The 576,716-nt window shown below is 41.8% G+C and overlaps 8 protein-coding genes and 5 long non-coding RNA genes across 21 annotated transcripts in view; 7 read left to right on the top strand and 6 right to left on the bottom strand.

Annotated features, from left to right (window-relative positions):
- LOC137474225 (potassium voltage-gated channel subfamily A member 5-like) overlaps positions 1 to 56,425 on the top strand; it is a 159,497-nt gene extending 103,072 nt beyond the window's left edge. The window contains exon 2 of the mRNA XM_068190597.1: positions 55,441 to 56,425. The gene's annotated coding sequence lies outside the window, so the exon portion shown is untranslated. The remainder of the gene's footprint in view (positions 1 to 55,440) is intronic.
- On the top strand, positions 9,371 to 11,873 carry LOC137475010 (uncharacterized). The gene is made up of 2 exons (XR_010999630.1): positions 9,371 to 9,525; positions 10,648 to 11,873. It is a non-coding gene; the product is annotated as an uncharacterized lncRNA (long non-coding RNA).
- Positions 39,006 to 64,095, bottom strand: LOC137474232 (uncharacterized). The gene is made up of 2 exons (XR_010999248.1): positions 61,136 to 64,095; positions 39,006 to 40,028 (listed from the first exon to the last, which is right to left on the bottom strand). It is a non-coding gene; the product is annotated as an uncharacterized lncRNA (long non-coding RNA).
- A 35,059-nt stretch (positions 64,096 to 99,154) lies between these two features.
- On the top strand, positions 99,155 to 146,320 carry NTF3 (neurotrophin 3). The gene is made up of 2 exons (XM_068190576.1): positions 99,155 to 99,524; positions 145,194 to 146,320. The coding sequence occupies exons 1-2, from the start codon at positions 99,507 to 99,509 to the stop codon at positions 145,986 to 145,988; spliced, it is 813 nt and encodes a 270-aa protein (XP_068046677.1). The 5' UTR covers positions 99,155 to 99,506; the 3' UTR covers positions 145,989 to 146,320.
- A 1,622-nt stretch (positions 146,321 to 147,942) lies between these two features.
- Positions 147,943 to 160,697, bottom strand: LOC137474211 (uncharacterized). Of its 2 annotated transcripts, none has more exons than XR_010999232.1 (3): positions 159,997 to 160,075; positions 159,664 to 159,821; positions 147,943 to 148,846 (listed from the first exon to the last, which is right to left on the bottom strand). It is a non-coding gene; the product is annotated as an uncharacterized lncRNA (long non-coding RNA). The 2 variants fall into 2 exon arrangements; XR_010999231.1 differs by lacking the exon at positions 159,997 to 160,075 and adding an exon at positions 160,565 to 160,697 and having other exon boundaries at positions 147,944 to 148,846.
- Positions 160,698 to 185,901: 25,204 nt separating this feature from the next.
- On the bottom strand, positions 185,902 to 300,495 carry ANO2 (anoctamin 2). Of its 3 annotated transcripts, XM_068190573.1 has the most exons (23): positions 300,231 to 300,495; positions 295,821 to 295,919; positions 292,060 to 292,211; positions 290,885 to 290,939; positions 290,319 to 290,367; positions 287,337 to 287,392; positions 287,042 to 287,083; positions 284,158 to 284,222; positions 269,479 to 269,613; positions 266,475 to 266,635; positions 262,675 to 262,757; positions 251,792 to 251,875; positions 223,339 to 223,413; positions 217,271 to 217,472; positions 213,460 to 213,571; positions 212,181 to 212,238; positions 211,210 to 211,310; positions 203,682 to 203,830; positions 196,335 to 196,487; positions 196,175 to 196,227; positions 194,007 to 194,188; positions 188,646 to 188,751; positions 185,902 to 187,216 (listed from the first exon to the last, which is right to left on the bottom strand). In XM_068190573.1, the coding sequence occupies exons 1-23, from the start codon at positions 300,297 to 300,299 to the stop codon at positions 186,935 to 186,937; spliced, it is 2,523 nt and encodes an 840-aa protein (XP_068046674.1). In that variant the 5' UTR covers positions 300,300 to 300,495; the 3' UTR covers positions 185,902 to 186,934. The 3 variants fall into 3 exon arrangements, with proteins under 3 accessions (XP_068046674.1, XP_068046675.1, XP_068046676.1); XM_068190574.1 differs by lacking the exon at positions 269,479 to 269,613; XM_068190575.1 differs by lacking the exons at positions 185,902 to 187,216; positions 188,646 to 188,751 and adding an exon at positions 191,139 to 191,207.
- A 30,539-nt stretch (positions 300,496 to 331,034) lies between these two features.
- Positions 331,035 to 465,275, bottom strand: VWF (von Willebrand factor). Of its 3 annotated transcripts, none has more exons than XM_068190569.1 (53): positions 465,175 to 465,275; positions 464,664 to 464,764; positions 446,698 to 446,752; positions 446,009 to 446,167; positions 445,271 to 445,373; positions 444,974 to 445,182; positions 437,789 to 437,913; positions 430,257 to 430,473; positions 428,031 to 428,153; positions 425,494 to 425,605; positions 423,655 to 423,701; positions 420,601 to 420,737; positions 419,137 to 419,275; positions 418,505 to 418,605; positions 415,828 to 416,023; positions 415,021 to 415,236; positions 410,389 to 410,629; positions 409,489 to 409,583; positions 407,804 to 407,964; positions 402,012 to 402,115; positions 398,737 to 398,875; positions 397,094 to 397,228; positions 392,982 to 393,131; positions 392,194 to 392,334; positions 390,713 to 390,832; positions 390,009 to 390,165; positions 389,276 to 389,434; positions 388,212 to 388,347; positions 383,800 to 385,145; positions 383,247 to 383,366; positions 381,886 to 382,029; positions 374,583 to 374,726; positions 373,299 to 373,463; positions 370,989 to 371,032; positions 366,557 to 366,734; positions 363,442 to 363,662; positions 362,322 to 362,514; positions 361,336 to 361,677; positions 357,572 to 357,777; positions 355,132 to 355,234; positions 354,925 to 354,999; positions 354,302 to 354,406; positions 353,634 to 353,839; positions 352,196 to 352,345; positions 349,131 to 349,241; positions 347,648 to 347,831; positions 346,586 to 346,626; positions 341,872 to 341,982; positions 338,890 to 338,988; positions 337,339 to 337,467; positions 335,656 to 335,695; positions 332,777 to 332,874; positions 331,035 to 331,377 (listed from the first exon to the last, which is right to left on the bottom strand). In XM_068190569.1, exons 3-53 carry the CDS (start codon positions 446,750 to 446,752, stop codon positions 331,162 to 331,164), a joined length of 8,448 nt encoding a protein of 2,815 aa, XP_068046670.1. In that variant the 5' UTR covers positions 464,664 to 464,764; positions 465,175 to 465,275; the 3' UTR covers positions 331,035 to 331,161. The 3 variants fall into 3 exon arrangements, with proteins under 3 accessions (XP_068046670.1, XP_068046671.1, XP_068046669.1); XM_068190570.1 differs by lacking the exon at positions 465,175 to 465,275 and adding an exon at positions 464,854 to 465,118; XM_068190568.1 differs by lacking the exons at positions 464,664 to 464,764; positions 465,175 to 465,275 and adding an exon at positions 448,290 to 448,413.
- Positions 465,276 to 473,088: 7,813 nt separating this feature from the next.
- Positions 473,089 to 492,418, top strand: CD9 (CD9 molecule). Its single transcript, XM_068190572.1, has 8 exons — positions 473,089 to 473,247; positions 483,667 to 483,766; positions 486,496 to 486,593; positions 487,727 to 487,801; positions 488,791 to 488,883; positions 489,450 to 489,539; positions 491,230 to 491,313; positions 492,073 to 492,418. The coding sequence occupies exons 1-8, from the start codon at positions 473,182 to 473,184 to the stop codon at positions 492,136 to 492,138; spliced, it is 672 nt and encodes a 223-aa protein (XP_068046673.1). The 5' UTR covers positions 473,089 to 473,181; the 3' UTR covers positions 492,139 to 492,418.
- A 14,784-nt stretch (positions 492,419 to 507,202) lies between these two features.
- NOBOX (NOBOX oogenesis homeobox) lies at positions 507,203 to 522,509 on the bottom strand. Its single transcript, XM_068190567.1, has 8 exons — positions 522,410 to 522,509; positions 518,789 to 518,895; positions 518,536 to 518,654; positions 517,499 to 517,632; positions 511,108 to 511,381; positions 510,316 to 510,623; positions 507,986 to 508,294; positions 507,203 to 507,461 (listed from the first exon to the last, which is right to left on the bottom strand). Exons 1-8 carry the CDS (start codon positions 522,471 to 522,473, stop codon positions 507,436 to 507,438), a joined length of 1,341 nt encoding a protein of 446 aa, XP_068046668.1. The 5' UTR covers positions 522,474 to 522,509; the 3' UTR covers positions 507,203 to 507,435.
- Positions 522,510 to 525,808: 3,299 nt separating this feature from the next.
- On the bottom strand, positions 525,809 to 559,836 carry ARHGEF5 (Rho guanine nucleotide exchange factor 5). Of its 4 annotated transcripts, none has more exons than XM_068190474.1 (15): positions 559,545 to 559,836; positions 536,888 to 540,416; positions 535,430 to 535,511; positions 534,989 to 535,053; positions 534,448 to 534,707; positions 533,420 to 533,580; positions 532,444 to 532,596; positions 531,681 to 531,810; positions 530,659 to 530,733; positions 529,751 to 529,840; positions 529,282 to 529,436; positions 528,460 to 528,621; positions 528,015 to 528,085; positions 527,580 to 527,684; positions 525,809 to 527,376 (listed from the first exon to the last, which is right to left on the bottom strand). In XM_068190474.1, exons 2-15 carry the CDS (start codon positions 540,399 to 540,401, stop codon positions 527,222 to 527,224), a joined length of 5,178 nt encoding a protein of 1,725 aa, XP_068046575.1. In that variant the 5' UTR covers positions 540,402 to 540,416; positions 559,545 to 559,836; the 3' UTR covers positions 525,809 to 527,221. The 4 variants fall into 4 exon arrangements, with proteins under 4 accessions (XP_068046575.1, XP_068046576.1, XP_068046574.1 ...); XM_068190475.1 differs by having other exon boundaries at positions 536,888 to 540,413; XM_068190473.1 differs by lacking the exon at positions 559,545 to 559,836 and adding an exon at positions 558,543 to 558,917.
- On the top strand, positions 528,514 to 530,829 carry LOC137474202 (uncharacterized). The gene is made up of 2 exons (XR_010999228.1): positions 528,514 to 528,650; positions 530,388 to 530,829. It is a non-coding gene; the product is annotated as an uncharacterized lncRNA (long non-coding RNA).
- Positions 546,986 to 550,877, top strand: LOC137474198 (uncharacterized). The gene is made up of 2 exons (XR_010999224.1): positions 546,986 to 548,326; positions 550,680 to 550,877. It is a non-coding gene; the product is annotated as an uncharacterized lncRNA (long non-coding RNA).
- On the top strand, positions 558,622 to 576,129 carry LOC137474906 (uncharacterized). The gene is made up of 6 exons (XM_068191967.1): positions 558,622 to 558,630; positions 558,792 to 559,316; positions 565,791 to 565,877; positions 567,136 to 567,243; positions 572,830 to 573,973; positions 574,660 to 576,129. Exons 1-5 carry the CDS (start codon positions 558,622 to 558,624, stop codon positions 572,881 to 572,883), a joined length of 783 nt encoding a protein of 260 aa, XP_068048068.1. The 3' UTR covers positions 572,884 to 573,973; positions 574,660 to 576,129.
- Positions 576,130 to 576,716: the final 587 nt, after the last annotated feature.

The raw sequence follows: 576,716 nt of genomic DNA, 5'->3' as shown, positions 1-576,716 counted from the left end.
TGTCCCTTGTTCCCTGGGAGCAGAGCCCAACCCCTGCCTGGCTGTCTCTTCCTGTCAGGGAGTTGTGCAGAGCCAGAAGGTCCCCCCTGAGCCTCCTTTTCTCCAGGCTGAGCCCCCCCAGCTCCCTCAGCTGCTTCTCATGAGTGACTCTCCAAACACTAAAGAGAAGAGATGGGAGACATAGAATGCAGCAGTAAGAAAAGGATCTGTTTTGTGTTTAAGGCCCTGTTTTACCTCTGAATCAGACAGGAAGATGGAGTTGAAAAGTTTGCAGAGTAACAGAGAATCTGCCTTTTCCTACAGCAGCATCAGATGGATAGAAGATGACCATGAGCTATCAAACAAGTACTGGGAAGATACTTTTTTCCAGAGGCCGTGAGATCAAGGCTGAGAAAAGTGGCAGTGGCAGTGCTGCCCTGCTCCTTGTGAGGGAGGAGTGTGGCTGGACATGACCCTTCCAGGTGGGGTGGCAGCTGCAGTGACACTTGCAGGGGAAGGAGGAGAACCATCCTGTTCCCTGCTGGGAGCTGAGCTGAGCACACGAGCTGTTTGTGTGAGACAGGCAATGGCAGCTCATCCTCAGCTGCCCCGTGCAGCCTGGCATGGATGTTAAGCATGACAGCTTTGAAGTGGGAGCTGTAACAAAAAAAGGAGGCCCTGCAATGAGTTTGTACCATGTGTTTATGTAAATGTGCTCTCCCTCCACCACTTCTTGGGCCGTACCCTGAATGTCTTCAACCTCGACTACATCTCCCCTTAAGATTTCTGCTCTGTTGAGCCATTGCTATCCTTTTTGTAGTGTTAGAGCCTTAAAGTCTCTGCATGCTGGAACATTTTCCTCTAATCTGGGTCTCTAACAAACTGCTGTCATCACAGATGTATCACAAGAAGCACTTGCCCCAGGATACTGCATGTTTCTGAAGAACTACTCTCCTAAAATTCCAATGAAATGCAGGAATCTTCTCTTGTAGTCTCACAATACCTCCTCTTCATCCATTTTTCTTTTAAAGTGGTCAAACTATGTATTGCTATCTCTGTGTTTTTAAGTCTCTATTTCATTCTATTTTCCCCAGAAAGATAAAATATTCATTATCTTATTTGCTTAAGTAAAAATGGTTATTCAGATGCAGAAAAGCCCAATATTTTGGTGTCTTTGACACAAATCTGATTTTATAATAGTGTTAAACCCTGTAAGAATTCCAAACCGGTTTTTACAATTCAGTCTGAGTGCTGCTTTTATAAATCCAGATCTTGATTTGCTGTTCCTACCTTTATTTTAGTGAGAGATAGGGGTATGAAATTTGCCAAATGACTGATACACTCTCACAGCCGTCAGAGCCTGTCCTCTTCAAGTACACCCTGAGATTCTATCAGTAATACTGAGGGATAGTAAAAGTTTGTCTTTGTTCTGAAAAGTGATCCTTGAGGATTCAGTCCTTTCCCTTAGCTCAGCACTGCTGTATCATGTGTGCAACCAGAGAAATGTCCTTTCTTTGGGAACAAAAGTAAGCCTTTATTCTTTTCAACACTGCCAAAAGAGAGTGGGATCTCCTTCCCACACTGACAAATGTGAGTACAAGCTCTCTCTGCAGCAAGTTAAGTAACTGCTCCATGACATTGCTATTCTGCAAAGCCTCTGTGGGTACCAATGTTGCACTGATGTCTCTGAAGATTAATGTTAAAGGCAGCCATTTACACAAGAGACTGTCCTTTAAAAAATTCATCTTCTTGGTTCTAAGTCAATGAGCTGGAATTACTTTCAGTTGTTATTTTGCAGGGCAAGGTTCTCATAAATACACATGTGCATCAAGATAACTTGAAAAATCAAGCCCTAAAAGCTCTCTTTAGAATGCAGGTTTGGGGTGTTACTCAGCTGAAATATCAGCGTGTAACATATTCTGAGCTGTTCTGTGATATCCTTTTTTGTCTGGATCTACTGTTCAGAAGGTTTTCCATGAACCCTGTGTCATTTCTGTCCAGCTCAGGTGAATATCTTTGGAATCCTCAAGTGTCTCAAGTTGCACCAGATTCTCCCGTACACACAATTGAATTGCAGTTTTTGAAACCAAGATAAAAAAGTATTGGTAGTGTTCACACAGTTCTTAGAGATATTTACATTTGCTCATCTTTAAAACATCTGCATTAAATAAATCTGAAGGGTCTGAGTTTTACATGTCAGGTTTTGGGAGGGAATTGTCTGTAAATCATCTAATGGCCAGAAGCTAATTACAGCCCTTGTCTAGACTGTTTGGGATGAAGCAGACTTTATTGAAGGGTTATTTTCCTGACAAAAAAACCTCTGTCTTTGAACAACTGTATGATGCTGTATGGGAAAATGACTACTTTACTGGAACATTGTTTTCTCTTTGGAAAATCCAAACAGTATCTCCCCAGAAGACTACCTTGAAGATGCTGATCTGTTTCTCTCACTTCCATTAAAGAAATGCATGCCTGTAACTAACTTCAATTCCTCTAACTTCAATGCTGCCTGTAAAGGAGCAGAGCACGAGTGTGAAGGTAGAAAAAAGGTGATGATCAAGAAGGGAAAGTTTCTGGGTTCACAATGGAACATGAAAGGGTGCTTTTTGCTTCTTCAGTTTAAATTATTGCAGCTTTTTTCCTGCATTGGGAAAGCAGAAATGCTTGAAAGCTGTCAAGCTGGGCAGCAAGCAAGCCATCAAACTCCCCAAATGGAATATTTTAGAATTCCTGTCTCATGAACAACACCTGGGTTTTCTGTTTTGTTTTATTTATTGCAAATCAATATGAACTTGTTTTCCAGTCTCTTAACATTTTCCAAGGAATCTTGATTCTATTTCTTTGGGCCAGAGTTATTATTAAGATTTTGGGAAATAATTCCCAATGGCAAATAATTATGAAAAATAAATGAACGGCTACAAAATCAGTGTGATCTCTGTTAGTTCTGCACTCAGCTGGAGTTAGGGATGACCTCTCTGAGATGTGGATCTCAAGGATCTGGATGTGTTTAATGGCCTATGTTTCCCCGCCTTTGGAAAGCAGCCTTGGTTACCCACACCCCTTTCTTTGTGCGTTGTCAGCACTGCACGGCCATAAAACAGATGGAGCCCTGCACCTGGGGACTTATTTTTATTCCAGAAAACCCATTTTGAAAATGCCAAATTAGGTCCATGACCTTGCTATAGATCTGTTACACTAGGAAGAAGGCTGGGGAGGGATTGCTGGACTCGATCTTGGAGGTCTTTTTCATCCTAAATGGTTCTGTGAATAAAAGGTCTTGAGGAGCTCTGCATTAGGGCTGCAGACCCTGCAGACAGCAGGGATATTCCTTCTAAGCACCATCCCTCACAAACCTCCAGACTATAAATTCAAAGGCAACCCAGCAGAGCAGCCTTGAAAAGCCTGTCTCAGCTGAGAGTCACAGCTCATGGGGGAGAGCCAAGCCATGGTTCCATTGAGCCATCTGGGAGACTGGCAGTGTGTCCATGCCTCTTGCCCTCTCTCCCGCCAGGATCTGTGCCTGGAGGTTTATGTGCATATGTTTCATAATGGTCACCTATTCCCAGCTGAAATGTTGCACTTGCTGGCCTCAAGTGAGGAATAGAGGGCCCTGTTACCAATGTTTTATTCTCCTACTTACTGTAACCATTTTGGATTTCAGCCAGCCCATATAAACAACGTGCTTGGCCCTATCCAATTCTGCACTGCCATTTTAGGACTCTGGACATCAGCCAGTGCCCATAAAGTGTGTGGCATTGATTTAATTTCAGTTGGCTCCCCAGACTTTTGATAAATGGATCCAAGGTGGACATGTCTGTCTAAAATAGGAATTTATTTCTGTATTGGTGGTGAGCAGTATTTGGTTAAATTCTGTCGCTGACACAATTACCAGCATTGCTTTCAACTTTTGTCTAACATAATGCCAGATGAAAGGTGCTTTAAAGAAGAGGATGGCAATGAAATTATATCATTCCAATAGGGCTGTAACTGTGACATTTTATGTTTTATGCCCATGTGGATATTCAGGCTGTGATGCAAATGACTTGCTGAGATTTACCTCATTCTCATAAGGCACTTGAACATTACAATATTACACATGAATTCTTCTCATGCAGTCAAAGAGACTTTCACAAGTTCAAAGTACCAATTCTCATTGATTAGAAGCAGAAACAGTCACAGAAATATCCCAATGCAATGGTTTAAGTAGTGGTGTGATTCTAAATTATCTCCTGAAACATCTTTCTTTCATGGCCAATGTGGAAGGAATAAATCAGAAAATGCCACACCAGCTAAGGATCCAATTTCTTATGCTATTCAAATGCGTAATATTATGACAAATTGTGACATTTCAATGAGCTCCTAAAATCACATCCTTATCTACCTTTTGTAGCTACTTGTAAGACTATTGTATTTATCAGATTTAGACCACATCTCGAGCAGTATTATCTTGGGGTGCATTTCTATCTAGTATACATGGAGAGACAAAAATTTAAGCTTTGCAATGTAATTAAAAGCCCTCAAGCAGATAAAGGATTGAAAGGGTACCAGGAAATCAGAGACTGTAATTTGACTGATGTAGGGAGAACAGAAAGTAGAGCAGAGTGGAAATCACTCAAAGGTGAAAGGGGATGTGATTTTGTCTGGGCAGGAAGCCTAGATATTAACTCACAGGTTCAAATGCTCTCTACATTTTATTTAGTATTCCAACCTTATAAAAATTGCTCGGGTACCCTGTGCAGGGCTAGGAATTGGACTTGATGACCCATGTGGGTCCTTTCCAACTCAGAACATTCTGTGATTCTGTGAATATCTCCTCTCTTTGGCTCTAGTCAATGCAAATTTTACTTTAAAGACAGTGACAGTGTGAAAAGAGTGAGACCTATAAATAAATAACCCATCATGCTGTGACAAACCCAAATCCTGATAACAAACCCATCAGCTGTTCACAGTTTTGCTAAGAGGAACTGCCTATTTTCTTCCATGGAGGTTACCAATAAATGTCCAACAGAATTCATAGGAATAAATGCCTTCAGGAATTGCATCCCTGACACTACTGACTGTCAATGTGATGTCTAATCAAACATGATTCAAATACAATCCTGGAATGCAAGGGAAAATCTTTATGAAAATGAGGATTAATTTTGTGATCTGAAGTAAAAAAAATAGTTTATTTTAATGTTATCTTGTAATTATCACTTTTCTGTAAAAAGACAATTAGTACAATGACGTACAAGAAAGATTGGAGATAATGGATAATTGGAGCTGGCATTCCAACTTATTGTAAATTATTCAGAAAGTTTCTGAGAGTGGCCAATACACCATATAACCTTCATTTTATCAACAAATATTCTGTATTTGCTTGAATATTTAACAGAAATATGGCTTAGAAATGCTGTAGAGTTTTAAAAGCATCCATAGATATTAATGATTTTTTACATTACAATTGCTCATTTGAGTTGCATCTCTAACCCTATAAAACCTAGGTTTATATGCTTCCTTTAGTTTTATGAAGTCAGCTCTTTAGAGTTCAGTAAGGGCCAAAAAGAAAAAAAAAAACAGTAATTAGAGACCTGAACAACATGTTTCAGTTTTAAGAACAAACTCCTTGAGTATGCCCAAGACTGGAAAGAAATTACACGTTATTTTCCCTTCTTATTTATCAAATCATTGAACTGAAGAATGGTTTGAGTTGGGAGGGACCTTAAAGATCAACTTGTTCCAACCTCCTGCCATGGCAGGGACACCTTCTACTAGACCAGGCTGTCCCAAGCCTCATTCAACTTGGCCTTGAACACCTTACAGGGATGGGATGTTCTTAAAATTGTAATTATTTTGAGCTCTGTCAGACAGATATTTTTTTGTGTATTTTTGTGAAGGACCACTGCTGTATTTTTAGGGAATTTTCACTGAAAGGCAGAAGGAGAAAACATTTTAACAGTTTTAACAGTCTTTTTTTTTTTTTTTTTTTTGTCCATATGGCAGCTGCAGAAAACTCCTCAGAGGTCTGGCAGACTCCAAGCGCTCCAAGCAGCCTGAGGGAAATGGATTAGTGAGCATAGGACAGGTGAGTTCATCAGAGATACATGAGAAATTGCAGAACTATGTGATAAACACCTCTTTATCACAGGTTTATCTAGGAAGGCCTGCCTCTTTTCCCTGTCTCACGAGGGAGAATAGCTCCACCAAAAGCATGCTAGAGGGTTTGCCAGGCTGGGAGTGAGAGGAGGAAACATCTGGCAATCAATATCTGAGACTGCCTAATGTTGGAACTGCACTGGGGAAGGGCATGGTCTTCCCAGGTGAAGTGTGTGTGACTGGAGTGTCACTGTGATCCTTCCTTCCTTCCTTCCTTCCTTCCTTCCTTCCTTCCTTCCTTCCTTCCTTCCTTCCTTCCTTCCTTCCTTCCTTCCTTCCTTCCTTCCTTCCTTCCTTCCTTCCTTCCTTCCTTCCTTCCTTCCTTCCTTCCTTCCTTCCTTCCTTCCTTCCTTCCTTCCTTCCTTCCTTCCTTCCTTCCTTCCTTCCTTCCTTCCTTCCTTCCTTCCTTCCTTCCTTCCTTCCTTCCTTCCTTCCTTCCTTCCTTCCTTCCTTCCTTCCTTCCTTCCTTCCTTCCTTCCTTCCTTCCTTCCTTCCTTCCTTCCTTCCTTCCTTCCTCCCTTTTTAGAGATATTTTAATTTTCATCTGTATCTCCAGGCCCAGATTCCCATTTGGAAAAATTAAAATTTAGGACACTCACCAGGCATATGGGAGACTAAATTTCCAAGCCCTTCTGGGACAGTCTCCCATACCCTGGTTCATGTCATAATTGCCAGTTGCTCTGGCATGGGCTTCATTGCTGAAGCTGTCTTTTTGACAGTCTTCCTAAATGTTCTTCAGAAGAGGGAGGTAAGATGTAAACATGACCTCATATGTTAGTGATAAGGACACTCAGGAGAAGGAGGCTCTGGAATTTTGCTCCTCTTTCTTTGAAAATGTAATCATTTTTAAGAACTGGAAGCCACGGGTAGGTAAGAGTTTGTCTTTGGCAGGAGAGAGATGATGACATCTCATGGAGAAGAGAGAAGAGCAAAAGCCATCTTTAGTTCTTAGCACGAGTAAAGGAGAAATAATGCTCTGGATAACAGAATTTCAAGGCTTATCTGTTTGTTTTCTGCTCCATGGAGAGCCTCCTTTCAGCACAGGTGTTTTATTTCCAGCACAGGCTATACCTCATGGAGTTAAATCTGTTTTATTCTCCAGTTGGCTGATTACAATTTGGCTCTGTCATATATATTCTCTCCCAGGGGCCCACACACTGCATGGGGTTTACATGGCCAGGTTTTGGTAGTAGGGGGGCCCCAGGGGTGGCTTCCGTGAGGAGCTGCTGGAAGCTTCCTCCATGTCCGAGATAACCAATTCCAGGCAGCTCCAAGTTGGATGTGCCGTTGGCCAAGGCTGAGCAGATCAGGAACGGTGGGAGCACCTCTGCCAAAACATTTTTTAAGAAGTAAGTAAAGATGTTGTGCAGAGGTAATTGTGGCCAGAGAAGAGAGGAGTGAGAAGATGTGTGATGAATACCCCTGAAGACACCCAGGGTAGTGAGGAGGGAGCAGAGGCGCCGGAGCTGGGATTTATCTGCAGCTCATGGTGCAGCCCACAGGGGTGCAGAGATCCACCTTCAGCCCCTGGAGCAGGGTGATACCCAAAGGATGCTGTGACCCTGAGGGAAGCCCACACTGGAGCAGACTTCTGTGGAAAGAGGATCCCAGGCTGGAGCAGATTTGCTGGCAGCACTTGTGACCCTGTGGAAAAAGCCCAGGCTGGAGCAGTCTGTTCCTGAAGGACTGACCCCCATGGAAGGGACCCATGCTGGAGCAGTTAGTGAGGAACTGCAGACCACAGGAAGGACTCATGCTGGAGAAGTTCATGTCCTCCAAGACAGAGACCCCACTCTGGAGCAGGAGAAGGACTCCCCTCCTTGAGGAGGAAGCAGCAACAGAAACAACATGGTCAACTGACCATAACTCCTACTCCCCATCTCCCTACTCCACTGAGGGGCAGGATGTAGAGTCTGGAAAGGAGGGAGAGGCAGGAGGAAATTATTTTCAGGATTTGCTTTATTTCTCATTATCCTACTCTGATTTGACTGGTACATAACTGAACTGATTTCCCCAAGCTGAGTCTGTTTGGTCCCAGAACAGTAAGTGGTGCCTGATCTCTCCCTGACTTTATCTCAACCCATGAGCCTTTTGTTATATTTTCTCTCCACTGTCCAGTTGAGCAAGGGAGTGAGAGTACAGCTTTGGTGGGCACCTGGTGTCCAGACAGGGTCAGATGACCACCCACACACAGAGAAGATACCCATCCAGCTGCTCCTCATTCCTCCTGTGATCTGGTCATCTGCTCTCAGACAGGTACTCAAGCTGCAACTTAGGGCAGACTGTCTGAGGAAAATGCACTCTGGTCTTACTGTGCCCTCTGTCTGGGAATACCTATCATCCACACATGGTTCTCACATTTAAAATGTAGCAAGATTTTTTATTATCAGCACATAAAAAACCCCAGCAAACCAGAGGTGGTGTGGCTGCTGGGCACAGATTATATTCTCTGGTGTTTGTCTTTTGAGCCTGTGCTGCTACTCTGTCTATTTGCTGAGGAGAAATTTCTGCTTCAGGAAACCTGGAGCTTCTATAAAAGAAGCTTGAAATAATCAAGATAAATCAGTGGCTATCCCTAGGACAGCACTCATAGGAACTGTTCATCAGGCACTAAAGAGGTTTTGGCATATGGTACTTTGAGCCATTTAATGTCTGATCTCTGATTTGGGTGTAAAGAATTTCTTTTTGCTCTCCATTCCATGTCCTAGTGTCAGGACCAGCAGCAGTGTGGCTGAGAGCTCAACAGACCTTGCCTGACCCTAATCCCTGAGAATACAGGGATTTGCTCTAATAAAGGGGGATTAGGGGAAATAGTGCTAAAACCTTATGTCCCTGTTCATATTATCTCACAGCTGTTCTGTAGAGCAGAGGTGACAAAAGCAGAGGGGAAGACACTGGCTGACAAAGATGATTGAACTGCTGAGATTAACACACCACTTCCATAAGGTCATAGATTCATGAATGATTTGGGTTGGAAAAAACTTCAAAGAAGTTCCACCCCTCCTGCCATGGGCAGGGACACCTTCCATTAGCCCAGCTTGCTCAGAGCACCACCCTGCCTGGCCTGGAACACTTCCAGGGATGGGGCAGCCACAGCTGCTCTGGGCATCCTGAGCCAGGGCCTCTCCACCCTCACAGGGAAAAATTTCTTCCCAATATCCAATCTAAACCTGCTCTCTGTCAGTGTGAAGCCATTCCCCCTTGTCCTGTCACTCCAGGCCCTTGTCTCTCTCCATCTTTCCTGTGGGCTCCTTTCAGGTCCTGGAATGAGGTCACCCTGAATTCTTGTTTTCTCCTGAACAATTCCAGTTCTATCAGTCTTTCCTTGCAACACTCAGAAGGACTGCTTTGTACATATCTGCGTTGTTTCTGTCTTTACTTAAAGAAGGCCTGAGAGTGACATGCATCAGTGTAGGTGAGAGAGATTCTCTATGAGCCATTGAAAACAGCCTTTTTTTCCCCTTTGTGATGAATAACAGAATATGCCAAAGTGGGAAGAATTTCCATGCTTATGTGTTATGTTATGCCAAGTGTCTTGACAGATTATTTTCTTTGTCTGTATTCTCATTGGATCCCGAATTCTGGGAATTTGGCTCTGGGAACTGATACCTCTTAGTTTAAGGAGAGGATAGGAGCTGTCTCCTGGAAACAGAGCAGGCTGAGCTCACTAAGCTCAGGATTTAGTCCTTAGAAAGCAGGAACATCCAGGTCTTTGTTTTAGAAGTTGTTCTGCTCCTTGCCATGTTTCTTCATTCATGTTTCAATGTGACATAAAGAAAAATGTTGTTAAACATTTATGCTGATTTAAAGCAGGATGGAGCCTACTGACTATGTGAGTGACAGTCCCTAAAAGACCACTTTTTGGGGACTTCTAGTCTGCCACACAAGTGTCAGATTGTGAACTATGTGTGCCAAAGACAAGGCTCCTGGGGTGACAACCTCCTTTTGAACACATTACTGATGTGTGTTCTGATTAAGGAGACTTCAGCTCAGCTCAGAGGCCTAGTCTGGAGAGCCTGTGTTTGGAAATTCATGTATTAAAAAATCAGAATATGTTTGGAAAATTATGTACCAAACCAGAATAAGTTACAACGTGAAACTGTTGGAGCAAGTCCAGAGGAGGCCACAAAGGTGACAAGGGGACTGGAGCACCTTCCCTATGGAGACAGGCTGGGAAAATTTGGGCTATTCAGCCTGGAGAAGGGAAGGATGCATGGAGCACCTCCTGATATCTGGAGGGGCTACAGGGAAGCTGGAGAGGAACATTTGCCCAGAGAAGATGTGGCTGCCCATGCCTGGAAGTGTCCAAGGCCAGGCTGGATGGAGCTCTGAGAAACCTGGGCTAGTGGAAGGTGTACCTGCCCTTGGCAGGGGGTTGGAACTGGAAGATCTTTAAGATCCATTCCAAGCCAGGCCATTTTATGGTTCTGTGGTTCTGTGATTCTAAGATTCTGAGTTTCAGAGGTATGTGAGACATTAGGGACAAGAAATACCTGTATAAGGCCTTAACCTGAGTTCTCAGCCCTGGCCCAGATCCCAGATGGGACTTGGAAACCACAACTAGGCTGCCACCAACCTAGATGCCCCTCATCCTGGAGGAGGACCCGTTGTCCTCAGAGTAAAACACTGCTGTCAGGAGCAGATGTGGAGATGTCAGCTTGCAGTGTTTTACACAACAGACATTTGGTTGCATGTTTATTTGTTTTAGAAACTGAACACAATCCGTTTGCAGAGACATACTTTTGTGCTGACTTGATAGGAGCCACTGAGTGAAAAGTTGGCAGGTGGGAGATGTCATTTAGCTTCCTTGTTGATGTCCCTTCAACTCAGGTGGTGATTTTGTTGCCAGAGGAAAGATTTACCATGTTTTTTTAATAATCTCTGGAGAAACCTTTTCCCAGATCTCAGATCCAACTCTTAATTCTTCATTAACTTGCCACTTTTGTTACCAATTCCCTCACCTAGGGGTGAATAACTGATTGCTATCAATCCTGTCAATCTCCTTCATCATGCTGAAATTCCTCATCACAGGAATAGCTTCTGCTTTGGAGGCAGATCAATACCAATTTCATAATGGAGGGAGTAGGTCTTGGGAATGGGAGTGGAACACACCTTAATCAAGAGGGAAAATGTAAAAGCACAGCTCTTGGCTTTATTACTCTGTTAGTCTCAAATCTGGAGTTGTTCCAAAATGAGACTTTTAACTTTTAAGCTATTGTTCTAAATAAGTCTGAATAATTGCTCAGTTTTTATCTGAAAAAATCTACTAAGATTTTTTTTTGACCCAGTGGGGATATTCCAACTTTTTCTGCTAGATTCTGCTGAAAATTCAAGAGCAGGGAGTTGGGGTACTTCCCATTTCTTTCCAGCTGGTTAAAACACCAGGCATTTGAAAGCAATTTAAAATCAGGATTTCTACCTAAAAGCACAATGGGAAGAAACTGTTCTCATACCTTTTGGGGAGGAAGTATTTTTTTAACTATTCCAATTTAAACTGTAGATCCTACAAAACCAAATCATGGAGGTTACATTAAGGCTCACTAGACTGGAGCTGTATTGCCTGAGAAACTTGTGAACATAAGCACATCTTTCATGCAAAGATACTGTTTCAGCTCTTTACTGATCATCTAACATTATGTATTTTATGATTTTATTTCTTTTCCATTTAAAAATGTAGTTGGATTTGTCAGTACAATACATCAAGCTCTTGCTGCTTTGGTTTGATATTTGAATATTGAATCCTCAGTTTCTAGATTTTTTTTCTAGAATTTACAGTCTAGCAATGACAGCAGAGTGGATATCTCCATATACAGGGATTGGGGCAAAGTTTGGGAATTAGTGGAAAAGTTTAAATATACATGTTTAGAAAATAAACTATAAAATGACAAGCCTTCAAAATAATTTTATATATATTCTTAGATTTGGCTTGAAAAGTAAGACTGATAAATAGGTTAAGTTTGAATTTTACCATTTCAGCTGCCTTTGAATAATGCCAGAAAAGTTAAATTAGAACACTTAGTAAGTTAAGAGAAAACTTGATCTTACCATACAATGCTGGACCAAAAGTAATTTTCACAAACTTCCTGGAGAAAAATAAAACATGGAGTCTATCTAAATTTTGACAAACTGCTGTGGAAAAGCCTTTTTGTGATACATCAACAACAGGAAAAGAGAGTTTTAAAACAAGATAATAATAGTGCTTTTAAGAAGTAAATTGAACTCCTATAAAAATGTTGATGGTTTGGGATATTTTGTTCCTGATAGCTATTTTAAAAACTCAGCAGTTGCATTTTAAATTGATTTTCTAACCTTAAGAGAAGTTTTCTAAGCTCTTAAAGTTGGGAGTCATCCTCTTGCTGATTTCAGGATCTCTGCCAAGCACTGTTTTCAGTGATGAAAGGAAAAGGTCTAAGTCCCTAGACTCCAGTGGGAGGGATAGAAAATGAGGTGACTAAGCCTGACCTCTCCTCTAGTTCAGATTCACCTCCTTGCCCTACATGTTCCTAAGGAAAATATTCTTAAATGCTTGGAGTTCTGAGCACCTTCTGTTAAGTTAGGACAGCTCTATCCACCAGCACAATAAAAGAAGTTTTAATCACCCACTCATAAATACATTTTTCTTCCTGTTGCTGGCTTTTTGTGGGGTTTTTTAGTGGGTTTTTTGTTTGTTTGTTTGTTTGTTGTTGTTGTTTTTTGTGGGTTTTTTTGGTTTTTTTTTAATGTAACAACAGAACTTCCCCAGCATGCACACTGTGAAGCTGGGAACCAAACCCAGAAAGGTTTGTCTGGGCAGAAATCATTGCAATCTTCATATCTCCTGAGGAACTCTTTTTTTCCAGCACTCCCCAGCCTTTCTAATCCTCTCAGAACTATCCAGGACTCTGTAGAATTGCTGTGGTTTGGAAACCAAGGTCAAATCTGTCTGTATTTACATGTGTGGAAAGAGCTGAGAGGAGGAACAGAAAAGGCAGTAAGTTCAATGTGCCTGTGTCACAGCTCATCCCAGGAAAGACTTGGTTTCCTCAATGGAGAAAATTGAGGTGGAATCCCACAGCAGCTGGTCCTGAGCTGCTGCTGGCTGATTCTTCCTCTCTGTTGTTTTGCTGAAACCTGGTTTGGTACAAGCATTATGAGGATGGGTTTAGGAGCAGCCAATATAGGGAGGAAAATCACCAAATTTGAGGATTCCTCCCTGATTTAAGTTGTTCTGAACAGTATTAGTGGTGTTGAGACTTTTTCCCTGTCCAGAATGACTTATTAAACCAGGACATCCAGAACAGCTAAACTGATGCCAAATAGTTAAGAAAAAACCTAAAAACTGTGCACATTAAAACACTTTTCCCTGCTGCTGTTAATTAAATAGATTCTTACTGTTTGGCATATTTGAAAACTGAAATTTGGGTTTCTGTACACTAGAACTGATTTGATTTATCATTTTTATTTTAATGAAGAGTGTCAAGGTTCAAATTAACAATGCCAAGGCTAGAACATAATATCTGTATCAAGCTGTAGCAAATGCAGGGTATAAGGAAAACAGTTTGCAGTGGTTTCACATACAACTGTTTGTAGTATATAAACATTGATGCCAGCCAGACCACTGCTGGATTCCTGCTAAATCCCCAGTCCCTGCAGCAGGGTAATCAGCTAATCTTGTAATCCTGCTCCCTTGGGGAAGGGATTGAGATCAACCAGCAACTCTTAGTGCAGGCTGTGCCCTCGGAGTCAAGGCTGGAGTGACTCTTACAGGGAAACAGCTCTGGCCCATGGATGTGTTGCCAATGGCATCTCTCCTAAAATTGGGGTGTTGTAGGTGCTAAGGGGGCCATGTAGAGGAGACATGGAAACTAAGTCAAATGAGTCTCATTTAGTATGGAAAGTCATCAAGGTCTTTCCAATGGTACATCTGGAAACTACAGAGGGATTTGTTTCCTTTTCCCAGTTTGTTAAGTCTTGTTAAAGCTAAAGAAAGCCTGATCAGATTAAAGGACTACAAGGGCGATCAAGCACTGGCACAGTTTCCCAGAGTAATTGTGAAGTCTCTGTCCTTGGAGCTGTTCAAAATTTGACTGGATAAAGCCCTGAGCAAGGGCTCAAATTCAATATTTACTCATGGTCTGCTCAGGGGCCACAAGTCTTTCCAAACTAAATTATTCTGTGATTCTATACCAGCTTCTGAAGGACTTTGTGCATTGAGCTATGTGCAGGTGTAATAAATGGGGAAAAGGCTTAGAAGAATCCCTCCTTCTCCCTTGTTGCACCTGTTAATGTCCAGGGAAAGAGTGGAAAGACAGAAATTTATATGTGATGGGCACTGTCAACAACCTGGAAGTATTTTTGGGGGGTAGGAGAAGAAAGCCAGATCAAAGCAGGAGCAATGTGTGAGTTACATCCAGGAACAAGGGGAAACATCTCTTTCCATAAACCACTGGAGCTCTCCATCAGTGTGGTGTGTTTGGAAGCCACCGCAATTGCAAGGATGTGTGATCCCTCCTCTATACTGTGGCATGTATATAAAAGCCTCATGTATATAAAAGCTTTAACTGATCCTTAATTTGCTGTTTCCTACTGACTTTGAAAAGCCCATGAAATACAGTGGTTACTGGCAACCTCCAAGCTCTTGACTCAGTGAAAGTGAATCATTCTATTGATGTTACTACAAGGGAGTGGAGTCTGGCAGAGGACCTGTTTGGAATGATTTAATGATGTAAATCTTTTAGAAGGGATTAGTTTTTCTTGGATTTTTTTCTTTTTCTTCAGGGGATTCTACTTTTTTTTTTTTTTTTTTAAGATGGAGGAGCTTTTGTTTTCCCTTGGTTTTTAGCTCTTCCAGCCTCCTCTCCTCTCCTCTCCTCTCCTCTCCTCTCCTCTCCTCTCCTCTCCTCTCCTCTCCTCTCCTCTCCTCTCCTCTCCTCTCCTCTCCTCTCCTCTCCTCTCCTCTCCTCTCCTCTCCTCTCCTCTCCTCTCCTCTCCTCTCCTCTCCTCTCCTCTCCTCTCCTCTCCTCTCCTCTCCTCTCCTCTCCTCTCCTCTCCTCTCCTCTCCCTCTCCTGTTAAAATCTTGATCTGTTGTGTGACAAAATATTTGTTGTATTTTAAAATTGTTATGAATATTCATATGAATATTCAATCTTTTTCTGAATTTGATTAAATTTTTGGCTTCTCTGCCTCTTAGTTTCTCACTGTACTTTAGCCTTACATTATTTTTTAGAGCTTTTCACATTTTGAAGCTTCCTGCATCTGAATTTCATTAGATAACCATCATTATTTTGTTATGGACTACCATTAACAACATAATCATGCAATTCCTTATTTTTCAAATGCTTGAAACATCTTATATTTGCCTTTCATTAGAACATTTCCATGTGTTTCAACTTGTCTTTGGGCTTTTCTAACATGGGGCAGTTGTCTTACACCTCATACGAGATAAGGCAAAAAAACTGTTTCCCTGAGATCTCTGCCAGATATTTTACTGCCTGCAGGAAAGGAAGATCCCTCAATAGCAGTGGGCAGAGCAGACCCAGACTCTCTGCTACGTCTCAGAGAGTGAAACACAATTTAATCCAGTTGTAAATGCAGGGAACTGGACCTTAGACAGATTGCTGTTATTTTAATGTGAGTTTTTTCCCACCTGTTCCATATTAACTCCACTGATAGTCCCTAAATATGCTTCTGTCTGTCCAGTACTGTGTGACTACTTCTCTGCACTGTTAAAATGTGGAAAAATGGAGCAAGGAAGAAGCAGCTCTGGAAATGAGAAAGGAGGAGAAGAATGCAGGACACAAGGGATTGAACAAGAAGAACTAGGGAAAAAAAGTTCCAAATGGAAAAAATTGTCTAAGTTAATGAAAGATAGATGGATTCCCATGTTGCAAACAAACGTTGAGGGAAACTTTTCTCTTTCTAGTACTTTATATAGCCTCCTCTTATCCAGAATCAGATTGATGCCCTTGCTGGGTTTAGCTTTCTTTTGACTTGTTTTTAACACAGTCCACCTATCTTGAAGGTCGTGGTGTGGAACTGATTTCAATAAAACACAGGAAATTAGGTTAATGATCCTGATCTCTTTCCCTAAAGTGATAGAATCCTCTGTGGGAGGCCAGGGATTTTCCAGCTCCATCCAGACTTTGGCAATGCCTTGTCAGGAGCCAATAAACTCAGTTTGATGCTCTTCTTTCCCTGGATCCCAGTGCCTAGGTTACACCCAGTAGAAATCAGCAGACTATTAAGCAAGGCTATCCTTTGTTCCAACTTGGAACCTGCTGTCCCTTTTAGCTGTTCCTGGAAACTCTATCTCTCTGCTGAGGTTGCATTGGTGAAAATAAAATTATTGTGGCTAAGAAAGAGGGATATACTCAGAGTAGTGTGGCTCACATGTTCACTCCCTTTCTGACAACCTTCTTTTGAAGAGACAGTCTAATGGGCCAGTTCAAGTTCAGCCTGGCAGTTGATATTTGATCTGATAAAAATTGTCTCTGCAGCAGCTCCTGAATTAAGGGAAGAAAAAAAAAAAAAAAAAAAAAAAAAAGAAGGGAGGAGGAAAAAGACCCACCTCATATAAAAAGAAATCTGAGTACAGAGTAAAAGCACTACATTGAATTCAACAAGAAAGTATATGAATCTTGTATTTGTCACAGCATCATCAAGGTTTGAAAAGACCTCCACGATCATCAAGTCCAAGTTTTGACCAATCCCCACCTTGTCAGCTGTCCAGAGCACTGAGGGTCACATCCAGTCATTTCTTCATGGATGGGGACTCCACCACCTCCCTGGACAGCCCATTCCTGCCTTTCAGTGAAGAACTCAATGTTATTTAGTAGTGACAGGCCCAGAACTGGACACAGGATTTGAGGTGTGGTCTCACCACTGCCCACTGGACAGAGGGGACAATCACTGCCCTGCTCCTGCTGGCCACACCATTGCTGAGCCAGATTTTTATATTAATTTCTTTGTCAAAGCACCTCGATGAAGAAATTACAGATTTTAGCAAAAATGTCTGAGGAGAAAAAATATCTAGGAATAGAAAACAGGTTCTTTTAATACAGAGGGAGGGGTAGAATTGGTGCTGGCACAAAAGTGTCTTAAAAATCTACCAATGATTTCTGGAATGCTGTAGAGAATGTAGTGAAATACTCAGAGAAAATTAAAGAACATATTTTTCCCTAAGAGAAGAAAAGAAATGGCTGGGAAAAGAACATGACTCCACACCTTCATCAGTTCATAAGCTGTGGTACCAAGTAATTGAAATTTTATTACTCTCATTTTCTAATGGAACTTTTCATGAAGAGGCTTGGCTCATAGGATTTAGACAATCAGCATAGTGGCCCTCTCCATGGGCTGCAGGGAATCTCTGGTTGGGTGCCTGGAGCCCTGCCTCTCCTTCCTCCTGCTCTCACCTTGTGTCTGCTGGATGTTTCTCATATATTTTCCTCACTCCTTTCTGCCCATGAGGCATTTTTGCCTTTCTTTAAAGACTTTTTGCTTGGCATATGGTTTATTCTAGCAATATCTCAAGAAGTAGCATAAGGTGATAGCCAGGACACTGATTGTTGGTAATTTTATTTGTCTTATAAGTGGCTTTTATGGCCAGTGTAGCTACCTAGAGGAGCATCAGTGTTTTGCCTCATTCTGGACTGAGTCCCTCAACTTCAATTGAATGACTGCTATTAACTAAAAAGGGAGCAGGGCCTGCTTTAGTTTGCTATTTGAAAAAAGTGCAGGCCATGAGAAATGCCCACATTTCTTGGAAAAACAAGTACATCTTGAAAGGCCATTTTGAACTTGTAGCCTATCCAGGCTTTTTTTTTTTTTCCTACCTGCTGCAAAAAGCCAGGGGAGTTTGGACCCTGGAATATTTTCAGTTGCTGACAGATTTTCTTGGAAGCAGGAAGAGTTCCAGTGCCACATCAGCCAAGCTCCAAAAGTAAAACTCAGGCCTTTTCTCTTGGTCTTGGCACCTTGTCTTTCCAACCATATTCAGTTCTCACACCTCACCTGTCCCTTGTGTGTTTTCACATCCCTCAGCCCTGCCAGTGGATGTCCTCAATCCTTTTTCCTTTTCTCTAGGAATCTTCTTTCCCTGATGAGTTTTTGTTTCCTTAATGTCTCTTCTCTACTTCTTGCCCAAGTCTTTGAATTTTTCCTTCTCTTACATCACACCCACATGGCCAGACCTGCTCCTTGCTCTCAGTTTTGTTATTTTTCACTCAGTGTATGATAACCTTTTAATGAGGATTTTGAACAATAACAAGGATTTTGAACTCTCCTTGTAAAGGAGGGTAAACAACGTTATCCTTAATAAGGATTTCCAAATACATTGTGAAATTAGCCATTTCACAAGCAGTAGGACTACTGAAGCATGATTCCTACTGGCTTTGTGCCATGAGGCTTAACTGGGCAGAATCTCTGATGCCTAATAGAACAAAAAAGTCATCTTAGTTTTTTTCCCCCAAAGGGCACCTTGAGGGATCTCTTGTCTTTCCCCAGATGCCATTTATTAGTGTCTGTATTATGTCCCAATGATTATTACCCCATATCATTTTAGGAGAGATGTTGGTCCCTGTTTGTGCAAGTCAGAGCCTTTTCTGAGATTTAACCCTTGGCTCCCTGGTGGGGTGGCACAGGGGAGGCACACAAATGCATGTCCCCAGCCTGCCATGTGGGACCAAAGCTTGCAGCTGGACCATTAGCACAGATCTAGAAAAGAAATCCTTGAAAACTCCACATTTCATATGTTGATTAATCTGGCTCTTGACAAGGACACAACATTATGGCTGAAGACACCTGGACGTTTCATGCTATTTTTGAATGGCAAAAGAAAATATATTTATTTTATTTAATTATTTTAGAATTACTGTTTTCTTCATTGGCCAGTGCTGACACATGAGTGGCTGTGCAATAATTAGTGCAGACTGGTGTGCCTGTGGTGATGGGGTTCACTGAAGCATTCTAGCTCGTGGCAAGAGCAGAAGAAGCAATAAAACTGATCACCACCTTTGAGTCAATCCTCTTCAGAGGAGCTCTGTAATGAACAGAGCAGAAAATAGCCAGATGTGTCTAATTAATTGCAAAATGCTAGCTTAAGTAGCTCAAAGTGAAATTAATAGACTGACATGTGACAACAACAAATCTGTGACTGTCAGCTCTGTCAGCAGCGGTGAAATGCAATGACCTTGCTTTGAAAGATGTGATGGGGAACCTGAAAATGGGATGGTGATTTGGATCAGCCCTGCAGTAAATAATGGGTTATTACACCAGTTTGCCACTGCCAAACCTTAGAAACAATATATGCTTCATCACAGAGAAGAACCAGTTAAAGCCCTATTATCTTTTGCTATCATTTATTATTTCTTGAAGTTGGAGGGGTTTTCCTTTTTTTTTTAACTCTTATTTTAGGCAAAAAAAAAAAAAATTACAGCATATTATTTGGAATTCAAGAAAGCACACGCCACAGGAATGTCATCCTGCCCTTAGGCAAATAGCTGAGCAAACCCCAAACACCAGACTTTCAAAAGCAAACTCGTAAGCAGCTTTCTGAAACCTCCTCTATATGAGCAGGCATGAATTAAACATGCTTATCCCTCCCATGGCTTTGCTGAGGCAACTGTTGTTGTTAAAGAACAAAACTACCTAGAGGGGTATGAGCTCAAATGTCAGGTGATAAATCCTTCCTGCTCTTAGTCAATTTTTAAGTTTATATTTTTAATAATGCCAAAACCTAGGATACTTTGCTTCCTGTGGATTATTTTTTGTTTAACCCTGAAGGATATATTGCTGATGAGAACCAAGCATGGAAAGTGTCTGATACTTAACTGCATTATTTCATAAAATTAGTGGTAATTCTTGGTTAGCAGCTGAGATTATCTAAGAACAAAGCAAATTAAAAAAATAAAAAAAGAAAAAATAGGAAAATAACAACAAAAAACTGCCTTTGCTACAGTTATTCCTGGTTTATGTTGTGCTGAACTAGCCAGCAATAAAGGGGACTCTTGATTATATTAAGGACACGAATTTGACATTCAGTTTTCTGGGCAAATCTTTCTATTTGATTCTTGAGATGTCAATATATTATAAAGGATTGCTCCACAAGAGTTTAAGTGATGTTCACCACCTACTTGGCTGTCCCTTACAAGCCTCCAGAATCCTGGAATGCTTCTCCTAAGATGCTGGAGTGACAGATATTCCTGCCACTAGAGGGTATGATGTCTCCATCATTTATACCTGGCCAGCCCTCATTCATCGTGGATGCATGAACACCTGGCTTTTCAGAAGTTCAAAACTGAGGCAAAGCTTCTCAGGGAAGCCCGAAGGAATTAAGGGTTCTTCGGGATAGGAGCACCTCACTTCTGCTGCCTGCTTTGTTGGTCTCAGCCCAAGAATACTTTTCAGAAAGCTGCAAGTGTGAGTGAGAACTGACCAGTGGAGCTAAATGGAAAATGTAATTATCAGGATGTGTGGGAAAAGTTAATTTAAAAAGTCCATAACCAGAGCAGTTTAGCAACAGTGGGAAATCCCAGCCTGTCAGCCCAGGCTGAACAGGGAAGGCTGATGTATAAATCCATTAATCATGTTCCCTTGTGCTTGGGTGGTAGGATCTCTCAGCAGCCAAAAGAAAGGTTCTGAAGGCTGAGAAGAAGCCCTGGATAAAAACACAACTGAAGAGATCCCTGACTGATAATTCTGAGGAGGGAAGATTCATTCTCACTCCACTGAGGTAACAAGCTCTGTGCCAGTGCAGCAGCCCTCAAGCAGAACCAAGGGTACCACAGCACCAGCCAAAGATAAAGACTGGGCCATGACAGCCCTTCTTCTACAGCACTTGGGATCCTTCAGGAAAAAAAAAAGCCAAACCTGTGTGTTCACCTCTAGGGATTCTTCTGCCAGCAGACAAATACTTTTTTTTTTCTGTTTCCAGCTAGTGAGAAAATTGAGCTTTGAGAGAAAAGTTACTTGTGAGCTGTTAGAAGACTCCATGCAATTAATCATGCTAATCTCTAGTGCTTGGGAGCAAGATATATCTTGGATTGTCTGTCTTGCTGTACTGCAGGTTGAGGATCTGAATATCTGAATAACGAGCCCAGTGAAGAAATTGCAGTCTAAATTAAACACGTGAAAGCTCCTTCTTAATATTTTAGAAAAATGGGAAGGACATTATTTTCTCAGTCCAGCCCCGCTCTGCTTTGTGATCTCTCACAGAGAGGTGAAACAAGAAAAAAATGCTTAAATCCATAGATGTTGCAGATGAAAAAAGTATCCCTTTAAAGAGCAGGAGATACAAACCCTGTGTAAAAGTAAGAGAGTTTCACCTTGCCTTTGAAAGGGTCAAGATGCACACAGATATGCAGCCAAACACTGCTTTTATGTGACCAGAGTGTCACTTCAGCTTCCTCCAAGTCCCCTTGGACCAGGGCACTTAGGTGGCACCTGAGTGAAAACACAAAAACGCCAGCGCCGAGTTCCAGATTCGCCACAGCTTGGTCTTGCAGTGCAAAGCCACCAGGCAGACTCACAAGTATTTGCTCTGCTAATCTGGATTCCATTTAATGGCTATCAGATAACCCCACCATGGTGATTGCTACGCTGCTGTTGTCCCCAGCCAGTGGCAGTGCAGATGGCCAGGCAGCAGGGCTGCTTTTATGGAGAGAGCAGTGCCTGAGGAAAGCAGGAATACAGGAATTCTGTCTGAGAAAGGACTGTGAGTGGGTCAGGGCTGCAAGGCTTCTGTAACTCAGCTCTTCCCCTGCACCCTGCATGTGCAGGGGCTGGGCTGGTAGAACTAATTCCTGGTGAAAAATGAGCTGATGGAGACTGTGTCAGTGTCTTGCTGTAAAGCCTAAGCTGTGAAAACTCCCAGTACCTCAGCTCACTGGCAGTGTGGGGAAGGGGCTAATTAGGGTCAGGTGTAATGCAGAGTCTCTGCTGCTGCTCTTGTGCAAGATAAAAGCCTTGTGAGCTTCACCAGAGCTAAATTTGTCCCTCTGGCTTCAAAACTATGCAGATGTGGTACTTGGGGACATGGGTCAGTGCTGGCTTGGTGGGCGGACTCGCTGGTCTTAGAGGTCTTTTCCAGCCATATTTATTCTATGTTATATTGTGACATTTCCCTCAGGAACAGGGAATTTGGGGGGCATAAGTGAGAGACAGAGAGGCTGGACCTGCAGGACTAGAAATGCCAGACAAAAGAAATTTTGGCCCCTGGGAATAAGGGCCAGACTCAAAGCTAGAAAATATATGATCCACGTTTATGCATTTAAAAAGGATCTATGCCAGACCCAGTTGCTCTTTACTAGCATAATTAGGAGCTCTCCTGTGCAGGGCCAGGAGTGTGACTTCAAAGATCCTTGTGGGTCCCCTCCAACTCAGGATATTCTATGAAATTAATTTACTACTAATTATTGAAAGCATTATGTCACTTCATTTCCCCAAAACACGTGTATACAGATGAAATAGGAGGATTCTCTGCAGAAACCACACCACAGGTTTTGAGGGAGGGAATGAGATGTTCAGAACCAAGATGATTAACTGCACCAATAAAATATGTACAGTCCATGAAAAAAATAATCACTTGCAAAAAGAGGTTTTAAGAGGATTATCCTGACAATGAAGAACATAAAGACAGAGGCTGGTATATTCTGCCAAAAGCACAGGGACTTGCAATTACACCGCATTGCAATGGAAGTGTGAATTTTGTGGATAATGTATGAGTCTGAAAAAAGGCCTTGGAATTAGTGCAACTCCATGTATTCTGTTATCAGTGTTTATACTGAAATCCTGGTGGGTCCACTTCAGTTCCTGGAGTTTAAACTGGCTTTCAATGCAAGTACCATGCACATGTCACAGGAGAGTTTCAGAGCTGTTATTAGCAGGCATGTGGAAACTCAGATGCACTGGTTTTGTCTGGGACAGAGTTAATTTCCCACACAGCAGTTGGCAGGGAGCTATGTTTCAGATTTGTGCTGGAAGCAGGGTAGGTAACGCTGGATTGTTTTAGTTCAAGCTGAGCAGCAATTACTCAGCACTGAGGCCTTTTCTGCTTCTCACCCCCCCCCCCCCCCATCAGCGAGGAGGGTGCACAATGAGTTGTGAGGGGACACGGCCAGGACAGGTGACCCCAAGTGGCCAAAGGGACATTGCAGACCCTCATAATGCTGGGGGGAGAAGGAAGTGGAGTATGTTTGAAGTGATGGCACTTTTTTCCCCAGCTGTGTCTGAAGGAGCCCTGTTGTCCTGGGGATGGCTGAACACCTGCCTGCCTGTGGAACGTGGTGAATTAATTCCTTGTTTTGCTTTGCTGGCTTGCTTGGCTTTTGCTTTCCCTATTGAACTGCCCTTATCTCAACCCATGAGGTTTCTGGCTTTCACCCGGCCAATTCCAGCTTTTTTCCTTCCCAGTGAGTTAGGGGAGAGTGAGTGGCTGTGTGGGGTTAAACCACAACAAAGTAATTTACAGTTCTCAGTCTTGAGGCTGCCTCCTGAAGCTCCACTTCACTCTGCCCTGTCGCTGTTGAGTAAGAAACAACACAGACTCACCAGAAGGCTGATTTGCACAGCATAGCTGCTTTACTTGGGATTCTCTCTTTTTTTACATTGTTCTGATACAGATAGACCAGACTGGTCAATTTATCAATACATTTCACCTGACTGGCTAATTAACAAAATGCCTTTCTCATAAACAATCTTTGAGAAAAACAGGGAAACAGAGAGTAGGAAAACAACACCTGCAGGTTGTTTATAATGAAAAGCTAGCATTGTTTATCTTCAACTCCCTAAAGTCTCACAAGCTGATTGTGGGGAAACTTATCTAGTTTTCTCACTCTCTGACCAGGCTGTCACATCCACACTGTCCCATCATGGCTTTTACCTCCTGTGGGTTGCCACATCTTAGCTGTGCAGGCTGGATGGATTCCTGTGGAAGACGCAGTTACATGATGGTTGGTTCATGGATTTAGATAAAGCTGCCACACAACAAATGTATCCCCCTTGTCCATTTGTAAATGTCCACTGAACCTGAAGAGGTCAGCTGGGTGTAAATAAGGGCATATTTCTTTTGGCTTAAAACTAAACTCACTTAAGTGGATTACTCCAAAACCACTAAACATAGATCTCTCTAGAAGTCAAGAGATTTGCAATTTTCAAGCAGTTCTGAAAAGAAGAACCAAATACTAAAATAAATCTTAATACCACAAGCAAATTTATTTATGTTTCCCAAATGTATTGCTACTTTCCAGAGGTATGATACAATACTGCTTATTATGGGATTGTGTCGCTTCCTGCCAATTCCCTCTTAGCCTTGTAAGCCACAAGCATAACTCATGTGTGCATGCTGAATCCTAGAAATACCTGACAGAAGACCCAGAGTAATTTTCATGGTCCAAAAATGTAGAGTGCCTAACACTGCCTTTGTTTACAGATGTGTCACCTGAGGAGGTGGCCAAAGGCAGGGACATCTTACAGCAGACCAGCTTGCTCACAGCCCCATCCAGCCTGGCCTGGAACACTGCCAGGGATGGGGCAGCCACAGCTTCTCTGGGCACCCTGTGCCAGGACCTCAGCACCCTCACAGGGAACAATTTCCTCCCAATATCCAATCTAACCCTGCTCTCTGTCAGTGTGAAGCCATTCCCCCTTGTCCTGTCACTCCAGGCCCTTGTCCAGAGTCTCTCTCCATCTTTCCTGTGGGCTCTCTTCAGGCACTGCAAGGCCACAATGAGGTCACCCCAAAGCCTTCTCTTCTCCAGGCTGAGCAATCCCAATTCCCTCAGCCTTTCCTCCCAGCAGAGCTGCTCCATCCCTCTGATCCCCTTGGTGTCCCTGCTCTGGCTCCAGCAGCTCCCTGTCCTTCCTGTGCTGGGCCCAGGGCTGGATGCAGCCCTGCAGGGAAGGGGGTCTCAGCAGAGCGGGGCAGAGGGGCAGAATCCCCCCTGCCCTGCTGCCCACGGGGCCTTGAATGCAGCCCAGAAATTTCTCTCCTCCTTGGGATGACTTTTGGCAGGTTGTTTCCTTTCCCTTTGCTCCCTGAAGAAGAAAGAGTAGGCTACCTACCCTCATTTCCTACCCTCTCTCCACTGATTGTTGTATCTGTTGTACTTTTTTCAGTTTCCAGTCAGTCTCACTGTCCCTTAGGCCACTGCGTGTGCTTTCATTTGCACATGAAAATATGTGCATGCACTCCAGCTCTTGCCCTGCATATCACAAAGGCAAATAGGAGTATTTTCTCTCAAGATGTTGTGTAAGCATAAATGCTGGCAGCTCAAAACGAATTACATATTTGGTATGCACATTCTTTTTCATTTGGAGAAATGGGATACATAAGATTAATCATGCCCAGAATTATTGATTATTAATTATAAACAAACCTGGACTAGACAAGCCTAAATGAACTCTTATAAAAGGATAGGAAAATCCCACCTGGTGCATCTGTGCATTAAAAAATAAAAATCTTGCAAACTGTACTGTGCTGCTTATAAGGAATAATCATCCCCATTAAAAAAGAAATTAAATTTCCTCAGTTTGCAACACTGCAACTTGCTACTATTGTTACATTAACCAATGTTTCTAGATGTGAAGTCTTCTTTTTCATGGAAAGCATAAGGAAATAAAATGTTTCAGTGACATTCCTACAGGGAAAGCCTTTAACACTGAATTTTCCCAGTTAATAGTTATAGTTCTAATGAGGTTCCTTTGAAACTTCTTGGAATTCTTTGTCAAAATAAAAAGAATTGTTCTTAATGTGTTTTCTTTGAGTATTCCTGTAAAGTATTCTTTCCCAAGTTCCCAAGAAGGATTCTCTAACAGAAAAAGGAAACTAAGCTTAAAGGCATTGCTTTCCTTCCAGCCTTCATCATGCTGAGTTTGTGGCTAATTCTAGATTTGTCCTGTGATTCTTAAAATTCCTCCAGCTTTTTCTTTACCTTCTCTGTTACCTCTTGAGACCGTAATCTAATATACTCAAAAATGCTCTGAAAAACTGTTTTGTAAAGAAGACAGAATGATTACAATACTTCTCCTGCTCATTGTTTTGGCAAATACATTTGGCAATAAGGAAGATTTAAGAAAATTCATAAATACATGAAAATAAACCAGGATTTTAGATAGACAGAGGCAATGTGTGTGGTGTATATTTAAAACAAAATTTAAAAGGGTAGGTGGCTGCTACCATGCTCTCCCTCCATGTTCATGTTAATGAAAAGGTGCAGTAGGACAATAAAAAGATATTTCTCATCTTAAAAAGGAATAAGAGGACAAGCAAAGCATCCAGAGTGGGCTCTGCATGACACTTTAGTCAGTGTAGGAGGAGCGTTCAGGAGAAGATGCTGCAAACTAAGCAAGGACTCACTGTGGTGTCCTCCCCAAAGGGGAAGGGGGCTCCTAAGATCCACAGATGCTTCTGGTTGAAAGGAATGACAAAAGGATTGACAAAAGTCAGAGGGTCTGAGAAAGTTTATATAGTTTATGGGTCAATCACACACACCTGCCATGCAAAACTGTGTGAATTTGTCCCTGAACTCCAAGTACACGCACACGGTGCTGGGTTTGGAACAAAAAGGTGGGGTGGAAGGGAAGAGAGTGAGAGAGGGATCAAAGAGGTAAGTTTCCTCACTCTGGAGATAAGTTCCTTGTTTTCTATGCAAATTACTTGGCAGAGAATAACAAAATCACTGAGGTTGGAAAAGACTTCTGAGATAATCAAATCCAACCTGTGACCAATCACCACTGTGTCAACCAGCCCAGAGCACAGAGTGCCACATCCAGTGGTCTCTTGAACACCACCAGGGATGTGGACTCCACCCTGGGAAGCCTGTTCCAATGTTTCACAACTGTTTCTAAGAAGAAACTGCACCTTATGTCCAGCCTGAACCTCCCATTGGGCATCCTGAGGCCATTTCCTCTTGTCCTGCCACTACTTGCCTTGGAGAAGAGACCAGCTCCCACCTTGCTACAACCTCCCCTGGAAGTGCAAAGCCAAACCCTGTTTGTTTGTGGCATTGTCCCATGGTAGGAGCAGTTTGCAGAGTCTAATTTCTGTCCTCACAATGTCACCTGAAAGGTTCAGTAAGTGTGGCACAGGAGCAGTACCACATTGGGTCACCAGCCAGCCATCCCTGTATCCTTTCTCTTGCCGTGCCCTGCACTAGGCAGCTCATTTTCAGGAAGCTGCTAATTGAACCTTGATGACCAAAAGGGAATTGGTTCCTTTGTGCTTCGTTTGGAGCGGGGATTATGCTCTAAACTATCAGGCTTTGTTTTTCCTTCCAGTAACTCTTGGACATATTTTTCTTTCCCCCACTTCTTCCTGATGTAACTGTAGGTGTTGATCTTTATATGATTCATCATGTAAGTGTCCAGTCCCTTTTTCACTCTTGACAAATGCTTAACCTCAAAGCCACTCTGTGGCTGATTAATCCCACACTAAATGGCACTGATATCCTGTGTGGGCCACAGGAATGGCTATGCAGGGGGTGCATTTGCATCCCTGCCAGGTGAGTTCTCCCTCCCCCATTAGCCTCAGGTAAACATTAGCACAGTACAGAGTTCCTGCATCTGTCAGCATGCTCTATTCACATTAAGTGACCAAAATACTTGATGCTAAACCAGATCACAGGAATAAAGGATATTTTGAAATCTGGTGTGTTTTCTAGTTCTGCTTCCCTCCTACAGAGTTGAGCAACACACACTCTGCAACAAATGGTGCTCACTTCTTGAGGTCTTATTTTGATATGCTTAGATCTGTTTAGTTTTATAATATTCAAAATTTGCTCCAACAGAAAAAATTACAATTTGTAACAAATGATAATAAAAAGATCATGCCCATTGTCTTCAGGAAAGCTGAGGAAAGCCACCAGGATAACAGGCACAGAAAATGTTAAATCTGTCCAGGAAGCAAAGTTTTTCTCCTTTGCACTGAGGACAAAATGCTGAAAGATGTGAAGAGTGATGGGGGTACATGATGCCAAACACTAATTCCAGGTGAATGCTTTCCTGCTTCTTTATGGGACCCAGCAGTGTTATTGCAGCCTCATTTACACTGCTGCAGTTCCATCTGGGTCATTATTTCCTTTGGAAATCCCTATTTTCAGGGCTTTAGAAACTGCCCATAAAAAGCCTTAATGGGCAGAAATCTTGGCAGCCCTGCTCCCAGTATGGGAGAAAGCCATTGAGTTTTAAAAGGGTTTATTTCCCTCTAAGTTGTAACTCAAATTACTTCATGGGCTTTGCTTAGAGGAAAGTTTTCAGACTTTCTGTGTCCTCTTGTGGCCTGGACTAAGGGAGTCTTGTTGCTGAACATGAATAACACCTGTTGCCCAGTGAGGAAATCCAAGGATGAGTCTCTTGGGTCACTTTTGCCCAGACCTCCCAGCTGCAATGTAGTCCTGGCAATTCTTATACGGAAAAGGGGAGAGAAGATAAAACTGAGGGATAATTCAGCACTCTTTCCCCATCCCCACCCCCACCCTAATATATTCCTGGTACCAAATATAGAAGATTCATATCCTGACCAATTTCTTTCCATTCGTGGAGGCCATAAACCAGGCACATATATTTTCTTTTCCCCAGTTCAGGGTCTAATTTCACACCTTGGGCCTTCTTATTTATCCCCCAGTCCTTTTAGGCAGTCTGAACACATAAAGGCATGATTAAGAATGCATAAAGCTTATTGACACTTTTTTTATGGGCTCTTTGAACTGTTCAAGTGATATAAAGGGAACACAAAGTAATAGGAAACAGAAGCAGCAGTGTGTTAGTAATAGAAAGAATAGGAAGAAAAGTCTCTTAGACTGGTGGGGATCTAGATGGTTTGCTTCATTCTTACTCCACCAACCCTGACTACGCCTATTTGCAGTGGTCAGATGCCCTATTCCTCCTCTCTGTGGTCTGTCCACTGAGGAAATCTCTCCACAGAAGCCTTGGTATGACTGCATGGATTCTATGCCATGCCATGCCATGCCATGGCAGCACTACCCCCCCGACAATGTTGCAGTTTGGTGGCTGGAATTGCAGTTGTGGGTGGTCTGAAGTGAAGCTTCACCTCCTTGTGCACCTCTTACACAGGGTTGGAAGCCCCAGGAAGGATTTGTGTGTGTGCTGATGAGCAAACACAGCCCTCCAGGACATTTACATTTCTTACCAACACTGATTAGGATGTCCTGAGAAATAACATTAAATAAATAAAGGAGTGTGAGAACTTCAACAATCCCTTCTGTAGCCACACTCGATATTGAAGAAAGTAAAACATCCCTCACTCCCTTCTTTAATGTACAGATAACCTAAATCTGTGCACAAAAACAAAGGGGGGCTCAATCTTAGTCCTTCTGTCAATGAAGGACCTCTGAATGCATTATTCAGTGAGATTTATCTTTTCTTGTTGTCACAGCTTCATGTCATTGATGCTCTGTCACACAGAGTTATCATCATATTTTTGGTATCACTTCTGCCTGGAAATTATCTCCTGCTTTAGATGCATTTGCTCCTTCTCATTTGTGTCATTTTGTGCTTGGCTTTACTCAGAATGTTTTTGTTTACCTTGGATTGGTTTGACAATTTTTCAAGATCTTTCAGATTCTGATCCAGTCCTCCAAAGCGTTTAGAATTTCCTTTCTCTCTACATGATATTCAAATCTTTATGAAACCCATTAAGCACTTACCCTCAGTTAATACTTTGTGCAAATAATGAACTTTTCAGTTCTTAGTCCAAACAAACAAAACATTTAGCCTTGAACATAAGTGATTTCTCCTTTTTTCTCTTAGAGAAGAAAATCCCTTCAACTCAGCATATTCTGTGATTCTGTGAAAAAAAAGTAATTATGAGTCAATGGAAATATTTTTGTTTTCATTGCTGACAATTCCAATAAAAGCAATGAACTGAATGAGAAATGAAAAGCTTCATTAGGTAACACTGAAAAATAACAAAGAAATGCCACTCTTTCTACCTAACCTAGTGCTTAAGCCGCTTACCCAAAGTACCAGAGATTTAGATTCACTGCCTTCTCCCATGGAGAAGTGTCAAATTCCCAGCTCCTAGAATGGCCTGGCCTCCAAACTCTTTGTCAGATCTGGATGGCTTTTCAGCTTCCCTTTTGAAGCATTTTCTCAATAAGCTGAAGTGATCCCTGGCAGAGGGACAAGAACCAGGGCATTCCCTTTTCCAGGTGAGTATCCCAGTGAGTACAGAGAGAGCACCAAGCTCCAGCTGCTCTTTCCCATGTCTTGGACAGCCCTGTTCTTGGGCAGTAATCCTTTTATGAACAGCAGCCAGCAGAGGAACCTTCCATCACCAGTCTAAACCAGAATATCCTTAATGTGGATATGGATAATGCCTTAGATGTAGAATAGAACAACGGTAACCAATTCTTCACATCTAAAAGGTGCCTCACATCCAAAATGGTGTTCTCATAAAAAGGGATGAAGATCCTTGCTCCACTTGAGCAACCCAAATAGAAAATTAAAAAAAAAAAAAAATTCTGAAAAGCTTTGTCAAAATGACTGCATCTTTTCAGGCCAGCCCCAAACTTGTTCTTCAGCGAGCAGAATATATCAAGTACATTCTCTGAGTGACACTTACATGTGACAACATGGGACAAGTGTCTGTCGAGAGGATCCAACACTGGCTCCTTCCAAAACAAATAAGAAGGACCTCAGCAGCTTCTACTGAAAGTATCTGAAGAAACATTTTTGTGGCTTTGGGAAGCCCAACATGATGTTATGGTGCCAAAAGCCTAACAATAAATAGGTTTGAACTGTTCCCTCTTTAGGTAATGTTACTCTGAGCTCCCAGATGTGGCCAAGCAGAACAGTCTGTGCTGCTCTGTTCTCAGCTGCCATGTAGAACGGGTTCCCCAGCCTAAACCACACCAAGATTAAGATAATTAGAGAACATAATACAAAAACAGATGTGGTTAGGTTTGAAATTCATTAGTAACAAATGCTGTACAAGATCCTTGCTGCTAAACTACTCATCAAAGAGTAAAGCTTGAGGAAGCCTGTCCTGCATATTGGTGATGGATTGGGGTGGTAAAGGAAGTGCTGATCCCATCAGCCTGCTGAGCTCTGTATTCTCAACAAAATAGGCAGCTCTGTGCACACTGAAATTGTGGTGAAAGAAACCCTATACCTCTAGCAAAACTCAGTGTCTGGTAAGGCCCTTGCTCAGTGCTATGTTTGGGTGAGCATTACAAGGTTTATTTTCAATTCTTATGTTTGGAGCATAACCACTGAAGAATATTTTGTTGGAGATGTTCCAGTGCCTGGAGTGAGTTTCTTGTCAAATGACAACACTCTAAGAATGGACTGCAGAAGACTCAGAAGTAGAGGGGCCCTCAGCCCTGGCTGTCCCTGTCTGCAGGGAGGGCTCCGAGCAGGGCCCAGGCTTTGCTCTGGGGGCCCAGCAATGGCACCAGAGGAACGGGCAGGGGCTGATCCCAGGAGGTTCCACCTGGGCAGGAGGCAGAACTTCTTCCCTGGGCAGTGCCTGGGCACTGAACAGATTGTCCAGAGAGGGTGTGGAGTCTCCTCACTGGGGATATTCCAGACCCCTCTGGACACAATCCTGTGCCTTGAGAAATTCATGGCACACTGCTACAACAAACCAATGGCTCACCATGTGGCCTCAAAAAACAGGATTTCCCAACACTAGCAAGGTGAGAACACCATAAGCAAATGGCCAAAGCATGCCTCAAATTTTCTATACATGCCTTTTTTTTTCTATAGGACACCCTGCACAAAGCAAAGCTTTATCTATACCCATCACAGACTTGACTTGTATTTCCGGCTGCCTTTTCAGAGGTTCTAGAAAAGTTTCCCATAGCTAACTTCAGTGCAAAAGATCAATCTGTATCTACCAGTCAGGTATCTTATAAAGATTTTAATTAACATGCATCATTATTTGCTCTTGCTAAGCTACAGGAGCAGCCCTGAAGGACAAAATTGCAACAAAAGGGAACAAAGCATTCCCAGCTGGCACTAATTTCTTATTTAGCATCCTCTGTAGGATTTTATATGTATCTTTCTGTAGATTTGGTACTGGCCAGGAGTAGAAAAGAGAGCTACTCTGGCTGGCCAAGCAGTGCAGTTCAGAACTACAGTTTTCTTGCAACTTTATTATGCTAAACTCATATGCATAAATGTAACCTAAAAGCCTTAGGAGAATTTCAAGCCTCCAAGAAAAGTTAACGTCTTGAGGAATACCATGGACACAAACCCAGGACTCGAGTTTAAAAGCATATCTGAAGAAGAACGTTGTGGAGACTATTTATATTGAATATTTCAACCAAAAATTTTATGTTCTTATATTCTTAAATGTTCATGGGTTTGGGCTATGAAATATGAGACTTTTGCAGTTGTGATGTAAATAATACAGCTTTGGATGCTGCAAAGCTGCCAGCATTCTTGGGGAGATATATCTAAGAAATGCTTTCTGGAGTTTTTAACAGTACTAACTCTCATTTCAGTCCCTCACTCTGCTCTGTGAAGCACAGCTATGGCAGTTTGGTTCCTGGGAGGTGCTAAGATGCTCTGCTACTTGCTAGGTTTTGCTCTGCACTGCTCACAGCAGGTTTGAGAGGCACAAATGAGAGGTCTCACCATACTGTGGCATCTGATCTCAGTAGCTGCAACTCATTCAGGAAGTACAAGTGGAGATCGATCACCATGGCGTTCCATGACAAGTTCCAGTGTGCACAAACATGTCAGGTTATCTCATTAGCAGAGAGGTGAAGATGATCTGAGGGAACCTAGAGAGATGTGGCATCCAGCAGCAGCTTGATTTCTTTCTCTGCTCAGCATTGTTTGCATGTGCAGTTTTAGACTGAGCACTCTGTCCCGGAAGAGAAATGTCCCAGGGTCCAGATCCCACTTTTTTCTTAGAACTGATGCTTTTGGAAACAACTTTGGGAACGTTCTGGGCAGAATTTTATCCTTGTTCCACATACAGAAGCAGATTCTGTGCAGACTTTTGTCCCTGTCATGCACACAGAAGCAGATTTTTCTTTCCCATTTATTTTTCACTTCCATAGCTTCTCTTCTGTATCCCCCCTCTGTTTTTTCTCTCTGACTCCAACAATAGGTGTCTAAAAAGTAAGGATGTACTTTCTGGATGTACCATTTGAATGGATTTTAAATATATGGATCTGGATACACCTCTATTCCTCAACATCTTGAGTGTCTAATCATCTTGAGCATTGCTTCCATTTAGGAGTAAATTCTAAGTTAACAGATTTAAAATTGGACAGTGCAAAAGGCTTCTTCTCTTCTCCCCATTGATCACAGCATCTTCAAAATTATTATTTGTTTCTCTCTTTAATAAAAACAGTTAAACAGGGCATCTCACAGCCATAATGAATGGGGGGGAAAGTGCATTTAATTGTGTGCTGCTCTGGATAACCATGGCCACAGCTCAGCAAAAACACTATCCAGTTTTTTTAAAAAAACTCACAGTCTAATTAGAGTGACCAAACCTAATTTTTCTTAAAAATAAAAGACGTACAAGCCTCAATGAGCATAAATTTTAGCAGACTGGCATGAACAAGAAAAGTCTTGAGTAATATATATGAACAGATATACAGAAATTTGAAGTTTACATCTGTATTTTAACAGATTTCAGTGGGACCACACTAGGCTCAGGGAAAAGAAATTGGAAGGACACTATCCTAAAAGCCACATGTGTGGATTTTTCACTGTAATGAGACATTTTTATGCTCAGAACAAGGGTTCTGTCCTTTGCTTATATGGCATGATAATGCCATGGTGGAAGACACACAGATATGAAGGATAGGGAACATAAGTGCTTTTTTCTCTCCTCTTGGGGCATTTGCTTTGTGGCTTAATTCTAGAAAAAAAAAGTCCAGCAGATACAAGTCTAAATTTAGTCTACCCTGGGGAAACCACACCATTTCAATATTTGTTGGCAATATTTCAATATTACAACAAGTGGCACATTCTTTGGAGATGGTTTTATAGCCACTGAAATCAAAGTCAAATATCCCAGTGACTTTTTGGTAGTAAAGTAAAGGTCCTTTACTTTTGCAGAGAGCCTTGTCCTACTTTAGGCCCTCTAAATACTTCAGAAATCCTTTTGGCTGCTAAAAATAAAAATGGGTTGTGACATTTGTTTACAAATCTGCACCCTTAAGGAAGATCTGGATTGACTTCTTGATTCAATGAGGGCAGCAGAATTCCACTGAATGGAAATGTTTTAGTCAGACTTTTAATTTAAAATGCTAACACTTTTGTTTTACATCTTAGTGCTGCACTAACACTGAATTAAAATGGAATCCCAATGGTAATGTGCAATATCTGAATCAATACCACACAATTAGTGTCATGAAAATGAATATTAAATGGTATAATAGCAGTGGGACTCACCAAAAAGAGGGAATTTTTAAGGGAATAAAGCCTTTGGTGTCCATTAACTCATGCCTGACTAATGCTAAATTATGATCAAATATCTGGAAAATACTTGTGAGACCTTCACTAATGTCCACAAAATGTATCCTAATTAATGCTATTGTGATCAATTCTGAAATAATTCATTGTGGCTCAGTACTTTTAATAGATAGTTACCCATAAATTTCATCTCAACAAACTCTGGCATAACCATAGCACCAGTGATTAGTCCCACATAGATGCTCTGGTGGACTGTGTCCAAACTCTTTATTTAAAGACTATCAATGACTGCTTTTTCTGTTTGACATATTTCAACTTTGGAGCTTTCTGCCATGACTGGGAATCAACATCCTGCCTCATTTGGTGGCTTCATGGTCAGTGCAGTGCCTCTGTCCACGTGGTCTCCACAATGGACAGTCTGATGGGCATGTGACAACAGGAGGAGCGCGAGGATGGATGTGATTTTGGTCTGTCCAATCTCATGTTATATAAATATTAAATTCATTTGCTGGACAAGAAAACTGCTTGGATTTATATTCTATCAGGCACCAGATATATGGATTTTTGAGGTTGTTCCCTGCTCTCATGGAGTCTTCCACATCTATCCCACTGTAGGTCATGGCAGGGCCTGGTCCCAATGCCTTCAATACAGCAGGAATCTGCTTTGTATTCTCTGAATGTAAAATAACACATTTTCTATCACACTGTTTCCCTGCAAAATTAACCTCCCAAATAAGCAAAGTGTTCTTTAATATCTGAAACATGAAAGCCATTTACAATTTATCCCAGCAAATTATTACAGACATACTCAAGCACGGGCCAATTTACAAGGCATGGGATCAATATAAATTTAAATTAAACTCTTGTAACTTCATGAAAATTGCAGATATCTCTTTCAAGTTCTCCTCTTCCTTTTGGTTGGATATGCTCTCTGAACTAAATTTAATGTAAATGTTACTGACTTCACCCAAAACACATGTCCAGACATGACAAGGTTTTTAGAGCATATGCTTTGCTGGATTTATGCCTGGATTAAATCCAGAGAAGCCCAGGGTGTTCTTCTAAGCAGGACTGCATCCATACGTGCTTATATGATTTCCTAAATCAAGGCCTTTTTTTGTTTGCTCTGCTCAAAAACTTGCTCTCCATTTAGCCTTCACATTTATTGATTTTAAAAGGATTTGCCAAAGTAACAAGCATAAACCAGGAGTCAGGGCAGTGTTATACCAAGTTTATTTTCTATGTAGCCAGTAGACAAATGTACAACAGAAAGTCAATTTACCTGTTTTTAATAGTTTGTGGTCACCCTTTGTCTATGCATTGCTTATGTCACTTATAACTTAAATCAGTAAAACTAAAAAATACTGATTTACTCAGTTTTCCCAGAACTACATAGAATTTGGATGCCACATTTTGATTTTCACGGGAAAAAAACTGCAGTGGGTCAGAGTCATCCCTATTGTGTGCCAGAGATTAATTTGGCCTTGTGATAGATTTGGACATAATAAAATATGCTTCTACTCTGAACACATGCTACATTAAATGGCAGCTTATACCAATCAGTCCCACATTCTGAGCAGAGTCAAAATTGTTGACTTCAATGAAAAAGTGGTTTTTTTACTGCCTTTTTTCCCCAAAGTACATGCTTGAGATTGTAACTGAAGAATGTGCTTCTGCATATGGTTGAATTCAAAATACTTAGATGGCAGTGCAACCTCACCTTGAGCATGTGCTAAAGTGCAGCCCCTGAAAAAAGAGACTTGCTGTCATGGTTTGACATTGGTGCAATGCCAGCGCCCCCATGAAAATGCACCTTCCCCAATAAGTGCCGTGAGATGCGATCAGGAACAGAGCAGAGCAGGCCCAAGCTTAGAAATAAAGGACAAAGAACTTTATTAAGCTACTACTATGATAAAAGACACACACTAAATCCAGAAGGAAAACCCTCCAAAACACTCCTCCTCCCCCCACCCAAACTCCAACAAACCACAGTGAGACACAACTTGGACCCTCAATCAAGTCATCACCCTTCATATAATCAATACTCAGTCCCTCAAGGGAGAGAGGAGTCTCTCTTGCACCCCCAGGAAACACAATTGCCACCTCTTGTGTTTCTATGTCACACATGGCACCGCCCGGAGAAAATCTGCCAGTGTGACACTCTCCTTTCCATGTCACAGTGCTCTCACCACCGTGCGTGGACAGAATGCTCATAGGGCTCCTTTAAGGACGCTTTGCCAAGGACCAAAAGAAACAACAGTTCAGTTTCTCGTTTTGGGAGCATAGTCCCTCCCGTTTTCCCCCCCTGGGGCCGGGGTCTCAAGAACAGAGATCTTCTTCTTCCTGAAGACAGAGAGCATCACCACACCCTCCTCAGCTTTTCTCTGTTCACGCCATTCCTGTGCTGGTAGTTGCTGAAGAAGGTCTCTTGGCTCACCATTGCATCCCCCTAAAAATGCAGTCTCTGTTGCAGGAGAAATTGGTTCAGTCTATGGCTAACAAGAAAAGTCCAGCCAAAAGCCACTCCATCATCTCCTCCCACCTAGAATTTCTTCTTCTAACATCTCAGGTCCCAGACTGCCTCTCTTCTCTTTCAAATCAAGGAGGAGTAATATTTCACAAAACTTACTTTTCCCAGGAAAGGGTTAAAAGTCTCTTTCCCTCGGTGGGGGGAACAAAGGCATCTTCGCTTCTCTCCACCCTTCTGTCCACAGGGGGCCAATATCCAAACCTAACCACTGATTGGTTTGACCACAACTTCCTGAGAAACTTCACTTCCGTGTCAAACCACGACACTTGCCTGCACAGAACAGGGTGTGGTAGCCAATTTCTGCTCCATCCAATAATTTAGCAGGTGAGGAAGTAGATCTTTTTTTCTGAAGGAAAATAAAAAGAATCTTCATGCAAGGCACTACCACCATTACCACCACTGTTTATTTGTGTTTGGTTTTGTTTTTTTTTTTTTTTTTTTTTTTGTTATTTTATAACTGACACCTTTAATCCGCTCTTCTCTCTCCTTCTCCTCTGATGTTGCATTGATTCTTTCTCATTATGTTAACATTGCTGTTAGAATTCTCTACACCTAAATTTTCCTCAAATCTTCCAGTAATGAATCTGTAATGAATCTGTAGTCCAAACTAGGAATCATGCTTTTCTTTCAAGCAAAGACATAAGAAGGCCCTGATTTCCACAAAGGAAAACCATTTCTGTGTGTTTACTTCAATGCTTGCTTGACCTTTCTTGTGCATCCACAGGTACACGTGTTCAAGCACTCACATGAAAATCAGGCCCTGATTTTGCTCTCTTGAAGCACCACTTTGGTTTGCTCATTCTCCTGTGAGTGCTTGGACTACAAATTCCTCTTACCCCACATAATGGACCTTTAACTACAAACTCAAGGTGCCTTTTGTCCACTCAGCTCTTCACAGTTACTTCGGCACGAGGTCAAGTAAAACAAGAAATTGAATAATCCTGTGTTGAAATCCATGTTGCACAAAGTACACTGGTCACAGGTGGCAAGTGAGCAAAGTTTCAGTCACTCAAGACAGGTCTGCAGGAACTCCAGCCATCCCTTAGGTTCTCCCCCTCATGGAATTGGAGGTGCAGGTTGCAAGGAATGCTGTATTCCTGCCAGGCTTTATTTTCACAGGATCAAAGCTGTTTCGTCTGTAAAACATTAACAACTCCAAGGTATTACCTTTATCTCAGGTAATCCTCAAGCTGGTTACTAGAGACTGGAAGAGCAGCCTGGGGGAGTGTCACTTGAGATTTACTTGATTCTCACCTGTTTTCTGTGGAATGTGATATTGATGTTTCCACGGACCAGGATGCTGAGTGGACTTTCACCCTGAACTTTTGGTGTTCTTGCAGCCAAGTTGAACCTACAACACACCCATCCTTATTCAAGACATGGAGTTATGAATAAACAGCACAGTAATTCATGTAAACTGCTATTTATTTCTTTGCTATTATTAAATAAGCAAACCAAATAAGCAAATCTGCCTGGGCTGGGAACTGAAGCTCCATGGGGCTGACTGTCCTTCGGAGCTGTCAATTCCAGCTGGAAGAGGAGAGGCAGAAACTGGGGCAGGATGAGTCCTATTGAGTATCAGCTCTCTGAAAATTGGATGTCTGGCTCAAGCTGCTCACATGGGGCTCTGCCTCAAGCACCTCGAGGGAGTGATTCATCTCTCTCATCTGAGAGATTAAACTAAGTGAGGACAGCTAAATGTGGGGGAAATCAATCTTGTTCTCAGTTTCACCCTCTCTTGTCTTTCCATCCCCTTAGGTTTTTTCACCCCCTGATTATATTCTAAGCAACTGGATAATGATGTATAGCAAGCTTAATAAAGTTTATCAAATTAAAAAAAAAAATAAAGGATTCTTAAAAACACCTGAGGCTGCCAAGGAATAACAAAAAGATGTTTCGCGTATTTTCTTCCCAGAGTCTGAACGATACAGAGAGTCAATGCAGACATTTTTGTTCCCATAAAAAAAGAAAAAAAAAAAAACAATAATATTAATTTCGAGTGGTTTGCTTTGCTTTATTATGTCCAGGTTAAGCCCAATCTTTTTCACTTCCTGGAAAGAAAAGTTTCCATTTTCTGTTGCAAACTTTTTTCTACAATTACAAAACAAAAGCAAGGGTTAAGAATATGAATCACCAAGAGTTTTCAGGAGGAAAGTGATCTGAAATTCCATTTTCTTCTGGTGCTCAGAATTTTCTGTGTGCTTTCTTTTAGTCTAGAAAGAAAAAAAATAATCTGAATAGTCAAAAAACCAGTGTTCTTTCACAAGAGTTCTTGCTTTCAGTTTCTTCCAGAGGACTCTGCCTTGTTGTGAGTGAGTAAGAACTGTTTCCAGAGCTGTCCATGAGTAAAGTCTACTCATTTCCTTGAGCCAAAAATGGACTTTTATGTCTGGGCAATAACTTCTGGATAAGATTTAGTTATTTCAGAAAAAATGTCCCCTGATGCTGCCAGCAGCACCTGTAAGAGAGGATGCATATGTGTACAGGATGCTTCCTGAGCCCAGGCCTTTGTCTTCATCTGTGCTGTAATTTCATTTACCTATCAATGGGGATGATATTTACATCGACCTCACAGAGGTGTTGCAAAGTTCACTTCATTAAAATTTGCCAAATGTCAGGTCCTTGGAAGCAAGATGGGATGGAATTACAAAGTTATTTTTAGTATTCAGAAATTAATCTTTTAACCTGCCAGAACAGATGCTCTGTGCCTTTCTTTGTGCCCTCCAGGCTGCTGAACTCTGGTGAATCATGAGCAGAAATTAGCTGCAGACTTTGCCTGCAGACAGGGTAAGGATTGCATCAGACCCTGTGGAAATAAAAATATGTTCTCAAAGACCTGTTGGAGTCCTTTTGAATGTGAAGATTGTGTTGGACAACTTCATAGATGATTCTTCAGCTCTCAAACCCAAAATTGTTCTGTTGGAAAGGCCTTCTCTAGGAAGTGACAGCTGTTTAAGCCACTAAAATTTAGATTTGTCTTCTGAAACCTGCTGGTTTTCCATAATTTTCCCTCTGTTTGGAATTAGTAATTGTCAAAAATGCAGTTTTCAAATGAAAAAAAAGTTAAACTATTGGAATACCATTAAAGAGTAGTTAGGACCAACAATGAAACAAAATTTAAGAGTCCTAAATAAATAAAAAGCAGCCATGGCTTGGAAACTAAAAACTAAGGCAAAAAATGAGAGAGTGCTAAGACTTAGAATATCTGGAATGGAAAAATGCATAAAGCGTAAATAGGGGAAGATGTTTATTTAAGCTTCAGGCTTTCTTTTTCTTAATTATGTTTTAAGAATGCTTCATTTTAATTATCAAAATGAATGGTTCAGTGACTCAGTTCTACAGACCTCAACAACTACAGCTCAAGAATGTGCAAAATCTGTTCTTCCCACTACCTTTCCCTCTGATACTTGACCACTGCTGCTGCTATGTTTTGGCTGGGACTGTGTGACCAAAAATGGGAATGTTAGGGAGAAAAAAGCCTGTAAACACTCACATTCCCTTTGCTTCACCATGAAAAATGCCACACCACCAGTGTGGCATTGGCCTCCCTGCAGAGAACAGCTCGGCAGAGAAATCCTGTGAGCCTCATTGCTTCAAGCTGTCCATGCTTCCAGCTTTGGGAGAACCTGCCCAAGAGCTTGCCAGGATGATGGGATCTCAAATAACAGCACTGTGGCCTTGTCCATTTGTCACACTCTTTGCCTGAGCATGCACTGGCCTCAATCAGTGGCTTTGCACTGACAGAAAGTAGGTTTAGATTGGATAGTAGAAAAGAATTCTTCCTTTTGAGGGTGGTGAGGCACTGGCATGGGTTTCTGGCAGACTGGAATGTTAATGGATAATGACTCAAAACAATCTGCCACTGCAGAGGTGCTTAAGTGCTATTTTTATGCTTTTGTGTTGCTGTGTTACTATAGATAATCATAACCAAAATGGCTACAAACCTGCTTCCCATTGCAAACAAACTGTTCAAAAATAAAGCTTGGATTTATTTATTTATTTCTCTATCTATTTATTTATTTACTTATTTATTTATTTATAAACACAGTAATTTGTGTTGTTTCACTTTAACCCATCCCAAGATATTTATTAACAAGAACCTGGGAGACCCTTGCCTTCAGGGGTAGCTCATAACACTTGCACAGAGCAGCTGTGGCTGCCCCATCCCTGGAAGTGTTCAAGGCCAGGTTGGATGGGGCTCTGAGCAAGGGATAAGGGAAGATGTTCCTGCCCATGGCAGGGGGTGGGAATGAAATGGACTTTAAGATCCCTTGCAAAGGCAAAGGCAAAGGCAAATCATTCTATAACTCCATGATCTAGACATGGGGTGATCTGATCCAGCCCATCACAGCTGCACAGCTCCAGAAGTGGGAGCACTGTGCAAGCGATGAGTGAACCCCGAAGCTGGGACATGGCTGTCACACTGCCAGGGTCACTCCATAGTGCCTCTGTCTGGTGTCTCTGCACCAGAGCTGACTTCACAGAATCATAGAATCGTTTAGGCTGGAAAAGACCTCCCAGATTATCGAGTCCATCCTTTTACTGAGCACCTCTTTATCAACCAGACCAGAGGACTGAGTCATTTCTTGAAAACCTCCAGGGATGGAGACTCCACCACCTCCCTGGGCAGCCTGTTCTAGTGCTTAACCACCCTTTCCATGACAAAATTCTTCCTGATGTCCAACTTGAACCTCTCCTGGTGCAGCTTGAGGCCATTTCCTCTAGTCCTGCCCCTTGTTCCCTGGGAGAAGACCCTGACCCCACCTGGCTGCACCCTCCTGTCAAGGAGTTGTAGAGAGTGAAGAAGTCCTCCTTGAGCCTCCTCTTCTCCAGGCTGAGCCCCTCAGCTCCCTCAGCTGCTCCTCACAGGATGGACTGTTCTTGGTGTATTCAGAGTACTGAGTTTGAAGATGAACAGGGATCCATGCAAACACCAACAGCTGCAGAATTACTATGGAACAGAACCAGCCAGGCATTTCAGGTACAAAGAGATAATGGAGACATGGTTCAGAGGAGTGAATCATCTCATTCGTGCTGCTAAAATGCTGCTAATAAAATGTGATGACAGCCTCGGCGTTAATAACATGTGCGCTATCTCTGTGATCAGCACAATGTTTATTTTAAAGAACCGTGTTTATTCCTTCCATTGCCTGTCCTCGTCATTCAAGGCTGAACAAAAGGTCTTTTGTGTAGCACAGAGCTGGGCTTATCCCTACAAAGGGCCAAGCATTCTTGCAGCAGTGGACTTAGTCACATGCTTAACTTTAAGCATGTCAACAGCCCCACTGAAATTGGCAAGACTAATTATGTCCTCAGAGTTAAGCGCGGGCTTAAGTGCACTTTTGGACCACAGCCAGAGTACCCAGCACCTTTGCAAGCCTGATCTGCCAGTGAGTAAATTTTCTTTTGGAAGAATTCATATACCAAGAAAGCAAAATGACCAAAAAAAAATTAAAAAAAAAAAACAAACCAAAATAAAAAAAAACAACCAACCAACCAAACAAACAAACAAAAAAAACCCTAACCCTTGCATCTTTCTGTAAGTATTATCAAACTGGATCCAGGCCAAAACTTTAACATTCCCACCAGCACATGCAGCTGTTCTCTGAGAAAAGGGTGTAATTCCAACCCCTGGATAAAAGTGTACATTTCAGTGCATTTGCCATAAGGAGAAGTTTGCCGTTTTTCACAGTTCAAGCAACTTTTCCTGGTTGGTGGTAGTTTCCTTGTCTCCAGTGAAAACTGCCTCAATTTCCTATGGAATGTTTACAGGCAGAACAGGAAACAGTTTCATTTTATTGCAACCCCAGAGTGTATTTCCCATTTCATCAAGCCCACGAAGAATGTCTTCTAACCCTGCAGGCCGAGCTGTGGCTAAGAGAACCCCAGGGGAGAGTTTTCAGGTATTGAAGGACCTTTAGTGAGACCTCAAGCATCTGAAAACAGCACCTTGAGTCTCCAGAGAAGGGTGAGGTGAGATGAAGTGCCCTGCTGCACTTTCATCTCATTCCAGACCATTGCCACCATTGACACGAGCCTGAGTAGAAGTCACTCTCTGCCCTCAGTAATCCACACAGTGAAAGACACCCCTGTGAAACTTTGATTCCTCACTTCTCATCTTGCCATCTCCTCCAGGATGAATTCAACCTGCAATTACTGCTCAGCTGTATTTATTTTTTTTTTCACCTGCACACTCGTTTTCCCCACTGGACACCCCAAATTTTCACCAGATTACTTAAATTCTTAGCTTCTCTCCTACTACTTAATGCTGCCAGTTCCTGTTGCCTTCCACCTCTGGAAGTTAATGCATCCCAGCAAACAATTTCTTATGGATGAAATAAAAGAGGAGAGGAAATGGAAGGGGAGAGGTAAGTCCCTGAGCTTTGAGCTTTGCAGCTGCCAGTGCTTTTCTAGCAATGCCATCCCAACTTGCCAGAACCTGTCAGTCTAGCCTTCCTATTATCACTTCCACTTTGAATTTCTGCTGGAATGTATTCATCTGTTGATTTCCCATTTGCTATTTGGTGAGGTTCATAAAGAGCAGCTCCAGTACCTGTCCCAACTCCTTCATTTCTCCTCCTCCCCTCAAACCAGGGGGTGACTTTTCAAACCAGTCACCAAAGTACAGCTGCTCTGGCTTGGAGACCTTACACAGAGCTTGCAAGCAATGTTTGTTAAACAGATCTTCAACTAGCTCTAAGTTCCCCAGGTTTAGCTCTGGAAACGCTCAACTTTTAGCAGCTGACCTTTCAGTTCAGTCACCTATCAACTGGACTTTTTTTTAAACCCCAGTCTTTACCTAAACATTTGGCACAGAAGGAGGGTTTTGCTTCGTTCATCCACCTTTACTAAATCACACAAGAGTGCATGAGGTGACATTTTTTGCTTTCTAAGAGGCCAAAAGATGATTTTGTTACAATATGTTCAGTTCTGCTTTTAATCCTTGCTGTCTTCAGGTTCAAGTGACTTCAGAATTCACCCCTACCCATCATCTATCCAATCATTCCATTAGGCCCATAACACTGGTACAGGAGAAATGAGGTCACTTTCCTGGAGGAATACTAACTTCTGATTTATTTAATAAAAAAACAGAATCACCTGTAAGCACAGCAAGCTGCAGAATGGAGTGGGATGGTGTGAGTACCTCCTTCTGCTTGTTGAATATTTCCAGAATCCTAGAATGGGCCAGGCTGGCAGGGACCACAGTGGATCACCAGTCCCACCTCCCTGCTCCAGCAGGGCCATTCCAGAGAAGAGAACACAGGAGACTCCACACCCTCTCTGGACAATCTGTTCAGTGCTTGGTCACTGCCCAGGGAAGAAGTTCTCACTTCCTCTGAGACCTCATGCTAAGCCAGGTAAAACTGTTGTAGTTTCTGAGGAGCAGATCCACATGGCATATGAATGTTGTGAGATATCTGAGACATCCAAAGCTTTTTTTTTTTTTTTTTTTTTTTTTTTTTTTTAAAGGGAGTCATCATGAGAAATGTCTATTTACTTCTCACTAGAGGAATTTGAGACAGTTCTGAGGAAGTAGCACTTAATAACAGCGCAACATTTTTGCAGTCACTGTGACATGAACTCCCTTTTTTCTGAGAAATTGCACAGTTTGGAAAACTATCAATGCAGTGGGAGACAATTTATTTTTTTTATATTCAGAAAATAGCACTTTTTGGTATGACAGAACTGCTGTATCACAGGCATCTTCTTAAAGCAGAGGGGATCTTTTAAGAGTTATAGTGAGAAAAATCAATCTAATTCATTATGAAAGAGCAACAGTAATGGAGTCAATTATTTTAAGACTCTAAACCAGAGTATATTCCATCAATCCCTGCCCATTCCTCTGGTGCCACTGCTGGGCCCCCAGAGCAGAGCCTGGGCCCTGCTCGGAGCCCTCCCTGCAGACAGGGACAGCCAGGGCTGAGGGCCCCTCTCAGCTGGGGCTCCTCTCGAGGCTGGACAGCCCCAGCTCCCTCAGCCTTTCCCTGCCAGAGATGCTCCAGGCCCTAAATCATCTCTGCAGCCTCCGCTGGCCCCGCTCCAGGAGCTCCATGGCCCTGCTGTGCTGAGGAGCCCAGAGCTGGACACAGCGCTCCAGATGTGCCCAGGGCTGGGCAGAGGGGCAGGATCACTCCCTGACCTGCTGGAACTGCTCTTCCCAATGCACCCCAGGATTCCTGATGATTCCATGTGCTGTCACCCCTGTGAAAGGATCACTGGAGGCTGAAAATGCAGTCACAGAGTGCCTGATGCCTCTGGGCACACAACAACCCTTGCCTGAGAGCTTTCAAATTCCCTCTCTGTGAGAGTGCCTTCATCAGCATCTCTAACTGATAAGTGAAAGGCTGCCCCAGGCTCTGCTGCAGGATCTGGGCTAAATGCTGTAGAGCAAACTTTGAAATGCCATTTGGGCTTTCCACATCTGGAGGGAAGATCTGAAGCACTAAAGTACTGAACTGAAACAATAAGCAGCAAAAAAAGTTTTGTTATATAATGCTACAGCTAAACCTCACTACAACAGAGATTGCAACTTTTCCTCCCTGTTCTGTCACCTTTTAAAATTTTCTTTGGTACACATGCAAATGATCTCGGGTACTTTGAGACAGGAACTGGAAAAATGTTAGTGGGGTAAATGAATTGGGACTATCCAAATCAGACCCAAGAGCTATTTCTTTTCCTGGTTTAGAAGATGAGTCACCTTTTTCACTGGATGACCAAGCTGAGCTGTAAAGCCCTGGCCCATGTTAGAGAAGTCTAACTTGAGGCCAACCTTTTTTCTCATCGAAACGCAGGCTCAGCTAACACACAGAGAAGTAACTTTTGAAAGTATTTAGCAGCTGGTGAGCAAATAGATCATAACAATCAGTTCTATGAATATAACATATTAGAAAACTTGGTAAAGATAAGCTCTTCCTAATGACAGACTGTGAAACATCACCACTTTGTGGTTGTAAATAAGTGTGAAGATTGACCGTGAATCTGAAGGAATATGACATTTGCAGAAAGCATGTTAAGTGACTATTTGTCCTATTTATTTTCTTCACTTTTGCCATGAGTGGTAAATCAGACCTAGTTTATCCTTGTCTTTGGCTCTTGTATCTTTTTCCCAAGTTTTCACCATGTCTGTGAGCCTCTACAAAATTCTTCAGAGAAAAATAGGAGTGACTTGCAATAAACATATAATAGAATTCATATAAATGTATATATACACATAATTATAAATATTTATAATTATGAATCGTTCTTTCCTATTTCCTGAAGAACACCAGGCCATTTGTAGGCACTGCAGTCAGAAAGGAGTGAGAATTGTGCAAGCCAAGGGCAACTCAGGTTCTGTAATTTATTCATGCAGTAAGGCTGTCATTAGCCACTGTCAGAATATTTCATTTCAAGAGTTGTTATTATTGTGTGTCAGGAAAACTTTGGGATGGGGAAACCATGACAATTTTGTACTCAGCTGATGAAAGGAATTTAGTCTGATATTGGCCAAGGAGCTAAAAATTAGTATCTGGGGAAATGAATTGGATGAGATTATTAATCTGTCAGGCAACAGAAGAAATCCATCTCACATTGATTTTGGGACATCTATAAATGGAGGTTTGTTATTCTAAGTAGTGCTGAACAATAACCATTTGAATTATTCACTGTTTTGTTTCCCAGACTGATATATAATACTGCCAGGCTGGTGAATTGGCAGAATCTCATGCCACAATGCTACAATTCAAAAAATAGTATTCCAGAAAGTGGAGGAAGACTCAAGATGAAGCCAGAATCCTAGGTGTATAAAACAAGGGAAAAAAATTGGTACAACATGTGAGCATCAAAGAGATTTTCTGTAACTCAAGGAAAGAAATTCAAACAAAAAAAGAATTGTATTGGGTTAAAAAAAAAAAAAAACCAAAAACACCAAAAAAAACCCAAAAAAAAAACCAAAACAAAAAACCTAAAGCAGAAAAAAAATAAAAGCAACCTTTACATTATAATTAAAATCTGGGCAGCTTGGTTGTGCGGATAGAGCAATCAAGATCACAGGCACAGGCATTTCATTCAAGAAAGAGATGACTGAAGACTTAAAGACGAAGTCATAGCAATGAGAAGTGAAGTGCAAGCTAGGGAAAGACCAGAAGGAAGGACTACATGCCTTCCAAGGCATTTTCAACACAGATGAAATGCCTGGCACTATTTTCCAAACCTCATTAATTGGGGGAATTTCCCAATGCACTGACAGAGAGCAGATCTTTCAGCAGGCAGGGCCTTATCTTATCGATTTAAGCTCCATTGCTGTATATTGATTTGCTGACTCTAATCAGGATGTTCTTCTAAGCAATTAGATCTTGTCTGAAAATGTAGGAGTGGCTGCTTGCCTCTACTAATCCTGAGATTTCAATCAATACTCACAAGATTCAACCAGTACCAGCCAGAACATGGCGTGACTGTCCATTGCAATGGAATCTCCATGCAGGGTAAGGCATCCCCACTCCCACGCAAACTCATGTCTTCCACCAGAGCCTCCTGCCTTGAATCATGCTCTGGAGGATCCTGGCCTCCTCCCCTGACTCCAAGGCAATCTGCACTGACTAGTCTCTGATTCCAGAGCTTACTTGGCTGTTAGTCAGACCCCTCCTGTCTCCCCACAATCAGACTGCCCAGAGCAAGTCCACATGGACAGTGAGGAGGAGGAAACTTTTGTTCCCTTGGCTTCTGCAGCACGGTGGGAATATTACAGTTTACATCTCCAAGGCACCAGCAGAATATCAGTACCTTCCTTGGCCAGAGAAAGGGGAGGGAGACCCTGTGACTCAGGCATTCAGTTGAGTCACCATCCTGGCAGCAGCAATTTGGGTGGTGCCACTGTCACCACCCTCCTCCCTCAGAGCTGTGCCTGTACTCACTCCCTGCCTGCAGAAGACTCTTCTCATCAGGGACTGAGGTACCTGCCCTGGTGCACCTGATTTTAAAATTGGGATGACATTCTCCAAGCCATGGAATAAATGTGAAAGCATTCATTTGAAAGAAAAAAGAAACCGTACCCACCAAAACCTTCTGAAATACCCAAGTCACCCTTTAAGCTGAGTCTGGCAAGACTTTAGGCATTAAAATAAACACGCCAGATGATCCCCTTTCAAATTGGAAGGAGGAATTTAATTGAAATTGTTAAAAAATCCAAGAACAATACAGAACTGGAGTTTTCCCAAACTGTGCTTCCCCTTTCTCACATCAGAAGCAGAGAGTGACAGTGATACTCTTAGACACCAAAATAAAGACCAAGCAGGTGGTCCTGTCCTACAGTATTTAATCATTATCTCAAGCTTCCCAGGAGAGCATCTTAATCACCCTCACACCTCTCACAGAGGCGTGTGCCACAGATAAATCAGTTCTCATAGTAATTACAGGCAAGAATTCTTACAAGCGCTCATAGGACATTATATTATTTTCAGGCTGAGGAGAGTGAAAAGCCATTTAAAAGCTGTAAGCCAGGCATGAAGGACACTTACATTGCCTTAACAACAGCACCAAAAAATATAAAACCAGGTTTTGGTTTGCATATGGTTTGGTATATGGTTTTGCAGTATTTAGGAGCAAATCTGGGGAGGACTCGGATGTGGATCAGACCCATTAAGGTGTGAATTATATGTAATGCAAGATATTCCCATCTGCCATTGCTCTCGAGGCATTCAGACCCCTACACAGAGTTCTTCACTTACTGCTTCTCTAGACCAAAGCAGCCCTTAGGCCCAGGAGTGAATCTCGGCTTTGTATCAAGATCAGATGAATGGCAGCAGTAAAAATTGTTTGAGGATCAGCTGCAGCTCAAAAGAATGTGCATGGTTCTGGTGGAGTTTGAGGTGCTCCTGTAGGAAATGGATTTATTTCTGCCCTAGAAGTGCCCTGTGTGCTTTCTTAGAGCTGAACAGAAAAGGGAAAACACTTTCACAAAGCACTTCTTGGTCAGTAATTTTCTCTGTTCTGACTGAAAACTTCTTTTAGTAATTTATCTGAACAATTTTAGTCAGCCATTACCTCATTAAGGCTTTATGACAGTAAAGTTTTTATTCTCTCACAATTTGAAACAGTTCTGAACAAAGATAATCCAGAGGAAGTAAATTCAAAATTGAAATTCTGCTAAAATAACAAAGGTCATGTCTAATGCACAAAAAATGCTGTGTTCAACTGAAATATTTTGCTTCATCAACTTACTTTTTTCCATTGCCTGTGTGGCTGGTGGCACAGGATGAGACAGAAAGTGGAAAATAAGTATAGGTGTCTTGTTCCATGACTATCTTCAGAGTCTTTATGCTTGGCTTTTCTATGTACTTCAACCACATTTAGAGCTAGGCCATCCCTGAAATGTGAATTTATGATTTATGTAGCTGTTCCTTTTCTCTTTCTTTTTTTTTTTCTTTTTTTTTCTTTTCTTTTGGAGCAATTTAAGTTCCCACTCTAAGAATGTGAAAAGAAGCATCAGCAGAATGGGTTCATGTTTGTGCCATTTGGAGCCAATCACCTGAAGATATTTTTTATGCATCTGAGGGATGATGTGAAATGTTTATCCTGCTGAGGACCACAGCCCGTGGGACACTTAGGAAATCTTGCTGGGGCATGGGAGTTGCTCAGGGGTGCCAGAGCTGACTCCAGGCCCCCTGCCTGGTGTCCCTGCCACCAGCAGGGCTAGGAGGGGAGGTTCACTTCATCCTGAGAGCCATGTCCCCATGGCATGGTCAAACTGGGCTGTACCCATAGCACTTGCCTTGCCAGGGGGTTTTGTAACACAGTCAACTCATTCCAGCTCTGGATTCCCACCAGGCACAGGGGGTTTGGGAATTGCTGCAGGGCATTCAGCAGGAGGGGGAGATGAGGCCTTGTTGATTGTCACCAGGAACATCAATTTAGGCCAGATAAGGATCAGACTTGGGACAACCACTTGGAAAGCAGGACCCTTGTCAAGGAACTGGTGAGTCAAAATTCCAGACAAACCATATGAGGGGGATCTGGGCAGGCGTAAGAAGTCTGTATCAGATCATATTTGTATCCCTCCCCGTTCAATGTTCTATTTCTGACTGCAGGCAGTGCCAGTTATTTCAAAAGAAATTCAGCTGTAGACTATTGCAGTTTATCCCCAGGGAAAGCCTGGTTTTATATTTATGGCCTGTGTCTTGAACAGAAGATTTATATCAATTTGAAAAAAGTTTGATAAACATTTAGTCTTTTGGACAAGACACTCTCCAGCCCCGTGGGAGAAGCATTTTGACAAACCCTGGAAGGAGTGATGGGGGCCTCAGACACATTTTTAAGACTCCAGCCTTGGGGGTGTGGGAGGAGCTCATGCAAGAGCAAAGTCAGTTTAGTCTTTGCAGACTTAGGCTACAAATTTCCAGGGAGATCCAAAATTCATGTCCATGCCATGTGAAAGCAAAGTGCCTCTTTCAGACAGCATTTACCCCAACTGAAACTGAGGGCTGAAAACCCACCTCAGTCTCCCCTGTGAGGTGCTCTCCACTTCCCAGGGAATACCCAGCAGCTTTTAGGAAGTTTGGATCACGATTCCCCTCTGCCCTGCCAAACCCCAGGTGTCCCTGTAAAGTGGACATCTGGGGTTTGCAGGGCAGAGAGGAATGGTGATCAGTAAACCCATCCAACCCACAGCTGGATGAACAACTCAGATGAATCTCCAAAGCTGTTTCTTCCTTTAGAAGCCCTGAGCTGACTCAAGATTTACTGGGCTGTCAGGACTAAACAAGGCATTCAGGAGACCTCCTGATCCCATCCTCAATCTCATTAACTTCCTGCCTCCCCCAGTGCCCTGGTGGCCGCATGTTAATGAAGGGCTGTAATTGGTAAATGAAATTGATTACACAACTCTTTGAATGAGGCAAATTGGCCATCTCTGGAGAAAAGGTATCATTTTCTGCTCTGCATAAATCAAACAAGGGTCTCTTAAAAGCCCTGGGTTAGTAGAGAGCATTTCAAATTGGCCACAAAGCGCTGGACAAAGCATTGGCAGAAGGAAGGGCAGGGACAAAAATTACCTTAGTGGCTCTTTCCTATCCCCAGTTTCTGTGATTCTATGAATTTTAATTCTGAGCTGCACAATTTAATTACCACTTGCAAAGAATTGTAGAAAATTGAGCCATTTTCTACTGTGGGCAGAACTGTCCTGTCATCTGTCAGCTGTGAGGGCACTGAATTGTTCCTACAGAAATGGGGACATGAAATTGATCCATGTCTGCCTGAAGGATTGCACATTGGGGCATCACAACTGGAAAAAGCTGCCAGAGGTTGTCCTAAAAGCCTGGAACCCCTCTTCAATAAAACAATCTGAACTCTGCCATGTTGCAGGACTACTCAATATTGTCATTAATCATGTTAATATTTTCATATATCTGGTTTTGAATTGCTGCAGAGTAAAGGAATCAATTCCTTTACTCTCTTACTCCTTTTATAGTAGCCATTTTACTAATGCAGAGCTTGGCCTTTTTCATCTAAGAGAAGAAATGTATTTCTAGGCTATTCTGGGAACCAAGGAATAATTCCCTTTCTTTGTGAGCTGCCCTTGTCACATTAATATCATCCTTTCAACTCTGTAATCCTTAAAGGAGTCCTCCAAGCCTGGTGTCAGTTTTGCTCTGAATACTCTTCATATTATACAGTTACTCCTGAAGCTGTAATGACAGCACGGAGACAAAAAGATCTCAGTGTCTGGCCATATAAATATATATTATGAGCCTGTGTATTCACAGTATCATAGAATCATAGAATGGAGTGAGTTAGAAGGGACCACAGGGATCATCTTTTTCCAGCCTCTCTGCAGGGACACCTTCCACTAGACTGGGAGGCTCATTCCTAGGTCAGAAAACCTGTGGGACAGGTGTCATAATTTAACATTTCTTGTGTGTAAATATGCACCCTATTCTCAGGATAAGCCTGGCCAGTTTCATCTCCCAAATTCTGTTATTGCAGGAATTAAGGAACAAGTGGCACATTTTGGGGAGTTTGCCTGTGCTGGTTTTAAGGGAGCAGAGTGCTCTGGGAGGAGTAGTGATGGATGTGCCTTCATTCACTTAACTGAAAGCCTCTCACTTGTGCCAGCTCTAAGTCAGGTTTTACAGACCAGATGATAACCCCAATTATTACCTTGTTTTTTCCAAGTGGAGATGTTGTTCTTAAGTGATTAACCTGTGCTCAGCAACTGTTTCTTGAATTGTGTTTTTTTGAGTTTTTTTTTTTTTTTACCATTTTTCCTCTTGTCTACACTGAATTGATTTATTTATGTAGACTTTGATGTGTTAGAAACCCTAAAATGATCTAGATGTCAAGTCTCTTCTCAGGGGAGACCTTATCTCACTGCTGATGGCCTGATTTATTTAACTCACTGCAGAAAAGCACTATTTTCTGTGATGTGCTGAATTATGAATTCTCCCTACAAACCTGCTGTGGCAGAGAAATAAACATTTTAGCCATGGGAAGGCAGAAGCAGAAGGGTGTTGAGACTTGCTGAAAGCCACACAGGGTGTTACTGTCAGAGGCCAGATTAGGATTTTGCAAGTCATTCATCAGCAAGCTCACTTGATTTGATATCTGGGAGTTACAAAGAAACTTGGCAAACTTTACCAGTTCTCCAACCACTGGCACTGAGATAGGATCCCAGGAAAAGTTCGTGTAGGATAAAGGTTCTGCCACAGATCCCTTCCCTGTTGTGTGTGTGTGTGTGAAGACAAAAAAGAATCTGGCAGAAAGGTGCAAAAACTGTGGGTAGAAGTTGTAGCAGCCATTCTGTGAGACTGTGAAGTTGTGACGGGTGGTTTACTGACAAATCCCTAAATCCCCTTGAGCAGGGAGGTGACCCTGCAATATGGGACTGCCACCACCCAGATGGTTTGTTCCCTTTTTTTGGAGGGGTTCAGAAAATGGATCTCCACGATCCATCTGAAAAAGTAAAAGCTTGTCAAGTGCCAGTCACTCCTGACATTGTCTTATCCAATTTAGCAATACAGTCCCCGTCTCTGATGCCACTTCTGTGTTTGGGACATCCACGCCCTATTTCCCTTTAAGGAAGACTTGCTGACCTAGGCTTGCTGGATTGGTTACTCAGATAATTCCCTCAAAAAGGAGAGAACCACACAAATGGACTGTTTTTTTTCTAGTTACCGTGTTTAAAGATTGTGTGCCATGTGAAGTAATAAAGATTTAATAAATTATGTACTCATAGAATCATAGAATGGCCTGAGTTGGAAGGGGCCCTAAAGATAACCTAGATCCAACTCCCTGCTATGGGCAGGGACACCTTCCACTATCCCAGCGTGCTCCAAGCCCTGTCCAACCTGGCCTGGAGCACTTCCAGGGACAAGGCAAATGGAAGATACCCACTTACCTTCACAAAAATGTACCAGACCATTCCTAGAATCCCTAGAAGAGTTTTAGGAATAGGGGATAGAAAAATAGATCAAAACTTCAAGAGTATTTCTACTCTCCTTCATAATTCTGGTAACTCTATCACCTGTGGATTTTGCTCAGTATCTTCAAGAAAAGGACAATTTTCCTTTTTCTGTTCACTCTCCAGCATTTCCTAAAAATTCAATACTTGCAGCTGAAGGACATATAACATTTTTAATGTCTAATGCAATGTCATTTTTCTCCACATGCTGCAATAGTTTTTTTTTCCTAGTTCCTTCTGTGGAGAAGGGGCCAAGGATGGACACAGGACTCTGAGACCTGCTCAATAAATAATTTAATTCTCAGTAACAGAAACATCTAAAACAATCTTCCCTACCCCAAGTGGAAAGCATAGCTGGACACAGACATATTCCCCCAGCTGCACAATTCCCACAAAAGTACTATTTAAAAATAATGGGTCAAAAACATTCCAAGTGTAATTCTGCTGAAAATGATAGTGTGAATCAATCTGAAATACAATAGGTGGTCCCTAAACCCCTTCTTGCCACAGGCAAGTAAAGCCTGGGATGTGGAAAAGCAAGTGTGAAATAAAAGAAGCAATGAGAGTGTTAGAGAAGAAAGACTAAATGATGAAAATCTAAGCCTGAGTAGAATTTTTCTTTGTGGCTCAGGAGGTCTGGTCACACATATATTACACATTTATATTTTAAATGCATATATACAGTGTAATTGTGCTCTTGCACATAAACATTTGGAGGAATTTTTGCTTCATTTCAAAGGTTTCCAAAGTGCAAACCTGGGAAATATTACAGATATATCAGGCAGATTGGGAGCCACCTTAATTTTCAAAATCATTGCAAATGCCTTTATGAAAGAGAGACTTTTTTTTGCTACGTTAGGGCAGGAGCCACAAGAGGGATGTAGAAATGAAAGCAAAGTCTACACATTCCAGAGTGTTCCATTTTTCGATTCCCATTATTTTTTAGCTTGGGCTTCAATCTTCAAAGCTGGTATATACATGAGTTGTTCCCGCTGAGTGTTTAAAAGTAGAATAATTAACTGTGTAGGTTGGTTGGTAGTAGGTAGGTGGATGTGTTGTCACAGAAAACAAGATGTGCATCAGAAAACAGGGAAGGAGAAGAGTAAAACCAGCCCAGGACATTTCAGGCTGTAAAACACACAGTTTCCAGTGAATTTAGATCTCTGCCAAGTGTCTGCTTGAATATTTGATCCCCTAATCTCAGCCTACCATGGGAAGTGTTTGCAGTTAGGAAAACTCTATCATCAACTGCCTTGCTCCTTCAGGTCTTTTATTTTGCTGCTCCAGCCAAAATTGATTTTCATTTAAATGTGGTAAACATAACAAGCCCTCTCATGAAATGTTAGAGGTCAATTGTACCCCTCATTTTATTTAGTGTATGTTTCTTTGCTTCATTTAAAAGAAGAACAGCAAAACCACAAACTGAAACCCAATATCACCAAGCATTGAAAACAAAAGGGTGCTTACGGGATTGGAGTGCTGGGGAAAAAACCCACCATTTTATTTTGCAAAGCATTTGGAAAAGTACATTTGATCTTCTTATTTCATTCTTTGGTGCCTGATATTTCAGCCATCCACCCTGGGCTTAACTCTGTGTGATCCTACCAGCAAATGTGGGGTTTGTTCCTGCTATTACTGCTCACCTACTGTGTGACATAGGCTGAAGCACATCTATATCCATGTGGTGCCTAAAGATACCCGGATGTAAAATGGCTGAAGAGGAGTATTTAATTTATATTTGTGAATTATGTTTATTCGTTATATTTATGCATTATATTTATTTAGTATATTTAATTTAGCTTGGTTCCAGAAGGTTTAATTATAAAGAGTCTCCTACTCAGAGTACCTAAATGAATGCTCTCTCATGTCTCTATCTGTTCTCTTCAGTGTTTTGTACACTCTGCCAAAATATGGCACATTTATTTGTTTGAATTTTGTCATGCTAATATTTTTGCTAATACTTTTAAATTTTATTTCTATCTTTTTTTACAGTCCCCAGTTCTGGAATGTCCTTTGGAACTGTTTCTGTGGGAAGGAGTGCAGGACTGTGCTGTTCTCTCACATCATGAGCCTTTAGCAAAAAAATCTGCATAAATCAGTAAAAGAAACAAGAGGAAAGGTGTTTTGCTATAATAACTGTTAATTAACATGATTTGCCTTGTTAGATGTTCTTCAGTCTTAATTTGTGATTATTTATATCCATTTCTATACTTTATATATTCAAGATAGGGACATTGATGAGTTTCTACTGGTTTGGACTTTCAATAAAATGACATGTGTTCATAAACATTCATATTTCAAATGTTAAAATACCTTAATTTAAAAAATACAGGTTTTTATGCCTCTTATGAGAAGTATGTCTTTAAAAAACAGAAACATGTTAATTGCCAGTGTGCTGCTCCATAATCAGCCCTTATCAGAGGCAGTGGGGCCATTAAAAGAAGGAGGATAAATCTAATTTCAGTGCTTTGCTGGGTGAACAGAACCAAGAAGCTTTTTCCCCTTGCAACTGCAAATGAGAAACATGAACACAGATAATGTGATAAATAGAAATAAGAAACATGAACATAGATAACATTGATTGGGAACCTCATTGCTTGGGAAGCCTGTTGTTACAGCAATAAAACCACAAAAGGTGCATCCGTAAATATGATAAAATATATTTGTGTATGTGTGTAACAATATTGAAGGAAACCTAGACAGAGCTAATAAATATATTTAACAGTAAAAAGAAAATCGGTAACTCACATATATAACATGCTGTATGTGGACTTTGATGTCATGTGTTAATAAACAAAATAGCATATCTCTTCCATTATTTGAATCTACATAAACCAAATATCACTTTAAAAACTTCTGAAGGAGCAAACACTTAAGTCTAATACCTCAGTCTCCCTTTAATTTTGTGTAAAATTAAGTCTGTATGTATTTCTGCATGAATTTTTAAGTATTAAAATGTACTGTTTTGATTATTGTGCCACTGGCGCATTTTCTTCTCTTTTCTTACATTTTGTTCCATTCCCACTGTTTGGAAAGGGAATCACACAGAATGGCAAGACACTGAGCTCTTGCCATGTTTTGTTTTGCCCTGGAAAAGCAGGATCTGCCCCATCAAGCAGGATTACAGTACCAGAGGCATTTAGAATTGACTTTAGGAAGGGTGTGTACAGGTATGCTTTTATGAACCTGATTTCAATGGGACAAGTTCATGAGCAGGATTATATTGGATTCAAAGCAGGACTTGAATATCCTCATATTTCAGTCTTTCAAAACCCCCACAGATCATTTCCTACTGCACAGCTCTGATAAAAACAGCTAAATATGGCTGGAATGTTACAGATGAGTTGTTTTTTAAGGCTGCTTGCTATAGGTTAAGTGGGAGAACAGCAGTTTTTCATTTAATTCCTTTGTAGATCTGCAGCAAGGAATTCCAGAGAAGGATATAGATGTAGCAACAAACAGATGAAACAGTTGGGATTTCTTGGTCTAGTGATATTTTGCAAGAATTCTTTAAAAAATGGAGGCATTTGTTCCAGATACTTTTCCAAACATTTATTTGTTTCAGCAGTTTCCACAGTAATTGGCTGTTGCAAACACCCAGAGTGTTTTAGGGCTGGTATAATGGGTCTGCTCTTAATTTATAAAAATAAATCACAACTTAGATGTCAATTTGCAGTTTCATGTAGTAAGTTGATAGCCAGCTGGAGAATTGTAACAATATGGTAGTCTATTTTCTTTTTTTCTTTTTCCTTCAAGCGGTGGCCATGAAATTTCTTTTCACAGTTGACCAAATCCCCAAGACAACACAAAATCAAGACTGGCCAGCATAAGCCAATACTTTGGGTTGTCATCATTGCCAGTGTGGAAAATGGCTTCTGGTGAGCTGTACATCACAGAAGTCTTCAAATTACGTCCACACATGCACAGATACCATGTGATGAATATCATTCTAATGTGAAGTTATTCCCTGCTGTTAATGTCCTGAAGCTGTATGAACATCTTCTCCAAAAGTAGTACCAGGCAGCAGCTAGAGCTGACTGGAAGACAAGAATTTCCATTTTTATTAACATCTTGGGGACATCAACATTTGTTTTGTCCTGTTGGTTTACAAAACAAAAACAAAAACAAAAGACAAAAAAAAAAAGCAGCGACCTCTCTGTCTTCGGAGAAATGAGAAATCCCAGCCCCAGAATTGTGAGACACATTTATATATTTGATGGACAGACAGCACAGCTGAGACATTGAAGTACACCAAGGCTGTGTCCCCTGCTCCGTCTCCTTTGGCCACCTGGATGACTGCTGACTGCTATGGCCTCTGGGCTACAAAATGGTAGAATCATAGACTGTACTGAGTTGGAAGGGACCCACAAGGATCATCCAGCCCAACTGCTGGCCCTGCCCAGGACCCCCCAACAATCCCACCCTGTTCCTAAGAGCATTGTCCAAACGCTCCTGGAGCTCTGGCAGCCTTGGGGCTGTGACCATTCCTGGGGAGCCTGGGCAGTGCCTGACCATCCTCTGGGGGAACAACCTTGTCCTGTTATCCAGTCTGACCCTCCCCTGACACAGTTCCAGCCATTCCCTGGGTCCTGTCCCTGGTCACACAGTGCAGAGATCAGAGCTGCCCCTCCTCTTCCTTCACTAGTGTGTTGAAGAGTACAGTGAGCTCTGGCCTCAGTCTCCTCTTCTCCAGCTGAACGGACCAAGTGCCTTCAGCTGCTCCTCGTGTCGCTTCCCTTCCAGGCCCCTTCACCATCTCCAAAACCCTGCTTTGGACACTCTCTAACAGCTTTAGATCTTTCTTATATTGCAGCACCCAAAACACAATACTCACAGTGAGGCTGCCCCAGCCCAGAGCAGAGTGGGACAATCCCCTCCCTGCCCTGGCTGGCCATGCTGGGCCCGGTGCCCCGGGACAGGGCTGTCCCTCCTGGCTTCCAGGGCACTGCTGGCCCATGTCCACCTGGCCATCGACCAAGACCCCCAGGTCCCTTTCCTCAACACTGCTCTCCAGCCTCTCATTCCCAGTCTGTCTGTACATCCAGGGCTGTCCCGTCCCAGGTGCAGAATCCAGCCCTTGCCTTGGTTAACTTCACACAGTTGGTGATTGCCCAGCCCTGTCATTTATCCAGGGCTCTCTGTAGGGCCTCTTCGCCCGTGAGGGACTTAACAGCTCCTCCCAGTTTTGTATCATCTGCAAGCTTACTTAGTATCCCTTCCTGTCCTGCATGCAAGGTTTTTATGAAGCAGTTGAAGAGAGCTGGGCTTTAGATGGAGCCCTCCAGAACCTCACCATTGACAGGTCCCCAGTCTGATGTCACCACAGTCACTGTCACCCTCTGTGCCCAGCCTGTTAGCCAGTTACTCCCCCAGTACACCATGTTTTTATCCAGCTGTGGGCTGGACAAAACCAACATGTTGTCTGTGACATTCACATTCTCTGGACAGAGAGACATAATTCTGTCTCTCAGGAGAAGTACAGAAAGAAGAAGAGAAAACAATCTTTATCTCTACTCCTTTGTTTCCCCCATGTGGAATGTGGTATGGGGATTGTTTACCTGAAGTGATTGCTTGATTGGATTCTGGTGAAGGTTGTTTGGGTTCGATGACCATTTGGATCCAGCTGTGGCTTGGACTCTCAGCAGAGAGTCATGAGTTTGTTAGGCAGATAGGTAAGCAAAAAGTAAATACATAAAATAAGATAATATCTCTTTAAATAGTATATTATTGTAATATAGTATAGTTTTAATACAACAAATAATTCAACTTTCTAATCTAAAATCAAACATCATCATTTCTTCCCTGAGTTGGGGTCTGCTCCGCTTTTTTACTATAATTGTCCTCATTAATAGACTCTAAATTATTTTTATACCATCAGAATCAATGACCATCAAAGCAAACACTGTTTGTTGTAGTGACACTTTCCAAACCAACTGAAAAACCTCCATGACAACAAGAAGTAGCAGTTCCTCACACCAGGACCACGGAATCCATGATCTCTGTATTTCTGCATGAAAAATAAGACAAACTTTATCCAATGCATCTAAACTTAGACCAAATTTTTTTTTTAAAATCTTTTGCACCTGGATGAACTTTTCAACAGCAGATAAAGGATAGGAACAACAATTCCCAGCATTTTTCACTAAATAACGATTCTGTTTCTGAGCTGACAGAGATGTTTTTGTAGGAAAGCAAACCTTTAGAATGTACACCATGAAAAAGGGCATTTTTTTGTTCTATTACATACTGAAGCACACTGACCTGATACAGATACAGGTTTTATAGCTGATTACAATCTTGTCACCCATATACTCCTCCAAAATATTGAACTACTCTTTTTAATCTCAATTCAAATGGAATAACATAAGACCTTTTAAAACCTGTATTAACTTTTATATTTTATGCCTTGATAGACCCAATTTTATGAGAGTTTTTCAGTAGCTTGTTTCTCTTTTCCAGAATAAGCTGGTATTATATTTCCCTATATAGCACTTGCTTCTATTTCTGCTCTGAGTTTAACTTACTCCTACTTCTAAGTTGTATTCTTCAAGTTTCATTTCAATTTCTGATTGTTTACAAGGAAGGTGAAATGTAGTTTTCGAAGCAGATTATTCTGTATCATCCTCCTCAGAGGACTTTGCAAATCTTTCCCACCTCTGTTGGTGGCTGCTGTCACATTTAAGATGCCAGAATATGCCATGTAACCTGTTTTCCTCGTAACTCTTTTGTGCTTAGAAGAGTCAAATTGTCCAAAAACTCAAGCTAAACCCATCTGCTGTTCTGCTGGTGCTCCAAAGGTGCTGCTCTCAGCTGTCTCTCCTCCTCTCACTGTGTGGGACATGCTTTTGCTGGAAAGACACCCAGCCAACAGTCTGTTTTGACTCTCACAGGGACAACAGGACACCTGCAAGCCAGACTGGGAGTAGCAGGTCCGTGGTTTTGAGAGAGGTGAATGAGAAGGGATACACCAAAATGGACTAGCACAATGCAAAGTTTTTATTTTGACCTACAGTTCAGAAACAGAGGGAAAGCAGGTGAATCCAAAGTCAGTAGATTTAAAACTGATAAAAGCAAAGAGATATTTCAGCTGAAGTCTAAATAGCTACTTTTTATCTGTATCTATTACACACAGGGGAAAAAAAAGAGAAAAAGTAAAAACTAGTAACTGAATACTGCATTATTATCACATTAGAAAATATAACCAAATATATATCCCAGAAGAATCTATCTTGAATAAAAATGTCAGACTTATAAAGCTACTTTAAAGCTTATTGAGACAGGCATTAATAGAACAATTCAATTTTTGTATTACTAATTAATAAGTATTTAAAAATATATCTTGCACATTTTATAGTTGCTATGAAGGGAAAACTTTAAATCTAATATATTCTTTAATTCACTTGTTTCTGAACATAAAATTCTCAGAATAATGAACAGTCAGGATAATAATCAGTCAAGATAAGGAATGCATTGATGTATACATAGGGAGTAAAACTGTGTGTGACAAACAGAGAATTAGGCCTCATTCACTTTCAATTTTTTTTTTAAATATTCAAAATCATGATTTTAAGCCATGGTAAAAAAATCCACTAAAAAGTAGGCTTCCACAGACTTTAAGCAGTCACCCAGTCCATTTTTCTACCCTGGGCAGGGTTACATATAAGCAAACTTCAGTCTCATAACTCACCTGGCAAATGTTTGTCTAAATCGTTCTTTTAAGCCTCCACAACTTCCCGGAGCAAGCTAATCCACTCCTTCACTATCTTGCCATTAAAAAGCTGGGGGTTTTTTCCCTAATTCCCACCCTCTTTCTGTTGAGGCAATTCAAACACATCGTGTCCTATTCTGTTCCTGGTGGCTGTTATCATGTCTCTGCACATTCTTCCATTCCCTAGACTAAACAAACCCAGCTCCTTCACTCTTGTCTCACTAGCTGTGTTTTCTAATAATTCTTGGTGTTCATCTCTGGGTTTTTGCCAGTTGGCAAGGGGCATTTCTCAAGCTGTTACCTGCACTTAGCTGGACACAGGATCCCAGATGGGGCTTTATCCATATGGGAAAGAAGTATTACTTCCCATACCTTCTGTAGCACCCCTCATTTATGGTGGATTCCTTTTTTCATCAGGGTGGATCTGCTGACTCACAAATTCCCTTTTGTAGATTTGCTGCCTACTCGGTTGTTCCACACCTTGTATTTGTCCCTTTGACTCTTAGAAATTGTTGGGGTTTTTTTACTTTTTAATTTGAAAGTTGAAAAGATGAGAGGCTCTCATGCAAAAGAGGAATTGTACATATGTTTGCAATTATGGAAAGACAGGAAAAAAAAATTGCACATGAAACTAAATTTTTTTTCACCACTCCACAGTCACCATTTGCAATCTCTAACCTTTTTCTATAAGTGGTGACCACAAAGTGATCTCTGGTACAAATTACTTCATTCTGGAAATGTTTGTATTTTGATGTAATTAAAAAAGAAAAATCAATGAGTTCTTACTTAACATTCATAAACAAAAAGAAAAAGGTATGGAATCATTAGGCAAATGAATGAATAGAAGGGCTTAAAAAAACGTGATGTGTGGGATTTCCAGTGTGATCTAGAAAATTCAGGACAAGAACTACATTTTCTTCACATTCTTTTAAATTTTTCAGACTAAAACTTGTCATTCTCTTTAAGTAAGGAAATGAGAAAAAGTCTATATCTACAAAGAAATTATTCACAAGTCTTCCTCTATCCTCGGAATGTGAATCATCCCATGATCAGCACAACATCTGGAGCCTGACACCCTGCTGTTCCAGGTTTGGTGGCTGAGCTCTCTGAATACCAATTTCTGGCCAAGCCTTGCTTCAAGACTACAGAACTTCCATTGCCTTGCTGCTCCGGTTTCTGATCATATATTTGAGTTTCTTCTCCAACTTTTCCCTCAGGAAAGACTTGTTTGGATCTTCTTCTGTCCCAGCCACCAATTTATTGAAATTTGCAGTTTAGTTCCTCTGAAAACTGAAGTCATCTGTCAGATGTAACTGAAATTGGAAAAGGAGTTTCAGATTATGAAGAGAAAGGACAACAGCAGAAATCAAACATTTTGTTAACGTCAATCTTATCCCCACAGAAAACCAAGCCAAGGAGTCTCTGCTCTCTAAGCACTATCACACACCTTCCTACAAAAAACCTGCTTTGTTCAGGCTTTCTAGAAATAAATGGCAACAAAAAAGAAACTATAATTCTTGCTATAAAAGAAACTTTTAGAGGGTCTGGGTGTGAGAGGAAACCAAGGAAAAGTTTTCCATTAGCCAGAAAGAGTTTGGGCAAAATTTTTACAAACACTGACAAAAGGGGTAAAAGGAAAACCAAAATTTCATGCTTAATTGCAGCTGGCATTACTGAAATCCCCGCCTAATTCACTCTGCAGAAACAGCAAAGACACTATATCATTTATTATATCAGCAAAGACATCACTATTATTTAGATATCAGACATGAAACTGCAGAAGAAGGGACAGGATAGAATTTGAGCTGGTCAAAGATTGATTTTATGTCTTAGACTTTAAATAATATGAACATTTTTTATCATTTTCCCCGTCTTCATTTAGAGCTATTGAGAACACTCAGGCATCAAAAGCAATCTGTGGAAAACACTGTGAAAATTTATGAGATTTCAACCTGGATATTTTCTGTGTTCATGCATCTGAAAAGTGAAGAAATAATTTGTTTGTCAGTTTTCAGATCCAATTTATTTTGTGTTTCAAAAGAAACAAAACCCAGTCCTCATCTCCATCTTTCCAAACCAAGGAACCGACAGAGTCATAATTAAATGTATTTCCACTTAAACATTTATTCCTGAGGGAAAAGGATTTTTAAAAAGACACAGAAGAGAAATAAATTAGCAGAAGTATCTCTGATCTGTTTTGAACTTGATCATTAAATTCATAATTTTTTCTACCTTCTTGTTTTGCCAAGGTCCCCTCTTGTCTTTCCTTCAGAAATTCCTTGCATTATTTCAACAGCAGTTCCTACTTTATTAACTCAGGCTTAGGCATCCAGCTCTTTTAAAATAGGGTTCCCTCAATCATTTTTCTGGTCAGGCAAGTAACCTTCTTCTCAAATAGTATTTTTTCCCTCTCCAAAGCAAATCCCCCAGTATTATATTTCCCTATCAGAGAACAAATACACGAATTACAAATTCTTCCTCCTTGCCCCCCTCAACAACAGCCCATTGATTTCATGCACACTTTCCCGGAAAATCCAAGCAGCTTCACATTCTCCCTGCCCCCAAATCCATCAGGTTTCCCATTCCCACAGTCTACTCCAGCCCCTCTGAATGGACCACACTTCTGATTCCCAAGGACTCCATAAAGAGCCCAGGAGTGAGGTGTCCTCCCTGGCAGCTCTGCTGTGTCACAGCAGCAGTGTGACAGTGGCAGCAGATGGGCTGCCTTGAAGCCTCTGTTAGCAGCATGATGTCTCAACCCAGCCTTCCCATGGGGATCCAATTTTTGGCTGCTTGGCAGGCTGGAAACGTGAAGAATCTGACCCCCCTCGCTCCTGTGCATGAGACATGAAACAAAAGCCTTCCCCTACCTCACTGATTTCAGCCTGGCTCAAGCCCTTTTCATCGTGCAGGCAGCACATACTGCCCCATCCTCCTGTCCTGAAGGTAAACGAGTGATTTATATTCCTAATGTTATTATATGGATGTCATTTCAGGCAGGTTCATGCAAGGCACGACAATAGCTGTTTGGGAATTTGACTGAAAAATCAAGGTGATTTCATTTACACTCATGGCAGAAACAAAATAAAGATCATGATTTGCAAAGTTACTTCAGGGAATAGCTCCCAGGAGCTGCCCTTTAATACCCTCTCAAAGTAATTAAATGACTTCTTATTTGATCACCCAAAGATGGCATATGGAAATCCATAATAAACCTAGGATGCTACATTTTCTTAATAACTTAATTAGCTTTTTCATCCCTATAACACTTAATACTTGCACACAAAAAATTATTTTGCTTGGAGTTGTATCATGAAATAAAAGTAATTGATTTCTCACAACACTGTTCCCATACAAACACCAATTTGCTGTCTCCTTTCTCTGCTTGGGAAACACACTCCAGTTCTGATAAACTGACAGAGCACAAAATAGTTACAAACTAATCCTTGTGGACTGGGAATTCCCAAGATTTCTTGTTCCCCTCCCCCTTGGCAAGAATTAAAGACTTCCTCTTTCACATGGCAAATCTCCCTTTCCCCACATATTTGGTGTCAGAGCTGTGTTTCACTAGGCCTTACAAATCCAAATTCCTTCAGGTCTTTTTTTCCTTCAGTAAAATCCATATGTACAGGCAATAGGAGTAGCAAGAATATCCATTCTCTTCCATCTTTCTCCTCCTGTCCTTCTCTTTCAAGGCAATCAGCTCCTTTCCTTGCATGGACACAGATCAAGAGTGTCCTTTGAATAGTTCCCATCATTTTCCCTCATGTGTCACCCCTCCCACTGCACATTCATAACTCTCCAAATGGATCCTTTAAGAAACAAAAGATGCACAAATCTATATAGCTGAGCTTTATATGAATTCCCTCTATGAAATTTTCTATAAAATTTCATGATTTCTATGAAATCTCCCTTGTGAAATCAATCATGGTGTTTTTGGTGGGTTTGTAAAATTTGCTGTCAAATTAGTCATAGCTAGACTTTTACTATGTGAAATGCAAAATAATTATTTCTTCCATCACCCTCTGTGATGTTTTTGGTGAGACGAAGTTGGACAGGAGGTGAAAGCTGGCACCTCCTGAAGATCACCTGAACAGGGAGAGTCCTTCCAAGGCAGCTTCTGAAGGAGAATCAGTGGGGATGTTTAAAGGGGTGTCAAAGGTGGCACCTCAGGTAGGAGATGCTACCTTAGCTGATTCCAAATGCCAGTCCTCATGTGCAACCAGCCTTGCCTTGAAGCTGCAATTCTTTTGCAGAGGCAAAGCTTGAGTCTTTTCCAGGCTGCAATTCACCTCTTCAGTAAAGACTTTTGAACAGGATTGACTAGGTGTTGAGACTGCACTTCTTTCCAAATGGGTCATCCTGGCAATGGGTTTTGCTGGGAGAAATTGTCCCACTTTCTGCATTAACACCGTCACAGATGGCAGCGTTACAGAATCATCAAATCACAGAATTATTATCACTGGAACAGGCCTCCAAGACCATCAAGCCCAACCTGTGACCAATCCCCACCTTGTCAACCAGACCAGAGCACTGAGTGCTACGTTTGGCAGTTCCTTGGATACCTCCGGGAATGGGGATTCACCACATCCCTGGACACTCCCTTCCAGTGTCTGACAGTCCTTTCAGAAGAAATCTTTCCTGATGTCCAACCTGAACTCCCCTGGCACAACTTGAGGCCATTTCCTCTTGTCCTGTCCCTGTTCCCTGGGAGCAGAGCCCGATCCCCCCGGCTGTCCCCTCCTGTCAGGGAGTTGTGCAGAGCAGAAGGTCCCCCCTGAGCCTCCTTTTCTCCAGGCTGAGCCCCTTCCTAGCTTCCTCAGCCCCTCCTGATGCTTCAGAGCTTTTCCCAGCTCCATTCCTTTCTCTGAACATGCTCCAGCCCCTCCATGTCCATCTTGCAGTGACAGGCCTAGAACTGGACAAGGATTTGAGGTATGGCCTCACCAGTGCACCTCAAAGCTCCACCTGGCTGCTCTGCCACTCCAGAGCAGCTCTGTGACGTTCCCTGCTATGTGCAAAACCTGCAGTCCGGACTGTGAGTGACCTCACTGTGATGGAAAGGTGTTGGCAGAGAAAATCTTCCGTTGCTCTTTTAAAAGCACCATGACTGTGCCAGAGCAGGAGCCTTGAAATGGAACACACAGTTTAATCTGCCTTTGACATGCTTGTTTTTAGCTCAGTTGTTTCTTACTAGAAAGCACTTTCATTTCTTGCAGTCATTCATCAGCACCTCTGTGTGAGCAGAGTGTTTAACAGAACACTCTGACCATTACCTTCAGACATCAGCTGTTCTTCCATTAAGAAAAAAATTCTCCTTTGTTGAAATAAATGGTCAGATGTCTGCATCTGGAGGACACATTTTTAAAAGGTGCATTTGGGGTTGTGTAATTTTATTAGCCAAAATCACACGCACCCTGATTTACCACATTTATTATAATATTTAGACATTTGTGTAAAGAAACAGAATCAAACACTAACTTACAGACCTTTACAGTGTGTGTTTCATGCAAGTCTGCTCCCTGGCTCACGCCAGCTATCCTTGGGGTGGTTCAGGGAAACTCACAGCCCAAAACCTGCATTCAGTAGGGATTCAGCCACCCTTTTCCAGGAAGGAAGACAGCTCAAGCCCATTGACAGATGAACCAGCCCATTGAACCAGATCATAGCACTTGGCCTGTGAGCCAAGGCTGGGGCACCAGTCTGAGGCTGGGTTTTTTGGCAGTACAGACCAAATCTCCCTCCTATGTAATGTGGTTTTGTATTACTCCTGTGAAAACTAAAATATTGAGGTAGGTGACTTTGATTAAAGGACATTTACAACACTGCACTTAGTGTGTTCATTGGTTACATTTTTCCTTTGTTCACTTTCAGAGATTTTTTTTTTTTACAGAAGGATTTAGCAGGCCCAGCAATCCAGTGCATTTTTGGAGAGTGTGGGGCGAGTTCTGCGCTGATTTACTGCACTGCAGAATGTGGAATCCATTGGTGTTAATCAGGTGACACAAGATCACAGAACTTAGAACCAGTGTGTCCTTATTGTCTGTTATCTGATAGTTTGCTTAATGCCCATATAAAGAGCTTTTGTGTTTTAAACCCTTTGTGTCTAACTTTATAATAAAATAAGAATATTTTACCTTCAGATATTATACAATAACATTTTATATGCAAGTTATTAATGTGAGAGAACCAATGGGACTATTAAGTAATATTTTTATATTTTCCTGGGGTTTGTTCTGGGTTTTTTATTTTCTGTTTGTTTGATAAAACTCATTGGACAAAATCTTTTGAATATAAGGTATGAGCATATGTTTAAACTTCTAAAAAAAACAAACAAAAAAAAAAACAACTAAACAAAAAAACTAACAAACAAAACCCAACAAAAACCCCCCAGATTTTGGAAAAAAGATTGAGTAAAAATTGTAAAAATTTTAGAGTAAAAATTGCTTTGGGAGAAGGAAAGTCCTTTTTAATGACAACTTGTGAGCTCTAAACTTTCCTTTTCTGCAGCTTTTTCACTTGGTCTAATAAAAACATCCTCTGTCCCTGCAAGGTTTGCTTGTCACTGTAACAGCAGAGCTGATAGACACTGCACACTTTAACTAAAAACTGTCATTGTCAGATCAATATGATGGCTGAGATGAGAATAATTCAGACTTAAACTATCCAGTGCCTGGGATTTACAATGACTAATTGCATTGAAATAAAAGAGTCGATTAATTTTACAAATATGTCAGGCAGTCGCCAGAATTTCACCTTCTGGTTTTGGCAGGAAACAAACCTGGCATGGTTCAGGTTGTTGCAGAATCCACTTTTATTTTCAATAATTCCAGTCTCAAAACTGAGCCAAGAACCCTACAGGAACACAGGCCTTACTCCAATGGTTGTCAGGTTAGTAAGGACTTACTCTGACATGGATCAGGCTACTTTTGCAGGTTGGTGCAGACATTGAGAAGATAATAATCTAAAGATTATTATTAATATTATTATTATTATTATTATTATTATTATTATTATTATTATAATTCAGGCAAGATTGAAAACTCTGCTTGGCTTTACATGTGTAGGCAGATTCAAAGAGATCAATGGCATTACCCATGTATGTAAAGTCAAATGCACACATAAATCCTTGTGAAGCTGTGACCCAAGGGTCCAGCCTTGTATTTATCTTCAATATGGATTTTAGATCTAGAGGCAATTTCATTGATGATTTAAATATGCCCACACACTGCAGTGTCTCATATTCACGGCTGCATGTATCTGATTGAGCAGGTCCTTAGATAATGTGAGGAATAGCAAAAAAGAGAATTTTATTTTCAATCGGTTCACTTTCAGTTTTGTACCTCCAACCAGATTTAAATCCTCCTCTTTCCTTGCATTTTACTCTGAAAAGACAGAAGATGTTAATTAGTGTTAAATTAAGAGATTTTTTCCGTCTTCATCAGGACTTCCAAATCCACCACATATGGTTCTCAACTTTAGTTTATAATTAAATTACTGGTGATAAATTGGTCTGCCCCTTACCCAAGTTCTGATTAGAACATATTTGCTTTTTTATTACTATTATTATTATGAATGGTTTAGTCATAATAATGACTTTCCTGTATAAATTTCCTTTCCCTTTCTGTTTCCCTTGGAAATAGTGATCTACCCTCATGTAACTGCTCTGGTTATGAACTTTTGACACTCACTGATGTCTATTTAATAATCTTCAATTAAATGTGACTGGCTCAGCAGAGTAATGACCCCTTAGTTTTACAGCTGTATCACAATTTCTTCTCCACAAGAATTTCAATTTGTATGTTTTAATATTTAGCATTTCTCATTAAAGATATATTAGAAAAATCATTTTTGTACTTATTGGGAGTCTCTGAAGCACACATATCTGCCTTAAAATTCTAGAATATCTTCTATGTTTATTAAATCTACCTGTCTTTGAAGGATTTAATGGACTTTGATCACTCTCCTTTGAAGGACTATTACCTGAAAATTTTCTGTCTTCAACACTGCAGTTCTGTAAACCTGAAAGACATTTTTTCCTAACAAGCTTCTTCATTAAATACTGATTTCCATTCTGACATCGAGTCTCAACACCATGTAGCTTGATAGAATTCAGTAAAATTGTGCTGATACAGAAACATTGCAAAAGCAGAGGAAGAGACCACAGCAATGCCAAATATAAGGTTTGGAACCAATGTTCTGGTTTTCCCTCCACAAAAGGTGATCTGCATTAACTAACAGTAGTGCAATTATATTGGTCCAATACCTGTGTGAAATCAGAATCAACCCCCACATAAAATGATACCTGGAAGCATGCAACAATTCATGTTTTTAATCGTCTGCCAATTGCTGTAGAGGGAGGGAGGGAGGGAGGGAAGAAGGAAGGAAGGAGCTTATTTAGTTGTTAGGAGAAGAAAAAGAATTCTTAGGAAAAAGAAAGACTGCGGAAAAGAGACCAGGATTTAGGGGAAGACAACATGATTTAGGAGAAAGTACCTTAATGCTTCGTTCTGTTTAGTCTTTTTGTGGTTTGCATCTCTTACCTTCACCAAGTCATCCAGGCCTTCAGGGTCACCAAGACTTATCTTCTGTCTGTTTGCTATGCCTCCTGGCAAGAAAATAGAATTTCCATCCCTAAAAATAATTCCATGATCCAAATTTTATGTCAGAATCTGAGTAATGTTTTGATCTGACAAAATAATGTTTCTAAAAGCTGTCAAATAAAAAGAGTCCAATATTCCACGTGCCAAGAGCTTGTTAAAATAATCAGTAGAATCATATTCAGGGCTGCATTCATCTCACAAAACTTCACATGTATAGGTAAGGCATGTAGAGCACAGTGTTTGCCAGGACTTTTCCTGCATCTGATGGGGAGGATACCTAAAGAGGAGGCTTATTCAATTTTCCTGGGATGAATGGATGCATTCCTGGATGTGCTGTTCCTTTGATCACAAGGGCTGCCTAAATATCTAGGATTGACTGAATGCCAGTAAGACACTGATGTGAAATAATGTATAATATAAACCAAGAGAGCTGAAAAACCTCATGAAATAAAACATAGCTAGAAAAGGAATCACACTTGCCCACCACACCCCCCCAAAATTTGGATGTCATGTAAAGGAAGAGGAAAATTGAGGGAGTTTGTCTAGATTTGAAAAGCCATTGGTGTACTTATGCTTTTGAAAAATGCTGCATCTTCTTTAGTCAGACTGCCAGCAAAGGGTCTGGCAACAATTCTGGACAGTTTTATAGTCGTAGCCACGTGTGCTGGTGTGACAGGGTCTCCGGTCTTTCCATGCTCAGAATTGGCAGAGTGCTAATCCCAGGAGACTTGTACTGCAGGGTTTGTAGGGCACTCTGATCAGCCAGGCAAGAATAACTATTTTACAACTGTGGACTTACAAATTTTCTCAGTTCCACAAGAACAAGGCTTACAATGTATAGAAGTTCACAAGCACTGAAGAAACCACTTCCTATGCTTTGTACAGATTCTCTCACATGATTTTTTTTTTTTTTTTTTTGTTACTGCTAAAATGTTACTTAATGGGCTTCTTCTCTGATGTCTAATAATATTTAGTCCTCCACAGTGGGATGTAAATTTTCCTTTTTAACTTGCCAGTAAATTTCACTAAGTGTCTTCCCTTTGTCAGGCAAAATTTCTGTCACTTCAATATACTGCTGTAGCTTTATGTCATTGCTTCTTTAAGCAATTTTCAGAAGCTGTAATGAGGCAGGGAGGCAGATGCCTAGAAATTTCAAAAGAAGCCCTCACATTGCACTAACTTCTCTGACTCACTGTCTTAATAGACTGGAGCTGAGGTTTCATGTGGTCTGCTGCTCTGTGTGATGCCAGCTATGTTACTGTTTCAAACAACTATTTCATAAAAATATCTAGCAAAAGCCGACCTATGAATCATTAACAGTGTTGTTTACAAGATGACTTCTATCTTCCTCGTGTTTTTCTATAGTAAATTTCCACTTTAACACAAGCCACAACTACACCCTTAAGTGGAAATTCCTTACCCTTAAGCTGAGTGAAGATATCTACAAACAGAGTTTGGCTTTTGTGCTGGTTTTTAACGGTTAACGTTTAATAGGTTCTGACAATGTGCTCAGTCAAGTGCAGGACACAACTGCAGACAGTCCTCAGACTCCTCAGTGCTTAGGAAAACAGTGCACGTAGCACAGTAGTAACTGGTCAATCCAGAGAGCCAAGGACAGGACCTGGAGCTACAGGTAGCTGTGCAGTTTACTCTGTAGGTGACAGGACCCTGCCAGAAGCACAGACAGGAGAACCCCTTCTATCCACTGATTCCATACAGAGTCAACTGGTCAAGGCTGGACGGGACCACAGTGGGGCAGCTGGTCCCACCTCCCTGCTCCAGCAGGGTCATCCCAGAGCACAGGGCACAGGATTGTGTCCAGAGGAGTCTGGAATATCCCCAGTGAGGAGACTCCACACCCTCTCTGGACAATCTGTTCAGGGCTTGGTCTCTGCCCAGGGAAGAAGTTCTGCCTCCTGCCCAGGTGGAACCTCCTGGGATCAGCCCCTGCCCGTTCCTCTGGTGCCATTGCTGGGCCCCCAGAGCAGAGCCTGGGCCCTGCTCGGAGCCCTCCCTGCAGACAGGGACAGCCAGGGCTGAGGGCCCCTCTCAGCTGGGGCTCCTCTCGAGGCTGGACAGCCCCAGCTCCCTCAGCCTTTCCCTGCCAGAGATGCTCCAGGCCCTAAATCATCTCTGCAGCCTCCGCTGGCCCCGCTCCAGGAGCTCCATGGCCCTGCTGTGCTGAGGAGCCCAGAGCTGGACACAGCTCTGCAGATGTGCCGCACAGGGCTGGGCAGAGGGGCAGGATCACTCCCTGACCTGCTGGAACTGCGCTTCCCAATGCACCCCAGGACACCACCAACCTTCTTGGACCCCAGAGTTCTGCTGCCTCATGGACACCTTTGTGTCCACCAGGACCACCAGGTCCTTCTCTGCAGAGTAGCTTCCCAGCAGGTCACCCCCAGCCTGTGCTGGTGCACTGAATTATTTCTCCAAATAAATGCAGGACACTGCATTTGCCTTTACTAAATCTCAGGCATTTCTTCTCTGCCCATCTCCCCAGCCTGTTGAGGTCCCTCTGCAGGGCTGCTCAGCACTCTGGGTTACTTCTTTTACAGCTCAAAATTTGAGCAGCAGTGTGAGAAAACGTTTTTGATAGCACACGTTTTTGATAGAGCGGGGGAAACTGAGACAGGAGCATAACAGGAATGGAGTCTGAAGTCTGTGGCCATGTAGAAAGTGATCTATTGAATTACTGGTGCTGAGATGGCCACATTTTTGTTTTATAGCTAAGTGCCAGTCATGGATGTTGGCTGCTCATGAACAGCACACAGAGCAAGACTGTGGATTTTCCATGTAAATCATTGTTGTCTGAGTTCACAGTCATCATAGGTAGCTCCTGTTGTGTTTTGGCATACATTTCTTGGCATTTCTTTTGCCTGAATCCTTTCATTCTACCCTGCAAACTGGAATGGAACAAAACCTCCATTTTTCACACACCCAGTAAAGGCTGAGTGCTCCCATTCTCAACCCTGAAGAAAGATCGTAAGCACAGAAGAGAAGAGATGATGAGAAGAGAAACGGGATATGGCAAGTCAGGGAAATTGTGTTGAGGCCACAGAAGCTCTATGTTTTTCAAGTGTTAACATGTGTACTCAGACAACAAAATATCCATAGTAGCTTAAAGCAATGGTGGAGATATGCAGTAATTTTCCAGGCTTTTCTTCATTTTCAAAAATGAAATATGAAATGCAAGCAAATGTGTGATTTGTTAAAAATAGTTTCTCCCATTGATTTTTCTGCCCTTGAAAAATCAGTCAAAATTTAGATATTTTGGAGCATTTTACCAGCTTTCACCAGTGCTGTAATTGATGTCCTGATTACTTGCACTAACCACTAGACAGGAGCTCTAATTATGAGCTGCCCCACCCCAGTCCTATTGTTTCTCTGTATGATACAAGAGAATACTTCACTCAAGAAATAAAAACTGCCACAAGGAAGCAATGCAGTGATACTGATTGGTGTAAATTGGAATGTGCTGAAAAGTGGCAACATTTCCCTTCAACCAAAAGGCAGTAAAGTCTGAGAGAGGAGCTGAGGAAGACTGTCAGTCAAATTTGATAAATAATTTGTGAAGAAAGACAAAAGGAGAGGTGCCAGAATCATATCTACAGGAAACTGAATGAGTCTGATTGGGAGTAAAGCACAAAATGCACTGAAAAAACCTCATAACATCAGCAGACATCTGACTGTAACGTCTCTCCAAACACAGGTTGTGAGATGTTTTCTTCATAACATCATGGGGCATGCCAGAAAAATTATTAGCTCCTCTCATACAAACACTCAAATATTCAAACATTCCCACTGACTCTGTGCAATGGGTTTTTTTAAATATTTTTTTCTTTTCTAAGATTTCTATTCCTAATTTGAATATAGCATTGTCTTGGTTTGGAAAGACAGGATTCTGCTAAGGAAGGCAGAAGCCTCCCCTGAAATGGGAAAAAATGTAGATCCCCTCCCTCTGAATTGTTATAAATTTGAAATTAAGAGGGGGCTCTCAGGCAAAAATATGGGAGCAGGAATAACAGTTCTTTATTAGGGAAGGAAATAAAAAGATAAAATAAACAATGCAGTGAACCAAAACAACACTGACAGAGTCAGAATACAACCCGACACCCTGTTGGTCAGGGTGTTGGCAGCAGTCCAATTGGAATTGTGGCTGCAGTCCTCCTGGAGTGTCAGGTGTGGTTCTCTCGAAGCAGTGATCCTGTAGGAAAGGGTGCAGTCTTCCTCTGAGGAGGCAGTGGAAAAGGCAGCTGTTCCTCTGAGAAATCCAGCACAGAAAAAACTATGCTGGTGTTCTAGAAACTCAATATTATATCCAGGTAGGAACGCTTGGCTCCTCCCTCTGGGCAGAGCATCTCCCAATGGGATGTTATAGTTCTTATCAGTCACCCAGTGACATTCAATAGCCCATTATCAGCAGATGTCTCCCCTGAGAGAGGATTGGCTGTGAAAGAGATAAGGAAAACTGCCCACTTAACAGAAGATAACTGCCATACAAATGGCAAATGGAATACATCTTGCCTCGCAAACTGGGACAAGCATGGCCAGACTTTTCTTTGTAAATATAACCAAGAAACCATAACTGTACCTTATGAAATTAAAGAATTAAAGAATTAAGACAGGCCTGCAGGATGGGAGGGACTCTTTCACTTCTGGAAGTTTTAGCTTTGTTCATCCTCTATAGGCTAGGAAAGTCATTGGATTAACTTCAGGGGCACTACACCTGATTTAAAACGGTGGGAAAACCTGTGGGGTCATGTGAAAACGGTGGGTCAGGTCTATACTACCACAGATATTATAAAGCATTATTCTGCATTTACTACTGACTTACTGAACAACAAAGAGGTCCTGACTGTGTTGGAAGATTAAAACTCTTTTGCCACAAACTCTTGTTTTCATGTCTTCACTTCTTCCTGGGGAAAACCTGTTTAGGATTAACTCTCCTAGGAAAACCTCTGCGTGCAGTTTAAGCATAACCCATTCATTGTGTGAAAAGAAAACTTTGGCCATAATACTGTACATTGCCTGACAAATTTCTACTCTGGTAACTATAAGAACATTGAAAACATGGAACTGAGACTGCCTATAGATCTCAGAAGGTTGGTCTGTATTCCTAACCAAACTGTTAAAAAAAAAAAAAAACCTGCCTAGGGATTATAAAATTTGGATTGTTTCAGAACTATGTACAGTAACAGTGAGAAATGTTTTAAGATTGAGAATTTGCCTTGGAGACATAACCAAGAGGAATTTCCATTCAGCTCAGTGGATGATGAGGGGATGGTCTCAGCAAGACCTCCTTGGGTTTGCAGGATTTAGGAGCCACACACAGAGTTTGGGGGACAGAGTGTTTATTCAGTGAATTAAGCATTACACTTATACATATCTACCAAATGCATGTTTAAAATGGAAGTTTAGTAGCATAAAAACTTCTTAATTTGGGACTGTTTAAAGCAGCTTACAAGCCTTTTCCTTGTTCCCTAGGCACAATGATGTAGTAGCTGCTTTTTAAAAGCAGTAAATGTTTGTTTTTTTTTTTCCTTTGATCAGTCAAAAAAAACAAACAAACAAAAAAAAAACAACAAACAAAACCAGAAAAAACAAAACCAAACCAAAAACTAAAAACCTGAAAGCAGAGTGAGAGTGCAGCCAAAGCTGTTTTTCTGGGGGGTTTAGTTTGCCCTGTACTTGGTTTTGGCAATTCACAAGAGCTGCCCACCTTACCTAGAAAGCTTGCCTGGGAAGAAAGGTTTCTATGAATAGCATTCCCTTGCAGCTTCCTCAGACAAGGCTGACTGCAGTTTTTCCTGCAGGATATAAGGTAAGTTTAGGCATTGCCAGACAAATAGGATTAACAGTGCTGTGTGCTGCATCGTGTGTCTTATAAGAATGACTCTTCTCCAAAGTTCAGAGGCTGGATTTTGATTTAGAAGCCAAAGGACAAAAAATGCCACTGATGTCCAAAAATGAAAGCACTTTCTGCCTTAAGAGAAACTGAATTTCTCTAGTTGGATGCAAAAAATTCCAGTCAGCAGCAAAATTACTATATTTCAGGGGGTCCAGCAGAGATGGTTTAGGGTCTGGAGTATCTCTGACAGGGAAAAATTTATTTCATCAGCTAAAAAAGGGTAATTGGATGACAACTTTGCTAGTTGATGACAATGATGTACATGAAGTCTGAAGCTGCGATATCTTTTAATCACTTCTCTGGTTCTTTAATTTTTCATTTTGGTATAAATTTGGTGCATAAATTGTTTCTGACATTGACAGTTTTATAAACTCACTTGACCAAAGTCAGCATAACCTCACTGACTTACAAATAGCCAAGTTCATTTACAAGGGCCAAGATGCTGGCCTGGACTTTTAAAATGTGTTCCCAAAACTTTATTCCTGCACATCACCAGGTTCTGAGTGCCTGTCTGTGTTACATACACAATAGCCTTCAAGCCCCCAAATAAAGGTTTAATTGGAGTACCATGGAATGTTTTATTAACTTAGAGTTTGAATGTGAAAATGTTAACCATAGACTACCCAAACAAAATCATTGGGATGGCATCAATTTAGAGCAGTGAAAAATCTGACAAGGAGTGATCTCTTTCTTAAAAAATACTCAATTTTTCCCCCTTGAGAGATCACTTTGGTTTCTGTTTCTATTTTTTCCTTTAAATATAAATTATCTGAGGAATACATAGTAGACAGCTCTGTAATCTTACAGAGATTGAGCTGCTTTTTCTTTTCTTTCTTTTTTAATTCAAAGTACAAAGGCAGAAGTGCTAAGCTTTATGAGGCCTGTAATAGGTCCTTGGCCTGCAAGGAATAAAAATAAATAATAATCATCTAATACCAAGCACTTATGTCATGCCTTTCATCCAAGGAAGTCAAACCACTTTATAAACAGCAATGAATTAATAAAGGAATGTTTTGCCACAGGCAAAAGAGCGAAACAAGAAACCTTCCTTCTACTCCCTGCAGCCTCCTGAACTGCACAAAGGCAATAATTCTGTGAGTGAAAATTACACTGTCTTCTGGTGCTTGTTTCTTAGCACTTCTGGAAACTTGGATCGTGTTGTTCCTCCACACAAAGTCTCTCAGTGTGCAAGACCCACGTGGCAGGACCAGTTCAAGCAAATGTCAGGCCTCTGTCATTTTCTTTTCCTCCTCTTCCTGCCGTGCCACCAAATACCAGGGAAGGAGACACAAATCTCTGCTACATTGATTACTAATTTAATTTTTTTTTTTTTTTTTTTTGCTCTTAGTTCTGCATTGGTAAAAAGAACCATTTCATGCTCATGAAGAATGGGGGGCAGCCCCAACTTTTTCAGCCCTTACTAACTTTGTGGCCTCTTCTGGACTCTCCCCTCCCAAGTGCAGCCCCAGGTTGGTCTTGGTGAACCTCATGAGGTGTCTGGTGAACCTCATGAGGTGTTCCCTGCTCCAGGTGAGATTCCTGGGTGGCACTGAGTTTTGACAACATCAGAGAGCACTGAGAAGGAAGGAAGGAGGGAAGGAGGGAAGGAGGGAAGGAAGGAGGGAAGGAGGGAAGGAGGGAAGGAGGGAAGGAGGGAAGGAGGGAAGGAGGGAAGGAGGGAAGGAGGGAAGGAGGGAAGGAGGGAAGGAGGGAAGGAGGGAAGGAAGGAAGGAAGGAAGGAAGGAAGGAAGGAAGGAAGGAAGGAAGGAAGGAAGGAAGGAAGGAAGGAAGGAAGGAAGGAAGGAAGGAAGGAAGGAAGGAAGGAAGGAAGGAAGGAAGGAAGGAAGGAAGGAAGGAAGGAAGGAAGGAAGGAAGGAAGGAAGGAAGGAAGGAAGGAAGGAAGGAAGGAAGGAACCTACCTTTATTTGTGCTGTGGACGTATCTGATAGACTCCTGAGGAGGAGCTCCACAAGGACTAGGACAAGTCTGGACAAGGCTGGCAAGAATGGTCAGGAGAAGTCTTCCACATGTGATAAGACTGAACAGACTCCAACTCATCAGCTTGGATATCTGAAGACAGCAATGATGGAGGTAAAGCTGTAAAGTAGCAAATTATTTGAATGGAGTGACTGAGGAACGATCATTCATTATTTCTTGAGCACACAAACTCAAGAATACCAGAGGCAGCATTCAAATGAAAAATAGGAAATTCTTCTTCATTTCATTATTCCAGAAGATAATGCACACTAAATATATAAACACACTTAAAATACTGCGAGAGAAATTTCTGGACACCAGGCAGATATTAAACACCATCAAACAGGTACAAGCTCCAGATGTGGAAGGTTTTCTGTGTGATTGTTAAATAACTCAGAATACAGATTACTGTACACATCCACGTTCTTAAATCTTTCCCTGTATACTGGGCCAGACAGATCTTTGGTCTCCCTTAGCACATCATGGATTAGTTTCAATAATATGAATCATCTAATGTCTGTTAACCAAAATCCAACTTCTAGGCTTAACTGATGCTTGAAGACTGATTACCTAGTTTTCGAAAGAGTGTATTTTATTTGTTCAGGAATGAACTCTATCCTTTTATAGATTTAATTTAAAACCAACATGAAAAACTTTAAGAAAATAACAGGTAAAATCCTCTTGTCTGATTATGTATCTGTCATCAGAGGATTATTAGAGCAGGTTAAATCATCCTGCAATAGAAGGACCACTAATAAATATTTATTGCAAGATAAAGTTGTGATTCAGGAAATTGCTTCCTCAGTACGTAAAGTTACTATTAAGAGTGATACCCCAGAAATTCAGTACACCATTTCATGGGCTGTATTTCAGACAGGTAGCAAATGAAAAGTCATTGCTGTGCCAAACTATCAAAACACATTTTTGATAGGGGATATGCCTCATGTTCAGCATAACTTTCTTATAAAACACCCAGGATAGGTGTAAAAGTAAGGAATCTGGTATTTTTAGTGTCATTGTACACAATTAAAAAGAAGAAATCTTTTTGGGGAAAAAAAACTAACAGGAGCTTAGATAAGATGAACCAGAACTCAGTCTCCTGAAAAAAGTGGGATCTAAGGATCAGCATGTTCATTTTGTGCCTACAAAAATACTGTTCTAAACAGCTGCAGACACAAAATCCATGTGCAAAACTGGGAGGAAAATTAAGACATTTAAAAATAAAACCAAATAAACTAAAGAAAGATGCTGGGAATGGCTCAGGCTGTTTGATGCTGCTGGCACTGTAAAAGTCATTCTGAATAAACCCCATTTTAGCGCAGGGAATCTTTGCTGGCATAAAAGCAGCATCTTGCAGCTATGCCAGAAAGAAGAAAGATGTTTGTGGGAGAGGACAGGCATGGGAAGAATTTGGTTGCATGTCACATTCTAGGTAATGTGACGTGGCTTGGCAGCCATTCCCCAGATGACCTCTGAAGTCAGGGTGAGTTAGAGCTGGCCAAATGAGTTAGGAATATGAAGTAAGGCAACAGAAGAGACTTAAGTAAAAAAAAATTCCCTTTTGAGCCAAACCAAGCCCCTTTTAAAGGTCCTTGAAAAGCAATTGGAAACACAAGAAATTAAAAATACACCAAGAAGCAATAGATGAAAGGAAAAAGAAATTTACTTTTTCTTTAATTGATTGACTAGAATTAGTATTAGAAACTATTTCCCAGTCTCTTAATTATTCAGAGAATGTCACCTCCATTAGCATTTATTCCTTTAGTTTGTGAGAAACAACTTATAACATGTCAAACCTCACTGACTTCACATGTCCATTTCACACTTGCAAAGGTGCAAATCCTTTCAAGCATTTATGCAGTGATTTATCTTTACTCACAAAAGGATACTTTAGCTCTGCTATCCAGAGATATCCAAGGTCTTCCAGAGATAGACTTTGGATAAATACTTGCTTCACAGTTATTGGTGTAATTTCCTTATAAACAAACTTCCAATGAAATATCATTTAATTAGGAAGTCAGTCCTGTTATTTTCTTTGTGACTATTGAAAAAAAAGTGCTTTAATAACTGAGTTTCTGATACTTTTCTCTTTTTTCTGTCTGTTTTACATTTTTCCATTTACACTCTGCCTCAAAGGTTTTCATTTGGGGAGACAAAAAAGACTAAAATAAGCAGGAAAGTCAAGCAGTTTTTACTCTGGTTTAAGTAGAAATTAGTAAAAGTGTTAATTTAAGAATGTGATATTAGGAAGAAAAATAAGAAGTATAGAGAAGCATCAGAAATTATATATCAAACCAATTTTGTCCTCCTTTAATATAAAACATCTGATTTCAATGAATTTTTTCAGTTTTTGTAGATTCAAGTTTTGCCCTGATGCAGTCAGAGTTGCACAATTCTGGTGCTACTGGAGCAGGCTGAGAGCAGGTTTGGGATTGTCAGTCATAACCTGGTCCCTGGTCACCATCAGCTGTGATAAGAACAGGGTTAAAACTGCCAGAGCAAACTGTGATTTGATGCTGTTATGAGGTCATGTTATGTCTTCAGATCAATTAACTGCTCAATATTTTTTAAAAATCATTCGATCCCTAAAAAGCATGTGGTCCAAGATGGGTCCAATAACTCAGACAACAACATGCCCCACAAAATTAAAAGCAGAAAAGGAAAATTAGGCCTAAATCTCCAGAATATTTTATGGAGATGTCTGCCATTTGCTTAGCATGTCAAGCAGTGATTTTATTGTTTTGAGGCATGTAAAGCCTCTTCTTTAAAAGGCACTTTGTATAGAGCAACACAGTGTAGCTCCCCCCTCAACAGCCCTCCCGTGGAAAAGTGAATCTTTACAGCTCCAGAAGAACTTTGGCTGTTTTGTGTCAGGAAATCAGCTTAATGAAGAGATCTGAGCCCCACACGTGCCCACAGTGACATTGGCCAGAGAGTTCCTCCAGCTTCAGACAAACAAGCCAGCAGGAATTCCTGCCCGTGGCCAAATGCCAGGATTGAACTCTTCCCTGGGCAGCACCTTCCACGAGCCACTAACTCGATGAGCTGGCAGTTTCATTAGAGCTTTACAGCATTCATGGAGTATTTAATTACTTTCCTACACCTTGGTCCTGTTTTAAGGTTTGTTTAATCATTTGTGTCTCTGTTTCTAATGGGGATTTCAGTTTCCAAACGGGCCTGAAGCCAGAGATGTAAATGGAGGACACAATATATTGCTTCCTGAAAGATGACACAGGGCAGAGGGGAGGAGAAGAGGAGGACACAGAGGGAAAAAGGAGGATGGGGGAATGTGGGGAAAAATGTAATCTTAAGATTCAGGCTAATTGAACATCCCAGCAGGAGAAGATGGATGATCCTCTTGGGTAATTAGCAGACTAAGCAATATCAATAAATGAGTCTCTTATAGGAGACCTTCAACAGAGAGAAAATGGCTCAGATGAAGGAGCTGAGGGGAAGACCTGTGCAGAGTGATGTGGGAGGGAAGTGAGATGCACAGAGCAGCCATAAAATCAAAAGAGGTGGATTTGCAGCATTAGAGCTGAGTAAAGAGGAAGGTAATGCCTGACAGGCAGAGTTGCCCCTCTGAGCTTCCCAAGGGTAGAATTCAGGAGCATTCAACCTTCAGGAAGATGAAGAGTTTCTGACAAGCTGGGACACAACACAGTGGTAACAGTGGGTCCAGAGCAATGTGGGTCTCTGTTCCAAGCAGTTCTTCCAGGAACATTTATGCCTGGCTGGCAAAACTGCCCCATCCCACAGGAATCATAGAATGGGTGAGGTTGGGTCAGCTGGTCCCAACTCCCTGCTCCAACAGGGACATCCCAGAGCACAGGGCACAGGATTGTGTCCAGAGGGGTCTGGAATATCTCCAGTGAGGAGACTCCACACCCTCTCTGGACAATCTGTTCAGTGCTTGGTCACTGCCCAGGGAAGAAGTTTTGCCTCCTGCCCAGGTGGAACCTCCTGGGATCAGTCCCTGCCCGTTCCTGTGGTGCCATTGCTGGGCTCCCAGAGCAGAGCCTGGGCCCTGCTCTGAGCCCTCCATTTGGATATTTCTACACACTTATACTCACAGTTCTGTCTTCTGGAGCAGTTTTTCACCTGGCTTTCTGCCTTTTTTTTTTTTTTTTTCCTTTTCTTTAGAACCAGGGGAGAGAGAACAGAATTTCACAGGGTCACCAAGCCCTAACTACTGCAGTCTCAGGAAACATCCATGCAACTCTACCTTAAAATCTGCTCAGATTTTTGTCTCACTTCCCCATTACTCCTGATGAACAGCTGTTGCAAGAATCTCTGTCCTTGAAGACTTCAGAATGCTTAACAAATTTCCAGCCTAGATATATTCCTTCTAGGTTATACCCATGCGTTCTTGTGCCAATTTTTTCCTTCAGTTTAATTACTCTTCTCCCTTCCTGCTGTTTATTTAATTGCTTTTATCAGCTTGATTTAAGAGCTTGTTATGAAGTGGTTTTAACTGTCTTTTAGTTTGTTTCTAAGTAGACTGTACAGTGCCTCAAGGGGTTTGGCAGGGGCTTTCTGTTGTCATAATTCTCTGATTATTCTTAATCCTGTGAGCCATTCCTCTATCAGGGATGGTTTGGAGGTATTTAGAAACAGCACTGTCATGGTGTCACCAGGTTACTAAACCAAGAATATTCAAAACCCAGTCCCTCTGTCAGCTGTGGAAATTCAGAATGCAGGATTTGCATCAGGGTCTATGGGGTCCCATCAAAGTGGTGCTGTGACATTTTTAATTTTAGAGTGACTGAACTGCTTCTTGGCCCAAGAAATTATTGGACACTGTTCAAGTGACTAGGGATGTTATTCAAATATGAGCGGAATGTATGTAAAGTGTCAGCTTCCCACAGATGTGGTTAGAAATAGTAATTATTGATAACATTCCTGCCACTGTTTAAACCTTTCTGTAAATAAATATGCATTTAGAGGGCAGTGTGTGTACAGGAACGCTCTGCTCCTTTCTTGCTCTTGTATCCTGGCATTTCTTCACCAAATGAGCTTTGTGCCAGGGGGTAAATACTGTCCCTTCTGTTAACTCCCATTTGGAAAGGTAATTCCTGCAGCTAGAAGGTGATGACTGCATCTTTTGCACCACAACTGCCTAAACCACCAGCAGTTCATGGAAGGGTGAAAGCATCACACCAGTGATGTGTCTGCAGGTGGGGTATCTTGTGCTGAATTGTTGGAGCAGCTCCCCTCAGAGCAAATCCCTGGATGCCTCCCGTTTTCTGGGACCCTGCAGCCTGGCTGTGGGACCAGGGGAGAGAGTGCTGCAAGCTTTCCATGTACCTGCATTGCCACTCCTGAGCCAGCAGACAGCACGTGCATTTGATTTATTTAATGAATGGGAGTCTAATTATAAAGCAGAGGAAATCACTGAAGCATAAATTTATGGGCTGCCTGAGCTCACCTCCCATGTAGGCAGAAATCAGTGGTGAGAGTTGATGTTAGCAGTGGAGAAGATGTCAGGGAGGAAGGTGGATACCTGCAGGCTTTCCCTGACTCCTGGGTGCAGGGGAACAGGGATGAGGTGCCAGCAACAGGAGAGGCTCAGCTGGCAATGGCTTTCCAGCATCTCCTTAAGTCCAGGATGTTATGACAAGAGAAATAGGGAGACTTGGATAAAAAGTCCAGCGTGTTCTGACAGCAGCCTGTCCCTCTGTTTGGGTATAGCATGAAAAACTGAGTCATAAAGGGCTGCAGCTATACACTGCAACTTTGTGCCCATTTTTGGCCACGTCTTGAATTACAAAAAATTACAATGACTTCTTAGAAAGGAAATCCTTGCCTTTCTACTAATATTCTGTAATATTCCTGGAAGGGAGCCAATGTGTCAATTTAAGTACCCTCTCAAAGTGCGAGGGGCTGTGATATTTCCAAATCTCAATGCCAGCTCGAGCCTCTCTGGAATGTGTGCCAAAGTCTTCCCACCAAGAAGAATGCCTCACATTAAGCGTGTCATCCCTGGGCTGGCCCTCAGCTCCTTCCCCAGCTCAGGAGTCTCAGCTTTAACCTTCATTCCTGTATCCCATTTCCCAGCCCCATGGAAAAAAATGCCATGGAGGGCTCTCCGCTCACGCCCATCATCCCTTTACACATTAGTGTGAAATGAAGCGTTCTCATGGCTGGCTGTTGAACAACAGACAGCAAATCCTGCGTGGGGAATTTTAATGTCACATTTCTTTCCTAACCTGGATGCTGCTCAATGTGTTTGTCACTGCAGCTTAGAATTTGTGCATGTCCAAGGCCCCAGCCCTGCAGAGGTGTCCAAAAATTAAAAAAAGTCCAAATTTGAGCCCAAAGGATGGAAAACAGAAGGTTTGTCTGGGCAAACCATATTTCAGAAAGACTTTCTAGCAGAATATCTCTGTCCTCAAGAACATTCCCAGACTTGTTTAGTAACACATTTAGAAATCCAGTTAACCATCATGCACTTGTAGTTTAATGGAAATTAAAAGTGCAGTCCATTTTAAGACTGATGGAAACTGAAGCCCTTAGAAGAATATAATCAGATATGTTTTCAAATTAAGCCTAAATTTTTATGAGGCCAAGCTCACAAATATTGATGATTTCTGAGTAGGACACTAAGAAATTTAATCTGCTTTGTATAGGTTTTTTAAAACACCAAGATATTAATCTCCATCTTGACTTATTTGGGCCTCAAATGTTCCCCATTTTTTCTCAAAATGTTGGAGCTAAGGGTTTGTCTGTGTGTGTTTGAGTATAAACTGAAGGAAGATACAAAAGAAACCTCCTCTGCAAGCACACAACAAGGAGATTTGACACTCTTTCTGTAAAAAGGGGAATGGGAATTGCTCTTCCATTGTCATTACCAGCTCTGCTGATTTCCCTGGTTTCAGTTTCCCTGGCAAGCTGGATGTCTGTTATAGCAGAAAGATGAATTTAAGAATGTCTTAATTCACAATTAATCTACGTAACTTTCTAAAGTACAGGAGTGGGGAAAAAAACAAACCAGTCTAAAGAATCAAAAGAAAATTGCTAAAAACAATAGGCTTGTAAAAAACAGGCATTTTAACACAGTTTACAATTTAAAGAGAAGGATTTTTAATACTTTTCTTTGGCAGGGTCAGTAATTAGAGAAGAAACTCTTAGAATCTTTTTTATTATCCAGATCTTTCTTTTTGAGACAGACTGGGAGAGGATATCACAGATTTGGACAAAAAAAAATACAAGATATCACAACTTAGTAGCAGTGGGAAATACACAGGAACCTCACACTGGTGTGAAAGTATCAGACAGGTTGAAGTCTTCTACAAAAACAAGACTAAGAACCCCGATTTGGAAAAAAATAAGTTTAATAACCCGTTGTCCCATGTTCTGAGGTCTGAAGGGTGAGATGCGCTGTGGTAACATTGTGATATTTGACCCCATTCTTGATCATCATTTCAGCATCATTCCAAATCACATTTGTTATATCTCATTCTTTACTGGTTTGGGATTTTTGCTTTTGTTTTAAAAAAGTCTGGAGAAATAAAGATTTGAGTATCCTTCAGCTCCCCTGGACATGTGAAATCCAGACAACTTGCTTTGAATTTTTCTATTTTTGTTGCATTATTCAGTCCATCACTTTTTCTTTACAATTGACATGGAAATATCAACTTTTCTCCATGTTTTTTATTTTGATTCAGTTTGGGGATTTTTTTTTTTTGGGGGGGGGGTTTGGATTTTTCTTGTTTTGGTTTGGTTTGTTTGGTTTTATTGCTTAATTTTTAGGTTTTTGTTTTTAATTAAGGGATATAGTAAGGAAGATCCTCTGCTGCTGTCAATCAGGATAGTGTTAGGAATTTAAACAGAGTGTTTTGAGACTGAGTTAGGATCTGGAGTTTAGGGACTGTGGATATAGGGTAAATTAACACAAATAGGTTTCTGCACTTATTAACCTCACAGAAAGATAACAGAGTAGACAGAGAAAGAATATATATATATATATATATATATATATATATATATATATATATAAAAGAAAGAATGCATGAATGCATAAATATTATTTAAATGTATTTTTATGTAATAAATCTGTTTGTTTAAAGTAAATGTAATAATATCAATGCACTATTAATCTCTTTGCATTTACAAATATGTGGATTTAGAGATAATTAATACTTACATTAATTAATATTCATAGTTAATGTATTTATAGCAAAAATGTTGCTTATTTGCTGTTTTTTTAGAAAAAAAGGTATTAAAGATTGACTTTATAGCTGTGAGAAGGTAGGCAGAATAATTTGTGATCAAGGAATCAAACTTGAAGAAGCCTCTGCTGTCTTTGCTTACAGATAAAAAAGCCTTCCCTAAAGGATAACTTGGCTTCTCCTTTTTCCTAAGGGAAAACACTGCTGGAGACTCACCCTCAAACACAGAATTACCAGATCAGAGAGACTGGAAAAGAATTCCAAGGTCATTGAGCCCAATCTGTGACTGATCCCCACTATGTCAACCAGACCACAGCACTGAGTGCCACATCCAGGCATTCCTTGGACACCTCCAGGGATGGTAACTCCACCACTTTCCATCCATCAACTCTTCTTAGGAAGAAATTCCCCCTGGTGTCCGACCTGAACCTCCTCCAGTGCAGCTTGAGGCTGTTTCTTCTTGTCCTGTCAGAATGGCACAGTCTCAGGATTACGGCCCCACAGATGAGGGGCTGGGACAGTCTTGACCTGTTTTTTGGCAAGTGAGAGGACCAAGTTGCTTGGAGTTTCCACAGAGAACTTCTGAGCCCATTTCCCACAGCTTGTTTCTTCCTACACTTTAACCTTAGGCACTCATAGACATCTTGAAGAGTCTCTCCAAAGAGGGTTGAGTTCCCCTCTTGGCTATGTTGGTGAAAATCCAGACACTCCTTTGGAAGTAGCCTGGGTTTTGATCTTTGATTGACTTTGGCTACTGCAGAAGCTGATCCTGCAGGATGCTGAGCCCTCCTGTTAAATCTGAAGTGTTTGGTTGTGATTTCACTACTGCAAACCCCTTGTTCAATGGGGCGAGGGACCTTTCCACAGCCAGAGCAGCAGCTGAGTGAAGTGACCCCCACAGAGGACTGAAGTGACCCCCATGGAGGACTGGGCCTGTGGTTTGTTTATGGAAAACCGATCCGGGACTGGAAAGCCAGAGTGGTGATTACACAGAGCGTGTGCCGGCTCCTGCTCTGTCCCCGTGCCAACAACAACAGCGCAATGCTCCGAGTCAAACCTGCTCACGGGGCCATGGCTGAGTCAATGGACGGGATTCCTGCCAGCTCCCAGCCAGGGGTGGTTTGCTCCCCCTTAATTCACTCATCTCCAATGCTGGGTGAAATTCAGAGGTGCCGCAGGAATCCTCCAGGAATGTTTTGAGACCTTTGGTACCATCCCCAACGGCAGCAGAGACCAACCACTCTGTGTTATCTCCTTCCTTCATCCATCCCATGACACTTCCCAGCTCCTCTCAGTTTCTAATTTAGCCTTCCCATGGGATAATGTGCTGCAGATTATTTAACTGTGTCTTCGCTTTTAAAATTGGAATGTTTGCATTTCCTTACCTACATTGATCAGTGAACTTAAGGCATGGGTAATGTGCAGGGAAGAGTCAAGAATATAAATATTATAGGCAGAATAAATAGTTAGATTTAAGCACAGCTATCTTTAATAACCCTGTATATATGTTATATAAATAAATATATATATTTGCTGTAATCTCAGGTGAGGTGTATAGATGTATAAGCTGCTTATGAGTACTCTCTATAAAAATCAGTGTTTTAAAAGGTATAAATACTTGTTGAGGGCCAAACAGCTGCTAGTTCTTCATCACTGAAAGACATGATAGAAATAGAAGTAGAAATAGAAATAATAAATAGAAATAGAAATAGAAATAGAAATAGAAATAGAAATAGAAATAGAAATAGAAATAGATAGACCTTTGAAAGTCGCCAGGTAATTTTTTAAGCTCTCCTTCTCAGCACTAAAAGAAGACAAAAATCATGGGAGTACCAAGGAAAAAGAGTTCAGAGGTCAGCTAGAGAAACAAAGATCCTCACCTGTAATAAATCAAAACACTTTAAATTGAATCCTCATCTTCCTCAATTCTCACAAAGAAAACATTTCTTTGTAAAATTCTGACATTGCATTTAGGGAGGGAAAAGCTTAGCCAGTTGATTATTCAGGGAACACAAGCAAAAAGGTATAAATTTTAATGCTATAAACCCTTGTAGCTGCACTGAAGCAAAAGAAACAGCTGCTGTTGATCTAACACAGCTTAGCACCTTTCTAAAACATCTTCTAATGCCTCCAAGTCCTCTCTTGTGGTTTTGTCATTTTGTTTTAATTAGACTGGGGGGGAAAAACTTCTAGAAAGATAAAGGCAAAAGCTTCAAGGAATGGAATGCAAAGATCTGTAGGCTAAGGGAAAACAAAACATCCAATTTTAAAGGAGGACAAAAAAAGTCAAATAGTAATATTCAAATTATAAATTTATTAATACTATTCCGAAATTGCAAAAAATTTTAAGTGTAAAGCTCCCAAAGTTTTGGAACTGCTGCTAAAATAAGATACAAATAAATTTATGTGGGGAAATGAATCAGAAGTACTATTTGTACCATTTTAAGAGAGTATTTGACTTTATGAAGTTGATACTAGTGAAATTTGCTTTACATTCATTCAAAAGAGACAAAACATTTCTCATTCATACAATGAGAAATTAGAGGCAGAAAATCAGCATTCATTATGCTTTTAAGACTGTTGAGAAATGAACTGCGGTACAGTTTACCCCTCTGATGTCTGTCACCAACATTTTTGCTGATCTTGGGGATAAATATGATCAATGTGTTGAGTTTGGCCTGCATAGTGAGCTCATATTGTGAGATAACCTGAACCACAACTCCCAGGAATATTGTAGATAAAAGGGAGAAAGAGAGAACCTGATTAATGAGAAACCAACCCAGAAGAGACAATTCTGCTTGAAATATATTTAATGTTTTAACTAATATATTACTATTTATCTAGCTTTTTAAATTTTAATTTATTTTATTTCTTTTTTTTTCTTCCTCCAGCAAACAACAAAAAGCTTGGAGAAAACTCTTTTTTTCCTTCCTGAAAAAAAAAAATGTAGTGGTTTTCACTGAAATTCAGACAAGTAGTGCAAGGCAAGAATCCAATTTATGCTGCAGTCTCTTCTATATCACTCTAGTAATGAAGAGGAGGTATAATATGAGCAGAAATTACATTGGGTTCACCAGTTTTATTGATTTGGTTTTCAGCTGTGTGTAAAGCCATTTTATTCTTAATGGTTTTTAACTTTGGAGCACAAAGAGAGTTTCTGGACTGCCTAAAATTTGATAAAGGGATCGTTTTACCTCTCTGCTGTTCACAGAGCATTGAAAGGATCAGTAAAACCTCCTTCATACTCACCAAGCCAGAAGAATCTCACAATAATATCTAGTGGAAGAAAAAGGCCTTTTTGCTCTGTGTCTTTCCTCCACTAACCCAGAGCAAAAGCAGGGCTATTTCCCAGCAGAGCAGGCAGCCACCAGCGAGGGAACAGAGTGTTTATCCACTTCCCTGGGAGCTGAAGCATGCTTCTCCACTCTTGTTATGCTAACCTCTGACACCAAATGTTAGTCTTGCCTGCTCTGTATATGACATTGGCAGGCACAGGGGAGTAACCAAAAAAAAAAAATTATTTTGGCTCTTCACAGCAAAGCAAGAAAGGACCACTTGTGGATCCCTTCAGTTGCTAAACTGTGATCTCTCAAGGTTTTCTGCCTGTGTTGTCTCAGTCATATCCATCCAGAATGAAGGAGCTCCAGTGCTTAATCCATGTTTGCAAAGCTGCAAAGTGGACTTTTAAGCTTGAATCTTTTGGAGTGTCCAATGGCATGGGTCTCCTTCAGGAGAATTTATTACAAAATATTCAGGATCAGATTTCCTGCATCATTTCCACTGCACCAGGCCAGAACAGAGTCATGAAAGTGTGTTAACATTTTCATACTGAGTAGCAATCTGTTAATCACAAATGTTTGCAATAATTATATAAATACGAGGCAATTATTGTAGTAACATGTTTTTCTCATTTAAGTTTTCTGGACTTTTAGCTTAAAATAGTGACTGAACACTGTTTTAGTATCTGATCCAGATGAATCTAACTGGTAACTTTTGAGACTTTAAGTGGACCTTAAAAACTGAATCCTTTGGAGTACAAAAGTTGCAAAACCAAAATAATATTTTAAATAGAAATTTTAGTAGTAGAAACTTTTCCTCATGGAAAATATTACTGATGTATTTTTGTTTGCTTCTTTGTTTCACAGAAACAAAATTGTTGTGGGGAGTTTTTGTAGGGTTTTTTTGTTTGGTTGGTTTTTGGTTTTGTTTTTTGGGGTGGTGTGTTGGTTTTTGGGTTTTTTGTTGTTGGTGGTTGTTTTTGGTGGGTTTTTTTTTTTTTTTTTTTTTTTTTTTTTTTTTGTTAAAATCAGTGGCAAAGCAAACATCTCACTTGAGATTTGGAAACATCCAGTACCAGCACCAAATGTTCATGATAATCTGGGAGCATTGGTAAAAGACTATGTTTTCACGTCAGAGCTGGATTCTGGGTACATTTTTGAGTAGAGAGGATGACTCTTGAATTATAGCTTTTAACAACTGGCCTGAGTAGGCGGTAGGGTAAATAATTGCAAAAGTGATTGTGCCTCAGGACATTGTAGAAGAGGTAAAACCATGCCTTATCACCTTCCTCTGCATGTTGACATGATTTTATAGCCCCAGATTGCAAGAAGCGTTATCTTTGTTTCTCTAAATTCCTCTGACTGCAGCTATTCTTGTTCTTTTCAGTCCTATTTACTTTTCCAACCAGCTCTTCCATCCCTTCTTTGTCTTCTTGTCAGCCTCCTGCTTCCTACATGCTGCTACTCCACTTTTTTTTCCCCACAAACCCCAGAACTGATGTTATAAAAGGGTAGGTGATGTGTTAAACCTTTAGCCGGGACCCCAGCCCTTGTGTTGCACACACAAAGCAGAGCACAAGGAGGTGGAATTTTCTGGAAAAAAGGAGTCAGTGATTGTGGCCTGCACAGCAGCTGAAAGGATAGATCAGCCCCATGGAAAGAATCACAGAGTCACAGAATCACTGAGGTTGGGAAAGACCTCCAAGGTCATCCAGTCCAACCTGTGGCCAAACACCACAACTAAACCAGAGCACTTAATGCCATGTCTGGGTTTTTCTTGGACACCTCCAGGGATGGGAACTCCACCACCTCCCTGGGAAGCCCATTCCAGTGTTTAGGAGCCCTTTCAGTGCATCCCACACAGCCATCCACGAGACTGACCCAAGCACTGATGTCTATTCAAGCTCCAAAGCAGTGTCTGTGTGGGGTGTTTTAACAGCACAAACCATTTCTGTGTGAGCAGGGACACATCTACTGCATTTAATAAGCAGTCCAAGCATAATCACACAGAAATTTTGCATGTTCTTCATTTTATTGAGCTGATTCAGGATCCCATCCCTGGGAAAAACACGGTGGAGCATGGAAATTGCCTTAAAGAACTTGAGACTGCAGCAGAACTGACATGTGGCATTTCTCTCAGTGCAAAGCAAGGCATGCTGCATGGTCAGTTTTTCCCAAGTGAAACAATTCCCACTTGCTGTAGGTATCACATCACAGGACAAAAGCCTCTGTGTGGGGGGAGGACTGAAAACTGAATTGCATGCTAGGAAATTTATAGGTTCTAGCTGGGCATTTTTAGGATTTTGTGATATTTTCTCACTTTACTGGCTCAGTAAGACCCTCAGATCTGTCACCTTGTTAGATACAGTGCAACATCCATTCCTTTTTTTGAGGTATTTCAAAAAATAGAAGTCATGCATAAAAGAAAGGGAAATTTTCAAAAACTAAGGGAAGTTAAAAGGGGGGTATCAAGGTACAATGAAGAAAGTGAACTAATCTCCGAGAATGTGGAGATTGGTATGGACAGATTTAAAGGAGTGATTATTTGTTTAACATTCTGGGCCTAGCTCAGTATCATCATATTTCCATAAAGAAATCAGGGATTCCTGGAGTTTTGCTTTATTTGGGGGTTGATGAGAGCCAAAATATCTGTCTTTATCAGCTGAGGTCTGACTGTGACACTGACTCTACCTTGACGCAAGAATAATCTCTAATTTCAGAAGATGTAGCCATGCAAATGAGTTTTATTCACTCTCAGGATCAAAAATTAATCTCATTCATGTCATAATATTTAGGCAGAGACCATGATAATTAAGGGAAAGCCAAGATGCTTCCTTAGACTATAAACAGTGACATAAAAACAGTCCTTAATACCTTTAGATTCAATTCCTTACAGACATTTCAAGTAATTCTACAGCATAATGATGTCTTGCTTTATATCAAAGACAGAGCTTGCAGGGACAAAGGCTGTGTTTAACAAACACTGCTGGCTACTGAGACAAGCCATACTAGGGAATTGCCTCCAGCAGGAACCTCTCAGCAAGGGGAAAAGACATCGAATTAACCACTAAAGGAAAGATAAAAATCAAACCCAGCTTGTGGACTGGAGAGAACATACATGCCATAACTTCATAACAGTCCTAAAGCCCCATAAATTTTCCTATTGTTGCTTGTTTGACCAAGCTTGTGTGACTCACAGATTAGGCTGTGCCAGTCGGGGATGATTGTGCGACCATCCCCATCCTTCTGCAATAAACACTTTTTGTGTCCTCTGCTCAACGCGTGATTTCTTCATTCTCCTCCCTTGCAGGGCAGAAACCTCAGTTGCTATTCTGGTCCTTGATAAAAGAATGGCTCAGCTGCAGAACTGGAATGAGACACGGGACAGGCAGCAAAGCATGTGAGTAGGAACCTTTTACACAACCACAGGCATGGGTTAAATGTCGATGATATTTGGGAAGAGAGAGATTTGCCACGAGCATGTAGCAGAACAGAATTTGGCATGAGCTTCCTCAGAGGGGAAAAGAGTTCCTTATAAACTAAAAACTTAGCCTAATCTTCGCTCCAGGCATGGACAGTCTGAAGCACAACCAGCCCCAAGTGTCAGTAGTGCAATTCAATCAAAAGAACGTGCTGGATTTTTCCATCCAGCCTCTTTTTTTACCCACTACTCCCATGATGAGAGATGGGGTCAAAAGCCATAAAGTCTTTGGAGTAAAAAGAAATTATAATTTTAAAAGACTCCATGCCTTTGCTTTTTTCCTTATCCCGCTTGATTCCCAACAGGATGAATTTGGTCTTCCAAATAAAACTCTGGAAGAATGGAATGTGAGTGGAAAACGTTCGTCTGTTTACTTGGTTTTAAAAATTATATGCATGGCCATGAAAGAAAAAGGTAATCTCTTGCTTTGAATTGAGGCTAAGAAAAAGCTCTGAGCATGCAAAAGACTCCATTGCCTCCTCACACAGCTCCTAAGGAGTGATTTTGACTCTGTTGTGCATCCTTGATCCCTTGATCCATGTCTTTTGCTGGATGCAGAGCATCAGCGCATCCCTTGCCTGCAGGAGGGAAGGAACACCCTGCTGGGGATGGGGCTGGAATGTTGCAGCTGCCAGGCTGCCTGGAAGCTGCTGGGGACACAATCATTTGAAGCAGTCCCAAATCAATCCAGGGACTTCCTAATTAGCTCACAGACAACCCCAGTGAGCCTAAACTTAATACTATAGAAAGATGCATTCAATGTTTTACCTATAGCTCCTCAAAGACTACTTAGGTACATGTGTGTACTAGGCTTGGGAAATGCCTTATTTAAGAATTAAAAAAAAAAAATATATATATATATGTATATATATATATATATATATATATGTATATATATATATAGATGGTCCAGGATGGACAGAGAGCACACTTTGGCCCAGAATTGTTTCAAACCCCCTGCCTGTACATCTGCATTGGCTCAAATGGGTCTTCCAGTTTTCGGCTGCCTGAAAGTTGATCCATATCACGTTGGCTGCTCTGCCCCTCCTCCAGTAGATGTGATTTCACACTAAGGTTTTAGGGAATTGAAATTTAGAAGTTCAGCCAAATGGGCATCAGCATCTATCAGATAAAAAGTTTGAATAAAAGTTGTTTTAATTCAAATAAAATTGCCTTGTAAGGACACAACACACAAATATTAATTACAGGAGATGAAAGCCAGCACTGAGAAATGTCCCACTGGCTTCAACAAGCTGATTTTTGCTCTTAAATATACTTTGTCAGCTCTGCTTTGAACCAAAACATTTTCTATTCCAGCAGACAAAAAGAATTGCCCATTGTTACACCAACTTTTGTAGCTGCTTGCAAATGAATGATCTTCTCTTTTCACTGAGTGTTTCACTATTCAACCTTTCTTTGCTTTGCTTTGCTCTATTTTTTATTTCTTCTGGTAGTGACTGTTGAGAAGAGCACCTGTATTTGACACTAAGAGTAGGAATAAACACACAGGTCAGGACACATTTCCTGGATGTGTGGTGTGGAACTGAGCCTTTCATTTTAGTGATGGGCAGCCTGCTTGGATCTAACAGATGCCAGACCAGCAGTGCTCTGAACCCTTTCCATTTGGAACTGCTTGACTTGTATTTATTTTTATCTTTATTTTGAAAAACATAAATTTGTTGCCCTTTCTTCCATCCTCTTTCAACTTGCTCCAGCTATTACAGTTCCACAGCACCTACAAGGCGCAGAAGCACCAGTCCAGGAGGGAAAACCAGTACTGTGATGGTGACCTCTTTGTGGGAAAATTTCCCCATGATAAAGACATTAAGTGAATATGTATGGATATGAATATACATATGAATATGTAGCGGAAACTTCCTGAAGGCTTTCACTGGGAAGTTTTCTCCAAAAGCCATGCCAGAGTCCTGAGTACAAGATGTTCCTGAACATATTTGCTTTCTGTGATGGTGTAAGTCATATAGTAACGGCAGAGATGGGGGTAGAGAGAACACCTACACCTGCCCTTGCCCTGGTCAGGGTCCATTACAGCTTTGTGAGTCCTCACTGATTTCTTTACTCTGTTGGGGTTTTTCAGCATACTTTAAACTACTTGGCACATTTAATAATTTCTTCTGTCATTTTCCAGGTCTTCTCTGACTTGGACATGGTCAGAACTGAGTCCCAGCATCCCAGCTGACATCTTACCAAGCACTCTGTGTATCTCCTTATATGTCCCAGTGTGGAATTTATCTTCCTCACAAAAGAACGGTGCTGTGACTCCAAATCTCCTCTTCCTCCATCATTAAAAACTGCAGGCACCTTTTCCCAGTCCTAGCATAAGTAACGGAACCAAATCTCTTCATATGGTTTTAATTTGATTTTTTTTCCTCAGCATTTTTCTTACTGATAGTCATGCAAGTTCAGCTAACTTGGAATTATAAAAAATGAGTAGGGGTTCAAAGTATGCTTAGACTTAGAAGAAATGTATTTTCTAACGTTGCCTATCATCAACTAACCTTGTTTCTGAATTATTCCTGCAACAAAGACCATCTCTGAAAAAATAAAGGGTATCATCAGAAAAAGACAAATATTATGTAAATCCAAAATGTGAGCTAAGCCGATAAGTGATGTAACACATTAGTACATTGGAGAGATTTGTAATCATAATTGTACTGCCAAAACACAGCTACATAGAGTGCAAATCCCCTCTTGTATATCACTTAATATACAGCATTGAAATAGGAGTACAGATTTCATTTGAAATGAAAAATATTTGTAAAACAATTAATATTTTGGTCTGAGTACTGCAGTGCTGTGTGTGTGTAAAATCTTCATGCAAGAAAGTTATTGTAGTTGTACTTATTAGGTGCATTTTAAAGCATGAGGATAATATTTTAATTAATACTATTATTATAATCTCAGTTATTTTCACTTTGCTAATTCTCTGCCAAGGAAATAGGTTTGAAGGTGAACTGCATAAAAGCTGACTCTGTAAAATGCCTTTCTTTTAGGAAAAGCTCTGAAGAATAATGGTTTTGAGGGTGTGCCCAGACTTCCTGCTTATTTACGTGCATTATTCTCATCCTCCCTCCTGGCCTGCCTACAGCTCTGGGTACACATTTTGCACTGTGGCATCTTTGACCTACTGTGTTAATTGTTATGAGTTGTCCTAACTATTTTTAAGAAAGAGGGAAAGCTGCAGAAGACAACTTTCCAAGAAATGTGTAACAAAACTAAGCATGAGGTTCTTTGTGAATCATGCTTGGAAATTCTTTCTAATACTTCTCATTTGCCTAGCCTGGGTGCAAGTGAGGATGCCAATGAGGTTTCAGAAATTCCTCCAGCTCTGAAATGGCACCATTGGTATTCTTAAAACAATATTTAAATAATGTTTAAGTAAATAATTTCTATTCTTTCCCACCACCATTTCCACCAAATCAAAAGATAGCTGGATTCCTTTCTTACTTCCAACAAAACATTTGCAGCACATTTCAAGTTTAAAAAAATAACTTCTAGGCATGTTGTCAGGCCCTTTATAAAATTCTGAAAATTAGAACAAAAGTGATTTTGGCATTTGAAAGGTGAACAGCCTCCTCAACTGAAGTTATCAGTTGGTCAAAATGCTCAGAGCTAATCTTCTGCTCCCACTTCTTCCTTGCCTTTACTTCAAACCCACCATCTTATAAAAGAGAGGACAATGTGGCTGGAACACATTTCCATTCCAGGTAAGTGCATTTGTCAATGGATATTAAAACCAACCATCCTGGGAACTGCTCAGACTTGCTGAGGCAGATGTGGTGTCCCTACAGCCCCTTTTTGGGATCTGTTTGGGAATTCAACCACAAAGTGGTGCTGTTGCAAAAGCTAACCATTATAGAACATGCTCCCTGCTTTTAGAATGGCCCAAGGCATGCATTAAACCCAATAAAATGTTCATGCATTTGCATACTCACACGCATATCTTCCCCATAAATATTCAATTTTTTATCATCAAACGAAATCACAGTGGTATTTGTTAAAATGTAGAGAAAAATACATGTCTTCAAAGTATATAAAATATCACATGTTTTGAAGTCTGGTCAAGTGCCTAATTAATCAGATCAATGTCTTGTAATTATCCCAATTAAAATCACAGAATTCAAAGATGACTTTCTCCAGCATGCTTTGAGCAATGTTTCAGATTCTCAAGACAGAACAGGGACTTGTTCAAAGTAATATTTTACTTTTTCCTTTTTTTTTTTTTTTTCCTTTTTTTTGCCATGTCTGAACCTCAGATCCAAGGGCAACAGATAAAATAAGGTGACCATTTGGGAGCTGGATTGCTTCTTATTAAAAATTCAGAAACCTGATTAAAGTGTGAATGAAACCCACCTATGATAAAGGTTAGCATGAGAAGAAAAACCACCCCACCCCCAGAATAACAGCTGAAGATGTAGAAATACCTAGAAAGAAGCAGCTTCAGAACAACAGAAACATCTGTAGGGGAAAGGTTGGAAAACGGCAAGGACCAAACACGTCTCCATTTTCCCTGGCTGTGAAAACAGCCTGTCTACAATGCTTTTTGCAGTGCACACATATTTGGTGAGATTAAGGTGTCACATCTCAAATTACAAGGCGTCTGATTGCCCACAGACCCAGACACAGGGCAAAACCCCTCCACTCGTGCAAACTCTGGGAGGTTTGCCTCCCATCAGAGGTAGGCAGCCATTCTGCCCAGGTCTTTTGCTTCTAGACTTCTTCTTTTGCTGTTTTTTCTTTCTTTCTTCCTTTCTTTCTTTCTTTCTTTCTTTCTTTCTTTCTTTCTTTCTTTCTTTCTTTCTTTGTTTTGTTTTGTTTTGTTTTGTTTTGTTTTGTTTTGTTTTGTTTTGTTTTACTCTACTGCAAATATGAAGTTCCCGGGCTAGGGCTGCCTTCAGAGTCTTAACCCTTTGCCTACCTTCAGAGGAACATTCGTTCACCAGCTACAGGAAAGTTTTCTATTCCTAGCACTCTTTGTCTACTTCGGGAGATTAAAAGCTGAGTCACATTATAGGCATTTCTCAGATCTGACTCCAGTGCCTGGGCTGGGTGGGGGACACACAGGATTTAATTTGAGTTCCCTCATCTTAGCTGAAAAAGCTCTAAATCGGATGGAAACAGCATTTAGGAACAGGGTGAGAAAAAAACATTGGATGTAGAGTAATACAATTTTGATGAGATTTGGTTTTTTGTTTGTTGGAGTTTTTTTGGTGAGTTTTTTTTGTTTGTTTTGTTTTGGGTTTTTTTATTGGCACAGCAGCAAGTATTAGCATCGAATTCTTAGGAGACAGTGGTGGAAGATGAGTTTTTTGTTCTCCATCTGGGTGAGAAAGGCAGAACTTGTGAGACAGATACAAATTGTGGAATCCCCTCAACAGGACCATTTAAATTCCAGAACACCTAAATGAGACCATTTTATGCTTGAAAAAATCCAGAGAAAGGACAATTGCAACTAATGACACCATCTGTATTTTAATCTATGTTGGTAAATATTTCAATAAAACTGTGACAACTTTCCAGGTAGATTAAAATGTCTTAAAGGAGATGGTACAAAACTTTGACAGCAGGAGAGGGCTAAATTGTCTTTACACAGGGAAGGGAAAGAGAAAAAAAAATCCATGGTTAAACAGGAACAGAAAAAACTTATTGAGCTAGTAAAAGTATTCTTTAAGGAAACAATCTGGTGACCCTTATGATTTAAAGTGTCACCTCATATCTTATATGACCACGTTCTTATGGTTATGACTTGCTCAATTAAGCTCAAATCAAACAGAAAAGAAAGATGACTTAAGCATGTAAATTTAGAGGGAGACTTAGAGGCATGCAGCTAAATTTATCAGCCATCTCTGTGAGTGATCTCTCTAAATAAAAAGTTTGGGAACCAGTCACTGCTGGTTGCTGATGAACTTTCCATGTTTTTGGCACTTGCCATCCTTAATGGATGAATCTGCAAGTCAAAACAGGAGGAACTGTACACAAATCCATCCTAAGGTCTGTTCTTAACAGTGGGTGTTTCTCCCAGCACTTATTTTTGTGTCATGGCGGGTGACTTCCTTGACAGAAATACTGACCGAAGAAATAAATTTTTCAAAGATTTGCAAATAACTGGAAAAAAAATTAAAAGGGAAGTCAGAGCGAGAGACGGGGAGATTATGGCACTGTAGCACTGTGTCTCTATTTCACCTGCTTGACATGTCCTACAGTGACTTGTGAACACGAGTAGGAATAGCAGCACATGCTGGCAGTGTGAGTAAAATGTGTGCATGTGTGTGCATGTGGGAGACAGAGGGAGCGTGGAGGACAGAGGGGCGGGAAGGGGGGAGTGGATGGACCATTAGAGTACAAACACAGAGACATTCCTGCAATAAAATACTCGTCTGCTGAGAATCGCAGTCTGGAAGGGATGGTGGTGATTTAACAAAAGAATTCTCTAAAATGTTCCCTGGTGCTAATAATGTTCTTAATAATATGAAGAGGTTTTGCCAGGAAGAGGAATAAAACCATCAATTTGACTTGGGAAAAAAAAAAAGAAAATAGGCACAGGATAGTTTTGTTTTTTTTTTTTTTTAGAGCACACAGGGGGAAAAATTACCTTTATGATGGTTTTGCCATTTTCAAAAAAATTCCTCATTCTCTGAATTTCCCCAGCCAGGCAAGGTTGTTATAAATGGTAGGTAGGGAAAGCAGAGTGTGGCAATAAAGGGGTTAATCCACAGAGCACAGAGCCATCTGGCTGAGCTGGTTTGTTATAATCGAGCAGATTATGTTCACGGGACTCAGAGTTTAAGGCTCCTCTCCCATAGAGCAACTCTGCACAACCCAAGCAGACCAACTTTGGGACTTTGAATGAACATATTTACATCCACCTTTCTCTTCATGTCGACTTTTCTGGAAACATTCACACGGATGCCATGGTTACTCCTACCACGGTAAGGGAAATTTGACGTTTTCTAATAGGGTCCTAAGAGGGCGGGGAGGGGAGGGGGGGAGAGGGGTCCTTTAAAGAAGTTTAATGGGGAGGAGGTGGGGGTCTCGTAAGCGGTAGATGTGTCCCAAATGTTGCCTTCCTCATTGTGCCTCCTCCTTCCCTCACCCCTACTTGCCCTATAGTTTGCTTTAGTCCTGAGTTTCCCCTCTCCTCCCGCTCCTCACACTGTTGTTCGGGTCCCTGGAACGAAAGCAATGGAGGAGAAATGCGGGGTGCTACAGGAAATCTGATTTAAGAGGCAAAAGCAAAGGAGACTTTTGGTTTTGTCTTAAGAGGGAAACCAGCAAGTTCAGATATAACAAAAGGGGTTGAAAATCTTGACCGTGGATTGCAAGAACCAGCCTCAGCACACGTAGCATGCTCGCCCTCCGGCAAAGTTAGAGCCCATGAAAAGCAAAGCCAAAATTCCCAACTTCTAGACCTTGCCTGCCACAGGTAACCAGCTTCACTAGAGCTTTCATACTTTGTGTGTGTGCCAGACACTGGAAACCCTGCTCATGACCTTTGAATCAATCCTCATTCTCCTCAAACCCAAACACTAAATTCTCTGGGAAGAGCTGGAGATCAAAAGATTCCCTGCACATCTGTGTCTAGGTGAAAAAGATACACTCGCTCTGTGCTGGAATTGCAGGGAAACTATTTTTACATTGCAGCTCCCAGCGTTTGGTGAGTACCTTCTAGGAATGCAGTACACAACTAATCAACAGAGATGCACATCTAGAGAGCAAAATAGAAAGCTGTTTCTCATCTAAACAGCTGAAATGCAGCTTAAAGCGTCAGTTACTGGCGAGTCCTTATGGAGACACCAAACTGCTCTTAGCCAAGAAGGGAAAAAGTCCTTGAATGGTTTAGATAGTTTTCTGATCAGTTCTTAATCCTTCATTAAAATAAACGGGAAAGCTATATAAAAGCTATAACTATAAATATGTAGTATCTGGAGAGATGGATATTTTGGATTGAATAGGGCTGCTATGTGCACATTCTCTGGTTCCTATATTGCAAAACCAGTTATTTAGAGATGACTCTCTGTGTGTGCGTATGTGTGTGTGTGTGTGTGTGTGTGTGTGGGTGTGTGTGTGGGTGTGTGTGTGAGGGGGGTTGCTTCTCCCCCTAGCCCTTTTTTAAATAGACAGCGATGTGTGTTATATGGTCCAGAGGATTGTTGTGAGCTGCAATCTTTCAGAAAACACTCTTTGCTCTCAGGCTCGTGTGATCTGTTGCATGAAGAGTGCAAATGGTATGTAAAGTTTTGCCTTTGCATTGTGCCTTCAGGAAAATATCCAGACAAGTAGGAGAGGCACTTTCAGGTGCAGAAATACCTGATATGTGCAAGCTTGCAAGTGGAGAAGTGGCAGAAGAAGCACCTATAAATGGGATTCAAGGAAAAGGAAAATCTAATTGCAATAAAAAAGAAAATGAAAAATAAAATAAAAAAGAAAAAAAAAACCTTGCCAGACAAAAGCAGCAGAGAATGGAAGAGTTCAGCATGGTCCCAGCTGCTGGTAGTAAAAAGACTGGTCTGAGATACATGTGTAAATACCAGGGGCTCTGTGTGTGAGCATGGTGGGGGGACAAAATCCAGGCATGATTGGAGGTGGTGGAGCCAAAACACGGGGAGAAGTGGAGGTACCAGCAGAGCCAGCAGGGGGGTTGCTTTGTGTAGAAGGGTGCTGCATGTTGAGGTATGCAGAACACATAGGTTTAAGGGGTTTTGTTTGTATTGTTCTGCTGTGGGTTGGGTTGTTTTTTCTCTTCAGGGAACAAAAAATGAAATGGTGCATATAAAGGTATATAAAAACTGGAGGGAAGGTGTTATACAGCAGAAATAAAGTGCTATATGTTCACTGTTGCGCACTGGGGTAATAATGGCAGATGAGACATGCAAAGGTGGTCAGCTTGAAAGGGAAACTGCTGCACATCAGCTGGAAAAAGAAGATACTTGTGGGTGGCAGAAAGTTTAGGAGCTCACAAGAGGAAGTAACGCGAGAAAGAGATGGGAAAAGGTACAGGCTGGAGGCTGGGTGAGGATATGAAAGGGACATACAAGGATGGTAGGGTCTGCAAGAGGGAGGTTGGGTATGGAGTGGGAGTGGAGGGAGAAAGGTGAAAGCACAAAGGATGTTTGGAGGAGGAGTTAAAATGTGAAGTATTAGCTATTTGGAGAAAGGTATGGAAAATAATCAGCTACATGATGCTTGTGGGGGGCGTCAAAAAGAGGCACCTTTGATTGTGTCAAGAAATAGATACGAGGATGTATTTACAAGGAAGGTATCAGAGTATGAAAGGCAAGGCTTGCATGGTGATGGAAACATGTGCCGAGAACAGGAACACAGAGGGAAAAATGAGCTGGATGGAGATAGGTTGTGGTGAGGGGAAACGGGTCCTGAAAGTATGTGAAGGGGTAAATAATTAGAGATATTTCAGAGCAGGCTGGAAGCCTGCTGGAGTGTGCTGCCTGCCTGCAAGGGAGAGACAGAACTGGGGAAAAAGCCATGGGGAAGCGGTGTGAGGAAATTCAAGAGAGTGGAAGTCACAGGGGGAGGATGAACTGTGGCAAGGATATAAAGCCATGGCAGGTGTCGAGGAGCACGAGAATGAGGAAAAAATGAGGAATGTAGGAGGCATGAATGAGGATGAAATGAAGAGCTAGGTTTTCTGTAATGCCTAGGAAAGAGGTGGTTTACAGGAGATACAGGGTGAGAGCAGAGAGTGAAGGGAAATTTGGGGGCTTGTTTCTTAGTAGGCAAAGAGAGGGAGTGGTGCAAAGGTGCAGTGGTTTGCTCAGCAGAACTGGGGATGCCTCTTTACTGGGGAGTAGGAGCAACACGGGGAAAAACAGGCAATAAATTACAGGGAAAGCAGCTGGGGCAAGGAACAGCAAGCAAGGAATAATGGGAAGACTCTGGGAGGAGGAGAATATACACAAACAAAAAGGAGCAATTTTCTGTTGCAACAGACATAACAAATGTGTTTGCATATCTGTGGTAGGTACTGGCTGAGTGAAACAGCAAGAGGGAATGGAACAAATGTGCTGGTGGAGAAATGGCCAAAGATATAAAGGGGTGGGAGGAGAAGGAATGGGAGGAAAAACTACCTGGAGGGCCGTATAAGCCACATGGCTGTGCTGATGTCAAAAGTAAAGTGTGAAGTGTGTGGGGAGGTGAGTGGAGTTGGGAGCTGTAGGGCATGAGGTGGAAGTGGATGGGAATGACAGTTCCTGTTACAAGGGGCAAGGAGCTCAGCACGGGTTGACACACAGCTGTGTGGGAGCGAGGAAGGGACCTCTCAGGCTGTGCCTGCTTGCAAGGGCTGTGCAAGGGAAGGTGAAGGGAGGGAAAAGTTGTGTCTGATAAGAGAGATTTGTGCACACAGCATGCTCAAAGGAAATGAGGGAAGTACAGGTGAGGACTGCAGACCTGGGTGGTGGTCTGGGAGAAGGAAAACCACTTATGGGGGAAGGAAGAGTGATGAGGAGTAAGAAAAAGTTTTTGAAGGCTTAAAACACCTCTTGTTATTTGCCTCTTGCTGTGAGGGAGGCTAAGTGTACAAGGGGCCCTAGGTTCATGCAGTGGACCAGGAGAGCAGATTGGGAGTTCGGTGCAAGGGCACAGGTAAATCCATACAGACCTTGATGATAGGCACATGGATACATGGAATGTACGAGGGCCAGGGGTGAATAGGTTCAATGGGTGTTGTGCTTATGGGACTGCCAGAGTTGCAGGTGATGAGGACAATCTGGGAAGAAGCTGAAACCCTTGAAGGGTGTGTAAGAGCCCTGGGTTGCTGTAAGGGATGAAGGCCTGTGTGGAAGTCCCAAAGAGCCACCCAGGAGGCCATACTGACGTGCAGGGTGGCTACCAGAGGCTGCGAGGAGCATCACGTGTCCACTGCATTCATGGCACAGCTCTCCATGTCGAAATCACTTACGTAAGGCCAACACCAGGGGTGAGTTTCATGAGTGCTAGGAAAGCAATGTTTGCATTGAGAAGGAGGGTAGGAAAGGATGACTAACCGGGAAAATGGTTTGGTGCGTGGGTAGCAATAGGACCCGACGTGCTCTAGATGTACCTGCCTTCTGCATGACTTGCACAGCAGGCAGGCTCTCCACTAGAGGTTTTTTGCAGACCTTTTATGAAGAAGTGCTGAATAACCCTTAGAAAATCCCAGCAGATTTAACTACGATATTTAAACCAGTTTCATTCAGAAGCATACCAACGCACCTTATTTTCACACGTTAAAAACTCTGAGTACTGCTGCTGGGACAAAGGGCAGAGAGGTTTCTCTGGGACAAGTTAACAGGGCTCTTGGATGAACAACTATTGGGCTGAAGCACAAAGAAGAACTACAGATGTCAGTCAAGGGAAAGAGGAAAGCACTGGCTTTCTCCATGACTTGAAGCAGTGATGGAGTAATGTGCAGTTGGCTGAGGGCTGAAAACAGAGGATACATCTTGAGTGTCAGAGAGAAGCACTAGGAACTTATCTCCCTTCAAAACAATTGCATTTATTGACAACAGCTGTTCTTCAAATCTGATCTAAAAACATCTTCAAATTGTGTGGCTCACCTAGGACTTTGGGTTCTGCACGGAGTAGGAAAGTTCTTGCTTCTACCCATAGCTGGTGTAGCTGGTGAGAAGATTGTGAGTAATCCTGTGGAACTTGCACTGGAAGTCAGTCTGATCACACAGAACCTCTAAATCTAAAGGTTGAAGCCTCCGAGCCCAGACCTCAAATAATATCAGTCCTATGGACCATGGTTCGTAGATCCCTTTTCTGTTCATTGCAAGGACAAATTCCTGCTAAAATAAAAGCAAGCAGCCTGTAAAATGATAAGCAATTAGTGTTCATGCAGCTATAGGTTGTGTTGGGAACCCATTGTCCTGTATTTTACACTGGTTTCCCACTGCAGAGTCCAGGTCAAGCTCTCCAGCAGGATAATTTCTCCTGGCAAATCTTGCAGCTGGTTGCAGTCTGCAGAAAGGACCTTTCTTCTCTTCTGAGAGTGAACTTCCCACCATGGCAGGCTGTAGGTGGAGGGAATGGTGAAGTAGTTGTCCATGAGGGGGAGACGCACTCTCAGACACTAGGATTCAGATGGCCTGAAATCACACACCACAGCCTGCTCAGCCCACTGCCACCAGTGCTCCCCTGGCCTCTGACCACTCTGCTCCCTCCACTAGGAAAATAAAAGTCAAACAGTGGCATTAACCTGTCAGCTGTCTGAGACAAGAGAAAGGGATCAATACATTGTTGCAAGAAAGGGAAAAAAGCAAGAGCAAATGAACTGTGCTCAGTGTGGAGAACGTGGGGCATTTGTGCCTGCCTGAACCCTTTGCAGCCATGACACAGCCAGAGAAATCTGCTTGCAAGGAGCTGGAACATCTGGGTGTCCATGCAGATGTTTGCCTGGCCATGTGTGTGTGTCCAGGAGCAGCCAGTGGGAAGGGCTGGTGGAGGGGGATGGCAGCTGTTGCTGTGTGGGAGACTTTTCATGCATCTGTCAGTGGGGGATGCGGGGATCAGTCATTTTCTGAGGGGACAGATGGGATGTGCGTGTGAAGAGAGAAGTGCTAAGCGTGGATATGGAGTAGTTTCAAGGTTGTGAAATGAGTGCTAGGAGGAACATCTACAGCTATGCTCCTGATTGTATCATGAGCCTTAAGTCCATAGGGGAAAGGGAGTCCTCTGCAGGAAGCCTCAAAGGAGATTACACTTCCCAAGAAACTAAGAAAACCTCACGCAAGCATGCAGTTCATTTCAGAGTCTCCTTCTCTCCTTCACACGGTACAAGCAAGTCAGGAAAGGTGGCCCTTTCCTTCAGGGCAGGAAGCACTTGAAGGATCACAGCATGACCATATACACCTCCCTCTCTGATCTTTTCCTGCCTCCATCTCCTCTCCACCTCTTCACACACATGAGGAAGGATCTTTCCCAGCTCAGCCTCTGGGTCTGTATGTGGAATTCCCACCTGAGGGAACGCGTGACAGAGCTGCCGCGTCGGGGAAGGCTGTGTGTCTGAGCATGTCAAAGCAGAGTTTGCTGTTTGTCATCTCAGGCCCAGAGAAGGAGTCTGGTGGTTGCATTCCAAGGCACACGGGAAGGATGGCAGGCTGTTCCACATTTCCATCCAGCAGAGCGGGAGTCGCTGCTTGCGTAGCCGTGAAAATGCCCACATTCTGCAGAGCAAAGTCCACTTATCTGTTAAATAACTTATCTGTGTTATCTGTTAAAAAACCTGCACCAGAGGTGATAAAAACACTCTGGAAGGATTGCAGCCCACAGGGTAAGATTTGCAGCACTCCTCCAACATTTCCAATGTGCATGTTGCTCATAATGGAACAACAGCAATAAATGTGCTTCTTCTCAGTTGCTCTTTCACACCTTCCAGCAATAAATTCCTGTATTTTGAGTCTGACCTTGCTATAGATTTTACATGTTTTATCTTACATTAGCTGAGTTAGCATGCGAGAATCTAGTTAATTCAAAAATATATATTTCTAGGCATTGCCTTAGAAAAAATTCAACCACGTTTGCCAAAAGTCTGAATCGATAGAGTCAGAGGTAACTCACAGGGAACTGTAGATCTGCAGAAGGAAGAAGTATTTTGTACTCTACATGAATTCAGATTATGAGTGTGAAATTTAAGCCCAACCACTTCTTTTGAAAAGCTTTGTGGTTAGACAAGTTTGAATAAAACATCCTCTCTGGTGAATTCTGCATCACCCAGGAGATGGACACAGCTGCAAGACAAAATCAGCTTCTGTCTCCTCCAGAGATGGGATTTGGGCAGTATTTGGTTTCTGCTCCAAACCAAGATGAGATATTTTGGCTTTTAGGTGCCAAATATAGACCTCATAAATCTGATGGAGACCAAACCACAGAGCTGTTAAGAGGGAGACATCATTTCATGTGCTGAGGGGTCTTTCCTAGATTTGTACATTTAAAAGTTAGAAAATATTTACCTACTTCAGTGTTTTCAGCTCCTGTGAGAAGTAAAACTATTTCCTCCACTCATTTCTCAAACAATTTGCACAGTCAGATTTTACATGACTGGCTTTCCAAATGGATGTTGCAGATAACTCCATAACATTAAAAAAATCTTCCTCAAAAGGTGGTTTTTCTTTGCTGTTTATCCATATTTGCCTGTTATCCCACTTAGATCCCCGAACATCTTGACCAACTTTCCTTCTTTTACTGTTTGCTAAAGATATCCCTCATATATTTGACTTAAGCTGTCCTTTGTTTAAGCTCATTCTTTTCTTACAGAGTTAATGTAATTTTTTTCCTTTAAGCATATCCTTCAATTTCTTAATTATGTTTTTTCAGTTTTCTGACTTCCCTCAATTTCATCCAAAATGTTGTGGCACTAGAGCATTCAGGAATAAAAGTGATGTTCCAAAACATTCTTCTATTTGCCTGCTTTCTGCAATCACACTGACTTTTTGCACTCATTATTTTTCTCTTTTGTGTCTCCCTTCTACTGCAAAATAGCTTCTAGCTAATAAATCCAGCACTAATTCCTTGTTTAAATCATAGCTAGCTAATTTTCAGTATTATACCTTTCCAACTTCCTCCCTAACATTTAATACAGTTGCTCTGAATTGATTTTCCTAGACATATTATCTTAGGCCTTTCTCCTCTGAATCTTATTTTCTTCATGATTATAACAAATCTCTGTCCTTCTATGTAGCATTTTTTTCTATCCTTTCCATTCTTTCTATCCATTTGCAGCCCATTCCTTCTCCCATTTCATTTTTCTTCAGCTCTACTCTTTAACACTTTCAGATTGAGATGATTTTTGAGGTCACTTCCAACCCAAACCATTCTATGTTTCTATGATTTTTACAGAGTAAAACTCTTTATCAGAGACATGAAAACAATCTCATCATATAGGGACATCTTTAGGAAATATTGCCTCAATATGTCTTTCTTCCTAGATGTGCTTAGAACAAAGTATTACTTTATTTATACAAAATGTTATTTTGTATAATGTATTTATATAATTATAATTAATATAATTATAATTAATGTATTTATAAATTAATTAATCTGGGCAGAGACTTTTTTTCTGCTCAGAGGAAATGTCTGTGCTCAAACTACCTTTCTGTGTTCCCATGCTGTTCAAACTGCCTTTTTAAGTCTGAAACACTCAGGAAATATGTTTAGTTTTCCTGTTCAAAGACAAACCATCACAAGCTCTGAAAAAGAGAAACTATCTAAATAGTACTGCAAGATGAGTTTGGAGAGTTGTTGTTGTTGTTGTTGTTTTACTAAAATAAAATGAAAATAAAAAAAAGCTTCATGAAATTAAATGTTGCTCTGAGAAATTAAAGCTGCTTTTCACATGTTGGGATAGGGAGTGGTCTCCCTTGGAAAAGTTTGAGTTTCGGGGAAACAGAAATGGTTTAAAGTCCAGTGATTTTTTTTCCTGTCCTTCTTCTAATAGGAAATCTTCCTGTCAATTTTTTTTTGCCAGAGGTTCTCATTTGCCTCATTCCTCTGAAATAAAAGCTGATTAATTTTCAGCATCATCTGTTTTTTTTAGCCACTGTTATTAAATCTTACTGATTTCGTTGTCCTTTGGTGAGTGTATTTGTTTACCTCAATCTTTCTTTGCACCTCTGGTTCAGACTGTGCCTTTCCTGACTCTTGTTTGACACCAGCACTTCCACTGGTTCCAATGCATTTCTGATTAACACAGGATGAGGGCAAACATGGAAACCCACCTGACTGCAAGTCAAATTCTGCTCAGTTGCACCCAGGCAATCCTACTAATATTTGTGAGGCTGTAACTTTGAATTTGTGTATTGGGGTTTGTTTTTGGGGATTTTTGAAAACCATGAATGCACATCCAAAGCATTTTAGTATGTTGAGCCATAGAAATCAGAGAAGGGGAAAGAATATGCCTATATTAGATAAGTGGTATTTTGATTGGAAAAATTGCAACATTTTTTTTTTTTTGTTGGAATTTGTCAGTTACTCAGAAACCAAGCATTCCCCACTTGTTCTAATAAATCTCAACTAAGTCTCCTTGGGCACCAAAGTTTAAAAACCTTTCAGGCTTCTCCCTTGCTTAAAACCCTGTGTTCTTGTTGACTCATCCACCAGCCATCCACAGACCAGGGAACTGGTACTTGGAGCTACAAGGACAAAGCTAGTGAAGCACATTAACCTAGAGAAAACAAGGGCATGGTGCTTCTGCCTCACAGGGGACTCTTGGGCTTAAGAGGCAAAGAGAAATTCCTCAGCACTGGAGAATTAAACCCAACAAAATCCATCTCTAGTACAGTCTAATATCTCCTAATACGGTCTGTCTCTCTAAGATCCCAGCCAGCCAGATAGAATATTCTTCAAAGCTCTGTCATGTCTAATTTTAAATTCATCAAGTGACTGGGCTTCCACCACTCCACTTAAAATTTTCATACCATACCCCATCCAGCTTGAGTGCCATTCATTACTACAGGACTCAGTGCTTTCCCATGGGCAAGTTGTTAGCAACAACACAGTCCTGGGTGGCAGTAGGACAGCTGGCAAGAGACCATTTTATATGAGTGGTTTGGCTTCAATTTTATTTTTTTTGCTTTAGTTAAATTCTACTGGTTACCTTTTTGTGATGGCATTCTTTGATGAAAAAGTGAAAATAAAATGTGTCATTGTTGAAAGTAACAGAAATATTTTTAATAAATAGCCTGTTCTTGGAGAACAGCTCTTTCTCAAAAGAAAGGTTGCACTGGTGAAGCCACACCTGAGTCCTGGGCCCAGTTTTGGGGCCCTCACTGCAAGAAAGACATGGAGGGGCTGGAGCGTGTCCAGAGGAGGGAACGGAGCTGGGGAAGGGGCTGGAGCACCAGGAGGGGCTGAGGGAGCTGGGGGGGCTCAGCCTGGAGAAAAGGAGGCTCAGAGCCTTCTGGCTCTGCACAGCTCCTGACAGGAGGGGACAGCTGGGGGGGATCGGGCTCTGCTCCCAGGGAACAGGGGCAGGACAAGAGGAAACGGCCTCAAGCTGTGCCAGGGGAGGGTCAGGTTGGACATCAGGAGGAATTTCTTCATGGAAAGGATGCTCAGGCATAGGAAGGGGCTGCCCAGAGAGGTGGTGAATCCCCATCCCTGGAGGTCTGCAAGGGACTACTGAACCTGTCACTTGGTGCTCTGGGCTGAGTGAGAAGCTGAAGATTGGTCACAGGCTGGACTCAAGGATCTGGGAGGTTTTTTCCAACCTCAGTAATTCTGTAGTTCTTTGAAGAGCTCAGTACCATCTACTCAAGATGGTGGGTGTGTCTGTAGCCTGGACAGTGTTCCAGGAGGTAACTTCATACAAATTACCAGGCCTACACCTTCCCTCATGGAGAGTCTCCAGATCCTCCAACCTATTAGCAAAACTGCACCAGGATAACCAGCCTTATTTCTGCTTGGATGGCAGCGCAAAGCTCTCCAGGGACAAATTGCTCAAAGACACCCTGCAGGCTGCTGTGTAAAGCAGCTCTGGTGGAGCAGCAGAGACAGCAGTGTATGAGCCAGCACCCTGCAGGGTGAGCACAGAGGACAGTCCCTTGCTCTGCCAGGTTGATGCAAACACCCAGAAGCTCCTCTCAGGTGTCCAGACTGCTTGGTGAGGCACATGAACCAAGCTACAGCTTTTTTCCAGCTCCTTTTAAGGCAATATGATACTTTAGGATGACTGGAATCAGAAATCTTCCTGGTCCTCTACAGGAATCACAGAATGGCTTAGGTTGGGAGGGACCTTAAAAATCAACCAGTTCCAAACCCTTGCCATGGGCAGGGACACCTTCCACTAGCCCAGGTTGCACAGAGCCCCAACCAACCTGGCCTGGAACACTGCCAGGGATGGGGCAGCCACACCTTCTCTGGGCAACCTGTGCCAGGGCCTCAGCACCCTCACAGGGAAGAATTTCTTCCTCATATCTAACCTAAATTTCCCTTTTCAGTTTGAAGCCATTCTCCCTTGTCCTGTCACTACAGCTCCTGATGAAAAGCACCTCTCCATCTTCCCTGTATCTCCTTCAGATACTGGAAGGTTCTGTGAGGTCTCCACTCCCTTCTCCTCCCCAGGCTGAACAGCCCCAGCTTTCCCAGCCTGTCTCCATAGGCGAGGTGCTCCAGGCCTCTGATCAGCTTTTTGGCCTCCTCTGGACTTGCTCCAACACTTCCATGTCCTTCTTCTGTTAGGGGCACCAGAACTGGATGCAATATTCCAGGTGCGGTCTTATCAGAGCAGAGTACACATGGGCACCACAACCTTCCTTCAGCCAGGTCCATAAATTAAATTATTTTCATTTTTATTCATGAACACCCTAAATATTTATAGATATTTAGGGAGATTTGTTTACTCTAATTGCTTTCTGAATTTTCTCCTGATTAACTAATTTTTTTAGCAATACATGGAAACTTATAGACTACAAGAAGCATCCAAAATTATTTTCTGGTTACCTGGCATATTTCTATTGATAGATTTGACTTTGGGTTTTTTCCATCTTTTCCCATCCATCAGCTTCTATTTTCCTGTTGCTGAATATTCTTGAACAGCCAGTTACCAGCTCTGGAGATAACTAATTTAACAGAGGCCTAATTCTGAACCCACTTACATGGAAGAAGCCTAATGGCCCCCCAGGGAATAAGTTCATCTTGAGGCAGTGAAAATTTAGACCAGGGTCAAGACCTGAGAACTCAATAGAGAAACTATTGCCAAAAGCCAGGCAAATGAGAGTGGTTGTATCTGCACAAAAAAAAAAAAAAAAAACAAAAAAAAAAAAAAAAGTTTTCTTAATGTAGAAACAGTTTTCCAAATCTGAACTAGCAAAGCTTTCTCCAAAATTCTGCTCTGACCTGTCAAAAATTATCTAATCAGAGTCTGATACTGATCTTGCTTGTTTATTTTCTTCCTCGCTTGTTTTCTCCTCTCTTTTTGCAAGAAGGTGTTGGTGTGGTGACTCCAGCTCTTTCAGTTTTTCCATCCATTAAATTCTCATCCAGATGAATTATGTCAGACCAAATCTGAAAAATGAAACCCGGCGTCCTACCTTTGATCCGAGGCAAATAATCATAGGTGCCATCGCCAGCCTTCCTCAGGAATGCGGTCCAGAGCAAAGGACTTGAAAAGAACCTCAAAGATACTTCTAAAAGCCATAAAATGTTTTAGCAATTTTGGGTTTTCCTCTCTTTTCCTTACTGAAAAGGAACAGATGGGAACAGAAGTAAACTCTGCCATCTGGAAAGACTGAAGGATCAGTATGAAAAGAGCCAGGTGTCGAGTTTGTTCATCACCAGCCCAGCTTTGTCAATTACCAACATCAAAACCTTGTCTCAACAAGGGCTGAATTACACGAAGGATAAATGATTTTGCAAAGCCATTTTTCTGTATCTTTTTGTCACCTAATTGTTCAGCTATCTTGAAAACTCCAGTTCTGAACGGAAAAAGGAACGAGATTAATTTGAAGTTTTACTTCTTATGTGACTAGAAATAGTCTCCCTTGGTCCTTCCTACCTTCCATTCAACAATGCAGTCTGGATTCCACTTAAAGTTGATTAACTCTGTCATAACCTATTAAAATTATGCTAAATTGAATTTATATATAGGTAATTTGGACCTTGTTCTCATAAGAGTTTGAAATGGAAATGTAGCACCTTTGGGTGGGAAATCAGAAGCAAAAAAATCATTATAGTGCTGTTCAGTCTCTGGAGAGTGTCTGAATCACTGACTTTTTTGCTTTAAATATTGGAAAATTTGCGTGTAAGTATAATTTTATATATATGAATTATATATATGTATATGTATTATATATGTGTATACATATATATTTGTATATTTTTCTGTACACAGAACAAGACTGAAGATGTCTTGCTCTTTATCTGAGTAGATTTTCTTTTTTTAATTATGTTTTATTTACATTTCATTTATGAGATTTTACAGCACCTTTGGTTTTAATCTTATGATTATGTAAGAGGCTATTCCTGCTTTAAGCTTTCTATTTAGGGACATTTGAGCAAATAATTTCCCATCTGCATACCAATGAGACTGATAATAGAGCACCCAAAAATTACAAATAAGGAAGCTCGAGTGACAGGACAAGGGGAAATGGCTTCACATTGAAAAAGAAAATTTAGGTTAGATTTTAGGGAGAAATTGTTCCCTGTGAGGGTGGTGAGGCTCTGGCACAGGTTGCCTATAGAAGCTGTGGCTGCTCCATCCCTGGCAGTGTCCAAGGCCAGGTTGGATGGGACTTGGAGAACCTGGTCTGGTGGAAGGTGTCCCTGTCCATGGCATGGGGTGGAATGATATGATTTTCAAATTCCCTTCCAACCCAAATTGTTCTATGACTCTCATATACATATGCATACATCCATACATCATACATACATACATACATATATATATATATATGTGTGTGTGTGTGTGTGTGTGTGTGTGTGTGTGTGTGTAAAGTTATCCAGCAGTTCCAATCAATATTTCTTTTCTTCAGACATGCACACACACTGAGTTTCTTGGTAAATACCCTCCTGCCTTCTTTTGCCATCTTTTGTAGAACAATTTTACTTCTCTTTTGCAAATCAAATCCTTCCAAAAGCTGAAGCTGCATGAACTGGTACTGTTTTTCCATGTATAATGCAATCCTTGATGCTTCATTTACAAGTTGGTTCAGTTTGACTTTTGTCAAATTTTGCCTGTAGTCTTCAATTATCTCCTGTGTCTGCGTATTCCTATGGGTTTGTGGTTTGTTAACCCAGTCACCTGTGGTTGTCTTCTGTTTTTCCTCCAAAACATGCAATTTGTTTTGTTTCTGCTGTGCAACCTGGCAATTTTTCCTTTTCTTTTTTCTCTCTAAACATAAATCAGGAATTTGTAGTATTCTTTTTTTTCTTTTCCTTCAGTTTGATGTCTCTGTGCCCCAGCATCATCAGAATAGATGAGGTCCACAAGCTCCCCTGAAATTGTCTGAAAAAGAGTCAAATATATTGTGTAAAAAAAGGTTTCTCCCAATTTTTGTTTCATCTCTATATGATGCTGATACTTTTCAAAATTTCTTTACCACTGTCTTTCTCTTCTTCTCTTGATACCATGATAATGAAATAAGTCTATGACCTCTGCCCAAGCCCCCAGAACAAAAAAGATGCAATTATTGCTGCTTATGTCACTTTTAAATGCATTCCTTATCTTTGTGAGAAGGCAAATTCTTGTTCAAATCCTTTCTGTTTGACTTCAGGAAAGGTTGGTCTCTTTGAGGACATTTGGCATCTCTATTTTCTCATCATCTTTCTTTTCTTCATGCTTTACATATGATCTTTTTCTCATTTTTCTCCTTCTGCAATGCACTGTGCCTTGGTGAGGGTTAGACAGAACTAGGGAAAAAAAAAAAGGAATTAAGGGAAAAGGCATCTCTGCATTCCTCTTTCAAAAAGACTGAAATTGAAATCATCTTTAATGGTTTAAATCAAGGTTGGATTTTTTTTTTCAAAGTTTTTTAGAGGCACAGGAAAAAAATTGTTTTATCAGGCTTCTGCACTGAATCTCCATCTACTTAATCAGATGATGATTTAACAGTTTTGTTTACTTGCCTTCCCATTTCATGAAAGACTTTTAGTACCTTTCACCCTTGATATGTTCCCTCCTAGATGTTTGTACAGATTTAGTACAATGGTTGTGTCTTCACCTCAGAATTCCTTCTTTGCAATCAAAATTGTGTCAACATTTCTTCAGCCTTCCTTCTTTTGCTCTTGACCATATATAATTTTCTTGCAATAAAAGTTTTTCTTCATGTAAAAAATAATTATGAAAAAACCCTGCAACAATAAAGAAATCCCAAACTTTAATCTACAGCTTAAAATGTGAATTTAAAGCAAGTTAAAATGAAGGGACCTGAAAGATCATCTTGTCCCAACCCTCCTGCCATAAGCAGGGACACCTTCCACTAAACCCAGGTTGCTCAGAGCCCCATCCAACCTGGCCTGGAACTCTGCCAGGGATGGGGCAGCTACAGCAGCTCTGGGAAACCTGTGCCAAGTCCTCAGCCCCCTCACAGGGAACAATTTATTCCCTTAATTGAATCTAAACCTGCTCTCCGTCAGTGTGAAGCCATTCCCCCTTGTCCTGTCACTCCAGGCCCTTGTCAAGAGTATCTCTCCATCTTTCCTGTGGACTCCTGAAGCTCCTTCCAGGGAAGGTCACAATGACGTTGCTTCTCCAGGCTGAACAATCCCCAATTCTAAAGTAATAACTGCATGGCTAAAGAATATTTCTGTTCCAACATATATTTTCATATCTATTTTGTTATCATACCTAGTTTTTAACATTTATTTAGAAGCAAATGGGAGCCAGACCAGACTGTCTCTATGTTGGGGAATTCTGGAAGAGCAGTCACATCTTATTTCTTTTTTGTGTCTTCTGATGGTTACTTGCCCTGAAATAATTCAAAGACAACTTTCCTTTCTAGTTCAGAATGAAGATCAATCCCTTGTCCAGCTTAATTTTATTTATTGCATGTTGCAGTGAGGGAGGCACTTGTTCACAGTGTAAAACTGTGATCTTCAGTGCTGACAGCCCAGTTTGTACAGTCCTTCTACTCAGTGCCTCTGTAAACCCAGCAAACTCAAAGGTTTATAGTGAAGGCCTGATACTGGAAAATAAATGGAATTATTTGAGTTGCTGATCAGTCCAGCTGTTTCAGAGGGATCAGCAGTCCCTCAGAGTTAAAATCATGCTATTGAAGAGTGGGACCAAAGCTTTCAGGCTCTTTCACCCGCAACAAGCTGGAACTTGCACTTGCATGGAGCTTTAAGTGAGTAAATTCCTTTCCTCACCTGGTTGTAGAAGGGTGTGCATCTGAAAAATGCAGCCCTTCTCAGTGGGCAGGGGCATGTGGGGCTTCCCCCCCCCCCCCAAAAAAAAAAGGTCCTGCCTTTTTATCTGTTGAAAATCTTCCAGTCATGCACAGAAGATACCAGGTGATGGACAGCTGGTGTTCACCACAGAAAAATCCCTTTAGATTCTTTAAAAATAATTGGACCAGCTTTAGCAAGTGTGTTTGAATTACCAGGTTGTACTAGGATCAACTCACCAGGATATGTGTTTTTTTATTTTGAACTCTTGCTCTGCAAATATCTCGGGGTGGGAATTTGTCAGGCAGTGGTCTGCCCATGTCACAATGAATTCACACCCAAACCAGTTTGAATGAATGCTCTAAGGAAAATTCCTTGAGCTGTAATTAGTAATGCATTGCTAGAACCCAGGTACCGCACATTTAAATACTCCTCCACTGGCTCTTATTAATAACACATTGCTAAACCCCAGCACAGCCCTCTGACATCCATTCAGTAGTTTATTCACTCACTCATTCATTCACTGTTTCTTTTGTTTTGGGAAGCAAGTAGATTTCTTTATATTTTTTCAATTATACACTCAGCTCTTGGGGTATAAGCTGATTTCCTCAGATGAACAGAACATTTCTGAGGGATTTCAGTTGAAATAAACTTCATTTTTCATGGTTCAGGTGCAACGCTGTTTTGGCCTCTGTCTCCAAAGCACCAGAATATAAATTTTGTGGACACATTGATATAAACCACCTTTCTATTTACACATAAAAATTCCTTTTGTGTTGACCTGTGTACTTTCAGCCTATAGGTGATGCATCTGCTTTAAAAAAAAATATTAAGTACAGTTTGAGAGAACAGAAACATTTTTTCATTAACAGAAAAAAAAAAAAAGAAAATAATTTTGCCAGTGGTCAGTCCTCCTTTTTGGTTTGCTTTCCATAATCACTCCTTTAAGTTCATTAACTTTTAAGGGAATTTTGGACTTTGTTCTGAGGGTGGTTATTGTAAATTTGTAAAAATAAGTGTCTGTATGGGGACTTCTTGGAAGTGGAGGGTCTTGGAGAGGATGTGACAAACCCATTCCACCCATTTAACAGTACAGCCTGACATTTTGGAATATCCAGCTAAGCAAGGAATAAGGTGACCAGGACCAAGTACCAAAAGAGGCATGTGGCAAAACTGCTCCCCTTTTGTGAGAGGGGACCCTGCAGATCTTTGAGGATGCAGGAATCTTTGCTGGAAGCAGCTGGTAGGAGCTCAAAGAAGAGGGAAAGGAGGATGAAGCGTTGCCAAAGAGGTTCCAAAGTGTCTTGCTGTGACTCTGACCAAGTGCTAACAACAAACTGTCCAGGAGTAAGTTACAGCTCAAAAAAAGCAGTCGCTTCGTGGAGGTTATTTGGCATATCTGCCTGAATAACAAGCACACTGGGGTGGTGGCAGGGCTGTCATAATTCACTTAAAACTAGTTCTCAAAGCTGAATTTTACCCTTACAGAGACCTGGCTTCGAGCTCTTCTTCCTCTTAGGGCTTATTTTTCCAAGAGCTCAGCCTTAGTCCAGCCTCCTCCCCAGTCTTGTAACAGAGTGAGCTTCAGACAGAAGGAAAAAAGGGAATTCACTGAATATTTTAATATTTTTGACATATTCATTCAGTTCCCCACACCTTAATGCTCTGCATTGATCCAGTGATATCTGGGCCATGTGTGGTGGTGCCAGCAATTTCCAAATTTGTGCAAATACCCATGAAACACGGCTTGTTATGCATAGCTTGGCAGTTCAGTGTAGAGAGTCTGCCAAAAGGAGACAGGAGCCTTATCAGAAGGAGACAGGAAATTCTCGAGCAAATTTTAGAGTTGGCTTTTGAGTTAGGAGTGTTGACAGGCGCAGATCCTTCTGTCTGGCAATTATCAATTCTTCCTCTCCTAACTACAGGGAAAATCCAAGTACCTTGAATTTTGACTGAGCAGCAGGTGTGTCCAAGACTTGCTCCTCCAGAGCCATTCTATTTCTGCAGTTCTGGTTCTGACCTCAGTCCAAAAGTGCAAGGGTTACATTTCCCTACTCCAGAGATCTCAGAGCAGCTTCTGTTGCTTATGAAGGAGTTCCACCCAAACATGGTGGAAGTTTCTAAGCGTGTCTGGCAAAACTATGTCATTGTCAAAATGTGGATGCAACATTTAATCTGGATTTAAAACCTTGTCTAGGAAAAGTGAGAGGTGCTGCTGCAAGTCAGCAGGTTGGTTTCCCTGTCAGGTGTGTGTGGTTTTTTTTCTTTTTCTCAGCCATACATCACTTGGCTCTGCCAAATACCTACGTAGCTGTGATCAGCTCTAGTCATGAGGATGTTCATCTCTTTGTTTTAGTGTCTTGTAGGATTGCTTCAGCACCAGACAATGCATTCAGACAGTGGCAGGAGTAGGATCGGACACAAGGTGAATGACAAATTCTCTTGAAGTGGAAAACTTGCTTGATTTTCCGCTAAATTATTCTGTCCCTATTGGCAGTTTGCTATTTCCACAGACTTGGCTCATAAATATTGGATGTCTGCCTAGCTGGGAAATTACATTTCCATTTTCAACACCTGCTATGTGCTAGACTTCTATGAGAGTGCTTAGCTGGCTCTCTGCAAAGAGGGGGAGCTTACAGTTAGTGTTTTTACCTGTGAGTGTTTTTAAAATGTGCTCAATTCTCTCCCCAGTTTTACTTTTCCAAGACAACTCCAGTTTCCTATGAATTTTGAAGTACTGCTGAGATTCTTACCAGATTTTTTGCTGTTCTTGCACCAACATATCTCATGCAGACATAGAAGATTCCGTGCTCTTCCCTTATAAACCCAGGCTTGGATATTCCTGACTGGTATCTCCCTCCACAGGCAGCTTTCACAGTGTGTTTGTTAAGGAGTGTTTAGGCAGAGGCAATGTTTGCATTTCATGGCACTGTACGTATAGAGGCCGCAGAGAATTCAGCAGCTCCACTGAGGTGTTATGTAAACAGAGGATATTTATGATAATCATAATTATATGCAGTTGCATAGAATTATTCAAGGAAGCTCAGAAACCATCATTGCATATTTTGTTTACCAGATCTCAATAACTATTTTAGTAAGACAGACAGGCTCAGGGCTAAATGCATTCCCAGGCAAATGTAGATTTCTATCCATACACAGCATGGGTACAGAATCAGTGTCATATTCTGGGTTTTTCTTGCACAATGAGCCATAAATAAGCAAAGGAAGAAAAAAAAAAGTTCAGGAAAAATGTAAGCCAGTTGTTTTGGTGGTAGTTTTTGGGGATTTTTTAAGATCTGTTATCTTTTGCTGTCCAGTGAGTTTGCAAAGACAATGAATTCAGAAATAGGCATTAATGCAAAACTTGAAATAAGATATCACAGTGTTTCTGTGCAAGTTTTGTCATCTATTGACTATAAATTTGCAAGTACATTTTTGTACATGAAGCACACCTCCCTTTCCTCTTGCAGCAGCCCTGGGAATCTCATAGAGTAAAAGATTCAGTCAAGAAAATCACATAGAATCATAAATGAAAATAAAGATATCACCATTTGCTTATTCACCAACTCTTCCCTGTAAATAAATGTCTGTTTATCCTGTTCACAGCAGCCTCTAGTGATGAAAACTGCATGTTTTCTAAGCAACCTGTTGATGGTAGAAGGACACCCTCAGCCTGCCTGGTCCTTCAGCCAAGCAGTTCTTATCTTGCTGCACTGTCATGTTAAGAGGGAAAAAAATCTGTTCTGGCCACTTGAGCTCATGGGGTTTTGGCTCATATCTTAATTTTCTCCTCATGAAACCATCACTTAGAAAGAGAGGGACAAGTGCAGGTCCCATTCTGTAGCAAGGCTATATTAGTAACAGGATTTTACTGGAAAATTAAGATATGTTTGCTGAACAGGTCGTTGATGGCTTCCTGAATCTTAGGATCTCTTACTTTCAATTGTACCATTCAGCTTCATCCTTGGGTTGAAGAACTTGAGGTCCCTCTCCATTAACATTTTTGGTAGTGCTGGAACCAACAGCACTGTGCAAAGCCTCACCTGCTGCTTCTCACAACTGCATCCTGTAGGCAAGGTTTCTCCTCCATCTGGTACAGCCATGAGAAATAGAAGGATAGAGGTCAAATGACTGATGAGCAAAGTGGCAGGAGATTCCTATACTTAATGCATTTGTTGCTGTAGCCTTCAAGTATGGGCTTAGCTTACAGCTGGCAGAAGAATAAAGATGAAAATTCAATTTCCTGCCTCTCAGACTGAGTGAAATACACCTGGGAGTGAACAGGACTAGGGAACATAATTATCTGGAGTCCCTGAAATGGAGGCTGGGTGTCACATGAGTTTTGCTGCTTTTCATAGGAGCACATTTATCTGCTGTGTTCTTTCCTCTGGGCTCTGCTAAAGGTTATCACTACCCTAGCTTTTATGCTAGTTTCAAACATTTATGCATTAATCAGCAGAGATATGGCACTGAACCTTTCCTTGAAATGTCTGTATATTTACTGTCTTGCATGACATATGTATATATCATTACTGGATGTTGATAAGAACAAACGAGAAGGAAATATTTAACAGACCCAAACAAGCACTATACTTAGCATGTGATTTATAGGCTTAAAATGGAGTCCAAATGCTAGTGGTGGGAGCCTTGTAAGCTGCATGTGCAGTATTGTGCTCTGCATCAGCACTTAAAAATGAAAAATTAAACATTGGCTCCATTTACTTGGGCTACAATGAATATCTTCAGTGCTTTATGAATTACTGAGGTGTGCTTACATGCCAAACTAAAACCAAACTAAAAAAAAAAAAAAAAAACCAAAAAAACCCAAAAAACAAAGACTTACAAGTAAACTCCTTTCTGCACTTGACAAGACTTTTTGAGTCACAGATCAACATGTGCTTATGCCATCACAGTCTGGATAAGTCACGACAGAAAAAAATGAAGGCACACATTGCAGAGTACATGAAAACAAATTAATTCACTAGGAAATGTCTTTGCACGTCACTCCTGAAAGGCAAAGAAAGTAATCTTCATGTTCAGCCCTCTCCAAAATAATCACCCAGCAGTATTTCAGAAAGTCAAGTGGTCTCAGAAGGAGGCGGAACCAATGGAAAAACTTTCCAGTGTGACTTTCATCTGTGACAGCTCAAACTGGTGATTTAACACATGATAAGACTGAAGGAGAGAAGTGGAGAGTTTTCATACAAAAGGAAAGCACAAACAGAGAGAACCTGCCTTCAGAGTAAGCAAAAAGTACTATTTCTTTTCTGACCACTCTGAAAGCAAAGACACTAGAACCCCCTATAGATCAATCCAGATGAAGTTAGTGAAGAGATTCCCAAGTATTTTGGTGGATTTTGGGGTTATACTGAACTTCTGATATTTCATGGACAGGCTGCTGGCATGTGGGTCGGAGGGATCAGGTCCTGGCATCTTATTCCAGAAATTAGGCAAACAGTTGATCACAGACCTGGGGGTTCATGTCAAAAAAACAGGTCATGTAAAAAAAAAATAGGTGGACTTTTGAGATGCTGACAATTTTCTTGCTCTCTCCCCTTTCCAAGGCCTGTGAACTGGCAGGCAGGCTCAAAGCAAGGTAAAATGTTGAGGCAGATAGGAATCAAGAAAAAGCTATGCTGGCTAGTGCTTGGGGACACAAGAAGCACCGCTGAGATGGAGTGTTTACAGAAAAAAATCCCACAGCTCATATTTGTATTATGTATTTATAAATTCCTGGAACTCAATTTTATAGGGTTTTTGATTAATAGCTGTGCTGCAGTTCAGCTCCAGGCCTACTGAACTTACTGTACTGGAACTGAGCAAGACGTGCACAAGCCAAATACGAGCACTACTACTGGACTGTGATTTAAAGGTGGTTATTTGCTCAAAGGCATTGCTGGGGCAGCTCTGCTTATTGTACATGTAGAGATCACAGTCAAAGCAGGGCCTCTCAGCAGCCTTCTTAAAATCAGAGTCAGGGATGTGTTTGTCTCAGATACCTCCACAGCAGAAGAGCTGAAGAACCATGAAAAGTGCTTGTGATTTCCCCAACACCTTTACAGCAAAGCAGGTGCAGAACTTGTTGTGTATGGATGGATTCTCCTAATTTTATATTTGTGTCACTTCCATCACAGTATCTTCCAGTAGCATGGCCAAGTGCTTCATTTCCTTGTGCTGGTCTTGCATGCCAAGAGTTCCCACAGTGTGGTGTTTGACATTAGTGCTGTTTCTCCTACACTTCAAAGAAATCTGTGGTTATGGCTGGCAAATGCCAACTTAATTGTTGTTTATCATGGTAATGTAGTCAAAGCAGTCTCATTCTGCTGAGGTGGGAGTCACTTCATTAAATACAGTCCTTATGGCTGTTAGGGTTTGTGAGGTGAAATGGGATGCCTCCAATTTATTGGTGTGCCAATTGGAGTCAAACGGAGGCAAGGTGAAAAAAAAAACAATAAAACAGTTTCCCAAAAGTGGATGGGAAACCTTAAGATTTGCCAATGTAGAGAGAAATTCTGCAGACCACACCATGGCCTGTGGTCTTCCAAGACAGCTCAGCTTCCAACTGCAAGGTGGCATCACTTTAGAAGGTGAAATATCCGTTTGATCCCAGAGCTGGGATGTGGGAACAGGATCCTTGGCTTATTTCACTCAGCCTCCTGCAAGCACTTCCAGCAGGAAATAAACCAAAAGATTGATAATCATTGTTGATAATGCAAATCTTTAGAAATACGAGGGAGCCCTTGAAAACATAGGATCCAGGCAATTAAATCTGTTTCCACTTCTTTCTGAAGAAGTTCCATGTTTGAAGTTCTATGTCTCTTCTTCCATGAACTGTATAACAACAACAACAAAAAGGAGCCCACTCACCCCTCCACACAGAGTAAATCCTGGAAAATTGAATTTTCAGGTAAAAATTAATACTGGAAAATTGTTTCTAAGGAAGAGTTTCTGCTCTAGGGATTTGGCTTTGTGTTTATAAGAACAAGAAACAGTTGCAATGATGCTGTCTTACCAAACAGTCCCAGACCAAAGAAAATATTAGGAGGTATAAAGTTGCTGAAATTAATTTAATTACACTTATGCAGTGTAATGGGCTTGATATGAAGACAAGCTTAGTCTGGTTTTAATGAAAATGTTACTAGTGTTTATGACTGCCTGCACATGAATGAATGTCCTTTATTGTTAAATATAAATATTATACATAGATAATTAGAATTACCTATGTATAATACTCATATTTAACAATAAAGGCGGAATTACATCCATTTTTTCATTGGGTTCCTTCATTACTCATCCTGAATTAACTTCATGTTTTCTTAGCTCTTCTTATTTTCTTTGAGCTTTGCAAAGCAAAGTGGTAGTGATTTCCTACTCAGGGCAGTATTCTGAAAGATCAACTGTGTGGAGCAACTCACGTGTTTCCTTTTAAAGAAAACTTTAATTCATGTCTGTTGGAGTCCTTGCTTCCAGATGGTTTAAATATAAAGTAGCATTTTCCTTGCCATGCCACACTGTGATGGTTCAGTCACAAACAAGGGCTGTCAAGCAAATGGGACCCTGATCTGTTATTTCAGAAGTCCCTGCTGCACAATTTAAGGGTGCCAAGTGGGTCAGCCACCAGTCAGACACTGCAGCAGACAGTCAAGCTCCAATGGGAGTGACAGACAGTCATAAAGTTGCCATTTTCATGGGAGAATTCTGGTTTAAAAAAATTATCAAAAATTACAATCCAAGTACATTAACCCTGGAGTCAAAAAAAGAGGTGATTTAAAGAGGAAAGGAAAAGATGCTGAAAGTGTGTTCATATACCTACAGACTGTCAAGATTTTGGATTCGTACTCATTCCCAGGCTTTCAAAGCAGGAATGACTTGAGGCTGCGTATTTGAAAGTACCAGAAGTTAGAGTTTAGCCGGAGGATGCAGAAGACCATTCACGGTGGACAGTTCAGGTTCATAAACTGGTGATCTGTGCCACCTTGGATGCCATGCCTGGGAGTATTGGGGAGCAATAGGTGGAGGAGGCACAAGTAATCTCACTCCTCACCTCCCAGAATTTAGGTGTCCTTGACACAGCATTGAGATGAATGATGTGAAGAGATGAGAGCCCCTCCTGCTTGGTCTCGCTGTGGGTTTGGTGGGTTTGGGGGATAAATTCCAGTCTCCAGTATCTTAACATTTGGTATTACTGAAAACATGAAGGATTAGGGAATGCCAGAGGGATTGTGTATTTTCATCCTGACTCATTAAGCAATTCTGAGTAAGCATTCCCAAAGGCTTCCCCAGTGTATCTCACAGCTTTATCAGTCCAATTCCATCTCTCCAAAAGGAGACAGACAGACAGACTCCCACTAACTTCTTGTGGAGCTGGACTGGTCCTTACATGGGCTTCATGCAGGATAGACAGCTGTTGGATTTAGAAGCATGAAAATAGCTAAAATCATATTGAGAAAGTGCATGGAGACTCTTTAATTGGAATTATTTTTGTTTGAGTAGGATTCATTTGATGATTCATGTTTCTGACTGTCATACTACAAAACAATGATGAATGGAAAAGTCATAAAAGATTGAGAAAAACACAGGATCACAGGCTCTGATTATTTCATGTAACCTGTGTGACAGGAGAACAAGGACAGTCTGCTTTTGGGATCAGTGAAACTATGGCTACTTAACACTATTCATACTTGCAATTTACTTCTGTATGTCCATTTTTAGGGTGATTTTTTTTTTCACTGACAAACTTTAGGAACTAGATACAATTTTCATGCTTTCCTGTGTGAGTTACTGTGAAAATAGGAGGAGAGAACTTGCTGAAACATTGCAGTGATTCCATCCCTAACCAAGGGACATATTTTTTTGCAGAACAAAATTATCAGCAAAAGGTAATTCTACATAGACTGCATGTGCTAAACCCTTTAGTGTTCCAATTTAGCTCTGTAGGGAATAAAAAACCGGATTCTCTTCCTTATCAATCCCACATTCCAGGGAAGCTGCGTCTTTGACAGACTATGTAGGAGCAGGACTTTTCCAGCTGGTAGATGTACTCATCCCATTAATTCTCCCCAAATACCTGTCCTGTCTAAAAATGTTGAACCATTTTCAAAAGCCATCAAAGGACGGGGGCTTTAAAGTCATTATCACTTCCCAGAGTGTTATAGAGTTCTTTGGTTATTCATCCTGAAAGCTGCAAAGGCAGAAAAACTCTTTGTCAACTGAGGGGGTGAGCATGTCTATCAGAGTTCAGAAATCCTTCCCATCATAGTGGTTTTCCCCATTTTTTTCTGGAGGGGATGTTTCACTGAAAGGAACTGAACATATGTATGTTCTTTCTTGAGCCAAGATCTCGTCTGAGCCATCGCTGTGAGGTTTTACTTGTAGGAAGGGCAGATCCACAAGAAAACTTCATTACTGTGATCACCCCAAATGTTTTCACACTGATAACAAAGGGAGTCAGCACACAAGGTTTCTATGGTTACACATGGCCATGTAAACACTTCCAGGGTGTTAAGAGGGACACTTTTTTTTTAACTGAAATTGCTTCTGCGTGGCCTTATGTAAAAACAAATAAGGAGTTGGAATCAAAAGTTAGTGCCTGGATAAATTTTATTAGCAAAATTAGTATTATGGTTTTCATAGACAAGCCAAAATATATGAAAGCCAGGTTGGATAGGGCTCTGAGAAACCTGGGATGGTGGAAGATGTCCCTGCCCATGGCAGGGGGTTGGAATGAGACGATCTTTGAGGTGCCTTCCAACCCGGGCAGTTCTCTGGTTCTGTGATCCTATGATCTACTAAAACATCAGCAAAACCCACTGTTATTACCCTCCTGGAGCTGAGGGCTGAGTGGGTGCACACCTTTCTCAAGCACTGTTCATGCTACCCACAGACCACTGATCACTGTCTGCATCAATCATGAGACCCCCTAGTCTGTGTCTCATAGCACCACTTGCAGCTATGTTCATGCAAACCTTTATTACAGATATTCTGCAGCTAGGGAAATAATGGCCAGCAAAAACCTAGTTTTCTCTAGTTTTTATTTTTAGTTGTAGTGACACAGATGAGTGAAATGTGCAGTTGAGATAAATATCTAAATATATTTTTGCCCATACTTGAATATATCTCGGGAACCTTGGATACAGAGCTATCTTCATCTCCCACAGCAGCTCCCACCACAAATATAAGCCCTCTGTTTTTACAGTAATTACAGTATCTCAATAGTATCATTGGGACTAATTCCTTTCATTCCCATTTCACAGGTAGAAAAGTAGATTTAAAAAAGCTGCTTTCTTCTTTTACCTCAGAACCACTAAATGCATTCTAGTTACAAAATAAACAAATCTTTCATCTGTGCTGCTGAATCGACTTCAGCAAACATACCTCAGACTAAAAGGAACATGTTTTGTCTTTACTGGTGCAACATGTAGCAGCTACATGTTCATCAGCAATGCTGTAGGACAAAAAAAAAATTAAGCTAATTTTAGCAGCATAAACAAGTCCTTAATGTCTTTCCCAAACTTATAAAGGCAATTCCCAGGGGAGTGAGGAGCTGAACACAGGTCAGTGACTTAACCACCGGACACTCCTTTCCGACTAGCTGACCTCTGAGGAGGTATCCTGCAAACTTTCCAAGAACCATCAGCTTTTGCTTGGTCTCAGCAAGACTCGAAGTCCTGAGCACATGGAATGCCACAAACACAATCTGCACCATGCTGAAGCCTAGTTATGATAAGACCATGGGTATTGGCAACATTTTTATAAGTGCATTTTAAAAGCACAATTTTAAATGTATTGTACCTCATTCACTTAGTCATGGTATATTTTTAATTACTATTGCAATAACATCTGGAGGCCTCGATCAGGACCTGGCCTCGCTGCCCCTAAACTGTGTGAGACGCAACTTTTCAGTAATGCATTGTAGTGAAGGAGACCCCATGGAATTCCTCGTGTAAGGGGAGAGGAAATGGGGACATGCTTCTGGCATCTGGGGCTGGCAGGCAGGCAGGATGCTGTGGGATTGTCCAGTGGGTGCGTGTCCAGCTGGCAGAAGGGCTAAAAACAAAACCTTCTCCCAAGTCTGCTTTCACACACAGCCCCGTGAGGTGAAGCCAGCCAGATGCAGGGCAGGCACATGACACTTGTCCTGCTCCGTGGCCTCAGTTCATCCAGCCTGCAGGTTCTCCGAGCAGGAGGTGCTGGATAAGGGCAGGAGGGCTGACCTTCCCTGCCGGGGAGAGATGGGAGTGTCACTTAGTACTCGACATCCGACAGCGCCCACATCCTGGCACGAAGGAAAGCACCAGCCTCCCTCCCAAAAAGATCACAATCCGAGAGAAAAGACTGAACACCCAGCTTAAGAAGACAGGGCTGGGGAGGGGCAAGGCTGAGGAGAGGAGGGGGAGTATTTCTGGATGGAGATGGGAGCTCAGTTCCCAGAAATGCCCTGGGGCAGTCTATACCAGCAAACACAGCAGTAAGCTGTACTTGTAAATATATATTTTCACTTACTCAAACTGTAAATAGTGATGACAGCTGGGAGAAGAGCAAAGATGGGTAGGAGGGAGGAGAAGAGAGACTTTTTTTTTTTAAATTTCTCGTGAAGAAATAAAGTTGCCAATCTCAGAACTGGTGAAAAAGTGTACTGGCATCAAACCAAAACTCAGCTCCTGAATGACACATGCTGACAGTCAAGGTTGGTTGTTTTTTCACCGAATGAGATCATTTCACAAAGCATTGGAGTATTTTCAGGTTAGGGCCAGAGCCTCACAGTGATACAAACCAGTGGGATGACTCAGTGCTGCTCAACTACAGAAGATGTGGCCTTCTAGACAAAATTCAGAGGCCTGGATCATCAGAGAAAATGGACTTTCAAGGCCTTTACATCCTTGTTCCTCAGATCCTGTAGATAATATTGCTAGATCTTACAAATCCACTGTAATGATATTATCCTTCAAGTCATAGATTTCCTAGAGAAATCATATGAAATTCTCACTTTGTAATAAACACACTGTATATCCTAGTCTTCTCAAATTCCTGAAAAGGTTTTGAATCAGAAAAAGCAAATCAAATTTAAACCATGTGGAAGGAAGGCCTGTTCACTTCAAAAAAATTAAACAATTTGTGCTTCAAAACATATCTTCGTTTGTTTATTTGTTTTAAAGTTCAAATCAAATAAGCTGTTTTGATCTGTTGAACTGAACCCAAAGTATTTTCAGATGGTCAACTTGTAAACTTTTTGATATTGGCTCATATTTTTTCTTGCCAGATTCATGACTTTTATCTCTTTGAGACTCCCTTGGCTTCTGAGTGCCTCTTCTCAATTTTAAATAGTGGTTCAAACCCCAGTTAGGTTCTCGGTACCTGAGAAAAGCTCCAGTGATTTAAAGCATTTTAAAAAAATTCTAGTACAAATAACACCAATTTCTTCTGTACATTTCAAATAACACCACCTCAACTTTGCTGGGCTCTGAGTGAAAAATCTGTAGTAGAGATGGAAACCTCAATTGCTCTCTGATAATTTGGCTCAATGTTCTGCATTCAAAGCCTGTCCTGCTTTGCCCACCTGAGCTAAAGTGTTCAGGGACTTCTCTGGAGTAAGAAAGTACCTGCTAAACAACGTGTGAAGGGGAGGTCTTTGTTTTTCAGCTCTTCTTTCTTCTGTCAGCTGTTATACAGAGATGGCAGAGAGGAAGGAACATTTTTGTATAGCTGCTTTTGGTGGAGGAGACACCAGGGGAAACTGGAGCTGTGGCAGAGGGAATGAGGGAATGAGGGAATGAAACAACTGTTGTGGGCTGCACAGACCAAAATGCTCCAACAAAGATAATGGGGCAAAATCCAGGAGTGTTTCTCCATGTGTCCATAGCCCATCTCACCCAATTCCCAGGAATTTCTGTAATACATGAATCTGATGTGGTGATACAGCCCGTGGGTCTTTTTCCAAGTCCCTCCTAACTAACTTTATTTCAAGGTGTTTAACTTTCACCAGATGGCCAGAGAGAAAAGTGCTATTCTCCCTGAGGGGGGTCCAGCCAAAGGAGAGAATCTTGGAGCCATCAGTACCAGGCAATCCACACAGCATAAAAATCTAAGAACATCCAAACTGCAGTGGAAGTTTCGGCTGCAGTTTGATTTTTTAGGAAACCAAAGAACTTATCCACAGATCATAACACAGAACAAAATTCATTTTTGGTACTACTCAATGAAGCGTGCTGCTGCAGGAACCAGCAGGTCCAAATCCAGAAGCTTCTCTGCCTCTGCTTGCATTGACTTCTTCCAGTCCAGCCCTGTCACACCACGGGCTTCCTGTGTACCTCAGGCAGGTCAGCTCCTCTCTTTGGCAGAAGGATTTTCACCTACAAAACAGGAATCACTGGAGCACCATTCAGCCTGGTGGGAATATCATGACAGTAAATACTCTAAAAATACCAAATCACAAGTTTCCTGAAGCTGAGGAGAACAAAAGGGCTTGTCTAGAGCCACAATTCGCAATTCATTTAGCCACTGCCTAAAAAGTTCTAATGGGGTGACAGGACATTACAAAAAAAAAAAAAAAGGGATTTCACCACCACCAGAGCTATGCCCTTTCCCAAGCATGAGCTGTACAACACAAGGACTTTGCAGCAGCACATCCATGTCCATGGTGTGCAGGTAAACCTCTGTCTGACAGAGATTTTGAATTAAAAAACAAAATGAAAAACACTAGTGTAGATCTAGCCTGGGCCTACAGTGTGTTTGCCAGGTTAAGTCCCCCTGAAAACAACCAGAGACACAATCAGGTACACGTAGAAGGAGCTGACTTCCACAAGCAGAGACACTGAGAGAGTGAAGATCCATCCCTGACAGACAGATTCAGAGAGTCTTGTGGCCCATGTCGCTGTGTCAGAGGCAAGGGGCAGCATGGAATCACAGAATCATAGCTTTGATAAAGTTGGAAACGGACTCTGAGATCACCAAATCCATTTGGTAACCCAGCACCTCCATGGCCACCACTGAACTGTGCCCTCAAGTGCCGTATCCACGTGAACACTTGGGGATGGTGACTCTATTACTTCAACTGGGTAATTTGTTGCAATGCTTTACAACCCTTTTTGCAGAGAATTTTTTCCTAATATGAAGTCCCTGACCAATTCTGCTTTACACCAGTGCCTCTTTGATACAGGCTCTGTTAAAATTTTGTGGTTGAGCTGGTGATCCTTTTTAAATGGTTTGATTTTTTTCCCCACCAGGAGAACAAACAGAACTGATAGCAAGCAGATTACCCCACTGAAAAGACATTGTGTCAGGGTTATGGTTTGGAATATTTGAAGAATGTGAATATTGATAGAACGGAATCAGAAAGAGAGGTGGCCCTTCTTTTGTCACTTGTGCTTAGTTTGCACAAGTTTCACTTTATCAGCTGCAGTGGAGTTTCTCCAAGTCTAAACCAGTGCTAGAGAAACAGGTGAGGCACAGGGAACACCAAGAGTGAGAATTTTTTATTTAGTGAACTGAACAATCTAGACCATATTTAAGCACATACATTTCATACACAGAAGAATGATGGGAAAGCATAAATAAAATAAAAAAAAACTGCTTGTGAAGATGCTAAATGCAATTTATTCCAAGAAATAAGATCAAAAGAAGTGTTTGAGCAGGAAAAAAAAATGTATGATGTATGCAAAGCAAAAAAAAAAAAAAAAAAAAAAAATTAGCAAAAACAAATCCTCCTTGGCATTTACTCCAGAGAATACCAGGAAAACAAGAGGATAATTAAGCTTCTGTTTTGCATTACTTTAAAAATTCACTTGAATGAAAGCAAGCAGTACAATAATGAACTGAGACAGAGAGCACTGTTCAATTAGATGTTGAATTTAAGGGAGTTTATAAGAGCAACACTTAACAAAGAACAACTTGGTTATTGTTACGGAAAAGGGGGAAAAATGTTGTGGTGTGTTAAATGGCATTTATAAAATAGAAGGGTCTGATCAAACTGATCCAGATTAGTCCTCCACAGCAGTAAGACCTTAAAATTAGGTCAGGGGGATGAAAGGAGAGCTGAGTCTGAACTGTTTCATACAAAGGCAATGTGACATATGGAACACGTTACAGCTCAAGCAGGGAACATGAATGTTTTCAGGAAAGAAAACGACAGGGCACTCCAGAAGGAAATTTACAACCATGGAAGCTTCAAAAGGAATACAATTCCTATTTATTTGTGTATTTTTTTAGGGGAGTCAAACACTGCCTGTGCTCCAAAGGATAAGCATTTTTTATTCTTCTTTCCACCTTCCTAACGATGGTGTTTGTGGGGTTTGGTTTGTTCCATTTTTATTGGGCTGCAATTTTGCATTCCCAGAACACAAAGGACAAGAGCTACTAACATTTTAAGGGCTATGTTCTTTAAGTGCAATAGTAATGGCTTAAAAATCTTATTTTTTTGTATTCTGTTCTGCTTTCATAGGGAGTTTTATAAGTGAAGACTTCAGTACCAAACAGTCCTTGAACAAGTTGTTCCTCAGCCTCCCTGCTAGGTATTTCAGATTATATCTCCTGAAGGAAAATATTGAACACTAATCCAGAATTTCAGTTTCAAATCTTGAACCTGAGACCTTAATGTAATCTGAAAATTCCTCTTCAGTTAGAAACAAATTAAAGAAAAATGAGAGATCATTCATTGTCTTTACACTGTGTATAAAACTCTCATTCTCACTGACAAAAATTGCAGGTTAGGAGGAAGGCAATGAAGTTACAATACATTTTTGTGGAGTGATACCTGCATTAAAGGCATTTCTTCTGTTAGAATGTTGATGAACTAGTCTCCTTTCTTGCAGTAATGCTGTTTTTTCCTTCCACATAGCTGTAGACCAGCACAACCAGCTTCAGTCTAAGCTCAGTATTATTCCCAAATTTAAGAAAAAGGAAATAATTTGGTGAACTGCTGATCTTAGCTTCAACTTGGTGATAGAGCACAGAAAAGAGGACAAGAAGATTATTTTGTTTTACCAGCTTGTTGTTCAGATATTTGTATATTCCATTTTTCGATATTATTAGAGACCTGCCACTGAAGGATCTTCCAAAAACAGTCACACTTTCTTCATCCAGGTAAATCAGAAGCAGCACCACACAAGTCTGCAGAGTTATTTTAAGTCTAAAAAGTATTTTAAGTCTATGCAAGCAATTTTTAAGCAGAAGACACAGCATTGTTTTTTAAATTCCTCCAGTTTATTTGGAATCATGCTGATTGTGAGCATTAACACCTGACCCATTCCCTATTGGGTTTCCTCATAACAGCTTACCAGTACTGACATTAGCTGAAGAGAAAACCAAGCCAGCTCAGACTTTATGCCAGATTATGACCTCAGTTTTATGCAACTCAGTCCGCAGTCGCCTGCTTTCTGCGTGACCAAAAGCAGAGTTTGGCCTCAAGCTTTAATTTTTAAGAGTTGCATATACACAACTGTCTCCAAGCATAATACCATTTAATAATTTAAAATGGGAATAAATATCCTTTTCAATTTTCCCTAATTTCTAGCAGTCTAAAAATATGTATCTTATCTTTGCTGAATAACTCTAGCAAAGTATTTTGCTTGTAACTTCTGCCCATGCCCTTGAGTTCAATGGTCCAGACAGTCTGAAACCCCCAGGCTTGACCTGCCAGGTTCTCTTCTGCTTTCCACTCACCTATACCTCAATCAAAACCCTGCTGGAGGTTTGACATCCCAAACTGTGCTTTCATATAAATGCAGACAAGAAAGAGGCCTTCATGACACTGTCAAGGAAGACATCTCTGAGGCTTGAGGTGTTCTCAGCCCAGAGATGTTGTTTTAGGGTGAGATGATGGGAGCACAGGACAGAAAAGAGGCTTGTGTGTGGTTTTGTCTTTTCCTAGGAGGGCACAGGAGATATCTTCTGAATATGTGTAGGCTTCCCATCAGCTCCAGCCATAGGAAAAGCTGCTTTCCCTTGAAAAAGCCCATTACTCCTGCATGCAGCTCAGCAAAGCTCTTTGTGTTCTCATTGTCAAAAAGGCCTGAGAACTTTTTATCCCCTTTACATGCAGTTATCCCAAGATATTGACTGACCTCTCACCTTTTGTAAAAAGTTCCCCCATATGTTTGCCTCCCTGAAGTTCCTAAGGATGTGATCGCTTTGTTTTGTTTTTGCAGTGGGCTCCTTTCCATATTTTCTGGTAACAGACTGCAAGCAGGTTAGGGAGGTCCTTCAGAGGACTCAGGGAATATGCTCCCTAGTTTTCCAGCATTAGTAATATGCCATCTCATTTGAAGACAGGCCTTTACCTTAGAATTTGCACAGGATGCTCTTGTTACTCACCACACTTCGCCAGAGCTGGTACCTAGTCAGGAATATAAAAGGGGAGGATTGCCCCCCCCTTCTTCCCCAGCTTTGCTCCCATGGCTGCTCAAGCTCAGCTTGCTCAGAACAACTCTTCCTGCAGCCAGAGGAGCAGGGACTGCTCACCCAATACTCCCTGCTGAGAGGAAGTGGGTGGAGAGGGGATGCTGAGATGACAGAAGTGCAGAGAGCCCAAGCTTCACCCCAGTCTGCTTCCTCGCTCGCCAAAAGAGCTGGCTGGGAGCATGGGAGAGTAAACTGCTCCATGAAAAAAAAAAAAAAAAAAAAAAAAAGGAAAGGAAAGGAAAGAAAAGAAAAAAATGAGGATGAAGTAATTGACTTTTGTAGCAGAGCAAAGGGAGTGCAAGTGGTGGTGGGGGGAAGATAGGGAGGAACTGTGACTGACTCACAATATATTCAGTTCCCCGCTCCTGGGGAGATGCAGCTGTGCATCTCCTCTCGTATAGGCTGTAAAGTTACACCATCGTCCAAAGTAAGCATCCCTAATTCTCCCACTTCCTGAAGCACAACAGTGTTTGGCTCCTTTTTAATCAGGGATTTCTACTGTGCAAATTGAAGTCTAGGACCAAGCTTTTCCTATGTGCAGAATTAAAAATTCTTCCCTTGATTGCTTTGTTAGTTCCTGGGGAAAACTACTGAACTGTTACAGCCGATTTACATTGGCCTGATCCTTTTTTAAAGTTCATTCAAAGTTATTCTTAATTCCTCAAGGCACCTGAGATGTTGTGCATTAGCCAGCCACAGACACCTTTGGCAATGCCTTCCACATCTTTTTCCTTCCCTCTGCTTGCTTCCCAGTTGCTTCTGACTTCACCTGAGTAAAGACTGTTTCCCTTTACTACCACTTCAGTAGAAGAAATATGCCATGGAATTACATCTGATTTTGGCCAGCTCTGGTTAAGGCCAGCAGAGTGTGGGGAAGAAGCTGAAGGAAGAGGCTAATCCACTGTGTAGAACTAACCTAACCAGCCCAGACCTCACAACAGGAAGGTCTGAAGGCCCACTCTCCCATTTTCTTCCCATGTAAGCTTTAGCTTGCATAACTTAGGAAAAGTCATACAACCTACCTGGGTTTCACTTTCCAAACTGTAAAACAACAGCAGCCCTCTCTTACCTTCTGTTAGCAGGGTAGTTGGAACTAGATGATCCCTGAGGTCCTTTCCAACCCAAACCACTCCATGACTCTGTGATTCTGTGAATTTTGGGGTGGTTAGATGGGAGTATGATCCTTTTGTGAAATGTATAAAGTGTGCATCTGAAAAGAGGTGACCAGAAGTCTGCTAAAAATTATTCTTTCCATTCCTGGTTCTCATACTCTGAGAATTACTTCAATCCTGCCCTTCTATAATTTTTTTTTTCACAACCAGAATTTCTTCAGTAAGAAGGGATTTTCTAAAAAGCCATACAAGTTACTGACTGCGTAAGAAGAGGTAAGACCAGCTGTGGTACATCTCATTTGCCTCCGTCACATGCCCAGTTTAAGACTTTGCTTTTCTGTCAAATATCTGGAGATCATATGCTGGGTGAGAGACAACATGTGTTAAAGTACTCCCAGCTCTAAAATTCCTTTCAAGGATTTTTGGCAAGGGGGAGCAGGGAATGCATTGTGTATCAACAACAAAATGGCATCTGGATTGAAAGATAAGAAAAACCTCCATGGTTTCCAAAAACCAAGGCCATTTTCAGATGAGTTTTGGACCTGGCAGAGGTGCAGAGCTTGCATTAGTACAGTGGAAGAACACAGAAATCATGCTTTGACTTTGGAAAGGCTTCTAGAGATCCTGATTTGCAAATGATTGGACATTTTGGATGGAAATTAGCAGAGCATTCAACCATAAGCTGAATGTGTGAGCAGTCTGCACTGTAGCGGGGCAACTCATAAACTTAAAAATCAGATATTATGCTAGACTGGGACTAGAATACTCTTGTCACCCTTGAGCATTAAATCCCAAATATAGTCAAACTCATGACAAAGTGTGAACTGAGAGTTGAAACTGGAACCCTTCCACATCTCAAGGAGAATTGCATACAGGAAATTTTGTCCACATGCACATTGATGAACTGGGGGACTCCCTAGCAAAGTTCCTTTTCAATCAGATTTCTACCAGAAAAAAAATGCAGAGGAGCTGGATTTGCCAGAACAATCCTTACCCTCAGGACAGGCCTATTTGTAAACTATTTGCTATAAACTAAGGCAAATTAGCAGGATGACTTTTTTGCTCTGAATGGGCAATGGCTTTTTGAAAGATTCAGATGCAGTGGGAAAAAACCACAAGCCTGTCATGGGCACACATTGTATTTGTGAGCTCTTCTCCATAAGAGGGGCTCAAGGCCTTCACTCTGCATCTGGGAGCAGCTCTAGGAGAGCCCTCATGATTTCACTGAGAGAAGTTGCTGGTACAGGTGTTGTCTCCTGTTAACCATCTTATTTAACTGCTCAGAACAAACAAGCTCTTTCTGTACAAAGCTCTTTTTAAAGTCTGATATCTTTTGCAAAGAAGCAAACTTCTAACCTTTCCCCCCCCACCATAACACTTCTGCTTTATCAGAAATACAAGACTCCTTTTGTCTGAGAATGAATTTAAAAACGTCATTTTATCTGGTTGTGAGTGAGCTACTACACCTGTGGAAAGGGCATGGAAAAGATGTTAATTATAGACAGTAATGCTAATTTTGCACCACAGTTCTGATGGAAACAATTCAGTTGCATGCTGTATGTTAAAAGGAAGTTCAAACATCAGCTGTATTTAGTTAAATTGTCATCCTCTGCCTCTCTTATTGTACAAAAGCTTTGTCCAATTAATGCTGATCTCACTGAGTTCCTGTGGTGGTTTTAAAATAATTGGATCAGGTCTGGGATCCTTTTCTTAAGAACGCTGCATCAGATACATTGCACCTGCAAGCCTGACAAGACTTTTTATATCTGGGGGGTTGTGAAGCTTTGAGGAATAGGGAGAGGCAATTCAGAGAGCAGCCTCTGATTCACAGAGTGGCCATGGATATATTTGTGCATGGATTCAAGGAAACTCAAGAGTCACGGCCTTTGGAAAAGCAAACACAGGTGCGATTCAGGGGCAAATGGAGTGGCTCTTCCCCAGCAAGGCTCAGTGCTTGGGACAAACTCCAGAGCAGCAATGTGTTCCCTTCTAAACCATCTTAACACTGGAAGGGGCTGCCCAGGGAGGTTTGGAGTCCCCATTCCTGGAGGTGTCCAAGGAATGACTGGATGTGGCATTCGGTGCTCTGGGCTGGGTGACAAACTGGTTGGCAGTCACCAGTTAGACTCGATGCTCTTAAAGGTGTTTTCCAGCCTTAATGATTTTGTGATTCAGTGATTCTATACCCTCAGTGCAAACATCTGTGTTCAAGGGTCACAGCAGAGCTCTCAGAAAAACAAATGCCCTTATTTTAAATTTTAATGACAGAAATATCTCAGGTTAACTCCAGGTTCTATTTTAATTCTACCCAAACTAAAGTTCACTTCATTTCTAACTAGCATTCTCTTTTCCCTGAATTTCTTTTTCCTTGTGGGTGCAAGTCCTGTCTGTACTCATGAATCAGGCTTAGGAATTCAAGATTTTTCATAATGAGACTCTACACTTTTGAATTTGCAGCCCTCGCTTTATTTTGTTTATTTGCTTGATTTCACTGTTTTCCTTACTTCACAAAAGAAAAAGGAAATCAGAAGATGTTAAAAACAACAGAAGTTGTTTCCAGCTTCTGAAATAAATAAAAAAAACCCCAGAAACTCTTTTGCTTTCAATGTAAAATCCTGCAAAATAATGATATATTGAAAGTCAAAGCTGAAAATGGTTATCCCTTCGAGTTTCCTCATAGCAGAAAAACAAACAGAGTATTTTCTGCTTTTTTTCAGTTTTTTGGGTTTTTTTTTGTTTGTTTTATTTTGTTTTTTGTTTCTTTTCCTAAAAAATTAGTTGTCCTGTGGCAATGTAAAAATAAAAAAATGTCAGACCATCCAGCATCACAGGGTCTCCAGGAGGCTGCTCTTTCATAGCCTAGCAGGAGAGGGATAAAATCCAGATAATCTGAGATGTGCTTCCCTTTCTCCTCCTGCTACCAAGTTAAAAAAAATCCACCTCTCTCATTTTTGAATAGAACAATCAGGATAATCTGTTACAAGACCAGGCTTGAAGCCCCCAGAATTGTGGGAAGGTGAAAGGAGCTTCATCTGGAAGGCTGCTCTCAGTTTTAATTATGGACAACTTAAGCCCTCAGAGCATCTCTCTGACAAAAATAAGAGGAATTGCAAAACAATCAATCAGCCCTGGTTGAGCCAATGTCGGTCCAGGTTGACTTGAAAGGTTAATGGATCTTCAAACTGTTTCAAGAAAAGACTGAAATGGAGTTTCTGTGCTGTGAGGAAACACGAAACCCAGGCCTCTTTGGTGTGGCTTTGGGTTTGTTACAAACATCTTGCAGAGCTTGAAAACTGCTTTTGATGATGGGCCTAACTTCCCTTTCCTCAGCTTAATCCCACTTTTCCTGATTGCACTCCTTTGCCCCCCCCCCTAAAGCAAGTTCTCTTTCCCCAATGCTTACACTTTCCAGATCTTGGGTTTTCTGTGCTGGGTTTTCTGTCATGCCCTTTCTGCCAGCTCAAGGCAAATGCTTGCCACCTTCAAGGCAGTTTCCTCAAAGGTCAGTTTTACAACCCTTCCAGTAATTTTTGCTTCTCTTTCCTGATTTTCTTTTTGTGTGACAATACCTTCCATCTTTCAAGCAGCTTTCCCAATTTTACTGCTGTGACACAAGAAGCAGAAATTCCCTTCCAGCTCTGCAATGAAATACCCTGGTATTTGCATTTATTAAATACTGTGATTTTTCAAAGTTTTAGATCATTCCTGGGTCTGATCAGGTATTGCTCCTTTCTAAGTTTCTTTTTGCCTCTGTATATCACTGCTCAAAATTAATATTTCCCCAGCACATAAGCTTTTAATTTCTACTTCAGGTTTCATTTTGAAATTTTCTGCCAATGTTTTATTTTTCCATTTCCCCAGCAGAGATTGTATGCTGTTTGCATCCCCTCCAAATTCAGCTGCAAATTTAATTTATTTGCTTCTTAGCCCTACTGCTATTAACAAACAGTAATGAAAAGATTAACTAACACACAGTTTATCAGCTTAAACTATCCACAATGTTTTACTTCTGGAGTTTCCTATTCTTCTGTTTGCAAATTGCTTCTGAGGAGAAAAATATGCAAGTGCAAAGATCTGGGCAAATCTGCTTTTTGTAGAATTAAGCACAGATCCAGTCAGGTCAAGCTATTTATTCAGCTATGGACATGACCTTTATATTTCTTTGTACTTTGGGCAGTTTTCAGAGTTACACAGTGAATAATATGGAGAAATACTTCAGCTTTTGTGGAAATTATTTACACCACTACAGCTTTATCTCTATGATGGTATTATTTCCCTGTAATTCATGCTTTTCATTGATAGATAAAACTTGGAAACAACATTACAGGTGGCCTTCCCTGATCCAGCAGGTGCAACACAAAAACCCCAACCTGTCTGACCTTGCAAATATCAGCTGATTTCTGTGTATTCCAGCTTCTGCACTTTTAAAAAGGGAACAATGGCAGTACTACTTTGTCAGTAATAACCAAGAGAAACATTTAGGGATTGCTCCAATATCAGTGATGTGAGAATCACAGAATGGCCTAGGCTGGAAGAGACCTTAAAGGTTGCTTTGTTCCACCCCCTGCCATGGGCAGGGACACCTTCCACTAGCCCAGCTTGCTCACAGCCCCATCCAACCTGGCCTTGGACACTGCCAGGGATGGGGCAGCCACAGCTTCTCTGGGCAACCTGTGCCAGGGCCTCAGCACCCTCACAGGGAACAATTTCTTCCTGATATCCAATCTAACCCTGTTCTCTGTCAGTGTGAAGCCATTGCCCCTTGTCCTGTCACTCCCACCCCTTGTCCAGAGTCTCTCTCCATCTTTCCTGTGGGCTCCCTTCAGGCACTGGAAGGCCACGACAAGGTCACCTAAAAACGTATTCTTTTCCAGGCTGAACAATCCCAATTCTCCCAGCCTTTGCTCTCTCAGTAGGGGAAAATCAGCCAGCTCTTTGAGGGGGAGCGCAAAGGATGTCAGGGTATATACCTAGTGTAATAAAACACCACAATCATTCAATAGAGCTCCTTCCTTTGCAGATATAGAAAGTAACAAACAGACATTTAGACTTGACAAAACTCTTCCAACACACCAGGGAAACTGGGATCCCAGCCTTCAAACCCCTCGTTCTGACCTCCTCAGTGCACGGATTAATCAGTCAGCTGCTTAATGCGAAATGATACCGTGGCAGTGGAGCATGGACAGACAGGTGTAAGCATGTAAATATGTCACAGAAGTGTCAGTGAGGGATGGAACTGGAATGGAAAAGGACCTCGCTGTGACTGAGAAAAGGCTGCTTACTCCTATAGCTGATTATAGACCTGGGGATGTAGCTGGGACTGGTGATATCGTACAGGACATTATTAATAGTGCAGTCCCCCGGTGGGATTGTGAGAGCGTGCTGGGGACTGCCAAATGCCTCCAGGGAGCTCTCAAGTGCCCTGGTGTTGATGGCGGGATAGGGAGGTGCAGGGCCAAAACCTGACAGGAATTAACTGTGCAGAAGGTGTGAGAAGCAGCAGCTGTTCCAAAGAGTGAGGTAAGCACAGAGGAACTGCTCCCGACCTTTCCCTTGGAATCAGGCAGGTATGTGTCCAGCAGCCTCTTCTTCATCTCCAAAAAAATACAGATATTTATGTGGAAGGATCAAATGTGGACACAGACCTGCCATTGCAATCACCTGTGTGACTCTACACAGCTTATTTGACAGTTCAGAGCACAGACTGCTCTTGCAGCAGAGGTGTTATCACAAACTGGCCCTCAGGAAGATGTCACCAGTTGGGAAAGCTTTCCCCAAGCACCAGTAGGGTCGTGGTCACCTCCACAATGTTGTGGGTTGGTTCCAAGTGCAGAGGAGTTTTACATGCTCAGGTGAGCAGCTGTCCTGCTGTGCTTTGCTCAGCCAGTCATTTGAAGAGGAAATGTCAGTGACTCTGTAGGCTGAACTCCATTTCCATAAGAAATTAGGTATACACCTTTCACTGGAGGCTACTGGGGCTCAGTGCTCAGATGTGTCATCTCTTTTATAAATGGCCTTGTGTAAATTAACGAATACACCTCTGAGCTGCTGCAGAGATGAAGAAACCTTGGTGGGCTCCCCCTCAGATGTGTAGCTGCACTCCCCTGTCAGTGTGCCACAGCAATGGATTTGTTTCAAACCCCCTCACTCTAACTTCCAGTTTGGTTGCCCCTCAGGATGGGAGGGTTAACAATCCAGTTTGGTTGCCCCTCAGGATGGGAGGGTTAACAATTCAGGCTGCCATCACTTGATTTTTTCTCTGAATTCTTCAGCTTCTCAGAGGGCCTGGCTCTTGTGAAAGCTTTAGCTTCAATCTGTCTGTGTTGGAATTTCCATATCCTGAGAAGTGGAAGCATTCAGGAGAGTGTCTGCAGGGACATTCAGTGCTCTGCAGCAACCTACCTTCATAAATCCATCTTGTACAAACAGCTGATTACTATTCTGGAACACTGCAAACTTTCAGACACAGTTATGTCACATTCCCACCTTTTTGGACATTCAGAATTCTTTTCTTGTTCTGTGCCTTCCCCATGCCCCCCAAAGGGCATGCATTTCTTCCCAACATAGCTATTAGGAAGAGGGAATCAACAGGGCAATCCATGACTTGGGAGGTTGTGGAAGCAGTGTTCAGCAAACAGGGACAATAATTACACTTTCCTCTTTGGTAAAAGCCTGGTAAAGCTGTCAGCCACCACAAAGGGTCATTAGTTGCTTGGTCTGAAGAACAGAAGCTGCTCCTAAATTTTTTTAGAAAGTGCCAAATAGTTCAAGCTGGCGTACATAAATCATGTGGGGTATTACAATGCTGAATGTAAAACTCACCAGTCACTTTTCCTTTTATTCCAGTTCCTCTTAGCAATGACTTACAAGTAAATACTTGGGCAGTCTCTCACAGTGCTAGGATTTCATGCTTTCTGCAGAACGTTTTAAATGATGTTTCGTTCTTTCCCTGTGTGGAATGTTCAGAAACTGACTAGAATAAAGCTATACACATATTTTTTAAATCACCACAAACAAATCTAAACAAAAATTTTCACTACTACATTAAGTGGTGAGTCTGAAAAAAGCAGTAAATGTTTTGCCAGAGTTTATTAGGGATAGAATTTTTCAATGGAAGGAAGAAGTAAGCTTATTTACTTCTCCTAAATGTAGAGCTTCCCTGAGCCACCTAGCTCAGACAGAATTAATACCCTGCTAAAACTGCAGTGATAGGCAGGAATACAAACCATTAAAACAGAATAAAGCTAAGACACAGTTGGGAGATCAATCAAATTTGCAATGCATGAACTTTTTTTTTTCTGTGCTCTTTGCTTTTCCCCTCTGAGCCACAAATGTCAGCAATCTCCAAGTCAAATTTGCTTAGTCCAAACCAGCCACAAACACAGCCAAAATGAACTTTTGTCAGGAATTTACATGTGGAAAATTCCAAGAACCATGAAGAACAACAAAAATATCTCACTAGCATCACCTAACCAAGGAAAATAATTTAGCTTGGGCAAAATCTCAAAATCTTTCCACTTGAAATGAATCATCTGAATTAAAAAAAAAAAAAAAAAGAAACAAAAAAACCCAACAAACAAACAAACAAACAAACAAAACACAACAACAACAACAAAAAAGAAACCCCAATCCAAAAAAAGAGCAGAAACAGTCATGTGAAGGATTGAATTCTTGGGAGATTTTTATAACATTCTCCAAAAGGCCAAAGAAAGAGCTGCTTATGCTGAAGTAGCTTCTGCTGAGGTCCACAGAATCCTGTGCCCCCCAGGAACCTGGAATTTGAGTCAGTATTCTCTCAGACAGGACACATATGCTGAAATCATGCCTCCAATCTAAGTCCCCTCTATAGATAATTTACTCACTGGGCTGCACTGAGTAAGCACTTGTTCTGCTTTGTGAATTGCGTTGTGGAACTTCTGGAGGCAGGGCCAGAAACACCAGAATTACTTGCTTTGAAAATATGAAAAGATAAACATTTTAATGTTTTACATTTTCCTCTCCTTTTTACGGGTTTAACAACACCCATGCCAAATAAATCTCAAATTATCTGCAGTTCAGACAGGCACAACGTTCCATTTTGGGCAAAGAGCCATTAATCAAATGCAATACTCCCCAGACCTGCAAACAAATATACTTTTAATGTGTCTCATAACCATATTACAGCCAAGGCCATAAACCAGCTGCAGTTTTCCAAGCACACCTCCTATCTAGAACAGTGCTTTAGATATACTCCGAGGTGCTGGACTTCATGGACAGCCTGACAATTTTTAGTCATGGACTGAAGCTTTTGAACAGCACTTTGAACCTCCTAGGTTGGAGAAATTCTCTGAAAACTGTAATCTCACCAATCTTTGTATTTTCTCTCAAAGTTTTGCACCCAGAAAAATATAAAGATTTGTTCTGAAACCTTTTTATTTTTGCAGCAAATAATCTGCAAAGCATAAATCAAACTAAAGGCTGAATTTCAAAGTTAACATCTTTCCTACCAAATCCATACGACATTTCACATGAAGTTCAGGAAAATAGATTTCAATATTTTTGTCATTAATGGGGCTCCTCCACAGAGAAGGAAACCAGCTCATATTAGGTTCTCCAGCTCTCAGGTCCCCAGCTCTTCTTTTCTGTGAGCCGCATGACATTAAAGAGAGCCTGCAGGAACTCCAGCCTTACTTTTCCCCCATCATCACCTGCTCCAACTTGTGTGTTTTGCTAGTGCCACTTAGTTTTGAGACTGAGCAGAGCAGGGATTGCATGCAGCTGCATGTTGGCATGAATAATATTTCTGGCTTTTAAGCTGAGCCTTGTCAGAGCTTTGCTCACCATCCTGCGGGCTCGTGTGTTGCCCCATGCGTGGATTCCGGGTGCCACGAGAAATCTGCTCAATGACATCTGTTTAATAATATTTTTCCTGCTTTTAAAAGCAAGTCCTATGCTGAGGGAAGGTGAAATTGCACAGCAATTTTTTATCCAGAAAGGTCTGAGCTCTGAGATACATCTACATTAAGTTAGTATTTATTCAGGTATGACAGTAATTGTATGGTGAATGAAGATCTTCGATTTCCCCCACGCCCAAAAGCAAAACATTGCTGCAAGCAACAGTCTAGATTTAGGTGAACTCATACTGTGACAAACTAAGAATGGAGAAAACACATTTCTTGTCCATAAAAGGACAGCTCACACATCCACAGAGTGTAGCTCTGATTTTGCTGCTGCTCCAAAATGTGAAGTGGGGACTCAGTCTTGCAAAAAGGAGTTTTGTTTAGAGTGGATAGAAGGTTCTTCAGTTAAAGGCTTTTTCTTCTTTTTTTTTTTCTTTGCCTTCTGAAACAGAAAATGGCTCACCCTCTTAAGCAGAAAATGGTGATTTTTTCTTTTTTTAAGTGGAAAATTTTCTATTCAGGAGGGAGGGGATCCTTCTCCATATCTCAGCACTGGAGAGGCACATCTGGAGTGCTGTGTCCAGTTCTGGGCTCCTTAGTACAGAAGTAAATCCATGAAAATTATTAAGGATTAGGACAACTGTACCAAGAGGAGAGGCTGAGAGAGCTAGGGCTGTTCATGTTGCAGAAGAGAAGTTCCGGGGGAATTTTACTGAAGTGTAGGAATACCTTACAGGAGGTATTAATAAAGATGGAGCCAGGCTCTACTCAGGTGTGTCCATGAAAGGACAGGAGGCAATGGGAAAAAATTGAGGTATAGGAAACACTGCTGACACATGAAATGTATTTTTTTTAAGTTTAAGCGTGGTGAAACACTGGAACGGGCTGTCTAGAGGGTTGTGGAGTCTCCATCCATGGAGATATTCCAAACCTCAGTAGGTACAGCTCTCTGCAAGCTGCTCTGGCTGGTACTCCTGTGAGCAGTGAGATTGGCCAGGATGATGTCCTGAGGATCCTCCCAGCTCCATCTGTCCCACGGTCTGTGACTCTGTGCCTTCATCCCAGAGTGCCAGAGGACTCTGACACATGATGGATGTGTTTGAAGAGCAGGAATATCAAATTCAAGGCTTTCCCGAGTCACTTGAAGCAGTACTATTGTCAAGGTTTATCACAGACTGTGAGGGTGGTCTAAGATGAGTTTTGTATTTTCTCCTTCATTCCACTACTTGTGCAGCAAATTTATAAAAAGGTGTGCTCTGAAGTGAATGGCTCACGTCTGTGACTTAGGATTTTACATTGAAAATTGATTGAGTTTAAATATTAATGCAAATACCAAATATACAGGTGTCCAAATACACAAGGAGAAAAACCACCTCCCAGGAGCTGAGAGCTCCTGGCTCTCAACTACACAAACAAGGTGACAAAAAGGCTTAAAAAGAAGTGACAAATGAGCTTCTAGAATATGGGCAGAAGGTAGAATTAGAAGGAGACCACAGGAAACCATATAGAGGAGTGCATGGCAAAGTACCAAGAAGCAGCACACTTATAGGAATGGTTTTCAAAATACTGAATCTTTGAACAAGATTTTTGCATTTTAGGAGATGGTAGGGAGAGGGATGCCCTCGATCTGTCCTTGAATATTTCTAATTGATGTCACCAAAAAGACGTCCCCAATCCTGGAAACAACACCCACAAAATGGTCAGTGGGTCCATCTGAATTCCACGCTTGCATTATAGAGGCCTAATAACCACTTTCTGATTTGGCTGCATCATTTTCCTTCAAGAACCCTTTCCCTTACAAGAGAGAGAAAGAGAATGAAAGCACTATTGAAACACAGGATTTATTTCCTTCTTATGGTCACATTAAACAGAAGCCACTTGATAAATATGAATTAGATGAGTCTGAGAGATCTCAGCACACAAAACCTGACAACAGTTAGCAAAGTCAGAACTTTTTCATTTTACACAGTGAGACAGTTTTCTACTCTGCATGATCCTGCAATTTTGAAACTGAATTTCTCTGTGGAATAAACTCTGTGGAAGTAACTTGGTCTGTCTCTGCTGCCAAGCCCTGGCCATGCTATCTCAAAAACCACCTACCTCTGCAGAGAAAGGGCTTAACTGATATATATGCCACTATGCATGGAAAGGAGGAAAGCAAGGCCTAAAATATATATGAAATATTGAAAAAAAAAAACTCAGAAGAGAGTTGCACTCATTATAAAGTATAACAAATAGCATCTGCAAAGAAACACACAGCCTGTTTCTATGCCTCTATATATGTATCTTTAAAGACATAGATGTTACTAAAAAACAATCCAAATTTTCATGTTTACGGCCTCTAGCAAACCTCCCTCTTGGACTGTTTTAACATTGACTCTCTGTTTCTTTGCAGGTCTTACAGGTGAACAAGGTGATGTCCATCTTGTTTTATGTGATATTTCTCACTTACCTTCGTGGCATCCAGTCTTCCAACATGGATCAAAGGAGTTTGCCAGAAGATTCAATAAATTCTCTTATTATTAAACTCATTCAGGCAGACATTTTAAAAAACAAGCTTTCTAAGCAGATGGTAGACATTAAGGAAAATTATCAAAACATGGTGCAGAAAACAGACACTCAGCCAGACATCAACGGAGAGGAAAATGTGAAATCAGACTTCCAGCCAGTTATCTCAGTGGATACAGATCTCTTGAGGCAGCAGAGACGCTACAACTCACCCCGAGTCCTCCTGAGTGACAACACGCCACTGGAGCCACCACCACTGTACCTCATGGAGGATTACATCGGGAATTCTGTGGTGGTGAACAGAACCTCCAGGCGGAAAAGGTACGCGGAGCACAGGGGCCACCGGGGGGAGTACTCCGTTTGTGACAGTGAAAGTTTGTGGGTCACGGACAAATCCTCTGCCATCGACATCAGGGGACACCAGGTGACTGTTCTGGGAGAAATTAAAACGGGCAACTCTCCAGTCAAGCAATACTTTTATGAAACGAGGTGTAAAGAGGCCAAACCTGTAAAAAACGGCTGCCGCGGCATTGATGACAAGCACTGGAACTCCCAATGCAAGACATCCCAAACCTATGTCAGAGCACTGACTTCAGAAAACAACAAACTGGTGGGCTGGAGGTGGATAAGGATAGACACCTCCTGCGTGTGCGCCTTGTCCAGGAAAATAGGAAGAACATAGATCTGCATCTCTTTGCTATATAAATTATTACTTTAAATTATATGATATGCATGTAGCATATAAATGTTTATATTGTTTTATATATATTATAAGTTGACCTTATTTATTAAACTTCAGCAAATCTACAGTATATAAGCTTTCTCTCTCAATAAACAAGAGCAAAGGGTGTGTGCCTCAGCCGTGGCCAGCTCCGGGGTTTTTTTAGACTATGTTTGTGACACTGCTTGTCAGCAGCATACCATAACTTTCCTGTAAAATCTGTAAAATCAGTATTTTTCATTCAGTATTGTCAAACCAGTGACTGTCATTTAGTAAACTTGTTAAAAATCAGATCAGTGCCAAGAGTTGTGTACATATTTATATTCACTGCTCTATACATTCATATTTAATTGGATCTGCAGTGTTGACTCCTCACCACCAAAAAAAAAATAGGACCAAAATATGTGTTGTAGCCTGCAGATGATGTCAAATTTTCAGGCATCAGGTAGCCCTAAAATAAAGTTTCTGTGTATTACGTCAGTTTTGCCGGTGAAATGACCATTTTCCCTCTGTTAGCAATCCAGAATGGCTGCCAGTAATCCAGGAACATCCATTTGTGTTTTGGAAGCACATTAGTTTTGCAACTGTTTCTAATGCTGACAGTGCATCATTGAAAAAATATGAAAAAAATCTGAAATATTTGTAGCTGAAACTTGCTGAAGCCAAGAACTGATCTAAATGGATCATTAATACATAAAAGATGGTTTGTTGTGATCAGCCTCTTCCTCCTCACATCAATCAATTATCTTCTGCTTGCATTGTTGGATCATTCCTCTCTGTCTGAGTTTTTAAATTAGAAACAAAGCTGGTGGTGTCTAAAAGAGCCCTTGGCTTGCAAATCGCAGTAAAGAAAGATATGATATCCTGACATGGATATCAAAGCCACACACCCATATGAAGGTTTCCTTCTCCTCAGCAATCTGTTCTCCATCTTTCACAGGGGAAAAATGTGTTGAACTGCTCGAAAAGCCTGGTACCTTTCACAGGAACATGAAATGGATGGTGGCTAAAATCCAGGAAGTCTGTAGTTATACTGAAGTTCCCTAATTAAACGTATGAGTTGTTGCTTAGGAGAGACAAATGTGCTAGCATGTATTTACCTCAGACTCTTCTATGGATTGTCATGTAGCTCCACTGGGGACAGGAATAATGACATTACTTGAAGAGATGTCCCATTACACATTAGCTGTACAATGCCCTGGATGGGATCCCAGTCCAAGGAAGCAAATGAAAGCTCATGCCTAGGAACAGAATTCAGATTGGGCTGCACGTTATCTGTTTCCAGATAGATCCAACCCACAGCCAAGGCTGGGAAATACCAGTTATTCAGAAAGTTTTAGCCTAGTGTTTTTTTCTGAGGGTTTTACAGCTACAGCTTTTGCTGCCGTAGCATGGTCAGCATCACAAATGGAAACATGATCAGAGCCCTCAAACACGAGGTTGCAGGATGCCTTTGCTCACACAGCTTTCACTCCTGAAAAAACAGCTTCAAATATGCAACAGGCCATGAAAGGCAGCAAAATGTGGGGTCTCCCCTAATCCCTTACAGACAGTGCTGCACACCATAAAACCACCAGGGAGCTGGACAGGTTGCCTTGAGTCCAAGCACTGGAACAGTCCTGTCTTGGAAAGCCAAGTTGGAGCACGTGGGTATTTTCTTCAGGGAAGGCCAGAACCAAAGCTTTTGAGAACCATCTCAATTTTCAGCATAAGGCCAGGGCATATACCGCACAGGAAATACCATCACCTTCAGCACTAAATTCTAGCTTTGCTTCAAGCAATAACAACTTCAGAGGTTCAATACCAAGGCAGTCATTAAAATGACAGGATGTAATATAACAAGGAACTCAGTATCTGATAGATCTGATTAGAATATTCTCATTTATTGGCAAAAAATTTAAAAAGGAAAAAAAAAAAAAAAAAACCAACCCCACAGAGCTTTTGCTACTTTTCCTAGTAGGAAAGTTTAACTAATCGTTTTGGCTTGGGAGAATATGCTTATTTTTAAGAGTTCTGCCACACTGGATTGTTTTGTAAATTAAAAGCTTGATTTTACACCCTGAGTTCCCAAATAAAGATTGTTTTCAGATGCTGGGAGCAACTGAGAGCTGATACAGTTATGGATCACTAACTTTAGAGATCTCTTTGTTTCACTATGCCGCATAGGTCTATCTCCATGTGAGAAGAGGAGGTAAGAAGACCAATTTAGCTTGGTGGAATCCCATTAATTAGAAACTACCTAGTTCCTGCAGTGTGGATGTCACTTTTGTTTACATAAATCCATTTCTCCAGATTTTGTTAGTGTAAATCCAGAGAAAATCTGTTGAAGATGGAATAAAATGTAGCTTTGTAATAATGTAGGCAACATTGGAGTTGATTCTAATGCCTTATTTCTGCTCACTGAAAATCAAGGGATGTTCATTCTTTAAAGGTTCAAAGAAAGCCATTTGTCATTTTCCACTGTAAATCCAGTAACAGGAATTGGTCTTTGACTTTTGACTTTAACAATTATTTTACAAGCAGCCAGCAAAAATGTCTCAGAGTAAATATGCCTGTCATCTGAAACACATGAGATGAGAACGGAGCGTGGTGTGTATGGTTATTAGACCGGCTGCCTCTTTCCCACCCCAGGAAAACAATGAGCGGAAGTGTAACCCCCTGGATCTGATCCAGCTTCCACTAAAGTCAATGGGGGGAAAAAAAATAAAATCTCACCTTCTCTGGTGGAAGTTGGATCAGGCCCTAAGTGAAGAAAAACCTGCAGATCTCGACCAGAGAGCAAAGCAATCTCACACATCAGTAACACTTTCCTGTAAATCCTGTGTACGCATAAGATGCTGTATTATTTTGTAACGAGTTTGTAAACAAAGCCTGTAATAAATTTGTTAAGGTCTAATTCTCTTTTCACTGTAGCCAGGGATTGGTTTTATTGTCAACTTTGGTCATGGCACAATGAATTCAAAATTCCTATCCAACTCTTTTTTTTTTGTGTTAAGTAATTAAACAAAATATTCAGCTCTCAACGCCAGTTTAATTTAAGCATTCTAAAAATCACTTCCATTAGGCAGCTCAGATGCTCTGTCAATATTGTTTTGCCAATAGATCATTATAAACACACATTTTATTTAGATTTTCTCCCAAATGACCAAATGCTATTCTGAAATTGCCTGTCTGTGTCAAACTGTATTTTCTCTGCTTTTTCCCCCTAGTTTTTTTCCAGTCCATTTAGTAACAGCAAAAAATGCTCCACTGAGGCTTTGGAAAACCATCTGCATTTATTTTATCACCTTTGAACATGTGTTCAGGAATGAAGTCTGTGCAGGGAGTTTACTGCTACCAAGAGATTTGTGCGGCTGCACCAGGAAGAAACTTTGACTGGACTTTACAGAGTATGTGCTCAAAACCACTCTGCTCATACTCTGTTATTTCAATTCTTTAGTAACCCAAGGCTTTTGCATTGTGTATCTGCAGACAATACCAAACAGGAAACGAGCCTGATCAGGAGTTTCAAAATTAAAAATTGCTTTATAACGACCTGCTATCTCTGACCTCTTGGCGAATGCATTTGCGCAGTGAAGTCAAGGACAGGAACATTTGTTTCATTTAATAGAAACATTGTGGCAAAAGCAATGGGATTCTGTGCTCTCCATGGTTGCTAAGTGTGTGCAGTTCATCATGGATGTGGGGCAGGAGGAGAAGAAAGAGGAGGAGGAGCAGGATCAGATAATAAGCATCAGATAAACAGCTTGTGAAAAGTAAAAGGCTGTGCTCCGGCTTGGAGCATTTTAAAGTGTGGAGGGGTTGTTCTCTGAAATGCTTTGTCTGTATTTTGTTACAGCAGATGGCAGAATGACGAAGCAAGCACAGATGTGGTGTAAAAAAACCAAGCAATATGAGGATGACAAAAAACTTTCCCGGGAAAGTCGGCCACTCACTACCACTGTGAGTCCCTGCAGTTCTGGCAGTTCTGGGCAGGTGATCACAGAGTTCAGCAATGACATCCCTAGTTTAAAGATTTAGCTAATCTCTGTGGGATTTTTTTTTTTTCCTGCAGCACGTTACATTCATGACCTGGATAACTTTCTTTCATTTCCTTTATCTTCTTGTCCCTTTGAGTTTTTTTGTTTGTTTGTTTTTGGTAATCTCTAGCTGCTTTAGCACCTCTGATGAACAACAAGCGGTAATGCTTTGCATGAATGTCCCCAGATATAGATTTCTCTTTTGTTTTAGGGCTGAGCTTTGAAGCCAGTGGCACCTGAAAGCCATACTTTCATCACAGAACTGGCCTTTTGATGTCATGACCTCATGTTTCCGGACATTTGATCACAGGGTCCTATTTTGGAGCTCACACAATAGGTGAGATCATGACCAGGCTGATTGAGAAGTGGCTGTGTCCACAACAACCAAGGAGCAAAGAGAGAGTGAGGTAGCCCTGTGCCATCTTTGCATCCACCTTCACATATCTCCTGCTCTGATTTCAGTGTTGAGTTGCATGATCAAGAGCTGGTGATCAAGGTTTGCTTTCTGCATGTCCAAGGGTTCAGATGCCCAGAATATGCTGTAATGGTTGGATTTGGGAATGACCTTAAAGATGATCTCATTCCACCACCCCTGCCATGGGCAGGGACACCTTCCACTCGACCAGTTTTCTCAGACCCACATCCAACCTGTCCTTGAGCACTTCCAGGGGTGATTTTTGGCAGGAGAACATTTTCTTAGTTCACATAAACATGCCTTGTGAGAATCTGGGTATATGTTCTGTAAAAGGTTGCCGTGGTTGCAGTGTTGGCCCTCTCCAAAACACAGCACATTGTCACTCTTCATCTGTGTCACAGGCAGCAGACAGAGTCATTGACAGAACAGCTAATTCCTCCAGGAGAGGCTGATAAGGAGGCAGGTAGCACGGTCCTTTCCTCTAAACAAAAATATTCCCACGGAGAGTGTGAGTAAAGCAAAGAAAGTGCTGAAACATGCAGGGAGTTGGAGCTGTTGGGTGGCAAACATCTTGCAGAGATTTCGGAAAGCGAGGGAGAATTCAGCTGTTCAACTGTAACATCAGATGAAAGGCTTTTTCCTGCTATGATAAGGGTTAAATAAATACTACCAGATCATCTATATCAGTAATTCAAAAGCAAAATGAACCTCTATTAATTGGGGTTAATCCCCCTGTGTTGATGAGGAGTTAACCACGCTCGCTGAGCACAGATGACGAAGCCTTGCTCTCAGTTACCCTGTGCAGCCCTTCTTTTCAGCACTCAGGACTATGAAGCTGTTACATGAGGGCAAAATTTGGCTCAGAAAGTACTAAATCCACGTTGAATGCAGGAGGGGGAGCCCACGTTGGAAGCATTATCCACCACACAAAACAAGCCAAGTTTTTAACATAAGTTCATAAAAATTTCCCATTATTTTGTCTGGTTCCAGGGATTTAGGTTTTAAAATAAGTTTTGAACTGCCTGGTATGACCAGTACACATATATTTAGCAGCAATTTACAAAAGAAAAAACCCTGTAAATAGAAGTACGCTGAAAAATACTGTGTCTAGCACTGCAAATAACCTCTGTTGATTCTTATTTATGTTCTCTGTGTCTCAAAGAGGAATTTTAATACAAATCTTGGTCTTGCTTTATGCACCATATTTTGTAAAATAACCACCTCAACCTACTGCTTGTAGAGGTTTGTGGTGGGCAATCTTTGTGGATAATGAAGCAGAAACATGGCTCTAAAGCTGCTGAGCGATGTAAGAGTTGCAAGTCCCACACTTGTACAGTAGAAAGTGAAAACAAATGTGTGAAAATGACAGAATCGGTTTCTCAGGCTCAGAGATTAAATATGTTTTAAAATATCGAATGACAGTTTTTTTTCAAGTTATTACAAATATCTCGAGTCAGATTTGTAAGTGAGCCCGCTGCTCACATGGAGCATAATTTTTTTAATCTTTGTTATTGCACAAATCTACTCAATGTGATTCCCATTAAGTTCAGAAAACAGAAATTTGCTCATTTCCACACTGCTGACAGAGCATTCAGGATAATCCCAATAGATGAGCCAAATCTCAGGTCAGAGCATGATCCCTGAGTTTATGTCCTAAGGATAAAACTACCAGGAAGGATTTTTTTTTTCTGCAGAGAGTGAGAGCTCAGCTGCCACATTCACAGTGCCTATGCCATGCTATCACATGTTTGAAGAAATTGGGAGAAAGCATCTGGTCAGCTGAAGAGCTGATGGGAAAAAGAAGTGGGAGATGGATGGGGCAATAATTATTACCTAGTCTCATTGAAAACTAGACCCCTCAAAGACATAAAATGCAGCCCTCAGGACCCTCCTGATCTCAGGATCTGACTCAGAGGCATTTATTCCCTAGGTCAATAATCTTGGATTCCTGAGACTTGGCGTCAGGACATGGTACTTGTCCTAGGCGGGGGTAAAGGTGAAATAAACCCCTTCTCCCACCATAATCAGATAACAGCAATTATGCAAGAGGGAGTTCTCATGGGAACAGTTTTGTCTCAAACTCCCATGGCTTTTTTTTTTTTTTCTCTCTGCAGAAATGGAAGATACAGGCCTGAGAAAGGGCCTGCTGCCTGTAGTTTTCTCAGAGGGATATAAGGGCACGGGAGAAGAGAACTTAGGCAGAAAGAGGAAAATTCTCATTAAATAGAATTTTTCAGTGATCTACTTTCTCTTCACTACAAAATTATGTGGTGAAGTTTCCTGATAGTCCCTGATGCAGGCAGAATTTGCATGTGATTGACAATGAAAAGCACCTCAGTACCGAGACTGGATTGAGGAGAGGAGCTCAGAAATCCCTGTGGCTCCTTCCTCTCTTTTCCTGAATGCCCAGGGAGATTCGAGGATGACAGTGGCACAAAAAGGGAATGTGACAGAATGGCTCCAGAACACACTTCTCCATTCACAGCAGTCAGGCAAAGGTAGCACAAGGACAACTCCATAATTGCAGAGACTGATCCAGGGTATGCCCTTCATCTCCATCAACATGATCTCAAAGAGAAGGATCCATAATGCCATTTCATAAACCAACTTTAAGAAATGCCAAGGCAATGCTGCAGTGGTCTGGATCTGGTCCGCACAAAATGAAAGGCAAAATCTGGTGGGATTTTTTAGCAGTATTTGCTGTTGAACAGTTTATTTGAATCCAGAATGCACAAGAAAAAATTATGTGAATAGTGGAGAATGTCTAGGTCACATATAGAACTAATAAATATTCAGCTTTATTCTGATCTCATGCAGGTTTAATGTCTGACTTCAGTGGGATTAGTCCCAGTTTTTACTGATACAATAAAGCTTGGAATTACATCTGTGACATTTGAAAGCAGGTGGTGGGCTCTGTGCGAGTGCAGACTCTCAGTTTCTGTGTGGCATGTCGCTGCTGCCCCGTGAAGCTCTGGGATGGATGCCGATGGAATTATTTAATGGGATAGATTATAGGGACCTACACTTCCATGCTTTAAATTACCTCTGCCCTGCTTGGAGGGTATTGTTGACAGCTCTCAGACTGATTCAATGCAGCTCCCCAGGCAAATCCTGAGGGTTTTCCATGCCACCAACTAAGAAATCTTCCCTGAGAGCCACAATGCAGAGAATTCAACATCAACTCTGATTCTTGCTTCAGATGGAACTTCAGTGGCTTGTTTTTGTTTGAAGAAATGATGCGAAATCAAAGTTAGATGTGCAGGTACTGACATTCAGAATTAAATTCTGAAATCCATAACTACTGCCAGCACAAAAAAACTGGGACAGGAAGGTAGCATGTGCACTCTGCAGGCCCAGTGAAGATCCTCTCGTTGAGAAACAAAACTGTTTTAGGCAACAGCAGTTTATTTGGAGCAAAGACAAAGATCCCAGCCCTGCTGAACAGCGGTGTCCAAGCGTGTTTCTTTTTAGTTCACCAGAGACTTCATGTTTTTGGATTTCCCAGGCATTTTTCAGTAGGTATTATTGAGCATAATTAGCATGGTAACTTTTACTACATTAGAAACATTCCAGAACTACAACGTGAAATAAACTGAAATGATTGATCATGGTTAAGCATAGGGGTTCTGAATTTTGAAGCCGCCATTAGCCTTCAATAATGGCTCAGTTTGCAAATACAGCTTGATTTTGTGGCTAGGAATATTTCCTTGAGATTTTTCTCTTCATCTGCTTTTCCATAAAATCTTCATAAATACCAGAGATTTTACAGTGCCTAAGCATAATCTGAAGTGTCCACTTCTGTCAGCCCTGAGGTCATCCATTCTCCCATGAAGTGTTTACTAAATATTCCACTGCCACAAGCAATGGTTTGCTCAGTGGGAACAGTGCAGGCTCCATGTTCAGCTACAGTTCAGGAGGTGTGAATTCAGACAACACAAAAGCTGATATCAAGGAATTTACTGAAAAGCCAGAACTGGAGCTTAAAAAAAAAAACAACTTTAGCAGAGAAAAGCAGAAAATTAGGAAAAAAATCCAGAAGTTTGCAAACTTAGGGAAAAAAATAAGCTGACCTTTGATAATAGCAGTAGTTGGGTTTTTTTCCCCCAAATGGTTCATCTCCCTCTGCCTTGCAAAATCCATTCATTTCCCAACAAAATAAAATATAATAGCTTGAGCTGAAATTCTGCTGTCAGGGAGATTTTTGTGCTTAAAGCATTTAGTGGGTGTCTGCTAATAGTGTCTGAAGGAGTGGTTTATATATTCATTCTCAAAAAAAAAAAACAAACCCATAACCACAATCAGGATTTGCTGAGAGCCAGTTCCATTGCTTGGTCTTCATTAAAGCGGATTTAATTCACTCTAACTGCTTGCATACATCTTGATCCAAAATAACCCTTAAGTTCATGTCCAGTTTTAAAGGAAAAAGAGCTGTCAAGAAGCTGGTTAAGATTAACCCTGTGCTTAAAGCTGAGCACATGCTCAAATGTTTTTAGGGATCAGGGTAATAATAAGGTTCATTAGTGATTTTATTCCTGGAACTTATAGTTGTTCTCTAAGAAAACCCCAAATGGAACAATAATGTGATCAAGCCTTTTAGTTCCCATCCTACAAATTTTGCTTTAAACTCCTAGGGTAAAAGAAGTTCAAAAGATAATCTGTAAGCATTTAAGGCTTGATCCAAAAAACCATGGAAGTTTGCAAAAAGCTTAAAAAAATTTCTAGTGGGTCCTGAGTTATGTGCTTGATAATTGAACCATGGTCAATAAAACACCATGGATTTATAAGGCAATGAAAAGAACACACCTAATAAAACTGATCATCCATTGTTTTTAGAAATCAAAGCACAAAATTAGCAGTAAAGTGTTTGGCAGCCCTTCACAAATTCTTCCTTGAAAAAGTCATTCAAATGGACTTAGATGTGAATGCAATTGCCTGCACAGGGTGCTGGGGAAAGGGAAGGCAGTTGCATGCAGAGATAACTGGAAATGGCAGGGGGAAAAGTCACTCTGTGGATAACTGTGGGAACAGCTTCAGACCTGGGGTGAAGTTATCGAGGCCACCTCAGTGACTGAGGTGCTCACTTCAATATATGAAGGCAAATGGGATACTTCCATTCAAATGAGGGATTTGACAGCAGCACTTTCTAAAAGGTGCTGAGGAAACAGAAAACCTTTTAGGTAATGATGAGAGATTACTTTATCCTTGCCTTGTACCTCTTATTCCAATACCTGCTTGAAGGCTGCTACAACTGCAGGTGAATATTCTAGTGACATGCCAAAAGAAAGCATTTCTATGAATTTATCCCTCCTGCCATTCATATTACCCCATCCAAGACTTAAGCAAGTTGCTACAATAAAGTCCTACGCTTTTCCAAGTCCTTGCTAGACAGCTCCAAAAAATTATGGAAGATTTAGAGAAAACACACAAACTTAAATGCTGTTTAATGTTATCCTTGATGTCAGTGTAGGTGAGATCCTTCACTGTGGAGGTCCAGAGGTATTAAAAGAAAAGGACCAATATCTGTCACTGCAGCTGGCAAACTGCTGTCAGGACAGCACTAACACTTGCCTTCACATCTCTCTTCCCTCCCAGCTAACTTCTTGTTCTGTCCTTATTAGTTAGTTCTCCAGAGGAATTTATTATGTGGGGCACTCTACAGAGAGGTGGCCAAAACCAGACTGTGAGATTAATTTTTTGGCCAGCTGGAAATAGCATGTATGCTGCAGGCTGGGCACTCCTGTCTTAGGGAGTGGTGAATTCCATCAAAGACTTAAAAAAAGGGACAAAATAAGGATATAGACTCATTTTATATCAGGATCACAATCTTATTTGTAGACCACTTTGTTTGTCTCCTGGTCCAACATGCACTGAGACGCTAAAAGCAGGAACTACCTATGAGGAGAAAGGAGGCTGGGCTGATTGAGAGGGATTTTTGGGACTGATGGAGTGAAGTGCCCAGAAAACATGAATCCAGTGCTTAATGGAATTAGTTTTCCCTTAACATAATATAAAATATAATTTCTCTTCACAGGTAAATGTACATTTATATAGTTATTGATTCCCTTTTACCGCATGTGAGTTTTAATTTTTTTTTTATGGACCTACTCTGTAATTCCAGAAGCCTCCAATGGGCTGGAAGACTTGTCCTTAGTATGGGTTACCTACAAATCCCAGCATTTCAAATTAAGATATTCTGTCAAGGGGAAGGCGCTTTCAGCACAAATGTGAGCTCTGAAAATGAAGTTAAAGCTGTCAACACTGGCCAAAAATCAAAGGGTTCATAGGACAGAGATGGAAATCCCAGGACAAACAGCTTCAAATGAGGGAGGGGAGAGAGCAAGGAAGGGGGAAAGAGACAACACCTTTGGACTTTTGGCAGTGGGGACAAAATGCCAATCCTCAAATGTGCAGTTTACAATAGAGATGATGAATTGGGTGCAAGACAATGATCCATTGCTGGGCTGGGCAGGTGACAGGATTAACCAGCTCTGGAAGACTGACCAAGGTTAAGTGTGAGCTGGGGCCAAGGAGCTGCAGGCCACCCACGCAGATCAAGTGGGAAAGCACTAATGGGAAAGACATTCTGGGAGTTAAAAATATAACCAGTTCCTTAATCTGGGAACACAGAGCTGTAAAATAACAGCTGGACAGCAAGGCAGAACAAAGTTCTCCTCGGTGCTTGAGTGAAAGGTGGTTGAATGGAAAGGCACCGTCGGCTTGATCACAACAGGCCCTCAGCCAGGATGGGTACGTGTGGAGAAAGGCAGGGCCTCTGAGATGGCAGCACAGCACCTTTCCCACACGCCAGGGCAGCAGTCTTCAAAGTAACAATGAAATATTAGACGCTTTAAAAGGATTTCCCACTAAATTGATGTTGTTCCCATAACACAAGCCAAGGAGTAGGAAGGCAGCACATCAAAACACGTTTGCATGCACTTGGGAACAGGCATCTCTTCTGTACCAAACAATGCTTTCCTGCAAAAACAACACTTGGGCTGCGAGTACATGGAAAAACCTTCCTACGGCACCTGCACCAAAAGCAGGCAGCTGAGAAAGCAGCCTTCATTGCTGATGGTGTTTGAAGTGATTCACAAATTCCAAGGGCATGTCAGATCCTGCAGGGATGAGCACTCCGACTCTGCCCCAGTGTCCAGTTGAACTATTTCCACTGCTCCAAGGACAAAACCTGGCCCCAGCATTTAGGATTGCTGTGACTGTCCGTGAGCCAGCAGGGCCCTGGGGCCGAGAAGGTTGGTGGTGTCCTGGGGTGTATTGGGAAGAGCAGTGCCAGCAGGTCAGGGAGTGATCCTGCCCCTCTGCCCAGCCCTGTGCGGCACATCTGCAGAGCTGTGTCCAGCTCTGGGCTCCTCAGCACAGCAGGGCCATGGAGCTCCTGGAGCGGGGCCAGCAGAGGCTGCAGAGATGATTTAGGGCCTGGAGCATCTCTGGCAGGGAAAGGCTGAGGGAGCTGGGGCTGTCCAGCCTCGAGAGGAGCCCCAGCTGAGAGGGGCCCTCAGCCCTGGCTGTCCCTGTCTGCAGGGAGGGCTCCGAGCAGGGCCCAGGCTCTGCTCTGGGGGTCCAGCAATGGCACCAGAGGAACGGGCAGGGACTGATCCCAGGAGGTTCCACCTGGGCAGGAGGCAGAACTTCTTCCCTGGGCAGTGCCTGGGCACTGAACAGATTGTCCAGAGAGGGTGTGGAGTCTCCTCACTGGGGATATTCCAGACCCCTCTGGACACAATCCTGTGCCCTGTGCTCTGGGATGGCTCTGCTGGAGCAGGGAGGTGGGACCAGCTGCCCCACTGTGGTCCCTTGCAGCCTGAGCCATCCTGGGATTCTGAGATTCTGTGTGGGTAGTGGCTGGCCCAAGGCAGAGCACAGACTGAAGTGTGCAACAATTCAGGATTGCAGAGCTCTCCTCCATGTCAGTTCAGAAGCACAACCTACACAAGGCAGGCATGATGTAGCCACGGCTGTTGCAAGGGGTTAAATACTCATCTGTCAGCAGCACCTCGGCTTGAGAGTGAGCTCTGCAAACACTCAAACCACCACAGAAGAATCACAGGTCACAAGATCCGGGCTGAAGAGCTGAAAACTCTCAGCACTTCCCAAGCACCACATTTTGAAGCAGCACAGGACACATGCAACTGATTCTGTCTGCATCCCTGCACTCTCCTTTCTACCAGGTCAGCATTCCCCACTATTGCACCTTTTAGTATTTTTTTTTAGACTGTGGTACATGACAAATGAAAAACAGGGACAGCTTCTGCAGTTTTCTGTCTTACAGAAATCCCCTGCAAACTTGGAAGAGACACAAAGGAGAAAATTACTGTCATCTTGCAGTGTAACTGGTTGCTTTATGATGTAATAGCCACTACTCACATTTTTCCCTGGGATAAGCTGTTGGCATTCCAGAAGAAAAGGACAGATTCCTGAGCTTACTTATGAATTTCCTGCAGGCTAACCACATTGATAGAAAAAGACTCTGTAGATCCCCTGCTGTTATATTATTTTGTAGGCAAGCCTGTCAGCTTTTTCAATTAAAACTTTTGTTTTCTGTTGGAAATCAGGCTTCCAAATTCACTTCCTTTTCTTGCAAATCCTACTCTCTATTATTTCAAAGTCATTATTCCAGTATACTCATTATCACAATATCATTACATATTACTCTTCAGCAACTAGTTTTAAACCATCCGGTGGCATCCAGATGTTTAGCTGACATAATATGGGGTGTATCAAGGGTGGCAACATTCAGTGCTGCTGTTTAGCGACTCAGTGCACGACAGGTCTGAGAATTGACATTTGTTTGACACATCACATTTCCTTCAGCTACCGTGCCTCTTACTGCATTCAGCTGCTATCTCTGCCTTGTATTTTCAAATCCAAGACTACTGCAAAATGAACTTTATTTGTGCAATAAACAGAGAACCTGTCTGGCACCTGTTTTAAGCACTTGCCACTGACAGTGCAGCTGCCTGAGCTACAGAGAAAAACAAAACTATACCTTCAGATTGCAAAAGAAAGAGCCTTCAGAAGTTTGCTTAATCAATGTAATCTGGCAAAGTGCTGCATCCTGGAACAGACCCTGCTCTTCAGTAGTAGAGAACAGAGACTATTTTTCAAAGCTATGGACATTCATACCACAAACAACGTGTTACAGCATTTTCACCATGATCAAACACAAAAGAAAAGCCAGACTTACCTCTGGGTGAGGCTTTTTGGATCATCATATGTGTGAGCTGCAGAGGTGGAAGGAGAGGCATGTGGAAAAGCAGGACAGGGACTAACCAGAACATGCACCCAGCAGTCAGCACTTGCAAAATGGCTACGGGAAGACTGGAGCAGTTCAGCTCTGCAAGACTTAAAGGGACAGATTTCCACAAGCACACTGGGGCAAACCCTCTGGAAGAGCAAAATTCCCCGCTGGGGAAATATTGAAGCATGTCTTTAAGCACATGAGAACTGCTGTGGACTTCAGTCTGTGCAGCCCTGCACGAGCCTGCAGGACTCGATTTACTGATGTGCACAAAGTTACCCAGGGAGGGGATGCTCCAGCAGAGTGCTTGTTACAGCTCTGTCACAGAAGGAGTGAGGTGCCATCACTGCTGGGTTACTCTGAAGAGTGGTAAGACACATTCCAGAAGTCCAGAAAGGAAAGAAAATAAAATAATCAAAATGTGCCCTAAAAAAATCTCAAGTCATTGCAACAAACATTGCTCATGTATTCACCCTGATATTTCTAGTTTGTTTTTTCAGCATGACACACACAATAGCTGCCCATCTAATTGAAATATTTCCAAAGTACTTTGAACTGCTCAAAACAAGTGAAAATAACTCTAGTTATGGATTTACAGGTCCCCTCTCCTCTATGGCTGAATTACTGTGTCAAATATTTTACAGTAAGAGCAGAAACACCCCAATGACAGGGCACAGGAGATTGTGAAGACACCAAATCAATATCAGCAGGATTCAAAAGAGAGTTTCCCCTTAGCTTTGCTGCCCAAGATTGTCACAGCATGACTGCATAGGACAACTGGAGCCTCCATGGTGTCCCCAGACCTTTGTACACCACAAAGGCCCCCAAAACAACACATATGATGAACCTTTTTCGTCATGAGAGGTGGCATCATGACTCTGGGACAGTCAGGAAGGGATTTCTGCAGTTATGGGATATGAATAGGCAACACATTTGGGCTCAGGCTTGGTCTGAAGCAGCCCTTCTGCATCTTCTGCATCATACAACCATAGAATCACAGAATCATAGAAACATAGAATCATAAAATCGTGGAGTGGCTTGGGTTGGAAGGGACCTTAAAGATCATCTTGTTCCAACCTTCTTGGAAAAAAAAATAAAGACATGGTGTTGTTGATGGGATTTATTTGCTCATATTGGATCATATAACTAGTTAAATGCTGAAAGAATTGAAACCCTGGGGCTTTTTTCATATTTTCCCCTGTGATTAGAAACTAGTCTTAGCTGTTCTACCAATGCCATCATTTTCCTCCTGACACTGAGTTTACTCTATGCTCTGCTTGTGTTTCCACAAATATGAAATCAACATTAGGGTCAATATTGGAGATATTTTACTTTGTAAAACTTCATTAAATTCATATCACCAAATAAACCCCTGTGTATGTAATAACTCAGACTTGCACACAGCCCATAAACCACTCATCTTTGATTGCCTCCAGACACAGGAGGCTGTGACCCTCTCAAACATCTTAGCACCAGAGGAATTGCCCTGCAGGTTTCATCTGCTGCAGGATGTTTCGGGAAATGTGGTGGGTTTTTTTTCCCCCCACTAATTGAAGTGTCCTGAAAATGCCATGAGGCTCATTCTACTCCTGCTGTAAGCACTAATTTGCTCTGTGCCAGTCATCTCAGTGAGGGTGACACCAGACCTCAGCTCCCCTTGCTTAGTTGAAGTAGTTCCCACTCCATGTTTTGTGTGGGCTGTAGCTTTTTCACAGTGTTAATGTGTAATTATGTGTATGTATATTTTATATTTTTATTGTATATGTATGTCTTTACAGTGTTAATATGTGATTATGTATATATTAACGTAATCATGACTGATTACATGCTATTGACATGCCATGAAAGCTTGCCAGGGGCAACTTAACATTGGGTTCTTAATGAATATCTGGGCCTGAATCTGATTTTTCTTATACTATGTTCACACTGGAGCAGCAGCAATGTTGGAGTTAGATTAGAAGGGCTCTATGGGCTGAATACTACAACCAAGAACAACCATGAGGAAAATCGGGTGGAGTGATGTATGTTGAACATATGGCAGCTGAAACATGAATTTTGCATTTAATATTATGTATTTCAAACATTACTAAGAGGGTAAGCATTCATGGATTGTGCAATCAATAATGGGGCTAAGTTTATCATCTCAAGACTTAATATTAGAAATTCAAAGGCAATCACTTAAGAGGACTTCTTTATATCCTGCCATTAAAACAAATGTTCCTTGTAAGGCATTAGTACAGGTGGGAAGAAATTGCCATGCAGGGATAAGAAAACCAGACAGGAAATGTTCCAATGATTGTTTTAAATATCTCTGGGTGAGGTAGCAGATAAACAGGGCTATGGAACTTCTGAGAGTTTGAAACCTTTTGCTTTCTAAGCCAGACTGCCCTTTCCACAGACATACTCCTTAAAAAATTAGGTACCAAAAGACTTATTGTCTGGAAAGGGAAAAAGTTTTAAAATAGTTTTCTTCATTGCTTTAACATGAATCAACTCACAGTGTGTGTGTCCCTGGACATGAGGGCAGATTAAGATTATTCCATGCTTTGATAGAACAAATCCCTTTATAGCCTGCTTTAAAGTTTGGTTTAAGTGTGTAAAATCTGGATTTTTTGCTCCCTTCAATATGTGTAGACAATTTGGATTTTTTTACTGTATTGGAGCTTAAAAATTCATCTTTTTTTCTCTACTGAATGCTGCTATATGCCACATTAGGTGATGTACCCCACACACAATAATGATCCCTGGTGTGCAACTTCCTGCAGCCAGGGATGTGTCCAGCAAGGCTTTGCACACAATAGAAGTGCTCTTTAGCATACAGTTGTCTGGTTTAGATAATGTGAAATTGCCTCTTCACTGATTTACAGAGGTAAACAGGTTTCTGTAAAGGCCGTTGGCTGAAAAGCAGCAAGATAAGGAAGGACATAAATTAGCTGGCAGCAGAAACCTGTAGTATTTGTGAAAGGAAAAGCAAGGAAGGAAACAAAAGAAGCAGCCCTGATGGAGGAAAAAGACATTTCCTGTCTAGTGAAGACAACAGTCGCTTGCTTGAGAAAGCAGAGACGAGCAGACAACAGCAGGAGAAATGTTTCCAGGGGTTCTCGTAGAAATGGGACACAGAGTTTTCTTTGGCAAATGAATTTGCTGCAAGAGCCAAATGTCTTCAGAAACAGCTTATCCTCTGGTAGCTGTCTTTTGCTTAACCTCCCTCAAAAAAGCATCTGTCAAGCACTGTGAGGCACGAAGCCATTCCAAGTGCAATCAGTTAGATAAGGCAGCCTCCATTCCGGCCCGGCCACTTGGTCATTCCAAACTCTGTGCAGGAGAAACTCCTGGCTGCCTTCTGCACGGCAGGGCATCATGGATTGGCTGCTCACCCACAGCCCAAGTGGTTTAGCAAGAGCTCAGCTCAGCTGCAAAGCCCTGCTCTCAGATCTGCAGGGCTGACCTCAGAGCCCCACATCTGTGAATGCTGGGAAAAAGGAAGAAAGCACCAGGTGAAGAAGCAGCAGTTCCCCCACAAGCAGTTTGCCTACATGCATGCTGCACCTGATAATTGGTGGGAGGAGGGAAGAGGCTAAGGAGCAAGAAAACATCATCAGAGTTTCATTCCACGAGAAAGAGTTTTCCTTCAAGGACATACATCAAAGTTCCCAGATAGCTGCATTTTAAATCCATCCCTTACAATGATCTGATAGAAGGGAGAAGTCTCTGGGGGCACACAATGGCTCATGAGAGTAAATTAATGAACGGCACAGAGCTTATACACTGCTGGATCTGTTCATGTTTGTCAGCTGCCAGCCACACATGCAAATAGGAAAATTCAAGTCCAGTTGAGGCCTGGACATTGGTTTGCCAATTTGGCACCAGCCTCCCTGCTGTCAGGTCTTAGTTGACAAATAGTCCCAGTTTTGGAGTGACTCAGACATTTTATCTCTCATAGGGCATCATGGATTGGCTGCAACAAGAACAAAACATATACTAGAGTAGTTTCTTTTCCTAAATGAACTGGGGTCAGAGTCATGTATTCTATTTAATCCAACACTAAGGTATGATTTCAAGAACAGAGATGGAAAAAAACAAGAATCATTTGAACTAAAATTCTAAGGTTGTGCTTATAGGAAAACTTAGGCAAGTGTTTAGCTTCTCACAGTGCAAAACCAATGTGTGACAACACTGTTCATGGGTTTGAAATGATATCTGGAGATTTGGTAGAGTACAAGTCCTCATTTCTTACTTGAAATGGAATTTCTGAAAAAGGGCTTCACATGTTGACCCATAAAAATCATACAGAATCATCATAGAGTCACAGAATGGTTTGGATTGGATGGGACCTTAAAGATCATTTTGTTCCACCCCCTGACATGGGCAGGGACACCTTCCACTATCCCAGGTTGCTCAGAGCCCCATCCACCCTGGCCTTGGACGCTGCCAGGGATCCAGGGGCAGCCACAGCTTCTCTGGCAATCTGGGCCAGGTCCTCACCACCCTCACAGGGAACATTTTCTTGCTATTATATAATTCTACCCCACTCTCTGTCAGTTTGAAGCCATTCTCCTGTGTTCTGTCACTCCAGGCTTTTGTCAATAGTCTCTCTCCAAAATTAAGTACATGATTTTGAGAGGAATCCTATAGCCCCATAATGAGTGGAAGAAGTTTTCTTATAAAAGATGGCCAATAAAGAGCAATATCTTTATTTGCATAAGTATTTCTATGAAATGGAGATGTGTGAAATTAGTTCTACTTTTTTGTAAGTTATCATTTATTGTCTGTTTTATTTCCCCTCTTTTGTCTTTGTCTTGTTCATCTCTATGATAAGGATTTAATTTTTTTCAAATATGAGACAAAAGGATTTATTCTTTCTTTAAGGAAGGAAATCCATGGAAGCATGACATTTATTGTAAGGGGGACTAGGAGTTCACCTGTAATTTATTTATTTATTTATATAAATTTAGATATGCCTGGCATTTCACGGGAAAGGGCTGGTGGTTTCTCTATCAGACAGGCCAGGGAGCCAGCTCAGAATCCCCACCCCTCAGAAAGGCCACTTTTCTGCCTCTCCACCATGTGCACACTTATCAGAACAGAAGATGTATTCCCGCTTTTCCTATTCCGACTCTCAGCACTCTGGTTTGAATCCTTTTCGCCATTCCCCAGGGGATTTATAAAACAACCATTACCATAATCACGCATGACCTTTGCTTTTGGATACCTCTGTTTCCAAGGCATGACATGGCTTTGGTAAATATTAACAGTGTAATTGGAATGACTCCCTGTAACATAATTGTGGACAGGTTTATTTGTTCAGCACAGAGAGTGAATGTTCAGCTCCTTCTGATCGTGATCAGAACTGCCAAAATCATTCCAAAAATAACAGAGGTCCTAAGCATCCATAGATGCTTCAGTTTTAAAGTGAAGTTACTCTGTCAAAGCTTTCAATCAGAATTCTGCTTAATATCCTTTGCTTTCTGCCTTTTGGGAGTCAAAACAAATATTTTGGGCTGAGAAGCAAAAAATGAGTGTGTAAATCTTTGATGACCAGGACAGCTCCAGACAGCTTGGAAGGCAATGGAAAAACTCCCTCTGGCTTTGGTAAGGTAGAAGTGAAGCTGCAAGCCAAGGAAGAGCACAAAGGACTGCCATGACAATTCCTGCCTTCAGAGATGATAAAGGCAGTTCTGCAGGGCTTTTGGCTTTCCTGCTTTATTTAGGAGTCTATATTTGGCAATGGAAAATAGCCCTATTTAGAGAATTTTGTAAACAATATTTGTTATAGGCAATGAATTTTTTCCATCGCCTATATATAGTTATCTGAAGCTCCGATATGTTCAGGTCAAGAGACAAGAATTTAATTTTCCTTAGGTTTCATGCCACATTGAGCTGTTTTAACTGACCACAGAGAAGCAGTTGTACTCTGTGAGCCATTTTAATATGTGTGTCCCTAGAGTACTTGTGGGCACATCTGATTTGTCAAGGTCACATCATTTGTCATCAAATAGCCCCAGGCACTCTGAGGGACAACCTTTGCAATTCCACACCTCAAATGAGCTAGGTACAGCCTCATGAGTTGTTGATTCTCTGTTAGGAAAGGCATCACAGGGACAGCCAGACAGGCTGTAAACTCTTGGAGTACACAATGCTTCTCTTCTGTTCAGTACTAGCACCTTAAACCTCAGAGTCCAAACAAAAGCCCAGGGTATGAGGCACTCCACAAACATAAAACTTTGATTTATTAAATGGAAAAGACTCAAGGTGGCAGCAAAGTAATTAAACATTTCCACACCATTTTATTGAATTATTAAATTCATTGTGTAAGACATTGCTGAGGCAAAAATCAAATTTATTCAGGTAATAACACTATTCATGGGGGCTTTTGTTTCCATTCAGTAACTCATGAAGTACATACCAGTTTCAACTAGAATGTGAAAATGGGGGTTTCTCATTCCTCTCCTGTTCCTTACTCCTCTTCCCACCCCAAAAGTATCCCACTGTAAGGGCCACATGCAAGTGGGTCAGAGCAATGATGGGGAGGAGGCAGTGAAGGGAAAATGGTGTTACTCTTCTTAATTCGCTATAAATATTCAGAAGAACCATTATTTATTAAACAGTAATTAATAAAACAATGTAGTGAGCCACAGAGAGTGACTACATTTTTCACAGCATCATAGAATGCACTGTGTTGGAAGGGACCAACAGGGATTCTTGAATTTCAAGTCTTGGCCCTGCACAGGACACCTGAGGGATACAGGTAGGGAATATCTCCTGAAGTGGAGAATCTTAAGATTTTTTTAAAGTCAAATGCCCCAGGTGCTAAACACACCATGGCAGCTTCCCAACAGCAAAATGCTTTTGAATTTTTCCTCTCATCCTTTACCTGTCCTGCTTTTCAAGCCAAGTTTTTTGAGACCTTTTGATGCTGAGTTTGTTTGGTGATCTGCACCTGAATCTGCTGGAATTTCAGGGATTATGGAATTGCATCATTTGGAGACTTCTATTAAAAGTTAATTGTATTATTATTGTAATGTTTGCTAAGGTCAAAGATATTCAGTTAGCCAATAAAGCAATAGTTTCATCTACAGTGACCTGTGATGCTGATAACTTCCTCTATCACATGCCAAGGCCCAACAGTGGCAAACACTTTTGAGGAGAAATTAAAGATATTTTTGTTTCTTCCTAATTCTCCTCCGTGCGTTGCTCTGGGCATTGCATGTGTAGGAGATTTCAGAATTTGCTGTTTCCTCTCTTGACTAACTCTGTGGTAGTTTTAAGGTTTACTTAAGGACACGCTGACAAGTTAGAAAAGATTGTTTGAGTTAAATTTTGTCAAGGTGCCCAGAGTCTTCCAGAGCAGTGGGTGCTGGGAGAGGGGCAGAGAAAGGGACACTTATTATTTGCATGTGCACTCACACAGCTTCTCTCTGTCATGCCTCCCTTCAGTCTTTCATGTCTGAAATGGACACACATTTTCCTGGAATTAACTCAGATCCTTTGGACATGAGGCTTTGGGGTGGGCAAATAACTTGGGCTGAAAACATCACTGAGCTGTCAACCATGTGTAAATATGGAGGTTCCTACCATTGGCTGGGATGATCTCCAATTTATCCTGAATTCTCTGCATCTTGCAGGTTGTTCTTGGGAACTATCCATTGCTCCCACACGTGAATTATCCAACCTCCTGGACTTGTCTAGGGATTAGAAATGTGCTGTATTTTTGCTGCAGCATCAAGCAGTCAGAGCAGACTCTTGCCTGAGGATGCACACAGATCCATCTACATCAAACTTCCAGAACAGCACACTTTAAATATAATAATGGTCACCTCAGTGGGATCCTGGGACAATCACCAGGATCACAGAATTGTCCCTGGCATGAGCTGGTGTGGCATAGAAAAAGTAAAAGCATTCAAACTGCAATTTCTTGTAAAGGCTGAATATGAATCTCTGACCACCTGGAAGAGACAATAATGCATCCTCTTGAAATCCTGACCAAGGCAGTGCATTGAGGCAAGGGGGACATGCCTGCCTCATTCTTCCCAGCACAGGGAAGTAAACTTCATTATTTTTCCCCTAGAAATTGTAGTGGAAACACCCCAGATTACTACTTCTAGCTCATGCCTTCAGCAGGTGAGAAGCAGCAGTAATGGGAGCAGCAAAATGGGAGTGAATTTCTGATAGAGCAGTGACAAGATGGATTAACTTTTCCCAGTCATGTTTCACCTCAGTTCCCCACCCATGGAGTGGGAAGAGGATGATGTACAGTTGAGAAGAGCTGTGGTAGATCTGGCCATGGCTACATGGCTGCTGAGGACAGGGCCTGGGACAAACATCAGCCGATCCTTTGGAAGACAATTCTCACCCTTTCCAAAAGAAGACATCAAGAGAGATGAGAAACTCCTTCTTACCTTTATCAGGCAATTCAGTGACAATAAAAATCCTTTAACACTGAGAAGGGCTGCAGCTCTGAACAGGTTTAAAAAAAAGATGAAAGCAGGCACAGCCGCATGGAAACACAAATGACATCCGTTCAGAATTAGCTCTGCCCCTTTTATCTTCCTAAGAAGCCACTCTGAACTCCAACCTTTGGATTCTCTCGAGGCATTAGCTTTTCATTAGGAATGAATGGCTGATCACATTATGACAGATAAATGATGAGCAGCAGGAGGGTTTACCAACATGCCTTGCACTCCCACAGTCACTGAGGGGGAAGTCTAATGAGCAAATAACCTGCTGCAACTTTCTACATATTTCCTGTAATTGAGAACACTTCTGTACTTTGTCTGGAATGCATATGCCTGTCAGTCACAGGGTCATAAATAGGATTAGGGGCTGTTTCTGAAAAGGCAGGCAACCAGCTTTCGATGCTAAGTTGAAAATACAGATGTTTTCTGGCTGCATGGCTGTTAGGCAGTGGGATCTCCACCTCTGTTTAAGCAGGCTTGGCTGATGGCACTGCCCTGAGGCCCCAGGCTTGCAACTAAAGCAGATCCTATTAAGAGTGCAGATCCCTACTAATTTTTGCCTTTGCAATCATAAGCAAAGATATGCCTTTGTATCATTTGCAAAATACAGGCATTAAAAACACCCTGAGAAATCTGATTAAATAATACAGTCTTCTGAGAATTTTCACCTCCATCCCAGCTATAGCTGCTGTGTGTGACACAAATGTCTGAAAAAATAAAATTTGCCAATATTTAATTAGATTTCTTAGTGGCATTGACCAATACATTCATTTCACCAGTGCAGTAAAAAATTAAGAGGAAGATGTTTACCAAAAAAAGAGGGCATTTTGGCTTGAGGTTTTGTGTGCATTTAGGGATTGTTTTGGTTTTTATACAGAGTCTAATTACAGGCTGAATTGAATTGCTTGTGCAGAGACTGTGAAACTTGTATAACTTTTGCCAAATGACCACTTATGGCAACCAGTAGGTTCTGCCTCTCAGCTTTGCTGTTTTTCTGCTTGTCCCTTCACTTCCACAACGATAACAGAACTTACTTCTCTTGTCAGTAGAAGCTGTACCTCCTGTCAGGAAATCTTGTTTTAGGGATGTCACGAAAGAGCTTTAAGATGCCCATCAGGATGATGGCTGGTGAGCCACTTCATAAGCATGCAGAAACAATCCTTCCCCCAAAAAGCACTTGCAGCCTCATCAGCCAGGATACAAAAAGTGTAGATACGATGGGAGCTGCTGCAGTGAGGCAACTTCCTCAAGGTCACAGAGGAGATCAGACCAGGAATAAAACCTTCACCTCCCACGCCTCTCTGCTGGACTCAACTTTTCTTTAGTATAAAGAAGCCAGGGTTGAAGTTTTGTGGTTTCAGCCAAGGCAAATTCCACTGGATCTCACCATAATGGAGGCAGGGAGAGGGGAGAGATCCAGTTTAATCAGTTTACCAAAGTTTGCAAAACCTTTGCATGGAATGCAGCTGAGTATAAAACCATTCAATTTCAACAGCTTTTTCAGGATATGCAAACCAGATGGAAGTCAATGTATTACATAATTAAACATGCTCTGGGTGAGCAGGGAGCCATCACCAAAATCACCCAAAGCAATGATATGAGAGAGGTCATTGTCTCCCATTCATCTCTGCTAAGGTCACAAAAGCCTCTACAGAACTAAGTGGATATGGTCAGTGCCCTGAGAGCCTGACAACCTAATTGGAGCCAGAACAAAGGGCCAGGGGATAAAGCACGAGGCAGGGTAAGGGAATGACATGGGGTGATGAGGATGAGGCCACAAGGTTACTCAGCAGAGTGGTGATGAACAAGGCTGCCCGTGTCTCCTGCTAGCACTGGGCTGATCCTGCTGCAGACAAGGTTCTGCCTCTTTGGGGGTATCATTGTGAAGTGACCATGCCCTAATGCACCCTTTCGTCACAGGACACAGAAAAATGCTTCAGAGGAATGGCTCATTCTGCTGAACAGTGCTCCTGTATTCTGAGATCACTGCCTGTCTCTGAGTCCCAGCCAATCCTTCTGTCTCACACACAGATATGTATTGCCTTTACAGTAAAAAAGTAGGTTCTACCTAACTTCCAGCCCTGCTTGTGGATTTTATTTCCAAACAGTTTATCACCCTCAGCACAAGTTCATATAGTTAGGTAAAATATAACTAACCATGTTGAGGTGACAGCTGAGAGAGGACATGGGTATTACCATGACCCATTTTTTTCCCTTGTTTTTCCCTCATTACATTTCAGATTATGAAACAAAAACCTATTCAGATTTTGGCATCTGAGATACTTGGATGAGTATTACCTTGAAAGGAAAGAACAGATTTGCATGTTTGCTGAGTTTTCTCCTCACGCTGGCCTTTTGCGATGTCTGATGCAGCATCATTCAAACTGCCATGAAGAATGGTTATGGTTTGTCCTGCAGCTAAGCTAAAAATTCTACCAAGGATGCACCAATAAGAAAAAACCTCGTTCAGTTCAATGTGGTGCTTCTCTCTCTTCTGCTAACATTTTGTTTCCCTCAGCAATATCCTTGATCAATGAATTCCACTCATCATACACATTCAAATATGAAAAAGGAAATATTAAATTAGTACAGGACATTAAGCACTTCATGTGAAGGGACTTTACTCACCAGTAGGTGTTTCAACACACAATTAACAGCAACAAAGGTGTAAAACATGTCCAAGAATGATTTTTTATGTTGCCAGTAGCAGAATGGGATTGACATTTCAACACCTCAGCTTTGATACTTCTCTCAAGGTGGGCAGAAGATCAGGACCAGTTCCATCTTCAGAAGTGTCAGCTCTCATTGCCAGGTTCTCAAATTTCCCCAAATCTCAACTTTTTTTTTTTTTCTTTCCTTTGCCCATGTGGACTCCCACAGCCATGAGTCTCCCACAGTCACTGAGAGTCTGTTACTTTGGGTCTGCCAAAGCTCGATTTTTACCTCTTGGGTTAAAGCATCTGTGGAGCAAATAGATGTCATATTTGTCCAGTCATTTTGTGACCACAGTAGCACCTAGACAAAGTAACTGATAAGTGTATAAAAATATTTAGATGCCTAGGCTCTTTTCTAAGGAGATTTTTGGACAATCATTAAATTTTTTCCTTCCATCTCTGCTGTGAAGCCGGATTTGCTGCAGGAGCATCAGCCTCACAGAGAAACAGTGCTCACCATTCCCATATATTTCACATCCCCTGTTGTGTTAGGTCTCAAATCCCCAATCTTCCAGGGCTTTTCTCCTTTCTGCTTTCTCCCACCTTCCTCATCTTCCTTTCTCTCTCTTTCTGTGGCAGAAGCATTCTGTAACTTCCAGCCTGCAAGGCAGTAAAATTCAGCTTGGGGCAGCATTGCCAAGAAGCTCTCAGCTGACTCAAACTGGAAAATGCCATTTAAAGCACTGTTGGACAAAAAGGAGAGACCAACAACTCAATTCTGTTGCCTTATGTACTTATCTGGGTCCATTTGTGCTCGCCAAGCAGAGCTGAGCTCACACCCAGCTGTCCCCACAGAAAGGCACAGGTCTCCCACAGGACTTTTGACAAATCAGACAGACCCATGACGATCTTTCCAACAGCCCAGAACATCTCTGGACAGCAGGACTTGTTTGCATGGGGATGAGTGATATGATCCTCAGGTGATTCTCCTCACTTCTCATAACAGCAAGGTGTGAGCCTGTGCTTGCCATGCCAATGTCTCAGATATAAACCACAGAGTACCAGAGGACCCCTGGAGAAAGTCCTTTATAAGAGTTTCTTTGTTTATTTGTGTCACACAGACAGTGGAAATTTAGTGACTCAACCACCAACAGGGTTGGGCCAAGGTAAAAATTGGTAGTAGTCACCAAAGCTGTGTCATGAAAGTACATGAAAGAGTATGTGAGGACAAAGGGGGAATTAACAATTTATGTATTGGTATAGGAACAGAACCCAGGGGCAGTGCAGCTCTTTCAGCAGTCCTGCATGTGTTCAAGAGATTGGCAAATATTTAATGCATTAAGTCTCCAGAGGGCTGAAGGTGACACTGTGTTTCCTGGCCTCCAGGAAACACGTTTTCAGAATGAGAAGTTCTGCCTGATGTCAGCCCTGCTCAGCTGCAGACACAGTTAGAATCTCTCTTACAAGTCTTTCCTGAATCTGAGCATGCACCCTGACAGGTTTTCAGGCTCCCATGTTTTCAACTTTCCTACCTGTGAAACCTCTGGAAACCCCCACTACCCATCTAGAGGCACTTGGGACATCAGTGCTGATGCTCAAGAACAGCAAGAGTGTCTTCAGGGAGCTGGATGCTCTCTGTCATCTCAGAGCCATGGGGAAAACGTGTCCATCCACAGACCCCTCAATGGGCAGTGATCACTCTGGGGCTCGATAATCATTTTGGAGAATAATTCTCCCCTCTAGAGGGAGACCATCCAAAAATCACAGAGCAGCTCAAGCACAATATGCCATTTTTCACATTACCAGAGGGAAAACAGGGAAGTCAGATCATGGGCTAATTCTGTCATGTTTCTTTCTAGTCACTGGAGTTAGGGGAAATATATTCTTATTGCATTAAAGAAGCTCACTGCTTGTGCTCCAGTGCAAAACGGGACTGACACTAGAGGACTGCTTTCCTAACATAGTGTGTGCCTCTGCCTCTATCCTTCTGGTGCTCCCAAATCAACACTGAGCTGAAATCATTTGTTGTTCCCAATATAGTGTGCTTCCATTCAGAGCTGGCTGGGATTCTTGCACCTAGGACTGCACCATATTACTGTACCTACAATTTCCTATAAGGGAAAAAAAGACAATCCTATTTTCTTTTTCAGTAATCCCAAAAGCTTCTTGGCTGTAAATTCATGCAAGGACTTTCTTTGCTCATGAGCACAATACACTCCTAGATAAAGATCACTGCTGCCAGAGAAAAAGTGAAAAATTTTTCCAAAAGTGGGAGTATCACTTGGGGACCTCCACTTCACTGGCACTAAGATGTAAACACTGAAGACTTTTAAAACAAATAGTTTTGGGAAAGGCTGAATGAGCTCTTGACAGGTACAATGGGCTGATAAAAAGCAGAATGTCCCACAGAGATGAGTTTTATAGAAAAGTATTAAGTTTACCAACTTCTGGAAAATCCAAAATCTAAGATTGTTCTAACTGTCCACCTGGCCAGGTATTCTTTTGATCATTCAAAAAAGATAAAATAATATAAAATAGCAGCAAAAGATACTGCATTGTCCATGCCTTACATCTAAGAGAGCACATTTTGCAGAGCACTCACACAATTTTCCTTTCCGGAAGTCTGGTGGATCTGCAGTTAAGCACTCTCAAGTGGATGAAAATTGGATGAAGTACTACAAGTAATGGGCAAAAAAATATATCTGGCTCTGTTTCAAGCTGAGAAGCAGCCTGTAATTATCCACCAGAAAGGAACAAGTGCTCAACTAGGGCTAGCTAATTCTCTGATTAATTAAATGTAACACACATTAATATTGTCTGTCCACTTAGCATGCAGTTAGATTTTGATCTTGCCTACAGGATTTCCCACATCTGCACCACTGCCTTTTGTTTCCTTTTTGTCCCTGGCTACATTGAGAGCTGGTAAATAAGAGGTGAGGAACAGCTCAAGAGACCCAGGCAGTTCTGTACCAGTCTCTGCTGGCCACCTGGCACCTGTTTCCCTCCTTAGTTTCAACTTGGGTCACTTTACAGAGCAATAATCTGCCTGTATCTGGGGGAGGCTGCTGCTTGTGGGTGGCTGGGAGGACAAGACTGTAACTCAGGAGGGCAAAACCTTGCAGTTGTTTGAAGGATGGAAGGCCAGGCCTTTATCCTGCTTCAAAGAGGATGGCTTTGAATGGAAACTCAACTTCTCATTCTAAATATCCCTTTGAACTGAGGAATGACAAGCATAGTCTGTTCCTAAAAATAACATCCTTTTATATTTATTTCTTTTTTAGTCCTGAAGAAATCTATTTCTGCCCAAGCCTGTAGTAGAACGAGAAGTATCTCCTTCACTTTTTAGCATTGAAAATTCTTTTATCAGAAACTCAGGTTCGGGAAAGAAAAGATGGAATCAATCTCATCGAGATGAATTGCTGGATGAATACCTCTACCGACTTTTTTTTACCTCCTTCATTTCTGCTCTGAGTTGAATGCAATGTCCTAATTGTCTCTTTTTTTCACTGCCCTCTGGTTCGTGGTGAAGATGGGGTCTCACAGCATAAGTACAGGAGAATTTTGGGAGGAAACTAACCTGGAAGAGCCAGGATGGAATCCTGAGCAACCTGAAATGTGAAAGGTATCCCTTCCCATGACAGGGGCTTGGACAAGATGATCTTCAAGGTCCATTCCAACCCAAACCATTTTATGATTCTTTGAGGAGTTTTTTCTGACCGCAGAAAGAAAATGCTGAAAATGGCCTATTTAGAAAAGTGTTCTATGGAAATCACTTGATTAATGTGCTAATATCAGATATATATATATATATATATATATATATATATATATATATATATGAATGATAACAGCTTTCAAATGCTTCAAGCACGTTTGTGTTATTGCAAAATTGGCAGTTTCTGTGGTATCTGAATGTTCTGAATGGCCACATGGTCAAAATCTTGAAGCTCCAGTGCATAATAAAATGTCACCCCCTTCCTGAGCAACTCTGCGTAAGCAAGGCCTATTTTTTTCTCATTGCTGTAGTATATTTTAAGCAAATGTGATGGTTAATTGAAAATAGATATTTTTTCCATATGGCCTGGAACAAGGTTTTGGATAAACAGAAGACTGAACCGTCTGGAAACAACAGATGGCAGTGTTTTAAAGACGAAGAGATGAAAGCTTGGATAACCAGTGCTGGATGTCAACAGGGACAGAATGGAGGCAGCACACTTACATCTGGGAATTCAGCACTGCCATATTTCTGTGGGACAGACGTGGGCCAAGGAGAACCTGTTTTTAAAATGAAAAGGAGGAAAGTGAGCTATCTGTCATTCTCCAGCAGCCAGACACAAGGTCTCCTGGTATTTAATTTCAATAGCATCAATTATGGCCATAAATTAACATCCCCAGAGCAATTAGCAGGTGAAGAAGGGTTTATACCACCAGTGCAAAACCTTAACCTCTTTCTCTTATCTATTTACTTAAAATCCTGGGAGAACCATTCTGAAGAGAACAGGGATGGGAAATGTAAAAAGAACATTAAAAGTTTTTAATGCATCTGGTAACTGTGGTATGTAAAAAACAAATTAAATAAATAATCAAATAAATAACCTATCCCATCCCTTTAGAGGTACCCCATTTTTCTCTGACTTCTTACCATGTTATATCACATATCTGCCATACATTTAGTCATGATTAAAAGGCCTGCTCTTGAATGCTGATGAATCTTGATTCATTTTTTACTCATTTGAGTAATATCTCCTATGGCAAAGGGATAGTTTGTCCCAATTTCTGCAGCAAGCTGCATTAATATTGAAAGGCAAACCCAAGCCAGCACAAGGACTGGCTTGAATAACACTTCCTTCCCTCACTACAATGCTTAGCACCATTTCTGAATCATTTTTTGGTGGGGGATACCCAACACATACCAACACTTCTAAGGCAGAGAAGGAAACAATCAACCTTTAATATTTCTCTCTGATAATCTGTATTTAGTGTTGGAGATGGAAGAATTCAACAAATTGAGCTGTCCCCCAGTGCCACCTACAACAGCCCTGGCAGTCCACCTGCAAACACCCAGTTCTGCTGAGCAGGTAACACTCTCCAAATCCTTCCCTCACATGCACTGACATCAGGATTCCAGGAATAATACAAGGCAGATGTGCAAAAGGGAAGGAAAAAAAATCCTTGGGTGCATTTTTGCACTTCCTTCATCTCAGTAATGCAGGATAGCTCTGTTTCTGCCTCATCTGGGAAAGGCTGGACACAAATTATCCTTTGAGCTTTGTCTCCCTTGGCAGAGGCAGAAGCAAAGCTCTTGTGTTAGTAGTATTTTATTGCTGTTTTATTATTTGGGCTTCACCTTCTTCTTTTTTTTTCTTTTTTTTTTTTTTTTTTAATGCATGGCTTTTTTGATTGTTACAGTAGGTTTATGACAACTTTTGTTCACATGTTGCTGATATAAGCTCCCAAAGCTCCTCCCAGCTTCACATAGCTTTGACTCTGGAAATTGCACAAACCGATACACACAAGCACATACTAAAAACAACATCCTTCCTGAACAGTGCTGGGAAATTCTGGTTTACTGTTACTAGCAAATTGTACTGTGGATAGAGGCAAATTTTGTGTTTTAATGGAAACTTGTGCACAGTGTTGTGTCTTCTGCATTTAATGCGCACCATGTGCCACAACAGGCATTTAAATCTCACCTTTTGTGTGTTGTCTTGTCTCATTTCCAGAGCGGGAGTTGTCCGTCAGAGCTCCCTGAAGTTTCCCTGGGTTTTACATAGGAAGGGAGCAGGAGCAGATGGGGAGTGTGCCTCAGCAGTGACAGCACAGGATCTGGAATTTCGCATTGGATCTTGAAGGATCTCACCTCTGCTTTGGTGATGGGTGCCAGAGTGTGAGAGGGCAGAGCAGGCGGCCACTCCAAGGGGGATGTCTGGTCTCCACATCCACGGCTGTGCTGAGAAGCCACGTGTACCTGCTGGAATGAAAACCCAGCAGGCTTTAGGAAACCCTTGGCAGCAGCACTGCAAGGGCAGAGGATCCCCTGGGCTGCCTGAATGGTTTGGCTGTGACTAATCGATTTTCCCGGGATCACATTAGAGATGTTAATTGTATCTCTGTTTAATAGGAGCAGAAAAATCCCTCAGCAAGTGCAGACTTCTTGCCAGTAGAGCTGAAAAATCTAGAATTTTCACCAGGAATTCCTCTTTCTAACAGGTGAAACCAGTCCCTTGGAGTCAAAGGAGTCACACCACCAACAAAGAAAAGTCAATTGTAGGATAAGGCAGGACCCAAACATCAGGATTTAGAGGGTAATGCTGCTCAAATGACACACAGGCTTTGCTTGAGCATCCACTAGATCTCCCTTTATCCACTAATTGTGTAATTCATTCAAAAGAACAACCAGATTGGTTTCATCTGTTGCATATTGTATGGGCCAAACCCCAGGAAAATATTTCCCTTGGCTCATCCCAAAAAAAACATTCACACACGCTGTTTATTTTGATATTTTCAAATACTACTTTTATCTTATGTTTAAGCTAGATATTCCTACGAACTCGTTCTTCTGATTCCTTGTCCCTTTGGTATCACTTAATTAGACCTGGTGACTAATTCAAAAGGAATTATTTATTTAACAAATCTCATCCTTTCCCATCATAAAGCATCTACAAGCAAATCACTTCTCTTTTTTTTCCCACCAAGTTGGTGTTAATTAAAAATTATTTACAGACATTCAGAGCAGAGTTCTTTGCCCTTGTGCTTCTTTGAGGTGCACCATCTCCGCAAGGATGTGCCATGTGGGGCAGTGATGCCTGAGTGGCTGACATGGGCAACTCTGTGACAGCTTGGAATGGAAAATGTTTATGTCCAGACACAGATTCTCTGCAAATATAGACTAATTAACAGTGCCAGACATCTCTCTGCACTAGGTTCCCTCACTGTTGTGCTTCCCCAGGCCCAGGCAGAGGGCCTGGTCCTGTGCAGCTTGGGAAGGGCTCCACGTGGTTGTTCGTCCAAGCAGTGTTTGTCCAAGCAGTGGCAGGGGACAGCTGTGAAATGCTGTGTGAGCACAGCCTCCTGCTCCCTGGCTCCCTTCCTTCCCTGCCTCCAGCACTCTTCATTCTCATCTCTTGTCCTCTTACTGGAGGGAGAGAAAGTGGAGAGGAGAGCTAGGTTTGCCTATTCCCATCAGGTGCCCATCCTCCTCCTCTTGCCCCTGCCGTGTATGAGTGGTGAGTGCCTGAGCACACACCTGCAGCGAGGTGGGAACATCCCTGTCCTTTCCCTTGGCTGCCCTGTACCCCCTGCTCTAGACACACCTCAGCTCCCTCTCTGCTCCTGGCTGACCTGCTGCAGGACCACCAGGGAACAGCAGACCACCAGGGAACATCTGAGAAAAGTCCTCTTTTGTTGGGCATGAGTGAGTCATTGCTTTTGAACCTAATAAGGGAGAATTAATGGGTAGAAAAGCTGGCAGATTTTTGTTTGGCTTGGTTTTTTTGTTTTTTTGATTTTTTTTAATCAAAAGAAAGAGAAACGAGGGAACCATACAAACCTGCTGTGGTTACCTGCAGCAGGAAGAACTACTGCAGTCTGTAATGCACTACAGGCACAAATGCTCCCATACCAAAGCTGCTGCAAGGCTAACATGATATTACAAACCACAGCTGGGCACCCTGAAGTTGAGGCAGCCCCAGAAACATGTCACAGAAAGGACAGGAATAAAAGAATGACCCCAGAACCAACATGGATTTGCTGCTGGCCCTGGGATGGGAATCTCAGCACAGGAACCACCTATACCTTCCACTATCCCAGGCTGCCCAGAGCCCCCTCCAGCCTGGCCTTCAACACTGCCAGGGATGGAGCAGCCACAGCTTCTCTGGGCAGCCTGTGCCAAGGCCTCTCCACTCTCACAGGGAAGAATTTCTTCCTGATATCCAATCTAACCCTGCTCTCTGTCAGTGTGAAGCCATTGCCCCTTGTTCCGTCACTCCAGGCTCCTGCCAATAGTCTCTCTCCATCTTTTCTGTGGGCTCCCTTCAGGCACTGGAAGGCCTCAGTTACACCACAGCAGGGGTTGGGTTGAGATTACCTTTAAGGTCCCCTGTAACCCAAACCATTCCATGATTCCACCATGTGTGTGCCCCATCGGAGTCACTGATCAGAGTCTGCCCAGGGACAGTTTCAAGGCAGCCTTGCAGGCAGGTGCCATCACCAGCATCACATCCCAGCCAGGTCCTACACATGGCAAACACAGACACACAGTCTCTGTCAAAAATGCCTTTCAGAAAGCAGGCACTTTTAAAGGAATTTAGTATCTTTGCAACAGTTTTCTTGGGGTTTGGGGGTTTATTTTCTATATTATTTTTAAAGGAAATTGACCACATATTTTCAGAATAACTTGGTCAGCCCAGTTTTGGCAAAGGGACCCAGGAAATCACAGAGATAAAGCTGGGAAGTGAAGCCAAGCAGACCACTGCTGTCAAAAAACACCTCTGCAAATTGCCTGTAAAATACCTGCCAGTGGGGGTGACCACACAGGGCTTGGAGATGGTCCCACAGGGCTAAGTCTCAGCTTTGGGAGATAGGGAAGGAGCAAGAAGAAAAATATCTGACTTCCCCTGAGCCTGGAAGTGTGAGCAAGGAAGGAGTGGTGCTCCCAGATGTTCCCTTTTCCCTTCAGCTGGGTGTCACAGATTTCCTGGGACGATGATGGGACGCAGACCTTGCGGATGTTGCTGCTCGTCTGCCGGAGGTTTCTGTGATAAATAGGTCCAGTGAAAAAAAAAATCACTGATTTCAGCATGATCTCTTCTCATTCATTTCCACCAAAACAAGGGGGGCTATTTTTGGTGGTGGGTTTTATTTGTTTTTTTAGAAGATGTTAACTTTTTTAGAAGATATTAACTTGGTCAGAAGAGAAAATAAAAAATTATAATAATAATAAAAAAGTCATTTCATTCCAAATGAAGAGCTTGGCCTTATTTTGGCTCCTGAATGTTGTGGTGTCCCCCAGGAGCTGGGGCTCAGCTGGTTTGTGCCTGTGCAGGGCACGTGATCCCTGCCATGACACACAAACCGATAATAAACAATACAACTTGCAGCACACGCAGAGTCAGAGGAGACAGGCAGTGAGAAATGAGAGGCTGGAGATCATATGGGAGATGTAAAGCTTGTCTCTTTTAATACCTCTCCACAGCATTAGCTTTTTGCTGAAGGATTTAGCTGCTGTAATCTCCACTAAAGCCAAGAGAATAACAAGCCAGTTATAATTAATCTGTTTTCTTGGCTTTGGAGAAAATCCCAAGTTATTTTTCTTCAGCTACTAGGCCAATTCCAAGGAAAAACTTCTGCCAGTGTCAGTTAGGTGAAGAATGTTCCTGACTGAACTTGAAGCCATGGAGTAGCTTTCAGAGTGCTTTCTCCTCTGACGCTTTGTAGCTTGTTCTGTGAACCCGTGTGCAGTTCATGTCCTGCCCCATGAACATTTTGGATATGACGATTTTAAAGGTCCTTTCCACCCTAAACGATTCTGTGGCTCAATATCCATCTCCTCTGATTGAGTGCCCTGGGTATGTGGCATTGCTTTCCTTCTGCTTTCTTGCTCCATCTACTGGAACCAGTTCTACATGTCATTGGAATAAACAAAGTATGTCAGGGGTATATTTATTTATTCTTGTCAGAAAAAAAAAAAGAAAAAAACCCAAAACAAAATAAAAGACACAAACCTCCTTAATCCAGTCTTTACTGTTGATTTATTTTGGTTTCATAGCTAAGTCCACATTTTGTAAACTGAATCTTCCCTTTTTTCAGGTTCATAATCAGTCCTGGCAGTAAGAATACAATTCTAGATCTAAATATCCTCACAGGGCCTTAATATCCTCACTATATCCTTACTGACCTTCTGTGTTTCCAAACTCTTATGAAAATATGTTGTTGTATCTCAAAAGATTAGATGTAGCAAAACAAGAACAAAAACAAGTCAAAACCCTCTCCTAGCATCAACAGAGGATGTTTTGTTGAATTTAGTTGAGATTTGATTTGTACAAGTCATAAATAGCTGTAGTGTTAAAAAATAATGATAATTTGAAAAAAGCTTTGTAAGAGATGGGAGAAAAACTAAAAACTAGATGCCAGAGAAAAGCTTAAACCACACCTGTAAGACTGAAGATAAGACTATTGGCATGTTTTTTTGCCCCTTACTTAAAGTGGCTACTGGAAAGGCTCTGGGAAATTAATCTTCTTAAGAAATAGCTCATTAGGAGAGGACTCTCTGTTTAAGTGCTGGGCAGAAAATGTTAGAAGATCTCTGTGTATTTGTGCAAGATTTTTGCTTGGATTTCTGCTGCCTTTTGTGCTTAAAGTACATCAGGAAAGTCAGGAGTCACTCCAGAAATGGACTTTACCTTGTGAGGCAGATTCAGGTAGGGCTGTGATTTCTTCCTGTGATTTCCCTTTAAGCAGAGAACAGCTTCCTCCAGCCAAGAATGAGGCTGTGGACTGGAATAAGACACTGGAAGGCTCTGACATACCAGCAAAAATTGTGCAGAGCCCCTCATTATCCCCACAGCTTCAGGGAGCTCCTCTCCTTGCCCATTTCCACCTTCCTACCTAGCTTCCTTCTGGTCCTAAAGGCACAACTTCCAGTGTCTTTCCCAAAAATGCATGGTTCAGTTGGAGGGCTGCAGTAGCCTTTCCAAGCTGATGGATCACATTGCTTCCCTGTTAATTGCATCCCTGAAGTTACTGAAATCAGACACTACAATTTCAGATAACAGGGAGCCTGATATAAGGATTGATATCTGTGACATAAACAGCACAGATTTAACCAGATGGTGGATCAATATTCCTTATATATTTAAATTCAAAGATGATAGCTTTCAAAAGTGACTCACAGTTGTGTCTGCCTTAAGTCCTTCCCACCTGGAAGCACAGTTCCAAAAATCAAGTTGGCTAAAGCCAGCCCTAACATCAGGATGAATGCAAACGAAATTGGCCAGCCAGTTTTGGAGGGTGATCCCATCTCTGGAAAATGCAGGGTCAAATCCCAAACTGCTGGCAGTGCACATTTTCCACAGTGGGACTCGCTGAAGGCCACAGCAATGGAAGTTTGCTGGGGATGCACATTTTTTCCACTGCTATCCCAATGTCTCTACCTATCTGGTTAAAAGCTGCACACAGAATTGAATAGAGAAAAAAAATCCCTCGGCTCAAGGGGATACTGAAGCTAAAAGAAAGACTTCCACTGATTCCAGTGAGGTTTGGTTCTGTCTTGCCTCAGGTGGCTGCATTAGAGACACATATAATCTTTTGATAGTAATCATTTTGCTCATTGAAGCTATATCTGTGGAACCAGGAGTGGCTGGGAAACACTGTCAATAGAAGACTTGTTTTAGTGAGAGTCCTAAGAATCAGGAAAAATAAAGCTGCAGGATTGTGTCAATAAGCAACTGAAAATACACAAAAATAAAAATATTTCATGAGATCATTATGCACAAATAAAGAGTATTATCAGTCTGTCTCAGCAGTTGTTATGGAATCTGGTTGGTTTTAACAATTCTTCTGGGGGTGGGAAAGAGGCAGCAAGGCATCCTGTTAATTAATGCAGCCATTAATAATTGAATAATCCATTAATAATTGAATACATTTGCAGATGATGGGTAAAGGATGGGAACTGCAGGGAATATTCAGAGTTTTGATAGTACTGGGGGATTTAGGACAGATTAAAACACATTTAATAAAAAAACTCATGCAGACCTTTCCTTGAAAAAGATGCATGTGGTGCATACAGACTCAACTCATTTTTTTTGCTAAAAATATTCTTCAGCCTCCATTGTCTGCAGGCCTTTCAGGTGAACCATGGACTGGTGGCCCTTGCAAGGTAAGAATTGGGAGTTCAGGTGTAAATCCTCCTCCTCTCCTACTTTTAAATGCAATTCTACTGTTGTATCTGAAATTTTGTGTTCCTGGACACACAAGACATCTTATCCAGTACAAGGTGTGCAGGAATTTACCTACGAAGAACAGTTCACAAACAAAACTGATTTATATTTTCTTTTCAAAAGCAAAATAATTAGACCAGACAGGGAACAGAGAGACCATCTGTGGTTAATTAAAGGGTGAGACTGCAGAGCAGCAACAGATGTTATATTGCTGTAGTCAGAGGAGTTTATTGCTAACAGTGGTGAATATTGTGCATGGTGGACTGGGTATTTCCAACCAATCATTTAACAGGCAGACTTCCACAGAGGTCACCCTTTTCTACTTGGAAAAAGGAAGGGTTTGAGTGTCATGAATGTTGGAGTTGTAGGAATGTTGTAGATAGCAAAGTTTTTTATATCCTGAGATGAGGACTGAAAAGCCAGTGATGCCCATCACAAAAAAAAAAAAAGGTATCTAGGGCTGATGATTAAAAAAGTGGGCAGGTCTGCATGAAGAAGACATGACAGAATAGGCCAACATTCCCACAGCTCCACTCAGTTCCTGAAAACCCCCTTTAAAACTAGAGATGGGCACAGTGAGAGGGTTCACGTGGCTGTGTGGGTCAGACAGATCCACTAACTGATGGCATTTGACAATGGAGTCACTCTGGAGCAGGGAGCTCCTTTCATCTGGATCCATTTCTTCTCCTGAATAACTCCTGAAAGCTGTTTGAAACTACCCTGCACCCCCAGTCCCAGGGAGAAGTTGTGGTAAACGGAGCAGCAAACTCTGGAGTTTCTGCTGAACAGGCAAACACACCTCACATTGCCTCACCCTGACAGGGTCACATCCAGCTGGAGCTGGTAAAGTTTATACAAGACATTCCATTCCTCCTTTTTGTTGCTACCTATTTGCACTGCTCTGATTAGATGTGCAGGTTCAAATGTTCCTATTGATGAGGTTCCAAGCATACTAGAGTGTGGATCTGGAGGTTTGGGACTAGCTGTAGCACCCAGTGTGGTGTTAGCTACACACACACAGAGACATGCTGCTTTTCATATGTTTGCCTGTTTAATTGAGGTTTCCAGTTAATATCGGAAGTGGTCCAAAATGGCTAGGAAATACTGCACTGAATTTGTATGCAATTCCTTCTCCACTTACTTTTTTTTCCCCTTTCCCCCCCGCAGAGATTTTAGATGGTTTTCATTGCTAAAACAAGGAGTGACAATTGCCTACAGGTTTTGTTACCTTTGTTCCTCTACTTGCATCCCTATCCCCTTGGTCCCCATGGAGAGCTCCCCATGCACATCTCTTGGAACAGCCATTCTCTGCTTCTGAAGCACAACTTATGGCAAGGGGGAGCTCTGTGGGTAGACTTACAATTATCCTGTTGACAAAGAAGGGACAGATAAAGTCTGGCTTTGTCCAAAAAAAGATAAGCTGAAATGTGAGAATGACCGAATACCTGATCAGTGATCTACAATTACAGCAGCTGATGGGAAGCGGTGTCAGGAGAATCCAGAGGTTGCCATAGAAATGCAACAAAGGGTGCAATCCTCGGGGAATGCACCTGAGTCAGGTACCAAACGTGCTGGAATCCTCAGGGATTGAAACTCTCAAGTTTAAGGGGGAAACAGTGAGCATATCAGAGATAAAGATAATTGAGCTGCCTGTCCTGTTTGTGATACCAGGGGAGATCCCATCTGGACATCAGCCGGGATTGCTGCCATGCCTCTTTCCCAGCCTTGTTTGGGTGACCTCAGGAGAACTTGCAGAGCATTAGTGTACATCTGCTGGCTTCTCTGGTTCCTTGTGCCAGGAAATCTAGAAAAAAATTATCATTTTTGAACCACAGCAAGCATTTCGGTCGCTTGTTATGGAAATCCTGTGTAACAACAGCCTAATGCACTCGATTTTGAGATAACATTTCTCTGACTGCTTTGGAGTGACTCACAGTTTTTAAAAAGTTATTTCCTGGGTGGAGGGAGGGTGTACAAAATGTACAAAATGGTGCTATTTTAAGGAAACCCTTAATTCTGAATATCCTGCATTGCCGTGCAACCTGCATGCAACCCCTTTCTAAATCCATTTCTGCACAACATCCCACATTCCTGGAAAAAGGAGAGGAAGAATTATGACAGATGAGATTGATATTTCTACTGTTTAGAAACATATTATTTATGTTTAGAAATTATTCATGTTTAGAAATATTTTCTTCCCATCAGAGGCTTTTTGGTGTGAAGAGAATTGATTGAATTTCAAAAAACTAGGGTTGCAAAAAACAAACACAGATACTTCCAAAGCCCCAACAGTTTCAAATCCCCAGGTCCACCAGCAGAGCATCCCCTTGGTGTTAAAGAGGGAATAGATATTATTAATATTGACTATCTTAATACATTAGACCATGGAATCCCCAACAGAGCTTTGCTGGCCTTTTGAAAGTAAAATGAGACAATTTGGTTTTGAGGAGATACCATTCCCTCATTTAAATGTTGATCTTAGAGGGGGAAATCAAAAGTTATGTCTCAGCCGTGTCACAGGTTTCCATGAGGGAGCCAAAGACTTAAAAAGCAAACAAACAAACAAACAAAAATCATTCAATCACCTAACAAAATTAAAACAAAACAATGAGTTTTGACAGAGAAAAAGAGGAAAATATTTGGAGAGGACCGACTTTTTTTCAACAAAGTTAAACATTTGCAATTTTATTCCAGACAATGTTTTAGTTTCAAATTCCATTTCTATGTTGAAGGAATAAATAACCCAAAAGTAAATTTTAAACATGAAACTTGAAGAATTTTTTTTTTTAATTTCAGCCACCCTGAAACAGTTCTCCCATTTTTATGTGCCTTAGTTTGGGCACTGAATGAAAAAAGAAATTTTTTTTGCACCTCCTATTATGTACCAAAAGTTGTGTCAGAGACAAATCTTTTCATCTAAGACATTAGTAAAATCTTAGGCTTCAGAAATATATAAAATAAGATTATTATGTTAACGAGTAATCCTGAATAGAATGGCTGAACCTGAAGTATTTCTTTTGGTTTGTATTTTTTCTGGTTTTGAAAGTATTGTTGAGAAGACAAAATGGGAGGAAAACCTTTTGTCCAGACTCTGAATTTCAAGCTGAGTTAGAGACAATATCAACAGGAAAAGAAACAGATTTTTTAAGAAAGTTTAATTTTCATTCATGACAGAGTATATTCCTTAAATGCCTGTAGGTGAAAGCTTGGTTAGTGAATATGTATATATTCCAGTGTAATCCAGTTCTGCAAAATATTTTACTTTACAGTAAATCACAACAGCAGTGATTTTTGTTACTTTACATGCAGTGTGCATGGAGATGCCACATGATTTCCAAGGATTGATTCCATTCTTATTCCTCAGCTTTGCACTGGTGGTTCAGTGGCATGATTCTTCTGGACACTGGCTGAATTCCAAGACTAAGTGAGAGGAGAATCAAACATGCAAGGTTTGGTTTTTAGCCTTTTGTTCAGGACAATGGGTGCCAAGGAGCTTCCCTGGTTCTGGCAACTTCAGCCATTCTGATGGCCTTCCTGCTCACCAGCACATGCATTCCAGCTCCTGCTAAGCAAAGCACAATACATCCATAGATGCAAGTGCCCAGTGATTTAAATTCCTTCTGTTCCCACATCTCCCAGAGCCCTGCCTGCCCTCCAGAAGTGGCACCCTGTGGCAGCGTAGGTTAGGAAGGCACAAAAACTCCTTGAGACACCACATGCAAACCCTCCACTGGCAGCTACAGCCAATGAGACCATGAGATGTGGGCACTTCTCCATGGTCACTCCTTCTCCACAGTCAGTCCAACCTGCCCAAGGATAGAGACTAAAGCAGGAGTGCCCCGTGCCTCACCGGGCATCTGCAGGAGGAGGGATGGCTGCCAGGAGAATTCCTGCCAGGAGAATTCCTGCATGCCTCCCCAGCTCGCATGCATTGTCACCACAGGAACCAGCTACAGCCCCAGAATAGCCCTTATCTTGCACTGATGAAATCTGGAAATGCTGCAGCCCAGAGGGCATTTGAATTGTAACAGAGCCCCTCACATCTGGAGATCCTAAGGAAGCAAAGAGCCTCCTTTTCTCCCTGTCCCTTCTCTCCCTCCCTTGCTCCAGGCTCAGAACCACATCACACAGTAAGCAGACGCAAGCACAGGCTGTTCCCTTCCCTCAGGAGTCACACCACGGTGTGCTGTGAGCTGAAGGAGGTGAAGCTGCCCTTGGGGCTGCGGTGACACTGGGAGAAGCTGGCGGCTCTGGTCCTTCTGCTTTTGCTCCCGCTCCTGCGCTTCCGCTTGTCGCGTGCCATAAAGCTTTCAAGCAGCTTCAGCTTCTCATGCTCTTCCTTCAGGAAGAAGTCAACAAGCACAGTCTTCTCCTTTTTGATCTGTTCACTGATGTCCTTGGGAATGTCAGGGATCATCCAGTCAACCAGAACACTGAGGAACATCACCAGGTTCTGCAAGAACAGCAACAGACATGAAGCAAGCATGAAAAATCCAAAATACTCACACTGGAGCAAAACCAAACCTTTGTTACAGCTATAAGACAGATGTCAAACACATTTTGCTGGTGGTGTGTGGTAGTAAGCAGTTGATTAAGGCTTTATTTCAAAAAAGAGCTCAGGTTTGTGCACAGCTACCCCTCAGTGTAGAGGCTGAATTAAACAGTTAGGTTTGAAATAGGAAAGGACATGGAATCATCAAATAATCCATGGCCTCAGTAGCTAAATCAGCATTATTCTTTACAGGCATCCAAAGGTGCCTAGTTCTCAATATCCAATTCCTTGATACTGAGTTCAGAATCCATTAATGTAAGGACATCCTCCAATACCATCAAAAATCCTGAAACACAAAGCAAAGATTCCTGTGTGTTTCCAGTGTGGCCTGAGCACACAGCAGAGAACTTTCATGGCCATTCTGTAGTCAAATCCTTTTGTCTGCTGACAAGCAGGATTGTTTTTTACACTACCACAGTGTGCAAGCCGAAACCCCAAACCTCAGGTGTCAAGGTGATTACAGGTGCTGCTCATAACATCAAGCAGGAAGCAGACTGGGCAAAAAGTTTTGCTTGCTTGTGAAATGTATAGATAAGCAATGTTTTGGGGGTTTGTATTGCCACAATAATGTTTTGAGACTGTTGTGTTGTGTAATGCCTGGAAATGTGTGACAGCAGTTTGCTAACAGGGCTGCTAGCATGAACTCTCTGTCCCCATCCGAGACAATGGAGTTAATTAACCAGGGAATGTTCTCTGGCAGAGCAGGCAGAGGGTTTGAAGCCCAGCAGAACGAGTTGCTTTTAAGTGCTTTGCAGCCAGTGGTGGAAAATTACTGAAGGCATGGCAAAGAATCAGAAGAGGGCAATACAAACCAGGCAAGATTCACAGAAACTCTTGGGAGTAATTGGCAGGTGGGAACAAAATAAAAGCAGATTTGAAAAAGAGGGATGGGCCCAATTTGGTTGTGGAAGGATCCCAGATCAGGGCAAAAGGAAGCCACTGGAAAGGCAAGCCATGATAGCAAATCCCTTGCTAATGAAATCCTCATACTGGGGACAATTTACTGTGCTCCATTCAAGAAAGTAGCAAAAAACCTTGGAGGATTTATTACTTCTGTTTATTTCTTGCTTTGGGTAAAGAACAGCAGTTAACAAGCTTACATAGCATTTATGTGCTTTTTACAATTGGTACCACTGAAAGTATAAAAGTCGACAAAGTCCACTTAAACATTCAAAAGCCTGAGGTATTTTAGGGATCAATGCTAACACCAAGGGCTAGAGGAAGCTGTGAGTCTTGCTTTCCATGTCTATTGGACATGGGCTGCTTTTGAACACACATTTGGATCCACCTATGATGATGTTTCTGTGTCTGAAAGTGTCAGCAGACTTACCTGAAACAGAATCACAAAAGCCAAGCGAGCGGACAAGACCGCCCAGTACTGCTTAGAAAACTCGTACTGGTGTGGGGACCAAGGTGGTTCTCTGTAGTCTTTGAACCTGGACATGGAGACAGCTCAGTTATCACAGTTCCAGCAATTTCCTCCAGCACCAATTGCTGTGATTAATGTGATTTTCCAATCACAAAACCCAAAGAATCAAATCCTCCAGATGTTCTTACTTCAAACCTTATTATGAAATACAACTTCAGAATTAGAGCTGGACTACCTCCACTGAATTTAACACACTTAATCTGGTTTTTACAGTTGTAACCAAAATCAGAACATTGTTTTAAGGTTAGAAATGTCCAGATTTTAGAGGATTGGCAGAAGTCCCCTTTATTTTTAATGTAAATTGACATCAATGTACAGGGAATAAAATGCTGAAATGAAAGCAGAGAGATAGTCCAAGGCATTTTCAGACTGAAGGACATAAACCTGCATCCATTTTACCTAAAACGTAATTAATTTGGGGAATGATTCAGCCCACATAAAATGTGCCTCATGCTTTGGTGATTGCTGTCTTTGCATTAACGAAAGGGGGAGCCATGGGGAAGGCACTTCCTAAATTAACTGCCTAGCCTTGGACAGGATAAAACAGAGCCTTAGTGCTTTGGTGTAAAGACTGTTGCTTTTAGTATTATCATCAATCATTTGGAAAAAAACAACAGGCTAATAAAAATCACAGATGCTCCTAAATTGGAAAGTTTTGCAAATAGCAGGAAACACAGAAAGCAAAAAGAAATGAAGACAGGAAACACAATGAGAATAATATGGGGAATTGGAAAATAATTAAAAATAAAACACTTGAAACATCTTTGAAGGGATAGCGTTTGTAAGTGGAAATAGCCTGGACCTTGCAGAGGCTAGCAAGTTAGCACAAGTTTGAAATATTGCAGCAGGACAGTGTATGACTTGTGGGTGTATCAGCAAAAGTCACAATGGTGCTGGGATGGGAAATTAGCCTTCCTCTGAACAGCCCAGGTAAATCCACACCTGGATCGCTGCATTCAGCCATTCAGCTGTGCATATTCCAGAGGGGATGGAAGGAAAAGAAAAAAAAAAAAAAAGGAAAAAAAAAAAAAAAGAAAAAGAAAACCAAAGAAAAAGATAGCGACAAATTGAAGGTAGTTCAGGAGAACAGTACAAGGGCTGAGGAGACTGACTCATAAGGAAGATTAAAGAGCAGCATATGTATTGCTCCACTTCGGTAAGTAACAGCCACAGTTGGACATGATAACCATGTGCAAATTGTGCCCTTAGGACTGAAAGGGATAATTTAGTGCTGTTCCCAGTGTTTGACTAGGAGTAATGGGATGAAATTAAAAAAGGGAAAATCTGTTTTGAATACCACAAAACCCGTCCTGACAGTAAGATTCATTAGACTGTGCAAAAGCCTCCATTGGGGGATAATGGAGAAGGTTCATATATAAAATCTGTCAGCTTCAGTTTGCAGGTGCGCTTGCCAAAACTACCTTCAGGTTCTACCCACATGGTTTTGCATGTTAAACTACACATTTGCAGTTCACGCATCCCCTACATCCTGCTGCTCCCTACCCCCAAGAAACTGAGTCTGGAACGCTGGATGTCGTTCTGTGCTGCAGCTTCTGGACACAAAGGACACGAGGTACAGCCCACGGGGAGGAGAAAACTACTTTAAATTGGGGGCTGTGTTAATTTAGGGAAGGACTCCCTGGGCTGTGTTAGCCCCTGCATGGATTTGCTCAGCAGTGCATGCACAGGTCCTGTCTTAGGATTCCTGTGCTGTTCCTGCACTGCCAGATCCCCCCTCTGGTACTTTTATGGACATTGTGGACTCCCACATGTTGCTCAAATCTGTACAAGTGCTGCATTAAGGGCCAAAGTCAGTTCCCTTGAACTTAATCTGCTTGAACATCAAAGCCAAGGAAAGCTACTGAGTCTCTTGTGGACTTTGCTGACCACTATAAATCAATCTCAGTCTTGAAAAGGAGCCCATGTTCACCTGGAAGGGTCACCAACTGTGGTGGTTATTCCTTGTAATGCATTCTGAGCTTCACAAACTATGTAAGTGCTGCAGGACATCAGACCCCTTGGAAATTTCACCTGGCTCAGCTGGGAATCAACTGCTTGAGATTCCTGAACTTACACTCAACAGAACACTAGCAAAGGATTTATGGTGAGGGAAAATGTTGCCAGAGCTATAGATGAGGGAGCTGGGCCTCCTCCCCACCTCCTTTTTCAAATTATTCTCTGGCACATGGGACTCCAAAGGGCCTTTTTTAACCCCTAGATTCTACAAGTAGGTCTTTTTTACAAAGATCATCTTTTCAGCTAAAGAAGCGTTTGGACAATATCCTCAGTTGTGATTTTTGGGATCTTCTATACAGGGTCAGGATTTGATGACCCTTGTAGGTCCCTTCCAACTCAAGATATTCTATCAAGATATTCTATGACTCTGATTCCCTCACCTCTTCAATGCTTCACTCTTAAAATATTTGATTCAGCAGGTATGGCAGGAACAGCAACCAACCAGTGCTGCAAAGACTATTGTGTTTACAAAATATCAAGCAACTGTAATTGCACTGAGAAAGGACAAGAATATGAAGTGGTCAACATGGTTGAAGAATAGAGCACAAAAAAGTTATAAGGAAGAATAGAAAAATGTGCACTGAAAGTAGAGAATTGTGGGGGAGGGGAAGCTGGGTAGAGAGAATTGAAGCCAGAGGTAAGACAAAGATGTTAATGTATTTCAGAATTTTACCATGGGGGGGAAAAAAAAGACTGGTAAAAGCAAAATTCTAACTTTGTATATAGGTGGAATTTCAGATCAGTCCAAATAAGCTAATCTGTTTAATTTCCTTCTTCAGCAGGCCTTGAGAAGAAATTGGAGAAAACATCCATAATCACAGAATCAGCAGTGCAGGAGTATAAAAAAATTAGTCAGGGAAAAATGTAAGCATCCACCACTGATCACTAGGAATAGATGAGACGAATCTCATGACATTAAGAAAATAAATTAAAAGACACTTTATAAAGTTGCTGAATGTTGGAGCAGACCCATGCTAAAGACAAAATCCCTTGAATGACTCCATATCTGCTGCTTCCTTTTTTCAGTGTGACCAGTAGGTTTGTATGTACTCCATCATCATACAAGGCTACAAGGATTAAAAGGGAAAAAACAATAAAAATATCCTATATCTTAGCAAGATGTGCTTCTAATTTGCCTTCACCTATTCAAATGCCATTTTTCCAGAAAGAAAAAAAAAGTAAAATTACAACTAATACTGTGCATCAGAACAGCTTTACTGCAACCTTTATTTGGAAGCAGTGCCAAAGAGTTCACAGCACTGCAGAAAATGCTGCTCTAAATATTTGAAGAATGCATTCTGTATGTTCAGAGTTGTTTCTGGCTTGTTATGGTTATTTTTAAGATACCTTAATCTCTGGCAATGCCCGCAAGGAGAAAAATGCAGCCTCATTACAACCACATTTATCTCCAGAGGTCACAGAAATCTAAGAATAAGAGAGGTCAGCTTGTTCCCAATGCATTTGCCAGAAACAGAAATACAGATTTTATTTCCAGCTCGAGGGGCAGTGTGTGGTTGCCTATCTCTAGGGATGCAAGTTAGAGACCCCATACTTTATCACAGTGATAGTTCTGTCCAAGGCTGAGATTTTGATAAGATTCAAATGAGGCAGATGATAATGAGAAACAGTGTTTATGGATACTGACATATTTTCCCAATTGTTTCCTGATAAGAGAAATGTTCCCATAGTTCTGTCTCACTCAGACTAACACATGGTCAAACATTAATTTTTTTCCTCTTCTCGGTCTCTTAGAGGTTGTCATCAGGAAGGGACCACTTTTGAACACAGCGCAGATGATTCCCTCCTCCCTGTATTTGGGCTCTGTTGAGTATTTGGCTGTGTATGACCAAACTAATGTGAGGACTGCATTTTACCCTGTTGTTAATGCACATATTCCAAACACACCAGCACTTAAACATCTAGAAACAGAGGCCACTGGATGGAACAATGTAAAAAGCAGCATAGTGAAAGCAGCAAAATCACAGTGAAGTGGATCAAGATGCTTGTTGAAGTAAAACACATGCGAATTTAGGGATGAAAAATTAAAACGTCTAGAGTGAGAGTGGAAAAGCATTTCACAAACTTACAAATCTGAAAGTCCGGAGATGCTGCATACTCTAACAGGGAATACTTTGCTAAGTCCCAGAAGCAGAAATGGGGAATTGCAGAGCTCACATGCTTATAAGTTGCTTAAAAGTTAGGAGTGCATTCACCTATCCTGTGCTGTAGTCAAGGTGAGAAGGTAGGTTCCCCCCAAAGGCAATCCCAACAGCACTGCCGGAGTGACAGGGACAGATTTCTCTCCTTCTTTACCCTGCTTCCAGTGAAGAAACTGGGCTGTGTCATTTTGTGGGTTATAGTTGGGCAAGATATATACCCCACTTAAAATCTGTGTGAAATATATTGCAAATCAAAGCAAGGGAAAACCACTCTACATTCAGGCTATCCTTAAATAAATGGAAGAGGAACTTTTATAATTATTTTGTGCCATTGCAGAGACTAAGCACAGGGGGATTTCAAGGGAGTCAAGAAGGAAGGGGAGACAGGCTGTTGAGTATAACACTGACCCAAAGCAGCTCAGTTTTGAACAGCTGGGGGTTGTAATGCCTTAAACCAGCTCTTTGAATTTCTGAATATTATTATAAAAAATACCAAGTTACTTTGAAAGCTGGAGCCACATTAGTGATTTCTCATGCAAACTGGAACTACTCTATAGGTATCTGGTATTTGGAACATATTTTAAATGAAGTTGAGCCTTGTTTCCCCAGTCAGAAAAGATGTATCTGAAATAGACGACAGGTACATGGCGAATGGTGCAGGTTCTAAAGATGGGCATAATATATTGAAAACTGGTATCTCAGCAAGTAAGGACTGAATTTAATAAAGACAGAGAAAGCCTGGTTCTAATTACTGGGTGTCCATTAAAAAAAACAAAAACATTATTTTTAATTAAAGCTAAGTCTTTTGGCAAAGAAAATGTTAGTCTGCTTTTTTCTGTGGATCAAGTCTTTCTAAATTGTTTATTTTGCCTTTTAATGCCCTAAAAAAAACCCCTTTTAAAGACTTTGTAACACAGTGAAAATTCTCTAAAACCAGCAGTTCCAAACCCAGATTTTCAAAGGCACATGAATATTTCTGAATATTGTGGCCAAATAAGTGGATTTTATCAATTCCCACTTTGAAAAAAATACATTAGAGCCAAGGAAATTCCCTCGACTGTGCAAACTGCCCTTACAAGTACTTTACCTGCAGAATGAAACCTCCTGTGCAAACAGGGAGTTTTCTGGCTGTGTCCCAGCCTTGAGCTGGCTGACATTGAAGTATGAGAGGGTGTGATTGATGAAGCCATGCATGGTTCCATTCTGGCTGTATGCATATTGATACATAAGGCGTGGGATGAAATCAGAGGTGACAGCAATGACAAAAGCCTGAGAGATGGAAAAACAAACAAACAAAAAAAAAACCAAAAAAGCAAACAACAGCATTGTGAATCTGAGTCACCAGGTTAAGTAATTCAGGAGAAAAATTTCATGTTCAGGCAAATTTAGAGTGGTAGTGAAGGGAGAGTTATATGGTCAGAATTCGTGCAGAATCAAGGGAGAGTTATATGCCAGAATTGGTACAGAATATTTGCACGGTAACCTGCTCTGTCCCTCCAAGGGAAGGCTCGGCTAGGGAAGTAAAAAAACAAATTAATGGATTGTACATTGCTCCAATTGTTTTGATCTCTGGAGCCATTAGGAGGTTTATCACTATTAAAAAAAAAAAAAAACCTACAACAAGACCTAATAGCCAGTTCCTATAATTTGGGCTATATTTTGGTGTAGTTACACCAAACCTGTTGAGTGTATATGTCCATTTTCCCCTCAGCATCAGGATTCACACATTCCACACAGGGGGATCTCATGCTGGTATTAAACCTCCTGAGACTGGTATCCCATAAAACTGGTGTCATTGTGGGGGCAATCAATCACAGAAATCTCTACATCATATCAATAAGAATCCCTTTGATTTCTGCTCTGGACTCTCTCCTGTTGGAGCAGGTCCAGAGGAGGCCATGAAGACGGCCAGAGGGCTGAAGCCCCTGTGCTACAGAGACAGGCCAAGAGAATTGGGATTGTTCAGCCTGGAAAAGAGAAGGATTTGGGAGGAGATTTAAGAGCCCCTTCCAATGCATGAAGAGACTCCAAGAGACCTGGAGAGGGACTTTTGACAGAGGCCTTGAGTAACAGGACAAGGGGTAATGTCTTCACACTGACAGAGAGCAGATTTACATGGGATATTGGGAAGACCCTGTGAGAGTGCTGAGTTCCTGGCACAGGTTGCCCACAGAAGCTGTGGCTGCCCCATCCCTGGAAGTTTCCAAGGCCAGGCTGGATGGGGCTGGGAGCAACCTGGGCTAGTGGAAGGTGTCCCTTCACATGGCAGGGGCCTTGGAATGATTTTATCTTTAATGTCCCATCCAACCCTAACCATTCTACAATCTTATGATGATTTAAAACTATATTTTGCTGCATAATAATTTACTGTATCAATATTATCCAGATGGATAAGCAGAATTGGGCATTCAGTATTTTTTTTCAAACAGGTATGCACATATTTACATTTCTGTCAAGAAAAGGTATCTAATCACACTTTACTGGAATCCCCAGGAAATAAACATTTCCAGAGTTTGATCAACACAGGAAATAATCAAGGATCATAAATCTGCAAAGTGTATTCAGAGAAAAACAAAAGGCTGCAGTTTTTCTCCTCCAGCACAGTTCAGTGCTGGACAGCTGAAGCCTGTGCCGGACAGTGAGATTATGGGGATGTGCAGGGTTCCACAGATTTCCTACCTTAATTCCTGGAAACTGGAGAGCCATGAGTGAACAATGTGAATTCCACCCAAATGAAATGACACTGCCCCTCTGGAGGCATTAGAGTGCTGTGCTGTTGTGCTGGGAGCTATTTTGTTAAATTAATTACATAACAACTCTCCACAAGTTCTCCCTTCAGTAGTGAAAATTACCTCCCTTTCTAAAGGGCTTTGATACCTTTAATATCTCTGGTATTATTCCATGACCTTAGAGATATTTTCCAATGTAAATGATTCAATGAGATTCTGATCTATAGGCTAAAAACCCACTAGAAACTGTTAGGACTAAAGTCCTAGGGCATGAGATGTTTTATCTTAAAGCATATAGAGGAAAATTTTACTTAGGGAGTACATATAGCACAATAAACATAATATATCTGTATTCTGTTGTATTGGAGCAATTGAGAGAATTAGATGCCACTTTTAAATTATGTTGCAGGGACTATAAAATATGAACAATTATAAATAATAAATTATAAAGAATTTTAAATTACATTGAAGGAACAGTAGAAGCTCCCAAGATCATGGTTAGAAACTGGTGTAACCAAACACTTACATTAATAATCACTGAAAGCTTTCCAATACCGCTCAATATGTTATACCAAATACCTGTAAGTGAAAGAAAAAAGACTTATTAATGGGTTCATTATAAATTTTCTTCTTTGTTTAATTGTATTTTTGTCTTATCTTCACTGCAATGCTCTTTCATTACTCACCTATATCTTTTTCTCTCACTGTGTCTGGCCTCCTCAGCTCAGTAACAAATTTTTTTGCATCAAGACGAACCTCGATGATGTTGTTCAGAAGCGCAAAGACAGGGGCCAGAGGGAAAGAGGCAACAAAGAGTGTGACAAAGCCAAACTGGATAACTGGAAAAAAAAAAAAAAAAAGAATGTTTTTTGATAGCTAATGTTTTTTGATAGCTTCTAAATGGAGCAGCAAATTGTTGATGAGCTTTGTTCATTACCAACCCCATAAAATTCCACTTCCCAGTTTGGTCCCAGGAATAAATATCCCAGAGTAAGGCTATGAAGAGACAAAAGTTTGTCACTATGCTTTATGAATGTTTCCAATAAAGCTTCAAGCTGCTAGCATAAGCACAAACCAAAGGAAACAATAAATTTAATAAAGGACAAAGGATTCAGAGTCTAATTTCTGCATTTATACATAATTAACTGATTAGTCCATGCTGTTTCTTTCCTGTCCTTTTCCCTATAAGGAAAATGATACACAATCAAGTAAAAGGAGAAAATCTACAAGGTGCTACTATTTCTTCCCAGCTTCCTTTGAAAAACTTGGTGGCAGCCTGTGAAAAGCAAGAACAGAAGTGTCTCTGTGGATGCAGGAGCCAGTGGTGTTGTGCAGCACTTTCATCCCTCCTTTTGTCACAGATATCCTCCAAGTTCAGAAATACTCCTCTTTAAATCTAAACAAAGGTGAATTTTATATAAATATATATTAAAAATATATTAAACTAATAAATCTGACTGCGATCTACATCTCAGAGTTAAAAAAATATTAGCATAGAAAAAGTATTGGTGTGTTTCAATGCCCTATTTACTGTGGCTTCTTTTTTGGCAAATCCCTGTAGAAGTTCTCTCTCCATTGAGGGAGGAATTGCACTTTTCTTAGAAAATAGCCCAATATTCTGTGCACATAGCACAATATTATACTTTAAAATATTTTCCTTCAGCATTGTTGTCACAACCTACAACTACCTCTTGAAACAGTTTCCCCTAGGACCTTCTCTCACATACACCTTTTTTTTGAGTACAACTCCTCAGATATTTCCCCTTTCTAATGTCAGGAACAATATGTTTGCACAAAAAAGTAAAATCTCTGCATATCAATTATATGGCCTTTAAAGTATCATTCTTACTGTTTTGTTCTGAAAATAATTGTATACACTAAGATGGAGCTTTTTCAAAGCATACAAACATCCTACCCTTGAAATCATACTTTCCTGACTATTTTATATTCAGAGTCAGGAAAAGAAATTAACAAGGAAATAAAACCAGATGTTAAAGTAATGTCCCCAAAAACTGTGAAATGCTTAGAAAAATACATGTCCCCAAAATAGGCTTTATTTGGTTCTAAGTGAATTTAGTAGGAATACAGCTGGGAGGATTCTGCAAAAGAATAAAATTAAATAAAAAAAAAAAAAAAAGGATTCCAATGCTTTAAGAATAAACCACACACACGTTTGCTTTGATGTTGCTTGTAGCCCCTTCATTCATTGTCTGGGAAAATGCAGTTTAATTTTTTTTCAAGTTCATGAAAAAATGTTCAAGGTATGCAAAGGACTTCAGGATAATTGTGTAAATATCTCTTCATAGAAAAGTCTGTGCCAGAAGAGTTTGTGTGGCCATCTTGAAATCTCTTCAACCTTCTCAACTCCTTCTTATGCAAGTGTAAATGATGCAAAAAGCAGGCAAGAAAAGCAATCCCAAAGCCAAACCCAGAATTTAGATGGCCTTGTGCAACAAACTAACAAACAATCATTAAATGGAGGAGACTTTGAACAGCCTAAGCAATTCACAGGTATTTGTTGAGTGTGATCAGTGTTTCTAGAAACAAACCTGAACAGATTACAAAGAGAAGAATCTCTGTCCAGATCACAAAAGGAATGTCATCTCAGCATCCTGAAGTTCTGTGGATGCCTGTCTGGTCACACTGGAAATACTTACAATACTTTTAGAACACTCCCTTCCATCAAGGACAGTTGACACCAAGATGTCCTTTTTATGCCTGAAAAACTCGATAGTAACCCATAAATATCCTTTTTATGTTCACATTTATGCCACAAGGTCTCCATACAAAGCTCTTTACGTGTCCATGTACAGGGAAAAGCCTAAAGAGCCCTGTGCCAGGAGCTGGACTTCTGGCCATCCATCCATCATTTTCCTACTCCTGGTGGGCCAGCCTGGAGACATGAGACATGAACATCGCCCAGGCTCATGGCACAAGCTGGGAAATGAAACAATTGAAGGCTGGGTATAGTGGAAAGTCAGGAACATGAGAAACATCTTCTTCTGGGGCATCCAAGCAGGACCCTGGATGTGCTGTCACTGACACAGAGCCTTCATCCTTCTGATGAGGGAAAAAGCCCAAACCACATGCTGGTGGTGCCTTTACTGTCTGAGTTGAACAGGAAAGAGGCCAAGGGCTCAGAGCCCTTGAGTTTCATAACACCTGATGCCACATCTGCAGCACCTCATCCAGCCTCAGGCCCGAGACAAAAACTCTGAAGGACAAACAGCATCCAAAGAAGTGTCTCAGGTCACAGCCCTTCTCAGAAGTCCACTCTTCACAGAAGCTGTGCAGGGTCTGAGCAGAACCCCAGCCCAACAGTACCCTGTTCCTCCAAGTCTGGCATCTAAGTTATGACTAAGAGCACAAATCAAAGCTTTTAAATTATGGATCTGGAGGGTGGTGGCTGCTGTCCTTGTGTAAGGGACACAGAATCAGTCCCCAGCACAAAACCTTCCGTGGTGTGGATCACTTGTTCTACAAGATTTGCACGCTCAGTAGTGTGAGTAACCCAAGTATCTTTTACCTCAAAGCCTCAACTAAGACAAGTATTTATTTATTTACAATTCTGTTGCTTTTTTTTCTCTCTTCTTTATCAAAAATATCTATCATAGGATCAAATGTTACTTGAAGTAAACAGTGGAAAAATCACTTCTGTGCTAAGCAGCTTTCCAAATCCTAGGAAGAAAATTTTCTATATACAGCCAGGCTGAAAAACTAAGGAAAAGGTGTAGTTTATAACTCTTCTTTAATAAATGTATGCAACAAGCCTACACACAACCACCAATGGTATTTTCAAAACCATCCTCATTATAGAGATTACAGAAAAATGCAGGTTTCTCTTCAGCGATTTTTTTTCTTTTTCTGCCTCACACATTGCCTTTTTGATGTCTTTTCCTGCTTTAGGGGAAATCCTTCCAAACCTCTCAGATTGATCCTTATAGTAGTCAGTAGCTACAGACATGGATCTGGTAATTTTCTCCTTGTGCCATTGTTTTTAAACAGAAGTTGGATGATGAAACCTTTTATTATTACTTCTTGAGGAAAAATGTTTTTAATCAGTTGCCACATGAAGCTTGGACTCATAGAGGGGTTAGGCTAGAGAAGGGAAGACCAAATGTAACAGGAATCTGAAAATCATTGCTGATTTCAGTTTCTTCTGAAAGAAACATGAGTGGTATAAATTTCAGACATTCATGTGAATAATTTTGCTCTTGGAGCCAATTTAATAAAATTTGTTTCATTAGCAATATTTATTGCTACTCTAAATATCGATTTCTTGCCAACTTCTATTATTGCAGGCCAGTTGCACACGTTGCAAACTTGCTGCCATGTGGAAGAGGAAATTGCTGTGCATGCTACCTACTTTGGGAATGCACTTAGTATGGTATATTGGCCTGGGTCAAAAGTCTTTCCACAGTTTTGGAAGCAGGAAATGCTAAGGACAAATTTGACACATGTTGACATTGACAATTTATGTTTCAGGATTACTTGAGCAAAATTTTCTGATCACTCAAGGGTTTTACGAGTGTCTCCACTAAGAAATGCAGGAATCTGTCAGTTAATAATATCAAAACAGTCATCAGAAATGTCCCTGGTGCATGTCAAATCTTTGTACAGATGTGCTATTGACAGTCAAGCCTGCACAACAAAAAAGCCCAGCAGAGTCTGCTGGTGAAATCAGATTCAAAGGCTTTCACCCTAAAAAATTAATCTTGTTATCCATAGAATTATTTGGGCTGGAAGGGACATTTAAATGTCATCTTGTCCAAACCCGTGCAATGAGCAGGGATTTCCAACTAGATCCTGTTGCTCAGAGCTTCATCCAACCTGACCTGGAATGTTTCCAGGGATGGGGCATGCACCACCTCTCTGGGCAACCTATGCCAGTGTTTCACCATCCTCATTGTAAAAACAATTCCTTCTTAGAGCCAATATAATTTTTTGGCATGGACTTGAATGACTCATATTTTGCAGAAACCAATTTCAGTGAACAGAGTCACCTTTACCAAATGGGAAAATAGAGGCGGTTAAAAAATAACCAGTAAATCTTGTCATTTCTATGAACATGACTTAAATGAGGGCAGGCATAGGAGAATGAGAAGGTGGAAGTCTCTCTAAGGCTTCAGGATTGTTAGAATAAGAAATAAGAACAAAAATGAAAGCAGACTGGAATTGGGCATCCCAAAATTTAAGTGGGGTACTTATCATCAAAAACTCTATCTGTGGTGTGTCATGCTGCAAAACACATCCTGAGACTGCTGCAAGCACTGTCGCTCACAGAAGTGCTGCCTTAATGGGATTAATTTGCTTCATAACAAAGTGCAAAGAGAATGTATGATTTGCCACGTGGGCAGTGGGCCCGACTCCAGGTTTTGACAGAAATCAGTACAAGAGATTGGATATATGGATAAAAAAGGCAAGGACTGCCTGTGGTTAGGGTACAGCCTAGTGAATGGTAGACTTGGAGGCAAGAAACTTAGCTCAAGATGTAACCCATCCTTAAAAGTGGGAGCATCCTGGCGGGACAAACCTGAATGTAGTGACTACTCACACTTGGATACATAATCTTCCTGCTTCTGCATGAAACCGCATCACCATCTGCACGGGGAAACCCCAAAGGCTGCAGCAAGCCCCGTCTGCAATTCCTCCTTCAGCTGCTTCATTCCAGATTGCCACTGATGCCTGAGGGAGGTTGCCTGAGTAAATCGGTGTGAAAACTAAGAAAGAAGTTCTGAAACAGCAGCCAGATTTCTCTCTTTTCCTTAATATCATACCTCTTCTCGCATTCCAGTAACCCTGCCTTTTTAAGCAATTCAGGGGGAAAAAAAATCTTCTCCTGGCCTTCTGCATTGCTTCCCTTCCCACTGTCCCCAGAAATTAGAGAAATAGATAAATAATCTGCTGAGCTGCCTCTTGCAGCGTGATGCCCTTGACAACATTCCCAGCTGACAGGTTCAGTGCTGAGCTGCACCAAGTGCTTCCTGCCAGCGTGGGTGGTCTGAGCAGTGGGTCTGACAGCTGAGAGCAGGGACATGGACCCAGGGCAGCAACCGGGGCTGGGGAGGTGCAGCTTGGCTTTCATCTGCTGCACATTTGTCTGCAAATCCCACAGGCAGGGCACAGCTTGGCAGACCGTGAGGCTTCTCCACTTGGGAAGCTCATCCTCCTGTTGTAAACAAATGTTTAGATCAATAATACATCTGTTCATTTTCCCTGAATCACCCCTGAGTAGCCGCAGGCTGAGGAGTTCACCACAGCTTATGAACCCGGCACAAGGGACTCATCTAAATGACAGTCTTAGAGTCCAGTGATTTATAACACCAGCAGTTTAAAACCTTGATACTACAAGTCAGAGACATGGAATAGAATCATAGAATATCCTGAGTTGGAAGGGAACCATCAAAGGGAACCATCAGATAACCCAAGTTGGAAGGGAACCATCGAAGTCCAACTCCTGGCCCTGCACAGGACAGCTCAAGAATCCCACCATATTCCTGAGAGCATTGTCCAAGCTCTGGCAGGCCTGGGACTGGAACCACTTCCCTGGAACAGGAACCCCCAAACCTTGACATACTGTGGTGGTACTTCTGCATTTCTTTCTTTAAAAAAAAAAAAAAAAAAAAAAAAAAAAAAAAAAAAAAAAAAAAAAAAAACAAAACCACATTAACCTACTTATTTCAGTGCCCATGATTTGATTCATCATGGCAATTTCTAGAACTTGCTCCTAAAATTAAAAGAACCCAAACAGTTCTCTAAGGGACAGCATGACAAATGGCTAAACATGGGAGCTCCAAGAGGTACTCTGAAGTCAAAACACAGGTAAGGAAAACTCCACTTTCTTCATTTAAGAACAGACTGCTGACCTGCTTCCTTTCTGAGTAGGTGGCCTTAAATGACCCCTTAAAACAAATCTGGCATTTTGAAAATTATGTTCAAACTCACAGCATTGGAGCATCACTTTTCACACAGCAGAATCAAGGCCACTGACAGCAAACCCAAGCAATGCTGACAAACATCACACCAGCATATATTTGTTACTGGTAGCTAAACTCCTTAGACTTTAGTCCTCCTTGTCCTTAGACCTAGCTAGCCAAGAAATTTGGGTTGTTAAAAACAAATATTTCTGAGTTATTCCTGAGCCTAAAAATAAAAATTTTAAAAAATTACAGGAATAATGTCTATGGGTTTTTTTTTTTTTTTTTTTTACTGTTGTTCAACTTCAAAAATTGCTAAGAGGCTTGCTTAAAGTTTACAGGAAGAAAAATCACCTCGGGCTGAAGTAACTCATTGAAAAAAACCTGTCCTAAAGTATATCTAAAGGTACAGGGCCGTGCTCCCCTGTAGAAGAAAAACATGTATACACTGCAGTGAATCCACTGGAGAGCCATTAGGATGGTTAAGGGACGGGAGGACCTGATGAACAAGGAGCAGCTAAGAGCACTGGGATTGCTGTACCACAGGAAAAAAAAGGTTCAGGGGATCTTACCCATGTGGCCAGTTGGAGGACACAGAGCTAAAACCTTCTCAAGGGCACCCAGTGAAAGGACAAGAGGCACAGAGCACCAATGGAAATGTAGGGAGTACAACTTAAACATTAAAAAATCCATAGTGTAAGGGTGATCAAATACAGAAAAAGTTGAGTGTCCATCCCTGGAAATACTCAAAACCCAACTGGACAAGTCTCTGAGCAACATCTTCTAGGTGGCCCTACTTTGAGCAGGAGGTTGGATCAGCTGATCTCCAAAGATTCCCTCTTAACCATAGGTGTTGATTCTGTAGCCAGATGGTTTCTATTCACTTCCCTCAGCTGGGAACACTGGAATCTGGCAGCAGAAGTATTAAGAGATACTGGGATTCACCATTATTTCTCTGTTGGCACTATGGTAGTCTCATAGCCCGGCTGGCTCAATTTCTGCAAACTACAAGTGTTGGGGTATTTTTCCCTCTCTCTCTCATGATCACTTCTGACATGCAGTCCTATGTAAAGCCATTGTTATCGCAGAAAGGGAAAGGAAATTCTGAAAACTTACTCATTTCCATGTATTCTGGAGTCAGCCCAGTGAAAGGTTCCAAGATGTAGTCGAGATCCCACTGCTGAGGGTTCTTGGATTGGTGGGTGTCCATTTCCTTTACCTCAGTTCTTTCATCCTTCAGCTTCCTAAAGAGCTTCTTGAGCTTCCTGAGAAACAAAAGTTCAGATTGAACCAAGTCCGTTTTTTTTCCCCTAAAAAATTTGGCCCAAGTCTTTGCACAGCAACATGAAATTAATCCTGTGTTACTTTGGTGCATCACAGGGGAGTTTACACCACCCTGGGAACGTTCAGATGTGGTTTATTGACAGGTACAAGCTACTGGAGTTGAATCCAGTACTTTATAATATTTTTTCTCTCTAGATGCATATTCCAAGGGGATCTTCCTGAAGATCCTGGAACCTAAATAATATTAGTAATTAGTACTCTCAAGAACAACATAGTGAGTACCTCTCTTTTAACAAAATACAAAATGTATGGTTTCATTCCACATTTTTACTCCAGGCACACTTTTATCTCAATATAAAAATTGGGAACTTCCAGTATAATAGAATTTTAATGTAAAAAAATTACCAGATGTTCATGGGTTGCCCAGAAAAGCTGCAGCTGCCCCATCCCTGGAAGTGTTCAGCGCCAGGTTGGATGGGGCTCTGAGCAACCTGGGATAGTGGAAGGTGTCCCTGTCCATGGCAGGAGGTTGGAACTGGATGAGCTTCAAAGTCCCTTCCAGCCCAGGTCATTCTGTGATTATGGGATATTTCCAAACAAAGAGGGTGCAAGAATGTACTGACAGTAGAAAAAGCAATATCAAACACCGTCCCACTGAAATGGGGATACAAATTTAATGACAGTGACTAATAAATTAGAGTGAAATGAATAATTTCTAAGTGAAGAATAAAGTTTTCCCAATGTCCCTCTGCCTCCCATGATACTTTAAATTCATATGCATCAGCAACTTCATGCTATTTTACACACTGAGAAATTCCCATGGAAAACCACAGTAGAATGAGGTATTTCTTCATAATCAAGGCAGCAAAATACAGTCAAATTAGTATAAAATATCCAGATTTATACTTATTGAATATCTTTCTTTTGCAGATGATATTTATCTTCCACAGAAACATACAGCACTATTTAGTTCTTCAAATATGTGCCATGAGTGGAAATCCAGACTAATTCCAATGATGTTTTGCCAATAGTGTAAGCAGGGCTCTCCCACAAAATCTTCCCCCACCGCTTGTGACGAACCCTTTGAACTGTAGGTGTGTGGCCTTGATACAGGAATATCTGGGAGAAGGGGTTTTCCTTTGGACCTCCAAGGAAGCAGAACCACTTTCCCGGACCCTGGCTCCAGTAGCAGGGCAAGGCTGAGGAACAAAAGCTGGCAAACACAATAAAGGCTTTGCTGAGTGGGTTTATTGCTTCATTCCCAAATTTACACTGAGTCATGGGATCACTGTGCTCCCACAGTGACTGAGAAATTTCTGCACCTACCAGTGTTTACAGGACCCATTCCATTTCATCATCAGTATGGAGGAATTTGGGATTGGAAGACACTCTTTAAACACTTCTAGATTCCATCAAGCCCTCTCAGATCCTGGATCATAAACTTTCAAAAATCAACAGGACAACTCCTGCTTTTGTTTGAGATGGAAGGAAGATGTAGCTCCCAAGTCTGATGGTAACTTCATCAGTGCTTTGGCATTACTGATAACCAGGACACTCGACTGCACAGTTTTAATGAAAGGGTGGGGGTAAATTTAAAATGCTTCACGAGACAGAATTAGATGAATCCTTACAAAGACATTTATCTCCTACATCATGCAAACTCAGCCATTTCAAGACACTAAATTCCCTTTCTCCCCCTCTGCCTTTATGGCAGCCAAGGGAACATGCCTGTGACAGAGGTGATGTAGCATTCAGAGGGTAGGAGGCTGGGGCAGGATTTAAAACAATCAAAGAATTCCCAGGATTCTCTTCCAACATATCCCAATTAATTTCCTGATGTGAGGGACTCTCAGAGGATGATGAACACTAGGTCCAAGACAATGCTAATTTCTGTTCCAATGAAGTAATACAAGCTATAAATGTCCCTCACACTTCTGTGGGCAGATGAGAGTGAAGATGATCTCGTTGTCACAGCACAGCAGCAGCTGAGATAAAATTTGGGTGTGTTTAGATGTGAAATCTGTGCACGTGTGATCTAATCCTTCAGCTACAGCACCACAGAATCGAGTTCTGGAGTTTAATGCATAGACACACCTCCCATGAGAATCCAGTAACTAAAGCAATTGTTGTTGTTTTTAATGTTTATTTGGGAATACACCAAATCCAGAGCTCAGTTGCTCAGAATAATTTTTAACTTTTCATCTGGTTATCACTAAGCCAGGCATGATGAACAGCACCTTTAACCATTTGGAGTTCAGCTTTGAAGAGTGCCTGTATGCTTCTTTTATGCTTTTTTTTTTTTTTTTTTTTTTTTGAAAGATCAACTGACTGAAAGCAAGCCAAACCAATTATTTCAAATTTTCCACAAAAATAAAAAAGTACCTTTGTGTCATATCCAAGCATGTGAAGTTTGAGACCAAGCAGAAATGTGTCAGAAATTTAAAGGAACAGAGAAGAGGGATTTGTAGGGTGTTATTCTCCAGCTACACAGCAACAGGGCAATGAAAATGAGTTTTGCAGAGCCCTTTATCTGTACTTATGATTGTGATGCTAAAACTGAGTATGCTTTTTAAATGCCTTTGTTCGAAGACTGTTCCTAAATTACCCAGATCAACATTTTTAAAGAAAATTGACAGAAAAAGAAAAATTTTAGCTTCTGATTTGTTCCTGCCCGGCAGCCCCCCACAGTGAGGAAGAGGCAAGTTTGCCCATTCAGGATGAGTGTCCCAGAAGCTTTGTGCTGAAGAGGCTCATGCAGCAAAGTGTCATGATTCCACACAGGTCTGGGCAAAGAGGGAAAACTGTAGAGCTGTAGAATAGCCATTATTTCTGGTCCTTTTGCCAGGGAATGTCAAAAAGCAAGGTGCATCCTTAAGGAGACATCCTGAACAGCATGTGAGAAGAATGAATGCAGGATGAGAAGAAAATTACCAGGTTTTTGTCAGGCTGTGTCTAGAGCAGATAAAAATGACACTGCAGCTTCTCACAGGGGATTGGCACCAAATTATTGTATAAGGTAAGAGGTGGGAACATAGTTGAATTATGCTGATTGTAATTCCCAGTGTAACCAATAGGCACTGCATTATGCACATTAACAAGCATCTGAAGTGAGCATAAAATCACTACAGTCCCACCTGTCAATAACACTCGAGATTTTGAGAAAACATATGATGAAAAGATAAAAATCAAGCTCCAAGTGATCCTGGCTGGTCTGTAAGCACATGGTGATTAGATGAAGGCTCCTTTTCAAAAATCAGAGAGATGATTCAATAGTTTCTCTATTGATACAGTAAGAAGGAGCAGCTGGATTTGGGGGATCTAGGGGAAAGAATGGTGATGACTTGGGAAAAACAAGAAATTTGTGGAGTGAGTGAGAGTGGGATAGAGGTGGGACATCTGGAGGGCAGGTTGAAAGAGAACAGATGCAGGAAAATTACTTTGTTGACACAAGTGTTTGTGTCATCAGTGGCTGTACAATTGGGATTGTTCAGCCTGGAATAAAGAAGGCTCCAAGGGGACTTAATTGAGCCTTCCAATGCCTGAAGGGAACCTATGGGAAAGATGGAGAGAGACTCTTGACAAGGGGTGAAGTGCAGGCAAAGAGGGAATGGCTTCACACTGACAGACAGCAGGTTTAGATTGGATATTGGGATGAAATTCTTTCCTGTAAGAGTGCTGAGGCCCTGGCACAGGTTTCCCAGAGCAGCTGTGGCTGCCCCATCCCTGGAAGTGTTTCAGACCAGGTTGGATGGGGCTCTGAGCAACCTGGGATAGTGGAAGGTGTCCCTGCCCATGGCTTGGAACTCGGAGGTCTTTCAGGCTCCTTCCAGACCAAACCATTCTGTGATTCCATGATTCTGTGAAAACTTTCTAGAACAGAGATGCATGTGGAGGTTTTACATGGAAAGACAGAAAGCCCCTAGAATCCAGCTGCCAGGGACAAATGATTATTTATAACAGGTGGGTTTTTTAAGGCTCTCCTTCCAGTTCATGTTTTTTGATCTGTAGAATAATGGAAAAAGGTGTTTAGCTTTCTCTTTTAGAGAGAAAGCTAAACAAAAAAGATTCTTAGGTTGAGTAGCTGGAGCACTTCTATCTGGACAAAAGGAAGAGCAGTGACACAGACTCTTGTGTCCTTGCCTGTAATTTCTCTTTCCTGCTTTTGGGAAGGATCACTGAAGATCCAGAACTTCCTTCAGTCATATTCCTACAATCTGTTCACATAAAGAAAAACCTTCTCAAATTCACATGCACAAGGAGGCAGGGGAAGAACAAAAGTAAATTTCTTGTTCTCCCACAAATTTTTGGTACAGCCATGCTTCCTTGGCACACTCAGATATCCTGGATTCTGCAAGAGTTTCAGTTGTGTTTGGGGTTTATTGGTTTCTCAATCAGAGGAAAACAACAATAAAAAACTGGAAAAAAAAAAGCCAAAAAAAAACCCACCCAAACCTTTAATTAAGAATAATTTAGTAAAGGTGAACAACATAAGAGATAATAGATATGAAGGGGTGTCTTTAAATGGATCTTATTAACTCTTGGTATTCTCATCCAGCATATTTAAGTATATTTTGAAGGAAGTGATGGAAATTGATGCTGAATAGAAGGGCCACAACCATGGCCTCACTAAATTCAATAGTTTTGCTGTTTGCTTCAATAGGGCCATGATTTCACCCTAAGGGTTTAGCACCAAGGTCAAAGACAGAGAGTAATAAAATAACCACATGGATGGGTTTTTTTCAGTAAGTTCAGAAAAAAACAGGACTGAATAAAAAGGGTCTTAAAAGAACTCTGGGTTAAGGCTTTCAAGCCCTGCAGCCTTTTAGGGTCAATTCCTGTGGCAACAGTAAAAGAATAATGGTATGTGACACATCTGAGTGAACTTTGGCATATTTATATCTGTTAAACTTGTGAATTCCAGATCCACAGAACACACATTTCAGTTCAAAAGGGCTTAGTTTTCTATAATTTTATGATTCAAATCTTGTTGAATTTACCTAGCTGGTTTGCTGTTGCTGGATGCAGAAATGAAAAAAAAGAAATCACGCAAGGTTTAGGAGACCAGCAATTACATCTATCATATCTCTGGCAGCAGTTTCTACAGGAACATTGAAGGAAAAGCAAGGATGTGTCCCCAGAAAATGCAGGGCTGCCACCTGAAGTTTCCCTCCTCACCCAGTATTGACCATGGATAAAGCAGAATGAAGACATGGAAGATGCTTTCCAGTTCTTTCCAATTTGGGGTTCTAGGAACATAAAGGATGACTGTTGCTTGCAAACTTACTCTATCATCTACTCATCAATATTTTTTGAGGAAAAAGAGAAGAAAATGGAATTTGTGATTTCTGCAAATCAACTAAAATGCCTTGGGTTTTCTGGTGAATGAAATTGAAAGATTTCCTGAAAAAAAAAAAACTTGAAATTTTCAGTGAGGAAGAAAATATTTTTGATGAGTGCCATCAAATAACTCAGCAGAGAGGTGCTCCATATTACAGATGTGTGTGGGACAGCACCAGATTCTGAGGACCAAATCACCATTTATGATATCCCCTTCTGTCTCTCCACATGGAGAAGGCTGGTGGCAGCACCTGGACTCTGCCCACAGTGAAAATACAGGGAGCCAATGGAAGAATCTGTTATTCACCCCGACTCTCAGTCCCCTCCAAAGAGGCACAAGGCAAGGGGGGATGAAAAATGCAGCTGCTGGTACCATTGAGGAACCAGCCCAAACCAGTACAGTGGTCCATGCAGGAATAGGAGGTTAATTCTGATGTAATTAAGTGCTCAGTGATTCTTCTGGTGCAAACAGGTCCAGGGGGAAGGGCCAAGCCCTACAGACACACACACAATTTTCTTGAGAATACAGACAAGCAAAGGAAAAGCAGATATGTTTACTCCAAGATGACAAGATAGAATTGTGACTGAAATTAGGTATTTATCTAGGAAGGGGAGGATGAAAGGATGATTGTTTTTAAACAGTTTTAAAAATTGAGGCCACCACAGTTTGTTAAATGAAGGGTGGGGGAGCAGATCTGAGGGAGAAAAATGAGATTAAATTATTGCATTCTTGCACCAAAGAGAGGGAAATGAAAAATAATTGGACATGACTTTCTGTTTGGACTGGATCAGCCCATGCTTTCATGAGTCAAAAATAATAAATACAGTATTTGTAACATCATAAAATTCCCATTAAAAAAGTCCAGTAGCAGTAAGTTTTTGGAAGACAAGAAACAAATTACAGCAGGTTTACACTGAGAAAGCTTTAAGCCTTCAACATGTCAGATATTTTGGGAATGATTTACCACCCTTTTCTCAAAATAAAATGTAAATTAAATGAGATGCAGACAGAAAACAGGCCTCCCTATTGAACTTTGACACAAGAATAATGAAACCATCCATAATCTACATCTGATTTGTTTGGGAATTTTTTTCTCTCTCTATTTAAATTCCTCGCAAGAAAAAAAAAAAAAAAGTTCTTGCTGAAAAGAGGGAGGAAAAGGACTCATTTGAAATATATTTCATATCTTTTAAGAATCACTCCTCTTGATTTCTAGCTACTGCCACCACAACCTTATGGACGTGACCTAAAAGCTGCTGACACCACAGTTGGAAGATTCTGCCTCATTTCAGTGGAGCTGAGATGTCTAAATCAGACTCTTCATCTCCAACATTTCACAGGCCACTGCCACCACGAAGCAAACCTCCCAAGAGGCAGGAGCAGGACTTTCTCAGTGGATTCCCAGCGCCTGAAGATCCCCCTGGCACTGGTGAGAGACAGGGAGATTTTTCCTGCTGTATTTGGAGCAGGGAACTGAGCACTGAAGCAGTCCATGGCAGAAAGGCACTGAGCTGTCAATGTCTCTGCTTGCTCCTGCATCATCCCAGAATGACTTAAAAGGCACCTTGGAAACATGTGGATTTCATCCCCAAACTCATAAAATAGTCATAGATCCAGTAATAGATTTTAACATCTTTTATGGGCTATTGCTTTCCCCCATGCTATCTCCCCTCCACTTCGTGCTAATTTGTATTCAATGCTGCTGTCCTGATAGCTTCTCTGAAACTTCCCAGGAGATATATCATGGCTTGCCTGTTTTCCCTGGTTTCTAAAATTAATTTAAATCAATTATTTCATATATTCCATCATTTTCTTTAAGCCATTTAGTGAAGATGTAACCAATTATTCAATATAAAATACAACCAGATCATTTCACCACAACAGAAAATGTGATTTATCATCACATTCAATTAGAACCCACTGAAGGCAGTGGCAAAAGTCCCATTTAGCTGAATAAGGATCAAGGCTTTGATTTACTGTGCCATAGGAATAACACATAATGGAAAAGGCCAGAATACATACGGGATTCCAATTTCAAAGAGATTGTTTTGAATCAGTTGCTTTCCAAGCATGATGATGCTCAGCTGAATGCAGAGTTCCATCAGACACCCTCCTGGAGCACACTGCAATTAAACAAGACCAGAGAGTGTGAAGGGATTAAGAGAATTCATTTTAAAATACCCACTTGGGAAAGCTCCCAGTGTTTCCATGTGCCCACTGTCCCTACCACCGATTTTTGTGGGATCACGGAGCTCATTGATTACTTCAAATCTGTGTTTGACAAGGTATTTTATCTCCACACATAAAAATACATTATGGAAAATATGCAGAGCTCTGAAACAACTCATGGTGCCCTGGGGCTCCTATATTTCCTTTAAAAATATTTACTATATAATCAATGTAATAAACATAATGCAGGATCACCAATACTCTTCCAACCTGATCTCTCCCATGGGGGAAAGAAAACCTTCAATCTTGCGAAGACTTTTATATCAGCTTTATTGTCAAACCTTAAGTACATCTCTCAGCTTTCAAGGGAATACCCACAGCAATCCCCTTCATGAGGGGATTTAAAAAAAAAAAAAAAAAAAAAGAGTTTATAGGTTTAGCACAAAGTGGCTCCAGGTTTTTATGCCATTAAAATCGCCAAGCTTCCAGTGATCTGCAGAATGGGAAGCCAGATTCACGCTTCCCGAGGGCCTCAGCCAAATCAGAGAATGTTTGTTCCTTAGTGCCCAGCTGTAAAGCACAGAAATGGGGAAGCTTCACCTAAGAAAGACCATGGAATAGTCAAAACTGCAGAATGAAAGAATATAAAGTTGCCTTAGATGGAAACCCTGAGTTTTTCCTATTCAAGTTGAAGATTTAATCTCTTGTTTTCTATGTGTTTTCTATTTTTCTCTGTTGTCTGTAGTCCACTGAACACTGTACACATATTTCTTTGTGTAAAGGATTTTATTTGTAAATTTCATTTGAATTTCAAATGTACTTACCTCTTCCATCCTATAACCTTCAAACACATACACATAACGACCAGGACGGCCAACAAACCTGAAAGCAATAATAATATATAAACTAGTATAAAAACAGAAAAATAAGCTAATTTTGACACCATGATTTAATATAAAAACACAAAAATAAGTTAACTTCAAAATAAAGATTGTTCATTTGTATTAGTCAAAATATTTCAGAAGTTGCTTCTTAAACATGAATTTTCAAGGGCTCAGCATCTATTCAGCTTCAATTATTTCAAAGAAATAGGCCTGTACAAATGGTTTTCTACTATACCTGGATAAAATAATTTTAATAAAATATTTTTCAGTGCTAAAACGCTTCACTTGATTAGAGATGGCAAATAAACCTGGGGACACATGTCCTAATTCACATTCTCTTACATGTGAATAATGCCCTGAATGGAATTATTTACACATCTATACACATCTATATACACATATATACACATCTATATACAACAAGACTCTTCTGGCTACACCAGGAGAAACAATGATATTCGAACCCTACAACACAAAAAGATGGTCAAAAAAAGAGAGAATTTGGTGACATTTTTTCATTGATGTCTTACAATATTTGTAACTGCTGGCAAAATGCATCATTAATCCTCAAATGAAAGGTGCTGGATAGGATTAGTGAAGAGCAGAGATTAACAAACTTTACAGCCCCCAAAAGGAAGAGTAAAATGGTAGGAAACAGAATCCAGAGGATGTTTTAAACATTTTTTGCCAAAGTTTTAGCGAACAATCATTTTAAGCTTCCCATTCAAAAGCATGTGGATGACTGGGTCCCAAAAGAAATGGATTCTGAGCCCATAGGAAGTCACACTTATTTAGCAGGACAGCTGAATTAGCTTTTTGGTCAATCACTTCATTTGCCAATTGACTGTAGCTATTTCTTAATTTGATACACAAGAATAATGCAAAATAATGTGAAAGTAATAGAAAAAAGAGCTCCATGATTTTAAATTCAACAGGAAGACCTTTCTTTGCTAAATGATGCTTCAAGGAAAATTTGCTAAACTGTAGAAAGTTAAAGCCTGTAAGTACCACCATTCATTATAAAAACTACACTTTTTAAAAAAAAGTAAAATGAATTATTCCCTTTAGATAACCCTGTCAAAGTTATTTTTAAGAGCTGGCAAAGATGACCACTCTCAGGCCTTTGTGCCAATTTTTATACACAGATCCACTAATATAGACACATATATAAAAATGCATATACAGAAATATATATATATGTAAAGGATATTTATCCTACCTTCCTTTAAAAAAGGCAACATAAAAAATTGATGCATAAGAATTCACAAACTTCAGTAGGAATGCCTTCAAAATCAGTCTTTCCTCAAAAATTTTCTCTGTTTTTGGTATTTCTGGGAGAAAAAAAAGCAAATCAGAGAACTGAATCAGTAAATAATATACAAATCCCTGAATCCCTAAACACATACAAAAAAACCCTAAACTTCAAACTTTGGGCTTATATTAATTTTTCTTTTGTATCTCAAAGCACTAGGTCTGTCACTGAGTCTTAATTTCCAGAGATATTCCATTCCACAAAGCAAAAGCAGTATAAATTACTCTGCTGTATATATGGATATTACCATACATGACTATATCTGTTACACAACTGAAATAACAAAACATTCGTATTCTCAATTGAGGAATGCTGAAAGCAAAGTACAAAAACTTTCAACCAGAAAAAAAAAAACCACCTTAAAAGCACCCTTAACTTGTAGTCCACAAGCCTTCTTTTCTGTAGTGAGATTGTTGATATGTTTGATGCTAAATACAAGACTAAATACATTTTTGAATAAGGTATTAAGTGAATTAAGTGCAAAATAAAGGCACATTTTTGTTAACAATTAACTATATATGTTCTGTATTTCAAGATTTCTTGGTTTAAATATTTTCAGTATTTATTACTCTGTTCCCAGATTTATTTTCAGTTTCTGTGGAAATTTTATGGCAGCAGAAAGCACAGGTATAAGACAGAGGCTTTCCAATCTCATGGTAGGATCCTTTTTTAAAGATTTTATATGGGTGAAACCCTTCTGTTTCTCTGCTCATCCTGAACTGTACCTAATGTGAGAGAAGATCAATTTATGATTAAATTTATCATTCTTGGCTGAACTTCTGAGGCACAAAGAAAGTGTGGAATAATAAGGAGATCCAGAGCTCTGGCTTAAGGACTGCATTAAAAATACTGCTGTACTTGAACAGTTTTGTTTCAGTCACAGTTTGTGTGTTCTGTTTGCTTTGCTGTTGTTTTGGGGTGTTTTTTCTTAAAAAAGCTGCATGATTATTTTAGCACTAAAGGAATAGAAAAGCCTAATAAGCCCTCACTGCCTGACTTTCTCTGTGATACTTTCAACCACATTTTCATAAAAGATCAGTGCACAGCCTGATGAGCCCTAAGGCATACTTTTATAAGTATAAAAAAGCTTAATTAAACATTCAAACAAGTTATAGGTGATCCACATCCTGAACAGATCTGCAAGAGAAAAGCTCAGGGCAGCAGGAATATCAAATAACAGCAGGGTCACTTTTCATTTGAGGGAGAAAAATCCTAAACCCTGCCTTACAGAGAAGCCCCCCCATGGATGAGCTCAGCCTCTGGATGAACAATTGTACACCATATATGGTCCCAGAGGCTGCCTCAGACATCCTATAGCATAGCTTTAGGGCCATGTGTAGAATTTGTCCTCCAGCTCCTCGGGTGTGCTGCATGAGAAATGCGTTCAGCCAGAATAGGTGTGTTAGTAACAGAGAAAACTCCCTCATCCCCAAAAAATGAAACACTCAGTGGTGGGTTGTTATGCCAAAATTAGGCAGCTGGAACTTTGCAGGTGGAGGATGAGTTGAGCTACGGGTGGAATGGGCCTTAGCTCTCTGAAGGAGCTGCTGCCTTTGCAAGGGACAAACACGAGTGGTTTTGATTTGCCCCCATTTCACTGGTTCTTCCTTGGCCTCAAGGAAGGGTTGAGGGTGAGGAAGCCCTGGCACAGGTTTCCAAGAGCAGCTGTGGCTGCCCCATCCCTGGAAGTGTCCAAGGCCAGGTTGGCTGGGGAGCAACTCAGAGCTACCTGGGATAGTGGAAGGTGTTCCCTGCCCATGGCAAGGGCTTGGAACAAGGTGAGCTTTAAGGTCCCTCCCAACCCAAACCATTCTGTGATTCCGAGTTACGAGTGAGCTGTAAATCTTGTCTGGCACCAGCTGATTACTGAAGATGATCTGCTCTTCCTGGGAATAGCAGGATACCATCTGCACTTTGGCTGGTCTCATCTGTGATGAAGGGGCATCAGTACCCCACTCTGCTGGGCCCACAGGAGTCCTGCTGCATCCTGTACGAGCTCTCTGTACTGATAACAACGAAACTCCTACTCTTGTCCTCCTGACTGAGGAGGTATTGAGGCATATGCATGACTCTGATCCCATGATTAACACAATTGCTATCAGTGCTATTCTTGTGCTTACAGATGTAATTTTTCACCTGAACACAGATTCAAGTGTACTTGGGGCAGGAATAGAAATTTATGCTGTCAAGAGCTACTCCTTCAGCCCAACAAGTGTGTTCTTCAGCTTGTGGATTAAGAGCAGTATGAAATGAGAATTGAGAATATTTTTCTCCTGTCAGCAAAATGAGAGTTCACAAGTTAAGCAACATTTATCAGCATGCATGAATTGTAATTTTTCAAAACATTTTGATTGCATTTGGCATCTGAGCCTAGCACGGGAGAAAGCTGCTGAGTGAACTTTCTAATTCATGTAATTTGTAGCATTAGAGATTATTCTGACTGGATCCTTCATAAACAAAACATCTGATGGTTGATTAGGAATGCTGCCCTAATAAAGATAGGATTAGAATTAGATGCAAAGTGGCAGGAGGGCAGTAATCAGCAAGTAAGAAATTGTTGTTTCTTTCACAGTTCAGCCTGGTGCACATTTCAAAGGGAGAGATTTTCCTCCTGTACTTCCCAAACAGAGGCCATGGCAGTACCTGGCACTTCCCAGCTCCCAGAGAAGTCTCATCTTCATCTTTTCCTACTCTTTCCACACAGTTGTGTCATTCCTTAACATTTGTGCCCTTTCTTACCTGGGCAGGCGCAGTGAACAGAATTGATCAGGTCACACACAGTTAGCAGCCTGTCACTTACATGAAAGCTGAAAATCTGGGTACAATTTTGGTCTGAAGAGTGAGCCTGAGCTCATTTATGCCACTAGAACAGAGTGGCATTTGTGTAACCCTGTTACAACCTGCCTAAAGCCTGGTGCAAAACAGAAATAAACAAACAAATGAACCCCCTAAAGTGGCAATTTATGAAAATTAATTGCTTTGTCTTCATTTCTTTCAAATACTTTAGGAGTTTAATTTAAACCAACAGGACCTTACTTCCAAAATTTAGGATTGGACCTCTAACAACTGCAAAACTGTAGTTTGTAGTGTTCCTCCAAAAATAGGACTGAAAGAGATGTTTTCATTTGTGATGTTAAAAGTGTTTTGAGAAATTGAGAAGAAACAGAAGTCTTAAAAGTAATCTCATGTAAAGGCACTATCAAGCCAACATTCTTGGTCTAATTTATATAATAAAACAAAGCCCCAGCCTAAACCCCTATTAGTAAACATCTTTAGCTTAATGTATATAACAAATCAATACTTTAGGCCTAAACCTCTATAGGAGTCAAAGGAATGACTTTCCTTCAAAAGAAATGAATAGCCAGGCTTGCAACAATATTTTGATGTTTAAGATAAATTTTGAAAGTCCAACCACTAACTGCAGTACAAATCATTAATAAGAAGTGCAGCCCAGACATGCCCCTAAAATGGAACAAAAAAACCGTTTGAGCAGTAAGGAAATGGTTAAAACTTTCATCAGGGAAACAACATCAGTGTAACTTTGTTAGAGCCATCAACATTTTTTAAACAACCCACTGACTTTCTGCAGCTCTTAGCTTAAAGAGGAACCTTCACAGGCCTGAATGTTTTCACAGGAGGAAATTCTCCTCCTGGACCCTCCTTGCACCCCCTGGTGTCAATACATGGATTAATGAGGAATGTGGCGAGGCAGTTTTACCAATTTCTGTCAGCCATTTGGCCACGGCTCCATAAATTTCATCAAGGATGAGGACCACCACGAGGTTAATGATGACAGCAGTGGCAGTTACGGTCACTCGAACGTTGGACCTGGTTGTCTCGTTTGCGCTGAAGGACAAGGCTGCTGCTGTCGTGATTCGGTACACAATGACACCAAACACTGCTGAAAATGCCAGCATGATCTGCAAACAAATGAGCACACAGATTAGTTCAGCCTGGAAACAGAAGCTGTGGCTGGGAGGTTGGGTGTGTTCCATGAATTGGCATTGAGGGGTTGTTTCTTAGTGCGAGGTGACAACATGCACGTGATCGAATTAAAAGGCTCTCCAACAAACAGGGATGTAAATAAGAAACAAGGAAATGGATGCACGGCTCCAAACTGGCACAACGATTCAACTGACACAAGGTGCTCAGAGGGCTGGATGCTTCACAGCACCTCTCCTATGAAGACAGCCTGAGAAAGTTGAGATTGTCCAGCCTGGAAAAGAGAAGGCTCTAGGAAGATCTTATACCACGTTTCAGTATCTAAGGGAGGCTTATAAAAAAGAGGGAAAGTGACTTTTCATGCGGGCAGATAGTGGTAGGAAAAGGGAGGATGGTTTTAAACTAAAAGAGGACATTTTTTGTTAGATATTAGGAAGAAATCCTTCTGTGTGAGGGTGCTGAGGCCCTGGCACAGGTTTCCCAGAGAAGCTGTGGCTGCCCCATCTCTGGAAGAGACCAAGGCCAGGCTGGATGGGGCCTGAGTGTCCTGATCCAGTGAGTGGCATCCCCACCCCTGGCAGGGAGTTAGAATTAAATAACCTTTAAGGTCCCTTTCAACCCAAACCAATCTGTGATTCTTTTACACCAATTCCATGGATTCCTGCAGATGGGCATGTCCGTTCTGATTAAAGCTACACACATCATTCATGCAGTGAAATTTGGGCATTTTGGGTTCAAAAGCAGGAATTAAGCAAGGTCTTTTACCTGGCAATAGATTCAGATGGCTTGAACTGAAGGGCCTATATTTATGTGCAGTCAGGTAAATGGCCTTTACTGGCTCAAACAGCTTCACCTGTGCACAGCAGAAGTGCAAACTTACAAATTTAAAAATAAAAAGCTTCCCCTGTTATTATTCTTTTAAGGCTGACCTAAGCAGGGTTATTAGGGCTTCACTTTACATTTGTGTCCCAGAAATCACTTGGTATCCCTGGCATCCTTTGTGGGCTGGCTTTCACCCATGAGATGAGGAAAGTTGGCCCTGCTACTTAAGGTCAAGTTCCCAGAAGAAGAATTTGAATTTCATAGGGTTGTGGTATTCTGTTAAAAAAAAACCAAAAACAATCTAAACCAATCCACAGTGAAAAAGAAATCATTAAAATAATAAAAAATAGCAGAATTTCATAATCATAGCACAAAAGGGGGGAAGGCACATTTTTCCCCTACATTTTTGCCTTTAGCAAGAATTCCAGTGTACATTCATTATTTTAGGTAAAACATCTTGAGATCCTCAGATGAAAGAGACTACCTCAATGTGAAAGATTAGATGACTGCAATTATTAAAATGGGCCTAGAGGCCCAGATTCAAAACATGGGTTTAAGGAAATTTAACAGTTCATTTTAATGATCCAGCAATAGTTTATTGAATTCCTGTATGCAAAGAAAGGTTGTTGCATTAAAAGGAACAATTGCAAAAGAACCACAACAAGAATCAAAGTTAAATTGTTGAAGGTGAAAACTGGGCACATTTTGCTTTTATGAAGAACTAGTAAACATACTAAGAATTAATTATTTGGAGAAACTCCTGGACATTTCAGATGAAATTGTCAAATATGTTTTGTCAGCAAATAGTAATAGTTAGAGCTAGTAAAACATTTAATTTTACTTTTTAAAGAACTGTTTCATTAATTTTAAATGAAATGTCGGTGAATGATAAAAGCCTGAACCTGAAACAGTTTAAATGAAAACTTTTCAAATGATAATAAATATTATTTCCTTTGGTTTTGTGGTTTTCATTGTGTCAAGGAAATATTTCTGGTTTTTATATCTATTTTTCTTTTGACTTACCTACCAAATGAACAGACAAAAAATCACATTCATGCTGAACTACCTTGCTGTGACAGAAGGGATGCAGGAACACATAACTTTTCCTTGCCTCCCCATTATAATCACTAGAGGAGAGAGTAAAATCCCCAACAAAGGAAGAAAACAAAACAGCAACACCTGGTATTAATTTACTTCACCTTCCACCTCTACAGACACCTTAAGCTCCTTTCTTTTTCTTAATCTGAGTCACAGAATCCTCCTCCTTAATCAACTTCCTGATACTCTCTTCCTGTTTCTTTTCCCTGTGGATTTCTTTGCAATTTTTTCACTGTGGTGGTGGACAAGGAAAATTAGCAATTGGACGCCTCATTCTGGAACAGATGAGATCCTTCCACATGCACCTCTCTCCATCACGAATTCCCACTTAGGAATGATATCTTAACAGTACAGGAAGAAGAGCTGAGGACAGTCCACACTAAACAGAAAAAGAGGAAATTTCAGATCATGAAAGTTCAATAGCAAACTCTTGAACCTAACCAAAGGATTTTAGGGATCCCTTGCTCTGAGGAATGTTACTGGAAGATAAGAGTAACAACCTTTTCAATCCATGCAGTGCCATAGCAAGGTGTACAAAGTTACTGAAAAGTAAAGTTTTATTTGTTTAAAGAACAAAAATATTTGCTTTGCAAAAGCACCAGGGCTTCAGAAACTCTCAGTTGCTCAGCTGTTTTTAAACATCTGCTTAGACACAGATGGAAAAACACTCCTTTAGGAGTCTTCATTATCTGTGCATCCAGCAAGAAGAGAAAATTGAGGAGGGCCTGTAGGACTGCACAGTTACTGTGAGCACAGTTCTCACTCCCCAGACAGCCACTGAGGGGGAATGGTTCCTGTATCTTCACAGCATTTGTCTCATTCCTGAAAATACCTCTTCTGCCCAAATTCCTGATCAGGCAGGCCACCATTTGTTCAGGTGCCCACTTTGGGGGTTGTTGTCATTGCCAACATTCCCTCTGGCCATCCTTCCCGCCCATAATGGCAGTTTCTTCCCTGAATAGCTGAACTAGTCCATCCAGGACTGAAATGCTTAGAAACAGATGTGAAAATTGGCTGCAGAAGAGGTCACCTACTGAGCCTGGTATGAATGAAGACAAACAGGAAAGCAAGCTAGATCTGAGAAGGAAGTTATAAAACCCCATGGGCTAGGCTGCTACCTCCATCCAAGTAGGATAACAATTTAATGTCCAGATAGTTCTCTGGCTCCCCAGTAGGGCTATTCTAGAGTCAAGTATTACACCATGTGAGTGAGAATAGGGTGGAAGAGGCTGAACTCTTCTGCCATGACACAAACTGATTTTCTTCCTTCCTCTGACTGAGCCAAACAAAGAAAAGCCCCAGTGATGAATTGCTCCATGCCACCCTGCTCTCTTCCAACACTAACGGCACTTTTACGACCAACTCAGAAATCTCTGCCACAACATGTGACTTCTAAATATGGGGTTTATAAATTGTGAATGTTATTGTCAATCACACTCAAGAAAAACTTTTAGATCCCCAGCTGAGCCCCGATCTCCTGCTACCATTGATCTCACTCTGCAAAAATAAGACTTGTGAACTTCTGTCCTACAATCCCTACAAAATGCATAGCTTAAATCAGACTTGGATCTTCTGCCCCCTCTGCAGTCCAATGAGACTTTGTGTATAACAAAAGAACTGTGATCAGATTTTAAAGCATCCACACATGTGTGAATTAATCCTTGGAATTGTTTGGTGATGTAAGACGGGACAAGAGCAGTGAACACAATGTTTTTTTTCAACCTGCATTTTGAAAAAAAACAAACAACATGCCTAGCTTAATACAGACAGAGAAAAAGCCAGAAAGAAAAGACCACGACACAATTTTTGAAAGAGGATTTACAAAAGTGAAGTACACAACAGAAGTATGGAAATAAAGGGGAAAAAATAAAGAGGAAGGAATTTACACTATGAAAACCATTACCAGCTTCAAGAATCACCAGGGAAAGTGTGGGATATAAAGCTCGGGGAAGGAGGGACAGAACAAAACAGCATCACTCTATAGCAATACAGAAATCTCCATGGAAAACACCTATAAATTTGGAACACCAGACCCTTTTGGCCTGGAAAAGGTAGCATTAAAATTCAACAATCACTTCTGCAGCACTAGAAATAGCTGTGCACTTGTGTGCAGGTCTGTGTCTGACTCTTGTACCCCTGTACACACACATAAACTCAAGATTTTATTATTTATTTTGTACATAGGCCTTATAGGTAAAAAATTAATTTGTGTGAATAATAATAATAGAGGTTAACAAGACCAATAATGTTTCTCAGTACAATTCTATTTCTCAGACTGACAACAAAACTTCAGTCTGATCTTTCCAATTCCTCTTTAACTAATGTAGCAGGAAAAAGGGAAACATCCCATAGAATAAAGAACAGATTGCAATATCCATGTAGGATAGCAGAGCATGCTCTCCCTCATCAAGAGTTGGCTTGAATTTCATGCATGGTTTGCAAGTTGTCTCCTGAAAGTACTTACATATAAGTAATGCTCAAAATATTGCAAAAACAAGATCGTTGTATCCACTTTGCCAGATGGTGCAAGTCAGCCTAGTTCCACTAGTCACAAGCAGAAGTTGAAGAATTGGAGCTCTGCATTTTACATCTTACAAACTGTAGGTAATAACCCTTTATAAATCTCTCTGAGATGTTACAGTAAGCAGGAAGGGTAATATCTAGGCTATGAGTCAGGAAAGCACTTTAAGCTCATGCTTAGGGGAGATTTAAACATGTGGTGAAAGTCAAGAGCACATGTAAGCACCTTGTCTGCAAAAGAATTACTTGTAAAAGCTCGGCCAGGGCTGTGTGCTTAGTCAGACTCAGTGTGGCCTGCTCTAAGTGAAGTCATGACTCATGCCACCTGAGAGGTTCTGTCTAAAAAGCAAATAGTGGGTATGGCCTCAGGATGGTAAACTCACTCAAAATGCTACAAGTACATGCATCTATGACACATCTAAAATGTACAGAAAATATTCTGAATATGTAATGTATACATCTTCATAAATATATAAACATATCTATAATGGTGTAGACATTAACTTCAATGTGAGCATTTGATTGTCAGAAAAATAAATTAAATCTTCTCAGGACATCCGGTGCAGTATATGCAAATTTGAGTAAATTAGAAATGCACTTAGGTATCTTAAAATAATTTAGGATTCAGGTGAGCTTCCCTAGTTACATGCTGCAATGGTGCAATGGCCTATTTCATTGCCATTTTATAGTGGCTCTAGATATGAACAGAAACTTTCAGTCAGTAATTACTGTAACCAGAGGGATAATGGGGTCCTTTACCATGTAATTCAGGGTTTGTTAGCCAGGCCTTCCTGTTGCTTTTTACAAAGTCTAGCAGCTTCATGATGCACGTTTTTTTCTGGAAATTTGACTTTTGACTAGGACAATGATGTCCCCACTTTAGAGGCTGCCCTGCACACCTGATTTTTATTCCCAAGGGAGGACTGTGTGCCATGATCTTACTGTATACCATGATCTACTGTACAATCCATCCCTGAATGTGTCTTGGATAAATATTTCTCAGCAACTGATTTATTTCACCTGGATGTCGCCTGTTCAGAGGCTCAACCTTTCTGAACGTCACTGTGACCAGCACATGCAATACTGTGCTCACAACTAAATATCAATGTTATCCCTTCATTGGATAACAGAGATGGAGCAGAAACCCTGGGGGAGAGGCAGAAATTGTGTAATGAACTGCTGGCCTTACAGCAAATCAGACCTTCCACAAGTAGCCTTTGGAAAAAGAGAATAAAGCTGGAGGCAGGCATTGAGCTCCATGAACCATCCTAGTATTTCTCCAAAACTGACCTTACCTTCAGATTTTTAACATATTTCAGAACAGCTATTTGAGGGTTTCCTTCTAGATGCTCATGGCAAAGTTTCTCACCCCTAATAAACAAGCAGAAATGCAAATGATGTTACCATAAATAGAATAAGTCCAAAGTTTGCTGCATATCCAGGCATGCGGTCACTCCATGTCAGCTTCTCCTTTTCATTCTGTAGAAAAACACATAAACAAAATAACAGATGTAACAGAACTGTACGATAGAAATTATTAGATTTAATAGGATTTATTGTTGAGAGCCATTCTCAATTCCCCTGCTGTGATTTTGAAGTATATTATGCAATTTAGAACACTGATATTTTAAAGTAGATTTTAATTTGAGATAAAGGAGGGGAAGAGTAAATAAGACATGTAGAAAATGTCTACAAAATTCAGAAAATATCCTATGCAACTATGATTTAAGTATTTAAAAACATGTATTCAAGTCTCACTAATGTCATATCAGGAGAAATCCCTAAGATTGACCTTAATTCACTTTTAGGCAAAGCAAGATTCAAGCATTTATTTTGAATTGCTTCTTGTAGAACTACAGAAGCACAGTGCTTGAGACAGAAACCATGATAAGAAGGCTGACTACCATTGAACCCAGATTTTTTTTTTTTTTCCTAATGGTCACAAGCACCAAATGTGACCCCTCAGATAATTCTTGGCAAGACACCCCAATCCTTCCCCTGGTACTTGTTTTATAGCAGAGGGAAACTACAAAAGCAAGCCCCTCTGATCCCTACTGCCAACCTTGTTTTTTTCATGCACAAACAGCATCTCCCTCTTCCCTGCATAATTTAAAGCAACTGTGATCAGTGAAATCCAGTACGCTTTTGCCCTCCCCACACAAACTAAACTCCAGCCCCAGCTGCATGCACATCTAAAGAAGATATTTGAAGACAGATTTATGTGAGAAATACGATTCCCTCCTCTCAAAATAGGTTTCTTAAAATAATAATAAGGTCGCTGCTTTGTTTAAGTTAAACTAAAACTATATAATCAAATTAACTAAGGACACAAAGCCAGCTGCTGTTGGTATTTCTGTGAAGCACCACTGCTGCCCCATGGACCAGTACTACCCTTACACTGGAGTTAGCCCAGATGCTAAATTTAAATGAATTTAAATCAGGTTAGAACTCAGGTCAAAGGTTTCCTGCAAACCATTTCTAAGGCACAATTGCCCACAGATAAACATAAAAATCTGGGAGCGCTGTGCCTTTGTAAGAAGCTTTCCCAAAGTAGAATTAGGAAGGCAGCATTTAAGTGCAGAAATGCAGCTGTGGATTTTCTAACCAGGATGTGGAATTAGACCTAGGACACAACCCTGCCTACACATCCATTGCCATGGTGGTGATGCCTCAGACACTGTGGGAGGGAGCATTACTGAGCAGCCCCTCTTGTGACCTCATCTCCTTCAGGACAGTCCTGGCAGCGCTGGGCCACAGCAGACCCAACCAGAAGCACCAATAATTTGGCCCAGTGTACACAGCACAAAAATACTCTTTACAGTTCATACACAGAGTCCAGCACGTAGCTGGAAGGCCACTTGAAAAAGCATTCCTCTGAATGCACACATGCATTTCATTGCATTTTGGCTGTTACCACTCAGCAATTCCACAGGATATAAGTTCTGAGGGTTTATATTCCCAGAAGTCCTGAAGGACACCACATTTTACAGTTTCACTAGGGGCTGTGTGGGGCTGTGGCTGGTGTGGGGCTGTGCTTTGTACTTGTGCTGAACACAGGGCTGATAATACAGAGATGGGTTTGTTATTGTGGAGCAGAGCTTACACTGAGCCAAGCCTTTCCTGCTTTTCCTCTGCCACATGGCTGAAAGAATTTAAGAGGAGACACAGCCAGCACAGGTGACCCCAACAGACCAAAGGCACATTCTAAAATTTATGGCATCATGATCAGTGTATAAAGTGGGGAGAAGAAGGAGGAAGGGAGAAATGTTTGGAGTAATGATGTCTGTCTTCCTGAGAAACTGTTGCATGTGATGGAGCTCTGCTCTCCTGAGGATGGTTGAACACCTGCCAACCATGGCACGCAGGGAATTAATTTTTTGTTTTGTTTTGCTAAAAAGCTGCCTTTATCCCAACCAGGGATTTTCTCCCTTTCACCCTTCCCATTCTCCCCCTGATCTTGCTGTTGGGGAATGAGTGGTTGCTGGCTGAAGTTACATCAGGATGGTCAGCAGGCTGTCTTCTCAGCTCACTCTTCCATGTAAGTGCTTCCTTGAACCTTATTTTCCCGTGAGTTTGCCATGGACTGTAGCACTCAGCCAAAGGGAGCTCTGAACAACGTGAGGAGTTGCTAAGCCAACGTGAGAATAAAGGCAACGATGGATGAAGAAACTGAGCTACTTAGCATACACTGCCAAAAAAAAATTTGGAAATTTAACTCAATATCCCAGATCTCCCAGTTCATTCTAGTCTATCCCAGTCCATCTCAGAAGTTTCAGCTCCTCCTAGTCCCTCCCAGAGCTTCTAGTCCATCTCGGTTTTTCCCAGTTCATCCTTGTCCATCCCAGAGCTCCCAGTCCATCCAGGCAGTGGAAAACTACCTTCTGTTCTTGTGACAAGAGACAGGGTCTCTGGACCCTGGAAATGGGATGAAGCTGAGTCAGGGAAGGTTTAGGGTGGGTAGCAGGAAAAGGTTATTCTGCCAGAGGGTGACTGGGCACTGAACAGGGAATACCCATTTCCCCGGGGAATTGCCACAGCCCCAAGGCTGCCAGAGCTCCAGGAGCATTTGGACAACACTGTCCCGCACCGAGTGAGATCACTGGGGGATCCTGTGCAGGCCCAGGAGCTGGGCTGGATGATCCTCTATCTGGAGCAGCCCAAAAGTGTAAGTATTTATTGACACAACAAGACGAAATCTGCAGAACAATCTCAGTGACAGATATGTTATGATGAGGAACATTCCCCAAGATAAACTGTGTTGCAGGGGAATATTTATATGCAGACAGCAAACCTCACAATAGAAATTGTTTGGTTTTGTGCCAGAGGCAAAATAAAAGATTTACTTTAAAAATCTTACTTTCGTTTTCCTTCAATGCAATGATGGATTTGCAATTCTAGTGGAGGAAAAAGCAGGTTTTGGTCTGTGTGCAGTGATGTGTTCCTGTTTTAATGTTTAATCATGTGTGGAATGTATTCTTTGAAGAGATACAGCTCTTTTCCTATCAAAAAATAAAAAATGAAATTTTAAAAAATTAAAAAAAAAAAGATAACATTAACCCTCTTCTATATTTTTCTGGATGGTTTATTTCCATATGAGTTACCTAATATGGCAAAGATCCTGCTCTGCATCTTCAGGTGGATGGGCCTCTGGGCTGTGGAAGCCTGGAAGTACCTTGAACTTGGACAGTACCAGGCAGCTTTTAAAAACAGTTCTATGCTTCTCTGTGAATTAAACCACAGCCACTTTGCTCAGATCACAAGTATTTCAGTTATTAGTTGATATTTTCCCTCAAGACGACACCTCCTCCAAGCAGGTGTTTCTAACCATCAGCAGTGCCAACTCAACCTGCACTTGGGGAGTACAACTAGAGATTTTCTTTCTTCTCCATCCTGCTTTGTAGCTCCAGTGCTGAAATTCAGGGTCTTCATTGTGGTTGCACCTGGGCAATCCCAGTGATTTCACTGGACTTGCACAGAGCTGTAATAATTGACTGGAATTTAGTAAAAGATGCTCAGAGAAGAACAAAATCTAGGACTCCTCTCTAAGGTCTTACACTGCTAGCAACAAAAATAAGCTACAAAATTATATTTCCAATCACAAAATCCAGAAAGTCATGTCTAGGAAGCTCCAAATAAGTAATTGGCATTTTTATACCTGCACATTTCTTAGTAGATTTCTACTTTAATTTCTACTTCAATAAAAAGCTTTAATTTGTGTAAAAGCTGCACTGTCCAAATGAGCTTCTAGAAATATGAATTGTGGTATCAAATACAGCTCTTTTCTATTTGTGTGACACCTAAAGCACTGTCTGTGCACTGCAGGCTCAAGACAAGGCATGAAACGTGCTGCTTCTGGAATAAGGGGTCCCTATAGTTTTACTTTGGCCTTGAAATAAGTTTAAGACAAGGAGTAAAGGATCCTTCAGAGCCATTTGGAAACGATGAGCCAGAACAGGCCTGCAGAATGGGCAGCTGTGAAAAACAATCAGTTCCAGAGTGATGACACAAAAAGAGGCACAATCAATGACCATTAGTATTTCTGGGATGATGCAGTGGCCACAGTGGTCATTACAATTAAGAAAATTCAGCCAAGGTCATGGGATTCTTTCAGCCTGTATTTGGGACTCAAACGTTTTGAGGGCTTGTATTAGCCCTCAGACTTCTGTGAGGAAAGAAAAACTGCTGCCATGCTGAGCATCTGCAATGCCTGTGTCTATCCCTCTCTGAATCTAGAAGATGTATTTTCAGACTCCCCCTGAAGCAAAAGAAAGCACTTTTGATTTAAAACCCATTAAAAGAGAACTTCATTTCTATTCTTCTCACTCAAGCAGCAATGGCATTTTAACAGTAAATGTGGTTGTGTTTTGTGAGCAATGTTCTGTCTCAGGACTGCACATGGAAAACAAACTGCCAAGGTTCATTTGGAGACAGATGAAGAACTGCAAAACCTTTAATTAAAATTTTTTCCTGTCCTTGAAACATGCAGAGTAGCACAGACATACCATTAACTTTCAGTGGAGCTTAGTGGACACGCTCTAAATCGTGGAAGCAATGCAGAATAGAGAGCTTTGAGAAGTGTGTGCAAGGCACACATTGAGATCATGGAAATTAATGGATTTTAAGGCTAAGCAATGTTATTTTTAACCACCCTGTCTTAGTCTCCTTTATTATCACACAACTTCCTTGAGATGATTTTTGCTATAAGGATAATAAATGTGATTTAACTATTTTTTTTTTAAACCTCTAATTACAGCTTGAGCATTTCTGTGATGAACAGTCAGTTACAAGTCTTATTAGATCATTCCAATTGCTAATTACCTTAGCTGTTGAAAATGTTTGGTTTATTTGCAAGCTGAATTTGCCTATCTGCATCTTTCAGCCTTGGCATTTAGCTGCAAATTTTTCAGTTCAGAGCATCTACTGACAGAATTCTGGAGTTTGGCTGTGGGTTCTTCTGAACTATGATCAGGCCACCTCTTGGCTTTTAAGCTGGCTGAGACCATTCCCTCAGAATGGGAACCATCAGCCAAGCCCACAGCTGTATTTCTTCCCCCTGTAATGGGGTTGGAAGTAAATCTCTCACAGGCTACAGCCCTGACATGGGTAACTGACTTGACCCTCCACATAACAGGGCTCATGGAAGTGTATGTGAGTAGCCCAGTCTCTGTGCCTCAGGAGACTCAGCCCTCCCACAGGACCAGAAATACCTCATGTGATTGATGGGTGAGGGCTGTGCTTCCAGCCATGGAGCCTGGCAGGAAAGAGGATACCAGCCTCACCTCTGTCAGTGGAGATGCTGGCAGAATGGAGGGCAGAATCCATGAATCCAAGAGCTTTCTACTCCTTATGAGACTTAACACTACATTCTGAAATTCCTAATGAAAAATAAAAACTCCCGGAGTAGCTGTGGCTGCCCCATCCCTGGAAGTGTCCAAGGCCAAGTTGGATGGGCCTTGGAGAACCTGGGATAATGGAGGGTGTCCCTGCCCATGGCAGGGGCTTGGAACTGGGTGGTCTTTAAGGTGCCTTCCAACCCAAGCTATTCCATGATTCTATGACATTTGCACAGCATTTGACACTCACATATATATACACACATTACATGTATGTAAATGTATGTCACATGCATGCAATGAGTACCTCAATATAAACTAGTGACTTGCTGTAGATTTGTGGAAATATTTCAAGCTGTTTCCTTCACACAATAATAATAACAAAGGCTGGAGGTCTGCTCTCACTGATATTTAAATCTGTAAAGCCAGACTTGGTTAAATTAATATGCTGTAATTTACTCAGGAATAAAAATGGTTCCTTTGCTGCAGTTACACTTCTTTTGACACTGGCACTCAATGCACTGTGGCATATTGCAATCTTTATTGTGTAAGTGGCATTAAGGTGCTTAGACTTTATATCACTGTTTAATATCAAGTGCTTGATATTTACATATGGTTCAAGTGAAAACTGGCAGCACTTAGTCTTTTACAATGACAGTTTAACATATGGCTTTACAAGCATGAATTATTTATGTCAACTTGAAGCCATTCAGAATATTACCAGGAAAACACTGTAATTTGCACAAACAATAGGGTTACATCTGTAGTCATAAATATTCATTGTTTGTCAATGCTCTTTGTAGATGGTTAATAAATCATAATGAGGCTGATCCTGAGAAGGCAAAGGGCCAGCTGTACAAATACATCTGGAGGGATTTCCAAAGCCCCTGACTGACAGTGGTACCCAGGCCTGCCATAGTAGAGAAGGTGGTACTGGAATGTCACAAATTCTGCTCAGGACATGAAGGGATACCCTGTCACTTGCTCAGATTTTGTTTTTTAATGTATCTCCTGAAAAGTCTCAAAGAATGTAATGAAATACCACATGTGGCTTTAAAATACTCTAAAATACACATAGTCAAGCATGAGGAAGACAGATTTTGAGCCAGACATGTGCCTACTTTACTTTGCATGATTAAATCAATTTAATATGCTTTGATATTGACTGGACATGGAACTATCAGGGAAAACAAAATGAGTCTCAAAGACTGATTTTAGAAAAAAAAAAAATGGATTTCACTGTCCTGGAGTTCACTGGATCTCCAGCCTCCACTTTGTACCCTGAGATCCAGAGCACCACTACTGTAATAGTCAATCTGGTTTCACACTTCGTCATGTAAACTGTGAACATCTAATGAAGAAATAAACACAACCCATTTTAAAACAATTTATCAAGCATAAATTAAAAAAAATATTACCTTTTAGTAGTTCCCATAATTCAGCACCATTTAAATTACTGACAGGGATTTAATTTAAGAGTTTCTCTCTGTAAATTTTTAAGCAGAGGACTCTATGTGAGTCCTATGTGAGTCCATTGGTTACACAATCAGTTCCCAACTACTTGCAGTATCTCTTCTTAAAATATAAAAATGTGCAAAATTATGTTATCTTTTGTAACTTCAAGTCTATTTGTCACAGGTAGATAATTTATCTGAACTTTATCTTTAAAATCACTTGTTTAATCTCATTATACACTTTCATATTAGCAATTTGGGCCCAGTGGAAGTAATGCAGTTGGCAATTTTGCAATTTGCAAAGCACAAATTACAGTTTGCTGAATTAAACTTAACTGAGCTTATGATTTCAGTTCTGGAAGAGATGCATTTTGTGCTAGACTCTGAGGAAAGATGTCCTTTTCATGTTCCCTTGAAGTTTTCTGGCCTAATTCCTTGTCGGTGTCCTAGTTGGAAGAATCTGGACTGAACATCTTGCTGCTGTGAAATCATCACAGAACTCCTAGTGAAGCAAAATCTCACTGTAAGGCTTTGGCATTGCACACTTAGAACATGATTCTCCATTGTCTTACACCATGTGAAGCCACTTATCCCCACACAAAGCGTGAGACAAAGACATGCAACACATTATCGGCTTCCTTGGGTTGCAGTTTCAAATTTAGCTTACACAAACTGTGAATGATCACACCAGCACCAGAGGAGAGTACAGTGGTGTAAATTTTAGCAACCTTTTTAAGCTGGTAATGAAAAGTTTGAGGAGCAGAGAAAGGATTAAAAGGGGGATGTGGCTATGCAAAATTCTTTCCCTGGCTCCAGAACATTTATTACCAGCTGTAAAGTATTAATTAAGTTTGTATTCTAACATTTGACTCTTCTATAAAATTTGAAACATAGTTGCAGAACACAATCTACAGAGGCAAACTTTTGCCAATAGCAGAGAGATGACGTGCAGAAAAGAGTTCTGGATAAACAGCAAATGGAAGACTGGAAGGATGGGAAAGGATACAAGAGCAAGGGGCCTCCAGCTCTCTCCATTTTCCTCCAGAAAAGACATATTTAGGAGTTGTAAGAGTCCTGTCCCTGCTTTCTCTGTCATTGTCATTGGCATTGCCCCATTGGCCACCATTTCTCTTGGTAAAGGTCTCTGTCTTTGCTATTTCTTTTGCCCAGTCTTCTAATTCTACCCATATAACCAAGAATCACTGGTTCCACTACAATACACAGGCATTCTGCTCCTATTGTGGTCTCACTGCTTCTCTTCATGTGTTTATGTTGTTCACGTATTCCCTGTTCAAACTTTCATCTCAGACTGGAATCTCTCACTGATAGAGATGGTATTTTGGCATAGAGTTCTGTAAAATATTCTGTTTATTTTCTAAATGTCCTTAGAGTGACTCTTACTGTTGGAAGCAAATCTGTTCCTTTTATCCTTTTATAACCTGAGAGATCATAAGGACAAGAAAATTAAGAAAATGGACCAAAGAGTCCTTATTCTAAAAAAAGAGTCAATAGGTCTGTTATGAAAGGTGGCAATGAAAAGTTAGGCTTCATAGGCATTTAAGCAAGATAATAAGGGCAATAAATGATTTTTTTTCTCTTCAATGAAAATTTCACTGTATTCCAAGAAAGGGGGAAGGGGGAGGGGGGAAGGGGGAGGGGGGAAGGGGGAGGGGAGAAGGGGGAGGGGGGAGGGGAAGGGGGGAGGGGAAGGGGAAGGGGAAGGGGAAGGGGAAGGGGAAGGGGAAGGGGAAGGGGAAGGGGAAGGGGAAGGGGAAGGGGAAGGGGAAGGGGAAGGGGAAGGGGAAGGGAAGGGAAGGGGATATGTCTCAAATTAGGATGGAAAGCTCAAGTGCTTGTTTTCAAAAAAGTTTTTAATTACTGTGAAGCAAATGTTTTACGTCAACAACTTACAATATTTTGTTTTCATTTCTGCTATTTTTAAAACCTCTCCAACACAAATTCCATTTTGAAATAAGAAGTAATTTAAAAACAACAGTTGGAAACTCCTCACTCTATAAAAGTTGAACTTAGATATTTTATTAAAATCAAAACATGTTTTACTAAAAAAAATAGCTGCAGCAAACAGTATGTTAGTGGGGGGGAGTTTGAATGTACGGGGGCAAAATACTGAGAAAAATTCAGCATTTGCAAATAGAGACATATTTCATCAATTTTTTTTTTTTAAGTTTTATCAGACTACAAAATTAATCTCTGCACCACCACACTGTATTGTCCATATTTGTATAGAGAAGCTTGGGAGAAAAACAGCAGAAAGTCTACTTCATGCAGTAGTAATAAAATACTAAGAATTATGGTTCTATCGTAACTGTATTAAGAGGAAACATCTTGTCATATGCTTGTAATTACAGTGAGAGGAAACATACAGTGACAAAGCTGATCTTTAAGTTCTGTGGACTCAAAATTCTATATTATATAAAAATATTACTGCAAAGGCCCCACTATGGCTGAAATTCATTATCCTTTTGAATAGAAGAGCTGTGGAATCATAGAATGGTTGGGGTTGGAAGGGACCTTAAAGAACAGCCAGTTCCAATTCCCAAAATTCACCTTCCACTATCCCAGGTTGCTCAGAGCCCCATCCAGCCTGGCCTTGGACACTTCCAGGGATGTGGCCTGCCATTACAGTTAAATTCCAAGCTATAGCCCTGTTTTGAGACAGCTCCTGTGTTTAGCTCCAGTTGTTTTAAATTTGTCGCTGCTTCATGCACAATTTAATAATTTCACATTCAAGTTGTTAGTGCAAGCTCTAATTGAGGTAACAGAGTTGTGAACATTCAGCAGCCCACCTAAGATAAAACTATTTTCAGTTTCAGCTCAAAATGGGTCCATTGGGACCATTGCTTTACCTGCAGGGATACACCATGCTGTTCCATAAGCAGATTTGCAGCAAATTGTTGTGTTGCTGTCATATTCCTCCCCATGTGTTACAATCCAGAAAAGCACAAAGACATAGCAACTCCTCTGCCTGGTTCTTTCAGTTTCTTGGAACCTTGGTATCAGAGCCTGTTCTGCTACTGCCTGTGAGATTTGAACTCCTACTGGGTTCCCCCTACACAGTAGGCTTACCGCTATATGGACAGATAGCCATGGAATAATACTACTCCTGAATAATAATAATACTTCACCTGAAAACAGGGCCTTAATTTTTATTTTTTATGTTTTCAGAGTTCACAAAATCTGCAGCCTAAAGTAACAATTAACCCTCTGAAGAACCTCTGCTGCAGATCTCGTACGCATCACAATAATTGATCCATTTCCTAACCTTTGGAAAAGAGTGCTGTGAACTATGAAGTCATACCTCAGCTGAAGCAAAGCTTTAGGTCATGCTTCATAGTTTGATAACACTTGTATTAATAAAGAAATGTACCCTGTGTCTAGTGCTTGACATAGGAAAGGTGTAGAGTCAGCAAAATGTTAATTTTAATAGTAATAATAATTTTTAGAGTATCAGCTAGTTGCACATCAATCTGCCTAATCGTTGCACTTCTCAACTGTACTACATTTGTTTCTGCTTCTTCCACACAGAGCTGTGTAAAAGCTGAGCTCTAGGGCATAAGCCAGAGCCTTGGGCTGGGTAACACCACCACAGAAGTGTTTGCTTTAGGCAAAGAAACACACAGAGTGCTCAGGTACAGTACCCACAGCAACACCACATCCTGAGGAAAAGCTGAGAAGGGATAGACAGGGATAAGAGGTGTGTGGCCTCATAAAAACATGAGCATGAAAAGGAAATATAAGTAGAATGAAGCAAGTGCCAGGCAGCCATATTTGAGATCACAGACTCACAACATCCTTAGGGTTGGAGGGGACCTTGGGAGATCATCCAGTCTAAGGCTACTGCCCAAAGAAGATGCAGTTGCTCCATCCCTGGATGTGTCCAAGGCCAGGTTGGATGAGGCTCTTAGCAACCTGGTCTGGTGCAAGGTGTCCCTGCCCTTGTCAGGGGGGTTGGAACTGGCTGATCTTGAAGGTCCCTTCCAGCACAGGTCATTCTATGATTCCATGTTATCTGAAAGCAATGATTTAACAAAATAACATGATGCTTCTTATCTATTCATACAACTTCAAGAAATAGGGTTTTTTAAAAGTATTAGATAGTCTGAGGTTCATAATAAAACTTCAAGGGTCATAAAACTGGGAATTTACTGGTGGATTTTGAAGATGGTGAATGTTCATGGAAAATTTAGAATATGCTTTGGGTCTAGTGTTAGTGCTGACCCAGCAGCCCATTCTAGCACACCATCTTTAACAGTGTGTGGGTCACAGGAATGGTGCAGGTGACTTTGTGCTGTCAGGCCCAATACACACCTCTCTTCCTCTCCAAGACTTGAACCTGGGCTAGGACTCTTACAGCATCCTGGGAATGGAGCCAGGTCACTGGAGTTCTTTCTTTCAACCCAAAGTCTGGAACAAAAAGCTCACTTTGTGAGTGTGTTTCATTGCTGTACTGGTGTTACTAGGCTCTACATTTCAACTTGATTTGTGTGAGTGTGTTTCAGATGATAATTCTAAAAGGCTTAGAGCCTTAGACTCAGACTGAGCCTGACCCTAAGGATGTGGCCCCCAATGAGATCAACTGCTGGGACACATGGAGATCCCTCGAGCTTTAGGAATACAGGTGAAGGAAATACAGTTATCACCTCAAATCAGTGCTGCAGAGCAGGAAAATTTTCATTCCAGTTTCTTTCTGTCAGCCTGCATTCACAAACTTGGGCAAAGCAGAAGTTAGCTCACAGACCAATGGAACTTCAGCTCCTTAGACTTGAATTTCAATACTCCCATAACCACATACTCCCCTGAATTATGTATAGTGGGAAAAGACTTCTGACACTTTTCCACATGTAAGCCAAAAGTCAATACCATGCTTCTAAATAACACCTGAATTTGTTCTAAATATGTTTACCTTTTCTACTTTAATAAAGGGAAGTAGCATATAAGAAATTCAAATTATTTTCTAAAGTTTTTTCAGTCTGAAAAAAACCTGGGCCATCCATTCTTTGTTTTCCATATCTTTCTTCCATTTTGCCAAAAGGTCCTTTCAAAATCCTTATCTTTGTTACTGCAGGAGCCAACAATTCTAAGGAAAGCACCTACTGTTGGTTTACATTTTCTTTGTTAATATATAGCAAAAGGGAATAGAAAAGTATTTGGGGCTTTTTTTGTGGCATTCTCATCCCAAAATGTGTGATTTAAGAATTTCAAATGCATCAGGGCTTGGGAGGAAATTTCAGTTGTTCCAATTTATCATAAATTTGGTTTGGCTAAGAGCTGAAACTGTAGCTGAATGCTGAGGAATATGGAGTTAGAGTTGGTCTGTGTTTCTCCTTGAGTGTTTGAAGCAGTAGTGAAAATGAAAATATATAATTATAATTAGAATGGAAGAAGGTTCTTGGCTTTTGTTTAAAACTGTTTTATCCTGCTTGGAAAAAATAAATCTCTAGACCTCAAGTATGTATATTTTTATGCTGACAGATATGGTGTTTCTCAATGTCCTTCTAAAGGCAAAACCTCACTCTGACCCTTGAATCTCCATTCCATTGATTATAAATCAGGAGAAAGAAACAATGATTCTCTCCCAAGAATGTTGCCATGTGGAAAAAGGAGGGCATGACCCTCTAGGATAACAGGCATGGACCATCAAAACAGTTACCTAAAAGAGAAACATCTCAGTGAAGCAGTCACCTCAAGGAGCTGCTTAATGATAACCTCCTGTTCCCAGAGTATGGATCCAGGTACAAGTCCCTATGGAGATCTAAGTATCCCATCTGATGCTGCAGTCACATAAAGCAAATAGCAGGAGAAAAACAGCAGAAACGTGAAACTTTCCTATGCACATGAGATCAACAGAAACAACGTTCCTCATAAAACACTGGATCCTCCCTTGCAATTTCATAATAGATATAGTCACTGTTGGTGAATATAAGAAAAACCTGCCAGTCATTGATCATATTTTGTGAGACCGATTCAATATATTCTGGAAATGTTGGCAAATGCTAATATCTATTGAAGTATGTATTGTCTGCAGTTAATGTGACTGAATAGATCAAAGGCCACATTTACTAAGAAACAGGTCCTGGTACAAAAAACCACAAGGGGTTACCACATAATCAATTAGTGAGACCACAGTTCTCAGTCTAAGTACCAGTAACCTATTTGCTCACTTTATAAGAAAAGAACAATCCACATACAAAATAAGTACAGAAATTAGCTAGAAAATGCACTAAAGGATACAATAGTACAGGTTCAAATCAAGTATTTAAATTTTGTAGACCTCTCATTCCACCTTAATGCATTTAGGAACAATTATTAAAGTGATGTTGTTTTCTAACTTTCCAAAATTATGTATAATAGTCTTGTCCCTGAATAGAGATTTACTGATGTCTCTCTATTTCACAAATGCCTGCTAGTTGGACACAAATATAAAATGCATCATTAAAATGCACCATGTGGATCAGGAACATCTTTTGTGGAGCTTTGGACTGATGACTGCAAGACTTGTTTGACTGGACTTTTATCAGTGAAAGGATTAATATGGGCAGTAGCAGTTTAATTAAGAAACAAAAAAAATGTTTAATACAAGCTAATATAATATTCTACTAGTGAGGGATCAAAATTCAAAGTCTTCTCTCTAACATGCATAAAAAACCTCTGGAAATTCAGAATCACTGGGTTTTAAATTTTAAATCCACAATCACTGGACTGGGCTTTAAATTTTGTTTAGAGTTTTTATAGAGAAAACTGCTGCAGGGGGTTGTTGTGACCCAAGGGCAGGACCCAACACTTGGCTTTGTTCAGCCTCAGTTCGACCTTGTGAATTACTCCAGATTTACACTGTGGAAATCAAAGTCTTGTTCAAAAGTGGTGGCTCACATAAATCAGGAACAGGCTGGGACCATTAGAAATACTGGGACAATTCCAGATTGTGTGCACTTAAGTTGTCTATGGTGATGAGAATAAGTTCAGTAAAGCCAGTATATTCCTCACATAATTCCAACCTTCATTTCTAATGGAGTTCATGTTCAGCACAGAGCTCTGTGTGAAGTAATCATGGTTTTGACAAGCAAAGTAAGGCTAAAGACAAAAGGCTTAAGCAGAAATGTACTAAGTATGTGTTGGAGTATGTGTAAAATGCAAACTCCATTTGCCAGAAGCAGTGATCTGGAGGCAGCATCAACATTCAGACCAGCACATGTAGGTCTGATACAACAGCAGGAATGGTCTCAACCTCAGGGAAACAAATTAGCAGTTAAAAACAGGATCTCTCTGTACCCCTTCTAAAATAAATAAGTTTACTCTACTACCAGGCATGAGGTTGTGCAAAACAGTCTTGAATATGTTTCACCTGATGCTCAGTTCACACTGAAATCATCCATAGACTTAAAGGAGATTAAAAGAAGTGTTTCCCCCAGTATTAAATGAAAACTTTTTACTTACAGAAAGCAAGAGTCAGATTAAGTCATGAGTGAAATTCCTCCTATTTACATCATATTTTTTTCTGCTGTTAAATTCACAGTAACACCAGGAAATTAAGAGTTGTATGAAAGCACACTGTTGTTTCTGAATACAAAACATCTTGAAGTTGCACCTGACTTCAGATTTGTCATGTTTTGGCTCATTTATACCTCGTCTTTCAATCTTCTTTTCATCACCCCTACCTCTAAGCCAAATTCTTCTTGTCCTTGCCTCTGCTACAGTTATTACATAAATCTCCACTTCTCATTCTAAGTTTAATGATTCCCATGGCTATAACCTCCTCAAGTCCATCTTCTTTAAATTATAAACAAATCCAAAAAGCCATTATCAGCCATCTCTCCAAACAGACAGGAACATATGAACCGGTACAAAGCTACCAAGCAAAGGCTCTCCAGTGGTGTTGCTCAATGGAATTCCTGCATTCACTGCTCATGCAGAACATAGGAACATCTCTGCAGTTCCCCATAATCAAGCAGCACTGTGCCATATCCTACAGATCCCTGCCTTTTTGGTAGCATCTTGGATAGTTTCAGCCCCAACACCCCAAATTTGTCCACAAGTTTGCCCTTCTCTTCCAGCCCACAACACAATAACAGTTCTTTATAAAACTTTATAAGCGTCATATCACCTTCCCAAAAGTAGAGACTGATCACTTGTGCTGCACAAGATTTCCCTACAGTTACCTACAAGAAAAAGAGATTTATCTCTATTTACCAATCATTACATGCTGCAGAGTAATACAGAAAAAGTAATTATCTCTTCCTAAAGAAAATCTGACTAAGGAGGGGTGTGCTGGGAAAATCTTAGCAGCAGAGCCATGGAGTAACTCTTGAAGGTCACCATCACAAACTACAAGCTCATGCAGAACTTCAGACTTAACAAGATGAACAAGTTTCTTCAGCCCTAAGAAGAATTACATGTATGTAGAAGGACATTGGTCCTTCTCCTCTCCCTCCAATAACAAGGGGAAGATCAGCACTGCTTAAATCCCCCCAGGTATCATTAATATTGATAATGGAAGCCAGCAGGGTACATGGGAAAAATAAAGTGGTTTTTTAAAAGATAGGCACATCTGCAAAGTCTTCAAATACAGCAGCCCCAACTGCAATCTACACATGCCACAACTTCTCTGGGCAACTTATTCCAGGGCCTCACCACCCTCTCAGTGAAGAATTTCTTCCCAATATCCAGTCTAAACTTGCTCTCTGTCAGAGTGAAGCCATTCCCCCTTTTCATGTCACTCTAGGCCCTTGTGAATATTCTCTCTATCATGCTTGTGGGTACCCTTCAGGTACTGGAATAGCACAGTTAAGAAGAAAACATTCCAATTTTTACTTGTGTGGATATTATGAGACAACATAGACTTTTGCAGCATACAAATGTGCAAGCCAGATTCCTAGGAGCCCATAAAGATATGACATTTATTCTGCGTTGTGATACAAAGATTCACTGGATGTTTCAGAAAATAATAAACAACCATCAGTAATATTTTTCTATCCTGCAAAGCTGTATATTCAGCTTTACTGACTACTAAATGCAAGTTTAAATAGTCAGACTTAGAATGCAGTATAAATCAAGATTACTTTAAATTTCTGAATACCTGACATAGTTTTCAAGCCTGGAATGTGCAGCAATTCAGTGAGAAAACATCAATGCTACAAACCCTTGTATTAACACTGCCTAACCTTTCCAAGCGTACAATCACCTAAAGGAGATTTCAGAACAGAAATGGAAAACAAGGCTCATGATATCAGACATTCCTTTTCTTCTTTTAGTGCTCACTACTGTGATCTAAATAGAAGATGGTCCTCACCAACTCATTCATTAATGTCCAGGCATAGAAAAAACTAATTATGCACTTCAAGATAATTCACTGCCAATTTACTTTTCACATAAAATCTTTTATAATATAGACATACAATATTAATAAGGAGAACAATTTCTACCCTTCTTCTTCTGAGAAGCTCCACATTCTCATAAACAGTACTATAAAGGAAGGCTATTGAATAAAAAGCCTACTTAACTAACTTTTAAAGGAAAATCTGGAATCAATATACTTGAAATCAAATGCATATTGATTGTGCCAGTTTCCTCGTCAAAAATAAACTGTCTCAGTAAATTACACAAAGCTCTCAAAGCTTGACACAATCCTTATGACTCACAGACCTTATTCCTTCTATATCCTGTTAATTTTACTGCTGTGACTGGCACCAGTTAGCAAGATTAGTACTGGTGGTAAAATCATGTACATGCAAAAGCTTATGAAAAACTTCATGCTTTAACATCCTTTGTTCATAATCTTTTCTTTTTTAATCAAAACCTCCAAAGGTTCTACCAGCTGCACAATCACCATCTCTAATAGCCTGTCTCTAAATCAGGTGAAATAAACAAACAGCCCTCCACTTTGGTGGACTTCAGCTATAAAGTAATTTCCATCAAATAATTAAGGTAAAGCCAGTAACTTCTAATATATGGATAATGTTGGGTTTCAGAAGTTGAGAACTCTTTATAATTATCTACTTTTAATGCTGTGATAAATAAAGATGCTATGAGTCTGCTTTCCAGGATAAAACTTTCCTTAATGCTCTCTCATGCCAGTACTTTGTCTTGCAAGCTTTCCATTTGTAGCACTCCCTTTGATTTCAGTAAGGGCTCTGAAGAAAGGAATTGCATAATCAGGTCCTTAATCAAATTTATTAAAACCCTGATGATATACAACCCAGTTAAGGAATACCTCTCTGTTCCATAAGAGCTTTTTACATTCCCTATAAAACACTTTCCTCCTCACCACATAAAACTTAGTGCATGCATTGCCGTCTGTCAGCATGAAGTACAAGCCCAAGAAATGAAAATGGGGCAATTAAATCTACAAGCTGTGGCTGATTTAATAATGAAAAGATAATGCTAATTGGCTTAAGATCTTTTAAGCAGCTTTCAATCATGTTAGTAGTCAGGTTGTAAAAACCATGGTGATATTGTGATACTCCAGTTTCTAAAAGTAGAATCTTTCTTATCATATTTGCTGGTACAGTACTTCCCTCAAGTGGCAAATGTATTTCTGCCTGTTTGGAATTTTCCTCTATGATACTAAGCAGTAAAAACACATACTATGCTTCCTTGTCATCTTGCATTTTGTGTTGTTATAGAGTCGACTATTTTTTTTCTTGCTGGTTTTTGTTTCAATTGCTTCTTTCCATGCAAGACCTTTTAATTGTGTTAACCACAGAATTATACATTAAACATTACTAGCATGGATGTATATGGCACATTTCAGAGCACAACATCCCTGCTTGGGATGACAGCTTGTTGTCTTTCAAAGGCTGATACTCAGAAAAATACAGTTGAAAACATTAATTAACAGCCTGGTTTGGGTTTGAGCTCTTCTGAGACTGCATCTAAAGACCTTTAAAAGTAGAAGAAAGACATTTATATCCAGGGACAAGTTAAGCATAAAGTCCTCAGGATGGTTAGTTATGGGGATATAGCTCTACCTAGAAAGAAAAGGCTTAAAGGAATGAACTTGTTTAGCCTTAAAAAGGCAGAGGCTGAAGATGTAATTGCTGTAGAAAATTGCCTAGGAGGAGAGCATAGAGAAGACAGAGCCAGAACCCTCTTGGAAGTGCAGAGTGATGAGTTGAGAAGCAGCTGACACAAGTTGCAACAGGGAAAATTCCAGTCAGGTTCCAGAGACCACAGAAACTCCCCACAAAGAGGTCAGTCCAACATTGCAGCATGTTCCACAGAAAGGCTGGGAATCTCCATCCTTGGCAACTGTGAAAATGTGAGTGAACAAGGCCTTAAGCAAACTGTTCCAAAGTTGGCCTTGCTTTGATCAGGGGAGTGGACTGGAAGGTTTCAAGAGATCCTGCCTAATCTAGATCATCCTACAGCTTTGATTAATTTTGATATCATAACTAGATTACCTTTAAAAGCAGTTCTACTGAACTGCTCCATTCCTTTTTCTTCTCTGTGTATGTGCATCTACAGTTTCTTTGGGATTCTTTGATTTGGTTTTTGCTCAATATTTTTTTCACTTTTAAAAAAATTTCCTTTGCAAAATTTAGTTCAGACTGGACTTTTAATATTTATTGTTTACTCCTGCTCTCATTCTTTCTCCCACGGTACAGTTTTCTTTGCTGAATTTTTTTTTTTTTTTTTTTTTTTTTGATCCAGTGCACCAGTGCATTTTAGTATTCTGATTGCTTTTAAAATCCTCCTTAAAGGAAATTATCATTACATGAGCTCAGTGATCTAATTCATTAATTGATATTAAATCCTTCAATATGAGCATTTTCAGTGTTTTTTTCTAAGCAGAATTTCAAGAGAACTGAAGCCTTGCCTGCATTTAGACCCCGATCAGACTTGTTCGTTTTGAAAATAACTTGCCTTAACTTCTCAGCATTGTTACAAAAATTAAAAACTTCAGCTATAGCCTGAAGGAACTTTAGCCTACTATTCAATATAATTTTAGTTGAAACAACTCACAACTCTATGACTTTATCAACTTGTTGCTTTAAAGGATTTTTAAAAGATTTCCTACAACTGACATAGCCAATTAGAATTATCTTACTGTCAACTGTAGACAGACACCTCAGTGTATGAGGCTCTTGTTTGAGGCTTAGAGAAAGAGGGACACAAAAGAACCAGAGGTACCTTTGCCTTAACAGGTAAGCAAAAGAAAGTTAACCTGGTGAACGATAGCAGCAATCCAAGAAATAAAGCTAAGATAAATTAAAATGTAAAATGCTGCAACTTGAATAATTTTAGATGAAAATAAGGATTACTAGCTACTGGTTTATTACAGTCAGTAAGTGGTTGATACAATTCTTTTCCCACTTAATCAGCTTTATGTAATATTCTCATGTTGTGACAAAGAAACCATTGTGCAATAGGTGTCTGATATGACATTATTTCTGTACCCTTTCCCTTTTTCAAAGCATTAGACTATGTATTTCCTGATCCTGTCGGTACTTATGAAGGCATACATAAGCCTCAGCTCTTTGTTCACATTTTGCAAAGATGCTTAAGTTCTTTTGAAAGCTTAGCCATATATAAAATTAAAATTTATTTAACTCAATTTATGCCCCAGTCTGCATTCCTGACACCTGTATTTGGTGTTGTACCTCAAGCCTGTGAATCAGCAAGCAGCATTCCTCCCTAAAAGCAGGCCAAACACAGACCCTCTGAGACTGCAGGAGGAACATGCCACCTCTTAAGCTGATGTTGGAATACATAAAACAGAAACTTCTCTGAGTCCCTCAGAGAGAGAAAAGAATACAGGGATTGAATTAGAACATTTACAAAAATTAAATATATTAAGCCACACAGACATGAAATAAAAGTGTAAGTTTTAGTTTTAAGTAAGTAGAAATATATTTTAAGTGCCTTAAGAGACTGTGTTAGCTAGTAAAACCCTAAAGCCTAGTTTAAAGTCCAGTATTACCCTTCACAAAATTAACTTAGTTCCAGACATAATGAAAACATAACAAAATATTGCTCACATTCCTAGATAAAAGAAATAATACCATTTACATAAACACTATACGTTAATTTGGTGTAAGAACTAACACTACTTTCACACATTCGAATCGAGCCAAGATAAGTTTAAGAAGTGGTTGACTGAAGTATACTACATTTCCCTTTCATAGGGAATCCATTATACCATTAATCAAACACACAAGTTTAGATGACATGGTTATTAATCTGCCTTTAGTAAACCCAAGTTACATTTCATCCCATTGCTCAAGTACTTCTAGTAAGGCTCAAATTATGTTTTCTTTCAAAATACGCCTATTGTGGTCAAACCAATTTGTCTGCACTTGTTTGAATCATTTCTTTCCTGCATTTCAAATAATTGCACAACTGGAGTTGAAAGGACCTCTGGAGATCACCTTAGTTCACTCTCCTGCTTAGAGCAGGGTCACTGAGAGCAGGTTTCTCAGGCCTCTGGAGACTCCACAAAATATCTGGGCAAATTACAATCACAGAATTAATCACAAATTACAGTCATAGGACAGTTTGAGTTGGAAGGGACCTTAAATCTTAATCTCATTCCAAATCCCTGCCATGGGCAGGGACACTTTTTGCCAGACCAGACTGCTCACAGCCCCATCCAGCCTGGCCTGGAACACTGCCAGGGATGGGGCAGCCCCAGCTTCTCTGGGCAGCCTGTGCCAGGGCCTCTCCACCCTCACAGGGAAGAATTCCTTCCCAATATCCAATTTAACCCTGCTCTCTGTCAGTGTGAACCCATTCCCCCTTGTCCTGTCACTCCAGGCCCTTGTCCAGAGTCTCTCTCCATCTTTCCTGTGGGTTCCCTTCAGGCACTGCAAAGCCGCAATGAGGTCAGCCCAAAACCTTCTCCAGGCTGAGCAATTTCTACTCTCCCAGCCTTTCCTCACAACAGAACTGCTCCATCCCTCTGATCCCCTTGGTGTCAAGTTTATTTTCTACATGAAATACCACAGCGTGTAGGGGCTTTTAAAAACAATGCCATCATATCCCTAAATCAAGTGAAACACAAAAATCAGCAGATCAGCAGACAAGTGTTTCTCAATCAAAAACTGAGCACTTCAAACTGAATTTCTTAGCTCTTTAAGCTTGGAGTTTGTGGAATTTCAATCTTTGTGGGATGGACGCCCAAAGGAACTGAATGTAAATGCAGTTTATTGCTTTAAAATTGCAGACAGGATTTCAGTATGCAAATAAAAAATTCTTGGCAACTAACTTAACTGACTGTTGTTTCCACAGCCAATTTCTGTAAATTTTGTCCCAAATCTGGGTTTCTGTAGGTGCTAAATAGCATGAAATTTACCCTATAAACATGCTTGACAAAAGGTAAAAAATATACTCAAAGATACAGGGGTTTGTCACCAGCTCACAGGACAGGGAGAATACTCTAGTTTTTTTCTTACTAGTTTTTCTAGTACATTAAATCAAAACCCATCAGACTTCTGGAGATTTGTCAGCCTGAATATTTGCTGTGGCCCTCCAACCTGTTATGACAGTCTTTGACAGGGTGCAATGCAAGTCAGTAACTGCAGACTTAAGGACTTTATCACTTACTCAGGCAGAACTCCTCTTAATTTCAAGTACTGATGAATACAACCTGTAGAAATTAGTCTTTCCACCCTGTTTAATAGGAAAGTGACCTGCATCATCTTGAATGCTGTCAATAAGTAGCTTAGGCCACGATTCAGAAAAAGCACTTAATTGTATCCATATCCAGGACACTGAAGCCTGTGCTTAAATTTAATCATATGCTTGGGTTGGAGTCCCACAATTAAACAGTGCAAGCTATAGCACCGCCCTCGAGAGAATGCTTCCTTCAGCCAAAATCTTAACAAGTTACACAAATAGGAGCAGTAAATAGCAGCCCTGCCTCCTCTTGTTTCTAGGTTCAAAACAGTCTTCCAACAAAGACCACTATTTTTGTTCATAATTATTTTTTAGCAGAAAGAATCTCACAAGTTTAGGACACCATTTGCCTAAAATCCTTGCTCTCATCTGCACTGTTCAGCCTCCAAAAGTTGAATAAAAAAGTATCCAGTATTCCTAATTTAATATCTTTTAGCTGCCTAGGCAAAAAAAAAAAAAAAAAAAAGAAAAAAAAAAAAACCCACCACAATTATTCCTTTGGGAAAGACAAGCAGTGATTTCATTTGATTTCATTTACTTATAACTTTGAAGAAAAAGAACGGAAGATAGATGAACAGGCTGATGTCATTGCAAGTTGATCTCTGTCATCTCTGTAAGGATACCAAGATGAAAGAAGGGCCTTGACAACAGGAGAAAGAACAATCTTGTATCCATCCTCACAGAAAGAACATAGGAATAATTAAGGAATCATAATAAGTCTCACTTTGGTATCTTGAAAAGTGAAGAAACCCATTCTAAACACATAAGGAGAAGTCAGTATTTGTGAAGAGTCATTCTAGATTTACCAAGGGTGAATCATTTCCTGCACCAACCTGGCTGCTATCTGTGAGGAAAATGACTGGACCTGTGGGCAAGAAGAGACTTGTCCATGCCATTTGCCTTGACTTCAGCAAAAGGTGAGTTCCATGGTTTGCTCAGAGGGTGTTAGTCAATAAGTGTGCCTGGAAACCTGCAACAGCTGGAGTTCTGCTGTGGTCATTCTAAAACCACCCTGCTTTACAGAAGGGACCAGGAGAAGGTGATAGAATGCTTGCTCCTGAACGATGACTGGGGTGGGATCAAGAGATGGTCAGTTTTCTTAAGCATGCAGCTGCCATCCAGAGAGAACTGGACTGACTGAAGGAACAGATCTCTAATAACCTCCTGAACTTCATCAAGAGCAAATGCTTTTGAAACAGAAAACTCCTTGGAAGAGAACTGACTCTAGTGAAAAGACCCTTTGGTGTCTGCAGAAAACAAGATGAACAAGAGCCAGGAGTGTGCCCTGGTAGCAAAGTCCAACAGCACCTGGGCTGTGCCAATGAATGGGTCCAGGGAAGTGATTACCTCAGTTTTTCAGCACTCATTAGCCTGTATCTAAAATACTGTTTTGGGCCTTCCAGGAGAAAACATTAATGGCACTACTTATGTAAGTCAAGGGCAGAGAATGTGTCTAAGGAAGAGAAACTGAGGAACAAGGCTTGCTCATCACAGTTAAGGACCCCATCAAAAGACAGGGCCAGGCTCTTCACCATGTTTAATGCTGGAAGTACAAGAGACAATGGTCTTAAACTGAAAGCAGAGAGGTTTAGGCTGGATATAATGAGAAGCTTTCACACAATGAGGACAGTCAGCATGTCCAGAAAGATGTTGCCATCTCCATCTTTGGAGATTTCCATAATCTGACTGGGTACTGTCCTGAGTAACATGGTTTGAGATCACACCTTTCAACAGGAGTAGTTATTTGGACTACATAAAATCCTGAAATCCTCCATAAATTCTCCTTATGAATACTCTGGTATGAAACTTCCATAACCTAGAATTCAAATAAACATTAAAAGAAGCAGAATTATAACAAATACAGGTACAAAAAAAGAGGATGAAATCTCTGTGTAAGACTATAATCATGTGTCCTCATTCATCTTCAGCTATTCTTTTATTTTTATTCAGTCATCAAAAGTTAATGATGCAAGAAGTACGTTGAAAAGGAAAAAAATTAATTTATTATATATTCATCTTAGTATCCCATATGCTTAGAAAGATATTTCTCAAAGTAAAGACATGAAAGAGTCCAGGAAGACACTGGACAGTTTAAGAAATATTGTATCAAATTGATGGGTTTATGATACTAATAATATGGTTCAATAAATGCTAAAATATTAGGGGTTAAAGAACTGTGAGTATATTTAAAATTCTTTTATAATTCTGATTGTTCAAACTGGTATTTGTGACCAATTATCTTGGTTTCTTCTACAGAGTTTCAGCTAATATACACAATAATAAAAGTTTTTTTTTTCTTTAGTTAATCTTATCAAGGACTTGCTTAATGAAGAGATGGGGTCCAGTATCGGAAACAGTTTTTAGTCCTTGTGGGAAATTTGCTTATGGAAGACTGGTAAGGAATCAAATTCTAGCAAGAATTTTTATTTCATGTTTTGCAATGTTGAAATTTTAAAAATAGATATGTAAAGTATTAGCAGTGTACAATTCTACTTCATATTTATCTGCATCATCCTTTACACCAGAAACTCTCCTCTTCAAACCAGCTTGCTTTAATTCAGTTGTTAACTGAAATGATGGTTCAGAAAGAAATATTTCTTTTTTGTTTCAATTACCAGCTGAATTAACTATCTGAATAATTGATTCTGCTAATATCATATTTAAAATTACTTAAAGGAAAGACAGAATGCCAGAATCTATTACTGCTAGGGTTTGCACCCAGCCGGGACACAAGCCAAGAGACAACCCCTTTTTTTTCTATAAAGAAAATTTTCCTTGAGAAATATGTAGAATGAGTTATTCACTTTCCTGCCAAATATGAAAGATAAGAACAAACACACACTTATATATATACACACATCTACACATCATATTGAATCATGTTTGCCAGATCAGCTGAACATTTAATGAAAAAGAGTCACGGCCTGATCCATCTCTCACAGAAATGACTGGAAGGCTTTCCATCAGCTCCAGTGAGAGTTGGATCTAGCCCCATCTGCATGTTTTCAGGCACAAGACCAATTTTCATTTCCTGACCTCTGTGTAATTCCATTGAGGATTCCACTACTGCAGAGAGAAAAGAACTTCTCAGAAGATTGCAAATATCCACCACATTTCCAGTTAACATCCTGCACATACAGTAAACATTAAATATTTCTATCCGCATCTTCTGTGTTATAGTTCATTTAAGAAAAACAAAATATACCATTAATTGCTTCATTACAAAGCTTGCATCTTCAGTGTTTGCATGTATGTATTATCAGACAGAAGAATTCATACACGTGTGTGTAATCCTTCATCTCTGCTGCAAGGACAAAAATGGCTTTGATGTATATGAATGGAGCTATATATGGCAAGTTTTTATATCAGAGAATTATAGAATCATAGAATGGTTTGAATGGAAGGGACCTTGAAGATCAGTCAGTTCCAAACCCCTGCCATGGGCAGGGACACCTTCCACTACCCCAGGCTGCTTAGAGGCCCATCCAACCTGGCCCTGGACACTTCCAGGGATGGGGCAGCCACAGCTTCTCTGGACAATCTGTGCCAGGGCCTCACCACCCTCACAGGGAACAATTTCATCCTAATATTTAATTTTAACCTGCTCTCTGTCAGGTCTAAGTCATTCCCCCTTGTGCTACCACTGCACATCCTAGTAAATAGCACGTGACCATAAAGAATTAAATAGTAGTACTGACTACAAGACAGGTCATTCCAGATTTCCCAAATCAGTCCCTTAGAACTTGTCATTTTCTAAAATCAATGTTGTAATTCATTAGGACTGTCTGTTTATCTTATGCTACTTAACCTGAGGCATTTTGCACAAATGTTTCAACTCCTTTAGCTGTAAATGAATTCTCTCCTGAAATAATAGAACCTTGGGGTGTTATTGTTCACCAGTCTTTTGTGAAGCTCTCCAAGTCCTCACAGTTCCTTCCTCACTCTCCAAATAACCAATTAAATATTTATTTGAACAGCCTGAACAGGGTGGCAGAGAGTGAAATTTTGTTCTTTGCATATTCGAGTAGTGGAAACACATCCAAGTGGTGTTTTGTATGAGAGCTGTATTCTAGAACACAAACCCCACTGGGCAAGTAATAGATTAGATGTGTCATACTTAGTCTTGCCAGGCTCGTCAGGCTGATTTGGAATTTGCTGCCTGGGTAGAGTGACTCATGTGTTTACTGGCCCTGACAGGTGCTGGGCATCTTCCACACTCATTAAAGTTAATGACTTGAACAGCAGAGAGGGAAAACTGTGAGCTGGTTTCCTCTGAACGTGTATTCCCAAGTTATCATTTAAGAGAGGATGTAAGTGGTGTCACCTTTCTCATACAATCACAAAAGCAGCCCCTAAACAAACTCCTGTCCCTTCATTGCAAAAATAACCCAATTAGCTTCACAAGAACTCCTGTTGGAGTAAGGCAAGGGAAAAAAATGCACTGTACACAGAGCTTTGCACATAAAAGCTGCTTCTTGCCATAAAACCAGTCACTTCCTCACTGGAACAGAGGAATTAACATACTGGCAACAAGCCAGTAATTTTATAGAAATAGATGCCTTTAACTAAGCTCCAGGCCAGTATTCTCACAATAGCCACCCTTTGGCATCATTTCTATCCCAACAAGCCACAGCTGCTGAATTGAAGACTTCTGACTTCATATTAAATAAGTAATGAGAAGTTTTAGGCAGCAGCACCAGAGCCAGTCCTTTGATATTAATGCAGCTCACTACAGTTGTTGACCAGCCACACAAAAAAAGATATGCCTTTAATTTGCACTAGTTAGCTAAAAATATTCAGGATAAAACTTCACAGAGACTTATGCCATGACATTAGACCGTCAACCAAAACATGAAGAGATAGAGACCTCACAGACATCTGTGAATTCATACAAAACCAAGAAATTAGGAGGATTGAATCTTTAACTACAGAGACATCTCTACTTTGAAGCCTCTCCAGCCACTAGATCTCCCCTAATAATAAGACAAAGTTCTGTACCCTGGCTTCCACCCAATAAGACAAATACTGAGCCAGAGACCTCACAGAAACCTGTGCCCTAATATTAACCTGCCACACAAAATCTCCTGAGCTTATGGTCTTGCAAAAAGAAAAGGTTGAAATCTCTAAAAATAAGGCTAAATAATTATTGCAATCTTAAATACTCATCACTTTTAAATACTCATCACTCTAAGGGTCTTCCAAAGCAACCTGTGATGGTGCATTTCCACAATTAGGACAGTTTAATTGAACGGTTATGTTTAGGTTTTTTCCTCTTCTTCAGTTCTCACATCAACATCTGTTGATCTCATCATTTCATAAGACACTGATGTACAAAGGCATGAGCATCACATCTCCCAAACCCAGACTAATGTGTCGTTTGCTGGACAAAATTAGTAAGCCAGGATGTTCACTGATGGAAAATTGCTTAGTTGCTTGGAATATATTTCAGTAATTTGGGGAACACTTAATTCAGAAATTCAGTAATTTTTCTATCCACATTGGCACATAAAGCAATTTGACAAAAAATATTCCATGTTAGCCTTTTCATTCTTGATGTCTGAAAGAAGCTTTTCCTACTTTTGTAGTGCTGGATCTTTACAGTGTTCCTTGTTTTCCACCTATTCACTGAACATTTCTTCTTGGGTTATTTTTGGGATTTTGGTGTGGAGTTTTCTCATTTGGTTGGTGTTTTGGGGGTTTTTTGTTTGGTGCTTTTTCTATTTCTTTTTTGTTTTACCTTAAATTAATGTTTAATTTATAATTAATTCTGTATCTCATATAAGCTAGATAATCATTATATTCTACAGCATCAATGGCTGACTTGTTTCCAGTTCCCATTTACTTTAAGCCAAAAAAAAAAAAAAAAGCTGAAGAGCAACTATTTTATTGGACTTTTACAGTCCCTGATTCCTCACTTGGAAGGCCAAGAGAGCTGTACAACGTGTAAGACTCCACAGTGCTCTGTGAGTCTCTGCTTATTGGGCAAGATCAAAAGCACACTAAAATAATTGAGAATCTTTCCATGATCTTCTGTGGAGTTTGGTTGGGCACAACAGGTAGCAGGCACACTCACTGAAATGAAAGATTCCCTGGAAACACTTTACACCAGCGGTCAGCAGAAGAAAGGGATAATTAAGTTCTTCCACAAGCTAAATTTCTTGGACCAAACCTGAAAACCTGAAAATTCTCTCCTTTGGATACTGATTCTCAACCTGTAAGCAAATTTACTTTTTTTTTTTTCTCACTGGAAGCTGAACATGATATTGGAATGTACTGACTTTTCTGGCACACGTGGAATGCAGGGAATGAGTAGTGGTTAACCAAGCCTAATGGACCAAGACTACATAATTTGTGAATGTTTAGAAAATAGACCTCAGTCAACAATTTACAAGAGGAGATTGATAAAAAAGGCTTTGTTCAAAAAAGTTTGAAATAGCCATAAAAATCCTGAACCCGCTTCAGACTGAAAATGATCTACTGACTATTTTTCCATTTTCCTGGAAATGCTATTAAAACTTCACAATTGTCTAACTGCAGCAGCACTAAAAACACCAAGGTTACCTTTGGAAATGAAATCACCATAATAAAAGCTGCTTTCTTCATTATGCAGAAAGTACTGTCATTCTGAGGGATGAGGGATTGCTATAAGAATTCTGTGATGATTATCTTGGGAATCAGGCACTACTCTACAGATTAGATCCTGAACCACCTGTCAACCCCATTTCTATGCAAATTGCTTTACTTTGAAAGACATGACTTCAAAGCCCTGCAATGGCACTGCAGGCCTGCATTTCACCACACCACCACCAACCAGCTCAAAAGACTAATTTAGAGCACCAAAAAGTGCCTTTTGCAACCACTGAGAGACAGACAAAAATATAATCACAACATAACAAAACACAAATCCCACATAAATGAAAAGAGGAAGCTGCATCTCACCTCATTTGTACTTTCTGTTGTGATGTTTTTATTTTTCAGCTTTTTCTGCAGCAGTTTGGTTTCATACTCTGGTCTGGGATGCTCCTGAAAAAGACAAAAACAAACAAACAAACGTGATTATGATTAAGAGAAAATCCAAAAAATTTTTGGTCACATTCACAAACAAAACCATCAAGATGATTCAACTCCACACAGCTTTTGGACTAGGCTGTCAGATCTGGCCCAGCTTCCCTAACCAATAACTTTTCCATGTGCCCTTGCAAAATATATTTTTCTTTCCCAAATCAGAGCATAAATTAAACAAGGTGACAAAAATTTACCAGGCTTTTCAAGTGAGCAGCTCACAAAAAAGAAAAATATCATGCATCTCCTCATTCCCACCAAGTTCTGAAGTCATTCAGAACTGGAATTTGGATTGACATCTCCCACAAAAAAAGGCTATTCCTACAGCACTGATCATATAATCTCTCTTTACTATAATTAGAACCCTTGCATATCAGCCCCATCTAAAATAATGGGTTATTAACATTTTTTAATTAATCTGATAGTCATGAAGAGAACAAAAACCATTTTAAATTAATAAATACTCATGAGCAATAGAATGGGCCCTACATGGAACTTCACCAGAATTCCTTGAGAGATACAAGTGGTATTCACCTTCTGTACCTGTGACATTTTCACCACAGCAGACACAACCCTCACCATTCTCTGTTGCATGTGAGAATATAAATGCAGTGAGACCTCCAAACTATTTTTTTTTTATCCTGATAGTGAGGTTTTCATAACGCATTCAAAGGTATGTGATAAAGTATCATTTAAATCATGGATTCTTGGAATAGTCTGGGTTGGAAGGGTCTTTACATCTCGTTCCAACCCCCCTGCCATGGGCAGGGATACCTGCCACTGTGATATGTAAATATTTTTGGTTGTAAGGAATGGCAAAAGTCACAGGGTCTTGCAAACAATCAGAAAGATTTAATTATTAATTACACATTTGGCATGGAAACTGGTATGTAGTCCCTAACCTACTATAAAAGAATATGGCAGTGGACTTCGGATAAAAGAATGAGATTAAAGGGAAGAGAGAAAAGGAGATTAATAAGAGAGAGAGAAAGAGATGAGCAGCCCCAATTCCAGTGTTGATCCCTGATGGGGTGATGGGGTGTCCAAGATCCTGAGGGTTGCCACCTAGGCAGGCTGGGCGTTTCCCTTTTAGGGATGGGTTTCTCACCTGAAGATAAGTTTCTTGCTTTCCACACAAATAGGTTATCTTGAACCCTCCACCCTTTCAGACCTTTCTGGAAATGGGCCAGGAGCTTTCACAGGTCTTGGATGGTCTTGATCCCCTCTACAGCCCATGCCCACTTCTTGGCCTCATTCCCGCACTTTTTTGGTTGTGCTTCTGTGGACTAGACCAAGATGTTTGCCCCAGAAAAGTGCTGCACTACCTCCATATGTGCCCCTTCACCAGTCACATTTTGTTCTTCCTCCTGGCATGCTGGTACCAACAACCCTTGCCTGTGTCTACCAAGAATTCTTTGTTGGTCCGTGGCTATCCCAGTATCAGTGTTTGAGACACACTCGGTAGACACTTCTCTTCTGGGTATCTACACGAGGTTGCTCAGAGCCCCATCCAGCCTGGCCTCGAACACTGCCAGGGATGGGGCAGCCACAGCTCCTCTGGACAACCTGTACCAGGGCCTCACCACCCTCACAGGAAGCAGTGTCTTCCTGATATCCAATCTAAACCTGCTCCCTGTCAGTGTGAAGCCATTGCCTCTTGTCCTGTCAGTCCAGGCCCTTGTCAAGAGTCTCTCTCCATCCTTCCTGTGGGCTCCCTTCAGGCACTGCAAAGCCACAATGAGGACACCCCAAAGCCTTTTCTTCTCCAGGCTGAACAATCCCAATTCTTAACAGCCTTTTCTTGTAAGAGAGGTTCTCCATCCCTCTGATCATCTTCCTGTCCCTCCTCTGGACAACATGTGGAACTCCAAGAAATAGTGAGGCACAGGTAAACTCTAACATTAATAAAGCTGATCAGTAGCAAAAATGGTGGTAAGCAGGATGAGAAAGGGACAGAGAAAGATACAACAATAAGCATTTAAAGTTACTGGAGTCAACACCTGTGTCCTGATGCTTCTTAAATTTTTACTGGCTTCTGTTGATTTGCATTTGCTACCATTCTTCCTTACATAAAGATTCAGAGATTGGATGTGACAAACATCTTTAGACTTAAATGAAGAAAGGATGAAGATATCTGGCATGGATGGCTACATGAGAGGAGACAGCTTGATCACAGCAGGGAAAGGAGATAAATGAAGTTGTAAGAAACTGAGGAGATCTAAATAAACTATGCTACTGGAGACCTGAATTCGTCCTCTTCCTTTTTTTCTCTTACTTTCTGTTAAGCAAAGCATTCTGGGACATGAGGGACAGTCTCCAGAGGTCAGAGCAACTTTTGAAAACTGATATGAATGAGAACTAGGTGAAATAAAGAAAATAAATGCCAAGCAAAACATTGTATGCTAAATTAATTTTTGCTATTGACAATTTTGCTCTGAGTGCATATTCTGTTCAAATTTGGCCATGTTATCTTTAACTTCCCTAGTAAGACATTCCAGTATCCCTTTAACTGCCTCTCATGCACCTACACCTGGACTGGAATGGCAGTTGATCAGTCTTTGTTGAATTTGCCAAGTCATCTTACCCTTGCCTGAACAGACCACAGAGCTCCTGGAATGCATTTTGTATATATTCCTTTTATGAGTATGTTGCACAAAATATTTCTTTACAGTCCAGACTGAGGGATGTTTGACCCATGCATCTGTGGATGTGAAGGGACAATTCCACTCAGCTGTAAAAAGAGTGTGGTTCAGAATCAATTCTTTGTCTGAAAATGGGAAGAGTTATACACTTAGGACAACAAGCTAGAAATAGTTGTGATGACTTCACAAAGGCCAAATGTCCATGTAGGTATAGATCTGAATCCCAGGATGCTGGAAGTTTGCCAGTACAGCTGCCAGACACTTATTGAAAAATGTGTGAGCCAAGGTACGGTGAGGCCAAATGAGTGCTCCGAGTAGAAAACAATAATTCCCATTCTGAAAACAAGGAGCCAAAACATGAAATTTCTACTCCGGCAAAACTCATGTTGACAGTGGGAATTTTCCCTGAGAGCGGGCTCCAGGATTTGCCTCAAACATACACATGTGTATCCACTATCCATCAAATTAAGCCTCTATAGATAATGATCCAGTTTGATAAGACTAAATAACGTGAACCCATCTCTCCTTAATTTCCCTTTGATTTAGAAAGAACATGATAATTAAATTTTACAAACATGCATGACAAACACATGGAATGTATTTAAAAAAAAAAAAATTAGAACCGTAGCAACTATCCCATATTTGACAGATCAAAGGAGTTATCAAAAAAAAATAAGCCATATACTCTAAGTAAAGGCAAAGACCTACTCCAAATTCCTTGCACATCCTTATGCTAACATCCTGAACACAAGCAGAGCAGCTAAGCAGTTCACACTGATGGGAAGGAAGGTTTACACAAATAAAAATTGGAATGACCCAGCTGCTGCCCCAAAGCAAGATGGAAATGTGGAATGAGCAGAACAGAGAGCCCAGTTGTTCTCTGCTGCAAAAGGGTTAATTATTAGAAATCAAGGACTTAAACCCTCTGTTTCTTATGATGGTTATATAAGACACAGGGATGAGTAGTCTAGGAAAGACATTTTCATTCACACCAAGGATCTGTTTAGACTGCCCGATTAATGGGATGTTTGTAAAGGAAAAATAGTTTTATATGACAGGACGGGGTCACTGGTAGATGATCACAATCTTTTTAGTCCAGATTACTTTCAAAATAACTCTGATAAATGAAAAATTAAAGCAAAAGTTTGAATAAGTCATATAGCATGAATACAAGCTTAGGGGTGTTAAAAGCTACTGAGCAAGTATACAGAAAACTCATTTATTAAAGCTATTCTAGAGCAACATAAAACAGAATTCATAAAGAGAAACTAAAAGGTTCTATTATGGGATTGTATTTGCCAGACAGAGAGAGAGATTTTATGCCTTTGTTTGCTTTCACTGAGCAAGAACTGATGAGTGGATTGGTGTAAATTGTAGAATCACAGAATGGTCTGGGTTGGAAACAACCTTTAAGATCATCCCATTCCAACCCCTTGCCATGGGCGGGGACACTTTCTACTAGACTAGGGTGCCCCATCCAACCTGACTTTCCAGGGAAGGGGCAGCCACAGCTTCTCTGGAAAACCTGTGTCAGGGCGTCACCACCCTCACAGGGAAGAATTTCTTCTGATATCCAATCTAAACCTGCTCTCTGTCAGTGTGAAACCATTCCCCTTTGTCCTGTCACTCCAGGCCCCTGTAAACAGCACCTGATTCCACATCTTGTGTGTTCTCCAAGGGGCACATCCCTGGGAAACCCTGCTTACCTACCTGGATCTCCTCAGTCACTGGAAAGGAGGAGAGGAACAAAGAAAGACCTCGAGGTGGTCCCTGTTCCTAGTAGAGTAGTGCTGGATAAAGCCAGATTTAACCTCTCTGAACCCAGGGGAGGGAAGAACTTGTGCCACCCCAAGTGACTCAGCCTTTGAGTGGCCCCATCCCAACACCCCAAGGAATCAAGACTATAAATTAAAAAGTCAAACAGTTATGAGTCTTGGAGAAAATTCAGTTCTAGAAAGGACAGAGTAGGTAATTACAGTGGAAAGGGGATCAATGAAAGTAAATGAAAGCAGGTTGATATGTCTGGTAGAAGAGAAATAAAAGAGGAAAATGTACTGAAGGTCCAGGATATTCTGGCACATCACTGGATCACACACATCACTGAGAGTGAAAAAATGTAACCACATACCTTTACCAACTTCGTGGAAAGCAAAGAATTTTTCATCTGACTTTGTTCTTACAGTTTACAACTTTAAACATGTTTGAAGTGTACCTTCATGTGTAATCTTTTAGTGGAGCAATAACTGGTACTAAACAGTTTCCCCAAAGAGCTGAGGGATAACATTAATTCTTCAGCATTCCTTCTCCACTATCCTAATGAAACTCTCATCCTCCTTAAACACAGGACTTAAATATAACATTGAAAGGATTTGTTTAGAAGAACAGGGCTAACCAAGGATCATTAACTAATTAATGTTAGTAAGAATTTAATGAAGGTTAGGGAAGATTCATGGGAAAGAGTAATAAAACCCAAAAAAGGTTAATAAAAAGCATACAAAGAATTTTTTAAATATTTGGAAACATGGAACCAACAGGAAAATTAGAATAGTTATGGGAAAAATGTGAGATAATGCATCTAGAGAAAACAATCCAAACTAAAGATCTCAATGGCACAAAAAACTTGAAGATGCAGAAAGGAGAGATTTGAAACAAGTCAAAATATTGTAGCTACAAATTCCCCTTTTACCAATACTGGACCCTTTTTCCCAAGAGGGCTGCGCAGTTATTTTATTAGAGCCTCCTCTTTGAGGATTTTAGCAAACAAAAATATCTTATGCTTTATGGCTTAGAAGATTATATTAAAACTTCAGAAAAAGGAATCTGCTCCTATCATTTGCAAGGTGGAAAACAAAGTGGAGCCATCAAATTGATCAGAACAAAATTAATTTTGAAACCATGGTAGAGAAAATAAAACAAGATCAAGTTAGGTGAGAATGGAATGTAGCTGTAAACATATTTAATGTCACCAACTCAGCTTGCTTTTTAATTTTTTTAAATTATATTTTACTCAATCTACCTTCCTTATTAATTTGTCTTAATTCAGCAGTAATCCACAGTGACCTCAAAGACTTCCCTTAAGGGTCCAATAATTATGGGGTTTATTTAAACTCATCAAATAGCAAAAGGAAGAACCAGACTTGGGGAATTAGTTTTCAAATAAACTAAAATGGTTGGCAAACATTTTACAGAGCATAGGATTTTAAGTTAAAATTAAATGTTCATAAGGAAGAGAGACATCCAAGTTCGTCCCTGTTATAACAAAACACTATAACAGCTTGACTATTTGAACAATATCAAGACCAATGAGTGGATACTCCTTGGAATTTCAGTTAATGCAGACTCTCTATCCATTTGACTTCCAAGTTCTTGCTGAAATAATAAAAATGTCTTTTTTTTTTTAGTGTATTTCTATTTCAGTTTGCATGGGATCATTGGCATAAATGTGGGAAAATCTCTTCCACCCAAATAAATGAAAGCAGAAACATCCTGGAAATACAATTTCTGAAGATTCATGGGAAGGCAAGAGCTTCTACTGCCCACATCATTAAGTGGAGTCCATCTGTACTTCTTCACCAAGTAGAAGAGGGTATGGATTCTCCCACCTCTATTCCTGGTTTATTGATGGCGATGTTCCTTATTACACACTCTGAACTAGATTGATAAGGCCAACCTCTTTCATTGGGTTACACAGTCACACCTCTGTGGCAAGGCACGTTGAGTGGAGGAATTTCAGGAAGAATTTCTTCACTGGAAGGGTTTTTAAAGCACTGGAATGAGCTGCTCAGGGAGGTGTGGAGTCACCATCCTGGGAGGTGTCCAAGGAATGACTGGACATGGCACTCAGTGCTCTGGTCTGGGTGACAAGGTGAGGATTGGTCAAAGGCTGGACCAGATGACCTTGGAGGTCCTTTCCAACCTAAACGTATCTGTGGTTCTGTGTGTGTTTATGCACAGTGTTCCCAAGGCTTTGTCTGCTCTCATGGTTCTGGTCAGTTTATTTCTTTTCTTCCCTCTCCCATTTGTTTATCAGATGCTCTATTGCTTTTCAACACAATTATCTGTTTTCCACTTGGTATCCAATGCTTGCCATTCTTTCTGTGGATTTCATGTGTCCAAACACAATTTCTCTAAGTCTCTACAGTTGCTAGCTGCAAAGATGCATAGAAGCCTTAGGGAGTCTGCTTTCTCAGACTGCCATTGCCAAGGCATTTACAAATAAATACAACTAAATTAATATCTCATGTGACTCTTTTGAAGCAAGAGATTTGGCCTAGTGTGTTTAAAGAAAGCAGTTTACTGAAAAGTTTATAATCAATGTCCACAAAAATTTCACCAAAGGCATTTATTTCAATATAATTCCTACAAAGTACTTCTCAACTCTTCAAATTTATGGTTGTTTTTCTCCCTGCTTTGGTTCTGTAACTTCCTTTCCTAAAGAAATTGACAATCAATAGCTTAACACCGTCTAGTCTTAAAACACGTAAACCTCCTGAGCTTCTTCCTTGCCCCTTTCTTGCTCTTTTAAGTGATCCCACTTCTGGTTCTTTCTGGCCTAACCTGATCAGACACAATTCTCCCGTTTCCAACATAACTTTCAACACTTGTAAAGACTTCACCGTCACTGAAACCTGATGCCAGTAACTTTCTACAGACAAATTTATCCTCATCTTTATGAATCTTAAGGATAAATGTGAAGAAAACCTGATCTGACTTTTGGGGTTTGGTTGAAGCATGAAGAAGTGACAGGAGATGACACAGTGCATGATTTTCTGCATGTCATGTCAAGAGACTTGTCCATTATTCTATTTCTGGATATACCAGAAAATGGCCAAAAAGGAACAAGAATAAAGAGATACATAGAAAGATGGAGAAAGAGACTCTTAGCAAGGGCCTGGAGTGACAGCAACATGGGATAGTGGAAGGTGTCCCTGCCCATGGCAGGAGCTTGGAACAAGATGATTGTTCCAATAAGGTCCCTTCTAAGGCAAAGCATTCTGTGGTTCTATGAGTCTCTGGAAATATTTAGGAACTAAGACTGAAAGAGGAAATGCTTATTCATCTTAAACAAACAAGGGTGACAGAAATATGATATTATGTTGAATTATGCTGAAAAGAGGACAGAAGTAATCCTTCTCTTGATCTTTGAAAGATAAAATAAGAAAAAAAAAAAGTGAAAAAAATTACCATGTAGCAAGGAGATTTGAAAACCGCTAGGAAAAGCTTGCTAGCAGTACAGATAGAGAAGTATTAGAGTAGATTACCTAGGTAGGAATTTAAATCTCCACTGCTGGATTTATTTAAGAACAAGTTAGACAAATATCTCTTCTTAATGATTTAAGTAGAGTTGATCCTACAAGGCACAAGGGATGGTCCCTCAAGGTCCATTCCAGTCTTTTTTTATGATTCTGAGTTCCTAATTCTTCAGCTTGTGCTGAGATTTGTCTGGCACGCCTTCACTTGTCATAAACAAAGAATTCTTGCTGATCCCATAGTTCCTGTCCACAGACTTTTACCACTTCAGGCCTCTTCATCACAGGACCTCACAAACCTATAGATTCTTTCACAGCATTTTGCAAATATTAAGCTAAACATGAGGATTTTGTACAGTGAGGGATGAACTTGAATCACAAAATCACAGAATCACTAGGTTGGAAGAGACCGCCAAGATCATCAAGTTCATCCCATGTCCTGACACCCAGACCATGGCACTGAGTGCCACATCCAGTCTTTTTTTAAACATATCCAGGGATGGTGATTCCACCACCTCCCCGGGCAGACAATTCCAGTACTTTATCACTCTTTCTGTAAAAAATAAAATTTTCCTAATAGCCAACCTATATTTCCCCTGGCATAGCTTCAGACTGTGTCCTCTGGTTCTGTCAGTTGCTGCCTGGAGAAAGAGACCAACCCCCACCTGACTACAGCCATCTTTCAGGGAGCTGTAGAGAGTGATAAGGCCACCCCTGAGTCTCCTTTTCTCCAGGCTGAGCACCCCCAGCTCCCTCAGCCGTTCCTCACAGGGTTTGTGTTCCCAGCCCCTCACCAGCCTCGTCGCCTCCTCTGGACACACTCAAGCGTCTCGATGTCCTTCCCAAACTGAGGGCCCAGAACTGGACACAGCACTCCAGGTGTGGCCTCACCAGTGTCGAGTACAGGGGGAGAATGACCTCCCTGCTCCTGCTGGCCACACCATTCCTGATACAGGCCAGGATGCCGTTGGCTTTCTTGGCCACCAGGGCACACTGCTGGCTCATGTTTCAGCTGGCTGTCACCCACTATCCCCAGGTCCTGTTCTGCCTGGCACTGTCCAGCCACACTGTCCCCAGCCTATAATGCTGCAGGGGGTTATTGTGGCCAAAATGCAAGACTCGGCACTTGGACTTATTAAATTTCAACCTGTTAGACTCAGCCCATCCATTCAACCATTCCAAGTCTCTCTGCAGAGCCCTCCTACCCTCCAACAGATTGACACACAATCTTAGCTTGTGTTGTCCGCAAACTTACTAATGAAAGACTCAATTCCCTCATCCATGTTGTCAATAAAGATATTAAACAGAACTGGCCCCAGCACAGAGCCCTGAGGGACACCACTGGTGACTAACAACCAGCTGGATGCAGCACCGTTCACCACCACTCTCTGGGCCCAGCTGTCCAGCCAGTTCCTAACCCAGCAAAGAGTTCTCCTGTCCAAGCAGTGGGCTGCAGCCTTTCCAGGAGTGTGCTGTGGGTGACAGTGTCAAAGGCCTTGATGGAGTCTAAATAGACAACATCCACAGTCTTTCCTGCATCCACCAGACAGGTCACCTGGTCATAAAGGAGAGCAGGTTGGTCTGTGAGCATCATCCACATCATAACAGGGGAGAAAGTAATGAAAAAGCTGAGAAACAGATACAACAGAGAGGAGGTTGTTGCCAAATCAGCAGTGAAGGAATATTTCTCCATTATGGAATAGTGATCGAAGAAGAGGAATACTGGAGCATGCTCTCTGTTCTCAGGGTTATCTTTTTGTTTTATCCAAATATTTTGATCTGGGAAATAGGAAATAGAGGAATTACATCACTACCATCCTATATCATGAAGTCCATGATGTCAACTTGTTTTTCCCCTATGGTATTTGCTCCTATTATAAATCTCCTGTTTGAGCTGAGCTCACCTAGCAGGGCTAAAGACTTGTAGGTGGTCTGTTGTTTAAGGAACTATGCTGGAACATGAAGAGAAGAAATGGATTCAAATCCTCCCAGCAAACCAAGACAGTTCTGAATTATAGAATATGACCCTGTTCTACAGACATCTCAGCATCTAATGCCAGGAGAAAGTCCAAAGTCTACCTGTTCTTCATATGATATTTATTTATAATTTTAGTAACTGCACTCTCTTTAGTCAGGGTTAGAAATGAATCATTGGATGAGAGAGTCATTAGAGCAAACCAAGGGATGGAACTAAAAACAAAATTAGGGACATTTTAAATACCAATAAACAAGTATGTCTCATTTTCAGTTACTTCAGGTTATGGCTTCATTGGAAAGCCATGGCTCATTGGAAAGCTCTTTCTGAAGAAACCCACACCATTTATTGTTTTGAAACAGCTCTGTTGGTGAGCACCTTGAGGTCAGGATGGAGTGACTAAGGCATCATAGATGTGACCCAGACCTCGATGCAAAAATTGCTGATGGTACTGTAACCTGTGGCTGTCATCATCACAAAGAATTCTTTTTATACACAATGAAGTAACATGACAAAGTATTTATTCATTGTCATTGTGTTATTGCACACTGTACAATGGCATATGGGCATTCTCAGCAAAACATGATCTCCTCTTACCTTATAATCCTTTTCAACATTCATTATTAACTTCAGAACTGAAGTTAATAATTTAACATTATTAACTGAAGTTAATAAGTTAACATTATTAACAGCTGAACAGTAAGATATAGGTGAGGATTTCCTAAATAAACATTGATATTCAAGACTGAATCAGTTACAGTCCTTTATCTAAACACAGCCATGAACTGCATTGGGCTGGAGAACACTAGTGAGACATCTATACATCAATGCTTATATAATATGCATCTACAGAATAATTAACACAATAAATTAGCCCAGGCAAAGGAAACTTACCTCTTCTTCTTCCAGTCCAGTTAGATCCCAGAAATAACTCAATCTCATCTGCAAACGCTTCCATTGTTCAAGGAACATGGTCGCTTTAAAAGGAATTAAACTATTTTAAAAATGAGTCCAAAGCATTGTAGCAAACATTCGTGTTACTTGTAAGCTTCAACTGATATTTAAATCCCATCATGCTAGACCCTTTAAAATTAAGAACTAAGAAACAGCCTCAGGCCCAGTTTTAAAGAAAGAATGCAAGCAAAGCGCAGGGACTATAATTACTGTCTTTTAAAAATAAAATACAGAAAGATGGAACAGTTGTCCAGAGCCACTGTTAAATTCTTGTCAGGAAATGGAACTTAATCCATAACTGTGGGTATCCATGGAAGACATCATCTCTCTTAATTCATCATGAAGCATTTGAAGGTAGGTTTAGCCTGCTACTGAAATAACTAGGATCCTCAGCAAGACGTAGAAAAAGATATTTTGAAATATATTACAATGGTGTAGTTAAATGCTTTTTACCATCATAGACATGGTGATTTTGCCCTAAAGGACTGGCCCCTGGTTCAGCCTCCTGCCTCTCCTTTTTTACTAATAAGGAAGAACTGATATTTTGCTGTTGTCCCATATTTACAGTCTCCTGGCTCTCCTCTCATAATTGCTGTTTCCTCAGTATAGCCCTTTTCCTAGTTGCTCATAATTAAAAGCTATACCTATAAACAACTGGGGGCACTGTTTTCCATTTTCTTATGCTTCACTTCACTTTTTCAGTGGGTGAAAAACACTGTTGGATCACTTTGAACATCTTGTAGATAGCCCCACAAGACAGACAGCAGTAGAGAATCAGATCAGCTTCCCTTGACTGCATCTAAACTGTCAGATAACACTGAGAAAAGTGGGAACTCTGTAAAAATAACCTGCCTCTTACAAGTCATAATCTACCCCAACTGTTAGCTGCAAATATTTTCTTCACAGGTATCATCTCATCATATAAGAAATAAATATAATTTAAAGCTAGGACTGCCAGCACACTGAAAGCAAATCCAGATATTAAGCAACAAAGTTGCTATCTGCGTTCCTCCTCCCTTATAGAAGAGAGAACATATAAAAGCTATATTTAGCATGGTTTGAAAACTCAAGGGTTTTTAGATATCCTAAATACAAAAACATTTGGTTATTTTATAGGGTGTTATTACTCATTCCATTCTTTCCTGTTATACAAAAAACTCAGTTCCACATTTAGCTCTGTAAGAACGTACTTGGCTTGATGCAGCAGCTGCTCTGAAATCAGCACCTCTGCACTGACACTAGCAGAAAAACTAAACTGACAGAGAAGAGGTTTGGATTGGATATTAGGAAGAAATTCTTCTTCATGAGGGTGCTGAGGCCCTGGCAAAGGTTGCCCAGAGAAGCTGTGGCTGTCCCATCCCTGGAAGTGTCCAAGGCCAGGTTGGATGGGGCTCTGAGCAACCTGTTATAGTGGCAGGTGTCCCTGCCAATGGCAGGACAGTTGGAACTGAATAAGCTTTAAGGTCCCTTCCAACCCAAATCATTCTGTGATTCTGTAAAGCTTCTAATAAAGGCATCTGACACTGAAATTCATCACCAGAACACCAGTGTCATCAAGCCCAGTCAGCCAGGCATTACTGTAAATATGGACACTTGCAGCAGGACTGCTGGAATCACAAAGACACTTCATGAGGAAACAGGATCAGCTACTAAAAGCATGATTCTTTTGGAGATATTAACCATAGGAAGCCTTCTGCTTTCTGGAAAATGGAAGAAGACAAGCAAGACGAAAGAATTCCTGTGCACAACACCCTCATGAAATGAATCTGGCCCAGATCACCTTAGTTTGCTCTTTTAAACATACACCTGGAATAGGTGTGTGTGTGTGAGCTCTGCCATTCAACAGACTGAGCTCTAGATATAACCAGCACAGCCTCTAGTAGTAGGGCAGCAAAATTTGGTGTAATCTAATACTTAATAGGAAAGCTGGCCAGAGTTTGTACAGGCTCCATTATTTCGCTCTGCTGCTCTTTGTGTGTGCCGGCTGCATTTTCTTGAACTGACAAGCTCAGTTATCATGGTCCCAAGAACAGACTTTTCTAATCTGTGGGAAACATTTTTTGGAGGAGGGCTACAGCTCTGAAAGAATTTTGTTATTCTTACATGCCTTTTTTTAAAAGCAGTGCATATGGATCTTTTTGTCCTATTCTGCTCCATAACAGATTCTACTAATTTGTCTTAGTGCAAGGATATATCAACATTTTATTTTGCATGTTGCATTGCTGATACCAAAATACAATTGTTCTGGATGAGGTTCAGTGGCAATTGTCATTTGCATAGATGCTAGTTTACAGTAGAATTTCTTTTTCAGGAAAATGATATTTTATTTATTTTAAGCTTCACAGCAGCAGGCAACACTTAAATCTGCCAGTCTACCCTGTAATCTGAAGTGGTAAAATGAATTCTTCTGAGAGTCTATAAATTTATTCTCTTTTTTCTATTTCTCAGTCATAATTCTCTCTAATGTTTGCTCTAGGGCTTCCAGGAACTGGTAAATAAATGCTTCTTGTTTCCATGATCTGTTCTGTCTGCAAGTTCCTCAAAAACCTTTTGCTGTCCTCACCCAATGCCAAGCCACCAAACAGTCCTTTCTAAAACAAGCTGTAAAATCTTAATATGCTAGCAAAGAATAACACACTGGTTGCTGAGGGATGGCTGTAACAGAATAACATATTCGCTCAGTTTCATATTAAGAATGATAATTTCATTTTGGGAACAATGAATAGGGAAATAAGAAAATCATTTTACAGTAGCAATAACACATTTAACTTTCACAATAAACAAACTCTAGAGTAAAGGAGAGCATAATACCAGCAATAATTCATGCAGGCACAGTACATACACAGAGCAGAGGTGAGGCCAGAAACAATAAGAGTAATACTGCAATGCATTCATTTATGATTCATTTATGTTTATGAAGTGGTTTGATATCCTCATGGAGACAGGGATATTTACCATTACAGAAAAGCAAGCTTATTTAAATGGGATATTCTAAAATATATTATAATTAAAATTAAAATAGTCCCATTACTCTAGCAATCCCATAAACTTTTGATAAAATTATGTGACTGAATTTTCTCACAAGGTAGTGGGTCTATGCTTAAATTAGACCCTTTCAGTTGTCTGCTCTGTACCAATCCTCAAATACATTCTGGCTCCAAATGCAGAAGGTGTTATAAGGGTGTGACATGTTGATGGAAAATAAAGAAAAATTAGCAAAAACATGGCAAAGTTTAGAAGTGCCATTATTGGCACAATTTCCTCTGTGGAGAAAATGGCCTCAAGATGTGCCAGGGAAGGTTCAGGCTGGACATCAGGAAGAATTTCTTCCCATTGGCATTGGGAGGTGGTGGAGTCACCATCATTGGAAATGTTTAATAAACACCTGAACATGGCACTCAGTGCTCTGGTTTAGTTGACAAGTGGAGATCAGTCAAAAGCAGGACTTGATGATCTTGTACATCTTTTCCAGACTTGACAACTCTGTGATTCTAAACATGGCAGTAGAGGAAGAAAGAACATTTTTTCTTCCCTGAACTACACAACTCCATTTATTCCAGAGCTTGCTGTTGACAGTGATATTACTTTCCCCAGTCTCAACACAGACAGCTCTCCCTGGCCTTCTGAGGATTGCCAGCTTCCAAAAGCCATAGGGATCACATTCAATCAAACAGCACTTTGCTATGCTGTGAAGAGTGCAAACATCAAATGGCACTGTTAGCTTGCAAAGCAATACTCACCCCAGAGAGCCATAAAGATGGAGAAGAAAACTGTGGCAGGGTTGTCAAACAAGTGACTCGCTCGAGCAGTGGCACAGGCAGAGCTGAGGTTCCAGTAATCACAGAACTTGTCACACAGGGGGCACATGGTGAAGGCATTGCGCTGGTCACACATCTCTTTGCTGTGACAGACAAGGGCACAGGGTCCTCTGAGTATCCCAGCTCAGAAATTGGATGTGCAGTACTGATATGGAGCAGCACATCACAGCTATTACAAGCTGTCTGCAATATCTGTGGCCTGTACTTGCAGAGAGCAGGAGCTGTGTGTTTCCTCATGTCCCAGATTGCAAGACAAGATGTATTCTATTTGCCATCTGTATGGCAGCTGTCTTCTGTTAAGTGGGCAATTTTCCTTATCTCTTTCACAACCAATTCTCCCTCCCGGAGACATCTGCTGATAATGGGCTATTGAATGTCACTGCATGACTGATAAGAACTATAACATCCCATTGGGAGATGCTCTGCCCAGAGGGAGGAGCCAAGCATTCCTAACTGGACATAATCTGGGTTTTTGGGACACCAGACTGAGGCTTTTCCGCTGGGTTTCCAGGAGGTCTGCAGCCATTCCAATTTGGACAGCTACCAACACCCTGACTAAAAAGGGTGTCAGGTTGTATTCTGACTCTGTCAGCGGTTTTTCTTTCGTATTATTGTGTGTATTTTGTTTTCCTTTTCACTTTTCCTAATAAATTGTATTTCTGTCTTGGAGTCTCACTGGTTTTGTTTTCAAACCAGAACACCTCAAGGTTCATTGCCATGGATAGTAATTTTTTAAACACATATATAAACACCTATACCAACAGGAAAATGATGCAACACTCAACCAAACTGATCACTGCATTGTATTAGTGAGTTAAGGAAGACAACATCACTGAAGGTTGAGGTTAACCACAATAAAAAACCAAAATTCAAACACAAAAGTGGAGTTTGCATCTCTGCAGTCAGTTACGTGATTTGATACAGATCAGATTTAAATCACTGAAAAGAAAGACTGAAGTGGTCTCAAAGGAAATTCATTGCTGTTGTCAAAATACACATTTTTTTATATGGTGGCACAAAAATATGCGTAAAAATATATTTTACAGATTTTAAGATCTTTACTGTAAGGTTGTTATTTTGATTCTCAGTCTTATTTGCCATGTATGTATTTGGATTCTAAAAATCTTTGAAAAAACCATTATCAGTATCACTTTAACAGGCCAAACACTTCTTGTTAGGGCTCAGAATGCTTTCAGTATTTTCCATGAGGTTTGGATGCGAAAGACTTTTGTACCTGCACAGTCTCACTTAGATGAATTGAGTAGTGCAAAGCTCAAATGTCCTTGCCAGGATCATGAGGTGAGTTGCCACATTATTTCAATGATAGCTGGCATATGATGATTATGATTGTTCCTATATGGACCATCCTGAAATAGGTTTTTCCTTACTAATTCAAATGAAAAAAAAAAGGACAAATCAAGCTGTATTATGAATATGTTTATATTATATGGTTTGAAAAGCATGCAGCTGTTTCCAGCTCTCATGTTGTTAAAGTAATTCTCTATTTCAAAAGGCAGCAGAGGGTGCTGCAGATACAGCTCATCCATAAATCTCACTGGAGTTTAAATGTTAGCACAAGCTTTCACCCTGACGAGCACCAAGATTTATTCAGATCAAGCTAAGAAAACAGACCCTGCCTCAGATGTGGTGCCGTTCATCATTTACTTATCAGTAACCTTGTCCTACTGCAGTCATTTTAAAAGCTGTCAGTTCAGGGACTGGCATGAGTGTACTGCAGTACCCTGATTCCAGCAGAAGTCAGACACAGACAACTCACAGGAATGATTTTTTTTTTCTACTGGGAAGTAGACATTAACAGCACAATGTCACTTTGGCAGTTTTTGTGTGTAGCATATTCCCCTCAGGATACACAAAACTCAACATTATTTTGTGTCTAGAAGGGGAACACTAAAGAAGACGACTAAATATAGAATCATAAAATGGGTTGAGTTGGAAGGGACCTTAAAGATCATCCAGTTCCATCCCCCACCATGGGCAGGGACACCTTCCACTAGCCCAGGTTGCTCAGAGCCCCATCCAGCCCGGCCTTGGACATTTCCAGGGATGGAGCAGCCACAGCTTCTCTGGGAAACCTGTGCCAGGGCCTCAGCACCCTCAAAGGAAAGAATTTCTTCCCAATATCCAATCTACCCCTGCTCTCTGTCAGTGTGAAGCCATTCCCCCTTGTCCTGTCACCCCAGGCCCTTGTCCAGAGTCTCTCTCCATCTTTCCTGTGGGCTCCCCTCAGGCACTGCAAGGCCACAGTGAGGTCACCCCAAAGCCTTCTCTTCTCCAGGCTGAGCAATCCCAATTCCCTCAGCCTTTCCTCCCAGCAGAGCTGCTCCATCCCTCTGATCCCCTTGGTGTCCCTGCTCTGGCTCCAGCAGCTCCCTGTCCTTCCTGTGCTGGGCCCAGGGCTGGATGCAGCCCTGCAGGGAAGGGGGTCTCAGCAGAGCGGGGCAGAGGGGCAGAATCCCATCCCTTGATATGCTGACATTTGCTAAGTCTTGTAACTATTGCTCATCTTACTTGTACAAATGGTCTGATTTTAATGGGAATCAAGTGTTCCAAGAGTTGTGGACAGTGTTTGCATTAATTTCAGTGAGTTTTACGTAATGACTTTCTGATTGAGCAGTGAGCCATATGCACTCATAAAAAGCAAATTAATATATTTGAAAACGAACTCAATACAATGGACTCACTTCACATTTCTGTTTCAGGAAGTGAGACACTAACCAGTCAAATAAATGTGTACCCTTCAAATACCTCTTCAATGCCTCTGTGTTTGTAATGCTCACAAGGTTGGTAATTATACATCACTGCTCTTCAGACAAGCTAAAACCACTTATTCTCACTACAGATTAATAAGAAAAAGCACAGCCTTACAATTTTCAAACAACAAACCATGGATCACTGATAAGCTTACCTAGGAATGTCACTTTCAATGGTTATACATCCATATAGAAATACAATAATCCCAACTACTGAAGATGGAATGAGGAATTCTGTGTATAAACCCAGCCATGCAAAATAAAGTCCTATCTTTTCTCCAAAATACTTCCTGAAAAAGAGGGAGGGAAAAAAAAAAAAAAAAAACACATGTCAAGGATATAATTTTAAAATGTGTTTTACAGCCACTAAACAGTCCCAGAAAATTAAAATGCAAATTGTGAAAGATGTGAATGAAAACCCTGAGGATCTTGAAGACAATAGGAACAAATGAAGGGGATGATTTAGGCATTTGGCAGTTTGGGCTTCTCTGTTCTGAGAAGTTAAAGACAGTCCTGGATCATTCTCCTGAGCTGAAATTAGGCAGGTATCATTGAAATACATATCTTTTCAGAGAAAACTGTGGTCTTTGCATCTCTTAAAAGAAGTCAGTGAAATAGGAGGAAACACTGGAAAGTACTTGGCGCCTCAGAGGAGCACATTAATTTTTGCCTCTGCAGTACTCTTGAGCTGCCACACTCCTGGATTCAGTTAGTGAGAGTCATAGAAATAACATCTATGGGACCATACTGACTCTAGTATCTTAAAAGATGACTAATCTGGAACTGCTGCTAAAGGAGGAAAGTTTACTTGCACACTTAGCACTGGCTTTTCGGAAAGAATAATTTTGTCAGGTTAACAGCCCCTGGACAGCTGGTTAGAAAAAACAGTGTCTGCTCTGAGGAACAGCCCACTGCAGATGTTGATAAATAAGTGGTAGAAGTCAGCCCAGCATCTTCATGAATCACACTGCAAGAAGTAAACTAAGCATGGATGAACCTCACTGATCATTCCAAAGTACAGTCAGGAGTGATTACAAATATTGTAAAACCCAAAGAGCTTCAGAGAACTCAAGAATTCACCAAAATTTAGATAAAAACCAACAAGGTTAAAAACATTTCACAAGCCAAAGAAGATGGAGCAGTGCTGGACAGAAAGCAGCTACAAAGAGAGCACTCAGGGCATGACATGGAGTGTGAGTCAGTGAGACATTTACACTTTGATAACAGCAAAAATTAAAATAAATTCATGATGTCATGTCTAATAAAAGAAAGACAACGTCCTCATAAAGGTTGAGCACAATCCCAGTTTGAGATTTATTCTTATCCCATTTACCTTAGGAAAGTTTTATCCAAGTTCAGCATCCCAGATTTACATCATTCCTACTGAAAATGCTTAAATGAGACTTTTGGAGGCCCAAACTGAAATTTTCTACTCCACAAGCTGGGTCTAGGGGCCAGACATACCACAGCAGAGACAGGGCAGGAGTGCAACCATGGCAGAGAACCAAGGGATAGCAAGTCAAGCCTCTACAGTCACTTCCAGCTCAGATGAAGTGGATAAGGGAAGCAACAGTGAGGGATTTTTATTACCACAGATCCTACTGTTGTTCTCACACCTGCATCACAGCTGCAGCTAACTCTGCACTTCCAGGCTCTCCCATGGAAAACTGGCAGTGCAATCCTGCCTATTTCATTTTTGCCTTCCACAAGTGCTTCTATTTTCTCATGTCTAACCAAACTTGCTTATGCTTTAGAAAGGATGCATGCAATCCTAAAGGGAAAAGCAAAACAGAAGCATTTTGAACAGATACACAGACAACATTATCCTCAGTATGAGGGGGTGCCACCCAGAAGCTGGGAAATTTCAGGAATCTTCCAAGAAAAGAGTACAGCCCCTACACCTGACACTGTAAGGTACCCTAAGCCACAAACTGTATGAGTTACCAAACAGCACAAGTGAAATCATCACAGTGTGGCTTGAATGTCAATAAGTTAAGATTTGAAGCACCTTGGGACAATGGATTTGCAGAGAGTACAAGGCAATATGGCATTATATGATATAGCATATTTTTTGAAATTATAAATATAAATATTTGTGTTGTAAATACAAGCCATATACTGTGGGTCTGCTCTCTGACCTGGCACATGCCAGGTAATTTTGGCGGTAATTATAAGAAGAAGCTTTCCTTTATTTTCACATTTGAAAATAAATATATATTTTTAATATACCTGTTTGTTAATATACTTTGTTGTTAGCATAGTTTGTTTAATTCACACACTTTAATACACTTTTTAAAATATGAAGTGAAAGAAGGAATACTTGATTGAAATATAGAACTAACCAGAAGGCCTAAAGCTTTTCTTCAAGCCTCTTGTGTGAGTCAACAAACAGCAGAAATGGTGTTGGAACAGCACAGGATTGAGGGAAAATCCATTTGCTCCCAAGTTTCCTTCTGACTGGGGAGTGACAACCTTAAGTTTGGTACTAAAGCAGGAAAAGGAGGACCAGAGGGAGATTATCCTGATAATATTTTTTTAGTGCTCCCTTGTTTGTAGAGGTGGGCAATGGGCACAGCTAGTAAAGTGTTTCAAATAGGTCAGAGCAGGCACAAAAAAACTGTCCACAATCTAAGCTGATCAAAACTCTCTGTTCTTTTGACAAAGGGCCACAAATTAGCACAGAAAGAGTTCAAATGCCAGCAGCACTAAAGAGTAGCTGATCAAGGTCAGGGAAGTTTATGGCTCAAGAGGCTTCCCCTCAAATTTTTAAGCCTTCCAGTGATAAATGTGACCTGTAACCTATAAAGCGAAGGGTTGCTATTTGTATCCATGCCAAAAGAAAGTGAGAAGAGCTCAACAATGTCCTGAGAGTATGGAAAAAATGCAGTTGCCAGGAAGAAAACTGCACTGTGTTTTGTGTCTTAACTGTTTTGAAAAACAAAAATAATTAAGATGCTGTGCCCAAGTTCAGTCCACCAATGTCCCAGAACATGAAATAATCTAAGGAGAAGCAATGACAGTACTTGGAAACATAATGGACAATTTAGACATGAGTTAATCAAGTCAGAAGAACACAGGACATAGACATGTCCTTTCTTTGACACACCCCAAGAACCCTTCTCTGGTTCCTCTGAATAGCAGTCAAGGCTCTGCAAACACCAGTGACCCCCTGTACCAACACCTACTGCAGCTGCTGCTGGATTCAGTAGTAAATGAACAGAGGGGGAAAATGTATGCTTCAAGGGTAGAGGAAGATGTAAGTCAAGAAAACCTATTTTTACACGTTTTTATATATTTACACCAAGAACATGGCATGTTCTCTCATTTACATTGGGATAAATCGAGTCTGATTTTATTATCCTATAGGAATTATCCATGATTTATGCTGGCATGGCAGAAGAGGAGAATTGAGACCAGAGTCTTGCCCTACCTCAGCAGCTAATTCACATCTGCCTCACATATACCCAGGCAAAGCTAAGGACTAATCCTTTCCCAAGTGTGCTCATGGATACTGCAGAATGTCACCAAAAAAGTGTGCCCCTGGCATTGTGTGAGCTTTATTTCTGCATTAGGGAAATGCTCCTTTATATGCACATATTCCATGGAGGCAGGGGTTATTCCCAAACTAAAGGGCAAATGGCTTTGATAAAGAACGTGTACTGCTCCTATCAGGAGCAGCATGCAAAGTTTTTGTTCTGTGTGTTGATATATTATATGGTGAAATTTCATGCCTTTCATTTTAGAGGACTTTGTAAAGGCTGATTAAATGGCCACCTACCAATTACTGAGTTCTCATGAACAAGAATCACGTCTTTAAGGAAAGATTTGGTCAAATTACCCATAACTCCTGAACAAGCTGAACAAGTGCTGCTCTTCCAGCAGATTATCAGAAACAGCATTAAAAAACTCCCAACAGCAGCAGCAACAACAACCACCTGTAGAAAGTGTATTCCCTCCCAGAATTAGAAGTGTTGAGAAGGCCACAGCAGAAATGTTGGCTCAGTTCCCTCTGCTTCGCCCATATAACACTTCAACCAGACATCTGCAATACACTTTGGTCTGTCTGGTTGCAAAACCAACATCAAACAGAATAACTGATTATTAAACCCTCTGCTCGCACGTTGGTCACAGTGCTCCCGTGCCAAGTTGTGCAATTTATAAATAGACTAAGGTTTGGGGAAGGGAGGAGAAAGAGAAAAGGAAAAAAAACCCTTCAGTTTTGACTCTGTGAAAACAAGTGTGGGTACCTGGAATGTGAATAAAGCATGTGGTGCGTGACACATGCTGGAAAGAACTCTGGAGACGTTCAGGAACAAAGCTAAAAAAGCAAGAAAAAGGCGCTGTGGACACTGAGTCACCTAACGGGGAAATCTGTGCAGAATCCTTCAGTTTTTAAATTTCCATAGCCCACTCTAGGCCAGCTGTCACTTCATGTCTCCATTTCATTCCACCATCCCTTTGGTGGAGGAGTCGTTCAGATGCAATAGTTTCTATGCAAAATTAAACTGATTTAGAGCTGTCTCTCGGGTAGGTTTCCACCGTGCATATGGTCAACCAAGCCACACGTATTACTGATGCCTTCAAAATAAACTTATTTGCACAGTTTGGGGGTGAAATTCTGGTGTTTCTGCTGTTGGGGAGAAGGACAAGCAGTTTAGTTTCATGTCAGAACATCTTTACTGCCAAGGCTAGTTTAAAACTTTCTTTCCCTGTCCAGGTGCACATTCCCTCTCTGACCCACAGCAACAGCCCCCAGAACACAATTTATTCTTTCAGGGCTTCTGCAACCAGAAGAAGATCTACCATTACGCTGCAGGCAGAACTGTGACTACCCTTAGAAAGTGAGAAGCAATTTCTAGCACATGGTAAGTTCAGAACACAGATATTTCCTTTGATTCTGAGATAATAGTTCCCACCATAGAAAGTTTCCATCTCAACACTGCAGACTTCTTTCAGAAAGACTGCTGGAGTATAGAGAAAGCCCAGTCACTACAAGACAATCAGGAACATTGCTGAACACCCCAAGATTTCACTCCAAGTAGAGCTGCCTATGTCCAAACTTTTCTGGATTTGCCATTCTTTCTTCGCTTGAAAATTTTCTCAGGGCAAGATTCAAGCATTTATTACAACCATCTGGGACACCTGGGTGCAATTACTGCTCAGCAGCAGCATTGAGGCTGCTGTGCATCCAGAGATCTTGGAGATTTCCACCAGGGTTGTGCCTGACAGCACATATTCCATCCAGGCAGTCTCAAGAAAGAACATATCAGTGCTAAATCCAGATACACAGAGAGTGCACCAAATGGAGCAATATGGAAGCCAAGAAAAGATCCTGGCAGAAGACAATCCCTCTTGGAACAACGTGCCAAGGGACTGAAAAACTTTTTTAATTCAAATTTTAAGAGGGGGAAAAATAACAACTACAGAAGCTCAGATAAATTGCAATGCATCTGAGTTTGAGGTAGGAAAGAAAATGTCATTTAGAAAGGCCAGCTGGTTCTGCATACAGAAAGCAAAGAAAGGAGACTTTGTCCAAGGTAAAAGCACTTTTCCCCCCTGTACTGGGCATAAAAATCAAGAATGTCCAGTAGAGAGTGATTAAAAGTGTGGTTTTGAATGGAGTTTAGAACCTGACCCTTTTCCCCTGAAAACAGAATGAAGAAATGTGCCACCACAGCCATTTAATCAAGCCCTTGTCATTAAAGTTCTTGTTTGAAAACATTACCTAACAAATATTTGCTGTGTCCTCCAATGGTACAAAAGTCTGGAGTCAAACTTACCTAAATTACAGATATATTTCTTTCAAGGCACAGTGGAATTTTAATTGTGATACCTTATAGGAGGAAAAAAAAGTCCACTATCAAAATATTGCAACTCCATGGAGAACAGAAATTGTGAATTTTACTTAGAGGTAAAACTATGTTTTTCCCTAGTATTTTTGGCTCTTAAGAAAAATTACCCTTCAGCAGAGGAACAGGGAGAAGCTGATGTTGTGGAGGAAGGGGATATTCAAATTATCAAATTCTAGTGTATTAAAAAACCCAGGGGAAATATTATTAATAATAATAATAATAATTTATGATAATATTTAATAATAGTAATGATTTGTGTATTAAATGCAATTTAAAATAGAAAAAGGCCAAATTTTATCTTGAAAATAAATAAAACTAGGACAAACCACTCTCTAAGCCTCATAGATTCATGAATATTAGGCTTCCATTCCAAGAAATTGTCAGAATACAGCTGAAAGTGCATAGCTTGTGGTGATGGATTATAAACTGAAAAAAAGCCTTTGTTTACTGACTGCAAGAGAAAGAACAATAGAAGCATAATAAGTAGACATGTAATGTGACTGAGACAGAAATTAAGGCTGACAACTGCCAAATGGATAAGCAAACAACACAATGCTGGGTAGTCAGAGGCACTGTAATTGCATTCTCCTCTCTGTTCTGGGACAATACAAAACTTCAGAACAGCTTTGAAAAGATTAAGTGCCTGATCACATTATTCTGTTGATGTTTCCTGTCATGTGCCTAGTGTAAAAAAGTTCTAAATGTCCCTCAGCCTCCAGAAGCTACAGCACACCTTGCTCAGGGAAAGCATTTTCAACAGGAGCAATGCAGTGCTTTGCCTGTCATATCCAAGAATTCATGCATAAGACAACCCATGGACACTCTGCCTCTCCTTTCTTTAATTTGTTCTCTTTATTTAGCATTTTTTAAAAATTCAGCAACCTTCCCAACCTGGAAAATTAAAAACCCATGGCTACCTGAGGCTAATTCAAAGCTAATGAAAGTCAATCAGAGCTTACCTGTGAGGAAGGAAGTTTCATTTTATAAACAACTCAGGGCATCAAGTGACACACTATATAAGAAGCAATTCATTCAGTTATACAGATAATATTTTCTCTATAAGAAACAAATACAAATAAGGAGTAACCTATATAATATGAATCAGCCTTTCTTTTGGACTTTCTTTTAGGAAAGGAGGTTACATAGTCTTTTACTTCCTATTTTTTTAGTACCTGTTGCAACTTTGTTTTCTGCCTTTTTGTACTTGAACAAATGTGACATCATTGCATCTCATCACTTCCCTAATCTCCAGTTTCCACAAGATAATTTGCATGATTTTATTCATCTCATTTAAGAAGAGTTTGAAGCTCAAATACTGGCATCTTTTCCTAAATATCTTTCATTTATAATAACTAATATTTCATGAGAGTTTTCTTCCTTTCAAGTTAATATAGCTAACCCTTACTGCAGAGCCTAAATTCATTTCATGTTTTTATTTTAATAAGTAGGTCCTTGTTAGTGCTTGCACAGTGTTACTGCTGTCAGATATACACCATCTGGTGGCTAATAAACAGATGTATCATTTCCAATTAAAAACAAGTATAAAAAAGTATCTTTCAGTCACCTTGGTGGAAGGGGATTGGGTCAGGGAGTACTGAAGCAAACTGGACATCCATATGTCCACAGGTCCTGATGGGATGCACCCACGAGGGCTGAGGGAGCTGGCAGATGTCATTGCAAGGCAGCTCTTGGAAATCTTTGATTGATGGTGGCAACTGGGAGAAGTGCCCAAAAGCTGGAGGAAAACACATGTGACCCCCATTTTCAGGAAGGGCAAGAAGAAGGACCTATGGAACTACAGGCTAATCTACCTAACTCTCATTTGTGCCCATCGCCTCTTGTCACAGGACACAGCTGAGAAGAGCATGTTTCCATCCTTTTCTTACCCCCTGCTCAATATGGTATAAAAATCTTAATTTTTCTGCTCTCTGTACTGACTGTGGAAGTTCACAGATTTGCCATATTGAAAGCTTTCCTTAAGTTTGTGTTTTCTGGGCATAATTTTTATGTGGTGCACAGTTCACGATCTCTTCCCTTGTGATCCTGGTTTTGTCCAATGCTAGAGACAAGTTACTGGATCAGACAAAGCCATGGACTTCCTAATATAACTTATGGACAGAGAGGATCCTCATACAAAAGATCTAAGCATGGGGGAATACCCTTAAACCAGAAATGGGTTGGTCTTGACCCCTGCTTAGCACTCAGGAGCCAGAAAATAACTTTCTCTCAGCCCAGTAAGCCACAGCCAGAACATTCTACAGAGATTAAGACAATAACAGCAGCTCTACAAGAAAGATAAACAGACCTGTAGCCACCCAAATACAGCAGCTGTTTTCTACTCACTGCAGTTCCCAGCCACACACACTTCTAGATTCCTACAAATATTTGCATGCAGGTAAATAGTTAAATGTGCACAACTTCTATTTCCAAATGTGGCCTCTCACCTCTGGTTTTTTTTTCCTCCAGTTTGAAAGAACAAATTTCCATTTCCTATCAAAATACACTGTTGTCACCTCCAAAGACATCACCTGTTTTGGGTGGGACCTGTCAGTCTTGTCCATTCAAATATATAAGTTTTTGGCCGTGAAATTTGGGTATCATTCAGGCACTATTGAACTTAGCCTGAGACAGTTCTTAACACAAAGAAAACTGAATTCTAACTGCCTACAAAATTCCACAGTCAAAGCGGGACACCCTAGGAAGTTGTGCAGCACCCTCAGTCATCAGAGACTTGACTTTGCAGTCCTGATGTAGATACACATATCTTCTGCTGGATCTAGCTTTTGAAAATCCCACTGCAGGAGGAATCTGGGTGGTAATGAGGATCCTGTTGCTCTGACAGTGGTCTGAAGCCCGGGAATTATGTTTATCAGAAAGCAGGGGTCTGTTTTTCCTCACCACTACAATTCAAGCCTACTGGTTTAAAATTCCATCTCTCATACAAGCAACAATAAATAAGACCAAGCCCTTGCCAAAAGAGACAAAGAGAAGCACTTCCTACAGGACTGGCAAAGTCTGTGAAATGCAGAACTGTAAGTAAATCATCTCACTCCAGTCACAGGCCCGCATCCAGCAGAATAATTCAACATAAATTCCTTGGTGATTTATGCACCACGAGCAAAACCCCTCTGCTTTGCAATAAACAATGGCTGGAGCACTTGGGTAAGGCCTGTGATGAGAAGTCCCAGCGAGGGGAGAGAAAACTCTCTACAACTCAGCTGAAAAGTGCTGCCGTAGCATCAAACTCCTAAAATGCAGGACCATTCTCATGGATGTATGGCATGATAATAAAGGCCATTCATAAATAAACTGGGGTTGTGGGCTGTAATGAGATTGTGGAAAGGGAAAAGAGATATAATTATGGAGAAAATGTTGATTTTTCACCAGCTCAGACTCTGCTCCAGAGTCCCACATTCTTCTGGCCCCCTCCAGGAAGCTCTCTGCTTCTGGCAGGAGGGACATCAAGGATGAGTGGATGCTGGCACAGCACCTCCCCTGCACCTAGAGCTTTAATGATGATGAACTGCAAGCTGAACTGATCTGACACTGGGTAGGAATCTTCACCGTAGAGATTCTTGGAACTATAAAAAGATGTTGGCCTCAAAGTGCAGTAGGGTTACAGCAGAAGATATGCTCAGATTATTGCCTCAGGCCTGTGCTTGGCAGAGCTTTGGAAAGGATCTGGATGGACAAGTGCCAAAGATACTGTAGAGCTCATGGGCATATTCCTCCTTAGTGCTGTGTTTGCTCGATTTCTGCATTTTCCCAGGCTTAAAGCAGTTATCTCTTTTTCCTAACACAGAATTCCTTGCAGGCAGCCTCAGCATCTCTGTGAACATTGAAGATTTGCCTGCTAAAGACAGTCAGGAAAGAGTTGCAGGTACACAGTGCATCAGAGAGAGTTTTTCAGTACCTGAGAGATAACCAGATGCTACAGGGGTGTTTCTGCCAAAGTGGTGGCTCCATTCCACAAAAAAAAAAAAAAAAAAAAAAAAAAAAAAAAAAAAAAAAAAGGAATATTTGGTGAGATTAATTCACAATAATAATAAGCAGTGACTGAATAACATTTCCTCTGGGACTGAGCATCACAGACTTTATTTTCAAGTCCTGAGAATTCTAGACATCATGTGGAGCAAAAAAGACTTGAAGATGTGACTGCAAATCATGGTGGTGAACGAAGAAGTCATTTGTTCAGGCATTAGACAGGCTAGAAGGGCTGAGTTGGGGCAAGCTGTAGAACAAATTGATCTTCACCACATTTTTGCAAAGGAAGAAACACCTAGCTTTAAAGACAATAAAGACATCATTTTAGCAGAGCTCCCCTATTCTTATTTTATCTCTCTTTTAAAACTACCGTAAGTAGGGTAAGCAGATACATTCAGGTTTGGGTTTTTTTGGTGAAGATTCATGAAAGAAGCAAAAGGTCAGAAGGCAAACCAGCATTGACAATTTGGGTGCCTGATTGCTTACATTGAGTGCTGTCCTATGCAGGCCCCAAGGCACTCAAAGAGAAGGCAACAGTTTCCAGAGCTGAAATGATCAAACTTTGGATCACAGGTCTGTCACAGCTTTAAAAACTGCCAGGAGAAGCAAGCTCCAGGCTTTAGAAACACAGCATTCATGGCAGGAACAGGGGGGGAACTGGGGATGCTCAGTCAAGAGCAGGTTCAGCATGGGTACAGTGCAATGAAAGGCCAGAATTCATTACACACCGAGGTGAAACAATTTTCCATAGCAAAGGAAAACAGAGTTAAAGATAGGAAGGAGGGAATATATTAGGTAGACAGTTTGACTAACAGAAACTCCAGAGTTTTGATTTATGTTCTATACACTATAAATAATATTTGAGTTAACATGCTTTCCCCTACCTGCTGCTGCAAAAAGAGTTATTGTATACATAGTCTCAATTTCGCATGTCTTCCTAGTCTCAGGCTTTACAGAAAGAGGCATTTGGAGCTTTGAAAGTAATCCAGCTATAGATTATACAGCTGGTTAGCTACTAAGAAATTTGGTGAAGTTCTAGAAATGGGAAATAGAAATTAAAATATGAAAAACCATTAGAAAATGAGCTGGGGCCTGCAGAAGCAGTGATATTAAAATAAGCTCCACCTCAATTAGAAATGAGTCAACTCTGCTTCATTTTCCTGGGGTAAGGTAATCTTATTTTATTAGATCAAGAGATTAAAAGGTGACATCCTCTCTAGAAGGATAGTCTGCTCCTGCAATTTCAGTTCCTATTTGGCTTTCCAGCTGCAGGTGCTTCAAGATGCCCATTAAGAGGAAAATGTGCCAGTTTTCCATGAGTTAAGTTTTTGTCTCAGAAGGAAAACCACATCTTTGTGACATAGTTACCTTAGATTACTCCCTTCATCTGTCATTTAGAGCTCCAAAGTGTTAAATGTTGCATTACAAGCACAAATAAAATTTATCATAAATTACTACTGCACTTCTTGCACTTTTGTGTATTTTCTTGACTTGATAAAAGTCATCAGAGATGTACTGCTAAAAGACAAAAACGATGACTGTAATAAGATCAAGGAATACTTGGTCCAAAGAGAGGGAAAAAAATTCTGAAAGTGGTGCAGTGTTGGAAGAGGTGGAGCTGTGTGATCTCCATCCCAGGAGATTTCAAAATGCATAAGCAATTTGATCTGGCTTTCAAGCCAGCTCTGCTTTGTGCAGACAGGAGGTCTAAGGACAACCTATTAATTCCAAAATCATGTTGTTAAAACTTTGATTAATATTCAATAGCAAAAATAGTAAAAATATAAAACCTGCTTTCTTTATGCAAGGTCATAGAACTCTTAGGGAGCATCTTCCCTGTCTCTGGATCAACAGTAGCATCACTTCAGACCTTGCTAAAAACGGAGTTTGAACTCATCTTCATCTGAGAAAACAAAATCATCAAAAATAGAAGAAAATCACTAAGCCACAGATGTTTTTATAGCATTTTTTATATTACACTGCAAGGATTGAGAGGAATTACTGTTGATAAGTGCATTCCTACAAAAAAGTCACACAAGAGAAACTCCTCTCTAGTGAAAATCAGTACTTAAATTAGGATGCCAGAAAAGGTGTGTTACAACAGACAGACCTCCAGAGCTCTGCATTTTCTAAAACTGCAGCTTTCATATTCTACTTTTTAATATGTCCCTCAGGCCTTCCTGAGATGACTAAGGTCCAGTACTGTTCATTCATCATTTTCAGTGCTTTTAGCCTAAGGTATCTGCTAGAAAATAATTCTTGCTTTCTCTCCCAAATAACTGTTTATAATCCTCTTCATTTGAGTTCAAAAGAAACAAACAAAAAAAAATTGAAGTTTATTCTTGGACATTCATACACTTTTGAAAATAAAGTACTGCATTAGGCAGACTGTGTTTCAAACAATGCATTTTTATATCTGGATGTGCACTGAAAGATGAGGTGTTGTAACATCTTACAAATCAAACTTCAATTCACACTGTATCACTTGCACAATCTGCACTATAGATTTCCTTAAAGCCTTTAACTGAAACTGTTCTGCTGTAGAATAGAAATATGTAACATGCACTGTGTTCTTATTTGGTGAAACCTTCCTTACTCGCAGCTGCATTTACTTGACAAAAAAAAAAAAAAAAATTGTTCTTTCTTATAGCCCAAAGCAGTCCATGAAGCCAGAGAAGGATATTTTTACAGATTAAGAGACAGGAGTGAATGGAATTGTTGGTGTATATTATAATGGTCCTTTATTTCCTTTTGTTATTAAGAACTTTAAAATTTTCCAAGACTGACTGTGCAGTTAAATTCCCTGAGGATTACAGGCATTCAAAGAGAATCCTCAGGCTGTACCGAGAGTGAGCATAACGAATACATGGTTCCTGTCTTTGGTGTACAATCAACTGGGAACTGGCACAACTGTGTGGTCAGAAGGAAGGTCCTGAAGCACCAGGAATAACCTATAATAATTCTACAGTGCCACATCTAATCTTCCAGCATAGACACTTGAGTTAAAGAATGACTTTCAGTTTGCATTCCTACTGAGTAAGAGTGAAACAGTTAAATATATGTTGCAGGCTGGATTTGAAAATTAGCAGCGCACTTCAACAGAGTTAAAGCATTTGAAAATAGCAGGCAGGAAAGGCTTTGAGTAAAAGGGAAGATAAATGCTGCTTCATCCGTCCATCAAAGCCTGAATTTAAACCTAAGTTACACCAGAAAAAAAAAAAAGAAAAAAAAAAAAAAAGAAAGAAAAAAAGTTGAGTATAATCTAAGCAGTCTAAGAAAGGAGGATTACAATAAATTACCAAAAAGCACAAAGTGTGACTGATGTCTGCCAAGGGAATAAGTATCCACATCAAGGCTGAGCTCAGATACCCCCATGGTACAAAAGTGAAATCCACTTCACCAGCAGGAAGACAGGAGTGGCCATTCTCCAGGTACATCTACACTAAAGCTCTAACATTACCCAGGAAATAAAAACCACATTTATTTTAGTGGTAACAGTCAAACTTGCAGTCAAGCAAAATATGGAAGATAAAAGCAAGAAAAGTCATCTCTGAGAAGAGACAATCAATTGCACATGTCTGGTCTTCTTTTTGTTTCTCACAGAAGTTTAAACCACAGGATTTCTATGAAATCATATCAGCACAGTGAAACATTATAATGGAGACAGCAAAATACAAATGAAGATGGAGTGCAAGCATATGTACCTCTATTTTTAACTCAGCTGAGCTGTCAGGTCTGCTAAAACTTGAGAATTCCTCTAGCCCGCCACAGTTTCGTTTAACACTGGTAATATTTACTAACAACACAGCAGGTGCTGTAATCTCATTCTGAGTTTACCTGTTCTATACAGGAGCTTGTCCCACAGTAATTGCCATACAAAAGCTACATAAATTTTGCACAAAACCTTTGAAGCAAAAAAGGTGGAAATTTCCAAGCCTTGCAGAACCTTAGTAGGGTTTGATGGTCTCAGTTCCACTTGCCAGTTTGCAACATCATGCTTCCAATAAGGAGCAATTCCTCTCACATTAAAAGTTAATGATTTACTCTTTGAAAAACTACATACTTCAGCTTTAGCTCAAAATATAACAAAATATTTTACAAAGCTTATTAGTTATTCATATTACCAACAACAGCTTTTGCAGGCAATCACATAGGGGCAGATCATATAATAAAAAAATGGTTGGGGTTTAGTTATTCAAAAGACAAATGGTAACAATTGTCATATTTTTTGTATATACAAATGATTTTAAAACAGATATCTGCTGGGTTTTTTTTCTATTTCTTAATATCTTAGTTCATTTCTTCCTAGATAGACGACTTATAAAAGAATATTTCTAGTCAGCTGTTTACTCAATTTTCTTTTTCTTTACTCAGTATTTAGAGTAGAAACAAAATACGATACAACAAAAATTGTTTTGTTTTGGCTTTCTTTTAGTTATTGTAGGAAATCCTTAAAAATTATGACTGGTTTGTTTTGTCTTATTTTAGAGCCAAATTCTTCCATGATTGTAAAGAAAAAAAATTATAAATATACAAAAAAAACCCTACTGGGAACACATATGGATGTGTTCAGACGAATAAAACTTGTAAAATCAGGAGTAAAAAAATAAAATCTATCTCAAAACTGTCAAATACTTTCACACTGATTCATGATGTGAACACCAGCTTCTGATTATTCGCCAGATTTTGTGACCATACCCTCCAATAAAATTCACCAATGTAAATGGCAATTCCTCTCCTTTGAACAAATAAATACCTGAAAGACCCCAAAACCAAGTATGACACTCTTCCAGGAATAAGCACTAACCAAAAGCATAGGTAACAATGGTTGAATGGATTTTTGTTATAGTAAATTATTATCAGAGCCAAAAAAAAGCAGTGAGGATATTATTTTCAATGTTCTGATCAATCCAAGATTTAATTTGCTGAAGTGAAAATGAATTAATCTGCATCACCTCAGAACAAGGTCCCTTGGTGTTTTTTACAAGTCGACATTACCTTATGAGATCAATAGGCTGAAATTTGTAAAACACTCCATATCTTGCCCATTCTTGATACAGCAACTAAAGAAAGAAAGCAAAAACAAAAACAAAAACCTGAAAATTAACATGAAACAAGTTATCCCTTCTGTTTTCACAAACATCTTCTAAGAGTTAAAAATACTTGCTGCACTCCTGGGGCTGCTAAACCCACCAGTGCCCATAGAAAAGCCACTTGTGTCCCCATGCTGGGGACATCACAGAAGGCCACGTCTGCTGTTGGACATGCAGATTCCCCCACAGCTTACAGAGAACTCAAAGGAAGGACCAGATTCTACAGAAACTTCTTGCAGCTGGAACAGGGGCAGGGATAAAAAGAAACCTTGCAGGACCAGGACCTGGGGTCAGCTGACCACGACACACTCAGCTGCAAGAGGCAAAGAATTTGGGATAGTCTTGCTTATTCCCTCTTTCATTCCCATGATTTATGTGGCACAACCTCACTGTAGAGGATTGTCCTGTCTGCCATAAGGATATTTTCATACAAATATTTGTTCTTTCCTATTCAAATTCATCCCTTGCCATTATCCCCAAGCATTACCTACAAAATTTTATTTATTTCCATAAATAATCATACTAATAAATGCATTCACTCACATATACAGAAGAAGAAAGTTAAAACTATTACATTCCTAAAACTTCCCAAAGGCTGCTTTGAACACAGCTACAGAATGGAATTTGAAGAGCAAAAAGAAAGCTCTGTCTAAAATAGCATTCCATTTAGGAACAGGTACTTTCTGTAAGTTTATAGGAATTTTCTAATCTGCTTCTAATAATAGGAATGCTGTTCTAGTATATGACAATGGCGGATTTCCCAGGTGGGTTACAAAGCCCTCATGGATTTTTTAATGTCAAACATAGAGACAGCAGTGAAGGGTTACAAGTTGCCAGAGGGCCAGAAACTTAAAGACTAAACCAGTGTTTACACTCATGGTGAGTTATTACCATTCTGCTGCTCAATACCTTTCTTAAAAAAAAACTTTTTTTTTTTTTTAAGAGCAGGAATCACACTGAAACTGGGAAATTTCATTAGTCTTAGGAAAAACTGAAACCCTATCAGTCTAAGGTTTTCATTGCATATCTCTAATTTTTGTAGGATGGGACAAAAGTGTTGTGTCACTGTGTATTTTCTCCAAGGAAATCCTGAAGAAGGTTCATAAGGATTAACTTTTTAGGTTATAAACTGGTACATAAACCTTAATTACTTGTGCTGCCCTATTGGCTTAGGTACCCCATAAGGACTGAGTTCATATTTGGGGTTTTTACAAGACAAAACTGAATTCAAATATACAGATATGTTAAAGTGGGCAAAATAAAAGGGGGCAGGAAAAAAAAAAGCTTAAAAATGCCCTCCTTTCTTTTAAACCTGATCAGGGCTCTTCAGGAAATTAAACACTGAGACTATTAGATTCAGATAGAAAACAGATGATGTTATGCATAGGAATACTACAGAAGATTCAAGGCCTAGGCAGCAGGGACATATGTGAATAATCAATGAAGTATTTCTGGAAAGAAGCTTTTATGTTTTTAATACTTAACACTTCATAACTGAGCCTAATAAGCAGAATAAAAAGAAGGCAGCACAAAATACAACTAGTAGAGGGAATATTTTTCCATACACTGGTCCTTCTAGGCCCTCTTCTCCCCCATTCCACAGTACCAAATTTTCCTCCATTGACTAATGTTCATTTAGTTTTTTTTCTCTAAAATATTTGTTTTTCAAGTCAGTAATCTGTGGAGCTGTCTCTCAGAGAAAATTCTGCAAGTCCAGAGGAGACAATGCCTTCATGAACAAAAAGTTCAAAGTAACAGTCACATATAAAAGAGCTTCTTTTATAGTTTGTTTTCTAACTTTGTTTTGCTTACCAAGGTTCATACATTAAATTAAATTGTATACGGCACATGAAGACATCTAGTGGCTGAATGGCAACATTATTTACCAAAAACTACAAAGACGATGTTTTCAAATTTTACTAATTCAGCATTGAAGAAATCAGATTTATTTATATGACCTCCATTTGTATGAACTCAGTCTTCATAGTATAGTAAATATTGGAGGTTTCCAAACATTCCCTTTTTCTTCATTCTGCCCTCTTCCCCTTTCTCTCCCTACTATTTTCCCACTGCATTTCCTATCCCATTGTTTGCATACCAAGGAAAATAAAAAGAACAAACATTAGAGAACAATATAGAAAGGATCTTAATAGATTACTTATTAGTAATCTATAAAACTAAATCGATTATTTAATAGTAATTAAATGTTTTTTTTCCCATTTCTAAAAGTAAGCATATATATTAAACAAATTTTGAATTCACATTGTTTCTCTTGAGGATTGATCTATTTTTGAATGTCTTTTGTAAATTCAATATTTATTTTGTAAATAAAAACTTTATTTACAAAATAATTAGAAGCAGATTTTTAGAAATTGCATGCAATTTAGTTGAATGCACAATCAAATGAAAATTACAACTATATTTTATTTTAGTAACCACAACTCTCTAGGAGCATTTGTTTAGGAAAATAAAAATATTATATGAGTTATTTAATAATTTTAGCTTCCTGACTCATTGAAAATCTTGTATATGCATGCAGAGGGAATCTGGAAGCATTTCAAGATGTAAATTTCAAATTAAATTAACTGACATGCTTCGTAAGAAGACATTATAAAAATCTTGGAGAAACATTTTTAAATGCAGAAACAGGAAAATTTGTAATTCAAAAAGCATATGCATTTTTTAAAACATCTACTTGTTTGTACAATGGCTAAGGCTTTACAATGAGATTTAGAACATCATTTATTACATTAAATATAATATGAAGTAGATTTTGCAATGTATTTTACCTTTCTTTCATTCATGTCATCATTTTGGCCTTCATATTCACCCTGGAGAAAGAAAATAATTTAATAACTGACATAAAAGCAGAAAAAACTAAAGAAAAGTTTGGTTACCTGTTCCTACATTGTTAATTTTACTTTTAGGTCACAACTTGAAATGTACTTATATAAGAATTTTCTTATTAGAATCACACTTAGAAGAGATTTTCAATATCACAGCCAGCAAATAAGAATGTCTGTGAATGGATGTCACCTGAGTGACACCAGCAGAGAACTGGATTTTTTCATAGTGCATACGTACATCATGAAGTGGGTAGGCTGCATCATAAACATTGTTTGCTATTAATGTGCCAATGCCTAAAAGAAAAAAAAAATTCAGGTGGTCAACAGGCACAATTGAACAGAAAACATTATTACAGATTTCATTTCATGACATTCCAGAGGGGACAGACCTGTGTAACTGACAATATTCAGAGTGAGAATAGAGCCACATAGGAGTTCCTGGCTGTGGAAAATGTTTTTTTCAGAGAAACTCACTTCCATAAAGTGCTTTTTCTTCAGTGAACAGCACAGTGCAAAGACTCTTCTGACCATTTACTCACCCTGATAGCAAAGAGCCACGTGATTGAGGAGCAAAGCATCCAGAAGTCCTTCTTGAATCTTTACAGTGGTCAGAACTACAGATCCCACTGGCCAACAATTAAAAACAACCCCCACAAAAACTTCTACAGGAGTTTGTGGTTATGAAATTGTAGAATGGATTGGGTTGGCAGGACCCTAAAGATCAGCTAGTCCCTACCCCCAGGCACACCTTCCACTATCCCAGGTTGCTTAAAGCCCCATCCAACCTGGCCTTGGGCATTTCCTGGGAGTTTAGTTTTGCAAGGGAATTGCCAACAGCGACTGCAGCACCTGTAGATAGACACAAGATCCCTACTGGCTTTCAAGACCTGCAACTCTTACAGTAATTCCATCTTCAGTCTCTAGAGGTGAAAACAATTGTCCCATAAAAAGGCAACCAAAGATGAGTAATTTCTAATTATTAGTTATAGAAATAAATAAATAAAAATATATATTTATATATATTTATAAATAAATAAATAAATATATTTATATTTATTTATTTATTCCAGACCTCTCTGCTTTCAATGCCCAGAAAAACAATAACCAGCTATCATGTCTTTAGTGATGAAAAACATTCCATAGTCAAATTACACACTGTCCTGAAATATTTGGGAGAAACCTTCTAGTCAGAGATGCTAGACAGGCAGTACCAGTAAATGTCTCCCTTGATAGAAGGACAAGTACAACTACATGCATTCACAGAATCAGGAAATTATGCTTGGATACTATCAAGCCTGCTCCTGAAAACATCCAGTGTTTGGAAGTTTACAGTGGCTCAGAGTTATGCTAGAAGAAAATAATACTTCCTTGTATAATATCATAGGAGCAGAACCAGGTTCAGCCTTACACAGGTGTAAAAAAATCCATAAGTAAATGTGTTTGAAGTGTTATTTTCATAAAACAGGGCTATAAAACCAAAAACTGCTATAAGCGTTTCCATCATCACTGTTCTGCCTCTTGCGCAAAATAAGAAATGAACTCTAATAACAAAAGAAAAAAAAATTTTAAATCTATTAAACCTCTCCGGATGAGTGGTTTTAAGCTTAAGACCAGTGAGATGGGAAAGTCTTGGTGACATATGAAATAGAGGTCTTTTGGAGGAGGATCTCAGATGATCAAAGGAGTAAGTGAATTTAGGTCAAACATGATGCACAATCCTGTTTTGGCTACAGACCAGAAAGATGGAAAGGATGGAAATGTTAAAATAGTTATTCCATGTCAAATGAGCTCTTGAGCTGACCTGAGCTTGAAGTGCATCAGGCTGTATTTTCATGCTAGAGTTAAAAAAATTCCTGAGAAGTTATTACTAGTCCTTTGATCTCTAATGATGGCTTTTATTCCACTATAAACCAGAATAAGCTATTAAAGCAAAGAAAACCTTAAGTAAGAGGCAAATATCTCCATTGGTAAAGTGCTCTGTACCTTCCTATTCTGTCTTTGAGCTTCTCTCCAGTTTTCTCCGCAGCAAATTCCAAAGTCTCCAATAGGGTTCCCAGCACTCCAAAAAAATAAAGCAGCATTCCCCTCTATTGCCCCACTGGAGACTTTAGAGCAGATCAAAACATAGAACAACACCAAGTAAACAGTTTAAAAAGCAGCAACTGCCAAACAATGTTTTAGAAATTGAGAATGCCTGACATTTTTAAAACCATATTTTCATATTTTTTAAAGGAAACTGTGTGGCAGTGATAAATTTGAAAGTTTATACTGGAAAAAGGCAAGTGGTTTTGGTTGAAAAAGAAAAAGCATTTGGTGTGGCTTTCATTTTGTTATGCTTTTCACATAATTTCAAAAAAAAAAAAATTCTATCTCCTGTCCAAGGAAACCTAAATTAATCTATTTTCCTGTAACAAAAACACGTGTTATTGGAGCTTCCCTGTCCAATATCACACCAGGACTGTGCAAAGTCTTGCTGCAGCACATTATTTGCCAGGAATGTTACCATTGGACACTGTGATCTGTCCATAGGTGGTGAACTTACAGAAAGATTTCCAGAAAATATGTCAGGGAACACCATCACTTCTTTTCCATATGTGCCATGATCTCATATGGTGAGAGAAAAAGAGTATAGAAAAGAGTAGAGAAAAGAGAATATGTACACCTGTATAAATTCTGAACCTCAAGAAAATTAAATAAATTCTGAACCTCAAGCTCCAAGTATTTCAGCATTATCCCAAAAGTACCTTCAAAACAGTCATATTTAAATCATATATTTCACTAGGCAGCTCAGGGAGGTAATTTTTAAAGCTGAAGCAATAAAAATAATCTGGAAAGGTGAATTATTCAATTGAAATGGCAAGAAAAATATGGTCCCGCAAGAAATAATATAACATATTGCAGTTGACATCTGAATTTTCCAAAGCAGATCATACAGTAATCAAATCCAATTTTATAACAATTCATGAAATGTGAGTTATGTGCCAGATGCTGCACCTGTAGAAATGAAAAGCCAGCTCCCATTACCATCCAAACTGGACTAGAAATTATGATTTTATGCCTCAGAGAAAAAAAACCATTTAGTTCAATCTCTAATGTTTTTTTTTCTTTTGGGAAGATGTGCCAGCATATTTTCTGTCCTGCCAGAAAAATCAATATTCTGAGAGATACCTAAAAAATTCATTTCAAAAGAACACCTCTAATTCTCTTTCCTCCACCTTACCCAAGCCGTTTCTGGCCTTTGTAGATGTGCGCTTCAAAATTTCCCTCACCTGCAAAAAAGAACAGTGGGATAACACACAGGTCCTCTTTTAGCATGAATTTCATCATGGAATTAGCAATAAAACAAAGCTCTAAAATAGGTGGCTTGTGCAGTGTTCGTTTGCACAAATATTTCAATTATTTAGCAGATTTTATTAATGGATTATCTGCCCTAACATTTGTGGGCTAAAGCCTGCTGTGTTATGTCCTTATCTGAAGTATTTGAAGTATAAGAACTATATGGCAGGAAATCTAGTTAAAGATTAGGAGCAGAGCTGAAAAGAGCTTTGAACACTGAAGAGGAGTCAATAGCTTCACTGCAGAGCATTTCCCACTCCTGAACCACCATGCAGCTCCAGAAAGGAATTCCTTACATTCATATATGTCAGGAATTAGTGTTCGGCAAGAACACACAAATGCATATATTAATGAAATCAGCAAAGCTGAAACTAGGACACTCCCTGTAAATCTCATTCTAAACCCCACTCAGCAGAAAAAGACAAGGATATGTTATTTTTATTAACTTACTATTCGGCTGCGGGTTGCATTGTCAAAAAAGGTGTCTTTGTCTTTGATGTTATACCTAAAACATTGAGGAAAAAGAAAATCAGCTCTGTTTTAAGACATGGAAGCAACACGTAAGACAACATATAAAATTCTAATTTAGAAGTCCCTCAGAAACTACAGCTAATCAGCAAAGGAGATGTTTAAAGGGAATATAGATGACATAGTACAGCATAACAGAATGTGCTGTGTAAGACCCAGTCATTCACAGCTTTACCAGGATTGCACTGATCGTGGGCATAAAAAATGCAAAATTATTAGCTAATATAAAATGCCTTTGGGGCAAGAAGAACCTCTCTATTGTTTACAGAAGATGACCTTTTAATATATTTCTTATAACATCCCCTCAGCACAATAACATATTGAGGTTGTGTTAGTAGGTTTCAACCAGCCTGATGCAGATGTTCATTACTCTTTTCCTGGCCACTAAACAGTCAGCATTTCACTTGATTTGAAATAACCATTCCACCAGAATTATGCCTTCCCTTAAACCCCAAAATCATCATATATGAAATTAGCTTCCCAGTTTATTCTCCTACATCAATTTGACTCATATTCAGAATTAATTAAAATTGTCAGAGGGCAATAAATGAAATGGTGGGTCACTGTATTTATTACTGAATTTTATTTATTGGACATAAATACAAGGAGACACCCAGGAGGAAAAAAGAGTGTTTCATGTCAAGCTGGGCCCGGAAATATTATTCTGAGTGAAAGAGCAGGTGTCAAGAATTCCTTATCTGCATATTATTACCTGAGTTTTGATTGCTACAATAAATCTATCAAGATGGAAAATACCGCTGTATTTCTACTAAACAGGCAGTAATATCCTTAACCAAATAATCAGGAGTTTGGTGGGAGGATTTCTACATTTCAAGCTAAATATACTGAAATTTATTTGATGCACTGCTTCCAGTGCCTTATCCTACAGAAGTAAGAGGAACACCAGCAGAAAGTCTCTGCAGCTTGTATTTCTGTTAATCCACTGAACAAGGGACAATTTTGGACGTTCCCTCAGAATTTCCAGATATGCTTGATGAACTTCTGAATTTTGACTGAAATGTGGGAAAAAGAAATTACAACTTTGAAACAATTCATTCCAGCTTTCTTCGCTGTCCATCACATTTTAAAGTACTCACAAATATATTTTCTCTCTGGAAAATGGGTAGGACAAGGTTTTCATCTTGGTATCTTCTTGCTGTGGTACCTGGGGTTGCAGAGGTTCAGTCAATTTGCACCATATTTCATTTAACGTTTTGAGTATTCCCTTTTCTTCTGTGATTTCATACATCTGAGGAAATTAAACTGTACATTAGTATGTCCCTTTCAAAATTACACTAAAATAAAGGAAAAGAAATAATTTGCTGTACACATATGTTTAAACCTGTAATTAAAATAAGTGTCTTTTCTGAAGACACATTCCCATATAACTTTAAGCACCTGAATCCATATAGGTTGCAGTTCCAAAAAGTTCTTGTCCCTCACAAGCTAATTCCAGAAAAAAAACAACAAAACCTCAGTGCAGAATTATTAATACAAGAAAAAAGAAAACCAGTTCTTCACCCAGTGCTCCAGGTACCTGCTCATCTCACAGTTAAACCACCTGTCCAGAAGGATACTATTAAAATATAATAATATTAAAAACTTTACTAAAATCCAGGGAAAAAACAGTTACATCTACTACCTTCCTCTCATCCACTAGGCAGGGAACCTGATAGTAGAAGGATATATAATTAGTTAGCCAGGACTTTTCCTTTGTGAAACCTTATTGTCTGTGCCTGAGGAATGCTTTGTCCTTTAAATGTCTTTCTGCTGCAGTTGGTATGACTTCCTCCATAATTATTCCAAGTCCTGAGGTTGGAATATTAGGGATGTCATTTCCTGGCTCTTCTCTCTTGTAAATTGTAATAACACCGAGTAGCTCCCATTCAGCGAGTACCAGGTCCTTTGGGAGTGGATTGAACGGGTCCTGCTAATTCCTTCAGTACTCTGGGATCAATTCACAGGGCCCCGTGGACTTCTGGACATCCAGTGGATATTGATGCTCCCTTAAAAATGCAGTGGCCACAAATGGAAAGCCACAAACTGTTCCCACAGCTGCAGTCTTCTGCCTCAGGACCAGGCAGTCCAAGATAACCAATATTAAAGGCTGAGACAAAAAAAAAAAAAGCATTGAAGACCTAATTTTTCCATCTTCCCTGTTTTTCAGGTGACCATTTCCAACAAGGATTGGTCCAATATTTTCCTCACACCTTCTCTTGTTATTAACATACTTTAAAAAGTCTTTTAGTTGTGTGGCACAAGACAGGGCAGTTTGAACTCCAGACAAGTTTTGGCCTTCTGTGTTTTCTCCCTGAATAATCGAACCACAGCTTCCTGCAAGGCCTGGTCTTGCTGCTAGAGATGGAAAATTGCTTTTTCATCTCAAGCTCCATGAGGAATTACCTGTTCAATCAAGCACTCATGGAGCACTCAAAAGCAGATTCCCAGGGAGCAGTGCTGAGTAGCTCCCTGAGTGGTTTTGAGTTTACTCTCTTGAAACCTAGAGCAACAATTCTGCTGACCTTTTTTGTTCTCATTAGACTGAATATTTTACATTCAGCAATTTTGTGGTTGCTGTAGCTAAGGTGGTTGTGGTTGCTGTAGCCTCCTACTATCACATATCCCACGTCCTTCTCTCTTCAAAAGTATCCAGTCTGGGAGGGTATCTTTCCTAAATGGCTCACTGAATTCTTGTGGCAAAGTACTATCGTCAACATCCTTCAGGAATTTCTCAGACTTGTTGGTCACAGCAGTGCAGCATTCCCAATTAATGTTTGGGAAGTGGCCATTTCCCACAAGCACAAGAAATTTCTCCTGCTTGCCTATGGAATGATTCACGAGTCCTACAAAACACTCAATGACATCTGCCTTGTTTTGCATCCCCTAACCCTCACCCAGAAGATGTCAGCCTTATAATCCCTTAACTGCAGCTATTCCATACAGGAATACTGCCCTCCCAAACAGGACAACTGGCTATCTCTCCTGAACAGCCTTTATTTCCCTATCCTAGCACTCCAGTCACAGGATTCAATCCCCCAAAACTCACTAAAGCCAGAGACATCACAGCTCTGGCCACAGAGCAGCCCTCCCAGTTGTTCCTCTTTGTTTCCCATACTCATGTTTGAGCCTGGCACAGTCTCACTCACCAAAAGAGCTTTGTCATCACATCCAGAACTTTGGACATAGTTAAAAGGGCCCAGAGGGTATCTTTTCAAAGCATGTCTTATTGAAAGATTATTTAAAACTGAACGTTTGAGGAAAAAAATATTTACAACCAATTAGTGTTTAGAGGTGGATTAATACTTTCCCCTGAAAATGCCTTTTTTTAAATGGTTTAATACGATCCTTGAATAAATAAAAATAGCATCACTGAAAATACCCAAGGCACCTTGAGAGCAATATTTTGTATCTTCGAACAAAATCAGAACTTTCCTTTTAGTGGTGACTGGACGAATTTTTTATTTTATATTGCCAAATCCCCAAAATGCAAGATTTCAGTTTTTTCAAAGTGGATTTTTTTTCTTTCAAAGGAAATTCCTCTTTCAACTGTTTTTCATTTAAAAAAAAACACCTAAACCCTAGGATATGAATAGAAGTTTCCTTTCAAGCTTGTTTCTGGTAATGCTGCCATTTCTACAGCTAGAGGTAACAGAGGATTTTTTCTCCCAATCAGAGGAGAGAGGGGGGATGCAGAATTGTTGTGAATAAGGAGGGTGCCATCAGAGATTATCAGCTCCTGGACAGACCTTAACCCAGGCCAAAATTATGGCAATACTCATCAATTAAAATAGTGTAAAATTTACTTTGGTGCATCTGCAAAAAACTTGGGGGAGAAAATTCCCATGAGAGCAGAAGGAGGGAGAAATAAGCAGGCACTAAAAATGCATAAAAGGAATTCATTTTGGAAGAGATCAAAGAGAGGAGTTGAATATGTAGAAAATTTCTAGGGGTACTGTAGCTGTCTAAAACCTACTCATTTTCAAAGATTCATTAGAAACATCCTTTTTTTTTCCCCTGGGATGAAACACATTGAGAGTATGCAAGATTGATTTGGCCTGTCTTCTGATAATGACAGGTTGTAACAGCATGAAATGTGAACCAGAATGAAGATTTCGGTGGGTGAAAACAAGATGAAAAACTCAAACAAAGATCAAACAATACAGTTGGAGAAAACAAAATCAATTTTTCCTTTATTTCTAATGACAATGCAAAGAATTAAATGTTCTTTAGTGCAGTTGATGAGTATCACTAACTAAAAGCACAAGGCAGTTCCCCTGACTCTAGTGGAGTTGTTAACCAATGGACTAAATAATTTCAGGAACACAGATTGAGGGATTTGCTACTCGGAATTTACCAGCAGGTTTGCCAGTAACTCTGCTGAAAAGAGACAGAAAAGAAGAGTGAGCTGAAGTTTTAGTGACAACAGGCAGGTCTGAATTCACTAAGTCATTGATACCAAAAAAACAGATTCTCTGGGGAGAGCTTCTCTCTCTTTGGAGAAGTCTTAAGACAGTGACAACTTTCATACGATCTTTCACATTACCCTTCACCTTTGAGAGAATATCCTTGACAAAAATCCAGACAGCTCCTGCCTTCTCAGCTTTCAAAGCCCTCCTTAACACTCACCTCTGTCATCACCCTCCTGAATACAGTCCATCAGCCAGCTGCCTCTGTTAAATACAGCTCCGAACAGTAAATCATCTCAAAAGATTTGGAAATGTGAAAAATAAGTCTGACAGTTCATTTTCTCTGATTTTTGAAACAAAGTATCTCCATGGGCTTCTATACACTTAAGGATGATTCTGATCCCTGCTCCTTCAATCATAAAACATATTGATAGAAAATGGGAGATATTTACCTTTTTAGTGGGCATTTTTATTTTAAGGAGTTCTGCTTCTCGACTGAGGACTTGCCAAGGCGCATGTATACGGACAAAACTCAGTCCTTGGCTCTTGTTCTGAAACATAAAAAAAGGAGAAACAATGTACTTAAATACTCTTGAACACAATGCAGTGCTAATATCTCGAGTTGTCAGCTCCAACTAAATCATTCATCAGTAGGCAACAATCACAGGGAATAACCAACTTCTGTTACAACAAAGTGATATTTTCCTTAAAAGCTGAATCTTTTATGCTCTAAAATCCATTAAGCTACTGCCTGCAGTGTAGCTGTGTGTGCACCAGGATGACAGAAAGCTAGAGGTCCAGATTTTGGAATTATGTAAATGAGAAATACCCAAGATCTGCTTTTTTTGTACATTGATATTTTAGAAGGGATCTGATTTCTTTAGTGGGCCTTTGTGTCCATCTGAACCAACAAGATAAAAAAAATTTCTCCTGCTCTGGTTGGGCTTCACTTTAGTTCTCATTTTCAGTCTTGCCCAAGTATTTTCCAGACACTTCATCAGATTAGTGGTTCCTTACAGGGAATCAGGCCCAACATTTGTTGCCCTAAATATCTGCAGCTGGAATAGTAAACCTAAAGAAAACATAAAAATTTAACTTCTGAACAGAGATATGAGCCTCATGTTTATGTAAATGATTGGTTATGCTGGTCAGAAGCATAAAATGCCCAAAAGAGCTTTGGCAGAGCCAGTTGTTTGCAAGCCATGCAAAAGATGTCCTGGTAGCACATCTGAGCTACAGAAAGGAATCCTGTGAGCAGAAAGCAGCACCCCTGAGAAAAACATGAAAATTAAATGAAGACAGTGTTTTCATCAAGGCACACAAAGAAATTGTACCAGTAAATCACAGGGATAAATGCTTGCTGTGGAAATGTAGGGAAGAAAAGTTGGGAAGGAGATTAGAAAGTGAATATCAGAGAAATCAAGGCAATGACCAGCTGTCACACCATCTCCCATACTGCACCTCCTCTTGGAGGGGATTTCCTTGACAAAAATCCAAACAGTTCCTGCCTTCTCGGATTTCAAAGCCCTCCTGAAAACTCTCCTCTGCCATCATCCTCCTGAACACAGACTGTCAGATGATATCCTTTAGGGAAAGACACGGAAGTAAACACAAGACTTTCAGGAGGAATTTCTTCACTGAAAGGGTGGTCAGGCATTGAAAGAGGCTGCCCAGGGAGGTGTCCAAGGAATAACTGGATGTGGCAGTGCTCTGGGCTGGATGACAAAGTGGTGACTGGTCAAAGGTTGGACTCAAAGATCTTGGGAGGTCTTATCCAACCTCCATGATCCTGTTATTCAAAGGTTTCATTAAGGCCAAGATTAATGATCTTTGTGTGGCTGCTTCCATCTTTATGTAAACCCCAAACATGTGTTTGCTGAATGTGTCCTTATGCTTCCTGATTAAAAAAAATATAAAAAGTTAGATGGAAATCCTAGAATTAGTGCAGTCATTTCGCTCTTTTTTCCCCTACAGGTGCAACATGAATGATAAAAATCACTCCCTCATCTTCAGCTAACATTTCTTCAGTGGACCAATACTATTTTAGAGAGCAGAATGAGCTGCAGAATATCTCTTCCATCAGTCCACTGGGGAAGTCAGCTTTAAGAGAAGGAAGGAAAAATTTACTGGGCATGAGCAGATGTTCTGGTAATTATTTGCTGAAAATAGATTAATAACAGATGAGAGGTTAAATTTTAGTGGGTGAAGATCAGGAGTTTCTTCTGAGTTTTTGGCTAAAATCAAGCACATATCCCTGTCTGGGGGATTATATTACATGTTGGCAAGAGGAAGGACAGTGTGATCTAATTGGTTGCTTCCACCTCAAGCTCATATGACTACACAGATTGCAAATTAGGCAAATAATTTGATTGAAAAGACCAGATGAAGAATATGACCCTTGCATATTTGAACAAAAATAAATTGGAAAGTTGTGCTGTTCATGAAATGATATCAGATGATGAGGAATCACACCATTAAAAATCTTTAAAAAGCTTGAAAATCACCCCATGATGGGAAATTAGGGTAATTTTAATAAACACTAATGCAAAGTAAATAAAGTAGGGAAAACAGGACTAGGTGGCTCCTGCTGCATGGTAATCAAAAGATGCAGAACAATGGGCTGCTGGGTGTTCACCTTGAGATTACTAGAACCACATCTCCCACATCTTTCTTATATTCAAATTAATCAAAGAATTTTAAAATAAATTTGAAACCATCAATTTAATATCATAGCTCAAGAGATGAGCCATCTAGCTCATTTTCTATGGGCTCACCAAAATGAAAACCTATAGGACTACTCCTTTGGTAGGATTCCTTTCCCCACTTTTCCAGGCTTCACCTGCAGTAGTTCCAGGTGTCTTTAAATGCCCTTTTTTCCTTATGACGTCTGGCAAGGATCTGCTCAATTAGCTTCTACCCAGAGGGCTTCCTGTGTTGCAAATATCTCCAAAAGTTAGAACTTGCTTTTCTGCTTGCCAGAGTGGATTTACAACTGCTTACTGGAGACACCCCCCTAACTGCTGTCCTCTGGTTAATTGCCTGAAATGATAATTGTGCACATGCTCATCACTTTGATCTAATGAAATGCTGTCAGTCTTCTATTTTGAATGCTCAGAATCACTCCTGATGATTCATTGTACTCTGGATGTGTCACTAAAGCCAACATGTAGTGCTGGCAAACACTGGTTTTGTTAGACCATTCACTTGTTATTCAATACAGCCATCCTTAATCGAGTCCTTTTTCACTTGCAGCTGATGTCCCACAAGACTTTATCCTTGGCCCTGCATTGTTCCATGTCTCTATCACTGCACTCTCTGATTATATTATTTAAATTACGAAGGATTCCTAGGCAGATGACAAACAGATTTGTTGCTTTCATGATGCCTTTTTTCCCCTGTCAAATCTATATTCCATATTACAGACTTCTTCCAATAAGTTTCAAGAGTGGAAATTTTTCAATAAATTCATTCAGAATTATTCAAGATATATTTATATCTTGGCTGCTTCTCTGTTTTCTGAAGTTGAATTCGGTTTTCCCATTCCAATCGGAAAGCTCAGCATTAAAGTCAAATGGAAGAAAATCTGGAAGGTCTGCTTTGCTTTTCAATCAGCACATGAAGAAAAATGTATTGGGTATTTCTTTCAGTTTATCATGATTCTTAGCAGTCTAAAGCAGGGCTTTAACAGCAGCCTATATTGATTTTTTTCTGTCTTGGACTGGAAAGGTATAGGCTGAATAAAAGTCAAGTTTCTCCAAAGAAGTCTTTTTCTATCTTTCTTGCCTTAACAGTAAAACACATGAGGATCTGAATCAGCTGCAAGTCTAAGATTTATTGCAAACGTATCACCATCAAGGTCACAGCAGAAAAAAATGCATGATAACTACAGAAATTCTCTTCTCATATAGATATATATATAAAGTGATTATTCTTTTTATTGGAAGCTGAACGTTCTGAAACATGGCTAGACAAGCATAACTAATAAAACCTAAATTTATTTAGGCACCTCTAACGTGAGCTAAATCATATGGTACTAAAGGCATCAGGTTTGTCAGTCACTATCAAGCCAAGAAAGGGCAAAACCAATGATTTTATTTTGGAAGAGCCTACGGCTATTTTTTTTATGGTGAGTACACTGTTCCTAGGAACTTTGCAAATACAGAATTCATTGCTGAAAGCTACAGCTTAGTAAGTATTTATCAGCATTTCCTCATCAGGAAATCACTAATCACTCCATATTTAAGGAATACAGTTTATAAATAATTTACATATTAAATAAATAGTTATTTTTAAATACTACTCCAAAGAAAAAAAAATCTGCTGTGTATCTTAATAGGAAGAAAATTAACACCAAAAGGTAGAAAGCAGCTGAAAATAAGTTATTAACTAATGTCTAAGGGAGTCCAGGGAACTGCCAATCTTTCTAATGATTTTTTTTAAAAATGTGCATAGGAAATGGAAAAGGCATAAATCATAAAACCTGAAGCATGTAAACTTCTTAGAAAAAGAAAACCCAAATAACTGAACTTTAAACATTTTATCCTTCAGTGATTATTAAATGGACAGAAAAATACTTGGGAGCAATATTTTAATGGCTCCAGTTAATATAATGAGACAACACTGGGAAAGCAACAGTGAAACAGTTTGCAATGAGGAAAAGACAGGTCCTATTAGCTTAGTAAAAGTAATCATCTTCCCATTAATTCCATCACCAAATGGATCCATCATGTCTGCAAAGGCAATTGTTCAAAATTAATGTCTGCTCTCCTGATACCAGCCCTGGAAATCAAGGCAAATACCAGAGTGGTGTGGTAGTGCAAATAAAAAGCAATTTCTTGTTATTATCCCAGAACTGTGGTCACCTTCATTTCACAAGAGCAGAGCCAAGTGCTGAGCTGTTGGCCCCCAGCACAGGTAGCATTGGATTGCATGACACAGCACTGCCAGGTTCAGGGAGACACTGTAAAAGTGGCTGTGTTTTCTGCCAAATAGATTGAATTTCTATCTGTGAAACAGTGTGATTCTGTTCCTAGAGCTTTGTGTCCAAGATACAAAATCAGTTCATCACCAATGATAGTGTGGGCCAGTTCCACTAGGAAAAGGAAGTGCAGGGCATTGGTCCAGGTGAGACAATACCCAGAATGTCCTGACATGGACATCTCAGTCCAGAACAACTCCCCACTCATGTTGGCTTTTAGTAGAGGCTGTATCCTATAATTGTAGGCTGGTAATTTAATTCTGCCTCTCAGTCTATGAAGACAATGGAACTTCCCTCTATCAAAAGGCTTATGTGAAGATAAATATGCTCCAGATTGAGAAGTGCTCAATCAAGTGCAAAATAAGTGCTCAAAATAAGACAAGAAACTAATAAGACAATATGGCTATATATTATGCATCTTATCATTTTCATATTTGCCTTCACATAACCCTTTTACCCTTGCCAAACTTTCCCCCTTCTATTTCCATTATTTCTCCAGGGTGTAGATTTACCTCAGTGCATGGGTACACAGACATGCTCAAGACCTTAAGCAATGCTGCAATAATGTACACATTTCAACAGTTCACTTTTCTCTTTCTTAATTTCTACCAACAGTGATGGTGTCAGTATCCTGTTTATTTTGTTCTCTTACTCCCACCTGTGAACATAAACAGTTAGAGAATATAATAGTGTGTATAAGCATAGAACAGAACACCTGGTCATGAAAGATCTGGCCAAAACATCTAAAAGAACCCTATATAATCTAATTTTCTTAGGTAAAGCACTGTGGAATGAAACAGTTGGCTTTGCTCATCCTTTGCAATGTTTCCTCATGGCATTACAACCTCTCCAACCAAAATCTTCCCACTCATGTACAGACAGGAAGTGTCTCCGAATGGAAGATGATACAGGAAGCCTAAAAACACAGGTGTGCTTCACCAAAGAAAATGGAAATTTTTAATGGCAAGGAACAGAATGAAAATGAGCTGCCAGAAACTCAAGCACAAATGTAGAATAGATTGATAAATCTGGCAGATAAAACAAAAGAAAAAACCCACGGCACAGACCTGTGCATTATTGCAGTGTTCAAAGCAGGCTCTACAGGCAGGTGAGTAAAAAATATGCCAGGATGGTCATTAATTTTAATTCTTTGTAAATACACATTTTGGATTAAAAATTACTGCACTTTCAACAATAATTTCCAAATGTCTATCTCCTTCCTCTAGTCACTACAGCATAAGAGGTATGACTTTCAAACATAAAGCAAAATCATCTCTAATCATTTAGAATAACTTTATCAGCAAATTTTTCCTGTGTCAATGACATAGATTTCTTCCTATGAAAGCCTGGCTCAATTTCAACACATATTCTGAGATTGAATACTGTAAATAATATTAATAAAATGTAAAATTGAGAGCCTCCTCACACAAATCAAACTGCCTCACAGAGGAAGGGATGACTGTGTCTTCTCTACCACCTCCTGTATTTTGGCAGTGTCAACTGAAAATCACATAATCAGCTGGCCTGGCTACCTTCAGTGCCAAATTAGCTAAAAAATAAGCCAATATTCTGTGGAATACATCATATCAAACTTTATTATCAATAATAAAATCAACAAACAACTTGAGGCCAAAGAGTTAAAAAGGGCATTATGTAATTCCTCTTGAGGGAATGAGACTCACTAATCTGCACAGAGATTTATGGCCTAAACAATTTTCCAGATGAAGCAGCAAGATTATGGAAGTCAATCTTTAGACCAGATAACAGGCATGTACTCAGTGAGGGGATTAATCAAACAGAAACTGAACCCTCATTCTAGCAAACTCAATTTCAAGGAAAAAGGGGATTTGGAGAAAAAAGAAAAAAAATTCAAAATACTTAGGCCACCAATCTGAAAAAAGGGAGGAAAGGTACCTTAAAATATTGCTTCATCACTCCATAGTTGATCAACAATCATATGAAGGGACGATTCGATTTAGTGTTGAAAGATTTTAAAGTTCAATTCGTTCCTAGCAAATATACTTTAGGGGGTGTTCTGTAATTGGAAAGTGTTAACAGATGGTACAAATGCATTCAGTTTAATAAGAGGGCTCTCCTAATCAGAGGTTACAAGCTTTTCCAGGATGGTGTGGCCCTTCGAGGTCTCCCTCTCCAAAGATCAGTAGCAGTAAAAGGAAGGTTGGTTGTATTTGCATGGGCTTGATTGGGAAGATAATCAAGGATAATCAGAGTATCTGGGCTGGCTTTTTTGCTGGCAGGAAACCCAAAATTGCCCTAGACAGCCACAGCCTCACTGCAGACAGGGAGAAATGGGGGAGAGTCAGGGGCAGTCCCACAGCATCATCATGTGATTTATTTTGGATAAGGCAACAGGTCCCGGGGTGGAGAAATAATCAGTGAAACAACAAGAAACTGGGTAGGAGGAGAACCTGCACTGCTGGAAAAAAATAAAAAGTCACTAAGGGGATTTTGCAGTGTTAGCAGTATCCAACATCAGCTTAAGTGGCCTGGAGAAAGATAAAGCAAATGAAGTTTTTCAGGGAAGCAAGGATAAGGGAAGAGTCTGAAAAATTGTAGAAAATCTTTTTAAGAGCCTGAACAATGGCAAAGAGCTCTCAGTGTAAATAAATATAAAGCAATACCTGTGGGTTAAATCTAGATACACACAATAAGATGCTGGGCTCTGATTTCACCTATATTGGTCAGTAATGACACTCGAGGTTGCAACAGAAAATCCTTTGAAAAATAGTAGCTCAGTATTTTCTAAGAACCAAGAAATAAAGTAAAGCTTACATTTTATGAGGAAAGGTACAAAGACTAAGGAAAAAACCCATTCAAACATAACAGTATCCACATCTTGAACTCAGTGTGCACTCTCTGCCTCCTCACCTCCAAAGAGATAAGTTAGACCAAAAATGGGTTCAGAGGACCCACAAAAGCCTTGTTATGGCATCTACATAAGAATCACTGAAAAGACTGAGACCTTTTGTTCTGGAAACTTGAGGAAGTTATTGTGGAAGTCTATAAAATCCTGCATGATAAGGGGATGGTGTGTGGATGGACTACCTGGAGTCTCTTTCAGAGCAAGCACTACAGGGCCTCAGACAAAGCCAAATTAAAAATCAACAGAAGGACATAAACATGAATGCAGCAGGGAAGTACCTCTAGCTTGTGGGTGCAAAAACTGAATAGCATTTTAAGAAGAAACTGTGCCAGACTTTGGGATGGAGATCCCCAGAAGGTTCCTAGGTGGGCAAACAACATCTCATGGGGGAAAGCAGCTGAGTTGGACATAGCTGTCACCAGCAGAACATCAGAGTAAAAGCATCACAAAAGTTTGCAGCATTCCTGCTGTTTCCTAAACATTTTATCACTGCAGCTGTTGGAGACCCTGCACTACACTGAGGGAATCTCTCCCACCACAGGATCATTTCATGGTAGTATTGCCAATACCTGGAGAAGCAGTTCCCAGCCAGCGAGGCACAAGCCTGCTCCAGCTGAAATGTGGAGCTGAGGAGCTCTGCTGGGTGTTTGCAGGCTCTGCAGGTGATTAGAATGCAGCAAGAGCAGCAGCAGCCTTGAAATCTGAGCAATTCATCAAGCAGAGATAAATAGTTGCTTGAAATTTTGCAGCTGAGAGGAGCATGAGAAGCTTGGCAAATGGGCTGGGACTCAGTGTCCAAGAAATACCTCACTTGTAGATGGAAATTGCAGCATTCGAATATTTCTGTAACTTTAGGGGACCCAGCATCCTCAGCTAATGTGGTACCAGGGCTCAAAACAGTACCTTCCCACAGGAGCATGGTAATCACTGAAATCAGCCAGTAAATGGACAATATTGCATTTTCTGGAATGTTAATTAGCCAGCACATTCTAGTGATCTCTACAGAACATGCTGCATTATCAACACTTTTGAAAACCAAGCCTCAATACACTCAGTTCCCCAAAAATATGGTCCAGAGGGAATCACTCAGTAGATATCGGTATAATAACTATTACAACACATACTTTTTTCATCCATCCTGGCAGTACTGCTCTCTGCATGCCCTAAACTCTGTTGGCTGGATTTAGCTCTCATCTCCATCACCATAAGTTCAGAGTCACTCTGACGATACAAAAAGTAGACACCAGCCAGTCAGAATATATAAGTGCCAGTTTGCTCATTTGTAACACTAAAAATAAAGGAGGATTATTAAAAAATCAGTTGTCAAATCATTATAAAAGAAACATGAATTTTATTTTCTAATATGATTCTAAGACTAAACTGTTGGCAAACACCAAAATACCTATGTTTGCTAAAGCTTGACACATATAAAGCTGTAGGTTCTCCAATATATTTCACAACAGCATGCAACAAAAACATTTTAGTGAGATTTTACTTTTAGCTTGACATTGAAATATGATAATTTATGTGGAAAGATGAACAAATCACTTCTAGAGATGTAAGGGTCAAGTGGGCCATTAACTTTCAATTACTAAAAAGATAATTAGCAGATAGAATGCAGAATATTAATATCAACCTGATACACTGCCAAAGTGTTTTATACCATGAGGGAAATGAATTAGCAATGGGAAAAAAATGTAAGATTTGTTATTCCAATCCCGGTGGCATCACACAAACTGAAATTTACAGGAAATCACTACCAGGGTTTTGTAATAAATGTGGTGCTATACACTGAAAACAGAAAGTACTTTCCATCTTCCACATCTTAAAATCCATTTTATGTCTCATTAGAAGTATTATGCATTTTGTCATTTTCATAAATCTTTTTGCTTGCTTTACACTAGCTCACTCAAAATCACACAGTAACGCTGCTTGCACTCATGCCTTTAAAATATATATATAAATTACATCACAGTGAACATTTTTGAGCTTTTGTTTTGGCATGGTTCTGTCGTATTTTTCCTCTACTCCTACCATAATGATTTTCTGCTAAATATTAGAAGTTTACAAAAGTGAGACCAAGCAATAAAGCCACAAGCACACTATGCTAGGCTGTGACTTAATAAGAGGAAGATATGCTCAGCAACAGAACACCGAAAACACAGAATCATAGAATGGCTTGGGTTGGAAGAGACCTTGAAGATCATCTTGTTCCAAACCCCTGCCATGGGCAGGGACACCTTCCACTAGCCCAGCTTGCTCACAGCCCCATCAGCCTGGTCTTGGACACTGACAGGGATGGGGCAGCCACAGCTGCTCTGGGCAACCTGTGCCAGGGCCTCAGCACCCTCACAGGGAACAATTTCTTCCTGATATCCAATCTAAACCTGCTCTCTGTCAGTGTGAAGCCATTGCCCCTTGTCCTGTCACTCCCAGCCCTTGTCCAGAGTCTCTCTACATCTTTCCTCTGGGCTCCCTTCAGGCACTGAGAGGCCACAGTGAGGTCACCCCAAAGCCTTCTCTTGATGGCCCATAACACATTTACTCTCCAATATGGTTCCTTCTATACATCATGACAGTGCCTCATGAGTGCCAAGTCAAAGCTTTCAGAAACCAGTGGGGAAAACAAAAATTTCTTTATACTGCTGTTATTAAGGCCTGCAGAATGTAGCCATCACTTTTAAAGCTCTGATAGACTCACACACTTAACCTCACATACTAAGAGGGTACTTGGAGAGCATTCACAAACAGAACATACAGGAAGTGATTTTTGGAGTAAAAACTCTTATGCCAAGCTTTGAGTGCTTCAGGAGGGTGTTCTTCTGAGGACTTAAGAGACTCTTGGCTTGAGAAAGAACCTCAGGACACATTCTCATAACAGACTGCCACAGTATTCACTGTCCTCTAGCCTGGCATCACCTGAGAACTGCTGCCTACATGAACCGTTCAGTGTGATCACACTTCAAGTGACATCATTAAGTTTAAAACAAAGGTTATATCAGGATTGAGACCAAAAGGAAAAAGTGGGAGGGGTTTGCCTTTTTATTTTCCCCCCACTTGTTTTGTCAGTCGTCAGTAAACAAAGATGTCTCAAGCAAAACTTGGCTCCATTTGCAGAGGGCATGACCAACTCTGTCTATCAGTATCGGTTTAATACTGATCACAAAGTGCTTTTGGTTCTTGGCATGCAGTAAGGAGAGTATTCAGAGATGAGAGATTCAATCTGCAAAACTGGGAGCAAGATAAACAAGCAAGGAAAAAATTAGCAGATTTAAGCAGCAACTGGCAAAAGAAAACAGAGGAGGAGTTTAAGGCAGGAAAAATTAGATGCATATTTTAGCTTGCTAAAGAAACAACACAGAAAATAGTGCCTTTGCCTTTCATTACTACATATCCATCCTGGCCCTTCTATTACACAAATATTGCACTTGGGGTCAAGGAAAATTTAAATGCATTGTGATACCCTGACCATGAAGTTCTTCAGTCAGATCAAAGTCTCATTTGCACAAGTTTGAGAGGACAGCACATATCACCTTATATTCCTCCTTCAATTTATCTTGGCTACCCTGTTCTATTTTATTATAAACAAATTATAATCTTAGTAATACAGAATCCATTTTTTTCCCCTGTGTTTATGCAGAACTGAATAACTGAGCTGGATCCTCATCTGTTGTACACCCCAACAGTTGTATAAATAGCAGTAACCACACAGATCCAAATCTGGTTATATAACTTGTGCACATGATGGGAAAACATTAAAAATATAACTTTAAATTTAGCATTCACTATTAAAAATATTGAGTGGGGCTATTGCCAAGAAATTCACACATCAATCGCAGATAACTGAACAGATGTTTTGGCTGAAGCAGGCTTCAACTGGGACATTCACACATATACAAAATGACCTCTAATACTGATAAGATATTTTGATTTTAGAGCTTCCTCAAATTTTGCTTTAACAAAGACTGTTAACTAAATATTTGCAACATGTGTTAGCTCTTTTCAAATATTTATAGAGATGGTTTACCAAAAAAATGCAGCTCTTTGCAATGCTCCTTCTGGACTAAAAGCACAAACACACACAGGTTTGCATAACTCTGGAAGTCTAAAAATGCCTTAATTCCCCTTAAGTGCACATGTTAGTATAGATATAAATATCTGTAGATACCTATATATATATAGATAGATAGATAGATAGATAGATATCCATCTATATAGATATAGATATAGATATTGATATATACACACAATTATTTGTAACCAAATTAGAAACCCCTGCTTGAACATTGCCCTTCCAGGGAAACTGCTCTGGTGTTCAAAGCTTCTCCTCCTGCCCCCACCAAAGAATAAACACAATTTGGGCTTTTCACATTTCCATTTCCACTCCAGCACACTTTGCCTGCCTGTAATTATTACATCAATTTATCAACATCTAATCATGATTCATTTGTCCAACCCAGGCTTCTGGAGAAAAATAATACCAAATTCATGGTGGTAATGCACCTCTTGCCACTGACTGAACAAAACAAGTTGTTAAGTAATATTTAATAACCACAAAATTCTACATCATTTAATAGGCATTTATATATGATTAAAAGTTTTATACCTTCTAAAAAGTGATCTATAATAAATACAGCTGTTAATGTTACAGGCAAGCAGCAGAATAATGACACAAATTTCTTGGGAGGAAGAAAAGCTGAAGATTTACATCAACTGTGGGAAGGTAAAAGAAAAACAATTTAAGAACAGAAGCTGTGCAAAGCAGATATTCAGTTGTGGTAAATAAGTGTAAAAATGAATACAGACATTCTGCCATGGGAAAACTTTCAATTTTTCATTCTCATTCCCCTTCACACAAATGCTTTTACACATTTGTTGTCCACAGCAGCTGTGGCTGTCACATCCCCGGAAGTGTTCCAGGCCAGGTTGGATGGGCCTCTGAGCAACCTGGGATAGTGGAAGGTGTCCCTGCCCATGGCAGGAGGGTGGAATGAGGCGGTCTTGAAGGTCCCTTCCAACCCAAACCATCCTGGGATTGTAGGATTTGAAAACCCATTTTCCAGTGAAACAACTTAGCATTCTCATAGTTGTCACCTCTACTTTTCGGCTCTGTTCTGTTCAACAATAAAGGAGACAAAAACAGGAAACCAGAACTGAAAGGAACCCAGACAGGATGCCAGGGAACACAGGAACTGTGTGTGTTTTTGCGTGCGCAAAAATACCTTCAGTCTCATGATAGTCTTTGGCTAGTTAAGTTTGATTCCTGTCTTTGCCCTCATGTATTTAACAACATTTTAAATTTCAAAACAATTATTCCTTCTAAAAGTCACTTCACAGCAGTTTTGGCACTGACACGGAGAAAGACACAGGTATGAGTCAGGCCAGACTTCACTCCAGGAACTGCCGGAGGTAACAGCAGCTCCTCAAGCTCCTGTCATTCCTCTGAACAGGCAACTGAGAGTCAGGATGAAATTTGCTCTTCAAAGGCACCTACTCCTTTATACTGATTATACAAAAACATATCTGAATACAGGCACCTGGATATGGAGAGTATCAGGCAATAGCTGTTTACCTTGTCCTGCTAGAACTTGAAAGAGCCCTTAGATCTGGGCTAAGAAAATACCAGCAGCTCAGGGAATGATCCTGCCCCTCTGCCCAGCCCTGGACACATCTGCAGAGCTGTGTCCAGCTCTGGGCTCCTCAGCACAGCAGGGCCATGGAGCTCCTGGAGCAGGGCCAGCGGAGGCTGCAGAGATGATTTAGGGCCTGGAGCATCTCTGGCAGGGAAAGGCTGAGGGAGCTGGGGCTGTCCAGCCTCGAGAGGAGCCCCAGCTGAGAGGGGCCCTCAGCCCTGGGTGTCCCTGTCTGCAGGGAGGGCTCCGAGCAGGGCCCAGGCTCTGCTCTGGGGGCCCAGCAATGGCACCAGAGGAACGGGCAGGGACTGATCCCAGGAGGTTCCACCTGGGCAGGAGGCAGAACTTCTTCCCTGGGCAGTGACCAAGCACTGAACAGATTGTCCAGGGAGGGTGTGGAGTCCACTCACTGGGGATATCCCAGACTCCTCTGGACACAATCCTGTGCCCTGTGCTCTGGGATGGCCCTGCTGGAGCAGGGAGGTGGGACCAGCTGCCCCACTGTGGTCCTTTCCAGCCTGAGCCATCCTGGGATTCTGATTCTGCCTCTTTCATTTCTTCCACTTTCCCATCAGGTTTCAGGGGACCAGGTAGCAGGAGGATGCCCACTACCTCAATTCCTGGATTCAGCTTACAGCTTTTGATGCATAATCCCTTGGCTACACTTTTTTATTGTGGTTTTAATTACTCTGGAGTGCTCTGTAATTATATGCAAATTATTATCTTTGATAATTGGCACTGACACGTACGAGTGAAAGAATACATTTTAGAGCTACCTATTAGTCTTTCGTGGTACTTAAAGTTCTAAAACATTAACAAAATTGGTTTTACATTCTAGTGACATTTGCATCTTTTTGTAAAATAATGGAAGGGAGAATTGCTAGGAACACAGTACATGACTACAGAATTGCTATACTGATATTAGGAGGGTTACCAATCACTATATTATAAAACCACAGCTACATTTAAATACTAAAAGGAGCTGTCCTTAGTATCATCATCTAGCAAGTCACCTGATATGAGGGTTTGTCCTGACAGAGTCTGAGCATTATGAAGATACGGAAATTAAGAACAATTTACAGCTGGATCTTGGTAAAAGTATTCTTTGTGCTGCCTTTTGTGTGAAGAGACTTGCCAGTTGGTGGCCAGATGCAACAAAACATCCCTAAACCAACAAATGCTTTCCAGGAGAGTCACTTGTGAACTGTGGCTCCCAGGAGAAACACAACCTGGGGTCCCTTGCGGTGCAAGCTGCGTCTTAGGTCGTCATTGTGGTGCTCTCAGGTGCCTCCTGCAACACATCAGCTGAAAAGTAAAGCAATGAGCAAACTTAATGAGCAAATGAGCAATGAGCAAACTTAATGAGCAAACTTTGGTGCCTCACTGAAGCTGAACTTGGCCAGCTTTGGGTGAGCAATTTCCTAAGGACAGCTTTGAAATAAAGGAGAGAATAAGGGAGGAAAGAAATTTTGCACAGAAGTTGTTGAGAGAGAAGCAGTTGTGAAGTATGAAGTCTGCATGTCCAGCTGTCCCAGCTGTGGATTTTCTCAGTCAAGAAGATAACGACCATGGGAATACTCTGAGTTGAGTTGAAAGGGACTCACAGGGATCATCAAGATGTCGTGGATGCTGTGACTTCTGTGGACCTGCAACTGATGGCAGCTGATGAGCAGCAGGGAAGGGGAAGGGCTGACTTCACACCAACTGAAGAAAGACACGGTGGCACCAAGAAGTGGCAGGATTTCCAAGATTTTTAACGTGAACAATGGAGGGGTCTTTTCAAGAAAAAACAAAGTAATTTCCCCGTAGTGATCAGAACAGGTCCCACGATACAGGATAAGGAGAAAGAGCTTCATGGACAGAAATGGAGCAGGCTGTGGTGACCAGGCAAGCAGCCTTACAGGAGACTGGAGTGAAGGGACAGAGGGGAATATGCAGAGGCCAGAGGCAGGTGAGCAGGTCATGCACTGGTGACGTGAAGCAGGTACCACTCATTGACCTGTGAAAGCTAAGCAGTGCCACTACAGGCAGAGAGTAAACATGATCCAGTGAACTCACAGGGACCTGTGACAAGCAGGGAGGCTTGCCAGGGCTGCAGGGAACCACAGTGGGTTGACTGCACTGCAAGAGCCTGAAAGTACCCCTAATTTAACAAAAAAGCATGGTATGACATTTCCTAGATCCCACTAGCCAAAATGTGTATATTGAAAGTGTGGAAGAGCCTTCCAGTGACCCTCCTTAGAGACAACATCTTTAGGACATTACTTTTGTCTTGATGACCTAACAGGGCTCAGTGGCAGCTGAACATCTGCACATCTTCAGAGGCAAGCAAAGAATGATCAGTCAAAGCCTGCAAAATGAAGTATGGAATATGAGAGTTGCAAAAAGAGCAGGAACACCAGTGGTTTCCAAGACAGGCAAACTTACAAATGAGTGAGGATAATGGAAATGAGGCGAGCAACAGATAGAAACAATGACATTAAATCCAGAAAAATTAAAAACTTGAAAACCCTGTGACTTACAGGACATGCATGGAGTTGAAATTTTCAAAGCATTGGGAAACTCAAGTCATCCTTCACACCCTGTAACCAGTTTCAACAGGAACAGACTCAGGACTTTGAGTGACTTGAGGAAAAGTCCTAAGTAGAGGATGGGCAGCGATAGCCTTCCCCATTTTGAAGTGATTAAGGAAAAATTACAGTAGCTTGAACTAACACTTTGGAGGTGTCAGCATGGAGTTCCACCTAAGTATTTGCAAGATCTTATATATATCTCTGAAATGTTAATTTTTCCTTGTATTACTAAACCACTCCAGCTAAACCACAACTGAGCTTAGTGAACATGTAGACAAAGGCTGGAGAGAAATTCCCCATGTCCCAGCTGGGACATGACTAAGGCAAGTGCAAGTGGGCTCCTCTGGAAGAGAAGGATGCTGGTATTTTTCCAGAGTACTGCGTTAGCTCCAGCCTAGGGAAAGCAATCACCACCTCTACATTTCCAGGAAAATGCTCCTATTGGTGTCTTTAAATATTAGTCTACATAGCTGTTCAGTCATTTTCCCACCCTAGCTACAAGTAACTAATTCTCTCCCAAATATATTTTGTGTATTTTTTTTACCAGGAGACGTCTTATGAAACTCCAAGATCATCTACCAAACTCCACCTCTAGGATTTCCTTAAAAGTACAGTGTATGGGTGTCAACCATTTTAGTGATTTTATAATGCTTTAAAATTATTGCAGAATCCAGGAATTTAAGGGAGAAGCCTGCAGAGAACCAATTAGTTAATTTCTAGATGGCAGAGCTTAAAGAAAACATATCCATTATCAATATATACAAACAAACAAAAACAAATAAACAGAAAAAGCCCCCCAAAGAAACAACAAATAAAAATCCATGCACATGTTCAAAAGAAATAATTTTGTCCAAACATTTGGTTTCAAAGATTAAATCATTGTTACATTAATGCTGACCTGGAATAACCACACAGAAATTGCAGAATATTACAGAATGCAGTACAGTATTACATAAATAAAGATCTAACACGATTTTTTCTTTGGCCTGTTACTGTGAGCACATACCTGTACACAAAAGAGATTGAATAGAGGGCACACATTTATCAGCACTGTGTACCAAGGAGAGAACCCACCCAGAAGGGTAAATTTTCCTTGCTGTGCATGGGGTTCTAGCCACCAAACTCTCATTAATGCTAATTAGAGCCATGCAACCCAATGACACTCTGCTATTTTTTTTTCCTTGTAGTTCTATTCAGGACAAAATAATGGCTGACCCAGAACCACTGGAATGACAGAAGCAACTCTGTGATATAGTTTTGACTTATTTGCCTTGTCCTGTGACTTAGTAGACCTTGTAATGACCAGGAAAGACACTTTGAATATAATCTGATTACAACTGGTGGCTTGTACATCACGGTTCCCTCTTTTTTTTCAGGATGTAGCCAAGTTAATGAGTCATTCCCTCTATGACAGCTTCCCCCCACTAAATCTGTGCTCATCCACAGGAACTAGCACTAAGTTGTTGGAACTCTGCCCCTACCTAGAACTTAGGTCTGCAAAGGGTTTAAGAAACAGTTTGAACTGAAGAGGGTGTTCTGATTACTAAGGGAAAATTACTTTGTTTTTTCTTGAAAAGACCCCTCCACTGTTCATGTTGAAAATCTTGAATCCAGTTTTCACTCCAAAATGCCTCCCTCTCAAGTGCAATATAACATTTGAAAGTGTACACAATGTAAAACGTCTTGGGACATTTCTTCCTTACATGGGATCATTCCTTTTCTACAGTGTCTCACTTCCTGGAAGAATATTACTTGCCTGTCTGAGCATAATGTCATGATAAACATGACATTATAGCAACTCAGATTTGGGCAGAATGACACACACAGACATTAGAGTAACCAGTAAAGCAAGAAGAGCTCAAAATGTACAAGAATCCCACAACCCTGAGTCATTATTTACATTACCTTTCCCTGGATGCGCCAAAGGATAGCAAATTCCACCCCCTCACTCCCCCAACACACAAACAGTTGAGTGGTTTTTTTTCCCCATAAGATAGTCCTATCCTGCAAGGACTAATTTCCACTGTCAGATATCCTCCAGCCTGTAGATATCCCCCAGATTCCCTGCTAGAATCCGTTCCTGAATCTGAGAAGGCAGAATGACACCTTATGGAATGCCTTTTCATTTGTCTCATTGCAGGCAGAAGGAAAAAAAAAAGAGAAAAGAAAAGAAGAGAGAGAGGGGCACTGTCTCAGCTCAGATCCTTTATATCTACAACATAAACCAGTGCACAAATTAATATATATATGTATAAAAGCAACGTATTGAAAACAGGGAACACTTATCTACAGTGCTACACCTGCTCCAAAGCAGAATTATTCTCAGTGGCTCTGATTTAGGCAAAGGATATTTCATGAAGTGTGAATTCATGGCTAACCAGCAATGCCTCTAAAAAGAAATAGTGATATCACAGAACAATTACCCAATCAGAAGAAATTCAGTAGTGAACATTCCTTTGGCACCAGAGATACCTGCAGGGCTGCTTGCTGCTAGAGACAAAGTAATCGGTGGCCTGGGGACAGAAAAGCAAAGAAAGTCCCATTTTCCTTACAAAAGAAACCCTGAAATTCAGGATTTTTTTTTGCTGTGATAAAGAATAGGTCAGGGTGCATTAGGCATTGCAGGTGGGGCAGTCCTCACCCAGCACCTCACCCCAATAACAGCAGTGTGACCGCTGTCATTTAATAGCTCAGAAAAGCAACAAATCCCAGGGCCAAATTCCCCAAACTGTCTCATATTTTACTACTTTATTTTCATGAAGCTGCTATTCAAGCTGCACTGGCCTAAATGCCTTGGAGAAATTATCACTATTCAGCCTCCAAGCCTCCTCTGCGGGCACTGTGGCAGCATCACATCCCTCAGGGCTTCATGTGTCACCCTTCAAACCCTCCCCAGGGATTTAATTTACACATTAAAACTTCTGCTGCAAACGAGAGCGCTGATAATTAAAATATGTTTTCAGGGAATCATCTGTGAACAGGCCAAGCAGCTGATTTTGTTACTATGCATGCCCTATCCTGCAAGTGTCCATCCCCCAGCAGAGATGTATGAGCCATTCCCTGTGGGCTTCTCATCTGCCAGGCAGTTGGTAGGAATTGAAGTAGTTCTCCCAGCGGGTGACAGAAGTCAGCACAGGACATAGAGAAATGAAAACACAAATTCAGGAGGCTATTGGCCATTTCTAGCAAGCAAGTCTGCTAGAAACAGCATTACGTAGAAAATATATGTAAAATTAGGATGCTGTAAGTATCACCAGCATATACAGCCCTATTCTACCTTCACCTAAAATTCAGGATATGGATGACTCCATTTCCCAATATGCAGACAATTGATAACATTTACCACTGCTTACCCAAGAGCTTTATAAATGTTATTGACAAAACATAGATGATTTTTGTACACCTTTTCAATTTTCTCTACATCTCTTGGAAGCCTTTTTGACTAAGGTACCTCATAGCTGAGCACCAAGAATCTGGATGGTAATTAAAATACACAGAGTGAGTCTGTCTGCCCATTTATCTATTCAAGCCACAACACAGTCATTAAAAAAACCCCAGGATTCATAATATGGATTTTGAGCTTCGACAGCACAGCCATTCTACTTAGCCACCTTTTATTATGGATCATTATTTTAATGCTGATTTAATCACACCTAAATCCTCTGGGGCTACTTCAAAACCCTGTCTAAAACAGAGACATAATTTCCTCTTAAATAGTTAATCAACTTGTCAATATTTTCATCACGTTCACTTCACTACCACTGCAAACCTTGCCTTGCCTGTTCAACTTTAATTTTATAAGAGCTGTGTATTACATTTCAGCCCCATATAAGTAACATACAGGAGCAGAACATGTTTTAGCTAATTAATGCTTCTGTAACCAGAGTCGCTGAAAAATATGCATCAAATATTTATATAATTGGCTCCCCAAAGAAGTAATGCCTCGTTCTGAGTGCTGAGAGATTGAAATACAAAGTCCAAAGACCTAGAGCACAAAAGATCCCAGTCTTTTTCCAATGCTCCACTACTCTGTATCTTTCTTGGCTTCAGGAGGCATTCATTAACAGGGATAAAGGTCTAGGACTCATATTAAATTTCCATATCCTTTTAAAATTAATGTTAGCTACTATTAGGCTTTCCTCTGCACTTTGGATAAATGAATATTTTGAGGCAATTAAGTGTCCATATTGAGTGCCTGCAAGGTGTCTCAAATGTACTAAGGGCATGAGATGTTTTCCTGGGAGTATCCACAGAGCACATTGATAGATTTTGTGGAAAAAAAAAATTTATTTTTTCAGGCTTTTAAATAGTACTGAATTAAGCAATATACAAGACATCATTTTGGCTATGCTTTGTCATTAGCAGCTGACAGGAGAGAGGCCTTCTCCCACTGACAAATAGGAAGCACCTTAGTGCAACAAACCAGTTCATTTTAACCCTATAAATAAAATCTACTGCAGCATTGTAAGCTTTTATTTGACTCAGGCTGGGGAGGTGTTGGGAAGTTTGTTTGGCTAGTTGGGTTTTTTAAGCTTACGTGGATTTTTCTTCGCAAAAATTCAAAAATATGCCTTGCAATATCAAGCAGAAAAATCCAATCACAACCTCCATCATCAGTAATATTAATATCAGCACTGAGGACCTTAAGGACTTCCTTCCCCCTCAAGTGTAATGTAATCAAGGGAGTTTAGTGAGACATTTTGGAAACAATAGTAGCTCAAAAATTGAGGTTAGATGAGCTTCTTGGAGGACAATTTACACTTTGTTTTAGAATTGTCATCTTCCCCTTGAAATAATATTTCCTCTCCTAACTGCTACTTAGCAAAGTACATTTCACTTTCAATGTGCTCGAAAATGAACCAGCTTTGTCAGAATGCCAAAGTACATCTCCACTGTCTTCTTATTCCTTACCTATTATGCCTTACCATACAGAATACTAATTGAAAATGGTGTGTGTTGCATTTGCAGTCATTAAAGCAACAGTAAAATTCAAATTTAAGGGAATGACTGGTTTCAGATTAGGTGAAACACAATTATCAGTTTCCCCAGGAACAAATACAAACAAACAGAAACAAAATAAAACAAAGAAAAACAAAGCAACAATAAAGGTAAAGGGAAATTTAAAAAAAAAAAAAAACCAGGAAGGTTGTATTAAGAGAAATGGAAGTTTCTGTGGAGGAGAGCAATAACAAATTATAGAAAGTTATTCGGAAGTTGAAAATGTAGTCCAAAATTCCTTAATTCACAAATAATAACTGGGTGAATGGAGATAGTCCATAGTCTTGCCTATTTTACACAAATTCAAAAACAGCAATATGCCTCTCTCTCCTTTATACATCTTCATGTTTTTCTTGTCCTCCTCTTTTACACATTTGACAATATAAGTGAGAAAGGCATTTATCCCTAGTTATCAAACATTTAACAATCACAATAATGCCACATGTTAGCAAACATATTAACATCAGGGAAATTCCCACTTTTCCAAAAAGAAAAATAGCTGCAGAAATAAAGATTTTTAAATAGTTGTAACTCCGTCCTGTGTTCCTAGATATTAACGTCCTGATGTCTAAAAGGTTTCAGCCAAAAAAATCATTCTGGAAGAACTCTCATGTCCCTACTCCCATGTGAGGTTGGTAGACTCAAACCATTCCACAATTCTTTGATTCAGGATATCCCATCTTTCTTAAATTAGTGGATTTTCTTGCAAAACCAAAGGAAGATGAGGTAACGCAGAGAAACCAGGCCTGCTCTAAACCAAGGGTCCAAAAGTGGAATCCCTCTAATATTCACCTTTGCAGACAGATCAGACTTATCTCAAAACCTGGTCCAGAGTAATATTAGAGAATATATCTCAACTTGCAATAGTATTATATTTTAAAAATCCGCGTCTTATATTAGCACTGAAACGAACAACAATCGAAAAAACCTCCACCAAACAAACATTCAGTTCAGCATAATCCACTGGAAATGTAGTAGTTGTCCATTGTAATAGAAAGTCCACTGTGCTATACGAAAGTACAAATGCTGCTTTAAGGCTGTTCTCAGTTTAATGAATTTATAGGCACACATTTTTTCCCAGGACTAAAAGCAGAAGTTTTTCCCATATCAGCTCAACACACAATTTTAATTCACATATAAGGACAGCTGTGCCTTTCACATGTGCCTGCTCAGCATTTTCTAGGAAATCCACAGCAGGAAAAAGGACAGAACCTTCAGCACGTTCCAACAGGAGTTAACTAACAGAAGAAAAAATCAGTGAAGTAAGAAAAAGGAAAGGAAGTAAAAGTCACAGGTCATGGGCAGGGAAGAAAAAGGATAAGGCATAGTCCTTCCAGCCCCTTCCAGTTTCCCAGGAGATTCTGAAAGGAAAACTCTCTCCCCTTTTGATTAGACAGCTTGTGTGTTGGGGAAGGACAGGAGGAAGGGTGGGGGACAGGAGTGACTCCGTACATACACAGTTAGAGAAGTGATGGAATAGCTTTTCTTGTGATTTTCAAAATCAATTCATTTTTTCCATAAAAGAACTGATCAACAATTTCCTGTGAACTTACCAGTTCATTTACAAAAACCTTTTTCTCTTCATAGTGAAGACTGTGACAAAAGTAGGTTTTTTGATCAACACTTTATGACATCATTTATCACTTTGTATATTATTTAAGAGCATGTGTCATCACTTGGAAGGAGGCCAAAACAGAATTTTTATCCAGCTGGACTTAGGGTAAGTAATGAGTCAAATAATCAAATCCAAATCTCCTGCTTGACTTTTTGGGTTCTGATGAAATTCAGAACTGAAAGGGGTCTCCAAAAACAGCTGTTCTCCTGGGTTTTATGCAATTTGGTTATAAAAATCATAAAAGTAAGATGGTCAGGTACTGAACCATAACCCCAGCGCACAGCATAAAAGAATCAGGATCTGAGATCGCTTTTTTCTGCTCAGTGCAAGGATGGCTCAGCCAGGCTGTGCTGTGAAATACAACCCAGAGCCACCTGCAACTCAGAAAATTAAGTAAGGAAAATGTTAAGAGTCAAAAGACTTTTCTATTTCTTTCTACTCTTGCTGGTGATTTAATATGCATACACTATGCCAAGTCAGTAAGTCTCAAATTTTCTGATTCAGTTTGTGATTTGCTCCATGTTTTGAAAGTGTTGACTGGTTGCATTGGAAGCAGCACGAGCTATGATTTCTCAGCACATACAAAAAGGTGCTCTAAATCTCTCAAATTTGGTGTCAAGAACAACAGAGCACCTAAAACCAGAACCCAGCAGGGACTTCCCTTCTTTGGATATAAATATCCATGGCTTTCAAAGGGGCACAGAGGGATAGCACAGAGCTCAGTGCAACAACATGGGATTTAGAAGACCTTTGCTCAACTGACTGACTGGCAACAGCCAAGTAAAATAACCACAGCTCCCAGCTGACGTGAGCATAGTGTCATTCCAGCATCACACACATGGGACAATAAAACCATCATAGGCTGGGATCTTCTCTTGTCAAAGCATAGGAGCTACTCGTTTTGTGGGTGGAATGGACTCAAAACTTACATATAGCTGACAAGAAAGCTGAGAGTCACACTGAAAATATTGTGAGGAAATATGAAATGTCTTAGCAGTGTTCCAGCAAATTACTTAAGAGATACTTTCTTCGTTGTACCAATATTTCAGTTGTTGGGGGCTTTTTTGGTAAGAAAAGTATGTCTGCTGTATGCCATCAGAACATTTAGATCAAGAAATACGTTTTCACCTGAAGATTGAAACTGCTACTCAACACTACATTAAACAACAACAACCACCATGTCTTTCTCAGGCAGAAAGAACCAAGCAACACAAACACATCCTGGCCACCTTTTAGCTTCACACCATACTTTGGGCATCCCAAGTGCCCATTATCCATCAGGACACCCAATGCCATGTACGAGGTGCAAGTCTCCCCCTCTTACCTCAGGGTCTTTCTCGATCTCCAGCCCCGCTTCCAGCAGGTTGTGTTCGTACTCCTCCCGCTGCAGCCGCCTCTCCTCCTCCAGGGTGTCCAGCGGGCTGAGCTCCACCACCTCCAGGCCAGGCAGCCCCGGCCACTCCTGCAGGGCACGCTGGCCATCGTCCTGCTGCTGCTGCTGCTGGGGCTCAGCACGGCCCTTCCCAGTGCCTCCATTTGAAACCAGGGTCACGGAGGCGGATCCACACCTCGGCTCCGGGGAGGCTGCACCGGGCGTGTGCTGGGCCAGGCGTCTGCGGTAGTGGTAGGCCAAGACGTAGTCGACCTTCCTCTTGCTGTCCCTGAAGTGCAGGCCACTCAGGGAGGCCTTGTCCCTCGCCCCTTCCTGGGTCCCTTCCACGTAGTTGTTGATAATCTGGGAGAGAAACACGGGGGTCACACAGACAAGAAAGCCAAAAAGCCCAAGTAGGTAGGGGGCGGTCTATCTCCACATGAGCACATGAAGCCACCAAGAACCCAGGTATGACCTACAAATATTAATTTTGCACACCAGCCTCACTTCATTCCTCCTCTGACCATAAACTAAACATAGTTTAATTTAGTTTATCCCAACACGTGGGATCCCTGTGGAAGAGCAGGTACAGAGGCATACCTCAACTCTGTCGCCCTGTTCTGCACATGCACAGACCAAGGGGAGAGGACACCCTTCTTTTGAAAGGGGACAGAGAAGTGAGAATAAGGACCACATTACAGGCTGTGGAGCAAAGCAGGCAGGGAAGGGAAGCAAAAACGGTGTTGGAAGGGAAGAAATCAATCTTAGCCAGAATAGGAGAAATATCTTTAATGTGGTTCAAGGTCCAGAAGGGCTGGGCTGGACAGAAACACTTTGGAAAATACCAGGGATTGTAAAGGATATGTCCCGTGAATGGCTAGCCACGCTAGCTTTTATTTTAACATATGAAAAGACCGTGTGACTAAGCAGTAACACTGCAAAAGAGAATCCGTGGCTAAAATCCTTCAAACCACCCATGTTGCATCCAGTCAGCCCCTCAGACCATCCGTGCTTCATCATCTCCCCCTCACAGCCCTTCTGGGATGCAGCTCCAACAGTAATCCTGCCATCACTCCCCAGCCTGGATGGGAATTCTGTAGCATTCATGTGGAAGTCTGACACTGAGGCATTCAATTGAACTTCCCACTCATTAAAGGCAGCCCGTGAGTTTTCCAAACTGTTTGCAGCCACCATTTCCAGCACAATGCTGCAGTGTAAAGCCCTTTAGAGAAATCTCTAGAGTGTTATTCACTGGAGTGACACCAGCCCTCCAGTGATGGGGGAAAAGATAAAAGCAAGGGTCAACCTGATCCAAAGCAATCATCCTATAACCTAATTCCAAATATTTATGGTTCCCATAGGTGACTGTACAAGTAAAATATTGAAAGGTACCAGTCAAAGGTTTCTCTCTTTTTCTCCCCTTCCTTACATGTGCTGGTAGTGCTGAATGCAAAGTTAACCACTTGCTGTACAGCAATTATCTTGTTTGTTAAAACAACACAAATTTATGAATGTGCATACTATTATATTCATCAACACCACCAGATTCTTGTTTTTCATTGTATTGCTTCACTTACTTTCCCAAAAAGTAGCTTTCAGTCGTCATGTCACTAAATAAATCTTGGGTTTATATGTACGCTACATCCTTTCACAAAATTACCACTGAGTAATCTGTTCTGCACGTCACACTTATCACACTCTTCGTGTCTAAAGTATATATACAGTCCCTTTAGGCACATCCAAAATTACACTCAGCACTACATCCTGGCAGAATATAAAACTGCTTTTGAGACATCATTTTATTGCAATTCCCCATTTCCTAATTAGATCCATTTTCATGTGTTACTCACAGGCAGCCCATGCAAACTCTCCAGATCCATCTCTGCCCCAGTGAGGGAAAACCCGTGGTAGATTTCTAGTGTCCCCTCCCAGAGAGTTTCAGGCTATACAGCCCAGAAGGAATGATATCACCGCAGCAGGTCACTGGCACAAGGAAATGCATTTGCTGGCTCCAGAGAAGATGAGTTCTGAGCATCCTCTCCTCCCTTACTGGGGAGTGTGGGCAGAAACAAGAAGCACAAACAAGAAGCAGGAGAGGGAACGAGGAGGCTGTAGAATGTGAAATTCACTCCAAGGCTTTCCTGTTTGTTACTGTGTGGAGCCACCTGCCACATCCCAGCCACCTGAGAGGGCACCATAGCAACACTTGGGGTTGCTGGAGTTACACAGGAGATGAAGAGAGTCAACAGTGACTCCCTCTCCATGGACTCTTTTCCTAACTCTTGGCAGCAAGGTGCCATCCCCATAATTATGAGTGTTCAATTCACAGAAAACTAATCAAAATTCCCACAGATTTCACTAAAGACATTTCCTGCCTCTAAATTTGCTTGCCTTACCATGTGACATTCTGACACAAGACTTTTTAGGGAAGAACAGAGAAAGTCGCAATTTCAAAAATGCCTCTGAAGGAACTATCAAGACTTTTCTCTCCTCCTCTCTCACAGCCACTGTAAAAGTCAGAAACAGTGATGTAAATTACCAGCTTAGGTCCTGCTTTCACTGCTTCTTGATGTTTCCAAGGCAAGAAACCATCATACCAAGGAATAAGAAAATGGGAAGGTAGGATCAGCATTTCATGATGATTTTGTTCTAGTGGTCTGATAGCAAATATATCACTACAAATACATCCTAAATGTGTCTCCTCTAATGACAGCTCTCCTCTGAACACTACAGCCACACCACACTTCCACTGGGAATCAATCCAATTCCACTAACACCTTGTCACAGCTGGCTCAGGGTTGACACAGGCACACCCAATTTAGTGATCAACCTGCAGATCTTTTCTGCCACTGGGGGTAACAGCAACTCCCTCCATTCCTGCTCTGAAGGATTTTAGCTAAAGTAAACAATCCAGAAATTTTGGTGAGATTACTACTGTAGAAATTAATTCTTGCTGTACACAGAGACAACTGAACCACCTGAGGCTGTGGTATCACTTTCCTCATAAAATTCTTCTCCATGTTCTGATTTAACCAACACACAGGAGAGTGCACTGCTCTTCTCATTCTGCTTCAAGCCTCTTCATAATCCCAAATGCACTTGAGCTAGGTCAATGACCATGAAACTCTACTTACAGAACTTCTGTAGGACACCACTGATGCTTCAAGAGCTCCATTGGTCCCGCTTCTGGGCCAGGAAGTCCGGTTCTGAGGAACAGTGAGGTATGTGCTGTTGTAGGCTGAAAAAAAATCCCTTGCTGATTTTGCTGTCTTCCGTCCATTGAGAGTTGGGTGTGAGGAGGGTAGAGCAAAGTCTGAGAAGGAGAGATAAATACATAAAGCAGGTTTTGTACAGGTGGTTCCCTAATAGAATGGGGAAAACTGCCGTCAGTAGATGCTATTCATTTCTACTGATGTGAACAGATCCAGTGGCATCAGGCAGAGGTACAAACTTGTGGATCGTGGTCATTCTTCATAAAGAACTCTTTACACATGTGAAACGCTCATCAAGTGTATCTAAGATTATACCTACGTGTTCTGGTCTTAGGGGGTAATGTCTGGAATTTGTAGACATGCTCCCCATCTCTTGTGTTTGACAAATTACACGGTCACAGTGCAGAATAATGGAGGGTCTGGAGGGGGTGGAAATCATCACAGAATCGCAAACTGTCCTGGGTTGGAAGAGACCTGAAAGATAATCTCATTTCTATCCCCACTGCCATAGGCAGGGACACCTTCCATTAGCCCAGCTTGCTCACAGCCCCACCCAGCCTGGCCTTGGACACTGACAGGGATGAGGCAGCCCCAGCTTCTCTGGGCAACCTGTGCCAGGGCTTCTCCACCCTCACAGGGAGGAATTTCTTCCCAATATCCAATCTAAACCTGTTCTCTGTCAGTGTGAAGCCATTGCCCCTTGTTCTGTCACTCCAGGCCCTTGTTAAGAGTCTCTTTCCATCTTTCCTGTGGGCTCCCTTCAGGCACTAGAAGGCCACAATGAGGTCAGCCTTTTCTTTTCCAGGCTGAACAATCCCAATTATCTCAGTCTTTCTTCACAGCAGAGCTGCTCCATCCCTCTGATCCTCTTGGAGGCCTCCTCGCTCCAACAGGTCAATTCCATACAGGCAGTAGCACGGTGAAAAATGCTGATAAACAGTGGATACAGAAACTGCTTTGACACACAAATGTTTCATACTCTTTCCCCCTCTAGTGGTGCCACAGCTGAAACGGGGTTGACTGACCATACTCTCATTGTCTTGGAAAAGCTCTTAGAGGGAAAAACCATGTCTTGGTGCTTCCAGCATTAGTGTTTTATACTCAGGAGAAGACATCCTGTACACATCTGCCCACATGGTCAGCACCATCATCACTACAGAGAAAATGCACCACTGCCTCTGTCTAGTCAGAACTTTTCTCCAGGAAGAAGAAATAACAGCTCCCATCTATCCAGGGAGAGACCACATCCATTGTGTACTGCTCAAGTCTGGAGCTTGTATTTCCCCATCATTTAGCTGAGATTCTTCTAACCCCTATACTCAGACTGACACTGCTTCCCCACCACCACATTCTCAGAGAGGAGACAGTAGAATGCTAAAGAAGGGAATGCTTGGAGGAGGGGGTCTGACCCCTAAATGTTATCATTATTCTTATATTTCCTATCAATATCAGATTAGGGTCCAGCAGCACTTGAACAGTCCAGCAGATTGACTCACCAATCTTCCCTGTCTGATCTCCTGAGCAGACTCGTGCTTGGCTCACTTTAATGAAGCACATAATGATGCCATGAGGGAAACTCCAAGAAAAATAATTAATAAGTGAAGGTTCCTTTCCCAAAGGCCACACACAATGTTTCTCCAGTATTTTCAGACTGAGTCTGGGATATCTCACAAGACCTTTACACAGTCAATTAAAGACCTCTTTTTCTTTCCAGTCCTTTTAACTAGGCCTAGGGAAAAAGCTGCAGTTCATTTATAACATGATTTCATCTCCATTATGCTTCCCAACCTCCAGAAACTGTCACGAACCTGAGATTAACACTGGTAAACTGGTGAGGTAGTCAGGGACTCCCAGTCAGATCAAGTTTTTTGATGGAAATGCAATTGCCATATCTGTATCTGGAGGACTCCTGTTCTCCCAAAAGCTTTTCAACTTCCCAATTCAGACCAATTGAACCAAAATGTTTTGTTTTGAATGCATTCCACACTTGACAGTTCCTGCCTGGTACAGTAGTGCCTCAGGGGCTTCTGCTTCAGATGCAGCCTGACCTCATTCCACCCTGTAAGCCTTTATGACATCTGGCCTTACATGTTCTCATTCTGTAAATATTCTGGAGGAATTAGTATCAATAGAAACAAGCTGTGTGCATGTGTGTATGTATGTGAATATATATAAAAATTTTAAATATGCATACATGCATAGCTTTAGTGTATATTTACATATATTTATATGTATCTTCAGAGAACAGCAGTACAGGGAATCTTGACTTCAACTTGGAAAGCAAATGTTCAGGAACTATACTTATTCTACAAAAACAGCTGGGGAGCCATTCCTCCAGTCAAACTCCATCAAGTTGTAAACATCTTCCAAGGACAAGACACCCCCAGGACAGAGATCAGTGACCAGCTCCAGTTCCAATTCACAGCCAGTCACCACCTGCTTACTCAGCCTCTCTGCACTCCTTTGCCTCACCTTTTTACAAATTTAAGGGTTGATCACATGTGCAGCAATCCACCCACTGTTTGTATTCCCAGGTCCTTGTCCAAAGTGCCACCATGAAGAAGTTGCACAGACTGCCAAAAGTGGAAGGACTGAGAAGGAGTGTTAAAGGACCACTGCTTGTGAAAGAGGTAGTAAAGGAGTCTGCCTAATTAGGAGGTCTGTATTAAACAGCCAATTAACTGAGCTGAGTGGTCCAGATGATCAGATTATCACAGCACTGCTCCTCGCAGAATATAGTGCAAGTGGTTTGGTTATCCAGGGCACAGACAGGGAACTGCTTTCATTTATCTTCCTCTCTTTTCAGATAAGTATCAGATAGGATCTGCATTTCTGAAAGACGCCACAGTTAGAAGAATGCTCCTCTGCAAGGCTGTTCAAAACATCTGCAATTTAGGAGCATTGTTTGGCAAACTCCAACCCCCAAGTAGGGATGAAAAAAAACCTACTTGAATTTACTCAAGTTCAAACTCAAAGTACAAGCTCAAACTTGTAGTTTTACTCAAACATCTTTTTCAAAGGACATATATATGGAAAGATGTAGCATAGTTGTACATGTGCTCTTTAGGTTCTCAGTAAATAATGATTTTTCAGCTCTGAATGTAGATGAAGAAGCTCAGCTTGTGCCAAAATTACTTCTTGTGCACATCTCCACCAAACTCAACTATAGCAAAGCATGATTTCCTCCACTTTGTCTTCAAAACCACCATTTTAGTGCCTTTTAAGAATATAGGAATTAGACAGACAAGGCTGTTTGGGTTGTCTCTAATGCCGTCTAATTTGCAGCCTGTGTTCAGGGCTCACACAATACCTCTCGGACTGCAGGTGGAAAGGGCAAAACAACAAACCTTGACTAATGCTGAACTAATCCAGACAGCCTGGATGCATCTGCCCATCTGAACCCCATTCCAACACTCAGTTTGAAATGTCCTGAGCCTCCAAGACACCCAGCAGGAGAATGTCTTGGGTAGGACTCAGTACCTCACTTGTATTTCTCTACATTTGGCTATACATAGCACAGATATCCTTTGCCTTCCCACCTCCAAATATGATTAGAGAAGAAATACTCTTTATAAAGAGTACCATCCAATTCTGAGTTTAGTTACGGGGCTGATTTTAATAGAAGCAGTTAAGCAGCAGGGGACTAAATAGGTAAATAGTTCTTGAACCATTCTAAAGAGAGAAACACCAGATAGCCAAAATTTAAAGGTCAAAGTCTGTCCTTCTGTTATTCAAATAAGGAGTTTGAAGTTCACAGCAGAGATACAGACCCAGAAACAATGAGATAACATGGAAATAACCACAGAGCTTTTGACTGTGACAGCAAAAGAACAATGACTCAACATCAGCACTGAAAGTTATTCTAAACTTGTACACTGGGAACTCCAGTATGAAGGTTTTATGCACTGAGCAGATTTGCTCCTTTTGTATGGGAATTGAGTGCCCAGGGCTGCCCATTTTCTCCTAGAAAAGGATATTGCTCACTCCCCACAGTTGCACTGCAATAAGGCAAATGCAGGGGGAAACAGAAGACCAGCACAAGGCATTTACCTAGTGATTGTCTTTTCCACATGGATCACAACACTGACCCACAGCTGCGCTTCTGAGGCTTCAGGAGAAGTGAACTCGGCATGTTTTATCTCTGAGCTCTCTGTATGTAACTGGGCTGCAGATTTCTCTTTCTTTTTTTTTTTTTCCCCTAAAAAAAGACAGAGAAGTCCTTCCAAAGTACTCCTGTCTTTGTTCTCCACCCCATCTTGGCCTATCCCTCTTCATAGGCAGCAATAAGAATGAAACAGAGAATAAACTTACCAGGCATGTGTGTTTCCATGTTGCCTGGAGGTTTGGCTGGAAATTGCGTCAGTGCTAAAATAGGATGTGGCTATGCCGTGCACAATCTGCTTCTGCACTGGCTTAAGGAGGGAGCAGCACCAGCAGCTATTTCCATCCTGCCTTGATCCTGCTTTAAGCAAACCACAAACTGAAGCTAATCAGCAAGACCTTCTGGTTTGGTGATTACCATCATGGAGGGAAGAGAAGGAGAAAGTCCAAACTCCCATGACCCGAGAGGCCATGGCAATTCTGTGCTGGAACTTCAGCACCCTGTCTTCTTGCTCCATAACGCCTCAAGAAACAAGGTATCAACAGGCATATTTTGTCCCAAAGGCAGTGGAGAGGAAGGAAAAAGGCTAATGCAGATCCAGGGCTCTACAGCAGAGCCAGCTCTGTCCAAAGAATCGGCACTCGAGGATCAGATTGTCTTGGAAGTGGTTTCTGTTCGGAAGAGTGTCTTTATATCTACAGAGCTTCACAGTGCTTCCAGGTAGGAGGTAAGTGCAGAAAGCTTTTTATAAGGCTCTGTTTCAAGTGCTCAAGTTACCTCAGTGCCTGGATGCACTGTCATTTCTGCATGAAATATTCAGGGGATTATCTTGTAATCAACTGTCTAATCAGAACAGGTGATGGATCCTGCTTAGCCTTCAACCTTGCAATTTAAGCAATGTTTAGGGAAAAAAAGTTGTTGAAGACCAATGCTATCTGAGAAAGGACTCTTATTTGCTAATGATAACTGGAGAGAGATGTAACTAATTTGAGTCCAAATCTTTTTTTCTTTAAGCCTGTTTATGACACTATGATGGTTTCTCTAGTGTGATAGGGAGAAATGGATTTATTCAATGCCTGAATAAAGTCCAGTGGTTCTATGAGTTTGTGGATTAGGATAGTGCACTGTGTCATGGCTGGCAAGGGTAGAAGTTGTCTCTATCACAGAGAGATGTGCTGATCCACCCTGGTTGTGCTATCAAATCTGCTGAGTACATAAAGGGAGCAATGCAGCTGTTGTTTCCCAAAATTTGGGCTGGGTGATGTAAAATTTTCCCAGCAAGACTAAGAAATTTATATGGGGTTTTAAATTCATTAAATCCCCCCAGTCTTCTTGGTACCTACTTTGAAATGGCATTTCTTATCTTCTAACCAATATAGGTATCGAATATTTTTTTTTTCCTTTACCCTGCTAGTATCTTATGTTACTCTCAGAACTTCTTTCAGAAGTTTTAAAAACAATAATCTGTTTCCTAAACAGGGAACAAATCTCCTGCTTTCTACACCTATCTCAGGGAGAGGGGAATGAAAACTTTCTGAAAGTTTTGCTATTTTCCATCCACAATCTATGCTGCTCCAACTAAATCCTGGTTAATTCTGGAATTGTATAGGAATGTAGAGCCAGGTCCTGCTGGGATCCCTGTGGACTTACAGCTCTGCCTGCAGAGATTCCAATTACCAGCTTCCATAAGCCATAAGGATGGGTGTGTTACAGGTAATACACTTAGCTCAAGTAATAAATAATATACACAGCAATATGAGAAGAAGCAATATCCAACTGCTTAGAATGGAAGTAGTCTATTTTTAAGACTTTCCAACTGAGAAAATCATATCTTGGCATCACTGTCTTTCCTGAGGTACCTGGGTAGGGTGTTAATTGATAATGCAGAGCTGTGACAAATAATACCAATATACCTGATTGAGTTTCACCTGCTGTAGAGGAGTGGTGCTTGCAAGCCTGTAAATTTAGCAGAGAGATTAGATGTTTTGAATTATTAAGGAGTTATATAAGACTCCTCCCCAAATCCATTCAGCATTCCTGTAAATCTATCCTATGGCACACTCAACAATCCAGCTGGTGCTCTGAAGTGGTGGGATGTGCTCCTAATCATTGGTGGAAAGATAAAGGCCAAGGTAGTTCAAACCCATCAAGGCTCACAAACAATATGTATGACTTGTGAAACATCATTCCTCAAAGCCTGGCTTCTGCTGGAGAATGCCAATGGAGCAGTCAGATGTAGAGTACTGTGTGATGTGCTGGCACACTTGATCATAGGCAAGACTGTGCTCTTCACTCCTGCCAGGGAGGAATGCTTCTGAAAGTACTGGAATTGCACTAATTGCAGCTGCCTGTGTGAAAGGCAATGAAACCTCCACAGAGCAAGTCTGAGCCCACTGGCTCCTTGGGCAAAAGTCAGACAGCTCTTTTGGGACAGACTCCCTGAAAAAGTTTGATTCTTGTGCCAGCAAATCAAAGTCAGAAATGTATTTACCTCCTATTAAAGAAGATGGTATAACATTCCCTTCTGCTTTTTCTTCCCTGCCAGTCTTTTTCCACAACAGGATTTTCAAGGAAAAACCTTCTGGCCATGCTCATGACGGGGGCTTGGAATACACAGGTAGTAGTCAGGCCTGAGTTACAACATCTAGACCACACCAAAGTCCCCAGAACTCTCTGCTGTAAGTAAAGCCAGTAAGTGCTCTTCTCATGGGCTTTATTGCACTGACTCACACAATTAATTATCTAATTAGAAGACCTGTCTGCAGCCACGAAGCCTTAGGCTGCAATCCCGTCAGCTTTCATGAGCTAAGAAGGGTCAGTCTGGGTGAGGGCACGGATTGAAACAAAGGGACATCCCAGCCATGGTAAGTGGAAGAGGATGACATTTGCCTTTTACTCCCTTTTCTCTGCTCTTCTCTGATGTTGCAGGTTGCTATTCCAGGAATTGCTGATCTTCAGCTTCAGATGAACTGTTGACTACCTGGGTGACCCAAATCCATCTGTCAGGGAGCTTAATATCTAGAGGCAGCTACAGGAAGGAACTGGTGTGTGGGTGGAGGAAAATTGGTGAGAAATCTACTGCAGCAAGTGGGGCTGGTGCCAATTAAAACTGGGTTTCTCTCTCTGGTGTTACTGTGGCCGGTAGCAGAAGACACAGATGCATGGAAGGCCTGCACTTCTACCACTGTGCAGCAATAAAGAGTGTCTTGAAAGAATAGTAAAAACAAAAAGGGCTCACAATTCAGAGTGTGTTGAATCCACAACTGACTGGCAAGAGAGAAGCAGCAGGGATCTGCCTGGTCCCTCTAAAAAAGGAATACAACTTACCTTTTTAGTTGAAAGCACAGGAGTTTTTGCTTGTTCCCAAAGGAGCTTTCCTTGCAGATCAGGAGAGGCTTTGACCCATTTAATAATGCAAAAGTGCCATTCATTATTTTAAAATTGTTAGTTAAACAAGAAGCTTAAATAATTCTTGTCTTTCAAAAACATGCATGGCAATAACAGTCCTCCCTCTCTCGTATTTTTGAGAAATTGGTACTTCTCAGTGAAACTGCTTCACTGGCACAAGACTCCTCCAGGACCAACAACACTCTGGAACATCTTTTGTGTTCCATGGTCCAACTAGACAAAGTAGAATTTAAATCCTTGTAAATATATGCCTGGCAGCAGTAACCACATTAAACCTACCACTGCAAATTCTGCATCTAAATTAATTCCAACTTTTGGAACAAATGAAACAGGTGAAGTCCAGGCACCTGGAAATAAGTGAGACAACCACTGAGCTTTCTCCTTGAGTTGGTCTGGGCAGGGGCTCAAGTAAGGGCTGTCCTTAAACCTGTACACATGCCCTGAGGACTTGCAGAATTTACACAGTCTGTCCTCAACACAGAGTTTCTTTGCATTCAGCTTCAGGAGAAACGTGTATATGCATTGCATAAAGATATTTGGCTGTGTGAGCCACAACCAGTATTGTTTGTGTACCACAAACATCCTACTCTTACTCTGAAGCTTTATCCCATAATTACTGTACTCCCTGAAAAGAATGGGAGGAAAAAGAGCAAAAAATTATAAGTCCACAGTGTGTCACTGAGGACTGAAGTGGGAGATGAAAGTGTAATGTCTCTGCAGACAACACTAAATTATTTGGGAAATGTTCTTTAAGTATAAGCAACTGCTTCTGAGCATGATTTATTTGCAGTTGTTCTTTTGGGATTTTTTTTCAATAATGTGGATTAATTTCCACAGTGAAATGAAAGGAATCTCTCTCCTACAATCCACCCCAAGATGAATCAGACCGTGTTCTGTTGTGCTGGTAAGCTTTATTGTTTGCTGTGTCAATACATTTTTTCAGGATTCTAATGGATAGGGCAGCGTACAGAGAAAATGAGGCTTGCATTTTGAAGTTCCTCCATCATAAAGTTTCAGATTAAGCAGCTGGGCTTCCGGGCAATATCCATGGTGTGCACTTGCGAGCACGGCACTCGCACAGCGACGCGGAGGGGATGTAGTGCTGCACCACTGTCCCGTTGGGACAGTGCAGAGGTATGGTCACCGTGGTGGTCTGAGTGGCTGTGCAACAGCTGCAGCGGTCTTCCCACTGCCCTGTCTGAGGAGAGTACCTGGTGGTGCTTCTGCACTTGCCCTAAATGGAAAAAGAAGAGAGCTGAAGTTTGAACAGAGCCTCATGAAACTCAGAATCCTGGTTCTTTCCTTCAAAATATCCGTGGGTGACTTTGTCCGGCTTCTGTGCTCTGCTGAAAACATGAACTCAGAAACAGGTGCCTGACTCCAGAATGCAGGGTGCTGCTCAAAGAGTAACTTCTTATGAGCATAAGCAGAGCAAAGGAGAGGTGAAGAAACTGCTCACACGCACAAAAGAGCCCGGAATTTAAAATCTCGCAGGGAATGTCCAGAGCGATGGTGTCGGCTTCTGAGCAAATGTGGCTGTCATGCATTCAGAAAGTGCTTTAGCCCAAATGCTGCAACCCACACAACCAGTGTTGCCCTGCTGGTGCTATTTATTCTTGTTCTGCTTGTCTGGCCACTTAACTAATTTAGACGGAGCTGTCAGTGCCTGTAGCTGTAAGCCTTCATGATGTCAAAACAAGTAGCCTCACATAACACTCTGTCTGAGTCCATTTTCTTTGGTGGCTTTGTGCTCTTATTTCTAATTAAATTAAAATATCCTATCATTATCAGGGAGGACTTTAGAAAAAAATGTACTTAATACTGTTTATTCCCAATGTAAAATCTGGATCTGCAGGAGAAACATCAATACTCATGACTTTATGGCTAAGGACCATTTACTTTGTAGACAGGACAAGAGGCTGAGAATTATTAGTTATGCCATAACTTGGATTGCACACAAGGGTTGATTAAAATCCTTGTATGGGGCTTGGTTATCTTGCAAAGAGCAGAGATGGGAACAGCCAGAAGGGAAGTTATGCTCCTGTTTTAAAAGAAAGTTGCCATATAAGATGTAAGCAGTGATGGGCTGGAAATTAAACTTTTAATCTGATTATGGAAGACACAAGACATGTAGAACACAACAGCTTGGTGCCAAGGCTAATGGAGGAATCCCAGAGCTTATAAGGCACACAACTCAAATCTTGGCATTTCGATCTAAAGATCTTTTAAAAAGTCATTTATCTAAATACCTATTTAAATTCCCCAAAACAACGCAGAGACTCAGTGCTTAACTACATACTCAGAGCTGAAAATCAGCTTCACAAATGTGAAGATAAATATTCCTTATTTTTTAAAGTAGAAAGTCCTAACAGAGCTACTTCAGAGTCATTAATTTCTGATGGAAGCAAGAGGGTGGGATGAACAAAGCCTTTGTGTCTAACACATGTGCCTTCTTTCATGCTGGTTTGACTAGGGAAAATTCATCAGCAAATTACTTCAGGAAATAAGTGCCAATGAAGTTAACACTAAGTCAATCAATGAGAAACTGATGCTCCACTTACTGAAGTGAAATCATGGTGGAAGAAAAGGTTCCTTTTGGGAAAGAAAAAGAGGGGTTGATTTTTGTTATTTACCTCACAATGAGAAATGGGCACCTCCTTGTCAGCCACACATCCATTGATATTCCCATACTGCAGTCTGGTACTTACTGGATGACATTCCACCTCCACACCTAACAAGTAAAAAGAAGAAAAATTAAAAAAGCGTTTGACACTGCTGGCAATTGCTTTTTGTAACTCACTTCCCTTTACTCCTGAAATTGCTGTCAGTGAAATGTTATTCCTGGTAAAATCCCTAGCTGGGTGTTTCTCCTTAGAGTAAGTAATACAAAGTTGTGTGACAATTTCACACTACAGCCCTAAAATTCCACTAGAGAAGGGTTTCCCTCATTTATTTTCAATTGACTGCTTTATTCTAAAGTCACCTTGGCCATCGACCACCAACCTCTCCCCTGGTCTTAGACTCTCCTGTTAACTCTGGTAACCAACAGGGATTCTGTTCCCCCACTTTCAAAGAGAACCTCATCATTAATATGCTCAAATATAAACTAATCCAGAGCATTTTCTTCTGAACTCTTGTGTGTTTTGGTCTGCATCTAAAGACTTGTGAAGGAGCCAGTGCTTTTTTCAGTGGGTATTTAGTGCATAGACAACAGCAGCTCTGTGTAGTCTTGCTATAGTTTTATGTCTCTGTGAAAAGACAGACTCCTACTCATACCCATTTCTAGCTAACCAATGAAATTTCTACATTTAACAGAATATTGGACTGATTTTTAGGTGCTACCCAAAACATTTCAGAAAGTTGAAGGAATTCAGCAGGGCAACTGCACAACTAAGTACATGCACAAGGGGAAGAGAAAGGTATCCATCATCCTACCAGCAAACACAGCTTTCCATGAGAATGCTGGTACCAAATTGACTCTGTGCCTTGCTAAAACCTTAAATTTCATTTGAAAAAATGCAGCTAATTTCTGGTTCCAGGGCTAGAACTGTCCTTTCTCTTTTAATGATTTCATCACTCCTTTATAAAAATTGTCCACCAGAAAGGATAGTTGTGTTCACACAATTGAAAAGCACAAAAAAAAGTCATCACCCTCAACACAGCTTTATCCCCTTTTTGATCCTGACTTATCAACTTGTTTTCCAGTTAGTTTACATCTGTTATTTGCTTTTTTTGTTGACTGTGCCTCCTCTGCAAAGGCAAGTGCTTGCAACTTAACAAGACACATGAGATTGAGATCAACAGAGAAAAGAGACACAACTTCTTTGTTAAATGGGAAAATAAGGAATATCCTTTGCCAATTATCAAGTCCTGTGGCTAATATCACAAAAATCTCATGAGAAAATAGGAGCTGTTCACTTGTGTGCTCCCACAAACTTACAAGCTGGAACAATGCCCTCAGACAAACTAAAAAACTCCAGTTGTGAAGACATAACATATGAAGGGAAACTGGCTCCTCAACCAGTTCCTTTGCCCAAGTATTGTTGGACTCTGCTGAGCCAAAGGCATCAGCCTGGACTTGAGGGAATGAGTTCTTTGCCCAATTCTTTATGGCACAGAGACATACTCTCTGAAAGACAGACTCTCTCAAGACCTTGGAAGATAATGTAATTGTGTCCATGAGAAACTGAGCTACATCCAGGCAAAACATCACTGGGAATAAGGATTTGAAGGTCCATGCAATATAGGAGGTTTTAGGCAGGCAGCACATCACTTAGATCAGTTTGTCTTTGCTGCTGCAGGGAGGTATCACTTTTAAATGACTCTGCTAAATAAATCTATGCATTGATCTGTGCTCATTTTGAACTAGTTTCTCCTCAATTACAGTGATTGGCACTAGATGCCCACCATCCTGTCTTTTAAATCTCAAAATCTGCTTTTGTTAATAAATAATTTCCAGTATTCCTTACTTGAAGCCTGGTAGATTAAAGCTCCCTTAACCAAATTACCTCTTTGATCCATTTGATGACAGTCTCTCAATAGCTTTCTGACTTCTATCTCTCAAGGCAGAGCTCAGTGATTATCCAGACAGGCAAAGGCTGCAAACTCTCTAGGAGTTACCATCCTTCATCAGGGGTATTATTGCAGCAGCTCCTGTGCCAGTGTGGTGATGGGCTGCTATGCTGGCCATCTTTTATTTATGAGCACATGCATAGCAAAAGTTAGAAAATTAAGACATAACACAGACAAGATGTTGATATTCTGACCCTAATAGAGAATTTCAATCCTTTGTTATACATTTTTTAAATTTTATATAAGCTACAGTATTATTTTTTACTTACAGAGGAGAAAACTGAGAGGTTATCTGCTCACAAATGCATCAGTGATTCATTTCAGAAATGAGAACTCAACCCTGCAATCCTTCCTTATGTAAGCAAACCCTTCCTACTCTCAGTCTGACTGACATTTGGATTATCCACACAAAGATGCATAAAATTAAGGGTTGCAGGATTGACCCCTAAATTGACAAATTTAAGAAGCAGTCAGGCTGTTCCATAGGAACGCATTTCCCCTACTGTTTTTTGTTAATATGTTATCAAAAGCATTACTGTCACCAGGGTTGGGCTTTTTTGATTAATTAATTTTAAGTTGATTTATTATTCATGAAGTGTTTTCCTCACATATTCAGTAGGATCAGGTTATGTGACTTGTCAGGCTGTCTGTGCAGGACCATTCCTGTTATCGCCAGATGAACAATAAAATAAAACATTCATAATTAACATCTGCATAAAATGTGGAGAGTATCTAGTTCTTTCTAAGCACTTGGGAATACTGTCAAAACACGTGTTCTAGATGACAAAACATGACAGCAGCATGTCAGAGGGTGGGCTTCTTTGATGGTTTATTATAACCACATTGCTAAGCTCTGGTTCATTACACTGCATATTATGGAAAATGTAGGTACTTACACACTCTGCCTTTTCCATACAAGATTTCTGGATTGTCTACTTACATGTGTCACAGCAAGTGTTGCCAATTTTTGCAATTCTGCCCTAAAAAAAAAGAAAAAAGAAAACTCAAATTTTGGCACAAATGATACACTTCTGATCTGATGAAAGAAGATGTATAAAGCAGGGTACTAGGCAAAAAAAAAAAAAAAAAAAAAAAAAACACACAACTGAATTTCTATATTATACAAAATCATAAATCTACATTAATAATCTTCTCTTTATCAATTTTAAGATTTTTAACTTGTTTTGATTTTGATCTTTGCTGGCAGCAAATATCAATATTTTATATTTTTATATTTGCTGGTAGCTAATTGGAAGTAATTGACTTATTAGCAAGTTCAACACCTGAAAATATTGCTCTCACCTTCTATTAGGAGCATTCTAAAATAAAGACATTAAATACAAATAAAATTCTGAAAACCAGAAGGGTAAAACCAGTAGCATTCAGGTTTCATTCTGTTTAAGAAATATCACATCTGTCTAGCAAGTTTGAAAAGCCATAAAACTTTATGTTTCTTGCTTCATGGCTATCTTCCAGAATATAATTCTCAGAAATATATGTTTAGTGCAAATTATTGAAAAACTATAGTGAAATGCAAAATGGAAAAATATTTATACTGCAGGGTGATGCCATTGTTGCACTCAACCCCTGAGCTCACATACAAAAGTTTGGAGGCTTTTTTAATTAAAAACCCTAAAATTTTGATCTGCAACAAGATGAAAACCATTAATTTTATGGCTGAAATAGTTCTGTTTGGGGGGGACAGGAGAAGAATAAATGCAGTTTGAGAAATTCTGTTTAAAAAGTAAACTGGTTTTCACTGATTTTCTATTAACATCACTTGAATACAATTATAACTCAAAGCCTGTAATGTAATGCAGCATTCTTTTCTAAATCTTTGCTTATACAACAAAACCATGTATTACAATTTCACAAAGTGAGAAACGACCCGTAGAAGCTGTATTTTTCCCACATTATACGCAAATTCTCCATTTGTTTCATGTGTATGATCAGACTGATTTGGTTACAAGCTTTACTAAAGGTTCCCTGCTTCCTGTCATGCCCAAGAAAATTGGAGCAGGTGGATATAAATACCTGTAAGATGTGTAAAATCTGACAGATAAGCAAAAACAGGGCTCCATGTGCTACACTTACACCCTCACTCTGCTCCTCATTGTCTAATTAACCTCAAATCACAAGAAAGATGGGTGGGTACTTTGTGCAGGGGTTTTTATCCTGCTAAAAAACTGTAGTTGTGGAAGTTTGATCTTTCTACAGCAGTGTGAAAATTCCTTTCCCTAATCTCACATAATGGCAGAGAAAAAATATCTTAGCATTTCTTATGCATATTTCTCAGTTTGTGTCATTGTCCATGCAGTTTTGCTCTGAATCCCAAACTGAGAACATTGTTGGAAAAACCACTTGCAAATGTTTGATACTTCAAATATTCAGCTTCATAATCATAACAGAATTAGAGTCAGCAGTCAGCACAGTCCCACAGAAAAACAGCTTATATTTTCAAACAGAGAAAACCTACATCTTTCTGAATTTTAGAGTAAATTCAAATTCAGTTTAGCCAAGGTGTTGGGAGAGGGTTGGGGTTTCCCACCCCAGCACAGAAGGTACCAGAAACATCACAGAGTCCATTAGGAAATCTGGGAACAGGACCTGTTTCACTACTTACTCCTTCAGCCAAGCATCTTCTGGCATCAAATGGAGGACAGCCAGTGATTCTCCTTTCCCAGATAAATTCCCCTCTCTCATTTACTCTGCAGGAGTGACTGTCACAGCCATCCTGAAGGGATGTGTTTGCCTGGAAAGATTGAAGGGCAGTTAGCTTTACACAGAAACAACAGGGGACAGGAAGTTTTCAGGATATTACTTTGCTGATGTCTCAATTAAAGTACCATGGTGGTGACATTTATAAAACATGGAAATCTTTGTTTATCAACAAAGTCCTTGTCTTCTGTTTAATTCCATGACCATATTGATCACAGCTCTGCCCAGACTGCCAAAACCTGACCTTTTTCAGCTCTTAATTTCCACTAACTTAGGAAAAAAACTTCTCTAAGTGAGAGATTTGGGGGTCTGGCCTATGATCCATCTTTCAAAGAGACATATATACAATTATTTACCTTCTGGAGGAGTTGGGAACATCTTTAGAAAACATATATACAACCACACCCCCATCCCTACACCAAATCATTTACTTTGGAATAAACACTTAAGAGCAAGTCCAGCCAAGTCCTCCTCCCACTGCCAACCAAGTCCACCACAAAACCACCTCTCTGAGAGCCACATCCACACATTTTTAAAATCCCTCCAGGGCTGGTGACTCAACCACTGCCCTGGGCAGCCTGTGCTAAAGCTGGAAATCCTTCCAGTGGGAAAAAAAATTTAATAATTTAATATCTAAGCTAAACCTCCTCTGGTGCAACTTGAGACTGTTTCCTCTTGTCCTGTCCCTTGTTCCCTGGGAGCAGAGCCCAATCCCCATCTGGCTTCCCCCTCCTGTCAGGGAGTTGTGCAGAGCCAGAAGGTCCCCCTTGAGCCTCCTTTTCTCCAGACTGAGCCCCCCCAGCTGCTCCTGGTGCTCCAGACCCTTCCCCAACTTTGTGGCTCTTCCCATACTCTCTCCATGTAAGATTTTTCACAGGAATGGAATAAAAGTAAATTTTAGATGCTGTCTCTTGCAACAGGGGATGGGGTTTAACCAGAAAAATATCCACTCCTGTTTAAGAACATATCTTGCACTAAGGCCAGGTTGGATGTGGCTCTTGAGCAACCTGGTCTACAGGAAGGTGTCCCTGCCCATAGCAGGGCATTGATACAAGATTATCATTGAGGTCGCTTCCAACCCAATCCATTCTATGATTCTATGCTGGAGAAGTTTCTCAAAATTCACATTTTCAATTTAACTATTTCACATTTTAAATGAGGGTTTTCATTTCCTCTAAATACCTGTTTGAAGTCATATCCCAGTTAAAGTTCCTTGATAACATTCCTGAATCTAGAATGCCCTTCTAGGATTTTGCATTGGGGTATGAAGTCACCCATTTTTTCATTTACAAACAAATTAACTTCCTTGATCAATTATTCTGGGATACAAAAAACACTGGTAATACCATGTTACCTAATCAAAAAGGAAGAAAAATGCACTTCCCTGGGGTTCAACAGAAGTTGATGATACATTTACATTTACTCATAAATAAAATAAAGAGTCCTTAAAACTTACCTGAAGATACTGAACCCTTCCATCTCTCAGCCTGATGCTACATGAAGTTGGCACACATTTTCCACAGCAAGAGCCAGGGATTTCATGCCTTCTGTAGTTCTAAAAGGTGAAAGACATTTTTCTGGGTTTATTTTGTTTTAAGCATGCATCCTGTATTTATTTTAAGAAGATTATTTTTTAAAAATCAGATTCAGTGGACAAAATGACAGCCAACGAAATGCTTCTCAGCAAAACCAATGAATTCTGCACAGTGCAACATGGAAAAGTAGTTGGAAGTGTGGAAACTGGAGAGAAAAGTGCAAAATGTCTAGTAAGCATTGGGCAGGGAAAGGGCAGAATAAGGGAAAAGAAGAGCAAAAAAGAAAAGAGGAATAATGGAGCCCCACAAACATCATTGAAAGGAAAAACAGTGGCAAGAAAAAGAGCATGGGAGAATGATCAGCACTCATAGGTGGAGAGGCAGAAAGGTATAGAGTGAATGATGGAAAGGAAAAAACCAAACCAAGCAGAAAGGAACTGAGCTAACACATGAAGTGTCCCATAGTAACGTCCCCAGCTGCTCCAGACAACCAACAGCTGCTTATGATGAGATGAACATTTTTAAGAAAAGAAACACTTTCTGGTTCAGTGAAGGCATGCATGCATGTTATCCATATGTTTTTTTATAGAAAGAGAATTTGGGGAGGGGGAGTTACTATTAAATCACTGGGGGAAAACATAGTTCACTGTTATTTAGGTGAACTTTCCCTACTAGCAAAAATATAAGCACCTAAAGCAGATCATAAAATGACCAAAAAAATTACCCTCCTGAGCAGAATATGCTGGAGTTGGCTGCACTTCAATTGCCAGTGATTTTCCTTACACAACTTCAGCATCCACGAGAAAGCAGGTGCTCCTGAGAGAATTGGTACTCTTAACCCATTTGTACTCTTAAATTTTATCCATTAGCAAGGAATTGCTTTTAATCTGGGTGTACCATGAAGTCAAAGGCTTTGAGACAGGAAAGATCCTGTGAATTGTGTGAATCCCACTGGCCTTAGGGGGATGAAGATATTCTGTAGCTTATTTGATTTCTTTTCCCCTCAAGCTCCACAAATTCATTACAATGGCTAGGAAGGGATATATACTCCTAGAGCTGCAACTTCCCTTGTGTAGCTGAGTATCTCCTAACCACAAGTTCACAGTCCTTAATAAGCCCAAATGGAAATGGCCTTTTCTTCAGGGTTTTCTGTCTAGTCTGTACTTTTGGGCCACATGGAGAAAAGGAGCTGTTTGGGAAATGTGTGGGTGGTGAAAGAAGCAGGAGAGGAATGTTTCCCCCCCCCCCCCTTTTTTTTAATCATATTGATTCCTCTACCATTAATTTCTACAGCTGGCTCCTGGCATTAAGCAGCAAGAATGGATACTTATGTATCTTTGGGTGAGAACATACACATGTACACATGTCTCTAGCCACAAATTCAATTTGGTGTATCTGTTTGGGTTTTTTTTCATGGATCTGCCAGGTTATATTTTGTGGAAGTGATATTTTGAGAAAGATGCTCAGCACTGAGCTTGGCCATTTATTTTCCCTTCAGAAGCCTATGTCTATAATCATACCTTACAGAAGGGGTGATATTAGGGTCTAAAACCACAAAAAGTATTCCAGATTGTCCTTTTTGTCAGAGGCTACATCCACACCACCAAATAAAAGGTGTCAAGGCCAGTTTGATGGCCCAGTGGACAAGTGGAACACTTATGAATTATCTGAGCTGTATTCTCTACATGAAACTGGTGGGCCTTGGGTTGTCCTAACCACTGACCTGTCCCTGGACATCATTTGGAAGTCACATCATCATTTTTCTGCTCGCAACAGGCCAGCTGGGACACTGTTCACAATTCTTCAAGAAAAAGAGTTGCAGGAAATAATTTGAGCCTGCAGTCTTGCTCTATTTTTTAATTGGTAGAGATTACTCTACAGAAACTTAACTACATTTCCTGCAGTTCTTTCCAGTTCTACTTCAGGATGGGAGATTTGACTAATCAAAAATTCTGCCCCTCTCTGTTCCAAGGGCCCTATCAGTGTATGCCCCTCCTGGGCATCAGCCAGGAATCCCACACGATCATATTAGAGATATGGAGTTTGGGTGCCAAGGCCACCACTTGCACAGACTCTGGGTTTGGCTGGGGCCACTGGGCTCCATCCAGTATCCAGGGAAAGGACAAAGAGGAAGAGGCATTTAAGTTTTTTTCTGTGAAACTTAGCTGCTGGCCTGTGCTCTTTGGACACAGGGTGATCAGACCAGCCTCTGCACCTCACTTAGGTCTCCTCCTACTCGAGTTATTGGTGCTAAGAGAGAAAACTACAGAATTGAGCAGAGCTGATCAGGCAATCCTGTCACACTGTTGGTCAGTAGAGTAAAAATGGAAGATATATCCCTCTGGCTTTCTCAGCCAAAGTCATTCCTTGCAGGTGATGGCACCAAAACAGCAGCAAAGACTTCAAAAACCAGTGGGAACTGATGGGAACAATCACTTCAAATCACCAAAGGCATGGGCTGGGAACCAAACAAATGCTACTGAGCCCAGCTTTTAGACAATTTGGAAGAGTCATAGGAAAGGGCTGAAGCATGGAGATCTGGCTGAGCTGCCAGTCCCTGGAGGGACAGACAACACTGTAGGAAAGAGCAGTCAGCAGTTCCTGTTGCAAATGATTTGCCAAACCTTATATTGCCCTAAGGGTAAGTAATCTAAAATAAACAATTAAATGTGCCTGTGGAGCTGAGTACCATGTAAAGTTATCTTTGCTACACTGAGGATTTAGATCAGATTTGGTGCATATCATCTAATTCATGGAAAGAACACAGAGCAAGACTTCTCAGAAGAACCTGAACCAGGCCAAAGGCCCCAGAGCTGTACCAAACGTAAAGCAGTGTGTACAGTGAAGAACATGACTTTCATCAGACACATTCCTAAGAATTCCCCCCAGGTTGCTCCACTCACCGCTGGGCAGGCCTGGCAGTTGAGTTTGGTGCACCTCAGGGTGTATTTCCGAGGTGCTGACTGGAAGCAGTCACACGTCGTGCACTGATCCACCATCAGGCGCCTCCCATGCTGAAACATCGGAACCAGTTTGTCAGTCAGTGACCATCTCACCAGCAAAATCCACATCAGCAAGTGACTTCAGGTTAAATCTCTTTCATTAAATCTTGCACTGTAATTCTTTGCTACAGAAACAAGAAACGCATGCTGCCAAGTTTCCAGAGATCTTAATTTTTTCATCTCTAATTCCAGAACAAGCAGCGTGGCATGAGGCTATTTTTCAAGAAAGCCCTTTAGAAGTCCTTAATCTGACAAATGTCATTGGCATTTCTTTGTTGCTTAAATATCTAGCAAGCAAGAAAGGGATCCTTGAAAGTTATGAGGAAGATTTTTTTTTAATCTATGTGGTTGCCAAGAGCTGATTTTTATGAATTTATTTGGCAAAAAGTTTTTATTCTAGAGCCATCACAACCCACAGATTATGGGCAGAAATTGCATGCTATTATTTTTGTAACAATACTGCTTGGAATCTCTAAAGGCCTAAAAGCTTAAAATTGAGAAAAGACAAATAAAATTTAAAAAAACAGAATTAGTGATCGAAGAGCTCTACTTGTCCATAGTTATAAGCAAATCAGGCTGAGCACAATTCAAATGCCCAGAGCTCTTCCCCAGCACCTTGTTTTCTGGATCCCAGCACCTTTTCAAAGCAAGCAAAAATTACATTTAAAATGCAGAGCAAAAATGACAAACCATTAAGAAACAAAAATATGTGGAGTCAGTAATTTCAGTCACTGAAAGGAATTCTAAAGACAAACTCTTCCTCCCAAGTGCAAAGCCCTTCATTTCAACCCCAAAATAACAAATCACAAAGGTTAAAGGGACAAAGCAGGAGCAGCCTACACAAGATTTACACAAACTTCTAAAAACCAATAAAAGAGGTAATTAGACAATTTTGCTAGATTATGAAAGGTTTGAAATGTGCTTCAGATATTAATGGAATGCCACCATGATTTTACTTGGTATTGTCCATATCCTCAAATTCCTTTTTGAATTATTAACTGCTCATGAAAGAAATGGAGCAAAAAACAAGCTGACCAGAGTAACAGTGTAAAAGTAATGATTTTACAGGTAGTTTAGAGCCAATACCGTGAAGGATAAATGTTCTGAGCACAGAATTTTAACTACATTCTTATTCTGTGCCCCAGGATAACAGAGGTGCTCAGGCCTCTATAACCAGTAACAGTAATGACTTTCTCCTGAGGTCCAGAAAAAGGATCCTCCACATAAAACATGATGAAAGAGGAAATACCAAGGGGGAGATTCCCATCTTTTAACAGCTTAGCTTGAGACCTGAACTTGGGATTCCTCAGCTTTCCCAGTTTAACCTTTTGTAGTGATTATCATCAATCTGGAGGGTTAAAAAACCTCAATGGAGGCAGGCATGGGGATACACTCAAAATTTTGCTCCTGGAGAGGGAGGGCGTGATGGTTTTGGCTGGGGTACAGACAATTTCCTTCCCAGTGGTTGGAATGGGGCTGTGGCTTGGATTTGTGCTGCATACAGCATGGATAATACAGAGATGTTGTTACTGCTGAGCAGGGATTGCACAGAGCCAAAGCCTTTTCTGCTTTTCCTACTGCCAGACTGCTGAGGAGACTGGGTGTGCCTGGGAGGTTGGGAGGAGACACAGCAAGGACAGGTGACCCCAACTGACCAAAGGGATATTCCAGACCTTATGGCATCACGATCAGAATATACAGGGGGCAGAAGAAGGAGCACCCACCATTCTGCTTGTATGGGAAGGCTGAACACCTGCCCAACCATGGCAAGCAGTGAATTAATTCCTTGATTTGCTTGGCTTGCACAGCTTTTACTTTCACCCTCTTTATCCCAACCCAGGAGTTTTCTCACTTTTACCCTTCCCATTCTCTCCTCAATCCTGCTGGTGGGGAGTGAGCGAGAGGCTGCTGGCTAGGGTTACAATACAGCAGATGGAGAGCAAATATCTTATGAAAATCCAGATTTCTTGTTTGGTCTCAACACTGGAAAGCAGTCAGACACCAGAATGACAGTTCTAGTGCAGACCACATGACATTCTTTATCAAAGAATGCCTCAGTGGCTCTAGGCTTTAACATCATAAAGAAAGGGTCTACAAAGCCACGACTGATATCACTGATATCCTCATGCATTCTTCTAATAGTTCTAACCAATAAAGTATAAAATAGATAAAGTTGAACTCACATGATAATCACTCTGAGAGGCAGGAACATAGGGATTTACTAGAGACGTGTTGAAATGAACTTTTCACACAAAAGTGCCTTGAGCTTTTGGGGGAAGGTCTTGCCCCAATCCCAAATTTGCTTAGCATGACAGAACTGAACAAAATAATGGATTGATACAGATTTTTTTCCCTTTATATAACACACTTATCATGTGCTTTCTTGGCTAGCTTGGAACAAAATGTCAACACCTGCTAACCCAGCGCCACCAAAATAACCTGCATAAAGCTCAAATCTGCTCAGATCACCTTCAAATATGCCACTCAGTAAAAGCCTGAGAAAACAGATGAGAGATACAGATAATCCTTTTGGTAAATACAACCACCTGCTTGGAAGCTTGCAGTTAAAACCCACAGCATTGTTAAGAACAGCAGAGTAGATGCAATACACCAAATTGCTGGAATATAATATTGGTAACCAGATATATGATAAAAATGTAAAGGGATTAAGGACACAATCAATTAGCAGTAAATAAATTAAGGATACAATCAATTACCAGTAAAAGACTCAGAACTTGGAACAACTCAGGGAAGGAGTTAATGTAGTAAAGTTTTCCCTTGATATAAAATGAAACTTGAAGCCTATTCTTAAAGGACACAACATTTGAAATCCAGGAAGTATAAACTTCTGTGGACACCACATCTTACTTCCCAACCAGGACTCTGGAAGCAGTCATAGAAGCAGAGAATGGTACAAGACAAAGCTGTAGTGACACCAGGTGCTCAAAATATTTCAGACATGCAGCTAAGTAACTTATAATAAGTCATTAAATGAAGCTAGTTTTAGAAATTTTAGGATTTTTTGCAGTATTGCAGAAGCTGAGACATTTTATTTTGAAGTTTTTTCAAAACACAGACACTTCTCATTTTGCCTTCAATGTGACATTTTGTTTCAAACTTTAAGTTTCATTTTAAATTATTTGTAAATATTTTCAAAATGCTTGAAGAAAGAAAATTTACTTCACTTAGCAGATCAGGTGAGCATATTGTTGGAAGAGAAAAAAAAATTAGTTGGTTATGGCAGAACAGCACACAACTGGAAACAGCTTAGGTTTGCAATATAGAAATTATATATATGGAATATATAATCCTGTATAAGAGAAGGTGGCAAGAGCTGCTAATTACTATCCTGCTTGACATTCCCCACAGATATTGTCTTTATAGGATGCCATCTAGTTCTGACAACATACAATAGAGGAAACAAGTAGAGAGATCAAAGAGAAAGTAGATTATTCCAGAATTTATCACTTTTAAACCAGTGTTCTGACAAGAAAGCTTTTCTTTTCTGAGAGGAAAAAAAACAGGAGTTTTTCCTTGAATTTAATTTTACAGGGAAGTCATCTCTACACAGATTGATGGATGTTTTATGGTATGGCTTTAGCTCTAAAAAACTGACAAAACTTATGCCTTTGGACCATGAAAAAAAATATCCAAACCGCAAGGAATAGATGGAGAAAGGTTCTCTCTGCCACACCACTAAAATATAAATATAAATGTTGAGTACATTTACTTTAAAATAAATGAAAAAGGAAGACACATGTTGACAAAGCAGGAATGAGTAGGTTAAAGTTAGGTTAAATTACTAAAAAGAACCTGTTTCCCTGGGGGATGGTGAGAATATTTAGAGCTCTTTGACACCAGAGGTGCTGCCAGAATATGGATTTAGGGAAACAATGGGTAATTGACAGAGCTCTCCAAAGTTAAATTCGGCATAAATGAGATCAGATGCTTAACTCCCATCATTCCCACTATCATGGGCTGGGTTAAACATGTCTTAATCTATCCATTAAATACGCAGTTGAGAAAAAATTTCCTCACAGGGCATATCAGCAGGGATCTTGAAAGGGAAAAGAGGTCAAACAGGGAGGAAGCTCAGCTTTCCTGTTCTTGCTAATAGCCAAGGAGGGATACCTCTCCTTCCACACAGGTGGAGGAAGTCTCCATCCTTGCTTTAATCTGCCTTATCCTCTAAGCAGAATATGGGAAGGTTTTGCTTCCCCAAAGTGGGCAAGTATCACTAGGGAGATTAACCCTCGTAGAGAGTTTCCTGTGTGTTTGGTAGTCTGCAAGCCATTACAAAATGCAGATTACCACAGTTTTTAAGCACTCTTTTCAAGCATCCTTCAAGATAAGGAAACACTACTGTTCCCATTTTGCAGAGATGCTCTTTGTCATATAGGAAGACCCTGGCAGAGTCAGAAGCTGGATACAGACGTGCTGAGACCCCTGGCATTGCTTTTACTCCAAGGTCTTCCTTGCAGAGATTCTATCTGAAAAAAAAGCTGCCCTGTATTCTGTGTGTGTGTATATTCCAACAAGTGTGTGTCTTTCAAAAGCTCATTCATATATTTATATATCTTGCCATCTCAAAAGGTAAGAGGAATTTGTGTCTTACCCCAATAACAGTGCCATTCAAAGGACAACCATTCAGGGGCACTGAAAAAGAACAAAGTATTCCACTTAGCATTAACATTATAATGACAATTCCAAAATTTAATCAACCACAGTTATGCTTTTTGACTCAGTACAGTTCCAGCTTGAAGAAATTTGCATGCAGTTTCACTGTAAAGAGGCATAACTGAGCCCCCTTACATTATACCTTGAAAGGCAACAAGTTGTCAGAGCTATACTTGATGCTGCATAAAAATAGCTCAGGCTGAGCTCTTTTTGAACAAGTACATGGCAGAACATAATAAACTTTGCCCTCCAGTTCAAGCCTCACACTCTCAGAAGATGAACTCCGGTTTTCTGCAACTCAGAGAGCACATATCCTCTCCTCCTCCTACTGCTCCCTCCTCACCCTGTGGTTGCACACTCACTTGTCAATTAAACATCACTGTGAGTTGAGCCTTCCCAGATTGAGGCCAATTACCCAAATGGTTTGATTTAAACTTTTGAGACAAGACTATGTTAGTAGTCATAGAATCATAGGCTTGGCTTGGAAGGGACCTTAAAGAGCATCCAGTCCCAACCCTCTGCCATGGGCAGGGCCACCCTCCATTAGCCCAGCTTGTTCACAGCCTCATCCAACCTGGCCTGGAACACTTCCAGGGATGGGGCAGCCACAGCTTCTCTGGGAAACCTGTGCCAGGGCCTCAGTACCCACACAGGGAAGAATTTCTTCCTAATATCCAATCTAAACCTGCTCTCTGTCAGTGTGAAGCCATTCCCCCTTGTCCTGTCACTCCAGGCTCCTGTCAAGAGTCTCTCTCTGTTTTTCCTGTGGGCTCCCTTCAGGCACTGGAAGGCAGAATTCCCCCCGTCCCCTTTTGCCCATGGAGCTTTGTGTACAGCAGCAGGTGCTTCAGTACTCAGTGTCTGAATTACACAGGAGCCCTTCAAAGTGGGGCTGTGCTTCCAAAACACACACTTTTCTAATTGCTGTTGAGAACCAGAACATCACCGCATGAAACAATTCACGCTGGAGTGATCCCGTTTTCCACACCTCAAACCTTACCACATCTGCAGGAAGGACAACAGTCGATCACTTGGTCGCAGCGCAGCTCGGTTCCCTCTGGACACTCAGGCACATCCATTTGGGAGCAAGAAACATTCTTCTGCTGCACAAAAACCTCATTGTTCACCCGGACACACTCGTTGATAATGCAGCGGTTCCAAGGGGATCGCCACTCTGTGCCGACCTGAGGGGAAGTTGAGAGTGGATTAAACACAAGCAGCCCCTGGATAGAGGGATATTTGTGCCCCTGGACAGAGGGAAAGCCACTCCAGCCAGATGCTGGCTTGCCAAAAGTACATTTACTTCACCAGGAATGGTGTCACTCAACAGTTCTCCACAAACCCTTTCCATGACAATCAGTTCATAGAGCATGCTGAGTTTGTAGAGAGTAAGAATTAGAGGAGTATCCTTCAAAAGGGACAGGTCAAATAACATGTGAAGAAGGAAAAGCAGTCCTAACTGGAGTTAAATCTGCATTTATTCCCTGGTGACTGGCTGCACTGCACTGCAGCTGAGCAGCCCCTTTTTCTGCTGCTACCTGCTGCAAATCTGCTCTGCTAAGCCCAAAGGAGGTTTTAGCAACAGGCTCTAGACCTGAAACACTTGCAAATGTAGAAAAGACAAGATCCTGTTGACAGTTCTCTTATTATCATCACCCACAGGCCAGACAAAGCGGGAAATTCAAGAGCTATTTGTGGGAACAGACATGGAACAGCAGCCAGGAGGAAGATGCTGCCACAGTTCAGTGCTGAGAGGAGCTCTCACTGCTTTGTAGTTTAATTCCTTCACTGTTACAACTCTGAATACACTTCAAGAACAGCAAAACCCAAGATCAAATCCCCAACCACAGTCAAACATCTTTGCTTAGAAAGTTTGGAAACACATCTTTCTAGTGGATTAAATGCTTAATTCTTCACTAATGACAGAAGAGTTACAAGACGACATAGCAAGGAAGAGACTGCAGAGTATAATTATTAATGTGTTAGGACAAAAAAAAGTCAGTGAGAGACAGTGGGACACAAAAATAGGCCTTCTGAAGGCTTGTTTGATGAAGCAGAAAAGTATGGTGATCCACATTAAGAAATTCTCATGCTAAAACAAGGAAAAAGGCAGGTTGCAAAATGACACTTTAACAATCTTCTTTTTTTAAGACAGCAGCAGATAGCAATACAAATTAACTGGGATAATTTAAACAACTAGCTGACTGCCAGGGAGGCATTATGCCCAATGAACATTCTTTCAAGCTACCATGGCTGAAATTAGTAATTATACACAAAATGTCTGGCCCAGAAAAGGGTGGGGAGGATTCACAGGTCGGAATTGACTGGGTAGATCACAGGATACCCAAAACACTCTCTCTCAGTGCTGCTTGAAGTATAGAAGGAAAAGCTGATATCATCTTTATCTCCTTCCATGGAACACAAAATAATTCCTGGGGCTTTTGCGAGGAGGGAAAGTGTCGCAAATCCCACTGGCGCCTCACCTCATGCAAAGGAGGATCTCCATCACCCCGAGGCCAAAAGTGCAGCTCCTCACAGGCAGTTTTCTGACATCTCCCACAGCACTCCCCTTCTGGCACAATGTACTTGTAGCCCTGGAGGAGGAAAGAAAAGAAAAGAAAAGTACTTCCTTATCCAGGAAGAGGAGGCAAACAAGAACATCCAACCCAGCATCTTCTTTAAGGATCGATGTTTAATGTTAGCAACCTTTTATGAAAAGGAAGGTTTGAAAAAGGACAGATATAATTATGAAGGGTTGTCAATAATTTTTTTAAAAAACCCTTTTTTACATATATATAGAAGTATTTTACAAAGGCAAATTAAAGGTAAAAATTGCTCTTGTGGCATCTTGGAGGTTGATCAGCACTCGCAACTGCTCTTCCCATTCCAGAAAATTCAAGGGTAGAATCCAGTCTGAGCACATTCAGACATCTGTGTTTAAGCAGAGGGAGGATGCAGGTTGCTCAGACATGTAATCCAGGGACCGGTTTTGACTGATCATTTCATCTTTTCATAGAATCATTTCAGTTAAAAAAAACCTTTAAGATCAAGTTGAACCATTAACCCAGCACTGACAAGTCCAACACAGTTTAAAGCAACAGTTCACCTGCAAAAGGCATTTGAAAAAAAATTCTACAAAGGTAACAAAATGAAACTACTATGCAACACTAGAGATTACATATCTTATCAAAGTCTAACACCTACTTATGGAAAACTAAATAAGTAGCATGAAAATTGAACAGTAGGCCCTTTGTTACTAAAGAAAAATCTTATAAATCCAGCAAAAGAGGTCAAAAAAAAAAAACAACCCACAGAAACAACAGGAATCCCAATTCTCACTTTTAATACATATTAATCTCCTAACGCAAGCAGCCAAATACTGAAACAGTGAAATACCTATGAAAGCAAAAAAACAAAAGCAAGAAAGCAAAAATCTTTAATCTAATTAGAAGTAAAATATTCTATAAGTAATAGCCAGGCAGTCTCCAAGGGGCAAAACACAACTCTGATCTCATCACAGAGTTCAAGGGAAGATGTTCTGTCACATAATATTGTTCATGTGAAAAATGCCTGTAAAAATAAGCATAATTTTATTTTGGTCAAACTGAATTACTGAGGGATTCACAACTGCTCCCTCCCTTCATGAACTCTCCCTGATTTGCAATATGAAGCACATTAGCAAACCTTGATAATCAGTGGATTTTAATATGGAAGTTTATTTCATATAACATCATAAAATGTGATGCCAGACATTGACCCAGCTTTGTGAGAAAAGTTGTGCTGTTGAGCATTTGGTTTTACATTACTTTTGTCTGCTAAATACATGTCTGAAGCATCTGAAGTATCAGATGCAACTTTCTGCATGACATACTCAAGAGAAGTAAAAATCCAAGGGCTAGTACATGTTATGGGGTTTTTAGGTTGGTTTTTTTTTTTTTTTTGGTTGTTGGTTTTTTTTGGGGGTTTTTTTTGTGTGTGTGTGTAGCAAGATAAAAAAATCTCCAAGGTGTTTTCACAGAAATCAGATGACACTGTCAAAAATGATACTGCACAACTTTAACACCTAGTAATGAAATTAATAACCAAGAGCAGCAAAGCATCTAAATATCATCCTAGTAATGATTCATGATTAAAGTATGTATTTGATATCAATAATACTTTTAATGCCACCTAATCTGAACTGAAAAATAATTTTAAGGTCAATTCAAACTGGATGACAGCACTGCTGATGTCCTTGATATGTATATCCCACTGAATCAGGAGCAAGCAAAAGAAAAAAAAATCTTCAGGTAGTATATCTACCAGGTAGTCTAACAGTTACAGTTTTGGTTGTACAACCTTGATAACCATAAAAGGAGCTGAAGAAATGACAAATTCCCATAAATTCCCATAAAGAACTGGCATTGTTTCCACCAAGTCTTTTTATGTGTTTTTAACTGGATTTTTTTTGATGCTGCAATGTCAAGGAACTGTAGCTCTGCATTAATGAGATTTTATTGGAATAACAAATTATCGATGAATTATTGCTATGAGCTGAAACACAGCCAGATGCTTTAGACTTAATATTTCATAGAAAATTGCCATAATATAAACAAGTCTTTTCTACACATGGAAACTGAAGGGATTTTATTGCAACAGGTAAAAACTCCCACATCTACTCTCATGGTTTTTCCTGCATTTGGCATTCTCAAACTTACCAAACTCTGCACTTGCTTTGTTGTTTTTTTCCTAATGGATTAGGGGTTTTTGGTTGGTCCTAGAGAATGATGAAGTATTTAAGATCCACAAGGATCACCAAGTCCAGCTCCTGGCCCTGCACAGGACACCCCAACAATTCCCATCATGTCCCAACACTTCTTGAGCTCTGCCAAGCTTTAGGCCGTGACCATTCCCTGGGGAGGTTTTGCCAGTGCCCAACTCTGGGAGAAGAACTTTTTCCTAATATCTGGCTTAAATCACATTCCTCTACCAACTCTTTGTACCAATTATCTGTCTTTTCCTGTTTGACCATCTAAGTCAATATAACAAAGTGGCTCACACTTCCTTTGCAGGCTTCCAAAAGTAAGCCACAGGGTTTTATAGGATGCAGCAGATGTCGAAGCACAATAAAGGTCCCAGCATGAGGTGTTATTATTGCTACAATGGGCAGAGCATAGCAACAGACAGAGCTGAAATGGGAACTTCAGAAAGTGAACTTGAGCTACAACAGACAGCTGCAACTGAACTTCAGACATCATGAACACGTATTGTGCAAATGGTGTAAGTGACAGATACTTCAGGATGCAGTTTTTCTTCTATCAAAATGTAAAATAAATTTGTCACTGATTTTCTTGGCAGCAGGATGCAATCCTAAAACAATAACCCTAAAATAAAGTCAATAATGCTGAGACTCATGCTCTTAGGTTGTGCTCCCAAGATAATCCATTGCTACAACACTTATTTTTCTAATTTTCTCTGGTCACTCTCTAAACAAGGAGGTTTAAAAGGGATCACTGCAGGTCCCCACCAGGGCTCTGCTGGGTAAGGCATTGATTTATGTGTTACTTACCTGAGAGCAGAACGTGTCACATTCTTTGTCACGACACTCTGTCATCTGAAGTCCTGTAACATCATCCATCAGACTGCTGCAAGAGCATTCCCTGCATCCATCTTCCCAGGTTGTCCCAACAGGATAGACTATGTTGTTGTGCACACACACCTATGAAATGCAATAATTAATACATAAAAGAGCACACTGCTGCTGTCAGGGCACACTGCTGGCTCCAAAAGGCTGCATTTTAAGGTGTGGAACCAACCATTAATTCTGTTGAATATTTTGAATCCCTTAGAAATGCTACAGGTCTTAAAATTGTGGCCAGCCTGTTGAGGAAAGGAAAAATAAGTACAAACAAAGCTACTGTTTTACAGAAAATAAATTGGAGAGTTTTATCTGCAGTCAGTGGAGTTGCCTAGGGTCTCAGTTTCCCTGTAAGTATAATGTGACACAATATTTAGGGATAATAAACAATAAGTCCTCTAGAAGGAGCCTTGAAGACAAAGCTTCTTCCAGCTAAACCATATGATCTGAAGAGATCCTACTTGGAGCTAAAAGCTTTCATCCTCTTGTATCCTCTGGCCACCACAGCTACCCCTAAAAAGCAGAGCCATCCCTTATATTGAACTTCCTATTAGTAAATTTACAGCTTGGTAATAAAGAGAGAACATTTATTTTTATAGCTAGAGCAAGTAAGCCTCAGAGACATAAAATTAATTATGCAAGGTCATGAAGTACTTAGAAATGGACAATAAAAGCTAGATGTCCTGTGCTGCAACACAAGGTAACCCTATGTCCAGGTTTAATGAAAAAGTTACATTGCCCTGCAACCTCTCTTCTAAGCAACTTTATCTTAAAGGCTAACATAATATAACAAATTAATAAAAGGTTGGCAAAATAAGAAAAATATACCCTGGTGAAGCTTTTGCAGAGTCATAATTTGGCAAAAACTTAAAAGTGGTGATATAGTTCTTAAAAGACACAACACCTTCCCAGACAGAGGTAATCAATGAGCACAAGGAATTTTAGGTCTAAGGTGCACCAAATATGTCAATAAATTTAATATAGGATTGGAAGAACATATAGTAATGGTAGTGGTAGCAAAGTATGTATATGTGTTACCTGAAAACAAAAATCACCTCTGAAATTCCTGATGTTTGAGTAACCTTTAAGTTTCAAACGGTTTTCTATATTATCTCCAAGTTACAAAAAATTGACTGTTAATTTAAATTACTGTATGCCAAAATAAATTACTGTAATAAAAGAAGCAATAGTATGAATTAAAAGCATGTTTCTTTCAGGCACTTGTAAATTAAAAGTGCCCTGGCATCACTTTCCAGCAGTCTCATTGGGGGTTTATTCATATCTAGCTGGCTGCCTGCTTGCTCTGGTGCTGCTGCTTTGTGTGGAAAAGACACTCTCATCCATGGAAAAGACATTTCACTTCCCTTACCCGGTCTGGAATGCAGGTGGTTGATACACAGCCACAGTCATTGGTGAGAGACTGGGAGAGATAGCCCAGAGGGCAGCTCACTGTGGAGTTCTTACAGCTGCAGATACACTCATATTTGTCACAGCACTCGGTCTTGACAACGGTCAGTGTCCGGTGTGATGGACAGGAAAGGCTTGGGGTGGAGCTGCACATTTCCCTGTTGCAGGCTGGCAGGAAAAGGTGGACACCGTGTCAAGCTCATGGATTTCCAGAGTGCTGCCAGTGAATAGGACAGTTCTCTGGCAGCAAGGCATTAATCACCACCTTGAACTGTTATAAACATGCTTAAAGCCTGAGGAGTAATGCAGATATAAAAGGCTCTGGTTCGGGAACTCAAAAGCTTCTGCCCTGCCAAAAAAATTCTTGTCTTATACACAAACAAGATTTATAAAATAAGCATCAGGGTCAGAGAACACATGTCCAAGAGTAAAGTGTTTCTCTTGTCCTTAATTTGAAAGTGTACTCCAAGTGCCAGCAATACACTCCTGCCAAGTCTGGGAAAGCATTAAATGTCCATTGGCACCAAAATTAAACCTTTCAGAGGGGGAAAATAATGCCTAAAGGAAGATGTCAGTGTTGCTCAAATGCAGTGTTCCAGTGTCACTCCCTGCTAGGAAAAATTATCTTACCACATGTGTAATTTGGTCTGCATTCTCCAGGGTTGGTCAGGGCAAGCTGCAGGCCAAACTCACAGACAGGGGCAGGAGGCAAATCACAGGAAACCAGGTCACACACTAAGAGCAGAAATTCAGAGAGTGTTTAAAACCACACCTACATAGTCCTCAAGAAAACACACACACACATGCACATCCCCATTAAACTCACACTCAATTGCTGTCTTAAAATATGAAGTACATTAGAGTTCAACAGGTCAAAGTTTGTTTTCAAAATAGCTTAGAGAAGAGTTCAAGCTCGGGTTATGGGGATTAAGGTTCTAATGTTATATTTAATAGGCAAATGTAGATGATGCAAAAATAAATGCTTGAGAAAAAACCATTCTAATGTCATTTAGATAAAAAAAATTCTCCATTCCCTTCCTCATCTACTATAGCAAGAGAGACAAAGTTGGAAGTGAATGGAGACTCATATCCTAAGGAGCTGTTTGGTTTTCTGCATGGATGACTGTACAACAATTCAGTGGTATCAAAAATGCAGCACTGAATTAATTTTTTTTTTTTAAGGGACTGTATACCTTAGAAATATCTGGTAAATGTACAAACCAAGAAGATTGCAAGGGTTTACAAGAACCTACCACACTCGTACTCAGGGCAGCACTGGCCAGGGCCCCTGCGCAGGCGAGCGACTTCACATGGACCACACTGGACAGCTGGAAAAAACATCCAGGAAACAAGTCTGGATAAGAACTAGGAAGCCAGAAACCAGAACATCAATTCAAGTCCAATCACAGAGCTAAATTTGAATAATATGAATTAATAATATTGAATAATACTGAATTTACGTTGGACAGTCGGGCAGGGTCGGACCGTGCAGTTTATCCTCTTGTTATCGAAACACGTGCAGATCTTGCAGGGCTCATTCTCAGGAATCCATGTTTCCATGTGCTGAAGGAAAAAGCCCAACAGAGTGTTACACAGAAATCCCATGCTCTGGTATGATGGGAAGGGAGGATGGGAGTGGCTGAGGATGAGTAACATTAACCTGGAAAATCAGAAAATTTATGAAGATTTATCTATGAAGGGTTGGTTACTCTGTTAACAGTAAAAAACTAAGGGGACACATAAATCTGCAATAACTGTCGTGTGCCAAATTAGCAAAAGATGTAAAGAATGCATGGATGGGATGAGGAATTACTATTGTTTTAAGCATCAAAAATGCTCAGATATAAATGCAATTGCAGGCTATTGTGAGCAACAGTGGACTGGTGCTACTACACACCATGATTGCATGTTCAGTGGTAATAATGGAAACGTCATTATTTTGGGAAATACAGAGAACTGTCTCCTTTCCCTAATTAGTAACACAGAGAAGAATTTCCTATGCACTTAAAAATATGTACTATTTATTTCTCTGTGTTGAATTTCCCTAATTCTTCAACACAGAGAAATAAATAGTGCATATTTTTATATTGACTATTTGGAGTGTCATCACTTGACTCTGCAGTGGATTGAGGACTGGCAAAGCACTGTATCACCTCTAACACCAAAACCATCACTGTGGTGACTACCTGGGGGTAATGAGCACATTCAGAAACCACCAGTAAGGAGAATAATTTTTCAATCCCTGCTCCTTCCCAGCAGAGTGGAAATCATTGACATTAAAGCTGCAATCAAAGTCACCCACACAGAACTATGCACATTTAACACCCATGTGAATAGGGAGGTACGAGTGGAAGGATCATCAGACATTTTTATTTGCACAATCAATCCAGGTTCTGGGTGAGAACATATAGAGCAGGTCAGGATGCCACAAAAAAAAAATGCTGTCATCTGGAAAACTCTGGAGCATGGTTTAAAACAAACATGCTGCTGAGCCCTTTGGAGATAGGAAGAAAAACAAAAAGGACAAATCTAAGCATACTGCACCTATACTCAGAGATAGTTATATGTTTTAAGCCACCCTGTGTGAGTGTTGGGACTAAAATCCCGTAAGTCCAAACACAATCTAGGGTAGAAAAGAACAGAGGAATGAACACCAGAAGAAAAGAAGGAGTTTAAGGAAATCCTGACCCAAGTGTCTATTATATTGCCTGCAATGATGGAAAGGCAAAACAGCTACATGAGCTGATCCTCCCCTAAAATCTCATGAAGGATCTAAAGCCCATAAACACTGCAATTAAAGTCCCTTCTCTTTCAAATCATATAAGAAAAATCCTATAATATCAGCCAGAAGAGGACTGGCTGATATATGTGCAAACTCTAAGAGCTGAGTACCTGGGAGAGAAGAGGAACCACCCCTGCTACTTGGAACAGGGGACCAGGGGACGCACACACTGTGTGATGCTGTTATCAAGAGTGTCTTTCACCGCAGTCTGGTACCCAGCATCCACAGTTTTTCCCAATCCCATACTGCCACAGAGAGGGCTGCCTTAACTAAGCAAAGTGGATTTTCAGTAAAACCAAAATGATTCATTTCATTGGAGGAATAATTCTCCTCAAAAAAAAAAAAAAAAAAATATATATATATATATATAAAACTACCACTTGACAGAAGGTTGACTTGGTCTCAACACTCCCAACCAAACACTGAAAATATTTCATACATGAATTGGAAAGGACCCACAAGGATCATCAAGTCCAGCTCCTGGCCCTGCACAGACACCCCAACAATCCCACCCTGTGCATCCCTGAGAGCGTTGTCCAAACACTCTTGGAGCTCTGGCAGCCTTGGGGCTGTGACCATTCCCTGGGGAGCCTGGGCAGTGCCTGACACCCTCTGGGGGAAGAACCTTTTCCCTGATATCCAGTCTGACCCTCCCCTGACCCAGCTCCAGCCATTCCCTGGGTCCTGTCCCTGGTCACAGAGAGAAGAGTTTGATGCCTGTCTCTCCACTACCCCTCATGAGGATTTCAGTGAGCTTTGCAAAGACAACACAAGACATTTCAAGTAAAGGATTTGTGATTAAATTGTCATTACTCATAAAAGTCTGCTAAATGGACACATTTATCTTGGTAAATATTCACTTATGCCATCACTCTTCCTCTCTTTCCTCTAGACACCCCTCCACATGGAATTGTCATGCTTTGCCAGGTCTGTACAGTCCCAGCTGTGATCTTTATATCCAGTCCCAGCCAATTTCACACTATGGGAGCTAAATGGGGCTGACAGCCAGCAGATTAGGAGGAACTAAGCTAGAAAATAAAGTATCCAAAGGGAAAACAGATTTACTTTCAAAGCTGTGAATCCCAACCAGTGCCAGAGCTTGCTGTGCATGTATTTACCTGGTGGTGTGTGCCATCCTCGCTGACACACTGAGTGCAGACTTCTTCACTAACACAGCTGTCACCAAAAACCATCTTTCCCTCTGGGCAGAAGCAGCCTTCCGTGGGATAATCCTTGCAGACACTGACTTTGGTATTATTCTCACAGCTCTTCATACAGGCTGTGTGGCAGTGGTTGTACATCAGATGTGAGGCACATTTCATTGCTGAGCAAGACAGAGAAGAAAACACCACCCTTATTTAAGACATCTAAAGAAACAAAAATCAATCTTTCCTATCTAGCTTTCTTCAGAATTCTTTCATTTTTAGAAAGCCATCTCCCAATGAATGGATCTGATCCCTTGCAGCACAAATCAGCAAATGACATTTTCAGGCCACATGAATCAGCAGCAACATATGACTCGCCCCAACAATGATACATTGGTTTAGGTGAATGTTCACTTGTCAAATTTTGTTTCCAACACTGGGCTACAGACAATAATTTAGAACCTTATGTACATGGTAACAGTACATAGTTAAGAGATAGCCAGGACAGAGTAAAGCATTGAAGAAAGATATATCTTTTTTTTTTTTTTTTTTAATTGATAGGCTGCATTGTTTCCACACAACTAAAGAAAGCTAACAAACAGAACGTTTTGGTACTTCAAAACTAAACCTGCTGGTTTTCTGTATCTTTTTAACTGAATTGTCTTATTGACAGATTTAATTGAATCAAGGAAAGTTGCATAGTCCTGTAAGCCAAAAAAGTTTTTACTGATGTGTTCACAAAACTGAGGATATTGTCTCTAAAAGCAAACGCAAAATTAGGACTACAGCTAGTCAAAAAACCTATGGACACAGCTTCCATACTGTGTATTCCCTTAAGTCTATTTTTCTCTACAGCTTCAATTAGAAAAAGTGTTTCTTATTTCCCAGCCTGTGATTGCTGCGAGGTTTATAAAACTTTCTTTCAGTCCCCTGACAAAAAAACATTGAGAGAAAACCTGAGCTCCCAAACAAACAAACGAAAACATTCATCAGTTAAACTGCCTACACGTACTCTTCTAGAAGCCAATGGTGACAGAAAAAAAAAGTCTTTAGCATTAACCCTTTCCATGTTAAAGCAAATTATTTCATAAAATCATAAAATGGCTTGGTATGGACCTTAAAGACCATCTTGTTCCAATCCCCTGACATGGGCAGGGACACCTTTCACTAGCCCAGGTTGCTCACAGCCCCATCCAACCTGGCCTTGGACACTGCCAGGGATGGGGCAGCCACAGCTTCTCTGGGCAACCTGTGCCAGGGCCTCAGCACCCTCACAGGGAACAATTTCTTCCTGATATCCAATCTAACCCTGCTCTCTGTCAGTGTGAAGCCATTCCCCCTTGTCCTGTCACTCCAGGCCCTGGTCCAGAGTCTCTCTCCATCTTTCCTGTGGGCTCCCTTCAGGCATTGCAAGGCCACAACGAGGTCACCCTGAAGCCTTCTCTTTTCCAGGCTGAATATATCTGAATTCCAGAGAGTATATTCACTCACCTAGGAAGAGCAATCAGAAATTATTTGTACTGCTTGGAATGTCCCAACATGGAATGACAAAACCTCAAGTAAAATTCTACAAGAATGAGAGGCATTCAGTGGACTGGGAGGAGGAAAGCAAGGTAATCCACAACTGTGCTACTGATATTAAACATATCATGGTAGCATGATTATTAAGCTGTAGCGTCTATTCAGTCATTAATGCAACTTGGCTACATCAAATGCTGACAATTTAAATTTTTGTCTGTTGCATACAGGCATTTGCTAGAAGAGGGATGTTGATGATATTGTTAGGACACTTAAGACTTTATGCAATTAGTGTTAAAATGAGCAACTCTTTGTCTATCCTTGTGCAGGCCATGTAACCAGATAGGAATTTGAAAACTGCACAGAGTTAACAGAGTTATTAAGGCAATCTGCTGACATCCAGCTTTGGACATTACAATTTGCAAAGTCTGGCTGAGGCACTGAATTTGGAAAATGGCTGGCAATGTTCTCCCTCTGCTTTCTAGGACTATACTCCAAACAGACAGTGTTCAGTAACATATGATCTTGGAAAGATATTTCAAACATTAAGTGGAAGCTTAGGCCAAATTCACACTGACATTCCTGACTTCCTATCCCATCATTCCTTCAGTCTGAGTTTAAATCACTGAAAAAAACATTTGTTTTACACTTTTTTTCTTTTGTATCATGACTTTAGGATGCTGCTTCTCCCATTCTGAAATGAAAAGTATCCAGGGAAAGAAAGCAAAGCAACAAGAAACTAGAGAGGCAGGAGGTGAGAAAACCAACTGCAACATCAAGACACTCTGTGAGGAGGTAGCTGGGAAAAAAAAATGCCTACACACACCCACATCTAAGGCACTCGACTAAGCCAGACACGCTGAGGGACTATCTGAATGTCTGCAACCATCACTGCAGAAAGACTAACAGGAGAAGGTGGAGAATAAGCCACCTCAAGAGTTATTTACTTGTGCTTAATGATACCTTGCATCTTTGGCAGATCTTTAGGTATGCCTCCTAACAGGAACGAAAGAAAAAGGAAAAAAGAGCAGGAAAAGAAAGTAGAAATACTTGTCTATGAGAATTTAGGAGAGAAGGTATACAAAGCAACAGATGTCTGAGTTTGGCTCTAGCATGGGCGTCTTGTTTGCCTTGGCTGGGTTCTGGTAATGTGCAATACTCACATCCTGGTACACAGCACAAACTTTTCACCTCCAAAACATAAGCAAAACCCAGTCAGAAGAAGAACCAGACTTGTAAAGCAAATTACAGCTAGTTCAGTCAGCCTAGTGGCATGTGCTGACAAGAAATGACACCACAAAGAGAGGCTATTTCCCCAATTTTCCCTGTATCAGAAACTTAAAATCACACTGGCTTTTCCACCACATTCTCAAAAGTTTCAGCTTTGATGGAAATGGGAGGATTTTGGGAAACTGCTACAAAGAAAAGTCTTATGGGGGGACTCAGGGGACCATCCCCTAAGTTAGGGAGACACAAGAAGCTTCCCTCAAAGCTGTAAAAACCCCATTGGCTCCTTCCCCTGTTCCTGTGTCTGCTCCTATGTCCCTGAGCCACTCCCTCCCTATTCCCTGATTGGCCCTTATTTGTACTGCCCCGAGACCAAGGTGACCCCCGGGCCCCTGGGGAGTGGCTAAGGGGGACTCTCCATGTGTGTGTGCCAGGGACCTGAACATCCCACCGTGCGGCTGAATTAAACATCTGTGGATACCATGCAAAGGCCCTTTCTGCTTCTTTACCCAGGACTTTAATAGCAGCAATTCGGGCTGCTGCAGTCGTATTTTGTGCCAGGTATGACAGTGATGGGTTGGGAAGCAGTTCCACAAGTCCAAGTTACAAGTTTCTCTGTCCACCTCAGACTGTCCAAAGTCTGCATCAAAGCAATGGTATCTACTGCTAAAAGAGCCTAGGAGACTCTCAGCCCAAACCTGGTGCCACAAAGGTTTGGTGGCTGCAGAGCCAGGTACTGTCACATAGCTGTGGTTACCTTTTCACAGTTTATTTCCCCGCTAGCCTGGAATTTTATCAGTTAGTAGTTTACCAAGAAACACATCTCTCATAACATTCAGCTTAGTGGGTGACCAACCAGTTACAAGATCTGCAACACCACTTGTACAATAAACTTGATCTGGAACATTTGAAAAATTAATATTACACTGATGAGACATCCCAGAGAGCAGGACAATTTCTGTATCAGTTTTATCACAGAGTAAAACTCTTACGGCAAAGCTCAGGCGTTCTCCAGTCTACACAGATGCCATACTCCCTGCAGATGTGTGCGTAGGAAGTGATGATCTCACAGGCCTCCTCCTCATAGCAGCTGCTCTCCATGCAGGCCTCGTAGAAGATGCTGGGGGTGATGATGCTGTGGCACTCCGCAAAGCGGTCCGACAGCAGCAGGTGACAGTGGCTGGGTGCGCGCTCGGAGCACCTGTCCTCCCTCCGGCTGTCACAGACCTTGCCCGGCTCTGCCACCGTCCAGTCCTGGATAAACACGCTGCTGTCAGCCGTGGCGGAGCCGTTGCGCAGCGTGAAGTCATTGACGTGGTTCTGGTCACACAGCCCTGGCAGGGTGAGTAAGGGGAAAAGAAAAATCTCTGAATAATCAACGCTAAAATAAACCTAGAAAAAAAAGACGGATGAGGCGGATGATGCTGGTTGGGGCGGCTCGAGGAATTAATGATATTCCTTATAGCTGTTGTCAATAGAGGCATAAACACCCTAGGTCTTGTTTCTTATTTCCCCACTAAAGGAGGTACAGGTCGTGCCACAGAGGTACAATCTCTGTATATATTGCACTACTGAGGATACCATAGAATTAACTCACCCAGGTAGCAGTTGCCCTTTAAAATTGTCCACCTTCACTGCAAGCACTGATCAGATTTCTCACAGAAGTGAATTTGTAAGAATCTAAAATCAAACCCATATCCAAAAAAAAAAGAACAAATCTCCTTGAAAAGATAACTTGAAGTAAGAAAAAACAGAAAGCTGTCTCTGCTGTTCTTTCTAAAGTATTACTGGGCATCAGTGAGCTGTTACGTTGGGGATGAGAGTAGAAAAACTCACACAGATATGCAGTATTCCCCCAAAAGTGTGGGACCAGTTCACCCAGAGAGATTACAGATTTGGAGATTCGCAAATTGCAATAAATAAATAGAAGTTCAAGCCCAAATAGGAAGCTGTTAAAAGTACAGACTTTTAAACTTACCACAAAGCCCTTTTGTTCCTGAAGAAAAGCTCTTTGAATTAAGTCTAAGAATAAATTCATTATTTCTTGGAGTAAATGTGAGATTATGTCCGAGAAGAGAGAACTTGATTTCATGCATTATTTCTCCATAGGCAGTGATTTCAAACAAGCTGCTGGAATAGGGGATAAGAACCCTTTCATCATTAACAGTCACCTGTTTAAAAAAAAAGGTGAGGTTGTCACATAAGTTCTAGCAAGCAATTACAAATCAACCCAATTTTACCATTGAAGCACATTTTGACTTGACAAATACCTGAAGATCCAACTGAATCTGGACATAAGAAACAATTTTTCCAGCTGAAGGTTTCTATTGAGTCTAAAAACATACAGAAGTACTTGACCTTCATCCTGTGAATTACATGTACTTTTCCAACATTTTCCTATATAAGTGCACTCTTTGAGCACCACATGTTTACAGACTAACAACCTCATGCTGTGAGGTTCAAATGATGTCTCAGTGGAAGTCAAGGCTGTCAGCACCATGCAGAACTTGGTGTAGGTGTTTTGGTCCACTCTGTTTTGCTACATGAGTCAGAAGAGATCATTTTGGCAAATTGGCCCCAACTCCTGTATGTCTGAGCAGCCAGAGGTTGAAAAATGGGCTGAGTTTGAATATTCTCTGCCTATGAAACAGATGCAATGCATACTAAGCTGACCTTTCTTCTAATGCTGAGGTCCAGTTGCACACAAGGTGAGAAGCAACTCCCTAGGCCTTCTGCTGGCCAGTCAGGCGCAGATCTGTGAGGGACAGAGCATTCTCCCATGGACCAAACATAGCGTGAAGGACCAAAAGACAGGAATCAGAGTGCAGTAAGTCCTGTCTGTAATCCTGCCTTTCTGGCAGAAGTGTCAGGGACACATTGCCAAATCCCATGTTCTTGACATTGGCACACCAGCACAACAGGGAGAACAAGAGGGGAAACGTGTCTAGCTCATTATGCGAACACTGATTGTATCATGAAATGGAGAAGAGATGTTAAAAATAGGCTGAAACTGGATCAAGAGATGAAATTTGTCCCCATAAACTGAACTCTGCAGTGTAAGCAGACAATGCACAGATGAATTCATGGTGTTTGCTTACTGCCATGTCCCTGAAGAGCTGCACTGCCACACCATGATGCTTCACTTCGATGGAGTCCATGCAGTTCATCCTGGGTGCTGCTCTGCAGGGCCCTTCATGGAGCAGGACTTCAACATTGTGCTGTAAGTCTTGAAATAAGGTGTAGGAGCAGTTGCCAGTCAGCTTAAAATTCAGCCCATCAAAAGTGACAATATGTTGAGATGAACTTCCTATACAGACACCTGAAAATAAACAACAAAAAACCATTTAAAAACATTTTACATTTTACTGTTTCTTCACAACTGTTGTGGACATGGGGAAGCAACTAATTGGGAAAGAGAAGGTAATGAATTGCAAATGCTGCAGCAAACATTGACAAGAGACTTCGGTAAATACTTCATCACATGTGGAGGATATTTTGCAATATCTTTGTCTGGGAAAAATAAGTATTATAAAATATTTGGATAAACTTGTAAAAAACCCCTTTGCCTAAAATTTATTCACAGTCAATATGATTTAGTAATAGATTTATGTAAAAATGAAATAGGGAAATCCCTTTACTGTTTGAACAAAGACTGTAACACACTGTTCAACCTTTGCATTGTATGATATTTTGTACAGTGTTACATTTGATTTCAAATAACACTTTTTCACCCTTATCAGATATGTCAGAAGTTGATACTCAGGGACTTTGTTTTTCAGACAGGAAACAGGAAAAATGCAGAGAAATAATATGCACAGGATAAACCAATGGCCAGCTGACAGCTCAGTGTCCTGGTCATTGGATTATAAACACTTTCTTGTCTTCAAAAACTGGAAAACAAGGAAGATTATAATCCCAGAAGAACCAAAACAAAACCTGATGGTTCTGGCTCATATATTTTCAAATCTCTTGCTTAAAGGATAAAGAGGACAATAAAATCAATGCCTGAAAAACATGTAAGGTGGAAAATCACCATTGTTAATATTTTGGTACTTTGCTTCTAGCTGAGAAATAATCTTTTTCCTATTCATTGATCTTCAAATTTAATTTCCCAGGAAAAACAGCATGGGAGGGAGGGAGGCAGGCAGGCTGGCCTTCGGAGCACTGGAGCATCTTCAGATATTTTACTGTAAATGCTGATAAAGTTCATATATAAATAACAATGAAACAAGTTAGCAATAAAACCACATTTCTCAATCTTTACTTATTCATGAACATTTTAAAAAAGATTTAAGGATACTGGGAATCCTTTTAAATTTCTCATAGGTTTCTGTAGCACAAAATGCACTAAAGTGATCCATTTCAAAGTAGTCTGAGAGAACACAACAGCCATGAATCACATTGCAAAACATGCTGCTATAAAATTGGTAACTAGTTCAGCAAGCAAGCACCTTTGCAGTGTAACTCCTGAACTGTCCTCTGAACTCAGATGACCTAAGAACACTTTTTCAAGGACTTCCTCTTTGCAGAAGCATTTGTCACATCATCCACACTGTCAAGCCATGGCTGGAAATTGTGTTTTAGCTATCTAAATGAGTGAATCATGAGTCAATTTAGCAGCATTTTCATGGGTGCCTAACCAGCCTCCTTCCATAACAACAGAGGTGCTGCCTCATACTGAGCTCCTACTCAGCACCTCCTCTGCTATACCCATCTCTGCTATTTTGATTGCTGAGAGTTTTGTTTCAAACAGCATCAGAATCAACCTTTCCAGCTGCTACAGATGTTGCTTTAGTTGGCACAGAATCACCATGGCTGCACTGAGCAGTCATTAAAAGAGGACTTGACCCATGGGGTTTTTTAATCAGCTCTGGTGCGAGGGGGAGGGGAATTTTTGTTCCCTCCTTCTGCAACACGAAAACTACCTACTTTTCCCTCATAACTTGGACAACCTCGGGGAAAAAAAAAAAAAATGGAGTACCATGGCTCATTAAATTCATAAACAGATAAACAGTTCTAAGCTCATCTTAACTCAAATGACCTATAGGGCTTTTCCTGATAATCAGCTAACAGTATGAACAGTTCTTTTCATTTACTCCTTTCAGAAGGTTTTTTATGAATGTATGTCCTGCATGCCAGAAGTAATGTCCTCGTGCTGCTAGCTATGTGTTTAGGATCAAGAAATTTAATAAAGATGCACTTCTTAAGGGTAGGTATCACTAAGACTATCTTTTAAACATCTTCAGATGGATAATCATAAGTATTTTAGATATTTCTACTTTTTCAAAATAGCAAACCAGAATTGTTAGATTTAAAGTGTTAAGTGTTTAGATCATCAAATACACTTTTAGGAAATGCCAAAACAATGGTGTAAAAAATTTTTGTATGTCTAAGAGTTCAGGGATCAAAATCCAGCTATGAGCTTTGGTATTTTAAGCAGTGGCTGGAAGAAACTGTACTTAAATCAGCCAGCTCAGCAGAGGATATTTTGAATTGATATTATATGCTGTGAAGAGGAGGTGTGTGTATATATATATATATATATATATATCTAGGGTTCTGATCTACTTCTAAGAAGTAAGCATATGAACTTAGATTTAAACCCACTTATATTTTAATAAACAGATCACTGGCCTCAGGGCTGCATCCCTCTAACACTGTAAATGTGAGTGGATGCACTTAATTCCTGTACCTGTCATCCCAACCCAGGCACCAGTCACACAGTGTTCAGCCTTTCTGCTCAGACAATCCATGTGAGTTATCTGGAGGCAGGGAGAATTTCTTGTTGATGTCTTTGTACTATACCTGCTTGACTGAGGGCAGGCCAAACCCTTAAGCCCCGAGATGGACCAAGAATCCATTGCTTGCTTACAGCTTGCTGAGATAAATTCCTGGTTTCTCCCATACATCCTCCTTCCCAGCTCACACAGCTTTGGAAATGGAGTGTGAGATTCCCTGATAAAACTGTCCCTCCACTAATGCAAAAAATCAGTGGCCCTGAACTTGCAGGTAGTATTAGGCACCCCAGCATCAGTTAGGCTCTTACACTCCTAATTATTTGCTTAAATGTCTGCATAACAATTAAACAGCGATTCCCCTCACCCTGATCACCTTTGAAGTGTCCAGTGGCTGAGAAGCTCCACTCAGCATTACATTTGTGGTCAAACATTTCAGGTGATGGGGAGGGAAAGGCACCCACGGACAGATACTCACATGGGCACATCCATCGGCAGCCACAAGTTTCCTCCACCTTAACAGCAGGAAGGCTGCTGTGACACACAGGCTTTGGCATCCTCTCACAGTTGATGTGGTGGCTCTCCAGAACTGTGTAATCTCCTGGGAAACAGGTCACAGTGTGACACTGGTCTGGTAATGTCCATTTATCACCAGGCTAGGGAGGGAAACACAGATATGCAACAATTGAAACCAAAAATGCAAATTTTGGCTGGTGTCACAGACCTACAGCCAGAAAGTGAAGTGACCCTGACAGCAGTGCTACTCACATTAGCCTTGGAAAAATAAATAATGGAATGCACTGTATAAAGGACTTCATGAGGATGAGAAAGTTTAAATTGGAACCACTAAGAAGAAGGCTGAAATTCCAAGCTAAAAATAACAGTCTACAATAGGAGACATTTTGTTCCAACCACCTATAGTTAGAGATTAGCCATCCTACAACATGCATGAAGAGCAGAGTAACAAAGAATTCCCCTCAGCTTTACTTTAAATTTCAAATCCTTTAGTTTTCATAAGCCACAGATGGTCAGAGCACAGCAGGAATTACTATTTGTTCCAAACTAGGAAAGCATGGAATATTGTAGTTATTTTATCAACAACTCTGAAACTTTAAAACAGCTCCTTTCTTCCCAAGGGAAAATTGTTCCTATACCAGATCAGTGTTATTACATGTACATAGAAGATTTCTAGAGCTAAAGAATTAAATGTAAAATATATACCTGTTTTCTAAAGGGCAGTCTGAATTTTAAGGCACCAGGACTATGTACTAATAAATGACAGAGAAATAGATGTGCAGTGTCTCAAGATTCCTATCTGCAGAAAGCTAAGCTCTCTGGAGCTCTGCAGGATTGAGGCCAAAGTCCTTAAGTAGGCTGAATGAGTTTTAAAACAGCATTCATCCCTGAAGTGGGCATACACAGGAATACCCCCAGATGTGGGAAACAGCACTTCCCAGAGTTCTCTCCACAGAGCTGAGTCCAGAAACACCAGTACAAGTGAATCGGTGCTTCTGTAAGCTGGGTAACATTCCTTGATATTCACAAGCAGAAATGTGGGAAAGAAAAGAGAATTGATACTGGGTATGGCCATCTCCCATCCTGTCCTTCACAGTTTAACCATAGAAGAGAAGAAAAAAGGGATAAAAATACCTAAGTAACAACATCATTCACAGATAATTCTTGTAATTTTGAAAGTATTTCTCTGTAGCTCTGAGCTACAGGATGCCATCAAGTCTAAACAAGAGCAGCCAGATTTGCAGCCACAAAAAATTACATATTAAATACAGGTTAATTTACTGGACTTGTTTTATATGTTTCAGGACTTTGAGAAGGCAACTGGACGTTGCTTAATACTTTTTTCAGGCTTTTGAGCCTAGAGGAGGCTGTGAAAAAATAGTAAGAGGAGCTTTAAGGACAGCAAAAGTATTTCTGTAGGAAGAGATAGAATGTTTTTTAATTACAGTTGTCTCTCCTACAACTCACTGAAAGTGGAAGCACCTGGAAGTGTACATATACAGCTGTGCAAGTCTTCTAAACATATTTAATTGGTTTCATTCACTCTTTAATAAGACATTAATTAGAAAACATCTAAGAGCTGGACAAGAAAAGCAAAGCACAAGACATTAAAAAAACAAACAAAAAAAAAAACCCAAAAAAATAGTTGAGGGATAAAAACCCCCCAAGAATCCTAGTGCAGAGAAAAACACAGGGACTCTAAAGACAAAGAGATCCTAAATCCCAATTGATATGAAACTGCAGGAGCAAAAGCAGGACAGAAAGGAAAGCAAAATCAGGGTTTCTAAGCTGTGAAGTATCAGTCTGCCAAGACACTGCAGGAAGACTTCCTCTCTGAGGGAGCTCTGAACCTACAGACCTGGACGTGCACACTCTGTGTCTTGCTGTGCATCTGCAGGAGAGAGACCCACGCACCTCAGCAGCTCACTTGGCTGTTATCTCTTAGTTTAGATGAGGTTATTTTTTTGTTTGTCTCTTCTTTAAGCCAAGAGCTGAACAATACTAGAAAAGCCATGGTAATAGCTCAGGAACATGAGGTTTGCCACTTTAAACAGCCTAGAAATACAAATTGCTGTACAGATCACTTCATGAGAAAATATCACTATTATAAGACAAAAACCTACACTTCTTTACCACCATTATGCCTGCTTCTAAATTTTGAAACAAGACTAACAACAAATATTAACTATATTAAAAAAACCACAAAAAACCTAATTTATCATAATTGTCCTGATATTCTGCCAACTGTCTAATTAAAACATTAAACCAGCAGTTCTTTACACAGCCTGTGTTTGGCACTCCTGCAACCCCTTGCCACTGGACCTGATGAGTACTAAAGACTTCCAAGGACTCAAAGAACAGCTTAACAAACACACAGAGAACAAAATTATCAAGCATTAGCAAATACGAAAAGGTGACACTTTCAGCTCAGGGTGTCCCTGAGCAACAAATTGTTTATCACTAGGATAGTTCAGGGAATTTTTATACATATTTATTAACATTGCTTCCCTAGATCCTATTTTTGGCCACACAGTAGAGGGGATTGGATGGATTTTTGGCCTGACCCAGCACATTTGATCTGCTACTAACAATGACCTTAATCAAGAATATTCCTTCTACAGTCACTTCCAGGGTAGGGGTAATAACAAAACAAAGCACAAAAAAGTAACAAATCATAATATCCTGACACTGATAGGATTTAGGCTGAGATTTTTGATCCTGAGAACTCATATTTCCTTGCAAACTGCAGGAGATCAGTTCCCACAATCTCCAGGTGCATGACAGACATCCCAGTTGGGGAGCTGAGCCTCCTGCAAGAATTCTCTGAGCAACGCCTGAAAGACTGTGAAGCCAATATAAAAGCCTGTGTTTTCTGAATCAGGGAAGCAAGAGCCTTGATTCTTCCTTCTTGTGGATTTGTGGGCTGTGCTGGAAGAGGGGAACAGAACAGTGCCACCTTAGAGCCAGAGAGGCACAGCAGAGGATGCTGCACCACAGAGGCAGGAATTTCCACAGTGTCCTGTAGGCTCCATGGGATGCTCCAGAAGGCTGTGGCCTCACAGCACCTTCCAACACCTATTTTTCCTGGCTGACAAAAGAGGCAACTCAAAATCCCCCTAGAAGCTGCCATTTGAAAGTGTGGCTCATTTTTATATGGATTGGAGCCCGATCTGTTTCCTTCTAAAAGCATTTCAGCCAGAATGGAAATTGTACTTTAAGTTTGTCACCCCCAAAAATGAAACCTGATGTGTCTGAAATTCAAGTTTAGCCTTCCCAGCACTTATCTACACATACCTGTGTCTGCTTCTAGGAGCCCAGAGGCCTGGACACATTCAGTTCAAACAAAATCTGATTTTTTTTTTGTCTTAATAAAGAAGTTTTTCAAGTTTAGTTTTTGTTTCTTGGGTTTTTTTTTCTTAATTAAGCTGTCAGCCTCAAAGCCATCAGATTATACTTAGTGTCTGATTTAGCTAAAGCCCTTCTGTGTTCTGAACAGCTGATTGAGACCAACGATGTAAAGCAGCTTTGATATATTTCCTGTCTTTAGGTAATTCATATTCACTTATTAGCCACACCCTTCCTTCACACTCATGTCTTCACAAGGGAAAAAAACAAAGGAGTATTTTTTATGTACTGTAAATTCAAGATGAATCCTAGAGTAGAACTCATAACTCATCCCTACTAGAAAACATGGCACAATTTTATGCTAATATTTTTTTAATTCATATAGTACCATATACTCTGAAAAACCTTGGCATTTCACCTGAGATGAAGAATCTGAACCATTTACAACATCTGGAACACCAATTTCTTAGAGTGGGATCACTTTTGAGAGATCAGACAAGTTTACTAACACTTCTGAGCATTTTCTCAGGATTAATGAGAACTTTTTACAAACAAACTCCAAGAAACTTTATTTCCTTGCTAAAGAGATTATTTTCCCTAGAGACATAACTATCACACAATAATTCTCTTCCTGTAAAATTGCCATAGGGACAAGGTATTTGTTATTTCAGCAGAAGGACAGTGGCTGGACAATGAGGTTGCCCCTGCACGTGCACCTTTATTTGGCCATGTGTAGTTGTCCCAGAAGTCCTCTCACCAAGAGATGGAAATGCATTTTTTGTTGTCAGGGAAGGCAAACATTGTCAGAACTTTTGGTTCTGCACTGACTTCAATAACATTCAACACTCTGCAAGATGAGGTAATGTTAGAGGAAGCCTCCTCTGTGTGCAAAGTTATCCCACCAGTTCAAAATCCAACATTTTCTTCTTCCAAAATCATTCTTGATATTGTCCCATGCTTTTTGTTTTAGGTTAACTGTGAAATATTCATGTTCTTGCACAAACTTTGCAACTTAAAAGCCAGATGGCCAAAGCAGGCAATGCACTTACTCTCTTTTTGTTTCCATCCTCATCTATGCATTCTCTGACTGGGTCTGAAAGAGAAGCAGACATCTTTTAGTCATCCCCTTATCAAGCCTTTAAGTGATGGTCACCAAAATACAGACTGCTTACTTAAAAGCTTGATTTAAGTTGTGAGAAGTTTGGGGGGTTTTGTGCTAGAGTATGTGAATCCCTGAAAACTGCAGGCATTTGTCCCAAGAATAAGTCACTAAGGGCATAAACAATGACTGTGGTCTCAAAATACTCCATGAGCAATAACTGGGCTGCAATTCTACAGCACCTCTTGTACAGCCACAGCTCTGCCCAGATGGTGCTTAAAGGATGAGCATGGCTTTGGCTCTGAGGCACAGTCCAGCCTTACCTCAGAATCTTGTAATCCACTTAGACCATTCCTGGGAATTAAGAGGTAATGACAATTTCCACACCCACATTTATTAAATGCAGGAAGATCAATACAGCATAACTATACAAATAGCTGCAACAAGAACACCCAAATTCAGTTTCCTTACATTTAGTCATGACTGTGATGAGCATTTTTTGCACATAATCAGTTTAACAGTCACAGGGTACCCACTGAATTGCAGTTTCTATGTTTGTGTGCTTTCACTACACACCTAAAGATATTTTGGAAGCAATTTCATTTTTGTACTATGGTATGACAAAGTCTCTAGGACATTAAGACACTGACTAGCAAATTCTTTGTCGAATACTAGACTATGCTATCCTATATACACTCTCTGCTCTGTCTTTTCCAGGATAAGTAATGTATTTTGAAATCATTTAGGAACTCTTTAAAACCTTTTTTTAATGGTATTATTTTTGGTACACTTCCATACAAAAGGCAAGACTCGCTCTGCATGAGAAATCCAACTGTATGAGTCTAGAGGGGGAAATTATGCTTTACAGATTGTATGAAATTTATATAAAACAAAACAAACAGGAAAAAATCCAAATAAAAATAAATTCCCACCAAAAATATAGTTTTTCACCTCCTAGCAAAGCCTTCACCAAAGCAAAAGAGAGAGCTAAATTTCTCAGATTTTAGGTGCTGAATATGTCTATAGTTCAAGGCTTTCTGAGCTGTTGGAAAAGCTTTCATAAAAAATACAAAGCTTTCACCTCTAGTACTGATAGGTTACAGCACAGATTGCAATAAGAAAATAATTACTGGTTACAAATTCCTGCTCCCCATCCTAAATCTTGGATCAATGTAATTTACAGCAAGAAAAATAACATATTTTACAGTGTGAAGAGAGGAAATGCATCTTTAAAGGCTTGTTTTAAAAGAGAGGAAAGAAAATGGCAGCTGCTTAAATCTAGAAAATGGCAGCTGTTTAAATCTAGACAATGGCACCTGTTTGATGCTCTTGAGAGATTTTAAAACACCAGAAGTGATCCCAGTGGAGGCTGATCGGATATCTCCAAGCTGGACTGTGAACACTCTACAACTTCCTCATTCTCAGAGGTCCTTGGCTCCACAAAAAAAAGTCCATTTATTCTAGTGGAGATGTAACTAAGCCCTCGTAACGCTGGCAAAAACCTCTGCAATGACTAACACCACGAGGCAGTGGCTTGTGGTGAGAATGTGTGGATGTTATTGGAACAGGAATAGCAATGACAAGAAGAGGGATAAATATCTATATCCAGAGCAAGGAGGCAAAGAAGTAAAATCCTGGTCAGAGTCAAAGCAAGGTTCCTTAGAGGAGTGTTGTCATCTACAAATAAATGAATGCTTGTTTAAAACATTTTACACTTTTTCCCCCCCCCCAGTATCTGTTTCCCTGGGAAAGCAAATTCTTTATTATTGCTCTTTTTGCCTTCTATTTTGGCTGAATTTTCTGGAGATATACACATAACAATGTCTGAAAAACACATAATTTGAAATCTTTGCTCACAACATTTCTGAAACTTCTGAAATATGCCCCATTCATTCATGACAGCTTCGACTTTCCTGGTGTCCTTCAGTTATTGACTAGTCCTGAGTACTGATTATCAAGATTTTTATCAAGATTGATTTTTATTAAGATGGTAGCTTGAAAGTTCAGGCCTAAGCAGTTCTAAAAACCTTGCTGGAATTGGGCTAACTGGAATAGCAGCTGGATACATATTTAAAGGGCTCAAATTTGGTTTCACACCTAAGTGATGAAGGTGGTCTAGGTCAGCATTTGTGATGGTTGTCAGTGGAACACTCACAACAGAGCATCTGATTGCCTTCTAATATCAAGAAAAACCACCCTGGTTTTGCATTTCAATTTTTGTGTTATGCTCCAGACACAAGGTCATGACTTTCAGACTTACCCATGCACACTTTTTTGATAAATTCACTGTTCAATGTGATCATAGTGGATAAATCTTCAAAATTCTGGAGCTTCATGATTCTGTTAGCAGCAGATGGCCCAGCCAAAGTCCTCAGCTGCCCTTCATCATATCTGTTCCCAACACCAATTGGAAACAGGGATACTCCTAGGAAAAGAGAAGGAAGAGTTTGAAATAGGCAAGACACAGGAGAAAATCATTGCTTGTGGACATGAAGTGTTCATCCCTGGAAGTATTTAAAGGATGTGGCACTTGGCAATGCTGGGTTAATGGTTGGACATGATAATCTTAAAGATCTTTTCCAACCTAAAGATGATATCATTTTTATTTTTTCATTTGCTTCTAAAAAAGAAAATAGAACTGGGAAAAGTTTTTCTCCAACACTTAATATTCATGTGTTACTTGCAGCATTCCCCCCACATTGGCTAAAGGCAACTAAAGGCTGAAATGGTGCTGCTCTAATCACACTGTTAGCTAAGATGAGCTCTATTAGTCCCAAGCATAATAAGATCATTCATGGGCAACAAAACACAGCTGCAGACTTAATGACATCTTCACTCTTTTTAAATTAAAAAAAAAAATAATCTCAATATGCTGTTTTCTTTCTTCAGTTACACAGAAATTGGATTATTTTCAAACCATTTAATTAAAAATAACAGTTGATAGTTGTTATACAGTTCATGCCTTATTCAATAACTCCCAGAGCAACCTTCAAACGAAGTCAAAGTTCCTCAGCTGAACACCTGAGGAACCTGAGGTACTGAAAGAACAGCCAGAAAACTTGAAAAATCATCAGGCAGCACATGGATAGCAAAAGTATATTCCTGTAAAGGTCAGTGAAGAATCTGATCAAAACTATTATCATTATTATCTTTATGATTATGATGATTATTTTTATGTATCATTGTTATTATTAAACTTTTCAAGTTTCACTGTACTGCAACAGTACTGCATTTATGATATCAGACCATATTTCTGTTATCCCAGTCTACCCACAGGATCTCAGAAAATGAGATGCTACTAATCTGTGAGTCCGGGGGAAGCTGTCAGCCTTGACTGCAGATTGATTTTGAATTTCCCAGTACCTCAAAGGCATCTTCACAGGGCATGTTTTGCTCAGGTCTGTTCCTTACCACAACACTACACACAGTAACTCCAGAACTTACATGAACACACCAGTGTCTTAATTTTCCATCGTTTGTTCTAGCTCATTACTTTAAAAGTAACAACTCTACTTATAAACAGTGACAGTGAAACGAGGTTTACTGTTCACTCTTGCAGAAAGGGCAGCAGCCTCCACAGCATCTTGTGAGCTCCCCGACACAATGACGATCGCAACCTTTGATGCGCTGGGTCTGCCCCCGTGGGATTCTGACATCGCATTCTGGACCACAAAATCAATGGCATTTCCTAGGAAGAAATGAAGAGAGAAATGAGAGATATAATAGAAAAGTCACAGGAGACTATAAAACTAAATTTTATATTGCTTTAGTGTGTTCCACTATTAGGTAATGAAAAATATTTATTCTTAAAGGACTCTTAATGTCTGATTTATTGCAGCTACATGAAAGATCTCAGCTATTAAAAATCTTCCAGTATTTATTAAGACATCCAAACACAGGAGGACCATCCTTAATTCCATCTGTAGACCATCCCAGTCTCTGCAGTGATAGGAAATTTTTCCCTTTCCTTAGCCACGATAACAAAGTCATGCTCCTCACTTAAGTAGTTACCTTTCCCAGAAGTATTGCTACCCCTAAAGGACAGAAGACATTGTGGGGATTATATTCCTGCTTCGAACTGCCGAACAACACTGACATCCAGTGGCGAGCTGATCCACAGCTTGGCATCATCCTGAGCTGTTCACACAAGTTGTTCTGATTCCTATAAAAGATCTAATGCCTCCCTAATTTCATAGACTTTCCTTACAGGTGTGAAAAGCCTATCTTGCCCCCACACTTCCAGCAACCTCTCTGAAATTTAAACTCTGTGTAATCCATAATACAACCGGGTGATCCTTATTAAAATAAAAACAAAACAAATAAAACCACACCAAACCCCACAAAACATGCAAAGAAATTCTACCCGAGCTACCAAATCACAAAGTGGCTTAAAAGGGAAGCTGCTGCCCATTCATTTAACATCTGCGAACACTCAGGCAAATTTTGTTGATAATTATGACCTCAACAAGAGAGCACTTTGTTAGTACTGCATTTACACATGTATTTGGACAAATATTTATACTGGGAATCATGATATGCAGCTTTCTTAAAAGCTCCTTTGGGCTTGGAAGTTATCACGTCAGGAAGTAGAAATGAAACCAGGTGACTGATGTGACATTCAGGGCAAACAGTGACTGGTGAACAATAAACACTTGAAAGAGTATTTCCTCTGAGTAATCTGCAATAACTGTGGAGCAAAAATAGGTTTGCTTGAGGAATTCACTGTACAATTTATAATAACAAATGCATTTGTAAAACCCTGGAAGTCAGCCTGTAGATAATTCACCAGCACAGCCCCAGTACACCTTAGCACACCTGAACACTTTGTACTTGATGTCTTCTTGCACCATGTCACTCACACCTTTTCAGTGATAGAAGCAAAAACCCTTTTCCCAAGCTGCTGCAAGCATGGACAAACTTTAGGAATCTCACTCAGTACAATGACTATGGATAAGGCTTGGAAAGCTGGGATTGTTCGCCATGGAGAAGCCACCAGGAAGAATTCACTGCAGCCTTACATTAATTAAAGAGGGCTTATAAAAAAGAATGAGAGCAACTTATTATAGTGGTAGGTAGGGATAGGACAAGGGAAAGAGTTTTAAACTGAAAGAGGAGAGATTCAGATTTGATGTGATTAAGAACTTTTTTACTCAGAGGATCCTGAGGCACCAGTGGAACAGGCTGCCCTGGGAAGGTGTGGCTGCCCCATCCCTGGCAGTGTTCCAGGCCAGGCTGGATGGGGCTCTGAGCAGCCTGGGATAGTGGAAGGTGTCCCTGGGCATGGCAGGGGGTTGGAACGAGACGATCTTTGAGGTCTCTTCCAACCCAAACCATTCAGTGGTTCTATACCATGGCAACAGCAGTTGGATATTCAGTGAAAACCTTGACATTTTGGATGTTTTTTGACTTGCAACAAAGCACATTTTAAAACACCATCATTTGTTGGGTGATGGTGATTCCATTTCACAAACTACTGTTCCTGACCACAAAAAAATAATTAACCTCGGGCATTAACTCATGTCCTACACAGCTTTCCCACAATGCTTTCTACAAATGGTTTTGTGTCTGTCAAGGTAAATGCTCGATACAGAATGGCACATTAGCTAGAAATAACTAAAGATAAAATAAAATACAGCAAATAAGTCTCACTATATTCAAAATCCCTGAGATTGCTCTAGGATGGTCACTGTGCCAGAAAATTGACTCATTTCCTTTTGGTCCTACAATTACTAAAAAAAAGTAGTTAACTTTCAAACATATTTTAGGTTAAACTTTTGCACAGTAAGAATCACAAATAATTTCTCATTCATTTGTGAAAAGTACTTGAAATTTCTTATTTTTCTTTAATGACCCTTTGACTTTTGTGTGGTTGGTGTGGTAAGCAGCCAGTCCAGCTCCATTTTTCTTCTTCTCACATTAATTTTAAAAATGTTCAGAAACTCCATACATATTTGCAAACTGAAAAAAAAATCCATTATTTTTATAATTTCTCATAAAAAAATCAAGTACTGTTGTAATAGAACCAGTGACTATTTCAAAGGCCCCAAAAGCAGTTACTCAATTTAATGCACGGAAAATTGGATTTAGCATAGTAAAAACTCTTTGGATTTCTCCCTTTATTTTGAAGCCAGCTCTGAAGAAAAGAGCCAGGTGTCTGAAGACATCATCAAATGAACACTTTCGTCCTGCTAGAGGGATTCAGAAAGTCTCCATCTCAAGCTGGAAGCTGTCACTTCTCAGCTCTTTGTCTCTCCATCTCACCACAGAGGGAAATAACAAATCCCTCAGAGGCCACAATAAAAACTATTCACTGCTAAAATCAACCAACTTCAACATTTTCATACTGAGAGACCACAACACAACAGAAACCTGACATTTTCATATCAATAAAGGAAATATAAGTATTTACACTGAATTAAACAACACCATGCACAAGGCTTTATTAAGATTGGAAAGAGTTTTCACAGCATGGAAATATAAAGACAATCTCAGAATGGTTTGGGTTGGAAGGTACCTTAGAGATCATCCAGTTCCAGCTCCCCTGTCATTGGTTGTTTTCAGCCATTTTAGCCCTTACCTCAGCCCACCAAAGGTGGTGAGCCCCCAGCAGCCTTCCAGCTCAGTCAGTAGGGTATGACTGCCACTCACTGGGCATATCCAGGGAAAAAAAAATGCAAATAAATAAAAAGTGAAAACAAAAACCCAAGTGAACTATACAGGCTGCTTTAGAAAGGGCAGACCAATCATTCCAAGCACAGAACAGCATCTTCTCCCCTTCCTTCAGTGCTCATGTTTGGAATAATCATTAAATAATGACTTTGAACATTTGATGCTGAAATTCGGAGTCAGAAAAGGCTTTTTAAAAACCTTTTCCTGGTTGACTCGACACCTGATGGATTTTAAAGTTAGACTTGTATTCTGAAGTAACAACTCAGAATGGTTCACACAGAGGTTCCTGCAAGGACTACAAGCTGACTAAATGGACATAAATAAGCTTTAAGGACAAAAGACAATCTGTTGAATAGGGCTGGAGGTGTTTACTAGGAGTCTACAGGGAATTACACTAGATTCTGCTTTATTGAATAGTTTCATTAATGATTTGGATGGAAGAGTTAAAATGTGTAAAAAGCCATGTTCATCTGAATCACAAATATTGGATTGGGAGCAATCACGGACATAATGGAATTAACTGAATGAGCACAAGGTGCCCTAGAAATATTTGAAATATATCCCAGAAATAAAAACGAAGATTCATCCCAGAAGTAACCAATCTGGAACACACAGACCTTTACTGTTTTGGTGGATGCCTCAGGGAAAGCAAAAACTTCCTCAGAGAAACCTTTGCAATTATTTCCTTTAATTTTGTCAGAAACAAGGAATGAAATGTAATGCCCCTTGAGGGTCTGTAGAGTTGTGACAGACAGGGGATTCCAATTAGATGGAGGCTCCTGCTGGGAATTTGTAAACTGTGACTTAAGTGGCCTCAGTGGTTTCTCTAACATTTCTGCAACATCTTGACCAAAAAAAGTACCACAAGAGATCTTAACCTCCCACAAGTCCTGAAAGCAACCTGGGAAAGAAACAAAATAAGAATGGTTTCTCAGAACCTGAAGTGATACAGAAGCAGCCAACACTGTCTGGATGGTGTAAGTATTCCAGACTGCAACTACTTAACCAAGAACTTGTCTAACCAGGAACATCTCCCCACGATGATAATCATAGAATCATAAAATCACAGAAAGGTTTGGGTTGGAAGGGACCTTAAAGATCATTTCATTCCAACCCCCCTGCCATGGGCAGGGACACCTCCCACTAGACCAGGTCCATAATGCTGAAGCTGGTCTTTGTATCTTAATTTAGGCTCTTCACTTGGCACTGAATTGGGATTTTTCACTGAAAATAGAAGATTATTTTAATTTTGAAACAAATCAGCTATTGAAAATTGATCCCACAGTGCTTTAAGTGGTCAGTTCTTGGCACATGAATATTGATATTTTGGCATTAACACACATTGATTAACGTGTGCTGAGCTTTTCATTAGCAGCACAGACCTGTCAGTTCAACACCACTGAACGGAACAGGCCCCAAAAACCTCTCCTCTGAGGTCACAAATCCTGCATTTCTCTTACCACCAAGGGCTTCTGATGAACCCAGATTCCACCAGAAGCTCATTCAACTCATAAACCTTATGAGAAATGAACTAGGGAAAAAAAGCAAACAAAAAATCCCCTGAAGGGCAGTGAATTAAAACAGCTCAGGGAAAATACTAATGGTGCCCAAAACTGGCTTCAAAAAGGAGCTGGCACCACCAGTTCAGCAATATTTGTGGGGAACAAGTGAAAGTCTCTGTCAGTGGGTGGGAGCCCTCTGATCAGGACAACTGCTGGCGTTGGGTGACAGGGGGCAAGATTGTGGAAATTTGAAATACAGTGGATCATTTGGGGAGAGATATGAATAAGGAAAAGTGCTATGGGGGGTCTTTGCTAACCACAGGGGAGGTTTAGGAGAAAGACATTTATACCTTCTTAATCCTGACAGCAAAGCTGGATGCTGCTAATCAAATATATTAATAATGATGGAAAGTTGGAGGAAGAATATAAATTTAAGATTTTATTTTTTCTTGGAGGGGGTAAGGGGAGAAATATTTCTTTCCCTAAAGATGCTTTTATACAGCTGAGCTACAGAGAACATACTTCCTCCAAATTTTGAGGCTGAGGCAGGAAAATGTCAGCCTAAATGAGCGACTTTTACTAGGGCTATAAAGAAGCAAAATAATGTTTTTATAAAGTGTTAAGCAGTATTTACTGTAGGGATTGCTCAGTCTGCTCCCTGTGACTCTCCTAAACACCCACAAATGCTAAACAGAGACACATTTATGTGATTCTCAGTTGTCTTGCACACATCACTTTAGTGTTTAGTTTAGTTACCTTCTTTTTTTTTCGGTTGTTTCTTATGTGAAGTTGTACATAATTTCATGATGTCTGAATAGCCCCAGAGCTGCTTCTTGATAGGTTACTTGAGCCAAAATTTGCCTGATGTTATTGAATGGCCCCACTGCACAAGCATGGGAAAGACTTGTGGTATAAGCTGCTCTTTCTTTTTTGTTCTTATGCCCTCACATACTCAGTAGTTTTTCATTATTTCTTATTACTAAAATCTCTCCTGGAGTTTCCTTATGGCTAAATAATGCAGGAAAGGGAATGCTTTCTACAAAAAGTAAGACTTTTGCAGTGGTAGCAACAATTGGCCTCTGCACATAGAGCTTTTTGGACCAAAATAACACGATTTGGATCAACAAAGATGGAATAAAGATTTCACTGAATTTTTCTTCTACCATAGGGCAGCCAGTGCAAAAAAGATGAAACAGCTCTGGTCTGATAGCAATGATATTTTCTGATGGGTAAATTCAGATTAAGCAAAGGCTAGAAAAGATTTCCTAAGAAAATGCAGCGTCCAGACTGTGCCGTCTACACTTGTCGAGCAGCCTCTGCATGTCCAGAGGCCTGAGCACAGACAGAAGGGTCTGAGTGACCATGCACTTCCTCGGAATGCTGTCTCCTGCACAGCCAGCCACATTCACACACATCACAAGGTGCAACACAGCACCATATTTTCATGACTTCATTTGGGAGGAACTACGTCTACTCCATTCCACTTTGGTTCATTATACCACATTCTCGATCACGGTCTCTGAGCATTTTCCAATGAGACATAAACAAATCACTAATGAGGATGTCATGTGGCTGCCTCTCCCATTTCATTTCCCAAAGGCCGTGTTTGCTCTGTTTATCCTGCAGTTCCGGGTGGCTTTCTCTACACATTACATGGAAGGCTTCACAAAACTTATCTATTTGTATGCAACAATTCATCCCACAACGAGCCTATAGAAGTCTCATCAGCCATCTGGTATTTTTATTTCTCCAGGCTGAGAAAGCAATCAGAGCCAATCCTCCTGCGAACTATGGAAGTCAGGTTTTATTTCACACTTTTCTGTACAAATAACTCTTTATAGTCCAAAGACCCCAAGAATCTGTGTATTCCTCAACCCTTACAGGACCCTGATGCTAGGTGGCTGCCAGAGTAAATGTGGTTCCAATCCAGAAGAACAAAATTCTCAGGGTATCTGGTGTAATTGCTGTAGGAGAATAATTTTTTGCTGAACCCTGCAACTGATATTTGTGTGTGCACCAAGTTTCCACAGACCAGTGGGAAATCTGATGTTTTCGCATCTGAAAATTGAAGTGGACCTGTCTGTCTGAAACAGAAGATGGCATTTCACGAGTAACTCTTCAGCTGAGGTGTTGCCTTAGGAAATCCTTGCTCTCTGCTCCCTGGCACCATCCCCAGTCTTGTTCCAGCCCAAGTCCCTGTGGAACCAGCATGGCAACTTGGGTGAGGGAAGTGAACCACACAGAATATAACTTGTTTTGCTATTTTTCATCCAGATGGGTTACACTGGCTCAGCACAAACATCTGGCAAGGGTAGCTCCTGAAGTCAGAATGAGCAGTTCTGCTCCTAAATGTCTGATCAACTAACCAGCACTGAAAGGTTAATGATCAAAGTCTTTACTTCTTAATTATGCTTTGCTTGCTTGAAAGATAACAAATGCAAATCCTGAGCACTACTTCAAGGCTTCTTTCCAAAATACATTAAAGGCAAACAATAATTTGTGTAACCTATGAATACATTTTAATAGAGAAAATTGAACCATAACAAGAGGATGAACCTTGACAGGAAATGCCACCACAATGACATAAATTGGTGCTTGTAGCCAGCCTGTATTTGGCATTCCTTGGGGTTTTGTTCCTCCCCTAGTTTAAACACCAATATTCACAAAATCACTCACCTAATCTGGTAGGACCTTGCTCCCTTTGTTGAATGGACTGCACCATCTCTACAAGCCTGTCAGTCTCTTGAGGCATGTTCCATGAAATTTCTAGATTATTTTCCCTGGCATACTGGAGAACTGACACATGAATTGAAGAATTGCCTGAGCAGAAAATAAACACTTTAGACAGTGCATGTGAATGTCTTAAAATAAATCTAAAGAAACATTGGCATTGTGATTTACAACTGGACAATGGTTTTCCATCAAAGTGTGAGAAGACCAAAACTGAACTATTCCCTGATGAAAAAATATGCAAGTGCTGCTGGAAGCCATTGCTTTTCTATCAGGAGTCAGTATGCAGTATTTTAGCCCAGATCAATATAACAGTAACTGGAGAACTTTGTTTTATTGATCTCCATTCAGTATTATTCCTTTTCCATTTTAAAACTGTCTAAACAGTCTTTTTTTTTTTTTTTTTAACGTGCACCTTGTTTTGCACAAGCAGTAGATTGATGCTCCATTTGTCAGATGGGCCAAGCTCCCTGGATCATTTCATGCCCAATTCCCTCTCTCATACAGCACTGGAGTGTTGTACATGGAACAAAATGAATCCAGGGAGCTGGACCTGTGAAGGGGAATGAAGATAAATTCCAAATTATGCTCCTCTCTGACATCCTGATTATACATTATGTAAGAAGTACAAATAAAACTATTAACAGGGCATTAATATAGACAGCTAAAAATACCAGATTTGCAAAATTGAACCAGGCAAAATGCAGTTTATAGTGATTGGCTATACTTCTCTTCATGGCCTCCTACTGAAGGTATTCATGTATAGAGCACAATGAGTCTTTATCAATGCTTTATAAGACATATATGAACACTACCAATAATAGCAGCTGCTCCATAGAAGTGGTTTAATGCTGGATCAAAAAAATACAATTCTGACTGAAAAAAAATAAAATCCATTATTGTTAAATTCTACTTGGAAAACACAGAATGCAGATGCACTTGGTACAACCCACACAATGTTTTAAACTGCTCCCTGTGCTACATGATCCCTTCATGTATGTGCAGGATACAGTGCATTCTGCCAGGGGGGCTGCATTGATAATGAAAGATAAGGAATGGCCTGACCAGAGGTGTATCCCCCTATCAGTACTCACTCTGCAAGCACAGTGAGCTTAGCGCTCCCAGAAAGCATCAGCCATCCCACATGGGTCAGGAAATAAACACTGAGCAGTCAGTGCTTTGAGGGATTGGAATGAGTAATTTAAAATTAAGAATTGAAAAACCTCCACTGAGAAGCTGGTTTGTCCCCTACAAGCAAAAGAATACAAAACATCTTTCTGTGTTTGAGCTGAAAGGCAGATACATACCAGCCACAACACTTTTAATAAATGCCTGCACAAAGCTTTTCATTTCCTCAAACTCCAATGCTCCAATATTTGAACTTCCATCCAGAAGAAACATGATGTCCATGGGTTTGTTGCACAACTCTGAGGGTGAGAGGGGGAGGGAAAAAAGTTATTTTATATATAATTATTAAAAGTAGCATCTGCTAATGTGGTAGAAGCAGAAAGGGTAGGTCCAGAGCAGCATAATGACCATTTGAAACAATTAGTGATGCCCCTTTAATGAAAGCCTTGAGGCTCATATCCAGTGGGATACATAGATATTTCAATTCCTGCTTTTCTATTGATTCTGTTTTACTTTCAGAGGAACAAAACAAGAAACAAACAGCAGATGACAACAACAACAAAAAACCCAACCCAAACCAACAACAAAACAAAAATAAACAAAAAACAGAATACAACAGCAAGACACCAAAGCAGATAAGGGAACCCTTCAAATTTCAGTGATGCACAGGGTAAACAGAGGAGACCTGACAGAAGAAAGAAGAAATCACACAGAAAATTCATCCAATCTTACCTGTGATTTCAGTCCAAAATTTCAACCCATGAGTGCAGCACGACTGCAGCACTAATTCAGGTGCCTCTTCAATAAGTCTGTTGTAACTATTCAGGATAATTGGGTCATTAGGCTGACTGATCTTTCTGAGTTCTTGGATATTGGCACTGGGGGTTATGCCTATGGGAATAACATTTATGCTCCTCGGAGGACGTGTGATAACATCAGTGGAAGGACTGGATGACACCATATATACCAAGTGAGGAACATCTTGCCTGCCCCCATTCACTGATGTAAATGTATGTTTGGAAATATAATCGAGGGCATTCCCAGTGTTGGTAGCCCTCCCTCCCTGGTAGGGTATACTCCTCACTTTCTCGATAATATTTTCCTTTGACTGTATTTCCCTAAAGGAATACTCCAGACTGACAGTCTCTGAATACTGCAGGACTGTAATGTGAATATTTTCCTGTCCCACGTTCATTCCTGTGACCACCTTCTCAATGAATTTCTTGACTTTATTGAAGTTTTCCTCCCCAACATTGTCAGATCCTTCCACAATAAAAGCAATATCCAGCCTGTTGGGATGGGACTTTTCTGAAGGAGGTGGTGGGGCTGTGAGTCCCAAAGGGGGAAATATGACATTAGACATGGTTGGAGCAGATGTAGCTGGTAACAGAAGACTTTCTTCAGGTCCAAGATCACACAGGTGATCAATGAGGAAATCTCTATGATCCGTCAGCTCCAACACATTGCTCACTAGGAAGGCTCTGCTACCTGGAAACATCTTTGCCATGAATTTGACTTGCTCCACATTGATATGTGGCCCAATCCCCACAGGTATTACTGTGATGTCTCTATTCTTCAAAAACCCAAGCATGTCACGGATTTTTTTTTGAGACCTGCTTGCTATAAATATCACTGCAATTTTGGCAGCATTGGTCCTCTCTGCTTTTCCAAACACATGCAATGCAGTGTATTTAAAGACTTCATAGACAGATGCTTCTTTATCACCTGTGTATTTTATGTTCTGGACAATTCTTCTCATCTGGGACTTTGTTTTGATATCTTTAAGGTTAAGATAGATGGTGGGACCAGCCCTATACACCAGAATTGACACTCGGATTTTTTTCTGGGAGATGTGGAGTTGTTTCATCACGCCAATTATGAAAGTCTTCAGCTGTTCAAAGTCCTCCTCTGAGAGTTTATTGGAGCCATCAATCAGGAAGGCCAAGTCCATCATCTTGCTGCATGAGTATGCACTGGCTGGTAGCTCAATGTCCTCCTCTGGAATAGGTGTTGTTAGAGTTAGGGTGTCCTCCACAGGCTCACAGTCCACACAGGTTAAGTTCTTCCCTTGACACAGACTACAAAAATCATCAAATCAGAAAAACATCAGATTTAACTGTAAAAAGCAATGCTTATAACAAGTCATCCACACGTTATAAAAGAACACCGATACAAAACCAAACATCTCAAAACCACAAAGAAACCAAAACATGATATGAATAATTTTTTCCCCCCACCCCAATTCCCCACAACTTCCCATATGGTATTGTACACCTAAGTCCCCTGTGTTCATGAATGTTTGTTTAGATGCAGGAAATGTGACCAGCTATGGTGTGTTTGTCAGAAGAAACTCCTTAGAACAGTCTTTGGCAGAAGGGGTAAAATCTGTGCGTGGAAACGGGTTAGGAACCACTGAGTATCAGTAGTACAGCAACCTAGAGGCCACTGGTGGACTGAACTGGCTGATCTGGTCTGCTCCACAAGGAACCAAAACATGAGGCAAACTGCAGGCAGCAAACACCAAGTAAAATCCTAGAGTAGAAGAGATGTTTTACTTCTGATATGACTCAGCAAACTCTCTGCAGGGGCCAGGTTTACACAGATTTTAACCTTACTGAAATTAACAATCTTTTTTCTACCTCTAAAGTGCTCTACATTCCTGGTGGGTTTTTTTCCTGACTTCATTTTAGTTTGGATACAGCTTTGGCACATGTTCATCCTCCACTGTTTCTTCTGTCTCTCTTACCTTCCTATTATTTACCATGGTTTCTTCTTCAGTACAGTTTCTCATATTAAATGCTTTATTTCAACCAGAGATGTTATCTCTTTTTAGTCCTATGTCTTCCCTCACCATTTCTACTCACCTCCATTAGTACATTTTCCCCTTTCCAGCTCAGCTCCCAATTTTCTTTCCTTCCCTTATCTCTGCCTTTTCCACGCTTCATCCTTCTGCACCACCATGAGCTTTTTCACCTCTGTCACCCTCCACCTTTTATGAACTCATTTTAAATTCATCCATCTTTAGCAAGGCTTTAACACTTCTGCCCTTCTAATTCCTGGCTGCATGTTTCTCTTTACTTCCTAGAATCACAGAGGGGTTTGGGCTCGAAGAAATCTTTAAAGTGTATCCAATCCAACTCTCCTGCAATGAGCAGGAACATCTTCAACTAGATCATGTTGCTTAGAGCCACGTCCAGCCTGACCTTAAATATTTCCAGGGATGGGACATCCACCACCTCTCTGGGCAACTTGTGCCAGTGTTTTAACAACCCCTTTGGTAACTTCTTTCTTATATCTCATATAAATTGAACATCCTTCAGCTTAAAACCATCACCCCTTGTTCTGCCCCAACTGGCCTTGCTAAAAATTTTGGGCCCATCCTCCTCATAGGCTGAAGCACTGAAAGGTCACAATCAGATCTCCCCAGACCCTTCTCTTCTCCATCCTGAACAATCCCATCTCTCTCTCCGCTTTTCCTCACAGGAGAGGTGTTCCAGCCCTCTGACCATCTCCGCTTCTCAGAGAAAAGAACGTGCCTGCACTCAGGCACAGGGTGGAACAGAACCAGTCCATATCTTCTCCTTACTGTCCTGTCTTACTGGACACTCCAAGGAACAGAGTAGGAAAAGGTTCCAAAAGAGCAACCACCAAAAAATGCTTGTTTGCACTGCCAGAGAAAACCCAGGATGTACAAACTACATGAGTCAATACTGGAAGAAGGTGGCATTTTCCAGGAAAATACTTCACTTTACATGTGGCACCCTCATTTAAGTTCTCTTAATAGAAGTGTTATGCTCTTTTCAAGCTCATTTTAGTGTCTTCCTAATTGCAGAATGCACAGCTACTTTTGGCATTAACATACAGCAACAGAAGATTTATTATTCTAATCCTAATATGAACAAGACTCTTCTAGTTTCCAATTTCCTTTGGATGTTTGCTATGAAATTCATTTTTGTGCAATATTTTCTATTGTTTGTACAGATGGTGTAGGCATCTAAATTAGGTGACAGCTATGCAAAAGGATGTTTCCCTAGTGAGGTAAGTTTTCCTAATGTTCTGAAAATTTTTCTGAGCAGCAGCCAGTGTATCAACATTTAAGATAAATTATTAGTAAGAACTACAAAAATTAGAGGACAGAGACTCATTTAAGAAGACTCTTTTTTGACCTTTTGATGGAATTCAGGGCTTTTCACGTATATTGTTAAAAAGTATGTATTTAATTGATCAGCCTAACAGTCTCATGCTCTGGGTTTATAGCTCAGTCACACACTAGCCCTGGCTAGAGACCAGGAATTGTAAGTTTTTACCTATTCTGAGCTTCTGTGAGGTTCAGAGCACTTGGAGCTAAGGTGTTGGTCTGTGCTAATAGCTGCTGCAGTTTTACAACTCAGTTTCCATTAAATCTGATCAATTTACAAGTTGGAGAACTCTCTTTTATTCACAGTATTATAAGTCACTAGTGAAAATATCCATCCATGGTCCAGACATCCAGAGAATGACACATTTTCATAATATTCCACAGGGCGTTAAACAAAATGCAAACAGTCTCTGCTGCATTGTAGCAGAAGGCCCTCATCCTGCACAGTACCACATTCCCTGCCATTCATTTCATCCTATTTCGAAATGCCTGTATGCAGGATCAGACTGTGGGTATCCCCTGAATATCTCATGGAAATTGGTTTTCCAGTAATGGGACACAACTCCAACTGCTAATAATCTCAGCAAGTTCTAGACTGAGTGCACATTCAGACCTTGCACTACACATAGAAATTTTTTAGTGCTGGCAGAAGGAAGGAGTCTGACAGCTTTATTGATGTTGAATCACACATTGCACAAAAAGAAGTGGAACATCAGAAGCCAGTAGGGCCACCAACACAAGGGAAAAGGCCTTTTTTTGAAAGGAATTTATAGATTTCACTTGCTTCAATTCAGTTAGCATCCTAGAATCCCTATTGCTGTCATTGAAAAACTTCAGCTCTGGGTTCTCTGCGAAGGGGTATTGACATAAAAGATGGTTTTCAAGCTTCTTTTTGAGTGATATATTTAAAGTTACATCCATAAACTTTTTCATGAGCATGTACTTCATCCCTGACTCTTCATCCTACACAAGAGGGACACTGGCTCCCTGCACAACCCCATCATACCAAGATTGACAGTGCTGTGGATCATCTCTGTTCAAAACTACTCTCCTTCCATGTGGGATCCTGTCACCTCCAACTGCACACACAGGACAGTCTTCTGGACTGACACAATCCAAGGACAGCTCATCAAGGATTTTCCCTGTTTCAAAATAGCAGAGCAGTGTGAAGACACCAGTTGTCAAGAACTGTAAAACTAATCATGAGGTTAAAAATAAAACAGTGCTTCTGAGGTGGGCTCAAACCTCCTAAATACTCTGCTTGGTGTTGTGGCCACTGCCAATTTGACACAGAGAAGTATCTCCTTCCTTCATAATGCCTTTTATTTAGATATTGAAAGCACCTAACCCAGTGTATACTTGCAACAGCCAGCACCACACAGAAGGTAAATATATCTTTAGAACAAAGCATGGAAGATGTCAGGGTATCAGTAACATCAGTGGAAAATGGCATTTACCATTTTACATGTATGTTATTTATTTCTCCTCCTATCCTCTACCTTGTTCTGATCAGAAATACCAGGGCCCAGAATAGCTACTCAGGATCTTAAAATACCTTATTGCTTCCCTTCTTCTCTTTCTTCTCCCTGTCTCATGTTTCCTGTATTTTTTTCCTTTCCCTTTTCTACAAGGTAGTTGTTGGAATAGTTAAGCTGGAAGCTCATGCTCATGGGAGGATGCCAGCTGGGCACTTTCAGGAGCATCTTGGAGGTAATAAGCAGGTGAAGACAATGGGTTTCACTGCTGCAGCTGCTCTGAAGCATGGCATTTTATCAGTTTCCAGCACAAATTCATACTCTAACCACAGAGCCAACAATCTCTGTTCCCACACAGCCCCTAATCCTCCAGTCTCATCAAGCTGATCCCATCCTCTCTCATCCTTGCTTGCAGGTGTTCATACTCCTGTTCTGGACACCACTTCATGCCCTCCACACACTATGCCCATTTCGCACACCCAAATTGAGATGCCCAACCACCTCCCTCCTCAGGCAGTAAGGAATTGTGGTGAAAACACATCAGTCAACCTGTTAAGAAGAAAAGCTGTTTAAATAAATCAAAATATGGACTTACCTGCAGGACAGTGCACATGGCATCCTTCCACACACTGCAGAGGACACTCCAAAGCCTGGGGATGTTGGCATGTGACAGGACAAGCAGGTCCACAGCTGTTATATCTCCATTCACACTGATAATCTAGTTCCTGTTTATTCAGGTCCTCACAGCTTTGTGCTATGCAGAGACAGAATCAGAGGCAAAAAAAAAAAAAAAAAAAAAAAAAAGAAAGTCAAACAGAGTGTATATACACCATGCCTCTCAGAACTATGGTACCAAATATTGTACAAAGTGGACTGCATATATCTAGAAAAATAAAGATTTCAACTTTTAAATAAAGATTATTTTACTACATTATTGTTTGACTACAATCAGGGCAGACCACCTTTTCACACACACATCTTTTTTCACACAATGAAATACTTGCTTTAGACCAGAAATTCTTAGGTTTGAGAATACCAAGTGCAACACAACCCCAAACTGTAAACTTCAATTAATGCACATGTACATATATATTATTGAAACTATTTCTTTCTCTGGATTTTGTACCACAGGCTACTATATCCCCTAATTGATGGAACAGGTTTGCCGGAAGTAGAACAGGGGATGGGAGTGTCAGAGAGAGCTGTTATCCCAGCCCCATTAACGTGAAATTCTCTGGATGTCAGTGGGAGCAGAGCTAAATCTGACCAGTCTGAGCCAAAACCTTGCATGTTTGCACCCAGCTCTGCCTCGTGTTTTCTGTACTTACGGCACAGAGTCGGTGACCTCCAGTGAACAGCCACCCCTTTCTGCGCGCAGGCGTGCGCATAGGCCGCGACGGCGTCACAGAAACATGCACAGTCCCCAACAGATTCACAAGCACAGGTGTCATACAGGCAAATGTCAATGTAGGGCTCTGGATTCACCTACAGGACAGAAGGGCAAAGGACACTCCAAGTCTTTCATCTCCTTCCTGTACACATCGTTAACCTTCAGATGGTTTGGCTGCTCCGCTTGCCAAAGGGTCAAGGCGCCACATAAATCAGGGCAAATTTTCTGCTGATGTCAGCAAGGACTGCAGCTTGCAATCACTTAATATTTTTAAGCCTTGTCCCCGTCCCTCTCATGCAGCAGCTTGGGTATAACACAGCCTGAAAGGCATTGCATTGGCTCAACTCCCCCTTCCCTCAAAGCTCAACTCTTAGGCTTCACTTCATGTGCAGTCCCTGGACCGTACAGTAAAATTTCCCTTGGGAAGAAGTTACTTCATAGCTTAATAGGTGTGTTTTCCCATAAAGGTGCATTTTCCCACAAAGCCTCACTACAGGACAAGGTGAGAGATGAGAACACCAGCCAGCCTTCACCAAGTCCTATGTGCTGTCAGCACAACCACACTTCTTCCCTCAGCTGTAATCAATGCCAGCACAGATCATGCAGGATTGAAGCATGTGAAACACGTGACCCACTACTCACCAGTTTTGTGCATTCTTCAAAGACACTTCCAGACAAAATGCTGCATGATGATTCTACCATCATCTGCTTCACTATGTTTCCACCACACAGTGGAGACATCAAGGTCTGTTCCAAGCTGGGCTTAATATTGTAAGAGACAAGCAGAGATTGCATTAGCGTTGTCTTCAGGACCTTGGGACTCTTCAAATTGAAGTAAGAGACTCACTAGCAAAGGAAATTGCTTCTTTGAGTAAAGTTTCAACCTGTTGCACAACACGCACAGATCCTGCTGCAGCAGAGCAGATCACCTACTTGATTTTTCTCCAGCTCTTACTTGTACCCTGAAGTTTTAACTCAGATTTAGATGACAGGAAGACCCACTGTACCAAACACCCAACCTGACAAATGATCATCCACAACTCCTCCGAAGGTCCACAAGAACGAAAAATATGATCAGATTTCAGCAGACAATACCCAAGGCTGCTGTTGAATAAAAATAGTTCAGTAATCTTCCCTCTTCCCACTTAATTTATCTAAGAAGAAGGAGCACTGGTACTGACATAGAATTTAACACAGCAACACCCTGCAGGTCCTGTCCTGTGCTTATGACACTGAAATGAGAAGCTGCTCCTTCTCAGTCTGACCCTGTGGCCTCACTCCTCAGTACTGTAACTTTTCATTGCACTTTAGTCAAATGAAAAAAAGTGACATCCAGCAAGGTAATATTGTAGCTATGTCACACTTGCACATAATTAGCAACTAACCCAGAAGATTTCATGTGATCAAGAATAACTGCTTCAGTGTGTTTGTCTGGTAATTCAAATCTTGTAAGAAAAAATCTAAAAAAGGCTTTATCCACCCCCTGCCCTGATCACTTGGACAAATTTTGAAGAGAAGAAAACCATCAGCTGAATGAAATGCTTTGTTTTACAAATGTCAAAATAAGTTGTTTTCAAGGTATTTCCTTGCACATTTCATTTGGAAATACTTTGGGCTTTATTTGTCAGCTATATACAAATTTCTTATTCAATTTCATTCTTTCAAAACTCTGTATTTGGAAAATAGGAAGTAGACACTTATGTGTAATACACTTAGAACCCCAAGAAATGGACAAAGATTTGGGATACAGAAATTTGAATAGGGAGAAACAAAATTTTTATTCTAACTCCCCCTAACTGAAAATTACAGCTGTTTTTTTAAGATTAAACTCTAAAATGAGATTTCCAGTGATAGCTGGATTTCAAGAATCTGGGCTGGATAACTCTAGAACAGTCTCTACCATACAAATTGGCTATTTTAACATTCCCCTGAAGCCAGGCAGCCCAGAAGCTTTACATCAGTTAATTGACCTTTTACCAGATTTAAATAAATAATATTATTTGGCAAAAACATGAGAAAAGGAGTTAATTTCTACTTATTTTAATCCTTCCAAAGCTCTTTGTCCACTCTTCGCTGATACTGTAACCCACACTAATTAGTTTTCAAGCTTCATTCACAATCACCTTTGCCACATCAGCACAGCGGGAATTAACTTTCCAAGAATTCCCAAAGTCAACTGGATCTACTTCAAGATGTTCACTGCTGCTGGTCAAATCATTGTTTTGGATTCCATCAAAATTTCCACACAGACCACACACTTGATCCTTGCAGGGAAAGAAGCAGAGAAAGCATTAATCTCACAACTGTAGACCAGCTTGGGGTTTTGTTAAGAAGTCTTTTTAGCCTGGTGCTTTAATGCCATGAGGTTCAAAAATTGAATTACCCATGGCCTTGCCAAGGCCACTCAGACAGACACAGTCTCTCTCAGAGAATGTATAGCTCCCATTCCCACTCTGCTTTGCTGAAAGCAGGACCACACTGTCCCCAACGACTCCAGAAAGCAGGACTGATCTAATTAGCAGTGCCCAGTGGCTCTGTTTGGAGTGTGTCCTTACAATCCCATTTTATTTTTTGAGATCGCTGTCCTATCACCATCACCAGTAAATCTGGCTCTTATGCTGCTCTTCTTGAATGCAGAAGAAATCACTCATGGTTGTTCTGAGGCCCCACAGCACTCATCCTTTCTGTCATAACTCATTTCCAATGATCCAGGATTTGGCCCTTATAGTTGAACAACCAGGAAAATAAGGCAGTACTACAGTACTATCAAACAACCCCTCAATTTTTGAACAAGTACCTAATATGCCATGAAAATCTGCATTAATTAAAAAAAAAAAGCATTCATCATTCCCCAGGGACAGGTTAAGTGCATTCTTTAGTGAGAATAAGAGGTGAAGCAAAAACCACTTACTTTGAAATTGCCTTTTAAGATAATGGAGACTCCCATGGCCAGGTCCCAGGTCACACAGACGCTTTTGCCCAGTAAAATGATGTAATAACGGCCAGACTTGATGACATCAAAATTATAATTTTCACCCTTAGGAGGTACCCTGATGTTTACCTGAATGAGAGAAACACACTGTGCTATCAGCAGTGTCTCTAATTAGTATTTAAGGTAGGTGATTTTCCCAGGGGGACATGTTAACAGGTGCTTCCAATCATGCTGTTCTCCAGAGAGTTTCCATACACTATCCAGATGCTCCAAAGAAAACCAGAAATTTGGGATACAAGTACAGCATTTCAATCTCATCCCATTTCCAAAGTTTTTGAATGTGGTCCCAGGGTATGCCAATATATGAAGTGGGGCTGATAAAGACAAGGTATACTCAATTAATCACCAGTTTAGTATTGGCCTCTGGTTCACTGAATAATTACTTGTTGGTTTGGGCTTTTTTTATTTCAGCTTTTTAGGAAACTTAACAATTCTGTCCTTCTGGTTCCAGTGTAATTAGAACTGGGAGAACCATATCAGTGGCTTCTGAAAGACCAGCCTTATTCTGGAGTCAGGAAGGACATTCTTCCCAACCAACTACACCAACAGGAAAAATCCAGAGAGATTCCTTTTGGTGCCTATTAATTTTTTCCATCACTTTCCCTTCCCCTGTGTGCCTCTTTCCATCTGGCTGCAAATTCACAGCCTGCAGCTACTAAGAATTTAAGAGATTAATTTAAATTCCCTTTCAATGGGAACTCTAATAGGAATATTAAACACATTTGAAATGAAAAGTCTGGCATGGCTGTTACTTTAAACACCATATTAATGCATTAACTGCTTAGTTCTCGAAGAGGCAGATGGAAACTTTTAATCAGTACAAATAGCAATTAATATAAGGGAGAAAGAAGAGCCCAGAAACCATTTACCCACTCCCCTACTTTGAGGGCAAAACATTTCCTTATCCCACTATTCTTTCTTGCTCAATTCAGTAAAAGCTTAGCACGGTAATTAAAGTCTTTTAATCTCTGAGCTATCATGAGAAATATTTATCCCAGAGAAGACAGTTTACATCTTCCATGGATTTCCTAAAGAAGGTCTTGTATGTCTTTAGGGAAGATACTAAAAGATTTTAGGTATCGAAAGCTTTTTAACTTTCACCTATGCCCAACATATTACTACACAGTATAGTCACTTGATCACTTAAAATTCTAGAACAGTCTTTACATTTCCAAATTCAGAGGGTTCCAAAACACAGAAGAGGACAAAGTGGAGCTGGGAGGTTGACCTAAATTACAGAATTTTTATGTTTATGGAGGCTTTTTGCCCAAACATGAAGTCATAAACTTTTGACCTTGCAAACTTGCAGATTTGTTTCAGAAAATCAAAAATTATTTCATTTTGTTTTAAAAGTCAGCCAGAACTGCAATATGCCAATTAAACCCCCCTTTACCAGCAGCAATAGAAGCTGCTCTCAAAACATATCATCTTAAAACAATGTTAATTGGAAACATTTTAATGGCCAAAATAATACCTGGTTCTTCTGCTTGCTTCTAAGGATTCTTGTGGAAAAAGAGTGTAGAAAGTCATCACTGAATAAGAATTTGCCTAGGAGTCTCCATATCAGTTGTTTTTCTTTATGTCTCTTTTAGTTGTTGTTATTTCTAAGCAAACCTGCTCTAGATATTATTACACTGAGCTTTAAACTCTCTGAAAAGACAACTGAAAATTCACTCATGGTCATGTGGACAGTGCTATAATACAGACCTAGGTCTTACAAGGACAGGATCCCTCAGGAACCAAACACCCTCTGATGCTGGAGCTGCTGGATGCCTAAATCACCTGCTGTTTTCTTCTGGCCCTTTCTTACGTATCCAAATGGAATCACAGCTTTTCTGAAAATCTGTCTCTCAGGGTCTTGGTGTCTCTGTATATCGGGATGACCCCAAGATTGTAAAAGTCCTTGTTTCCTAGCCCATGCAGCCAAAGGAGGAGTCTGAAATGCACAGGATCGACTTTTCAAGGTTGTTTATTTTTCCTTATCTATAACATTCTTTCTCTGACCTGCTGAGCTCTGTCTAGCAAGGAAGCCATGGCAATCTGCGTGCCCTCTCATGCGGCGATTACATTTTATATCTAAAGTGACGTATAGTCTGTTTACAATATTGTGCCAATAACTATCATCTACGTTAGACAGTGTGTCTCTACCTTAAACCAATAGAAAAGTGTCACCATCAGACCAAGACATGGAGGAAAAGAAGAAGGAGAAGAAGGCTAGGACATGCCCAGATTCCTCCATCTTGTACCTCTGAATCACACTCTAAAAACCCCAAAATTCTACCTTTTCACTCTGTGTCAATTCGCCTATCACTACTCAAACCCTTGTGGCTTGTAATTCCTCATACAGAGTTGGCAACCTTTCCCACGGGCTGAAATCAAAGCCACAGATGTTTTTGATTTCGTACCAAGGTCCCCGAGCCCCCTGCCAGGGTCTTGAGACAGCCAGGGCAGCCAGAGGGATGTCCTGGACTCCAACATCTGTCACCTAAAGAAGCTTTCAGACAAAGCCCAGCTAGATGGAATGATCCTGGCACTGCTATTCACCCTCAGGCAAGCCAGGGAATCTTTAGCAGTAGAAACGAAGCATTGGACAACAAATATGTCTTATGTTCATTCCTGCAGCACCCAAAAAGCCTGTATGGATCCTATGCTGTCAGGGTGCACTGCACAGACTCCTTTAATAAAGGTCATGTTTTTGTATTCCTGCCAAGGCTCAGTGGCAATTTGCAGGCCATTCCAAACCTGGTACAGCTTTGTATGTTAACCCAAAACAAGGCAAATATAGAGTGGTTTCACGTTTCACTGGGAACATTCTTGCAAATGACTGGTCCAGATGCCAGCTCAGAGCACAAGACTTCTGAAAAGGCAGCAGCTGAAACAATAATCCACTGCAGCCCTGCAATGGCTGAGCTCACAGGCAGCGAGAATTGGTACACTGCTCGAGGCAAAGGGCTGAACTCTGCCCTCTGGAAAGCTCATTTCCAGCTGGGAAGGGACATGGGAGGTGGAAACGATTCTTGGTCAATTTTTCCATGTTTGTTGGTAGCAAAAGGGAGGAAAAAGAAGAATATAGTCAGGTGGATATTCCATCCAGCAATTTAACAGGGCGAAGGACAGCTGACATTCCAGTATCAACTTGTTGGAGCAGTGACTCTTTTTTTTGTATGTGTGTGTGTGTGTGTGTGTGTGTGTGTGTGCTTAGTCCTTCAGATTGCTAAATTAGTTCTGATGTTTTACTAGCCACAGGTCAGTCATCTCTTGGCCCTTCCCTGCACTTCAAGTTGCTGGAAACAGGCTTTGACAAACCATGTTTAGAAAGGGTCTGGGGCATCCAATATATGAAGGATGTGGAGCTGTTGGAATGAGTCCAGAGGAGGCCACCAAGACAATCAGAGGGCTGGAGCACCTCTGTTGTGAAAAGAGACTGAAGAAGTGGGAATTGTTCAGCCTGAAGAAGGGAAGGTTCCAGGGAGACCTTATTGCAGTCTTCCAATAGCTAAAATGGCTACAAAAGAGCTGGAGAGGGTCTGGCATGGGACAAGGGGAATGGCCTGACACTGACAGAGAGTAGAGTTAGATTGGATATTAGGAAGAAATTCTTCCCTTTGAGGGTGGTGAGGCCCTGGCACAGGTTGCCCAATCTCTGGAAGTGTTCCAAGCCAGGCTGGATGGGACTCTGAGCAACCTGGGATCTTGGAAGGTGCCCTGCCCATGGAAGGGGAGTAGAACTGGGTAATCTTTCAGGTCCCTTCCAACCCAAACCATTCTATGATTATCTGAGATAAACTGATTGGCATCAAGAAATAGCAAGAATACCAAAACAGCAGAAATATCAAATAGCAGAAATACCAAAGAAGCATTATACCTCTGGAAGCAAAATGGTTAAATATAATCCTGCTAACCTGATCATTTTATGATCAAGAACCTCTGAGTGTGAGGTCATTCATGCCTCAGCTCACTGAAAAATCTGAAACTGTTTTCCCAAAAAAAAAAAAAAAACAGGAAGGAAAAAGAAAAGAAAGAGTACATACATTTCCATTGAACAGCTCTATTTCCCCTCCTTCATACAAAATGATAACCCTTTTGGTGCACTTTTCTCCGGTGAAGCCACAACCTTCATTTGAAATGAGTATCTGGAATGTTCCAGAGTCACCCTTGCAGAAATCCTATCAGATAAGAAAATAAATGAGTCAGTAACGCAGAGTACTTGAAAAACACACACAGGGAAAAACACAGAGAAAAAAGAAGCCTTAAACAACACTGTGTAATCTGGGGTCACTAGGATATATATTGGCATGCCAACTGTTCCCATGTTCATTTATTTTATGCTTAGCACTGATATTCAAGTGTTTCATCCCTTAAAGAGTGAGGCACACTCTGCCAGTGACATACACATGCATAATTTTGAGAGTATTTTTTGGCAGGGAGAATCCACCATGTTACAGTATCTGTGATATTTTAAAATGTATGATAGGCACAAGGCACATCTGAATACACAGATAACTTAATGTATTGATTTTCTTCTAAGTCCAATATTTCTGAGATACTTGGAGAGTTCCTACTACATTCACATGATGACTCATACCTCTCTGGTCTTTTAGATTTTATTTTTTGGTTGTGTTCACTTTTTTCAGTACACATCTTTTAAGAAAAAAGCCCTGTGTAGAGCTCTCTGTGTCTGTTATTTAAGGAAAACAGAACTGAATTCCATTTTAAGTAGTTTTGTAGTAGCCTATGGTATTGCTGCCCATAAGACCTTTACACAGAGCTCTCAGTAGTGGCAAAGCAATCACTCCTCAAACATAATCCAGCTGGAATCAAGGTGAGAGCATATTTCAAAGACCTAGGCAGAGGCAGGATGATCACACATTCCTCCCTAAGGACAACTGCAAGGAGGAATGTGACTCATGAGGACTCTGTGGGGAAAGTAGTAGCTTACCCAAGAAACACATCCCACTGTAACTGCAGAATATTGTTGTTACCAATCAGCAGTGAATCCCTCTAGTTTTAGACCAAATTTCCAGATAAATCCTTGTTTGCACAGACATTTCTAAATACATGATAATTTGCATGTAGATGAGTCTTTATCTTAGTTAATTCTAAATTCTGGCTGCTTCTACAAATCAAAAGTTGGTTTTAGTGTGCTCTGCCTTTATCCCCCTCTCCTCCTTGCTGTGAGGAAAATGGATATTGTCAGGGGACTCCAAGCAGGTGGTGCATGGAACAAGACAGGGACCAGGCTGAAGGGAATGAGCAGAGCCTGTGCTCTGGGTGCATTTAGGGAAGGTTCACTGAGCATTCCTTGTTTCACTCAGCCAGACAGCAAGCTACCACTACAGGATAAAAAGGAAAAGAAGAAAACATTGATTTATGGATAGCCAGAATTCCCTTTTAGAGATGAGATTCAGACAACTCTGCTCTGTACCAAGGTGCTCTCATAAGGTTCACGATGGCCAGCTAGACACATGATAGCCTGATATAGAACACAATTCACTCTTCAAAATTCTCAAGACATCTCTGAAGACATTAATAAGCTGTATTTTTCTCTAATGTACATCTGGCTTAGTAATTAGAAATAGTTACCTGTGATTTATGCAAACACTGGGCTTCTCACCTGGTGTAAAACTGTTTTTATATGATCAGGCAGCTTTAACATTTGACATGCTCTTCTTACCTGAGCTAGCACATACTGGCAGTTTCCTGGAAACTTGTATTTTAATCCATCAAATGTCAAGTAATGAGCTGTACCAATAGCAGTGCAGGTGCCATCACAGAGATTTTTGGTGCACTCCCACTTCCTCCCCTGGCACACGCTGTAACAGAGAAAAGGGGGCAGTGACAGTTGTCCTTATCTCAACGTAAATAGCAAGCAAGAGAATGCAAAGTGCTTTAGGCAAAGTGAAAGTGCCACAGTTTCTGCCTCCAGGAGCTCTCTACCACCAGATGAGAGGCTCTCTCATTAACATAAATCAGTATATGTTAGCAGTGGGTGCATAAATCCAAATAGTGCATTAAGATTAAATTAATAAGGGATGTGTTTCCCTGCTTCTTACAAGCTGTGTGTAGGACTCTGGGTGGTTTGAATTTCCCTGTAACAAAATAGGTCAGGACAGAGTCTGCTGGAATATTCTTTTATGCTAGAATTTGCTGGAGTATGCTTTTATACTAGAATTTTATTTAGGATATGTTGCTCTGCTCCAAGTACCATTTCAGCAAAACATAGCATCCACCACTCTTGCCCCTTTCCCAGAAGTATCCTGAAGGAGTACAGCCTTGCTACAGAAGCTGCAAATATGAAAGGGGAGCTCTCCCTTGACATCCACAGACTTTTGATCAGTGAAATAAATTGATTTGCTAACTAGCAAAAGACTGAGCAAATAAAATAAAACTCAAAATCAGTGGAGAGTTAGAATACCATTTGACACAACATCTAATAATAATGATTTAATAATCAATAAGCAATATATTGCTGGAGGATGGCAAAACATTCATCCACTACATGCTCCATGAATGCTGATGGACATCCTCACTGCCCCAGGAATTTTCTAACCAAGCACTGTGAGGGCAGGGCAAGAATTCTATCCATACTTTACAAACATAAAAGCTGGGCACTGAACTGAGTTCTCTAATAATGCCTTAACCTGAGCATAGACATTATTTAATCTTGGTAATATTTCACATCACAATAAATATTGGGCAAGACATTTTCTTCAAAGAATGAAACTTCAGTAACATGAAATCTCTTGCCCCCTCTCCTCTGCTAACAGTTAGACAAGAGCAAGATTTTGTAAATGCGTGCATGGACACATTATAAGGGACATGGGGTGGTTAAATTCAGATTAGCAAATTTCTGCAGTGCACTGCTGCACAAGTGTGACTCCAAAATTTTCATTGAGCTCCACAATGAATTCCCTATACATTGCATAACAGAAGGTTTGCCACTGGCTTAGGCTTGGAGACATTCTGCTGTTCATGAATTAGGGTCTCCCATATGTCAAGTCGGATGTAAACGCCAAATCTGACACCTCTGGCTCACATATTGCCTTTGCAGGTGTTCACATCTGGCTAAGAACAAGTGAGAATGAGAACTCCTGCAACAGCAGTACAAAAAGCAAAAACAAAAGAAAAGGAAGACCTCGACCTCCAAAATGCAGACTCTCAATTCTTATTAATTCTCAAAGCAATAGTAATTTCCTATATCACTTTCTAAATGACATTTGACTTGATATTTGCTGAGAACAATCAGGAAACTTTTCAAAGTCATATTGTGCAAAAAAGCCCTAGTGACATTTTTGAAGGGACCTTATCTCCAATTTCACTTCCACATTCACAAAAAACAGCTAAAATTTGAGGAAGAGCTATTTATCAATGAGAAAAGGCCTGATTTCTAACATTTCCTTGACCCTAATATTGAGGGAAATTCTATGCATTTGAGGAAATACAATTTACAATGGTATTGCCAGAATTGTGGGCAGTTACAACAATGAAGCAACATGGTTATGATTACTTTAAGATCAAAGATTGTATGAATAATTGAAAATAAAAAGGCTGATCATGGTTATTGTGAGGAATCTTGCAACTTTCTTAACACTGAGGAGTTTCATGCTGTACTCTTCTTGTTTCAATAAAATTTTCATGGTGCTTGTTTTTCAGGTGAGTCACTTTTACCTAAATGCAATGACAGCAGATTATAGAATATGTACCTACACAAAAACATCAGTTTCTCTTTCATCTTGTTCCCTTTCAAGCCTATTTTCCCCAGGTTTAATTACAGTACATGGATTCACAATGTTATATGTAGCTGCAAAGGAAAGAAATTAAATAGAACACTGGGAGATTAATATTTCCATACAAAACCTTCATCCAAGGCTAACTCATGCTAGTTACAAGTGGTCCCAAAACTTGAAATCAAGGTTATTCAAAGAGTAGTGTACCAAATAAAAAACTAGCATTGGACTCTCCAGTGGTGCTGATTCTCTGACCCAACTCCAGCCACTCATAAAGAGGATGGCAAACATTGCTCCTGGGGTTGCTACAGAGCTGGGCAGGAACTTTTAGGGTAGAATGCATAACAGATTCTTAAGTCTGAGTTCAAAAAAACCCCAGGATTTTCACAGCACTGGTGGCTGAATGTCCTACACCCTAGACTCTTGGAGCTCTGAAGGAAAAGAGCCACCATTTCCCCCCACACACATGGGAAACAAAGCACCTCAAGTGCAGCCAATGTCTGTGCAGGAGAAGCCAAAAGTGGCCCACTGTGCTTTACCAAAGGCTGTGCTGAGGGCTTCCCTCCATGCAGATTGAGCAGCCCAGAACTCCCCTTTAAACCTATAAACCCTTTTCTAGCAACCAAGCAGGATAATGGTGAAAGACATAGGGCACTCACTCTTTTCTTCTAACAAAGTACCAGTTTCCCACCTATTTTTATCTTTTTTAATATATCAATGGATAGAGCACTCTTTTGAGATATAAGATATTTGCCTCTTCCTAATTCTTTATCATTTCCCTGAAGAGTTCCTAACATATTACAGCTGGTGCATCACATCCCTTCTGGCTGAAAGGGGCTGATTTGACAGGCCTCAGGCAGCCAACAAAAAGGGAAACACAACAGCAAAGCTTAGCGACAAAGCTCAGGCTACATTCCTCCCACCCCAAAGCATATAGGTCCTAAATTGTTATCTTGTGTTGCAAAATCCACTATCTAGTGCCTACAGAGAAGTTGCACAGACACACAAGTATTTCTAGGGCACGAGGTAGAGGTTGCCAGACATTGCAAGGAATTTTATTGGATCTTTATGCAACATGCAAAGGGAATGTGCTGCCTGTGCAATTAATATGCTGCAAAAACCGGCTTTCTCTAAAAGAGATCTGTTAAGCAAACAATATTTGGTGTTACCAGAAACACAGTAGACCCCCTAAAGAGAAAAAAACATCCTTCCAGGGGCTCACCAGGTGTTGCAGTCCTTAGTCACTGTTTCTCCCTTGGAATACTCTCTTCCATTGTGGAAGCACGGGCACCTCTCAGGAGCAACACACTTGTTTTCATGTCGTACCTAAGCAGAACACACAGTTTGTCACCACCTGGGGATGCTGTGATGTGACCATATGCAGGACGAGCAAGCAGCCAGGAGCAAGCACAGAACGTGTGGATGGAAAATAAAAGAAAGGCTGAAAGGTGTAAAAGAAAGGATGAAGGTTATCCAAGGTGAGAAAGGTACAGTGCTACTAATACTTTTAGCCATTAACATAAATAGAGCTGTAGGTACATAAATCACAGCTTGCTCCCACCATCTCAAGCTACTGGGAGAATAGATGACATTACAGAAGAATGGCACAATGAGAAAGTCCAGGATGCAGTGAACCAGGTTAACCTGAGTGTGGAGAGCAGGTGAATAGCTTCTCACACACAACAAACTGGAAAAGGGCCTACTAGAAAAGCAGACAAAGGGCCCAGATGGACTAAAAATAGAAACAGGAACATCAAGGAGACCAGAAGCCACAGTGCCTGACCCACCCATGTGCAAATGCAGGTTCTGTTGTCACAGACAACAGCCCCTTAACAAAGTCAACCCTCTATCTGAAAATTGCAGTAATCACTCATTTTCTTTCAAATTCCTATTTATTTCCTGGAAGGCAGGATAAATATCAGTCCACTTGAGCTATTATTCTGTTCTCTCTGCAACAGGTCCTGTTTCTGGGAAATAGGACATTATGTTCTATCCATATTTTCATTTTCTCCCTTCTAATCTGTGCTTCTCTTTGTAGAACAACAAATAATTTGTCCCACTTTAAAAAAAAATTAAAAACTACAGCCAAAGGTAAACAAGTAATGCATTTAGACTATTCAGTTTTTCCATTCCTTTTCTGGTTTCTTTTTCTGTGATTACTTTCCATTTTTAATACCCCCAGTTTCAGAGACTCAAACATAACCAAAGCTGGCTATGCTGACTTTTCATTTAATAGCAGTTCTGGCAAAGCCAAGATAGGTTTGGCTCTTGTTTCATGGAATACCTAAATGGAGAGCCCTTCCCCTTCTTCTCATTCAAAAGTCACAAAATATCACCTTCCCACTTTAAATTCTTTCTGCAAAATCATTAAAATAGTTTATTTTTTACCATTAAATATGGGGCAATGAGATCAATGTAGTCTGAATGCCAGGTTAATAAAGAAGAACAGCTTTGCCTTTTCCTATGGGGACCTAGAACTGCCACATGGAACAACTCACAAAAAATATTTCACAGCTCAGAGACCCTTCCTTCATATGCAGCTCCATGTGCTCTGTGACTTATGGAGAGATGCATTATGCCAAAAAAAATCACTTTGATAAAAGCAAGATGGAAACAAAGAAATGCTTTTCTAGATAATGGAGCTGCAGCTCCGCCTTCACCGTTACAAAGGATGGTGAGAAAGACCAGAGAAGACCAGAAAGAAGCATTTAATACCTTCGTTTCCTTCCTTCCTTCCTGGTGGCATTTAGGAAAAAAGCAGGAATATGACCTCACATTCGTGGCTACGTTTCTAAATTTTTTGCAGAGTGTTCCGCAACACAGTTCACAATACACTTGAGGGCTTGCCTCTGGATACAAAACTAGGGATTAGACATCTGGTTAGTAAAAAGAGAATCAGAACCTCTTCTCCTTGCTCCCTAAAAACTGGTACAGACTGTTATTAGCCTTTTTATCACAACCAGTGCAGCAGCCATAAAACCACCAACAAAGAGGGAAGAGCACCTTGTCTTGAATACTGACAGAGTGGGTGGGTGGGATTCAGGTAGCAGGACACAGAAACCCTAAGTGGACTTTGACCAGAAGAATGATAATTTTTTTTTCTGCAAAAATCAATGAATTATGATTTTGTTAACAGTAACACAAAATCTCCTGGGCCTATTACTACCCCATCCAAAATCTGGGGCACATCTGGCAGCCTGCTGCCATGCTGCACTACAAGGACCATGTGGTACTACAGTACAAGGCCAGGAGCACTATTCATAAGCAGCTGGATTTTCTCTGCAAGTCTCTCAATCCATCAATGGACTGCAGTTAATACAGGAGATTTAGCAGTCCTGAGTGCTTGAGATGACAGGGGGCACCAGCACTGGGGAGGCAACACCATGAAAAGACAGATTTGTAATGAAAACAGCAGCTGTTTGCACCATTTAATGCCCCTTAGGATGATGCTCTGCATCCATGGGATTACAAGTGGTTGACTAACAGTTCTCCCATTACTTGGGGATCAAACAGAAATGTCGGTAATTTCCTTGCTCTGTCTTATTAATTGCTAAACCTTGAAAAATCTTGCAAAAGGAAGAACAATATTACAGGTTTCACAACCTGTGCCACAGCCTCATCACCCTCACAGGAAGATTTTCTTCCATAAATTTTTGTTTTTACTAAAACAGCCTCTCACCCTTACTGTGCGAACAAAGACAAATTAACAACATGTCAGAAGATCAAAATGTGCTGGTTTACACTTGACTTCTCTTTCTTATGTTAGCTGCATGTCTCAGATGTTTATTTGACATGCCCATGTCCTCATGAAGACATTGTAACATAGGATAGGCCCACAATAAAAAATATACAACAGAGAAATCAAAATAGTCAGGTAAATTTCAGTTGAAAAGAGAAAGAAAAATAAAAGCCTTCCAAACTATCCTGGTTAAGATGTTTAGGATTTGTAGGGTTTTTTTCCTACTAATTTATCAAAGTTTTAGAAATAGTTTTATTTCAGCAGTCAGAATGCAATATAATATTTCATTTGAATTTTAAACCTTAATTTTTTTTTCTGTTTTTGGGAACAGAAAGAAACTAATTTTCTACTTTTGGAGTGACTGGATTTTGTGCTCTGTGACTGTTCTGCTCCTCTGTTTCTCCAGAAAGGTGGTTAACACTCAATTTGTATATTTATTAATAATTTCCAATGGGAAAAAATGAAATGCAGTAAACTAATCTGAGAAAGCATATTTTTCCCCACACTTCAGCACATATGTTATGATTTCTCTTTTCTGCTGTGCAAAAGGGTAACAAGTATGGAGAATTTCCCACCTTCCAGATGATCAAAGAGAGAAGAATTAGTTTTATGACCTAATAAACATTTTTATTTGCTAGAACTCGAAACAATGTAAAATACTAAGTCAAGACAAACCAGAAAACTTATTTTTGAAAGAAAGTTGAATGTTTGGAAGAAGTTGTAAGAAATTGGGTTTTATCTTCAAGCTAATAAGTTATCTGTGAGCATTGATAATTTTCATATGCTACTGTATCACAAAAGAAAAAAAAATTCAGTAAGAAGGCACAATTTCTCCTGGCATGATAATATGTGAAATATTTACAGGAACACTTGTTGAGTAATCTGTTACTTCCCACAGACCTTCCTGCAAACAGCAGCTCACCTCTGTGATTGCTTGTAAATTAGGCAGGATTACAGAACACCAATACAGGAGACTGAGAAGTAAAATGGTATTTCCTTTTTCCAGTCCCTTTATTGCTCACCTCTGTTGGACAAGCCTGGAAAACACAGACTTTGACTTTGATTTGATTTTGAAGAGCTTTGTCTCTGTGCTCCCAGAGTCTCTGTGTTAGAAAAGGACAGGATGGAAAGGAGATCCTGGTCACCATCCAAATCCTTCTCGAGTGGGGGAGCACAAAGCCTCATTGCAGAGCACAGAAATAAGAAAAAAAGGCTCTCCCAAATTCTCTCTCCTCCCATTGGGTGAGGAGGAGGAAAGTGCTCTTTGAGAACAAGCTGGCAGCTCCTGTGAAGCCAGGAGTCAAAGACAGGGCAAGCAGGACACACCTGAATGGGGATTGGGCTTGATCCTGACTTTGCATGGCAGTGGTTACAATATCACCTCTACATGGGCTTCTCCCATCATGGCTTGGGTGCAGCTCATGATTTTTATTCTCTGCCACAAGGGAAGCCAATGAGAACAAATAATTCCAGGCTGAGTTTAGTGAAGATTAAACCATACTGTCATCTAGTGGACAGAGAAATTTTTTTTAAAAAATAGTGAGCCTGATTCTTGAATTCAAAACCTGACAAACCACCTTGTTGAACTCAGGGGTGTGTTTCACATCATTGCAAAGTCAGCTGAAGTCTCCAATTCCAAAAGGCCAAAGACTGCTCTCTTGGCAACAATTTTATGAAACAATTGTTTGTTTTAACTTACTGAAAAAGAATATAAAATACTGTACCAAACCTGAAGGTTAATTACTATGGGGGTTGGGTTTTTTTCCTGTGGAGCAATTATCAATTTGTTTTCCACAATTATGTCAAAAGTGTACTATCACCATGTCCCAGAATTGAAACCAAAAATCTCAAGCTCCTTTACCAAGTCAGCTGAATGCAAAGAAAACTTTGCTCACCCTGGAGCTCTGGGAACTTTAAAGTAGAGCAGATTTTCTAAGTTTTCTTATCTTGCTACTATTTAGGAATATTTTTCACTTAAAGGATAGACATTTACAGACTGAAATGTGAAAAGAAGCAATACTTATTTTTAAAATCATGGTGAAAATGTATGGGTGACTTCAGATTCTGTTCTTTTTCACCTCCACGACATTTCACAAGCCTGAGCTTTTTTCCTAGAGCTGGCATTTTATTCTGGAGTAGAATCTATTTATATTAATGTGTGTTTATCAGCAAAATACAGTAGCAACTTTTAAAATATATGTTTATATTATTGCTAAAATTACTGCATAGTGAGAATTTGGGAAGAGTTGTTTTTCTAGTAAGATAATTAAAGGAATTTGGGGGCAGAAAACACTTAAACTTATTAAATTTGAGGGTTGCTGTGGTATACAACCCTGGACCCCAGAAAGCCTCTTTTCAGTAAAAAAAAAAAAAAAAAGGTGTGCTTGGTACAACACCTGCAACTCTGAGGCACATTCTGGCATCACCTTAGCAAGTTTCATATCCCACATTCCTTCTCACAGGGAACCTCAAGTTTGGTACAACCCACAGGAAGGCAGCTGGAGAGATGGAGACTTGACAAGGAGGAACCAATATCAGCAGAAAGGATGGCTGGATCAGAGAAACCCAAGAATGGGTTGGGTTGAAAGGGACCTTAAAGATCATCTTGCTCCAATGGCCAGGACACCTTCCACTAGCCCAGGTTGCTCAGAGCCCCATCCAACCTGGCCTTGGACACTTCCAGGGATGGGGCAGCCACAGCTTCTCTGTGCAACCTGTGCCAGGGCCTCACCACCCTCAGAAAAAGAGACTTTTTACCTCACACCCAATCTAAACCTGCTCTCTGTCAGTGGAAAGCCATTCCCCCTTTTCCTGTCACTCCATGACCTTGTCAAGAGTCTCTCTTCATCTTTCCTGTGGGCTCATGCATGAGAAGGCCACAAAGCTTTCTTCTTTCCAGGTTTAACCATCTCAATTCTCTCAACCTTTTTTTGGAGGAGAGGTGCTCCATCTCTATGATCAACCTGAATATGGGTGTACTCCTGTCTCTCTGGCTGAGAAAGTTCAGCAAGACTGAGGAGGAGTTTAGGAGCAGTGCTGAAGGAAGATGTAAACTGGTCTTCAGGGCAGGCTTTGGAATTTTGATTAATAATTATTTTTTGCAAGCTCAAGTTCATCTTCAATGCTAGTACATGTTCTTTAAGCCAGCCACAACTTGACAGTCAATACTTCACAACCACTTATTTCCAAGCTGCAAGAAGACTGTTGGTAGCAGAGAATGAACGCAAGAAAGCAAAGAGGACCTGCTTCTCACTGCTGTATTGAAACCTGCTTACCATCCCTTTTGGACAGAGGCATCCAGATATGCAGCCATGGCTGATGCACTCCAGGTCATAGTTCTGGCAGGTCTTGGTACATTCCACTCCTTCTGCTCTTGGGTTGTTGGCAGGACAGATAATTTTTTCCATGGGGAATCTGCATGTCAAGCTCCTTTTTACTTTAAAAAAATGAGTTCACAAAAAGTGCAATTAGAACTCAAGTTTTGTTGCCACACTATTTTTCTAAAAGGTGGATCTTTGATTTGAAAATTAATTTATTTGATTAGAAAATTAATTTAGAATATAGCCTGGAGCAACACCACTACACATGGCATGGCAAAGAAAAGAGCCCCTACTTCCCCTGGAGTGACCTCAGGCTGTCATGAAAGCAGGTATTTAATACTGAAGCAAAAATGCTGCACTAAACGTAAAAGTGCAATTCCAGACTGCGGTGGGGCTATGCAAACACCTCTACCCACTGTACAAAGTTAGTAGAAAACTGATATTCCGAGAAGCAACAGCATCTTAATTATTGTATTTAGACCCATTTCCCACACTGAATAAAATACGGTCTTGGTGACTGTAACTAGCAGTGCCCTGAGCTTCAATAAAAACTCTTTGACACTGCAGGATCTGACAAAGTTCAGAATGTCCCAAGAAACTCCAGGATAGTATTTCAAGTGGTACTAGCAATATGCCTCTCTTGAGGTTTTGTAAGTCTTGACATCCTATTATCAGGAAAAGTATGTCTTAGGAGCATTAAAGGAAGAGTTTGGTGAGATATTCACCTGGAAGGCTTCACCTGAAGAATAGGTGATCCAACCAGCGACACTGTCATGGGTATCCTAGCAAGCAACATTAAGCAGGTGCATTTGTCAGTGTGCCATGGAAGACACCATGTTTGGCTCTACTGGTGTTCCCATAGGGATCACAGGTTATCCTGAGCTAGAAGGCACCTACAAGGATCACCAAATCCAACTCCTGGATATTCTCAGGCCTCCCCAAAGCCCCACGAGCCCTGTCCCCTCTGAGACGCATCCAGTCTCAAGCCCCCTATGCCATGAAAATCCCATAAACTCTATCCATGTATCAGTAGGAAACCCAAAAGATCCCAGAGCACTGCTGGCCTTTCTCCAATGATGGAAACCCCAGCTAGATGCTAGAAGTGTTCCCGTGCACCTCTTACAGCCTTCAGCCAAATGTTTGATAAACCTGTCCACTGATGGGAAACATGGTAGCTGTCAGTCTCCAGGAGGTTTCATGGAGATTCCTGCTGGCTGGAAGGCACACTGGAAACCTGGCAGTAGTGTAACCTTCAGGCCACTAATAGCCGCATTTACACCAGGAAAGAGTTTGCACCCCCCACTAGTGAGAAGCAGAAGGTATAAAACTCATGAGTTACTGATGTCTTGTGATCCTCAAATAGCAACTGGGGACATCAGATCACTGCCAAGGCATCCTTTAACCTTTTAAGCTCAAGAGAGACTGCTGTGGCTAATTATAATTTTGAGAGGTGAGATTCAGTGAGCCCTGCACCCTCCCACACATCCCTTTTGTTTCTATCCCCTTAAAAAAAAAAAAAACAAAAAAACCTCACAATATCACAGCTGTTGCAACCTCTGGAATTTCTTCTCCAATCTACACTACCAAGAGACTGAAGAGAAAAAAAATCAAAATAAAATAATATTTTAAGGCATACTAACTTCTGGGAGATGGCCTCTCATCAGCAAAAACATCTGCCAGGAAGGCACCAGGAGCTCTGTTTGTACTGCAGTGCATTAATCCATTCTCACAATAGCTAAGAAAAACAAACAGAGCTTGTATTTAATGAAACAGCATTCAGCTTTCACTCACGCTGATTTTCAGTCAACAGGGAACTTGTCAGAATGCAAAACTATACCTCAGTGGGGCTGAGCTGTTGCTCTCCATTCACTGTGTCCACCAACATTCAAGGCAAACTTTCCTTAAGGGAGTTGATGGGATACAGTGGCATGGAAACCCAGCTGCCTGCTGGCCCTGTCCTGCTGGATCCAGTGCAGCTGCACAGGGATAAAGCTAGGCAAGACAACAGTCAGCTTTGCTGAGGAAAGAGGTAAGGGACCACCTGGTTCCTGAAACTTGAGATTTTTGTGGTAGAAAGGAAAAGAATACACTGTTCCCAAAACTAGGCCTGCCCGGCGATTGCATTCCCACTCCAAGAGTACTGCTACTCAATTTAACAATTAGAAATGCTTTTTAATACTTGTATGTTTGACAAGAGGTAATTAGGTTTTAACAGTTAAGAAGTCTAGCACAGTACATTAAAGTGGCATTTTAAAAGCCCACAAAGAAGCTATTGTCAGTAATTATTTTCCATTTCAAACTGGCAGGAACTGTTCATAGGACAGGGCTTAATACTGTGTAATTCTGAGTAAGGTGGTATTTGAAATTAACCACAGAGAGATACAACAGCAAAACTCGCCATTTGGCTTCTTGGAGGCAAAATCTTATCTTTTCTTTAACTAGTTTCAAGGGATGCACAGGAACTCACTCAGTTAACAACTCAAGCCCTCCAAAAACTGGAGCAATGGTATGTAGGGAAGGGTTACGAGCAGTGCACTTACCACATGGAGTGATGATCCGAGAAGACATCCTCTGGCTGGAAGATCTCCCCATCATAGTAACAGGAGCACTGGGACTTGGGCACACACTGCTCATGCTCATCCAGGTAGTGCCCAGGGGGACAGTAGCACCCCTCCAAGCACATTTGCTCACAGTCTTCCTCTGGGTAGGACAGGGACTGGCACGTCTGGTTGCACGGCGTCCCACACTGCTGGTACACCTGGCCCTCAGGACAGGCCATTGCTGGTGAAACACATGAGGGAGAAGAGCATTTGATCCAAATCCATCTAAAGGATAAGCTGCCTAAAACAGACTGGGAAGCTTGGGATTAAAAGGTGTTTGCTCAATTTACTCATCAATGGAGTGTTACACCATCCCTCCTTAACTGCAGCACTGGCGTAGCCTAAGGCACTGCTTATATATACACACAAACAAAACCTTACTAATGGAAATTCCCAATAATTGTCAGGACTGGACTACTCTGCACTGTGATGGAAATCCAGCCACAAAATTTTGCCCAGAACATGAAACACAAGCTCGATCCAACCTCTGTTATTATCTGGATCACAGTCAGGATAACCTTACTGAAGCTATCCTGAAGGGAACCTACAAAAAAGATGGAGAGACTCTCTTGGCAAGGGCCTGGAATGACAGGACAAGGGGGAATGTCTTCACACTGACAGAGAGGAGGTTTAGATTGGATGGTAGGAAGGAATTCTTTCCTGTGAGGGTGGTGAGGCCCTGGCACAGGTTGCCCAGAGAAGTTGTGGCTGCCGCATCCCTGGAAGTGTCCAAGGCCAGGCTGCATGGGTCTTGGAAAAACTTGGGCTAGTGGAAGGTGTCCCTGCCCATGGCAGGGAGTTGGAATGACATGGTCTGTAAGGTCCCTTCCAACCCAAACCCATTCCATGATCCCATGCATTAAGAGTGCCACAAACACATACTCCTCTCTTCCTTTGCAACATCTTTAGGGACTATTTGATCAAAGTAAGTAGAAAAGTAGTAGAAAAATATTTTTTGCTTTGGTAAACAGGAGGGCTGCAGTACTCAACAGCCTCACATCCCAGAAGCACTCTGTGATTTCTATGGAAACAGGTGCAAATAATGAAGTAATTTAGCAATCATGGAGCCAAACTGTTGCAGTTCGTGTTTATTTTAATAAGCTCTATTAGGTTGATTGTTAAAGTGGTACATTCTGTTATCCTCCATGTTCTCCCTAAGTTGTACCCTCCTACCCAGTGTCCCTCAAATAATCTCCTCCCTTCCTTTCAGACCCTTCCCTGCCTGTCAAGGCAACCCCACCCCTTTGCCCTGTCTGTCAACCTAAACACTACCCATTGTTCTAGAAAGTTCCCTGTTCCTCACCTCTTAGACCAATCTCAGATTGAACCCTCTCTCCTTCCCTTACCTTGATTTGTGGCATCCCTGAAAACCACACCCAAAGAGTTGCTCATTGGTTGTCTCATTGTGTCCACCCCCTGTTTTGTGACATTTTAAAAACTCATGCACAGCAGTGCTTGGAGCTCTCCTTGCCTTTGTTCCCTTCAGCTCTCCTCTCCCATGTAACCCTTCCCTCACCTCACCTAATAAACCTGCTGGACTTCACACCGCAAGAGCGCCTCTCCTGCCTTCTTTATCTGATCCTCGTTGCAGCTCCAGGGGTCTCCAGTGCTGGGCATTTGGCTCAGAGGTTCTGGCTCAGGCAATACCCTAACCTGGTCAGTTCCCCACTCTTGCCATTGCCCTCGGACCATCTTGGAGCTAGCCTGGGCTCCAGAGGACAGTGGCACCAAACCTTGATACTAACAATTTTTGATGATGAATTCTTTGATATGGAAACTAATTATGGCCTTTGGAGCCATTTTGGCTTCTTCGTTTTTAAAACCTTCACTTCTACAGGGCTGATTTTGAGGCATTCACCTCTGCACACATCAGCATCAGCACTAGGTGGCAGCTATGACAACACATTGTAGAAGACAAAAAACGGGCTTGTTTTATCAAGAGTTTGAATTTAACAGGCCTCCTGATAACCAGGAGTTACACTGTCCTTTGTAGCAGCCTTCCACAGCAAACAGCTGTAAGGCGATGAGGAACGATGTTCAGGGAAGCAGCTGCAAATGAAGTTGGCACATTTGTACCTTTCTGAAACCAAGATTAAATGGTTACAGAGAAAGCTCTTCCTCTTGTCATTGCTGCAGAATGATGTGATAAGCCCTACTCTCTTCTAGCACACACCCCTGGGAACTCTGGCAGCCAGCTCCCTCAGCCCCTCCTGGTGCTCCAGCCCCTTCCCCAGCTCCGTTCCCTTCTCTGGACACGCTCCAGCCCCTCCATGTCTTTCTTGTCCTGAGGTTCCCAGCAGTGCCCCAGGATCTGAGGTGTGGCCCCAGCAGTGCCAGCACAGGGGACAGTCACTGCCCTGGCCCTGCTGCCACCCCATGGCTGGCACAGCCCAGGTGCCATTGGCCTCCTGCCCCCCTGGGCACACCTGGCTCCTGTCCAGCCGCTGTCCCCAGCACCCCCAGGGCCTTTCCCAGCTTCCCAGCCCCTCTGCCCAGCCTGGAGCTGCAGGGGCTTGGTGTGAGCCAAGGCAGGACCGGGCCCTTGGCCGTGTTGAGCCTCAGAGCACTGGCCTGGGCCCATGGATCCAGCCTGTCCAGATCCCTCTGCAGAGCCTTCCTGCCCTCCAGCAGATCCACACTCCCACCCCGCTGGCTGCTGTCCATGAACTGACTGAGGATGCACTCGATCCCCCCACCCAGGTCCTTTATTAAAATATTAAATAAAACTGGCCCAACTACTGAGCCCTGGGGAACACCACTGGTGACCAGCCCCCAGCTGGGTTTAACTCCATTCACCACCACTCTCTGGGCTCAGCCATTCAGCCTGGGTTTTAACCAATTTTCTACGTGCAGCTGCACAAGAGACACAGCCCTTGACTGTGTGGCCTGTCTGCTCCCTCCCATGCAGCATGAAGGGATTGGCTCTGGTGCTTATTCATGGTGGGTTACGGGGGTATGAGTCAGGTCTTAAATAATCAAACTGCAACTAAAACAATGTCAAAGATAGGGGAGCTGAATGCACTCGGTAGCTTGGCACACAGCAGAAATGCTGTGCTACACTAATGACTTTGCTCCCTGACACTTATCCACTCCAAATCAAGCAAGCACTTGTCAAGTCATTTCCCAAGAAACCAAATCTCGGGGGATGAAGGTAGTGGTGGAACACACATTTAGTGCACTGGGCCATCAGCACAAATTACACAACCTGCACACTCACATCTCAAACCCATTAAGAAAGAGGGATTGCTCTCCTTCACGTGTTAGGAGATGTCTAGGGCACCAGGATTATTTAATGGGGGCTGATGGATCTGCAATCAGGGAAATCATCACTTTGTGAGAGCACAAAGCTCTCTGTAATGTACAGAAAGGAAGAAGCAGCTCTGCACTATTAAAGATTAATTGTGAAAATTGACTTGTTCAATTACAGAAAGAGCAATGGGGCATTATCACTGCTCTTTCTTTCAGCCTCCAGACCTGCAGAGTTCTGAAAGGGTTTTTATTACATTACTGTTCCACTACCTGAACATTTACATAAACTAGGTAAAATATTATAAAACCATGCAGCAGTTTAATATAAACTAGGTTTTTTCTCATTTGCAGCAAGCACTTTCCAGTCTGCAAAAGTTGTGGTTACTGACCTTGTAGACCCTACCAGGTCAAAGGCCAGAGATCTCTCTGTTTTCCACTTTTTACACACCCAGTTTATAAATGTTTTTCCCACCCTCTGCTTGGGTAAAAGTAACAGAACAAATTTGGAGAGCTGCCAAGCACGCATTCTTTCCCCCAAATTTTTCAATTGTCTTCTTTCCTTAATAACAAAGTTGCTCAGGAAAATGGGAAAACATTCACTTCACAAATATTTATGGAAAAAGTATGTCTGTGCTCAATCAAAATTACATGGCAATGGATTTTTTACTACCACATTGACCTAAGAGAGAAATAAAAAAATTAAAAGTGTTGGACTCTTCTGCTCCAACCTCTTGGCAAGTTGGCTATTAATCTTGTCCTGGATAAGAGAGAGAGATGTCAGAGAGGCTGTGGTACCTCCATTTTTTGGAGATACTCAAAATTTTTCTGGACAAAACCTCAGGCAACCTACAGTAATTTAGCCTTGCTGTGAGCAGGGGTGGTGCCACAAGACTGCCAAAATTCTCTTCTGATACAAGTTTGTCCTGCCCTTTTGTGCTTCCTTCATAACCCCATGCTCAGGAGTCATTGATGAGGTCAGGACCTGGGAAGCTTGGGCCTCAGAAAAAGGCAGTTCATGGATTATGACAAACCACTTGGGAGATTCCTACCCTAGGACATTCAGAAAGTTTCCAGGTGAGTAACTGAAAATGGAAATCCAGAGAAAAGATCTGTGGATCTGTGTGAGATCAACGCTTCTCTCCCCCAGTGCTGAGCAGTCCCTGGGAACACCTTTTGCATCCTTACCAGTGTGGAGGAAAGATTTACTCTCATCATTTGGCTAAGGAAAATCTGGCATCTCATTCTCGATCTTTCACACAATGTTGCTAGAAAAATTCCTGCAGGAGGAGGACAATGAGTGGGTTTGAACAGCAGTGCACTTACGGCAGAAGTCGGGTTGTCTCCACTCCACCAGGACATTTTTCCTGGCACAGGCTGCTGCATAATTAGCAATGGCAGAGCACAGGCAATCCTTCCCACTGGAGCAGGAGCAAACATCAAAGCGGCAGTTCTTCATGTAGGGAGTGGGACACACTTCATGGTGACAAGGTTCAAAGGCAGGAGACATCAGAACTGAGCAGGAATCCTCAGCATATTTGGCTAAAAAGAGAAAAATTACATGCTCACACTGAATCAATCAATCAACATGGCTTTCAAGGAAAGCCAGAGGAGCCACAGTAAGCATTTTCTCTTCCTTTTATAAGACAAAAAAAAAAAAAAAAAAAACCCAAACAAACCCCACAAGAATAAAACAGGATCAGGCAGGCACAGATAGCACCATAGCTCATATGTCATGAGCTCTACTGAAAGAATAATGTTTCACTAGTAAAACAAATCAAGGAAAAGCAATGCTTTTATAATCTGTTAGCACTATTTCTGGTGCTGTAATTCCTTTTACAGGGCCTTTGCTTTCTGCTGCCTTTTTATATTTGCAAAATTAAACTAATTTTTGTTCTCAATTTTCACAAAATATGACGTTTTGCTTACAAAGCCTGTATCAATACAAGTCTCTGTGTGCAGGGGTTTTTTTTGGTTGCTGTTGTTTATTTGGTTGTTAAAAACATACAATACAGCCACCCTGGTAGTAATGTATGCAACATTAGTTTATTCTCTTTTTCTTTATTTTCCTTTTTTATGTAAATGGAAGATCACCATTTGCAGCACATGTTAATTTTGGATAGGGTTCACTACCTAAATGAGGATTGAGGTTGCAGGGGTCACTGTCTTGTTTTAACAAGTCCTGGCAGTCTGCATTGAGCTTCCAGGAGTTTCCAAAGTCTTCCAGAAGGGATTCCACCATGCCAGAAGGTGTAAGAAAATCATCCCCTCGGTTCCCATCATAATTTCCACACAGCCCACACATCCTTTCAGAGTAGACTGGGGACACCTAAGGAGCACAACATTAGCCTGGTCATTTTCCAGAACAGGTTACCACTGTAGAGCAAGATTTTTTAAGGAATGAACCATACACAATTTAACAGTCCAGAAAATTCTCGAACACACATCAAAATGCTACAGACACAATGCCATTGTACTATATTTTCAAACTTCTAACAGAATTGCTACTATTAGTAGCTGCAGGACAATTTTTGCACAGTACAGTGAATTTCAGAAGGTGACTAAGAGAAAAATAGCTTATTTTTATGTCTTGATCAGCAGTCTAGCTTAGTCTTTCCCTGTTCTCGCCCTTCATTCATATAAATGAGCAAGGCAACAGTGGGGGTTGCATTTCTCTTCATGCCATTCCAATGGCACCTGGAAGCATTTCACATTGTAAAGGAAAGTTGGATGATGAAGGAAATTTAAACAGGCTGGTTTATCACAATATTGAGGCAATATTGGAGATGTTCCCCTCAACACTGAGGACCCTGGATAAAATAAGGAATAAACTAATACCCCCTAAAGCTACCTCACATTAGAACTTCCTCCTGCCCAGAGGAACTTCAAGCACACTAAAAGCAGAATTTCCAGCAATCCACAGAGCAGGTGCACTTTTCACCCTGTTTTATTCCTGCTGCAAATCAAGGGGCAGCTGAAAGATGACCCTAAACCTAGAGGTAAACAGGGAGAAATCTCCTAAGCAACATCTGCATCACAAAGGCACCAATACCTTTTATTTTAGTAGGAACTGTCAGTTTCTGTTAGTTTCTGTTTGTAATGTACATTGCAGGTACATTACAAGCACAGGAGCTCTGATGCTACATTAGCCCTCTGTATCCATGTAGCTGAGTGCTAGTTTAGGCAGGCTTGCAGGAGTAACCAGTGAAACAAACAAACAAAAAAGTTAGAAAAATACACATTTTCAAAGAAAACAGTTTTTCTGTATAAATAAAAAGCATCCTCCAAAATATAACCTAATACTACCCAGCATTCAAACATGGTGGTCAGAGAACAAATATGGAGCATCAAAAAGAACAATTAGAGAATAAATATTCTAAAATAAATAAATAGTAAGAGTATTACTACTCTTTCATGTACTCTGCAGATGGAGCAGTGACTCACACAAGTCCAGATTGTGGAGTATTTTGGAGTGGAAGCTCAAATCACAAATATCAGGCAGTCACAGAAAGGAGAGCCTTCTTGAGGAACACAGGAAGATTTTTTGCCAGAACAAGGTAATGGAAGTGTATCACTTCCTCCAGTTATTGTCAGGAATACTTGGCAACAGGTCAGTCTCCAAATCCAGCATAAAATAACTCTCCAAAAGCAATTAAATAGATGTTTTAGATGCCCAGCAAGGGAAGAAGCAGACAACTAGAGAAATTTCCACTGCTTTTATGGGTAGAGGATCTGGAGCAGAAAATTTGGTTTGTTTGCAGTGGGACAAAAAACTTGCCTGGTTATATGGGTCTCTGACCAGGGAGAAAAATACTTGGAATACTGAGGAAAACCAAAACTCCTGAGATGTGCCAAGGGACTGAAGTGAATTATTCTAAGCCCCAAAAGAACTTTTAGGACCCTCAGAGCACAGAGATACAGGTTAAATCAAAACAACAACCACAAACCCACAGATGCTTTCTAAAATTATTCCAGACCTTTCTTACCTGTTTTCTTTTCAACTTTTGAACTCAGTTCTGAATTGGCTTTCATAACCCTTTGTGCTGTGCCAGACATGACATTTAAACCAGATTTTGGGGCAGGCAAGGAGAATGCAAAAGCTATGCCATGGTTCAAGGAATGCAGTGTTTACCACTCGGCAGAAAATCCCAGGAAAACTGGTTTTCTTGGCAAGACTCTTCTCAGTGAGCGGACCTCTACTAAAAGGGGAGTTCAAAGGCAGCAGGGCTGTGCTTACAGCTTCCTTACAGATCATGTCTGTAAATCCTGGCTTGGTTTTTCTACACTTTGCTGTGTCTGCAGCACCAACAAAACCTAATTGTTAATCGAGGCTGACTTCAAATATTCCTCACAGTAGAAGGAGCCCACAACACATCTCCTATAAGCTGATTTCTATTTCCTGGAAAATATGAGTAACTGTGTCTCTGGGGGCCTTTCCTTCCCTTATTTTAAGTCATTCACATCTGTTGGTTTAGACAGGGCAGTCAAAGCAAACAAAAACAAAACTCCAGTTTGGAGGATATCTGCTGGACAAAACACAAAGTGGTTCATGGTTAATAATGGCTGTCATTGCGCACACATACAAAAGAAAAAAAAAGGGAGGAGAAAAAGCCACCAAGCTGCTCTAAGAGGAAGTGTTTCTGGAATACAAAAGAACCTGTATATTAGTCTGGGGGTAGCAAAAGAGAAAGGAATGTCTAACATGCAACATAAAGCAATTTTTGACTTCAGACAAGAAAATCTTTGTACATACTTGGGTGGAATGAGAGAGAGGGCAAACAGGCAGAAATAAGACAGACAGAAAACATACCTTCACTAGGAGTTCTCCATGACCATCCCAGTCAATCTGCAGATCATCCCCATAGGTGAGGCGAACTGAACTCCTCACCATGCGCTGGACACGGAGGTCACCTGAAGGCAACCACAGGGTGCCAGTGAGCTTTTACAAGATCTAGTGACAGGACAATGGGAAATGGCTTTATGTTGACAGAGAGCAGGTTTAGATTGGATATCAGGAAGGAATTCTTCCCTGTGAGGGTGCTGAGGCCCTGGCACAGGTTGCCCAGAGAAGCTGCGGCTGCCCGGTCCCTGGAAGTGTCCAAGGCCAGGTTGGATGGGGCTCTGAGCAACCTGGGATAGTGGAAGATGTCTCTGCCTAAGGCAGGGGATTGGAACAAGATGATCTTTAAAAGTATAGACCAACAGTGATTTTCACAAATCTCACAAGTGCAGACCAGCTTAATTCTCCTGATTTTAGAGGAGCCAAGTCAAGATCTGTCTGCTGCATGGAGAGAAGCTGAAATGACAGAGCCTCTGGAAGAGACTGCAAGCGAGTTTGGCATTGAAAACACTCTTTGATTAAGCTGGGCTAAGGCATGTCTAAAACCACTACTAAGCAGGAGCTTTTCAGTGGCTGGCCAGAGTCAGCCCGTGTGAACACACCTTGCAGCAAAGGGATCTGTATGTCCTGTCCATTCAGCGCAACTCCTCCTCCGTGTTTCATTTTAATGATGCTGTTGTCCATATCCCGGATCCGGACAGAAGCGGAGCGAGTGCACACAGCATCAGGATCATCTGCACACTGCAGAGAAGGGAAAATCTGCCTCGAACATCCAGTTTTCTCTTTCTTGGTGACTTAGTCCCAGAAGGCACTTTGGCATCTAATTTGGGAGGTGTTGAGTGTCACACTGGTTTTATAGATCTGGTTTCTGCATCCCACAAACAGCAGGCTGGCAGCCTTCCCTCCATTATCCCGCTAATCACACACCAGGGCTGAGCTCCCCATCTCCAAACTTGGAAAGGGATCTGTGGGTGTTCCACCAGACTCCTGGCAGTGATCAGCCCCAGAGCTGTGGCAAGGGCAGGAAGGACACCTGACCCACACAGCCTGGGAAACAGCCACGCAGTTCACATTACCCGAGACTCCTGGGGTTTTTATTTTCCTGTCTGTGGGATAATCAGATGAGGAACAGGGACTGCAGGGGCCCCACATCTCCTCCCTCGTTTCGAAAGGAAAGTTTCAGTGGAAACCTGTCCTGCAGGTTCCCAAGCACTGATGACTTCAGAGCTGCACTATCAGAGCTCTCTAATGCAGGAGACGCAGATGGTGTGGAGAACTGTGACAGCCCATTTCTCCAAAGCCTGCAACTTCCCTAGTGCTGCTGGACAGGCTGATACTCTCCTCCCCTCCTGTCAGTCTCCTCCATTGCACCTCTCCCTACTTTCAGTTCCTCTGTCCCCATCACCTTTCTTCCCCTCTCCTTCCCTCAGGGTCCTTTTCAGTCTCCAGGTTGGTTTACCTTTTCCCAAGCACAACTGGTCGATTCATTTCACAACTGTGTAACCTCCCTGTGACATTCCTCTTCAGGGTCTCCATCCCTCCCTGCACTAGTCTGGCTCCCTTTCCTGCCTCTTTGCAGCTGCCTCTCTCATATCCATTGGGAAGGCAGCAAAGTCAGGAGCTGCTGTCTGAGTACAAAAAAATCACCAGCCAATCTGACTAAATGGGAAACGATGCAAGGCACTGTTCTGCCAGTGCACTCTGCTTGGTGTCCAAGGAAATGTCCTTTCTCCACAGGCATTAGGGAGGCACCAGCAGCCAGGGTGCTTGGCAAGGGGTGCACCCTCGCCTCTGTTTGTTTGTTCAGCTGGCAAAGAGTCTGCAACAGCCCATTCTCCAAATCTCATCACGAGTCTCCATCCCCAGGCAAGCTCCAGGGAATGGTGGTGAGGAGAAGCAAAACACTTATTAACTAAGGAGAAAGACTGTATCTGTTATTTAAACTAATTATCTCATAGGGAAATTACTTCTGTTGGCCTGTGCATCTGCAATTCATGTCATAGTCCCACAGCCCTGCCCCCTCTCTCAAGAGTGTGCGCAGAGGCACCAGCCAAGGCTGCTGTTACCTGCACTGTCTCGATGATTACAGAGAAGGAATTTTCCACACAATCCTTGGCAAATAAGTACTGGCAAATCCCACTGAAGGTGAAATACTTGTTGTCAAAGCTTTTGAAATGGGACTGGCCGGTGACAGAGCATTCCCCTGGAAAAAGCAAAAAGCCATTAATCATCCCAGTGCCAGATTTGAGCAAAATCCTGCTCAGCCCCTACAAGCCTCTGAGAGGGAAGAGCAGCCCTGGTGGAACAGGTTGTACAAGGCCCGAGCTCCACACAGACCAGAAAGCACCAGCAAGATCCTTATCTCACTATTTCTGTAAGGCATTTCCAGTAGTAACAGAGGAGCCAACAACAGCTGAGGAACACAGAATAAGCTGCAGTCAAGAGCTGAAATTTGTGCCTATGGAAAAGCCTGTATTCTTTTGTTGGGATGCCTTAAATACCAATAAGTTATTTTAACATAAAATACCTTATGAGAATGAAGAGCTGGAAGATAATGTCTATGGGAGTCCTTCCAAGGGTAGAATATATGTTGGACTTCACCCTGAACCATCATCTCAACTAACAGAAAGTTAAAAATAATTCTATAGCTACATCTAAAGTCCTCACAGAATAATGTGAAAACCTGGCTGGACCATCTTTCTACTAGAAAAAGGAGCTATTTAAACATACCAACATTTGAAGGTGTTTTGATAAGTTGTGGCTTTTCAATCCCAGGAAGGCAGTATAACAAAACCACAGGTGGGATTTAGTACCCTGTCATGCAAACACATAGAAAGGCTCCAACTCCACAGAGCTTGCAAAGAAAATCTTCCATATGAGAAGACCATCACACTTAGAGATGATCCACTTCCTCATCCAGAACAAAATGCAAGTGCTGGGTCTACACTGGCCATCCCCAGCCGAAGGCTGGAGAAAGGTTAAATGTTACAAGCTGGCAGGTGAACTCCATGATTTAATCCCTCTTCGCTGCCTTTGAGTCCCACAGAAGATCTGTCTAATGAACATCATGTGTAAATTTCCCTCTTCAGCATATTATTCAGTGTTTACTATCTTAAACCAGCTGATGCTAAAGTACAGATCCTGAGGATTCCCAGCCTTGCACAGCTCTGATTGACTCTAAGTCCAGCATCTCCTGGATCTTTGTCATCCCTTGGAGTTTGATTTTCAGGGCATTCTCTGCAACAAGGAAACGAGGACAGGTTTGAAGCACAGAGAACTGAGGACTGCTATCTAAGACAAGTCCCAGCCTTTGGCATTGCTCCTGAAAGGGAATTTTCTTTTCTGTGGCCAAGTCTATTTTTATGGGTCCCTCTGTCTACTTCGTTTGATATAATTCATCCCATGAAATTTCCTGAAACCTTCTGCCTTCATAGTTATTTCCATTATGATGTCAGCTTGAAAGCCTCTTGGTAGTGCCAGCCAGCTCCAGCTTTGGATTCATCTTATCACCAAATTTACAGCTGGGCAATTCACTCCCACAATAAAAGCAATATTTCATAAAAGCAATCTTTCCTGACCAAAAAAAAAAAAAAAAACCAAAAAAAAACACGAAAAAAAAAAAAAAAACTTGGCCAGAAGAACTACCTAGAGTTTATACAAGTAACTACATAAAGTTTCTGGACACATGATTTTAGAAATATTTATGGCAACTAAACAACAATGAAAATATGCTGCAACATTACTTCAAGTAGAGACAAAGAGCACAGGTAACAATATAAATTTGGTCACCCTGTGTGGCTTTGCTGCCCTCCCATACTGTCTCAGTACAGCTTATAGTTTTTAGCAGGCACATGTACAACAGCCTGCAGGTAGACAACATTCAGTCTTGAACAAGCCTGGCAGAAAACTGAGTTAGATATATTGGCAGAAGGTACAAAAATAAGCTGCCTTTCTTTTTCCACTTCTGCTCATTTGGGATAGCTTCCTAATTCAGAAAAAGGCTGCAATGCTATATTGCCTCTTGCACAGAGCTGGATATCAACATCTGTTTGCAAGCCTCAATACCAGATTTATCTTCACTTCTATAATTACTATGAAGAAAACGTGGCCAGAGTTAAGGATAAAAATTTGGCCCACAGAGGATTCCTCACAGCCCAGGGAGCAAGGACATTAAAAGCTATAACCTAAGGAAAAACTGAAGTTAGAAAAGCAACTATTTCTTGTTTGTAATCATGCTGTTGACCATTAGCTAAAAGATGTAATGAATCAGCCTGGGCTGTGTGATTGAGGGTGTATTTTAGACAGTGAGATTCTCTGCACTTGGAGAGAACCTTAATGAGCAAGCACAGGGGACAGCTCACTAAAAATGGCATCTCCATTTTAAATATTTGCATACATCACACCCGTCCTCTTCTTTAAGTGCTGATACTTTGGAGGAAGTGCTCTTTTGGTCTAAAGCAGGAGGAAAGGGAGCATTGATGGGTCAGGCAAGTTTCATGTTACTAGAAAAAGACAGACTTTTTGATAGAACATCTTAAGATTGTTGCAATTCCCCCAACTTGTGAGGGTTGCACAATCTCATCTCAACAAAAAAACACCAAAGCCCCCAGATCTGCTGTTTTCCTGTCCAGCCATAACCGCAGTCTGCATTTGCAGAGCTGCCTCTCCAATCTGCCAGCACCCATGGAAGGCAGTGCAGCCACTTTCTCCCAGGGGCTCTGGCTGCAACATGACCATGAGGGAATTGTCATGGTCAATAAGGTACAATGAGAAGTTGTACCTGGTCAGAGAAAGCCAGGAGTGTTCACCTACCTGCAAGCCAATCCTCTGAACAGACAGACCCTTATAACTGGCAAACTAGGTAATCAAAGCAGGAAATGGCCTTCCCACCAAACAGGATTTTTCATTGCTGCACATAAACCACACAGGGCAATGTCTGACTTGTCTCAGGAGAAGAACTTAAAAGTAGAATCCCAACTGGATTGTACAGGAGTGAGCAAGGAAGAACAAATATTTGCTTTTGGGGGTAAAAAAAAAAAAAATACATAAGTGGGGCATGAGTGGGAGGGGCATAGGCAAGGCTTATTTGTCAAAACCTGGAAAGACTGAAGTCAACATACCTGGGCATTCCCCATTGCTGCAGATCCACGTGCCACGTCGACAAATGCTAGGAAAGAGAGAGTTGCAAGTTAAGCAACAGTACATGAATAAAAATCTTCTGTTGCACATTTTTCCCAAAAAACTGAAAATAGTCATCTGTCCCAGGGAACTTAGATCAGTCCCCAACATCCCTTCCATTTCCCACAACCTAATTTCTTAGTGTATTCATCCCTTCTTCCCATCATTTGACAGCAACTGCTGATAATATGAATGGGTATGGTTGCAAAACTCAAGGATTTCTGGTTTTCCCTGTCAAAGCTCTGTGTTTAATGGAGTTTTCAGCTATATTCCACTGATGTAGAATGAGTTCAATGCAGTTCTCAAGGTATATCTATCAATATAACAGAATCACTGGGGAAAAATGTTTGAAGGGACTTCTAGGAAAATAATTTACTACAATCCCCAACTCAGAGAAAGCAATGTCAAAGCTGGATCAGGTGGGTCAGGACCTTGCCCATTTGAGTTTAGAAATATCCAAGATGAGGTCCTACAGCCTCTCTAAGCAGCTGTCCCACTACAGCACTGGAGAAGGGAGAAGAATTTTTCTTTGTGTCAAAACAGAATTTCCTTTGCAGCTTGTGTCCATTGCTTCACAACCTTTTGCTGTTTGCCTCTGGGAAGAGTTTGGCCCTATCCTCTTCACAGCCCATCTTTAGGCAGTGAAAGTTGCCTCACTAGCCCTTAAACAAATATATTCCCCTTTACTTCTTCTTACACCAAACTCCCCTGCTGTGATTACCTCCAGTGTCTTCCACAACCCTCTCTGCACTCCTTGTTTCAAGAGCTACTATATTCTTCTCATTCCTTTAATTATCCCAGCCCTTGAAAACCATTTGTGGGGAGGCAGATTAATGAGGATGTTAAATGCAGAGTCAATGGAATGATGTTCTCCACAGCAGCATCAAGTTTGAATAATAGGAAGCAGTAACAAAAAAGAAGCAATAAAAAACCCAGCCTGTCAGGCTACACTCATCTCCCAAAAACACTAAGGTTGAACAGTGTAACAATGTGGCCAAGCTCAAAGTTGCAGAGTTCTGCAGGGAAAAAGATAAAATGCTGATGTCATGGTTATGGCTTGTGTTCTGGGACATGTGGTGCACGTAATTAAAAGCTTCTGATTAACAGGGATGATGCACAGACCACCTTTCTTCTGCAAGTCACGGCCTTCACTGAGTCCTCCTTCTGTGCTCCAATTGGAAGCTTCTGAGTAAAGAGTTGTCCAAACTCCTTGAACAAATATGTCCACACTGAACACAAAACCAGATCAGGAATATGTGACTAACTCCTCTTCCTTTCTTTAAAGTGCTGGTTTTCCCCTCCAGTCTGGTACTCAGGGGTGAAAGAAAAATTGTGAGCCATGCTAGGAAGACTCATTAGCCCTGTAACAAGCTCCAAGGACATGCCTTTGGCTAATTCCTCTTGTGAAGAAATGGGGTTTAAAGGTTAAATACAAGTAGGAAGTCAAAACAAAGACACCACCGCTGACACTACCCAGATATGGGAACCTGCTGGTCTGTCTTATCCACAGGAAACAGGCAGTTCTCTACTCTTTGAAGGAGTGTGACCTTCATGTTGCTCTATCAGATCAAATATCCCTTTAAAAACGGAGCTGATTTTGCCTTTGTGAACAGCTCACTTCTTGGAAGGGACTGGGAATTCCAGTAAAAGAGCAAGCCCTTTGCCAGTGAAGGGAAAAATTTTTAAGGTAGAGAGATTTCTAGAAAGATAATGCAAAACAGTCACTGACCAGTGTGCAGTACATATCTACAGCAACCACACCAGAGCAGCACAGGGTTTACCATGAGTTGCAGTCCTGAGAGATGGTGAAGCCAGGAGGATAATGTTTTCCAGAGTGGATGCAGGAGCAGTCAGAGCTTTCAATGCAGTGTTCACCATCAAGGAGCAGCCCCTCTGGATAGGTCAGGTAGCATCAGACACGCATATCACACACACACACACAGGGACAGAAACATAAATATGATTAGATTTTCTTGTTCTTCATGTGCTTTGCCAAGACTTCATATGCATTATTATCCATACTTAGTCACAGACAGCAATAAAAAGGAATTAGGCTTGCCAAAAAGCCTCACAGGGGCTGGTTTCTGCTTTCTTTCTGGTGCTGCCTCTCCCTCAGACCTGCTGAACAAAGCTTTCCTGGTGCTCCCAGAAAAGCTCTTTGCTTAGCATATCCTCAGGTCCAGAACACATGTTGGGACATGGACAAATTAAATACAGGGAGCACAAAGTTAATAAGAGCTGGCCTGGGACTTGACTGTTTGAAAAACCATGAACTTCACTGGCTGCAGTAAAGGGTGTCCACACAGGTCTTATATTTGTCATAAGAGAACCAAAGATGAGGCAAAGTGAGGAATGAAGGAACAAATTTGGACACCATTTAAGTCTAGCAGAGACAATCTGAGAGAAAAAAGCCACTTCCGAACTTCTGCAGAGACAAAAAGCAAAAGGGCCAACTTCCCAACTTGTGTCCAGCTGCTGAGGTTTCCATATTACACAACCTGTTCTATAGAGAGAGCTCTTTATCCTCCAAGGATAAACGGAGGCACAAAGGAGTTACAAGATTTTTCTAAGGTAAAAACTTGTCCTTGCTTCTATTGCTAGTGTATAGTGCTTTCTATTCAATCACTATATGGAGAGAGAGTTGATATTCCCCCATTTTCATAAGAGCTGTTGTGGCAAAACATTTGTTTTCTTGAACACCCCTGTGCCTTCTCTTCTTCCAATTGCCTGCAGAGATTTTGGCTCTTTTCCCTGGCAGCAGCAGTCATCAATGACAGCAAGACCCAGATAAGTCTCCTTTCTCCTATTCTTCCCATAGAGCTGCTTGGAAAGATCTTGGCTGTAGAGAAAATCCTTCCAGTGAGAAAGAATCACAAGAAGATCTGAGCATTTAAGAGTGCTGTGGCTCTCCAGAGAACACAAGAAAACAGAATGCCTGCCTTTTTTCCTGGCAAGAGTAATTCCATTTACAGCAACTAATGTAATCATGAGGGGCATTTAACAGAGGGGGAAAAATTAAAAAATAAAGAAGACATTTGTCAAACATCCTTCAGATCATGTTTGCCCTTGGAGCACTGGAGGGAAGCTGAGTGAAGGTAGAATCCTCATCAAAAATCCCTCTAGTCATCTGTCAGATCCTCCCGGTTTTCTATCAAACTCAAATCCAGGTTCTTCCTTTCTGGCTGTGCAACAAATAGCAGTAAAAGTTTTGAACTGTTGATTGTTATTCTCATGCCCTTTTACCCTTTCTGTGGAGCTCCTGCTTCTCCGCTCCTCAGTTCCTCTCTCCTTAGACCTTTCCCATGCTGAACAGACCAATGCATCTACCAAAGGAAAAGTACAGCAGGAGCCCTTATGCAGCCAGTGGATTCATCTCCTTCAGCTTTCTGCAACACTTCCAGGACTGCACAAATGCAGTAGCTGGATCCTTCACAACAAAATAATCCCCGGAGTCTGGTTACATCACCTGTCACCTTCACAGGTCCTGCCACACTTCTGAACCTCCAGTAAGGAAGAGATGGGCAGCTGAATGGGAAACTACCAAACTCTGAATGCAGTGACTCCTCAAACGAGTCTGACATCACCATTATTGCCTTGTTTTGGAAAGCAAAGCTCTGCAAACATCCATCGCACTTGACATCTTGTACAAGGCAGCACTAAACACATCTGCACATTCACAAAGCCCAGACAGGCTGAAATGCAGAGATAGTCCTATTCAAAAAAAAAAAACCAAACAAACAAACAAAAAAAAAATGGAAGCATATGCTCTCCTCCTGCAGTTGTTTTAAGTACAACAGACAGAAGTAGAAAATTGGTGTGGCTGGGCTGTTCCCTTTAATCCAATCAAATCTCCTGTATGGAAGAGTCAATAATAAATTAAATTATTCACTTAAATCATGAAGACCTTTGAAACTGCAGTGCAAGCTCTACATGTACTGTTGCTGTGCAAGAAATTCCTTCAGTGCATTCTGTGCTGTTTCTTCCCCTAACTGTATTTGCCTCTAACCCAAGCAATTCAAAAGAAGTACACCAAAGGCAAGCAGTGTCTCACCAAGAAATAAAGGCAATCTTGGAATCTTAGTTGATACTAATTTTCACAGAAACATTCACTTTTTAGCTGGCCCTGAAAAATGGCCCTTTCATGGAGTGAGCATACAGGCGCTACAGAAACCGGATTATTCTAGGGCATGGTCCCAGAAAAAAGAAGTGTTTCTGATTTCAAGAAAATTTAAGGGAAGACACAGCTTTCCTTCTTCTAATAAAATAGGTAGCCTGATTGCCAAATGTTTCTCTGTAAATAACCTAGTAAATAAATTACCAGGGCAGCTGCAGCCATCAACACATTGTCCATGACAAACTTCATTGATATTCAGACTCTGGCAGGTTTTGGCACATGGGGATACACACTCCTTATATTCCATGCCAACTGGACATCTTGGCCCTGAAACAATTAAAAGAAATTAGAAATGCAAATTCCTCAGTAACTCTTAAACCAACAAATCCCTTCATTATCAAGGGCTGAACCAAAGAGAGACAAAAAGTTATGTCAGCTTCCAAATGATTATTTCTTTTCTAGAAGCAGACATTTTAGAAATTTTAGACATTTATTTAGACATTTTAGAAATATTTGATTTTCAATCTGCTGCAATATCATCTGTCAGGTAGCATAGTAAATGCTCAGATGTTAAAGCCAATTTGTTTTCTAATAAATTGAGTCTTAATAACTAAACCCAAGTGCATTAAGAATAATCAAACCCAGGGAGAAGTTGTGCAATAATATCTAAGCAATTTGGACAGACATGGTCATTTTGCACCTTAAAACCATGCACTTACGCCACTCATTTGTGAAATTATCCTGTTTAGTGTTTCCCGGGAGAGCCAGGAGACAGTTAAAACTCTGAAATCCCATCCTCCTTCTTCCAGAGAACCACCAGCTCAGGATAACACCCATGCCTCGTATCTCCACTGCTGCCATTATCTTGGCCAGGCCATTATGCAAACACACTATTACAGGCATTCCTTCTCTTCAATGCATACACACAAGACTGCGGGGGCATGAAGTGGGAAGAAAAGGTTAGAGCCTGCCCTTTCCAAGCCAATCCTCTGCTGAAGAGGTGGGAGGGTAACAAAGGAGTGATCTTGCCCTGGGTGCCCTGGGCTTGGGCACCAACTCACACTTGCACAGTGTGCCCAGCACTAGAATGCTTCCCACACAGCAGAGCATTCCATACTTCCATCATCATGATCATCTTCTGAGAAAGCACCATAGCACAGCTGAAGGGTGATAGAAAACTAAGCTGAAGGGTGATAGAAAATTAAGCTGAAGGGTGATAGAAAATTAAGCTCCTGCTGTGGCAGTGCATTTCCCTTTTTCCTGACTCAGGAGAAAAAACCAAACTGCGGCTCGTGAATTCAAGGGTTAGAAATGAGCTCCAAAGATCCTGGGATGACAGAAAGGCTCATTTCACTTGTGGCTTTTAATCAGACTTACAAAGAGCCCCAGCAAAAATGGGTTCTCTGGCTCACACCCTGAGCAAGGAGATGAGCTTTAATAGATCCCTTTTATGTCCCAATGGAAAGGTAATAAATTACTGCTAGAACTCAGACTGTAAAATCCCTAGAACAAGTGGCTGGCAGCATCTTGCTGCCCTAACCACTGCGCCTTCATAAAACTGAAGGCACCGTTTTCTTCAGTGGCGAATAGCAGAATATCTTTACCAAAGAACCAAGTGTTGTCAGTACAAATCAGACAGTTTACCCCATGAAGTCAATTTACACAAACATCCCAAGGAAAATGTCCTTTCTCATCACAAAAACAACATAAGAAAAATCACTGAGAACATTATATTAGTGGATTTTTAAAAATTATTTTATTGAATGCTCTGAATTAACCCACAGTTCTCAGCAGTAGGTGCAAACATGACTTTTCCTCTATAAATAAAATCCATCTCAGTCAGTCTATGCACTTCCTTGTTGCAAAACCTTAGCACAGATGCAATCAGGACCTCTGAACTCAGCAAAATTAGGCTAATAAAGTCAGCAGTTCAAGATGCAATCAGGATCTCTAACCTAGACAAAAATTAGATTAGAAAAGGCAACAACTCAATTTCAAGGCAATTGATTCAAGCAAATAAAGGGTGAAACAATTGTCTTTATGCAAAAACGTTAGAGAGCATTTCACAAAGATGCTGACTTAAAAATACAGGCTGGAAAGTGTCTTACATCTGAAAATAGCACCAAAACATCCTAGTCTATACCTTTGTGTATCAAATAAGCCTTTACTGACTATGTACACTGTGGTGGGACTGGTAACAGCTCAGGATCTTCTTTATAAATGGTTCAAACAATACTGCCTTGGGGACAAGAACTTCCAGAAAAGGTGAATGATGGAGAGCTGAAAGGGGGAGTGAGCAAAGGCACTTCCTTATAAATGAACCAGCCTCCTAAAAAAGCACCAGCTGCTTTTAACTGCAGGACAAAAATCTGTAAGACAGGCACGATCCTATTGGGGATGAGCAGCCTAGGAATAAATCTGCCAGCTTACTGCACGAGCTCTCTTCAGGCCACCTCTCCAAAATGACTCCTTCGTGAGCGCAGCTCCTGGCATACTCCAGTAAGGCAGGGCAGTGACAGTCCATGCCCTGGGGACAGGCACAGATGTCCCTTTCACAGAGGCGGACATACGGCTCAGGATCCACTCGATGGTGGCACCGGGAGAAGGTCAGCGATGTGCTCAGCAGCTGGCAGGTTTCCAGGACACCCTGCATGAGAAGTGAGGGGCAAAGGGACAAAGAGAAAAGGAGACAAAATTACTTCCTATAGTCTCAGGAAGACAAGGGAAAACTCAACTTTTCCAAGCACACCGTCACCACTGTTGTTAACAACATCACAGCTCTTATTTAACACCAATATACAGTTAATAATAGCCAAGAGTGAGCTCTACCCATTTACTACCCATGTAGTGAGCTCTATCCATGCACTACATGCATGGATACATTAATATACTGATTGTTGTAGAATGGAGTATCACATAAGGGATGCTTCACACAGAAACATGTCAGTCAGTCAGCAAAAGGATGGAGGCATTCTACTTCCCTTGGCTTTCCAGAAAAACTGGATGGTGCCTGGATTCCCAGAAAGGTGCACACAGCAACAGAGGGGAACTAAGGTAGGTAGGAAGAAAAACAACCAGCCAATCTTCTTGATAACAAGCGACCAGAGCAGGTGTCAGAGGGAAAAATTGAGTCTGACTGAAATCTTAGGAATGAAATTTGTCTTCCACTTCTGGCCACACGTTCCCATCACTCCTGCTGGCTTGTCCAAAGAACAACAGGTCAATTTAGCTCAGATAAACAGGAGAACAATAGCCCAGCAAAGACAAGCAATTTGTTCTGCTCTTCTCATGAGTTAAATCAGCATGGTGAGAGTCAGTGTGAGGGGAGGACAGCACAGGGGGATGGGAGGAGGTATCAAGACATCTTCTTTCAGACAGCAAGGAAACTTGCTAAGAGGAAACTTAACTTATTTCTTTACTATATATGTGAAACAAAACCTAAGGAAAACTTAGAGTATGATGAAATTCTCCAGGGAAGGCTCCCAAGTAAATTCTTTTGTGCGCATTATGTCACAGTTCAATGAGTCTGAGGTCCTCAGCGCAACTTTCTGAAAGGACGGCACTGAGTTTAGCTAAGTGAAAAAACAATTTTCTGGTACAACCCCAGCAAAACAAAGAGTTGGAACATAACCTTCTTGTACTTATTTGTCAGCATTTTATGTAAGCAAATGTAAACCATGGTGTATTTTGTAGGTGTTATACTCAGTGGTTAGAGGGGATGGCATATTCTTCATAGTGGTTCACAGTTAAAATTCATTACTTCTAAATAACTTTACATATACCTGAGGTGACAGCACATACAAGCTGCTGTGTAAAAAAAAAATAGTAATAATTAAAGAACACCTTGTTTTCTCATTTTCTGGGAGATTAAAAATGGAGATCAAAAAAACCCCACAGGAAAAAAATCAAGATGTCTTCTCTGAATGGCAGCTATGGTGCCTGTATAGGAAAACTGCTGAGTACAAAATACCCTTCTATTTTGTCTAAAGGGTGTTTTGTTCAGGTGATCAACTCAAGCTAGTACATGCCTGAGCCAAGACAGAATTTCTTACTTATGAAAACAAACCAACCAGAAATATCTGCTCCGTTGAGAATGTATTCCAAGTTTAGCAAAGGGCTCGGGGAACAACCACATGTGCAAAGAGGTTTTGAGCTTTCTGAGAAAGGACTTAGGGAACTTAAAATAGTGCTAACTGAGAGCTGGACATGGTTAAAATCAGAAATTCAGCTCCAGCCTGAATAATTCTGATCCCCAGACAGCACCCACAATGCTGAGCCAGATGGGAAAAGAAAAAGACACTAGAAGTGGGGGAGCGGGAACTACATAAATGGTGGTTGGTGCTGCTCTAAGACTCACAGAAGTACAAAAAAGCTGAAAAGGTGCCCTAAGGGTGGGAGTAACAACAACAGCAGCAGCCAAGAAAGCTATTAAAGCAGGGCTTGGAGATGAAACTGATAAAACCAAAAGTGAGCTCAGAGCCATTCAGAGGATGAGCATACAGCAAAACTCCTGGATCAAAGCCTTGATCCAGATAGTATCAAGTGCAGCAGAAAACCAGTATATGCAACAATCCCGTTTAGGGGCTGAGCTAATGAAGTTTCTTAAGGTAATATCCTGTTAATACCACTCAAACAGCAAAACTCTGTCTGTATATTCCACTAAAAGGAACAATTTAGATGGGAAGGTGACTTAAAAAACAAAGGAAATTACAAACCAAAAAAATTAACCCATTTTTCTTTTCCTCTAGTTCTTTGGTCTTGGATTTGTTCACTAACAGCATAGCTAAAGGCTGAGCTCCAGCTGATTATCTAGAAACCAAGTGATATATGTTGAAAAGCAACAAACAGTTCATTTTCTCTGTGTAAAGGTTTTCTTGCCATTCAAATTTCATCAGATTTTCCAGTGACTTTAGGCAAAAAGTTATAGCTGAAATTTTCCCATCTTTCCAACATATCTCAATTATTGTGACAAATAAGCTGAAATATGGGTAAATCTAAATAGATACAAAACCAAAAAATTCACCATGAGGGTGGCCAAAGAGAGGGTATAGAACCACCCCCCTTGGAGATATTCAAAATGTGAGTGGACAAGGACCTGAGCAGCCTGACCTAGGATGGCCCTGTTGGAAGCAAGGAATTGGACTCAATGACCCCTTCCAACTCTAACCATTCTGCAAATTATTTTTATTTTCATTCCTTCCTTTCTTTAAAACTCACTGCTCAGGCTGGACTAAGGGGTCCTTACTCTTTAGTTTAGAGGACAGTGGTGAATATTAGATATTTGTCAGCCTCAGTCACTGCTGTAACATTCTTGCTCATGAAAGCTGCTCCACACAAAGAAATAGTTAAACCCAACAGACTGGGGAGTGAAGCCTCAGGCTGAAACAGTGCTTAGGGTAAAGGTGGCTGCAAGATTAAAATTAGCAGGACTGACTGCAGTATCTGAAATGCACGTGAAGGTTGTAAAATTCCTCCATTCTCTTCTGCACTAGTCCTATTTTAAATGTTTCTTTAAATAGGTTGGTGGGGTCCTGACACTGGCAACCCTCAGCAGCCACAAAACTTGCTGACCTTCCTTTTGCCCCAGGCCCACCACACAGCGCTAGAGGTGGAATTTTGTAAATTCTTCCCATTTCTGTGGCATTTCCTTCTGCTGCTGCATGAACTGCATTTGTCCACAGCTTGACAATTACCATTAAAGAGAGAGAACCTAACAAATAACAGAAGAAATCAAAGACACTGTCTCGTTCCCTTGAATTTAAGCCCAATGGTGTGCAGATACACGTATGGATTCTCCAGAACACTCTGGAAGGGTATATTTTTGTGCCACTAACTGGGTATAGTTTTTCAGAAAATATATTCCATAGAGAAAGATTTAGCCTCCTACTTTTTCAAATTAAAAGTATCCAAACCCAGTATGTTTAATACACCAAATACTGGCTGTATGTTTGAGCAGACTAGGTAACAACTTAAAGAAATCACTTCCCTTAAATGCTGATTAATCTGATGAAAAAAAAAAGAGATTTTAGATATAGTGGGCCTCACTTTCACCCATGTAATATATTACTATATTGTATAGAATTATTTGGGTTGGAAGGGACATTAGAGAGCCTCTTGTCCAACCCCCTGCCATGGGCAGGAACACCTTCCACTAGAGCAGGTTGCTCCAAGCCCCACCTAACCTGGCCCTGAACACATCCAGGGACAAGGCTGGACCTCTGGACCTTTGCTGGACCCCAACCATGATGAATTATGGTCGAGAGATGAAAATTTGTACTTGTTTTCAGATCTGGGAATGAATGCTATTTCTTTATTACATATGGAAGTATTTCATGGGATAATGGGGGAACTGTTTCTTACCAACTGCAATAAGAGCTGAATTTCAGCAAAAGCAGAAATTAGCTGAATTTTAATTTCAATAATTTTCACATCTAACATACTATAGGTATAATTTCCTAATACGAGAAGAAAAAAGGAAATAATACAGTGACCTCTGGCCACCACACATCATTCCTATTAGAGGTGAAATCTACAAAATAAAGGTAATGAATAAGAACAGTAGTCAATTGCAATGCTTGAAATGATACACATTTTTGTTTTCAAGGCTGCCTTGCTGCCATCCTTTTCCAGATCACCCATTTATACTTTCAGATCCATGTTACCCATGCTGTTGGTCATCTTAGAGCCTGTTAAATTGCAGTACTTTGTTGAACAGCCTAAACCAGTGAAAAAAAAAAAAAGATCAGACAATGCAGTGAGGCTCCTTTTGGGAAACTAAACTTCAGCTGGCAGGGCATGGTAGGGAGGCTTTCCTCCTCCCTCCAACACTGCTCAGTTTGGAATGCTCTCTGGATCCTGAGGCAAGGCAGCTAATCACACTAAGTGTGTGTGTGCTTTAGAGGTGGAGGGCAGGGAAAGGTCCTGGCAACAGTGGGGTGGTAAGAGTGTGAGCTGGTTCAAGACTTCTCAACTGACACACAGAGCCAATAAACAAGACAGAAACTTCCAAAAAAAATTTTTCAACATTTTTTAGGATTTAAAGATAAAGGAACATCAGGGCTTTCTAATTCCACTGCACAGAAGCATGCAATGGTTTGAGTTGGAAGGGATCTTAAAGATCTTCCCATTCCGACCCCCCTGCCATGGGCAAGGACACCTTCCACTACCCCAGCTTGCTCAGACCCCCATCCAACCTGGCCTTGGGCACTTCCAGGGATAGGGCAGCCACAACTTCTCTGGGCAGCCTGTGCCAGGGCATCACCACCCTCACAGGGAAGAATTTCTTCTTAATATCCAATCTAAATCTGCTCTCTGTCATTGTGAAGCCATTTCCCCTCATCCTGTCATTACAATTCCTGCTGAAAGAAGCCAGAAGCCATCTCTCCCAAGGATGCTGTTGGCCAGGGAGGGGGGGCAGGCAGAGAGGGTAAAGAAAACCACAGACCTACCCAGTGTGGGTGCACTGGGGTGGGAGGAGTGCCTTGAAGCAGAGCTGTTGTTTCCCTCACCTAACAGCTGACTGCCTGGCAGGGAGGGAGGCTGGGAGACCAAGGAGATTTACATTCCTGAAGCTGAGGCAAGCAAACAAAGCACACTATTAAAAAGCCCTACACTCTTCAGCAGACACTTGTTTGGTCGGAGTTCTGTTAATAGTGCTGTGTTTATTCTTGTACAGTGAATAAATTAACACCGTGTTAAATGCTGTGAGCTTATGAACTCACATGAGAGAATATAATTTCATTCAGTTTGTGGGAAAGAAAATTTTATCAACAAAGCATCAATATTTAACAGAATCTGTATAAAATCCAAATTAGTTGTACTTGACCCATCAGACTGGATTCCACCCTGCATGCCACTCCCCAGCCTCAGCTGCAATGTTGACATTTCTAAACTCGCCTGAACAGATAAAATTCAAGGAACCACAACCAGTCACAAGAACTACCCTTTCTCTAGAGCTGTAACCAGGTTTAAAAAATCATAAGATGGTTTAGGTTGGAAGGGACTTTAAAGATTACATAGCTCCACATCCCTGCCATGGGCAGGGACACCTTCCACTGTCCCACGTTCCTCAGAGCCCCATCCAACCTGGCCATGGACACTGCCAAGGATGGGGCAGCCCCAGCTGCTCTAAGAAACTTGTGCCAGGGCCTCACCATCCTCACAGGGAACAATTTCTTCCTGATATCCAATCTAAACCTGTTCTCTGTCATTTTGAAGCCATTCCCCCTTGTCCTGTCACCCCAGGCCCTTGTCCAGAGTCTCTCTCCATCTTTCCTGTGGGCTCCCTTCAGGCACTGCAAGGCCACAATGAGGTCACCCCAAAGCCTTCTCCTCTCCAGGCTGAACAACCCCAATTCCCTCAGCCTTTCCTCCCAGCAGAGCTGCTCCATCCCTCTGATCCCCTTGGTGTCCCTGCTCTGGCCTGGCTCCAGCAGCTCCCTGTCCTGTTGGAGCAACCCTTTCCCTAAAAAAGCCTAAGCCAGGTTGGGACCCCTCATGCTTTGGTGCTTGGCACCACACACCTTTACTCAAGTCAGGTGTTCAGTCTGCCCCAGCCATGACAGAAACACCCCCCACACACCACCTCTACCCCAGCAAGAAACATCAGCTGGAGATTTCCAACCCGAAATCACTGCTATAATTTCTCAGCCAGTTTTGCAGGTAGTGAGGCTGAACTGCTGAGGAGCATGAACATCCTTCACTGAATTTCACAACACATCTGAAGCATCCCCATCCAAAAGCTTAATGGTAGTATAAAGAGTTAGAACTCTGCAACTTGTCCAACTCTTAGTTAGCCTTTTCCAGGTAGCTGGAAAACCAGCATCCAGGTTAGCTGGAGAGTAGATCTATTCCAGGAAGTGCTAATACTCTTGAGAAACTATTTGTGTCTAGTTTCGCAAATACCTGTCTACAGGACTTGAATAGTGAGGAACTAACAACTACATTTCAGCCTCAGTCACTCTGGTATAAATCTAAACCTGGCACCCAGGAAATCATTCTGATTTACAACAAAGTACATGGAATCACTTGTAACCCCTCAAGGGATGAAGGCTCAGTTTACCACGACAGTCATAACCTGTTAACATCACATGCTTCAGTAAATATTCAAAGCTACTTTCTTCCCTGAGCTGGTGACCATCTGCCTGCATCCACACCCTCTCTAAGGGAAACAAGAAACTTGTTTGTACTTATAAAAGACAAGAAGAAAAAGGTTGATGCAGCAAAGTGGGTCGCAGAGTTGGCCAAGGCAAACAGTTCTGTGTTTCTTCACTAAATCAGCACTACTGTCTGTACACGTAGCTGAAGGAACTTCCTCCTGGGAAGGAAAATAGCTTAGTAACACAGAGCTTTTGGAACACCAACAGAAAACAACTCCTCTGTCAAAAACAGCCTGGCTGGAGCTTCTCCCTCCTCTGCTGACTTCCAATATAAACTGCAATAAATTCACAAATACCATTGAGGAGGCAGTGCCCACAGAGGCTTCAGAACTGATGCTTCCCTGCCGGCACAATCAGAAAGGGAATTCCCTAATTCCTCATTCTGCAAGAAGCACTGAAACACACCTTTTCCTAAGTAACATCATCACTTCTTTGGCAGTAATTCACACTTCAGCCTCAAACAAGCTAATGTTTTCTTTGTTTAATGACTGGGGTGGGGGGGGAGAGGAAAGTGGTTATAGGTAGGTAGGTAGATAAATAACAGGTTTAGGTTGGATGTCAGAAAAGGTTCTTCCCCCAGGGGGTGCTGGGGGACTGAAGAGGCTCCCCAGGGAGTGGTAGGGTAGCCCCAAGGGTAGGATTTTGGGGCTGTCCTGTGCAGGGCCAGGAGCTGGACTCAGTGATCTTTGTGGATCCCTTCCAAATCAGCATATTCTATGATTTCTGTTCTTCTGCCAAAGGGCAGGCAAGTTGCCTTTCAGGTAGGGGAGGACTGAAACCAGAATGGCATCTTGCAGCACCAACCTTCTCTGCCGTATCAGATGAAATGTTGCAGGTGTTGCTTGGAGTCTGCACTCTCTTGCAGTGCTTGTTTTCACTGTGCAAAGCCCAGGAGTTGGCAAAATCGTAACTGTTCCCCACCAGGGTCCCTGGGAATGAAGAAGAGGAGAAGCAACATGGCTGTTTGAGGGGTTTTAAAAACAAGTGGGCATTATTGGCTGCTATTAAGGTGATAGTCTGCCAAAAGCTCTCTTTAAAAATATAAACTGTTGTATCAAACGGATTTTTATTCCAAACAGATTGACTGTAGGAAAGCCACTATCAGTGATATGGATTTTGTTCTGCTAAGGACGTCTCTACACTCAAGGACAGACCAAAGCCTGCAGAAAGCAGCTCCCACCTCCCTCGCGCCTGCATGAACGTGGTAGGAGTTGCTGCTGGTCAGCTACAATCTGCAGGAGCCAAAGCATGCCTGCACATCTTCTTACCACTTAAAAGTTGTCAATAAAACACAAAACATATTAGAGAGGCAAACAAACCCATCTGCTTTCCCTAACTGAAGAAAGCATTAGCACTCTTGATCCTAGCTAGCCTTGATTTTTCTCCTGTCCAAAACTAAATCTCGTGTGCAAAAAAGCTTAATATGCACCATCATGGTTTAGGCCCATCCTCTTCCTCAGTAAGTTGTCCTGAAACATGCTCCTCTATCCCAGGACAAGCAGCTCCTGGCCCAGGCTCACCAAAATTTGCATCAATTTTGCATTAAAGCAAAGCTTAATGAGTTTGTATGGCTGTGACTTCCCAGGAGATGCAAACCACCTCTCTGCTGCTCTTGCTCCATCCTTCTGAGAAGGGGGATCCTCCCAGAGAGGGAATGTTTCCTCCACCCTCTTTTGCCACCCATGGCCTTGCTAGTTCCAGGACTATCTCTGGCTTCCTAGTGTGGGTACCTGCTACTAAAAAAAATTGTGACCCTTTTTTTGTAATTTTTTTTTTAATTTGTAATTTTTTTTTACTTTTTTTTTTTTTAATTTTTTAAACCCCATTGTGATGCCTGTAAGAATATCAATTGCCAGGGTTAATGCATTCTCAAGACCTTATGCAGAGGATATATTGAAATACAAGCCTGGCTGTATCTGAAAACCAAAAGAAACTAAAAGAAATTCTTCCCAAGTATACCTATAGACTATTTAATAATATATATATGTATAGATAATAAAAATTCCATTGAGCTCCCTTTTTAGTACAAACACAAGGAATATATAGACTACTAAAACCCTTCCTAAACTATGGGGTAGTCATGAAAACTGCACTGAGAATGCTAAGGCAGAGGTATTAAGACCTGGAGACTTTTTTGTAAACTAGAAATTCGGGGCTTTTAAAGGTAGCATCCATGAGGCCCACAGCAGATAGCACAGGACTCCCAGGGAAAGGGGATAAAAGACAGAAAATTTTCATCTAAGCAGCCAGGACTCGGAAGAAGAAAAGAAATGCAGCAACAAGAAGAACACAACCCTTTAGCTTACCACATATTATAAACATGAAAGCAGCAATGCAAGCCAGCCTGAGGGGAAGCAAGGTGCCAGATTCCCTTGTGTTTGCAGTAAGGCAGCCTTTCCCTAGCAGGTGTGTAACAGGAGCTGGGCTCTGCTCTGAAGCCATGTGTCTCCAGCTCTGGATGCACATCCATGCCAGGATTCCGGCTGGCAGCTACCAGGCTAAGGTTTGAAGGTCAGGACAACTGTTGGCCCTAAAATACTGGTCACTTGTTTTTTCATTTCTCTCCTTACATTAATTTTTTTTCTTTTGCAATGCTTGTAAATTTATACCTCTTATGCAGTTCTTTTATGCAACATTTGCACTATGTGATTTTAAATCTTTGTTTGCTGCATTCTATGACTCACCCTTTAAGTGAAGGGTCTGGAGAGCCAGTCATGTGAGGAACATCTGAGGGGCTCAGCCTGGAGAAAAGGAGGCTCAGGGGGGACCTTCTGGCTCTGCACAATTCCCTGACAGGAGGGTGCAGCCAAGTGGGAATCAGGCTCTTCCCTTGCTCCCAGGGAACAAGGGACAGGATGAGAAGAAATGGCCTCAAGCTGCACCAGGGGAAGTTCAGGTTGGACACCAGGAAGGATTTCTTCATGGAGAGGATTGTCAAGCATTGGAACAGGCTGCTGAGCAGGGTGGTGGAGTCACCATTCCTGTAAGTGCTCAAGCAATGACTGGACGTGGCACTCAGTGCTCTGGTTTAGTTGACAAGGTGGTGATCTCTCAAAAGTTGGAGTCAATCCTGGATGTCTTTTCCAACCTAATACTTCACTTATTTGATGAGGATTCAGGAAGAAAAATGAGGAGAGAGAAATATCCCTAACACATCTGACTGCTCTGGGTAGAGGGAAGAGCAGCCTGCCAACATCCCTGGCCTTTCCCACCTGACACCTCCATTTCCTTCTGCTAAACAACTTGAGAAGGGAGAAGAGGAAAGGCAATGGAAGGGACAACACAACAGCCTAAAAACTAATCTGGGGTTTAAGTGGGCAGGTGATACTTTCAACATAATCTGGCACTGCAATCCCACCACACAGTGGGACTGCCCTCATCTGTTGCACAGCAGAGTTTTGTTTTGCCTTCTGTCCTTTCTGTGGTCATGTCTTCGTTCTGGAAGCACCCAAGATTCTGCAGAAACAACAAAACAACTCCCTCATAGGGCTCATCAGAGCCCTACACCCAGAAGCCCTCCATGCAGCCTGGGTGGACTTTGACTAAAGCACTGGTTTTGCCTAAGACTTGCAGGAAACGTGTTGAAAGCAGAAGTTGTCACAAAATGTAATGAAAACAAAGGATTTGGACAGAAGTGCATGAAGAAGGGACAATCAGATGCCTGATATGGACCACAGTACAGATCCCAGCAGGTAAACTGGCTGCTCAAAAGCCGAAACCCCCAGGCAGCCAGCTAGGGTGGAATCTCCTTTTAGCATGCAAGATGGGTTCAGGAGGCAGATATTAAAGGACAACACAAATCCCACCTGCTGCCAACACCCCAGACACATCACAACATCCGTGACCTTGCAGAGGTCTTTGAGGAGAGGGCCACTCCCCCACTACCTGAGCAGCAGGCAGGGTCTCCAGGGGTGTCCTGCTGGACTATGCCTTTAGTGCTCCAATTGCTGCCCTCACGTCTTGTCTCCCTTCAGAACAATTTTCAGATTGGTGATGGCCACTCTTCACAGCAAAATCCTTGTTCACTGTGATTATCTGAGCCTCCAGTCAGTTCTTTCTGAAATCTGAAACTGGCACCAGCTTGTTTACTTTGACACTGATGGTCAGGCAAGCAAAGCATCAGGAAAAACCACCTCATGCTCTGGGCATGGAGCGGGAAGCAGGAACCCAGGAACCCTGACCTCCTTCCCTGGACCTCCTGCAGATTTTCCAAATGGGCACAGGCCCATCAGATAACTCTTTCTGGCTCTGTTAATTCATCTATAAAAATAAATGCAGAAATTTGGTCAAGACACAGTCCTGTGTGTCTTAACTGGTAAATGGAGTCTCAGTCAGGGGAGGGAGGGTGAGGGTGGTTTTTTTTTGTGGGTTTTTTGTTGTTGTTGTTGTTTTGGGCACTTTTTTTACATAGTTTTACATTATTCCAGACAGGCAAAACTATTGGTAAGGCTGCCCAAAAATTGATTCATAGTTTGCATCAAATTAATGATATGAAATAAAGTCACAGGCTGTAAAATCTTTCCTGCCCTCTCCAGATCAATGAATGTAAAATCAGTAATATTGAACAGGAGAGGGAAAGAACCCCCTCCAGAACTCTACAGCCTAGTGATGCAGCCACACTCCTCACAACAGAAAGATCTAACTTCAATCCCAGATCCTGAATAAAGCACATGGGCTGAAGGTGGCCAAATAGGTATCTGAGCATCTAGAAAGAACTCAGCTTCATGTTTCTGATATGAGCAAAGGCTGGCAACCAGTTAGAAGTGCATGCTGAGGTCAGAAAGCAGAGCCTAATCAACTGGCAAGTCTTAGAAACCTTCACAGAATGGCCATAAAGGACCAGACCTTATCTGGCAAGAAAGAGCAGAGAGGAAACCCTTCATTAGGGTCTAGGAGAAAAACAGACAAATGACCAAACACAAACCCTAGAAAGCTTCCAAGACATTTCTTTTTATATTTTAGTTATGCTTAAAGTGTGAGAACAAACTCTCAAGTTTTAGCTTGGTTTTGCTTCCAATAAACAAGCAAGTCCATAGAATAAAATCAATGTTGTTTGTCAGTCTGGACAGGACACGAGCACTTCTCCACAGGATGAGCTATTGTAGGAACCATGTCAATGGCAGTGACTCAGCACCCCAGCCTGTCTGAAGGGCAGTGGGTCTGCAACTTTGGGAAAAGGTTCTTCCCCCATAGGGTGGTGGGGCACTGAACAGGCTCTCCTAGGAAATCATCACAGCCCCAAGGCTGCCAGAGCTCAAGATGCATTTGGACAACATGGTGGGATTGTTGGGGTGTCCTGTGCAGCGCTGGGATTTGCTGATCCTTTCAACTTGCTGGGTCCCTTTCAACTCAGGATATTCTAGGAACTCCAAAACCTACTGGAAAGGCTTTTTTGGGGGTTTCAAGAACTAACACCTAAGGCCTTCAAAGCTCAGTCCCACCAGTGTTAATTTACCAGGCTAATTTTTGTTCTCATCATTCAGAGCTCCAGACCTCAACAGCTGAGCACCCAAAGTGTACACAGAAGCAATGTGTGTTATTCTCTCGTCAGATTTTCATCAGTTCTCCCCTTCCACGCTAAAAACACAGTGAGGAGTCATAAGAGCATCATGAAAACAGCACGTTTGAATAGATTATAGAACAGGAGTATAAATATATCAAGAGAAATGAAAAGCAATTACAGTGTTCATTAAGTTTTAAACACATTTCTGTTCATGCCTCCTTTATTTACCTGCTGTAAGTGGTAATATCCACTTACAGAACAGGTGCTTTGCCTCTTCATTCACCACCACCCTAAAAACAATTCAGATGCAATCAATGAAGTTCTATATCATATTCCACTTTAAGGGAAAAATCGGATTAACTCTGTTCTTAAACCACAATAATTTCTTTCCCTAAAATATGGAAAAATCATATTTTCATTTGTTTCCACTGCATGTTATTCTGAAGCTCAAAGATCTCAACACATCTCTTACCAACAAAAATCCACCCCAGAAATGTGATTTATTAGAACTGAGGCCCCAGTCTGATAAATTCCAGGTTTTAACAGGAAGCAATGGACACACCAACAGGACAGTTCAGCCTGCTGGCAACCTTAAGGTAACCCTTCACTGCCGTCAGATCACTAAGTCCTTACACCAAGCTCACATCCTTGGATAGGCTGACCTTCAGGAGATCTAATCAGCCTGAAAGGAGAACAACTAAAAACTTCAGCGAAAAGAAAAGGGTAAAATGCTTCACAGGCTCCCAAGAGGCTGCCTACTTTTTCTGTTTAAAAAATAGTACCTCTCCCAGCTGTTTGTGTTGCCCCCACCTGGAAGCTAGATTCAACAGTATATTAGAAAGCAAACAAAAACAAGTGATCTGAATTATTCCATAACTGATTTACTTGCAGCAAGTTAAGAAATGCTCCAGTGAGCCAGCAGAGCTGCCAAGGAGACAAACAGTGCGTGGGTGTAGTGACGTCCCTCACTGATACAACAAATTCAAACATAATTCAGTTTAATTCCTTCTATATTAGTTTAAATGAAAGGTCTTTTGTATCACTGGAAAAACTGGTGGAATTGCTGACACACAGTTCTATTCTTCAGGCTAAAATCACAGATCTGTGTATCCACACAGGTGGGTAAACATGAGGAGATCCCTGACTTCTGTAAGAGACACAGAAAACACATTTTCTCTGCCACCTCTATTATTTTACAGCTCCTCCAAGCAGAGACCCTGTCATGGAATTTATTACATTCCAAAATCTGTGGTTGTGAATGGACTTGTTTTTTAAAGAGGGAAGATACAGCCTCCAGCATGTAAAACAATGCATTCATTCCAAATACAGCATGAAACACACTTAAACATGAGCAGCAGAGGGGCCTTTTCTACATTTGAATAATCCAAAGCATTACAGTCTCCTTTTTTCTTCTGCTTTTTCTAAGGGCCTTACTACTATTTACTGTCTCAAGAAAAAGCCATAAACTTCCTATCTCATCTCATTCAGAAATCAAGGGATTCAAGCCCTGGCAAGGAGTTTTGTGACCAGAGTTTGTTTCTTATTATTTAGATTGCTGAAGGACAGATTAATCATTTTAACACACCATGAGATCTATTTTTTTTTTTCCTGTACACTGAAGTTATGCTTATGTATCCTGAGTGCCGTAGGACACATCTCTGGAGCACTGCCAGGCTCCTTTCCAAGCTGCTTTGCCTTCCTTTCTATCTTCAGTATTATTTATTTTTAATGCACACTTCATGTTATCAATCTAATATATTAATGTATTAACTAACTTCAAACCTCTCCTCTTCAGGTAAGCACTCAGAATTAAAAGACACTCTGAAATACCACAAATCAAGACCAATCCTTCAAAGTCTCATTCAGGGCTTTTCAGAAACTCTGAGTCTTCACACAAAGGTGTACTGAGCAGCAAAGGTGGTCTTGCCTCTCATTCTCACCAGGAATTGCTGTGATATAAGGTGCAGCCCCCCCATCCAACAGCCCTTACAGGTGGTGAAATGTCATTAAAAGGTAACCCCTTTATAGAACAGCATCCCACACCAAACCTGCAAGCAGCAGGAATTTAATCTTCTGCTGTTGCATCTTTCTCTTCTTACACTAGCTATTCTTACTACCTCTTGGCTAATTAATGAAAAATTAGATGTTGAATCAATGGGTATTTCACACAGCTTTTTTACTGGGTCTTCTTCTAGCCAGTCTCTCCACATGAATTAACCTGTAGCTTTATCTTTGCATTTGAAAGTTTCCAGGTTTCTAAACATGCTACGTTCAGATGCCTGGGCTTTCCTCAGGAATGAGATGTGACTGCCATTTCCTTTCAGGAGAAAGGAAGATGAAAGGACTTAGATAGCTTTTCAACACACAAAGTTGAGGTACCTGACAGGTTCTGTAGAAACATTTTGCTGGATCAGCAACATCTTTGTTGAATCAGGAAAAGTGTGCAGAGCATCCATGAAAATACAATCAGTTAGTGGTAACCTTACCTTCCCGAGTTCTGAAGTCATCCTCAAGGAATTTATTAAAATTGCCACACAACCCACAGGTCTTATTATAGTGCTTTTCTTGAAGGAGTATCTGAATGTTTCCACTGGCATCAATCTTCACCACAAAGCCGTGCTCATCGCTGGATATTTTATTATAACCTGCCTCCTTCTCTATAAATATACCATTGGAGGCAAAAGGTATGGAAACCCTGTGGAGAAAAAACAGGAAATTCTAAGCATGTGACACACACAACCCATCAGGTGGTTTTTTGCTAGAATAATAGTTCCTACAGGTACCTTTTTTCTTCCTGCATCACAACTCCATCTAAAGAAAGGCGAAGACTGAAATATTCTCCGAGATACAAAGAGAAACCAATTTTGTTCCCATCCTGGTAATCACCTGAAGATATGAAACACAACCAAATACTCTTAGTTCTGGGACTCAGGAAGACAATTTATGGCCAGTAAAGACTTATTTTAAACTATGACCAACACAGAACAGTTATTAGTGAATATAAAAACATCTGCCAAAGCAGTTGGTATGAAAGTCACATACAGTTTTGGTACATATATCATCACTTCTATGCCCAAGAATAACTCAGCAGAGGCCTATGCTAATTCCAAGGTCTTCTGTCCTAGAAGGTGGGATTTTTCTTACTGGTGTGTGTTTAGAATACAGATAAAATTCGTTCTAAAGGGTTGTATAGCTCTTATTCCTGGACTCAGCTTTAACTCAGCCACATCTCCCTGAAAAATAGAAAATTAGTAAAAGTCTTCTTTTTAGTAGGAGTAGTAAGAAAATCCCTGCTTCTCAGCTTATCTATGTATGAGCTACATTACCAGAATGTACCAGGGATAACAGAAGCCCCAGAAGTAATCCCACTTTCCAAAACAAGCCCAAACAACCCCAATACAACCCACAGACAAAAAAAAAAAACCCCAACCATGACCCCCTTTTATGCAGTGGTCCATCCTATCTGACAAAGGAGAACTATTTGTCTTTTTTCCCAGTGATGGAACCCAGTCCAGACTCACCTAAGAGCGTGAAGGAGTGCTTGTGACAGTCCCCAGCAAGGAGGTAGCTGCAGTACCCAGCAAAATTGTACAAGGAACCATCAAATGTTTTGATGTGATCATTCCCAAAAAGGCTGCAACGGGCAACTGATGACTCCTGAAGTGAAACCCCTGATAACCCTGGGTATCAAAACACAACATTAACCTGCAATTTAACACAATCATTTTGCAGTTCAGGAATTTCTCTGCTGGAATTTATCTCCACTGATGTCCTGGTGGCTTCTAGGCAGACTGTAAGCCTAGTATGGCAGTCCATAGGATCACAGCTTTTTTAAATTATTATATGCATTACTGAAATGCCTTTTTTTCTCTCTGTTTCCACCAGCCCAAACCTTGCATAGGTAAATTTAAGTTCTGATCCTTTGAGGAATGCCATGTGTTCATTTGTGCCTGCCTGCAAGCCAGCCCACTAAAGCCTATAGGGCACTAGGAAAGCCCCATATCCTGTTCAGTCAAACATCCCTGACTTCAGGGAGTGTTTGGGACTCAAAACAGTGCCTGTTTCAAGGTAAACAGACAAAAGGAATTACTTTATTGATGCCTTCAGCATGGTGAGAATCATCCCTGAGTCAGTACAAAAAGGGGAAGGGGGCCCATATCTCACCAAAAAAATAGTGAAAATATATTCTAGTCCAAACCTGTTTTCTTACCTGCGATTACAGTGGCCAGCAGTAGGTTTGTTTGCAGCACTGTCAAGAGAAGCATCTGTTAAAAATCAAAGAGATAGCTTAGAATATTCTTAGTTTGAGACACAGTCTGTTCACAACTCCTCATCACTTTCTGTCCTTTCTTTATAAAGAAAATTATTATTGAGGCTCTGCAACATTTCAGAAAGCCATATTCCATGCAGACAGTTGTGGTAATTCAGCTGCCCTCCATCCTGCTTTAATGAGGTAATCTAAGAGAGTTAGTAATTACTCTTTGCATGCATTTTCACTTCTCATGGCACGGAAGTCAGCTATCTCCATGGGAAATGCAGCCCAACACACACCTATATCCCAATTGCACTCAGCTAACACCCTGCACACAAAGCCCTTCAACACACAGCATTATTTCTCAGCCAGCCTGATGTGAAGATGCACCCCAGACTGGTTCAGCCAAGCTGGCTCCAGTAGAAGTCACCTCTGCAGCACAAGATTTGCACCCTGTCCAAAGGGCCACAATGGGAAAGAAAGAACATACAAGTTTTGCACCAGCCAGCAGGTTTATTTGGCAGACCATTGTAACCACATAATCCACTGATTTCAGGGTTATAACATGCTTGAGATAAGGGGCAAGAAGGAAAGGGAGGAAATCGTGCAGAGATTAGAGACCCAGGGTGAAAATTTTCATTCAACAAAATCAATTTTAGCATTGCCTCCTCCTTTCTATAACCAGAACGTCAGTCTTTGTTTTCCATATGTCTATAAACTACCTCCAGGATGACCAGGCCTTTAAAAATAATAATTAATAATACGATAGGAGGGTCATGCAGATTGTGAACTACATGGGTTCAGTGACAAAACATCAAGTGTTAATTAAGTATGAAAGCTGCAGGGAGCTCCATCTAAGGGAATTAATTTCAGTGATCATATAAGCAACGAGAGAGGCTTAAATATACCACAGTTAATATATTAATGCCAGAAGACCAGACACACCTTTTCCTAAAGGAACTCTCCAATTAAAGACTAGAATGCATTTTGCAAAGAGAAATTGAGATATCAGGTATAGACACACACTTCTTATTGCTGTTAGCTATGTAGGTCCAACTCACAGCCACATAAATAAACATGGAGTTTGACTCATACACAAGACAGGAAAAGAAAGATCTATTCTACAGCTAAGTCTAATATAATGCTGCAAATCCCAAACTGACATAAGGCTGCAAGATAGCTCAGAAGTGCCAACTGCATGGGAATGACACTACAAAGAATGGTGAAGGAAACAGTAGGCATTATTATTCTCAGAATACACACTTGCTACTGTACTTTTGGTGCATGCACAGTGTTATTGTGGTGAATCAGATACTGCTGATCTCTGTTAACCCTTTTGTTTTACAAAGCAGGCAGAGAAAAAAAGGCAAGGTGTAAATCCCTTCCCATCAGTCCCTGTCCACCTCCCACTCTGTTCTGAACTGCAGATGGAGTTTCCCCCAATTCTAATGGAGCAGGTGCCACTAACAAATCAGAATACAATCCAGTAAGATCTGCCAGTATAAAACCATCTACAGTTTTATCACTGGCTTAGTTAGAAATGAATATACCTTCTTCTGTGCGAGACTCCTCTTGCACATGAGAAAGAAACTCCTCCAGTTTCCACCTCTAGCCTACAACACCATTGTTCCCCTGGTGCTTCAGAAGTCAAGACTGGAATGACTTTAGTCTGAAATCTCTTGTTTTTGTACAGGCCAGGAACTCTTGTCCATTTAAGAGGAAAGACAAAAATGCAGACGTCATATCCGCCTGATTCTCAAGACAATAGATGAAATTGCTATCGTGGAAATCAGGCACTCTTAATTGCCAGGAAGGTACAATGAGGGGAAATAGTTTTAAAAACTGACAAATAAAGTCTTTGAAATACATTTCACATGTGTATGTGTGACAAATCTCACTGGCTGAGCCAACAGGCAGCGTATTTATTTCACAGAATGTTATTCAAAGGGAATATTAGGATGCTCCCCACCTCAAAGCCCACAGAACAATTAAGCCTTTTTTCTAAACAGCTGCCTTAAAGGAGAAAGAAAAATTCAGAGCTAGTAATGCCCTGGGTTTATTCTCTAGGTGCAAAAATACTTGAATTTTGCCACTTTCTATCAGAGCAACACATTTGTTCCTTGAAATGTTCCTCTGGAACAGCACATCCTGCTCTCACTTGTTTGCAGAGTGGGCACCAAATCTATGGGCACGTATACAGCACTGAGCAAAAATACACAAAAACCAGAGTTTGTGAAGTCTTACTTGACTTTCCATGTCCCATTCCTCACATTTTCAATAACTTCTAGGATTAACAAAGACCTTAGGAGGCAACACATTGCACTGACTGAGAATTGTTTTCTCCTCTTAGATCCAGCTGCCACATCTCAGCAGGTCCTTCCTAGCCCTGAGAGCCTGCACATGAGTGATCCCAGACAGACATTCCCTAAACTTTTCCTTACAGGAATGCCAGCACTACTCAGGATAGGGGGAATTGGAGCTTCTATCACCATGGTCTCTTGTCATCTTCTCAGTTCTAAACCTTTCACTTCCTGAGTCCCAAATAATTTCATTTGGCAGCTTCCTCTTGCAGATCTAAATCCAGTAGGGCTTTGATTTACACTTTTTTGTTCGGCACATAAGGAAGGTAGAGTGAGAATACCTGGGAAAATTCCTTAAAAATAAGAACAGTGGTCAGATAAGCCAGACCTTGTGACACTTCCTAAGTGTGTTAGTGACCTTGGGGAACATAACAAACAGAATTAATTGAGATAGACACAAAGAACAAACTTCCTTTTTTCATCCTGGCTCTTTTTTCTCCCCCCCCCCCCCCCCCCCCCCCCCCCAAAATAAGGAAATAGTAATTAAAGAGTGCATTTATTGACTGATATTGTACATTGTTCATACACAAAGCTTAGTATGCTTGGGCACTTCTGACATGTAATTTTCCAAACAACACACCTGAGGCATGGGAGAAAATATCTAAACAGCTATGAAGTGCTGCCCAAAAAAACACCCATAGTCCATTCTCAGAACCATCACAGGAAGGACTTCTGAGAAAAATTATCCATAATACTGTTTTTCATTGCTTTGTTCAAATACCAGGCTGCATGCAGCAAGTCCTGGCCCTGCTACAAGTATGTTTGAATTGAAAGATTCTATCCTGGGCAAAGTCAGTTTGCATGAGAACCACTTAAGTTCTGCAGGCAACCACACTGATTGCTTTTATACGATCTAAAAAAAGTGTTCCTGGCATCTGGAGTAATCAGAAACCCCAAATGACACATCTTCTGATGCCACACTAAAAAAAAAAAAAATCAAATGAAGGAAGGTACACTCAGAAATGTAGGAAAAGACAAAAAGAGAAAAGATAAAATTATGATCAGAGGTAGGAAGCAACTCCTCTGCAAGCAGAGGAAACCTACAGTCTTGGAAAAATCAGAGAAATTATAGAAGATCCTTGTGTGTCCTATCACAAGCAGTACAGAGAAGGTAGGCAATCAGTGCTCCTTCTCTTCTCCCAGGGTAAAGGCCGGGAGCAAGCAATGAAATCCTCAGGGGGTTGTTGCCTTTAAAACACATGACTGGAAGGTCTCAGCACAGGCCACTGTGTCAAAAAGGAGTCAGACAAACTAATTAAGGGCCCCTGCATTACAGGGATCAAATCTCAGGGATCAAGTGATGAATCAGAGACAGCTTTTGGCTTAGAAAGTCTTTACCCTGCTGTGTCTTACAAGCAGAAATCCCATTATTTAATGTTACACTTTATTTCTTACTTCTCTTTTCCTAAGCAACTGCTGCTAGCCACCAGAATCCTACTTTTCGATCAAAGAGAAACCCAAAAAACAAACCAACAAAAAACACCCAAATGAAAAAATCAACTAGACAGATTTCTTTATCCTATCCCAGTCTGCAAGAAGATACTTTTCAGTGTTTTTTCCACAAGTGAGATTCAAATTAACTTTCCCATTACAGATCCAACAGTGAAACAAAGCAAAAGGACCAGGAAAGGGGCAAAAGAAAAAAAAATATCAGGAAGGGAGAAAAGCAAACAAACAAAAAAAACCCACAAAACAGGAAAGGGGCTAAAGCGCTAGTTCCTATGAATTGCAGGGGCTTTAGTGCATTTTGGGGGTCATCAGTGCTCAGCTCCGTTTCCAGGCACAGTTAGCGATCACGGTTTAAAGAAAGACAACCCTCAGAGAGGATGGGAGGCACTAACGACCCTCACTTTGCATTTGAAAGCCCCCAGCCTCCGGACATCCTTCCACAGGCTGGAAAGTTCACGCGGCAAAGCCAACACTTGAACACTCTCCCTACCGACTGGGCAGGGAAGGGCATTATCCGAGATAATCCTTTTTACCAATTTAAGGCCCTCCCTGGTGGCCAGCTCACGGGCTTTCCAATTTCACAGCCCTTCCCGGGGCTATGACTGGAGTCAGCCGAGCCGCCAGGACCGCGGGCTGCAGCGGGTGAAGTGATGCTCTTGGCTGCTGCTCTTCGGGCTCCAAACCTGCCAGGTAGCATCCCGACCTGGAGTTTATGAGCCAAGGTGCATCCTGCAAGTCCTGCGGTCTGCAGCATCACATCAAAGCAAAATGCCCTCTTCTAGATGCAGGGAATAAGGACACTAGAGCTGCACAACAATTTTCAGCCGGTGCCAGCTAGTACTGCTGTGCTGAGGTCAGCGGCCCTACTCTACCTTGTGCTGGCTGGAGAGCCAAAAGCCCCACAAATTTGAATTACATTACAAAGAGCCGCCAGAAATTAAACAGAAGGAGGGGGGGAAATGATTTTTCGCCTGGTCTGTGGGCAATTTCTTCCTTATGTGAGGTATCACCTCGCCGAGATGCGCCCGACTTCGACACGGCAGCTACGCAGCATTCCCGGGAAGGGCGTGTGCTCCTAGGGCAGAACAGCATCGCCCACTTCCAGCCTCCTCCTGGAAGGGCTTGGAGACAGGCGGTCACTGCTCTCTCACTTTTGCTTGTTAATGAATTGTACCTCCACCCCGGGCTGAAATTCCCTGCATACAGAGAGCCAGCCAAGGCCAGTTCAACGATTTCCTCCCCCTCCCCTGGAATGTGTTTTTCCGATTTCCCCCCACCTCTCCACTGCCAACTAGTTAAAACTCTATAATTTTATTGGTTTATACGGAGTATTTACAAGCACAAGATTTTGCAAGCAGGGTACCCAATACATGCATGTTATTCACAATTACCCTGTGGGAGGTTTTGGAGCCTGTTCTAGAGACAGCAAAACATTTTAGCATCTTTGTCATAATTTAACATCAGCACTGACATCAGATACCAACCACTCCACCACCACAAAATCACCATCAGGCTGCTGAAGGGAAAAAAAAAAAAAAACCAAAACATAAAATGCAAAGGAGTTTTTTCATTAATATAATAAGAGAAAATGAGAGCCTGTATTATGCAGCGTGATATCCGGTCAGTTTTCCAACTCCATGCTTTAAAAGCAGTTTAACCCTCCCCTTGGGATTAAATTTGTCCAAATGCATGGCTGCTGAAATGCCTTTAGCTGAAACCATGTAAATAATGAGTAGCCAACACTTCTGGGCTGCAGGTCTATAAAACAGTTGCCATAACAATTCACCTTGTGACTCTGTAGATTCAGTAGAATAATTAATTACTAAATGAGCCAGTCGCCCTCAGATACACGGAGAGATCTCCAGATCTCAGATAAGAAAAATGTCCTCAGTTGGTCTTCTAACTTTTAATGTCAGGTTTTATCAAGGATGATGAATGCATGCATGTGCAGATATACACCAATACCTGCACCCACCTGCATATATCCACGAATTAAATTTGTCCTGACAGGAAAATATTAATATACTGAGAAAGGAGGAAAAATAAACAGGAACAGCCTAAAGATGGGAAATATCCTCTTAGAGTGGGGAGACAGTTGAAAATAGAGGAGGGAAGCCTTCTTTCTCATGTGTGTGTTCTGACCAAAAACAAAGTTCTGACTTTGAATCATCTATCTCATAAGTGCCTGTGATTCTAGTCCTAAATCACAACTGATCATCCATACAAACCCAGGAGTTTCAGCAGTTTTGGCAACTGAAACAAGAGCAACAGTTTCCCAGATAAGAATTAAAAAGCCTGAGTGGTTATTTTTCCTTTGCCATTACAGAAGGGAGCAAACACAGACCTCGTGCTGCTGCTTTGAGAAGCAATTTCACCCCTCTCCCCTTCGTGCAGTAAACAATACTTTGTATATTTGCATCACAAGCATGTAAACAAGGATAAATTAATTAACATCCTCTGCTCTACACACAGGGCTGGTCTAGGGCCCTGGGAGATTTACTAATTAAGAAGTTTACTAATGACAGACTTCCTGAGATGCTCCTGAACCAGCACAGGTTTCCTTCCAGGGTCACAACTGTTATAAAATGCCCAACTCAGGAGCCAGCTGGAACTTCTGTGTTCAAGGCTGACCCCTGTAGGTTTGTCCCAAATTAACTGTTTTTTTCAAACAAGAACAGCACCAGTTCATTTAATATTTCAACACAACTGTTAGCAAACTGTTCTGACGATTAAAGCCACACCATGTTAAAAACACTCACTCCAACTCGGGTTTCTGCTAGCCTAAGGTTCAGACAGCACCTTAATAGAAATTTAAGAAACATCTATTACCATGTTTTCTCTACATCCCTTCCTGGATAATGAGTTCAAAACAATTCTCCACCATCCCCAGCAGAGTTTAAGGTCAATGAACTGAGCTCCCAGGTTGCCTCTCTAAAATGCATTTCTCTTCCCTTTTTGTGGTTTTCACAGCTCATCTCTAACTCCAAATACCAGAGCTAGGGCCAGGTTTAAATATTTAACACTGCTGCTATTCCTAGAATGCAGCATCATCCATATCCCTTCCTCCCTTCACCAGCATCTCCTACCACTTCAGCAGTTTAAATTTTACAAGGCAGAGACGGATACTGTCATAAACCAGAAACAAAACAGAAGGGTAAATTATCATTTGCCAACATATAATCAATGTGATGAGCACTCTGTTGGTGTGTTTTCCACTCACCTACATGATGGTATGTCAAATCTTAAAGGTGCCTAAACACCTTTAGGCACCTAATACAGGCATGATTGCATCAATACAACTTGCCAGAGTTGTGATTTCACTAAAGATGTGTAAGGTTTGTTATACACTGTGTTTTTCGTAAACCCATCAAAATTCATTGAAAAACCCTCAAGCAGTATAATGTAAATACTTATCTATCAAACAAAACAGTTGAAAAAACTTGGGAATAGTGCTATGAATTCCACTGAACTGCAGAGATGCCAGTTCCCATTAGGGTGTTTCTGAAAGTCTTCACCAGGAAGGATGATCTTGGTCCCTTAAGATTGAAATTTGGCCTATGGAAACTCCTTGCATTACCTTAAACATTTATAGCATTATCTTAATCACTTTGGAAAAGAAAAGAAGTCATATCCATACAAAATCTATTTCACTTATTTTTATAATGCCAAGGAAGAACCAACTCTAAGAAAAAGCAGATCACTAAGACAAAAATCACGCGTTTCTCCCTCTGAAAGGCTGATTTACCCCAGTACAAGACAGAGCGTGTTACTCATTGTGGAGGACAATTAAGTCCCAGAAACATTCACTTCTCTGCTGGGAACAATTGACACCATTATGTGATCAACAAATCTGTGTCTTATGCACATTTCCCACCACCACCCTTTTTTTCTGCAGTCATCCAATACAAGCACAAGGAGTGGGGGGGAAAAAAAGGCAAAAAGCTCAGATGGTGAAATTTTCCTCCAGTTCCTACTTTTTCCTCATTTATTGGTATACAGTACACACCCTAAAATCACAAGAGAGGATATCAATCACAAGACATCAACCACAATACAGGGACTCAAATTCTAGAATATTAACTGGCTCTCTCATATGCATTTTGATTTTTTTTCTACTATCAAAGATTAGCACTTACGAGATTTTTCTCCTGAAACATGAAGGGTAGAGGCTTCAAATGAAAAACAAAGCTGAGACATTCACAAGAATTCCCAATCCCCACATTTAACATCTAAATAAAAGATAAAACTTTCCAAATACTCTACAGTTCCAAAACATCATCAAGCAAGTTAACAATACGGATAATACAGGGATTGGAATCATAGAATATCCTGAGCTGGAAGGGACCAAGGATCATGGAATCAGCCTGATGTCACTCTAATTTCCTATAACCCTTCATGCCCAACCCACCAGACAGGTACTCACCCATCACAGACTGGAGGTAATGCAGAGCATGTGTGTGTTTCTCCACTGGATTGTTCCTAAAACTATGGAACTTTATAGAAATTACATTAACAATTAAAAATACCCTCTAAGTTTGACTTGATTTTAAAAAATGCACTAAGTAATCCTAACTTTTTCCATTTACCATGGGACAAGAACTGTACAAAACTGCATCCTAATAAAAATTTAGGTTTTGAACATCTCAAAGCTGAGAGATACCTTGAGCTCACTATTTTATGAGTCCATTGCCAAAGATTTTATCTTTAGAAGCACTATAAAAAGACAGGATCTTGTTTGTGTGTTTGAATAACAAAATCATGGCTGTAAACTGTTCAGAAAATACAAACCAGTTAAAAATTAGGCTTCCTTTCTTTGTCAAACAAAAGTAATCCGGACATATTCCTTTCTCCTTTTCTTGTTCAGCAGAAAAATTCAGGGTATTCAAAGGAACAGTGCTATTTGCAAGCATTAATATATCTGTATATTTTATTGGCTTTTTATTTCTGTTCACATCCTTCTGGTTCAAACAGTTCTGGAAGTCCTCAGGCCTCAAGGCACCTACACATCTGAGCTATGGATCCCAGCAGTCTGCCAGGCTTTCTGCCAGGACAGATTCACACATGGATATGGAAAGATCTCAGGAATGTTAAGGCAGGTTTTACAGAATACAAAGAATGGCAAAAATCAGGTCTAATTTGAAGCTGGTGGGATGAGAGGAGAATGCACCCACCCTTGGGACTTGGTATTCTGGTGGATTACCATGGTGGCTGCGGTGCCTTCCCTGCTGTTTCTCATCCCACCTTCCAACACTGGGTATGAAAATCATCTTCCCTCAAATTTCCTTCAGAAAATGAACGCCAAAGGTTTCCAAAGATTAAGTCATCTTCAGCCATTTTACTTTAATGCAGACTGTTTAATTAACATGCTGTGACACCCATGCATTCATCATTCCATGTATTGCTCTCTTTTTTTCCTCTCCTAGTTCCCCTGATTTAGGAATCACATCCTAGGTCACATCATCACTCTCAGGTGACAGGAGGCAGAAACGCGCAGTAGGCACTGCTGGAGCAGGTGCCACACGCGTTGCATAAAGACAATTTTATAGCCATTACAGTGATAGCAGAAGTGCCAAAACTGCTTCCAGGGAGCATTTTTCCTCGCTTACAAGTAATGAGCAGCCACTAGTTTAATTACAACTGTAAGGCATAAACTGAAACAAGTTTCACCTCAGCATGAGGGAGAATTTCTTTACCTCGGAGGTGGCAGAGCATTGGAACAGCTGCCCATGGAGGGTGTGGAGTCTTCCTCTCTGGAGACATTCCAAACCCATCTGGATGTGTTCCTGTGTCACCTGCTCCAGGTGATCCTGCCTCAGCAGGGGGTTTGGACTGGGTGATCTCCTGAGGGCCCTTCCAGCCCTAACTATCCTGTGATTCTGTAAATAAACTACTTCTTTAAGATGCAGAGCCATCAATTACTCTAAACAGAATGGTGGCAAAACCAGAACACCTTCTCTGTAAATAAAAAACATTGAAAATACTTTATAGCCATTATAAAACATTATAGTATAGTCATTTCTTTGGGAAAACAAAGAAAAAGAAAGAACAATACCTTTTAATTCTCTAAATCAGGACCACAGTCACATCTTGTTTATTGAACTTAGTTCAGTGTGGAACTTAGTTCTCATAAACACACACTGATTTTCCTCCAGACTCATAAGCATGGAGCCAATTGCCTAAATCTCATACTGAAAACACCTTCCACACTACATTTTATTTACAAAGAGGAAAAAAAAGGAGTTTTATTTATTATTTTTTATTAAAGAGTTTCATTTATAAAGAGGAAATAAAAATACCTCAATTTTCAACCCCTAAGAATACCTACAAGACCCACAGCCCAGTGTCCCACTATGCTAAGTGCTGCACAAATTTAGGACAAAAAACTGTCCAAACCAAAGTATCAGTAGGAGCACCACTGAAAGAAGGCTTGAGTGAGGAAGTTATGCTAAAAAAATTACACAGATCATTGAGCAGACCTCAGCATGGCTTGGGAATCTACTGGCTTTACAAGTAAATTAAGCTTTAAATATTTTAACACTACTTTCAGCTATTTGTAGCTTCGCAGTCTAAAACTCGTAACTTTAGTTAAAGCAAAAAGGGCTGCTCAGAGAAGGCAAAGCAAAGAAAGCATTCCTCAAGGAAAAGCTGAAAAGCACTGGAGCCTGAATTTCCAGTAACTAGAACCAGCAAGAATCAGCCTAGTGGTGGGAACAACAAAATTACTAAATCACAGATTTAATCCTTCCAGAGACTTAAAAACATCCAGGTGCCATATTTGTTAAGCAGCAGAAAACATCTCATATGACATTTTATTATGTCCAAAGCTCTGCATGCCACTGAATTATGGAAGGGCTCAGCCATGAAGGTGGTTCTGGGGCAGTGAACTCAAATTCATGCTGAGCTCTTCCTGTGGGACCAGGTTCTTTCAAATCTCTTGAGCTCCTGGCTGACAGCTGGGAATTAACAGCACTGGAAAGTAAAATTTAAAATTTCCTAAAGATATGTACTTAAAGCCTAGTTTATACTTTGTTTATATACATATTTTAATATATATTTAATTCTTCAGCCACTTTTGACCAAATCATGGCAGTTTATGTGCTTCCTCGGCAACCCTGGGGGAAGAGGGAATCTTGTTCCCAGAAAAGGAAAACTGAAGAAACTGAAGCACCCACTCAACAGTTACCAGCATTGCCTCACTATAAACCAGTCCATGTTTGGGTTTTTTCCCCCTGATTGTAGTTTGTAAAAAAAGATGGGATATTTAACTCTGCTACTGTTCCCAAAATTATTTCTATATGAACAGACATATTTTTTAATGCTCCATCTGGAAAATCTGACATGGGATTTGCAAAGTTCCTGTCCTGCCTCCTGATCAAAGAGGAAGAAGCACAGAAGCACAAAGTCTGGAAATTCCCATTAGATCTGCAAATGGGTGATTACTGAGCTAAGCAGAGAAGGGGGTGGGAAATCAGATAATTTTGCATTTCCAGAAAATTTTCATCCCAGTTTGGGAGGCTTCCTGAGATCCCTAGGAGTCTAATCAACCAGTGTGCTGAAAAATAAAGGAACTGGGCAAGGGGACAGATGGATACCTGATCCAAAGGTGCCACAGGCACATTGTACTCTCTGAAGATCTGGAATTTTCCAGTGATAATGCTAGAAAGCCTCTGACCAACTCAGGAACCACAGCTCCTGTCAAACAGTGTTCCTTCTCATCAATTGATTTGCTTAACAAGTAATGCACCAGGAGAACAAGGAGGCCATTTGAAGGACTCATGGTGAAGACAAAGGAAGGCTTGTGAACTTCCCCAGAAATGCCACTCAACCATGCAGGAAGATAAATCTGATATGGATGTTCTGAACAGAATAATGCTTCCAGCTGTTCTCAGTTTGGTTTTATCTGGTCACTGCTGAATTGTATCAGATCTGAGCAGTTCATCAGCACCAAAAAATGCAAATACTACTCACAGCATTGATTCTGACAAAGATTAAAACATGTCATGGCAGGGTGGTCTGCTCAGACCATCACCTCATCAGGGTAAAAGGACAAAACAGGACTGCAGGGACTGCCAGGGACATGGCCAGTATTGGTTCACTAATTTCTGTGGTCCTCTTGGCTACCAGGAATTTTTGTTTCATGTTTTTCATACACTGCAAATGATCTGGAGCTGGCACCTTGGTGCTGTTTTCAGTTTGTGCAGCACTTGAAGTGGGGATTGGGTCCACAACTTTACCTTACAAATAGCATCAGCACCATACGACATGCGGAATAAAAAAAAAACCCTATAACAAAACAAAGTCAAAACTGAGCACTGCCACACGCACTGAACCTGTCAAGTTTAATCCCATGGAATGAAGCGAAGGTAAAGCCTTTGCAAGTGATGAAAGACACATTCATACCTAGGCTAGAGTTTACAGACACCAGGGAGCTAATCACACAAATGACATAAATCCTAGCCTAGACAAAGCTTTGTACACTGAAAGGAGTAAAAATACAGAGCCATGGCATGACATACAGCTTCATACCCTTCAATAACAAACACTGGGACTATTTCAGAGAAGATTTTAAGCACCAGAGGTTCATGCTGGCTTCCCCCCTCCTTGTCAACACACCAAGAGCTCCTCAGATAACAATCTACCAAGGCCACCTCAGTTATTTACAAAGGCCATTTTGCATATTTGTGCCCCAAATTCTGGGACACTGCATTTGTTAGCTATTGCAGTGAAAACATGATGGTACTCAACCATATTTTCTGGAAGTCCTTTATGGCCTCATCACCAGACCAGCCAATGCCCCTGATTCTTGCTCTCTCTGACCATTTTAACCAATTAACACATCCTAGGATGCCCCACCTGGGAAATAACAGAAACTGTTGCACTAAGCCAGAAGAGGAAGCATAACAGATCAAGAAAAAGGACAAGAACAAGCACAAAGACACAGCACTGTGTGTCCCACACAGTCATTGCCAGGAAGCCAGAGACTCTAAAATAGTCAGCCAGTGTTAAAGAAGTATCCTGAAAACTGTCCTTCAAAAATGCACACGTCTATACAAAACAGCAATTTTCAAAAATCCTTGTTCACAGAAAGGCAAGGATGGACAGCAATAAGTTTTTCCCAGTGTTAAAGAAATCTCCAAAACCCAGGGCCTAACAAGGTGCTATAAATGCCATCTGTTGAGAAGCAAGAAATATGGAGTTAGAGATTGCTTTGTTGGGAGATGGGTACTTTAAATCCATCCTGCTCTATAGGAAGTAGGAATAAATTTAAACTTCTCTTGGTGGTGTTAGAGAGGCTGCTCAGCAGTCATTTCTGGCCTTAATAAACCATTTCTACCAGAGTAAGAGCACAGACAGACCAGGAGGAGCCCAGCCCCAAGCACCCTGAGCTTTCCAGCCCAGCTGTGTTCACTGGCAGAGGGAGAAGGGACAAGTTCTGAGGGCTTTCCCTTGCCAGGTGCCAGGACTTTTCTCCCTGGCTCCTCACTTTTCCTACTCTTCAGCAATTGTGTTGTTACCCTTCTGCAGCTCCTGCTGACACAGAACCAGTCTTGCTGTGGGCAGTATTTTGGCACATCTTCAGATACAAGGAAAACTCCCCTTCTGACAGGCACAAGCCCCTGTAGCATCACAAGACCAAGTCCAGCAACAGCCAGATTAAACCTGAAGATTATTAATACCGATTTTTAGCAGAGGCTTTGCTTACTAGACAGCACTAACTTTGCCAGCCCAGGATGTGTCAGGGTGAGGTTGTTCTGAAGCATGACTGTATTTGTATAATCCCAGATCTCATGATGGTGTATTAAGATAAAAATGTCTTTGAACTTTTAAATATATTTCACTGGATTTCTTTTTGGTACCGATTCAACACCAATACTAGGATCACTGTGATAAGAGAAGGCAAGTTACATTATTCTAACTGTGCAAATACAATTCCAGCTGGTTTGGGGAAATATTTTCTCTGCACTTTTAACTGTGAAGTTTTAAAATTACAAGAGCACACCTGGATTTGGATCCAGTGGAAAAGTACCTACTGGGCTGCTGCTAGCTGTGCTGAGGAGCCCTTGAAATGAAAACAAACCAACCACAAATCACACTAATGGGAAGGCTGTCACTTCTGGATTCAACCCTAGGAATGAAATATAATGGGAGAAAAGAAATATTTGCTTTAGTCCCAGACACAGAAAGTAAATCATCTGCGGAGAGAATGACATTCCTCTCCTCTCCTTCATCCCAAACTAGAGATCAGGTCTATTGTCATGAATAAAAGGAAGGAGAAAGAAAGAAAAGACAAACCCATAACACAACAAACACAACAGCTGTATATTTCTTGCAGAATTTACATATCCACTATATCTATTAAATACATGAGACAATTATCCAGAAAATCAGACACCTTATTTTAGCTGCAAATTTTCCACACATTCTTTGGAGAAACTGGGGTGGGGGTGTTCCATATAGAAGGCATTTTGTGACATTATATACATAAACATCTGAGGATTGAAATATTCTCAATTTCTTTACCTAGTATCTCAAGCTGGACACCTAAGAAATAGAAAGTCTCCCACCCTGGGCTTGAAGCTCCTCAGAAAGTACAATTCCCTCTCTCCATTCCCCACCAATTCCTGACCCAGGTCACAGCAGACAAGGCAAGGCAAAGAGCTGGCCCCACTTAGGTGCATGGCCCCTGACTTTGAAAGGACCAAAATATATTAAATGGCAAAAAAACTACTAATACATATAACTACTATAAATATCACATCATTGGCAGTGGAGTTTTTAGCTTTTTTTTTACATCGTCTAACCCCAGGCTTGAGCCGGGTCAGATCAAGCTCTTGACCAGCACACATTTAGATGCCAAAATTAGCAAATTACATTACATTAATGTAGTTTGAATTACATGTGGAGAGTTTTTGAAATATGCATTTCTAATCCAGGTACTCAAATAGGATGTGGGACTTTCCTAAAAGTTTTGCTTCCAAGTGGCAGCTGAGCAGTGAAAACCCAGCTTTGACACACTTGTTAGTTCTATGGTTAGAAAAGAATAGCTGTGTAATCAGATCTCACAGCCTTCTGAAGAATATATTCCAGGCATCCAGAGCCCTGGTATCTGGCAAATCTTCAATATCACATACTTGCTGACTATCCTAGTGTGCTCCAGGATAATGCTGAATTATGAACCCAGCCCTTTGCACAAAGTGTTCCTGTATTCTTTTCAAAAGACTTCCCTCCTCCACCCAGAAAGTTAAAGAAGCAATTCAAGCCCCACTGTGGAAATACAAAGTTTGTGTTTTAGCTAAGAGGAGTGTAAAGCAGGGAGAGCAGAATTCCATCGAGAAAAAAAGAGATAAACCAGCAGCTCTGATGAGAAATTAGAGCAGGGAGGATGCTGAGGCTACATGGAAAAAAAAAGCTAGGTCTCTCATCCTTTCCATACAAAGAATTAGGAGCGAAATGCTCAGGAAATTACAGTTTCAGGCAGAGTGACAACTGCTATGCCCTAAACTGCAACCTCAAGCCATACCCACAGGGAATATGCCTACTCCTGGCATGTGACAGGCATCAGGATATCCATGCCAGGTAAAAGGGTGCCATTCTGCAAGTCTCTTAATTTCAAGGTGGAGCCACAGTAAATCCATTGTTACAACTCATTCCACACTCCATTGGTTTCTGATCTATTTCCATTCCTATCTCTCCACTACCTTTTATGACTGCTAAATTCACAAAGGTAATCTCAGTGAAAATCAAACACCCTTTTCAGATTATTTTCTGTGATTTGCTTCTGAATAAAGATACTTCACAGAATCTTCAAGCTTAGCAATTCCAGTCAAGCCCTTAATTCCAAGTATAGAAACTTAAATTCAGATATCCACACACCTGAGTCATTGCTAAACATCGTTAAGAGACCCTTGTTTTTAATGAGATCAAAGCCCTGTGATTTGAGGACATCTGAGCACTACAGCCTAAAGTCAATACCAAACTCTGCAACTGAACAAAATAAACTCTTTCTTGTTTTATATAGAGCTGGCAGGTTAGAAATTCTAGCCAAACATTCCCTCAGGTTTCTGTGATGAGTCACACCAAACACTGGTTACCTTCATGGCAACAAGTTTTTATGCAAGTAATGGACAGTAAAATTGAAATCGCTAAAAAAAAAAAAAAAAAAATCACAAATCCACACTATTTATACAAGACCTGTATCCACACTTCATATTAACTAGACATATCAGGTTTTACACTTTATTAAAGACCATACCTAGACAGGCAGAACTGAGGTTTGTTTTGTATACAGGTGTGTCCAGGTTCAGATACACAATAGGCTATTTTCAATGTTCAGGAACGAGTTGATTTGCTATAAATCGAACTCTAATATCAATGTACTCACAAGGAACCACACAAAGCACCCAGACAAGTAGGATCACAGTATTTTCTTAGAAAGGTTATTATTACTTGGCATTTCTTGAAGTTTTGGAGCTGCTAATAGACTAGAACCACATGCCAGTTTTGAGACACACTCACAGTCTACCTCTGCCTACTGGCATTTGAAGAATTGGTTGTTAAAAATTCCACTCCTCTTTTTCCCAAGACTCTCTAAAAGGTCTACTGTTCCTATATTATTTTTTTCCCTCAGGTCTGGGTCTATTTTATTTCAAATCTTTATCCCCTCTGTGATCTGAAGAGACTACCCCTCCTTCCTCCAGAAGGAGCTTTCACAGATTTTATCAAAGCAGCTAAAATATTTTTAGAAAATGAGAATACCTAGTCCAGCTCTCAGAAAGCACACCTTCAGCTATTTCAAAGGATTTCTGAAGAGGAAATTATTCCCCCATGTGTCAGTTATACTAATTATTAATCTCTTTCCCCCTAAGTATTATAAGCACAATATAAATATAACTTGAAATTTAATCACAAACTGAACAAGATGACTCTTAAACCCAAAGGACTTCAACTGCGGCAATGCAAAAATAACTGAAATAATACAGTGATGCTTATTTACAACCTCTTTAACTTCTCAGGTGGTGATTTCAGAAATGTTGCAAGATTTAAGATAAGAAAATAAACAGAGCTTCAAACTTAGAAAACACAAGGCTGCCTCCTTGCAAAAGTGAAAAAAAAAATCCAAAATACACATACCATTTCTAAGGAGGCTTTCAGCCCTTTCTTCATTTGTTAGCTCTAAAAGGGAGATCTTCAATTATGCCCTATCTTGACCCTTGTTTTTATCCACCAGTTCCATCAGAGATTTAACCAAAGGTTGTGGCACTGCAGTTGTTAGTGCCAAATTTAAACCCACCTATGGGTTCACCAAACAATCAAAAGTCCAATAATTTTACTTCACAATAAGAAAGCTTCACATACTATGCCAGCATAGAACATAAGTAGAGCAATAGCCTTTACAGGAAAATTTTCAGTTTACCACAACTCAAGCTGAAGTTGAGAGAAGAAGAAACACAATGCTGAGGCTTTAAAAACATCCCTTAGCCTCTGAAAACCTTCTCATGAAATCAAACCTTCCTGAAGGATACCACAGGGTATATGCTGGCCCAGCTCCCTCCAGGAGGGTTTAACTAACCATCAGTTAATTAATGGTGATTTGGAGCACTTGGAGAAGTGTGTCCTTCATTTCAAGGCAGTGTGATTCATAACATGAAACACATGAGAATAATTGTAAGCTATAGTACAGTAAAGCAAATATGTTTATATTTACTTTCCTATAAACATGTTTACTTTACTATAAATGTATTTACTTTGCTCTACCCACCACATCTTGTCTTTGAGGAGAGGATGTTACCTCGCCCCTGATGGTATCATATGGAAAAGGAAAAGCATGTTCAGCAACCTGTTCCTTCATGAATATCATGCTTAGTTGCTGGATTTAATGAAAATACACTCACTGACAGAACACTGAGCAATCAGCTCAAATCTGGTGTGACCTCCCTTGTCTACACTGAATCACAACATCCAGAGTTTCCCATCTTGGCTTTTACACCTTTTGCCTATTCTAAAGAGCAGCCTCAGTACATGATGTATTCATTTTCCATGTTATTTGCTGAACTCTTAAGATTTTTTTCCAGAAAAGGTGGGAGTTGCTTCCATTTTACAATACTTGAAACTCACAGATCGATTGTAGCAGCCCTATTTCTCACTTCTGCTCTGGAAGACACAGATTGGTTTACCTCAAGCAGGTCTTGATGATGTATGCTTCTCTGCTTCCATCACTGAAATAAAAAAATAAATGCCCAAGGAAGCACAGGCAGCAAAAGAATCAAAGCAGATGGATATCAGCTGGCAACATCACATCCATCACCTGTACAAAGTATCCTGCAAGAGCTTCCCAGCTGATTTACATTTGACAACAGCAATTGTGATTGCTCAAAGGCTCCGAAGTGCTGACAGCAGCTAAGGTATCCATCCTATCATGCTTTTCATAGCAGCTGGGGCTAAATAAATTACATAACATGTTGCATATACTCACTGGAGGTCTGCCCACTACACTTTGCCCTCCACTCTGACAGTATTAGACACAAACAAATGTAAAAATGGCAACGCTTGATGACATTGGCATTATTCACCAAAGCTTGAGAAGATACTCAAGGACCTCCTGGTAATTTCAGAGATGAACGCTCACCTGCACTTTAAAAGAGGGGCCCACAAAAAGCACAATTTGTTAGCTGATTTTCAGCATGTAAAATAGGTGAGATGGTTAGAAGCCTCCCTTCATTAAAAAATAAGCTGCAGCCCAACACCACTGGCTATTAAAGCCCTGTTAAGAGTTTTCTTAGGGATAAGAACAACAGGCCTCCTGTGACACCAGCTGGGCTGACCCATCCACTGTGGTCTAAAGCAGCAGTTCCCACCTGCAAACCCTGAACATCATTCCAGGTCTGCAGGAAAAAAATTATGAAGTAAAAAAAGAGATGCTGGTGGAAAGGGGAAGTGATTTTTCACAGGCTTCCCAAGCTATGGAGCAATCTGTGGTGTGATCAGCAGGAAATGACCAGAGACCTCACAAGGACACAAAGAGTGTGTAACCAGAAATATCTGGAAACCCTCTTCTTGCTCATTTGACCATCCCACAGAAAGTACTAAAGTCAATGACCTCGCTAGAATGGCAAAAAATAGACAGTTCATTTTGAAATATAGTTCCATACCACTTTTTTTATCTCAGAGACCTCACATGACATCTTAAGAACCAACAGCTTCAAAGGAACAATATTCAATACTGCAACTTCTATGCAGCAATATTTCCTCCTCAGTTCTCAAAACAGCTAGAAGAAACTGAAGGGGGAAAAGGAAAACCACCAAGAAGAATTTAAGAACTGAATTGCAGTGGGGAGGGTAAGGAATAAGAAAGAAAAATCAATAGAATAAAACACAAAGTTCAATCCTACAAGCAGCTACTTTTTAAGTCACACACTTTAGGCCATGCATAGCTGCTTTAATTAGCAAAGAGTGAAATGCAAGCTTAAAACCAAATCCATGTTTGGAAAATTAAGTTGAAAACGAACCCAGAAAGCAAAATCAACCTTATCTAGTCCAACATCATTAGACCTGTGTTAGAATATATGTTTAGATCAGCTCCCACACGAGTGCTAATTCAGAATTAAAAATTATTTGACTTCACCTGCAAGTGCTGTGTAGTTACTCAGAAATAAAATCCTCTCCCTTGCGGACAGGGAGGAGGTTACTCTGTGACAGCATATCTAAAATAGCCACTAAGTAATTAAGTCTTGGTAATTTTCAGTAAGGACAGAGATTAAGGAGCTTTTTTGTGTGCCAAACAGATCCTAATATTAAACCATTACTGCTAAAATTGAAAAGCATCTGGTGGTTTTGGGTTTTTTTAATTTTTATTTATGACTTTTTGGGGTTTTGGATAATTTTTTTAGTTCTTGGCATTTGCATAAAGAAAGCTTATTTTCTTTCTGAGAGGACAGGAGGAAAAATGTCATGAAACACTTTTGCATAACTGAGAAACTGGGGGGAAACATTCCCCCTTTCTCTATTGTTGGATATCATTACTTTTCCTGCTTTCTTGAATTGACTGAAAGGTAACTCTCCAGCATTCCAAAGATCAGTTCCATAACTAATGTTTCTAGCTAGGTATGAAAAATATTTATACTTATACATACAAAAAGATTTATAAATACAGTTGAGACTCTGCCAGAGTGTTCAGATTACTTTGCACCAGAAATTTAAATTGTAAAATTCTTAATGGAACCATGAATCTGATTAAAAATAATATCTTGACAATTTCCTAGTCATCCACCTGACAGCACTGGGAAGAACAGCCTGAGCACCCCCCCTAACCTGTGCTCTGTGGATCCATGAAACTGGGACTGCCAGGGGAATTAGAAGAAAACACCTGGAAATCCACCTCTGGCTGGAACAGAAAAAATACCAGAAATATTTTCAGTTTTGGGACCATTGTTACTAATCAAGTTTAGGAGGCATTTGGACAGCACCCTTAATACCATGCTTTAATTTTTGGTTAGCCCTGAAGTACTCAGACCAGATGGCTGTTGTGTGTCCCTTATAAATGAAATATTCTATTCTATTCTGTTCTATTCTAGTCTATTCCTTTGAAGAGGGAAATAAAAGCATCTAGTGAGACTGTTAAGACTGTTACCTGTGGCTTTCTCGGGTGTCAGACACAGACCTGAAGCCATCTCACTCTTTTCTGATGCTGCCTGCATTTCTCTTTTGCGTGTGCTAGAAAAAACAGGATTATTTTTCCACAACAATCATTTCTGAGCCTCACATACTTGAGTTTTAATCTGCCACCTAGAAAGGTTTGCCCTAAATCCCCACACACATCACAGTGCTATATTGTGTCAAGGGAGATGTGTCACATCAGGGGGCCCTGTGCTCAAGGACCTGCCTAACCTGCCAGCACCTCCCTCGACAGCAGCCACAACCTGTGGCCCCACTCCTGTCCCCTGCTCCTAAAATAACTTCACCCATACAGAAAGGTCTGACACATGCACACATCAACATAGCAGTTAGATGAATCACCCTTGGAGCTGCACACGTTACAGCCATGATTTCCAAACAGGCATTTTGCAATCTTCCAGAGTCGCAGCATTTGTTTGGTAAAGCTTTGGTCTCCCGTCCTCCAGTCACGAGCCTGCTGTCACACTGAAACCAGGTACAAGCATTGCTATCTGCAGCATGGTGGGGCTTAAATGGTAATTTAACTTGAAAAGGAGGGGGCTACACTTCCAGTGATGTCAGACTGCTGCTGTGAGAAATTAAGGGTCATCCAGACTATTTTTTGGATTTCACAACAATTAAAAAAAGCAAGTGTGTTTCCTTCTCCCTAAGTAATGATGACATATTCCACATCCCAGAATGGGGCAGGCTGAAGGGACCACAGTGACTCATCTGGTCCCACCTCCCTGCTCCAGCAGGGCCATCCCAGAGCACAGGGCACAGGATTGTGTCCAGAGGGGTCTGGAATATCCCCAGTGAGAAGACTCCACACCGCTTTGGACAATCTGTTCAGTGCTTGGTCACTGCACAGAGAAGTCCTGCCTCCTGCCCAGGTGGAACTTCCTGGGCATCAATTCCTGTCCATTCCCTCTTGTCCTATTGCCCAGCACCACCAAGCAGAGCGTGGTTCCATCCTTTTATCACCCTTCCTTCCTGAAGGAGTCTACTTTCATCATTGGTAATAGTAAGGATGTCTGAATTATTTTGAATGGATGCTTTGTGGAATTTTTGGAATTTTTTCTTTTTATCCCATGCATTTTATCTCAAATTTTGAAAATTATAACTGATTACAAAGCAATTTCATAAAGGTTCTTAAGTTCACACTGAGGTTTTCCAGTAAAATGATAACTGATTATGAAACAATTTTGTATGGGTTCCTAAGTTCATATTGAGATTTTCCAGTTGCTCTCCTGACATTATCACTATTCATGCATCATACACAAATGTCTTATGCCAAATATTTGCAAGGATGTGCCCAAATCTCTTTAAACTTCTTCAAATCTCAGTTAAAAAAAAAAAAAAAAAAAAAAAGTGTTTTAAAAGCAAAGAAAATTAAGAACTCTGGCTTTTGGTTTTCACTTCCAGATACACCTCCAGTTATAGTGGAAGACCTAATTTCTAGTGAAATCCCCCAGGGCTTTCTGGTTTCTTCAAAGCCTTTCTCTCGTGGCAGAAAGCAGACACACTTCTAGGATGCACAGATTTACTCCCAGCATGAGTTCTTCCAGAATCTATCTGCTATGGATACCAAACACCAAACACATTTCCACCAGCACTGGAAAAAAGGCCAGTGCCTTCTACATAGTGTTATCAGCATGAGTGACTCTGTGAGTCATTTTTGCAGTGACTCATTCCATTTTGTTATGGAATGCCAGTCTTGACTCTCCAGCTCCAAGACCAGCCTCTCCCTCACAGCCTCAGATGTGGAAGGAACCACTCACCCATCGCCATTCCAATATATTGTTGTGTTGAAATAAACCAAAGTACCTTAAAATTTGTTTGGAAAGGTGAGACCAGAGGTAAGGCACTTCATGTTATGTTGCATGCATGAGCTCAAGAGTTTAGGATGACCCAGATTACATCAGCATAGGATCTGTGACTTCCTATTTCCTCTTTCTTCTAAAAATCCATCCCCAACTCCCTGACACCAGAGAACTGATGAGTTTGTACAGCCCCACCCTTCACCAGACAGATCCAGCATCACAGTCACTGCTAAAAAAACAATCACTGAAGCTAAAAAGCAAGTAAAACAACCTTTAGGTTTTTTCTTTTGTGTCTGGCTTGTACAGTCAGAGATGTTACTTCTCTACAAAGAACAAAAGGTTGTTATTGTATTTCTCCTTTGACCGACACTCAAGAAATCTGTTAATACTTGTCCTTTGGTGGGGAAAGCTTTGTACTTTATCTCTCCACACCATTTATGCCTGGCTTTTTAAGGGAGCTGAAACCTTTTGAAAGACCTGGAATTGTTTATGCAAAGAAGGCTAAAGACCTCAAGCCAGCTGACACTAGTCCTTCCAGTCCTTCCCCATATCACTACCTTAAGTGTTCTTAAGGTAGTGATATGGGGAAAATATAGGGATATAGGTCAAGGAGGCAGGGAATTCTGCAGTTCTTACCAGAGAATCCCACCATCCTTAAATACAGTCAGGAGAGAAACCCCTGCTCTCCTATGCCTTCCTATATTAATCAATGTTCAGGGTCCTTTGGTTTGTGCAGTCTGAGGAGAAAATCTTTCCTGGTGGGAAGCAAATACTTCTCCTCTTCACTGCGGGCCCAAACAAGACATTGTTTCACATTTAAACAGGATAAAATAACTCAGCCTACCTGTAGAGAAAAGCTCTACAGATAGTGCTGTATCTAGATTATTGAAAGTGTAATTTTAAAAGGCTTCTGGTAAACTCTGATTTCTTTTTATCATCAATATCCTGAATTTGCTTTTCTTTGTGCCAGTAGGACAAAATAACTCTTTAACCACCCAGGGCAATTTTAAGTGCAGATAATAAATATTTCATGCAAAATGTCTATTATTCCATGCAAATACAAAGTGTCAAAATAATAAATCAGTTTGAAGTACTTCTACAAGGGTCATGAATTTCCATTAGTGATTTCTATTATGCAGAAATTCGGTTGATTACTATTTCATTCCACTAGTCAGAGAAGTTCAGGTGTGGTCAGAGAATTGCATCTATCAGATCGTCACAGCCTGGAAGAGTGAAACATACATGTTCTCTCCAGATCCTTCATATGGAAAGAAAAAAAAAAACAAAAAAAAAACAACCAAGTCACAGCATTGTTTTCCTTCCATATTCTCGAGAATACTAAAGACGTACAAATATATTTCACTTCCTCATAACTTAATCTGCCAGGTGAATGGGGAGTGTTTAATTTTTTTACAAACTCACAGGAAGTTTTTATTGAACAGGTCCATTTCTTGCCTCTGATCAAGAGGTTACTGCCCATGAATTTTAATGAGAGTTGCTTTAACGCAGTATAAGAATAAAACGCTTAATAATACAAAGTTAGGAGGGGAGTTATCCAAAGTTCTTCTGTGATCCTTAATTTTAGAAACTTGAGGGAAGCCATATTACTGATGCTAATAGCATAAATTCTTAATGGCAAAAGTCACAAAAGAAAACCAACCCAAAAGTTACACAAAAAACCTTGCTCAGTTTCCAGTTACCATGGGACTTTAGTCACATGCATTGGTTAACTCCATCCTTGCTGCATCTATGTTGTTGCGACCAGCATCCATCCCTCTATTTCCCTTTATTTTGTAGGAAAGTTATTCCTGATTTTCAGCATGTAAAATAGGTGAGATGGTTAGAAGCCTCCCTTCATTAAAAAATAAGCTGCAGCCCAACACCACTGGCTATTAAAGCCCTGTTAAGAGTTTTCTTAGGGATAAGAACAACAGGCCTCCTGTGACACCAGCTGGGCTGACCCATCCACTGTGGTCTAAAGCAGCAGTTCCCACCTGCAAACCCTGAACATCATTCCAGGTCTGCAGGAAAAAAATTATGAAGTAAAAAAAGAGATGCTGGTGGAAAGGGGAAGTGATTTTTCACAGGCTTCCCAAGCTATGGAGCAATCTGTGGTGTGATCAGCAGGAAATGACCAGAGACCTCACAAGGACACAAAGAGTGTGTAACCAGAAATATCTGGAAACCCTCTTCTTGCTCATTTGACCATCCCACAGAAAGTACTAAAGTCAATGACCTCGCTAGAATGGCAAAAAATAGACAGTTCATTTTGAAATATAGTTCCATACCACTTTTTTTATCTCAGAGACCTCACATGACATCTTAAGAACCAACAGCTTCAAAGGAACAATATTCAATACTGCAACTTCTATGCAGCAATATTTCCTCCTCAGTTCTCAAAACAGCTAGGACAAACTGAAGGGGGAAAAGGAAAACCACCGAGAAGAATTTAAGAACTGAATTGCAGTGGGGAGGGTAAGGAATAAGAAAGAAAAATCAATAGAATAAAACACAAAGTTCAATCCTACAAGCAGCTACTTTTTAACTAACAGCATAAATTCTTAATGGCAAAGTGACAAAAGAAAACCAACCCAAAAGTTACACAGAAGACCTTGCTCAGTTTCCAATTACCACAGGAGTTTAGTCACTTGCATTTGTTAACTCCATTCTTGCTGGATCTATGTTGTTGTGGCCAGCCTCCATCCCTCTGCTTCCCTTTATTTTATAGGAAAGTTATTCCTGTTTTGTAACCTGCTCTGGGAAGCAGCTGCCCAAGCCAGCGTCCCCCTCCTCTCTATTGCCTCTGGAATGTGCTGTATCTCATCATTTATTTTGGCAACAAAAACTCCAAATGTTTTTATTTGCATTTCAGCATAGCTTTTCTGTTTTTACTGTTCTGTTTGGGTGTTTTTTTGACTCTCAATATCTGATTAATTTCTAATCCCACAGTATGAAATTAAGGTACAAGCCCTCAGTTTTCATCCCTGAGCTAAAAGGCTCAGAAGCTGAGTGCTGAACACCCTGTTACAATGAAAGGGAAATTCTTAGTTGAAATTTAACGTGTTTTCTCCCACAACTGGGGTGACCTAAGGGCATGTGTGCAACCAGTTACCATGGATCAGCTGGCAGGCTGAAACTTATCTGCCTTATTTTCCTAAAGTGGATGTTTGTAACTTCATACAGACATATTTGAAATATTAAAGGAATTAAACTATGCTGTAAATTTATCTTGTATGAGAAATCACCCATTTAAGCTAGATGGATGCTTTCATTTTAAACTAAACATCCAGCAGAGGCCACAAAGGTGATGAAGGCTCTGGACCATCTCTGTGGGAGCTCGGCCTGATTAATTAGAGGAGTCAGAAAGGGGATCTCATTAATGCATGTAAGTATCTCGAAGCAGGTGTCAAGAGGATGGTGCCAGACTCTCTTCTGTGGTGCCCAGTGACAGCCCAGGCAGCAATGGCTGTAAACTAAAACAAGAAGTTTCATCACAACACGAGGAAGAATTTCTTTACGCTAAGGGTGGCAGAGCACTGCAACAGGCTGCCCAGGATTCTCCCTCTCTGGAGGCATTCCAATCCCACCTGGAACCATTCCTGTGTCACCTGCTCTTGGTGACCCTGCCTTGGCAGGGGGGTTGGACTGGATGATCTACAGAGGTCCCTTCCAATCCTAACGATTCTGGATGTGTGCAAAAGCAGGTCGGATTGGGGTGGTGGGGTTGATTACGTATTAGGACGAAGTTTTTCACCCAGAGGGTGGTGGTCGGGCACTGAACGGGCTCTCCAAGGAAGCGGTCACAACCCCAACCCTGCCAGAGCTCCAGGAGCGTTTGGACAACGCTCCAGGCACAGGGTGGGATTGCTGAGGCAGCGCCGTGCAGGGCCGGGAGCGGGACTCTGGCGCTCCCCGTGCTTCCCCTCCATGCCGGGACACTGCCGAGCCCCGAGGACGGCCGTGCCCGGCCCCGTGCGGCGCCGCTGGAGCGCTGGGAGCCCGCCCGGCCTGGCGCGGAGCGGGGCGGCCGCAGATGTGGGGCGCGGCCGGGGGCGGCCCCGGGGGCGGGCGGGGGAGTCCCCGAGACACCCGGGCAGGGCCGCATTTAAGGAGCGGCGTCGGAGCGCGGGAGCCTGGTTACCGCGCCTGCAGCCGCCACCATGCCTGTCAAAGGAGGTACCAAGTGCATCAAGTACCTGCTCTTCGGCTTCAACTTCATCTTCTGGGTGAGGCGCCCCGGGCTGTGTCCCCCGCGCTGCCCGGCGGGGAGCCCGCGGGACGGGGATGGAGGGGAGAGGAAGGGAAGCGCCGGGAGTCGCGTTTTGTTTGCTTTTCTGAAGCGTGTATTTTGCTGCTTTCTCCTCTTGCTGCCCCCCCTTCCCCCCGGAAGGAGAGGGGCGTATGCCCGGCTGCTCATCGCTTTATTTTTCACGTTTTTGGGGTTTTATCGTAAGGCGGGTTGAGTGTGCTGCCAGGCGGGGAGGGAGTGCTGGGTTTGTGGATAGCCCGTCCCCACTGAGCATCCCCCAGCACTACACACAATCCTCCCCCTAAAACTCTGTGTGCAGGTCGGGCTCCCTGCTGGCTTTCCCGGTGCCGAGGCTGTGCCCGAGGTGAGCCGGTTCCTCGCAAGTTGCAGCCTGTGGTTGTCGTGTGTGTGAACTCCTCGTTGCTGGTGGGAGCTGTGGCTTCCCTTCGGGTTTAATCTCTCGGAGCAGACCGGCACCCCTTGAGATCACGTCTCCGGTGTGGCTCCTGGCCCCAGTACGCCTTGTTGGCCCGGCAGCGTGAGAAAGCATGGCTGAGCCGAGAGGTTGGGGCTGTCCTCAAGCACTCGGGGTGTGGGCACCTCGATTTAGCGCTGGCTCCTGCATGGAAAAGTACTGCGGGAGCTGCTTTTGTGCCTGATGGATAGGAGCAAAGTGTATGGTTCAAAAAGCTGGGTTTTCTCTCGGCTGTTTGCCACGGTGAGGTGCGTGTGTGGCTGTGACGTGGAGGAATGAAGCTGGAGCTGCGGGAAGAAGCCGCGTCTGGAGTCAGTCGCAGCACTGCCCTTGGGACGAGTGGAAGCTGCCGTCTTAATGGGTGAAGTGCTTGGGATGTCTCGATGCCGAAATGGGTTGCAGCAGAGTTGAGAATACGCAGCTGGGCTGCAGTTGAGGGAAGTTGTGCAGAACTTGACCCAGGAAAGCATACGTTGCCACCCGGGACTCGCCGGACCGTGAGCAGGGCTGTCTCATTTGCAGGGTTAGAGCTGATCAGAAGGAAAAGCCTAATAAAGCACTGTCTGAAACTTACACTCAGTGAGTTTCTAAACTTCTTGTTAAACGAGACTGAAGTACTCGTGGTTTGCCTTGTGCTTGTTTATTTGTTTACTTTAAAGCTGTAGACTTTCTGCAGAGTATTTTATGGGACAAAAATTCTTGTTGTGGCAATGGCATTGCCTCAAAGAAGCTCTTAACCTGAGCTTCACCACCTTGTTGTCTGGGGACCAGGGCTGAGAACAGGGAGAGGGGTTTTGTTTAGCTCGGGATGTACCGGTTGCTTGGGAGTGGCATGGTCATAAAGTGCTGAGGCTTTACTCCTTTCTTTAGGGGTGCTCGTGAATACAGAATTGTACTGGTGACAGGGTGGATCAAGAAGAGTGGTGCTGCAGCCCAGAGGAGCTGCAGAGATGTGTGTGTGTGACCAGCTGGAGTGGCTCTTGGTTCATGGGGACCACCACATGTCATTGTGGCCTGCTGAAAACAGTTGGAAGGGTGTTTAGGGGGTACGGTGTTGTGTCCTCTGTGGAGAAATAAAGTAGCTGTATCTTGGGTTATTCCACACTGAACAGCATGAAAAGAAAGGTGTTGTGGGGCTGCTAGCATTAAAAGGCAAGAACCACCCTAATAAGAAAAAAGGCTTTAATGTTTTATTGTGGCTTTGCAGATGTGAAAGATCTGTGAAGTAATGGAAGTATGTTAATAAAACTTGTTGTGCACACGTGCAATTCTGTACCTCCTTCTTCTGAAATAAGTTGCCTCAAAAGGATAGGTCAGGAATTTTAGTGGTCTGCAGCAAACCTGCAGATGGCTGTGGCTGCCATGTTAGGTGAATGTACTTGCTTCCATCAGAGGCTTGTACAAGGGTAAGTGGAAGTAGAGAGGCTCAAACAGCTTGGTAAAGGAAGTTATTGAAATAAAAAGGGAAGCTCTCAAAGTCGAAGCTGTATGCAAAGGAAGGAAATAGAGGTTTATAAATGCTGGTGAGCCTTATAAAATAACAATGTTAGTCAAAGGAAAGCTTTAGGAGTAATTTGCAAAAGCAAACCCAAGTAACATACCGCTCTTCAGACACATGAGGAAAAGGAAGTTTCCCAGGGAGTCCTTCCAGACAGTAATAACTCCAGGTATAAAAGTTTTGGGAGTGATGTTCAGCAGGACTTTATTTTACCGGGGAAGATTTTAACAGAGTTCTGTGCCATAACCTGTCTTTGACTCTGAATCCTGCACAGGCTTGAACTGACCTTTTGATGCAAAGGAGGTGAAACAGGAGGAGCAGCAAATATTTGATTAACAATTCTCCAAGGTCACACAACACTTCAGAACTCTTAAGTTGTGATTAGGTAACTCCCTCTGCTCACCATCCCTTCTGCAGGCTGGAATGCAGCAAATTGGAGGCTGGGTTTTTGCTTTAGGGCAGTCTGGGTTACCCAGGGAGTAGCACACATGGAGTATCTGGAAAGAGCGAAAGAGATGATTCTTTAAAAGCTGGTGTACATGTACAGGAGGGACATTGGCTACTGCAAGGAGAAGTCAGACTTAATGAAGCTGTTGCCTTGGAGCCTTTAAAAGCCTGAATGCTGGAGAAGGCAAGGACTGGTTGGTGTTGGTTCACTTGTTCGATGTCTCCTGGAAATCTCAAGCCTCCTGTGAAAACCAGGCAGTCCTGGAGTAAGATCCTGGCAAGAATGAGATGGCTGTTGCAGTGGAACCAGGGCTGTGGTGAGGTGCAGCTCTGCTGTTGCAGGGAGAAGCAGTGGTGCTGGCACAAACTCCGTGGTGGTCAGTATAGCCCCACCTCATCTGGAGGAGCACAGGGGGTACTGCTGGGCTGCTGGCTGGCACCCATAGTCCAGGGTGATGGAGGTGATGGCTGCCTGCTGACACAGAGGGGTGAGACTCACCAGAGGCAGGCATCAGGTAATTCCCATGGGAGGCAGGCATCAGGTAGTTCCCATGGGAGGCACCAGCAGGACACTGCCTGGAGATAGGAACTAAATGATTCAGGGGCAGCTGCTGCCATGGAGCAGCAAAGCCTTGGGAGAAAAGAATCTATGATGGCTTTACAAAAGCACCAGGTGAGTGCTCAGTGTCAACAGAGCAAAACCAGCTTCAGGAATGAAGGACTGAGAGAAGATGGAATATGGTGTGTAAAGCTCCCAAAATCCATGGCATGCTGGTGTCCTGCAGTCTTGCAGACTGCTCTGGTCATCTGCCTGCTTTGAGAGGATCATAGTGGAACTTGGTAATGTTTGGGAAAGAAAGAGGAGGGTTTCAGTCATCAGCAACTCTTATCTTCAGGATGGAAATGTGCTAGAGATCCTTAGGATCACGATTGTCCAGGCAGTAGGTAGGGCCTGACTGTACTGAAAGAGGCAGTGAGCAAGAGCTGTGGGATATTAAGCCAGGAAAGAGAGCATTTTCAGAAGGAAAGTGTCACTGTGGGGGCAGTGGTGATGCTTTCTACTCAGAGGAATAGTTTGGTCAAGGGATATGTGGCTAATCACAGAATTAATTAGCTTGGAAAAGACCTTTAAGATCATCTAGTCCAACATGCTAACATGGAGTTGAGTAGCCTTTTGTTAATTTTTCTTCTCTCAAGGTGCTGTCCATATCTTAGCACAATCTTTAAATGTTCAGCATGTAGCCCAGGAGGTTAGTCCTGGGAAATGCTACCTTCTGTCCTGTTCTCTTAACCCTTCCTGAGGATCTTGTGCTTGATTGATCTGATGGCCTTTCTCCAGCTGGGAAGGCTGGGCACTAACATGGTATTCTCTGAAACTTTTGGGACTTTGGAGTTTGGCTTAAAATGTGCTTGTGGCCTAAATGGAAGGAAGGGGACATCTTTGGATGTTTGCACCAAGTCCAGTTAAGCGTGGATCTGTAAGTTTTGGGGTTCAGTCCCCTCTCTGAGGTGTAGGAATTAGGGATGGCTGTGATTCCTCTTGGGATGGAGTGTTGCAGCAGGCACCAGGCTCCTTGCTGCTGTTGTGCTGTCCTTGCTGGGTCTGGTGTTTTCCCACTCAGGTTTGCAAACAGCTCTGCTGTCTTGGCATGGCCAGTGCTGGCCCTGGCATCCCTGACAGTCTGCTTTCTAATAATACAAGTTTGGGGGCTGTTTGGGTGTGTGGGAGGGAGATGTCAAGCCTGATACAGAACTAAACTTTTTTTTCCACCAGGCTGGCTTGAGCTTGGCATGAAGTCAATGGAAACAACATGTTTCGTGCCTTAAACCTGAGCAGGGGAGTGGTCTTAGCAAAGTTGCCTGGGACCAACCTTAGTGTGAGCAATGCTGGATTGCCTTGAGTTGTGTAATGAGTGACTGCCTTTAGCAGTGACTCCCTTAACTCCTTGGGTTTGCTCAGGCTTGTTGGTCCTGGTGATGAAGTCTTTTCCTAGGAAAACTGTGGGCTCCTGAGCAACTGGGATCACACCAGGCAAGTGCCTGCATGTTCTCCCATTGGCTTCCTGCTGCTGGACAAAAGCAAGGCCTTGCATTGTTAAACTTCAATGCTGGGTTTTCCCCTTGTGAATTTTGTGAAATATGAAGACATCTGTTGCTAATATTTATGGTTTAATGTATTTTAAGCAAGCAAGTGCTGTAGCACAGAGACAGAGCTCATGTTAAAGTTTTGAGCTGTCATTTTCTTGTTCCTTTCCACTATTGGGCAGCTCTCTTGTCCTGACTTCCCACTCTCCAGAGTGCTGTGTGTTTTATGAATAAATGCATTTGTGTGTGGTAGTGCCTGCTAAAGTAAGATGAGCAGAATTAGGCTTGGAGAGCCCTTTTCCTTCTGTAGCTTGAAGATACCTGTGACTTTGTTCTGAGCCATAATCTCAGCTGCTTTTGTGCACCAAGAACAGCAATTCAGAGGCTCTTTCCTCCTCCAACAGAGGACTTGCAGGATGGGCAGGGAAATATGCATGTGTCTGTTAGTATGTATATATGCAGGCATATATACATATGTATGAAAAACCCAGAAATTAGTTGCTTTTGCTTTCTGTATAGAACTGATGCAGTTGCTGGCTACAGTGCTAATCTAATGCTGCTTGGGCTTAGCTCAGTGTATATATTGACTCCAGTAAGTTCTGTGGAGTCAGGAGTAGAGTTTGGAGTATGTTGCCTTGAGAAACCTGATGTGAAGCTACTCAGAGTTCCAGCAGTCCTGGCCCCTATTTGCAATTCTAATTGCAAATATAGTAGACTGGCTTCTGAATAGGAACTTGTATGAAATGGGCACTAGTCTTGGCAGTGGTTCAGGAATTTTGTTATGCTGCTCCTACTGTACTGGAGCACCATTTTATTGCAAAAAGTGCTGTGGCATTAACATAGGCCACAACATTCTTGAAACTAGCCAAGCAGAATGAAAATACTTCCTTTCCAATCCACTTTTTTCCAAACTAGTTTGAAAATAGCTGCAGTTTCTTGTATAACTGCAAGCCCACATAGCACAAGTGTTTGGGGAGCTGTTTCAAAACTCTGAAAACCTGTGCTGTTGTGGATAACACTAATTCTGTAATTGAGGGTTTAGAGTGATGTTGAGCCTCACCTGTACTTACTGTTTATGGGGGTTTATTTATGGTTTATTTACCAGCCAGTAAAAGGACAGAAACAGTTCATCACTACTCATAATGTTCTCAGTTTTTTGCATGTGCTTTGCAACGTTACAGATCTGGTCCTAGCTTTCTTAGTTCAGTCTAAAACAGTAAGAAGTAAATTCTTATGCAGTCAGATTTTTAGCTAAAAGTTCAAGTGTTTATGAAGTGAAGATGGTGACTTTTTGATGTCTTCTTGTCACATCCTGGTGTAGACCTATATATGGAACAGTAGTGCTGAGCCTGACATACCTTCTTACTTCAAGAAAAAGGAAGTGTTCTGATAGATGCCATACTTAGCTGACAACACTGAAAATGGTATTTATTTTTGACTGACTTCTTTATTTTCACCTAATGACTTACTTTCTGCTGGAGGTAATGCCATGAGCATGGTAGAAGTTGTATGCAAACTTGGCCTGAAGGCTTTGAGCCAGTTACCAGGCGTTCTTGAACTGTCTGATTTCTTTCCTATCCCTGCCTCCACCCTGTGGAAGTGGAGGAAGGGCTGGGGGAGGTTGTCCCCTTCCCAAAACTTTGTCTGCCAGGACAGACAAAGGACTGTCTGAGGACTTGGTAAGTGCTTGGACCTTGAGATCCTTGAGAGGTAATTCTGACTACTGAAAGATAAGATGCTCTAAGAGGTCTAATGCAAATGGGGTGCTTGTCCCTTGTCGCAGTGATTGTCCCTTAACAAGTGAACAAGGTCAGAAGGGACCGATCAAAATGGTCCTTCCAAAATAGTGGTTAAATCAAAAATAAACTTCCCAGCTTTCTAAAATAGCGTCACACATTGTGCTGCTATGGGATGTGTTAACACAATTGGTGTTTTGGGTTTGGGTTTTTGTTTTTGTTTAAACCTCAAGGTTTTAACACGTGTTTATGGCATTGTCATTAAATCTAAGGGTTTCCTGTGCAAACCTTCTGCTGGGTGTCAGAGTGGGGCAGAAATCCCGTGGGAATTGTTTGGTAGTGTTCAGTGCTGAGGCACACTCTGAACTCATGCTCAAGTTAGCCAGGGATGGTGAGGGGAGGGAGGAAGGTAGAGTGTTCTGTGTGGCTGCTGCCTCCAGGATACACAGGTTTTTCTCATCTCGAGTGTATCCTGACTGGTTCAGGTCCTTTCTCAGTTATCTCTTCCCACATGGAAGGCTGGGACATACCCTTAGATGTACCCAGAGTCCAAGCAAGGGGGACACACCAGAGCTGTGGGATGGGTGAGAGGAGGGAAGTCCTGCACAGGAGGCTCACTAGGGAACGTCCAGGGCTATGTAAGAAAGGAAGATAGACCAAAAAAGCTGTTTTTCCTGCTGCAACAGGCAGAAAGCTGCATGCCAGAAGTGAGCTTTAGGGGCAAAGGGGGTGTTGTTTCCATGTAATGGAAAAAAAACCAACCTGAGAAGCCTCCACAGGGCTGGGAGAGGAGTGGCCAGGTAGTTATATCATTGTTGCAGCTGTGGAATAGCCAAGCAGAGCAGGAATGAGCTGCGAGTAGTGGTTAGGGAAAAGAAGGAAGCCTGGTTAGCTGGAGCAGGGAAGTCAGTAGTGTAATTGTGCTAGGACATGCTGTTATTGGAAAATCACTGCCACAAACTTTTCCAAAACAGCGAGTGAACAGTATCCCTTTAACTTCCCGTTTTGGCCAGATCGGGGAAAAAACCCAACCCTGTCTTCTGAGCTTTTTGCTGTACTTGTCACTATGGAAACATACTACTTACCTGTCTGATGAGCACACAAACCCACTCTCTTTGTGTATGTGAAACCAGACAAAATTGATTACTTTGAGGAATACAGTGTTGTTCTTTCCAGCTAAATTTCTCTTTCAGCTCAGGATAGAGCTACTTAGAAATGCACAGTATTGCTCAACTCCTGTGACAAGATAAGTCTGTTAGATGGGGATTCCCTGGGATTACCAAAGAAAAACCCAACTATTAGATTATCTGGGGATCTACTTCCACGCAGCCGAGGCTGGTGGCCTTGCACCCCTTTCCCAGGAAGGAAAAACACAGCTCCCAAACCATCCCAGCACGGGTCCCATCCTGCTGGTATAGCGTGGGTGAGCGGGGAGGTGACAGTGCCTCGGCCTCTAGTGTGCCCCACTGGCCAGAGGTGCTGGCAAGTGCCCGTGGAGCTGTGCTTTTCTGTTCCTCAGAGGCTGGTGTTGCTGTGTCCTCGTTTCTCCCTTGTTTTGATGGAAACTTGAAGCTTCAAGTTTCTTGCCTTCTGCTTTAAAACTGCCTTTTTTTAGTTCAGTGGTCAGTGTGGGTAGGAAGAGCACAAACTGAGAACATAAGTCTTCTTTCCTTAAGAAATTGAGACAGAAAGTCTCTTATTCTTGCATTTTATTTCTAGTCCACCATGCAGAGAATTAACATTCTGTTTAATTCTACCACTTTTTTTAGTGCTGTGCAGCAGTTCACTGGCATGAAGTGTTATCAGTGTTCTATGATCCTGTAAGTCTCTTATCTCCCTGGCATCTTCTTAATCTTTCCCAAAGAGTGACTGCTTTTCCAAGGAGAAAACATGCCATGTACCTCTGTGTGGTGGTGGGGAAGAGTTAAATTTGTGTTTTGAAAGGAGGTATATTAGGTACATCATCTCTGCCCAATCTGAACAGACCGGTTTGTTTCTGGAGGGCATTAGCTGAGCCTTCTCCTTTGCTTGGAATTTTAAGATCATCTGCATGGTTACAGTATGGCTTAAGAGTTTCTTTAGTTTTACAGTCCTTTTCTGTGCCCTGCTCCATTTGCAGAGCTCTCTACTCAAGCACTAGAACTTGTCAAGCTGTAAATAAATTTGGTAGGTGAGGAGAGCTGGGTGTTCAGGCTTGTGGCTTCACAATTTGTGAGTTCCTGGCAAAACCAGCAGAGGCTTTAGATTTCTTCTAATGATGGGGATCTGGATCAGCTATAAAAGCTGACGACTGCTGGATGACCCAGGAAAGGGAGCCTCAAGCAGAGTGTTATTAAATACTGGGTGACTTAACAGCAGTCTCAAAGCAGAGCTTTTTCCATCACTAAGCCTTTCTGATGTTTGACTGGGGGCGAGATGAGGTGGCAAAGGCTTTTTGAAGTGATGCTGCAGCCAGGAGAGCAGGTAGAGCAGCAACCCTTCTCTCTGTCAGCTCCCCTTTGCGCCTCTCCCTCCCCTCGGGGTGCAGCTGTGGCACAAGAAATTGAAATAATGATGCTGTTGTGGCATTCTGTGTTGTACCAAGGTGCTCCAGCATAACTTAATAATCTTGTCAGGGTAGCCCTAGCAAGGCAAGCAGGAGGTGTGCGCAGGTGTGTGCCTTGGGAGTAAGCACCAGAAACACCAACAAAGGCCTTTTGCTTAGGTCTGGAATCCTCCAGGTGGATTTGGCTCTTTGGATTGTGTGTCACTTGATCTGTTTTCCCAGCTACAGCCCTGCAGCTCCTGTTGGAGGCAGGCCTGGCACTCGGGTTCCTGCCATACAGGAAAAGCTGGTTTAGGAAAGCTGGGGCTGTCTGTGAGCAGGAGCTCTTCTGCAGCAGGGAGAAGGGGCTCTCAGGCTCCCCCCTCTCAGGTGGGCTTGGTGTGGAAGGGGTGTTGTATCCTTGGGTGCTCGCCAAGGGAATGCTGCCCATAATCCCACTAAAAATTGCCATTATTAAACAATTCCCAGTTTCTTAGAGGCAAATCAGGAATGTTGTTTCTTTCTGCAAGGATCTTCTTATCAGCAGTCAGGCTTTGTTGGGATTTTATTTTTGCTTTTTGTGTGTGCTTTGCCTGACCAAAGCACCAGACTTCATAAACTTATTGCTCACTCTTAAGTTTAAATTTTTAATATCTGCTGCAATGTTTGAGATTTCTGTCCTCATCTCACTTTTGTGGAGCTTTTTTTAATAGTTAAATGATCTTCAAAGGAAGAGCTAAGAAGCACACTCCAGCTTTATATTTTGTCCTGGTTTCTTTATTTTTTTACACACAAGCAAACCCTATTTTTTTTCTTTTTAAAGGAGGATTCAGTCTCTTCAAAGCAAACTGTTGCCATTGGCCTTACCAGAGTGTAACTCCCTCTTTCTTGCAATACTTCCTGTGGCTTTTGCCAGATGTTTCATCTAGAGGCTATTTTATACACCAAGTGACTTACTGCAAACACGAGCACCAATGTTAAGAGGAACCTGGAGGCATGCAGGCAGAGATGATAATGAAATAAGACTAAATATTACCTAAAATTAGATTGTATTGCTCCAGATCAGCAACGTTCTACTACTGCAGCTGGTATTTTCTTATTCCTGTCAGTGTGGTCACTTAATGGGTTGGTTTTATCTTGTTTGGCAAGAACGGCACCCTTCCTGAACTCCCTTCCATGCTACATGGAACTGTCAGCAGTCTGCTTAATACGCTAAAACTTGCAGCTGGCCTTACAAGGCACTTTTCCTTGTGATACACTTGCTCTTCAGTGTGAAGCTTTAAGGTCACTAAGCCATGCAATGTCTGCAGCCACCCAGAATAAAAGAATGCGTGGAAGGATCAGTGGAAATACTGACACTTGGCTAAACCTTGGATATTTTCAGAAAGGAACAAGAATGGCATTGTTCTCCTGTGACATTGGAGTTTATATTATGTAAATGCCTCTGTCGACAAGGTGCCTCATGTCTGGAACTTCGTTCATGTGTTGGTATCCCCATCCTTTTATGCTTGTCCTTTGTCACCAGCTCTTTAAATAAAAGCTGTATCCTGTGTTTGCTTCCGATTTTGTTACTAATGCAGGGCTGGGTGGATTAGTTGGTATAATTTAACAAGCCTTCCTTGTTCTTACAGCTTGCAGGGACAGCAGTGCTTGCAGTTGGACTATGGCTTCACTTTGATTCACAGACCAAAAGCGTCTTTGAACTGGAATCTGACACAAAGTTTTACACAGGTGAGCTGGGGGATCACTCGGGGATAGGTCACATTTCTGTGCCCTGATTTCCAGGCTGCTCAGAAACCTTGGCCTTTCTTAAAGGGTGAAAAAGCAAAACAGCCCGAGAGCAGCTTCCCCTGGCTGGTGTTTGGGGACAGCTTCCCCTGTGAGCTCTTGTGCAGACAGCAGTGCTGCCATGTGAGTGGTTTCTTGGCCCTTCAGCCTTTTTCCCACAGTAGTTTGTTGCTGTCAGTAAACGTTTTGTAATCCCAGGGGCTTCTGGAAGACACAGAGGATGTTTCTTCCTGATGCTCATCACGTCAGCAAAGTTTCACACTAAACTAATTGAGTAATTAAAATTTATTCTCCAGAGTGACCAACCTGAGCTACCCAAAACACAACTGTGTTGCCTCATCTCTCAGAAGGAGCACATGCACTGTTGTCTAACTCCTAAAGCCCCACATCTCCTAATTCATCCTGAACTGAATGGGAAGAATTCACAAATATCTTGGTACATATGAGAATTATTCCAGCCAGCATGGGTCAATGTAGCTTTAGCTAGACCATGTGGAAGGTGTTTGTAAGATCATTAATTAGGGGACACACACAATTTTAGTTAGTTAATGTCATAGGAATTCCTAAATGAACTGGATTTTATCTGAACTTTGATTTTGATCTCTACAGTTGCTTTTAAGCTTGGGCAGGGGAGCACACATAGTTTGGTTGTTGTCACCTGTAGGTTCTCAGACCCTTGGAGCACCTCTGCTATGAGGAAAGGCTGAGGGAATTGGGATTGTTCAGCCTGGGGAACAGAAGGCTTTGGGGTGACTTCACTGTGGCCTTTCAGTACCTGAAGGGAGCCCACAGGAAAGATGGAGAGAGACTCTGGACAAGGGCCTGGGGTGACAGGACAAGGGGCAATGGCTTCACACTGACAGAGAGCAGCTTTAATTTGATAAAAGAAATTCTTCCCTGTGAGGGTGCTGAGGCCCTGGCACAGGTTTTCCAGAGAAGCTGTGGCTGCCCCATCCCTGGCAGTGTTCCAGGCCAGGTTGGATGGGGCTCTGAACATCGTGGGACAGTGGAAGGTGTCCCTGCCCATGGCAGGGGGTTGGAATTAGGCAGTCTTTAAAGGATAGCTTCATCTTTTTCTTGCCAAAAATCTGGCTCCTGTCCTTGGCTACTCAGCTGTGACAACTCCCAGGCTGGTGTCTGAAGGGTCACTTGCAAAGAGGAGCAACTTATGTTGCAGCCTCTTAGTCCTAGGGTGGCCTGTGCCTGCAGGGAATGGTGTAGAGGCTATAGTTGGGAATACTGAGATGCTTGTGGGACTTCACAAAGAAGCTGCAGGCTTGCAGACAGGCTATCTGTGAGAAAATTTGTGGTTTGCCCTTGATATGATGGCATCTTAGCAAACTGGGTGGTTCTTGGAGCTGCCAGGAAGATTCCCAGATGCTTCTAAGTGGACCTCAGAAAAAGAACAGAAATCTAAAGTTGACTGTTGAGCTGAATATTTAAGAAGTCTTATTTTGGGTAGTCTAAAACAACTCTTTCACCTCCTAAAACATAAATTTTTTATGGTGTGAATGCTTAAACTACTGTCTGGATGCAGCCAGGGAAACCTGCTTGAAATCTCTGTAGGTTTAACTGAGTTTTAAAAAGAAGCTCAATAGGAATTTCTGCTGTAACATAATTTTCTGGGAGTAGTTGCTGACTGCAGTAAGTTACAAAGCAAGTTACCTCAAAGGCTTTCTGTACAACTCAATCTGGAATAGGTGGTACTGATGGACTTTTTTTTTTCTTCTTTTTCAAAATGGAAAAATGTTAAGCTGAGGTTAAAAAGTCTGTATTGGAATTTCCTACTGATAAGAAATGTCAGGCTTAATCCCTTACAAATGCTGCATCAAGGAGATGTTTATTTTGGCAGCTAATCTTATTGGTTTGCATCTAGAGTACATCATTTGTAAATGCTTACATCTGGCTCCCTTTAATTAGTACTGATTGGGTCCCTGAACTGTTTTTATGTCCCTATTGGTAGAAGTGTCCTGCTTGTTCGACATGCTTTGTGCTGATTCTTTGATGCTTCACCACCCCTGTAATATTCCTTGCCATCCTTTGGGAGTTTTCTTGCTCACCACATCTTGCTGCTGTCTCCAGCTCACAGCTATGATGATTAGGGGATGATTTATGCCAAATCCTCTGGCTCCTGAACTTGGGAACAAATGGAGCCTTCTACCTCAGAAATGTTTGCTCTTTCTGCTTCAACATACTCACTACCTTATTTCTGGGCAGAGTAGTTTACAAGCTCTGACACTTTTTTTATAATCTAAAGAAGCATCTGCTTCAAGACTTCGCGGTTGTTAATAAATCACTATTCCAGTTGTCTCTAATTCCAGTTGTTTCTGTCTTCACCTGAGGAGAAGCTGATAACTCTTGGCTCTGAGCCTGTTGTAAAAAGTGTCTTAAAGCTTGTCTTAGATGGCTTTATCTTGCCTATTTTCTAAAGCTTGTGAAACTGCAGTAGGGGTACACATTGTGTCAAAATGAAGGTTTTATATATAAATTTTTCAGATGCATTTGCTTCGAAAATTAAGCACAACTCCTTTTTTTTTTTCCTACTTGAAATACCTTGGTAAAGAAACTTAAACATTGGCAAAAGCTACCAATGCTATTTGTGGAGCAATTAATTTCATACCTTGCTTCTGACGTCTCAATGACCTGCACACCTTTGTTTTCCTCCTCCCTAGGTGTTTACATCCTTATTGGAGCTGGTGCCCTTATGATGCTGGTTGGTTTCTTGGGATGCTGTGGTGCATCACAGGAATCTCAGTGTATGCTTGGCCTGGTAAGTGCTTGGGGTAATGCCTAAATTTTTGAGCAGCATGATGAGAAAGGAAGGAAAATATTACTGTGTAATGGTCACCTACATAATGCTAAAATGTTAAATATAGTTGTCATTTCTGGCTGGAAATCCAGATGCTCCTGCTGCATTTGAAGAGAGGATGATATCAAGAGGCTGGATGTGTCTGACTTAACACTGAAGTGTCAAGGCTGGGAGTATTGTGAACACAGAACTAAAATAGTGATAAGAGCAGTGCTATCATTGCTAGACACTTCATCCTGGACTCTGAAGGTGGTGCAATCTTTAATCTCTGAGACCAGAACTGTGGTATTTGGTGCTTGAAACAACAAGACTCTGCTGTTCATAATCACAGGATGAGCTCTTCTAGTTGACAACCGCTCTGCAAGCCAATTACTGGAGAGCAACCTCATTGTTTTCAGACTGGGGGGGACAGTAGAGCTTACTGGGTTCGTGCACATCTGTGCACTTGCAAAACTACTCATCCAAATAACCAGAAGACTTAGTTAATAAAAGTCAACTACTATAGCCACTGAAAGAACAGTTCCCCTTCTGTGTCACAGAAGAACCTAAATTCACGTATTTGTTGCAAAATGATACCTCTAGCCCTTTGTAATTCTGAGTATCTCTTTAAAGTGCTCCTAGGTGATTTTGGGTCTGGTAGTCTGTGAGAGACAGAACACTTTTATTTGTCTTTTATGGGATATACAACAAAATGACCATTAGCTCTCTGGGAGTTGGTGGCAAGCTAGGAATTAAGTAATGACTCCTAAAGCAACAGGAGTGACAAACCAGAGTAAAGAATTGGTGCAAGCTGATGTGATGTGTCTGAATGACTTGGACAGCTTCAAAGTTGCAGTTAACAGATGATGGGCTTTAATTAACACTGATCAAAAAGCAGGACTGGTGCTTGGAAAGCATTGCCAGACTTTCCGACACTCCTGGGAAGAAGTGCTGACCCAGTGTCCTTTTTCCTGGTGTTACCAATGTCTCAGACCTCCAACAGCAACCTGCTTGAGTGACAGTTCCCACAAGCCTGGACAAACTTGCAGTGTACATGTGTAATGCTGGTTTGTGGTGCTCTGGCCTTCATGAATAACACGGTCTTTCTTTTCTAGTTCTTCTTCTTCCTTTTTGTGATCTTTGCCCTTGAAATTGCTGCTGGGATCTGGGGATTTTCAAATAAAGAAAAGGTAGGTTGCTCTTAAAAGTTGGGCGTGGTGGGATGCTGGAACAGGTTTCCCAGAGAATCTGTAGCTGCTCCATCCCTGGAAGTGTCCAAGGCCAGGTTGGATTGGGCTCTGAGCAGTGGAAGGTGCCTATACCCTCTGAGCAGGGTCTAATGGAAGGTGTCCCTGCCCATGGCAGGGGGGCAATTCTTAGGTGATCTTGAAAGCTCCCTTCTGACCCCAAACACTCCATGATTCTATGAATGTGCCCACAGTCAGCAATCTGCTGACATCTATACTAGTACAAGTCAAATCCTTATTTCCCAGGGAATTTGGGGGAGAGGAAAAAGGCTGATTCAAGCAAAACAACACAAAAAAATCTAACTGTAATATTTAAACATGAGACTGTAGCAGGGAAGCCAGAGTCCAAGAGGCTGTTGCATGCTAGAGGTGCCCTCCAGAGAGTACCTGACTGAGCAGTGAGGTGAAGCAGGCTGGCTGGGAGGCTTTACCACTTCCAGAGAGGAGCTGGGTCAGCTGACAGCTGAGTATATCTGCACCTGAAGCATTACTGATATGGCCTCTCCCTCCCAAGCAGTCAAGATTCTGTCTTGTTTCAAAATCACATGCCTGGTGACCAGAGTTGCTTTTCTGCTCACATTGTATTACACAATGGGGAAATATAGAAACTTCTGGAGTATAGTAGAATAGGGAATATTTTTGGGCAGTCAGTGGGCAAAGACTTGGTTCTCTCACTCCTCCTAGCAGGTGAGAGATATAGAAGGGGAAACAGTCTTACCTGTTTAGGTGTGGCTGTTAAAGTAAGTGTACAGTTATTTCTCACCTGAAACAGGCGAGCCTTCTGTCCACCCTCTGTTTGTACATGGCAGAAGAATGGGTGTTGTAGGCTGCAGGAGTTTTGATGACTGACTTGCTGAAAGCAAATTTTTAGTAATTAATGCAAGGTACAACACTAACACAGCATTAATACACAACTCTTTGCTTTTTCTTAGATTATTGATGAGTTAAAGGAGTTCTACATGGACACCTACAGAAAGAGAGTTCAGCCAGGTGCCAGAGACACCCTGAAAGCATTTCAGTTTGCTGTAAGTATATGGTTCTGCTTAACCTGGACAGTAATGCAGCTGCTCCTTACACTGTTCTTCATGCCACCTAGTCCCCTGTACAAAGTTTTTACTCGTTAGAAGAAACCAAAGATTGCAGAGAAATTTTTTGTAGTATAAATGAATTCAGGATGCCTTTTTTGTCCTTCTGAAGTGTCTAGAACTAGTTCTTGTTTTTCTAAAGCTCAGCAGCAGACTGGGAAACTCTGGATCTGTGCTACTGAGCTGCTGGCACCCTAGTATGCACACGTGCATATCTGTGAGGGGTTCAGCCTTGTGTCTGTAAGGAGCACAGGCTGTTGCCAAAATGATTCTTATATATACTTAAGTGTATACTTAAAGAGATCTAGGTTTTCCTTTCAGAACCTTGTCCTTTAATTTAATAAGGGCTTGTTAAAATTAGTTTTATAGCAGTCATGTTGACAGGACTTGGTCTGTAATAAAAACTAACGTAAATTATTTATTCCTTTTTTTTTTTTTTTAACCAGATTGCTGAACAAAAATAAGGATTGTTTAACCTGGGTCTCTTCTTGTGTTTTCTGTTGTAGCTAAACTGCTGTGGCCTTACTGGAGCTGTAGAGCAGCAGTACATGGACACCTGTCCAGCAAAGACACTGTCTGAGTCATTCTCTATGAAGGTAAAGCTTGACATAATTCACCATCAACTCCGCCCAGTGGGTAGAGTGAGAAACACATTTCAGGAAACCCTCCCAGTCTGTGGGAAATGCCCATGTCACACTGGTGTGGCAGTCTTTGTCTGTAATCTGGCTGGTTGTGGAAAACAAACCCACCGTTACCGTGGAAAGAACAAGCAGGAAGCCTGACCTTGTTCAGGAGATGTGCAGTCTATGTGTCACAGACTCACTGCTGGGGTGGGCAGTGGAAGATCAAATGTTTGCCTAAAAAAAAAAACCCTCACAGTGTTTTGAGAGCTCTGTTCTCCTCAGTGCATCTTCCTGGTGCTTGCTGGGAGCTGTCAGCTCCCTCCTGGTTAGGGAGAAGTAGAGCTTGGCGTGGGAGCAAGTCTGAAGCTTCAGCAAGGACAGGGAGAGGGGTAAGGTGTTGGTAGCCTGTTCTGGTGAGTTGGTGACTGTGAAGGCAATTCTGTGAATCAGGTTTCCCTGCTGGAGTATTGCTGCAGAGGTGCCTGTGTACCACAAATAACAGGAGAAAATGGCTTTTGTCGTTTTTAACCACCCTTCTTCCTCTTTTCCTTACAAACATCCTGTGCTCTTGCTTTATGCTCCAAGACAGTTCGTGTGAGTCCTTCTATGGTTCTTAGCATGCAGGAATTCAATTAATGACTTGGGGTTTTTTAACTTTATTTGACAATTCACGTATCTGCCCACATGAGACTGTTCAGTCTTTATCTTTAGTCCTGTCCATGCCATCTGAGTTGGAGTGTGTGGGAGTAGCTGAGACTTGCATGCAGGTTTGTTCTGCTGTGTGTTCTAGCTTCATCTATTGACTTCATCTTGTGATGCCCATTCCCAATTGTAGAAAAACAGTGGATAAATTACAAGATCAAAGGGATGTAATGGAGTGTGCCTCTAAGAAGCAGTGTTGTGTTGGTATTATGATTGAACTGACTCACTCTTACCAGTATATCCCTTTAATCTCAGATTCAGTCTTTCTTTCTAGACTGGATAAGGAACAACAACAGAAAAAGGTAGCTTTCAGCAGCTCACTGATGTTTGCTGCTGGAACAAGCAGGACAGAAGCTGGGATGAGACTTTGACCACCTACCAGGCTCTTAAAGATTTATACCTCTGTGAAAGTGCCTTGTGCTTTTTATTGGCCAGCATGTGTCTGTTCTGGGGAAAGAACTATACCTTTTTTTTTTTTTTTTTTTTTTAGTTGCCAGGGTAATTCTTTGTCCTGGGAGCATTAAACTGGTCCCTCTATGGATCTGCCCCTGGCATGGATCCTAGCCTAGGGTATCCTGATATTCCCATGTACTGTGGGTTCATGAGGTGTCTGCAAAATTACAGTAGCAATTGGCAATATCAAGAGTGGCTTTAAATCTCTTTTGATAAGGGATGAGCAATGCATCACCTGAAGTGCTGACAGCCAGTAGTAACAAGCCAAGCCTGATAAACTGCATGTTCAGATTGAGAGGGGAGTCCTGCTGTAGTCAAGGTGCTGTTAACAAGTCTGAGATACTTGAAGAGTAGATTTAAACTTCTCTGCCAACTCTTGTGTAGGACCATCCCTGGCTCTCTTTAAGGATGCAACAGTAAAGGCCAGATCAAAGCAGCTTTTAAAAGATAAGTCTTCAAATGAACCTTGTGTGTGTAAAACACTAATGAAGCATCTGTTCCATTTCAGTCTTGCCCTGATGCCATTGATTATGTCTTCAAATCCAAATTCAATGTCATTGGAGCAGTTGGCCTTGGCATTGCTGTAATGATGGTGAGTTTCCAGATTATTTAGAGGGTTCTCAAAGGATACACAGAGCAGAAGCTTTGTATGGCAGTGCCTAGCTCTGCAGCCCACAAGGCCATTCCACTGAGGACAAGTCCCAGCAGGATCAGGGTGTGTGCTGCAGGGCCCTGAGGCAGTGCAGAAGCTGGGATGTCTCAGGCCTCCCTGTTTCTACTTTGGATTAGGATCTGCCTCCTTGCACTTTTAGCAATGGTGAAATCTTATCAGTGATGTGTGTATATATGGAATGAGGATGTATTGATCATGTTGCTGGCCCACATCTTAATCCTAATACCTGTTGGGGATTCTTCTTCTCTTTCCTTTGTAACAATTACAGGCTCTGCTAGAGGGCTGAAATAACAGGGCTGCTAAAAAAACTCGCACTTGTGTTTGACCTCTCTGGAGAAAAGCACATTCTGGGATGATCAAAGATTTCTTAGGAGATAATGCAGTGGTTTATAGCTGCTAGTTCTGTGCCAGGGCCAGAAGTTGGGACTTGAAGATTCTTGTGGGTCCCTTCCAACTTGACATATTCTGTTTTCAAGTACTGAGGTGAATGGGATTCCTGGGAATGAACTTTGGGGATTGGGAGGTGGGGAATGGCAGAGTAAAGTGTAAAAATACAGAATAAATGTGACCTCTGGGCTGTGAAGAGCAGATTGTCCTCATGCTGATAAATGCACAGGCTTTTATCATGCTTCTCATCCTTTGCTTTCCTGATTTCTAATCTGTTTGCTTTCTTTGCAGATTGTTGGCATGATATTCAGTATGGTTCTGTGCTGTGCCATCCGCAGGGAAAGGGAGATGGTCTAAGAGCTGCAAAGCCAAGATTCCTGCACTATAAAAATCCTCACCATTAACTTTCGCGTTCTGAGAGCATTTCTAAAATGTTATATATTTGTTACCTTTTTAATGCTTTATTTGGTACTGATGTAGGTTTGCTTTTTATGTTACAGGTTAAAACGATAAAGGTTTATCCGACTCAAGACAAACATTGTACATAAAATATCTGACTTTCTTGAAACTTACATAATTTGGATGTAATTTATGTTGGAGGCAATTTGATACTTAATAAAGAGTAAGATGTATTGTTTGTGGGGGAGAGAAGATGTTGCTATGTTGATTAATCCCACTGTTTGATGCATAGCAAGGAGTTGAAGTTGCACAACATGGTAAGTGTTTTTGGGATAAAGCAGGGAAGCACTCCTATGCCAATGCCCCATGTTGGAATGGAATGGGAGATGCTGTTAGAGCATGTCAGGGAAGGTGTGGTAATTCCTCTTTTCTTGGTGTGTGTGAATGAAAGCAGGTCTTAAGTAGATTCCTAAGTTGTCACTGCTGTAACACTTACTGTCACCTCCCTGGAGGGTGGCAGAAGCTGGCTGTCACACAGGTGATGTGCAGGCAGTGGTAGCTCAATGCAGCCAGGCTGGGCTCTGCCTTGGGGCCAGCTGGGCTTCCTGACATAAGCCTGTCTGCTGCCACAACTGTCCCCTGGCACCTGGCATGGCCTTGGGCCCTTGGCAGGGCACATTGCCTAGTGAATGCTCAGGATTTTTTCACTGGCTGGCTTGGGGCTTTGTTTCCATAAAGCCAGTGAGATGCAGTTTCAAGGGCTTACAACACATGTGCCAAATCTCAGGTTTCCAAGTGGAATAAACCTAAGTTGCATGAGCAGTTAAGTGTCCAGCTCTGCAGTTGGAGAGTTGAGGCTGTCCTGTTTCAGTTTAAATATGGGTATGGGAGGGAGCAGAGACACCAGTGTGGAACCCTTAGCCTAAAGAATTACCAAGTTGTCCGTCCAGTATTTCTACTCTAAATGGCTTTTAAGTGGGTTTTTTCTCTCTAAAACACTTCCTGGTGGGAGCTACCAGCAGGTTGATGTGCTGTTCCTGTACCTGGTGTTCGCTTATTGTACAATCTCATCTGTGTTCTTGGAAGCTTCTGGTATCTGTCCTCTGGGCAATACAAATGTCTCTGAGTTGTCCTTGCTTGTTCCCCTCTTTCTCCTGTGAGGAGGTTGATATTTATTATGAGAAATAACAGAATTGGTGGGTGTCAGGCTCTGCTGATGCATGAATGTATTGTCACCTTTATGTTACCCACTGTCACTTGTCTAAGGGAGCCATGCAGCTCTCCTCTGTAACATGTTGCACTGTTCTGTGTTCATGGGCCTTCTTTAAAAAAAAAAAAATTTAAAAAGTCAAATGGTAATCATACTTTTTTGTGTGTCTTGCAGAGATTGAAATTATTCCAGAAAGGAGCTGATCTAATTTTCTTTTGTAGCTATATGTGACAGCCTGGAGGGGAAAATCTCACATGGGAATTTGAGGGCAGCCATGTCCGCACTGAGCTCTTGCAGAAGTGAGAAGTAGCATTTTTGTCATCTAGATAATTCTGGGGATGAGAATGAACATGGCACCTGGAAGAGCTGGAGTGAATCACTGTGAACCATCAGGAAAGTTTACTGCTGACTTTTTACTTCTTGTTCACAGAATAATTTAGGTTGGAAAAGGCCTCCAAGATCATAGAGACCAACCTTTGACCAATCACCCCCTTGTCAACCACACCAGAGCACTGAGTGTTACATCCAGTTGTTCCTTGGACACCTCCAGGGATGGGAACACCACTCATCCCTGGATAGGCCTTTCAGTGAAATTCCTCCTGATGCCCAACCTGAATCTCCCCTGGCACAGCTTGAGGCACAGCTTGTCCTGTCCCTGTTCCCTGGGAGCAGAGCCCGATCCCCCCCAGCTGTAGGCTCAGCACCCCAGATCATGAGGTTTGGGCAGTGGCTGCAGAGGCAGCTCTTGAGCTGGCATCCAGGTCAGCTGAAGATCCAGAAACTAATACCTGCCCCTGTTCTTGTGTTCCACAGAAGATGGGGAGGGGTTTTGTGGGATTTAGTCTTTAGCTTGCAGTGCTGCTGCCTTCCCCACAGTGTTTATGCCACACTCTGCCTCTGATACCCACCCTCAATCCACATGTGGTTTTTAAGTGCTATAGCCTAATCTTCTACCCTTCTTTTGAACATCTCCTGCATGTGGGTTGGTGTTTTCTGAGGAATCAACAGTTGGGTAAAGTCTTACTTTACGTGAGAGGGAAGAGCTGATCTTTATTACTCAAGTATTACTTTAATTAAAAACATGGATTACAAATGCAAAACCTGGTTGCACTCAGCCTTAGACCTGCAGGCTAGTCTGGAATGAGTACTGCTTCAGTAATTAATATTGATGAGTTATACGTAAAGCTTCACCTTACTGTGAGCGACTGTGATGAAATTTCCTGAAGAATTGGGATCTAAAGAATGGTAGTCCTAAAAATCTGAGTGCGTGGCACTGACTGTCTAAGCAGGGAGCAAGTTCCTGTCTTTGAATTAGGTCAGGAATAGAATGTGAATTGTAAGGTTAATACAGAGAGGCAAAAGGGGCAAAAATAGATTGTTCTGGAAAACAGGAATGGGGGATTACAATATTGAACGGGAAACAGTGCTTAGGACAGTGTCAGAGGTGTGGCAGGAGTGACTGACCGGTGAAATACTTGTGGAGGGAAGGAGAGAAGGATCCCTCTGAGGAGTACATCTCCTCGGATTCAGAGGGTCAGCAGAGAAGCAAGTAGTGATGCTGGGAAAAAAGAAGGAGCAGGGAAAAATTATTCTAGAGATAGTATGTCTATTGGCAGGAAAAGATAGGATGGAGGAAAACATACAAAAGTAAAACACTGTCTTTTCCTTCCCCATCAGTAAACAAAGGTGCAGCTATGTTAAGACCTTAAAGCCTGCCTGGAATGTGAGAAACCACTCCAGAAAAAAAAAAAAAAAGGGCTTAAGCAGCTTTGTTTCCAAACAAAAGCAGATTTCTCCTTTACACATAGGTGCTGCTAATTCTTTGTTGTAAATGTGCTTAAAATAGCTGTGGTTTATGGCCAGATGTGACACTGTATATTACAGTATCTATGGGATGTGTTTTTGGATAGCAAAGAGCTGTGGGATATGAGCAATCCTGGTCTAGATACTTTCTTGGATTTGGATGGTAGAAGAGGTAACTGGTAATGCAATTCCTGTAAAGGACTAACACTGCCTGTAAGTCTGTTAAATCATGAAATCACAGAATGGTTTGGAGTGGAAGGGACCATAAACATCATCTCCTTCCAACCCCCCTGCCATGGGCAAGGACAGCTTCTGCTATCCCAGGTTCCTCAGAGCCCCATCCAGCCTGGCCTTGGACATTTCCAGGGATGGGAATTGCTCCGAGGCTGCTCTCAGCTGTGCCCCTTGGCTGCTGGGAGGAAAATAAGAATGGATAAAACCAAACCACTAAAAGATGAGGCTATTTATTTGTTGTAACAGAGCACCATGAAGAATATGGGAGTTTGTACTGGGAAACAGCCGGTACAAACAAGCTTAAGAAAGTAAGTGTTTGACTAAGGGGAAGGACGTAGCAGTGAAGTCCTGAAGGCTGTATTTGGTTATCTACAAAGTAATTTTGCCAGAAGAAAGATTTTTAGACTTTGGAAAACTGGAGCTAGCCTGCCTCAGGAATGGAAGGAGTCTCGAGCTTGCTGCATGGTCAGCTCTGTGAGAAATGTACAAAGGTAGGGAGAGCCTGGTTTTCTAGGGGGACAGAGTTTATTGCTGGGAAATGTCTTCCTCCTTTACAATGGAGCTGGGAAAGTCATCTGTGGTACAGCACATTGTCATTTTACAGCAGCCTTGGCACATGAGCACCATAATTGAGTACAGGGAAAATACGACAGTGGGCCCATGAAGTGGGGAAAGGCTGTGGGAAAGCAGCTGGCTACAGTGGGAAGAGAGGGGTGGGCCTGACACATTGGGAGGATTGGAATAAATGCTTTCCTCTTGTACACTTCAAAAACTTAAATCCCTGTTTCAGCAATTAACAGTCTTACTCATAGAGGGTATAGAGATGTGTTTGCAGAAGGGGAGGATGCCACTACCTGCAGGATGACTTCCAAAAGAGCTCCTAAAGGAATTGCTCCAGTCAGAAAGAAAAGCCTGGATTTATTTGACAGGCTAAGTCATGACTACTTCTCCCTCTCCACCTACCAAGAGAAAAGAATTGCAAGTGCTTGCAGGACAGTTTTTTAGGAAATGCCTGTACCTCTCCACTATTTTTGTTCAGATGAATCTCCAAGCCCAAGCAAGCCTTGCAGAGGGTGGATTCAGAGCAATTGTCCTGGAGTGGGGGAAAGCAGTGAAGCCTAAAATCCCAGTGATAAATGCGAGTCAGGCACCGTTTCCATGGGGGTTCCATGAAGTTCAGGCTGAGCCCTGCCCTGTTCTCTTGCAGGCATTTGCAAGCCTCTGCTGCCCAGCCAGCCTGCATCTGCAGGCAGGGATTAACACACTGCCAAGGCTCCCTCTGACTGCTCCAGCATCTTTTTCATCCTGAACTGTCTGAGAGGGACCTGGGAGTCCCATGAGGGATATCCCACGGGGACGAGTGCCTGCTGTCCCTGGGTGAGAGATGCTGCTCCAGCTACGGAGCACAAGCACAGCCGAAGCTGGAGTTTGTTGGGTTTCTATGTTTAGGGGGTGGTTTATGCTTATGGCCACTGTATAATTATGATTATAAAATAGCCACCTCTTCAGTTTCTGCCTCTTGGCAGCTCTCAGGAAATGACCTAATTTGAACTGCCAGCAGTGAGGACCTTGAACCCTATCAAAAGTCACATTTAACTGAACCTAGAACCTCTAGACATTTGCCAGACTCTGCTGGCAGTGACAAAAATACTTAAGTGATTTTTCCACTGCTGGATACAGGCTTCCACATGCGTGGCTCCCACAAAATGAATCCACAAGGCAGCCATTCATGGCATGCTGAATGCCTCCTCTTCTCTCACTGCCGATTTTGGGATCAATAGAAATTCAGGCTGGGGCTGAGAACTGACCTTTTACGCCTTGTTCTAACACTGGCCTTTAGTCCTTGGCTTGCCATGCGCTGGGCGGCTGCTCTTCTGCTCTGCCCCACCAGCACCACCCCTCCCTTTCCAAACCCAGCAGGGCAGGTCCTGCTGGTTGAAAGGAGCTGCCATCTCCAGCTGCTGCTCCGTGGCTGTGTGTGAGGAAAGAGCAGGGTGGAGGAGAGCTGGGGAAGCTGCACCACCGGACAGGTTTTTCAGCTTTGGGCTGGCTGCGCCTCCAGCTTACGCCGGCATCACCTCTGCTTGTGGAGAGCTGGGGCAGCCCTCAGCAGCCCTTTCCAGACCCACAGGCTCTCCTCAGCTGCAGGTCTGTAATTAAAAAAAACCAGCTTTAAATATCCTAGCAGTGGAGATGCAGGGCAGAGTGAGTTCTCAGCAGGGGCTTTGACATGGCCATAGCTCAGGTGATGTCCCACCATCATCAGCAGCACAGCAGAGGAGAGATGAGGCCAGCGTTCAGCAAGTCAGGATTCATGGCTTGGTCCACTTGCACAGTGTGAGTGCAAACAGATGAGGAAGGCTGCAGTGGGTGTTTAAAAAAGCTCCTCTTCTTTTGTGGGATTAGCCACTTCTTTGCAGCTCTCTGTGAGTTTATTCTGTGTGGGGGTGAATGCAGAAAAATCAGGGGTGCCATGGGGTCTGTCACTGTTTTCAGCTACAAGCCTGGTCCCCTGCTGGGCTAGTGTCCTAACGAGAAAGTTTCTCCTCATGAGTTTGAACTTCTCGGGTTTCAACCCATGCCTCTTGTCTCACCATGGTGAGCAGCCTGGCTCTTTTTGGTTGTCTCCCTGCAGCTACTGGAAGGCTGCCTTGAGCCCCCTCCCAACCAAACCCCCTCTTTTTCAGGCTGGACAAGTCCTGTATCCTGATCATGGTAATGCAGCCCAGGCTCTCATCACTGCCTGGTGGCCCATTAGTAGCCAAGGTCAGAAGAACTTTATCAGGGGAAAACAATATGCAGTTCCTTTGGTGTTGTATGGCTTGGTGAAGGAGAGTGTGTCCTCTTCCAGCACTTAATTGTGGAAAAAGAAACAAAACTGAAGGTAAAAATGGGGCAGGAAAGCTGAGCAACCAGCAAACACCACTTGGCAGGTTGTTCCCATCAAGGACTGTTAATCCCACATGCCAAGGTTCCCTACACAGAGTGAGCTGCTCCTCCTTGTGAGGGCCAACCTTGCTCCACCCTTGGATTGGCACTGCAATTAGGAAAAGCTGATTTTTGCTGCCACCAGTTCCCCTTCCTGAGCCTGTTAGTGCATCTCGCGAGCTGTCACCTCTGTTTTTCCAGCCCTGTAGACACAAGTGACCACATCCCTCCCCAGAACGGCAAACCCCTTGTTCACTGCTGATGGCACCTCCTCCCTTGGGCCTGCTGGCAAAGCTCCCATCTCACTCCTGGGGAAGATTTCTATTAAACAGTGAAGGTTTTCCTACTATAAGTGGTTTGTTTTACAATCTAAGTCACATTTATCTGTAAAACTAGCCCTGCAGCTGGTCCTAGCAGTTCCTCCTTGCTTTTTGTGATGGGACTTTATTGTCAACACCTCATTGTTTCCAGAGTTCAAGTATCTGGGCTAAGACTTTCTCTGCTGCCTTCCTCAAGGTGAGTGGAGGATTTTTTTTTTTTTTTAATGTACTGAAGTATCTTTGGTTACTGCCAAAATTATTTTAGCAGAAAAATGTTGTTTTGCCTGTACTTAAAAAAAAAAAAGTATCAGCCATTTAACTTGAAGCTCAGCCTCTGTTTTGGAAGCAGTGCCTGAGAGTTGTGGATGGTTTCTGCCTTTTGTTAGAGAGGTGCCTATGGCTTTTTAGAAAGGAAGTGTGAGTTTCTGGAAAACACCTTCATCCATAAAGTCCTCATAGACCAGGAGGGGAAGTCACTAAAATACCTGGGCACCTAAGCTTGCCATCCAGAGCTTCCCCTACAGTCAGCCTCCAGGCCCTGGAATGTGCAGATAGTCATCAGGCTCTGCGTGGGAACAGGAGCTGTTCCCTCATGCAAAACAAATTTCCTGAGCCTGGTCAGAGCTGAGTGGCTCTTGCCTCAGGCTTGCCCCCAGGAGGAGGTGCCCTCACCTGCCTCCCTGGGAAGGTCTCCCTGTGTAGGAAGGTGCTTCCTAGATGCTTATGGACAGCTATGGACTTGCCTGGAGGATGGGATGTGGTGTAGATGCTCGAGGCAGATTTGCTCAAGGACGTGGCAGGAGCCAAGTGCATTTTATAGAGCAGATTCCCCTTGTCTGCCCAGGGAATGCATCCCCCTCACCCTCTCTACCTGAGCACCCAAATTCCTTCTCCATGTGCAATCAGTGGAGGAGACCAGGCTTTTTTTCCTTTTTCCCAAGGCTCTGGTTCACCCAGGTGCCCTGCACACTTCCGCTATCAGCTTTGTATGGGGGAACACAAACTCTTCTGGAGGGACGCTGTGACGAGCAACAACCTGAAAGCCCCAGACCTGGCACAGCCCAACAAGCAGGAGGCTCTGTGGAACAAATCTAGGAATTCAAGGAAGAGATAAAACAGTTTTGTGATGAAGGTACATTGATGTTGTCCTGCTTCAGGCCCAAAGCTATGTGAGGCAAGTCAGAGGTTCTAGAGCTAAAAATAGTCTTTACTTACCAGATCAAATTTTCTGCATTTTTGAAGTGAAACATTTACACTTTTCAAAGTGCTGTTTTAACCTCTAAAAAGTGGCTGTGCTAGGGCTTCCTGTCACTTCCTGCTCCATGGAAAGTCTCTAAGTTGGGTTTTGTTTGCTGCCTGCCAGCTCTGTTCCAAGCAAGATATTTTCCATTTTGCATGCAACTGCTAGTAAAAAAAGTCCCAGAGAATTCCATGCATGCCTCTGCACCTCTCCAGATAACAGCTCCTTTTTATGTTAGTGCAACTATGTTGGAGCTAATTTTGTGCAAATACATTTGAGGCCAAAATGTGCTCCTGAACCAGAAACTTAATTGAGTTGGTGCAGTGTGGTCTCAAGAGTTCCTCAATCATTTTCCTCCGGCTAGGACAGGTTTTGTAGATCCAAGAAGTTAAACAAACAATTCTTATTTTAGTATTTTATTCAGCAGCATCACATTTATATAGTCACTTTTCAGAGCAAAATAAGGAATTCCCTCTTTTCTTCTTCTTCCTCCTCCTCTTTTTTTTTTTCTGTCCTTACAGTCCCTGAACCAGGGCAGGATGGAGGGTGTTGGTCCAGCACTTCACTGACCAAGAGTTTTGCCCATGGGAGGAGTCCTGCCACCAGCCTGGAACCTGCTCAGGCTCCAGAGCAAACACTCTTAAAAACAGCTTTGACTAAAGCCAAGCCTGATGAAAATACCATTGCCAAAACCAGCAAAAAGATTCCTTAAATCCCTGTAGAACTCAGCAACCTTCCTCCAGCCTGGAGAGCAGTACCTCTGTGCTCTGTGTTTTCACAGATGCAATCACCTTCTTCTGTAATGCCAGAGGTGCTGCTGGACACTCTGGCTCACAGCAGCCAAGCAGAGGAACGATGTCACTGAAGTCTGCACCCACACATCCACAGAATCCCAGGATGGCTCAGGTTGGAAGGGACCACAGTGGGGCAGCTGGTCCCACCTCCCTGCTCCAGCAGGGCCATCCCAGAGCACAGGGCACAGGATTGTGCCCAGATGGTTCTGGAATATCCCCAGTGAGGAGACTCCACACCCTCTCTGGACAATCTGTTCAGGGCTTGGTCACTGCCCAGGGAAGAAGTTCTGCCTCCTGCCCAGGTGGAACCTCCTGGGATCAGTCCCTGCCTGTTCCTCTGGTGCCACTGCTGGGCCCCCAGAGCAGAGCCTGGGCCCTGCTCGGAGCCCTCCCTGCAGACAGGGACAGCCAGGGCTGAGGGCCCCTCTCAGCTGGGGCTCCTCTCGAGGCTGGACAGCCCCAGCTCCCTCAGCCTTTCCCTGCCAGAGATGCTCCAGGCCCTAAATCATCTCTGCAGCCTCCGCTGGCCCCGCTCGAGGAGCTCCATGGCCCTGCTGTGCTGAGGAGCCCAGAGCTGGACACAGCGCTCCAGATGTGCCCAGGGCTGGGCAGAGGGGCAGGATCACTCCCTGACCTGCTCTTCCCAATGCACCCTGGGCTGCCTGTCCTGTCCAGCCCCCCAGGGAGGCTCAGTGTAGCTCAGCCTTAGGGCACAAATTATTTAATTGCACAAGGAATTGTCAGAGAGAGCTAAGCCCATTCCTGCAATTCCTAATTTGTACCAGCCACATGCTGCCCACTTCACCCTCACCTTTACCCAGTTGCTTCTTAGCCACAGTACAGAGAGAGATACATATTCCTTCAATTACTCACTCTTCCCCAGTGGAGAGGCTCTCCCGTGGGAGCAGCTCAGCACCGAGGGGCAAGTTTCACCTGTATGGAGGCAGGTAGATGGGGATTCCCTTTCCATTTCCTCCCTTCGTGCAGACAAGAGTTTAAAACAGTGTTTACAATCAGTTGAATGACTCAGGAAAGCAGCTCTGGCAGGGTGGGGAGCCTAATTTGGAAAAAAAAAAAAGGCGATGACTTGTGCTTTATGATACATTGGCTGATATTCAGCCATCAGTACACAAAGGGCTTTTCTTCCTAAGCCATTAGCTAAATGAATCAGCAGAGATTTCCAGCAGTGTTCCTCCCAGCAGCGTCCCATGTCCTGTTCTCCGCAGGCTGGGAGGGCACTGCGCCACTGTAGGGACAAACAGGACATAAACAGGAAGGTGTCTTTTCAAAATGTGAGGTTACTGTAAAAATAAATCATGACTCTTCTGCGGAGAGCAGCAAACACAAATTATGGGAAATATTTTCAGCCTTTGCCATCACAAAGGGAGCAAATGTAAACAGCCCAGCTGGCACAGCAGGCTGACACCGGCTGTGGGATGGCTCACAGCCCTGCAGCTCCAAGGCTGCCACAGCATTCCCCGTGTTCCCAGTGCTGTGGTGAGGAAAGGACAGCCCCCTGTGCTCCCCAGGGCTCTGCTCCAACCAGCCCAGCACACCCACACCAGGGCCCAGACTTCTGCTGGGGATCTCCCCTGTGAGGGTCTCCAAATAATCTTAATTTCAGTTCCTTTGTTCCCAACAGAGGCTGAATGACACAGCTGTGCAGAAGTCATTGGAGCACCTTCAGTATGGAGACAGGCTGGTAAGGCTGGGGCTTTTCAGCCTGGAGAAGGGAAGGTTGGTGTATGGACACCTCTCAGAACCTTCCAGTAGCTGAAGGGGCTAAAGGGAAGCTGGAGGAGGACTTTTCCTCAGGAGCTGTAGTGAAAGGGCAAGGGGAATGGCTTCAAACTGACACAGAGTAGGTTTAGATTGGATATCAGGAAGAAATTATTCCCTGTGAGGGTGCTGAGGCCCTGGCACAGGTTGCCCAGAGAAGCCCCATCTCTGGAAGTGTTCCAGGCCAGTCTTGGAGTGACCTGGGACAGTGGAAGTTGTCCCTGCCCTTGGCAGGGGAATGGAAAGAGATGATCTCTAAGATCCCTTCTGACACAAATTCTTCCATGTTTCTGCGATTCTAAGGCTCCCAAAGCACCAGGAAGGTTTTGGACACCTTCTGGAACCTTGTGTGCTGCAAGAGGCTGTGCCCAAGCCCCCAGGCAGGCAGGTGGGATTGACATGGGCACATGCAAGTCTGCCTCCTCACACTCCCCAGAAATTAAAAAAAAAAAAAAAAAAAAAGAAAGAAAACAACAGCCAACTTCCCAAAGCAGCTGGGTTGAGATGTGACTTCCCTGCTAAAGGTGAGAAAGGCAAGGATGTAATCATCTTCCCACTGAATAAAGGGAGATTGGTTCCCCTCCCCAAAAACTATGGAGAGGCTTTTATCTGTGACAGCAGGGAGTGCTGAAGGATCTGGGCTCCCTCTTTGCCCCAGCACCAGAAAGTGAGATGGACCCAAGTGGCATTTTGCTCCAAATCCCTGAAAACAATCAAGGGACGAACTTCTCCACCTTGTTTAAAGTACTGTAAAAATCTACAATGAGCACAGAAGGCACAAGAAGTATCGCAAGAGGATGGCTTCTATCCTGTATGTAACTGGAACTTTTAAACTCCTGGCTATTTACAGCAGTTCTTTTCTCCAGCAACAGCCCTTAGGAGACAGCTATCACAGCCCTGGGCTCTGAAAAGCTGTTGCCTTAATGTTCAAAATTTACCAACCCCTTTTTATGATGGATCAGGCAGACGTGGGATGTGGGACACACAAGATCAGGAATGTATCCCTGAAGCTGGTTTGATGACTGAGCCCTGCAGGCTCACCTGGCAGATGCATTATCAGTGCTGAAAGTGTGATTATCATTAAGCTAAATGAGGTTTCACAGGCGTTTTCATGCTCAGCACTTACCTATGGAGATGGAGAACACTGGCAGGTGATTGATTTGGGTTTGGTTTGTGGGGGTTTTAATGTGTTCTGCTTAGCACAGCTGCATGAAGGGAAATCAATATTTACCACCCAGCAACAGATGTTTGTCTCATCTGATTTGCAGCAATCTTTATAATAAATGCAGAAAAATTATTCCTGCTGTTGAACTAAATTAATGCTGATACTTTCTATTGTATCCCACCTTACAGAAACTAAGAGGCCTGTAAGAAAAGGTTTCTCTTTTTTGCTCTTGTAAAACTGAAGAGTTAGTTCACACGAGTTCATGTACTCTCACATAAAACAGGACTTGTTTGTAGAAAACAGTGTCTTTTTGCTGGCCAAGGCACACAGGAAAAGGTTAATATACCAAATTTACCTGGTTACACATAAGCTATTTAGAAGTAGCAAAAGTTTAAAAATTAATTATGCTAAAATATACAAATAGGGGATAGACATGCACATATGTGCACTGTCAGCTGAACAGCCACAATTTGGGCAACTGGACAAAACCTCACCATGCTTTTCTTCTGTGAAAGCAAGTTTGTGACAGAACAAACTCACTCCCATTTCCAGTCTCACAGCCATGGTACTGCATAAGTCAAACAGAAATACATCCACAATCTGCCTTGTCAACTCGAAAAACAACTCAAAAAACCCCAGCAACAGTTGATAACACACACAGCTTTCTCTATTTGCACCAAGTCTGACTCACTTCAAAATCCTGACTGCTTGGCACTTCCAGTTCAAATGACAATACAGAGGCAAAACAATTCTCCACACTTCAAAGGAGGTTCCAGGAAGGCAGCCATAGAATTTGGAATTTTGATCCTGCTCACCCTAACAAAATGAGCCTTCTTGAGATTTAGCATGAAAATGGAATAGCTAATGAAAGCACCTGTCTTGTTTGAAAAGACAGGTTTCTGTGAAGGAAGGCAAGCGTCTCTGAAGAAACGGAAAAGGTAAACCCCCTCCCTCTGAATTACCACAATTTCAAAATAAAAAGGCTTTAATGCAAAGATATGGGAATGGGAATAACAGTTCTTTACTAGAAAAAAAACTAAATTAAAAAGAAAGTAATTATTACAAACAAAACTACTGATGGAGTCAGAAACCTGACACCCTGAGGAGTCAGGGTGTTGGTGATAGTGCAGTTAAGTGGTGGCTGCTCCTCCTGGAGTGGCAGATGAAATGCTGCTGAAGCGGTGGTCCTGTAGAAGGGTGTAGTTTTCTCTGAAGGTCTGATGATAGAGTAGATGGGCCTAGTCTTCCTCTGGGAATCCAGTGGAGAAAAAGCTGCTCCTCTGGGAATCCAGCGAAGAGGCTGTTCTGATGTCCCAAAAAATGCTGATTTTATGCAGTTAGGGATGCTTGGCTCCTCCCTCTGGGTGGAGCATCTCACAATGGGATGATGTAACTTTATCAGTCATGCAGTGAGTCATTCAGTGGCCCATTAACAGAAGATATCTCCCCGGAGGGAGACATTGTTCTTGGAAGAGATAAGAAAACTGCCCAACTTAAAGAAGATACCTGCCCCACCTCCAACAGATGGCAAATAGAATATATGCTTATCTGACAAGCCAGGACAATACCCATAGTGTCTTGTCCAGCACACTACAATTGCACTACAAACCGCAGCAAGGAGAACAGCACGAGGAGCCTGGAATGCTGGGATTCCAAGATACCAGTGCAGTGTGGATTGCAGATGCAATAGGGAGCATCATAGGAGGATGGAAGGCTCTTCACCTTGGTGGGACACCTGCCACATGGTCAAGGGTTGTCACTGCCTCTTCCAGAGGCAGCACTGGGAAAAAAATCCTGCCTGTGGTTAATTCTGGTTTGGCTCCAAAGCCAGCAGGAGCACAGAGAGGATGAATCTGGCCATCCATGTACTCTCAGGTACCCTCTTTCTGATAGGAAAGAAATCACCATTCAAAAGTCCAAGCCCAATTGTACCTGACAAGTTTTAACGTACAAGCATGGAAACAAAACAGACCATTCCCAGAAAAGTTTATGTTTTACCCAAAAGCTTAAACGCAAAGGATTGGCCACTTCAAAAATTTCACTGTGCTCATTCACTCCCCAAACCTTTTGAGACTGCAGTACATAAAACTCAGTGCTCAGTGTCACATTTGGATTGGGGATGCTGTAGGCAGATGATGTGAGCTGGGGTGGGGACTGCCACCAGACCACATACCAAAAGCCTATTTCTGAAAATGTGCATTTCTCAAAAAGCACACTGAATTATTTTCTTCTTCATTCTAGGAGAATGGGCAGGTAGGGTGGAACAAGCTGGCATTTTGTTAGTTTTCCTCCTCTTCCAAACCTGGAAAGGCTGGTTTGAGATCCAGGCAAGATTCCCAGCCACTCCTCACTATGATGAATTTTGTTGTCATCACCAGGAACAGCTTTCAGAGTGATTTGTAATTGCAATGAAAACTCCTATTCACACCTCTTGGAAATATTGGTTTAGGCTGTTCAGCTGAGGATGAGTGAAACAAGTGTGAACTAATGCACATTCCCAACCATTCTCAGCTTATTACAGGCAAGAACTAACTTTTGTTGTTAGAAATGGAAAATCTGGAATAGCCACACAAAGCTGTAGACTCAAAATCTTCCCTGTCTATACTGCTTAGTCTTTCAGTAGTGTTCAGCCACTGCCAGACATAAACCAGTGTTTAACAGGAGGAAGAAAAAGGAGGAGAGCTGCAGCATCCAGCTCCTGCCAGACACTCCATGGCCAGACTGCAGAGGAACTGAAACAATAGGCATTACCAGGTCTTATTTCACAAGGTACAAGAGGGACACCCACATCACAGTAAATATAAAAATGATTTGGGCATTGTCTGTGTCTAAAAGCCAGTGGAAAGACTCGGGGTTAAACACAGCAAGTAACAAAGGAAATGCATGACCCTCTTCCTACAACACGATGGCCCTTCCTCACAACAGAGCCTGACATCCATTTTAGCCACTCATATTGCACATCCTACACAGCCAGGTGGTTACAGCTCCTCTGGGAAGCACAATGCCTAGGGACTGCAGCTCTCAGAATGAACAATCTCTTCACTGGAGTCCTCTGCTGCTTACCACTGATTTTAGAGACACATTTCATTTGTTTCCCAGGCAAAGCAGGAGCCAAGAGGATCAAGCCAAGTTCAAATGGATCAATTCAAATGGGATGCTAAAGAAATTAATAATAGACAGGGATCTGCTTACACTGCCAGCATTTATAGTTCAGTCTTGCTGCTGTTTATTGTTATAGTTTTACAACAAAAAATAATTTTTTTAGAAGTAGTTCAAGGCTAGCACCAAATCACTGGTGGACTTCCAATGACACTTTTTTTGCTGTCTGAAGTCCCAGTTGCTGGAGTTTCTCCTCCTGTTTTGCATATATCTTATTCCTCCTTGTTTATCTTCCTGTGTATTCCAGGACAGCAGCCAGACCTTCTGAACACTTGCATGATCTGGAATTTTCACCCATGGGACTCTGGTTCCTGCATCAGCTCTCTCCTCTCTGAGGGCTGGTCAAGATTAGAATTTGTTAAGAAGGATAAACCCAGGAGATCTGCAAAAAAAAAAAAAAAAAAAAAAAAAAAAAAAAAGAGCAGGAACTTTTATTGAGTGAAATATCTCTGCTTCTTTCTTCAGCAAGAAAATAATCATGGTAACAAGAAAAAAAATACAACCAAAAAAAGGAAAAAAAGTGCATTTGTTGCAAATAATATTATCCCTGACTCTTTTTGAGTCGTTTTGCAGAGTTTAAAATAGCAATTTTTCCTCTTCCTTTTTTTCTCAAGAGTGCAGCATCAGTCATTAGTTTCTTCTTTAGTTTCTGAAAAAAAAACAGATTCATAAGAAAATTATACACAAAATACCTTGAATTTTTCAAATGTTTTATATCTCAAAATTAGATATGCACCCCCCACAAAGACACCCTTTCAAAGAGTATTTATGTCATATGACACCTTTCAACAATTCTAGAGTAAGGTAATTCTGTTTCCAAGATAAAAGCCTGAGAATCTAAACAGAAAACCCTCCCTTCCCCTTCTCCCTTCTTGGTGAAGATTTGCCTTGAAGAGAAGGCACAGTTCTGTGTAGCCATACAGCTCACAACAGATGATGTCTGAGAAAATACAGAACTTTGCCACCTATTTTACTGACTTTTCTGTCCCCATTTCAAAAAACAGATGGATCTAAGAGCTAGGGTATAGGAAAGGAGTAGCATCATGGGAACTGTCTCAGGCAGCAGCTCACAAAAAAATATACGCCACAGTTTTCATCCTTCATTCAGGGGAGCTACTGCTGTCTTAGAACTCTTTCCCTCCTCCTTCTCCAAGAAAACATTTAGCTGGTTACCAACAGTAGTCTCTCCTTTCTTGCTGCTGCTCTCTAAGTCCTCTTTTTCAGCGAGCGCTGCCAACTCTGGCTCTGTTTGGTAGCTCTGGTAGGAACTTTGCTCTGGTGGTGTCACTCTCTTTTGTTTTCCAGTCTGTGGCATGGATTCCAGTACTGTTCCACTGGCCACTTGAAGGAGACATTGTTCTGTGAAGTACTGCCCTCCTGCCATGCTAGAAAAAGGCATTTGGGAATGCAACTGATTGGAGAAAGGAGCTCCCTGCATGTAGAAATCACTCCAGGGCACAGCTGGATAGGCAGGGATGTCTGCTGAGGGAAAAGCCACCAAGAAAAGAAGAATAATGAAAATAATGGAAGCATGTCTATGTACAAGATGTGTGTGTTGTGCTTTACTCAGTGCAAACACAGCACTGCCGTGCAGCAGACACCACACACAGAGCAAAGATCACTTTGCTCTTTACACTGCAGTGTATTTAACCAAAACATGGTTCTTAGGAAGAAAAGCTTACAAAGTTCATTGCATTGTTATAATCTAAAAAAAATCCATGCCACTCAGCACTGATCCTGAGTGTATGTAATGATAGTAGAGACACCCCCCACATTTTTTTTCCAGTCCCATTTTCCAAGTTAGCTCTGCCAGGCATAAGATGGATACTTAATCTTCGCTTTCATTTATAAAAGCTGTAAACCACGAAGTTTAGTTAATTAATATCCATAATTCAACTAAGCTGCTCACTTGCTTATGTGCTGATGTAAGACTCACAGGTGTGTCTGCACTAATAGACTGGTTTCCAGCCCCGCACTTTGGGAATCCTGGAACCTTTTCAGGAAGAAATTCTTCCCTTGTGAGGGTGGTATGGCACTGGAACCCAGAGGAGTTGTGGCTGCCTCATTCCTGGAAGTGTTCAAGGCCAGGTTGGATGGGGCTCTGAGCAACCTGGGAGAGTGTAAGGTGTCCCTGTCCATAGCAGAGGGTTGGAACTGGATGAGCCTTAAAGTCCCTTCCAAACCAAGCCATTCCAGGATTCTATGATTCTGTGAACTTGGTTATCCCCACTGCATAACAGAAAAGCCATTCACTGCTGATTGTGTTCTGGACAAAACTATGGAGTAAGAGAATATAAATTCTGCCTCTGTTCCTTCAACAACCTTCCAACTTCACCAGCTTGCACCTTTACACACCCCTTGATGCTCATACAACATACCCCAAGGAATGCAACACACACTTGGACATCAAGCTAGAAACACATTTCATTTCATGCAGTCTGGGGCACAGCCTTCTCATTATTTCTGGCACTTCAGACTAAAAAACCATAGAAAATAATAATTATACCTTGGAACTAGAGCAGACAGCAGGGCCAAGTGTGTTAGATAGCATGGGTGCTGCCAGCCTGAACAATGTCAGCTCTGAAGAGTGGGGACAGGAGCCAGCTTGCAGCCTGATGTGAGTCAGACTGAGTCAGACTTCCCTCCCTGACAAGGTCCATAGAACTGGTACAAAAACAGCAGCAGCATCTGTGGGCTAAAACTCTTTGTTCCCTCATGTCATAAGACAAGGGATGGAGCTTTTGGAGCGTGACCTTAATTTAACAAACCTGTCAGTCCAAATGAATTAACTACAACAGTTTGTCAATTGATTATACTTGGGCTTGAATAACTTCAAAATACAGAGCCCAGACACAAAACAAGGAGATCAACAATGCCATTTTTACCTAGGAGGTTTTTTTTTTTTCAGAAAATTATGCTGGAGTGCCTTAATCTCACTGCTGTTGCAAACTCAAGTCAGAGGAAGAATCTATGTCCATACTCTGTTATGTCTTTCTCTTCTTTTGCACTACCCTAAGATACATAACATGATTTCAAACTGGTTTCTGCAGAAGCCAAACAGTGAAGACTGTTTTTCCTCACTACCTCCAACTATCCCATCTGCTGTGGCACCTTTTCCACTTTGCACCCTTGACTCCCACCATGTGCCACGAAGGGATGTTCACAACAGGACACTCCTGGAAAGCAGAACTTACTTCTCCAGTCCAGCCAAAACCTCTGCACTATCTGACACATTCACATTTTATGCTCTTCCTGACATGTGCGGTCTGGGTAGTAACTTTTGATTCAAATGAACGGGTTACTCAGTGCTTAAAAAATAAAACCAAGCATACAAGGAATTTAAGTGAGAAAAAGATGGGCACATCTATAGATTTGTGCAGGCATGTGGACCATTCCTTCTTTCTGTCAGAGTCACCAGTGAACCCACTGATCATGTTGAATATTTCAGAGTATTATTTAGTTACTCCAGAGGAGCGAGGTGCCAAAATAATTCAGAACTTTACCTGAATTGCCACTTGGCTGCTGTGGCATGACTGGTCCCTCCGTGTGGTTTTGTACATAGCCTTGTGTAGCTTCATAGGTTATGGCTCCACTGTTGCCAGGTAAGTCAGGGAAAGCTGGATGGGATTCCAGGAGTGTTGGAGGAGGAAGGTGGTCCCTGGAGAACATATTGCTGGCCAGGTGACCTTGGTGACACAACTGGGAGAGCTGACAGATTCCCCCCTGGCTGCTGTACTGACAGTAGGTGGCCTCCAGGTTGTCTGCAGGCTCCAGCTGCTCCGAATAAGGGCAGGAAACTGGTGAACTGAAGCTGCAGAGAGCAAGGAGAGGGGCAACCCAGAGATTAAAGGAGGGTCAACAGCTACACCAACCTGTCCAATTAACAACTGTTTTATTGCCAACCCTTCCTCTCAAATGCCAGGCACAGGACAATGACAACAAAAGCCACTTGAGTGAAGTGCTTTCACAGCAGGATTCCTGAACAATGGGTATTAGTGGGGATTATCTTCCCACTCTCCAAAGCAGCCCCAAACCTTGAACACCCTCACTTTCACTTGACAGGCATGCAATTCTGAGAGCACTCTGAGTACAGGTATCACCTGTCTCATAACAGGCACCCTGTCCTATTACGCCCATTATACAGCTTTTCATACTCCCTTTAAAGGATATTGTCACATCTGCCTCTCCCTTTTCATTAACGCTCCCACCTAATTCCTCATCCCGTCCCACATTCAAGGCTTCTCCCAGGGGCTGCTTTTTTCATCTCTCTCAAAGACACTCGCATCTGCCCCTACCCTTGATTCTGGACGCTGTAAGACAAGGCTTCCCTGAAGCCATTTTCCTGGCTGACCAAGCTGCATTCACTGCTGGGCGTGTCCAGCATCAGGGGAACAATATGGCTGTGGGGGTCAAAGGCCAGGCTGAGCGCCAGGCTGGCCCTGCGGATGGGAGGAGGGCTGGGAAAATTAGGGAAGCGCTCCACGCCGCTGGAATTGAAGTGCAGTTGCGGCAGCGCCTTGTTCTGAGCTTGCGCTTCACAGGGTGCCACCATTCCTGCCACCGAGGAGGCTGTGAATAAAACAGAGACTGTCACACTGTGCTGTCACACTGGGAATCTGCAGGAGCAGGCAGAGGGAATGACAAGAGGAGCAGGACAAAAAAGCAATATGCCAGTGAAAGAGTGGATGTTACTGATGGGAATAAAAGTAAATGAGTACCAGCAGTGCTGTTAAGAAGCAAAAGGGAGTAGTAGCAAGCTCTCTGGAACAGAGGATGTCTATTGGGTAAATAAAATTACCTTTGTGATTTCAGTCTCTGCATACTATCTTTATCCAGCTCTCAAGAAGGCAGCCAAATGAGGCAAAGTACTTCTTGGAAAAGAGCCAGGAACAATCCCCCAGTCATCTTCCATTTCTACTGTCCTCTGGGAGGAGTGTGCTCCACAGATCACCCTTTAGAAAAAATGAACTGTGCTTTGAAAGAAACAAAGCTGTGCCTTTACATATCCACTGTCTAAGCTGTTTTGAAACACATTTTCACTCCCAGTTTGGCCTCTGATGAGTCATGCCAAAACCAAAAATTAAAAATGTAGATGGCAGCTGAAGGTCCTTGGGAAAAAGAAGATGGGAGACGGGAAAGGAAACCAACACCTTTTGGTTGGTAGAATCTTGTTTGGTGACCTGTCTCCTCAGTCACTGCTGGAAAACGAGAGAGGAACAGTTTCCTAGAGAACAGCCTCTGTGGAAAGACACAATAGAGGAAATTAACGATGAGAATTAGGTATGCTGGTGATCCAGAGTAACAATTATACACGAAGCTCAGGAAGCTTGGGCATGGTGCAAGAAAATGAGTTTCTCTCTTATCATGGCAATTAGCAAATGGTTTCTCTCTTCACAAATGCAGCCATCACATGTGCAGGAAGCTGAAATTTCTCCAGTCTAGCTAGACTGAACCAGCTCAAGGATGAGGAAGAGAAGAGAAAATATCACCAGTTGTTCAGGTGAAGCTCTTCCACACATGGCAAAGCTTTCAGGGAAGGTCTGTGGCTGCACTTCACCCTTGCAGGCATAGAGAGTAACATTAAATGCACTCCACCAGGTGTGACTGAAAGGCTTTAAACACAAACCTAAACATAAAGATGCCACAACAAGTATTAGCAGCCTTTAGAGAATTTTGGAATGCATGTCCAGAGAGCTGATGAGGAGTTTCCACTTCAATATCTTGCAGCACTGTTTCTCAGACTGCCTAGTGGCAGTTTTGTGCTTCTTATTGCATCTTCCCACACTCTGCTTTTTTCCATCTCTCTGCAGCCATGGAGAGAAGGAATCAAATGTTTCAATGAAAACTTTTCAAGTTTTCAATAGCCCTAATTTTAGGCTCAGTCAGAAAACTGAAGCAAAATCTAGGATGGCATCTCTAAAGCATTCACATGCCCAAGCAGTTCTCAGTGGTTTATTTTTTCTGTTTGAACACGCTATTTATCCATGCCAGGCAGCATCTTGGGTGTACCTGTTGCATTCCTGGGTTTTGGCTTGGCCAGAAATGAAACTGAAGATCTGTTTAGATTTTTTAAACCCTTCTTTAGCACTGCTTGTCCTGACCACTGTGCCCCAGAATGTTCACACAAACGTTATGGAACAGAAGCCATGGGGGGCACAACTTACCTGAAAAGCAGTCTATATCCAGGTAAAGCTCCAGTTCAGTAATGACAGCTGTTCTGCAGATGGCCCTGCTCTTCCTCAGGATGAACACAAGCAGCCCAGGAAATCACTTCTAAACCCACTTCCATACCTACTAAGAATAATTTAAAATTTTTAAAATATTTGCATCACTTAGTGCAGGTAATCTTTGTGGATCATGGCAGTAGGATCCCCAGGCAGTGAGACTGTGAGAGAGCACTCTCGATCTCCAAAGAGCTGGTTCAGCCTTTTCTATAGCCTCCTCTGCTTCTCTGTCCTTTCAAAGAGACACTGACATTTTGTCTTCTAAATAAAGTCACAAATGCAGTAAGAAGAAACAATTCCCAGAGAAGTCATATCTGCTGAATCTGACATATCTACAAAAGATTCCAGAGTTGTTCCATGAAGAATTCTGACCCCTGGCTTGACATAATGCTTACATTGTACAATTCTTTGGCTCTTCCTGACGCTGATGTAGAGAGAGAGAGAGAACCTCAGAAGGCTTTCCAGTGAACATAGGAATGTAACATGTTCTTGCTTCCATTACTTCTGGGTTCTCAGTCCATGAGACAACCTTGGGAATTTCTGGAGAGCAATTTAATCATTTACACCTTCAGACCTCTGAACCAGTCCTGGCACTACACTTGAGTTAACTCTAGAATGGTTATTCTGTTTCCAGCCTTTACTGGAATCAAGGGCCATCACAAAGCTTTTGAGAGATTCGTCCTCGTCTTGAACTCATGAGAAAAGAAATTTGTTCAAAATTTGTTTGAAAGTTTGAAAGCAGAGTCCTATAAGTGAAGTCATTGGAGCTTGCAATTTATTTACTGTTCTTTGACAGGCCACATCCAGCTTCGTCCAATTGCTCCCAAGATTTCCATTACAATCCCATCTCTGCAAGTGAATTTAATCACCTTGCTATTAATTAATCACCTTGCTGTTTGCTTAAGAGTTACCTGCACAGGCTGGGCTCCTGACAGGTGTCCTCAGCAAGGCAAACACATGAAACAAAGGATTTCCTGCAAAAGCACCAGTGGGGCAGAAAAATTTCCTCCCACAAACCAGAGGCACAGAAAGGAACTTTTCTTTCTAATGGGTTAACTCAAAGAAAACATAAGCCAACAAATCACAGATACATATGTATCAGTAAGAAATCTCAGAAGACCAAGAAAAGCCTCAAATAACTGTCAGTGTCTAAAAAAAAGCCATTAATTTCAATCATGCTGTCTAGCAAAAGTGAAAAAAAAACACCAACAAACATTTCTAAGATCAAAGCAAGCTCAGAATTGAAGTTTTGAGTCACAAAAGGCTCTTATGGCAAGTAGTGTGGCTACTGTATACAAATCAGAAGCCATAACTGCCAGCAAGGTAACACTCATCTCAAATACAACTCACTGACATTATAAATCAGCTTGTTTGGAGAGCTGGTAAAAACAGTGGGACATTAAAAAAAAAAACAAAAACAAACCCACATACCAACAGTCAGAAGTGCTACATAGAGCAAGGAAAAACAATGGAAATTGCAGCACTGAACACTCTGTAAAGGTCTCATGCACTTAAGTAATTTTCTTGTCCTGCTGAAAGTGGTTAAAAAGGAAAGCACCTGAATAGCCACTCCAGCAGGTCACACTCTGTGGGCCCAACTGCACCATGATGCAGAAATCAGAGGCTTTTGCTGAAACCATCCATGAGCTGTTTCCACAAGGGACACTATTAAGCAATTGGTTTTGCCTCGTAAATTGACAACCTTTTTCATTCATCTGTTTCCTCTTTTGTTTTGCTCCTGTTAATTTGGATTTTATCCTGTCCAAGTTTTGTCTCCTTCATTTTCTGAGACACTCTAATAAAGAAAGCAGGCAGTCCATGGGTGGCCATATTTCTAGGCAAGCTTTTTTTCCTGAACGAGGATGGATGGATTCAAGTCACGTTGACTTTCATTTTCCTTCTGTTTCATTTTTAAAGAGGAGAAGTCTGACTTTGCAATGGTAAACAACAACAACAAAAAACTGAGTTTCATTCCCCACAACTGTGTTATCCTGCACCTAGTAAGGCAAAACTGCAACTGGAGCTTTCCATGTGATTGTGCCATGCAGATCACTCTTCTACAAGGAACAAGGAGTCTCTACAAGTAATATCAGTCTTTTCTCTCAGAGAGGACACTTGTCCTTTTTCTTCCTTACACATTGCACCAAGAATTCAGATGGGACCTTTCTTTCCTATCAGAAAGAATTGCTTGTGTTTTCCACATGGAGAGCTGCATCCCAGTGTGCAGATCACCCAGAAAGAAATGGATCAATGCAAGCAGAGGACAAGATCATGTCCCTGAATTTAACTATTTCTCTGACAGACATTATCTAACAGGGCAAATAGTTTCATGCTGAGAGAGAGTAGGTTTAGGTTGGATATTAGAAGGAAACTCTTCCCTGTGAGGCCCTAGCTTAGGTTGCCCAGAGAAGCTGTGACTGCCCCATCCCTGGCAGTGTTCCAGGCCAGGTTGGATGGGGCTCTGAGCAACCTAGGATAGTGGAAGGTGTCCCTGCCCATGGCAGGAGGGATGCAATGAGATGATATTTAAGGTCCCTTCCAACCCAAATCATTCTGTGATTCCCTGATATTCTCTCCTGACTAAACAGTGTGTCAGCAGAGGTACTTTAGGAACTAGGAGAGGTTCCTAAGACATAAAAATCAGAGGTTATTTGGTTTGTTTCCTTTAAACAAACTGTTTCACAAAACCTTGGTTTCTATCCAATTAAATACAGGGCTCAACAGACTTCACCACTACATCACTCTGAAAGCAGCGAATCACTCAAACACTTTGACCATATTTAGTCTGTTGCAAGAAGTGGAAAAACTGGAACTGACTGAATTACAGTTAAAAAGGTCATTGGATTGACTGAAGGAGTCCTTGCCTTGAGAGGATGACAGGCAAATTTAAATGACAGAACCACTAGATTAGGTTATAAAGAAAGTATCTCAATTACACACTTTCAGCAACACATGAAGCATTCTAAGCTTACAGTTGCTTTCCACCATACCAAAATACCTTTAAGGTAAAAGCACTATTAAACAATTTGAGTAATTCTTAGAAAATGAGTTACAGGAACTGGCCTTAATACTGACAACTAAATACTGATATAATTAGAATACAACGAGAGGACAGCCATAATGGCATGAAATTCCAAAGAATTAATTACACTGGGAAGCAGGAAAACACACACAGCAGGACCACATATCAGCACATCTACTCCTTGGGATATCAATCCCTAAGGAAGTGATGGAGTCCTCATCACTTTGGAAATCTTTTCATATTGTGCCAACTTGGAAACACAAACATCTAGGAAATGCTTTAGGGAGCACTCCTGACTCTAGGGAATGCACACATCAATAAACAATTAGACAAATCCTCTCGCTTTCATTGCCATCAGTCTTTTAACAGAGCTCGGGTAGAAAACCGGTTGAACGGCACACCCTACTGACTTAAAACTCCACTGCAACAGTGATTAAATTCAGCCCTCAGCTTTGGAACTCAGCCACTCTCACTCCCTCAAGGTGTGCACAAAATGGAAACCTGCCCTGCCTGGAGAAGGCAAGGAAGCCCCTTTGGATGTTTTAAGGTGTGGAATACCTGATGGAGCCTTTACAACACCAGCAGTTCACAGAGTGCACCTTCCTTACGCAGCTCACTTGGCTCAGGCTGTAATCAGAATGTTTCCATCTAAACCAGAATATGGGGAGTGTGTATCTGCCACGGAGAACATCAGACCAGAACAACACTTCCCATATCCTTCACAGCCGCAGGACCAGTGTCAAACAGCTGTTATGGATTAATGCCCTGATCAGTTATCCTTATGAAGTCCTATTCAGAATTCCTTGCTGGCTTGTGCTAGGACAGAAACAAGGACTGCAAATCTGTCTCCAGAACTAGCCCAGAGGCACCACCATGCTGGTACATAACTGGTAGAGACTCAATCAGCAGTGAGCTGCCATACCTACAATCATAGAATCATTGGAAAAGACCTTAAAGGCTACCTCATTCCACCTCCCTGCCATGGCCATGGACACCTTCCACCAGCCCAGGTGGCTCAGAGCCCCATCCAACCTGGCCTTGGGCACTGCCAGGGATGTGGCATCCACAGCTACTCTGTGCCAGTGCCTCACCACCCTTGCAGGAAAGAATTTCTTCCTAATATCTAACCTAAATTTCTCCTCTTTCAGTTTGAAGCCATTCCCTCTTGTCCCACCACTACAGTGCCTGATGAAAAGTCCCTCTGCAGCTTCCCTGTAGGCCCCTTCAAATACTAGAAGGTTCCTCTGAGGTCTCCACAAGACGTTTTCTCCTTCAGGCAGAACAACCCCAACTTTCTCAGCCTGTGGAGTGATGTGGTGTCACTTTTTGTACCGATGGCATAAGGCTCTGAGATGGCCTTTCCTAAGCCTTTGGAAACCTCCCAGCTCCACCAGCTAATGCTGCAGCTGTGCAAAACACACGTGCAGATCAGGGTCTCACCTGAGGCAGAGCTGGGTGATGCAGGGTGTGTGCTGAGCAGGCTGGAGGAGTTCCCAGCTCCAGGGTCTCCTCCCAGCACGCCAGGCTGGTCTCCAGCAGCGTCAGGCAATGGAGGCACAGGCAGAGGAGGTGCCCTGCAGCAGACACAGAGGACAAGGCAGGGCATTATGACCAGTCATGCACTCCTCTATCTGACAAGGGGCAGATCCTACATCACCAGCAGGTGCAAAGGGAAAGCACTGGCTGACTACAAGTGCAAGGAATGCTTTATCAAAAGTCTTTGGGAAGCAGCCCCAGGTCACTTGAATAGGAGAGGCAGCAGGAACACTGCAATGAAGTTAGGTGCTCTCCAATCTTCCACTTTAATTTCTCCTCTTCCACTCAATTTTTCCTCTTTCCATTCTGTTTTCTTCATAAGAAGAGACTCACTCCAGATTGCCACAAATACATCCCTGTGGAGATTGATTTCTCCCCTCACACATTCACCATCCCTTGAAAGACCATCTACCCTCTTACATATTCCCTTTCCCCCCATTAATGTCCTCTGCTCACATATGAAAAGTGCTACCTTGGATTTCTTCAAAGAAGTCCATGACTTTCTAAGACTGATCTAAGCAAGCAGCATTTCCATCACCAAGTGAAAATCCATGGAAATGGAAAGTAGTGGTGGGAGAAGTGGGTTAAAAGAATCCCCAAGGACAACCAAAGCACCTGGCTGACACATTCACAGAAACTAAAAATGAAGAGATGATTCCATAAACTTTTCCATCTCATCCCTTGCTCTTTACATGATTTCAGCCAGAGCAATTTCAACTGTTTTATTTCAAAATTAATTTGATAAATCTGTGTTACAGGTTAATCAAAAGGACTTTCAAGAGAGTCCATCACAATTTGCCCAGAAATTGGACAGGCTACCTAGTTCCAACTCAGTGCTCAGCTGTTCACTGTTAAAAGGTGAAGGGGAAATAGCAAAAGAAAATATTTCATTTCTTAGGTATCAATTGTGAAAAAATGAGAAAACAGAGTAAGTTCCTTACCCATAGCCCTCTGATCCAAAGGGGACTGACAGAGATGATGATGCTGGATATTTTCTGTTGCCTTTTATACTCAACTTCTGCAATTTCCGCCACTTTGCCCTGCGATTCTGAAACCAGACCTGAAAAATGGGAAGAAAGGAATGCATTCAGGAAAAAAACATCTAGACATGGGGACACTGACAATGTCCCAGTCCCTGCCCATCCTTTTTCTGCACGGAACCCACAGGCAGCACTGTCCCCCAGCAGGCATTACCAGGATACGCTGTGGTGTCACACCAACCACAGCTGCAATTTCTCTTCTCCTCTCATTGTCAGGATAGTGGTCCTCCTGGAAAATCTTCTCCAGCTCTTGTAGTTGTTCTAGAAATGATGCATTATCCAAAAAGAGAGAGAGATGGGAAATATGTGACAAGAAAATAAGAAAAAAAAATTAAAAGAGGGAAACAGAAAAAAAAAAGAACATTTTTAATATACTAGACATACATGAGTAAAAATTGATTTTTTAAAAATAAACAAACCACAAAAATAAACAAAAATCTTCTTCAGCTATTTCAAAAGCAAAGAGCATTGCTAGTGATGTTTCAAATGAAAGACACTCAGCAACCTTTATAAGTGGAAGTCTTCACACACCCAATGGTATGGAGTGCAGTGCAATACCAGTTAGAGCAGATCAGCGCTGGGAAGGGAACACCAAGTGCCACTGGCACTGCCAATGTCACTGTGTGCCAGTGTGTGCCCTGGGATCTACCTGCACTATAGAAGGTGCGGGGCTTCTTCTTGACAGGTAAGGATTTTTTTCCCTTGGCCACATCACAGCTACCTCTGGACTCCAGGACTGAAGAGCCCTTGTAGGAATTCTGAGCTGCAGCGCTGGCTGGAGCACCTTTGGATTGGTGAGGGGCCAGGCTGATCTCCTGCCTGCAGGGAGCTCCAGCCACTCCACTGGATGCTTGCTTAGTTTTTTCCTTCTTTGCCTCTGTTTCAGTCCCAGCAGGGCAGTAAGTCTCAGAGTGCTCTTGTGACCCTGACTGACCTGTGGGCTCCTGTGCTAATCCAACCTTTGTGTCACCGCAGAAATACGATGGTTGCTCACATGCCGAGGCAAAGTCGTGCTGGCCATCAAGGACAACGAAGCCTTTGGAAGATGGCCCAGTTGCCTGCAGGGTGCTGCATCCCCCATCTTCTTCCACCTTCTTTACAGAGCTGTTCCTATCTTCTATTCCCCAGTTATCCTCAATTACTTCTTGTCTGACTGTGCCTGGGAATGCAGGTAGCACACTGCTCCCTGCACTGTGGTCACCAACAGCATCAGCATCCATCATAAGGTGCTCTGTATTCAGCAGCATGTTCTCCTTCTCATCCTGGCACTCTGCAAGGCAAAAATGGGGGGGAAAAAAACCCAAACCCCACTCCACATGCCCATTGCCTAATCTGGATGTGCCTGGATCGGGAGTTTCAATTATAGGGGAAGGAAAAGCCCACACAACAAAACCCAACAGTGACAAGAACCAGAGAGCTCAAAATAAAAACAGGTGCTGCCAGGAAAGCAACAGCAAAGAACCTGATATGGTCAATATGGAGATATTCAAATGTGTGATGAGAAAACCCTCATTTTAAAAGCAAACTGTAAACTACAGAAGAGGGTAATTCCAGACACAGAGAATAAAGGGAAGCTTGCATATTACAAATACAGTAGTGGGAAAACAGCCTTGGGGATAATACAGGTCTCTGGAATAAGCAACAGAACAAAAATCAATGACCCGACAAGATCCTGTCACCTTATTAAAATGAGCAAAAGAAAGACAGAAGCAAAATTCTGGTCTACTGTGTCAGCAGGGATTACCTGACAAACGTCATCACTTTTTTACTTTTATAGAGTTCTATCAATCAAAATTTGATTGATAGAGTTCTATCAATCAAAATTCTGGTCTACTGTGTCAGCAGGGATTACCTGACAAACGTCATCACTTTTTTACTTTTATAGAGTTCTATCATACCAAAGCTGGCCAAGCAAAAAGCCGTTAATTGTACAAACTTCTAATAACTGCCTTAAATTACTTCTCTGCAGCTTCAGCCACACTTCTGAATAACACATTTACAAGACAGGGGGATAAGGACAAAATCAGGTACAGAAGTCCAACTAAGTTTAACAAAAAACACAAACTGTGTTACATTAAGAAAGACTAAACAGTAGGAGACAGGTCAGAAAGAACACAGCAAGAGAAATAATTAAAATAGGCAACAGAATAATACAGAAACCTTATACTTTCCCAGCTGGCACATACATTTCCAAATAAAAATTTCCAAAATCTCCCAAGTGGTTCAGAATGTGTGAGTCTGTGTGATTTCTGCTACTTAATATTTTTTTAAAAAGTGATTATTTCATAAGAACAGGAAGTAGAATAATAAACCCAAACCCATGTATTTTGAGGAGACTGTTGGCAGCATTTCAATAGCAGATGACAACAGAGAAACTTGATAGTTTAATTTTTTTGGGAAAAATATAAAAATAATCTCATTTCACTGTGCTATGCTTTTGATATATATTAGTGCAATGCCAAAATAAAGGATTTGCTTCTGCCTCAATGTCTCTTTCTGAAAAAACTGTTAATCAAGGAGGAGCCCCACAATTCCAAGCAGACAAGAGAAACTTTACAGAAGTATGAGGGGATGGCAGGCTGCTCCGAGAGCATCTAATTTGCTTTTTATAGGACTAAGAGAACCAAATTAGTTGCAGGAGAAAGAAACAGAAGCAGGAAACTATGCAGCTATAATAATTTGATCTTGCTAAACAGCAACAAGTTTCCATTGCAGTTAAATGACATGAAATATCCTGATGGGGAGGGTCAAGAACCGAATGAGGAAGAAGATGTCTCTGATCTAATTCCTTTTTCCACCATCCTCCTGGTTGCATCTGAGCTTATCTCGCTCATTATGTGGAAAAAAAAGAGTATTTTCACATTATTTGAGCACAGTTTTTACTTGTTTCTACTCAAACTCCAGTATGTGTTTACATCACAAAATAAGCGTCCAAGTCTTATGTGGGTACCTTGTATCTGTAGAAGAAATGGACACCTGGGAGTCTAATATTCTTTACAGAAATAGTCCTCCAAGTGAAAGTAAACTGCTGTGTTTTATTTCTTGAACAGATAGCAAAGACCTCACAACCATATGGGACTGCCAAGGAAAAGAGCTGAAATGAAAACCAAGTTCAGACAGAAAGATGGGCCTTCCTGGTAACAAAGGGAGTTATGAAACCACTCCTTTCTCCCATCATTAAGAGCCCAGACTGAGCATCACTTTGTCCCACTTTTAGAAAAACAGAACGTTAAGTAGAAGGGATTTCAACGAGTGGGAACATCAGGAATAGGTGTTCTGGAACACCTGGCGCACTTGCAGCAAGCCAAGCCCCCTTTTCAATCTCACAGCCACCTCCTTAGGCATTCCTCGGAAAAAGCCAACCACTAGGGTTGTTTGGGGCATTTGGTACAAAGCCACCTGAACACACAAATGGCAGGGGAAAAGGAACAGCCTCCGAGGTCCCGCCACACAGGGAGGGGGAAAACTGGACAGCGGGGGAAGGTGCAAAAGAGAAACCCCGAGGCAGCGGGAGCCGCTCGGTGTGACACAAAGGAAAGACCCCCTGCCCCCGCCCAGGTGCTTTTACAAGCAGGGGACACGAGGGCCGGGGAATCCATCATTCCCAGCCGCGCGGCTCAGGACATGGAAGGCTAATGAGCGCGCAGGTAACATCGCTGAGGAGCGATCATCCTCCCCCAGGGCTGCTCATTAGGCTCCTTGCCGGGTGCCTCCCCCCGGTCATTAAAGGCGAGCCGGTATCACTCATCCCCCCTGCCCGAATCCACACCCTTACCACAGCCCCTTCCGAGCCCTCCGGCCGCCCGCTCCGGCTGCTGCTCCTCGCCCGCCCCGTCCATGCCGGCTCGGTGGCAGGGCGCTCCGCCGCGGCCCGGTTAATGCCCCGCCCGGCGGCCCGTCCTGCCCGGCCCCGGCCGCCTCATCAAGGGCACCTGGGCACAGCGCGGGGGCCGCCCTACCCCCGCGGGAAGCGCGCTGGGCCCTGTTCCCCACACGGAATGGTCCGGCCTCGGTGAGCATATCGGGAAGAACGCTCCCCGTGAGGAGCTGGCTGAAATGTCGCCGTGTGCGCCTTGGTGTTGCAAAACTGGTCACCCGTGGATGAGGGGAACCTGGTTGTCAGGACTGCTAGACGCAGTTCTGGGCTCCTCAGTACGAGAAGGACAAGGAGCTACTACTGGAGAGGGTCCGGCGAAAGGAAACCAAGATGATGAAGGGTCTGGAATGTTACAAGGAGAGACTGTTCTGGCTGCGGAAGACTGAGAGGGGATCTTGTAATCCATATAAATAATCTTTATTGGGTAGCATGAGGATGGTGCCTGACTCTTTTCAGTTATGGCCAGCGACAGGACAAGGAGCAATAGCCATGAGCTAAACCACAAAAAGTTTAATCTCAACATGAGGAAGACGTTTATTCCGTAGAGAATGGTAGAGCACTGGAACAGCTGCCTAGGGAGGGAATGGAGTTTCCCTCTCTGGGGATATTCCAAACTCATCTGGACATGTTCCTGTGTCACCTGCTCTGGATGACCCTGACTAGACCATCTCTAGAGATGCCTCCCAGCCCTTAGAATTCTGTGATTCTGCTCTTTGCCTGTGGCCTGGCAGGAAGACATTTGTTTCAGGTGTCCAGCAGCTTCTGGTTCTTCAGCAGCAGGGGCTGCAAGGAACAACAAATGGCACTTCCCGACTTTTGGGTGCTGTAATTTCTGTCCTTTCAATGCTTAACAATTATTAGTAAAAAGAAGGCTCCTAAGAGAGCAGCACCAGGCAGTGCTTGCATGAAGAATGAGACTCATGTTCTGATGCACCAAAAGAGAACATCCTTCATCCTCCTCCTGTTTATTGGCTCATCATCGTGTTGCTGGCACAGCACTGTTCTCCTCCGGATTCAAAATTCCTGTCTTTATTTCAAGGTCCACTTTTGGCTTCTAAGGCCTTGCTTCTGCACATGCTTCCACCAAGAGTCATTTCATCAGGTTAAACAAGTGTAAGCTGAAAGATCTGTGCCAACATTTTGGAGGCAGTATAATTGGTCTAACAGTGCACCTGGTTCAGCCATCAGCTGCAAGAAGTTGGGGCTAAAATGGCATTTAATTTGTTAACAGGATTCAGCTGACAGGACACAACATCTTGGAGGGTCATGGGACCTCTTCAATATTAGAAAAAAATGCAAATACAAAAATCACTATCTGCTTTAAAAGTTGTTTCTGAGCAAAGTTGTTTTTATTTACAGAACTCTGGTCCTAATATCACCTTTTTTGTGAAAATAATAATGTGGAGAATGCTTTCATTTATTTTCCTTGAGCAGGGACGAACACAGGTCTCCAGCACTAGGATTTTTTGGGAGTTTTTTGAGCCATACATATATGTGTATATTTTTATATATATATATATAAAACCACATTATATATATACACTTATATATATTAAACTACTTTATACTTGTATGTATTTTAAACTACATGTCTAAATGTCAACAGTCATAAAATTTGATTTTCAGACATACACCCTGACCTCTCAGCTTCTCAACAAAACTTTTTAAATGCTGCTCATGCTTGTACTTCATTGCTGTCATTTTCACAAAAAGAAATTAGTGTAACTGCCCTCTGAGGGTTGTCATTAATTATTTTTTTTTCAGAAATCCTGAATTTCTTTTGTCCAGATACACTTTGTATCAGTCTCCACAGGTTCCTGGGGAAGATACAGTGGCACCTCTCACAGAATCTTTGCAAATAGCAGGAAAGTGTTGGGATTTGCATGACATTTCCTATGCTTCTGTTTAATACTGATTTTCTGGTAAATCAGGTAATCCACATTAGATAATGCGGGGAGAAATTGTGACACAATTAAGACTGTCAGAGGACACAGTAGGCGCTCTGCTAACTTGATTCCTGTATTGTGAATGTGCAGTGGGAGGGATATTGTAGTAGTTTAAGTTTGTACAAATCAAAGATATGTCAATCAGTTTCAAAAAGCACTTCAGTGTAGATTTGTTTATGGATTTTGGTGACAGGATGGTGCTGGGGCTAAAAGTTTAACTAAATAGTGAGAGGTTGAGGCCCATCTGAAATGTAAGAAATCAAAGTAACCCAGGGTATAAGCACTTGTTCTTAGAAGCGTAAGCTGACCTTTAAATGCTCCTCAACATACAAAGGCCTGACTTCAGGAAATAAAGGCTGTACCTGTGACAGGGACAAGTTAACCTTCGATCCAACTAGTTAAAAAGAGTATACAAGTGCTGTCAATCATGACGACAGTACCCTTGAAGCTTCCTATGTCAAGTGGAATTTTAACAACATACGGAATTAAGCATATATTAATGCTTAATTATGCTAAGCATAATTAGGCATGAATATATGCCTAATTCTGTACAGGAGGCTCTAATGAACAATCTGCCTGCTTGCTTTCAAGAGCAGAAGTTGAAAGAGTAAAGAACTCTCAACCTGAAGTGTTGAACAAGATGACTTCTAATTTAGAATGGGGATATGTATGGCTGGCTCCTCCCGGAAGAAGCTGAAGTGGATGTGGGATGCCTCGGCTGTCTGTGTGAGATGACCTTACACAGACATGCTGAACTGATCCCATGGCAGCATTCTGTGTCCCACCTGAGACACTGACAATCCTGGGGACTTGGAACTGCATAAATTCATGACAGCCTGGGACAAGCAGGCATGTGTGATATCTGAATATTCTGGGTCTTGTGGAAGATTATAAGCCTTCTTGTGTGAGTCTGAGGTAGAGCTCTGCTTTGGCTCTTAGTTCAGGACCAGCTCCAGTCCTCCTGGGGGAGTGGGGGAGGCGGGGGGAGAAGTGTCAGCAGATTGTTGTCTGACCATAGATTAAAAGTTGAATGAGTGGGTCCTGTCTTTCTTCTCTAGTGGGCTGGACTCCCATTTTCTGTAGTTCATCCCTTCAGCTTACCTTCAGTTATAGATGACTAACACCACTGTGGAAGAGCTGCAGCATCAGCTCTCCAGGGCTGGGGATAGCACTGAAGAACCCTAAGGCTGGATAAACCCAGCTTTCCTCACTGCCTCTGCTAAAGAGAACTGTTTGTACTTAACAGTCACTTAGAAAGGAAAATTATAGCAAAAAATACTGCATGTATATTCAGTAACCTGAATTACTTACATTTGATAGGAAAACCTAAGTAGCAAGGTAAGCAGAAAGCTTTTTAACTGGAGAAGTGCATGAGTTTATTAGGACTAAAAGCAACTTTTTTCTTTTAATCCAGCTAAAATTATTTATATAAATAGGCCATAATAAGCTATTCTAGATACTATGTAAGTGGGATTTAAAGGCAGAATGTTACAAAGACAGAAAGCTGGAAATACACAGGTAACTAATTCTTCAAATATATTAAATGCAAGAGGCTACACGTGGCTTTCTTTGGTGTATTAATTCTTAAACTTGATCTTGCATTGACTGAGCTGAACACTTTAACACAGAAACAGTATTTTACAGTTGAAGGCATATCCTCAAACAGACATGTTTTGCACAAATGCACGTAAACTGGAGTTAAAACCAGAGAGTCCTTAAAAAGAACAAAGACCCTGCTGCATATTTTAACTTTATCTACAGTGGCTAAATATCTCAGTGTTCTCCGTAAGTGTGCAAAATGGTGCATGCAATACCACATCAGCAATCAGAGTAAGAGCAGCAGTAAAGTGCCACTTCATTGCATGTGCCTAGTCCTGGTTATTCTGTATGGGGCGTGTACCAACACGAAATATAAATCTTTGTCAAAAGTCACTGATCTTCCAGGGGGAGGCAGAGTAAAAAAAAAAAGGTCAGTTCAGATGGCTTGGTGGGATGCTTGTTCAGAAGAGACATAACCTTTGTGAAGCAAAGTCCTCAGATTTCCTCCCTTATGTGGGGGAAATCATTACAGTGGCTTCTGAAAACTCTGCTTAAATTCCAACAGATTTCGTAATGCTGTCAAGGACTCTTCACAGCATTTGGGTACTATTAAATATTTGCCTATCTAAACCCCAGTAGACTTCCATGATCTATTACATAAATTGCCCTGAATGGAAATTACACTATGGAGATCAAATGCCATGAAGGTATCCAGAGGATATTCAAACGGAGTATTCTCCTCAGCTCTGTTGTGCTTTGCACTTAGCACCTTCCTTCTCTGGAACTTGAAGCTCTTAGGCTGCTAATACTAGTGAATTTAGCCTCACAACATGCAGTGAGGTAGGTAAGTTTACCCCCATTTTGCAGATGGCAAAACTGAGGCAGAACTCTGAAGTGACTTGCATAAGGTCCCACAACTTGTCAGTGGCAAAACCAGGAATATGCTTTCAGAAGTCCACACCCGAGACCTCTGTCCGATTTAAGTCCCTCCCTACTACCACAAAGCAAGCAATACATGCAATCTTTATCCCTCCTCTTGCTGCCGTAGTCCTGCTGACAAAGAGGAAGTTTTTCCTGAATGAATTCCCGCTTTCTTTGGCAAAAAGCACCTGGTCCTTTCAAAGTGCTGTGTATTATGCTCTTCACAGAGGCATTTCTTCCGAGGCACGATAGAAAAGCCATGGTATCCCCATGGCAGGGAGACTGTACAGGTCCAAACAGAGTCTTATTTCTTGCAGAAAACCTGCTGTTTGGCATTCTTCACCCGTTGCTCCTCCTTCAGGTTCTTCTGCCGCACGTGTTTGCTGGAGATGTTTTCCACGTGTTCTGAGGGGAACCAGCCTCTCTCCCGGTCTGAGAGTTTTACTCCTTCTATCCACCCTGTGGCGTGGGGAAAAGCACAACGTGAGGCAAAAGTCGTATTTTTTCATTGTTTCCCATAAAAAAGCCCCCTCCAAAAAGACCCTAAGAACAAAGGAAAATATCCCCTTTCAGCTTCCAAATAAAGCATCCTGAAGAAGATGAAGAATCCCTGTGTCCTCTCAATCCTACAGTTTAAGACAGGCACTGTTTGTTCTGCTCACCATCATTGCTGTACTGCATAACCATGATGATATCTGCCTTCTCCAAAGCCAGCTCATCGTTTTCCCGAGCCTTGTAAGTCTTTATGCACTGAACCTGAGGTGCATCTGAAGGGGAGGAAAGATCACATTGATATATTGGAAAGCAACAGTAAACCTGTGGGCATCAGCTCCAGAGGAGGTGGAGAATAAGGAGCTGCCCAAATAAAAAGCAGAGAACTGGAAGGGACACTGCAGGTCTTCACCTAAAATGAAGCGTTAAAACATGTAAAATAACTGGCAGCACCCAGCACTGAGGGAAAGCCCATGAGTATGTTCTTTATCTACAAAACCCCAAGTATTCTGCCTTGGAATCCTTCTGGGGTGTCTCATCTCACAGTGCCTGTGACTCCTGCGAGCCAGCCCGCCCTCATTGCTGCAGCAGGAGAGCAGTCTCACCAGGGCATTCCAGGAGGTCCGGTTCTCCCCGCGGAGGAGCCAAAGCAGAGATCCACCTCAGCTTCTCACTGCTGGAAAACAGCACAGAATAGGCATCAGCATTCAGTGTGAGCGACAGCAGTCTGGTGACTGAAATGGGGTAGGGTGGAGGGTGTTTGTTCACACAAAGGGAAGCAGAGAAAGGAGGTGGGAAAAGGCAAAAATTCCCATTTTCAGAGGCTGATGGTATGACATAATGTGGTAGTATTGTATGAGCAGCTATGATGAGAGAGGAGGAAGGTGCTTCACAAGGAAATAGTTATAGCAAGAGGATGCTTTTCAAGACCTCTGCTCAGCAGCTGCATTTGGTATTCCAGCATTTGAGAAGCTGAGGGACAACAACAGGCTACTAGGAGCTGTCTAGCCTTGGTAACGGGATATACCAAAGGTAAACTTGAGCTCTTACTGTGTCTCTGTCCGAAACAAGAATTCCACTCTTTTTCCCTGGTTGTTCTGAAGCAGAAAGAGACGGAACAGATTCTTGTTTGCCCCGTGGAGTTTCATCTCACACTTCTCCCCACGCACGTATGAGAAAGCAGCGTGGTCAAACACAACGAAACGTCCACCCCTGCAGGTCAAGAGGAGGAACAAAAGAAGGTGTGAGTTTTTAGGTGATGAGGGTTACACAATGAGTCATGTAGTCTGCAGGAAAGCAAAAAGCTTTTCATGAGTCTTCATCTGCTTCAGACATCCTAAGCAGTGCTCTTGTTAGAAGTCTCAGAAGACTAGAGAAGAGAGAGAAAGGATTTAATGAAAAGGGTAGAAATATTCTGTCCTGTCAGAATTTTATTTGGTAGCTTACAGCTTAAAAACAAACCCACCACCCTCAAAACCCCAACACAACTAACCAAAACCTCTTGACAAACCAGTGATTTGCACGTTCACTAGTCCTCATACTGTGCTTCAGGAAGAAATTATTTACCAAGTAAAACTAGAATAAATGGTTATTGTTGAAGTGTTTCACATTGTAGAGATGCAAAGGCAGAAGAGAAGTGTTGTGCTAGGGACCACAAGGTATGTTTTTGTATTACAATATGTAATTAAGAGTTGGGACTATCAATTTCCACATACTTGCATGATACTCACATCAGGTCAGGACAGGAGAGTGACTTGACAAAGGCTGCCACTTGCTGGCAGGCAGAGGGAAAGGACTCTGTCATCAAAGCACAGACACCAAAAGAGACAGGTATTTTAGAAGGGGCAGCAAGAATTGTGTTGAAGCACTCACTCCTTGGGCCGAGACAGGAGCAGACAGTCATTGAAAAGGTGCAGGTAGATGGGCCGGGTCGTGACTTTCCATTTTGGACTCAGGTTGTTGAAGTCCAGTGCTGTCAATTCACCACACTTCACAAGTCGCCTCGACTGTGAGATGAGTGGGAATATCTGCAAGACAAAAATAAATATTTATGCACAAGAAATAGGTCCCTGTGAGTTTTGGATTTGCATTTTTGCCTTTCTCTTGAGGAACTGTGCTTTCAGTTCTCCAGCTGGAGAAGTGTAAGTCATGGCAGGCATCTTCATGAGAAGGCTGACATGAATGATTGGGCAAGGGAAGCACTGATGAAGAGCTGGCCTGTGGATGATGTTCTGGTTCAACAGCTGTGTGTATATCTGAGAGGAGAACAAAAAGTGGCTTTGTGGGGAAAGACAAAAAATACATTAGGGTAGAGCAAGGCCCAGGGAATGGATGAGCTCACCTTACACTCAAATTCAATCTTCTGGCTGAGGTAGATCAGCTCTTCAGTGCTCTTCATGCGCTGGACATTCTCATTGCAATCCTTGATGAGCTGCAGAGGAAAACAGATGAGCAGTGAGGTGGGAGCAGAACTGCATGGTGGAATCAGTACTACTCCCAGGAGCCCCTCAGGTGTCAGCATAAGTGATAATTCCTTAGGCATCATCCTGCAAAAAATGTATGTATTACAATCAGAGAATATTCTGAGTTAGAAGGGACACACAAGGATCATTGAGTCCAAATCCTGGCCCTGCACAAACTCTCCCAACAATCCCACCCTGTGCCTGAGAGCGTTGTCCAAATGCTCCTGGAGCTCTGGCAGCCTTGGGGCTGTGACCATTCCTGGAGAGCCTGGGCAGTGCCCCATGACCCTGTGGGGGAAGAATCTTTCCCTGATATCCAATCTAACCCTCCCCTGACACAGCTCCAGCCATTCTCTGGGTCCTGTCCCTGGTCACACAGAGCAGAGATCAGGGCCTGCCCCTCCTCTTCCCCTCATGAGGAAGCTGCAGAACTGCTGTGAGCTCTGGCCTCAGTCTCCTCTTCTCCAGCTGAACAGACCAAGTGACATCAACCACTCCTTTTGTCTTCACCTCCAGGCCCTTCACCATCCTGGTGGCTCTCCTTTGGAAGGTCAAATCATCACTAGACAGAACAATCCACCTTATGAAGCTGTACAAATTTTAGATAACCATTTGTCCCAGAAAACTTTAAACCTTGCCTCTGTAATAAAACAGGATAAGAGGAAGGGATGCAATAGAGTAATGCTGTGGGGTTTTTTAAAGCAAGATTTTCTTGCAGGGGCAAGGGTGGGAGTTGATGACTAATTAGAGACAAAGGTAAGGCTGCAGAAAGGGTAGGCACCTTTACCTTTTCGAGTGCATCGTAGGCCTGCGTTGCTTGCACTTCCTCCTCAGACTTGGGCCGAGTTCTTTTCAGGATATTCTGTGTGAGAAAAGATTATTTTCATGATGCAAACAGGGAAAGATGGACATCACCACCACTGAAGAGTACAATAAATAATGAAGCAGAAGTAGCTGATGACATGTGGAGACAAGAAAGCCAAAAAATTGAGATGCAGAATGTCACTGTTAAGTCATGCTGTCCAGGGCATTCCTGCAAATCTAAACTGTATTAATTATCACACAGAAGTTACATGACATAGGAAGCAACCACTAGCTAAACCACGAATGGATGTATGAACAGAATAGAATTGTCCTTTTCTCCTATTAAAAAGAAGCTCAAATAATCAAAAAGAAAAAATTCATAGAAAGAGCTCAAAATTAATTCTTTAGGGACTGGCTGATTCCCTGTCTGGATGGCTCTTTATTAGTCAACTTTGCAGGCAAAGCATAGACACAGACTGCCTTCCAGAGGGCAGCCAAGGAACCCTTGCTTTGTTTTCCTAGCAGGAAGCCAGAAAGTTCAATAAAATGTAAATCAGCATGTTCTGAGAAGACTCCATAAATTCTTTACTGGGGTACAATTAAAGTAGTGTCATAACAAACCCCTAAATTATTCACAAACAGCAATACCTCACAGTGCCACATCCATCATATCCTGAACACCTCCAGGGATGGGGACTGCATCATGCCCCCCGGGCAGCCCCCAACCCAATGCCTCTCAACTCATTCTGGGAAGAAATTCCTCCTGATGTTCAACCTGAACCTTCCCTAATACAGCTGGAGGCCATTTCCTCTTGTCCTGTCCCTGTTTCCTGGGAGCAGAGCCTGACCTCCTGCCAGCTGCACCCTCCTGTCAGGGAGTTGTGGAGAGCCAGAAGGTCCCCCCTGGGCCTCTTTTTCTCAACTGAGCCCCTTTCCCAACTCCCTCAGCTGCTTCCAGACACAGCTTTAGGGAAACTTGAGGGAAGGCAGAATCACCACAGTTACCTGTAGGAGGAGTTTGAGTCGAGTGATGCGCTGGAAGGGGAGGATGAGGAAGGATTTAAGCGAGAGGCGCTGGCACACTGGATCACTTTCCAATCTCTCCAGGACTTGCTGGAACCCTGCATTTCCATTTCTGCGTGAGTGACAAAGAAAAAAAAGACATCCAGGCATCAGAGTAAATAAATAACCTTTGTAGTGTCAGATTTCAGGGAATGCTGGAGTACTCCCAACAGTCAGGTTTTGTCCCTGGGGCAAGAGGTGTCAAGAAACTGCACCACTCTGCTGCTGAAGAGCAACTATGGGTTTCTAACAGCTACAGGATTGCAGTACAGCTGTTATTATCTCTCTCCTCTTTCCACAGCTCTCTGGAGTAAAAGCCAGAAGTAACATCTACATTTCAACTCCCTCTATCAGCAGTGCTCCTTTCATGGGGACAGTGGTGGTTTGCACTCTGGTTCTCAGTGACCAAGACTGAAAACCATTATCCAGGATGGTCATTTTTGCTCTCTTCAGTAGAGGGCAGACAGAGAACAGCCTGCAACAAGATCAGATATTACATATTATTTTCCTCTCCAATGCTATGGGAGAGAAGCCTGCAGGAGCTCTGTCCTGCTGTCCCAAATGCCATTGAACTTAGGAAGGTTCTTCTAGGGGTGTAGCAAGAGCACTGCTCAACAGCCCATTCCTGCATATTCCCCATTGTTTGAAAGAGTCCATATTCATGGAAATAAGGGGGAGAAGGGTGCAGCAAATGAGAAAAACTTACAGGAGCCTCTGGAAGGTTTGCTCCTGATATGTCTGGTTTGTCACATATGGCAGATACACCCGGCGGAAGTCAGGGGCGTGTTTCAGAGCCACGTCACACACACGGAAGGTGAACATGTCCTCTTCAAATTTCTCCTCCAAGTCAAAGAGGAAACTGCAGCACATGGATGTGGTGCCAAAAAAGGAGAGGGATATATCAGTGTCATTTAGTCTTCTAAAACCCTGACAGCCCACAGACAAGCACAAGACAGCTCTTTAGTTCTAGAGAGAGTGTAATGTCTGGATAATGACAATATAGGGCTTGGTATGAGCAAGGAAAAAGCAGAGGCAAAAGACCTCTATTCTTGAGAGGTCATGCATCTACAGGCATGGTCAGGAAAGCTGAAAACTAAGACCTCACCAGAATAATCTTGCTGGTAGAAATGGAAAAGGTAGCAGCAAACCTTACCAGCTTAGTGATTTATGTCGTCAAGCCTTGCAGGAGGAAAAGCAGAACAGAATCCAACAACGTACAGGACTCTTTGCATGTGGGGTCACGTCCACATTTCATTAATTACGCTTTATTGATTCACATTAGTTTCTGTCAAGTGATGATTGTAACTTACTGTTTTCCCTTTTTTCCCCCCTGCTTTTCATCGGGGCTCATGCAGCTGCCCCTTTTGTCTTGTATTTGGCAGAAGCTTGGGGTTTGGGTTGGGGTCTAGTTAGTCAAGTTTAATTGTAGTTGAAAGAAGTAGCACAAGGCTACATTACCATTTGGACCCCCTGCAGTGAGCTCTGTGCACAACTGAGCCGTAATATCTGGGATTTAACACCAGAATTCACGCTGCCCTGTCACCTAAAAAGGCGAATATTCCTTTCCATGCAGTGTTGCTGTATCTGCCTTGAACAGTGAACACGCAGAAGAGGAGTGAGAAACATTCCTGATGGAAGCACCACATGCCTGTTGGACCTGGAAGCAAAGGGCCACATCTCACCTGGCGCTGACATCGCGCACATCGGAGAGGCGGGAGAAGAGCCACTGGCGCTCCTGGTTGGTGAGCATCGCCTGGAGCTCTGCCGAGCGCTGGAAGTGATCCACTGCCACGTTCAAACTGCGCAGGTAGGAAGCCTCAGATATTATCAGCTCAAACTTGGCCTTGGGAGAGAAAACAAGGGAGCATCAGTACACTGTGCAAGTCTGTGAGGAATCTTACGGAGAGGAGACAGGGCTAAGCAGGAAAACCTCCCAGCACATCTTGCAAGGATGTGTGTAATTACAGAAGAGAGGCTTTAGAAAGGAAGGGCAAGCATGCTATTATAGACTTCCTTAAAAAAACAGACTTGTGGTATAACTTAAAAGTAGCTACTTGCTCTCATTTTACTTTTTATTTCCCCTCAACACCACTTTCACAAGCTCCCATAAAGTCCAGCATCCATACCACACACCTTTTCTCCTTCGTCACGCTTCCCATGCCATTGTTTTCACCTCTTTCTCTGGGTCCTCCTGTCCACTTCTCAGATCCTCTCATTTTCTTTACCCAGTTTCTCTGTACCATTGTGCTGAACCCATACATCTCCCTGTCTCTTCTCAGCCCTGCAGCTCACACAGGTCAATTTGCCTAACTCATATTCTACCACAGAAAATAGAATTTACTGTGGTTTTATTAGCATTTCTCACAAGCTTATGTATGGGAGAATACTGCAAGTCTTCTACTTTTACACGCCCTTTTGCATTGAGCATACTCAAAACTCCTTATCTTGTTCCCACTTTTCCCCATGTCCGTTTTCTTGGAGTTATTTATACAGTGTAGAGTCCATCCTTCAGTGCTGCTTTTCTCTAAAATTCAGCACTTCACCATTGCTCTACTTCACACCCCATGCTGCTTTCAGGGGTAGAAGTGACCTCTGCCTCAACCACCTGCATTGCCACATCACAGATTTTGCTCTCTGCTTTAACTCCTCTTCCAGAGACTCTTTCTTGACTACAAGACTACCCATTTACTGTGTCACATCTGCCCCTTACCTCTTGCAGCCTCTGGTCCTCACGGGACATGTTAAGCAGCATTCTGCTGCCCCGTATCATGGGGATGTCCTGCCAGAGGGATGCATTAGATGAGACTGACAGACGTTGCAAATATGAGTCCTGGGGAGACAGCACCTTCCTCCGTAGCCTCGGGGAACTTGGGAAACTTGACTCTATATCCTCTGGATAATCCACTCTCTTCTGGCTTTGGATGGCCTTGTTCAGAGCCACATCACTGTACTCCTGATACAGCAATCTTGCTGTGGAGAAAGACACATATATTTATCTTTTTCTATAGTAGCAACTCACCCTCTGCTTCAACCTAGAGAAAACTCTGCCCTGGACTGGGACAGTCAAATTCAGGCAAAGCTCACCAGCTGCCCGAGTGTACTGCAGGATTCCAGGTGCTTTCCCTGCTCTCTAACAATACACCCTCACAACCACCACATGGCAGGAGTCCCTGTCCTTTTTGCTCACTGCAAGGATGAGAGATGCTGGCGGAGAGGGGACTGCCACGGCACCCCAGGCAGGAGGTACTTACAGGAGTTGATCAGTTTGGAGTGCCGGCGCTTGAAGTTCTCTGTTGTGTCTGCAGGTTTCTTCTCTCTGCCAGGGAATAAGGATTTCAAAACGCAGAGTGAGCAAAGGGCACAGCACCAGAGATGGCTTGTCCAAACCTTAGAATCTGCTCTGTCACAACAGGGACCTCTTCTTTTCCAACAAGCTCCAGCTCCACTTGTGTCAAGCTTTACTTGACATGAAGGGAAAAGTTTGACTTAATGGAAAGGCTGTCCTGAAGGCACAGAAATACCTCTGTTGCAGTAGGGACATACCTCAAGAGAGCATAGACTGAAACACAGGCCTAGGGCATTTAATTAAAGTTTTCCACTCTTTATCATCATCTTTGGTAACTCAGAAACAATGGAGGTGTCTGTGCTGCACAGTGATTGGGGCAAATTCTAAGGGTCTTTGAGAGACTCACCGCATTATAACTGTTTCTGAGCTGACTGGTGGTTCCCTGTGTGCCTTGTGAGCTTCTTCCTCTGAAGGAACGGAAGAAACCTCTGCATAGAAGACAATTGGAAAGTAAACACATCAGTCAATTTTTAGACTTAATCTACAGTCCAAATGACACACAGATGCCACTTACCAATACCCCACCTAAGTGGCAGTCTTGAGCTGGAGTACAGGTGCCCTCATGGCATTTATTTCTGGGTCAGAAACATTCTAGTTTTAATAATCCTTGACATTACTTACTCTTTACATGCGTTTGCCACATTTACTTTTCACACAAAGAAAAAGGTGACATTTTAGGCAGTGACTGTAACTCTAAGAGCTTCCCTCTCCAGTTATGCAAGCAAAGACATTGCCTGTGTGCCCTGTTTGGTGTGTCCTTACACTTTCAGCTACTAGGACCAGGCATCCGGAGATCAGTGGAACCAAAGTGTAAAATTTGAGAAGTCCTTTTGGTTTGTGAGGGATTTAATCAAATAAGGTGTGAAGAAATTCTAAATCTGAAATAACTGGAAGCAGAAAAAGGAAGAAAGCCCAAAGACTGAGCTGCAGTTATGGATAAGGGGAAAGACAATACTATTGCCTTGAATATTTTAAAATTTGGAATCAAGAAATTACAGGTCAAACATAGGAACAAATCTTGAGATTCAAGTTCTGCCAAACCTTTTACTCACTTCCATATCCCACTCCTTTTCCTCTGTGCCAAAAATACCAAAGCACGTTTCAGAGCTTCAAAAATAGACTAAAGTAAGAGCTAAAAAGAAGCAATTATTTAAAGTTCACATAAGATATAGTAAAGAACAGACATACATCCTGATAGCAAGTACTGCTGAATGAGCTGCATTACAAAAGATTCATGTTTTCCACTTGTGACATCAGTGATTTGACTTCTGTGCAAGCTGGGACCTTGGGTTTGACAAATTTCCATTCTTATCTGTACTCTCAAATCCTGTGCTCACAGGAGAATCATCTTTTTTAGAAGGTCAAGTGGGAACCTAAAAGTGCCAGTTGCAAAAATAAGGGGAGGCAGCAAATAAACAACTGATAAGAGATATGGGCTACTGAGGATGTGTGCATGGCTCTTCTTTACTGCCTCAGGGATCCATGAAATAAGTTTATTGTTGCAAGTATTAGTGTGGAATGGGGAGACTGAGCCCCAGAGTGCATCCCTACTCAAGGGAACAAGCAGGATACACAGGGCAGCAGAGAGGAAGGAGGGGACAGCTGGAAAGGGAAGCTTAGGGCAGGATAGGAGAGGGCTGTAGGGTTGGAGCAAGGAATATCAGCAGAAAGGCCCAAGAGCCATGCTAAGTTCTCAGCTCTCATGCCTCTCCATTACATTGTCCATTTAATTTAATCCTGCTTCTTGATAACTGTTCTAAGTCGGAAGGGGGAAGGAGGAAGGGAAATGGAAGAGAGGACTCACGCTGCAAGATGTCTGGTGGTACTGACATCCTCTTCAGGCCCTGACGGTGCCAGTCCTTGGTTTTTACTCGGCTTTTAACTGGGTTTTCTTGATTGGCTGCTGGGTCCTGCACAGCTACCCCAATAGTTTTTTTGTCTGGCCAACTTGATGATTTTTCCAAGGGTGCATGTTTGGCCCTCTCTGCCTTTGGCTGGTGATCTCCTCCTTCCAGCCTTTGCCTGACCCTCCTCTCACCTTCTGTTTTCTCTGTGACTGCCCGTGGAGCCTGGATGCTCTTTGTGTCCCCACCGAAGCTACCTGCGGGCTGCTCCCATCGCAGCTCCTCGTCCTGGAAGGTTGTTCTGGTGGTCGGTGGCGATGGAGGGCTGAGCTGGAGGAAGTGGATAGGATTGGTGAATGCAAGCATTGGAAGGAGCTGTGCAGAGTCTCTGCTTTTGGAGTCTGGGGATGTTATCAGGCCTTCCAACGAGGGCCAAGAAGGGTGGTCAGGTGAGGATTTTCCACTCTCTATATCCATGTGGGGATCTGCTGTTTCAGGGTTGGTGTCAGAGCAGCCAACCAACATTTCATTTCCAAGAGCCAAAAAACTTTTGGTCAGCAAACTGACCCCTGAGTCATCAGAAGTCTCTGTATCGTGGGGATCTGAGTCACCAAGATCCCACTCTCCACTCACTGGAACAAGGTCATCTCTCTCTGCTAGACTTTCTCCATCAGAAGCAGAGGCCACGGAGTTGGCATCAGATGCAGAGGTGGCAGTTCGGAGAGGATGGCTTGGAGGAGAGTGAATGGCTCTCAGCTTACCATCATCCATCCCACAGCTAGGGGGGGGCCTGGAGTGTGGTCTAGGAGCCAGCAGCTGGTAACCTTCAGGGGCTGGAGGTGGAACAAGGTGATTTGCATGGAGTGCAGGCACCTGAGCTTGACTGGGCCTTTGGGCATGGAAAGGAGGATGAGGAAGCTGCTTGGCATCAGGCTCAGACACCAGAGGTAGGCTTGAGTGGGACACAGGGGACAGAGGTTGTCCTTGCTGGTTCACAGCAAGGACCATATCATCTTCGGAGGGCCAAGTTAGGGTGCTCAGCACACTGGAAATTCTGGATCCAGGCTCTTTTTGGTATAAACTGCAGTCAGGCTCATCAAATAAAGGCACTTGTGTTTTACGATCCACATCTGCTGCCGTTTCTTTTCCTTGTATAATGGCACTTTTTTGGGGAGAATTTTGCTGAATTGTCTCAGGGTGGCTCAGGGGAGTGGAAGTCCTTCCTGGTGTTTGGGATGCTTCTAGAGGCCCTACAATACTAGCCACAGACCTCCTATCCTCAGGAAAGCTCCCTTGTAGAGGAAGGGAGCTCGTGTACATTACAGAGAAAGAAGATGGGCCACTAGGGTCCTCATGAAAGCCTTCCTCAGAAGTAAGGAGTTCATGGGAAGTCTTGGCCTCCCTTGCACCTGTCCTTACAACAGATTCTGCTGGTGTTGGGTCCCACCCTTGTGCAGGAACAGCTTGATTGGATGGCTTCCCTGCAGAGTCTGACAGCTCGTTCAGGCTGGTGCCAGGACAGAGTTTGGGGGTCACAAAGGCTATTCTGGCACCCTCCTGCTCTGGAACAGATACCGCTGAGGTGGTCTCTGAGGGGGAAGCTGGAATGAAGTTCCAGAGCTCAGCTTTTCCTGTTATAGGATGAAGATCTATAAGATCAGGTGGCTCCAAGTTACTGGTAGCAGAGGAAGGGTGTGCTGGAACAAGGGCCTCTGGGTTCTCTGCGCTAAAAGGTGCTGTTACCCCTCCACAGAGTGATGCATCTCTTTTATCAAACCTCTGGACAGCTTTTCCATGACCATCACTGTGCTCATTCTCCCTGCCCAGTCGTGTCTTATCATCCCAGTGAGCTTCTCCAATATCCTGACCACGGATGGAAAAGTGGCCAGAGTCCTCCAGGTCTTCTGCTTGGTCAGAGATGTGGCACATGTGTGGAGTTTCCCCCCCTGGGTTCTGGTTATTTGAGGACAGAGGGTCAACTGCAGGTGGCTGACATCCAGAACCTTCTTCTGTGTCACGAGCTTTCAGCAGCATATCCTCACCAGGATGCTGATCCACAGAGACAGGTTCCCCAGGAGGAAATGCTGATCCTGTTTGCTCAGACAAGGAAGCATACTCCAAAACACATACATCCAAATTATGCCTGGGAACAGAAGGTATCTCTGACCCAAAAGCTGATGATAGAGCCTCTAGTTTCAGGTCTTTCCCCAGTCTGAGCTCTCCCCTCTGCAGTTGCTCCTGCTCATTTTGTTCCTTGTTTTTCTGATCTTTGAGCTCCAAAGGTTTGCCTTCTTCTGGCAGATTCTGCTCTTTGCACTCTTCTTCCTCATCTTCTTGCTGAAGTTCAGATGCTGCCTCCTCCCAAGCTGGCTCCTTATGCTGTGAAGCATTCACTTCCTCTGTCCTTTTAGCAGTACTCTTTCCTTCGAAAGCACTCTCTGCTGAAGGGGCAGGTCTGCCCTCAGTTTTTCTGTGATCATCTTCTAGATTAAGGCATTTGGAAGCAGATGAGCTCTCTTTAGGAACCATTCCCTGGTCTTTGACCATGCTGGTATTCTCTGTTTCACCAGCTGAGGTGTTTCCCTCCGTTTGTAGTGAACTCATTTGGCTGTCACATGTTAAGGTGGAAGAAAACTGATGGGAAGAGGAAGATTCTGTATTCTTTTCCAAACCCTGGGGTGCTCTTAAGCTTTCCTGAACATCTTCAGAAGTGTAAGGTTTAGCTGTGTCTTCTACTGCTCCCTCTGAGGTAGGTTGCTCATCAGGTGCTGGTGCCAACTTTTTGGTGCTTTGCTCCTGCTCTGCACCAGCATCAACCTCCTGCAAAGAATCCTTGGAGATGTTATCCAGAAAGGGCTCAGCCTTATAATGCCCTTCTGAAACAGTTTTACACACCAAAAAGCACTTAGGTGTCTCTCTCTGAGAGGAAATGGCATCAGCCAAAGGGGACTTCGTTTGCTGAGGGTCTGAGCCATGAAAAGCCAGTTCTGCATGGCACTGAGGAAACTCAGTGCTGAGCTTCACAGCCTGTAGGACGGGGCTGCCAGGGGCTGGCTCATCCTGAACTCTGCTGTGAGAGGAAGGGTCCTGGTTGCTTTCCAGGTCAACCAGTTCCAATTGCATAAGTTTCAGAGAATAATCCAGTCCACCCTCCTCCAAAAACATTTCTCCTTCCAGTTCTGAGAGTCCCTTTTGAGGCTCTGTATCCCCTTGTTCCAGTCCTGCTGGCACTTTTTGCATAGAGTTAGAGGGTCTGCCCAGCATCTCTGCTGCTTCCCCTGGAGCAGCAAGGCAGTCCTTGGGTGTGTTGAGCTCTGCTCCCTTTGCAGAGTTAGATGGGCTGGTGCTCATTTCAGCTGCTGCATGAGTGGCATGATGCTCTCCTTCCACAGCTGAAGAATCCCAGGCTTCCCCAGTAATGCTGCTGGCTCCTGGGGGAGTGGTACCTCCTTCGCCTGTTTCTTCAGACTCCATCAGTGACACACCCTGCTAAAGAAAAATGCATTTTTCTGTTACTACTTCACAATGATACGATGGATCTAATTCACTGCTTCTACTGCAGCTGATAAAAACCAAAAACAAAACCAACACCACATACGTAGTAGATGATAAGAGCTAGGAAACAAACACAAAAACCGAGACTAGGCAAACACCACGTGTAAGCTTGAAGTATAAGAGTAACACCAAAATAACCCCATTGGTGTCTTTTAAGTTTCATATGCAAATACAGAAAGTGACTTTGGTCGAAGAGCGGAGCTGCTGAGCTCTCTGCAATGGCCACAGGGCAACTTATGGAAAGTGGTGGCCATGGCTGGTTATCTCAGACCCAAAAGGGGGTACCAGAATGCATCCAGAGAACAAGAAAATTTTCAAAAATCTCCACTGATTTTCATGGTGCAAGGTGGGCAAATACTCCTGGCCTCTTCTAGCTGAGTTTAAAAAGTTCTCTCTGATTTTTGCCTGTTCTTTGGAGCTGATGGCTCTCTCTGTGGATCTCTGCGTAGGTCTGGAACTCATTGCAAAATGATCACAGAAATTAATTAACAAAACATAGGAACATAAGAATTTGATTAACAGGTAATTAGGAGATGATACAAGACACAAGGTATTTGAAGGATGTAAACCACATGGGTTGAGAGGAGTAGCTCTGGAGTGTGTGGACTAATCTACAGACTATAAAGAGAAACTACATCATCATTTAGTCTACTCTTTTAGGGAGGGGGGAAGGAAAAAAAAAGCCATCTCATGATTGTTGGACAGTTTCCCAAAGGATACAGTGGAATTTCCCATCCACTATTGCATTTGAAGTTCAGACATGACAAAGCACTAAGGAATGACAAAGCACTAGCACATTTGGGGTATGTCTGTTAAAAGGGCAGAAGAATCTGATTGACCACTTTTATCTCTTTGCCTTCTACCATGACCCACAATCCCTACCTGGAAAAAACATGAGAAAGAGACAAACTGTTGTGGCTCCCTCTCTTTTCTTCTACAGTGACTTCCTTGTGCTAGAGTGGCTCTGTAGTCACAAGTACCAACCTCTGATCCCACACAGAAAGTAAAAGCAGTAAGGGCATAATTACATCTGAACTAATTGTCCCAGTTAGCTCCATGGCCAGGGCACGCCTGGCCTGAAAGCTGGTTTAGCTTCTGTCTTCCATTACGTCAAGTGAAACAAAACACCTGTGCTGAAGGCAAGGAGCACATGCTCTGGAGTTAGAACTGAAGCATTTTATACACCTTCATAACAGAATTGTATTGTCATCACAGAATGGCTTGGGTTGGAGGGGGCATTAAAGATCATCCAGATCCAAGCCCCTGCCATGGGCAGGGGCACCTTCCACTATCCAAGGTTGCTCAGAGTTCCTGAGCAAAACGTGGCCTTGAACATTTCCAGGGATGGGGCAGCCACAGCTTCTCTGGGCAACCTGTACCAGTGCCTTCCACCCTCATATTAAAGGACTTCTTCCCAATATCAAATCTAAATCTGTCCTCTTTTAGTTTAAAACATATCCCCCTTGTCCTATGAGTACCTGCCTATGTAAAAAGTAGCTTTCCCTATTTCTATACACCTTTTTTAGTACTGGAAGGCTGAAATGAGGTCTCCCTTGAGCCCTCCCTTCTCCAGGCTGAACAGCCTCAATTCTAAAAAAAATTCAGAAAATAATTCAGTTAGTTAATTGAGTTAACTCATCAGCTAACTGCTTCCTGTGTACGTTTTCTCATGTAATCTTTAATTTTTGTTTATATTGAAAAGACAGCCTTTCTTACAAAACCAGGCCAAAACCAGGGTTTTTCAGCAATTTGGATTTTCCCTCCCAAGCACTGAGTAGTTGTATTAGCTTTAATTTTAACAACCAGTTTGTTTCAAAGAGGTAGGTTCATTCAGGGAGTTCCCACGGAGTTTCCAGCTGCTGTCAGCTGCTACTGAATTACCTGGATGCTGCTAAACTGTCTTTTCAAAGGTTCCACATCAGATCGCTCTTGTGCTACACTGCTCTTGGCACTCCTGGCTACCCTACCTGAGTCTACTCAGCTCCAGGCCTAGAAAAGTACTACTTCTCACACCTAATACAGACAGTCTTCAAAAACAGGCTCCCCAAGAGCAGAGAGACCATTTAGGGAGACACAAGCTGCTGGCTAAGGAAGTTTTACTATTACTAAAGGTAGGACGGCTCATAAAGATCTGAATAATAAAGTGCTCAAACGCAAGCCCACACTTTGTCAGGGGAAGAATGCTTGCTCACTGTGCAGTTTCACAGATGTACACAGCCCTGAATTTCCTCTTATTAAGCTCAAAATGCCAGTTTCTACCTCCATGGCTCTGTTGCAAGGGATTTGGACAGGCGAAAGGATGAGTTTAAAGCTGCATTTGGAGCAGTTCCATGATGATACTGGGAGGCAGGGTAGAGGGAGGTGCACAGCACATCAACACTGGAAGCTGCCAAGTGAGATCTGTCTCATCATATTACTGCCAGGTGTTTTGCACACCTCAGGGAGAGCAAGAGAGGAGCTTTGAGAAGTGAGGCAGGAGAAGGAGCGGCAAACTTTCCGCAGAGACGGGAGGGGAGGACTTATGCATCTTGCCGGGGAAACTGTTAACCTCCCAGTCAAAGGCTGGGTGCACCATAGTAGAAGACACATGTCTGCAATAAGGATTTCACAGAGATGGAAGGGGAAATAATAAAACAAGACTGACAGCACCTGTAGTCTTCGCAAGCAGAGCAGCTATGTACAAGAGCCCAGCAATTACCAGAAGAGAATGCCTGTGGATCACTGTCATGTTCAACTCCCAATGCAGGTCCGCTCCATCAGAGGAGGGCCCAGGAGACCCCCAGGAGCTCAGCTACCCAAAGCAAACTTTCAATTAGCATTTTCAGCAGGGCCACTAATGTGACAGAGCAGCAGCACACAGGACCTATCTAGCCTCTGCCACTAGGAAGGATATACACACTCTCAAAGACAATTCACTGTTTCCCCTTTTGGGGCTTACTGATCTTTCACATCTCTCACTGGATCAGATGATCAGCTGGCTGTCACTCCCTCATATGCTCTGTCTGTGAAGCAAGGTAAACCGATGTTCCCTGTTGAGATAAAGCCACGCAGGCTTTTCTCTAGAGAGGACCTAGAAACACCAGATTTCAGCTGCCATGCACTCAGCTTTTAGGTGATTCTGGGTGCACAGAACCCCTCCAAGCTGGAAGAGCGAGAGGGAGCAGCTGGCCACAAGCCAGCACGTAAACAGAGGGGCAATGCTTGGTCCTGCTGCAGTCACAGGCACAAAATCTGAGAGGAGAAGGGTGAAGGAGGTGGCCTGGTGAGCAAGAAAAGGACAGCAGTGAAAGCATGAGGGCACAATCCATCCACAGCTTTCCCAGATTACAAAAGGCAATGTCGTACCTCCTTCCACCGTGGGTTAATTCACCTGGACGGAGATGACAAACACTTCTGGTTTTAAATAGAAAGTACCTCACCTTCCCTCCCCCCTCCTCCAACAAAGAAGAAAGGAGCAATAACAAGTACTATCAAGCACAGACAAGCCCTTCAGCTAGCCAGGAAGCAAGGCTACACACAAGTGGAGCCCTGAGATCCTCCTCCTCCAGACGTGGGGAGAGACGGAGCTTTCTGCCTGCCACCTCGGCCCTCCCCGCGCCGTGCCGGCTGCCGCCCGGCCGCCCCAGCCCCGCTCCCCGTCCTGCTCCCCCGCCGCGGGCCTGGGGGCAGCCCACACGCCCAGGCTGCTGCGAGCGCGCTCCCGGCACAGACAGTCCGGCCCTGCGACGCGGGGATGGAGCTGCTCCGGCCCAGCTGCAGCCCTGAGCTTCTGGCAGCGAGAGGAGAAAGGCGTTCACGACAGTGTGTGAGCGGCATGGGCGAGGACAGCCTTTTCCTCATTGAAACAAAGGGTTTCCCGACTAGTCCCTAGTTTGGGCTTATCCTTGCTGGTGCAGCCACAGCCTGGTGTAGAAATGCCAAAGCTGGCTTTAAGGACTTCAGCTCAGGCAGGAAAGAGTTTTGTGTTTGGCTCTAACAGCCGCCCAAAAAACAACAAGGCTGCCCTGAGCCTTTTCCTGCTATCTCAGCTTGGTTTAATCAGCTTGGTCACACAGTTCAGGTACACTTTACAAGGAGCTGAAAGAGGGGAAATTTAGGTTAGCTATAAGGAAGGAATTCTTCCCTGTGAGGGTGGTGAGGCTCTGGAACAGGTTGCCCACAGCAGCTGTGGCTGCCCCATCCCTGGCACTGTTCCAGGCCGGGCTGGATGGGGCTCTGAGCAACCTGGGCTAGCGGAAGGTGTCCCTGCCCATGGCAGATGGGTTTGGGACTAGGTGATCTTTAAGGTCACTTCCAACTCCTTATCATTCTATGATTTGAATCGGCTCAGAGCCAGCCTTTCTCCTAACAAAATCCAGAGCTCAGTGTGCAGGACAGCACCATCTCTCCCAGGAAACCACATATTGGACTTCAGTTTGGTGAGACACCCAGGAAACTGAACACAAAGCCTACCCTGCCACAAGCCTCAATTTTTATATTCCCTCAGCTAGTCCTGCCATGCTTAGGCTGGCTTCCTCAGCTACATGTCCAAGTGAGAGATTCCCACTGCCCATATTCCCCTGCAAAGGAACAGTCACCAATCTTCACACACCACCCCAGGCTGCTCTATCGCTGTACAACCCATCAAGGGAGGTGAAGGAGGGGGGTCAAAACTCTTGAGCTCAGGAAGAGATAACACGGTGCTAGAGATAAGAAGGAAGGAGGGAAATAATGTAATGTGGAGTCAGCTTTGAGTGAGGGCATGGAGAGTAGAAGGAGCTTGCTGAAGGAAAAGATTTAGAGGGAAAAAGTAAGATGATCTAAAAAAGCAAAATAAAAAGCACTATTGCTGTGCTACACAGTGCTGGTAATCTTCTGGGAACCAGGAACTGCCTCAAGTGTCTTAGGCAAGGGAGAACAAAACACAGATGCCAATAGCACCTGACCTCCTGGAAAATGCATCTGAGCTGCTACTGAAGCTTGAGAAACAAAAGTGAGACCTCCCAGTCACACCAGTGCAGAGTGTTTGCCCAAGTTTTAACACACCCAGTCACAGCTTTCACTTGTCATAGGCACGCTCAAGATACACTGAGACTATTAATTATCTAATGACTCACTAACTGAGGGGAAAAAAAAGGATATTTTTCCATACTTTTCTTACATTGGTTGCTATTTAAGTAGATTACAATACTTGATGCTAACAAAAAACAAGTGTCAGAGAAACATAATTCTGGGTTGAACACAATTTCATCTTGGAAATTGCTACTGAACATTTGGCAAACAGCAAGTGAAGAATATGGCTTGCATTGTACATTGCACTTCCCAGAGATGCAATAAAAGTGATTCATTCTTAAGATAAAATGGGGTCACCTGTAAAGCAAAAAACCCAGCTCACTCTAAGCAGAGGTTAAGTTTATATTCATAAAAGTAATGGGTAAGTCTTTATATTCTGCAGTTTTCTAATATGACAATAAACAAGAATAGTGTGTGATTCTCACTGCTAGAGCCCAGTAGAAAGATAATTGACACTGCTTGGTGACAGCAGAATTCCCACAGCGGAAGTAATGTATTGAGTCTCTGCAAGCTGCTCTGTGCAGGTCTCTCCACAAACTCTGGGGATGGAGACACAAGTGACAGAAACATCGGGAGCACAAAAGAAGGCAAGAAATTCCCAGATTACTTTCCCCATGACATTGTATGCAGAGGTGGCTGCTAGCAGAATACTGTTCACATTCCTAGATGGCATGTCTGCCATGAACCCCAGAAGTTCCCAGTTTCTCTTTGAGCAGGATGATTCAGGACCTTCATGGGACAGAATCTCCAATTAGAGGCAGAAATCTCAGAGTCTCTCACAACACTATGGACGCATGAGCCAGAATCCCACACTGCTGTTTTTGAGTCTCAGGTTAAAGAAGGCTCATGTTTGCACCAAACCATTCTGACAGATGCAAATGCCCTTAAGACATCAAAGGACCTGGAAACACACTTGAAAGCTTGGCCTTGCCCAGACTGCACAGTGGAGCCATTTGTGTTACCTGTACCCGTTCTGAGCACAGTTAAGCTACAGGCAGATAAGGATGAACAACATTCAGCAAACTAAACTGGGAGAAACTGTCCTGTCCTGCAGAGAGGCCCTCCAAAGTTATCCTGTCTGATGCAAACAGGTAATACAACCTCTTTCACAGCCAGATCAAGTTCCACCTGCAAAATTGTCAGATTTCTGGTAGCTGCCAGAGCCCCACAGAAGATAAAGCTGGAACATTTTAGCAGTGTGGGATGACTGACAAGCTAAACACCAGTATATATACATACCTAGCCATAAATATACTGGCAAAATCCTGCTTTTGTATCAATAGGTAAAGCACATCCTATGCAACTAAAAAAAATGCTAAAATACCCATAAAACTGCACTTTCCATGGTAGTGATAGCACAGTGTCATCAGCCATAACAACAGCAGAAAACTGTCATTCTCTGGCTTCAATATTGTATTATCAATTGGAGAGAACAATAAAAAATTGTTGGATTCAGAATCCCATGAGACAGCAAACACAACAAAATCACACATTTATCCTTGTGTTGTGCCCTCAGAATGCATGTTTTCAGCCTTAGCTCCCCATATCAGTTTTAATTACCTTATGACTCCAGCAATGAGATTTATTTTTAAAAGTTAAGAGATTTGTATCACAATCAAATCACAAAAATACTTGGCAATACTGTAGCAGTGATGGAGCTTTGTACTTAAAACCGTAGCTAAAGAAAAAAAAATCCATCCAAAAGGGATGTAGGGATGTATGTGGGAAAAACAGGTTTTGGTACAATCCTCCCCTAACCCAGCTTTTCAGGGAACAAACAATTTTTTTCTTGGAAATTTAACTGGTGTCTTTAGATTGAAGAAGCTACCACGAGACAAGTTTGGTATTGGAAGCAAAAAGTATTAGTTATAAATAAAATGTTATAAGAAATGTAAATGTGGGAAACCACCAGCGAGGACCCCTTCCCTCTCCCTCGTGGAAAAATAGCTTCACACACCCAAAGCCACAGGAATTGTGTGGGTGCTGAATAGGAAGGTACTAATGCGAACACACAGAAAAGTTGTTGTTCCTCATAGTCTAAGGCTTGTATGGCCAACTGGCCCAGGTTTATTGTGCACATCACAACATTTTCTGTTTCTTATACAGTCCCACTTCCTAGAATCATGTGGTTATGTGAGAGTTTTGGCTTACAATTAAGAAAAAATGGATGCATGGCCTTTAATGGGCATGGAAAAGGCCAGAAAAACTAAATATGACTCAACAATTAAATCTCGCTGTCTGGGTTCATCTTAATTTCTTAATCCTAAACCTTAATTTGTAACTAAGGAGAGGAAGGGCAACTCCCCGTTCCCTCTCTGCCTGATCCCTGTTTTTCAAAGACTGGGACTCATGACAATGCTGAATATTTAGGCCTGATGCAGTGAGTTACATGAGCTACCAGTGAAATACACTGTGATATAACTGGGTTAACAAAGATGAATAATCAAATTTGTCAGGCCCAATTTAGGTATTTGCAGATATCCTGCAAAACTCATTTGTTTATATTCCATTCCTTAAAAAAAAAGGAAAAAAAGCAAAAGGAGAGTTTCTTCAATTCCTTCTACTGCTGACTGTACAAACTACCCAACACCACTCTGATCTCAATAAATCTCAATTAAGACCTGACATGGAACCCTGAAAATCCAGAACAGACCAATTTACTATGCATCCAGGTTGCTGCCAACATCTCCCTCGTGCCAGTGCACACATGACCATGTATGAGCCATCCCAGAGAGTTGTCAAGCCAAAAAAAAAAACAACCCAGGAGCAGAGTGATGTGAGCAGCCATAAAGGTATGACACAGGAGAAAAGGTAAGTAAGTAAAGGTAAATCTGACAGCCTCCTGCAGTAGTTGCATATGGAATCAGAGAATGGTTTGGGTAGTAAGGGTCTTTAAAGCCCATCTCATTCCCACCCCCTGCTATGGGCAGGGACACCTTCCACTAGCCCAGCTTGCTCAGAGCCCCATCCAACCTGGCCTGGAACACTGCCAGGGATGGGGCAGCCACAGCTTCTCTAACCAGCCTGTGCCAGGGCATCACCACCCTCACAGGGAAGAATTTCTTCCTGATATCCCATCTAAGCCTACTTTTGAAGCCATTCTCCCTTGTCCTGTCACTGCAGGCCCGTGTCAAGAGTCTCTCTCCATCTTTCCTGTGGGCTCCCTTCAGGCACTGGAAGGCCACACTGAGGTCACCCCAAAGCCTTCTCTTCTCCAGGCTGAACAATCCCAATTCCCTCAGCATGTCCTCATAGCAGAAGTCCTCAATCCAGCAGGTCCATGTCCTCCATGTGCTGGGACCCCAGAGCAGCTGTACAAGCTGCACATGAGGACAAGAACACAGGGCTGGGCAGCAAAGCAGGAGCAGGAAAGCAGAAACCTGGACTTAGCCCTACGTTCTGGTGAAACCACACCCAGGATCCACAGGCCTGTCCCTGCCTCTCCAGCGTAGGTGTCTCTCCATGTGTGACTGCCAAGCACTCCGCACACAGAGCCAGGTGCTCCCTTGGCAGCCCACACACATCAGCAGCAGCAGAACACGGGGGTTTTGCACCCTCAGTCCTGGCCCTCTGCTAGGAACACATCTGCTGCCCTCCCAGGTGAGAAGCGGGCACCAGGGGAAGCAGAATCCACAACCATTTCCAAATGAGCCATTGTTTTTATGGTTTAACGTTTCCTTGTCTCATTATTGTCACTGACTGTGCCATTCCGGTGAACTCACAGCCAGCCTTCTCCCTGTAGGAAAGGACTGGCTCTGAGGGGATGTTGCATGGAAGAGAGGTGAATTAGGAGACAGCCCCTGTGACCAACTCTGAAAACAAGTAACAACATGTAGGAAATCCTTGGAAAAGCCCTGGAAACCTCCTCAAACGATCTGCAAAGTCTAGCAGGGAAATACTCCGAAGGGAAGGGAAAGGGAAGACATTCTTGTGACCTTGTCTTTCAGATCAAGCTATGAAAAGTTGTATAAATCAGGGGTTTAAATGCTGTAACTGATATACATCAGTCTTAGAAAATGTTTTTTATAACCAACTTTACTAATTAGTACTACCTTATTTCAAGGTTTATAGTAGTAATTACAGTCCATAGATGTAGTTAAGATTTAGCATTAGTTCCTAATACTGTCATTAACACAGCATATTATAAAAATTAAAAAAAAAAAGGTAGAGCCCTACAGGTACAATCTTTAAAAAATTAAGAAACAGCACATACAGATGAAGAATACTGATACTCTCTCTTTCAGTATTATTTCCCCTTCTTTGTCAATGTGCAAAAATTACATCCACATACTTTCACGTTCAGTACACCTCCAAGTGTGGATTAATTTAAAGCATTCATTTTATACCAGCTCAGAAATATTACTAACATTTCTTTGATGCATTAATATCGAAGTGGCGACCCTTGAAGGGAGAATAATGCGCTCTGACTCCATGTTGTAGAAGGCTGAATAAATTGTTTTTATTAAGCTAAATTATATTACATTAATACTATACTATACTAGAACTATATCATACTAAAAAAATACTAAAGAAAAACCCATGACTGTCTGGAGACATTATTTAATCAATTAATGACTTAATTGATTAATCAATCTAAACAACCATCACCGGTGTCCAATTAACAAATCACTCTTTGGTGAACAATCTCCATAACACATTCCACATGTGCCAAACAACAGGCACTGTGAATAGAGATAAGAATTGTTTTCTTCTTTCTCTAAGCTTTTTCACTGCATCTCACAACTTCCCAGGAAAAATCCTGGGAGAGAGAATCATGTCCCTCTCTGTTCAGAGAATGTGAATACCACACATTAATTAAAATATTTTTCCCATTTTAATAATTAAACAAGTTTCAATGCATAAGGAACAACTAGAGATATTTTCATCCTTCCTCCCTCCATTTTCATTTTTCTGCATATGAATGAGGGGGCAGAGTCCGTTTCCCACCACCACACTTCCAGATTCTCTAAAATTGCACTCCTTGATGGCTTCATGATCTTCAGATATTAGCTGAGCAATCAGGATCATAAGATTGCCCTTTGGGAGTCTTTGAAGACATCAACTCTGTATCTTCTTGACTGGCCTACGGCTTCCTTTTGCTCAGCCCTGTGGCATGTAACACCACCTCTCTCTTTCCCCTCCCAGGTCCCACCTTATCAGATGGCAATGCTGAGGAGTAAAATGAGGTCTGTGTGCCTCAAATTCACCTCAAACTCCTGAATTCAGTGTGGCAGTGAGAAATCAGAGGATGAGGCAACTTAACAGTGGCCTGTGAGTAACAGTGGAAAATCAAGCCAATAACATTTCCTTTACCTCTTTTATGACATGGTCACAAAACGACAGCTCTGGCTGAGGAATGCAGAGCCCTCGTGTCCCCTGGCCTACGCAGGCGTGCATGGCATATTCTAATTTGACTGGTGCATACCTTCCCATCCATGAGAGAATTCCCCTGGGAAGCCATAGGCACCAGGCAAATGAAATTGGAGACTCAGCTCCTTCCCATTACCTGCAACACGCTTTGATCTGCAGGGCATAAATAAACACGTAAATGTCCCATCTCTGCCAAGGTCAATGAGATGCAGCAGAGTTCCTCCAGTCACCTAAAGGAGTTCATTGGACTTGGGATGGGGCAAAATGCTTTGCTTTGCTTAAAAAAAATATATCACTGGATATAACAGGAAAGGGTATGATGTGGTGTGACCACTGTAGTCTGGGAAAGCTAAGAGCAATGGACACCCTGAAGGGTGAAGGGTTGGAATTGTCAGTGGACCATGCCCAAAAAGAAGAGACGAGCCAGAGCTCTCCTTCTTGGAATCCTCTTCCCAAACACTTTCCTGTATGGAAAACTTGGTCTAACCTTTGCCAGAATGATGCACCTGAGGAACCCAGCTTTCAGCACAGATCTTTGCTGCCTATTACTGAAGCCAGCACCTCACTTCTTCCACTTGTGCCAGCGAAGGTGCATTTACAGCTATCCCCACAGCAGGACACAAAGCATTGCTGCTTTTGATGCAAAACATGGGGAATACCCCAACATTCCAAACCTTTGGCTATTCCTGCACTTGCCCTATAACAGAAGGTGGCAAGGTGCACCCTGCTGTTTTAAGTCTTGCCCCTCCTCACAGCTAGGACTTATGAGCAGTTAAACATGGGTGCAGTCACTAGAAGTTTCAAGCCAGTGAGGCCCACAGAGGATAGCTGTTATCACCAGTAACATAATCCAGGCTGGAAGGGGAACACACATTAGGATACCGGGAGCTCTCCTTCCTGTGCCCCACTGCAGTCATTCACTAAAAGGAGTCTCTACAGAAGACTTAGATTGTAACCGGTTTTGGCATATTTTTAGGGCAACCAAGAATGGCCCATCCAGCAGAATTTCCAATTCTGAATTCCAGCTGTTTGCAAGTTTCTGCCTCTCTGAGGGTCATCTGTGCAGCTGGGGTAATAGTAAACCCTCCTACCTCTCAGCCATACTCTGAGGATTATGCAGGGAGTGGCTCCTTAGTGTACTGAATATGCAAAGGCCTGTTATAAACCCCGTATCTGATTGCGACCATAAGCAAAGTCCTATTTAAGCAATCCCTTCCCCAACAAAAATATATCAGCTGCTCACTCTGTTCTTTCCTTCCGTGTCTTCTTGCCTCCAAGTTCTTCCAGATAACAAAACACATTACTAAGATATTTTCCTTTTGTGCTGTAAAGTTGTTTACTACAAGTAATAGAGATTTTTCCCACAATGTAGTGTACATACTTAGTTGTTTTGGCTCATTCTGGTATCGCACTTATACTGGAGGAGTCTCACTGCCCAGTCAGTGAAAGCCCCACTCCCATAATCTCACACATGTCAGATATTCACATTCCAATAGACATATCTATTAGATATGTCTATTTCTCACTGTGCTCACATTCACGGGAGACCCCTTCTCCAATTCCATCAATTTTATGAACTTAGGACAGAGAGCATCAGTTATTTCTTGCTCCCACTAAACACAAAACCGTTTTTCTCTACCAAACCGTAGTTTAAAACCAAGCTGGTGTTTTTGCACATGCTTTGCTTGACACTTCTGTATTCGTCTCCCACATCAGTTAATACCTTTTTTCACCTTTCAGTGCATTTTGTTCATTCTTTTTACCAGACACAACAAAACCTTTTACAATGCCACCTTTTAAATTAAGCTTTCAAAGGCAACATTCTAGTAGAACACAATTATGATACATTTCAGGGCAGATTTGCTTCCATACTGCCTTGCTGAATGTGAGATTTCTGATCACGCCAGTTTTCACTGCATACAGAACGCAGCACATCTTGCCTTTTCTTGTTATGGCCTCTTTTAAAGTCATTTGGCTATGACTGTCAGAGTCAGAATCAATCTATCTTTCCCCTTTTACACTCAGATGCTTATTTTCATGTCTGATATCACTGTTATCACCTACTCAGCAACTGGATAGGCAAAAATGACGCTGGTAGGGAATGAAGGAAGAAATGTCTGTGGTTCATCTGGATAACACCCACTGGGCAATTCAGCTGTCATGATTCTTCTAGACACACAGACACAATTTTTAGTTGCTTTTCACAGCCCTGACTCTCCCTTGTGACAGAGCACACACTATAATGACATAATTTGCATGCCTGGCCTTGCTCTTCCAGGATAAGACGCATTTCATTGCTCCAACACACCTCCAAATTGCTCATCTTCCTCCCTCTGCCCTCTCCGAAATGAAACAACTCAGTTTACTCATTATGCAGGGGCAGAAGACAAGGTGAACTGTAGGAGTGATGTGAGAGGACAACTGCCTTCCCAGATGACTCCAAAACAAGCAGTGTTCACCCTGTGCCTACAGGAACACCCTACAGCCTCCCTTTCAGCCTTCCCCACATGCCTGGACAGAATATTCCCTCTTCCCATCTGTGCCCAGGGATGAGAAGAGAGTGACAGTACAGTCATGTATTCCCTATACACATCACCAGTTGCTATTAAGAAATTACTGGGTGACTTGAGGGGTAAACCTATCTCACCTCAATCACTTGCACATTTAAGAAAACATGCCACAACCTGTAATTTGTTGTAAAAATATGTGATGGTCCCACTTCCCTTTACCTGTCTCCCCATAGCATCCCCTCTCTGCCCCATGGTTTGTCACAGCAGAGTCACGACAGGGTTGTGTGCTGTACTGCAGCCTTGCCAGTGCTACCTCCCCTGCCCATCCTGAAATTCTCCTGGGACATGTCTTTCCAGGAGAAAACACCTTGTCTCAGAGTTGGGACTTCAGTGATCCTTGTGGGTGCCTTCCAAATCAGGATATTCTACAGTCTTGTGGGGAGGAGTACAGAAAGGAGAGAAAAGTGCAGCATTCTCAAAGCACTCTAAGATGTACCAGCTCTATTGTATCCAGACTCAAGCCTGAAATATCTTCGTGTGCAAAGCAAGTCACAGAAAAAGAGAACAAACAATGAGAAGAGTTACTTGGGCGATGAGCTATACCAACCATCAGGACTGAATCCTCACTGTTCTACATACTGTACAATGTTCCTGTCCTGAAGAGCTGGCAGCATATTCAGAACACCCTTTCTCCCCTACATCCAGCAAGAGAATGGAAATAGACACCTTCACAACTTCACCAGCAGCCTGGCAACCCTCACCTGTAAAACCAGACTGAGATCTTGGAGCACCTCAGAAAGGAGAGTGACTCAAATGTTGCAGATGGATTACTTTTCATAGTTTAGCATTATCCTTGGATGCCTGCACTATGGAATACCTACAGCAAAACTTCTGCATCTAAATTCAGGCTTAATCCAAGGATTTAGCCTGGAACCCAGACCCACTAAAGACATCTGATGCTACAGCATCAGAGCGTTGCTAGGCACTAGTATGGCATCTTTTTCCTGTGAAAGCTATATTCTTCCCAAGTTTCCATGAGCCCATCATCACAGACAGCAATCTGTAGTGAAGACTTAAGGGCCCAAGTAAGATTTAAGCTATTCAAACAATCTGTGTAGGCATTTTTGATCATAACACTTGTGAAGGTGAGTGTAAAGCACACATACCATATAGCTTACCTGTAACTAGTAATCTGTAACATCCTGATTTTTTGCAGCTGCCCAGCAAGATCATGGGCAAAGCATCTTCTTCTACTCCTCCCAACAGTGGCCTTTGTGTTAGCTTAACACTGCTTTGTGCACTCATTTCTATTATCAAGTGAATATGCAAGTGTAGCCATGGCAGCCACTTTGTGGCAGATGTGAACAAGGACTATGTCCAACTAGTTTCAGGTCTGCTTGTAACCCACACTCTGTCCCCTGATTATCCCTGGGCTTCTGCAACCTGAACAAATCATGCCCTAACACGACCAGGAGCCTAATCCCCTCCCCTGCCTCCAGAGGGGTGTATTTTGTATTCATAAAATCTACTGCTAGATTTGTTGATGAAGCAGGAGCTTTCCCTCCCCTCACCTTCTCCAGTCACACCCTGTGCAAGGCTGGATCTGCTCACCAGTGCTCAGCTCTGCTCTGCCCATGGAGGGGATCACCCAGCTCATGGATCCCACTGGGCACCACCCCAGCCTGGCCCTGGTGGAGATTTGGGAATTTCTGTGTATGATCGGCATTAGGAACCCCAGTGCTTAATGACTCCGAGCACCAGCAAGGCCGTGGGCAGTCAATCTCAGACACTGAGCCCCTGCCTGCAGCTGGGTGTTCAATCTGAGATCACAAAAAGGTGGTTTGGTGTCCAAATGTCACAGACTTCTCTGTAACACTGCAAAAAGGATATGTTTTCAGGAAGGGAATTTGTGGCCATCTCTGCTTTAATGCAGTATTCTCCCAGCAGCAGGTTCCTGTGCTTCCTCCTACCTCTATTCCCTCCTTGTATACTTTCCAATTACAGTTTCTTCAGCCACTTCTCCTCAACCTCTCCTAACATCAGAACACCCTCTATTTGGTATACATTTACATATGTGTGTCTGTTTATCTACATACATTTGTACACATCATGATAATCACCTTCCCTCTTCTAAATTTTTCCCACTATCAAAACCAATAGCCCTTCCCTTGACCTTGCATTGAACTTGTACTAAAGTCATGAGAATTTCTTCTTCGACTTCATCTCACTTTTAATCCAACCCCATGAGGTCAAAAACAAGTCCCTACCACAGGCTCTGTTCCTCATCCTGCAGTGTTCTGCATGGGACTTGAAGGAATGGTGTCTAAAAGAATAGATGGGGAATGGATTTCGTTTCTGCAAACCCATTCTACTCGAAGGGCAAGAGAGCTGGAGTCACTTGTTAATGGAAGAGACAAGATTAATGAAGCTTTCCCAAAAGGGCACCCCGCCTTGCTCAGCACATCGAGAACGCATGAATGCATTAACTTAGAACTTTGCTGCACCACTGAACCCTTCATAGGTAGCAGTGTGTCACAGCCAAGGCTCAGATCTTCTTCTTACACTAAATGCTCTTTCCCACACAACAAATTTCAACACATACTTCTTGACCAAAGACATAAAAGTAGCTGACCCAAACCCAGTCTTGACTAAACCCAGTTCTTCCAAGTCACACAACAGAGTTAACCTGCACTACTGAGTAAATCAGGGCAGCTGCTCTCACATGTCAGATGCAGAGGGAAGGCAAAAAGATACACTGATACACTGCTTTCTGTGAAGATTTAAAGGTAAGGCGTGCTTGTGACAACTCCTAATTTCACCAACTCTTCACCTGCCAAAAGGAGTTCCATCCTCTGCCCTTTCTCTCCTGGTGGTAGAGGTGCATGTGTGGTCTCACAACAAACCGCAGCAAAGAACCAGCAGAGATGACAACAGGCAGGCACGACGGCTTCTTTCAACAGCAGTGCCCGCTGAGAGGATTTGTGCAACCACAGCCTGTTTATCCAAGCACAGAAATGTAAGAACTAAATGTGTGATTCCCTCTGGCATCTAATCCTGCTTTTGGAAGAGGTGGTCCTTCACCACGTTTCTCATGCCCAATGTCACGCTACACTTCTTCAGCAATCTCTCTGGCCACAAGGCAGGCTAATGCAACTTCTATACTTTTTTTCTTTAGGGAGGGGGGTTAGTATTCAGTTGGAGCAGTGACTGGACTGATCTGAAACCACTTGGTCACCAGAGCTGATCCAAGGGAAGCAGTAGGAGCTTGCAGTCAGGACTGGATGAGAACTGGATCGTTCCTTCAGCAGGAGCCTGTTGTGCTGCTGGGCTGCTCATCATGTGAAGCCCACCTCCAAGCAACACAAGTTATTCAATCACAGTTCCCAGGAAGCCCTGCCTGCACAAAAACACCAGACCAGGCACCCTCCATCACTGCTCTAAACTACCCTGATCACCCAGACTCCAGCTCCACGGCTGCCTCTTCCCAGAAGGAAGAGCTCAGCACAGCTAACAGCCACGGGTTTGCAGTACAACAGACCATCTTTTAGCTGGAACGTGTCATCCTGGCAGCAACAGGCTTTCCTGTCAACCTGGCACGAAAACTTGTAGCAAGACTTTGTGGTTAGGAGCCAGGCCGGACAGATGGAGGTAAGAAATTAGCGAGGGTAATCAGCCATTGGAATAATTTACCCGGGGAACCAGTGCAGCCTATCACTTGATATCTTGAAATCAAGACTGGGTACTTTTCTAGTAGAATTTTGGATTTGATGCAGTGATAACCAGCTGGGAATGTAAATACCTGCCAGGGGTCAGGTGAAGGTATCTGTCCCCCGTTGGCTGATAGAGTTGAATATCAACTGTGTGATTACCTCAGGAAAGAGGGAAATGACCTCTCTGTAGAGCCCAAGCATCAAAACAATAGAGCACAACTGCATTTGCACTGAAGTCACTTCTGAGTACTTCATTAAAAGATTCAACAGGAGCTCAGTGAGGAGCTGCAAAGCGGAAAGGAATTGCAAAACTTCCGAGGCATGACTACTGAAATAAACTAGCTGTGGATAATTTAGCCAAACAGTAACTAAGCAAACAACATCAACTGGAAAGATACCAGATGACAGAAAGCACAGTAAACACTTAGAATCAAACATCCTTGGAAAAAAATGTGATTCCAATTAAGAATTGGAAATCCCTTGTGGGCTGTTCCTTAAATTTTGCCTGGGATAACTATGGAGAGTGAATGTAATATGAATACAAACTAATTAAATAAAACAGCCCACTTTAAACAAGACTCCAAAGTAGATTATATTAAAAAGAAAAAAAAAAAGAAAAAAACATCAGAAACTGTAGCATAATTTGACTCTTTCCTGCTAGAAAGCACATGAAATAAGCGTACCAAAAGAAAAGATAAGATTCAAGAGAAAAGCACAGGAACATCCATCTAAAGTTAGCAGAATGAAAAAAAAAAAAAAGCCTGCGAAACAGACTTACCATCAAAATCTACCAGGATGCACAAGAAGTTCCCAGAGAAAGTATTTGTGTCCCACTATTTCAGAGAGCAGGAGCACCAACCTCAAGTCCAGTCGCCTTCTGTCACAAGCAACTGGACCATATAATCCCACTGAGATTTACCCAGACCACAAGGCTGCTGTACAGGCAGGACAGGACAAATGCCACCCTCAATCACCACCTGGCAAAACAAGGTTCTACACAGAAGCCAGCTGAGCTCTTCCTAACATTAACAAAAACTAAGAAGAACTCACATTTGTTACAACTTCAGGTCTGATTATGGATGACTCCTCCTTGCCCAATTCAGGTGCAGCTCTGAAATCTGGGTCACCTATACATTATTCCTCCAAACCAAGCCACCTCCCTCCGGTGCAACCGTTAAAAAGGACTCTTCCCTTATCCAAGCCATCTCCAAGTCATTTAGGCTATGAGAAACTCCAAAACACCAAGGAATCAGGTCATAAAATTTCCAACAACACATTACACATGTGGCTTAATCCAGGAGGAACAGGCACCTAGCTCCAGGAGAAGCCAACACTGACATCCATATCCAGCCTGGTAAAGTCTGCAACAAGTCAACATCGATAAGCTGAGCTCAGATCTCTGACCTCATAATTCCTACCAGGTTTGATGCAGTCTTAGCCAATATCTGGGAATAAACGAAGCATCAAGCAACGACAAGCATGGGTGCTGGGAGGACGATGGGTCAGGTGAGAGCCGTGGGAGCTCCGAATCCCCCCCTGGCAGGTTGGCTGGGGCGCTGGGGTTGCCATCGGAGCTGCTGCGGTGGCCGGGGCTGCGGGAAGGAGGCAGGAAGCGAGCAGCAGGCAAGGATCTCGCCTTTCGTTCCTCTGCCTTCCCTCCGTGACAGGCCATAAAAGTCACGAGGCAAGGAGGAAAACAAGGAGGTGTCCAGAGTTCAAGCACAGCACCTCCGCGACTCCCGGACCGCAGCTCCCGGCGGGAGCTGAAAACCCGGCGAACACCGTGGGATCTCGCTCCTGCGTGGGAGGCACCATTTCTGCGGGAAGAAGCTCTTGCTGCTGCTTGGCAGCCGAGCCTGGGACCGGGCCTGCGCTCCGGGCCCTCCCTGCTGCCGGCAGCGGGCGGGGGGGCGGGCGCTGCCGTCGGGGCGCGGAGCCCCCGCCAAGGATATGGCCCCCAGTCAAGGATGCGGCCCCCGGGGCTGCCCCGGGCCGAGCGGACCGGAGCCCCCTTCGCCAACCCCTCGGGGGGAACCGGAGCTCCCGCGGCGCCCCCGCGGCGGCCACGACCCCGCGGGGCTCCGCGCCTCGATGGCGCCCGCACCGCGCACCCGCACCGGGCCCGCCGCGGGAGGAGCGACGTTCGCCTTCCCCGGAGATCCCTCCTCCCGTCCCCCTCGGGTCCTAAAATGGTGGGTCGGCCGCCCTCCCTCCCCTTCCTTCTCCCCCTGGTCCCGTCCCGTCCCCACCCCCCCCCCGCCCGCTACCGGAGCCCGCCCCGGCCCCGCGGGGCAGCCGCCCCTCCGTCCGTCCCGGCCCGGGCTCCGCGGGGATCCGGCGCCAGGCCCGCGCCTCTCCCGGGAATACGGCAACGCCTCTCCCGGGAATATGGCAACGCCGCCCCCGGCGGCCGCCCTTACCTGCGCCGGGCTCACATCGCGGGGCCGGGGCCGGCAGTGCCCCCCCCGGCGCCCCTCGGCCGCCGCCTCGCCGCCGCCCTGCGCGGGGCCGCAGGTATGTCATGAGTGCCGAGCGCGGCTCCAGGTGAGCCGGGCACACCTACAGGAAGGCAGGCGGGCCTCCCTGATTGGCGTGCGGGGCCGGCGGCCGCGCTCCGACGGCACCGCGGCGGGGCAGGGCAGGGCAGGGCGGCCGAGGGGCCGCGGCAGACACGGCGGCTCTGGCTCCGCTCCTGGCCTCGGCCGGCCGCAGCCCCTGACGCGTCCGAGCGGAAGGTATTTTCCTTATGTTTGTTTTAATTTTATTTTTTTAAATAAATTCAGTAGTAAGAATATGGGTGAAGGTCCTACAGAGGGAAAGCCATACGAGGAGCGGCTGAAGTCGCTCGGTTTGTTCAGCCTGGAGGAGACCGAGGTCAGAGCTCACGGCAGTTCCGCAGCTTCCTCACAGGGAAGAGGGGCAGGCCCTGATCTCTGCTCTCTGTGACCAGGGACAGGACCCAGGGAACGGCTGGAGCTGTGTCAGGGGAGGGTTAGGGTGGATGTTAGGAAATGTTCTTCACCCAGAGGGTGGTCGGGAGCTGAACAGGCTCCCTCCGGCAGTGGTCACAGAACCCAGCCTGCCAGAGCTCCAGGAGCATTTGGACAACGCTCTCGGGCACAGGGTGGGACTGCTGCAGTATCCTGTGCAGGGCCAGGAGTTGGGCTGGATGATCCTTGTGGGTCCCTTTCAGTTCCAGACTTTCTGTGATTCTGCAGTAACTGTGTCCCTTTCAGGTTTGGACATAGCACTTGTTTGCTTTGCCTCTGGAGTGCACCTGACCCACCAGCGCAGGTCTCTGGACCAGCTTAAGACTCAGAGGTGCTTTTTATTTTTTAAGCTTCCTTCATTATCTGAGTCTCTTGTTTTCCCACTCCTTAACTCTACATGCATGAGCCCTTTGTGTTTCTTCCCAGCAAGCAGCTGGGGGTTCAAGGAAAAGTGTTGGATTGTCCTAGGCTTTATAGGATTACAGGATCCCAGGCAGGATTACATCCAAGATCATCAAATAAATGTAAATTAATGAAACGCCTGAATTCAGAAGAAATTGGCCAGGCCATGGGTAGAAAAACTCTGTAGGCTGCATTAAAAAGCTGAGTCCGCAGCTACAATTCCTGGGATTTCTGTCTCTTGTAAGTACACAGGTGCTTAAAGGGATACAGGATTTATGTGAGGGTGCACTTTGCCATGGTGTATTATATCGGTCTTTGCTCACCAAAATCACAAAGTGTGCAAAGAATTATCTTAGACAGGTGGCTGAGGAAGGCACTAACTATATTATATATTCTGTCTCTTCAAATTGATATCCAGAGTTGGCTCTTTGCTAAGTCTGCTTTTTTCTCCTAATAATTTCCTGAGGCTTACAGGTGTTTATCCTCCAGGATGTGCTCTGAAGATTTCAGCAAAAGAGAAAGAGGGAACTTGGCTCAACCACCAGAGAAACACTGCAGCCCACACCAAGGCAATCCTGAACCCTCCCTTGCCTGCGAGACCTGTGTGGAGTCTCCCAGGCAGGAAAACTCCCCTCAGAAGTGGCACACTGAGAACTCTCCCCAGCCAGCCACAGAATCATCCTTGTGCCTGCTGCTGCCTTCTGATTCAATTACTCTTTCATTTGTTTGTGTGGGTGCCTTTTTTCAGCAGAGTGGATCAGCTTCTGCAGCTGAGATTCCCATTCCACATCACTGCATTTACAGTCAGATGCAAGTAAAAGGATGCTTCAAATTCCCAGGAGCTGACTCTGGATCATGTCTCTCTTAGTTTGTTGTCAGACCTCTGGGACATTATATAAATAGCTAGTGCATCTTCCCACTGCATTTTCTAAGTTCCTAGCAGCTGGCAGCGGGTTGGTTGGTCATCCTGACTGGAAAACTGCTCTTCTTCTACCCAGAAAAGGGCAACTTATTGTCTGAGGTGGGCTTAACCTCTCCCCCTGTCCTTGGCACCTCCAGCAGCTGCAGAGGCAGTTTTCTGTTTGATTTTGTGAATCATATCTTGAGATACCTTGCTTTCTCTGCTTGCTGCACAGAGTTTCAGTGCCTGAACACATCTGGAACCCAGCAGAGCATGAGCAGGAGAGAGCTTGTCCCATGCTGTGAGTATCCCACGTGGATTGGGCTGCACTGTCTCTTAGCCCACCAAACTCTGGGCTGCAGCAGCTGAGTATGCCCCTTTCCCTTCAAGGACATACCTCCTTGGTGTGTGTGTATATATATATATATATATATATATATATATATATATATATATATATATATGTATATATATATCCCTGGATATATATACCTGGTATGTCCCTTCCCTGCAGAGAGGCCCAGCAGCACCAAGAGCAGGCCCCTGTACCCTGAAGTGCTCCTGCTTCCTGCAGTGCCTTGTGCTATGTCAGGCTGAGGGGCAGCTGGGACATTAACCTCCCACTCCGACATCCTCCTCGTAAACATCCCGTCCCACTCAAGTCCTGTGCTGTCACATCCTCTCTGCTCTGCCCAGACGCTATTCTGGGTTTAGTTCTATATGCAGAGCACACAGCTGGGCATGCCAAAATCCAGGCAGGCAGCAGGACAGAACAGTAACTTGGTTCAGCTGCTGACATATTACAAGTACTGCAGAGGAGAGTTGTTTAAAGGTCTTAAAACTAAAATCATCTGCTTGAGCCCTCCTTGGAAAACCAGTTTGCTCCCCTAGGCGTGTTCAGCAGCTGTACCTTACTCCAAGCAGATGCAAACCTGTGCATATGGCATGAAAAACCTTGGTAATAATGGAAGGGAGCAGAACAGAGAGCTTGGAAACTGCAGCACAATAAGTTTACACAAGCAGCACGTACAACACCCATCCCCGGTGAGTCAGTCCTGGCCGTTTCCTTCATTTCCTCCAAGGCTCGCTGTGAACATCCAGCAGTAGCGGCCCTTCTGAAATCCAGTCATCTCCTTTCCTGCCTCTTGTTTACAGCTTTCCTTCAGCAGGGAGCAGCGTCCCAGCCTCCAGCACTACATTTTCACTGCAGCAGGCTGAGAGAAGTGCAGACCCTCCCCTGGCCTCAGCTCAGCTTTGGTACTGCAGTGCTTTTGTTGCTTTTGTGGGTGCCAGCACCTTCTTGAGCTACAGCAGGTGCTAAGGTAAGAGGGAAAAGTGTCACAGTTGCACAATAGGGCTTTTTTTTTTTTTTAATCTTGAATGCAGCTGTATCATTGACAGAGGTTCTTTATCCCTACAGCTGTACCTTTGGATTCAGTCTGGTAGGGTAGAAAGAATGCAGCGGGGGATTAGGTTGTTTTAAGTGTGCTAACCATCCCTCAGAGATAATGGGTTGGAGCTTCCCTGCTTCGGATGGAGGTGTATCTCATGCTCTGATTTCCCCACATGACAGCAGCTAGGGAGGAGGACTATTTTTAGCTTTTGTTTCTTGGTTTGTTTACAGGAAGTTCTTCATTTGTGGGAGTGAGCTTGGGTCTGTCTTAATCTGAGAATCTGCTTCAGAGCCAATTGTGGATGCAGTTACAAGGGTGAACTGCTGCTTTTGTCTGGAAGAGGCATCATTTATCCCAGGTGTTCAAGAAACTATGGGCTTCACACAGACAAATATTGATTTCTGGGATATTTCCTGAAATTTGTTCAAGGAGATGTCCAGGCAGCTGTGACAGAAGAGTTTAGGAAAATACAGAACTGGGAAATTCTTTTGGGTGATATGGATAGGAATGCTTTTCTGTGTGAAACTCATTATAAATCTACATTGCTGCCATAACCTGAGTTAATAACAACAGCTCTGAGACAAAACCCATATTGTCAAAGAAATGAACATCCCAAGACAAGAACAGACCTAAATGGGCTTCCCCCATTTCCTTCTCAAGTGCCTTCTTCTGGGAATTCCAAATAGCCTGCTGCCAACAACTGACCTAGATACAATGCTTTTTCTGCTCTTATGGAGTAAAACCAGGAGCAAAATAATCCACCCAAATTATATATCATTATAATCATGATTCAGCTTCATCCAGGATTTTTTTTCCATACAAAAAGCAGTAAGAATTCTTTGTACAAACGGATACCTGCATATGAACTATGAAGGGATAGTTTTTTGTCATGATGAATTATGTACCAGTTACAGTGCAGGTCTACACTGGATGGATTAAGTGTGAATGGCCCATTTCGTGTGTTGTACAAATTTTTTCCAAAGTAATTGCAGTGCTTGGCCTGATGTGCATGTAAGGCCATTGTCCTACACAGCTAAATTCCCCCTTTTTAACAGGGTCTGCCAGGAAAATTTAAACAAATGGACAAGGCTGCAGACTGCCTTGAGACAAAGGCTACTCTTAGGAGCATGACAGTAAGGGATGGTCTGGACAGTCCCTGCCTGTCAGCCATGAAAGGTGGTAAAAGGATGTTTTTATTTGCACACATCCTGTAGCCTGACGCTGCCCAAGAGTTCGCTTGATTATAAGCTCCTGCCTGTTCTAAAAGGGATGAGGTGGTTCTGATCTTGTGGATGTCGGCCTGGGGGAGGCTGATGTGCTTTCCCAGCTCAGTTTATAGCTGGGAAATCTTTCTTGATATCTTGAAATCTTTATCTTTCTTGATATCAAAGAAAATGACTGCTCATGCCACAGCTTCAGAATGGTGTGGGCTGCACATGTGCAAATGTTGGTTTCGTTGACCTTCCCTGATCTGGGTGGAATTAAGGGTAGGAATGGCCAGCCTCAAGCAGCAAAAGCAGGCACTATTGCCTCAGATGTTACTTCGGTTTTGCCAAGGATGTAAAAAACATCAGCTGGGCAGAAGGGAAGACAAACTACTGCTCAAAGCATAGCTACAAACCAAAGAAATCCCCACAATGTATCTCCTGCTCAAGATTTCACATGAACAACTGCAGCAAAACATGACTGAAAACTTCACATCTATTTGCTTATATACTGTTTTTCAAAAAACAGAAGGAAATATCTTGAAAGTTAGTCCAATTCCATTAAAATCCTTTTATTTGGAATTAATAAAATATGGATTCCTTTCACAAGCAAGAAGCTCCTTTGAATAAATATTGGGGGAAAAAAGGAGCTATGCTAAAGGGGTTATAGTCTCTGAAGCAGTCACCACCCTGTAATGATACATGCTGTGATCAAAGCAACCTGTTTCCTGCTCACCAGTAGCATTTGGCAACTAAGTGATGGAATTCTCAGTAGAACATTTTTAGGAGGATTTCCCTCAGCCAAACTTGAAAAAATTGCATTTGATATACATAATGCAGTATAAGATCACATTCTTTTCTTCCTGTTGAATATATGGCTTTTTAAGCCCTATTCCCACCTGATTACTATACGGAGATTTATATGGAAGTGTCCGTGCAGGTAAATAACACAAACATGAATTTAAAGGGTCTTTTTTGAAAATATATAGCGCAGGGAAAGGGTCCTTTACGAGCAAGAACATTAATGAGGGTATTTTTGGTACTTTACACTGAATGTCAGCAGTGTGTTTTACTGAACAAAATTATTGCAGTAATTTCTTGCCTGGAGACCACACATATCAGGAGGTCCATGGGCTACCTGAGGAGGATCCACAAAAGATACCCAGGAAACACAAGGCAATACCCGTAAACAAGGGTCAAAAAAAAAAAAAAAGCAGGTTGAAAAACCTCAGTGCTTCATACTATTAAGATGCCTCCAAAAGGGCAGAAAGACATTATGGAGAAAAAAATGTGTACTGGGGGAAAGAGTAGTCAGACATAGAGGAAGATAGGAAAGCTTTTAATGGGCTTTGGCTTTTCTCCATCATCCAAAATTTTAATTTTTGGTAATCCAGGATCACAACATTGATACATCCAGAAATACCAGACACAAATTTTGGAAAATCTTAATGAGAACTGGTTATGCAAACATTTCCAAACAGCTGTTCTTTTACTGCAGCTGATATAGGTAATTCCATGTTCAGTTACAATTTCAAGGAAATCTTTGGGCTTATCCTTTTTCTGCCCTGAGATGCTCCATGCAAAACATACCCCAAGTTGCTTGTTCCTGGCAGGTGCCTTTCCCAGACTGAAATCCCCACTTGCAGCTCCCACAGAGCCTTTGGGAGGCAGCTTTTAGTTTCCTGTGGCGCTTTCCATTTCTGTGTTGTGGGATTCTGAACTCCTCAAAAAGCTGGATTTTTCCCTAAATCCTTCTGTGATTCTTCTCTTGCAGCTAAATCCTTGTGCAAATCTGAAGCAGAGCCCTCATGCTGCAGTAAATTGTTGCCCAGCCCATGATGCCTTTCACATCCATTTGCAGGTAATTGCTGGACTGGGGTCTCAGCCTTACCTGCACCTCACACACTGATGTTTCCCTTCCTTCTTAGCAGTGAGAAAGAGCCTAAAGAGAGAGGATCCAGTATAATGAGCATTGTCTGTTTTTCCCCTTTGAGAAGTCCTGGAGAACATTACTGGGACTCTTAAAATACTTCTACTCCATTTGGAAATGCTAAAGCAAGAACTTCATCAGTCTTCCTCTGTACTTTTATATATGGGTGTTGATGGCAATAACTTCAGTTGGACTGGTGGGGGTGACACTCAAAGGCTTCTGTAGAAATGATTCTGAACAAACCAATCCACTCACTACCGGAACATCTAAAACACTTCATTGTGTCTTTCTGTTCCTTTCACATTCAGGTAGGCCACTTACCCTGTGGTCATTTCTTCAGGCTTTCTGCTTCAGCTATGAACTCTAGAAATAAATTACTGTAAGGGAAAGGTGGAAAATGGACAAAGTCACACCACTGCAGGTACTCTTATTCCAGTCCAGACATGCTGAAATAGTTGGGACCTCTACAAAACTCAGCATGGAGAGTAGAAATGAAAGCAGCATGCTGCCTTTAAGGGACTTGCCAAATATTCCTCTGGTTTCAGCTGAAAGGGAGACGTGGCTGTGTAGGAGCTGCATGTGTGCAGGCTTTTCTCCATGCAGGCAGCTGCAGCACCTGAGTGTGTGCAGCAAGGTGGGAGGATGATACTCAGCAGCTTTGCCTCGTGCTCAGAACAGCTGCCTCTGCCCCAACCCCATCCTGCCCATCCCTCTGCACTCAGAAACCATGGTGCCAGGAAGTCACTTCTTCCTAGCTGAGATCCTCATATGATAATGTCCATTTAAGTGTTGTTGCTTGTGGTGTAGGTCAGTTGTAATGACTCAGGCCAGCCCTTCAGTTTCCTTCCTCTTGCTGGCTAGACACAAAATCCAGCCCACAAATTAATCTGCCCCATTCGCCAGTAAAGAGGATCAACATCCTGTTCATTAAAAAAATTGCACACAGAGTCCTTAGTTTTATTATGGTCCTCTTCGGTAACTATGAAATCAAGCCCTTAAAAGTTCAGAAATCCCAAATTCTTCCTGCATTCCAGATTTATGTTTGGGATTTTTTGTTCCAGTTCTCTTGGTGGACAGAATTACACATAGTAGTGTAGCTTTTAACCCGATAAACACAGTAATTCTTCATCATCTTAGTTTTTGCAGAGGAGGATAAACAAAGCTGAAATCTACTTCTCTCTCTGTTCAGTGTCTTTGTACAAGTCCTGGAGGTGGAGATCTCCAAGCCTGGATGTGTGATAGTGTAGTGCCCCCTCATGGGAAGTTGTTCCTGATGCTGATTCCTGGCTGCCTCCAGGTGAGAGAGTGTGAGCCCGAACACCATTCTGTTTGCTGTGCCTGCTCCTCTATGTTGGTTGGTATCACACCAGCAGGTTTAGAGAGCAACTTCCCTTTTCCTCCCTCAGGTAGTTTTTTTTCTGGGCACTGGATTACTGTTAAGGCTTTCTGTCAGAATGGTCAAGAAATGTCCACCATTTTATTGTATTGTAGTTTCACCTTTTTGAAAAATAAAATCTCTGGGATTTTAGTCACCCAGAGGTGATGCCTTTCCTGGAGGCCCTAAACTTAAATAACACGAGCCCTGTAATTAGATAACCAATCTCATAATAGAAAAATGAGCACATATTCCTGAATCACCTCCATGATGTTGGTCTGTTGTATACTGAGAGAGGATTCCCTGTGCCCCTCACTCCTGTCAGTTTTGGAAAAAGCAACCTTTCCATAGATGGATTATAATGATGCATGTGAGCTTGCACAGAAATACAGTCATGCACACAGGCTGGGGAAGCATTGTTCGTTTGGAGTTCTGATGCTGTTGTTGGAAGGGCAGACTGAAGCAGGATTGTTTCCTATGAGCAAAAGCATGTTTTTCATGAATTGAGCTTTTGTTCTTAAAACACAAAAAGGGCCTTTTTTGTGATTCACACTGTGTGATATTTTCAGTTTTCTTTGCATTTAGTTAAGAACAGCACAAGAATAATCCTGCAAATAAAACATAACAAGCAGAATGACCCTATAAAAAGAGTGGGGTTTCTGCCTCAGCAGAAAACTTGATGCATTACTGTGGAGGCTCAGGGTGTAAAGTGGCTGTGTTGGGGCCACATCCTTGTCCTGTGGTCAACATGCATTGTCACAGACTCTTTCTCTTCTGACATTTTCACACCTCCTGAGACACGTGAAGTCCTCAAGGAATCAGAAAATAAAGAAACAAAGACCAAAAGGTTGTTTAAAAGGTACCTTGTCACAACCATATGAGGCCCATAATCTTAGTAGGGTGCTCACATCCAACCCCTGCTACTCCTGTGTCCTGGAGCACTGTCACATTGTCCTGTGTGATCTGGGGGTTGTGCCTTATACTCCCTGCAGGATTCCCTGCAGTGGCTTGGATATCTGTGGCTTTATCTCACCTCTGGTGCTGGAATGCCTTCCTGCCAGGTCTCAGTGAGCACATTTCTTTCAGGGGCTGGTTTCCTGCTGAGGTGCTTTCACTGATGCTGAGTAAGGAAGGGGTGAATCCTGGCTCCAGCTCTTCTCACTGAGAGCAAACAGATCAGGCTGTTCTCCAGGGTCAACCAGCAGATTCTGAGGTCAGAATTCCCATCAAAACCTTTTCCACATATATGCCCTATGGGAATCTGCCTAGATTGTTTTAGCTTAGATACCCATTCATCAACTCAAAAAAACCCTAATTCTATGTCCTTTACTCCATTACAATAAGATGTTCTGGTGGCCTGAATTACTCCTTATGGACTGGGAAGGTCAGAATGCCTCTCTATCTTGGGAGTATTCTCTGCAGTGGATCCCGAAAGAACCATATGATCTGGGTTTTCTTCCAGTGCCTGGGTTTTCTTCCAGTGCCTTATGGCCCCATATCATCAAATGGTGGAGAGATGACTCTGTGATCTTGCTGTGAGACTGGCCCAGCCCAGAGATATTTCAACAGGAGTAAAAGTGCTCCACAGAATATAAAGTGGCTGCTGCTTCTCTTCATGGGAGCAGGATATAACAGAGGAGAAAGGTTGGTTGCAGGAAGGAGGTGCCATGGGACAGAAATAGCAGTAAAAGGTCTTGGCAGCATATACCTGCTCAACAACTGCAGGTTTCTTTGAGAGGAAAGATCAAAGTTTTCTATCCAAATAATGTTTTGAATTTGAATGCCTGCATTGAAATCGGGATTTGTAAATCTATAGTAGCTTTGTTGTCCAAATGCAAAACTTTACTCATCAGCCATATGTTTAATGATACATGTGACATGCATGGGTGGTTTTTAGTTTATTTTTGAAAAGGGTAGATGGATTTTTGCTTTCCAAAGGCTAGCTTGGGGAATAGCTTGGCAGTCCATCCTCTAGTGAGAGAGCATGTAGATGTCTGGTTAACTTCTGGTGCAGGGGGTTTCACAACCTCCCAGATAATATTTTCCAGCTCTGGCTTACGCAGAGAAAGTTTTTGCAACATCTACTCTTGTTCTTTTCTCCTGTCTTCTTTTCTTTCCTGGAAATTAAGTTGGTTAGATCTTATCTCTGTCCTTCCAGCAGTGTAATGCTGCCTCCCTTAACAGCAACCTCTCATGTACTGCAACTGCACTATCATGTCTTGCTGTATTTCCAGCCTTCTCCTCTAGACTCAATAAACCCAGTTTCCTGCTTGCTTCCCAGAGGTTGTTTTCCAAACCTCTTATCGCTGCAGATGTGTTCTCACACCCAGCCTGCACCAGCCTGGCTGTTTGCTGTCCCCTGTCCCATGCCAGTGCTGGCTTCTTGCTGCTTCCTGGCCGTGTTCTGCTGCAGCCCCTTCCCTGTTCCCAGTGGCTTCCCGCGGTGGGGTTGGCCAGGATTCCTGCGTGGGTGTAGGGGGCCCTGCTGGGCCAGGTGCAGGGAGCAGGTGCCAGGCCCCCAGGCCCTGCCGAGCACAGGAACCAGCATGTGCAGCTCGCTCCTTGTGCATCCCAGCCCTGCCAGGAAACCGGAGCCCCTGTGGGGCTGCGGGGCTTTGTCCTCAATTCCCAGGTTCGGGAATGTCACCAGCTCTCTCCTCAGGGGCTCCCAGATCACAGCATCAGAGAATGCTTTGGGTTGAAAGGGGCATTAAAGGCTCATCTCATTCCAACCTCCTGCTATGGGCAGGGACACCTTCTGCTATCCCAGGTTGCTCAGAGCCCCATCCAACCTGGCTCTGAACAGTTCCAGAGATGGGGCAGCCACAGCTTCAGTGCCAGGGCCTCACCACCCTCACAGTAAAGAATTTCTTCCTCATACTTAATCTAAACCTGCTCTCTGTCAGTGTGAAGCCATTGCCCCTTGTCCTGTCACTCCAGGCCCTTGTCAATTGTCTCCATCTTGTCTCCTCTGCATATTGAAAGGCCACATAAGGTGTCCCTGGAGCGTTCTCCAGGCTGAACAACCCCAACTCTCTAGGCCTGTCCTCATTCCTCATAGGAGAAGTTAATTAATTTTTTATTTATTTCTGGTAATCTGCTTTAGAGACTCTCCTAGAGGGAAGAGGTTCCCATTTTCTAAGGAGTGTGAGCATTTCAGGAGCTCCTGAGGAGGAAGGGCTGCCAAAGAACAGGGGTAAATAATCTCCTTCATTTTAGGAGCACCAGCTTCCAGGATCAGTTGGAGTTATGTAGACTCCTTGTCTCAGCTATTGAGTGAAATCATGGTCACGTGCAGTGTTACGACACCAAATCCTTCCAGTCTAAAGAGCACAAACAGTATCTAGAGAGCTTGTTATTGCCAATAGTCTAATTAATACTTTATTATAAAATTGACACATTCTGCTGTCATTTATTTCACTCTCTTCCCAACACCCTTCTCCCCCAGATTATCCTTGTATCATTTCCATGTTTCCAAGAGATTCAGTGACCCCAAAGCAGGTATTTTATCCTTACTGCCTGGACAAGATACCACTTAAAATGCCTAAGAGCATGGACAAGGCAGGTTCTCCCTGCTGATCCTCCCATAGGGATGCCAGTAAGAACTCTCTGCTGCACCTGGCCACTGATCCCTGGCCATAGGAGCACTGGTCCCTGGCTAGAGGAACACTGATCCCTGGATATAGGAACTTGCTCATCTCTGATTCCTCTACATGCTGTATTTGATTGAAATTAGACAGTTGGTTCCTAATGGGCAGCTGACAGTGGGATAAAAAAAGCTGTATTTCCTTCAAAAACTAGCGGAAAAAATCATCCCCAAGCCTGTCAAAACTACACCATGAAATTAATTCCCAAATCTGAAAATATGTATTAAAATCAAAGAGAGCTTCTGAACTGTCTTTGGATTTGAAACTTCTTGGGAGAAATGGACACTGTTAGGTGGTGATTCATCTGACCTGTTTTAGGTGTCTACCTTTAAGAATCATGCCCTAGAAAGGCTGCTTCAATATTTGAAAAAGGGGCTTTCCTTGTTTTGTTTGATGATCTATTCTCTGTTTGTCATTACTTATAATATTTTACCATTTTTTTTAATACTCAGTTAATCTTTGCTCAGGACAAGGATGGGCTGATAATATCTCTTTCTCTGAGAACTGTGGTTTCAAAAAATCAACAGTTTCACTCCTGTGATTTTGCAGTTAGTCTTCTGGAAGGGATGTGTGGAATAGAAACAGTGAAGTTGTAAGACCAGAGAAGACAGAAGCCCAGAGGGGGAAAAGGTGAGCAAGTCAGAATCTGAAACAACAGAGTCAGGAAACGCAGATGATGTGGTTTCTCTAAAAAGCTTGTTGGTTCAGTTAGAGGAAAAGGGAATTTGTATATGTATAGCTGTAGTTTTGCTAACTGTATATGAAAAAGGGAGATTAATTTATAGCACACGCTATCCAATGTCGTTATATTAGATATTATACAATACCAGGATATACTGTTTGATATTTTATATGTGTGCGTATGTCCTGTTGTAAATTCCAAATCTATGTGCAGAACAGCTTTACAGAAAAGGGCCTGTGTGAGGAAAGTGGTGGAATAAGTAATTTTTCTCTTACATCCAGTGATCCAGCTTTTTTAAGTTGCTGAGACAACTCTAACCCTTCAATATAGCTAAGAAACACCTGCAGATGGGACCTCACTTAAGGGATGGTCCAGTAATGTAAAGTTTAACTCAGCGGGACGTAGACTTGAGCTCTAATTCATGTTCCTGTGGTTGTCTTCCAACCCTAGGCCAGGATTAGAGGTTCTTCATCACAGATATTTTATTCTGTCTGTTGTATTTGCTTTTGCCTCCCACTGAGCCTTTGTCAAGAACAACTAATAAGCTGCATTTAGTGTTCTTTTTCATGTATAGGCTCTTACGAAAGCTGCATTTTAAAGTAGAAATGTGTTCATAAAATTTATATGTGAAAAGGGTGATAGACTGAGGGATAAAAGAAATTTCGTTGGGCAGAAGTTAATTTACAGTAGATGAACATGCTGTTATTCAAAGTAAACAGCATCCAAGCTATTCATGGAATGGCATTTGTCTTCAGTAAATATTTTACATAATACATGCAAGTTATTAATGGAATGGCATTCATTTCTAATAGAAGTTTTATATAATGCTGGCCACTTGGGACTCCCAGGAATTAAAGATTTGATAACAACATGGTCTCTCATCTTATTTTCCATGATTTTGATCTCAGAGCTACAAAAGTGGTTGTAATGCGAGGGTGTAGTTGCCAGACCCCCTGAACATTTCCAGTCAACTGCTGTACATGCAGGTGTACTAATAAACCTTTGCTTTCCTTTGTGGCCTCTCACAGATCACTCAGTATTTGTCTTAATGCCCTCCTCCAAAAAGTCAGCAGCTTGTACATTGGGAATTTGTGATGTGTCTGTGATGACTTCAGTTTTGGGAGGTATGGGATGCTATTATAAAGCATAACATAACTGGGGGAGCTTTCTTTGTTGCAGGTACTGATGACGAATTCCCCTGCAAGCTCAGACATTAATCCTTGGGAAAAGTGAGTGTCAGGAATCAGGTTATGGAGCCATGGGGCCATTTATGGACAGCCTTTGCTGGAGGTGGGTGTGGGCCACAGCAAACTTCAGCCAGGAGATACTTTGCCTACTGAGTCATGGCACTAAATGTGCATTTTACAATTATTAACAGTGAAATTCAGTGGAAGAATGAATCAGGTCATTGGTATTTAGTCTGAACCAGAGTTGTGAAACTTCAGGTGACTGTGCAGGAGGGAAGTTGCCATGATAATGTGCATCATCCATGGAAAACACATCCTTGTGCTTACACCTTTCCTTGTATTTCTTCTTGCTTATGTAAAAATCCTGTAGGTATAATCACCTGAAAGATTGAAAGGCTTTTAAAAATTTCCTAACTGAAATTGCTGCTTGTCATCCCTGGATGCAATTCTGAGATAAAAAAGTGTCAATATTTGCACAGCTTTGTAGAATTTTCTAGGACAATCCCAAAATAAGTGGTGGCTTTGTCCACATTTTCAGAGTGCTGCTGCAGTCATGATCATCATAAAGAAAGGAAAACACACAAATGGACCACGCAAAGTAAGATGGTTTCTGGTTGGACTTAATGACCTTAAAAGTGCTTTCCAGCCTAAAAGATTCTGAGTAGTTTTGTTTGACCTCATTGCAGCCTTCCAGCATCTGAAGGGAGCGTACAGAAAACATGGAGAGAGACTATTTACAAGAGCCTGGAGTGACAGGACAAGGGGGAATGGCTTCACACTGACAGAGAGGATGTTTAGGTTGGATATTGGGAAGAAACTGTTCCCTGTGAGGGTGGTGAGGCCCTGGCATAGGTTTCCCAGAGAAGCTGTGGCTGCCCCATCCCTGGAAGTGCCCAAGGCCAGGCTGGATGGGGCTCTGAGCAACCTGGGATAGTGGAAGGTGTCCCTGCCCATGGCAGGGAGGCTGGAACCAGATGACCTTTAAAAGTTCCTTCCATCCTAAACCATTCTATTCTATGAATCCTTTCTGTACTTCTGCCTTTGGATGGAACAAAGTCTCCATGGAACATCATCCCCATCATTCCCTGCCCACAGCAGCAGTTGGTCAGGCACCAAGGAGCATGTCATATGCCTCAGTAAGTGATTTTAATTGACTAAATAGATTTTTTTTGCTTCTGAATAAATCTCTAAATTTTTAGTTATACTTTCCATCTTTGTGTCAGAATCACTGTCTATTGGTAGCAGCCAGTATTTAGCATGTGTCTCAGGCATGGTTTTTGACCACTATAAACACATTTTTTACACTTCTGGGTAGATGCTTATGGTTGGTGTCCTGGCAAATTTTGGTCTCTGCAGGACTTGACCTTTAAATGTACAGGCTGGCCAAACTACAACAGGCAAGGAAGCTGTGAGGAACCCTGGCTGCTTTGCCTGCCCGCAGACTTGTTCAGGCTCCCTGCATTCAGCTTGCCTTGATTCATGCAGCAAGGGGCAGCTATACCAGGCATAGGGCCATTTCCTTTCTGTGGCACAGACTTGGGCGAGTTCCTTAGGCTTTGTTTCTTACATGAGAAGTAAGACAGGGAGCTGTAGAGAAGTTTAAATAACTGCTGCCAGGCATTTAGAGCAATCATTCATAATTGTGGTTTCCCATTTGGTACCAGTGATGATTAAACTCAGCTAAGCCTCTCCTCTGTTTCCCTCAAACATTTTCCTCTTGTAACACTGACACAGCTGTTTGTGTATCCATAGGGTGGATTGGATCAGGAACTGATCCAGCTAAAAATAACCAAGGGTAGACTGGGAAACCATTACTTTTCAGCCACTGAAATTTCAATCTGCATCCCCCTGCAGCTGCACACAGAGCTGCACTGATACCACAAGCAGAGGTCAGGAGGAAGTGACCACAAGTACACATAGAAGAGGACATGAGGCTTTTGGAAGAAAAGAAGGTGGAACCAGAGCTCCAATGGGGTGAGCAGAGTAGTACAAACCTGGAAGCTCCACTCCACAGAGGTACTTAGCAAGAGATGAGCACCAATGCCAGCTATGTAACGTCCGCTTGGAAAAGATGCCTAAACTGAGCCTCTTCTGAGGATACTCCTTCTGTGCAAAAAAGGGCACATTTCTGTTTAATGCCTTTGTTCTGCTTTCTCTTAACTCTCTGCTGCTCCCCGCAGGCTCCTGTTTGATAGTATGGATTGCATGGTGGCATTACCAACTTGAGGAATGCTGAGATGTTCGTTACCACCTGCCCAAGACTGCAGTTTTCCCTCACTTGTGCCAGCCTTGCTGTTTGTGAAGCTGTGCTGAGCACTGGGTCAGGGAAGCAATCCAAATTAAAAATAACCCAGTGGCATGGCTGGGGGTGGCAAGAGCTTTAGCCCTCCAGGATAATCTGCAGTCACAAATCAGCAAGAACTGCTTGCCATTTCAGATGCCATGAAAGGCCAGCCTCAGAGATACCTATTCAATACAAGGAATATGGACTTTTCAGCCAGTGAAGGAGCCTGGGGAATGAGGAGGCAGGAATCCTTTGCCCATGTTCATAAGGGACACAAGAGCAAACCTCACTGTGCCCAGATGGCAGCACAAAACATCTTCATACAGGCTTTGCTTCAGCAGTCCTTCACATGATGCTTTTGGAACAAAACTTAGTAGCAGTGTGTGCCATTCCACTGATGGATGTTCTTTATTCCCTGGATTAGGGAGAAAGATACGTGGATTTTTAAGGGTGCTGCAAATAAGGGGGCTGTGCTATCACCAAGAAAGGGAATAAGAGCCTTCTTCACAGACAGCTTCCTGGTACAGAGTGAAGTAACAATTTGTGGATGCATTCCAGAAGAGGATGTATTCCTCTTCTCCACTCTAGAGAAACAATGCCACTGCTGTGATGCACCAGCACTAACATTCATGATCACACCAGCAGTGACATCACTGTCACCTACTGACAGACTTGGAGGAAGCATCTGTAATTAGTCCTTCTCCCTTGTATTCCAAGCCATGTCTGGTTTTCTTCTGGCATCTCTCTTCAGTTCATGGTTCATGCCTCCTGGGTTGAGTATTTTTAAGTACCAGTCATTTCCTTTTTCTTTCCCTCCTGCTTCTGACTTGGCACTTCACCTCTGCTCTCCCCAGGAATGTTCCTGCCGGGAGGTAACTGACTTGAGCACTGATGGCAAGGGTGGTGAATCCAGAGACTCGGAGCCTGAGGAGTTTCAGGTTCTTCTCAGGTTACATTTCTAGAGAAAGGGACTCAGTTTGTCTCCACATGCATTCGTGGCTCTGGTCACAGCGAGGTGGAAGATGCAGGTGAAACCCACACTCATGGCAGCTGCATCCCAAATTAGCCAAAGGAAAGCAAGTGCCTGAAGCTTAGGGCGGGATGTGGCTGCCCTGAGGCAAACCCTGAGTGCTTTCACAGCAAGCCCTGTCCTCAGGACAGCCCTGACAAGTAACATCAAGGCTGACCATGCCAGGGAACTTGGATTCAAGGGTCGAGACCAAATACCATCATGTTTTACCGTCTTCTTTCACTTCTCTAAAAATATAAGGAGTTGTGTTCATTGATCTTAATTCTTCCTTCTCTAGACACAAGAAAAATGTTCTGTTTCAGCCCCTTGATTCCTGCATTCCCACTGCTGCTTCCTTTCTCCCAGTAATTGTTAAAATACCTTTTTTTTCAGTAAAGCATCTTGTGGTTCCTATTTCACCCTACATTCACATAAAGGCTTGATCATATGTCCAAAGAATTGAGAAGATGCCTGAAATCCCTCTAATGTGTACTATATGTAAACTCTGTTTTTCCTTTTTTGCTTGGTATTTCTGCCTGAAGGCATCAGGAGAAACCCAAAGGTCATCTGTTAAAGAAATCAGGCA

This window comes from Anomalospiza imberbis, chromosome 5, assembly GCF_031753505.1.
Source record: "Anomalospiza imberbis isolate Cuckoo-Finch-1a 21T00152 chromosome 5, ASM3175350v1, whole genome shotgun sequence".
Lineage (NCBI taxonomy): Eukaryota > Metazoa > Chordata > Aves > Passeriformes > Viduidae > Anomalospiza > Anomalospiza imberbis.
This window is presented reverse-complemented; position numbering and strand designations above follow the sequence as displayed.

Excerpts from the sequence above, each read along its gene's own strand:
- ARHGEF5 (XM_068190474.1), bottom strand. The coding sequence starts at position 540,401 with ATGGAGTCTGAAGAAACAGGCGAAGGAGGTACCACTCCCCCAGGAGCC. Across the intron at positions 532,597-533,419 it reads GTGCGCGATGTCAGCGCCAG|TTTCCTCTTTGACTTGGAGG; the intron begins GTGAGATGTGGC and ends CATGTGCTGCAG. Across the intron at positions 528,622-529,281 it reads CTCCTGTCTCGGCCCAAGGA|GGGTGGACGTTTCGTTGTGT; the intron begins GTGAGTGCTTCA and ends CTTGACCTGCAG.
- VWF (XM_068190568.1), bottom strand. The coding sequence starts at position 448,319 with ATGTGCAAGAGGAGTCTCGCACAGAAGAAG. Across the intron at positions 418,606-419,136 it reads ACAGATCCCTTTGCTGCAAG|GTGACCTCCGTGTCCAGCGC; the intron begins GTGTGTTCACAC and ends GGTTGCCTTCAG. Across the intron at positions 362,515-363,441 it reads AGCTCTTCAGGGACATGGCA|GTGACTGTTAATGATGAAAG; the intron begins GTAAGCAAACAC and ends TTTTTTAAACAG.
- CD9 (XM_068190572.1), top strand. The coding sequence starts at position 473,182 with ATGCCTGTCAAAGGAGGTACCAAGTGCATCAAGTACCTGCTCTTCGGC. Across the intron at positions 473,248-483,666 it reads GCTTCAACTTCATCTTCTGG|CTTGCAGGGACAGCAGTGCT; the intron begins GTGAGGCGCCCC and ends TTGTTCTTACAG. Across the intron at positions 488,884-489,449 it reads TGAAAGCATTTCAGTTTGCT|CTAAACTGCTGTGGCCTTAC; the intron begins GTAAGTATATGG and ends TTTCTGTTGTAG.
- LOC137474906 (XM_068191967.1), top strand. Across the intron at positions 559,317-565,790 it reads CCCCCTCGGGTCCTAAAATG|CTAAATCCTTGTGCAAATCT; the intron begins GTGGGTCGGCCG and ends CTTCTCTTGCAG. Across the intron at positions 567,244-572,829 it reads TGATTCCTGGCTGCCTCCAG|GTACTGATGACGAATTCCCC; the intron begins GTGAGAGAGTGT and ends TCTTTGTTGCAG.
- NOBOX (XM_068190567.1), bottom strand. The coding sequence starts at position 522,473 with ATGGACGGGGCGGGCGAGGAGCAGCAGCCGGAGCGGGCGGCCGGAGGG. Across the intron at positions 518,655-518,788 it reads TGACACCACAGCGTATCCTG|GTCTGGTTTCAGAATCGCAG; the intron begins GTAATGCCTGCT and ends CCCATTTTTCAG. Across the intron at positions 507,462-507,985 it reads GAAAGGAGAGACTACTGTTG|AAACTAAAGAAGAAACTAAT; the intron begins GTAACCAGCTAA and ends TTTTTTTTTCAG.
- ANO2 (XM_068190573.1), bottom strand. The coding sequence starts at position 300,299 with ATGCAATCCAATGCTACCTGTGCTGGGGGCCAACAGCTCAGCACTTGG. Across the intron at positions 284,223-287,041 it reads ATGACATGAATGAAAGAAAG|TTGCTGTATCAAGAATGGGC; the intron begins GTAAAATACATT and ends TTCTTTCTTTAG. Across the intron at positions 269,614-284,157 it reads CAGCCTATTGATCTCATAAG|GAAGTATTTTGGAGAAAAGA; the intron begins GTAATGTCGACT and ends CCTCTTTTTCAG.